General features: G+C 37.0%; 14 protein-coding genes, 2 long non-coding RNA genes and 1 other non-coding gene across 25 annotated transcripts; 9 read left to right on the plus strand and 8 right to left on the minus strand.

The window, feature by feature from the left end:
• Positions 1-2,957: 2,957 nt before the first annotated feature.
• On the minus strand, positions 2,958-46,591 carry LOC140153275 (uncharacterized). Its single transcript, XM_072175978.1, has 8 exons — positions 46,402-46,591; positions 36,454-36,606; positions 32,818-32,960; positions 31,268-31,378; positions 27,446-27,559; positions 26,622-26,771; positions 18,481-18,660; positions 2,958-5,047 (listed from the first exon to the last, which is right to left on the minus strand). The coding sequence occupies exons 3-8, from the start codon at positions 32,932-32,934 to the stop codon at positions 4,970-4,972; spliced, it is 750 nt and encodes a 249-aa protein (XP_072032079.1). The 5' UTR covers positions 32,935-32,960; positions 36,454-36,606; positions 46,402-46,591; the 3' UTR covers positions 2,958-4,969.
• Positions 36,449-89,597, minus strand: LOC140152247 (uncharacterized). The gene is made up of 10 exons (XM_072174550.1): positions 89,487-89,597; positions 88,838-88,979; positions 84,677-84,727; positions 79,961-80,181; positions 78,385-78,468; positions 76,679-76,734; positions 75,856-75,927; positions 72,753-72,962; positions 46,402-46,469; positions 36,449-36,606 (listed from the first exon to the last, which is right to left on the minus strand). Exons 1-10 carry the CDS (start codon positions 89,535-89,537, stop codon positions 36,449-36,451), a joined length of 1,113 nt encoding a protein of 370 aa, XP_072030651.1. The 5' UTR covers positions 89,538-89,597.
• Positions 89,598-93,665: 4,068 nt separating this feature from the next.
• On the plus strand, positions 93,666-110,414 carry LOC140151890 (uncharacterized). Its single transcript, XM_072174208.1, has 5 exons — positions 93,666-93,789; positions 96,676-96,981; positions 98,768-99,037; positions 99,795-99,897; positions 110,024-110,414. Exons 1-5 carry the CDS (start codon positions 93,726-93,728, stop codon positions 110,106-110,108), a joined length of 828 nt encoding a protein of 275 aa, XP_072030309.1. The 5' UTR covers positions 93,666-93,725; the 3' UTR covers positions 110,109-110,414.
• Positions 110,415-113,780: 3,366 nt separating this feature from the next.
• LOC140153276 (uncharacterized) lies at positions 113,781-128,490 on the minus strand. Its single transcript, XR_011859089.1, has 4 exons — positions 128,337-128,490; positions 118,139-118,481; positions 116,652-116,720; positions 113,781-114,534 (listed from the first exon to the last, which is right to left on the minus strand). It is a non-coding gene; the product is annotated as an uncharacterized lncRNA (long non-coding RNA).
• Positions 128,491-128,804: 314 nt separating this feature from the next.
• LOC140153277 (uncharacterized) lies at positions 128,805-172,763 on the plus strand. The gene is given in 20 exon segments (XM_072175979.1): positions 128,805-128,979; positions 135,896-136,012; positions 141,362-141,424; positions 141,769-141,862; positions 142,722-142,801; positions 143,332-143,435; positions 143,822-143,960; positions 144,345-144,427; positions 151,946-152,028; positions 152,919-153,113; positions 153,684-153,876; positions 155,314-155,590; positions 156,578-157,008; positions 157,623-157,716; positions 158,615-159,090; positions 159,092-159,561; positions 160,538-160,600; positions 162,168-163,907; positions 164,564-164,710; positions 166,177-172,763. Coding segments are annotated over 20 exon segments (4,947 nt in total). The 5' UTR covers positions 128,805-128,976; the 3' UTR covers positions 166,272-172,763.
• Positions 172,764-175,044: 2,281 nt separating this feature from the next.
• Positions 175,045-201,749, plus strand: LOC140152248 (scavenger receptor cysteine-rich domain-containing protein DMBT1-like). Its single transcript, XM_072174551.1, has 28 exons — positions 175,045-175,409; positions 177,712-177,999; positions 179,635-180,021; positions 181,967-182,085; positions 183,265-183,490; positions 184,263-184,430; positions 184,957-185,205; positions 186,419-186,554; positions 187,192-187,381; positions 187,784-187,835; positions 188,008-188,061; positions 188,341-188,394; positions 188,567-188,620; positions 188,793-188,846; positions 189,019-189,072; positions 189,358-189,411; positions 189,584-189,637; positions 189,923-189,976; positions 190,262-190,315; positions 190,598-190,651; positions 190,824-190,877; positions 191,047-191,102; positions 192,126-192,228; positions 196,492-196,816; positions 197,311-197,459; positions 197,774-197,893; positions 198,077-198,301; positions 200,119-201,749. Exons 1-28 carry the CDS (start codon positions 175,202-175,204, stop codon positions 200,478-200,480), a joined length of 3,957 nt encoding a protein of 1,318 aa, XP_072030652.1. The 5' UTR covers positions 175,045-175,201; the 3' UTR covers positions 200,481-201,749.
• A 5,734-nt stretch (positions 201,750-207,483) lies between these two features.
• LOC140153279 (uncharacterized) lies at positions 207,484-224,178 on the minus strand. 2 transcript variants are annotated; one of them, XM_072175981.1, is made up of 10 exons: positions 224,026-224,178; positions 217,218-217,428; positions 215,765-216,753; positions 213,104-214,724; positions 211,446-211,489; positions 210,733-210,816; positions 209,378-209,435; positions 208,470-208,631; positions 208,139-208,269; positions 207,484-207,631 (listed from the first exon to the last, which is right to left on the minus strand). In XM_072175981.1, exons 1-10 carry the CDS (start codon positions 224,052-224,054, stop codon positions 207,484-207,486), a joined length of 3,477 nt encoding a protein of 1,158 aa, XP_072032082.1. In that variant the 5' UTR covers positions 224,055-224,178. The 2 variants fall into 2 exon arrangements, with proteins under 2 accessions (XP_072032082.1, XP_072032081.1); XM_072175980.1 differs by lacking the exon at positions 224,026-224,178 and adding an exon at positions 223,850-223,917.
• Positions 224,179-224,369: 191 nt separating this feature from the next.
• Positions 224,370-236,511, plus strand: LOC140153280 (B9 domain-containing protein 2-like). 2 transcript variants are annotated; one of them, XR_011859090.1, is made up of 5 exons: positions 224,370-224,518; positions 228,074-228,199; positions 233,500-233,625; positions 234,454-235,961; positions 235,994-236,508. XR_011859090.1 is itself a non-coding variant. In XM_072175982.1 (4 exons), exons 2-4 carry the CDS (start codon positions 228,112-228,114, stop codon positions 234,762-234,764), a joined length of 525 nt encoding a protein of 174 aa, XP_072032083.1. In that variant the 5' UTR covers positions 224,370-224,518; positions 228,074-228,111; the 3' UTR covers positions 234,765-236,511. The 2 variants fall into 2 exon arrangements, 1 of the variants encoding a protein (XP_072032083.1); XM_072175982.1 differs by having other exon boundaries at positions 234,454-236,511.
• A 4,006-nt stretch (positions 236,512-240,517) lies between these two features.
• Positions 240,518-256,050, plus strand: LOC140153281 (uncharacterized). Its single transcript, XM_072175983.1, has 14 exons — positions 240,518-240,739; positions 243,119-243,436; positions 247,257-247,455; positions 247,835-248,013; positions 248,459-248,577; positions 248,989-249,141; positions 249,284-249,428; positions 250,321-250,446; positions 251,159-251,386; positions 251,692-251,996; positions 252,761-253,010; positions 253,668-253,881; positions 254,210-254,322; positions 254,964-256,050. The coding sequence occupies exons 1-14, from the start codon at positions 240,670-240,672 to the stop codon at positions 255,083-255,085; spliced, it is 2,541 nt and encodes an 846-aa protein (XP_072032084.1). The 5' UTR covers positions 240,518-240,669; the 3' UTR covers positions 255,086-256,050.
• Positions 256,051-258,175: 2,125 nt separating this feature from the next.
• LOC140153282 (choline/ethanolamine transporter flvcr2a-like) lies at positions 258,176-382,260 on the minus strand. 3 transcript variants are annotated; one of them, XM_072175986.1, is made up of 11 exons: positions 382,154-382,260; positions 381,748-381,867; positions 297,520-297,652; positions 296,445-296,582; positions 294,411-294,478; positions 286,140-286,243; positions 275,043-275,153; positions 274,111-274,216; positions 268,720-268,831; positions 267,989-268,035; positions 258,176-262,214 (listed from the first exon to the last, which is right to left on the minus strand). In XM_072175986.1, the coding sequence occupies exons 2-11, from the start codon at positions 381,754-381,756 to the stop codon at positions 262,128-262,130; spliced, it is 915 nt and encodes a 304-aa protein (XP_072032087.1). In that variant the 5' UTR covers positions 381,757-381,867; positions 382,154-382,260; the 3' UTR covers positions 258,176-262,127. The 3 variants fall into 3 exon arrangements, with proteins under 3 accessions (XP_072032087.1, XP_072032086.1, XP_072032085.1); XM_072175985.1 differs by lacking the exons at positions 381,748-381,867; positions 382,154-382,260 and adding an exon at positions 362,036-362,471; XM_072175984.1 differs by lacking the exons at positions 381,748-381,867; positions 382,154-382,260 and adding an exon at positions 306,701-307,917.
• On the minus strand, positions 263,980-267,255 carry LOC140151891 (uncharacterized). Its single transcript, XR_011858989.1, has 3 exons — positions 267,056-267,255; positions 266,075-266,159; positions 263,980-264,879 (listed from the first exon to the last, which is right to left on the minus strand). It is a non-coding gene; the product is annotated as an uncharacterized lncRNA (long non-coding RNA).
• Positions 361,157-361,233, plus strand: Trnaf-aaa (transfer RNA phenylalanine (anticodon AAA)). Its single transcript has one exon. It is a non-coding gene; the product is annotated as a tRNA-Phe (tRNA).
• LOC140153284 (nuclear receptor subfamily 4 group A member 2-like) lies at positions 369,744-380,801 on the plus strand. The gene is given in 12 exon segments (XM_072175988.1): positions 369,744-370,342; positions 372,170-372,320; positions 373,076-373,875; positions 373,877-374,233; positions 374,672-374,801; positions 375,137-375,148; positions 375,151-375,182; positions 375,185-375,304; positions 375,832-376,034; positions 376,431-376,609; positions 377,025-377,144; positions 377,147-380,801. Coding segments are annotated over 11 exon segments (2,199 nt in total). The 5' UTR covers positions 369,744-370,342; positions 372,170-372,208; the 3' UTR covers positions 377,281-380,801.
• Positions 382,261-422,200: 39,940 nt separating the features above from the next.
• LOC140153286 (glycerol-3-phosphate dehydrogenase, mitochondrial-like) lies at positions 422,201-453,132 on the plus strand. Of its 2 annotated transcripts, none has more exons than XM_072175991.1 (16): positions 422,201-422,339; positions 435,286-435,443; positions 437,487-437,658; positions 438,451-438,575; positions 440,299-440,396; positions 441,147-441,310; positions 442,067-442,228; positions 443,157-443,301; positions 444,016-444,209; positions 444,389-444,523; positions 446,095-446,273; positions 447,057-447,188; positions 447,985-448,143; positions 448,994-449,179; positions 450,757-450,855; positions 451,778-453,132. In XM_072175991.1, the coding sequence occupies exons 2-16, from the start codon at positions 435,339-435,341 to the stop codon at positions 451,886-451,888; spliced, it is 2,166 nt and encodes a 721-aa protein (XP_072032092.1). In that variant the 5' UTR covers positions 422,201-422,339; positions 435,286-435,338; the 3' UTR covers positions 451,889-453,132. The 2 variants fall into 2 exon arrangements, with proteins under 2 accessions (XP_072032092.1, XP_072032093.1); XM_072175992.1 differs by having other exon boundaries at positions 422,205-422,298.
• Positions 453,133-457,848: 4,716 nt separating this feature from the next.
• On the minus strand, positions 457,849-464,911 carry LOC140153285 (protein transport protein Sec61 subunit beta-like). The gene is made up of 4 exons (XM_072175989.1): positions 464,794-464,911; positions 461,289-461,389; positions 460,684-460,779; positions 457,849-459,562 (listed from the first exon to the last, which is right to left on the minus strand). The coding sequence occupies exons 1-4, from the start codon at positions 464,794-464,796 to the stop codon at positions 459,475-459,477; spliced, it is 288 nt and encodes a 95-aa protein (XP_072032090.1). The 5' UTR covers positions 464,797-464,911; the 3' UTR covers positions 457,849-459,474.
• A 3,454-nt stretch (positions 464,912-468,365) lies between these two features.
• LOC140153287 (protein arginine N-methyltransferase 2-like) lies at positions 468,366-523,538 on the plus strand. Its single transcript, XM_072175993.1, has 11 exons — positions 468,366-468,551; positions 498,108-498,495; positions 508,515-508,700; positions 509,682-509,771; positions 515,017-515,088; positions 515,528-515,692; positions 517,062-517,234; positions 519,435-519,564; positions 521,425-521,567; positions 522,071-522,236; positions 522,991-523,538. The coding sequence occupies exons 2-11, from the start codon at positions 498,163-498,165 to the stop codon at positions 523,021-523,023; spliced, it is 1,491 nt and encodes a 496-aa protein (XP_072032094.1). The 5' UTR covers positions 468,366-468,551; positions 498,108-498,162; the 3' UTR covers positions 523,024-523,538.
• Positions 523,539-533,204: 9,666 nt separating this feature from the next.
• Positions 533,205-555,049, minus strand: LOC140153288 (outer dynein arm-docking complex subunit 4-like). 4 transcript variants are annotated; one of them, XM_072175996.1, is made up of 14 exons: positions 554,833-555,049; positions 551,566-551,697; positions 550,650-550,803; positions 549,956-550,017; positions 547,009-547,192; positions 546,194-546,415; positions 545,256-545,463; positions 542,347-542,630; positions 541,665-541,889; positions 540,883-540,960; positions 536,698-536,845; positions 535,569-535,671; positions 534,963-535,074; positions 533,205-534,040 (listed from the first exon to the last, which is right to left on the minus strand). In XM_072175996.1, the coding sequence occupies exons 1-14, from the start codon at positions 554,953-554,955 to the stop codon at positions 534,018-534,020; spliced, it is 2,058 nt and encodes a 685-aa protein (XP_072032097.1). In that variant the 5' UTR covers positions 554,956-555,049; the 3' UTR covers positions 533,205-534,017. The 4 variants fall into 4 exon arrangements, with proteins under 4 accessions (XP_072032097.1, XP_072032096.1, XP_072032095.1 ...); XM_072175995.1 differs by lacking the exon at positions 554,833-555,049 and adding an exon at positions 554,126-554,359 and having other exon boundaries at positions 533,206-534,040; positions 540,883-540,957; XM_072175994.1 differs by lacking the exon at positions 554,833-555,049 and adding an exon at positions 554,126-554,359 and having other exon boundaries at positions 533,207-534,040.
• Between the last annotated feature and the right edge of the window lie 2,608 nt (positions 555,050-557,657).

Genomic DNA, 557,657 nt, shown 5'->3' on the forward strand with positions numbered 1-557,657 from the left:
GGATCAGAGATTGGCGTTGTGCCAGGCCATGTAGCTCTTGCATACTTGATGAAGCAGTCCAAGACGTTGGTTTGCGGCTATTGAGCAATTTTGATGACCACATGTGACTATAGCAGGTCCTTGCTATCAGGCCATCAGAGATGCCACTTGTACTTTACTGCTTGTGGCAACATTGTTTGACCTACAGTGAATATCACTAGACTCCGGTGGAGGTGATGAAATTTTACAGCTAATTTAATACAACACACCGCCGTGCAGTGGAGACCCTTTTGAGTTAGGATTCAGGTTAAGTTTAGGGTGTGACTAAATAATTTAAATGACACATATATGACATGAGATGGCGAGAACACAGTGACCACAGAGAGATAGACTGTTATGCATATAAATTCAGAAAAAAAAGTAAATACCTTTAATAATATTCAAATACAAGTGGGAAAAATATCCTTGATCAGTTTTGTTCCAGATTTTGCTTGTGGCTGAGGCATGCCAACTACCATAAGTGTTCGCCTAATGGCGCACCTGGGCTCCTTTTGCCTTGGAGTAAATTTCATGTGCAAATAGAGAGAGAGCTCCCTCCTATGAAATCATAACAAGAATTAAAGTTCCGCGCTCTTATTTGCTGGTGGGAATTTTAGGGGAGGGCACTTTTAAGTTGTGCCTAAAATTCCACTTATATCAAGGGAGCCCATAGTGCCATTTGGTGAACATTTACGGTATGCTGAATGTAGTATCCTTGATTGAATGAACCTACTTTATGAAGCAAAGCATTTGGAGCAAAACATGGTGTGGTCAGTCGGCCAGTTTCAATAAATGTTTGGAAAATGATCACAAGGATGTCATCCAATACTATAAAACACTTCAATCCCAGCAGATATTTGTTGCCACACCTTGTTGCCACACCAGCATTGCTGTTATAACATGCATTCACCATGCAAAACCAAGTTTATTATGATACTTCCACATAATTACTTCAGCATAATCTTTGTACAGTAGTTGAAAATGCACATGCAGCTTACATTCTCCCCTTCCCAAATCCATATTTTTCAATGTTGGGAGACTATTATGTAGAAAAGGTGATGATGATGTTCAAATCAACATTACATGAGGGGATCTGGAAGGCTCTTTGGTTTGGCAACATTTCCCACCAGGATTGTAGGTCAGCCAGTCATTAAATAAGTTATATTTGAAGTTTTGCAGTTGCTTTTGCAATTTCAACAAAAATTGGTATGAAAAAGTTTACATACATACATTTAGAATGTGCAACAGTTAAAGTGTAAAACAAAATTTGTCTAACAGAATTTATATAAAAGAATATAGTTTATTATATGGTTAAACAATATCTTCTGGTCTATTTAATTTACATCCCTCCTTTGAGGAAGAGTTGTTTGGAATTCAAACCAACCACATGCAACAGTTTAATGTGACATGATCAAGGGGAATGAGTCACATGTCGACACTTGTCAAAAATGAGTTTTACACATGTTTCTAAAAAGGACACTTAGAGCTTTCAGAAACTGAAAACCCCACGTTGATACAACTTTTCTTTGCGAAGTTATGTCAATTTATCAATTGCTGAAAACAATATAAAACAAAAGAATTTTAACACTTTCTTAGCTAATATCTCAAAATCAATATTAGCGACATCCGACTCATTACCCTTGATCATGTCATAAATTATTCTAGATCCAACCATTTTCATCCATAACAAGTTAAAAATGTGTGGAAGATTTTGGGATTCCGAACAAATTGTCTTATTTTAGGCTAAATTGGATTATATGAATTAAATAGTTTTCAACTGGAATTTAACTAGAACAATTTCCTGCTGAACATAAGGAGCAACTGCAATTGAGAAGGCAGCACAATCTTCCACATGGGGTATTTGGATTTTAAATGAAGTAACATACTGTAAATTGAACACATATAAACTTTCATAGTATTGCAACAAATAGTTTAACTCTGAAAGAAATTTATACAACAAATTTTACAAAAAACAACAGTCATAGTTTGTAAAGACCTTGACATTTTCTGTAGATAGAGCATTTGAAATATATATTTTTATAACTTTTAGTTACTGCAACAGCTTTTGTAATTTAAAACGATATTCAGCGGTACAGAATTCAAATTCAAAATATATATTTTGCTATTGCTTTACTTTAGTTTTAACTTCATCTGTAGTTAGAATGTTAATTAACATCTAGTTCTCTAGTTTTTGTAACAGCTTTTTTTACATAATTTACATACAATGGTTTAATGCCTAGACCTGAAAGTTGAGATTTGTTTCTCTTACATGAAAGATACATTCAATGCATTGAAATGACATAATTGCATAATAAGCAGATGAGGCTTTTTCCCTCTTACAATGACACAAGCTGTGGTTGTTATCCTTTTGATGTGGTCAAACATAAATAAATTTACTGTAGAATCACTTTCAAATTTGTGCGGCATCTATGATCAGTATTTATATGACATCTTATTTTGTGACTCCAGACCCTCAATGTTTCTTACCAAAACACACAAAATGGTCAAATTTTCCCAGGGGAGGGTACTTGGATTATTTTTTGACGGGGATGTGCGGCCCGAGCTTCCGAACCCATACCCATTTCTAAGGGTAATTTTACCGAAAATAGAGACCCATATCAGGAAATAAGGACCCATATCTAAGGATTTGAGCTTGAAAAATAGTAAAAGCAACATGTTTTCCCACATGTTTTTAACATACACCACGGAAAATCTAAAAGGGAGACACATGTCTAAGGAATTTTTCTTCAAAACATAGACCCATGTCTAAAGATTTTTTGTGGAAAACCTACCCATTTGGGCGGCATATCCCAGTATAGCGTTTGTATGTGAGTAACCCCCCGGGCAAATTTGCAGGTATTTAAATTTAGAAAACCAAATGCCTCTCTAAACAAAGTAGTTCTACAGTATTCTATGGTTAGACAATATTATTTTATTATTTACATCATCTATAAAATAGACTACGCAAATTCACTTTTTATAAACAACTTCTAGTATTGCAACAGCTTTTATAGTTCTTACAGGACTTTGTAACAGAATTTATGTAAATAATAATTCATTTTATGGTGACAATATCTTTACTTCATGAACTATCTAAACTTGGAAGACATGTAAGCTTTACAACAACAACAAAAGTATTGAAATAGCAGAAAAATAATTTTGTTTATTCAGAAGTGACACAGATAACAACCTTTTCTATGGTGACAATATCTTTACATCATCTGCAGATGGAAGACATGAACTTTTACATTTTTACAACTTCAAGTATTGAAACAGCTTTTGAAGTTCTGAAAGATGTATGTTTACACAAAATTTACATAGAATAATCTTTACATTGTTTGTACTTAAAATAAATGCAAACTTCACATTTGGTACAACTTCTAGTACTCTAGCACCTTTGTATTTATGAAAGAAATTGTTCTTATAGATTTTACATACAAATTGTTTGTTTATCATATATAACTTTTATACTTCATTCAAATCATAGTGGTGAGACTTGTAGCCTCTATAGATATTGAGTGGCAAACACACAAGTTGAACAAAGTATAGTACTGCAGCACTTTGGCTAATGCAGAAATAGTTCAGTGTTATAGGCACAGACTACTACAGACTATGTATCAGCAGTCAAATTCCCCATGCTTTGTATGCTGTGAATTCTTACATATTCATGAGTTTTGTCTGTTGCATTTCATGGATAATCGGCCCTCATTATCGGGTGATGCTGAGACTTTGACTGTTCATGATTCGTCTGTAGTAGTCTGTGGTTATAGGATTTATATACAAAATCAGTATGATTTGCCTATACATTACATTACATACAATCTTAGTTTAAATAGTACCTGAGGTGATTATTTACATGAACAATTCCACATTTGCAAATAATAGTCAATAATGAACTACTGTATATTACAAGCTGTAAATAAGAGCATTTGGACAATGTTTTATTAAACATTAAACAATTCATACATGAAAACTTGTGACTCAACATTGCAGTTACAAGAACTCTGCAAAATAACATGTGTATAGTACAAGCAAACACATGTTCCCATAAGAGAAATGAGACCTTTTAGCAGAGATTACTTGCTCATTGAGTACTCACACCCATCACTTCCAAGCTCATATTGAGTGATCAGGACCTCTACTAATTCTCCAGTTTGTGATTTATTTATATTTGTGGAAATCAAATTAAGTCATCTTGTAATAATTCTGCTTGCTTATTCCAGCCTGGTGAATTTCAGGGAAGTACATAGTCGTCTAGGAAATTTTCTTAAGGTGTCAAATTTCTTCTATTCCTATTTTTATCAAAATAAGGTTTATTTCAAGTTCAGGCTTTAAAATGGGTAATAGTTTTTCCCTCTTTTACTGATTGACCAGCAAGGTTCAAAGTTATTTTTGACAAACCTTTTTTCTCATATTCTTGTTTTGAAATCCACTGTGGTGAAACTAAGTACTTACGTTGGCTTGACATCTCATTTTGGGCCAAATTCTCAAAAGTGTTTAATTTTCACAAAACAGGTCACAATGATATCTTGGTGTAGATTATTCATCCAGTAGTTCAAAACATTATTTTGTAAATTAAATCAAATACTGGAACTAAAATTTGCAACTCACTTTGCTAGATGTCTGACAAAGTCCGATGCTTTCGGACGCAACGTAGCAAAGTGAGTTGCAAATTTTAGTTCCAGTATTTGATTTAATTTACAAAATAAAGTCACAATGATGTTAGAAAATAATTGATCAACTTTCTCTGAGTAATGTAGCCTTGAAAGTGAGAAGTAAAATGATGCAAAAACAATTTTGGGATAGAAATTTAGTCAACAAGTTATTCAAATTGCTCGAAAATACACTATACAATGTAGCTTATAATAAGTAATACAGATATTCGATACTCCTTACATGAAAAACATAGTTCCAATCACAGTTAATTAAGAAGAACTCCTTCAAACATAGTTTAAAATTCCTGTTTCTTCCAATCACAGTTAAGAAGAACTTCTTCAAACCAATCGTCTCCCATTGTTGTCTTCATTATCTGTAAGATCAACGTCAAATACAAATTATTATTTATAAAGCAGCACACAAGACATTTTATGAAAGTTATTTGACCAAATCTGAAATATGAGAAAAATAATATTTTAGATAATCAATCAAATCATCAAACACAACCATGAACAGTAACATATTTGATAATGGAAATGGTGTACAAATTACAACCAGTGCAACAATATTGCTCCAAATAAATTGTTCCCATATCTGGGAGGAAATATTGTCAATCGATGATGAGATACTACATAAAAGGATTATTATTTAGTTTGTGAATCAAACATATAAGTGTATGAAATCACAAATCATTTAATTCACTTAATAGAAAACAACCAAAAAGAAATTACAACATCCACTGACATTATAAATAACAATGACTTAATAATAATTTTGGGTGAATTGGGGATAATTTCTCAAAGATTTGTAAGAAATGAGTTTTAAAATATGTTGAGTGCTTATGAAATACAAGGAGGGACTTTAAGGTCTGTATGCACAAAATAAGTTAGACCAGGTCTAACTTTAGACCTGGTATAACTTTGGAGGTTAGACTTAGGGAGGGATCCCTTTAATCTTTTCTTTTCCTCCCTTGCTCCTAGTAAATTCCAAAAATGCAGCTACCTAATATTTACCCTTAACAGGATCTACAATATTATAGAATAAGGATATGTAAATACCAAAAAGTTCCTTATCCATAGAACTAATCTCCATACTTATATACGGTCTAAAGTTAGACCTGGTCTAACTTGTTTTGTGCATATGGGACCCTATGGTCTAGAAAGTTCCTAATTGTATTTTTGAGCTGGGTTTGGACAACTTCAAGTTTAAGCACACATCACCTGAAGTCTCTGTCTTAGTACATGCTCAAATTTTAAGTTCATAATTCTGAGTTTGCTATGGAAACAAATAGGTGAAGGCACTCTACCTTAATTTTATGACTAGCCTTCCTAGGTGTTCACACACATATATGTAACTTGAGTTACGTTTGTAAACTATTGGTAGTTAGACAAAACAACTCAGTGTATGTCTTTGTAGATCATAAGACACTAAAATTCCTAATTGCAACTTTGAATTTTGGAAGCTATGATATAGGTTTATGAACTAAAATTCATTGCAAGTCATTTGTAAATTCCAAAATCCATCATAGGTATTAAAATGTTGGGTTTTGGAGACTAATGAAACATTTTGGCACTACTTGATTGAAATCTTCGGGCCTAAACTTACTTGAATCCAGCTAAAAATTGCAACATTGAGTTGATTTTGGAGACATGCTAAATGTAGGCACTGCAACTCAAGATCAAACCTCTGGAAGTGCAGGAACCTATCTTTAGGATCCTAATTAGTCAATGTAACCCGAGTTACTTTGAAGACTAATGAGTTATGACAGGTACCAGAGCTCATTACAAGTCTTTTTGAAACTGGACCAGATGTAGGATATGTTGATATAAATGTCCTATTTGTAAAGGACATCCAAAAATAGACCACAAACTTGTTCTTGTAACAAACAATTCTTGTAAATCCTGTTTGCACTTTGTATGTATATTAACCTGATAACATTTCAGGGATATAATTGATTAATATTAGGAACCAATCATTGTTATTTAGGAATCGTTTTCAGTAAGTGGAAATTACATCTTCCTGTAGTATGCCATTGAGAATTTGTGTCATCAGATTTTAACCTGAATATTCCACTGGAGAACTTCAGATTAGGCCATTCAAATCAATCACATCTTTTAAAAGCTTACCAAACATAGTGCAGCCTACTTTGTGACCACAAATGCAAGATGGGCTTATAGCAAGGAAAGGGCCATTCCAGTTGAAATCTATACACCCCCTACATGGAAGACATGACCTTAATCACAGGTAGTGTAGTGTTGCACTCCCTGTGTGGAAGATTAAGGTCATGTCTTAATGTCTGGGTGGAAGTTTAAGGTCATGTCTTTCATATAGGGGTGTATGGATTTCAACAGGAATAGCCCAATATACAGGAGGTTGTAATGAGTTCAGTCATAATCAACTGTGTAACCCACTAACAACTTCCAACTGCATTTCTTATATTTAACTTGATATGAATTTGAGGAAATATGTAAAACCAGGATAAAACAATTGGTGTGGCAGATATCTACATTTTGACCTTAATTTTACCCCAAATTGCTTTGGTTTGAACTCGAAGCGGATCTGGTTTGAACCAGCAGCAGTTTAATGTTGCCTTGTTTTACAGTCTCTTTTCTATTGGGTAAGTCTCTCTCTCAGCAGATCACACAAATCTGGACTTATTTTATTTATTACAATTCGGTCTGAGACCAGGCGAGAACCCAATAGTGCCTGAGCACTAGGGTGGCCTAATACACCAAACACAAAATTAAAAGGGACAGACATAAAATGGAGGAACTAAATGGATGAGAAAAATTAAATACAGACAAAACAAATGAGGTGGAGAAGGAAATGGCTAGAACACATGGTCACTAATAGCATATTTGAAGGCGCCAGGGATGGACATTTGAGCGTTTGAAATAGGAAAAAAAAGTGGTTGTCTATCGGACAACCGCTTACATCGAACGCTGTCAGCAAGGTAATTCCATACTCCATAGGGTAGGTGTGTATGGGAAAAATGATTTTTGAGACAAGGAGAGACGGGAAAACGGAGTAACAAGGGCGCAGCTGTTGAGTTTGCGAAAGCTAGGGCGCGGATGTGGTTTAAGTGGGTTGGAATAGTTCCATAAATGATGGAAGTGGTTTTAAGCACTGTCACATCCTTGATGGTTAAGTTTGGTGAATCCAACATGTACGGACTTGAATTTGTTAGTTACCAGTTTGTTGGAAAATGAAAGTTGCAAATGTGTCCGGCAAGTTGTACCATAGCTTTAACCTCAATTTTTGTGGGTGTAGGGATCAATTTGACCCATCATAACTCCCAAATCCATTATAACTCTTCCATAGGTTTTGCATGTTATGTAGTTGTAAAGTCCACCTGATCTGCATTATTGCAGCCAGCCAAAGAGGAATTGGTCATAACGGTATAATCACATATATTTGTACAGGCCAATTGGCTGATTCATCTAATTCTATGGTGTCAGTAGAAGGAAACAGGGGATGAAGCAGCTGCTTAGACAAATACGGATGCGTTACAATTAAGGGGATGCTAGAGTATTAACTACACTGCTTACCAGATCTTAGGCATGTCAACGACAATTACAATGCAATAATCAATGTTTTTCTTTCATAATTATATTACTTGACACCGTAAAATGTTGCTTGTGCACAAAACATACTGTTTTTAGAGACAAATGGAATCAGACCGAACAGAAAACAAACAGATATACATTGTAAAACAATGGGCACTCCATATCCTTCTAAATGGTACTGTTTTCAACCAGATCAAGGCACAACCTGTTTACAGGCAGGCGTCACTACCCTGTATGAATCTACCTCCAAAAAGTATCCCATATACAAGAATACCATTCTTATTTGGCCTCCAACATCTTTTTAATTACAAATGCACTCTTTTGCAATGGATTAAAAAAACCTATGCTAAACATATTACATAAGCCTGTCCAATTTGTACCCATCGTATACCGGTACCAAATTTTAGCAGTTTGTCTTAGTTTTATTTGAAAATATTTTCACTTTAACTCCTCAAGCTAACCCATGTTGATCAGGATCACATATTTAGACACAACTAATAGGACCACACATATTCACCAAAAACCAACACCAAACCCTGCTACCTCTTGTCTTCTCTCTGCTTCCATTTTACAGTAATACTCTATCTCTGCAATATGCACTGACACCATTTTAGCCTGAACTTTAGACAGAAATGTGTCTAGCAGCTAGTTTAGGATCATATAAATGTGCCAACTTCTAATGCCTCTTGTCAAAACTGCAGCAAATTTGCAAAAATAAATGGATGCACAGGCATCAATGGCAAGAAATTTCCTGGCGGGGACCTTTTTCAATGCACAGTCCATCTTTCACGACCCTTGACATTTTCTATCCTGTTACTCTGCACAAAGGATATGATGGTGCAAACCCATACCAATAGTTGAATTAAGAGGAAAAGGAATGATATTATACCAAATTCATATGATGTATGATGCATGGGAGCATCACCACCAGTCCGGCTAGTAAGTCGGATAGCTGGTATATACAAGCCTTCTAGTGCAAATTGCCACCCACACATCCGGGGACTGTCACTGACAACCTATTATGTCCTTGAAGCTTATTACTCTTATTTCCCATTACTTTTTAAAACACACACCATAATGAATTAGCACTTTAGATACAAGCTATTTCATACAGGTATATATGGGAGGGGGCCAAAATAACTAAAAGTCAATAACAAATAAACGTACAAACAAATTATAACAAGAAAAGCAAAATACTAACAATCAGACCTGACATGTAAGTCAACCATTGATGGAGTTATATAGTGGGTGCATAGGGTACATTGTTAGTTGTGGAAGGGTAAGTGCCAGGCAGAAAATAACATCAAAAAGGGAAAGAAGAAGAGAGAATGAAAGGTAGCAACATTTGAGAAGATGGACTTTAATCAGGTTCTAATTTCTGTACGTACATTTCAAGGTTCTCATTTGGTGTTTGTGTGTATGCTTTATTTGTATAATTTTTTTGTTAAATTGATTTTTTAATGACATCTTTATAAAGGGTATAGTCATGAATCAGTCTCAAAGCATTGCTTTCCACAGGGCTCTTCGGATGTATCTGGGACAGATTGGGACGGTGGGTTTTAACCCTGTTCTGTTCTAAACTACTTTACTTGTATAGATATTGATGACACTCTATACAAAGTATATATGGTTTAACATCCTTGGCAAGGATGGAACACTCTCATGGTTCATTTATCTATTCTAAATGAACCATGGGGAAAGCCAGTACTGCAGCAAGTTGCCACCGCTGGCAATTGAGCCTGGGCATCATGTACTGAAAGGTAAGTATTCTTACCATTAAGTAATGCTCTCCCATCAAGGTCTCTCTTTTGGTGATAAGTATGTCTGATGTCCCCTATCTCAAAGGAGCCCACAATCAGCTAAAAAACCGCACAGGTCACCTGTTCAGTGATAATTTTCCAGTTATCTTGCAAGACCTATGTGTGCGTATCTGTTTGTGTGTTTCGGAATCTGGGCATCTTGTTTTGGGTGTACATTGCTTTTTCCAAACCTTTCTCTCTTTACATATCTACTATCTTAGCACAGAGATCATCACATAATACATAAAGCCAAAGCATTATGGAGTTGATTCATATAAACTATACAAGAAGAAATCTCTCACTGTTCAAGGATATGAATAAGTAGTTCCCAACTGTCCATGGAAAACCAAAAAGAATGTACCTTGCCATATATTTCTTTTGCTCCCCATAGACTTGTGTGTAACTACTGATAATGTGTCATCTGTGGAATGTCCTACAGGCACCTACAGATCAATATTCAAACGATATTTAGGATAGTTTCCTCAATTGGTTATGTGTGTCATGAATCATTTATACAATTGACGCCTAGTTATTTGTTGGTAATGTCAACCTAGAAATGTGACTTTAAAATGTCTGTCACTCTTTTTTGTGTGCATTCATTCATTTTGGACAGTTTTGATTATTGATGCCATTGTCTGGGTGCCATTGGCTTCCTTGATAGCTTAGTTGATATAGAGCAACGCTCTAGATACATACCCAGAGGTCCCAGGTTCAAATCCTGGTCAAGGAGGACAAAAATTGTTCCCCGGCCTACTGGAAGGAAAGAACAAATTAGGAGCTTATTTACTATTAACCTCCATGACTAAGTAACTCTTTGTCAGTTATGATTGATTGTCAGCTATATTGGAATCTTCAACCTATTTACTGCTGTTAAAGTGGAAGTTCAACTGCATTAGGGGATGCGACGTGATGCTGTGTTTATGAAGTATGAAGATTTGTCTTTCTTTAGTCATGAAACAAATCGATAGTACATTTTAGCCAAAACTTTTGAAGAAACAGTACATTTCCTTAAAATGTAATCAAAGGACCTCAAACCTTTTTGCAATGTTCATGCTTTGGTTCATTTGGTGTCTTCAAACCAGGAAGAAGTCTTTTGAATGTATTAGTTTTTTTATCTTTTTTTATCTTTCGACTTTTTTTTTTATCTTCGACATTTTGAATGTATTAGTTAACAGAGAAGAGGAAACTAGTATGTAACAGTAACTTTTGAATCTTATGATTTTCTTTAATTGTCATGTGTTACCATAAGTGAATTAACATTTCAAATGTTTAAGGTAAAACTGCTATAACCCTCAAACTGATCCAAAAGGCACATTAACCATGGTTACTTCAGTATTCTTGGATTTTGATAACAAGGGAAGAAGGTGCAATCTGTCAGGTTAAGCTCTGGGGGGTTCAGCCAAGGCAGTACTATTATACTATAGGATAAGCAACCTGTTTGCCATGAAGTCAGTCACTGATCTCATGAATTGACCCACAGACAATGCAGCACATGGATTAAGACTGGAGTGTCTTAATAACACAGTGGACTAAATCTGCATGTTACAAACCTAAATTAGCAACAAACTCAACAAAATAACAGAAATATGTGTCTAATGTTTCTAAAGTGCCATTGAAGTGACTCCCATTTATACAGGGAATGAATGTGAGTGTCATGCCCTGATTCAGCACAGACTCTCAAAGCCATATTCAATGTTTTCATGATCATGCTGTGTAAAGTACCTTTTCTAATTTATATACAGCTTATTCACAAAATGTCAAACAACTATTTTACATTAATATCATGTCAAAATGATTTATCGGTAAGCACATTAAACTTCTAATTGCAAGCAAAAACAGTTGCTTCAACAATAGAACAGTAAATGTGTCACAAAACTTGGTGTCAGATAGTGCTTGCCAAAAACTCAACACCATGAGTCACAGTCATATGTAACTTAGCTTTCAATGATGTAAGCAATTTCACTAAGCTAAAATTGATTGAAATGCAATACTTGTGACTGAACTACATAAAACTAGGATTCTCATCATTCAGTATTTTCTTCACACCCTCCTCATTTATCTCTCTCCCCCCCCCTCTCTCTCCCTCTTTGCTCTCCTTCTGGACACATACTACAGTGTAATAATTTATACTTTTGTTTGATTTGTTTTTAACTTTTTATTATCTTTTTTGTTAGTTTTCTTCTTCTTGGTTATACTCTGCAATGGTCCAATTGAACCAGGCGCAGAGGGCGATTCCAATCATTTTAAATCTTTTTGCATTATACATACAATTAATATTTTCTTTTTACAAGGAGTGGAGTGAATTTCTCAATAAACCAGATATATTGCCCATGGGAGTTGTGATATCTTTAGGGGAATTCCCTAAACAGGAATTGTTATGTGACTTGTCATGATGAAAGACATATATACAAACTGCTTGTCAGAGTACAGTGCTTGACTTGACAACTAAAAAGCAATGCATTAACAGGATAAAGGCCTATGCTTTAAGTGATTATCAGAGATTGAATTTTTGTACGAATATATTTTGTGTAACTGCCCCTCCCCCACAATCTAAATAGGCCAACTTGATCATATCTCATGTTTATTTCATAAAACATTGTAAATAACACAGATAACTTGCTCAGTTCAGTGTATATTTCTATCCATGGTATTAACTGCTCAAAAAAGTATGTCAGCCATAATTCCAGAGCCTTACTCATTTGAATGTAATATTTTGTCTTAACTAGATTGCTTTCCTTTTGCCATTGTCACATTAATATTTGCTCCAAAAATGAAGAGTGAATTTTTAAGCATTTTAGGGTGTTTTGGACTAGCAAATCTAGCTTATCCATTCGATCTTGAAATCTTTTTATCTTAGAGCAATATTAGGAGAACAATTAATTGAAATTACTGTGCAAATTCTGTTACTTTTTTCCTTGCCCCAATGAGTTAGTCATTAAAATCAGCATCTTATTGGTGCATGCTGATTAAGAAAAAACAAATGTCTGTCACATGGTGTATGATCATTATGGCACATGGCTTTTTTCACCTACACAAGCAAAATGCAAGCATCACAGAATCAGTGATGCCAACGCGTGCCTTAGGTGCACAATTGGGCTACTTGGCGATCACAGACCTGTCAACCTACCGAAGTCAGAAAGAGGGACATTGAGACCAAAACCTTGTGCATGTACACAAATCATGTACCAACAAATTCAAAGACTTTAGGTGTGCAATACTTTCAGAATTCTGAGAAGATTTTGCAGGTCTGAATTTATCACAATAGACTAAAGAGAATGCTAGAGCAAAATTTGCATCATTTTCTACTGTTCTTACATTTAAATTTGCCATCACTGAAATTTTCAGAAAACAGGACTGTCCCTCTTTTTCACTTTGGTAAACCCCAAGTGAGGGACAGTCCCTCAAAATGAGGGACAGTTGGCAGGTCTGCGATCACTTGCCACTGCTCAAAAAGCTGTGCCGCTACGTGCTTAAAATAGTTTGATGTATTTTCCTTTCACTTTAGCTTTAGATTAAAAAAGGTTTTGAGTCTCTGTTACTCTCTGACGCTCCCAATTACAATTACAAAGGGTTTTGTGACCATTTATTGATTGGTCCGTAACTTCCCATTAAGTACCAGAAATGTTTAGGTCAAGTGCTTTTCCGTCCAATTAGGTGATTTGGTCTCTAAATTTGGGTGAATCTGCCCAAGTATCCAGTATTGGGTGCCTTTTTTGGAATCTTTAAAATTGGGCTACTTAAGATTTTGGCAACACTGCACAGAATCTGACTTCAATGAGATCATCATACATTTCTGATTTGTTTTGAATGTTCCTGAAGCTTCATAAGTTGCTATGAATAATACACATGCAATAATAAATTGTGTCAAATAATGAACAATGAAAATGTCAGCTCATCCCTACAGTACACCAGAATAAATGCAACAGGTAACTGAAACTATTACTTTCCAAGGCCATAAGTCAGAGTATACTTGGTATTTCATGAAACCTTTTTTTTTCAGGTGAAAAAGTCAAGCCATGTGGTGAGTGTTACAGGAAACATATATTTCATGAACCTAATCCATTTATATGAATGTATGTAACAGTTTCAATACCATGTTGTTAATGTGGTTACAGTACCATATTCCTATGTCTGGGTCAATAGACATTAGGATAATGAGCCTAAATTGACGAGTGGGCAGGGATTTTTGTGTTTTGATAGAGTCAATCGTCCTTTTTGCCTCTTCTGTATTGCATACTTTCACTAACACTGATGGAGCAATACCAAAAAGACTTGTTAGTTTGTGATGACTGATTATAAAAATATGGTATGATTCTGAATCAATCTCTCTGCCTCTTTCAGCGTGTTTCTGCTGAGCAAACCATTGACGGGTAATGTGAGGTAATGCGGGTGCTGCAAAGAATATGCCGTAACAGCCTCAGTAGAGAGAAGCTTGATTTGAGGGTGATGCGAGTTAACATGGTGATGTTCCCAGGAGAAACAGTATGGGTGACAATTGAGTGGGTGACACCGATAGTCACTTAACTGTGACAGCATGAGCGATCAAAATCTGACCTTAAAGCAGCTTGAAGGTCACAAAAAAGTTTGCCCGTACTCTCCCGTCCACTAAGTATGTGGGAAGTGAATCGTTACCATGTATTTGCGCATTATAAATGACCCGGTTGACAGTGAGAGGATTAAAAATGCAGGAGAATAAAAGCATGGTAAAGTGAGCAGTTCAGTATAAACATGCTGATAGTTGGTTGGTTATTATGTAGACATTTTCAAGAAGAAACTGGAATCAACAAATCTAAGATCTGATTTCTTGCCAAAACACAGACAGCAATCTTAAGCGCTAGTGTAAGGAAGCTACAAATATATGACATGATCAACAGGAATAAGTCTAATGTCAACAATTTCCAATGTTTACAATTGCTAAAGTATGGTCCAAACACCATTAAAATTGGACTTCTGGTCAAAATGTTATGAGTGATTCTCTAACTTTAAAACATAAGAATATGTCACCTGATTTTATCAATAACTCCAAATCAATATTAGCGACATCAGACTCATTCCTCTTGATCATGTCACATATACAACCTGTGCAATGAAATATAAGCCACACCCTTGGCACCACACTGGCTGCATGGGAAATGTGAGGAAAATTATGCTGCTTATTTCACATTTTGCAATTAACTTCAAATCAAATTTGACATGGAAAGGTGCATGATTATTGCATTTTGTTATCTAGGGTGTATGTTAAGTTTTATGGAAGTATTCCAGTAGCAGTTTGATTAATTTCCTGTTATGTTGCCGCCTATTTCCATGTTAAGTTAAAATATCACAGGTGTTGAATAACATTTTTTGCAACCTTTTCTGCCCAAAAAAGACTCAGGGTAGTCAGGATTATGATCTGTTACTCTTCATTCATCAATACATTGGCATTAAAAATATTCTCTAGTGACAATAAATGCAAGAGGATGAGGATTGATATGAATGCTTATCATCTAACCGACTCATTTAGCTCATTTGGTAGAGCAAAGGACTGGTAATCCAAAGGGCCAGGCTCAAATCCTCTGTGGTCAATGGATTTTCGCACCACCTCTCATTTGTATAATATGGTATGGTTAATTAAAATCCTCTGAACACTAATACTCAAATCTGGGTAGCTGGTGAATTTTCCCCTGGCTTTGGTTCATTTAATGCGGTAATAAGTCTAATTCTGTTTTTGGTTAAAAATTAATTTACATGATCAATCCATGCGCTCCATGATGCATGTCTTACAGTCATAGCTTTCATCAATGAAGTGTAGAAATGTTTTATCATAATATTATTTTAGACAAGACTAAAAGACTGAAGATTAATACACAAACACCTTTGGATTATAGTAAGATTTTACTGAAGGGTAGCAATTGTTTGTAGGATTAGTGTTAAGGTAAGGATTAGGATTATGATGATCAGCATTTGGATTATGGTAGGATTATGAGATGTTGGTTTTAAGAATATCACGAGGATCAGGGTTCAGATTAGGATTATGCACAGTATCCCCTATTCCATAGTTTCTCAATTTTCATAATTCAAAGCTTTGTCTGGTATTTTAATTATGAGATACCCTTGGAACCTTTTGCATCAGATTTCTGAAGGTGTTAGTTTAAAGTTAAAAATTGTGTTATTCGTGACAGGTGTACCAGAATGATTGCTGAAGTCCTATAGCTGTAGTACTTTTGTCAAGTGCAGTCAGGGACATTAACAAGTTGAAGCAGCTGCTCCACGTGTCCACCTACATGACGTCTTTGAACGCCCGCACAAATTTGAGCTAATGCTCGCCATTTGTAGATATGTACAATGAAATTTGCTATGACATTAGTGACTGTGACTTGGCAAGAAGCACAAGATACCATGTGTACCAAAGATATCAACATTTAAAAGAATATTTCTTAGCAATGTTTCCTTTGATACACACTGAAAGAGGAATATTCCAGATTCTATGATCAATGATTTATTTTGTACCATTTACAAAATTAGAATTAAAAAGCCTTAAAACTAGCAAGGATAACGGCAGTGAATAAAAAAAAAATCAATTTATGCAAAGATTGTACTTTTTCCAACCACTTACTCTTTTCTCCATTAGTGTCAATACGAAATGCTTAAAACATATTTGCCCCCTTCTGAATCTGGTTCAAAACCACATACGCACCCAGCAAAGGTGATAATCATGCAGGTGTGGTGCTGGCAACAAAAAAGGTTACTTCCTAGCATTCCTTTAGTTATATATCTTCCTTTAGAATGTATCTTTTATTTTATGTCACACATCAATCATCTCACTTTAACAAATTGAGTATTCAATGGAGCTTAGGACTTTTAAATACTGTCTGAGTACGGTTTTATTCGGCATAAAGCCCTGTTAATGCGGATCTGATTTGATGGCAGCGGATGTAGGCCTATGGCATTGACATTATTACAAATGGCCTTCCGAAGTAGGCCCTAAGTGTATATCATATAATGCTATTTTAACCGCTCTGTGAATCACAAGGTCTAAAAATAATCATTACTATTGTGCCACCAGAAAGTCTGATCATACAATTTCTATTAGGTCAACTGTCTCTGTAACAGTGAATAAGGAATTCATATTTTGGGCTATTCCAGTTGAAATCCATACACCCCCTACGGAAGACATGACTTTAATCTCCCACACAGGGAGTGTAGATTTCAAATGGAGTCACCCATTCAGGAAACTCCATTTGATATTCACTCTCCCCTGTGTGGGATATTAAGGTCATGTCTTCCATAGGGTGTATGGATTTCAATTAGAATACCCCAACGAGTGAACTAACTGTCTTATCTTATCACTAATGTTAGGGTAACATCTAAAAAACAGCTGCTTTATTAAGAAATAAGACATAGGTGCTAGCATGGATTAGTGCTCATATCTCGGCTTTTCTTATAGAGCTGTGACTGGACTTATCCTTCTGTGCAACTTTTTAGGCCATTTTGCCAAGTGAGTGTTTCCTTGTTTTAATGGCTACTCATTTGATTATCACTGGGCATGTTTGTGAAATATTAAGTATGATGGCTTATTAAAATAGTTTACTTTGAAAAGTGAAAACAGATCTCCAGTTTATATTATAAAATACTGTGTGACCAGGGTCTTAGCTAGAAATTAAGGTTTGCATGCCTAATGAATAAAAATCCTAATTTGACCTTTAAAACATTTACCAGACTTCTATAGCACATTGGGGGTTCAAACAGTTTGAATATGTATTGCTATGAACTTGTTTTGCAAATCTGGTCCACTAAAAAGGTCAACAGCCTTTCTCAACACCTAAAATTATAATGTAACATCTGTCAAAGGCATTATTTTGCCCGTACCAGGAGCGAACTCCCTGTCTAAAGTGACTGGCAGACATGTTGCAGTTAGCATATACAGTCCACAAAACAATTAAGATACTAGTTATTTTTTATCCCTGTATTTTCCTAAACAAAGGCAGATATGTCATAATTAAAACTAGCAGCCAATAAAGATACGATGATTCAAAAACCCAAGGAAGATGCAAATTCAAAAGTCGTAGTTTTGCTCCATTGCATGCCCTATTGATTTCTACACAAAACATTCTCGAACAAGGGACCTAGCGCTGTGCTTCCATTGATTAGCACATTAAAACTAGCGCTGTGAATTCCATTGATTAGAACATGAAAGTGCAGCGTTACTTCCTTGGGTTTTAGATTACTATTTCTTTAATGCTCAACCAATTTCAAAAAATGAGGTCTTTTGGAGTCATAACAAAATTAGGGATGAAATCAGAACTTGACTAGCAGTTGACTGCCGTTTCCGGGCAGTTCCGTCCAGTTGGAGCCAGTTTCCATTGTTCTAAACAATGGAACGCTGTTCAACCGCCAGTCAAGTTTTGATTTCATCCCTAAAAGCATCCGGTAATTTTGATTGGGACACAATATAGTAGTACCTGTTCTGATTGAGCTGATTCATGCGTATTCTGTGAGTGATCATCATTGCCATCAGTTCCTTCTGGTTCCCTTTGGATACTTTCCAACCATTGCTCATCAGTCTCAGGAAACACATCCAAATTGGCAAAATCAGCAGCAGTAGAAGTATTCCCATCATCATCATAAAACTGGCAAGGACGCTTTAACGAAAAGGACAAATTAGGGCATGTTAAATTAATTTCACAGCTATAATATAATAATTCTAAAGCTATAATGTATGATTGATCTTTTAAAAATGAAATTAGTTAATTTTGTTCAAACCTGAATTTTTGGCATATTTGTAATATTGACTCATGTCCCAACTTACAAACAATGTGGCTGAATTGTCAATTCTGAATTAATTCTAAATTAATGCCGTAATCACAACACTAAATCCCCAATAGGGCACCGTGTTATCGTCCAAGATAGCTAGTGGGATTTCTTTCATTTTACCTCATTATTTCAGCTTAAAATGGAAAGAAACATTTCCTGATATAAGAATAACAACATCCAAAATTGAACAGAAATCATACATTATGGATTTGAAGGTTTGTGTTCAATTAGTTGAAAAGATTTTGAAATGAAATCCTTTAGTGAAAAATGCACACATTAAGATAGATTAGTTACATGTATAATTGGATTATACGTTTAGAGTAAATGAATGCATGCACCTTTGCCAACCGATTGGTATATGTATTACTGATTTCCCTAATATGAATTCAAATTCAGCTGAGTGTGAACACCCACAAGCTATGTTAATCCTATGATGTGACTGAGGATTAAAGAAGTATTATTAAATAATCTCGTAACAATTTGAATATTTATAGTACAAGACTAGGATATAACCAGGAGGGTATTTGGGCTCTTCCAGTTGAAATCCATACACCACATATGGAGGACATGACCTTAATCTCCCACATACAGGGTGTGGATTTCATATGGAGTGTTGAATTCAGGAAACCCTATTTGAAATTCATGTCTTCTATAGGAGAGTATGGAGTTCAACTGGAATAGCCCATTTGATTCCATATAATGCACCAAAAAGTGCCTGCCCTCCATGATGTGGCACAAAAATAGGAACAGTGGTCCCAAATATGTCATCTGAAATGAACACCAGCATTACAGCATTACATGAAGGGTCACACTGTGCAAGGTGCAAGTATGACCAAATTTGATAGCACCTGTTCATATACTAGCTCGTCATTCCTTTTCCCCTTTTCATTTTCAGCCTATTCACAATAGACTTTACATTATCTTGAACACCACCATTACATGAAGATTCCCATAGTGCAACTATGACTGAAGTTTGGTTGCAGTTGAAATTTGGACTGTTCATATATAACCAAATAACTTTAACCAAAAGCCTTGTAAACATAAAAGTCTATTATACCAATCAAAATCTTGCAGCCATCCCTTTGACTTGCTAAAATCTTTGCCTCACTACCCTCACACACATAAAGTAGTTACATAGTTGCATTTAAAATGAACCATATCTTTAAAAAAACCTTTCATAAGTATATAATCTATAGATGTGAAACAGAAGTCTTAAAATCACTCTCAAAAATAAATTAGAGGAAATGCTACAAGGGCCACTTTGGGTTGCAAAGCGGATTTCAAGTTGTATAAGTTTTGATGGATTAAACAAAACCAGATGAGTTATACAAACTTGCACTTGTCCATCCACACTATTTGCGTGTATAATTTTCATTAACAAATCAAAAGTTACTTCTACTTTAAAACTCAAGCACTTAAAGCTTAGTAATTTATTCTCTCATTTCCCTGCTTATATTTGCTACACATGTTTCAAATAAAGCATGGCTCTTTTTGAACTGGTAACCGAATTTGCACAAGTGAGTAATCTTTTCAGCTGTAGGGCTTGTGAGTGTCACCCTGTTAAGAAACAAAATTAAAAAAGATTATATGATTATCAGTTCTTGAACAGTAGTGCCTTTTTCTGATCCTTTTGAGTCAACTTTTATGCTTCCTGGTAGACTTTTATGCTTCCTGGTAAATATGGCAAATTTACCCTGAAGGGGGTGACCATGTTACCAGTAAATATGGGTAACCTAACAGTTTCTGTGTATAAAATGTGTTTTTTTTAAAGGTAGTATTGTATTTTGGGCTTCAATTTCAATTTTTTTAAAATCAATTTCAAAAAACATTGATGGCAAGAGGTTTTTTAACAAGATTTAAGTTTGTTGCCAACATAATCCACTGACATTAGACATGATTTACAAATAAACCAAGTCCTTCTAGCTGCCAAATCGCAGAGACCAACATGACTTTTGAGAATGAGCACTAATTAGGGAAGCATAGAATTGAATACCTGAACACTACCAACATGCTGCACAAATACTAGAGAAATTAAAAGGTGCAGTAGCCTAAAACTGATCGAAAAGTGGTAATAGCAACCTCAACTGCCATTATCTCCATAGACTTACACACAAAAAAAGGCTATCTAAAAATGTTTCCTAAAACTTGCACATGACATTTTTCAAACATGCAGGGATATATCATGCAGTAATTCACTACTCAGCACCCAATCTTTTGAAGAATAAAATGTCTGCTCCATAACAAAGGTTCAAAACATGTACTGCTTCACCACTGCACATTGCCCTCTGTCAACAAGGGAGTCTATCAATCTCCTGCTTCATCTTATCCAATGCAACCTGGACATTTACACCCATTCTGTATGTAATTGTAACTCACAAACCCACACTCTTGTGGGTGGTATTTTTGGCATAGCATCAAGTATATTTATTTGGTAGGTGTGAAGCACCATTAGTAAGGAGTGTTTGCACCTACTCTATATTTGCTGCCTCAACCCCAACATGGCCTGTAGTTTTTTGCTATTGGAAGGGGATGAAGGAAGGGAAAGAAGGAATGAAAAAGGAGAAAAGGTGAACAAAGATGTCACTAGGTACCCCTGGGAATCGAGCCTTAGTACCCTCGCATGCCAAGCACAAGACAAGATCACTGACTGGTAACCACTGGGGTTTCGCTGGCCCGGCCAGCAATTCTGTGCATATATGACTTAGGGGGAATTGTGTCATGCATCACATGGGATGCATGCATGCGTAGTGGATTGCTTGTAAGATTGCTTGGTGTTAGGGTTAATGGACTGGGACCTTCAATAGCTGCTGTTATATGCTGAAATGAGTTACAGCAAGAAGCTTGACCCATTATCATGTTGATGCTAAACATGTAGGCCTATATCAAATACCTAATATTGGCATAACCTTACATCAAATTGGTTTATAAAACTTGGGAGTAATGTTTTGAGTTAGGAATATGGTTAAGGGTTAGGATTAGGGTCAAGGTTAGGTTTAAGGTTAAGATTAATATATTAGGGTTAGGGTAAGGATTATGTTTTGGGCAGCAACCACTATTCTGCACAGGGTATGTTATGTATAATAAATCTTTATGTATCTTAAGTTGGGGCAAACATAACTCGCTCTAAAATTTTCTGTATATTTTTAGCTTAATGCTCAACGTCAGCATTCACCGACTATTTCGGCTTTGATTACAAACTCAAGTTGCAGCGCTTCAAGTTTGTAAAGAAACTATAAATTCTGACATGTTTTACAAACTAACATAGTAACATTAAAGTTGCAGACGATCAACTACAAGGAAGTTACCTATTTATCAATTTTCGTTCCCCATTATTTGTGCCTCAAAACATCACTCACAATTTTACAGTGTCTTAATGATGGTGCAGTTATTAAAACAAATCTCTACACTTCAAACTTTTTTTTTTTTTTTAATTTTATACAAATAAAGCTATCCTACTTCCTGGTAACGGCATTCTGACGCAACCAATGTCATGCTCAGTTTGTTAGAGCTGGCATGATGGACAGGCATCTAAAAAGTTAGTTCCTGACTGCGGTATTTTGAATATCCCCCGGTTTGTTTTTCTAGCTCAAATCAGGATGGAAATTAAATTGCTAGGAAAAATTGGTTAATTTGGGATGTCACGTCTCATGTTATCCTAGGATAGTCAATGTGTGGCATTTATGTTATAAGGGCTATAATGAATATAATAACTATGTGCTGCAATGTTCAGTTTCAAATTAAATATAATGTTATCTTGCTTTTCCAATCCATGATAAAACTTGGTGACAAAACAATGCACAAGTTTATGGATTCAATTCAATTACATCTTCAAAGGGAACCAGACTTGTGATTATGTTTAGGCAAAGCTTATGTATGAAATCATACTTTTAAAAGGCAAAAACTTAACATTTTATGACATCTCTCTGATATTTACAATTTGATACTAATGCAACTTATGTTTGGCAAGGATTAGTGTATGAAATCATGCATCTCTTTAAAAGGGAAAGCAGAGGTGTAGGAAGCCTCATTGCACCTGGTGGACGAGATCATGTAAAATGCCTCAACGATTGATTTTTGTTCTTTTTCTTCCATTTTTCTATTCTGTTTCCCACCTCCCCACTTTCCCTCCTTCACTTCTGTTTTAACTTCTTTTCTTACATTTCTTATAATGTTTCAAAAGCTGTCAAATAGGGCTGTATAGCGTAGTGTGCCCTTAAAAAGGCAGAACATTTGAATTTCAGGACATCCACCTGAAGATCAAGTTTGAAACTATAACTTTTGTTTAGATTTGGCAAAATGCCTATCTCAGATTCAGGTTATATTCAATTTAAGTTTATGAAGTAAATAACTGTAAAAATAAATAGCCAGACATGCCATTTTATCTAATACTTAAAATTTTATAATCAAATGCAGTAAACCTTTGAGCACGTATTTTAAGTATACATCTCATATTTACTGCCTTGGACGCACTTGTCTCTGATTGGCTGCTGAGGCAATCTGCTGTTGACGAGTGGAAATTTAAGAATGATCTGTGCGCCGTACGCGTTGTTAGCTCAGAATTTGCAACATCACGGTAGTCGCGCTCGTCAAAGGTTTGCTGCATATGATTATATACTAGTTTTTGCTCAGATCCAATAGATTTTGATTGATCTTAAACACATAGCACACTACAGGCACACATGTTCCCAAGAAGATGAGACTGATGCCAGAACATTAGGTGAGGTATCGATATGAGGTTTTGGTATGACGGCAATATCCATGCATGTAAGTAAAATGACACCTCATAATCACATCTGTGGGGTTTAAAGTTACGAAATGATGGCATCTCAAAGTGTACAGTGTTCCAACACCGTGTAATACATTGGAGAGAAATGAGCAGGTAAATTTATGACAACACACTTTTGATTATTTGTGCCATAGCTCAATCAAAACACAATAGCTTCCAATGCATACAAATAAATGCACCCACAAAAGTTGGCCCTGATGTAAAATACAATAATTAAAAAAATATGTCTTTGCAATTTCAACATCTTTGCTCAAAACCACAAGTCAAATGTGTAACTCCTGAAGCAAATTGGAATATTTTTAGCAGTGATATGTACCAAAAAATTCATAAAACACAATCTGACTTGTTTAAAACAGAAGAAAAAGTGTTTAAATCTTTAAAACAAATCATGGATATTTTTGGCCTCTATCGCAAATACATTAGCTCACATCCGTCTGATTTGGTCATGTTGCCTAACATATTTTCACCTGTTTTGGGCAACAAATTTTGACAACTGGAAAAAGTTTCTTATGGCAGACAATCAAGAAATATATCACCACAACTAAAGTTTGTAAATCAGACCGCTTTCCATTTATAAAACAGATGTGATTGTAGAGATACCTCATCACAAAGCTGTTTATCACTTGGAGTAACTTGTAACAATGCCAAAGATTTGTACAATGACTAGTTTTCATAGTCAGTAACAGTTTTCACTAATTTCATTCTGGATTGCGGTCATAGGTTTCTGGGTTGAGGACACATGATGCAAGAAACATTTGGCAGAATCATGTAAAAGGATTAAGTAGTTATGAGCATGGGAGATGATTCTTGGAAGAATGATCACATGTGACATGACAAAGGGGAATTAGTCAGATGTCGCTAATATTGTTTTTGAGATTTTGGCAAAAACAGTGTTCAAATTCTTCAAATTCTATTGTTTTCAGCCATTGATAAATTTCTCAAAACTCGGTAACCAGCTGTCCGATTTTGATGGGGTTTGCATCAAAATGTAGCATTTGTAAATATCAGAATTTCTACGCTTCTCGACACATAATGTCAGCCGCAATGATCATGGATGCCTCCATTAATGACTAGAAGGAAGACTGCATGAGAGATGGATGAAACCATTTAGAGGGAACCTGCAACCTCAATCAGTGATTACCGTATTTCCTCGAATAGTCGCCCCCTTCAAATAAACGCCTCCACCACTTTTTTTCAACCAAGATGTTTCAAAAATGCCGATATATCCATGATATCTTGTGTAATAAGCTTACCAAGCTGCACACATGGTCGATAATAGCGTCGATAATCAGCAAAAATCTGGTCAGAAACCTGGAATTAAACTAGAATTTCTACGCTTCTCGACACATAATGTCAGCCGCAATGCCTCCACCTTAAACCAAGCCATTCAACTCCAAATAGTATTTAATACCTATCAACATTGTAAATAATAAAAAATTACTGCAACATGATTCACTTATAGGCTACCAGTTCAATCAACCTCAATCAGTGATTACCGTATTTCCTCGAATAGTCGCCCCCTTCAAATAAACGCCTCCACCACTTTTTTCAACCAAGATGTTTCAAAAATGCCGATATATCCATGATATCTTGTGTAATAAGCTTACCAAGCTGCACACATGGTCGATAATAGCGTCGATAATCAGCAAAAATCTGGTCAGAAACCTGGAATTAAACTAGAATTTCTACGCTTCTCGACACATAATGTCAGCCGCAATGCCTCCACCTTAAACCAAGCCATTCAACTCCAAATAGTATTTAATACCTATCAACATTGTAAATAATAAAAAAATACTGCAACATGATTCACTTATAGGCTACCAGTTCAAAGAAATCAAGCTCTAAGTTTTTAATTATGCAAATGAGTAACCTAATTAGCATATTTTACAATTTACGGACTGCCAATTTCCATCCTTTCACCCAGGGGTCCCATTCTTGTGCGTCTGTGCGTCCTGGACCCCTTACTTTTTGTTTTGGACCCCTTAAATTACAAGTTGAAACTGACCAACAGTTCCAATCAAAACTTCATGGACCCCTTAAGTTTTAAGATGCACGGAAGCTTTTATCATGTTATTCGTTGCCGAGTTGCTCATAAATTTTTTTGTCACTGTCGATACAAAAAAGGAACCAATTATGACACAGAAACCCTAAGAAATCTTCCAATATAGAGCATTCAAAAATCATGAAAATAATCGGTCAATACAATGACAACGCAATAACAATAACATCAACCTTGACCAGTTACCACATATTCCTGGTTGCGCTTGCAGACCCCTTAGATTCTCACTGGACCCTTTAAATTGGGGTTTTGCAGAGCTTAAAGGGTCCGGAAAAAATCGACTGGACCCTTAACATTTCTGAGCTTGCACTACCCCTGCTTTCACCAAGTCACATCACTAGTTCCGAGAAATCGGGCTCACAAGTATAGATGGACAAACAGGAAAAATAGATGGACGAACAGCAAAAATAATGCTTTCTAAAGGAGGCATAAAGTGAAATATTTTGCATTTCTGTAATGAGAATGAGTATGCTAACATCCCCTGCAAGTCATAAAACTGAAAACAACTTAATAAGGGTACAATGTCACATTTTGGTCAACATGCTATTGAATGGAGCTTCATGTTGAACACTGCCCTTTTCTTCCTTTTTATCAATTTTTCTGGGTTTTTTAATGAAAAAACCCCAATGACAAGTTTATTGACTTATTTTTCACTTTTAAGCTATTCTTATACTTTTTATGCATTCCCTGCATCACTGACAGAACTTGTAACAGCAAAAACCAATCAGGGTGTGTCATCAATAACTTTGAGAAATTGTTGACCTTGTGCAATGTTTCCGCACCCATAAATCAAAGCAACCAATGCTGATATCCACCTCATCTAATGTACATGGGTCATTTATAAAAGTAGTGGACCTGTATCCTGAAACACTTCAAGTAGTTGATTTATAAATTCAATTATTATTTATAGTCAGCAATAGTAGTTACAAGAAATGATGAATTACCTGACTATATCTTTCTGGTGACAGATTGTAAATTGCTGAATCTTCCTTTAGGTAGCTATTACTTTGGTGGTTGCGTGCATGGGGATGAAATGTTGATGATGATGCCGTATTCTGACTTTCAGTGTCTTGTTGACTTTGTGTCATTAATTCCTATACAGATATGTAGAACTCAAATAAGTAAATGAAAAGATTTGGTATTTAAATTTCACATTTAAAACTTACTAGTATAGTACAACAGTAAAGGGGGAAATGTGTTTTACTGAAAAGTTCAGCTCCATTAAAGTATGACAATCTTCTTAACTAATAAATATCCCAGTCCAACCTCTTTTATCCGGTTATGATGGAACCAAGCATCGGTCGGATAAGTGAAAAATCCAGGTAAGTGGATTACATGTAATTCTGCATTGAATGTCTGAAGTGCTAACACTGAGACAGCAAAATGTTACTCAAAATGGGGTAAATAACACTGAAAGATGGTATATGAGTGCTGTATGCCACATAGTTATATCCTTCTACATGCTTCAGTGCATGAAACCAAGCTCTCATAGTGTTAAAACATGTTTTTCTATGAAGATCACATGCCCGGATAATAGAGAGATCCATATAAAAGAGGTCACAATAAGGGAAGTTGGACTGTACATAAAAAAACAATACTGTCATTCACAGTATTGTTTTCCAATTCCTGCATTAAGGATAACTTCTTAGAATTCTAAAAACACTTTCCATAAATAACAGGAAAACAGGAGACATTTTAATTTATATTGGTTCTATTATTAGTAGGCATATGGAATGTGGGAGTTTTAGTTACATTATAGAGTAGCTACCTGAGATACAGAAGCTTCTTGATATTCTTCAGGTACGTTAACACCCAATCTGTTTTTGGCTATGGTCCATAACTTGCACTGAACTGTTTTGGACAGTTCAATAGAATTATCTACCTGTAGGATATAATAGCAGTGTTAAAGAATAACACACAAAAAGATGTTTAATATCTGTAATACCAATTTACAGGACATGATGTACTCCAATCACTTGACCATGCCAAACACACCACCCCACTTAGAGATACCTTAAAGCAACTTAAAATGAGTACAGTGTTCCTAAATTGATCATGGATGCCTCCATTAATGACTAGAAGGAAGACTGCATGAGAGATGGATGAAACCATTTAGAGGGAACCTGTCAACCCAATGAATTAGTGATTATATTGGACGTAAGACAACTATCCCTGTAGATCTTTTCTACTGTCATCTTGACAGAGCCTCCTCCTAGTACTGTAACAAGAGCACCAATGGCGCTGTGGCTCTACGCTTTTTTTGTGGGAAAGCAATTGTTCTTGGAGTCGAATGCGCAACAGGTTGGTCGGTCAATTTTTTAAACCTTTAGTTTGAAAAAATTCCCCACAAAAATTCAATACGGTCCTTGAAACTCGATGCGGAGTCAATCTTCAACATTTTTAGCAATTTGACCTCAGATGACCCCTGGGTGACACCGCTTGACCCTGAAATGACCTTCCAAAAATTTGACTCCAAATGTTGACTGTACCCACCAAGTTTCATGCCCATATGACAGTTTGTGCTAATTTGACCTCAGATGACCCCTGGGTGACACCGCTTGACCCTGAAATGACCTTCCAAAAATTTGACTCCAAATGTTGACTGTACCCACCAAGTTTCATGCCCATATGACAGTTTTTGCTAATTTGACCTCAGATGACCTTGGCCCACTAACCAATACAAACTTGTTCTGCCTGGGGTCAAGATGCACCCACCAAGTTTGAGGAACATGTGACCCCACAAAATTTTGCTCCAAATGTTGACTGTATCCAGTTTCATGTCCATACGACAGTTTTTTAGTAATCTGACCTCAGATGACCCCTGGGTGACCCCAAAATGACCTTCCCAAAATTTGATTCCAAATGTTGACTGTACCCACCAAGTTTAATGTCCATATGACAGTTTTAGTAATTTGACCTCAGATGACCCCTGATGACCCCTAAAATGACCTTCCCAAAATTTGACTCCAAATGTTGACTGTACCCACCAAGTTTCATGCCCATACGAGTTTTTAGTAATTTGACCTCAGATGACCCCGGATGACCTCAAAATGACCTTCCCAAAATTTGACTCCAAAGGTTGACTGTACCCACCTTCCATGCCCATACGACAATTTTAGTACCTTCCCAAAATTTGACTCTAAATGTTTACTGTACCCACCAAGTTTCATGCCCATACGACAGTTTTTTAGTAATTTGACCTCAGATGACCCCTGGGTGACCCCGGATGACCTTCCCAAAATTTGACTCCAAATGTTGACTGTACCCACCAAGTTTCATGCCCTTCGACAGTTTTTGCAAATTTGACCTCAGATGACCCCTGGATGACCTTGACCCACTAACGAATACAAACTTATGCTGCCTGGGGTCAAGATGCACAGGACCCGGGTACAGGGATCTATACAATGATTTTTTTTTTTTTTGGGTGGATCACCGTATAGGCATTTTACACATAAAATACACGTAACCCACACACAACGCAATTGAATAACAGACCGGTACTACACAGTGCCGCTGGTTACCAGTTGTTCTCATTTATGTAATCAGCAATTGGAGCCTACAAAATGTGGTGCATTTATAGTGTACGGTACTAATATCGGGAATTGACACAAATTTTACGGTAACAAAATCAGTCATACCCAGAAAGGATAAAATTCGAATTAATATTGTGCGTGTGACTTGTGAAAAGATGCATCCACGCACCAAGTTTGAGGAACGTGCTTCCCTACTATACTAGTCCGAGGTGCTCTGACTATAACACTCGGATCGCCTACATACATCGAATGTATGGAGCCGTAACTCACACATACGATGGGTGTACCGATCGCCATGCAATCTACGTTTAGTAGGCCAGTGGGACAACGGAATCACTACGTGAACGAGCTACTACTAGTCTCCGAGAAAAGAGGCAGACACAGACAAACAGATTCTAGTGAATTAAATAGTATGATGATCAGTTGTAGCAACTACAAATTTGAGAACGCTTGTCAGGGGTCAAACCCCACCCTTTATATTTCCCCCACACTTTTTAGACAGACACCCACCCTTATGCAGTGTTTCTGACCAAAGCTTACAGCATTACTTTATCAAATTCGGAAGACTGAACATATCGGCGCTATACCGCCGTTTCATACAGTCACTTCCGGGTCCATTTTATCACTATCTGCGCCATCAATCCATTTCAGAATCCGAATTAATGCAGAATTTATCCTCATCTATCACATGATTTTCTTATTCATCTGAAACATTTGCGACATAATATTGGCAAACTGCATCAACACTGCAATCATCTTTCGAAAAGATACGACCTCAGATTGATTGTTTATCATAAACACTATCACATGGGCGAATGGCAGAGGGCTGAGATCCTGAATTAATTGTAACACGTCAGTCTCTATAGACTCTCTACACAGTCGCTGTGTTCCGCTCGTTCCACTTCTAGTGTGAGCGAAGCGGGCCAAAGCGGACTTGGTAGAGACTGAAAATTATATTCATTCATAAAATGAATATAATTTTACGCAGCCATCCATTCTACTATGGGTGACGCGTGCATGCGAAATGAAAACATCAGCTAATTAATTTCTGACATTTTCTTTCCAGATTTATGAAGAAAATATGAATGTTTTTCAACAGATCATCAAATTACTTTATTATATTTTTTTTTTTTCAATTGGTAGCGTTACCACACGCTTTATATATTGCTCCCACGCTTTTAGAAACCCACCCTTTATTCTTCCCAAAATAACCCCCACCCTTTTCACAGATTTTCAGAATTCCCAACCCCACACGTGCGGACAATGATAATGAATAGCCAGATGACCTTCGCTGCCGAGACGTTGTTTTCAGGGTTGTCAAACCCGCGATTTGGTAACCCAATCAGGCGACTTTTGAAGATTTTCCCCGGGACAATTTCCTGCCCCATAGAATACAAAGGGTAAAGAAAAAAATTGGGCGACTTTTCGGTTATTTGACCTGCGATTCGGGCTGAATTTTTTTGGCAACCCTGGTTATTTAGCGTTAATTTAACTCAATTACTACGCCGCTGGTCTCTAAATATTTTGAAATGTTGTCCCATGGTGACGAAACTCCCGAGAACTCAATAAACAATCCGGACAAAGGAATCATCCAATCACATTTCTATCCACGTGAGATCACCACAAAAATTCATGATAAAAGGTCACTTTCCCAAAGAAAAATAGTGCAATCCGTCAATTCCCGCCATGATCTCATAACTTAAATTATTCAGACCAAAATAATCTCTACCCGCATACAGGGAACCAAGCAAAACGATAGAAATGACTGTTTCTCATGATGACTTTTGACTTTTCTCACTTCAAAATAAGTACTTTCCCCACCCCAAATTCACCTCTAAAGGAGTGCAATCGATTGAAAAATAACTAAGCAAAGCTTAGAATCCAATTTGATGACTATATATAATACACAGAAAAAGCCTTAGTATAAAAAAGCAGCGCCGGAAGTTGCCGAAAAATGAGGAAAATAATATCTACCATCTAGCGGAACTGCTTAGGCTCAATAGCTTCGCTAAGAGCCAAAAATGAGAGAGAAAGAGAGAGGTCAAAACTGATCTTACCTGTAGCAAACTGAAACAGGCCTGTCTAAACTCATCATGGACACTGTAACTGACAATGGTTGATATAGATTGGTTGATGTTCTGAATAGCCTGGCCAACACTTTCTTGTCTCTGCAATTATTAAAAAATAAAACAAACAAACAAACATTAGAGGGTGGATTTTCAATGCATTTTAGATATTAGTAGTATTACCATTAACAGTTGATGGCATTTTGTTAATTAAAATACATTCGGGCAGCACCCTGATTTAAAACTCTTTTCACAGCATTTTAATAATTTCTTTAAAAAAGTAGAGACTGTTGTTTTGAAAGGGCTTCAAATGAAATCAATTACTATTGTTTCTTGCATTTGAACAAGTCAATATAAAGTGGAAACTATGCTTTAAATGCTTTGAATGCATAGTGGTTGCATAGAAATTTTTGGACCAAGTTTGCACTCACACAATGAGTAGAGTAATATAACAGTAAAGACCATTTCACCAATTTCTCAATTCTGCTATTGTGTTATTCCAGTTGAATTACATACACCCTATGGAATACGGTTATGGTTCGCTATCTCTAAGGTTCGCTATCTCTAAGGTTCGCTATCTCTAAGGTTCGTTATCACTAATTACGAAAAAGGTTTGCTATACCTAAGGTTCGATATCACTAATTTTGAAAAAGGTTCGGTATTTCTAAGGTTCGATATCACTAATTTTAAATAAGGTTCGCTATCTCTAATTTTAAACAAGGTCCGCTATCTCTAAGGTTCGCTATCTCTAAGGTTCGCTATCACTAATTTCAAATAAGGTTCGCTATCTCTAATTTTAAATAAGGTTCGCTATCTCTAAATCTCTAATTTTAATAAGGTTCGCTATCTCTAATTTCAAATAAGGTTCGCTATAGCGGTCCTTATTTAAAATTAGAGATAGCGGACCATATTTAAAATTAGAGATAGCGAACCTTATTTATAATTAGTGATATCGAACCTTAGAACTAGCGAACCTTATTCTAAATTAGTGATATCGAACCTTAGAAGTAGCGGACCTTTTTTAGGTATCGCGAACCTTTTTCTCTATTAGAGATAGCGGGATTCTGATCTCCATAGACGTTACACGTTAGTGATAGCGAACCTTAGAGATAGCGAACCTTAGAGATAGCGGACCTTAGAGATAGCGGGATGTCACCATGGAATACATGACCTTAAATCTTCCACACAGGGAGTGTGACTCCATTTGAAATCTACCCCCTTGTGTGGGAGATTATAGGTCATGCCTTCATTAGAGGTTGTATGGATATCAATAGGAATAGCCCAATGAAGTAGTCCCCTGCTTCATGTTTCTACTATCTTTTGATTTGACAGAGTTGTAGAGATTTCTACATTGAAAAACACACCATTATCTGAGTCATGTTTTTTTTGGTAGTTGCGAATAATGATTTGAAATCTCTGTTAATATAATGAATGTTGTTAAACAACATTTCCCAAGTTATTTTTACACTATAGGACTAGTACAAGAAATACATCTGACACATAGTTTATGTTGACTGGAGTTACTAAGACAAGACACTCACTGTTTTACTCATTGTCTGTCCTGATGATTCTGTAGAATGGCATTTCAGGACTTTGTTGACAGCAGTTGCAGCAGCTAAGCTAAGTTTAGCTTGATTCTGTGCAAAGAACTCACTCATATTACTACGTATTGCTTGCAACAGATCTGCAGAAAAGAAATTTTAGAGGATGGGGAAAACATACAGTGGTTAGTGCTACAGAATTTAAGTGTGAATTTTCTCTAAAATACTGTCCTAAATATGTTTTATGAAAAATTCAAGATCAATATGAAAGGACAAATGAGGAGATATAATACGGAAAGGATAATGTATTCTCATAACATCAACTACCGTAAAGATTCGCCAAATGCCATGGCACACTTTGGATCCTTTGCCTTGAGGTCAATTTCGTGAGCAAATTGAGAGCTCCCTCATCTCAAATTTCAACAAGAATTAAGATTCTGTATCCTTATTTGAGCACTTTTAGGCTGTGCCTAAAATTCCACTTATGTCAAGGAAGCCCATAGCACCATTAGGTGAACCTTAACGGTATTACTCTAGTGAAACAACTATCATGGCTATTCCTGAAAGATGGTGTACAGGATTACAGAGCAATATCTCATAATATATCATTGAACAATTTAACCAAGCCTGAAAAACGTGTACTTTATATCTTTTCAACATAAAACAAAGGATGTTGTCACAGGTCAATAGTTCAGCACCAGATCAGTTGATGATGCATCTCGGATGAGACATGATACTGTAGCTATCAAAAATAGTAAGTCCTGATGAACTGATTAATAATTCACGTCACTTTATAAAACAAAGACCTTTCATCACAAAAATCCACATATCAACTGGCACAATCTGTGATTGACCTACTCTGTATCACCCATCTTAGGCTCAGAAATTTGGCAAGAATCCATTCTCGTAGAGATTCTCTCAAACTGATTTGAGTGAATCTAAAGAGATTCTCATAGATTTTTAAGCATACACACTAAGTAAATGGGGGGAGAATATATAAAGATTTTTTTTTATTGCTGCTGCCAGAATCAGAGTGGATTCTAGCAAGATGAAATGTATTTCTACTCCTGAATGATCTGATATCTAAAATGGGAAGCTCAAAATTGGATGTTTTGTGAAAGTTGTTCAAAGGTACCATTGCTGAACATTTTTCTTAAGCACATGTATCATTCCTCTGAAAGGATAATGTTTCACAATAATTAAAGGTATTTATTCCAAAGAGGTGACCCTCCAACAACCTATTGGTTTATCAAATGTACCTTATATACCTAAACCTACATAACTTCCTGCATTTAAACATTGGTAACCCTTTTTCAAGCCTTCTAGTCCCCACTTAAGGGGTGGTGCAATAATTATGTGTACCCCTGGGGGGTGAATTCTCAAAATGGTCTGCCAAAAATCGCTGTTGCCCCCCCTTTGGCCGTGCCAAAAACCCTTTCCCCCCCCCTTTCGGCGGGCCAAAAAACCTTTGCCCCCCCCCCCTTTTGACGTGCCAAAAAATCTTTGCCCCCCCTTACACATGCAAGATTTTGGGGAACCCGAATTTAAAACCTTAAATTGTCTTAACATATAATGCGGGCGCAGCGAGCAGGAAATTTTGCATATGTGAATGTGTTCATAATGTTTTCCTACGCCTTTTAGGGCGTAATATAGAACGTTGCCCAAAATATCTGTGCCAAAAATTGCTTGCCCCCCCTTTCGACCTGCCAAAAATCGCTTGGCCCCCCCTTTCGACCTGCCAAAAATGCTTGCCCCCCCTTTTGGCCTGCCAAAAATCTTTGCCCCCCTATAATTCACCCCGGGGTACACATAATTATTGCACCACCCCTAACCATACTAGCTGTCAATGTTAGAAGTCTTGTCTACCATATAGGCCTATATGCAGACACAGGTTTCAAATTGACCAACCTTTATGTTATCACCATTTTGGACCTTGCCTAATTATTTCAGTATGGTAGACTTGATTTCTTTTATACTCACACATGATGATAGATATTTATGGGTGTTCACCCAAACTTGAAGTTGCACACATCACAGATGGTGCAATGCAATACTTTATAGCCACAATTAAAACCACAGAATTGCTGGCTAGTGCTAGAATAAGAGGGAAACTGTGCCCCACGCATCCAACTAGCTGAGCAGGATCAGTCCTGCCCTGTTAATTCTCTGCTTCCTTATCCACACTTCTTGTGTCTATGATAGAAAAAATGCCTAATTCTGTGATGATGGAAGTGATTTTACTCTTGTACAAAAACTAAGCTTGCATTCAATCAGATAGCTGTTCAGGGGTGTCAGCCTGTCCTGCTGAGTACATGTTTGTCATAGGTGACAATTGCTAGGATTTTGAGGTCATTTCCACCTTCAATTTTATGAACAATATTTGGTTACCTGTACTTATAATTTGACATCACCATCCTGGCTTCAACTATTGTACTTTATGAATGCAAAACTAAACATTTTGGTCCGTATGCACAAAACAAGTTAGACCAGGTCTAACATTAAACCTGTTCTAACTATGGAGGTTAGACTTAGGGAGGGATCCTTATACTATTTTCTTTTCCTCCTTTGCTCCTAGCAAAGTGCAAAAGTTACACTGCAACCATCAAATATTAAGCTACATGTATTTGCCCCTAACAGGATCTACAATAGTAGAGTATAAGGTAGGCCTATGTAAATACCTAAAACTTCCATCTCCACAGGACTAGTCTTCATGGTTAGATCAGGTCATACAAACCATTGGCTTTTAATGTTGTGTCCATTCATATACAAATAAGACATTCTTTAAGGAATATGTTTAAGATAAAATGTTAAAATCCAAAAAGAGTCTTTTCATTGACTTGGTGGCATGTACAAAGAAAGGGGACTGTGGTTGACAAATTTGGTTGTGTATTAGTCTTAAGGATCAAGACCTTCCCCCAACTAGTGAAATTGACCTGCGTGTGTATCTGCTTTAAGTAAAATCATCTTTTAAAGTGTGACCTGGTTCCTGCATGTTGAGTTTACACAGATCCAACCTAATAAAACAGATAAGACCTTAGGCAACAGTTGACCATTTCAAATGAACCCAAGATGAGATATGCTTGGTTATTATGAGGGAGAAGTAAGTTGATAACCAACATATGGCCTCATGCCAATACCTCATTTTGAAATGGACTATTTCTACCAACATGTACTTAAGGTTATGACTTTTTAGAGTAAAATTCAGCAAGATACAAAAATTCAAATGTTGAACTTTGGATGAACTTAATCAAATTGTGTGGTTCTTGAACAGGTGCCAAAGTAACAAATTACTTACACCTGTTGATGAGAATGCAATATTGCAATATTTGAACCCCTCACAGTCCACATTAAGATCCATGTTAATATGTTAATTACAATGCTATAGTGAATTGTGTACAAAATAAGAAAATCATAATAAAGTCAAAACTTAAGACCCCTCATCACCACTATAAATATACACAAATCTTGCTCAAATGAGACTTAAGTATTGACAAACAAAATGTTGCAATCACATTATTTTTTCTATCATCACAAGCTTCAATCTAAATCACCCCGATTGTAAACAGACTATGTCTATTATCCCAGTAATATCCTATGAAACAGGTGACAAAGAGCATACAACCAAAACAGTCTAACCTTGTCTTTCATGAAATGCCAGTGGTTTGTTCTTATCATTTCTTGTAAGTACAATAAACAGCTGAATGATATGACTGGTGCTTGAATCTTGGGCATCTTCTTCCTGTACCACACTCAGCTGGTATCGCCTGTCTGCTTCATATACTTGTAAATCTGTGAATTGATGCAAAGTTCAATGTTATTCAATAGAGTATCAATTTGATTTTAAAAATATATTGACAATATATATACAGTTAATCGTTCGCCAACTGGGTCATATACAATCATTGTAAATGGGTAGGCTATATCTACAAGTCTGTCTGTCATAACATTGTAACACAAAAACTAAGTTATCTGTTGAGCAAAATGTACTTTTATTTCATTTGCTATTCTTCCTAAAAGCAATTTTTTTATTTCATTAACTATTCTTCCTAAATTAACAGGTTACAATTTGCCTAATATCCCAAGCAGATACAATTAGAAACAAAAGAAATCGACCCATTTACATAAAAAACAGTTCTACAGACAAACAACTCTTGCTCATAATTGTGACACATATATGATAACATCCTTTAAAGATGATCAACATCCTTTAAGGATGATCAACATCCTCATATCCTAACCTGTTGGGACTGATCCAGGTATGCAGATTTGGGCACTTGCAAGAAATAATGTCATCAATTATATATCAGTGGTTGTTGTGGTGGTAAAAAACAGTATCCAACAATGCATGGTGTGAAAGGAATACTATTATATCATAACATATGCACCTGTTTGACTACAAACATGCCAACAATGCAATGAAATGCTATTCAACAATCACACCCTAAACATAATAATTACATTCACCGTATCAACAGAGCTGAGATCCTGAAACTGACTGTTAAGAACTAAAAATATAGACCAATGTTGTGGGTTTAGCAAGTAGCTTGCACCACATCATTACATTCAAGTTCTCCCTACTTAAGTCAAGGGTTAATATGCTTTTGTAAAAGAAAGATTGATGCTGAACAAGTTATCAAAAAACGCTGGAATGGGTGAAAGACCCTTCAAATAGAAAGACACCAAAATTAATTCTTTTTAAATGCTCCAGGGAAAAAAGCTGGATCAGTTTACTTGCACTCTGTATTTGCAGATCCTCCCTCCAAACTTGCCTCATACTTTGACTGCTCAGTGCCAAAAGTGGGTAAGTGCAATAGCTGCTGTGTAAAGTAAACATTGTCAATTTACTTAGTATATTGTACTCCTCTACACATGGCAGCTATTGCACTTACCCACTTCTGGCACTGAGCAGTCACCTTGCCCTCATATTTTGGCAATCCTGGTTACAGGGGCGTAATCAATGCAAGGGAAGGGTGGGGGCAGAGTGCATGCCCCCTCAAAAAATTTTATTTAGCTGAAATCAGGATGGAAATAATGACATTTTATGTCAAATCAACCCCTTTTCAGTCCTGTTTCCCTTCTAACCGGTGTAAATTTCTAATCAGGATTTTGCCCCCTCAACATGACCAAGCTGGTTATTACACACCTGCCTAATGACACCACTATTTCAAATTAAGTGGGAGTAAAACCTTATTAGGAAACAAGTTGCAAGTCTAGTATTGGGCAACTGTGATGTGATAGACAGGATTATACTTCCTATAATTTGTGGGATAACAAACCTCACATGCGCTGCAAGTTATTATAAAGGTTAGCCACAAACCCTACAGCTTTTAAGCACTTCTATGAAAACCTCACATGGAAATTTGAACAAAAACATTGTTGTAACTCTATTAGATAATTACAAACAGGGGTCAAATTCATTAAAGGTAGGATTACCTTATTAGGTATAAGAAGGTACAATATTATGGTGACACAAGTTCAGATACACAAAGAACAAGCCGGTGTAGTCAGGTTTAATAATATTGATGATAAATCATGTTAAAATAAGGTTACTTGAGCAGTCTTGAAATTTGACATGATGAACTCTCTTTCTATTTGAAATGTGATAAAAATTATGAATTCTGGATGTAAGGCTCATAAATTAATATTATCCTTTAAAAAAACATGTGTTATCTATCAAGAGGTTAACATGTTATGTTCTCTTCTCTAATCAGAAAGGAATAAGACTTTTATTGGCTAATTTAGAGAGCCAACGAAGGATATTGGACATATTAAGAGGAGGGGAAATTGTGGCTGTAAAGGATGCGATTATCCGAATCCCAACCTGCAGAATATGGAACTATCAACAGTTTAACCTTCCTGTTTCAATTTCCTAACAGTCCCTTATTTCACAAGATCCATATGAAGTTAACTGCATCATGGCTACGGGCATCAATTACCACTTCTTAGTTGTTAATACCCGGCACAAAACATAGCACGATTACAAGTTGGCTGGTTGCTCACTCAATGCATGGACAACTAGCCACCTATATAAATACATCAAAAAAAGGAAAAAAAAAGAAAGAAAGATCGCGCTGATTTTGAGTGGTCATAAATTTTGGCACAAATAATTAAAAGCAATTAAAATATATCACGCTGTGTGAAATTGCATATCCTAACACATTCCACTCAAACAAAGTGAGCTAGTAGTGGTAACAAGTATCATCATTCAATATGAACATGTGGCAAATTTTAGTATGATACCCCACTTGTGTAAAAATGAATCGGAATTATTTGAATAAATAAAGTTAATTTAATTGGTGCAATTTGAAAAGTTGCACATTCAAACAGATTACGCTGTGTGAAATTGCATAGCCAAACATATTCCATTTACATGAAGTGAGCGGCGATCAGCGCATATCATCGATTGATAAGGACCCACCTTGAAAGCGTTAAAAAATAATTTTGAAAGCATTATGCAGGTTGATACCCATTCAAAAAATACCCTTATACAACATAAATGATGCTGCAATTTTTTGCATCTAAATTTCATCCAATCTTTAATTGTCAATGATTCTGATTAATTTTATGTTACACTAGTGTTGTAACATACTGCAGCTAACAAAATTCCCCAAATATTAATATTTCATCACTGTTCTGCAGGAAGAAAAAACAAAATGAATACAAAAAGTCATTTCCCAAAAAAGTTGGGAGTTAAAAGGTTTTGAAAGAAGCTATGAATTGATAGTAAAGTTACATTGATATAGAAATTAATAATACTTATGTTTTGAAGATTTCCTTTTACAAATTAAGTGTACTGCTAGCCATCCAGAGTGTATTATTTTGCACAAGGTCTAATGCACACACTTGATGTTGCTGTAATTTTCCAAAAAGTTGTAGTTATAAGGTTTGACAGAAGCTATGAATTGTAATTGATAGTAAAGTTGATAAAGAAATTAATAATACTTATTATGTTTTTGAAGATTCCCTTTTACAAATTAGGTGTACTGCTAGTCATCCAGTGTGTATTATTTTGCACAAGGTCTAATGCACACACTTGATGTCACGCGCATGTAAGTGCAGGTTAACGCTGAAAAGGAACCTTTGTTGCTACAGTCTGTCATTATGACAGACTGTAGCAACAAAATTAATACAAAAAGCCATTTTTCAAATAGTTGGGGTTTCATAACCCCAACCTTTTTTGACAGAGCAGCAACGATATATTTTAATTTTAATTGCTTTTAATTAATTGCACTCAGAGTTATGACCACTCAAACTAGTAAGGGCTTTCTTTTTTTGATGTGTTTACTATTGACTCATGCAAGGAAATCCAAATTTTTCAAGAGTCAAAAACATGCTTGGTAAATTTCCTTGCTTTGCACCCTCATTGACACTTGTGGCCGTCAATGTTTCTCTGAGTGAATCAATAGGTAATTAGGTCATTAGTGTAGAGGAAACATCCACTATTTTGCACTATTTCAAAGGAAATATAAAAAATTAAATGTCATGGAAATAAGTGGCCAAATTAAACGCATAGCCAGAAAGTTTTGAAAGTGATATAAAGGTAACTGGCACAATAGTCAACAACCCATATAAACCAATAAGGGATACATTTGAAAATCACTCTTAACCTTTAATTTAAATGATAACTTAAGTGCAATGTGACCAAGCAAGATGATAGTTTTTTAAAATCCTTGAATCTGATTTTGGGAAATGTCTAAAAGTAGCATTCAATTTATTTTCCATTGAATTGTAATCTGCGATATGAGTTTTATTCATATTAATGAAATGTAAGTCCCCTTTTCATGGAATTGTTAGTATATTTAACCTATTGAAGTGGTCACAAGTGAGACTGGCCCGTATAGGTGTAGACTGCTTTGCATTCCCTTTTTGATAAAAAATTCACACCAGCTATGCCATTCCATGTACAAAAGACAACACATCCCCAGTGACTGTATTTCTGACATTAATGCAGTGTGCACATTAAAGAACGTCACAGGCTATTCGAAAAGAGGGGATCATCCGGTACTGTTGACTGTACTTCAAAATACACTCATCTACTCTAGGTTCCAGAGTAAAAAATAAGTACAGCTTGCAACGCAGTGCGATAATACTCATACATATGAGGGAGGCACTAATATTGCAATACGGAAGAAGCAGAAGAAGAAGACTGCTATGCCCTCAGGCGGTGCGGTTCTCAGGGGACAGCGGTTTTCGGAGTGAGCCACCAATGTTGAAGATTTATAGCTGTTGGATCAGAACAGGCTAGGTGGCATTTCCATGGTCAGAGAGAATACAGGGATGATAAATTAAAAGGGTCTACTAAAGTAGACTAGTATAGGTGTGACTAAATCCCTTCCCAAAAAACCCACTCTTCAGTGTAAAAACATCACAGAAGGGCCAAATTACAAAGAAAAGTTATCAAAGAGATCACTTTTCACTTTCTCAATATAACTGTTCTTGCCTCCAAAAGTCCATTTTTGTGAAGTCCACTTGTTGCATGCAAGCAACTTTTGGGAAAAGGTTCATATTATAGAAAATCCACATCCTCCTGCATACGGGCCTGAGTTAAGAATACAAAACACAGATTGTGCTACTGCTCACCAAACGACTTGTTTGTTCTAGGGTAGCAGCCTATACAATTTATCGCCCTTTTTGATAGATATCCCACTATACCATTTTAGTCAAGTTTGTAATTATACCACAACCTGTGAGACTTGTATGTATGTGAGGTTGTATGTATATTCTGTATGTATATTCTGTATGTATATTCTGTATGTATATTCTATATATATACTCTATACTGTTTTAAACATACATACTGTATCCACTGAATACAATTGTTATTTTATAGGTTCATTTGATAAATTGTTATTCCTTGGTTTGAGAGTTAGGGTTTGGGTTCAGCTTTGATGAGTTTATGCTGATTTTTAGTTGCAAGTAATATATATGGGTTTGGTGTAAATCTATACTATTTCATTCAAGCAAAACCAGGTGAATGACAACATGGCATATCTCTTTTCCCCACTATGGTTCACTAATTCAGTATTACTCTGCAAAATGCCTAAACAAATAGCTAGATATTATGAGGTTCTCCCTGCAAACACATGCACAAAATGTGCAATTTTTAAATATTTTTTATTATATAACATAGATTCTTTCATAGCAAATAAATTTGTCAATGTTACAGTTTCAATTTTTAAGGAGCAGCTCTTGGGACTATGTATTCAATCAAGTTCATTTAACAAAGGAAACACAGAAAATCAAGAAAAATAACCAGCACACTCCTTGACAGATTATGTGTGTATCATATTCGTAGGTTTGAAAAATATTCATGAATGTACACAGACTCTATTAGAACATAAGGTGAATAAGGGTCTTTGCAACTGTTCCTTAGTGATGAGTCCCTCACAGAATAATCAACTTTTAGCAGCAGAAGATCAAAGACGTAATTAAACAAAAGAAGATGGTTTTGTAAATATGGTTGCAACCACTGCAAGTGCAAAAACATCAAGCAATTATGATTCGGTGGAATAATTGTCATTTCAGGTTTAACTATGTTCATAAATACAAGGACAACATAAAGGTCACAATTTTATCATTTCCTTCTTGCTTGATCTAAATTTCAACAGCTGAAGGTTAGTTATAATATACAATATTGCAAACTTATATATTCTCTTAACAGTCAGCTCATATACACCATTTCCTATTGAATAGCCTGTTGTAATTACTGTGTCAACAGTTACACTGGCCAACTTTGACTTGACATTTAATATGTTCCGTCAAAAATATATTGATCATATTTTAGTTAATAATACATGTGTACATATTTTAAGTTTTGACTCTGTGATTTGATTCCTGAGGTTTCAATCACAGGAGAGATGCAAATTATGTCACTGATACAGACCTTTTATTTATAATAACACACTTAATATTTCTGTATGTTGAACCAAAAATAATTCTTCAGGATTTGATAAATATGAGTGCGTTTAAGATCAAAAGGTACTATCAGTCAGACCTCGAATTAACCCACGGCACCCATGGCATTCTGCACCTTCACTATAAAATCATCTATCTATGTTTGTGTGTGTTTTCTTCCCTTTTGAGAAATTGCCTTGGTGCCCTTCTCAAATTTTCAACAGTTGCCATGATGCCCTCTTGAAATATTACAAACTGCCGTGCTGCCTTGCCTTTTCAGTGAAAATCCAAGGCAATTTTCAACTTGCCCTAAAAAAGTTGCTGTGCCCCTTCAGATCCTTAATTCGAGGGCTGCTATCAGTGATCCCAGCAAAAGTGTTACAGGGATGCCAGTGGCCTGAAGTGACTTTGTAGGAAAACCTTGAAAAAGTGTGTGAATTTGGACTATAAAGCCTCAAAACGGGCTGAAAATAAATAATAAATGTGCGGAAATTTGGAGTAGCAAAAAGCCTGAAATTAGGCAATGGCCTGAAAACTGACATCCCTGGTGTTAAAATAATTGTACATTTGTAGGAAGTGCTTAAAAGTCACAGATCTATAAGTCAACAAACATGTCATTATGTATTTCCAAAAGTTTAAACTGACTTTCAGCACAATAATTTCAACTAACCTTGATTTTTCGATGTGTGACACACATTTTCATCAGAAGAAATCCTATGACATTGTGTTGGACTTGCCCTTTTTTTTACCACTGGTGACTTTTGGTCGAATGAGGGCATTGTATATGATGGAAATTCTAGTCTTTGATTACGATTTAGTTCTGGCAATTTTTTCTTGATTTGGATGGGCAGAAATGAAGCAAACAAGGCAGTGTTGATAAATATTAAACTTTGTTCCCCAACATGTGACATTTTACCCTTATTAGGCCATGTTCAATCTAATCATCAATCTAAATCATCATTCTCTGCCCATGACATGTACATAGTGCATCCACTCCCCAACTTATCTAAAAGTTGTAAATGGTAATAAGGGGTGTTCAACTTGAATTATTTTAATCCTACCTAAAAAGCCCAAACTAGGCTTAAATGCATTTTTGCAGGTTTGTAAGGGACAGTTGCGTTTTAGACCCAAGAGAGCTGCCCGAGACGAGCCTGTACTAGACGAGGTGAGCTACCCGATGAAATGCAAAGACCTGGACGAGCGAATAATTGAAGAAGCATGACCTCGCGATCGATCGTGTATTGAAACAGCAATTTGCGGTGGCGAATTTCAAGTGCTTTCCTCAAGTGGTCAATTAGTTTGGTCACCGATTACATCGATCGTTACTGATCTAGTCTACATATATCATTTTTATTGATTCACAGAAATGATTCCTAATTTTACCGTCTGAAATTATTTCTTGAATTTTTAATAGCTAATTAAATGATACAACAATTAAAGCATCAGCAGTGTAGGCCTAATGCAGACAATGTTTATATAAAGGACAGTGAAATGTGTAATTGGTTGAGTTGAAGAATAGTTTGGAACTTTGAGCGGAATCTTTATAGATATGAAAGATTTCTAATTAAAATACTTTTTAGAACCTAAAAATAAGGTGGGAATATTCATAATGTTGGATTTTTCTTAATAAAGAGATATAGTTTTCTTCAACATGATCAAATAAAGCTATACTACTACTTGAATTCAATTTCAAAAGATATAACTATAATGTGAAAGACCAGGAAAGAAAGTCAACTTTCCTGGAAAGACATTATTGACTTTCTTTAGACATTAATATTTTATCATGATTTGTTGTTAATAAGTTTCACAAGGTAAAATAGTTTCAAATGTTTTCTTTTATATTTATACTTTTGACTGCAAAATGCAATTTCATGCGGTCAGCTTCCCTTTGTGTTGTCATAAGTGGTTTTGAGAAGTTATTGCCAATTATAACAATAGCATCGAGTACCAGCAATTTACAAGATCGATTCTCACAACGGGGGTCATGATACTCATCTCAATTATCTGGTTTATGAATTGACCTTTGCATTCTTCAGTGATTCCAGAGGACGATGATGTATAGAACGCGGGACGATCGAGTGCTCGTCTAGCTGTGCTCGTCCACCCAAGAAAACCAGTGGGTCTAAAGCAGTATACAGACTTTTTATTGTACGTACAATATTGTATGTACAATATATGCGATTATTTAATCTATTGCCATTCTATTTCCAGTAATGTTTAAGTTCTAACGAATGTTTGATGACGTAAAATCGATAATATATTTCTGCTAGATATTGTATGTAACATATTATCGATTTTTTTTTATCAAACATTCGTTAGAACTTAAACATTACTGGAAATAGAATGGCAATAGATTAAATAACGTATATATTGTACATACAATATTGTACGAACAATACTCGGAGTCTGAAGCGCGCTTAAATCGCATTTATCCCTAAGTAAAACTAGCTAAACATTTTTGAAAAAGGATTTTGTCAACAAGCATTACTTAACACATGACATTTGAACATATTGTGAAAACGATCCATTTCTTTCAACAAAAAATAATGTTATAAATTTCGTCAAAGTGTCAAGCAAATGAAACGAAGGAAATGGATTATGTGTCTCTCAGTCAATCTTACTAATGTGTAATACGTGACCAATTGCTAGCTAAGAGAATAACATGATTATTGCAGACAAGTTTCTTCAGCAAATTATTTTTGAAGTAAAACACACTAACAAACAATAGAATATAATTTCCTGCCTTGACAATCAAATTGTTGTTCCTAGTTTATATCAAGAAAGTTCACTTTTGTCAACATCATTCTTACCAACACACAGTTAGTGAAAAGGTTTGCCATAGAAGAAAAGTATCTTCATTTTGGCATATAATCATTTTTACCCCACAGTGATTTACCCAATAATTACAAAGAGCTGATTCAAAATTTCAAGTTTCTTGGATTGTCAATCTAGTGACAAAAATCATAAATTGACAACAAAGACGAATAGAATTTTCAACTAGAATGTGAAAGGAATGATCACAAATGATGTTGGTGACCAGTGATTAATTGGTCAAGACCTAAACAGATGTATAGAGCTGGTCAAAGCTGCATGCTAATTGTGGTATGTGACACAGCAAGAACCTGTGCAGAGTCCTTGAAGAGTAGTCATCAATCTGTGAAAGAATAGTGTGTTTCAACCTCCCCCACACCCCCCTCACACTTTGTATATGTGTAAACTCACCCCAACATACACATAAATACACAACTTTTCATAGGAGATGAAATACAAATACTGTCACAAAATGTGACAAAGTACAAATTATGGTTTATAGGCTGTACCATGGACACACACTTTGGAATTGTATTGGCTTTACCATAGACTCTTATTAGAGTTTTAACCGCCAAGCATGGACATTGTACCCTACACACCCAAATGCGGACATTTTTTATGTGTCCACTGTTACACACTATGTGTGTCACTGACTGTGTTTACAAGAGCGCACAACAGGCGTATCCCCACATACATAGGCATTCCACATTATACCGAATAAGTAAATCATTGTGGTGCACATGATGAAATATTTCAAACTTAAACCAGTAACACATATGAGATATGAAGAGTTAAAAACCCTGTCACCAATGGCAAGTTGCAAAAAAGATTATCTTAATTGCCACTTAAACTGGGTTCATGTTACGTCAAATGTCATACCTTGGGAGTTGGTTGGAGGCAAAGCAGCATCCCCTAGAGTAAGACCATAGTCTTGCCTAGCGAATGAGCTGTACCGGATCAACAGGAAATTGTGTTTTGCCGGCAATGTGAAGTGGAATGTTTCCTGGACCAAATAGGCTGATGTGTGACAATGTCAAGGAATGTTACTTACACTAATATCAACATTTTTTGGTTAAATCATTATTAAAACACATGATATGCATATTAGTAACTTATTTATATTCACCATAGATCTTGGAAAGAAGATCTATGTATTCACTAACAATGTGATACAAATTTCAAACAAAATCAATCTATGATGCAGTATCCCACATTCTAGTAGGGATTGTTATATTACAAATGGAAGATACAATATACAGTGCCCCTTCACCTACAGAAAAACCCCTTTGTGCCCCACTTGCAATGAATCACAATACCACAGGTTTTGAAAATAAAAACTGAAACAGAAAATGGCTTTAATGAAAAGAAAGAAGTATTTTTTTTGTATGTAAAATCTCACTTAAACAAACTTTAAAGATTATGCAATTTCATCAAAAAGTTGAGCATGAGCCCTCAGGTACATATACATCACGCTCAACAAATGACAAATGACAAGTAATCTTTACCTAAAAAGGGAGATTTCCAAGAATATTCCATAGCAGCACTCATTAATCAACACCAGGAAAATTTCATCACTCTCGTGCAAAGAAAGATGCAAGTTAATGCATGTAGGCTGCCTTCTTTTGAGTTCTGAAAGTCCATGTGATTTGCACAACTAGAGTGATTATTAACTGTAGGTTTAAGATTATGTGTAAGGCAAATAAGTTGTAGCAACATTCCAGAAAGCATTTCAAGAACCACTTCTCCCAGACTTGATATCTTAAACCTTGATATAAAGTTGAAATAGTAAAAACAGATAAGGTGAAAAACAAAACAAAACATGTTCTTCGAACGGACTTGCCAAGTAGAGTCAGTCGGTCGGGATTTCCTTTGGGTAATTTCTTTTTCTGGAAAAGGCTAAATGACAGTAAAAATTTGAAAAAAATCTGAACATTTTTAGGAGACATATTTTGAACATTTTCTGATTTTTGTTTTTGAAACATTCAGTCTCAATGCAAAAGCGTTGCCTAATGAAGATGTGAACTTCATGCACTCACATAATCACTTCTTGTTTTACAATGCACAAATTGGGCTATTCCAATTGAAATCCATACACCCCCTATGAAAGACATGACCTTAATCATCTACACAGGGAGTGTAAATTTCAAATAGGGTTACCTGAATGAAAGACTCCATTTGCAATCTGTATCCCCAGTTTGGGAGATCTTCCATCTAGGGGGTGTATGAATTTCAACTGGAACAGCCCATTAATTATTTAAAATATCATGTTAGTAACTGTAGGATATAATATATTAAGATAATATTATGACTCTTATAATATTATGATGCTGGTATTGTTTTAATTTAGTACCATCTTCACATCTTTCATCTCTTAATACCATTTAGGCAACTAGATAATCATGAAGAAACCACCACATACACAGGGAAAATATGCCACATAGTGCCAGGTTGGCACTTGCCAACTGCATGCCAATGTGGCATTTGCCAGGTTCGCCAAGAAGAATGTGCAAAGGGTACGCACAACCAGGCATTTGCAGCCACGGGCCAAATTGGCATTTGCCATCAATATCCAGAGTGTCAGAAATCATTGGCATCTGCCAATTGTACCAGGTTGGCAAGTGCCAATCTGGCAGGGGTTAACATTACCATTTTTTGGTGATTTACAGATTTTTATTATTTTTGAACAAAATGAGATTTTAGATGGTTTCCAGCAGTGGTTCCCAGTGTTTTAGGCACCATATTGTTTTGACCATATACAAAAACATTGCATGATCTTTGTTTTCATTGGTTTTTGTTATTTGAATAAATCAAAATAATAATTTTGTACAAAATGAGCTATTTCTGATGATTGAATTTCTTTTTCGTGTGTTTTTATTATTCTAATTTATTTTGGAACAAAAATGCAATTTTGGATGGTTTCCTCTGCGGTGGTTCCGGGGTTCGGCTCCAGGTCGTTTTGATAGTAGGCCTAATTATGCACATGCAGGTTTGTACTTTGATGTGTTTTTGTTACTTTGCAAGATTTAAATTATTTTGGAACATTTAATGCATTTTTAGATGGTTTCCTGTGGTGGTTCCCGATGTTTTCGGTTCCGTGTTGTTTTGATAGTAATTGTGCAATGGTTGATTTGTGCTTTCATGTGTTTTTGTTACTTTGCAAGATTTAAATTATTTTGGAACATTGAATGCATTTTTGGATGGTTTCCTGTGGTGGTTCCCGGTGTTTCGGCTCCGTGTTGTTTTGATAGTAGGCCTAATGGTGGTAGTTTGTGCTCTCATGTGCTCTCTTGCTCTCACTTTGCAAGAATTAGGCCTCAATTATTTTGGAACAAAAATGTAATTGTTAGATGATTTCCTGTCCTGGTTCACGGTGTTTTCGGCTCCATTTATGCAATTTTAGATTTGGGCTCAGTCGTGAGCTCCCTCAAATGCTGTTGTGTGTGAAAGAGCTCTAATTTCTTTATTTTAACACGAAAAATTATGACACTTTCAAATTATCCTACCAAACCAGTAAATGTGCACGTCGCAAAATAAAAAAATGTAGATTTAAGATTATTTGGATGAGAAGTTAGTGTGTGTTTCAGTCAAAAGGAAGAAGAAATACCATTATTAAACTTCATTTTTTGTTTGCAATTTAAATAACACAATCTTAAAAATCACAAATATGAAAGATAAAACGGTTTTGTACACAAATACCACGGAAATGGTGTACATACTGGCGTAAATCAACCGGGAGGTAGACAAGTATTGGCGAAGATTAAATGAGTTTTGAAATTTTCAGTCTTTTTTCAATTTTATTTACTTTTTTATGGCTTGAAGAACTGAATCGCGTATCACGCTACCCACCACTCGCATGGCGCAGAGCGCCACGCAAAGTTTATTGCGCGTACTGGCACGTTATCTGCGTTTGAGCACGGTAGCGGATAACCCGAATTGATTAATCGGTGACGCAAAATCACCCACGAGAAATGCATCAAATCAGTAAAGTTTCCATTTCCATCATTTTTGAAGAACAATTCATACATACTCGCTATATAACAGCATGCGTGATTGGTCGATAGGCGGGCATAAACAACGTTTATGCCCGGCGTTCGATCATAAACAAGCCGCGAGAACTGATGGACGCTTCGCGAGTAGGATATTACGCGTCTATGTTCGCGAGCTATTTACGCAAAGCGCGAGTGATGTACGCGATGTTCGCTCGCGTCCAAGCACGATGGACTGAGCAAGAAAACGTTTTCTTACAATTAGCGATGGAGAAACTGTTAAAAAAATGATAAGGAACTGGTAGTTTTTAGTTTAAAATGATGGTATTTTTAGTTTTGGAGGGAAATAACAGCAAGCAGAATGTTGCGTATGTATGAACGGATTCCATGCATATACTTTCATGACTACACGTTGTTTATGCCCTCGGGCTAAAGCCCTCGGGCATAAACAATCGTTTAGTCATGAAAATATATGAATGAACCCCTAATTTAGTCATAACAAAAATTTTCTAGTCTCATTATTTGTACCGTTTTCGATTTTCTTCATAACTCAATAAAATAATACAGCATATAGGTATAATATAGGGGAGGGCGAGTTAGCGCAGCGGTAGTTCCCTCGCTTTGCACCACTGAGGTCCCGGGTTCAAGCCCGGTAGCGCCCAAGGACTCATGTGCACTTGGTTTATCCCGATTCCATGCTTTCGCTCTCGCAGGTTTTCTCCGGGATCTCCGGTTTCCCCTGTATCGCAAAAATCGGTGATTAGTTGTTTGGTTATCAAAACTTCCTTCACCCAATGGAATTTGGGGAGCTGCACAGATAATTGGTGGATGTTACAATCTAAATGCGGATAGGTGTGCGCCGTTCGGCAGCAACCTAGTTGATGCGATCTGATTGTGATGATTCACCATTGCAGCGAAATTACAGCGCTTTGAGTCCTCTAAGATCTGGAGATCGAGAAAGGCGCTTTATAAATCCAAAATTTATTTATTATTTATTTCATTCATCGCTTGCAATGTACATTTTGCTCGTAGGCCCCAATAGGCCTAGCTTTTATACCTGCCAACTGCTCAGATTTAATCTGATTTGTTCAGAGTTGAGTAATCAGATTTTTCAAATATTCCAAACAGCAAATTTAGGTAATAGAAAAATAGCCCAAAGCATGGAATGTAATAACCATGGTTCTATAGAGAACAGTGGCGAGGCCTAGATTTCTTCAGTAGATATAGCGACATAAATCCTAAAAGCAAAGCGGCTACTCTGCGCGAATTAAAAAATCGGCATTCGGTCTAATGCCGCGCTATTTAAAAAAAAAAAAAAAGGAAAAAAGAGGTAAAAATAGAGAAACATGCAGATGCGGAAAGTGATGAGACGGTAATATCGCTTTAAAACTTTCTGATCGGGACTGATATATTAATTAATTAACAAATTCGCCGCTACATCATTAGAGAAAATAATGTATAACATTACTTCTAGAGTAGAAAGAGGCAATGAATCGGGATGAGATTGTTTGTCTGCTTGTTTGTTATCTACTCAAGGTAGAATCTACGGTGTGATTTGCAAAAAGAGTCATTATAGGCCCTTTGCGACATCACGCATCATCATCTGCTGTCAAAAAGCGCTCAATGCCTACTTACGGCCTGCATCATTTTCTCGGAACTCGCAGAGCGGCTTTACGGGCTTTTAAATAAAACAACACAGAAAATATTTCACAAATTTAGAAAACGTCTGTTAGGAAAGTTTGTTTTTTGTTTGTTTGCTTGTTAATGTTTCCGCTATCTACTCAATTTAGTAAATTGAGAAAGGTTGAATATATTTTGTTAGGCCTATCTACTGATGATAGCATTTGTAAACCTAATGAAATAATAAAAACAAAAAAAAAGAAATCATAAGACTTAGCATGAGACGAGTCAGAAAGATCATTCGGTATATTTTTTTATATTTCACGTTTGTTTGTCTGTCTGTCTGTCTGTTTGTTTGTTTGTTTTTTATCTACTCAAGATACCATTTACGGTGCAATTTGCAAATCACCCATTGCAAAATGCATCATCTTCTGTGAACACGCGCGAGTATGGCAAGCTAAAAGGCCCATTACGTATTGCGACAACGCGTTGCTTTCGAAAGCAACGCGTTGCTAAGCCAGCCAATAGATATAGAGCTTTTAGCAACACGTTGCTTTCCCCAAAGCAACGCGTTGCTTTCGCCTTCTGAAAGCAACGCGTTGCTTTCGCAAACAACACGTTGTTGTCAGTCTTTACGTCTTGTGGCGACAACCAATCACAGCGACTCTTACAGGATACACACAAGCATGCAAGAAACTCTTTATAAGCTTATATATTGTTCTCATAATATCTGTAAAATTTTACGCCTGAAATGGATTTCGTTTTATGATATGAACAAATTAATATTGTTGTGCAAGGAACTTCTCAGACTGAGCATTTAGGTCTACAATTGAGTGTACAATAGTGTGATACACGCAAAACACAAAACATAGTACCACTAAGGCGGGATGGACATAACCAACAGCTCTTCAAAGCGCCGAGATGATTGGCTAAACAAAAACTCGGCTTGGGCGCCCCTGAATTGAGTACGTAAGCAACGCGTTGCTTTGGGAATGCAACGCGTTGCTTGTGAAAGCAACGCGTTGCTAAAAGCTCTATTTCTATTGGCTGGCTTAGCAACGTGTTGTTGAAAGCAACGCGTTGCTTTGGCGAAAGCAACGCGTTGTCGCAATACGTAATGGGGCTTTTGGCTTGCCATACGCGAGCCCACTTACGGCTTGCATCATTTACGATCTGCATCATTTACGAGCGCAAACGGACATCTTCTGAAGATAGCATTGCGGGCCTGATAAAACAACAGAAAATATTTCACAGATTTAGAAAACATCTGTTAGGAAAGTTTGTTTTTGTTTGTTTTTTCCGCTATCTACTCAAGATAGTATTTTTTTATATAAAATACAAAGAAAGTACGTAAGAACGGTTGACAATATAATGATGTTATCTACTGATGATACCATTTGAAACCGTATGAACTAAGTTTTTTTTTTTAATCATGAAAGTCAGAAATTTCATTTGGTATATTTTTTTTGTTACTACATGTTTGTTGTTTGTTTGCAGGCGTCTTTACGGGCTTTTAAATAAAACAACACAGAAAATATTTCACAAATTTAGAAATTTTTGTTGTTTGCTTGCTTGTTTGTTTGTTATCTACTCAAGGTAGAATTTACGTGTGATTTGCAAATCATTATAGGCCCTTTGCGACATCACGCATCATCATCTGCTGCACGCCTACTTACGGCCTGCATCATTTTCTCGGAAATCGCAGACGGATAATAGGCCTACGGGCTTTTAAATAAAACAACATAGAAAATATTTCACAAATTTAGAAAAGCGTCTGTTAGGAAAGTTTGGTTTGATGGAAAAAGAAGGAAATCATAAGACTTATAGCATGAGACGAGTCAGAAAGATCATTTGGTATATTTTTTTATATATATCATGTTTGTTTGTTTGTCTGTCTGTTTGTTTTTTATCAACTCAAGCTCCCCGGTGCAATTTGCAAATCACCCGTTGCGACATGCATCATCTTCTGTGAACACGCGCGAGCCCACTCACGGCTGGCATCATTTACGATCTGCATCATTTTCTTGCAATGCCCATACTGCTATCTTCTGAAGATAGCATTGCGGGCCTGATAAAACAACAGAAAATATTTCACAAATTTAGAAAACATCTGTTAGGAAAGTTTGTTTTTGATGTTTTTTGTTTGTTTTTGTTTGTTTTTTCCGCTATCTACTGAAGATAGTATTTTTTAAAAATACATAATACAAAGAAAGTAAGTAAGAACGGTTGACAATATTTTGTTATCTATAGGCCTACTGATGATACCATTTGGATCCGTATGAACTAATTTTTTTTTTTAGTTATAAAAGTCAGAAATTTCATTTGGTATATATTTTTTGTTACTACATGTTTGTTGTTTGTTTGCAGACGTCTTTACGGGCTTTTAAATAAAACAACACAGAAAATATTTCACAAATTTAGAAAACATCTATTAGGAAAGTTTGTTTTTGATGTTTTTTTGTTTGTTTTTTCCGCTATCTACTCAAGATGGTATTTTTTTATATAAAATACAAAGAAAGTAAGTAATAACGGTTGACAAGCCGCGTTAGAACCGATGGACGCTAGCGAGTAGGATATACGCACGTATGCACGAGAGCAATTTACTAAAAGCGCTTGAATGATGTACGCGAGTTCGCAAGGCTTCCAAACACAATGGACTGAACAAGTAAAACATTTTCTCACAATTTATAGCGATGGAAAAACTTTTAAAAAGGATAATATGAACTGGTAATTTTTAGTATAAAATAATGGTAGGCCTATTTTTAATTGTGGAGGAAATTAACAGCACGCAGAATGTTGCGCATGTATGAGCGGGGTTCATTCATATATTTTCATGACTAAACGTTGTTTATGCCCTCGGGGTATAGGGTTTTCCGTCGTCATGACCCGATTCGACTTGACTATTGCGCCTGTTTTCAACGTGCCTGCTCCGCGTCGTACAAAAATGATGTAGGCTATGACAAACGAAAAATGATTATGTCGAATAATTCCAGCCTCTTTTAAAACATAATTGGGGTGTTTTTTTGTCAATTTGTTACAATTTCAACTATTTATGAAATTATCAAAATAGAATAGCTAAATTATTTGAAAAGTAGATGCTGGTGACTGTTTCAGGAATATACCGAGTGTGCCAAAAAAAAGGCACATTTAGATTTTTGAAAAAATTCTAAGTTAATGTTAACAAATATAAATACCCGTTTCATGACATAATCTATATACCTTCTACTAGTACCTCTGTGAATGTCAAGTTCACAATATACATATTTAGCCTGTATTCCAGGCATTCCTGACCAAGCTCTGACATAGGCCTAATGTAACACGAGGTTCATTATATCGCCGTCACAGCCATCCCAGCAAACACAAAAAGCGTTTTTAAAAAGCGTTTTAAATAAGTTATATTTTGGCTTTTGGTTTAGGTAAAAGCGTTTTAATAACATTAAAATGTCGGGTTATATAAAGGTCATGATAACGTTTTAAAAGCGTTTTGTATGAAAATTACACCACAACAATATTTGTAAATGTTTTCAAAAAATGTTATTGTAAACTATTTTGGAAACATTTTGCCAAATATTGTGTCAATACTTAGATAACATTATGTTAAAATATTTGAACCCAGCAAAAACAGAAATGTTCTTAAAATGTTTTTTTTTTCAAAACCTTTTAATAACATTTAAATGTCGGGTTATATAAAGGTCATGAAAAGCGTTTTAAAACGTTATTGAAAATATTTTGGGCAAACATTTTTCGCAAAATATTTTTTCAACCCCAAAATAACATTCTGTTTAGAATGTTTTGTATCAAGTTTTCAAGAATATTTTTGGAATGTTATTAAAACGTTTTTATACCCTTTATATAACCCGACATTAGAATGTTTTGTATCAAGTTTTCAAGAATATTTTTGGAAATGTTATACCCTTTATATAACCCGACATTTAAACGTTTTCTGTAAAACATTTTTGTTGGCTGAGCAGTAGATTATCAAAATGCTTTTTAAGGTTATGCAAACGCTTTTATACTCTTAATATACCCTTTATATAACCCGACATTTTAACATTTTCTGACAACCTTTTATAACCTTTTTGAATGATGTCGAAAAGCGTTATGTGTTTGCTGGGATGGGCTAATTATACTCGCGCTAAGTTTTGATGATGTTTCCCCTCACTTTGCCATGATAAATAAAAATCCCATTGGACTTCAAAAATCCTTTATTATTATTGAAATTCTATGAAGAAAATCGAAAGCGGTACAAATAAGACAAGAAAGTTTTTGTTATAAGACTAAATTGTTCTTCAAAATGATGGAAAAATGCAAATTTTACTGAATTGATGCATTTCTCGTGGCAAAGTTTGCGTCACCGATCAATCAATTCGGTTTATCCGCTTCGCGATCAAGCGCAAATAACGCGGCTGGCACGCGCGATCAACTTTTGCGTGGCGGCGCAGCTGGTGGACAGCGTGATCTGTAGCGTTCCAGTTCGTCATGTCATAAAAAAGTAAACAAAATTTTAAAAAAGGACTGAAAATTTCAAAGCACGTTTAATCTTCGTCAATCTACCTCCCGTTGATTTGCGCCAATATGTACACCATTTTCGTGATATTTGTGTACAAAACCGTTATATATTTTGAAGATTGTGTTATTTACATTACAAAAAAAAAATGAAGTTTAATAATGGTGTGTTTTTTTTTTTATTTTTGACTGAAATTTGTTAGTTCAAAACACACACTAAGTTTTCATCAAAATAATCTTTAATCTACTTGATTTTTTGCGACGTGCACATTCAATGGTTTGGTATGATAATTTGAAAGTGTCATAATTTTTCGTGTTAAAATAAAGAAATTAGTAGCTCTTAAGTAAAATGTCATGAATTAATTAGTATGCATGAGAGTTACGCAGCACTGGAACCAAAAACACTGGGAACAACGTCAGGAAACCATCCAAAAATGCATTTTTTTTGTTCCAAAATAATTGAGGCCTAATTCTTGCAAATGAGAGCAAGAGAGCACAGAGCACAAACTACCACCATTAGGCCTACTATCAAAACAATACGGTGCCGAAACACCGGGAACCACCACAGGAAACCATCCAAAATGCATTCAATGTTCCAAAATAATTTAAATCTTGCAAAGTAACAAAAACACATGAAAGCACAAATCAACCATTGCACAATTACTATCAAAACAACACGGAACCGAAAACATCGGGAACCACCACAGGAAACCATCCAAAAATGCATTTCTTTTGTTCCATTATAATTTAAATCTTGCAAAATAACAGAAACACATCATAGTACAAACCTGCATGTGCATAATTAGGCCTACTATCAAAAGCGACCTGGAGCCGAACCCGGGAACCACCAAGAGGAAACCATCCAAAAATTGCATTTTGTTCCAAAATAAATTAGAATAATAAAACACACGAAAAAGAAATTCAATCATCAGAAATAGCTCATTTTTGTACAAAATTATTATTTTGATTTATTCAAATGACAAAACCAATAAAAACAAAGATCATGCAATGTTTTTGTATGGTCAAAACAATATGGTGCCTAAAACACTGGGAACCACTGCTGGAAACCATCTAAAAATCTCATTTTTGTTCAAAAATAATAAAAATCTGTAAATCACCAAAAAATGGTAATGTTAACCCCTGCCAGATTGGCACTTGCCAACCTGGTACAATTGGCAGATGCCAATGATTTCTGACACTCTGGATATTGATGGCAAATGCCAATTTGGCCCGTGGCTGCAAATGCCTGGTTGTGCGTGCACCCTTGCACATTCTTCTTGGCGAACCTGGCAAATGCCACATTGGCATCAGTTGGCAAGTGCCAACCTGGCACTATGTGGCATATTTTCCCTGTGTAGCTTATATGGATTTTAGAATTCTATTTTGGTCAAAAAAGCTTAACTATTTGTAATTAGTTTCAGATGGTTTTAATATTTTTGATGTAGGCATACTTTTAAGGAGCTGAAGTGTTAGTGACAGTAATTCGATTTTATCTTTATTTTTCAAGAATAAAACTTTGAATGTCCTAATTTTCAAAATTTCATTTGAACTGAACATTACAGTACTTTGCCACAAAAACACTGCATAATACACATACTATGTGACACGATCTGATCTATGCAGGCCAAAGGAGGCATTTTTGACAATTGAGTTACTCTAATCATTGCCCTATACAAGCATTAGGCCAGGCTTCCTCAAATAGATTTGTTGAAGCGCCACATGAAATAAAAGAAAACTGCAAAGCGCCACTCAATGGCTGGGAAGCAGCCATCGCGGTGCTTTAGCACCACTGGGGGAGTCAGAGGGGGGTGTGCCCCCTATGAAGCTATCGATGTTTTTGAAATTTGAGGTGCAAATGACGCTATTTGGTGCAACATTTTGTACTATTTTAGCCTGTCTTTACAAGAATAACATGGGGAATGTTGAAATGTAGAATATTGGAGATATTCCTGATGGGTGAAGTTTGATCAAAGGGTTTGATTTAATATTAATTTTATTTATTTAATTTAAATTAAATTAAATTAAATTCTAATTTTATTTTAATTTTATTTAAAAAAAAATCTAAACGGCGCCGCGCCACTCGGGAAGTCACGGCACCCCACAAGTGGCGTGCACGCCGCTATTTGTGGACCCCTGCATTAGGCTATCATATACTGAAAACACCAAAGTCCTAGCATACTTAGTTCTAAAGTTACAAAGTTTTGTGATGTATATTTTGTTATGTATTTTATTGTTTTTTACTCCATATTTTTGCTTTTATCTCAATTTCAAATCTGCTGCTTTTGGCCTCCATCGATCAGATTGTGTCACATATTACACCTTAATTAAATACTAAACATTATACATGCTACTCTAATATATGCTTTCTAAAATGATGAATAGTGAGAACAAGGCAATTGAATCATTGTATAGATAATAAAATAGTTCAAGAAAACCGTCTAGAAATGTTCTTAAACTAAACTTCCTAACCAATCTTGGAATAACCCATGCATATCTCTCTCTATTGATATGGCATGATATTTTAAAGGAGTATTTCGTGATCCTAGCACGGCTATTTATGTCATTTTTCATTAGATATCCACCAAAAAAACCTATTCCCAAAATTTCAGTTGATTCCGATTTTGCGTTTTGCGAGTTATGCATGATTATGTGTATTACACTGCTCCATAGACAATGCGTTGTAATTTCGTTCTGGTGCACCAGAGCGAAATTCAAATTTCACGATATCTTTGCTAAACGAATTAATCTGCAAGAAATATTTTGTACATAAACATTATGTAGCCAGAGGTTTCCAGTGATATAAAAATCTCAACTTTTTTTTGAGAAAAAGTAGGGGATGAGGCTGTGGATCACGAAATGCCCTTTTAAGATCATCAAAAATATTTATGATCGATACATAAGTTGTAAATTCTATAGTTCTATTAAGTTTTCAAGTAAAAGAAATAGGTTTAGTGCACTATAAGTATGTTTAAATTACTAGCATGGAGTGCAAATTCAAAATATCCATACAACTTAAAATTGTGGCCTGCCATGTACAAGCTTAAGGTTTATCAACATAATTTTATGTGGCATATTTAACCCTAGCATTTAACGAGTGTGGTTTCTATTTCAATGGATTAAGCGGGTAAACAGATAATATGAATCATCTATGCAGATGTATATGCATGGATCTATAACATATAACAGTGTTTCCGTTTTATAGATAACATTTACTCATCATCAATGACAGTGGCTTGACATGTCACAAACGATTTTTCGCAAAATATTTTTTCAACCCCAAAATAACATTCTGTTTAGAATGTTTTGTATCAAGTTTTCAAGAATATTTTTGGAATGTTATTAAAACGTTTTTATACCCTTTATATAACCCGACATTAGAATGTTTTGTATCAAGTTTTCAAGAATATTTTTGGAATGTTATTAAAACGTTTTTATACCCTTTATATAACCCGACATTTAAACGTTTTCTGTAAAACATTTTTGTTGGCTGAGCAGTAGATTATCAAAAATGCTTTTTAAGGTTATGCAAACGTTTTATACTCTTAATATACCCTTTATATAACCCGACATTTTAACATTTTCTGACAACCTTTTATAACCTTTTTTGAATGATGTCGAAAAGCGTTATGTGTTTGCTGGGATGGGCTAATTATATCGCGCTAAGTTTTGATGATGTTTCCCTCACTTTGCCATGATAAATAAAAATCCCATTGGACTTCAAAAATCCTTTATTATTATTGAAATTCTATGAAGAAAATCGAAAAGCGGTACAAATAAGACAAGAAAGTTTTTGTTATAAGACTAAATTGTTCTTCAAAATGATGGAAAAATGCAAATTTTACTGAATTGATGCATTTCTCGTGGCAAAGTTTGCGTCACCGATCAATCAATTCGGTTTATCCGCGCTCGCGATCAAACGCAAATAACGCGCTGGCACGCGCGATCAACTTTGCGTGGCGCGCAGCTGGTGGACAGCGTGATACGCGCACGTTCCAGTTCGTCATGTCATAAAAAAGTAAACAAAATTTTAAAAAAGGACTGAAAATTTCAAAGCACGTTTAATCTTCGTCAATCTACCTCCCGTTGATTTGCGCCAATATGTACACCATTTTCGTGATATTTGTGTACAAAACCGTTATATATTTTGAAGATTGTGTTATTTACATTACAAACAAAAAATGAAGTTTAATAATGGTGTGTTTTTTCTTACTTTTGACTGAAATTTGTTAGTTCAAAACACACACTAAGTTTTCATCAAAATAATCTTTAATCTACTTGATTTTTTTGTTACGTTCACATTCAATGGTTTGGTATGATAATTTGAAAGTGTCATAATTTTTCGTGTTAAAATAAAGAAATTAGTAGCTCTTAAGTAAAATGTCATGAATTAATTAGTATGCATGAGAGTTCGCAGCACTGGAACCAAAAACACTGGGAACAACGTCAGGAAACCATCCAAAAATGCATTTTTTTGTTCCAAAATAATTGAGGCCTAATTCTTGCAAATGAGAGCAAGAGAGCACAGAGCACAAACTACCACCATTAGGCCTACTATCAAAACAATACGGTGCGAAACACGGGAACCACCACAGGAAACCATCCAAAATGCATTCAATGTTCCAAAATAATTTAAATCTTGCAAAGTAACAAAAACACATGAAAGCACAAATCAACCATTGCACAATTACTATCAAAACAACACGGAACCGAAAACATCGGGAACCACCACAGGAAACCATCCAAAAATGCATTTCTTTTGTTCCATTATAATTTAAATCTTGCAAAATAACAGAAACACATCATAGTACAAACCTGCATGTGCATAATTAGGCCTACTATCAAAAGCGACCTGGAGCCGAACCGGGAACCACGAGGAAACCATCCAAAAATTGCATTTTTGTTCCAAAATAAATTAGAATAATAAAACACACGAAAAAAGAAATTCAATCATCAGAAATAGCTCATTCTTGTACAAAATTATTATTTTGATTTATTCAAATGACAAAAACCAATAAAACAAAGATCATGCAATGTTTTTGTATGGTCAAAACAATATGGTGCCTAAAACACTGGGAACCACTGCTGGAAACCATCTAAAAATCTCATTTTTGTTCAAAAATAATAAAAATCTGTAAATCACCAAAAATGGTAATGCCAACCCCTGCCAGATTGGCACTTGCCAACCTGGTACAATTGGCAGATGCCAATGATTTCTGACACTCTGGATATTGATGGCAAATGCCAATTTGGCCCGTGGCTGCAAATGCCTGGTTGTGCGTACCCCTTGCACATTCTTCTTGGCCGAACCTGGCAAATGCCACATTGGCATCAGTTGGCAAGTGCCAACCTGGCACTATGTGGCATATTTTCCCTGTGTAGCTTATATGGATTTTAGAATTCTATTTTGGTCAAAAAAGCTTAACTATTTGTAATTAGTTTCAGATGGTTTTAATATTTTTGATGTAGGCATACTTTTAAGGAGCTGAAGTGTTAGTGACAGTAATTCGATTTTATCTTTATTTTTCAAGAATAAAACTTTGAATGTCCTAATTTTCAAAATTTCATTTGAACTGAACATTACAGTACTTTGCCACAAAAAACACTGCATAATACACATACTATGTGACACGATCTGATCTATGCAGGCCAAAGGAGGCATTTTTGACAATTGAGTTACTCTAATCATTGCCCTATACAAGCATTAGGCCAGGCTTCCTCAAATAGATTTGTTGAAGCGCCACATGAAATAAAAGAAAACTGCAAAGCGCCACTCAATGGCTGGGAAGCAGCCATCGCGGTGCTTTAGCACCACTGGGGGAGTCAGAGGGGGGTGTGCCCCCCTATGAAGCTATCGATGTTTTGAAATTTGAGGTGCAAATGACGCTATTTGGTGCAACATTTTGTACTATTTTAGCCTGTCTTTACAAGAATAACATGGGGAATGTTGAAATGTAGAATATTGGAGATATTCCTGATGGGTGAAGTTTGATCAAAGGGTTTGATTTAATATTAATTTTATTTATTTAATTTAAATTAAATTAAATTAAATTCTAATTTTATTTTAATTTTATTTAAAAAAAAAAAATCTAAAGCGCCGCGCCACTCGGGAAGTCACGGCACCCACAAGTGGCGTGCACGCCGCTATGTTGTGGACCCCTGCATTAGGCTATCATATACTGAAAACACCAAAGTCCTAGCATACTTAGTTCTAAAGTTACAAAGTTTTGTGATGTATATTTTGTTATGTATTTTATTGTTTTTTACTCCATATTTTTGCTTTTATCTCAATTTCAAATCTGCTGCTTTTGGCCTCCATCGATCAGATTGTGTCACATATTACACCTTAATTAAATACTAAACATTATACATGCTACTCTAATATATGCTTTCTAAAATGATGAATAGTGAGAACAAGGCAATTGAATCATTGTATAGATAATAAAATAGTTCAAGAAAACCGTCTAGAAATGTTCTTAAACTAAACTTCCTAACCAATCTTGGAATAACCCACGCATATCTCTCTCTATTGATATGGCATGATATTTTAAAAGAGTATTTCGTGATCCTAGCACGGCTATTTATGTCATTTTTCATTAGATATCCACCAAAAAAACCTATTCCCAAAATTTCAGTTGATTCCGATTTTGCGTTTTGCGAGTTATGCATGATTATGTGTATTACACTGCTCCATAGACAATGCGTTGTAATTTCGTTCTGGTGCACCAGAGCGAAATTCAAATTTCACGATATCTTTGCTAAAGCGAATTAATCTGCAAGAAATATTTTGTACATAAACATTATGTAGCCAGAGGTTTCCAGTGATATAAAAATCTCAACTTTTTTGAGAAAAGTAGGGGGATGAGGCTGTGGATCACGAAATGCCCTTTTAAGATCATCAAAAAATATTTATGATCGATACATAAGTTGTAAATTCTATAGTTCTATTAAGTTTTCAAGTAAAAGAAATAGGTTTAGTGCACTATAAGTATGTTTAAATTACTAGCATGGAGTGCAAATTCAAAATATCCATACAACTTAAAATTGTGGCCTGCCATGTACAAGCTTAAGGTTTATCAACATAATTTTATGTGGCATATTTAACCCTAGCATTTAACGAGTGTGGTTTCTATTTCAATGGATTAAGCGGGTAAACAGATAATATGAATCATCTATGCAGATGTATATGCATGGATCTATAACATATAACAGTGTTTCCGTTTTATAGATAACATTTACTCATCATCAATGACAGTGGCTTGACATGTCACAAACGATTTTTCGCAAAATATTTTTTCAACCCCAAAATAACATTCTGTTTAGAATGTTTTGTATCAAGTTTTCAAGAATATTTTTGGAATGTTATTAAAACGTTTTTATACCCTTTATATAACCCGACATTAGAATGTTTTGTATCAAGTTTTCAAGAATATTTTTGGAATGTTATTAAAACGTTTTTATACCCTTTATATAACCCGACATTTAAACGTTTTCTGTAAAACATTTTTTTTTTTGGCTGAGCAGTAGATTATCAAAAATGCTTTTTAAGGTTATGCAAACGTTTTATACTCTTAATATACCCTTTATATAACCCGACATTTTAACATTTTCTGACAACCTTTTATAACCTTTTTTGTTTTATTTCGTTTACGTTATGTGTTTGCTGGGATGGGCTAATTATACTCGCGCTAAGTTTTGATGATGTTTCCCTCACTTTGCCATGATAAATAAAAATCCCATTGGACTTCAAAAATCCTTTATTATTATTGAAATTCTATGAAGAAAATCGAAAGCGGTACAAATAAGACAAGAAAGTTTTTGTTATAAGACTAAATTGTTCTTCAAAAAAATGAAAAAATGAAAATTTTACTGAATTGATGCATTTCTCGTGGCAAAGTTTGCGTCACCGATCAATCAATTCGGTTTATCCGCTCGCGATCAAGCGCAAATAACTTGGCGCTGGCACGCGCGATCAACTTTAAGCGTGGCGGCGCAGCTGGTGGACAGCGTGATACGCGCATGACGTTCCAGTTCGTCATGTCATAAAAAAGTAAACAAAATTTTAACAGAGGACTGAAAATTTCAAAGCACGTTTAATCTTCGTCAATCTACCTCCCGTTGATTTGCGCCAATATGTACACAATTTTCGTGATATTTGTGTACAAAACCGTTATATATTTTGAAGATTGTGTTATTTACATTACAAACAAAAAATGAAGTTTAATAATGGTGTGTTTTTTTCTTACTTTTGACTGAAATTTGTTAGTTCAAAACACACACTAAGTTTTCATCAAAATAATCTTTAATCTACTTGATTTTTTGCGACGTGCACATTCAATGGTTTGGTATGATAATTTGAAAGTGTCATAATTTTTCGTGTTAAAATAAAGAAATTAGTAGCTCTTCGTAAAATGTCATGAATTAATTAGTATGCATGAGAGTTACGCGAACTGGAACCAAAAACACTGGGAACAACGTCAGGAAACCATCCAAAAATGCATTTTTTTGTTCCAAAATAATTGAGGCCTAATTCTTGCAAATGAGAGCAAGAGAGCACAGAGCACAAACTACCACCATTAGGCCTACTATCAAAACAATACGGTGCGAAACACCGGGAACCACCACAGGAAACCATCCAAAATGCATTCAATGTTCCAAAATAATTTAAATCTTGCAAAGTAACAAAAACACATGAAAGCACAAATCAACCATTGCACAATTACTATCAAAACAACACGGAACCGAAAACATCGGGAACCACCACAGGAAACCATCCAAAATGCATTTCTTTTGTTCCATTATAATTTAAATCTTGCAAAATAACAGAAACACATCATAGTACAAACCTGCATGTGCATAATTAGGCCTACTATCAAAAGCGACCTGGAGCCGAACCCGGGAACCACGAGGAAACCATCCAAAATTGCATTTTGTTCCAAAATAAATTAGAATAATAAAAACACACGAAAAAGAAATTCAATCATCAGAAATAGCTCATTTTTTTATATATTTATTATTTTGATTTATTCAAATGACAAAAACCAATAAAAACAAAGATCATGCAATGTTTTTGTATGGTCAAAACAATATGGCGCCTAAAACACTGGGAACCACTGCTGGAAACCATCTAAAAATCTCATTTTGTTCAAAAATAATAAAATCTGTAAATCACCAAAAATGGTAATGTTAACCCCTGCCAGATTGGCACTTGCCAACCTGGTACAATTGGCAGATGCCAATGATTTCTGACACTCTGGATATTGATGGCAAATGCCAATTTGGCCCGTGGCTGCAAATGCCTGGTTGTGCGTACCCCTTGCACATTCTTCTTGGCGAACCTGGCAAATGCCACATTGGCATCAGTTGGCAAGTGCCAACCTGGCACTATGTGGCATATTTTTCCCTGTGTAGCTTATATGGATTTTAGAATTCTATTTTGGTCAAAAAAGCTTAACTATTTGTAATTAGTTTCAGATGGTTTTAATATTTTTGATGTAGGCATACTTTTAAGGAGCTGAAGTGTTAGTGACAGTAATTCGATTTTATCTTTATTTTTCAAGAATAAAACTTTGAATGTCCTAATTTTCAAAATTTCATTTGAACTGAACATTACAGTACTTTGCCACAAAAAACACTGCATAATACACATACTATGTGACACGATCTGATCTATGCAGGCCAAAGGAGGCATTTTTGACAATTGAGTTACTCTAATCATTGCCCTATACAAGCATTAGGCCAGGCTTCCTCAAATAGATTTGTTGAAGCGCCACATGAAATAAAAGAAAACTGCAAAGCGCCACTCAATGGCTGGGAAGCAGCCATCGGTGCTTTAGCAGCACCGGGAGAGTCAGATGGGGTGTCCCCCTCTGAAGCTATTGATTTTTGAAATTTGAGGTGCAAATGACGCTATTTGGTGCAACATTTTGTACTATTTTAGCCTGTCTTTACAAGAATAACATGGGGAATGTTGAAATGTAGAATATTGGAGATATTCCTGATGGGTGAAGTTTGATCAAAGGGTTTGATTTAATATTAATTTTATTTATTTAATTTAAATTAAATTAAATTAAATTCTAATTTTATTTTAATTTTATTTAAAAAAAAATCTAAACGGCGCCGCGCCGCTCTGGAAGTCACGGCACCCCACAAGTGGCGTGCACGCCGCTATTTGTGGACCCCTGCATTAGGCTATCATATACTGAAAACACCAAAGTCCTAGCATACTTAGTTCTAAAGTTACAAAGTTTTGTGATGTATATTTTGTTATGTATTTTATTGTTTTTTACTCCATATTTTTGCTTTTATCTCAATTTCAAATCTGCTGCTTTTGGCCTCCATCGATCAGATTGTGTCACATATTACACCTTAATTAAATACTAAACATTATACATGCTACTCTAATATATGCTTTCTAAAATGATGAATAGTGAGAACAAGGCAATTGAATCATTGTATAGATAATAAAATAGTTCAAGAAAACCGTCTAGAAATGTTCTTAAACTAAACTTCCTAACCAATCTTGGAATAACCCATGCATATCTCTCTCTATTGATATGGCATGATATTTTAAAGGAGTATTTCGTGATCCTAGCACGGCTATTTATGTCATTTTTCATTAGATATCCACCAAAAAAACCTATTCCCAAAATTTCAGTTGATTCCGATTTTTGCGTTTATGAGTTATGCATGATTATGTGTATTACACTGCTCCATAGACAATGCGTTGTAATTTCGTTCTGGTGCACCAGAACGAAATTCAAATTTCACGATATCTTTGCTAAGCGAATTAATCTGCAAGAAATATTTTGTACATAAACATTATGTAGCCAGAGGTTTCCAGTGATATAAAAATCTCAACTTTTTTGAGAAAAGTAGGGGATGAGGCTGTGGATCACGAAATGCCCTTTTAAGATCATCAAAAAATATTTATGATCGATACATAAGTTGTAAATTCTATAGTTCTATTAAGTTTTCAAGTAAAAGAAATAGGTTTAGTGCACTATAAGTATGTTTAAATTACTAGCATGGAGTGCAAATTCAAAATATCCATACAACTTAAAATTGTGGCCTGCCATGTACAAGCTTAAGGTTTATCAACATAATTTTTATGGCATATTTAACCCTAGCATTTAACGAGTGTGGTTTCTATTTCAATGGATTAAGCGGGTAAACAGATAATATGAATCATCTATGCAGATGTATATGCATGGATCTATAACATATAACAGTGTTTCCGTTTTATAGATAACATTTACTCATCATCAATGACAGTGGCTTGACATGTCACAAGCGATTTTTCGCATAAAATATTTTTTCAACCCCAAAATAACATTCTGTTTAGAATGTTTTGTATCAAGTTTTCAAGAATATTTTTGGAATGTTATTAAAACGTTTTTATACCCTTTATATAACCCGACATTAGAATGTTTTGTATCAAGTTTTCAAGAATATTTTTGGAATGTTATTAAAACGTTTTTATACCCTTTATATAACCCGACATTTAAACGTTTTCTGTAAAACATTTTTGTTGGCTGAGCAGTAGATTATCAAAAATGCTTTTTAAGGTTATGCAAACGTTTTATACTCTTAATATACCCTTTATATAACCCGACATTTTAACATTTTCTGACAACCTTTTATAACCTTTTTCGAATGATGTCGAAAACGTTATGTGTTTGCTGGGATGGGCTAATTATACTCTCGCTAAGTTTTGATGATGTTTCCCCTCACTTTGCCATGATAAATAAAAATCCCATTGGACTTCAAAAATCCTTTATTATTATTGAAATTCTATGAAGAAAATCGAAAACGGTACAAATAAGACAAGAAAGTTTTTGTTATAAGACTAAATTGTTCTTCAAAATGATGGAAAAATGCAAATTTTACTGAATTGATGCATTTCTCGTGGCAAAGTTTGCGTCACCGATCAATCAATTCGGTTTATCCGCTCGCTGATCAAAGCGCAAATAACGCGCTGGCACGCGCGATCAACTTTGCGTGGCGCGCAGCTGGTGGACAGCGTGATCGCGCGTTCCAGTTCGTCATGTCATAAAAAAGTAAACAAAATTTTAAAAAGGACTGAAAATTTCAAAGCACGTTTAATCTTCGTCAATCTACCTCCCGTTGATTTGCGCCAATATGTACACCATTTTCGTGATATTTGTGTACAAAACCGTTATATATTTTGAAGATTGTGTTATTTACATTACAAAAAAAAATGAAGTTTAATAATGGTGTGTTTTTTTTCTTACTTTTGACTGAAATTTGTTAGTTCAAAACACACACTAAGTTTTCATCAAAATAATCTTTAATCTACTTGATTTTTTGCGACGTGCACATTCAATGGTTTGGTATGATAATTTGAAAGTGTCATAATTTTTCGTGTTAAAATAAAGAAATTAGTAGCTCTTCGTAAAATGTCATGAATTAATTAGTATGCATGAGAGTTACGCAGCACTGGAACCAAAAACACTGGGAACAACGTCAGGAAACCATCCAAAATGCATTTTTTTGTTCCAAAATAATTGAGGCCTAATTCTTGCAAATGAGAGCAAGAGAGCACAGAGCACAAACTACCACCATTAGGCCTACTATCAAAACAATACGGATTGTCGAAACACGGGAACCACCACAGGAAACCATCCAAAATGCATTCAATGTTCCAAAATAATTTAAATCTTGCAAAGTAACAAAAACACATGAAAGCACAAATCAACCATTGCACAATTACTATCAAAACAACACGGAACCGAAAACATCGGGAACCACCACAGGAAACCATCCAAAATGCATTTCTTTTGTTCCATTATAATTTAAATCTTGCAAAATAACAGAAACACATCATAGTACAAACCTGCATGTGCATAATTAGGCCTACTATCAAAAGCGACCTGGAGCCGAACCCGGGAACCACAAGAGGAAACCATCCAAAATTGCATTTTGTTCCAAAATAAATTAGAATAATAAAAACACACGAAAAAGAAATTCAATCATCAGAAATAGCTCATTTTTGTACAAAATTATTATTTTGATTTATTCAAATGACAAAAACCAATAAAAACAAAGATCATGCAATGTTTTTGTATGGTCAAAACAATATGGTGCCTAAAACACTGGGAACCACTGCTGGAAACCATCTAAAAATCTCATTTTTGTTCAAAAATAATAAAAATCTGTAAATCACCAAAAAATGGTAATGCCAACCCCTGCCAGATTGGCACTTGCCAACCTGGTACAATTGGCAGATGCCAATGATTTCTGACACTCTGGATATTGATGGCAAATGCCAATTTGGCCCGTGGCTGCAAATGCCTGGTTGTGCGTACCCCTTGCACATTCTTCTTGCCCGAACCTGGCAAATGCCACATTGGCATCAGTTGGCAAGTGCCAACCTGGCACTATGTGGCATATTTTCCTGTGTAGCTTATATGGATTTTAGAATTCTATTTTGGTCAAAAAAGCTTAACTATTTGTAATTAGTTTCAGATGGTTTTAATATTTTTGATGTAGGCATACTTTTAAGGAGCTGAAGTGTTAGTGACAGTAATTCGATTTTATCTTTATTTTTCAAGAATAAAACTTTGAATGTCCTAATTTTCAAAATTTCATTTGAACTGAACATTACAGTACTTTGCCACAAAAAACACTGCATAATACACATACTATGTGACACGATCTGATCTATGCAGGCCAAAGGAGGCATTTTTGACAATTGAGTTACTCTAATCATTGCCCTATACAAGCATTAGGCCAGGCTTCCTCAAATAGATTTGTTGAAGCGCCACATGAAATAAAAGAAAACTGCAAAGCGCCACTCAATGGCTGGGAAGCAGCCATCGCGGTGCTTTAGCAGCACCGGGGAGAGTCAGATGGGGGTGTCCCCCCCTCTGAAGCTATTGATTTTTTGAAATTTGAGGTGCAAATGACGCTATTTGGTGCAACATTTTGTACTATTTTAGCCTGTCTTTACAAGAATAACATGGGGAATGTTGAAATGTAGAATATTGGAGATATTCCTGATGGGTGAAGTTTGATCAAAGGGTTTGATTTAATATTAATTTTATTTATTTAATTTAAATTAAATTAAATTAAATTCTAATTTTATTTTAATTTTATTTAAAAAAAAAATCTAAACGCCCGCGCCACTCGGGAAGTCACGGCACCCACAAGTGGCGTGCACGCCGCTATTTGTGGACCCCTGCATTAGGCTATCATATACTGAAAACACCAAAGTCCTAGCATAATTAGTTCTAAAGTTACAAAGTTTTGTGATGTATATTTTGTTATGTATTTTATTGTTTTTTACTCCATATTTTTGCTTTTATCTCAATTTCAAATCTGCTGCTTTTGGCCTCCATCGATCAGATTGTGTCACATATTACACCTTAATTAAATACTAAACATTATACATGCTACTCTAATATATGCTTTCTAAAATGATGAATAGTGAGAACAAGGCAATTGAATCATTGTATAGATAATAAAATAGTTCAAGAAAACCGTCTAGAAATGTTCTTAAACTAAACTTCCTAACCAATCTTGGAATAACCCATGCATATCTCTCTCTATTGATATGGCATGATATTTTAAAGGAGTATTTCGTGATCCTAGCACGGCTATTTATGTCATTTTTCATTAGATATCCACCAAAAAAAACCTATTCCCAAAATTTCAGTTGATTCCGATTTTGCGTTTGCGAGTTATGCATGATTATGTGTATTACACTGCTCCATAGACAATGCGTTGTAATTTCGTTCTGGTGCACCAGAACGAAATTCAAATTTCACGATATCTTTGCTAAGCGAATTAATCTGCAAGAAATATTTTGTACATAAACATTATGTAGCCAGAGGTTTCCAGTGATATAAAAATCTCAACTTTTTTTGAGAAAAGTAGGGGGATGAGGCTGTGGATCACGAAATGCCCTTTTAAGATCATCAAAAAATATTTATGATCGATACATAAGTTGTAAATTCTATAGTTCTATTAAGTTTTCAAGTAAAAGAAATAGGTTTAGTGCACTATAAGTATGTTTAAATTACTAGCATGGAGTGCAAATTCAAAATATCCATACAACTTAAAATTGTGGCCTGCCATGTACAAGCTTAAGGTTTATCAACATAATTTTATGTGGCATATTTAACCCTAGCATTTAACGAGTGTGGTTTCTATTTCAATGGATTAAGCGGGTAAACAGATAATATGAATCATCTATGCAGATGTATATGCATGGATCTATAACATATAACAGTGTTTCCGTTTTATAGATAACATTTACTCATCATCAATGACAGTGGCTTGACATGTCACAAACTGATAGCTGCAATTGTCAATTAAATCATAGCCTTAATCCTATGTCTCAAATTGAAAACATCCCTTTCCTTGATTTGCTCAATATCAAATGTGACATTCAAAAGTAAAGGTTTCAGACACGCATCATCATTGAAAGAATTTGAGATTAACATGTCACAAAATGAAATGATGACATCTTGAAATTTATTTAAACAAACTGTCTTTGATATAATAAGTAGTTCAACCCTTCAAACCAGGGTTGGCACAATCACCAAAAGTGCAGCAAGCAGTATGCAAAAAGACAGCTGCATACACTATTCAAGTAGCCCAATTTCCAGTAATAAAAGAAAAGGCACCAAAATCTTGAGAAAAGCTGAAAATTATCAACAACAAAAATAGCTCAACTTGTGCTAAAAATAAAAGAAAAATTGAGCAACAAAAAAGGCTGAAATCAGCTTTTAAGCTGAAAAGTTTTAGTCTGAATTCTATTTGGGTGCTTTAACTGAAGAAATCACCCAATTGGGCTGTTGTTTGCTTGATTGAGTCCACTTTCCACACATCAATTTGAGATTGACTAATGAACTGGTTATAAATCACTTGAAGACAATTCAATGATTCAAAACGCTATGAAAATCAGTAAAATAAAAGGAACTTTATAGACCTTGGAAACGGGTGGTATGAGAATAATTATTTCAATGCAATACGTGTGTAAATGCTTCTTTGGCATGCCAACTGGTGTGCGATTTGTACTTGCAAAGCGCACCACGCTCTTTAGGCGTCATTTTTCTAACACGCAGTGTGATGGAAAGCATCGATCCCCGATTGCCACAGATTTGGTTTGTACTTCTAGGCTGAAGCTACTGTTAAAAGCACCGCGCCTTTAAACCAGCCCAAGTTTTGTGTGCATTTCACAAGTAGCCAAATTATGAGGTTATGGTGCTGTGTAGCATCAATTAATAATTCTTAAACACTTGAGAACGTTCCTGCAATCTTATTGGTTCTTACCCGTGTGATATGACACGATATCATATGGGTCAGCGCGTGTGCATCGACGCGATACGCGTACTCGCTATGTGACCCAATCGGTGGCGCATCGCAACAACGGGACTGATCGATTTTAAGCCTTAGGTAATTCTTTGCAAAATGTAGGATTTAATTTGATTAAAATTTGTAATACTTATGATATTTTTATTTGAATTGAAGTGTTTAAGAATGAGAATAAAGGTATTGTTTTTAGCTGTTGTCGTGCATCTATCGTCTCATATAACACGGCGACATCATTATTTTTGGCGTAAAACAACTCGGCTTCACCGTTGTTTTACTTAAAATAATGATGTCGCCTGTGTTATATGAGACGATAGATACACTCCAGTGGCTAAAAACAATATCTTTATTCTCTAATAATCACAGCTTCAACCTTGCCCTTTTAATGAAAATACACACGCCTTTAAACCAGCCAAAGTTTTGTGCGCATTTCACAAGTAGCCAAATTATGAGGTTATGGTGCTGTGTAGCATCAATTAATAATAATTGCTGCTTCAACCTTGCCCTTTTAATGAAAATACACTTGCCTAAATATATGAAACATATGAGTATAAATAAGCATCACATCTCTTTGATTGGACAATTTTACTGTGGGCATGTCCATCGGAGCATGGGAGTAGTAGGATATTCTGAAATAATTTGTTGATCTCATGTTACAGCATTTGCTGTGTTTCTATAGTACTTGAAAGGGCAGATTTCAGATTATACACTCGCTTTCTATTTACATTAAGTATAAAACACTGATATAAGACTTAATATGGGAAAATTGTTTCTCTTTCCCACAAAATAAAAATTGATAAAAAGGATATCCATAATTCTTTACAGTGTCCGTTCCTGAAGTCATTTTGGCATGCTGGTGGTGGTATGATAGAAGCAACCACAGAGAGTTTCAATGGCACCTGCCTATCATCCCACACTGGTGGAGAAGATATAATCAACCTGGTACCAATGCTGGGTTTGATTTTCACCGCATGGCTTGGAATGCTGCTTGACCTACAAAGTAGAAAGATATAAATTATTGAACAGATCAAATCAGGTATATTTAATTCACTATAAAAGGGATCATCAATGGCTGCCGAACCAGAACACCCTCAAATTTGTCATCAAAATTCAGATTTGTGCATTTTTGGAAAAAAGAAAGCAAAGAAAAACACAGTGATTTATAGTATGCTGCACACAGGAAGCACACTTTACAGGCAAGCATAGATGTGCTGAAGAGACAGAATTAATACCAGGGAACTCTGACTCCCTATACCCCCAAGTACATTGGTGCTGTTAGCTATGGGGAGGGGGGGAATTGGGGGTATTCTGGTCCTTGCTGACAGTACGCGGAAACAAGTGAAAACAATAATACATCTCATCTGAAGCATTTAGGTATTGCATGCAGGTTGCACCAAGTGTGTTTCTCAATTGCGTCTACTTGCGATATCACGCTCATATATACAAATAATTGCCTCAAGCACATTTTTGCCCCATGCATGTATCAAGATGGCGGTCAAGTTCAGATTCTCTGGTTTTAATTCTGTGGCCGAAGCAGAAATGGCAAATGTGAATGTAATTTGACAAAGTCAAAATCTGACATCAAAATGATGATTTTCTATATATTTCTTACTGTGTGAGTAAGGCTGTTGCAGTAGACATGGTGGATAGCAACATATTACACTTAGAGAGTGGGCCATTTATATGCTTTGTGAAATAGATATGTGCTATTATGATCAAATTTGCCTACATCATTTATGATCATTTGCTGGTGCAGTCAGACAAAATGATTTATATGGAAAATCTCTGAAAATCTTTTAAGTAACTATTAACATCTTGTTTAATCCTCATTTTAGATTTTTAATCCCTTTTGTAAGGAGTGCACACACTCCTTTAGTTCTGATCACAATTAACTGTTCTATTGGATATGTCAGTTCATATTACCACTCATACTCATGTTTCATTTTGGTGACATAAAACTTGAGCTGAATTGTGTGGCTACATAAAACTAACAGTGACATTGACATAAGTCTTTCTTAATCTTTTTTGATCATCATGAGCTCGGCTTTGGTTTTGAAAGAGATTGTCTGCCAATAATTCATTGCAGGCCTACTTTAACTAACTACATGTTAAAAGTTTAAAGTGTCTTTCTTTTTTCAGTCACTTCAGTCATTTTTCATTTCTGATTGTTGATTTATCAAATAACAATACCACAAAGGGATCAGTTTACATGCGGAAAAGATCTGGAGGGCTAAAAGTGTAAGTATTTAACAAATCATGACCTATTGTTTATAATACAGACAAATTGGATGGTGAATTGGATATGAATTCCAGACTAAACCTGCCAGTGTGCCGGAAAAAGTTATAATTTATATAAGGATGTTCACGATGACTTTCTACAAAGGTTACAAATGTTGAAAAAATACTATTTAAAAAATATGCCCTCTGACAAAAAATCTGATGGGAAAAATGACTCGGAGGCACAATGGTGTAAATTAAAGTCAGGAATCATGCCCTAATTTAGGGGAAATCCCTAGACAGACAAATGTGATGTCACAAGTCTGTCTTGCTTCCTAGACTAGCACATAAATCTTACCCCTAAGCTTGGCAACACGCTTTTGTTCTTATGATAGGAGTAGAGAAAAGGTAAGGAAAAGTTGGAAGTTTTTCAAAGGAAGTATCATATACTGGAACATCACTCAGCAGACCCATTAATTATACATCTCATTGGGAGTTTTGCTTTAAAATACCTTTTTGGTTTGTTAACTTTTTTACACCAATTATGATACACCTAAAGGCAACTTAACACAGCAATGCTTGTTTTGTGTGTCATGTCTGCGGGTTCAATATTAGTTTTTGGAAGGAAGTATCAAATTCTAGTTTTCAAGTCAAATAGAAGGCTGTATTTAGATAGATTAATGGTAATAAAATAGCCCCAGTGCGACTATACGTAAAAATCCATCTTTGATTTAAGTTTGTGTTTTCTTCATTTGGGTGGGGTTTTCCTTTGGACTCTGATTAGGAAAACATTGATATCGGATGCTGCCAGGTCAAACATAACAATAAAACATTAAAATTGTTATTCTGGATATTCTTTGTTTTGATGGCATTTTCAGATAAAACAAGTGTCCTATCGCAGAAATGGCATACTTTGCCCCCAAAGAGATGGTTATAGGTTTATTTTGTGACTGAAATCAAATGGCACAATCAAGATTCTTGTCAAATAAGCCTAATACTAATAGTGCGTCTAAAAGTATATCTGTAGACACTTTCCTGTGTTGCTGTGCAATATCACAGGACATGTGTGGGATGTGCAACCTATTGTGATATTTTTTGTATGCATGTGCTACGTGCAGTATGCATGGTATGCCAAGGATCTAGATATTGATGACATATTTAACACCTAGGCCTTGAAAAGTGATACCTGATTAAATGGAGTAGCTATCACTCTTCAAAGGAATTGCAAAGGAAATGATAATATGCCACATGAGTTCAACTGTCAAGTGCAAAATGCATGAACAAATCATATCTAGGGCAAGATAACATTACAAAAAACCAACCTCAGTGATGCTGCCTTACGGATATGACTTTCATCCAGAGTCTCTGTCATTTTGTTGTTCTTGCTGTTATTTGTGTGAGAGCATTGAATTCATTCTTCATCAAAAATATGTTTCATAGGCACTCTGACTAAACTTTTGTTCGCTTCAAGTTTGGTGCGTATTTCACTAGGTGTAGCATTGAAATGTGAAGTTAACTGCGCAGAAGGTACATGCACATGTGCAAGAGTGGTTTGTCAGCACGCTTGCAGTGCAACTGCAAAAAGGCATTGACGTCACTACCGAACTTGATGTGAAACAAGGAATTGAGGACAGTAAATGGACACCAGGGCGAATTCAATTTTGTGTACCTTAAGTAATGTCCAATATCTGTTGACATCTTCAGATCACCAGTACGGTACTTGTACCCATGAAGGTCTTCCCTGATAAAATACAAGAAGAAACAACATCAAACATGGCACATTTCTACAACTTTACACAACAAGAATCAAATGAGAATTTCATGTGAACAAAAATATCCCTTACCTGGACTTACAACCGACTCAAAACAATAATATCCAACACCACCCCAAATGTGAAGATTACACAAATAAAATATGCTGTGAAATGAAAAGGTAGACAATGATATCAGCTGTGTTAACTGCATTTGTAATTATGTACATGCTATCAACTACATCATATCGCTATAAATTTTGATGGAGATTTTCAACTTTATCAGTACTTAATTTTCCATACACTGATTTTGGAAACACTTGCAACGTAAACATGTGTGCCTAATTTCATCATCAATAATTTGGTAGTTGCATTCATCTGAATGAATCCAGCAATCCATCTCAGATTCAAGACTTGGGTTGGACTCACATCTGCATTTTTGTGTTCAGGTCAGCAGCTTAAAAATCTCTTTAATTCTTTTTCCCAGCAGCATCAAAAGAATAGGTTTAGAGATTTATAATTGATTGCAGTCTTTTTGAAGATACAATTCAGGCATTACAATAAAATACATTACATGTATCAATATATTTTCTCAGTGGATGAGTATGTTACTAAAGTTAAAATGGTCAAAGTTTTCAATGTTAGATATTGCTACAAAGAACATATATAAAATTCCTTGAGCAATCATTATAAATATGAACATCAAAGGTAACTCTATCAACTTGTGCCATTACATCTTACCCAAAATTCCATGTTCTTCCTTCTTCATCAATACAAATCATCAGCTTCATACTTAGCTGTAAAATCATTGGTAAAATAGACAAATTTAATGCAACTCTGACTTGAATCAAAACTGTGAATAGTTAAACATTTGTAAATCTCCTCCAATACTGCACAGTTAGTACCGGTACTGTAAACTTTTTTTCAGAATTAAAAAGTGCAGCTAGTCTTTATGAATATATGACACATTATGTGTAGTAAGCTACCTTTCATACAGGTAATGTATAGCCTAATATATATCCAATGTTAATCAATACCATCTATATTCTATTAATCTCTCAACATTTCCAAAACTACCATACATGTATCTTCATTTTCTACTTTCCTTTAATATGGCTAGTTTTAAAATATTGTGCTCTGTTACTTTGTAAGGCATTGTAACATGTTTTACTACTATGCAAATATCAAAGTAAGTCTAACATTTTTGTTGAGCAAACTGTTTTATCATGATAGAAATGTGTTGTCTCTCCAGTAAAAGAAACATTGTATACTGCTTCAACCTAGAAGTACAAACCTAATCTGTGGCATCAGGGGTAGACCCTCCCTCGGGTCCAGTGGTAATGTAGATTACATAGCATTAAAAATCTACCCAATACATGGACCCTACCAGTCTGTAGGCAATTTGACTTCCAGCTCCCAGTACTTTGTGGGAATTCACTTTTACGGATTTGGAGTCACACAATCTTTCTATATACCACATCCATGTTTTCACTACATTAACGTTTGTGTAAGCGACTAAAACAACGATATTGTATCCGACCAATCAACGCAGCCTGGCAGCGCAGGGATATTTGAAAAGGCTTCCCTAGCTAAATAATGTGCAAACATTTGCAAACCGCCGCGATAATATACATAATATGGACAATAGGCCTAAGTCCGAGTCAGTGGTTGCCTTTTATTATTGCGCTGCGTATTATGGGTCTATCAGACGCGTGCCACTTGAGCTCAATACCTCTCAGTTGTTGACAAGTGTCCCATCCGATCTTAAGCGCCACATCCCGCGCATAACTTTGTGCTACCATATTTGAATTGAAACTGGGGCGGGCTTTTGTAATTGACATCGGAATCACCGTGCTTCGTTGAATGATTATTTGGAAGTGAGATCTCTAACAGATTGGACCAGTCGAGGAATCAGCGCTCAATGGACTTTCGCGTTCACTTATAATACTGAGTATATTTCTATATTGCTGCATGGTTGACTGTGGTGGGTGTAATTAGTGGCGTCGATTTGTGGATGAAGAGGAATGGGTTTTTGGCATTGAAGAAAATAAGGGGGGGGGGGGGTTACAGGACTTTGGCATTTTTTTTCATAGGGCATTATGTAATTATTTATTGTTACATTATCCAGAGATGGAACCGAACCGAGACTGGGGGCCAGTCTACATCAGGGGTTGGTAAAAAATGTGATGCATAAAGAGCGTGGTGCACTCGGCAAGTACAAATCGTACAGCAGTAGTTGGCGTGTCAAAGAAGCATTTACACACGCATTGCACCAAAATAATTATTCTCATACCTCCAGGTTCCGAGGTCTATTTACTTTGTACTTCTGAGTTGACGGACTATACATCATACATCTAATTTGGCTTGGATGATATAGAACAAGTCTTGTACTTGTGTTAGTCCTGTTACCACCGTCCAATATTTTGCCCACCCACCCAATAGCTCACCTGCATATTAACAATTCTCAGTTTATGTAAATATTGATATATAGTGTAGATTTCATTGGCAATAGTATCCTGTGATAGCATGACCTGTGCATAATAGGAAAAACAAAACAAAGTGAAACATTGTGAAATTAGGCTAAAAATAGGCTAAAATTGAAAGGAAGTGTGGAAATTTTGACCAAAAAGTAGCCTGAAATAATATATAAGGTTTAAACCTGAAAATTCTCATGCCTGTATGATTGTGCGAATCACATTTGATTTGTATCAATAATGAAAGTATCTCATCACTTAAAAAGTGCAAGATTGAGTGAAAATACAATGACAATAACAGATTGTAGCTGCTATGAAATAATAAGTCAAGATAATGACATAGTTGCTATTAAAATCCCTGGACAGGACACCTGTTGTGGATGTCTACAGTATATCCTCATGCTATTCATTAGGGAATTACTTGGCAATGTTTCACATAAAAGTCCATCACTAGCAGAATATTGGACTTTTTTTTAACATGCTTAAATTCATGTACTTAAATATAAAAATTCAAAGAACAGACCTTCCAGAATAGGTCATTGTTACTCTGAGTTTCATGCCTAAAAGGCAATTGTCAGACGACATGGTGAAATACTTTGGAGGGGTTACCATCTCTTGGGAATGTGAATCAAAATATCAGAAAAGAGCACTGAAAATAATAAGTTACAATTAGCTAATCCACTTCTCATCCATACAGCATGCTAGGTGTAAAAGACATGAATTGCCTAGAGTTAGGTATATTTTGTACATCCCAATAGCTCCTGTCTTAATTTTGATGAATTTTTTTCTCCAAAAGCACTCAGAAACACACAATGTGAGCACAAGAAATAGAGATTGCCAAAATACCCAAAACAGCAAAAATGGCAAATTTGCAAAGTATTAATGAGTTCTGCACATATACGCACACACATGTAAGCAGTTTCATGAAGTACAGACTGTTTAGTAAATGTGTTGAGTGTAGCAAATGAATACAAATGTCATACTGTCATACAAGTTTATAGAATATTTACTGAAAGATACTGAGCAATATACTGCCATAAAAGTCTCAATAAATGTCTATTTTGATTGGAAGAACTACCAGTGATAAGTTGTTACTAGTATCTAATATGTAAGATTAGACAGGAGACCTTTTGCTACTGTAATCAAATTATTATTATTATTCTGGTATCCAGACTGAAAAGTTTTGTTGACTAATCAAAGTGGCTTGTTTCCTATTATCACAATCTTTTAAATTCACTGTAGAATACACATATTGAGGGTAGACATAGGTTACAGTTCACTTTACAATCACTAGAGATTACTTGTTTGCTAAAATAGAAAAATCCGATTCAGTAAAACCATTTTTAGAAAAGAAACCATTTTTAGAAAAGAAACCATTTTTAGAAAAGAAATTGTAGCATGTCTGTCAAAAGTTGAAACTTGAAATAGCCATTTCAACTATCAAATTATGACATTTATTGCAATTTTAAGTAATTATAGCTTGCAGACAAGGAATAGCATAATCCATAAAAAGGAAGAGGATGCTAGTACTTCAGTAGTTGGACCTCACCTGAAGAACAACACTGGTTTCCGCTGATGCGCTTGTGGTCGGCACGCTCGATTTATCTGTGCATATGCGGCCACATTGATCTACAGTCACGCAATGATGTTCTGGTTGGCCGGTTGTATTGTCCTTCTGGGGACATGTGATGAAGAAGCCTTGCGTGCTATCAGGATCCCCCTTCCTGTGTGTCTCTGGTGGGATGACTTGGAGTACGTCTGGGACCATGCCTGAGGAAATACAATGGCAAGGGAAATAGTAGTGGTTAAATAAATAACATCTAAATCTGTGTGTGGTGCAAAGGGTACATAGGATATATGCAATTTCAGTTTGTTAATGTGTTTACTATAACATTCCATGATATAATGTGCAGCTTTCAAATGATTATTTATAAGTCTCATGTACCTAACAATTCAATATATGAATCATTAAAAAAATATCTGTGGAGACGGAGCTTCGATCTAAGAATTACTGACTTATTACTTGCACAAAAGTTAATGGTTCACACAGAAAGGGAGGTGAAGTTTGAACATATATGATAAATATGACCACAGAATTAGTACGCGTGCACAATTTTGGTATGAAAATCAGCCTAAATGCAAGAGAATGAAGTGTAATCTGCCGAATCCATATTCATATGAACTTTATACACTGAAAGAGAAAGTTAGCTAATAGTTTTTGAATAACAGAAAAACATGAAACTAGCCATCAAATTCTGAGCTTCATGTATTTCATGGAAGTGTGATATACACACACCCCTTTGTGTTTGCCAGCAATTGCAGACATTGTGTATTACTATCAAAAAAAGTCCTGATGTGTGTATGTATGGTGTTTTCATCGCCTAACTATGGACCAAAATGGTAGCTATTTTTGTATGATACAAAATGAAATTTTAGCCATCAACTGCTGACCGTATTTTTTATATGTACAGTCCATAGTTTTGAGCAAGTATCGCTCAAATGCATTTAGCATGCACTTTTGGTCTATTGCAGCAGTTTGAAACCGCGGATGGTCCTCGGTTGTAGGAATGTCCACGGTGGAAGGTGAACAATATTACGTATGTCTGTGTTTGGCGACAAACAAGTACACACTCCAAACACCTCACCCACCTACAATATTACAGGGTGTGTGATGTAGATGTCGAAAAACCATCTTAATGCTCTAAAAAACATTCTTTATTAAACTAAAAAGTTAAGTTCTTTCTGGTGGAAATTACTACACACTGTGAAAATTATATGCTACTGACCATTCTGACACCAGTTTCTGATGGACAAAGATGAACACTTACTAGAAATAAAAAAGAAAAAAAAGAAGGGGACATAAAATCAACCGGTGGTGCTGTACATGAAGGAAGAAATATATGTAATGGTATACCTGATGAGCCAATTCACTCTGTAGAGAATAAGATTTAGACCCTCATACACGCGGAGAGGTTTTTGCATGGCGATATGTAGTGGCAGAAACTCGTAATGTGAGGTTCTGTACTTGCATAGCGTTGTGTGAGAGCTTCTCTGTGTATATGAAATTATATTTCATCATGTGTATCATGTAATATCATTGCATATCAATCATGTGTATGATTAATGTTTACCTCTGTTTAAAGTTTAACTTGAATAAATGTTTTCTGACGAGCCAGCTAATGTGTAATGAGACTAGCCATAACAGTGATTTTGAATGTATGTGGTTGGAGGTGAGGGGATGAGGCAATGAAGGGGTGTCCTTGTTTGGAGGTGATTACACATGGACACGCATACATGTACACAGAAACAGGACACAATCACCCCTAGTCATATATACATGTAGGCATGCTTTCATTGGCCAGGCCAGCAAAAGACCTGTGGCTACATTACGCTGATCAAATGGTTTACAAGCAGGAGGTCTGGGGTTTGAATCCCTAGGGGAGCAAACAACTTCTTTGTTCATCTCTCTTTATTCCTTCCTTCTTTCCTTTCCCATAGCCAAAAAGAATGGTGGAAGTTCAGGTAAAAATGTACAAGGCCCTCTGGACTTCTTGGAGGACACTCAACTTTTGTACACAACATGCCTATTAACTTTATAAGAAAAACCTGAAAGGTATGCAAAAGTGGCTTTATTTTGAGGCCTGCTTACAACAAACAAACACACATAGTGAGGCAGAGCAGATAAATCTTGTTGTTTTTCTTCTTGCATGTTTCATGTCATTATATAATAATTTATGCACACATCTATCAACAAGTACATGTTCTCGTGCTCCCAATGTACCATATCATAAACAATATGAACATTAATCACAAATGGCTGTCACAGACATTGGGAGTATTTTCCCTACAGGGAATATGTGCTCCTGAACTTGACTTTGAACAGATTTCCTGAAAGAATCCATATGGAATAATAAATTCTTGTTTTCTACAACATTAGAGGGGCTGCGTGAGATTTTATGATAAGGGCACCCTTATTGTTGTAAAGATATAAGATTTATGCATGCAAATGTAGCCCACTATATAATGTGTCAACAACTAGCTGAAAAGGAATTAGGGAAAATTGTCTTTGAAATATGTTTTTTAGTGACCATGATTAATGTCCAGATCATGTCATCATGCGAAAGCACATGTGGGCATGGAAAGGTTGGGCGGCCAAGGTAATCTCCTGTAGCGCACTATGGCTGTTCGTGTGTCTAACACCCAAGGAGTCGGGGTTCAAAACTGCACCCAAGAAAACTAAAATTACTTAGAGTGAAAACAAAGTTTAAAAATGTCCACCAAACACGATCCTGCATGCATCCTTAACCCTAATGGCCTACATACTTTTTGGCAAATGGAATGGTAAGAAGGAAAGAATAAAGAAAGAAAATGAACAAAGAAGTTGTTTATTATGGTCAGGATTCAAACCAGAGACCCCCTATGTGCCAAGCACTAGGTTGGTGACTGGTAGCCACAGGTGTTTTGCTGGCCCAGCCAACAAAACCATGCGTAGCTCATCCGGTGGGATGCATGCATGCGCAAAGGAAATACACATTGCGCATGTTTGGAAAAGTTGGGACCACATTGTAGTACATGCATTGTCAGTCAGGCTAACACACATGTATTCATTAAAATATGGTTGCAATTTGCATATGGTGTTCATAATTAATAAACACATTATGTGGTGTAAAGGATCCATTAAGCTTACATGACATACTTGGGATAGACCAGAAGTTTGCAAAGGGTGGTATTAAGATCATGGCTGTGATCCTTTCCTGATTGACAATTATTGTCAATTGTTATCAGTGGGAAAGGTCTAGTTCATAGACACATAATCTGATTGGACAATCGCATGATTTCGGGTGTTGTCTATCAAGCTGTAGATGACCCCTACCTCATCACAAGTATTGATAACACATGACACACGTGTTGAGGTCACACATAGCTTGCAGTATGAGCAAATGAAGATGAAAAGTTGGAAACAAGCGGGTAAACAATGTTTGTTTCATTTTAGGATACCAGCTGCACCAGCATCCACTACACACTCAAAATATTGGACCTGAACAATTGCTCTAAATTGGACAGTTGTGCAATTGTTTGTGATCAAAAGACAATATAACTGACAGGCTTATATATTAATTGACCTACATTTTATGTGTTGCTATTCAATTACAGTACACAAGGTAAGACTAAGAGTAATGCTAATTATAGGCCATCATGGTGGCACCATAATTTTTTCACCGGGATGGGGTGGAGCAACAGAGAGGAGGCAAAGCTAATTTCTGGACGCGGAGTAATCTGAATATTTGCTTACAATTTTGGCGATTTTTGTTTTAAATACCGTAGTGTAAAGATTTGTTTTTGACTGAGGGAATGGGGGAAGGAAGGGTGCAAAGAGGTAGAGAGAGACAATAGAGACTGTGAAGAGGTGGAGAACTGGTGCATAACACAATGGCACATCTGGGTTTCAAATGTCCAACCTTGTGATCATAAATCATGGTATAAGTTTATTTGGAAAACTATATTCTCTTTTTGTATAACCCAAGAAATGTACATACCATACATTTTGTCCACTCTTAAGGGTAGATGAGGTATTGTTGGTCGAAGCAACCTAAAAATCCAATTTCATTATATAGATTAATATATTATTGAAAATTAACACCTTGATGTTTGCAAAAGTTCATTCTACAAATCGTATACTTTGCAAACTTGCTTAATTTATCGTTGTTAATGAGTTACGTACGTTTTACAAAAGTGTTGTTGTTTCAGCCCTCTTTACAACATAACTCAAGAACCGCAGCACCTATAAAAGTATATTTGTGATATTTTAATTCTTATACACGCTCGCTATGAATTGAGCACTGCAGTTTTTGCCATAGCTCACTACCATTCGTAAGATGCTGTGAACTACCAAATCACAACAGTTTAAAATAATTAATAACCTTAAGTACAAAGTGACAACACGCGCATACACAGCGCATTAACAGTGCGTATTGCTGTGTTTCTGCTGCAAGTATGTGTGCCTTCAAAGTCAGCATAATATATGCATCCACGTTAGTACTTTGTACTTCAGAGTAGACTGACTGTAGACCTACTCTAACACTGAATAAAATGAAACTCACAAGCATAGTTTTTATGATTTTGTGTATTGAATTCTTATTCTTTGTTGTATCACTGTACTGTTTTACATGAACAATATCTACCAAACCTTTCAATCTGCAGCCCCCTTTTGCACCTGGGGCCCTAATTACAGTACAATTCAGTTTCAGAGCATACCGGTACTTACTTGAAAGGAAACCATCAACATCAAACCACCTACACAACTTCCTCTGTGTTACTGCAAGTAATTAAAGCAATAGCAATAAAAATAATACAAGTTACTTAGTTATTTATGTATAAATTTACAGATCATATATGTGACATTACTGCAACTTTCAGGATTGTTTTGTGTAACAAAAAATATTATTATTTAAAATACTAGGAAAGAAAAGTCACATTTCCATGAGATTTCAACATCTATATAAGCCTACTAACAAATAACATTAAAATGGAAAAAAACTTTTACTGAATAAATGACTTATTTGTTTCATTGTTTCACTATATAAGTGGAGTAAAAAACAATTGGAATGGTTTTAATTTCATTCTCTCTTAATTTCTTGTTCACTTCTAAGAAAGACTCACTAAAAGACGCATCATGTTTTAGTCATACAGTGTACTGAATAATTATGACAAAGTTCATGCTAAATAAATACTGTCAATAGAGGGAGCAAGAACTAATCTATGAGTATGCATGACACAAAGCAAACTGTATGTGTGGGAGTTTGAGTAGGTAGCCGGCAGTGCCCAATTCTTATAATGTTCATGGGCTATGATGCTAATTTTTGTGCAATTTAGAACTTACGCTGAAAAATGTCAAGGTACATACTTCTGGTTCCCATTATAACAAAATCAAAAAGGTCCTCTTTAGGCATGTATATACCATGCACATGTATATATACAAGCCATTCTTTAAGAAATCTTTAGTATTATTCTTTTAAGATATTAAAGGCAATATGCAAATAATGTGTAGGGGTGTTCATATACAATGTGTCAATAAACATTCACTGAAAATTGCACACAATTCTACACCACCAAATAAACATTTGGTCTTGAGTGTAAAAACATAAATAAAGTATAAAATGAGCAGAAACCTTTGATTGGTCAATGGTCATGATTCACAGTGTCAAGAGTATAGTAATTTTGTTTTAACTTTCAATTTTCATATCTATCCAACTCTACATGTAGTACTCTTTTTTTTTTAATCCCTCATTTTGCATTTAAGTTTTCAAGCTACCTACAGGCAGTGTTGGAGGACTCGGGACTCGGACTCGGACTCGAGTCCTTTTTTCAAGGACTCGGACTCGGAAGCTAAGGACTTGGACTCGGACTCGGACCCCAAGGACTCAGGGACTCGGCTTCGAGTCCTCCTCGAGTCCGGCAAAATAGGGTCTTTTTAGGTCTTTTATTTTCGTTCAGTGTAAACTTCTTATGCTTGATCAATGATCACATCATGTGATTAATTTAAGTATAGTAGTTTTACATGCAAATAAATTCAGTTTGTAAATAAAAGTACAACCAAAACGCAAGATTGCTTTCAGTTATACAATGTATCGTTAATTGGTTAAATCATGGAAATAGTAAATAAGATATCTACCATTTCCATGGTTAAATGGATTCTAACCATATTCGTTTGTTTTGACATGACTGCTTTGTTAGACGCAAGTCTAGAATGTACATGAATAATTATAATACTCTGGGGCACTCAAGTTAAAATTTGGTAGGGGTGTGCGGCGCCGTACTTTGGGAACTATAAGAACTGATTTGGGGGCTTGATGAACTGGAATTTCAACATTTTTGTGGAGGTCTGTGAATTAAAATTGAGCCAAATTATAGGCTTTGTTGCTAACATATTCAAAATGTTTCTAAATTTGAACTAAAGAGCTACAATTTTCAGCGTGTTAGGCTCAACAAACTGGAGCATGATGTAAATGTGTTAAGGAACTGCCGGAGAGCCTGAAAAATGACCCCTGACCGCCGGACATACCCATACCACCTTTACATGTGATATTGCATCTTTTGCCTCTCTAAAACACAAGTTACTGTAAATCTGTGATTATACTCTGTTTCCAAGGTATGCTACCTAAGGGTACAAATTTTTTGACCGATCGAAAGGGAGGGTGGAAGCAATATTTGGCAAGCCAAGAGGGGGGGAACAAGCAATTTTTTGCACATGTTTCAAATAAAACGCTCTAAAAAGGCTCTGAAAACAGTACGGAAATGCTTACATAATACGAATTTCCCTTCTCGCTGCGCTCGCAACTAAGGCTGGCATTTTCGGTCGGGTAAACGGGTACCCGCCTGAGATTGCATTACCAGGTAGGAAATACCCTCCCGGGTACCCGAAATTCAAAAAAAAAAAAAAAAAAAAAAAAAAAAAATTTTTTTTTTTTTTTTTTAAGTTTTTTTTTCGGTTTTTAGTGTCGCTGGACCTAGACCTAAATGCTAGGATCATTCATGGTTGACCTAAAAAAAAAAAAAAAAAAAAAAAAAAAAAAATTCAAGATATTTTGTTATTTTAATATGAAAATTGATAATTTGTATTCATGTCATAGTCTATTAATGATTTCAAAATGCATTCAAATTCAATACATTTTGAAATCATTAATAGACTATGGCATGAATACAAATTATCAATTTTCATATAAAAAATAACAAAATATCTTGAATTTTTTTTTTTTTTTTTTTTTTTAGGTCAACCATGAATGATCCTGGCATTTAGGTCTAGGTCCAGAGACACTACAAAACCGAAAAAAAATATAAAACAAAAAAAAAAAAAAAAATTTTTTTTTTTTAAACTTATGCAATTTCGGGTACCCAGTTTACCCGCCTGAAAATTGCGGCGGGTACCCGGGTACAAAATTACCCGAAAATGCCAGGCCTACTCGCAACATAATTATCTAAACCATTTAAAGTTTGTAAATTGGGATCCCCAACAAATGGCATGTGCAAAGGGGGTGCAAATATTTTGGCAGGCCGCGAGGGGGGGCGGGGGCGAGCGATTTTTGGCAGGCCGAGAAGGGATAAGCATTTTTTTTGCAATTTCACCCCTCCCCAGGCTCATGATAATTATTGCACAGCCCCAAAACAAAACTAGGCATGCTAGGTGGGACTAGCAAATAATGTATTTACAAGAAAATAATATAGAACTAAAATTCTGCATAAAAGTATAGGCTATACGTTGATAAAGTATTGGTGAAACCCCGGGGCTTGAATTTGATACAAAGGACTCGGACTCGGACTCGGACTCGAACATTGAGGACTCGGACTCGGACTCCAGAAATTGGCAGGGACTCGGACTCGGACTTGGACTCGGACACCAAGGACTCGGACTCGGACTTGGACTCGGATGACGAGGACTCGACTACAACACTGCCTACAGGAAACAAATTTAGCCTTTTCTGAACTTTATTCATGATGTGTAATAGTCCCTACAGGTCTAGATTGACACATTACACCCACGACCCATTTCATTCATAACTTGCCAACAAAAGGAACCCTAGTCATTTGATTTTCTAATCAAAAATATCATTATCATATCAATTATACCATGCAGATAAGGCCTTGATAAGATGCTTACACATACATGGACAAAGTGTAACATGGATACCTATTTTTAATAGGCATACTTTCAAAAACCAGGGAGATGAGAGAAATGCTCAAATGTGTTAATATTTAGGACTAAATTATTGACAGAAAATATACGGTAAGCAAGCATTACTGGGTAGATATGTATTAAAATTCTATGAAGCACAGAGGTTACTGAAATACAATATCAAGAATAGGGACCAAGTTTCATTTGGCAGTAAATCAGCTGTCATAAAATATCCAGTGTATTTTTCCCATGCTCAGCCTTATCACTTGGTAAACAATTGCACTGACCCTGCTCACCAATCTGTAAAGCCTATTATCCTCATGTGATGGCTGGAAGTCAATTATAAACATGTTTAGAAAAAGGCTAAATCTTTCATACACTGCAGTCTCATTGCAAGGTTAAATGGGCTAAATAGTCCTTGTCATGTAAGGCAGGAGTAGAAAAAGGCTTACAAACGAGGGTTTGAGATATTAGGGATTATTTCCTAGCCTCTTAACCACAGGGTTGGTGGGCTACAATAGCTATTCAAAACACATGTAAGGAATAAGATATGGGTTCAAGAGAAATTAAAGTTCAATGCATGAACAAAAAAATAATGATGGTCAACCTACTGTTTTTCTACTCAAAAAGAGGGTTTATTTCAACCATCATACCTGTGCTGTGGCTAATAACCGAGTTGCTCTTGTGAAGAAAATAATATGTTTTCTTTAGGTGCATCTCTACAGGACTTGTATTTGGTAGTATGGAATCACATACCTTTAAACCTGTGTAATCTGAAGCTGTCCCCAGTGTCTGCACCTTTGTCTTTAGAAATTACTTCTACCTCAATGTGCTGTTTTTTACTGCTCTTTACACCATATTGCACTTCTTGATTTATAGCAAGTAAATATTCCACAATCTGAAACCAGTAATTTAAATAGTTACATTACCCATTTATACAAAATAAATAGTGAATTCAGATGATGACACTCTTAAGATAGCCTAAGAAAGTGACGCATCACTCATATAATCATTATTGTAATCAATTACAAGTAGGCTTACTACACTTCTGTCTATTACAATTTCAGACAATTCATACACTTATCTTTGGTAAAACTTGCATGTATTTCCCCCAAACATGACCCTGCAGGCATCCATAAAGTTCAAACTTCCAATGATATGTCATTTGTTTGTTGGTTTTTACCATGAATACAAGAATAAACAAGATGCCTGCACACCACACAAATACATGCATTTCACTTTTGACAGGTCATAGAATAGGTTTAAAAGTCAGTGTCCATACACATAGGCACCATATTAAAAGCTTTCCTGCTGCATTGTTTTCAATTTACGGCAGCAAATCTGTGCAATTTATATTTAAAAGCAAATTTGTCACAATACAAAATGTCAAAAACAATTAACGTACCTCTATTATTGCACCTGATACAGGCAACTGGAAACGTCCCTCAGTTGTCATGATGGGTAAATAAATGATTATTATACCAAGTTTGCAGAATTCATACTATATCATTCTGCAAAATTGAATAAAATAAAGAAAAGGATTAAAAAACATATACTTTAGACTGAACTTTTATATATAGGCCTATACGGTAACTCAGTGGTCATACAATGATTCCTGTCATTTGGTTCAAGGTTAATCAACACTGATTAATTTTTACCGACCGTACTATTTTTAACGTCATCTGCAAAAGACATTGGGTCATTCCATGTCAATTAACTTTTTCCTTGGCCAGTCGGCCTACTGGTTTCCTGCCGCTACCCTCTCAGAATTTCTTTAAATTTCACTAAAATGATATACCAACAGCCATTCGTAACCTCATTAATGCACAGCAAGTGCGATCCAATCAAAGATTCGATTGCCTGACTGTACATTTATTGCACGGTCATTAATAACTCACAATGAATCCTGGAACATGGTGTTCATCACAGATACGCGCTACAATGACTTCTGCATGCATGTATACGCTAAGCGTTATGGCAACACAAATGCAAACCATCATGCTTCTGTGATTGGTAGCTCTTGTTGTCGCCTGTCAGCGCTAATGTCAAGTTCAATTTTTTTGTAGGGTAGGTTAATTATAACAATAACTTAAACTTTTTATATTTAATAGCCTTTTATGGCATAAAATAACATTAAATGCATTTTTGATTAGTTCAAAATATCAGCTACGATGGTAATGAATGACAATAATAACTTTGAACCATCTATTTTGAGTTCATTGTGTGAAATTGTCGGTTTTTTGTTTTCCGCGCGGTACCGGCCTGGAGAAATACCTTGGCCCAAAACAAAACCTCCAATTTCCCACAATGACCTCAAAATAGATGGTGTGCAGTTATCATTGTCTAATTAGAAAACCCCACAAGTTTCAGATCCCTAGCCCATATCATTTTCCTGTGGAGGGCAAGCAAAAATTACGTGCGGGGGTATTTTTACCATCTGACTTTTGAAATAAATCTTAATGATGTTAGAAGATTTGGTCTTGATATCCTTAGCCTTATAGCCAATATAACCCCTATTTTTAAAAAGGGGGATCGGACTGATCCAGCTAATTACCGATCAGTGAACCTAACCTCAGTTTGTAGTAGGCTAAGGTTATGGAACATGTATTACATTCCAACATTATGCAACACCTGGACTCACACAATATAATATGTAGCCAACAGCACGGCTTTAGGAAAGGCCACTCGTGTGAAACACAACTCCTCTCCACCGTTCAAGATATTGCCAAAGAACTGGACCAGAGACACCAAATAGATCTCATAGTCATGGACTTCACAAAAGCCTTTGACAAGGTCCCACATCAAAGACTCCTTTTGAAATTAGACCGCTATGGAATCAGGGGTTCCATCCACAACTGGATATCTTCTTTTCTCACAAAACGCATAAACAGCGGGTTGTCATAGATGGAGAATTCTCCGAATGGGTGAGCGTAGAATCTAGTGTACCACAGGGAACTGTGACTGGTCCGCTTGATTTTTACTTTTATCAACGACTTACCCGATGGCATCAACACAAATGTGCGCTTGTTTGCCGATGACTGTATATTGTATTCAACCATAGCCGGATCTGATGATGCTGGCAGACTTCAGAAGGATTTGGATACCCTTACAGTCTGGCAAGACAAGTGGCAGATGGAGTTTAATGCAAAAAAGTGTTTCGTGCTACATATTACACATGCAAGATCAAACACTCGTACACACTTAACAACATAGTGCTTCAAGAAGCCGAATCTCACACATATATCTAGGGGTAGATTTTACACATGACCTCACCTGGAACTCACACATCAACAAAATAGCCGCTAAAGCTAACAGAACTCTGGGGTTCATTCGCAGAAACTTATACTCATGCCCAAGTCAAATCAAAGAAATGTCATACAAAACTCTGGTTCGCCCAATTCTGGATTACTGCTCTCCCGTATGGGATCCCTTCACAAAACAAGGTATAAATCAACTTGAAGCAATTCAGAATAGAGCAGCCAGATTCGTCAGTGGGAAATATGAAAGAAAAAGCAGCATCACAGCAATTAAAAACAAACTGAATTGGGAGTCTCTTCAAATAAGAAGAAAGACGGATCTTCTGACAATTTTCCAGCAAGCAGTCGCAGGTCACCTCGCCATTCCAGTGCGAACACTCCTGCGCCCGGTCAAAAGGAACTCACGGAATACATCAACCACAAACAACTACATCCCTATATCTTGCAACAAGAACTGAAATACTCATTTGTTCCACGAACCCTAATTGACTGGAACACCCTGCCACAATCAATATCAACAATCCAAGACAAGACAAGACAAGACAAGTAGGCTGAGGAAAAAGTTAAGCGCACTGAATTGAAGCAAAGTCTCCAAAGATGGATGAAAGTTGGGCCAGAAGAAAAACCAGGACCGGCACAACTCCACGAGCAAGAAAGAACTAAGCTCATGTCGGGCTGGCAAATTTTTTGTTGGGCAGGTAACTTTTACATGTTACTAGTTAACTGCTTGACTGGTAACTTACACATGACATCAACTTATAGCCAAAATAACAAATTCTCGATCATGAGAGGATGTACCTTCTGCGTCAGCGTACTTTTCATAGAATAACACGATCGCGCAACCTGCATGACCGAACCTTGACCTTGCCTAGCAACGACCGTGTGATTGGTCAATTCTCAAAAGCTGTGTTTGCGCCATAAGCGCCGGTCTTTGCGTAGTACGCTCGGCGCAAATAACTGTGCGTACCCAAGTAGGCTCTCATGATCGAGAATTCATACATGTATACGCGTTATATAACAGCATATGTGATTGGTCGATAGGCGGGCATAAACAACGTTTATGCCCTGCTTTCTGGTCGTAAACAAGCCGCGTCAGAACCGATGAACGCTCGCGAGTAGGATATACTCGCATATGCTCGCGAGCTACATGTATTTACGCAAAGCGCGAATGATGTACGCCATGTTGGCAGCGTCAAACATGGTGGACTGAGCAAGTAAGCGTTTTCTTACAATTAGCAATGGAAAAACTTTTAAAAAGGATAAGAAATTGGTAGTTTTTAGTCTAAAATGACGATATTTTTCAGTTGTGGAGGAAAATAATAGCACGCAGAATGTTACCTATGTATGAACGGGGTTCATTCATATATTTTCATGACTAAACGATTGTTTATGCCCGAGGGCTTTATATATTTTCATGACTATAATCGTTTAGTCATGAAAATATATGAATGAACCCCTAATTTATTATTTTGGCTATAGTCAGCAAGTCTAAAAAATAGTGGCCAACAAAGTACAAAACAGGTGCACGTACGTGCACCTTTCTCCTCAAAATAAAGCAATACAATTATGTATACTTTTATATAATTTATACCAATAATTTAGCAGTAATGAGGTTTCAGGTCCATAATGAAGTCTTCATATTATGCAGCGCTTGTCATCCTTATTTTTTAAGCTTACCAACCTGCATGCAGTGGCGCATGACTGAGTTGACAGGTTTATTGTCCACCACTCAGTCTCTCTGTCTACATTTTCCAATATTGAGACAGTGTCACAAGCGATGAGTCAGCAAATGTTACGTATACAGATGTAACGACCTGTTCCAAATATTTCAAAAATGTAATATTTGTTTTTAATTAACTGTAAAAACGTCAAATTTGACGCATCTTTTCCGTCTTCCTTTTACTGACCGCACCGGAAGTAAAATATTTTTTTGTCGTCTGCTGCTGACCTCGCCTCTTTCAAACACATTAAAACTCATGTTTTGTATGAAGATAAAATAGCAGGTATTTTTGACAAAAACTCTATTAATTATTCTTATACATATTGAAAATAAAAATATATAAAGAATCAGCGTTTCAAGAAGACACAGAAACACTATCATTTTAATGTATGTATTATATTTTGTGAACGAGTAACCCGGTACAAACATCGACACATGTGCGCGTCCGCGATCGTGTGACTGCTTCCACGCAAAAACCTCAGATAGTCGCGTTCGGTTCGGGTTAAAAATGTTTTTGATCTTTGGGCTAGCTCAAGAAAACGGTTTGCCACAACAAAATATCATTGGCAAAAATATATTTAAAAAAACTCCATTCATGATGTTTAAGAGTTCTATGAGCAGTAAATTATTGTACTTCGTCATACATACTATTCACTAGATTGGTGTCATGCTTTGGTGCTGCATATTAGTACTCACAATCTCAATTATTCTGTCAGCATGGCCAATTGAAGGTAAGCACTGAATGAGTCTCAGAACAAGAATACATGGTTTTAACCACGTTAAAACGTGTGACAGTTGATTTGATACCTTTTCAAGACTGGTGATTTTTATGATGCTATAAATGGCAATTTTTGTTGATTTTATGTTTTTGGCAAATACATCATGGTGGGGTAGGACCAGAAGATGAAACTGGGGGGGGGGCTAACACTCAACAGATTTCTTGGTGGAGAAAAAGAGTAGGCCTATGACTATGTCTGGTAGTCATTGAATGGTAGTGTTAAAAATTGGATCAAAAATGTGACACGATCTGCTCCATGGGGGCCAAAGGAGGCATTTTTGAAAATTGAGTTACTGTAATTATTACGTCTTTGTAGTAACATTAGGCTATCAAAATACTGAAAACACAAAAGGTCTAGCTAGCATACTTCTAAAGTGACGAGGTTTTGTGATGTGTATTTTCTTATGTATTGTATCATTTTTTACTCCATATTTTTGCCTTTTGCCGCCTTTGGCCCCCATGGACCATATCGTGTCACAAATGTTAGTTTCAAATGTGAGGTTGAAGGTGTAATTAAAATGTTAGACTGTTGCTGTAGGCCTATTTTTAAAATTTAGGTGAAAAGGGCTTAGATTTGCCTCAAAATTGGTGGTCATTATTAGATTGGTGGAAACATGGGTTTTTGGTTTAAAATTACTTTCAAGAGCGGTCAATAGGTGACAACCCCTCAAAAGGGTCATTGAGTGTGAGATGCATCCTTGAAAATGGGCCATACACCCTATCTACGCCCAGTCTATGAACTGGTGACACTCATGAAAGATATACAGCAAATTTGGCTTTATTGGCGGGGGGCAAGGGTGTACCCTCTGAGATGGAAATTTCTCCAAAGGCGATATCTATCAAACTTATTTTTCCTTTTTTCATAGAGACAGGGGGGAGGGGCGGCTCTGGCTCCCTGTGAATCCGCCTTTGACAGGCACACACTATATCCACTCCCGATACCAGATAAATACAGCACTATAGTGGGAATTCCAATTGAATGAACGCAGCTTTCAATAGCGTGACGAATTTTTGCGTACACTGCGCGATGTACGCCAGCGTGTGCGACTGTGCGTGAGTAACGCCTAAAGTGAATCAACCATGCCAACGCACTCGTGATTGGATAGCATTGTATCCAAGGTCGTGCGTTCGCGTTATAGTTTGAAATACGCAATATACGATCGCGGTTGGATCGAGTGCAGCTGTAAAAAGCTGCGTTCATTCAATTGGAATTCTTACTATAAATATTTTGGATTAAAACATTTTTATTCTGTTTTGCCAAATGAAATAGCTATAAATCCTATCCTTTAGTTAGTTCTAACTGTCAATGTAAGTCTTTGAATTTTGTGACTGCAACAGGGTCAGAAATTTGGCGAGAATCCGAGAATCCATTCTCGCAAAGATTCTCGTCAACAAAATTGAAAGAATCTAAATGGATTCTCGTAAATATTTCAATTTATCATACAAAGTTATATGGCGAGAATCCATGGATTCTTGTAACATTCTACAGGGAGAATCCAAATGGATTCTCTCACTTGGTTGCGAATTTCCGGCCCTGTGCAATTGTAAAAAAATGTTTTTGGCCCATTTTCCTAAAATTGTAAAAATATCAACATTTTATCACCAGTTATAGTACTAACTATAAAGGATAAGGATTTAGGTATGTTCCATTCGGCAAAATAGGGTAAGTATGTGTTAATATAACATTTCTTGTTGTCTCAGGGACTGCCTTTTGAGGAGAGCGAGAGCAATCCCTCTCTGCTGCTCTCCTTAAATAGGAGAGTGATTTTTAGCTTTCCTTATTTGACCATTCTCTCCTTACATTTTATTGTAAATGTTCTAAACAGCTCTTCTTGAAGGCTCTAGAAGAGCTATTTAATGCTCTCCTGCAAATTCCAAAAGACAGTCCCTGTTGTCTGTGTGGTTTTGTTTGTCTGCTTATGACTATGTATACAGTGATTTTCATCACTTCCACAGTCTTCCAGTGTACTTTTGTACTGTTTTCCTGACACTTCTGTGGGCTCCAGAATTGGCAATTTTTGGCCATCAAACTTTGCCTGTTTTTGTGCCTACATGGGTTGTTTGGTTCAATCTGTCTGGTTATGTGCACAGTGAATTTCATCACTTGTTCTAGTGCACTTGTATTCCCGTTGGTCCTTGTTGTTTTTGCAGGTTTAACACTACTTCTGTGGTCCTTGGAACTGGTAATTTTTGGCTATCAAACTTTACCTACTTTTATGCCTACATTATGTTACTTTTTGTCCCCCTCTATGTACCGTCTAGACCGTATTTAATTTATTTCCCCACGTCAAGTTAATGTACCTTGCTCTTTTTCTTTCCAATTGTTCCCACATTCAAGGTACCCTTCATTTTATTGATCCTTGATGTTTTGTGTCCTTGTCAGGAGTACTTCAATAACTATCCCTTCCCCATAAATTAATGTTATCAGTGAAATCATGTGGATCTGAATATGCTGCCAAACACAGATGGGCGTTTTTAAATGCTTACAACAAGTTATACTTTTTGTTATGATATTCTGGTGTTTTTTTTAAAAACCAAACACAAAATATTTAATAACTTCCAAACAGTTTGTACTAAAACTGGGGATGGGAAGTCAATTGGGTATTTTCAAATTTAAAAAGACAACAAAAATAATAACTCCAAACAGAGAAGACTGAAAAGTGATGCTGTCCATTTGTTTGTAATAACACAGGTGATGGACTCTTGCTTTTTTACTGTTCAAGGCACAAAATAAATAATAAGCTTGAAAATATGAAAGCACTTTGAACCAAATACTTGGACTGGAGTCAATATTTTATCTATTTCACAATCTGAAGAAAAAGAATCTTACCATTTGCAGCTCAATATGGGTATCAGGTGATGCCTCAACCAATGATGATGGCCCCACAACCAGCAGTGATGGTACCTCAGCCGATGGGTATGCCTATGGGATATGGTGGGATGCAGCAACCTGGATATGGAGGAGGGCAACGTGGATATGGAGGAGGAGGAGGAGGATCAGTGGGAGGAGGAGTTCAAAAAGGACCATGGTCAGAATGCTCCAAGACATGTGGAGCAGACAGTTACCGTACAAGAACTTATACACCTTGTGACACATCCAGGAGTTCATGCACCGAAAAAGAAGGATGCATAGTGCCAGAGTGTGGTAAGTCTCTGAGAAGCTCTGAGAGAATAGGAGGGGGAGAGAGAGAGAGAGAGTCTCAAGATAGGGAGAGAGAGAGAGAGAGAGAGAGAGAGGGGGAGAAGAAGAAAAGAGAGAAAGGGAGATGCAAGAGGAAAGAAAGAGAAGGGGGGGGGAGAATGAGAGGGAAGAAGGGATGAACAGAGGGGGAGAGAGGGAGAAATTATTTGAATCCAGAATGTTTTGTTTTAATTCCAGACAAAGAAAGAAGGGTGTCAGTTCCCAATTCTGTCTGATGTTGAGTTGTAGAAAATATTGGTGCATGATAAATTGCATTGCCCCAAACACGCTTTTTGACATTTGGTGAAAATCGTTTTGTTGTTGCTGAAAACAAAGTTTTAGAGTCCCAAAACAAGCCAACAGTGGTTGGTTAAGAAAGGAGGGATCCTTTTAAACAATTTAAAATTTAAAGGAAAGTGGACACCAAGCTGTAATTAGAATTTTAATGAATGAAGATGTCCTATCCTATGGTAAATTCAATCCATATTGAACATACTAGTGAACAAATATTTAAACCTATTAAAGGGGTACTACACCCCTGTGGTAAATTTGTGACTATTTTTGCATTTTTCTCAAAAAATAATAACACGCTGGTAACAAAAGTTATGTAGATTATTGGGACAAGGATCCCAATTACTACACTGAAATTTCAGTGACTCAAGACAAGCGGTGTAGTATATATGATCGGAAATGAGGTACATCCTAGCGGTACCTAATTTTTTATCATAAATAACGAACCGCTTGTCTTGGGTCACTGAAATTCCAGTGTAGTAATTGGATTCCTTGCCCCTATAATATTATACAAATATTGACTGCTATGAGGGGCATGGTTAAAATTATAGGCCCAAGGTGATCTCAAAACCATGACTATGCCCCGAGGCGTAGCCGAGGGGCATATTCATGGTTTTGAGATCACTTTGAGATCACTTTTTATCATAAATAACGAACCGCTTGTCTTGGGTCACTGAAATTCCAGTGTAGTAATTGGATTCCTTGCCCTATAATATTATACAAATATTGACTGCTATGAGGGGCATGGTTAAATTATAGGCCCAAGGTGATCTCAAAACCATGACTATGCCCGAGGCGAGCCGAGGGCATAGTCATGGTTTTGAGATCACCACGGGCCTATAATTTTAACCATGCCCTAATAAAAAGCAGTCAATATTTGTTTTATATCCAAATCTTAAGATTCTTGTCATCTGTTTGGTTAAAAGCATCGATTTTGGGAAAAGAAATTAATAGTTTCAATGCGAACGGCACACAGATTACAATCTGTGCTTTCTGCGTAACTATAGCGCATGAAAACATTAACGCGTGCGTAATATCATTTACGCTGGGAAAACGCGCAGTTTGATCGTGACGCACGTGACCGGTCCATAGTTCATTTCCATGGACCGGTCCATAGTTCATTTTGGGAGCATAGTTAATTCAATGACTGCACTTTCAACCAATCAGATGACAGGAATCTTTATATGAGGTATATAAACATAACTATTGTTACCACTGTGTTATTAGTTTTTGAGAAAAATGCAAAAATAGACACAAATTTATCGAGGGGTGTAGTACCCCCTTAAAGTACAGACAGTTCTTTAAACATTTTTTTTCCACTTATCAAATTTTATGTCCATTTTCCCATTGTTTTAAAAGGGTCCAGCCTTTGTACTCTACCACTGTTGAGTGTTGACTTGTTTTGAAAAGTACTTGTATTTCTTTTCTTTTTGTCATATCTCTCATTTACCTCACCAAGGTAAGACAAAGATCTTCAAAGCAGGTGATAAAATTAAAGTGCCATGTCACGTTGATGCAGGACAAGAAGGCTTTAAAGCACAGTGGTTTACTTACGAAGATAAACAAAATACTTGGAAATATGTGACATTAGAATCAGACAGAAAATACTTGGATGAAAAGAAGAACTTGGTCATTGCTAGCGCTGAAGTGAGAGACCAGGGAACGTACAGATGTAATTTACAATCACGAGAAGGCACTATTGTTGCTGAAAGTATATGGCACTTTACTGGTGAGTATGAATTTCTAACAGGGCTTGAATTTGTGTCTTGCACATTGGCAATTGAGTGGCAGGCAAGTTTAACACAGTTCTTGCTTAACATGATGTCTAGCAGTAAATTTGAGTCTTGTAAGGACACATTTAAGGTTATACGATGTATTGTTGGTCAAAGCAGCAGAAAAAAAAGTAGTTCACAGCATTTTGTGAATGGTAGTGAGCTTTCGCAAAAATTGCATTGCTCAATTCATAACGAGCGTGAATAATTCAAATATCACAGATATACTTTTGTAGGTCATGTGGTTCTTGAGTTATGTTGTAAAAAGGGCTGAAACAACAACACTTTTGTAAAACATACATAACTCATTAACAACAATAAATTAAGCAAGTTTTCAAAGCATATGATTTGTAGAATGAACTTTTGCAAAACACCAAAGTGTTATTTTTCAATAATATATTGATTCAGATAATGGCTGCTTCGACCAACAATACCTTGTATACACTTAAGTTGGTCTTACCCCTGGAATCATGGAAAGTTTCTGGGCCTCATAGCTGCTTATTTGTTGGCCTAAACATGAAAGAAAGATACGTTACAATGGAAAATACTTGACAAATCCAGCTGTGACGTCAACATTTTTTATGCATATTTTTTTTGGACATCTGAAGTAAGATTTTTTGTGTGTGTTAATTTTCAAAAACAAGAAATATCTAGGAAATTAAATTTTTTTGAACTTTTACTTTCAGTACATTCTGTTTTTGTTTTGTTTTTCAGTAAAAAAAGAGGTAAATGAAAAAGCTGCTGGAGGTGGTGGTGCAGCTGCGGCAATCATACTTATAATCATTATTGTTATTATCTGCGTAGTTCGATGTAAAAAGTAAGTGTATACAAATTTGTGATGTGATCAAGCAAAATTAGTCTGACCATATTCAATTGAGACATGTCTAAATAATTTTTATGCACAGGATAAATGCATTGTGCTGAAATTTCTCTCAAATTGATTAGTTTGAGATATGTATGCACATCCATATCAAAAGGATGCACTTGGGTGTCTCTTCATGCATTTCTTTTTACAATAATAGCCAGAATAAATACCAGATTCATCACAAGTGGAGGTCACTATAAATCATCCCCAAGTCACATGGTTTAAAAATACAAAGAACACTAACCGGGATGATTTGAAGTAATATCCACTGGAGACGAGTCTGATATTTATTCCTAGCTATTAAGTAAAAAAAAGACACATGTAGCAGCCAACAAGTGCATCCTTTAGATATGGATGTACACATATGGTTTGGACCATTTTGGTAGTATCTAACAAATGATTAAATCACATCTGACACTGCATGATTGCTTCACATCTCATCTAGAAGTTGATACAAAATGTAATGCAATACATGGATCCTGGGTTTCTCTGCCAGAAGTCGGTTTGACTGAAAGTACCCCATCATTGCGTATCCTGGAACAACATGTAGCATACTGTATGGTGTATGCTCTGCTGATCACACCTGTGGTGTACTATTGGGACACGCTGTTACTTACAACCCACATATTGTATTGTGGGAAGGAATTTCAGTCAAACTGACTTCTGGTAGAGAAAACAAGGATCCACATATTCAGTGCAATACAATGCAATGCTAATAGATGTTAATAATTTTTTCAAATATTGCACAATTACCTCTATAGAACATTGGCAAAACAGAATTCCTTATTGAGAATGAAGATTTATTATTATGCAAGTGTCTCAGTCACATCACCCAAGACTTCAAATCCAAATCATACCAATGAAGTTTGAACAATTATAAAATGTTATCTTGATACCTGGTTTGTTGAATCAAGAACAATTTCAACATGGTGTCAGTCTACTCCAATTTCAAAACACTAAATGTGACCATCTCCACCACAAAGGGGCCATAAATGTCAACAGAACAAGTTCCGAGATATAGTCCATTGAATATTGTAACGGGACCGAGCTTGCCCCTAATACTTTTGTAAACGACTGATGAAGAAGAAGACTAGCCTTCTAAACATACAAGTGGTAGCGTAGTATCAAAGACTAGAATTCTCCCCAAGATATGTGGAATCAGTGATGCATGAAAGGAGAAGTAACAGGTAAAAATGACACTTGACAATTCTGTTTTATATTTGCTTCTTTTGTTATATCATGTATTGTTATTTTGCTTTCATATTTGTCTTATCACATCACAATTCATAAATACAAGTAAACACTGGTAAATACACAATCTCTGTTGATGATCATGACGATATTTCCTTATTTCTCTCTTTTAAATCCAAATAAATTACCAATAAATGCTGCCGAAAAGTACATATACTATCTGCTTGAATAATCGAGAAGCATAAAAATACAATTTAATCAACAGAATCTCTCATCACATGACATAGTCGTAGGCTAGGCCAAGGCCTAGTAGGCCTATACTGCAGAGTATCCATGCCTGTACACCAAAATAATACGAACTTGCTATGCAACAATGAATGCACACAAAATACAGTGCATAATTTCCATTGGACTTGTGCATGTGTGTGAGTCACTTGCCCCAAATTAGGCACAGGCGCTAGGCCAAATCACCGGAGTGCATAACCACCCTGGTGTTGCCAGTGCCACTATTGTGGTAGCCAAGCTGCCCCTAGCTCAATCTGAGCTCCAGAGTAGGGCGTATTTGCTTTGGTTGGCAGTGCTTACCTTCAAACTGAGTGAAGGTTTGGGTGGACTATTGTCCACCAAGCAATCTGATTAATTTGCGTCGTGCACAGCCTTTTATACTCTCCTGAACGCGTTCATGGAACCCTTTGGCGGCTGCATTCAAAGCGTAAGCTCCGTTACTATGGATATCGCGCAGTCACTCCGCGTCAGGCGCTCACTTTCGAAAAGATTTTGAACATGACGAAATTTAATAACTAGAACTGCTAGTGTTTTTAAATCAGGAATCAAACAGATGACCCCCTTTTTGACCATGTAAAACATAAAAATACTCAAAAATATCTTAAAATTCTACATCCTTAAATAATTACATCTTAAATAATCCAAAGTTTGATCAACAAAAGTCGTTTTTAAGGAAATTTACAATTTTTAGGAAACACTTGTTTACGTTCAGACGATTGCTGGCCGGGGAATTTCAAAATGACAAATCTAAAATTCTTTGAAACAACACATGAAAAACCTGAATTTTGTCCTCAATATTTACTCGTCAGAGACGGTATGTAATACCTTATTTTGTTCCTGACAAAATTATTTACACAATATTATAAGATCTCTGTACAACTTCTAGCAGAATAGTGAAATTTTGAAGCCAAATTCGCACGTACGACATGACAAATTTCTCTGCCGTAATTTCAACCCACGGCAAAAACTGATGATCGACAGGTAAACAAATCCAAATATTTACAAAAATATACCTTGTGCAGAGCCATGCAATCATTTTTAAATGTATAATAACGATCAAAAACTACCACGAACACGTGAGCATCGTGGACTTTTCTCTAAATATGAATTTGACAAGAGCTAAAATTCGGACATTGACAACACACAGGAGGTAAGACTTCTTCTTCTTCTTCTTCCGAAATAGTGTCAACTTCATTGATGAAGGCTCAGACACGGAGTGTGTGCGGCGGACTAACTAGTCTAACTTGTTTAGGGCTTCTTTAAATGCTGCTGGTGAAGGTGCTTTGATGACTGTTTCTGGTAGAAGATTCCACTCCCGGATAGTGCGAGGAAAGAAGCTGGTTCGGTGATAATCAGTACGGGAGTGTGGTATGTGTGTAGCGAGTGTGTTTTCAGAGCGCGTTGGTGTGGTGAGGTTTTGAATGTGACAAACTGACTGGGATCAACAGCAACATGGTCGTGATGAATTTTGTAGAACATTGAGAGTCTTGCATTCCGTCTTCTTTCTGCCAGAGTAGGCCATGATAGAGTTTTGAGCATTGCAGTTACGCTGTCGGTGCGACGATATTTGCTTAATGTAAATCTTGCTGCACGTCGCTGGACCATCTCAAGTTTTTTGGTGAGATGATCAGTATGAGGGTCCCAGACAGAGCAACTATACTCTAGCAGAGGACGGACTAGCGACTTGAAGGCTTGGGCTTTGACTTTGGGGTTGTTGACATTCAGATTGCGACGAAGGAAGTTCAGGGTGTTATTTGCCTTAGCCACCACACGATCAACATGCTTATCCCAGCGGAGATCATGAGATACAGTAAGACCGAGGTATTTGATGTAGTTGACATGTTCTAATTGATGACCATGCATGGAGAGGTAAGCTTAAAAACAGGCCAAAAATCTGAAATCGCATTTTGGCTCTCCGTTTCACTACCCCCTCTTCGAGACTATTTCGTCCCGAAATGTAACATGCATATAATTATTTAACTACATTAAGGAAAAAAAAAAAAATCAGAGCATTTTCTTTCACAAAACTTTAGCAGTAACAACGGTAAATTCACTCAATCATTGTTTGGTGACAGGCTGACAATAACATGGTCGTGACCTCGTGACCTCAAAAGTTTTTCAAAATTGATTGGCTATTCGGCAAATTTACAACTATACATTATAAAAGCAACTCCATTTTATATACAGCTCTGGTTCACATGCAAATTATATTATTAGGGACCGTTCATAAATACTTTGGTGGGGGGACTGGGCAAAGTGTGGGGGACACAAAAAGTTTTGAGTTGCACAAAGGGGGGGACCAAAAAGTTTTTGTTACTAAAGGAGGGGGGTCAAAAAAGTTTTAAACAAAAAAATACCAAAAGAACAAGAGCATACAATTTTTTTGCGCGCTATGCGCACATATGTAAAAATAAAGCCCTTTTTTACCCCGATTATGGGCCAAAATAGTGTAAAATACATTTTGGGGCGCGCTACGCGCGCTCATTGCCGGTATCCCATTAAAGCCTTTTTGGAATATCAAAGACTTTACATGTATTCTACAGTCGCTATAAGAAAAGGGTATATGTATGTATCCATAATACCGGGTCAAAATGATGCAACCAGCATTTTTTTTTTGTTTTTGCCCCGAAAATTTACATTTTGTCCCCCTGACCAAGGAAGCTGGCTACGCCCCTGATAAACAAGTCTTAAGTATTAAATATCTTGAGTATGTGCCCAGATGTTGCTCTCAATTTCCAGTGGCATAGCGACGGGGCAGGTGGGGGCATGTATTTACGGGGCAGGTGGGGGCATGTGCCCTGGGCGCCACTCTTTGGGGGCGCCAAATTGACCAATTCAGCATCGATTCTGCGCCCCTCTAAGCGATGAAAGTTAAATTTTTCGCGTGCATTTCAGGACAAATTCATTTGAAAGATCAATTTAAGACCAATATTCAACTTCATTATAACCAAAATTAATTAGTGGTAGGCCCTATTTGTGCTCAGGCCGCAATAATTATTTCAAGAATCGGGAGCGACACCTATCATTAGCCCTGGGTGCCACAAGCCCTAGCTATGCCACTGTCAATTTCCCATAATTATTTGTGTTACTTTTATTTATTTAATTATTGGTTAAGAATGAACCATAATTTTCAAAAAATTAGAATGCATAAATTGAAATTTAACTTCATACAAGTCACAGCATGTGAAAAACACCTTCAACTTTCATGTTTTTAGGAAACAGGCCTATTATAAATAAATGTATGAACAAATATGTACATGTAGGCCTATAATTGTGACTGAGTTTGCAAAATGGAGTAGCCCCCCCCCCTCCCCAGACTGTTTTTAACCTCTTGGAAAGGGGGAGGGGTCAATAAAGTTTTGTATGTCTAAAGAGGGGGGCCAAAAAAGTTTTAGGTTCTCTGGAGGGGGGGTCAAAAAAGTTTTGCCTCAAAAATTTCCAAGTGCCCAGCCCCCCCCACCAAAGTATTTATGAACGGTCCCTTAGGTTTACAAGTTTTATACAAATCTTTCACAGCATCTCTGGCATAAATCGTTTCAGCATCTGGTTTTTATGCATACTCTTCTTCACCAATAAAATATTAATTTACAAGAACCATTTAATTCACCTTGGTGCACATTTCCATCAATTTCATTTTCAAATGAACAATACTAGTTTTAATCTGGACTATAGAAAGCTGACATAAAAGAAGAATTCTCTGTCTCTGCATCAGGTTACCCAAAACATCAGTTTAACATTTTACATTTTTGCCATAAATTAATGATCAATATTTAAGTTCAGATATTATAAAAGTTCTATATTCCTCAGCGTCCTTTTTTTTTTCTGATGGACCTTGTCTTCAGTTCGATATCTTCAACATCTGAGAATCTACATTATCATACCTCTTTCGCAACTCTCATGAGAAACTGCCAGATTGGTTCACCGTCGATCATGAGAGGAAATGTTGACTGCGCCGCCCTTACATCAATTATATGCAAGGTGTAAAGGAACCATACATCATCCAATAAAACATTTGACCTGGTAAAGAATAACCATTGACTAGTCAAATATCACTTTTGCCATTCACTCTTGCACCTGAATTCTAAAAAGTCCTTGAAGACTTTCTCAGTTGGTAATCCACCCAAGAGCGAAACTTGATTTTCTGTTGCCGATGGGCCTACATAGCCTGACATTTCTCTGAAAACATCATGACTGCAATCAGTGAGTCACCGTCGCACCAACCAGAGTTCCAAAATCATAAGATCTGCATAACCGGCCCGTGGTGATGCCTCAACAGTATCAGAAAGAAATAAGATGAGATCTAGTTGATTTTCATTCGTTAATCTTCTTAAGAGCACATGCCGAGTATCTGATTTAAACTTAGCTATCTTCAGTAGATAGCATTACAGATCGAATGGCTTCAATGAAGCAACCCTTATTGTAGGCTTCAAGTCGATGTCTGTTATTTAACTGTAGCTATCTCCGTCTCCATTTTGTTTTTCTTCATCTGTCTTCGTAATCTGCAATATCTGACATTCAATTCAGAATTAAGGCATGAAATCTCATGTAAAACAACATGAGTGCCCGACAGTCAACACTGTCCATTTTTTATGGTATATCTCCATGCATCCATCATTCCAAATGATTGTAAGAATAGTTGTGTCGAAATTAAGTGATGTGTCTTTCACTTTATCTAAATTAAGAAATCCAGAATATTGCTCTTTTTAAAAGAACAAGAATTTCCCAGAGACAAAACTTGATCAAAAGATTGTCATGTCAATACCGCTGCAGTCAGTAAAGTCATATCAAACTTCTAATCACGTTTTGGCTGAAATAAAATTTCATTCATGAAGTTTTTTTTTATTGGAGGCTGTTCCTCTCAGAGTCGAGTTATTATGATTACATAATAACAATAATAATGAAAGCAATTTTTATATACAGGGTCTACAGGTAAAGTAGACAATCCGCTATGAAACACGTTTATATGATGATGATGTCGGCAAGGCCTATACCTGACTTCATCTTCATAAAACAGTAATTTCATATTTTAGCGGCAAGGAGCTGTGAGCAGGCAGTGCAAGACGTCGGTGAGCTCTTTTCCGGACTTCATACACCACAAGGATCAGTGACTATACGGCGAGGGCTTTTCCGCATATCATTATCCCATAATCAAGATAACTTTCATCTCCTTGAATCTTCCTTAAAGCTATTTACAAATTATATTTACAATCAGACATTATCACTGCCTGTGTGCATGATAACTGGTCACTCTTCCAGACTCATTCTGATGATGGCAAGTCTCCTGGTGCCAATGAGTTGGTGCATAGGCCTGATCGTGTGCCTATACCATCATGACCGTCATCAAGTAGCATAGCTGACCTCTTCCAAAGACTCATCTGAGATGACAACTTTCTCAGAGTGTCGGCGTATTGGCCAGATGAATTCCATTCACCTACGCCTTTACGGTCAACTAACACTGTCTGATCACTTGGGGTACCTGCTAGTTGGCAGTCTTCCCCATTTATCAAGGGAGTGTCCTGACCACCAGTTAACTGTCTCCTTACAGCTAATCGTCTCCTGGCTCGTCTTCTAGATGATGGAGACTTTCGTGTCTTTCTCCCTCTCTTCTTGAAACTGCTTGAGCATGCCATTTGGCAGGGTAGACCATCACAGTCTTTCCCAGTTAAGGGAGCATGCGGGATGATGAGGGAGACTTCCGGTTCTTTCTGGATGATCGCCCAGTCTTCTTTTCCACGTCTATAAATTGCCCTTCAGCAATTCCATCTGCATTAGCATCATTTTGATGCTTCCTGTACTTTTCAGCTTTGTAAAAAGCTTCAGTTTCCACTGCAAACTTAATTGCATCATCAAAAGTAACAGGTTTTGCACGCAGGATGTTTAACCGTAACTCGCTTTCTCTGATAGCACTTATGAAGTATTTCTTTGCTATCTCCTGTGAGAAAGGACTTGGTATTGTTGGTAAAGCTAGTTTGACTAACCTTCGGATGTTGTGAGCTAGGTCAGGCAATGACTCTTTTGGGTGCCTTACTCTGTTATTGAGTTTCACCCAGAATAGCTCTTCCTGAATTTCGGTTCCAAACCTCAGGTTCAAACAGGCCACAAGTGAGTGGTAATCATGCCGTTCAGTCGAATCCAAATATCCCAATACACTCTGAGCAACACCTCTTAGACTAGTTGCTAAACAAATGGCTTTGGTATAATCATTCCATTTATTCCATTCAGCAACAATTTCGAATTGTATCAAATAGTCTGTCCAGGAAGTGGTCCCATTGTAAGTTTGAGGCTTTATTTTTACTCCAGGCTGAGTGTCATTGCTAGAAAGTTTAGGCCTACTTCTCACTGACTCATCACTTTCATGATCATTAAATTCATCACCAGCTAATATTTCTGAGCTGGTATCGGTTGGAGAAGTATCAACACTATCTTCAGTCGCTGCCATAATAAATCGTGAGTCAAAATTTGTTTTAAATTTTGATTTATCCTACCGCCAGACACCAGTTGTAACGGGACCGAGCTTGCCCCTAATACTTTTGTAAACGACTGATGAAGAAGACTAGCCTTCTAAACATACAAGTGGTAGCGTAGTATCAAAGACTAGAATTCTCCCCAAGATATGTGGAATCAGTGATGCATGAAAGGAGAAGTAACAGGTAAAATGACACTTGACAATTCTGTTTTATATTTGCTTCTTTTGTTATATCATGTATTGTTATTTTGCTTTCATATTTGTCTTATCACATCACAATTCATAAATACAAGTAAACACTGGTAAATACACAATCTCTGTTGATGATCATGACGATATTTCCTTATTTCTCTCTTTTAAATCCAAATAAATTACCAATAAATGCTGCCGAAAAGTACATATACTATCTGCTTGAATAATCGAGAAGCATAAAAATACAATTTAATCAACAGAATCTCTCATCACATGACATAGTCGTAGGCTAGGCCAAGGCCTAGTAGGCCTATACTGCAGAGTATCCATGCCTGTACACCAAAATAATACGAACTTGCTATGCAACAATGAATGCACACAAAATACAGTGCATAATTTCCATTGGACTTGTGCATGTGTGTGGCAAGTCACTTGCCCCAAATTAGGCACAGGCGCTAGGCCAAATCACCGAGTGCATAACCACCCTGGTGTTGCCAGTGCCACTATTGTGGTAGCTAAGCTGCCCCTAGCTCAATCTGAGCTCCAGAGTAGGGCGATTTGCTTTGGTTGGCAGTGCTTACCTTCAAACTGAGTGAAGGTTTGGGTGGACTATTGTCCACCAAGCAATCTGATTAATTTGCGTGCGTGCACGGCCTTTTATACTCTCCTGAACGCGTTCATGGAACCCTGTTGGCGGCTGCGGTCAACGCGTAAGCTCCGTTACTATGGATATCGCGCAGTCACTCCGCGTCAGGCGCTCACTTTCGAAAAGATTTTGAACATGACGAAATTTAATAACTAGAACTGCTAGTGTTTTTAAATCAGGAATCAAACAGATGACCCCCTTTTTGACCATGTAAAACATAAAAATACTCAAAAATATCTTAAAATTCTACATCCTTAAATAATTACATCTTAAATAATCCAAAGTTTGATCAACAAAAGTCGTTTTAAGGAAATTTACAATTTTAGGAAACACTTGTTTACGTTCAGACGATTGCTGGCCGGGGAATTTCAAAATGACAAATCTAAAATTCTTTGAAACAACACATGAAAAACCTGAATTTTGTCCTCAATATTTACTCGTAGACGATATGTAATACCTTATTTTGTTCCTGACAAAATTATTTACACAATATTATAAGATCTCTGTACAACTTCTAGCAGAATAGTGAAATTTTGAAGCCAAATTCGCACGTACGACATGACAAATTTCTCTGCCGTAATTTCAACCCACGGCAAAAACTGACGATCGACAGGTAAACAAATCCAAATATTTACAAAAATATACCTTGTGCAGAGCCATGCAATCATTTTTAAATGTATAATAACGATCAAAAACTACCACGAACACGTGAGCATCGTGACTTTTCTCTAAATATGAATTTGACAAGAGCTAAATTCGGCCATTGACAACACACGGGAGGTAAGCTTAAAAACAGGCCAAAAATCTGAAATCGCATTTTGGCTCTCCGTTTCAATATAACAAACAGAAAACAAAGAAATTCCCAGTGCATTTATTGATTTTTTACGCAATTAAGCAATAAGGACAGGTAATATATCATTGTAAAGCTTATTTTGAGAATTTGCCTGTTCAATATTTCAAAAAGCAAAAATGCAGACATTTACAGCCCATTTGTGGTGGACAGTCATTGTTGTTTTGGGCAATTCTCACTTCCCATTTGATCCAATCCCACTTAGCTCAATCCCATTCTGGTCTAACTCCCACTAGGTCCAGACATGTCCCACTTAGACCATGTCCCACTTAGTTCATGTCCCATATAGCTCATTCCCACTAGGGTCATGTCCCACTTTGGCCATGTCCCAATAGGTCCACTATCCCACTAAGTCCATATCCCACTATTACCAAGTATGCGTAGAACACACCTCTTCCAGGAATTACTGTTAAAAATCTGATGTGCAGAATTTGTTTACCTCTTTCAGGGGCAACGCTGAAGATGGTGATGGCAAAAACAAAGCAAGTGGTGGAGAGGAAGGAGGGGGATATGACTTTGATTTTGATTACTAGTCTTATAGTCCATTTGGCTCCCTCAAGAGAGTGATGTCAGTACTTGGTCGTCATTGCCTTTTATCACGTGTGTAAACATGCCAGTTCTTCGAGTCAATTGCGGGCTTTTACAATCACACACACTGGACCACCCACTGATGTCACTGTCTTGAGGATACCAAATGAACTATAGTAGAACAATCACACTTGAATTGGTGAAACAATGCACAACCAATTGTAGTCTACTATAAGATGCATGTTGCACTGCACAGGTTAGATTTGTAAATGAAGTCCATCACTATTTTATATTAGTGGGCAATATTACTTTACTCACTCACTAACATGATAGTTCTTTTGCCATAGGTTTGTTCCAACTTTTTCAATGACCCTTATTTGGTAAAAGGATGTAATTTCTAAAGACAATTACAATATTTTCTTTTGCTAATGAGCAATTAATCAATGTTAATCACAGTTAATCAATGTATGATGAAAGACAGTAACATTTCCATTTTAATATCTTTGTAAATTGTATGTTTCCTTTTTTCATGCAAGGTCAATTACAAAAGTTAACCTGAACTATGGCTAAAGGAAGTAAAGTGTTTATGATGTAAATAGAAGATACCCCCTTTTACCACATTAGGGCCATGCTGTAAACTTTAGTGGATTTTTTACAACAGAGTGCAAACAGGAGATGCATATCTTACTGGTATTCACTGCAGAAGTGATGATGTTACAAGATTAACTATCATATCATTTGGTTCACTTCAAGTTCGGTAGTGACATATGTGCATATTTCGCTCGCCACAGTATCGCATCACGAGCGTTAAGTTAAACACACTGAGTGTACACGCACGTGTAAAGGGGCGGTTTGTCGGCACGCTTGCGGCACAACCGCGAAAAAGCATTCACGTCACTACCAAACTTGAGGTGAACCAAATTATAGCAAGAGGTTAAAACAAAGTTATTCAATATGTCGCACTGCACTACAAGCAGGTTGCACTTGTCACTTGTGTATGTCTGCAATCATAGATTGAATACAATACCGCTCTTTTCAAAGATATTAATCTTACAGGTGCGAGTAATCAGCATATGAATATGCTACAGAATTACCATCCAGGTCTTTATTTCTGTTTTGACATCTATGTTTCAATACAGAGGCACTGTGTGAACGTACTAGTGCAGTGCGACATATTCAGAATTCCGAAATTGTTTTAACCTATTGCTAATTTGCTATGGTTGTTAATCCTGTTACATCATCACTTCTACGGCGAATATTGAACTTCTGAATTACAATGTAAGAGTAATGCATGAAAAAAAATGTAGTCACTACCATGATGAGTGGAAGAGTGAACATCTATATAAAGAGTAATTTTTATTATTATGTAGCCTTGTCCAAGGTTCTACGATTTCCTCTCCCAGTGACCATGTGCATAATTATGTTGAAAGACTGAACTTGGGTTCAGTCTATAAGCCTGTTATGAGCCTACCCGTTATCATATAGACTCAGTCTGGTCATTGGTTGTTTAAAATCTATGAATGGTCATTGGGTTCAGTCAAATGCCTATGAAGAAGCTTGGACAAGGCTAATTCTGACAGTGGTCTATAGTTTATCTGCATATAAGCTATGCACTGCAGCCGCGGATCCAGAGAGAGAAAAATACGGGGGGCGCAAAATACACAAGATTGCTAGAAGGCGACGAACCATATGACCGCGAAGCGGTCATCGCGTCGCGTATGCGCGACGCAGGGGGTTGTCTGAGGGGGGATGTGCCCCCCTCATAAGTGAGAAACTTTTGGAAAATGAAGACCTAATTGAAGCCATTTGGTGGACCATTTTGACACTATTATTGTGTAAAATTTGAGTTTGAAAGAGCGGAAAATTTGTGAAATGACCATGACGGCCCATTCCCCATTCGTCATAAAGTTAACATAAAGTTCGAGTATCTAAAGCATAAAGAAAAGGGCAACTTCTTTATACATACGCAGGGGGGTGTCTGAGGGGGGATGTTCCCCCCTCATAAGTTGGAAATTTTTGCAAAAGGAAGGTCCAATTGAAGCCATTTGGTGGACGATTTTGACACTATTATTGTGTAAAATTTGAGATTGAAAGAGCGGAAAATTTGTGAAATGACCATGACGGCCCATTCCCCATTCGTCATAAAGTTAACATAAACTTCCAAGTATCTAAAGCACAAAGAAAAGGGCAACTTCTTTATACATACGCGAGGGGGTGTCTGAGGGGGATGTTTCCCCCCCTCATAAGTTGGAAATTTTTGCAAAAGGAAGGTCCAATTGAAGCCATTTGGTGGACGATTTTGACACTATTTTTGTGTAAAATTTGAGTTTGAAAGAGCGGAAAATTTGTGAAATGACCATGACGGCCCATTCCCCTTTCGTTATATATAAAGTTAACATAAACTTCCGGGTATCTAAAGCATAAAAAAAAGGGCAACTTCTTTATACATACGTTAGGGGGTGTCTGAGGGGGATGTTCCCCCCTCATAAGTTGGAAATTTTTGCAAAAGGAAGGTCCAATTGAAGCCATTTGGTGGACGATTTTGACACTATTATTGTGTAAAATTTGAGTTTGAAAGAGCGAAAAATTTGTGAAATGACCATGACGGCCCATTCCCCTTTCGTTATATATAAAGTTAACATAAACTTCCGGGTATCTAAAGCATAAAGAAAAGGGCAACTTCTTGCTTTCTCGCTTTTCTCTTCTCTTTTTCTCCTTCTCTCCAGTCTTTCTCTCCTTTCCCTTTTCCCGTTTTTACGGAAGCGTGCGCCCAATTTCCTACTTTTGCTATTTTTATGGGGGGCGCACGCCCCCTCCGCCCCCCCCCCTCTGGATCCGCACCTGCACTATTGTCACAATTTCTTAATTCAAATCAGAGACAATAGCAAATAATTTGTCACAAATTTTATTGCTTTTATATGTATTCAATGAAAGAAATAAAATTAACTTTGATTTGTATATAAATAGCATAAATAACATTTATTTTTATGTGGCAATGTAGACTGTGTCCCAACTTATGCCTAATTGTTGTATTTGTAGGACAACACAGCAATTTTGAATCAATGCAGTAATTATTATGACATGTAGCATGATTTACCAGTGCATATCATTCCAGGTCTGTTACAGATGCAGGTGCTGTTCGTGTGCATCAATTCACACTGTTTCTTTACTCGATTGTGAATAATACTATTCTTAATATCAAGCATGGGGCGCATTAAAATTAAAACATAACTAAAATGTTATTTTTTGGTAAAAAAGTCAAAGAATCTATAGGAATAAGACAAATTTGTATTTCAAATTCACAAGAAAGTGACTTTTTTTCTTTTGAACTAAAATTTGTTCGGTTTATATAAGGTGGAAAAAATAAGACTCATAACACCATGTATTGATATAGAATGGCATGCACGCAGTTGGGCGCAATGCTTATGCTAGTTGTGTGTTGCGCAATGCATGACTGATGCACGCTTTTGTGAATTTACTTTATTGACTCGCGCAGTAACAAAAGCCGAATAATTTCCACCTTATATAAGCCGAACAAACTTTAGTTTTAGATCATGTCAATGAAGATTGTGATCAAGTTTGATTTTTGACGGATGGATTAGATTCTTCTGAAAATTAATTAAACGAGTTGGTTGATCTGAGCGACTGAGCGTGTGCATAAAGACCTGTGTGCTGTGACACTTCATCATGCCGCTTATATTTTTCTGCAAGCGGAGCGGCACACTGCCGAAGGGCAGCGGCATGAATCTGAAGGCCAAGGTTGCCGCTCTGCACCGCTCCAAAATCATATTTTGTTCTCATACGTCAGAACGGCACCACTCTGAGTTGACTTGAGTCCAACTCCTCGCGATGCTGCTGCTTGGGCAAAGCGGAGGAGCGATCGATATATCGGCTTGCCGCTGGTCACCACTAGCGTTTCTGGTGCGACTGCGCAGTGAAGCAAAATCATCGTCTGAGCGGCAAACCGGCAGGAAAGTATGGAACCAGCATTAATATGTAGTGGTGAATTCACTGACTAAATTTCTGCTCTCAATACCCCGCAGATCATATTCACTTGTATAGCACATACATGTAGATTGGTGTTTAGTGCACCCAATCCGAATGTAGCTTAGGATTTGCAATTGAATGAACATGACATGCGCATAAATTGATGTGTCTATTGCATCCTGAAAATGTAGGTGCGCTGCGATGTCATGGATAAGTGACAGAAACAAAGGCTTAATCACACTGTGCTCATTCAATTGCTCATCCGGGCACTGCATTCCAACAGCAACATGCTAACATAGTGGACTCCGGTTAAACATCTTCAGTTTTTATGAATGTAAGACCTTTCTGTCAATGCTGTCATGTTCTAGGCAACACCATGGCACCTTTTCTAGTGTGTAATCTTTTCATCATCATATTTTCTTTCCAGACACCTATCATCAGTACCTGTAGGTCAAGTGAAAAAGAAATAACAAAATTAAAATTATGTTTTAAGGTATTTTGCACATTAAAATGTTTTTAAGTTGGTTTTGTTTTTAAAATAAAATTCTACCTATCATCAATATAGAGGCCCTGCATGAAATTATCGATTGGCTCCAAACAAAGGATTTGAGCCGGTGTCCTTCACCGTAGTTATGGCGGAGTGCAGTCCATTCAATCAAATGTTGTCATCAACCTATTTGATCGTAGTGCAGGGTTAGGTGTGTGAGACGAACTGTCACGGTAGATTGTAATCATGCTTTTGTTGAATGCATTTGAGTAGTCCGCCATATTTACGGGATTATACGTCACATGCAAGGCCTTTATTCTCTAGTCTAAAGTAATACAGCACTTGATTGGACCTGCAAGTTGAGAAATTGGTCCAGAAGAATTTGAGATAAAGTAATAGGATTTTTCATAATTTTTGTGGTTCATTAGCAATAACCAAATTGGCAAAAGCTGAAAATCACAAGGGAACATTGCAGTATCTAGATTTTTGAAAACAGTCATTCAACACATTACAATTTACCTCAATATTTTGATTTGAAGACATATCCTCTGACATCAGGAGAACTACAGACGTTGGGACGGCTTTGGCTGCATCAATGAGTGACAGAACCCGGTCTTCTCTGGTTAAGACCTTTGCTACTTTTGTACTTCAGCATCTAAAAGCAATTTTAAATTTTAAATATTACAACATTTTACAGTGGTAAATGAAGTTAAATAATTATTCCCTTGCAAAACATTTGAGAAGGGTACATGCAGTGTTCTTCCCAAGATATTTGCCCAAGATATTTGCACAATGCACACCTAAAAAGTGTGGATGACTTCTTTAACTTTGTAAAACTTGTTGGTTACCTACCTAATTATAAAATATTAAATGTGGGAATTTGGTCCGTTCTTCATTTTTACTGTTCTCTTACTGTGTCACTAATAAAATACTTCGAACAGTGAGACTTTCTAGAATAAAAAGTATAATATTTTTTGACATGGGATAACATGAGAGAGTATTGCATTCCAGAACAGAACAGAAAAACTTGACATGGCATAAAACATAAAATTTGTGATTATTTTCATAATTGGTAAAACTTATTTTGGGATTGGTAAGTTGGGATTGGTATCATTAGAAGCATTTTTAAGAGTTAACATCTTAGCATCTTGATTTCAATGTCCCAAAAAACTCAGGTAAACCTGACTAAAGTTTGAAGCAAACTTTTAGGAAGCACGATAAGCACCTATTTAAGGTGGGACTACACCCCCTGATTAATTTTGTGACTAACTTTGCATTTTTCTCAAAAAATAACTACACACTGGTAAGAAAAGTTATGTGCAAGGAATCCAATTACTTCACTGAAATTTCAGTGATTCAAGACAAGTGGTTCATTATATGTTAAGAAATAAGGTACATTCTAGCGGTACCTCTTTTCTTATAACATACCGCTTGTCTTGAGTCACTGAAATTCCAGTATAGTCAAAACAACAAATTCTCGATCATGAGAGGATGTACCTTCTGCGTCAGCGTACTTTTCATAGAATAACACGATCGCGCGACCTGCATGACCGAACCTTGACCTTGCCTAGCAACGACCGTGTGATTAGTCAAATCTCAGTGTTTGCGCAGTAAGCACCGGTATTTGCGTAGTACGCTCGACGCAAATAACTGTGCGTACCCAAGTTGGCTCTCATGATCGAGAATTAATTATTTGGGCTATAGTAACTGGATTCCTTGCCCCTATAATATACATAACTTGCCAGTGTGTTATTATTTTTGAGAAAAATGCAAAAATAGTCACAAATTTATCAAGGGGTGTAGTACCACCTTAAAACTCAAAGCCACAGATATATGTGTAGTGTGCACATGAATAATGTAACTAATCACTGTACATTCTTATTTTTGAGCTTTAAATGTATTGGTATTTTCGATGCTGACCACTTCTTTCAGTCTGTGGTTACACTCTCTAACTGTTCTTGGTAAGAAAGTCATATTTGAGGAAGTTCTTTAAAATGTCAATGAATGAACATGTTGTAAGCTGGCCTGCTTGTTATGTTTTACATCCAGGTTTTTACATCCATACGGTACTCACCTCAGATCTTGTTCACAGACTTATGTATGATATCCAGCCATGGCATTTCCAACCATCTTCATCGATCACCTAGATGCAATAAAGTAACATAAAATACACAAACAGTAAAATGGTTCAACTTTGCCCTCAAAATGTATGTATGTGCTACTACAGTCACTCTTTTTACATTTCAATTTTTTTTTGCAATAGATGTGATACAATTCAGGAATAAGTCAAGAAATGTCATATAAATATGTCCTCAATTACTTTTTTTCAAAGATATAATTGTCATCAATCAGATTTCTTTATTGAAGACGACACTCTCTAAAAGTACTTGAATAGTAGCAGTGAATTTTGTTTTGTACACATCTTTATACTGCCAAAGCTCAATACATCAGGGACTGTCTTTTGAGGAGAGCGATCACAATAGCTCTCTGCTGCTCTCCTTAAATCTGATATAAGAGAGTGATTTTTAGCTCTCCTTAGTTGACCATTCTCTCATTTATTTTAAATGTTCTAAACAGCTCTCCTTGAAGGCTCCAGAAGAGATATTTAATGCTCTCCTGCAAATTCCAAAAGACAGTCCCTGAATAGATGCACACTGGTGATATCATTGACAAACAATTTTCAAGGAAAATCCAAATTGAATACATGCTTGCTAAAACATATCATAACAAGAACAAGTTCTTACAGGTATCGGCCTAGTCCACCAAATCAACACAGAAGTTGGTAACCAATGCGAGATTGAGAGTTCTAAATATTGCAGAAAAGGGGTATTTTAATGTTAAAAGTGTTAGCGTGTAAAAAAAAACCAGGGTTTTATGCATCCGTGTCCAAGAAATTTGAAGAGTGGGGTATTTTATAAAATCTGTAAATTATTGACAGGGCATTTTATGTGATGCAGTGAGTATTTCAAAGGGTGTTTGAAATTCTAGCCATTGAAACCACACACTCTCCCTACCAAAGGTTTATCCCTTGTGTATAACTGCACAGAAGTGACACAGAAATCTTCTATTGAAGGACTATACAGCTTTATTCTGTAAGCTATTTATTAATTCCTCAATGGAGTCTTTACACTATAGAAAAATTATTAAATTTGTGTACATCGTGGAACATTCAACTACGCTTGTTACTCGCCGACTAATCATGCTATATAAACGAAAGCGCATAACGCTACTTTATGCGCCATATTAGCGAGGTTATCTGCGTACTACAGCTTACTACGCACAGCCACGCAAAGAGTATGTTCCACGATGATTGTACACGAATTTAATAATTTTTCTGTAGCGATGATTTTACAAAAAAAATCATCGCAAGGAGGGGTCTTTGAAAAATTGAGCACACATTGGTTACCCACTTCTGTGTTGAATGAGAGTGGGGGGGCTGGGTATCCTGTACAATATATGCTGTATTTTGATCAGCTCGTAATCGGTGGGAATTGTTAGGTTTTGACCAATGCGCCTAAAAGTAGATCCACATTAAGAGTGATAAGTTTGACCTATGCATACCTTTGCTGCTCCAAATCTCTCTCCATTCCATCCATACACTATTGTATTCTGGAGGTATCTCTGCACATCACATTTATTGTGAGAGAAGTTTCAAATCACCCACTCATCATTTCCAAGATTCACCTTGGTTTTGAGAATAAAACCCTCCACAAGCAGATCTGATGCGATGACACCAAGGAATTTCTTGCTGATCACCATCATTTGAGAATACGTCTTCACTGGCATTGTATTCAACTTGTTTTGAAAGATGTCCACAAGTCTTTTCATTGTTGACACTGGGCTGAATGTCTGCTGGACAATGACTAACACCACTTCAGGTAAGAGTACAGATTGAAGACAAATACTGCAAAAGAAATGACAAGACAAGCACTAAGGTTACAGTCTTATTAAAAAAATCATGTGTTCAAAGCTCTGAAGGTACAGAGCATTTACACATAAACTTTGGGAATGTTTAAAAATCTTGTGTATCAAATGAAAAGATGGATTGCTTCCCTCCCCCCTTTTTTTCAGTCACCTGTAGAGACCCACCCACACCTTGACACAAATCTGTGACATAGAGCAAAGGGCGTGCCCTGCAGAAACTGGCTACCTAGTACCGTGGGAGGGGGGAGTCTGAGTGTACCTGGGGAACATCTTTATTGTGAGGGAAGTCCAGGATTCACCTTGGTTTTGAGAATAAAACTGTCAACAAAGATCTGATGTGATGTTTGCTCTTCACCACATGATTTCAAGATGTTTTGAAGTTGATGAAGTATTTTCATTGTTAACAATGGGCTGATGTATGCAATGACTAACACCACTTCCTATATTGAGTATAGAAATTGAAGACAAATACTGTCAAATGAAAGAAATGGCAAGCACTATAAGTAAAATGGCTGTATTATATAGTTCGGTGGAACAGCCAAATCCCAGCAAAAAGAACCAATTTGATCAGTCAGCATGACGTCACTCACGATAGATCGCTTTTAATCCCATTGTTGTTTTTGCCGGGATTTAGCTGTCCATCATGTGACCACCGTCATGGTTTGATAGGATCGGTGTTAATAGCAATGTTATTCTCACTCAGTGGCTCACTCGTGTATGCTGACTTTATAATTGTTTGTACATTGAAAGTATTTTTTGCAAGGTAACTAACCAACATGGACAAGTTGACAATGAAAATTTGTTTATAGGGGAAAAAAAGCTGTATAATACCTCGCGTGACAGTAGTCAAGCACAGAGATCAGCATTTCAACATGTTCAATGTACGACTAGGAATATACCCCAACCAAATTTCATGAAATTTTCAGGCCAGCTAACTTTAGTTAATATTTATTTTAACATGACACCCATTTTTGAGTTTGGCGCTTTTTCTTGCTTGAGGATATGAACATTTTTGCGATCATGACTTTTTTTTTCGTGACAATTTTTCTCATATTCCCATCTACTTTGGGCATGTTCAAGCTACTTTATTTTCCATGTTCAACTTTTACACTTTATTTTTTGCTTACACAATTGTTTGATATCTTATCCGTGGTCATGGTATGAAATTTAAGCAAGAAATAACTCAAATGTCTTCCATTTCTGGAGCTATTTTGCAAAAACGCGTTTGCCGGTTAAATTTTCATCATTGTGTTGCGTAACACCATACTTTCCAACCCGTAAAAAATTTCTGTTTTAATAACAAAAGAGGTCACAAAGTTGCCGTCGTACTGATATAAATTGACTGAATTGCAACAAAAAAATTGTTGAAATGTTTGAGCTGCGCAAAACGTTAAGGGGGCACTACACCCCTGGCCAATTGTGTGCCTATTTTTGCATTTTACTCAAAAATTATAGCAAATTGGTGACAAGTAAGATATGTACATATTGTAACGAAAATGGATTTTGGTGCCTCCTTTATAGATGACGTAATTTGCGAGCGTGAGATGCTTATGGTTTTTATATACAAAGTTACATGTACCCACCTTTCATATGACAATTTTATAGCAATATTTATCGATTTTGGCTATTCAGAAATCAAGTCCTCGAAACTGGCACATTGAAAATACAAATTTAAGCTTACCAAATTAGGTGAGTTAGATCTCACTTCTTCTCAGTCTTTTCCACATTTTTATTCACTTCCGATTGTAGTTTCATGTATTTATTTCACATTTTGGCCAATACACAAAAGACTTCATCAAAATTATGCATGTCACAACAGTTTTGACAATGTTTACATGCAACTTCGATGTCAAAATACATCGACTGTACACCCATTGCACACGTGTGTTTTGTTGACAGTTGCCAGTTTGTCCATTTTCTATTCTTATCATATGTGACAGAAAATCCCCAACTCTGGGTATATTTTATATATTTTGGCATCACTGATCGTGACAGGGCGATTTTGATTGTCGACACAGCGTAGTGACCATATTTGGACGAACTTTGGACCAATCGCGATAGAGCAAGGAAAAACATTCTATTTATGCAAATTGCTCGCGAGTTGGCAAGCTGAGTTTTCTGCTCGCTGAAGTCTCGTTTTTGCCCGAAATTTCACGAGGAATTGCTCGCGAGCAAGAAAAGTCATGTTTTCTGCTCGCTGAGGTCCCGTTTTTGCCCGAGATTTCACGAGGAATTGCTCGCGAGCAAGAAAAGTTATTTTTCTGCTCACTAAAGTCCTGTTTTTCCCGTGATTTTGCGAGGAATTGCTCACTATAAAAGAGCTTGTGCTCATTGTCTGGTAACATTTTGTCAAATTTGCTTGGTACGGCAAGTACTGCTGGCAGGGTTGTCCGCAAACAAAGTAGAATTTAGCATATTTCTCCGAACCTTCCATCTCTAAATAAATCACCATGACTTAGGCGTCACCAAAGACAAACTCTATTGAGTTTTCAGCCCGGATGGGAATTCCATGACATTTTGGGTGGATATTTGGTCCGGCGGTGATCGGCATGAGAGATAATCAGCGATTACCGTGGGACTGGGTATCCACAGTATGGGTGGCTGTGGCGTGCATCAGAAGTACAGAATGAATTGTCAATCGGCCGTTTTATCTTGTATATAAATTTTGAAAGTGTAAATAGAAGGCCTATGTGTTGCGTTACAGTTTAATTGTTGGCCAGTATGAAATTGGTGCATGGAAAGCCGAATTGCAAAGGATTTGGCAAAGTTTTAGGCCTACATTCTCACCTTGTACTTCTGCTGCATCGTCCAGTCTATTCCTACAATTCGCCGACAGAGTGCATCTTTATGATTTGATTTTAGAGCCCTTTTCAGGGCTGTGATTTCTCTTTGAGGCTTCGCATCTTCACATCAAATGATCTAATAGACAAACAAAATGTCCTTGGTTTACTCATCCTGGCACCTTTAAATTTCATGGCTCCTGTGTCCGGCAATTTCTGTATTTTCCGTGGGTTTCAGACGAGTGACTGAGTGAATGAGTATGACGATCTTGTGTGGTCATGACGACTGCTTCTCGATGTATGATTCCTTGACGTTTTTCAGCCCAAAAAGACGGCTAAAATTCAGTTCACTGGTCTGGGACATCAGCCACATCCATCTTTAGATCTTTAGCAACAGAAATTCCAACAGATTGTAGAACAACAAGATAATTTTCATGTAGATTTCATCCTTTTTCGTCCCGTTTCAATCAGCATGTCAATGGCGAACATGAATGTTAATTTGAATGTGACCTGTCAATCAAACATGACCACATGTGAGTGCGTGACAGCGCGTATGTATGTTGTACATACGCGTACTGTGTTGACAGGCACATTAATAGGGGAACATGTACTGTGCATGTGTACATGAATAATGTTTACAAACATTAATGCGCTAAGGTTTTTAGCTTTAAAAATCCCCTGGCAATTTTTAGGTCCTGATTTAAATTGAAATAGTTTTGGAAATCTATTGAAAGTTTTATCCCTCTTGTTGTTCTATTTGAAGGAGCTATGAATTTAAAGTTTATGGAAGGTTTGGGCGAGATAAACTTGCCAGAATTAATTATCAATATTTAATTGAATTTTAATAGTCAATTTTGACTATAATTTTTTATGGCACTTTTGCACCAACTTATTCAATGTCTCTGAAAATGCATTTCAGAATTAATTCAGATACAATAATTATTGTATCGAATTTTATGTCTCAAATCGAGACAGTCTTTTACGACATTTTATATTTATTATTTTATTTCGATTAACTAAATTGAGCTCTACTCCAAAGTCTCGTCAAACTATGTTAAGTCACTACGAAATGCTGTCTACAGTTGAAATTGCCTGTCTTGTACTGTTGTTTACAAATATTTTCACAAGAAAAGAACCAACAGTTGAGCCACACAAAAATGGCAGCTTTGTCCTTTGTATACTTATTTTGTATCCAGAATGAGAGTAATCTCTTTCAGCTCACTACCTATGATGAAATACCAAACCACTGAGGAATCTTGGCATCCAACTCTACAAAGTTATTACTTTCACTTTTGGATACACCTTCTGCAATACACATGTTATTACATTTCAATAATAAGCAGAAGATAAATAAGCTTAAATAAATTATCTATTTTGACACCTTCTTGGTTAGACTTACATTTAAGATTGAGGCGATAAGTGCGACGAAACCTTTTCAACTCGTCTCATCATATTTTGGCGAATAACTCCGATCAAAAAGGAGTAAATTTGCTCAATTTTAGCCCTAGCTCTCTCTTCGTGTTGCTTAAAGAAGTACTGTGAGGCCATAGGTCAGACACGCTACCAAAAGTTCAGCGACCTTTTTGTTTACTGGCCTTCATCGAACACTTGGAGTCTTGAGGCCCTGCTTGAGGCACGGCAGAGGGAGCAAGGCAGGAGTCTTCCAAAATAATCATTTGATTGATTTTACTTCCAAAAAGAAAATAACTCTTAAAAATATTATGGTGTTGCCCAGCCCCTTGATCTTTACAAATTCCTCTTATTCTTTCCAGTCGTGACCTCGAACCGCGTTACAATATTATAGGGGCAAGGACTACAACTACGGTACTGCACTGAAAATTCAGCAACTCAAGGCAAGTAGTTATTGATTTATTGATCAAATATTGGGTTTCCCTCATTTTTGACTGTAACTCCACAACTGTTGTCTGTGCTGAAATAAAAATTTCCAGTGCAGTAGTTGTTGTCCTTGCCCCTATAATATACATATCTTACTTGTCACCAATACGCTATAATTTTTGAGAAAAATGCAAATATAGGCAAAAAATTGGGCAGGGGTGTAGTACCCCCTTAAGTGTGTAAATCCCATTGACACACAAAATGGCATAAGCCAGTCTCTTGTGTACAAACGGCGTACACGAGACTGGCAAGCGAGTCTAACTCTATTAGCAAGTCCAATTTACTCTGAGCTCTGCACCATCATCAAAGCTAGAGTTCTCAAGTAAGATGCCTTGCTTGACTTAGACTCGCTTGCAAGTCCTATGCCGTACCTATGTATATTTAGGACTGGCTTACGCCATTTTGGATGTCAATGGGAAATACACACTTAACGATTTGCGCAGGTCAGAAATTTGAAAAAAATCTTTTAAAATTTCATCAATGTAGGCCCCTATATAAAAGTGGTACCAACCTTATTGTGCTTGCTAATTTAAGACTCGGTTGAAACAAAATTAAGGATCAAATGCATTTTAGTGTCCAAAAAGGCAAAATTATCGTCAAAGTTCTGTCAAATTCTGTACTACTAAGTGAGTGCGCATGCGCGAGTGATCAGTCCCATCTTCAGATCGCTCTGATTTTCTGGGTGTAAATTCCACCTTTTTCACCCATATTGTTATTCCATCTACAAACTAAGTGTTTCATTATATATTTTGAATCATCTTTGGCGTGATTGTATTGTTCCATCGTGACTTGATCCCGATTATTTTGAGTTCTTCATCAACTGTTGACCACTCCCTTTGTTTACCCAAGCAACCATCAATCCATCATGGTGGCCTACATGAACTCGATGATGTGCTAGTTACGGCGACTCGTCGGGCGTGAGGTCAAGTATTGCTGGGTTGGATTTGGTGACCTGTATGTATGACTCTTGTTCAAAATGTCGAACTTCATTACTGTGAGTACTCTCATATTATTTACTACCATAATCCTGACTGTGGACAGCTTCAGAAATAAGATAGACAATAGCTACCATGACGAAGCTTGCATTGATTACATCATGTGTACCAACTCTACGATGACGAGCTCATCACCGTGCTTGTTTGATCTATGGCATGCGAGTTGCGGTTCGACTATGTTTGCTAATATCAAAGTGAATTTTGCCTACAAATATCTCCCCGGCAGTACCCTCGGTGCTACGTAAGAGTTACAAACTGCTATTTCCATGTAACCTAAAATTTGATGGCAATAACTGTAAACTGTTTCTTGTGTATTATTGCATTATGATCATCTCCCAATCTGGAGACACTGAAGTTAATCCAGGACCAAGCACACACGGCAGCCTTGGTGACTCAAGTGAAAATCCTTTATTTCCATGTCAAATATGCCATCAACCCTGTACGTGGGAGGACAAGGCAGTGCAGTGTGATGAATGTGATGAATGGTATCACTCAAGTTGTATGAATATGAACACCCTTGTTTATGAAGCCCTTGGTAGCAGTAAGGTATCTTGGGTTTGTTGCAGCTGTAACATGCCAAATTTTTCTAAATCATTCTGTACTCTAGACTCTATTAACATGTCTAATAGCTTCAGCAGTTTGGATGATTGGTTAATATTCCACCACCCTAGCCTCTTCATCACCTGCTGCCACCAGCATCCCTCAAGCTAGGGTGAAGGATAACAGTCCTAAGAAGTCCAAACCTACCAATAGACATCACCTGAAACTTGTTATTATAAATTTCCAAGGTATCACGGAGTAAAAAAGCTGCTCTGCAAACATTCTTGGACATTAATCAGCCTGATGTGGTAATTGGTACGGAGACCCATATTGATAGTACCAAACTGACAAGTGAAATAGTTCCGCATGACTACAACGTAACAAGGAAAGATCGTGACTTACATGGAGGGGGTGTGCTAATTGCTCTTAAGGGTGACCTTATAGGCACGCACAGACCTGACTTGGACACGAACTCAGAAATATTATGGACTCAGCTAGATATAATGGGGTCCAAACCCCTGCTTATTGGAGCATTCTACCGGCCACAGATTACTACTCTCCCAGAATATGAATATCTAAAGCAGCTTCGCAACTCACTGGATAAAATAAAACTGTCCAAAGGTCAACAGGTGTGGCTTGGGGCGACTTCAACCTTCCAGGTATTAACTGGACCAGTGTTTCTACCACACCAGGGGCTACAAACCAGGCTTGTCACGTGAATTTATTGACATTGTGAATGATAAGTGTTTTGAGCAGATGGTTACTAAGCCTACCAGGATCAACAATATTCTTGACCTGTTTCTCACCACACACTCTACCCTGGTGGAGAAATCAACCGTCCTGCCAGGTATGAGCGACCACGACGGGATACCGTTCATCATTGTCAACACAAGACCACGCAAGACCAAGCAAAAACCAAGGAGAATTTTCCTGTACAGGAAAGCAAATGTCTCCAGCTTGAAGGATGCGATCACTAAATTGTCTGACAACATCACCAGGGATTTCGATAACAGTGACTGCTCAGTTGACGTTATGTGGAATGACTTCAAAGAAGGACTGACGGATGCTATGAACAAGTCCATTCCCTCTAAGTTAATCACCAAGGGTAAACAATCTCCATGGATTAATCAAGACATCAAGAGACTGCATAGACGCAAGCAACGGGCTTATAATCGTTATAATAAAACCAAAGACCCAGAAGACCATGCAAGATTTCAAAATCTTCGGAAGGAGGCTACAAGGAAGACAAGAAGGCAGCATAGAAGTTATGTGAAGCGCTCGTGTTCTGCAACTTCAAAAAGTTTTTGGGGATTCATCAAGAGCCTAAAACAAGACTCCTTTGGTATTTGCTCCCTCAGAGACAAAGGTGAACTCGTATCTGATAGTACCCAAAAGGCTGAAATACTCAACACTCAATTTCGCAAGTCTTTACTCAGGAAGATATGACCAGCATGCCTTCAATGGACTCTGAACCTTCCCCAGCTATGCCTGAAATTAAGATCAGTATTAAAGGTGTTCACGAACTTCTTGCCAACCTAAAGCCCAATAAAGCAACAGGTCCAGACGATCTACCAGCTCGCATTCTCAAAGAATATGCTCAAGAGATTGCCCCCGCCCTTGCCTGCATTTTTCAGAGATCAATTGACACGGGAAGTGTGCCGGAAGATTGGAGAAGAGGAAACATCAGCCCCATCTTCAAAAAAGGAGATAGGACGAAAGCCTCCAACTACCGCCCTGTGTCCTTGACATCGATATGCAGCAAGACATTAGAACATATCCTTCATTCATGCATAATGGATCACCTTGACCAGCATGGTATTTTGTGTGATGAACAGCACGGCTTCCGCAGAAAACATTCTTGCGAGTCACAGCTCATTCAGACAGTTCACGACCTGGCTCAAGCGCTTGACAAGAGGAAACAGGTGGACGCAGTGATTATGGATTTCTAAAGCGTTCGATAAAGTTGCCCACAACAGATTACTCATGAAAATCAACCATTATGGTATCAGAGGAACACTTTCAAATGGTTATCATCCTTTTAAAAGAGCGCCATCAAAGAGTGGTTGTTGACGGTCATCACCGGAATGGATCCATGTCGACTCAGGGTTCCCCAGGGCACTGTTCTGGGTCCCCTGCTCTTCCTACTTTTCATAAACGATTTGCCTCATAACATCTCGTCATCTGTCAGACTTTTCGCAGACGACTGCATTCTTTATAGAACTGTCGGTGGACCAGAGGACGCAGAGCAGCTGCAACAAGATCTCAACACGCTAAGAGCATGGGAAACTAGGTGGCAGATGGCCTTCAATACGGAGAAATGCTTCGTCATGAAAGTGACTCATGTTAAGAACCCATCTACCCATAAGTACATGTTGGGAGGATCCATCCTTCAGGAGACTTCAAACCACACCTACTTGGGAGTTGATATTACGCCTGACCTCAAATGGAACCATCACGTGGACAAGATCACTGCCTCTGCCAATCGTAGCCTAGGCTTCTTACGTCGCAACATCTCCATCTGTTCAAGAAGAACCAAGGCCAGGGCTTTCACAACATTCGTAAGACCTCACCTGGAATATAGTGCCGCTGTTTGGGATGCATATACACAAGATCAGATTACTCAGTTAGAAGCCATCCAACGCAGGGGAGCCAGATTTGTCTTCAACGACTACCAGTATACAAGCAGTCCTACATCTATGATCACCGCCTTAAAGTGGGATCCTCTCTTTGAGGAGGAAGGAGCGTCGCCTGGGGAATGTGCTGTATGACGCAGTACACGGTCACCTATCCATCCCGGCAAGAACCATCTTACGCCCGACCACACGCTCATCTAGATTTGTCAACATAAACAACACCTACCACCGTGATATCTCTGAAGAAAGACTGCTACAAGTTTTCTTTTTTTTTTTTTTTCATAGTCTACTGGAACCAATTACCTTTTCACATCACATCAGCAACTGACCAAGAAGTATTCAAGCAACAACTCCATGAACACTTAAGAAACTAAATCATAACTTGCATAAGACTCACTAAACCCTGCTCGGATTACTCCACCTGCATACAGCAACAAGGAGTGTTGGGCAGTATATCAGCAGATGCAGATACCCTTGCGAAGGGTTCAGAATTCGAATCAGGAATAAAAATATCCGATCTTTGCGATCAAAACACAAAATTATAACTTTAAACATACTATTGGCAAAAGACATTATTGCCAAACAATATAGAATAGAAAATTCGATGTCAACTTCTCAAAATATTGGAGAAATATGCTCACCAAAAAATGGGAAAGTACGCAATCCAATTCCCATTCAAACGCGTGGGAAACTGAAAATGCATAATCCCCACTAGCTTGACTTGACTCGTGCATGCGGCCATGCGTGGCTTGACTTCTCAAGCAATTGATAGCTCAATCTCTCATTTTTTAATATCTTTTAGTCCAGGCTTGACATGACATTTCTTTCGTCCACTGACAAGTCTATGCTGAGTCACGGGCAACATAATTGGCGTTTACTTTATGCTATACATGTTCAGGGGCCCTAATTAACTATGCAAGAATAAAACGTCCCTATTTTTGGTGACAAATTTCATCATTTTGTTGTACATTTTACTTTTAATAAAACATACCTGAATGATGACTACAGTTTTCCTCTCAAAATGCAACAATTATATTCAATTTTTAGGCTGCAAAAAGGCTGAAAACGTTGAATTTCGTGCGGATTTCATCCGTCTACTTCTTCGGGTCCATCTCCCATTTCCGCATTCACTACGCGCACGCGTACCAAATTAAGGTCAAATGACATCATTCTTTGGCGTGTACCAATCAAATTTTGGGTAGGGAATAAGTATCTCCAAAATCTCCATGAAATAATATAATTATTATACATTTATTAATAGATTTTAAAATTTAAAGAAGTAATCAAATGTTGTATATTTTACAAATACAATATAAATTAACCATCAGAGTATGATACTCATAGAAGTAGCAATCTTGAGTATTATGAATTTGCTTCTTTACCCTACACCAAAAGTAAATGATATTTTGATTACCCACGTGAACACGCGGACCAATCACAATGCTAGACCCCCCATGACAAGTTGTTGTTTCTGCGGAATCGTTGGCTGTTGATTTTTATGCCGAAGAGATCATATGGTTTACCAAAAAATCATTTCTCGAGCATTTTTGGAAAACTGTTCTTTTAAGATCAGTTAACAGAAAATCACAAACTTCAGGAAGCCCTGGACAAAATTTGACAGGCCTGTGACAATGGTAATGTATCACTTTTTGTAATCAATTTTAGCTATTTTGTGTAGCCCTGTTTGCAATGTCGTTGTACATTGAAATAATATAGCCGTATTTGGAAAAAATTGTGCCAGCTTGTTTTAGGTTTTTTATAACGAAAACCAATTAAAATTGCTTCAGATTTGTCACCAAAACAAACTTCACACTCTAAAGTTCCTGATTTCAAACTGTAGTGAAAAATCCAGCGTCGGCATGTCATGCCGAAAGTACAATATTTTTCATGGACGCCTACGTGTTTTTTAATGCAAAATATGGCTGCCGGCTTAGCTGAGCTAGAAAGAATGACATTTACAAAATTTTCTGACTCTGTTTCTGAAATGAAATCATTGCTGTTCTTTCTCAACCTCATCTTCCAATAAACAACATTATCATATTGCTAATCAGTCCACAATAGTACTGTGTACGTCACGTACGTGTCAGGTCTTTAAATGCAATTCTTGGTAAATTCAGGAATATATGTTATATATGATTATGAATGAAAAAAATATCATCCCCCACTTTACCCCTAGTACAAGGTCAGGAACTTGTACGATGTACTCATTCACAAACAGATACCATCTGTCCATCGTATAAGCCTGTTACCGTACAGCAGCGTGTTGAAGGAATATTAATACACAGTCAAGTCAAGAATAGGCTCCCAAAACATCAAAAGCGTTGCATGTACAGCACTGTCCATTTTCACATAACGCAGACAAAGTAGGGCCAACTTGCCTAGAAATGGTGAAGTTGGTGAAGTACAGCATGTCTGGCAATGCCGACTCAACCAGAACCAGAACCAGAATGGTCAAATTTTGGCAAGAAATATCTCTGTGTAATCCTATGCAAGTCCTATATACGTCGAACAACTGAAATCGAATACATGCACAACGTGTGGACCAATATATTTTTGTAAACATTTTAGGCCTATATTTTTCTATAACAAAATGTATATTTTCGTACAATTGTACAACTATCGTTTCTACCCTATGACCTATAAAATTTACCTGTTATCAAAGTGTCCGCAAAAAACTGGTCATCGCAAGTATATTTGATGCTGAAAACTAACAATATTCACGCAGGGACAGGCCAAAAACCTTACCTCGATCGTAAAATCCAGCCCATGCATGTCATAAATAATTCATTATTTCATTGTGTAAATGTCAGTGATTGTGTCCATGTATTGTTATTGCACCTGCGAGAGCAGAAGTCATGCTGAATTTATACTCGATCGCTGGATCACCACGTGAATTCGCCTCTGGAAGCTACGACCAGGTTGTTAAGCATCAAGCACGCTGACTGGCTTAGCAATTATCAAATTAGTTTTGTAAACCAATCGGGTTAGACGTACTTTACTGGCGGGTCACATTAATTTATACCGTAAAAGGTTCATTGATTGGCTTACGATTGCAATAAATGGTTTTTGCAACTAATCACAAAACGGGTTATAAATAAATAAGGCGCCCGTCGGAAATTTTGCACACGTCCATGATGACATCATGCCCAGTGCCACGAGGTAGCCGGAGGCTTCGCTTTTCTGCGAAAGCGAGCAAGTGGTATAAAGTCAGTTTCACACCTGTGATTTATGGAGCATATCATAAAATCTCTGAGCACATCCACAGCGCATTTGACAGATAAAAATGACATTTGCAATTCTGAGCAACGGGATTCCATGAAATTGAAGATTATGTAAGTTATTCTACAGGATCGGTAATAATTAACAGCTGGTCTGCTTTATTTGAAGTGCATATTGAAGTTTGTAAGTTTGTGACTTCGTATGTTATGTGCAATAGATATTACAGGAAGCTTAAATTGGCACGCTTTCCTGCAATTTGTCTGTCGCTTGCGAAAGTTATTTGGAGTTCAGGGCATGTCACACCGGAAGTGTGACGTGACCTTGCTGGGCATATGCAAGTCCCACATCACATCGATATCGGCGATCATGTGTTTTTGCTGAAGTTAGGCTAGGCTGTGTTTTTAAGACACGCAACTAGTTTTGGTTTTCTCAAATTTTTGAATTTTTTCTGAACATTTGTTTTGCTTGCTTACTTGCTTTTAAATCGAGTGTTGTCCTCGAACTGTGATGGCCCTCCATATCTTCCTGTCTTGCATTGTTGTTACCATGTCAGTAGAATCAAGTCCTGTGTCTTGTCTTAGGATGTCGACAAATGTTAGGGCGGGTCTTCCTTGTTTTCTTTTCCCATGCTTTGGAATCCAGTGCACCAATTTAGATACAGGTTCTGTCTTGCTTCTGTAGCAGTGGCCAGTAAACCGTGTCCTTCTTTCCCTGATCTTGTCTGATAACTTTGGGAGGTCACCATACAGCTCTTTGTTTGTCATATGCTGCTTCCAGTGGACATTATGCATTGCCCTCAACAGTCTGGTGTAACAGCCATCCAGCTCCTTTGCCAGTTTGGAAGTGACTGTCCATGCCTCACACCCATAGAGCAGTACCGGTACTTATTCAACTGTTGCTGTAAATAGGCGTTGCTTGAACCTTGTTGAGAGAGATGACTTCCAGATCTTAGCCATCCCATTACAAGCTCTCCAGGCTGCTGCTTTTCGGATTTTAACATCCTTTTCTGAGCTCTGCATCCATGCTAAGGCTGGCATTTTCGGCGGGCTAGCGGGTACCCGCCGAGATTACATTACCCGGTAGGAAATACCTCCCGGTACCAAATTCAAAAAAAAAAAATGCATTTTGAAATCATTAATAGAGCATGACATGAATACAAAGTATCAATTTTCATATTAAAAATACAAAATATCTTGAAAATTTTTTATTTTTTTAGGTCAACCATGAATGATCCTAGCATTTAGGTCTAGGTCCAGGGACACTACAAAACCGAAAAAATAAAAAACTTAAAAAGGAAAAAAAAAATTTTTTGTTGAAATTTCGGGTACCCGGTTACCCGCCCGAAAAATGCGCCGGGTACCCGGGTACAAAATTACCCGAAAATGCCAGGCCTAATCCATGCCCCCAGGTACTTGAAATTTGTGACCTCCTCAATCTGTGTTCCACTGTTTGTCTTGATTGTGAGACCTTTGCTGTGGTTAAATGCCATGAACTTCGTTTTGCCAGCATTCTTTCTCAGTCCGACCTTTCCTACTGATGTTTCTACCTGGCTGAGCAGCTTGCTAGCTTGATCTATTTCCTCTGATAATAATGCTATGTCATCGGCAAAATCGAAGTCAGTGACAACCTCTGGACCAACACGCCTACTTTTTCTTCTTTCTAGTTGAAATCCAAGTTCCTCTTCCGCACCCTCTATTGCTGTTCTCAGGGCATAATCCAGTACCACTACAAACAGATATGGAGCAAGAGTGTCACCCTGCAGTACCCGGCCAGTATTTGAAGAGGTTTGTTTCTCCATCAGGTGAAATCACTTTTGCTTTTGTCTTTGCATACATGTTGCCAATGGCTTTAACAAGCTTCTCAGGAACCCTGTAGGCTTTCAGGATTTTCAGCATTTTGCCTCTGTGGATGGTATCAAAAGCCTTTCGGAAGTCAATAAAGGTAATTATTGCTGAAAGGTTGTTAGATTTGATCCCTTCGATAAGTCTCCGTAAGGCGAGAATATGCCCGACTGTGGTCCTACCAACTCGGAATCCATTTTGGTTGTTTCTCCGGTGTTCATCAAGTTCAGGCCTGATTCTGTTGCGGATCATCCTGTTGAAGGTTTTTGCCACTATCGAACTTAAGCTGATCCCCCTGTAGTTTCCAGCTTGGCTGAGATCTCCAGACTTGGGTATAGGCACTATGTTATTGTTTAGGATAGACCACTGTTCTGGTATTTCCCCTTTGCTCAATGCGTGTTTACAGAATCCTAGGATGATGTCATCTATGTCACATCGCTTAAGAACTTCTGGTGGTATGCCATCTTCACCACTGCTTTTACCTTCTACTAATGCCATTTTCGCTTTTTCGTACTCCTCTTGTTCAAAAGGCCCTGTTTTGATGTTCAGTTCCTCCAAGACAGCTGGAATATCTTCGTCCTCGTCATCAATGTCAGGGGGGCTTCCTAGCAGGTTCTTGAAATGGTTGTACCAGTTAGTAACTCTTTCCTTCTGGGTATTGCCTTCCAGTTGTCCTTTCCTAGATGCCAATCTGCCTGTGATGTCATTTATATAAGTCTCCAACTCTGGCCATGCTTACTGTTGGCATGGGCTGTTTCCACCTCTATTAGCTTGGAGCTAAGATCTTCTTCCTCCACCTGGTTGTATGCATCAGCAAGCCTCTTCTTTGCCTGTTTATATACGAGTCTGTGATCTTCAGTTGTATTTTCCTGATACACCTCATACGCCTTCTTGATCTTGTCTCTTGCTTCATTCACTCTTGGATCGCTTGACAAGCGTACCCTATGTACTTTCTTCCTCACTGGCACAGTTTTATCTGTAGCCTCCATTTGGGCTGTTATTAGCCTGTCATACTTTTCTGTAGTTGTTTCACTTATATTTTCCAGTGGCTAGAATCGGTTACGTACTTCTATGGTGTATTGCTTTTGGAGGTTGCTATCAGTGCTTAGAAGCTTCCAGTCATACTGCCTTCTCCTGGCAGCAGTCTTGCTTTTTCTAAGACTCAGGCGCATTTTTGCAGAAACGATTCTGTGGTCTGAGCCAACACTTGTAAAGGAGCTGGATGCTTCAGAATTCAGCAGGCTGTTCCTCCATTTCTTTCGGACAAGGATGTAGTCGAGTTGATACTTGTTTCCACCAGGACTTACAAACGTCCATAGTTTGCCCTTCTTCTTTTGAAACATTGTGTTTGTGATGATGAGATTCCTCTCAGATGCAAGGTCCAAAAGAAATTTGCCATTCCTGTTTGTGGTTTCATGATAGGTAAACCTAGCATCCTCTTCTCCTATTCTAGCATTGTAGTCTCCTATGACCATCAAGATATTATGAGCAGGGATGGAGTCAATGGCTCGTCTCAAGTTGTCATAATGTAGGTATGCAAGGCAAACCTTAATTAACACATTTGCTAGTCAGTCAAATTCGCCGACAATGTCAATGCATATTTAGTATAGAAATTTAAAAGAACTGGCCGTACAAGGAAACCTACATAAATATGTTTTCTATACTTCACTTGACCCAAATATATGATTTTTTATGGTGATAAGTCACTCGCACATGGAATTTTAGAGGGATTTTGATAGCAGTTCCATTAAAAAAGCTGCTATCAACATGAGACGTAAGATCTAGAAACACCACCGAAATGCTTTTTTTGGGAATTTTGCTAGATGAATCTTTTTGATGAAAGTCAATCTTTGACAAGATGTAACTTTGCTACGGAAAGTGCTATGAAAAAAAGGTTTTCAGTTTTGGCTTTCTTTACTCAAGGGCTTTAATTTGATATATAAAATGATGCAGTTTGATGGCAAATTTGAATTCACCTGGCTTACCTACATAATGACCCTCCATAATGTCTTCATCTGTTACATTGGTAGGGCAATAAGTGATTATTATCGTTGTTGCTGGATTCCCTTGGAAGTTGACAATTAGTATTCGGTCAGTGTGTGATCTACCGCTGGCTAGAGAATTCTGGGCATGTGTATTGAGTAACACTCCAACTCCCCCTATTGATGCTCCAGCTCTGTTCCTTGTAGCTGATGATGTAATTAGTGTTTTGCCAAGAACCTTTTCATATCTAATTGGTTCATCGTGTGTGATGCGGTGTTCTTGAATTCCCAAAACCTCTTTGTCGTATTTGATCAGATTGGAAGCAAGTTCTTCTCTGCATCGCTGCTCTCTGATGGTTCTTACATTCATGGTTGATACATTAACTATTTTCCTGCACCCAACAAATTTTCTCCTCCTGCAGGCATCTCCATCAGGCTTGTCCCTTCCATGAGGATTTTGAGGCAAGACGTCATTTGATTTTGGCAAATCGATGTCTGCACCAGGAGAACCAAAATCAGAATTAGGGACTCTAACCCTAGTGTTATTAAGTTGTGCCATCATAGTTTTTCTATTGCTATTAATACTGTGGTCTTAGCTCCTAAAGTATGGTTTGGTATTGAAGTTTGCCTTCTCCCATTCGTCCAGTGGCCGTTGAAAGATGAGCAGCATTTCTGTCATTTTCGTCCACCCTTTGCTATTGAGATCTCTGTCTCCAACCAGAGATAGCAATCTGCACAGGTCCCGGGACTCCCTGTTTGTGTTCACTGGCCGTATCAAGGATGTGCCTATCACGCCCTCTTGCCGATTATTAGAGATAGGTAAGGCCCGGATTTTTCGGATCAATTCGTATTTTCGGGGTGTTTTTAAAGCTTCTTGTGCCATTTTCCGGGGGAAATCTCGCTTTTCTCGCTTTTCAATACTTTGGATCTCGTTTTTACTTCAAAAAATTGTGTTTTTTGCCGGGGCCTAGAGATAGGAGCCCAGTTCGCCTAAGGTAGTGAACTACCTTAACTATTTGACCCATAGCTGGGGCAAAGGTTGGAGTGTAACCAGGGCATGTCCACGCGCCGGTGGGCCTGCGTATCACACCTTTGGGGCCCTTTGCTGCTCCCAGATCCCCTGCATGTCTGCCTGGTATCGCAAGATACCAGTTGCCCGGTAGTGACCAACGAGGAGGTCGTGCAGGAGTCTTGAGTAAGGAGAGGCTATGTACTGGCAGGAGAAGACTTGCATACTTTGCTTCCCTTTTCGCCTTACGGCTAGCCAGCGGCAAGTTGAATTGATTTGCAGCATGGGAGTGTTTCAAGCAAGCAAGCAAGAAGCGAAGTTTTAAAAGTAAAGTAGAAAGGGTAGGAATGAAGGATAGGGAAACAGCAGCTACAACTACATCTACAACTACAACTATATGCACTAGATGCATCACTTAAACCTGTGACATTTCTGTCACCCACTAAAACATTTGTTTTAGAAAATAAATAACATGTAAAATTATGTTTTGATATTACAGCAGGCTGGCAAGGAAGAGCCGGCCTACTTGCCTGTAGGCACCGATGTCAGTGCTAAGTACAAAGGAGCATTCTGTGAAGCCAAAGTGAAAATTATCAAGAGATTGGTCAAATGTAAGGTGAGTGTCAATGGAGTATAAATTTAAAACACAAGTCTACTTTAGCTCTAGATTTTAGGCACCCATGTATGTCAGAGAATAAGTGAATCAATTTTGGCAAGTAAAATCATGTCACAGAATATAAACAAGCTATTTTAACAGGGTATAAATAGCTTCCAAGTATTGTGTTAGAAAGGCATGCATTATGACAAGATGCTACTTTTACATTTTGACCTAGATCCACAGTTCATATAGTGTAAAATTGCCAAGAAGCATCCTGTATGGCTTAACCTTGTTTTAGAACATCATTCTCATCAGGGTTCCCGTTCAGGTTTTAAAAATGTGCGTCCATAATGACGCAAGTTTGCTGACGAGGTTGCAAAACTTGCGTCCAGACAGATTTTTGTGCTTTTATCTGAAATTCTCGATTATGACGATACACACGCATTCTGGGTCTACACCTCATCAAATGTTGATTGTTACAAAAAAATAAAAGTGCATTTTCGCCGTGATATTCCATCTCCATTCGCTATGATAATTTTTCTCATTTCTGTGTCAGTTTTGGTCCAAACGTGGTCAAAAACAGGTGCAAAAACATGAGCAAAGTCTGTCAATCTTGAGCAATTTTCCTTCGTACTTTCACTTCCGCATTTCTTTTTTTAAATTAACGCGTTGTTGATGCTACAAAAACTAAAAACACGCGCTGCCACAAATAATAATGAAAAAGGGTTATCATTTGGATTTTGTCTTTAAAATTGCTTTTATTCATCGTAACAATAATACTAATAAAGGAAACCTAGATTATTTATGAGAAAATAAACTTAAAATATTAAAAATTGAATATTGTCATGTTGTGATAAATGATTAAATAAACATTAACGGCACGTTAGCGGCACGTGCTTGCATGTAAACAAATCAATCGGGACTTCCCAAGCCATTAAACAGGGATCGCTTAGGAAAGCATGCAAAAAGTGCACGATTTCCTGACGTTGCATTTACAAATATTGCAGAATTTACTTCAATTCTCAGCAGGTGGGTCAAAATTTTGGGGCTTTTATTATCTTAAGGTAGTATGAACGGCTAATCAAGCTTGCAGCAAAATAGCCACAATAGCAAATTGGAATTGTGTATTAATTTAAAATTTGCAACAAACTAAAGATAAGTCTTCACTCCACCTATTTTTAAAGTTTCATAAAAATTTTACCATTTCTTATGTAATTCTTTATTTTTTGAAAATTACCTAAATTTTTCCACATTATAATTTTTTTTGCCAACATGGAGTGTGCTATGGTTTTCAAACTTTCAGGGATGGTGTATAAGCTTAATATCTAAATTCTCTCGCCAGCTTTTTTTGGATAAAGTGTTTAATTTTTAGAAAATTAATTTTAAATTTTTGATTTTAGGGACATTTAGAAACAGCTATAACTTAAAATAGAAACACTTAATTAAAAAAAGCTGGCGAGAGAATTTTCTAAATTTGATTACCTTTCATATGACACCTTGTTTGTTGAAATTGGACCTATAGTTAGCTCCAAAAAATTATAGAATTTAGGTAATTTAGTGTTTCTAGAAAAAGTCAAGAAAATTGAAAAAAGTGGCCATGTGTTTTGAACTGGTACACTGATAGCCTGGAGCCGTGACATTGGCGCGAGATTTTTATACGTTCTTGCCAATTTTAGTTCACATCATGATACCCTATATAGGTAAAATACATATCTAATTAAAGCTATTGATGAGCTCTTTAAATTGGTACCATAGGTTTGCACATACCATGTAAACTTCTAAAGTTAGGACTGTTAAAGTAAAAAAATGACAGGGTGGAGCCGTGGCTCCCACACGGTGGCTCCCACACGTCAAAATTTAGAATGGGATTCTGCTAATTTACCAATAGCTTGTTACCTACCTGAAATGATTTAACTCAGCTAATTTAACTTTCATTTCCTCATTGGCATGTGCATTATTAAAGATAACTGTATAATTTAGGCCTATAATCAGTTTATTAAAGTTTAGAGGTTGGAAGTTGATGGAGCCCTGGAGCAGAATTACGACTGTTGCCTTGCAGAAAGGCAAAATGATCAAACCGAAAAATTGGTAAAATCATGTCGTATGTATTCTAGTTGGTGAAATTATTAATTAATACTTTTTATTATTATAAGTGCAATTGAAAAATACTTTTGCTTGTCCCTATAGTAAGTTAAAAGCAATTAAGTTTTAGAATTGTTTGGGCTGGAGCCTTAAATGCGAAGAAAAAGAAGTACAAAAGTGCTGAGCAAAATTTGCAATAAAAAATCAAATCTGAACTGAACACTCTGGTAATTATTTTGGCAAAAATCACAACAGAGTGAATGTGACACTGACCTAGGCCTAGTTTACCATGTGTAAGATCAATAATGCCACCATCACAGGCTATGTGGAACCCTTTTGTTCCATCATATTTGGAACAGATACTGAAGAATTTGATGATGACAATATGGGCATTTCTGAGGAATTGATAAAGAGACAATGATTAAACACAAACTTAATTTGGAAAGACTCTGTTGTAGCACTAAAGCCATCATCAGATAGTAACAGAGAATATTTTCTCTTTCATGTTACATCTGATGGTGTCATCACTCACCAAACTAACTGAAACTATCCATGTTTCAGAATATGGATACACCTAATTTCCTGGTGCAAAAGTTATTGAAGGCTATTGGCTCTATACTAAAACCACCAGAGAAGATTGCTTTGATAAGAAACTTATGAAGGAAACCATAGCGCCCAAGGAAAGTGTTCTTTATGTAGGTGTGGATTTACAAGACAGAGGAAATTCACCAGAGTTGTACCTTCTGAAGTCCGTAGATGATTGCGAGATCATGTGTTCCATTTCCGTGTAACATACCGGTACTAGATTCTCTCTTTAAACTGCCCCATTATTACAAAAAAGATTGTTAAATTTTCCTTTATCAATCAGTTAGAAAACATTGTACATGTGTTTTTGTGCAAAATTGTGTCTTGTAACATAAATTGTAATTATTTGTGCATGCATTATCAATATCATTAAGAGTTTGAAAACAAATTTGTACATTTGTATGCGTTCCGACAAAATGTTCGCGCCATGGAAAATCTATAGCAGGTAGCATAGTAAAAGTACACATTTTCTGAAAGCTCTAGCTCTATAGAGCTCAAATATAATGTTCTGTTTGATGTGGGGTATAAGATCAACAAAAAAAATCACACAAAATTCAGAAAAATTTTCATAAAAAATCTCACTTTCTTCTTGCAATATCTCCCTAACCATTAGCCCCCCATAAAAAACAATGTCATTTTTGGATTCCTTGTGAAATTTCCTTGCAGAATATGTATACTTTTCCTGTAGTAGCATACACAACCACTGAAATAATTAGTTTTAAATGAAAATTGGCGTATTTCTCGGAACAGAAAAAGTGAACTTTTCATGTCACGCGAAAATCTACCAGGTCAAAACGCGTGGCCACGTACTAACATTACCATTTAATATCTCCTTTGCTAAGGCAAATATCTTGGAAAAATTGCTGTCCTTTATTAAGTAGCATTTTTGCAATAAAATAAATTAAAACCAGATTTATGCAGTGGGTATAAAGGAGAGAAAATCACATTTAAACAAATTACTTGTTTTCAAAAATTAAGCTGATTTGAAGAACTTGGCAACATGCCAAAAACATGCCGTGTGCAAAGTCTATGGGGTTTTCCAATCACAAAAAATTACGTAAGTTAAAAACGCTTTTTTGGAAAAAATTAAAAATTGGTGAGTTTTTCTCACCTATCTCCACATTCTGTATCATTTTCAAGCAAATCTGAGCATGACACCGTAGCCGTTCATACTACCTTAAAAATATAAAAGAATAAAAATTTCTTATTTTTATCATCAATTAATGATAAAATTTCGAAGTTTTGTCTCGCCCACATGCATGTGACATGGACATAAAATACTTGATTAGCCATGTGAACTTGCGTCCAAATTTGTAAAATACGCGTCTGGACGCAATGACGCACACTAACGGGAAGCCTGATTCTCATAATGTATCATCTATACTAATATTTTTACCTTTTAGCTACAGTTTACAAATCAGTTGATCATTAACATGAATTAAGTGGCGGTCTTGAAAGTTTAAGAACTTAAGGGCAGAGTAATGGGAGAGAACATGGACCTTTTCGAGCTTCATTATTTCTGAATTGTATGTCCAAAGTATATAAAACTATACATTTTTGGAAAGGAAATGAGTCAAGGAATCCCATGGTGACGCCAGATTTGTTCAAAAATCTCATGTTTTTGAAAAAATCACAAAATTCACTTTTTACCCCAATTTTTTTGTGACAACTTAGAAAAAAATCCGCTCGAGTAAAACAAATTCAGTTAGCTTTTCATGAAGAAGAGACATGAACTTAGGGAAGGTTTTTTATTTTTTGAAACTTGTCTTTTTTGAAATATTGAAAAAACATGTGAAAAAAGCCATTTTGTCACTCTATTAAGCTAAAAATTGCACATAATGGTGAATATTTTTGTTTAAAACAAATATTTTGAAAAAATGAAAAAACCTTCCCTAGACTTTGATGTACTCTAAAGGATAGTGCAAAAAGTTTACCCTTTGCTTGCATATTTTTCGAGTTATCTTGTCACATAAATCGTGCAATATTGTCAAAAGTGAACTCTGAGAAATCGACATTTTAGTAAAAAAATGTCAAAATTATGCACAAAACGTCCTTATATTTTCAAACGGTAAGACTTTCACACTTGTAAAAGCTGTATCTAGTGCATGGTCTAAATATGCATCTTTTTGCACCAATGAATCTATAATCTCTGCTTTCAGTGCGCCAAAATTCAAAATAATTAAAAAATCTAAGTGGCATTTTGACTGCAAATTTTTGTTTTGTTTACACCACATTTTGCTGGCGTTAACAACATACCGAATGCGTCTTGACTGCGTTGGGCATACGCGCAGAGTTAGTTGGCGTCACGCCTGTGACGCGAATCGCTAGCAGTAATCACAATATTTCGCATTCAAGCGCATTTCTGACTCATTATTTCCGCCAATTTACTAAGCTGTCTTGAGCCATGTGACTTTTTAGAGTTAAAAAGAGTGAAATAAATCAAGCAAAAATACGAATAAATATTAGCAAGTTGTATTTTATCAGTTTCAAGTGAAAGAATACATCTTAGTGTTGATAAATATCAAAAATCTCAAATTCGGTCGTGGACGAATGTGTCTTCCATTACTCTGGCCTTAAAAAACAAATAGATTAAGATGTTTATACACGTTTCTTGTTCAAGTAGTTATGAAAAGGCTTTTTGAAAGTGTGAACTCCTTCTTCACTTGTAATAAACTAAAGTGCTGTTTCTTTTACTTGTAGGTCAATTTTAAAGATGGTACAAATGCAATCATCCCTGATGAGCAAATCAAAGGAACATTGAGGGTAAGTGTTATCTGGCTGCTAAAATAGTAATGTCTTTCTCAATGTTTGTGTACATGGCGAAAAAAAGGGGCAATGAGAAACAAAAGCTAATATTATATGTGGTTTATAATTGACACTATTTGCACTAGTAATAAAAACTATCTACAGACGACAAAACTGTTTCTTGCCCAGTATGGTCTGCTATGAGGTTGGGGTAAAATATGTGAGGATTGTCTGGATCAACTTTGAAATCCAAATAGTTGGTCAAGACTCAAGAAATATGGGACTCTACAGCATTACACACATGCTTGAAAACTATTCATGTTAATATTGTCTTATGTTGTGATTATCAATTATTCCTCTAGATCGGCAGCAAGATAGAAGCAAAGCAGGCAGAACAAAATCAATGGATAGAAGGGACCATAAGCAAGCTAACTGATGCCAGTACCTACACAGTTGGTAAGAGCAAAATTCAAAATTTAGCATAATGTTTATGCCATGACTTTCATCCCTTATCTTAAGTCGAAAGCAGCCATAAAAGTCTTGAAATTTGTGTTCTCTCTCTCCATGAAAAGAAAGATAAATGTATTATCATAATCTTTAAGATTTTTTATCACATTTGTTCAGGACAGTAGCCATCTGTAGTTGATCTTGGAGACAAATTTCATAGAAAGCTAATAAGGGTGTTAGCGAGTCCCGGAATTCGAGTACCGCCCGATAATCCTATTACCCGGGTAGGAAATTCCCTGCCCGGGTACCCGAAATTGAATTTGAATGCATTTTGATATCATTAAGAGTATGACATGAAAACTATGTATCAATTTTCATATTAAAATTACAAAACAATGTGCAAAATTCAATTTTTTTTTTTTTTTTTTTTTTTTTTAGGTCAACCATGATCCTAGCATTTATGTCTAGGTCCAGAGACACTACAAACCCGAAAAAAACTTTGAAAAACAAATTTAAATTTTTTTTTTTTTTTTTTTTTTTTTTTTTTTTTTTTTTTTTTTAAATTTGGTACCAGTTACCCGCTTGAAAAATCTGCGCCTGGTACCGGGCACAAAATTACCCGAAAATCACACCCTTAAAAGCTAATGACTCTCAGACTCTGGTTATATTTATCTAAAATTTTGACATTTTGGGCCCAATTTTGCTATCAGCCAAAGCAGACATTTGACCAATTCATGGGAGGGGAGGGTGCATCACAACCCCACACCCCTGGCTACCGCCTGCATCCATTGTTTCATAGACCTCTGAGTAATTCCTTTGGCAGTAATGCAAACTAATGTAATGTTTCTATCATTCTTGATGTTTTTAGTATTTGATGATGGTGATGAGAAGACATTGAGAAGAACATCCTTGTGTCTCCAAGGAGCAAGACATTTCAATGAGAGTGAGGTAAATATTAAAAGCAGATTAGTGACTACAATCGGAAGCTGAACGCCTTTTACTGAATAAGCGTACTACTAATCGCTGAGCGCATGTTATTTTGCATGAGGAAGTATGGTATACGCTTGCGCAGGAGTATGTGTAAAAAGAATTTGGCATTTTGTTACCCAATAAGTAGAGTCAAGTATGAGATACACCTGGAACTGTTGTAGCCAGCACTGGTCAAATTGACGTCTTGTGAACATTTGCATACCTGGTTTAAAACCAATCAATCAAGTAGACTTCATTGGACTTGCATGATTTCACATGTTTAATGAGAGGGGCTTGGCATTCATCAACAGAGTACATCAAGTTAAACTCTTAAAACTGGACACTTGTGCATATCTCAATAGCATTTGTTTCAAAATGAAAATATTTTTTACATTGTAACAAGAACGAGATGCAAACAAAATGACAAGTTAAATGTTACAATGGAGTCATTTCTTGTCAAAGTAATATGTTGGCACAGTTATGTGATATTATTCTGTTAATTCTTTCAGACCCTTGATCATCTGCCGTTGACAGACCCAGAAAACTTTGGAACGCCTGTGATGAGAATCAGTAAAGGCAGTCGCAGGAAGAGAAGAAACAGCGGTAGATCACAGTAAGTGTTAGATCAGTATGTCGTATTGATAGGCTTGATGGAAATCCGAGTTCAAATATTTTGATTTTGATGTTGTTGTATTGAAGTTTAATACAAGCTGTGACAAGTCGAATATAGAGTCAATGTGTATCATATTTGCATTGTAAGACTTTCTAGTATGGACAATTGGACATATTGTTGAAATCAAGACTGTTCAGTTTTAGCACTATCTAACAAATTTTTGAAGCAGTGGTAGATCTTGTTGAAGTGCAAGTAATAAGGGAACAACTGGTTAGTCTAACCATAAAATGGTCAAATCAAATTTGATCAATGTTAAATACTTACACCTTTGTGTGGGACCAGCTAGTCTGTGCATAACTTAAAATATGTTTTGATTTAACTTTCAGGAGCAGTGATGATGAAGATGAGGATGAAAGTGATGAAAGCTCAAAGAAAAAGAGGAAAGAAGAGAAAGATGATGATATTGGGAAAGTAATCATTTGTGAAATCACAGAGAAACGCAAGGACACATGGTTTCCTGGTCTGGTAAGCAACAAGAAATTGATTTTATAAATAGTTTAAAATGTCCCTTTAAATTGTCCCTTTTTATTTTATTTGAAAAATTTACTGTAAATTGTAATATCGGCTAGTTATGAGGTATGGTTCATTGAACCTGTCAATGAACAATTGAAAATGAAGGATTTCACAACCTGTTTATTGATATTTTACTTCCTAACAAATAATATGGGGCATGCAATATATTATTTTAAAGCTTATTTTGAGGATAATTTGCATAGTCCAATATCTCAAAAAGTGAAATTGCTGACTTCACAGCCCATTTGTGGTGGCATACTGACAATCCTCTATGCCATTTATTGTATTTCCACTGTCCTATTGTTTGACATGTTATTATATTATTTATTTTGTCAGGTGGTGGATCCAACCAGTGCTAAGGATACCCAGCCAAGAACAAAGGATCATGTAATGGTGCGCTCATTTAAAGATAACAGATAGTAAGTGGTCTTCCTTCTCTCCAGGAGTAGTACATAATGGTGATAGCAGTGATTAAATCAAAGCAAGAATTTGTCTTGCATTATTTCTTTTTCCCCTATTGGAAGAAACTCAGTGGTGATATTTCTTACAAAAAAAATAACAACTTAGTAATTCTTTTGCAGTAAAATGGAATATATGGAAATCAATTAGACTCAGTACACCGGTCGATCTTACCGCTTCCGATGTTGATTAAGATACTTCTTGCATCGATCCCGAGATGCGGAAAAACCAATAGTCATTTTGTCCCACATCAATGAATAAATAACAAAAACCCCCCGATCCCCCGGTGGACTCACCCAAAAGGTGACGTCACACCATATGATCGCCCCTTATTCTCCTTGGTCTCCGACTGACACAGACGTGCCTATCGATTGTTCATAGCACTGTGTATCAATTTCTCGACCGAGGCGAGATATACGGATGTAGTTTCACACCTTAGGTAAAAACAAACCGGTATTGTTCGGGTGAGGATAGTTTTGACGGCATTTTCTGGCTTAAAAAGTGACAAAAAACGATCCAAAACTTAGCTACATATCGTGCCTCCGTTTGTATCACGGGACACACGAGCAATTCAAAATGGCCGCTCGTTGGCGCCATTCATTTTGTTTCCCACGTAAAACAACCATTGCAGCCTGTAAGTTACAATAGATGTTTGTACATACACATTGTATTTCATGTACGGTAGGTTATTGTTGCTATGTTAGGGTGATTACTCTATCGTTCTCTCTTCATTACCGTCCAATAAAGACGAAGTTAATCAGATATTCATACGGTGGGGATTGGTAGGGACCCGTCTGACTTTTTAGTAATAAAGTTAGCCAGTCCTTACTTTACCACTAACGTTAGCGACCAGCCTCCGTGCTCAGGTTTGCTTACTGGGCTTGAGTCGCGTGTTGGGGGTAGTGCCCCCTCCCTTTTCTCCTCGTCGCCTCGGCCCTGTCGGGCTTGCCCTTCCCTGGTGACGGAGCGGGACCCACACCCGCTCTGTTTCACCCACAGGAGTGCTCACGATCTTCTAGATGTCTTTCTTTTGCTTAGGACTCTCCGAGTTCCAGCTTGACGATTGGGATAGGCTCCGCCATCGCCATAAGACGAAGAAGAATTCTACCAAGGGCACTGGTAAGGTCGACACGGTGGATTCTGCTGTGACAGCCCCTATGGGTCATGGCAGGTCTGCTTAAGGGGCTCCGGTCCCCGGACAAGCAGGCGGTTCCTTCGGGACTGCTAAGCTGGCGTCCAAAGGCTCAGCAGCCAGCGAAAGCACTGACTATACGTCGGAGCAAAGTAGCAGGTAGCAGAGCGGTAACCACCAGCGAAAACCCTAGCGGGTTTTGCAGCAGGAGGATACCAGTCGACACGGTAGATTCTGCTGTGACAGCCCCTATGGGTCATGGCAGGTCTGCTTAAGGGGCTCGGTCCCCGGACAAGCAGGCGGTTCTTCGGGACTGCTAGCGGCGCCCAAAGGCTCAGCAGCCAGCGAAAGCACTGACTATACGTCGGAGCAAAGTAGCAGGCAGCAGAGCGGTAACCACCAGCTTAAAACCCTAGCGGGTTTTGTAGCAGGAGGATACCAGCCCTCTAGCGAAAATCCTCACGGGTTTTTAGCAGGAGGACACCCGCCTGTTGCAGGCATGTCTCACGGGCTCAAACAGCCACAGTAGTAGCTAGCGACGGGCAGCATGCAAGGGTACCCCGGGCTTGCCTGGGTTGAACCCTAGCATGCATGGGTTCAGCAGAGACGATACCGTGGCTAACGCTGTGGGTGTAGTCTTAGCAGAACCAACTGGGGTTGTCACACGGCAGCGCCCATGGCGGGACCGCCGAAAGTGATACCCTGGGCCCTAGAATAGCTGCTGGCTGTCCACAGGGACTGGCTGGCGATTATTCAGGGGTTGGGCTCGCAGTCTCTCACGGGGCAGCGACCCAGGTGCATTCGGTGGCAGCTACAAAGACGAGCTACGGCTTGACTTCAGTGGTAGCCGCTATGCACCCGCCCATAGCTGCCGTGAGTGGTCCGCCACACACAGCGACCTTGGGCGAAGCTCTAGAGGGTACAGTGAGTAGCTTGAACAGCCTAGCTGATCAACAACCCACTTATGTCCTCGAGAGCCAGCGGAGCGTGGGTGATCCATTACCGTCAATGGGTCAATTACCCTCTCTTGATCGATCACTGTCAAATCAACAGGGCATAGCTCCATTGATTGACGCTGCCTATTCAGGTGGCGAGGTGATTGATCGGGGTATGCACGCTCAGCTACCCGTGGTACTAGGCAAGCTCCCTCTAGCCAAGGGACAGCCGGTAAGCGGGTACCCATACACACGGCTTGATCCCTTGCGGGGAACGCAGTGAGGCATGGGTACAGTGGTACACAGCCGGGAGCCCTCACGGGCACCCTACGCTAGTACCGCGCCGGTACACGCCAGCACACAGCTTGATCCCCAAACAGGGAACGCAGTGTGGCGAGGGTACAGCGGTACACAGTTGGGAACCCTCACGGGTACCCACGCTGATACCGCACCGGTACCGCAGCACTCGCCTTAGTCGCCGCAGTCTCTGTGGCAACAAGGGGAGGCGGTGCTGGTACTGCAGTACCATGGGGTTACCCTGGTGGCGGATCCTTTCAGGGTCAGCTGCCGGCGGGTATGCCCCGTGGTACCCGCCGCAGGGTGTTTCTTCCACGGCCCAGCACCGTGGCAAGTGTCGCCAGCGATGGCCACGCAGTACCAACATCAGCTGTTGACCAGGCCAGCCGGCATGGGGCTAACCCAGATCTTGATCAGGGTAGGCCCCGTGCTGCTAGCGCTAGGACGACGGCTGCGAGAGCATGCGGACCCAGTGGTGCCATGGCGGATACCTCAGGGTCTTGCGGGAGTACTCCCTCTTCTGCTGGCAGGTAGTCGGCGAGCCACACAGTGGTTATGCCTTCTTACCCGCTTTCAGATGCCCGTCCTCAGTTACCGTCATCATCGGAGCATGATACGGATACTGTGGGCGAGGGAAAGGAGTCGGAAGCTGAGTACGGTAGTGACATCACTACAGTCTCCTTCCCCCGCTGCCCCGCGAGGGGAGCAACAGCACTGATCTTCCTCCGGACACCCCCTAAGGGGGAGCCCATGGAGGAGGACCAGGGGATCCTTTCAGTAGGATGCTCAGCTGCTGCTTCCTCACAGGGGACGCCTGCACTCTCATTCCCGGCAAACATCACGGGTAGATATCGTACGGCTGTCGAGCTCAGTAGAGCTATGACGCCGCGTGCTTGCACGCTTCCTCTGCGCGTAACGCGGGAGGACCACGGGACCTACCTGCGGGGATCCGAGAGGGACCCACATGTCGTCAAGCGTAGCACGCTCAGACAACATCTGAGCTCTTCCGCGAGGTGAGCCTATTAGCGGTGCTAACAGCTAGCCTCAACGAGAGCTCCATGGGCCTAGCCCATAGGGTGTCCACTCAGCGCCGGGGAGGGGCCTGCCACTCCAATCGCTCAACGCGATGGAAAGGCAGGGTCCTTTTTCTCTTTGGATGCTTCTGCGCCACGGTGGAGGACCGTGCAAAGAAGCTACCAACGGAGCACTCTGAAGAGGTCGGAAACTGCCCTTACCATGGGTAGGAGCTCCGACTCCAGCAGGCCGGGCACCACCAACAGTACCCGAGCCCACTACCTCTGCAGCACCCATTTCTGGGAGGAGCAAGGGTAGCACAGGAACAGCTGGCAAGCCCCGAAGAAGAGCAAGCGCTCTTCCAAGGGAAGCTAGGCAGAGCATTCCTGGGGGCTCAGCGGTTTTTCCACAGGGGATCTCCCAGTGGATCGACCGCTTATGGCTTTCACCCAGAGGTGGGAAACCATCTCTTTGAGCGCCTGGGTATGGTCAGTGGTGAGTGGGGGTTACAGACTGGCAACCCAGTCTCCCCACATCTGCCTGCACATTTCAGAGGTCCACAGTAGTGCCGCCAGACGGCCCCCAGCGTCGGGCACTACTGACAGGGATCACACAGCTTCTCACGAAGCGGGCGATTGTCCCGGTCTACCCCCGTTCTACGGTGATCTTGGAGCCATTGGCTCCAAGGAAGACCGGCGACGGGAGCCCCATCCGAACCGCAGGCTGTTGAACACGTTCTTCAGGCCCAAGAGGTTCAGTATGGGGACTCTCGCCGGTGCTAGCCTGCTCCATCAGGGGCATGGGAACAGCATCGCTAGATCTCTCGGACACCTATCTGCATATGCAAATCGCCTCTCAAGATCGGAGGCATCTGCGCTTCTAGGTACAGAATCAAAATTACCAGTTTTGATACCGCCATCCGCCTGCCCATCTCTCCCAGGGTGTTTAACACTCTTGGTCAGAGCGGTGGCAGCGCATCTGAAGCACAGGGGTGTCAACATCAGTTGCTACCTGGACGTTTGGCTCATATACGGACGCACTCCACTGAAGACTACGGGTCTCATGGGGTTGATAGTCCGTAGGGTGCGGGGCCCCTGGATTTTTTGATCAGCTCAAAAAAGTCCAGCGTGGTCCCACGCAGACACCACTATTTGTAGGGGCCCAGATCACCCTCACGGAGGGGTTGGCGGTGCTCTCACCCGAGCGGGTGATTTAACATGGTGCGGTGTGCCTGACTCTTGGCGAGTCTCGGGCAAAACCCGCTGTGGCATGGATGAAGGTGGTAGGCCTAATGGCCAGTATGGTAGACCTCGTACTGTACTGCCGCTTTCTACGTTAGGGCTTACCCAACTACACCTTCTAGCCTGCTTGCAGGCCCAGTCGTCACCCACTATCCCTCGCGGTTCCGTTGTCGGAGATCGCGCGAGAGGAACTCTGGTGGTGGACCCATCAGCCCAATTTGACCCAGGGTGTCAGGTTTCCTGCACCCCGGTATGTCACGTAGTGACGACCATAGCGTCAAAACGGGCTGGGGGTCCACATCCACGGAGACTCCGCCTCGGGCCTATGGGGGCCATAGAGACAGAGTTTCACATCAACCTCCCTCGCTACGAGGAGGTGATCGTGGAATCACATACCGTTGTCCTGACGGATAACACAACCGTGGTAGCCTACCCCAACAGACAAGGGGACTCCGGGCCACCACGATTGAGCCTGCATGCACAACACCTGATAGGGTGGTGCAAGTTCAGGCAGATTACGATGAGAGCGATACACAGCGCGGGCGGCACCAGCATCCTCGCGCACAATCTGTCACGAGGAAGGGTGTCAGGACCAGCAGAATGGTCCCTTGTTCAGAGGTCGCTCAGACGATCTTCAAGGGATGTACCACCCCTCGAAAGATCTGTTCGCATCTCATCGCAATCATCCACTGCCGGTGTACTGCTCAAGGGTCGCGGACCCCCAAGCATTCACCGTGGACGCTCTGTCCATAGACTGGGGCGGGATGACAGCTTATGCAGTCCCTCCGATCTCACTACTCCTGAGGGTGGTGGCCAAGATCGGGTGGGAAGACTGCATTGTCATTCTGCTAGCGGCAAGGCCGCTCGCACTCCCCGAGGTACCAGATCTACTCCGGATGCCCGGAGCGGAGGTACCAGTCTATCACTAGAGCACCTGCAGTTAGCTGCATGGCCCTTACCAGGGAACACGCAGCGGAGGGATACTTTTCATCAGAAGCTGTTTTTCTCATCGCCGGGGCTAGACGGAAGTCTACCCTCCGTGCACGTATAGCCAGAGTCTGGCTCCATACCACGCTTGGTGCAATGAGACAAATAGCTCTCCGCTAGAGCCTCTGTGCTGCTAGTTCGGAGTTTCTGACAGAAAAGTTCCAAGCAAGACTTCAGCGGGCCACTGGGGCCAACTATAAGTCAGCTGTCCTCTCCATTCACCGAGGTTTGAGACGGGTCGACTATCATAGCCGATGGTTACCTTATTAGTCTCACGCCTCGACGGTATGTTCAACGAAAGTGTCTACCAAAAAGGAAAGTGATCCTCCTAAGGGATCCCAACACAGTCTTAGATTACTTTAAGGGTCACCCTCTTGACCCTCCGCCAAAAGCGACGCTTAAACACGTAACTCTCAAGATGGCTTTCCGGTTTGGCGTTGGCTTCGGGACGGCGGTGCTGAGTTGCACACGGTCTCGAGGTTAGCTTCCGTGTTCACAAACACTGGAGCGACACTGTTTCGGCGCTCTGTTCTCGTGACTACGAACGGGCGCGGTGCATACCGACATTCGTCCCTCTCCAATCCCCAGGGTTGGGCAAGGTTCGGCTGAAGCCAAAGATAGGCTGGGGTGTCCGATAAGGCGCTGCAGCACTATTTCTTCCGAACACAAGCCTTGCGAGGGACTCACGACCGCATTCATCACCCTTACAGAGCCTTTCGGTCCAGCCGCTGTCGCGATGGCTGGTCCAGGTGTTGGTGGGGTCCGGGGATCGCGAAGGTTTCAAGGCCCCACGACCCACTCGACACGCATGCTATCTCATCATCTTGGGTATACCGTTCGGTTGTCCCTTGAGGAGATCTAGCAGGCGGTGTCCCGGAAGCCACCTTCGCCCTTCTCTACGATACTTCCGTTTACGTTAGTAATCAGAGACGGGCGGGAGGTTTACCGGGACATTGTTCGGGCGATCATAATACGGTGGTGTACGGGTACCAGGTTTTCAGACTATACAGAATACTCAGCATGGTAAGAACCAGTGTCGCTATTCTTAACCACCAAACTTTTTAAGTAAGGAGGTTTATGTCTGTGATCGCGTGGTCTTTTTGTTTCCGACCGTTGGGGAAAATATTTTCTGACCTCGCGAAAACCATCGTTACCGCTCCCGATCCCTGATCAGATGCTGACCAATCTTGTACCTCCATCCGTCGGTTACTTGCTAGATCGATCTTTCAGATGTTGATGCAAGAAGTATCTTAATCAACATCGAAGCGGTAAGATCGACCGTGTACTGAGTCTAGTCCCAAACAAAAATGTTTGGTAGACTCATAACCGTGCGATCTTACCTTTCCGATGTTGATTATCCCGACCCCGCCACCCCCTACAAGTTTGGTCCGAGTCGGGGATCCCAAGTCGGATACGGGGCGATCATATGGTGTGACGTCACCTTTTGGGTGAGTCCACCGGGGGATCGGGGTTTTTTTGTTATTTATTCATTTATGTGGGACAAAATGACTATTGGTTTTTTCCGCATCTCGGGATCGATGCAAGAAGTATCTTAATCAACATCGGAAAGGTAAGATCGCACCGGTTATGAGTCTACCAAACATTTTTGTTTGGGACTAAAGCTGACTTTTTGTCACAAACATTTTCCTCAGCCTATTTTTCTACTGGATTAACTTTTTGCATATGCTATAGGCCTATAAAATACTGATGATATTGTTTATCTGTTTATTTTCTTCTCAGTTACTTTTTGCATATGCTATATAAAATACTGATGATATTGTTTGTCTGTTTATTTTCTTCTCACAGTTACTTTTTGCATATGCTATATAAAATACTGATGATATTGTTTGTCTGTTTATTTTCTTGTCACAGTTACAGTGTTGGTAAACAGAGTAGGAGGCCATTCACATCTAAAGATCATGTTTACAAAGGGGATATTAATGTGTTGAAAGGAGGTAGGTATTGGTGACTTCACCATATACACACTACACATACACACAAACACACACCCTATATATTTATAATCACAGTCAATGGAGGCCTGTCCAGAGGACTATGCAAATGTCAAGGATGTGCATGGCCACACTGTAATGAGATACACAGGCAAGAGGAGACCAGTTTAGTACCTACTCCAGTGGAATTCAGCATCAAAACAGATTTTTACAATGTTTTTAGTCCTTTGCACATTAGGAAACTGGACTGTCCATGCTTAAAAATGGGTCCACTGTTGCAGTTTTAAATCAAGTGTTCCAAAGTTGCTTGGGTCATGTCAACAACAGATGATCAAGGGTCTGGAAGAATAAACAGAATTAAAGGACATGACTATTTGTCAGAATTGGCTCATGACAAAAGCTTGACACCTTTTATCTGATAGGGAACATGATGAACCATTCTTAGTTGGTGGCTGTGGTTTAAATTGCAAGCACTGGAATCATGAATGTCCGCACCATTGCGGAACAAGTTTGCTTGCTGAGGTCCCCACTAGCTGCACGTATGTAGCGTATAGTACACACAGTACACGTAACTGAATTTGTTCCATTCATTTTAGAACAAGGGGAATTTTCCTGTTGGTAACTTATTTTTCCTCATTAAAACTAGTTTTTGTTATTAAGATAATATACAACTTATTAAGAATGAGAATAAACGATGTGAATTACAGTTTTTACTATCCTCTACTGTGTGATTTTCGACAGGCAGGTCCAATATTTTATCATAGTAGATATTGGACCTGTCTGTTGTCTGTCGCACAATAGAGGATAGTATAACAAAAATTCTGGTTGATTCTCTAAGTCACTTGTTATTGATCCCCATTGTGAAACCCTCTGTACATGTTTGATTTTTTTAGCTGTTGAGAAAGCAGTATCCTTCATAGAGACTGGCCAGCTCCCTGGTACTTGGGATGAAGATATGCTGAAGAAAAAACCCAAGAAAGGAGAAAGTGACGGGGAAGAAGAAAGCAGCGATGATGACTCTGATGATGAATATGATGAAGAGAAAGATGCCTGGCTGGCTTCATTGCACAAATTCATGGAAGAAAGAGGTAAATTTGGAAAGCTTAGTTTGATCTAGAAGATTTGGAAAATGGAATTACTGGATTGGATTTCAGCATTTGGTGTGATGAACACAAGGATGTTCAGTCAAGCTGTTATTGTGAAATATATGAATAGTGAATCTGTGAAGTATGATATTTAACGCTAGCCTAAGCATGTGAAACTTGTTCTTTTGGCGACAAAAAATGCCTCGTTCTATGTGCCTGACTGACATAGAGTTTGCAATTTGGGTTTAATTATTATTAGTTGTAGGCCCATGCAAATAAAAATAGCCATTTGTTTGGCTGAAGTGAAAGATTATTTTTGACTGCTTTTTTTTTCAAAATGCTTGCAAACATTTTTCTCATTTTTCAAGATTTTGTTGATTTTTTGGATTATTTAGCCAAGAAAAAAAATGTCTTGACCAACGGACCTTGGAAAATCCATCTGTCAGTAGAACAGGTCTTTTTTATTATCACTTTACTCTGATATGAAATGAGGCTTCCAGCTAAAATCTCATTCTAAAATGGAATCAAATGGCATAGATCTAATACTTTTCATCATGTCACACTCTTTGGCAGGCACACCAATCAACAAGCCACCAGTACTGGGATTCCGAGACTTAAATCTGTACAAGCTTTACCAGCTAGTACAGGATCTAGGAGGATGCCGTAAGGTGACAGACAAACAGAAGTGGCGTTACATCAGTAACAAGATGGGTATTCTGGCCATGACAAGTCAACAACCATACAACATCAAAGTGGCATATAACAAGTAAGCAAATGTATAGAAATCAGGCCTGTGAAATATCTGCTTTTAACCCACTGAGCACTACCTGCCGATCTAACATTGCCTCTGATTGGTCAATTACATGATATCTTTACTTTAATCACCAATCGGAATGGAGCTTTGCAAATAATTCACCCCAATTTTTTAGCATGGTGAAATTATTCTAACAATGTTGCTGAGTGGGCCAATTGATAATGAAAACTTCTTTTCGGCCAATCGGCAAGTAGTTCTCATGGGTTAAGCAAATTTCTGCTGTTTTGTAACCGCAGCCCAATTTTTATTTCTGTTTTTTTTTTTGACAGACAAAAAGTTTGATATAATTATGTTGTTATTTATTATTTGGGGAGGGGAAATTCACTGTAAACATTAATTTTATTGTGAAATTACATTTAAAAAAGCCTTAGAGTCACAGGAAATTTAACATCAAAATAATATTTTTCCATACAAATAAAGTAACTCTTAAATCACCAATGTTCTCAATCTTTCCTACCGTCTCTGGCAGTCTTATGTTGTGGAGACTGGAGAGGTCTATTTAAATACAAAGAAAAATGACATGCGTGTCTCAACATGTAAGAGTACTCTAAACCTAGTAGCCAAATGTTCTGAAATGTGTCCTGCTTAAAGTATAACCCTGCTTTTAACATGTGTAACAAGAGTAATGTCAAACATGTCAGATTGCCAATAAGAACAGGATGTGCCTACTTCCTGAATAAGTTAACCTTGTCTATGCGATAAAGAATACTTGGAACAGTGTCAGGCGGGGATGCCCAGGAAGTTATATATTGTCTGTAATAGGGTAATACTGGTAGAAGTGCATGTGTAGCCCATTAAGAGCAACAAACTCTTCAATTTTTTAAAACTTTGTTTGCCTCGATATGTCGGTCTGCCGATTGGATGATTGGATAAGATCTTGAAAACAAAATATTTTGCATACAACAGGGGTGTAATTTGTCTGGCTTTTTCCAGATTTTTTTGTGGCCAAAATTTTATTGATTTTCAGCCCATTTAGGCTTTTTTTGCCCAATTTCACTCTGCTTTTCTGGATTTTTTTACTATTTTCAGGGTATTTCACAAGATTTGAATTGCACCCCTGATACAATTATGCAAACAAATAATGAATTGAGTGTTTCAAGGAAATGCAAGTGTTACAAGACTTGTGTCTAACTGCTAATTTCAAATGCCTAAACAGATATTGTAATCTGTGTGATATGTCAAGTGATTACATGCAAGTGCCCTATTGGAGGTCTACTTTATTACCATGTTAAATTGAGTAACTGGTACAGGAATGTTGGATTTTAGGATTAATTTCAAATTCAGGATTTTTTAAACCTTCCCTTCCTCTTATGAATATAGGCAATTTCAGACCATGATTTTCCCTAGTATTTAGGTTTATTTTGTTGACACCTACTTAAATCCTTGCAGGTACCTGTTTGCATTTGAGGATTACAACCGTAAATTTGGTCCAGGTTTATCGGCCAGGACGTTCACACGTACCAGAAGAAGGCCATACGACAGATGGCAACACCAGTCCCCACCCCCTCTTACCAGGATGGATCGGACCCCACCAAGAGTCAGAGAAACTATCAGAGAAGTGAGGGAACCAGAGGAGGAGGAAGAAGAGGAAACGGAGAAGGAAGAAGAGGAAAAAGTACCAGAGCCTGAAAAGGAACCGCCACCACAGCCTGTTGTGAAGAAAAAAGTATGTACTTAATCATTGATACAACAAAAATTAGAAATGTGGGTGTGTAGTAGGGTTGCATGACTTCAGCTATTTTGTAGTCAACTTTTCGGCACCAAATAAATGTAACCATAACAACTATTTGAAGGTCAAAATATAAAGGGAAAAAGGCAGCTTAGTACCCAAGCTACACAAATGAACACATAACATGATCAAATCTATGGATGATACAAGCAACATATTATATTATAACCAGGCCTCAAATTTTAATTTGTTTGGGCTCCGATTTTTAAGGCCATTGGGCAAAGACAAAGAAGGGCGCCAAGGCCAACAATTGATGAAGCATGCCTTAATCAGTTGACAAAGATGAAGGGGCACCAAGGCCAAACTGAAAAAGGCAGACAATGGCCTCGGTGAAATTTGAGTTCTGATTTAACACATCTGAAACACAAGCTTCAAAGTGAACTTCCTAACATATAGACCAATTGCAGCAAAATTTACATTGGGTATCAGTAATGTGTTGTGTTTACCAGCATTTTAGGTGAATAGGAATAGGATTGTATTTCACTAATCTATTGAGTATTATCTCTTCTTAACTCAAGTAATAGTCCAAAAGTTACAAATACCCTTTTACTAGACATAACTTTAGAAAGGGTCCCTGTAGTAAATCTCTGTTACTTACGGAAGGGTACCGATCATAAGTCATTTTAGTGAAATGAATTTTACGTTGCATCGTAAGTTATGATTGATTTTTAAGCTTGTGAAGCTTTATAAAGTTTAGTGAAATGGAAATTAGGTCATTGTCAAAAGTTGCAACTACTGCTAATTACGACTTTAATGGACTTAGTTGTGCAAAGTGTGTATGTATATTATTATGTTCAATGTGTTATGTTCAATAAAGGGCAAAGAGGATTCATACCTCGAGTTCATGACCAAGCTTCAAATGATGTAAATACTAGTATTTGAATATTACAAGAGAAGTAATATTTGAATGGTTTGTTTTTGCAGCATGGAAGGAAGAAGACTGTAGAAGAGAAAGACGACAAGAGCAAAAATGAGGAGAAGAAAACACCAAAATCAAAAGCAAAATCAAAAGAAAAGGACAACAAAGAGGACAAAAGTAAAGATGAGAAAGTGAAAGAAAAGAGCAAAGCCAAAGATGAAGTGGGTAAAATAGACAGAACACCAAAAGGCAAAAGAAAGAGAGAGGACAAGACCAAAGAAAAAACAAAAGATGAGGAGGACAAAAGCAAAGATGAGGCAAAAGACGAGAGCAAGGAGAAGAAGGAAGTAGAAGTTGAAAAACCAAAAGAAGCAAAGGAGGATAAGAAACCCAAGAATAGGAGGAAAAGTACTCCAGAAAAATCAGCATCAAAGAGAAGTCCAGCTCACAGCAGAGATAATGACAAGGCATCCACCAGCGATGAAACCAGCATAAAGTAAGGGTTCTGAAGAATATGTGTCATTTTGAAATGCATTGTATTATACATGTATTTAATAAATTAAATTTAACCTTTGTTCCTGGTACAGATGATATATGTGTAGCTTGGACCCAATTTTTCATATAGACAAGCAAGGCATACAGAATCAGGATTCAAAAATTCATTAATGCAGGATATTTAAAGATGCATATTTACATACCAAGTAAAATTTTTTCATTAGGTTTGGATTTGAAAGATTTACAACCGAGACGACCCTAGTTATGAAATTCTAGCATGTTAAAGATATTTAAGTTAATTATTGGGATAATGCTGTTTTGGGTCATTGAAAAGAATGTACTACATCTACATGTAGTAATTAATCTTGAAAACCAACATTCTTCTTGTTTGCAGCGATCATGAAGAGTATGACGCATATTTACATACCAAGAAATTTTGTTCATTAGGTTTGGATTTGATAGATTGACAACCGAGACGACCCTGGTTATAGAATTCTAGCATGTTAAAGATATTTCAGTTTTATTATTGGGATAATGCTGTTTTGTGTCATTGAAAAGAATGTACTACTTGTAGTAATTATTAATTTTGAAAACCAACATTCTTCTTGTTTGCAGAGATCGTGAAGAGTATGACTCAGAATATTATATAGGTGAGAGGATTCTGGCCAAGTACGGACGAGGCAGAAATCAGAAAGAATATGAGGCCAAGGTGAGTTAACTGTCGACATGTCACTAACAAAAGCCTTTCCAGCTCTTACTTTTGTGACATTTGAAGTATCTTTGTGCCTGGGAAGAAGGGCATAGGTACACAACTGTTTTAATATTTATTTGCACTAATGATCAAAAGTAAGGGAAGGAATGATTTAATCCTTCTAAAACAATATCAGTTCTTCACCAATTGAACATGCTAGTTCTAAATTAAGTCACAAAATCATGAAAATAGAGCTAGTATCAGTTTCTGCTGCAAGGGGGTTATCGTACAAGTTTGTTGGTGAAATAATGTGGTAGAACATTGAAACTGCAAGGACAAAAGCACCTCGTTGCATTGAAACTACATGTACATTTAACAACATTCTTCTCCATGCACTCAATGTGAATTAACCCACTTTTAGAACCAGGATCTTTAATTTCCTATCAAGAATGTGAATATTTATTTGTTAATAAATGCGTATCACTTGTAGGGAGTGGAATTGTACAAAATAATGCACACATACTGAGATGTTGATGCATCTAAGGGGGAGTGCATTAGACGCATCAGCATCTCGGTGCAAGTGCATTATTGTGTACACTTTCTCGAATTGATTAACCTATTTCATATACATGAAAAAAATAATGATTTTTCTATTTTTATATCAAAATTATCACTAAAAATGTTAGAATATACTAGCAAAAGACATCAATCCACAAGAAAAAGTGAATGTGTCCGAAAGCACTGCGCGTAGAACGCAATGTGCACGCCAGTGCAATTTTACAATATATATGCACACCTCTTGCTCTGATTGATTCTCACAATCTAGGAGTGTATGAAGATCAATTAAGTGCATGCTTTGAGTTGGATCATAATGAGTGCATTAATTAAAGAATATTCTATTTGTCGTGTATTCTAGGTACTGGACATAGAAAAGAATGAAGAGGGCACTTATATCTACAGCATTCATTACATTGGATGGAATGTGAGACACGATGAGGCTGTTACTGTGGATAGAATAGTTAGAACCATGGATCCAAACAAACCAGTTAGAGTTTCTAAAGAAGTGGAGAAAGTCAAGGGTGTTGATGACACATTGGCAAAAGAAAAGGAGAAGAAAGAGAAAGAAGAAGAAAAGAGGAAAGAAAAAGAAAGGAAGGAACAAGAAAAGGAAAGAGAGCGTAAGGTAAAAGAAGAAGAAAAGAGGCGAGAAAAGGAAGCGGAAGAATTACGGAAAAGAGAGGAAGAAAAGAGAAAACAAAAAGAACTGGAGGAAGCAGAGAAGAGGAGAATAGAAGCTGAAAAGAAAAGAATAGAAGCTGAGAAGAAGAAACAAAAAGAAGAGGAACAAAAGAGGAAACAAAAAGAAAAGGAAGAAGAACAAAAGAGAAAACAAAAAAGAAAAGGAAGAGGAGCAAAAGAGGAAACAAAAAGAAAAGGAAGAGGAACAAAAGAGGAAACAAAAAGAAAAAGAAGAGGCCGAAAAGAAGAGACTGAAGGAAGAAGAACGTAAGAAAAAGGAAGAAGAGCGCAGGAAACTAAAGGAAAAGGAGGAAGCTGAAAAAAGGGAAGAGGAAGAAAGAATAAAGCAAGAGGAAGAAGCTGCTGCCGCTGCCAAAGCCAAGGAAGAAGAGAAAAATGCTGAGAAGGAGAAAAGAAAAGGCAAACGTGGAAGGCCACCTCTAACACCTAAAACACCCGGGACACCAAGCTCACCGAGAGGCTCGTCAAAAGAACGAGCAGAGAAGAAAGAAGACAAGGAGAAAGACAACAGCAGGGCTTCCCCATCACTCTCTTACCCAACTCGTGCATTGAGATCAGACAGAAAGTCGCTTACAGATTCACCATTTGCAAGTGGCTTAGAATGTGAGTATACCTGTGTTTTGCCAAAATGTTTCGTTGTACATATTCTGTGAGTGTGTTGTGATTTGAATATAATCTGTGTAGAGTACAAGTAAAGATATTAAGTAAAGACTATTTTACTTCAGAAGTCAAATAATATTGTTGAACTTGCATAGTACCTGAGTGATTTGAGGAAATACTAGTGGCTACATCAACTTTCTAAAATTTTACAAAATAAGGGAAACGGCACACAATTCGGTTGTGAGGATGAAATACCAATGTTTTGTGTCTTTTTCATTGTCGTGCTATGATTTTGTCCATACTCATTTGTTACAATCCATGTTGATGTTAGGGATGGTTCAGAAAGATTTAATGATAGGGTTTTAGGGTAGGGCTTACGGGCAAATGGATTGAAGTAGGAAATGATGAGGTAGGTTGGAGTGTTTTGTTTGATGTTGTAAGATGGACATGACAAATATACATGCTCTTGTGTTATAGGTAGGAATTAATTCCTTGTGTTTGGATCAAGAGTTAAATCAAAATCATGATTTATACCAACACAGATGAACTTTCATGAATAATTATCTAATGTGTTATATCAGGCGATGGAAACACAGCTGGGTCTGATAACAAAACTTTTATTCTAATTCTGAAACAGATCACCAGTAAATCATGTTTGCATGTAGTTTATATCAATTCCAGCTTTATGGCTATTTTGATCAAGTTCAACCTGTCACCTCTGTGCATGAAATTGCCGAAATCCAGTCGAGTCCTTCACACACGGATGTAAAATATCGCCCTGCATCAACGTACAAGTCACTGTGCGCAAACCATGTTGCAGTTCAATACGCACCCAGCTGTGCTCAGTCTCATATAACACGGGCAAGAACCAATGAAATTGAAGGGAAAAATACCAACTGTTTAAGAATGCTTTATACTAGGTATAGGTAATATGATAAGTACACTAAATGATTTCACTCTGCCTTTATTTTGCTTACAGCCAAGTTTAGACCAAGACGCATGTCTGGACATTCAGATGCGATATCAAAAGTGGAAGATGACGGTAAGTAAAACTGACTGACTGACAATTCTTGTTTCACATGAATTTGGAGAAGGAAATATTTACAGCATAAAAAAAAAAAAAAAAAAAAAATGTTTGCTTGCCCTCTAGTGGGATTTTTGGGGTGGGTTGGTCGTTCGGAAAAATAGTGTTTTTTTTAAATGCCTCACTACTGTATAGGCCTGTAGGCAATGAACATTGGCCATGTGGAAAGATATATAATACTTCACTTCAGACCTTCAATACGCAAGATACACCATAACAATGGATTCAAATAAACGACTGGCACTGCATACCTGCAAGCATAAGATGCCATGTTTATTAGAAACATTGATGTAGGAAAGCTCAGGAATGGACAGTTTTAAATGTTATAATGAGTTTACAGTAATGATTTTCTTTGAAAAATGTTGTTGGCCAAATTAAGCTTTGAAATGTAAATTAGACACAGAAAAAGTAATAAAAAACCATTAAAATTATAAACTACAAAAAAAATTAAAAGGGCCAACCCTGATTTTGGCCAAGTCATTTTTGGAATTTTGAGAACAAAGTACAAAATATGGTTCAAGCATGCATTTAAACATATTTATTCACCAGTCTTTGCTGATAATGATACAAATGAAAGGGAATAATCCGAAATAATTTGAGTGATTATGTAACTGATGCATGCTAGAACCACATTTGTGACACGATCTGGTCCATGGGGGCCAAAGGAGGCATTTTTGAAAATTGAGTTACTGTAATTATTACATTAAACATACAATAGGCTATCATTTACTGAAAGCACCAAAGGTCTAGCATACTTGGTTCTAAAGTTACAAAGTTTTTTGATGTCTATTTTCTTATGTATTTCATTGTTTTCTACTCCATATTTTTACCTTTATCTCAGTTTCAAATATGCCGCCTTTGGCCCCTATGGACCAGATCGTGTCACATTTGTTCTTTGTTCTCAAAATTACAAAAAATTACTTAGACAATTAGCGTAACAGGCTGACGATTTAGAGTAACCTTTATTTTTGTACAGATATTAATATCAATTGACAGGCTCATTGAATCTACACTATGCAGTTAGGAAGAGTTCAATCAAGTTTAATTCTGTTACCTATTTCGGATAGTGGTCGAGGTCTATTGCTCTTTTCCCAATGCTTCAATCTAATATGGAATCTATAATAAGTTCTATAGACCTTTTGAAATTGAAGTTTATGATGACCCATTTTATGATAATATTCTGTGTCATCATGCAGCTGTTGAGTGCAGCACTTACGCACCAGTTGCGCTTTTCATAATGCTCGTTACTGGCGAGTACTTATTTGGATTTACACAAGCATAAGGATGCACAGGTACGCTTGGTGCACATGACCTAGTGTTGCAAATGTTTCCAATGTTGATTTGGAAAGGGCTATTGTCTGTTAGGATGAGATCAAAAATACATGCATTCTTTTTATTCGCTATTTCAGGTCAATGTCTAATTAGAGAATAAACAATAGAAATGCTTTTTTTTGTTATTCCTCGACCGTGTGATAGATGACAGGCAGGTTCAATATGTATATTTTTTTGTATTTTGTCTCAGCAGAATCAGAGAGCGATGAAGATTTAGAGCAAATGGTTAAAGACACCGAGTCATCACCTCAAAAGACACCAGAACTGGAAAAGAAGGATGCAAAACCAGCAGAGGAAATGAATGACATGGAAATGGAATTGGAAGCGCCTATATTGGAAAAGATCTCTGATGCATACAATGTAGATATGGGGAGTAGGGGGCAAGAAGACAAGAAAGAAGAGGAGGAGGAGGAGTCACAGGACTTGGAGAAGGAAAAGCAAACCAAGGCTTTGTCAAAGAAAGAAAAGGCAGCAGAAAAGGCAGCAGCTAAGAAAGCAGCGAAAGCCAAAAGAGAGTCACTCAAGAAAGAGACTCCTAAAAAGGAATCCAAGAAGGATTCAAAGAAAGATACGCCAAAGTCTGGGAAGAAAGATTCATCTAAGAAAAAGGACGCTTCGAAGAGGGAAAGCAAGAAAGAAACTGCAAAGAAAGCAGATGAAGAAACAAGTGACAAGGTTGCAGAAGAAGAAGTTGATGTGAGTAGTGAGAAGGCTGAAAGTGAAGCGAGTGAGACGGTTAGCAGATCCAAAGATGATACGCCTAGTGAACAGGACAATAAGGAGGAACCTGAAAAACAACCTGAAATTAAGGAAGAAAAAGAACCAGAGCAAAAGAAAGTTGGGAAAGAAAAACAAGCGAGAGGTAGAAGTAAAGAAAGAAGAGAGTCCCTGGAGGCAAGGAGGCAGGCTGCAGCGGAAAGGAGGAGCTTGTTGGCGGTAGTTAGAAAAGAAGCCAAAAAAGAGAAAGAAGAGGCGGAAACCACGATAGAAACAAGCAATGAACCAGATACTCAGCAGGAAGATGATAAGAGTAAGAGTTCACAAGAAGCAATACCAAAATCTGAAAAGGTGGAGAAAAGAGGCAGAAAGCGAGGCTGCAGAAGGAGCACAGGGGAGAGAGGGAAAAAGGCTAAGGTGGAAGTACCGGAAGTTGACAAGACTATCGCAGAAGAGAAAATGGAGAAAGTGGAAAGTGATGTAGCAAAGGATAAACACCAAGAAGCATCAAAAGAAGTCGATGCTGAGCTACAAAGTGAAGCTCAAGAAATTGAAGATGATGAAGTTGATAAGCAGATTAAGGGTGTATCTGTAACTGCCTCAGGTGAAATCAGTGGACCATCCGCCGCTGTTGAGGACAAAGCAAGCAGCAGTAGCAGGAGTAAACCGCTGCTTACGACACCTCCAACAACTCCAGAGAACTCGCCACAGGCTCCATCATCACCTGCCAGTGAGGCTGCTGCTGATCAGACCAAGGAGCAACAAGAAGACGAGAGAGCCAGTAGCAAGAGTGACAGTGATGCTATGATTGAAGTTGGTAGTGTAAGTGAAGCCAGACAATTGCAATCAACAAGTGGGGACTCCCCACTTGATAATGCAACTACTGTGAGTAGTAGTAATAGCCTTAAGGCTAGTGAACCAAGAACTAAAGGTGACAGAATGGTGGAGCACGTTCCTCCTAAGAGACGGAGGAGACTGGTGTCAGAGGGAGAATCGGTCTCATCAAAACAGGGTCGAAAGAAGAGGAGAGGATCATCTGTTGGGGATAGGAGGCGAAGTACAAAAGAAGCAAAAGCTAATAGTAGTAGTGAATCGGATGACACAAGCAGAGAGAACAAACCAGTACAGACTAGATCAGAAAGCAGGGTATCACAACAAGAAAAGGAACAAAGAAGGAGTGCACCTATGAGACCTTGCAAATATGACTTCAGAGTGGGTAAGTAATGTTATACAAGTTATTATCTTTCTCTAGAGTAGCCAGAGTATATAACTTTTGAAATCTGCAATTTGTGCAATCTGCCGAAATCAAACCGGTGAATTTACTATCTCTAGACAGACAGACGCATTGATCGCTAAGCCACAAGAACCAAGTGAAAGGGTTGATTCCAACAAGGTGCATTTGCAAAATGATAACTTGAACATTCTAATCACCAAAAGTAATATGTAATATTTTATTTGAGTTTCTGATTGTTTCTGCACATTATGATGAGGAAAATTACTTAGTGGTGATGCCAAGGACGGGCAAAAAGATGTGTTTGCAGCAATTTTGCGCAAAATTGGCTGATTTTGCCCTCAGAAATTTGCTTGACAGTTCTAAACTTGTCCGATGGCGAACCAGCTAATTGTTTGTAACAGAAATTAGGCAAAATATTATAATAATTGAACTGCATTCTCTTGTTCTTTAATTTGTGATTTTGAGTTTTCCTAGATAGACCTATACAAAAAACAAAGTATTCACACATTTATATTTTCATAAAAGCTGTGAAAATTTGCACTTAGGTAAATAATGTTAAGTATGTGGAGTAAGGTATCTCAATGCATTAGTGGTTACCCAATATTAACCGTTAATACACAACTGATTATGTTTCGCAGACGTGAGTAAGATCAAGGATCCTGATGAAAGGATAGCAACTATCCAAAGACAGTTATCAGAGCTACGTAAGATATACATGCAACTCAAGTCAGAGGTAGCAAGCATAGACAGGAGGAGGAAGAAATTCCGCAGAAAAGAGCGAGAAGGTAAGTACATAGTACAGTAGTATATTTAAAACAACAGTCATAAGACTTGTCGTGCGTCCTGAACTCGCCACCCAAAAAAGGTGGCGATGTTACATTTTTCCAAATTTGACTCAAATTAAATGATGGTATCTCTGCCAAGCAAGAAGTTATTGTCATGCTTGCGGTCTTATTTAATTGCTAAATAAAATGCACTTTAAACCCTGTAAAAAGAAATTCTTTAGCCTTTTTAATACTGACACTCTGCTTCATAGAATGCAGAGTGTCAGCATTAAAAAGGCTAAGAATTTCTTTTTACAGGGTTTAAAGTGCATTTTATTTAGCAATTAAATGAGACCGCAAGCATGACAATAACTTTTGCTTGGCAGAGATACCATCATTTAATTTGAGTCAAATTTGGAAAAATGTAACATCGCCACCTTTTTTGGGTGGCGAGTTCAGGACGCACGCTGTGGTAGCTTGCGACCTGCATCTACAGGTCTTCTTTAGCCACTAAAGAGATTATTCCACTTGACTTGCCTTTGACTACCTGATATTGATTGGTTGCTTGCAGTCTCATTTAATTGCTAAATAAAATGCACTTTAAACCCTGTGCGACCTGCATCTACAGGTCTTCTTTAGCCACTAAAGAGATTATTCCACTTGACTTGCCTTTGACTACCTGATATTGATTGATTTTGGTCAAGTGACAAAAACTTGTTGTAAACAACTGGAAGATCATGGTGCCCCCCGGTCTCTGTTGAGGTCGCTTCCAGTTCTCCTTATTTGGATCGCTTCTCTGACCCCTCAGTAAGTACAGATTGGTTCTGCAAATCGATCGGGTGATTTTGAAAGTTGCTTAGGGTATATTGAGATCTCAAATTTGTGCTGTCAGCTGTTGTACAATTCTGTACAAGCATGCAGGTAATGTTATTTGTTGTAGAGGTGTATTGAGAAATGAGTTATTCTCTAACACTGCTCAAAAAACATAGTTGATAAAATGGCATGTGTTACAGAGATGCTGTAGTAAACAAAAAATCAGAAATTGGTGTATTTTTAGCCATCTTAATCTAGTGGACCATTAATGCTTTACAGTTATAGAGGAATATAGAGGAATTTTGTGATTGTAGCATTCTTGTGTTATGGTATGGTTTAATAGATATCTATGAAAAAAAGCCCATTTCCAAAATTTGTGTTGATTTGAACATTGAATAAATGCATGTATTACGGTGCCCTATATTCCACTATGTTGTAATATCTTTCTGTTAACAGAAAAAAAATTAAAAAAACAAATTGGACGATGTCGTTGTCAAACGACCAAATCTGCAAGAATGATTATGCACACAAACATAGATTTCTGATGGTATAAAAATATCAACTTTTTGGAGTAAATGGGGTGATGAGGCTGTGGATCACGAAAGTGCCCAGGAAACCAGCAAGTTGATGAGTATTTCATTTGTTTTCTTTGTCTTGTATTTTTTGTGTTACAGCAGCAGCAGCTGCAGCGGCAATGTCAGCAGCAATATCAACAATGGCAGCAGCACCTAGACAGAGCACAGAGAGATCTACAAATGGTGATAGCTAGCCTTGATGGATAATGTCAGCTGCTCCAACCCTGACCCACCAAATTAACGGCCTAGCTGTAAACCTGCCTACCAGCTGTAAACCCAAGATATAACACAGTGAGTGATTGATAGGATGGATGTATGCCAGCAAACAAGTCGCTGATCCTATCACTGTCTTTCAATGTATCGCTTGTACATGTGGGTAGATTTCAGTTGTGAAATCAAAGAACATGTCGTTACTGGGCGGGGAAAACCTCATGTACTTTTGGCCCTTGAACATGGATAAAGCCTTGAAGGTGTATACTTTATATTGAACATGTTGCTTCATCCATGTTCAAGGGCCAAAATTACATGCAGGAAGCACCTCATATTTACTTTTGGCCCTTGAAAATGGATAAAGCCTTGTAGGTGGCGACTTTATATTGAATGGTTTGCTTCATCCATGTTCAAGGGCAAAAAGTACAAAATGAGGTTTTTCCCGCCCAATGACGATGTAATTTTTTTCTTCTGTGTGTGATCCACACGTGTGTAATTACTGTGACTCTAAATTATGTGTACAAAAACTTTGGCTAACATTCACAAAAGTGGAACTTATTTCAGTTTGAGACTCATTGTCAGTCTAATTGGGGTAGCTATCTATACCTGGTTAGACCAACAAAACCCTGCTTTTAGTCCAAGACTGAAGTTAGTTAAGCTTGTGTGAATACTAGCCATCATTAGTTTATTCTAGAAACAATGTAAGAGAAGTATGATCTTCTCTGGTATAAAAACAGTTGCTTTTATATAAAATGCATGCTTTTTTTTTGAAAAATTGTAAATAGTAATAGTGTATAGGACCAATCGGAAAAAATACCAAAAGCATTATTATTATTATTAAAAATGGCAGTGTACTCTACCTGGGTCAATGGCTTGACTAAATTGTACGCAATACATGTACAAATTGAAATCATATTTTAAAGGCAAACCATCAAAAGTCTCGAGTTATTTGCCTGTTGCCATTATCAATATCATGTACCATTCCATTTTTTATATAGGTGTGTTTTGAAAGTCATTATAATAGAAAAAATTGTGTATAATTGTATTTATTATGACAAGATATTGCTTCCTTGCTGAATTTGGATATGTACAAATGTTGTATTATGGAAGTATAGTGGCATGCTGAGGAAAATTATCTGAAATCTTTGGCAGCAGGAATGTTTTTTAAACCATTTTGGTCAAACCGAATTGTACATTTTTTAGCCACGCTATATTTTGGGAGTAAACGAAAGTGTCATAATGACACAAAAAATTGTATATGATCTTTTCACCTTTTTTTTATTGAGAAATTGAAAAAGGTATGCAAAACAGTATTTCTGCTTTTAGTTACAACAGTTAGATTTTGGCAAGGATTTTGGAGAGGCCTTAAAAAGGGTAGGATTATTTTGCAGTGTGCTAATGATAAGAGAGTATGGCAGGCAACCTTTTATAGAAACTGTCAGTCAAGAGTTGAATATTTATCTGAAATTCAGCAAACACAGACTTTGTGAGTGTAATGCACCATTGAATGTACACAATACATTATGTGAAGCTTGATTTAACTCAGGTTTTGTTGATGTAACAAAACCAAACCATTGATTACCTGTGGTGTATATCAACAAAGCATGTATTCAAACACCCATGATGATACTGTGTATCAGGCTACCCCTGTAATATAACCAGCCAAATTACTGTAAACTGACGTAAATGTGTGAGAGTTCACCGCGCCATAAAATTAAGACAAGATGTAAATGTCTGTGAAATATGTACATTACAATTTTGTCCCAAAACATTCCATGGCTAGTAATTCTATAGTGATACAAGTGATACTGTCAGTGCTTAGTGCAGTACATGTGCAACCATCAAGTCAATATGCAGTAATGTTTCCAATAAGCTGTGTAAGTTGCCCACACTCCTGTATCACAAATTATTTTATTCATTATGAGTAACTGTAATGAAACTAATGAAAAACGTGCATTTGGACTTTGAGTGAAAAGTTGGGCAGTTCCTAATGTGACATTTTTTTGTAGCATAATGGCTTAAAGATGTAGTTATATATGACAATTGCATATTCATTGAAGCATGTCAAAGGCAATTTACAATATATCTCATTAACTGATTTTATCATTGCAAAAAAAGTGGCAAAGCACAAAGAAATGAATAAGTAATGGCTAAAATGGTTCATCCAAACAACTTCAAGCAGAAAAGAACTTGGACCACCTAACAGAGTAAGAACGTCATTGTTACTATTAAGGTGAATTGAAACTTCAGTGTTGTTTTGTTAGGTGACTTCAAGCTGATTGTTTTTATTGTGTAATCAACAATAAGAGCCATTACTAGTAAATGTAGTCGGCACCATGTGATGTGCAGACAGGGAGTGACAAACAAATTTTGTTAATGGGTTTTCAAGGTGTTCAGGTGGTCTGCAGCATAGAATGACTTTCAGCAATGAAGGTCACACATCCTCTTATCACATTGAACATTAACATGACTCATTTTTATTATCAAAGATAACACTATTTGGCATGTACAGCTCATTATTGATCCATTGCAATGGTTTTTAAAAACAATTCAAAATTGAGATGCAAATTACTTCAGAACTCAATTTTTGCTCGTAAATTTGACAGTAGATTTATCAGAGCCGATATTTGTATGAAAGTTTGTGTGTTCCTGTTGAATCTCTACTTGTAAAAGATTGTTATGTAACTAATTAGAAAGGAAAATATACGATGGTGTACTTTTGATATTCCACTGAATTTCTGAGAACAATTTCTGTGCAAGATACATTTGATTATTATTAAATTATTGAATTATCATATTTAATATTGAAATTGAAATATTTGCCTTAAATTCTGTGGTCATTATTATTAATGGGAGGGAAATTGAATTGTATGATTGCAAAGAATTTAGCCAGTATGCCAAAGTACCGAAAGTGCATTTATGATAGATGTGAATTTTTGAAGGAAAGAAATGGGATTTTATAATGATTGATGTGATTTTATATATGATAAGGTTTCTGTTAGCATTCCCTTAGGAGGTGGCTAACAAATTTGGTGTAAATTTACCTGTTTTTAAAAGGTATGCAATAAAACACCACTTTTAATGCAAAAGCTAGGAATTTGTTGTATAATACTATTATAATATTATTAATTACAAGATGGAATCCAAAAATGACCATCATAGTTTGTGCCAAAGGTGTATGGAGGAATAATTTGTTTTTGATGGTGTAGCTGAACCACAGAAATTGAGGTAATGGCTAATTAAGTGTAACAATAAAATGTAGTTTTAGTGTTTGTTTCCAACCATGTACCGTCCATATTCAACCTTATTAGTGCACTGGCATCTAAGTATGTATTTTCAAAGGGCTTGCCAATGTTGATTTAACCCCATGGGCTCTACTGCTTTTCTTATTGGTTAATTACATGATATAATCATATGAGTAACCAATCAAAATAGAGCTTTTAGATCTCTTTAGTTTTTTAAGCTTCCCCTTTACTGGCCATTCTTACCATATCTCTGATTGGCTCATTGCAATGACGTATCTCTTTGGTAACCAATCAAAATAGCTCTTAGAGGCTGACCAATTAGCAGGTAGTATTCATGTGGGTGAAGAAACCTATGTAAACAATTTTGACGAAAATTTAATGCAATGTTCTTGTAGCCTGTAAGAAAGTGATCCATGATGACACCGGTCCAAAATAGAAAATTCTACTGAGGGTACTTATAAGAGAATGAGCACTAATTAGGTGAATTGTGTTGATTAGTACGAATAGAGGCACAGTCCATGCAATTACGTAACATGCTTTAAATTATACACACAAAATGTTAGGAAGAGCTATGTATTTTAAATGATGGAATTGTTGTGTAATATGGGTATTACTAAAGTTAATTTTTAATTTCTTCTGTGGTCTCTGTTTTGTGCCAAGCGTAAACACAGACCTAGTAAGTGATAAACAATCATGCTGATTGGTCGTCAGTGCGTAAAACGGGGGAGACCTCGCCACTTCTACGCGATCGCCAATCGCGTCCAGTGCGTACCTGGACCACAGAAGTAATAAAAAATTACAGGTGCTTATCTTACTTGCACATTTGAATATAAATGAATCAAATGTCATTCATAAGTTATATTCATGACACACTTCATATGACATGTGTCCAAACTATACTGGTTCCAATGCTCAGATGTGAACATAACTAATAATAGTGTTAGTTTAACTATACCTCATCGTTAGTGTAACTATACCTCAGTGTAAACTCATTATGCACACACACACACACACACACCCCAATTGGTATTCATTCAACCAGTATGGCAGAAGGATCTTCTTATGAGATGCTGAAAACCAAGTGATGTATAATAAGGCTCATTGGTGCTCTTGATTATCCATGAGTGTAGTTGACTAGCGGCACTGTATTTCCTGTGTTTTATTTGTTTATTGAAGGCCTACAAATGAAAACTTCACAACTATTATAGCGATTCAAGTTATTGCAAAGTATATGATATTTAATGTCGAGAATTTGTACAGCCTTGTTTACTAAAGTGTATCCCCCAAACAAATTATCTGTGTTAAAAATCACAATGTTTATGGCATAATTGACAAATGTGACCTGCTACCACAAAATGAGCGCTAAGTCGCTAGTAGTTTTGAGACGTCCTGGCTGCTGAGTTGATGTTCTTCTGTTTTGTTTGCCATGCACCTGTACAAGCCAGTAGTATTCCTTTGTGAAGGGCCCATTATGCCTCCCTTCACAAAGTACATACAGACAAACTGTTGCTTAAACGGGTGCGTGTCAGAACTAAGAACCCTTATGAAGCAGCCATGATGTCTCAAAACTACCAACTTGTGAACGTTTTGTGATAGCAGATCACAATTGACATTGAAATACATGTAGCAATAGGTGAAATAATTCATTGTTGACATTTATTTTGGTTTCATGGATGGATATTTTTTGTTTCAATTAATATTGTTGAAATATGACTTCAGGGGCAAAGATCGTAATCAGAAAAATAGTACTTGATATATGAACATGCCAATGAATTATAAGATCATTTAGCCGAACTGTATCCTTTGACCTCATTAATATCAACAAGATCCATCAGATTTTACAAAGCTGATTACAGGTTCATGTTTTTATGTTGCAATTTTATTGCTTTCAGCAGTTATCCCAGTTAAGTTAGATGTTTGAATGATATCAAATGTCAGTCAAACATTAAACATGCACACTACAATATTCATATTGCGGCCGCCTGTACAGGTACACCATCGCCAAGATACCTGACTGGAACACACAGAGTACCTACACAGTACCAATGCTACTACTGCACAGGACCCATTACCAGTAGGACTACACTGGTACTCGGTATTGCACAGTACCAGGCAAGTACCTTGGAAATAGAGTACCTTTGCAGGTGGCTTTAATAGGAATCTGCTGTAATGTTCATAGGTGTTCAAAGAATGGGGTATGATTCATACAAGTCAAATGTATCCTTGTATTATAATACTATAATGTGTCATTTTTGTTAGTACACTGAGTGTCACACCAAAGCAGATTTGTGCTTGAGGAAGTAATATTGCAAACCATCTCAAGATTAGTGCTTCCTTTCTGCACCCATTCTCAAAAGATTATTCAAAATAAAATGAGCGTAGTACATCTGTTTTTTATTGAGAGAATAATACACTTCAATCTTGTTAAACATTTGAGGCCGGTGCTTTTTAAAATTGACTTTTGTTTACTCTTAACCTATTTTATTGGACAAAACTTTCAAGGCTTGAATTCAAGGCTGTGTAAAATATATATTTCCAGTATTAATTCTCTCAGTATCATTGAGTAGTTGAGAGAAACTTTCATAAAATGGTCACAAAAAGCCCCTTTGCACAAAACTTGTCACAAAGCAACCTACGGTGCAAGCTTTTGACCCATTTCCGCACATCGGCATTGTCTTACATTTTTTGCCCAACTGTTTGTGCACAGGGTATGGATGGATTGCATCTTATCTCATAATTAAATTTTGTTCCGTCTCTCATTTTTGCTGTTTATAATAGATTAACATTGGTAGTAACAATTTCATTGCATCGTTAAGTAGGGCAAAGTTTGTGCTGTTTAAGTTCTGTTGTTTATTGTTTTTCTGCAACCTATTTATATTTACGTTTAAAGTTTATTTTATTTGTTGGTAAATAGTTTTGTGAGACATTTATTATACTCCTGTTTTTGTTTAAACTTGCAATCATCTTGTATGTAAATTTTTCTTTTTAATTATAGATGAAACACTTTCCATTTTATAATTTTTTGCTTTTTCTTCATATTTTTTTTCTTCATATTTTATGCCAAATACACATTGTAGATGGATACAATAGTATTCCTGCTGAAATAATGAAAATGAATCAAATTAACAATGAGAAATGTCAATCTGTTGTTTATATGTATCATGTATGAAAACAAGAAGGGAGTTTTCTTGGCTTTATGATATTAAAATAAGTCTTGCCTTTTCAAGGAAACAGCTGTCTCTTCATTTTATTTTATTTTTATCAGTGTCTGTTTTAAAGGAGTATTTCGTGATTCGGTAGATATCCACAAAAAAGCTTATGCCCATAATCTCAGTTGATTTTGAATTTGCATTTATGAGTTACACATGATTAATGTGTATTGCATAGCGCTTACAGTTGGCTAATGTGTTGTAATTTTGTTCTGTTTACAGAACATAGATACAAAGTACACAATATTTTTAAGAAGTGAATCAATCTGTAAGAAATTTTTTGCTAACAAATGTGTAGCCAGAAGTTTTTTAGAAAAGTGGGGGATGAGGCTGTGGATCACGAAATGTGTAGGATGATTGTGAAAGAATGGTATAGATCAGGGGGAATGAGTTGGCATTGCACCACAGATGTCCTAGATTTGAACCTGGCTGGTTGTAGAGCGGCTTGATGTGATTTTGGTTTCCTCAGGTATTTCCTCCTGCATCTAAAACTAGGCTTTCCTCGTTGAGTATATCAGGGGTGCGATTCTTCAGGATTTTTTGTAGCCAAAATGTATCTTGATTGTATTGAGCAGCCCGCTTTGGGGTATTTTAGCCAAATTTCATGCAGTTTTTCAGGATTATCTACTACTTTCTGGAGATTTCACAAATGTTGACGAGTAATTGTGTTAATGGTCACGGAGTAACGGATAAATGCCAACAAAATTCCAAGCACTCAACCCATGGTGTAGACCAGGTGGTATATTTTATGTCAAGACATTATTTTTACCAAGATATTTTGTTTGAAAAAATCACAATCATGAATGTTCAAGAATATTGCATTGAGCTATCCCAGTTGAAACCCATACACCCTCTATGGAAGACTTGGCTGTAATCTTTCACACGGTGAGTGTGAATTTCAAATTGATTAGGCCATTCAGGTAAGTCCCTGTGTGGAAGTTAGGTCATGGCTTCCGAAGGAGATGTTTGGATTTCAACTGGAATAGTCTGTTCCATTTGCAGTTTAGTAGTCTACTCTAGTACAGTGGGTATTTTGCCAGGATCCCTCCTTAGGCTCCTTTGATAATTTAATTGGCAATGGTTTTAGGATGACAGTCATGGTTATTGATCGAATTTGATCCTATGATCTTACTAATAATTAATTTACACAAATGACACAACAATAAAGTTATAGTTGTGTCCACACACAGCTTAAAACTTAAGTTTTGGAAACTTTGAGGTTTTCATGCAGGATTTTGGATTTTGACTGTTTTCTTCAGGGTTTTTATGTGGATATACTCGGTGGTTTGGCTGAAACTCTTTTACTTGCGGTCTTTGCACTGCTAATATTTAGATGTGTCCTTGGTCAATATGTGACCTGTGCTTTCAGCACCCAGCTTTGTTACAATCACATGTGATTGCCATTATGCCAGTGCTGCTCCAAGAATCGATGGAAACATTCTCAAAATTCATTGAGTGAAATCAGTCCGAATCTATCTAGGACTTGAGTCAGACATTTTTGGCGTGAGGTTTAATCTTGGACCTTTAGTGCTTGAAACTTCAAATTATCATGCCTGTCTGAATTCAGTGTAAATTAACATTTATTGAAATATGTAGCACACTGGAACCTGGTACCAAATGGTACCAAATGAACCATACTTAATTATCAAATTAAACAAGCAATTAAAATCATTCTTTTCAGGCAAAGATGCACCCCAAAGTGTAACCATGGTTGCACAGACGTACCTATCCAATATCAATCATGCGGAACACATATATCTGGCAGTGAACTGAATAGGTCCAATTAAGCATAAAGTTATCACACTTATATTGTTTGTATATAAACAATCAACTTTGTTGATGTTTTTTAATTCATATAAACAACCAAGTCTGTTTAATTTGAACCGCTGGCTTTAAGAGCGGTAATGGGCTATTCAGTTGAAATCCACACTACCCCTGTGGAAGATTTTGGAAATATCTTCCACAGGGGAGTGTGTTTTCAAATGTAATTGTTCAAAGTTAATCATTTTGAAACCCATACTCCCCCTGTATTATGGCTTTACCTATTTCTTCCACAACTGGAGTAAGTATTTCAAATGGAAGTAACCCAATTGTGTATTACATTCAAAATTGATACTCCCACTGTGGCAGACTTTAGCTAAATCTTCCACAGAGGGAGTGTGGATTTTAAATGCAATAGCCCCATGACAATTCTTAAACCATGTCAATTTCATAGATTCAAATGTCTAAGTGAACTTTGTATTTGGTAGATTGGGCAAGATATGTACTTGTGTTATCACATGCAATTGATGCAGAAAGACAACAAGCTGTGACATTGTCAATGTCTAGAATTTCTTGTCGACTGCTTTAGTATGTGCTCTATCATTCCTGCTTAGAGCATAAATAGTGATGGTGGTGATGACACTGATATACATTATTATTTGAATATTTTGTGTGATTTTGGATATCAACTGTGTCGATATGAGGGGTACAAGCACCATCATAGCTGCACTGTTGTTACTGTGTTTTACATTGCCAGCAGTTGAAGGAGGATGGATGTGTGATATATTTGGTGGAGGATGGGGGTGGGATGATTGCTCCTACAATTCCTATGACTATTATTCATTGAGCGCTTCTTGGTATTATGGTTCTTCTGGTGGAGACCATCAAACGGGAGTAAAACCACATGGTAAGTGTAACATGATCAAGGGAAATGAGTCAGATGTCGATAATATTGTTTTTGAGATATTGGCATAAATAGTGATCAAATTTTTTTGTTTTATATTGTTTTCAGCCATTGATAAATTGCTCATAACTCGGTAACCAGATGATCAATTTCGATGGGGTTTGCATCAAAATGTAGTATTCGTAAACTGTCAGAAAATGTTTTAACAAACTTCTAATTGAAAATTTCCGCCATGTGACTCATTCCCAGTGATCATGTCACATAATGAACATGTCATGTGATGTTGACTTAGTTCCTTAGTTATTGAGGTTAATGGTACGCACATAATGTATTCTTTCCCCAAGTAGGCCAACAAACAATGTTTTCTTTCCCCCTTGACCAGGATTGTAATTTTTTCCATGGCCTCCTCGATGGAAATAATAAATTGTGTGCAAGCATGTAATGTTACAATGAAAGGTACTTATGTGCTAAGGGAGGCCACTGGTTAACGTCCAGTGGGCAGGCCAGTCGGAACCGTTGCGGCAGGTGCGGTCATGGCTGCACCTCTTTTCAGCCTTAAAAAATAATTGAAATTTTTTTTATGGTTGATCTTTTAGGGATTCGATCATGTTTCGAAATGACACTTGCCATACCTTGTACATTCCATTAACCCCCAGTGCTCCCCATGCCCTTAAGCACCTACCAGTACTTGTTTAGAGGTGCATTGTCAAATCAATGCTTTTATGTGTTATAGATGGGTTTTTTTCAACATCCATGTTCAGGAATGATACCCCAATGTCACGGTGCTCCCACCAGGTTTTTTATGGGCTGCTATATGCCAGCTTGAACTATTTTAATCAAACCATTAATTCTATAAAAAAAAAAGAAGGAATTACTGACTTGGTCCTTATTCCTTAAAACATGTTGGGTCCATTGTAATTTTTTCCCCTCAACTGCGTCCTTGGGCAAGACGGCTTAATTCTCAATTGCTTCACTCCACCCAGGTGTGAAATGGGGAGCTGCTGGGGGTAATCACAATCTAAGTCAGCTGAGAGTACCTGCGCATCAATTGCGGACTTGTGGAAGCGGAAATTATTCTGATATATCCTAATGGCAGCGGAATAATTGTTGAAGTGTGCTGGTACTTAGGTGTAGCGCACGTTAAATCACCGACATTTATTTTATTTTATTTTTGGTGTAGTTGAGTAGTTAAACCAAACTTTAACTCAGCTTTCTGTCAACTCTCTAATTCATTTTATTTCTCTGTCTTTTACCAATGTTTAGCATGCTTAGTTTTAATATTAAGAAATACACTTGTTTTTTTTAGTTAAATAGCAAAAACTGAAAGAAATATGGCTCCAGCCATTCTACTTGCCTTAAGGGATCGGATAGCAAAGTGAGGCGGAAAATGTTTCTTTTTTGTTGTTTCGGCAACCAATTGCCCGGCATCACAAATAACACACCATCACAAATAACACACCACAGCAGTTTTGTGTACTAACCAGCACCTGTTCTGACTGCATGTTATTGTGGCTAGCTATATTGGAAATGATTTATATGTCGTCGTCATTTGGCAATATATAAGGTACATTTCCTTGTAATGAATCACATCCACAAGGGCCACTCAAGAGGTTCTTCCTTAATTTGACAACCTCTATTTTTCTCTCTAAATGGTAGACATTTGATATTTTCAATGTTTATAAACTTAGGTCTTAAGGACAGTTCACAAACACTTGTAAGGGGGGGGGCCTGATGCAAAAAAAATTTATCACAAACATTTTTCGGGGCCCCCCTTTTTGACATGAAAATTATGGGTCAACCCATAGAAAAGCATATGAACTCAATTTTTCCAGGAAAATTTGTGGCCATTTTTATCAGGCCCTCCCCTTAGGAGGGTCAAAAATTTTCAGGCCCCCCCTTTTTGCATCAGGCCCCCCCAACAAGTGTTTGTGAACGGTCCCTAATACCTTGTTTAATTATTTTGCCGATGGGGAGTGATTGTACAATTGCTCCAGCAGTTTGGATTCATAAGCAATGTGTACGGTACTTGACTTCCAGGGTATTATGTTTTTGTTCGTACCGCACCTAAATGAAACATATAAAAATTCCATAGAGTTGGCTTTCACCTGATACCAAAAATCTGCATTTTGATGGGGTATAAAGTGCTTTAGGGTGGTGGGATTAGGTGGCTGTCAATTGGGTCACATGCCTTTTACATTTTCCTGTTTGTTACAGGTAAAAGCCAAAATCAAACAGACATTCAGTACATCAGAAATTTTAATGATGAGTCAAATATTATACCCGACTGTTTTCTATTCACTTTCAGAGGCTATCTACCTAGGATGCTATAATGATGACTATGAACGTGCCTTGCCTGATGCAAGTACAGTATCATACTCTATGACACTTGAGACCTGTTTCAGGTTTTGCTGGGACAACAATGCAAGGTATGCAGGATTGGAACATGGTAGCCAATGTCACTGTGGCAAGGAGAATACTGACTATGGGATACATGGGGAAGCTAGAAGGGATAGTGACTGCTCCTCTTACTGTTACGGAGACTATACTGAGAAGTGTGGTGGCGATGGGAAATTATCCATATATGATTTGAGAAGTAAGTTCATCTTTGCAGTTTAAGGGGATACTACACCCTTGCCCAATTTTGTGCCTATTTTTGCATTTTTCTTAAAAATTATAGCGCATTGGTGACAAGTAAGATATGTATATTATAGGGGCAAGGACTACAACTACTGCACTGGAAATTTTATTTCAGCACAGACAACATTTGTGGAGTTACAGTCCAAAATGAGGGAAACCTATATTTGATCAATAAATCAATAACTACTTGCCTTGATTTGCTGAATTTTCAGTGCAGTAGTTGTAGTCCTTGCCCCTATAATATACATATCTTACTTGTCACCAATGTGTTATAATTTTTGAGAAAAATGCAAAAATAGGCACAAAATTGGCCAGGGGTGTAGTGCCCCCTTAAAGTAAATCTCAATGTAGGTTATATACGATCCAACCATTTTCTGGTGCTGAAGTTGCTCAATATACGGTATTGATCATGGCATATTGCCAAATAGATTCCAATTTGAACCTTTCACACCCCACTAATGCTACACTCTGTTGACAGAATAAAACAAGACAAAAAATGTTTTTTGGATTCAAGATATTTTTGGATTCAAGATATTATTTTGCTTAATGAAACATTCTTTAGTTAGTTCTAAATGGCATTGCAAGTCAACTTTTAATATTTGGTCAATTTTAGAAATTAGGGCCAACATGCATTTTTAGGGCATTTTTATGGCATTTCATAGGCTGTAAGTATAACAATCAAGCCTAAAGACTTGTACAAAGACCATTTAAGGTAATGCATTCTAATTTTTGGAAAACACATTGAATCTCATTTATAATCAATTATCAAATTTAACATGAAAATTATGAGCAAACTCTTAGCATATACTCAAGTCTTTGAATTTTGTGACAAATACTGTTTTTGGCTAATTTTTCCTCAAATTGCAATGCAAATATTACAATTTGAACGAAAGAAATTTAGAATAAGGATTTACATGTGTTAGAGTTTACATATGTTTCATTTATCAAAAACAGGATATTGTTTTTGTCCAAAAACATTAATGCTGTATTTTAGTGACATTCACACTACATGACATAATCCATTGACATGTGGGTTATTTCTTAGGCAATCAAACCAGCGCTCAGTCAGATTTTTTTTAAAGGTTTTATACAAAAAACTTTCTTGTGATGAAAAAAAAATGTCAAATTTTAGATAAAAAAGTTAATACCACAACTCACAATTTGTGAAAAGTCATCTGTGCAGTTTTCTACAACAAACTTTTTTAGTCTTTCCATCATTTTTTTTTAAAGTAAAGGAGTCGAACCTGCATTTTTACAAGACAGAGTGCCCATCTCTCTTTTGTTAGCGATTAGGCCAGACTCCACCATGAAATGGTGCTGTGGGGGGGGGGACGCCACATCTCCTCCACAGCGAGTCGGTTACCTTCCCAGCATTTAAGAATGCAAGTACCCATTTATACACCTGGGTGGAGAGGAGTAATAGAGATAAAGTGCCTTACTCAAAGGCACAACACGTTGGCGTTCAAACCTGCAACCTTTCGATTATGAGTCGAAGCTAGTTCCGCTTGGCCACTGATTTGGTATCACATTTTTACAAAATAATAATAAAAGTGTATGTAAAAATAAAGATGTCTATTTGTTACCTATGCAGATTCATCTACGGCAAATGAGAATGATGTGAGACTGATCAACTGGGAAAGAAACTCATACTACTCCAACCAATGGTACAGAGGTATGGTAGAGATCTACCAAGATGGCAAATGGAAAACCATCTGTGATTTCAACTGGAGCAAAAAGGAAGCTGATGTGGTGTGTCGTCAACTGGGTTATGGTGAAGCAGACGACTTTTATATTCAAGAAGATGAAGATGGGGATGTCCGAGATACTGGAGATGAGATAGATATAGCTTACAGTGATGTTACTTGTGTGGGCAATGAGATATCACTAGCTAGTTGTACATTGAAAGCTTGGACTGATAAAACCATTTATGATCAGTGTGGTAGTGTTAAAAATGTTGGTGTGAAGTGTACAGGACCAGGTGAGCCCATTTTCATAGCAATCCTGGAATTGCAGTCTCTTGTTACTTTATTTTATTTATTTTTGTTTGATGGAGGGTATTTCTTGGACAAAACTTGTGTCTTGCCGGCCCAGCAAACACAAAAACGTTTTTAAAATGATTAATGATTTTTTGGTAGACAAATCCAGTAAAATAGTACTCACTTTCTGAGCTTTCGATGACCGGTTATGTCATCTTGATCACAGATGTCCAGGCTCACTGCACTTCCCGCCGTGGGACTTGGTAGTCTCATTCCCACAGGTTCTTGATTGGCCTAGCAGCGAGTCGTAGACGTGATCTAGAGAATACATCCCAATGTCTCGATTCATGGTTTTGTCGCCCCTCCTCCTGATCCACATGGCTTCACAGATTTTTCTGGTGAACTGATTTGAGTCTTTGTCTATAATTTTAGCCCCCTCCCAGTTGATAACGTGGTTTTCTTGTGCGATATGGTCTGTTATGGCAGATTTGTTTTGTTCTGTAAGGGATTCTTTTCTTTTTGCTCTGGTGTAAGTTCTGCTCTTTACTTTCTCTGCGTCTTTCTGGTGTTCTTTTAATGCTCTTCCTGTTTCACCGATATAAGTTTTGTCACATCCCTTGCAGTCTACACTATAAACAACTTCGCAAGTCTTGTTGGATTCAATTTTGTCTTTTGGATGGACAAGTAAGTTCCTAAGTGTGATCAAGATGACATAACCGGTCATCGAAAGCTCAGAAAGTGAGTACTATTTTACTGGATTTGTCTACCAAAAAATCATTAATTGCTTGAAACAATCCTACAAATGAAACTCTTTAATGTTTTTAAAACGTTTTAAATAAGTTATATTTTGGCTTTTGGTTTGGTTAAAAACATTTTGATAACATTAAAATGTCTGGTTGTATAAAAGTCATGAAAACGTTTTAAAACGTTTTGTATGAAAACACACTACAACAATATTTTTTAAATGTTTCCAAAAAGTTATTGTAAACTATTTTTGCAAATATTTTTTGCCAAATATTTTGTCAACACTTAAATAACATAATGGTGAAATATTTGCACCCAGCAAACACAGAAATGTTCTTAAAATATTTTTTTCAAAACGTTTTGATAACATTTAAATGTCGGGTTGTATAAAGGTCACGAAAACATTTTTAAAACGTTATTGCAAATATTTTAGGCAAACATTTGTCGCAAAATATTTTTTCAACCCCAAAACAATATTCTATTTAGAATGTTTTGTATCAAGTTTTCAAAAATGGAATGTTATTTAAACGTTTTTATACCCTTTATATAACCCGACATTTAAACGTTTGCTGTAAAACATTTTGCGTTTTTTCGCAGTAGATTATCAAAAAATGTTTTTTAATGTTATGAAAACGTTTTATACCCTTAATATACCCTTTATATAACCCAACATTTAAACGTTTTCTGACAACCTTTTATAACCTTTTGCGAATGATGTCGAAAACGTTTTGTGTTTGCTGGGGGAATACCAGATCATGCTATACCAAAGGTGTTTTGAGTTTATGAGTTTGATCAAAGGTTTTGAAAAATTAGACCATCTACCAAATGCAATGATTCTCTACTTCTCCACCCACACAAGTTTTTATGACCTATTTACAAAAGGAAAGTGGTCACAAGAAAGTCCACTGACTAGTTTATCTGAAATGGTGCAAGAAAGATAAATTGCAGAAGTCCATCGAACACCCCACCTGAAAATAAAAACCCAAGTGAGGATATCAAAGTCTGAGTAGATAGTCTGGTCTGTAACTAAGAAAAAACAGGTCCTACTCGTCGGCTAGATAAGAGCAGAAAGGTAAGAAAAAATAGATGAGAGAAAGAGAGAGAAGAGAGATGTAATTTCATGACTCATTTACATTCTTGTAATAAAAAGGAAATATTACACATTTATTTAGGAATAGATATGATCACATTGTTTTCATACAGAGCCTCTTAGCAAGGATAGCATACGACTTGAAGGAGGAGAAGACGAGTATAGTGGACGTGTAGTGATGGAATATCATGGAGTAGAGGGCTACATCTGTGATGATGACTGGGACTTAGTGGTAAGCTTTTGTTCATGGGGATGGTGATAAATAAACAAAAACAGGTCAATTTGATCATGCCTAGCTGATATTGATTTCATATGACCAGTCCGGTCCGACTGCCTGATCAGGAAGTACTGCCGAATCAGGCAGCATGTTGCCGAGTTAGGCAACATAGGCTTTGGTAACCCTTCCGAATTTGACAGACTAAGGACTAAATTGTTAATGGTGATTTTATAAAAGATCGGTGGAAATTTTACTTTGACACACATGAGCTACATGTAAGTTGACAATTTTAAAAAAAAAAAAAAAAAATTCCACCGGGAGGAAAATAATTTAAATAACAAAACAATTTCTAACGGTTTTAAAAAATTTGATTTAAATATGCAAATTAACTTTATTTTAACTAAAATTGATGAAAAATTACTACTAATTGTACATTCATTGATAATGTTATATATTTTACCTACTTTTTTACTCTAAACCAAGAAATAATGGTATATAAGATGCTCTATTTGAAATAGAGCATTGCATTGTGGGATACCATGCTGCCTGACTCAGCAACATGCTGCCTGATTCGGCAGTACTTCCTGATAGGGCAGTCGGACCGGACTGATGACATTGCAAATAACTCGTTTTATAAGTTTTGGTGTAATCGCTAGTACAGACTTCTCATGTTTACATTTTAATCAGTTTCAAAATGTGACAGCCATACTTACGCAAGAATAAAAAATATTTAATTTTATTCCACCTTCATCATCATAAACATGGTCAGATACTTTGCTTTCATCTTACCATTTATTTGTATGGTTTATATGGTATTAATTTTATGCTTCAGAAAATGCCCAAATCTGAATTTTGACATATTTTACGGTGCTTTCATTTGGCAAATGTCGCTCTACGATTCAAAACAAATTAAGAATGAATCTTATCCAATTCTAGCTGTTACATGATTTATCTTCATCAGTGGCAGTGCCAACAGGGAGCATTGGGACATTTTCTCCCAAAATGTGGGCTTTGCCATCATTTGCCCCTATGTCAGAACAAACAAATCGCTCAAACCCACTATTTTGGGCATACAAACACTCCGGGGACAAACACAGAATTGTCACATTTTGCTCCCTCCCTAAAACAGTAAATGAGATGTATTATGTAGACAATTTGTAATAAAGCACTTCTGATGTCTCTTCCTTGTGACAGGATGCAGCAGTTGTCTGCCATCAGCTTGACTTTGGGGCTCCTTTAGAGGCTGTAGGTGGTGATGTATATAGATCATATATCTCTCGTCCGCTCTTATTAGACAATATGGAGTGTTCTGCGAGTGATAAGAAATACAGCCGTACTCTGGATGAGTGCACTCATGGACAATGGAATAATACTGATTGTGGAATGACACAGGTAGCAGGGGTCAAATGTCACCCACCAGGTTTGTTTGTTTGTTTGTTTGTTTGTATTCAATTAACCAAATTGGTTATTATTATTGATACATCTTGGGTGAAAGTAATTTATGGAAGGTCAAATAATAAAATTGAAAAGTGTACCATCAAAATGGACCAAAATGACGAGGCATTTCAGTCATTCATTTCTACAGCACAATGAAGGAAAATATTGTTCAATTACAATTTAAAGAAAAAAGTATGTGATGATTTGTCCCATCACAACTATGCAGGGGTGTGGGATGCAGAGTGCTCCTACAAATTGGAAAAACTAACAGTAACAATAAACACAAACATTTTACAGAAAACATTTTATTGCTATGTCATATAAAGGGTATAAAACGTTTCAATAACATTCCAAAAACGTTTTTGAAAACTTGATGCAAAACATTCTTACATAATGTTATTTTTTGACAAAATATTTTGCCAAAATGTTTGCCAAAAATATTTTACAATAACATTTTGACAATATTATTAAAAATGTTGTATAATTTTGTGCAGAATTCCTTTTACAAATTAAGCGTACTGTTAACCGTCCAGCGTGTATTATTTTCCACAACTTGTTATGTATACGCTTGATGTCGCACATGTATACGCGAAGGTTAACACATAAAAGGAACCTTGCAACAGAGTATAGTGTGTTCTCATATAAAATGTTTCAAAAAATGTTTTCATGACCTTTATGTAACCCAACATTTAAATGTTATCAAAACATGTTGAATACTACTGAAACATGTTTATTTTGTTTACACTGATTTCCAGGCATCAATGACATACGCCTTGCAGATGGTGCAACTGAATCTGAAGGACGTCTAGAAATATTGCATGATGGAGAATGGGGAACAGTGTGTGATAAGTCTTGGGATATTGAAGATGCTGATGTAACTTGTCGTATGCTTGGCTATCCATGGGCTCTATCAACTACACCATGTAAGTTAAAATGGGTTAAAAATCAGTTATGAAAGGCAGTACTGAAGTGTGCAGAGCTCAGCGGTCTTATGGATTTGACGTACTGCTCTTTAAGCATGATAAGGCCCCCCAAAGGCTTTACATGTTTATTTGCCACATTTTAAATTTCAAAAATTACTTATTCTTCACTTATTTAATTTTGTTTACACTTTTACTGGAATCACTGAACAGGCCTTTAACTCTCTCCACACGGTTGTCAACTGCAGATGGTAATAAGGGTTTTTTTTTTTCAAAATTCAAAATTTTCAGAACTGTAAATTTTAATGGCAATATTTGGAATCAGCATGACAAATGCATAAAATAAAAATGAGTACAAACAAGCCTAGTATTGGTTCATTGGTTCCGGATTGGTTCTTGACATAGCTCTTGATATTTTAAGAAAGTATCTCAAAACTTGGACTTTTAGTTTTGTAACAATAAGTACATTCTTTGTCTGTTTCCATCCTTGATCTGTTTCTAATAATTATGATACCATCATTTTTTCCAGCTGGATTTGGCATTCCAATTTTCCTTGAAAGCTGGTTTGCATATTATGACTTTGGTACCACCGATAAAAAGGATCAGGAAGAACACTGGTATGGCCCAGGGACAGGTCCAATACACTTCAAAAAAGTAAGCTGCGAGGGATACGAGACTACAATAGAAGATTGTTTAAATACAGAAGACTTGTATTACACAGACACATGGACTTGTACACATAATAATGATGTGGGAATTAAGTGTGCTGACAAGTCCGGTGAGTATCCTGGGAGCTTTGAAAACTCCCATTTTGCATTTCATTTCGCTAATTGTTCATGGCAAATACACCCTTTGTTAGCAATTTTTCAATATTCTAATATATCCCAGGATATATCCCCTTCTGTATACATAGGCTACATACAATGCTAGTGGCTAATATGCTGATGTACTCCAAGCAGCTTATGGAAGCAAACTGGGTGCACAACGGAATAATAAAACTGATGATTTATGCATGAATAATTCAGGCATGAAAACTGGTCTTGAAAAAAAACAAACACTGAAAACCATGTTTTTTCCCCATTTTCTGTGAATTTAATTCAGAAATAGGCTGAAAAACACTGAAAACATTAACAAAAAAATGCTGAAATCAGCTAAAACACTAAAAATTTTCATGCCTGATAATTAAACTGCAATGATTTATGCATGTGATTTGTCAATCAAGAACACAATTTTTTTAATTTCCTAAACATGTGGTCTGAAAAATTACCCTACCTTTTGTTTTGATTTGCGAATCGTGTTTCTTCAGCTGAAAACACCGCCTATTTTGTGAAATTTCCAACTAGCATGCCTACAAACAGATATGGTTTAGACCAACATTCTATATTTCTACAACCTATGTGTATGAAAGGCATGCCATCATTTGCTGTCATAGTAATATTAAAATAACTTTTTTTTTTTTTTGCACACTTACTTTTAATTTAAATTTTATTGTTACACTGGTGCATTTTTGTGACAGTGTAAGACTTCCAACTTGCAAATTAAGAATGGGTAGTGTCATGGAGATGTTGAAGTCAGCATTGAGTCTGTCTTGCTGATGTTGGTGACAAAATTTCACTGACTATCTTTGCACACTTATTGTTTATACCATTAAAACTAAACATCCCTTAACCCTAAAAAATTACTGGGGTAATGAACAAATTGAGCTTTCTTCTGATGTTAAATAAAATAAAATCTATATCTAGCAAAATATCAGTTGACAGAAACTTAGAAAACTAAATTATGATCTGAAATGTGATCAGGTTTTGTCTGATGGTGTCCTTCCAATCCTGGTCCCAGCTCTCCTACCTTAATCCATCAGTTATAGTATCCATGTACAAAGATTAATTTCAAACAAAACTTTATCTTTTGTTGTCAATTTTTATTATTTGCTTTGCTTGAATGTAATTTCTTGCACATATGCCCTAATTATTATTTATATTTGCAAATTCCAGATACCCAAGTGTTCCCTGTGCGATTGGTAGATGGTTTGAAACCATATGAGGGCCGTGTTGAGGTCCAATGGAATGGTATATGGGGCACAGTGTGTGATGATAACTGGGATATAAATGATGCTACTGTTGTATGCAGGTAAGAACAAATAGACCTAGTCATCTATTTTTGCTGGTTCCCTCCCACACTGACGGGGGTGTGAGGCTTCAAACTTGAAACTCTTACCCATTTCCAAGGGCCATTTGACCATGGACAGGTACCCATTTCTAAGGATTTTCTCAAAAATATAGTCCCACGTCTAAGGATTTCTTTTGAAATATAGACCCATTTTCCCTGAAAATATTGAGATTTACTTGTCATCCTTGTGGAAAAGGGGTTCAAGTCAAAAACGGGCCCATATCTAAGGTTTTTCCAGCAAAAAATAGGGACCCATGTTTATATCTAAGGATTTTTTGCAAGAGATCAACCCATTGGAGCGGCACATCCCTGTATGTCTTTTGTATAGGAATACCCCCTCCCCGGTGAAGGATTTGGTTGTTAAAGACCCCTAAATGTAACCAACTCCTGGAAAAGTACCCTTTGTCACTGTGTTGTGAAAATAGATTGCTTTTCGATGTTTTTCTTGGACAAGCATGGCTTGTACATGAAAACATTTTGTGCTGTGGAGGTTTTTATTAACATAATATCACAGTACCAAGTGCTTTAAAAATTACCAATTCCAACTGGCAGTGGAATTATTTCTTCATCATTGCATCTTATTGTTTTGCATTCATAGACAACTTGGTTTGGGTGATGCAATAAGGGTCGCAGCTGGTAGTGCATATGGTACAGGAGGAGATGAGGATGTCTTGATACTATTGGATGATGTCAACTGTACTGGGCATGAGTACTACCTGTCTGATTGTCCACACTTAGGATGGCATACACATGACTGCAGACATCATGAAGATGCCGGTGTGGTCTGTCAAGGTAAGATTATGTCAACTGTACTGGGCATGAGTACTACCTGTCTGATTGTCCACACTTAGGATGGCATACACATGATTGCAGACATCATGAAGATGCCGGTGTGGTCTGTCAAGGTAAGATTATGTCAACTGTACTGGGCATGAGTACTACCTGTCTGATTGTCCACACTTAGGATGGCATACACATGACTGCAGACATCATGAAGATGCCGGTGTGGTCTGTCAAGGTAAGATGATGTCAACTGTACTGGGCATGAGTACTACCTGTCTGATTGTCCACACTTAGGATGGCATACACATGATTGCAGACATGATGAAGATGCCGGTGTGGTCTGTCAAGGTAAGATTATGTCAACTGTACTGGGCATGAGTACTACCTGTCTGATTGTCCACACTTAGGATGGCATACATGACTGCAGACATCATGAAGATGCCGGTGTGGTCTGTCAAGGTAAGATGATGTCAACTGTACTGGGCATGAGTATTACCTGTCTGATTGTCCACACTTAGGATGGCATACACATGATTGCAGACATCATGAAGATGCCGGTGTGGTCTGTCAAGGTAAGATGATGTCAACTGTACTGGGCATGAGTATTACCTGTCTGATTGTCCACACTTAGGATGGCATACACATGACTGCAGACATCATGAAGATGCCGGTGTGGTCTGTCAAGGTAAGATGTCAACTGTACTGGGCATGAGTATACCTGTCTGATTGTCCACACTTAGGATGGCATACACATGACTGCAGACATCATGAAGATGCCGGTGTGGTCTGTCAAGGTAAGATGATGTCAACTGTACTGGGCATGAGTATTACCTGTCTGATTGTCCACACTTAGGATGGCATACATGATTGCAGACATCATGAAGATGCCGGTGTGGTCTGTCAAGGTAAGATGATGTCAACTGTACTGGGCATGAGTATTACCTGTCTGATTGTCCACACTTAGGATGGCATACACATGACTGCAGACATCATGAAGATGCCGGTGTGGTCTGTCAAGGTAAGATTATGTCAACTGTACTGGGCATGAGTACTACCTGTCTGATTGTCCACACTTAGGATGGCATATGCATGACTGCAGACATCATGAAGATGCCGGTGTGGTCTGTCAAGGTAAGATGATGTCAACTGTACTGGGCATGAGTATTACCTGTCTGATTGTCCACACTTAGGATGGCATACACATGACTGCAGACATCATGAAGATGCCGGTGTGGTCTGTCAAGGTAAGATGATGTCAACTGTACTGGGCATGAGTACTACCTGTCTGTTTGTCCACACTTAGGATGGCATACACATGACTGCAGACATCATGAAGATGCCGGTGTGGTCTGTCAAGGTAAGATGATGTCAACTGTACTGGGCATGAGTATTACCTGTCTGATTGTCCACACTTAGGATGGCATACACATGACTGCAGACATCATGAAGATGCCGGTGTGGTCTGTCAAGGTAAGATGATGTCAACTGTACTGGGCATGAGTACTACCTGTCTGATTGTCCACACTTAGGATGGCATACACATGATTGCAGACATCATGAAGATGCCGGTGTGGTCTGTCAAGGTAAGATTATGTCAACTGTACTGGGCATGAGTATTACCTGTCTGATTGTCCACACTTAGGATGGCATACACATGACTGCAGACATCATGAAGATGCCGGTGTGGTCTGTCAAGGTAAGATGATGTCAACTGTACTGGGCATGAGTATTACCTGTCTGATTGTCCACACTTAGGATGGCATACACATGACTGCAGACATCATGAAGATGCCGGTGTGGTCTGTCAAGGTGAGATGATGTCAACTGTACTGGGCATGAGTACTACCTGTCTGATTGTCCACACTTAGGATGGCATACGCATGATTGCAGACATCATGAAGATGCCGGTGTGGTCTGTCAAGGTAAGATGATGTCAACTGTACTGGGCATGAGTACTACCTGTCTGATTGTCCACACTTAGGATGGCATACGCATGACTGCAGACATCATGAAGATGCCGGTGTGGTCTGTCAAGGTAAGATGATGTCAACTGTACTGGGCATGAGTACTACCTGTCTGATTGTCCACACTTAGGATGGCATACACATGACTGCAGACATCATGAAGATGCCGGTGTGGTCTGTCAAGGTAGGATGATGTCAACTGTACTGAGCATGAGTATTACCTGTCTGATTGTCCACACTTAGGATGGCATACACATGACTGCAGACATCATGAAGATGCCGGTGTGGTCTGTCAAGGTAAGATGTCAACTGTACTGGGCATGAGTACTACCTGTCTGATTGTCCACACTTAGGATGGCATACACATGACTGCAGACATCATGAAGATGCCGGTGTGGTCTGTCAAGGTAAGATGATGATGTCAACTGTACTGGGCATGAGTATTACCTGTCTGATTGTCCACACTTAGGATGGCATACACATGACTGCAGACATCATGAAGATGCCGGTGTGGTCTGTCAAGGTAAGATGATGTCAACTGTACTGAGCATGAGTATTACCTGTCTGATTGTCCACACTTAGGATGGCATACACATGACTGCAGACATCATGAAGATGCCGGTGTGGTCTGTCAAGGTAAGATTATGTCAACTGTACTGGGCATGAGTACTACCTGTCTGATTGTCCACACTTAGGATGGCATACACATGATTGCAGACATCATGAAGATGCCGGTGTGGTCTGTCAAGGTAAGATGATGTCAACTGTACTGGGCATGAGTATTACCTGTCTGATTGTCCACACTTAGGATGGCATACACATGACTGCAGACATCATGAAGATGCCGGTGTGGTCTGTCAAGGTAGGATGATGTCAACTGTACTGAGCATGAGTATTACCTGTCTGATTGTCCACACTTAGGATGGCATACACATGACTGCAGACATCATGAAGATGCCGGTGTGGTCTGTCAAGGTAAGATGTCAACTGTACTGGGCATGAGTACTACCTGTCTGATTGTCCACACTTAGGATGGCATACACATGACTGCAGACATCATGAAGATGCCGGTGTGGTCTGTCAAGGTAAGATGATGTCAACTGTACTGGGCATGAGTACTACCTGTCTGATTGTCCACACTTAGGATGGCATACACATGACTGCAGACATCATGAAGATGCCGGTGTGGTCTGTCAAGGTAAGATTATGTCAACTGTACTGGGCATGAGTACTACCTGTCTGATTGTCCACACTTAGGATGGCATACACATGACTGCAGACATCATGAAGATGCCGGTGTGGTCTGTCAAGGTAAGATTATGTCAACTGTACTGGGCATGAGTATTACCTGTCTGATTGTCCACACTTAGGATGGCATACACATGACTGCAGACATCATGAAGATGCCGGTGTGGTCTGTCAAGGTAAGATGATGTCAACTGTACTGGGCATGAGTACTACCTGTCTGTTTGTCCACACTTAGGATGGCATACACATGACTGCAGACATCATGAAGATGCCGGTGTGGTCTGTCAAGGTAAGATGTCAACTGTACTGGGCATGAGTACTACCTGTCTGATTGTCCACACTTAGGATGGCATACACATGATTGCAGACATCATGAAGATGCCGGTGTGGTCTGTCAAGGTAAGATTATGTCAACTGTACTGGGCATGAGTATTACCTGTCTGATTGTCCACACTTAGGATGGCATACACATGACTGCAGACATCATGAAGATGCCGGTGTGTGGTCTGTCAAGGTAAGATGATGTCAACTGTACTGGGCATGAGTACTACCTGTCTGTTTGTCCACACTTAGGATGGCATACACATGACTGCAGACATCATGAAGATGCCGGTGTGGTCTGTCAAGGTAAGATGATGTCAACTGTACTGGGCATGAGTACTACCTGTCTGATTGTCCACACTTAGGATGGCATACACATGACTGCAGACATCATGAAGATGCCGGTGTGGTCTGTCAAGGTAAGATGATGTCAACTGTACTGGGCATGAGTACTACCTGTCTGATTGTCCACACTTAGGATGGCATACACATGATTGCAGACATCATGAAGATGCCGTGTGGTCTGTCAAGGTAAGATGATGTCAACTGTACTGGGCATGAGTACTACCTGTCTGATTGTCCACACTTAGGATGGCATACACATGATTGCAGACATCATGAAGATGCCGGTGTGGTCTGTCAAGGTAAGATGATGTCAACTGTACTGGGCATGAGTACTACCTGTCTGATTGTCCACACTTAGGATGGCATACACATGATTGCAGACATGATGAAGATGCCGGTGTGGTCTGTCAAGGTAAGATGGTGTCAACTGTACTGGGCATGAGTACTACCTGTCTGATTGTCCACACTTAGGATGGCATACACATGACTGCAGACATCATGAAGATGCCGGTGTGGTCTGTCAAGGTAAGATTATGTCAACTGTACTGGGCATGAGTACTACCTGTCTGATTGTCCACACTTAGGATGGCATACACATGATTGCAGACATCATGAAGATGCCGGTGTGGTCTGTCAAGGTAAGATGTCAACTGTACTGGGCATGAGTACTACCTGTCTGATTGTCCACACTTAGGATGGCATACACATGACTGCAGACATCATGAAGATGCCGGTGTGGTCTGTCAAGGTAAGATGATGTCAACTGTACTGGGCATGAGTATTACCTGTCTGATTGTCCACACTTAGGATGGCATACACATGACTGCAGACATCATGAAGATGCCGGTGTGGTCTGTCAAGGTAAGATGATGTCAACTGTACTGGGCATGAGTACTACCTGTCTGATTGTCCACACTTAGGATGGCATACACATGACTGCAGACATCATGAAGATGCCGGTGTGGTCTGTCAAGGTGAGATGATGTCAACTGTACTGGGCATGAGTACTACCTGTCTGATTGTCCACACTTAGGATGGCATACACATGACTGCAGACATCATGAAGATGCAGGTGTGGTCTGTCAAGGTAAGATGATGTCAACTGTACTGGGCATGAGTACTACCTGTCTGATTGTCCACACTTAGGATGGCATACACATGACTGCAGACATCATGAAGATGCCGGTGTGGTCTGTCAAGGTAAGATTATGTCAACTGTACTGGGCATAAGTACTACCTCTCTGATTGTCCACACTTAGGATGGCATACACATGACTGCAGACATCATGAAGATGCCGGTGTGGTCTGTCAAGGTAAGATGGTGTCAACTGTACTGGGCATGAGTACTACCTGTCTGATTGACCACACTTAGGATGGCATACACATGACTGCAGACATCATGAAGATGCCGGTGTGGTCTGTCAAGGTAAGATTATGTCAACTGTACTGGGCATGAGTACTACCTGTCTGATTGTCCACACTTAGGATGGCATACACATGACTGCAGACATCATGAAGATGCTGGTGTGGTCTGTCAAGGTAAGATTATGTCAACTGTACTGGGCATGAGTACTACCTGTCTGATTGTCCACACTTAGGATGGCATACACATGACTGCAGACATCATGAAGATGCCGGTGTGGTCTGTCAAGGTAAGATTATGTCAACTGTACTGGGCATGAGTACTACCTGTCTGATTGTCCACACTTAGGATGGCATACACATGACTGCAGACATCATGAAGATGCCGTGTGGTCTGTCAAGGTAAGATTATGTCAACTGTACTGGGCATGAGTACTACCTGTCTGATTGTCCACACTTAGGATGGCATACACATGACTGCAGACATCATGAAGATGCCGGTGTGGTCTGTCAAGGTAAGATTATGTCAACTGTACTGGGCATGAGTACTACCTGTCTGATTGTCCACACTTAGGATGGCATACACATGACTGCAGACATCATGAAGATGCCGGTGTGGTCTGTCAAGGTAAGATGGTGTCAACTGTACTGGGCATGAGTACTACCTGTCTGATTGTCCACACTTAGGATGGCATACACATGATTGCAGACATCATGAAGATGCCGGTGTGGTCTGTCAAGGTAAGATGATGTCAACTGTACTGGGCATGAGTACTACCTGTCTGTTTGTCCACACTTAGGATGGCATACACATGATTGCAGACATCATGAAGATGCCGGTGTGGTCTGTCAAGGTAAGATGATGTCAACTGTACTGGGCATGAGTACTACCTGTCTGATTGTCCACACTTAGGATGGCATACACATGATTGCAGACATCATGAAGATGCCGGTGTGGTCTGTCAAGGTAAGATGATGTCAACTGTACTGGGCATGAGTACTACCTGTCTGATTGTCCACACTTAGGATGGCATACACATGATTGCAGACATCATGAAGATGCCTGTGTGGTCTGTCAAGGTAAGATGATGTCAACTGTACTGGGCATGAGTACTACCTGTCTGATTGTCCACACTTAGGATGGCATACACATGATTGCAGACATCATGAAGATGCCGGTGTGGTCTGTCAAGGTAAGATGATGTCAACTGTACTGGGCATGAGTACTACCTGTCTGATTGTCCACACTTAGGATGGCATACACATGACTGCAGACATCATGAAGATGCCGGTGTGGTCTGTCAAGGTAAGATTATGTCAACTGTACTGGGCATGAGTATTACCTGTCTGATTGTCCACACTTAGGATGGCATACACATGACTGCAGACATCATGAAGATGCCGGTGTGGTCTGTCAAGGTAAGATTATGTCAACTGTACTGGGCATGAGTACTACCTGTCTGATTGTCCACACTTAGGATGGCATACACATGACTGCAGACATCATGAAGATGCCGGTGTGGTCTGTCAAGGTAAGATGATGTCAACTGTACTGGGCATGAGTACTACCTGTCTGATTGTCCACACTTAGGATGGCATACGCATGATTGCAGACATCATGAAGATGCCGGTGTGGTCTGTCAAGGTAAGATTATGTCAACTGTACTGGGCATGAGTACTACCTGTCTGATTGTCCACACTTAGGATGGCATACACATGATTGCAGACATCATGAAGATGCCGGTGTGGTCTGTCAAGGTAAGATGATGTCAACTGTACTGGGCATGAGTACTACCTGTCTGATTGTCCACACTTAGGATGGCATACATGATTGCAGACATCATGAAGATGCCGGTGTGGTCTGTCAAGGTAAGATTATGTCAACTGTACTGGGCATGAGTACTACCTGTCTGATTGTCCACACTTAGGATGGCATACACATGATTGCAGACATCATGAAGATGCCGTGTGGTCTGTCAAGGTAAGATTATGTCAACTGTACTGGGCATGAGTATACCTGTCTGATTGTCCACACTTAGGATGGCATACACATGACTGCAGACATCATGAAGATGCAGGTGTGGTCTGTCAAGGTAAGATTATGTCAACTGTACTGGGCATGAGTACTACCTGTCGGATTTTCCACACTTAGGATGGCATACACATGATTGCAGACATCATGAAGATGCCGGTGTGGTCTGTCAAGGTAAGATTATGTCAACTGTACTGGGCATGAGTACTACCTGTCTGATTGTCCACACTTAGGATGGCATACACATGACTGCAGACATCATGAAGATGCCGGTGTGGTCTGTCAAGGTAAGATGATGTCAACTGTACTGGGCATGAGTACTACCTGTCTGATTGTCCACACTTAGGATGGCATACGCATGATTGCAGACATCATGAAGATGCTGGTGTGGTCTGTCAAGGTAAGATTATTAAAGATGATTATGCGACATGAACATGCATGAATCTTTTACATTTATAACTGATTCCGAGTTATTGCACAAAGTGTCAGGAAACTTGTAGAACCTGATCCGACCTGAACATTTTAAGGCAAAGAAGTGAATGTTCTTAGTCATCCAGTAGTTTCAAACAGAGTTTTGGAATTAATCTAATACTGGAACTTACTTTTTTTGCAACTTTTGCTACATTGCGTCTGGAACCACCAGACTTCATCAGGCAACTGACCCTATCATGTGACCAGCCCAGCGGGTCAGTTGCCTGATAAAGTCTGGTGGTTCCAGACGCAATGTAGCAAAAGTTGCAAAAAAAAGTAAGTTCCCGTATTAGATTAACTCCAAAACTCTATTTTAATTAAGGCAAACACAATGTACCATGACCTAGACAGGATCAACCACACATTTTGTCAATATCCCGGTATAGCGAGTCTATCATATTGTCAGATTCAGTTCCCTTTTGCTAATTGTTTCAAACTTGCGATTATTACATAGGAAAGTACAGAAACGGTGTGTGCATTATCTGTGTCAGAGGCTTACTGTTTAACATAAGGCAAGGAGTATTTTAAATGGATGAAAATTTTGCAAAAATCCAGGCATGCATTTCCTGAAACGATTCTTTTCTTGTTTCAAATTATTTCTGCGACTCAAATGTCAAGTGGTGATGACCCGACCTGATCATACATGTATGTTCTTGGAATCCATTTCACTAAACTTTACAAAGCTTTGTAAGTCACGAAATTGTTCGTAACTTACAACAAGTTCCAAGTTCCATTTCACTAAACTTACTAGCAAACAGTACCATTCGTAAGTAATAAAAATTTACTACAGGGACTCTCTGTAAAGTTACATCTAGTATTGGGTATTCGTAACTTTACGAATGGTTACTTGAGTTTAAAAGTTTAGTGAAATGGGCCCCTGGACCAGTAAATATGTTAAAGATGGAACCTCAACCCGGTTTCAGTCTGGTCAGGTCCAGGGAAATTCAGGGTTACAGAGTGCTTCTCAGAGCACTATTTGGGTGGGTACGTTTTTCAGTGCATGCTGGTTTTCAGTGCATCCTGCATTATTTGCTAGCTGCTGTTGATAGAAGATTTTTATCACAGATCTTGGTAAATGTGGAACTTTTAAAATGGAAAATTGTTTGATTAGCTTGTCATGTGATTGGGCCAATGTATAAGATAAAAAGGTACTGCTGTGTTTAGTGTGTTATGAACCACAGCATCTACTTGGCTTTTTCGACACAGATTCTAACAATGTGTGATAAAAGACAAAAAACAAAAACGAGGCTATTATGTTCAATTTCACATTAATATCTTCAAACTATTTGGTTGTAATTATAACTTACCGATTCCTTAAAATTTTTTACAGGTATAAGAGAAATAATGATAACCTTTTGCTCTTTTCATTCAGGTGCCTTTGATCTAAACGACATAATTGATAACATTGGCGGTCATGGCCCACCAGGTGGTATAGATGTTGATGGTATCATGGATTGGTGGCAAGGATTTAACAATGACAAACCACGCCCTACTGGCGACCCTGCAACCAGACCTCCAAGGGATAGAGGTATCTCTGTGCGTCTGGTGGGTGGCACTAGGCCTTCTGAAGGGAGAGTAGAGTTGTCACACAGAGGCAAATGGGGAACTGTGTGTAACCATGGTTGGGATGTAAATGATGCAAATGTTATATGTGCTATGTTGGGATATGAAGGAGCTGCAGAAGATGGAGTGTACAGGTATGAATTGACCATAGATTAAAGAGCTACAGATAGTTCACCAACAGGCAAAGTCCCAGTGCATTGTATGTGATGAGAATTCTTGTATATTAATGAGGGCTGATCGTTTGATTGACTGTCTAACAAAGCATGCATGGTACCTTTGCATTTACACAAGATAGAGTGTTGCCTTTATGTGATGCAAAAAAATGTGATGTGTGGAACGATGGCCCTCATTACCAAATGATACCGAGATTTTGCCAGTTGGGGAATCATCTGTAGTTATTATTAGTTTATGAAATTGACCTATAGGATATGCAACTTTGATTAAAATCAAGTCAGTAATAAGAAAAATAGTGGGGGATGCCCCCCTTGTAGTACTGCCACTGCTAATTATCAGGTTGGAGAACCAATCAGCAATCCAGCACATTATTACAGAAACTACCTGGAAGAATAATACAACACAATGACATGGTATACTGCAAACTACAAATTACTTGTGATTTTCTCCACAGAGATTTTGGTGCAGGTTCTGGAACCATCTACCTCAGTGATGTGGATTGCAATGGTAAAGAGAGAAGCATAGCTCAATGTGAACATGCTGATTGGGGTGATAACACATGTACTCATGAAGAAGATGCTGGTGTTGTCTGCATTGACTATGGTAAGAAGTCACTGAAATTTGGTTCAAAAAGAGAATAACATAGCTTAATGTTTTCAGGCTGATTTTAAAAATTGTGAGGATTTGTACAAATTAGCAAATTGTGGAATAGGCCTTTTTAAAACAAGTTGGACAAGTATGATGGATTTAAAAAACTAGGTATTTAACTTTTTTGTGATTGAGCTTTGACATAATTATATCTTGATATAACACAGAGCAAGAGTCATTAATTTGATTTCATAATTTGCAATCATTATGATTTAATCTGTTCCATTTTTTTCATTCATAATAAAAGTATATAATTTCCAAATTTACAGATGATAAAATAGCGGTGCGTCTAGTAGATGGTAATTCCAAGTCAGAGGGTCATGTGGAAGTGTTACGAAGTGGAGCATGGGGTGCAGTATGCGATAGCGGATGGGATATCAAGGATGCAAGTAAGTAGTTTCAAATTGAGGGCGTTCAGTTTTGCTCTGGTAGCCTGAGATGAATATAACTTCAATAACTTCAACTGGGATAGCCCATTTGTAGTCTTTTCTGTACGAAAGAATTTAATATAGAACACTTTGATTGATAAATGGGCTAACATTTTGCTATACATAATATCTTCCACCCTGTAGAAGTTGTGTGTCGTCAAATAGGATATTCAGATGCCAAGAAAGCAACAACAGGATCTGCATTTGGTGCCAATAATGGACCTATCTTAGCCAGTAATGTGTACTGTACAGGAAAGGAGAGAGATCTTAGCCAATGCACAATATCATGGGATGCAAGTCTTTGTGATTCATCTGATCATGCTGGGGTAGTGTGTGGTGATGATGATGATGCTGAGAAAGGAAACACAGGTACGATGATTAAGAATTCACATGCAAAACATTATATTCGCCATTTCCGAACTTTTTGAGTTAAAGGCCCATTCAGTGATTTGCTCATCCGGATGATCGCAAAAATCATAAAAATTAAGATTTTGGTACCTTTGTCATTGTCATAGATGTGCTAACATAGCCTGCTAGTGGTTCAGCCAAAAGCTGTGTATTTAAGACAAAATGAGGCATTTACATGAATCTGTAATTTATATACTGACAGTATATAAATTATCGACATGTATTTGAATAGGGCTTCAACTTCGACAATACTGCCGATTTCTTTTTTTGGCCAAATTTTTCATTTCAAAATTACAAAATGACAATTTGAATGACTTATCCTTCACTTTTAAGCAATCTATAAGTTAATTTTTTTACACTTGCGCTGGGATTACTGTACAGATATCTGCCCTATAATGCTAGCTTGAAATTGACACCCTACTTCAATGAAAAAATCCAATGTATATTTTTCAAACTATGACCAAAAACAGCACATAATTTCTTATCATGTTATTTATATGTAATGCAACACAACAAAAGGGGGAATTTGCAGCAAAGTGCTTTTCAAGATATAGATTAAATAGACAAAAAATAAGGAAAATAATAAGAATTTGTAATGCTTTTCATTTATAAAATATGAATGCCTTGATCAATCTGAGCAAATGAGGTGTCATTTTAAAGCTTTCAAATCAAAGTAGAAGTATTGAACTCAATATTGACTTCACCTGCAGAGTCCCCTCATTTGATGTGCTGCATCACATATTTGACAAGTTATATTTGCCTCTATTTTGAATCGAGAAAAATGGATATATCACTTTTGGCATCTGAACTCTTCACATGTACTGTAAAAGTGGAATATTTTGCAGTACATTAATTTTCATGATTTTCACTGTCAATGCAGCTACCGCGAAAAGAAAAATACACAAATATGTCCTTTTTATGTATAGGTCTATGTAAGAAAACTCAGAATCGCGAATTTTCAAACAAGTGAAATGAAAATAACCACTTTTACAGTAGTTGAAATCATGATCATCAAAAGAACTTGAACAACTGAATCTCAATACCATATAAACAAACTAAAAAGACAAAAAAATGTTGTTTGCTTGTCCTTCACAACCCGCACCAAAGTTTGAAAACTAAAACGAAGTGTGGGGAAAATCATTGTACAACAGAATACTTATTCTAATTTTGGAGTTCCTCATAAAGTTTGTTTTTCTTTTCAGAATGTTTGCATTTTATGATTTAAAAGATTTGAAACAGCTGCTTCACATTTCTAAATTGGTTTAAAACAATTCCATCTTTCCAAAAAAATCGTGGACAACCAATTTTGTTTTTTCTTGGCCTTAGCTAAGCATACTCTGCAAAGTTTAAATTTATTTAAGAGAGGCATTACATTGCGATTCCCTGTTACGAAACAACAGAAAAAAGTACCCTAACCCTCAACCTCAAATCGTGCATTATGTCGAGGTTAGCTGTGTATCAACTTTCTTTATATTTGCAAAGTTGTTTATGCCATGCTTACTACACATCCTCTCTGAATTGTGTAAGACATTTTTGGGACCTTGTATAGCAATCTGGTGTTTGTCATTATGCTGAAATTGCAGCAGTATGTAGTGGATTTTTGAGCATCTACATGTATGGCACTACCTGAATTTTGTTATTATTTTGTTGAAAATGCATTTTAAGGTATTCTTCATGTTTTTTAGTGGCATGGCAAAAAACAAATATTTGTTTTATGCATCCTAACAATTCAAAACTTTGTTGATATACTTTATTTATTATTTTATTTCTCTCAACAGATAAGCATACAGGTGTTATGTCTGCTGGTATGGCATCTGGACTCACCCTAATTGTCATTGCAGTACTTCTGATCGTCATCGCAGTACTTGTCACCGTCATGTTCATGCGACGCAAAAAGAAAGCTACCGATACCCGACCCATGATTCCACCAAGTAATCTATCCGATCTGCCTATAGCATACGCTAATTCAATGCCTAATCACAGCCAAGCTATAGGGGGCGCCATTGGTGGTATAGCTCAACCACCCCCTCTTTACACTCCCACAGAGATAGTTAATAAAGTTCCACTTGATGGGGGCATAGATGGGGCTACTGCTGCTGAAGACACTGGAGAGCCGGCTGCAGTTGATGCTGTTAAATAGGCATGGGCGTCAATCCTGGGTGGACGTGTCCCTCCACATTTTGGCAAAATGACCCATTTTTTGTTCCATTCAGCCACTTTTTGAACATTCAGGTCGATTGCCTCCCCCTTACATTTCAAAATGGATGGACGGTAATGCAAATAGGACAAAACTGAGGAAGCCACGATATTACTAAAATACATATTGTAACAAAATGTAATATACAATCACAATTTTGTTTTCAAGTACAAATAAAAAAACAACACAACGCAATAATATTTCATGTATATTCGCTGTAGAAGTAGTGCTGTAATTGGAGTAATTACCATAGCGATAGATGAAAACAATTTTTTAATGTATTGCCCTGTACTTGACATACACTGTGACTCTGCATCGCACAATTGATGATAAAGAATAGGCATAAAGATCTAATTCGATGTAAATTTCACATTAGGCAGAGTCCATGTATGTTTGTCTCATACATGTACGATCAGCGTCTTCGAAAAGAGCGGTATCAATCGATGATTGCACAGTGCACACATCACAGACATGACATGTAATGAGTGCAGCCTACTTATAATGCAGGGCAATACATTACAAAATTACTTTCACCTCTCACTATGGTAATTAATCCTGTTACATCACTACTTTTATGGCAAATGGTAATAACAACATTTCTGTTTATGCTAATGTATATTGCTTGTTTTATCATGTATTCTTGTACTTGACATTTCAATCATATTGAGTAGTTCTTGCCCCTCTTAATTTACCACAAGATCAGTTTCTCTTGTTCGCACTTTGAATGTTTTCTTACGTGTCGGCTGTGAGTAACATGGACAATGTTTTTGCATGTAATATTATAATTCTAATTTTGATAATTATGCAGTAGTTTATAAAGTGTTTGTAAAGCGCTCAAAGTCTCTTGTGTTGGGTGCTATATTAAATCCCTAAAATATTATTATTACTATTATAAACAAGCCCGATTGAAGTGCTTCTGGGTCTAGGCACTACGTATTTATATAGGAAATATAATGCCACTGTTTTTTATTTTAACTTACTTACAAAAATGCATTTGAATAATTATTTTTGTTACAGTCAGTATAAGCAGTAATAATCTACATGCACAATACATTTGTATAAGCAAGCCTATAACGATAAAAAGATATAAAAAATTCAGCAGATGTAACAAATATAATTCATATATTTTATGCGCTTGTATTTATAGCTGCTTACATGTATCAGGATTTAATATGTGTACTAAAAAAGTCATTACAGGTCCCATCATTGAACTTTTAAGACTCTTAAGCAGCTTACAGTGGCATAGCGAGGGGGCGGGGCATGTGAAATCTGCCATTTAGGCCTTCTATAATTTGAACACATACACACACATCTGCCAAAACAATGCAAGGGGTCCTGTAATGCTTTCTATCCCACATCAATCAAAGATATGTATGATGTCAATGTGTCCATCCATATCAAAACGATGCACTTGTCGTCTGCTACATGTGTCTCATTTCACATAGCTAGGAATAAATACCAGACTCATCTCTGAAGTGGAGGTCACTTCAAATCATCCCAAGTCACATGGTTTAGGAATGCAGAGAACATTCCTTAAAGCTGTGACTTGGGGATGATTTGAAGTGACCTCCATTTCGGAGCCGAGTCTGGTATTTATTCCTAGCTATTATGTGAAATGAAACACATGTAGGAGCCGACATGTGCATCGTTTTGCTATGGATGGACACATATTTGGAACATTAGGCTTTATACTGCATTGGCTGGCCTATGTCATGTAACTAAAATTTATAGAATTTATAGAAATAAATGTAATGGAGTCGGACCTGCATTTTTGTACAGGACGGAGTGCCCATCTCTCTTTTGTTAGCAAGGCCAGACTCCACCGTGAAATGTTGCTGTGGGTGGATTGCCACACAGTGAATATGTTACCTTTCTAGCATTTAACAATACCGGTACACATTTATACATGTGGGTAGAGAGGAGTAATCGAGATAAAGTGTCTCTCAAGGGCACAACACGATGGCGTTGCTGGGGCTCGAACCCACGACCTTCCGATTATGAGTGAGTGCCCATTCATTTCTGTTCTCTATTTGGGTAGTGTCATACATGTGGGTAGAGAGGAGTAATCGAGATAAAGTGCCTCACCAAGGGCACAACACGATGAGCGTTGCTGGGGCTCGAACCCACAACCTTCCGATTATGAGTGAGCGCCCGTTCATTTCTGTTCTTTATTTGGGTAGTGTCATACATGTGGGTAGAGAGGAGTAATCGAGATAAAGTGTCTCACTCAAGGGCACAACACGATGGCGTTGCTGGGGCTCGAACCCACAACCTTCCGATTATGAGCGATCGCCCGTTCATTTCTGTTCTCTATTTGGGTAGTGTCAATGTGCAGTGCCCGCCAACCTTGCCCCTTGCTGTAGCCTGTTTGTATGTGCTTTTTACATTTTACTAACATGTAAAAATATAAGTCATGTACTCTTGAAGTAAAATTAAGTTTTAAGACAAGCAACATTTTATACTCATTTTCAATAAAATTTATTGATGTTTAAATTCACAAGTATTCTTGTATTTGTAAATGGTGTAAAAACAGTGGGTTTTATAATTTTCAACTGCACAATCACAAAATTAACTTCTAAGTGAAATATTACACAGCATAAATTTTTTAATACTTTGTCAAGAGATGGATCCTCAGCTGATAACGTGACATATTAATTATTGGCTGGAAATCTTACACCAGCCACATTTGAGTAAATTGAGTTAAGTTCTTAAAGTTGTTTAAAACCTGTGCAAATGTATGATAGCACAATTATAGTCATATTATTAAAATGTTTACATCTTTTGAAGTTACAAGAGCGATCAAAAGAAAAGCGCAAAAAACGTGTCAAATGTCATGTTAAACAGCAAAACCTTTTGTTTCACGTCGAGTTTGCTATACATTGATTCGCTTCAAGTTCGGTAGTGACGTTGATGCTTTTTCATAGTTGCACCGCAAGCGTACCGACAAATTGCCCTTGTACCTGTGCGTATATGCTCTGCGCGATTAACTTTACATACACGATTCAAAACTGCGACCAGCAAATTATACACACATACGTCACTACCGAACTTGAGATGAACAAAAAATAGTGACATCAGTGCAAGCGTATCAACAATGCCATCTTTCTGTGCGTTTATACACTGTGTGATGATGTTACCATGCGTGATTCTGAACTGTGGCCAGCAAAATATGCACATATGTCACTACAATCCCAAGGAGAAACAAAAGTATAGCAACAAGTGGAAGCTGCTGGAAAAAGATTTGATACTAAATATGATGAATACAGATGAGAAAATATACAGCCTATCAACCCATCAACAGGCAAAGTCCCTGTGTTTTGTATGATTCATGAAGGTAAATCATGCATGTCTAAACAAATCATGCGTTACCCAATAAAGCGTTTCTTGGGTTTATTGGAACGATTGGCCCTCATTATTGGGTGATATTGGGACTTTACTGGTTGGTGATAGTCTGTATATTTCCTCATCTCTGATGATGATATACTTTTTATGTAACATTTTCCTTTATATTTTGTTGTAAGTAAATTATATTTGCATATACCCAGAATGTCTTTCACTGTCATTAAAATATATATATTATTTTACTTTTGTAATAAACTAATAACTAAAATTAATGTAACATACTCTTCTGAATGAGTACATTTTTTGTGTGCTTGTTAATTCCATAAAAAAAGATGTGTTCAAATTGAGCTACATGCTTCAGTGAATGGAGATAACACATTACTGGTTATTCAAATTGAGATTTTGGCATCTGCAGGTTTTTTCTCATAACCCATGTCAACTTTCACAGTAGAAATTTCATTTGAATGAACACAGCTGCCAGATGTGTGACGATTGTTCAAGTACAATGTGTGAGGAACGCCGGGGTGTGTGTGACTGTGTATGCTTAACACATAAGTCAACCATGGCAACTCACTCATGATTGGTTAGTATTTTAATTATTGTGTCCACAGTTGTGAGTTTGCATTTTTGAAATACACGATATACGATCACAGTTGGATCAGCTGTTGAAAGCTGTGTTCATTCAAGTGAATTATCTACTGTAGGTACGCAATGTTTCCTTTAGATAATATGAACCAAAATATGATGCCTCATCCCTACGATCCTTTACTAACCATTCTTTTCTATCAGCCATTGCAATATACATGTTGTCGCTTCCAAACCACTGGAGTAATTTACCTCTAAATTGGAAGTTTGTTTTGGTGATAGGTCTCCATGTAAGGTAAAAACATACACAAAACTGGATCAAGGGAACTTAATTTAGTCCTTTAAAAGTCCTAGTCTGGTACATGTAAAGAAAAAAGGAAGGTTTTTACTTCAAACTCTAATGGTGACCCACAGGTCAAATTGCAAGAATTGTACATTAAACACACCTAAACAGACACAATGCAATTTGTAGGCAGCAGCTTAATCAGCGCCAATATTGCAACATTGAAACAAACAACTATACAAACATCCAATCCAACCCCACCCCCATCCCCCCCCAGTAGGCAATGAGGATAAAGTGCCTTGCCCAAGGACACAACACGCTGGCACGAAGCGGGCTCGAACTCACAACCTATGAATTACGAGTCGGGCGCCTTATCTACTCGGCCACACGTGCTCCACATGTACCAAACCATTCATGGTAACAAATTTGCATGAATTCTGCAGAGCCTGAAAAGAAAGGCCCCAGGGACATTACAATATGAGATTTGTGAAATTGGTTGACAATCCATATAAATTTAATGCAATGTTATGGGCCTCATGGGATCAGCCATACATGTAGCCCATACACCCTTCAGTTCAACATCACAGCCTAAAGGAAATGAGAATGATATACTGTTTTACTACACCATTCTAGCCTTATAATAGTCAACACAATGCAGATCAATATGACATCAGTTACTATGGTTTAGTTCCGGCAATTGACTTTCTATTTTTCCATCATATCGTCATGAATTTGGCAGACAGCCAAATCTGGATTCGGCTTTTGGTAAATTCATATCACACATGCATTATTTTTGAATAGGAGAACAAGGGCAGCAGATCATTTTTTTAACATAGATCAGATGATAACAGCGTAATAAGTAATCAAAAGAGGGCGGCATGCAGGGTTAACTACCGGTGCATCGCAGTACGGTCGATGATGATAACAGTTAACAAGAGCACCAATGGTGCTGTAGCTCAATTGTTTCTGGATATAGGCATGTCATTGGAACTAATATAGAATTATGTTATTGGTATCATGGTATTATAGGTGCATAATATCACAACTTATTGTCGGTTACCATATTCAGCATTATTATTATTGACTGCGCAAATTGAAATTGGAAGTATGAGGTGGAGTTATTTGAAAAACAGCTTTCTTGAAGAGAATTGGACAGAGCTCCACCATCTGACAGCCATAATGGAACTGTCGGTAGGAAAAGCTCTACCATCTTAAAGCCCCATTTAAGGAATTGTAAGTGAGAAATGGAGGATTTATCAAAGAAGGTTGAAGGAAAATGTCAACATTAAAGCCAGGCTCATAACTGACCAACGTACATATGAACTGCATCATGAGATGAACCTTTTTAAAATACCGCTTTTCTGAAAAAAATGGACAGAGCGCTGCTGTCTGACAGCCCCATTTTTAAGAACTGTCAGTAGGAACTAAGTCCATATGGAGGAATTTTTAGAGAAAAACATGAAAAGGTTGGAAGTAAAGGCATCAACTTTGAAGGTTCATAACATGAAAACCTGCATACATATGATCTGCATCATGAGATAGAGCTATCTAAAATAAAGCTTTCCTCAGAAAAAATGCTGAGCTCTGCCTTTAGACAGCTTCATTTAAGGATCTTTCCAAGTGGAAGATTTTTGAAAGAAGGTTGGAGTAAAACTCAAGGCTCATAACTTCAACAGCTATGTATGTACAGCCATGTATGACCATATAGCCATGCACATTTATGTATAGCAATGCATAGCTACATGTATGTATAGACAAAATTGATATGCTGCCCTCTATAGGTTAAAGCATTGATCCCCTGTTCTTCAATTAAAAAACAATGTATGTGTAACATGAATTTACTAAAAGCGGAATCCGGATTCGGATGTCTGCCGAATTCATAACGATATCGAGAGTTTGGAGCAACACAGCTTTATCTCCAATGGGCTTTCCAGGCTTAGTTTGCAACCCTAACATAGCCACAGACTAGTGAAACATGGCCTGCCTGATATGATATTATACAAAGGCCTATGAGATCAGAATTCTTTATACATAATTGCTCAAAATGGAAACAATGCAATGTTGCACTGTACCCTTGATATATTTGCCATGATCAAATAATAAGTAAACAACATTTTTACTACAAATAAATCCATATAGAAAAAAAATAAGCTACCTGGACTTGCTCAAATTAAAAGTTGTAACTATATTTCAGTGATCAGCATTCTACTACAGTGTACCTTCAAAGTCAAAATTTGAATTCAACGTCATAATTTGAAATATGTAACAATGAACAATCAATGTGACAAACAAGATGACTACATTGAACATAGCATCACTTCTCTTGCAAAACACACACAAGTTTGCACCATCCATCAACTATTTCAGTGGGATTCCACAAGGAATAAAAACTTTCAAAATGACAATCATGTGCTAAAGATATGAGAACACATTTCTTTGCTAACATTTGCTTTTTGAAACAATTCATTTGAAGATTGTGTAACACATGTAACAGGAGTGGGATAATTCTCACACAATTTGAAAGTGGCAGTGCATTTTGTAAAAGACAGGCTACAAGTGAAAATCAAAAAGATGTCTAATTATTATGTTTATTTTGCATGTAGGTTCAATGTGCAAATGAATATTTATTCCACAATCAGAACAAGGCTTGTCTCTAAAGCAAAATCTTCATTAACACAACTTTTGGCAGCATTATAAACATGGCAAATAATACCATCAATTCATACTGTTGATTAATCACAACTTTCCTTTAGCTTTGAGTTTGTTCCTATAACGTTGCCTCTTCTGTTGTTTCTTGCGAACCTTGGGGTCTAACCACCGCTGCTTCTTCTCTTGTCCACTCTTCCCTGGTGATGTTCCTTCTTTAGAATGTCCACCTTTCCGAGTTATGTACACTTCATGTTAAGGAAAAACTTTTAATGATATGCTCAACTGTAAAGCCATTTGTAAAGATTTGTATCAAATATTTACTGTAGATAATAAAGAATTAATCAAAAACAGCTCTGTGCATCTCAGTATCACTAATAGGTCGGGATATTCCTCGGTTCCAAAGCACAATGTTTAGATATTTCACAATACCCTCAAAACAACTGATGCGCAGTCATTAACCTCTAAATATTATAAACATTTTTAAAGTCAAAAAGTCTTCCATTTGTCGTCATGTTAAGGCCTCACAAAATCGGTAATACCAAAAAGTCCTCACAAGGTTAACGCACAGAGGATGTTAGCTATAGAGGGGGTCTAGGGTATTGGACCCTGCTTACAATGTTGATCTGTGGACTTACATTCCATGGTCCTGTGTCTGGGTCCTTATCATGCACAAAGTTGGAAGAAATAGCAATGCATATGAACCCCCACACATACCATTTAGACAAGCGTAAATAATCAAAAGGATATTGTTCTTGTTTTCTGTTGTTGTATTTTCTTCAATTTGTCTTGTGATAATGCCCTGTTGACTCTAATGTTTCTGCCATTGAGAAAACTACCATCAAGCCTCAGAGCCATCTCCACACTACTTGTATCCTGCAGATATAACACAGTATAGAAACAAAAGAAAATTAGAAACCGATTAGTCAAATTTGGCTTTTACAATTGTTAGAAAACAGGATACCTAATTCTGTTTCAGGTAAAATTATGGCGTAAAACAAGCGAGTGTCCCAGTTAATTCACATGTTCATATGTAACAAATACTATAACTGTTGCATTTTCTTGCCAAGATTTACCTTAAAAAGTACATATCCAAAACCTTTGCCCAGGCCTGTGCTTGCATCCCTGATGAGTCTTGCATTCTGGACATCCCCACACTGCATGAAGTGTCTAGTTAGAGGTTCTGTCTCCATGTCAAAGGGAAGGTTGCCTACAAACACACTCAACTTGGTGTCATGCTATGGGAACAAAGTGGAAACCATTAGGAATGCATGTATCGAAATAACAAGAAATATTAGTTGGCATAGCAGATGACTTGAAAGAGGGTATTACTAAATCATAACTACATTAACTGTTCTTTAGACTGAACCATTTGTTGTCTACCAACTGCACATGTTTATCGTGCAATTCTTGTTACGACTGAAAAACATAGTGTTCGTACCATGCAAAGTAAAGGAAATATTCACAGACAACTCTAGTTGAATCATCTTATGCTGCCCATGTGCTCCCTTGAACACTGACAGAATTGCAACCACAGAATTAAAGACAGAGAATCGGGACTCGACCGCCATCTTGATACAAGCATGGAGCCAAAATTGGGGGTATGCGGTTTCCATGCAAGCGCGACATGGATGAAGGGTGCATTTGAGCGACGCACTTGATGCGACCTGCACACGAGTACCAAGACGCTTCAGATGAGACGCAGAATTGTTTTCGTTCGTCTCCGCGCACCGTCGGCAAGGACCCGAATACCCCCAATTTTCTCCCCATAGCTGACGGCGCAATTGTACGTGGCGGTTTTGGGAGTCCCGGTTCTCCTCCTCTAATTCTGTGATTGGAACCAAACACAGTCAAAAGGTGAAGTTGGAAACAGCTTTACATAATCATTGCTCCCGATATGATTTAGCCACCAAATTTGCCCACAAGTTTCTCAGTTGTCAACCTGAATGTTGACCATCTGAGGGGGCAGTCTAACTATTCTTACCTTTTTAGAATCTGCCATGTCAACACGGATGTGATGATTACCAAGTAACTTCCCATTTCTGTCAGGAAAAAGGACATACAAAATCTGAATTCTATACAGATATTGCTTCATGAATTCTGCATTAGTGTACCTGCTTTTTTCTATATATGACACAATCAAGGGATAATGGGTCTAATATTGAAAATATTCAATTTCAATTTCATCTTATATCTACATGTAGCCTTTCAAATATGCTGTTTTGATGCAAACTCCATGAAAATTTTACTTCTGCTTGTCAAGTTATAGGCAATTTAACCACGATATGAATTTGAGCAACTTTCTTTTTTAGAAAACAAAATCAATATTAGCAGCTTATTCTCGTTATTCTTGATCGCATCACATAATATATATGAAAATCAAACTTGTTGAGCAACTCAAATGTGCATATCTGAAGCAATGAAGCAAATAAGTTCTTTCATTTTATTTATCTTGTCCATGTCCATTTGAGTTGCCATACTTGAGATATTTCCATGTTGCAGACAACAATAATGACAAAGAAATTGAATAACTTATTTGTATGGCAAAATAAACTTTTTGTGAAGACTTTTTTGCTTGATTGAATGTATCATCTGGCTTGAAAGATAATTACCAGGTTACTTTTAACTCCAGGTGCAGATGGAACCAAAATATGGTTCTGGATCCACCAGAACCAGAGTTTGGTTCTGCCCCTGTACCCTTATACAACAAGTTAGGTAGAACTTCTATTTTTATGCCAAGTGAGAACACATAAAAAGAAAGAACATCAACAGTGGTCACAATCAGTTCCCAAAATGCACTGTGTAAGGTATCAAAATATGCAGAACAAAATTGTGCATCTATTTATTACTTTATTTGGTAATCTAGTGTCTTTAAGATGTTGCTTAAGTATACTGTGAACAAGTACATCTTATAGAGGTAGTCATTATGACGACATTTTCGGCCATCTTCTCAGTAAATCAATATAATTACCTTCCAAACGAGTACACAAAATTTGAACCTATGAAAATAAAAGCTTATCGATTTACCCACAAAATGGAGAAAGGCTGACAGCCTCTATTATATCGGTACATCTAATTTGATACATAATGCTCCTGAAAGTCTCCAGGCATTAGTTTCTCTACCTGGGATTGCCAGATATATGAATGCAAGGCACAAACTTGTCAACTGCCCTTTGCTTGCAGAAAGCAATTACTAAAAGTCAATTTTGATTCTCTGAAATTGTGAGCCTTCCATATATCATACTGGTGAGAATTTGCTGGTTGCAAGAATCAAATCTGATTATTGTACATAATGTAGACTCATGACAAATTAAACGATATTGAAAGGATTAATATTACCTTGAGAGTGCCTTCTGAGCTGACTCAACTGTCTTGAAAACCACATAGGCATTAAAACTATTTCTTTCTGGATGCAAATCTTTCCTGTAAAATGAGAGGAGAGATATAAACTAGAATTACATGGTTCGTAATTAAGGTGGCCCCCACACAATGGTGTAAATAACAAAGGTTTGTTAAAATAAAAGTAATATGCAATATGCAAATTAGCTCATTAATATTCATAAATATCCAAATAACATGCCACAAAACTATACAGCACATTAGGCCACTATTGTATCCAAGGTTGTGCGCTAACATTGTTTTTTGAAATTTTTTTACTTAAATATAAATGAGGGTTTTTTAACAAAAGAGATGAATGGCAGAGACCCTCCACAAAAATGTTACAATATATTGGTCTTATAATGATACATGTTTGTACAGCCACCTGAATCATTAATATACATTTTACATGTAGTTGCTCAAACTCTAAGTAATGTTTTTGTGGGGGGTGTCTGCCTTTTGCCTCTTTCATAAAAAAATCCCTCATTTAGAGGCATTTATGCTTGCAGACGGAATTCTACGGTATACCCAAAGTTCAGATTTAACAACTTGCATGTCTTTATCAATCATGGCTAGATGTTTTTTAATGAAGATTATTTAATGTCCCTAGCTGTGTCTGTAATTATACTTTGCAGTTAAGATGCAATTCTAGGGTTTGTGTTCAATATACTTACGTGATCATGGCTACTTTCTGTGATACTTTGGGATCTGCCCTTGCCTGTACCCAATAAAATAAGAATCAAATCAAATATTTAAACTTATAACAATATGTGACCCTCCAGGTCGAAATGCTTGTAAAGTCGGCCCCTGGTCAAATTTGTTTTCTTCCGTGTTTAGAAAATATATATCATAAGCTTTACAATGATATATCATTTGACTTCAAACGATACCCAGAAGCGGAGTTATAACTTGTTAAAATTTTCTCCTTCAGTAAAAAGGGTACATTATTTTGGCACTACATTATTTCTTTTTTTCCACATTGCTGGTATTAAATATCAAATGGTCATAATTGGCGGTCACTTCAAATCATCCCCAACTGAACAAGGTTCAGGAATGTCCTCTCATTGTTAATTGTTGGTTAACCCACCACTTGAATAGGATTTAGCCAAAGCAAACAAAGACTTAAGCATTACATTTAAGTATAAGCTTATTATCCTCTTCAACAATAGGATTAAAGGGTGTTTGACTGGACTAAAATGAGAAACATGTCGGACAAATATTAGGGACATTTGAATACAACCTCTGCATATTTTGCACTGTAACTCGAAATACAATTTGCCGACTTTACGAGCGGTTTGAGATGCATGGTCACATATACCAATTCAATTCTCCCAATTCACAATACAGTGCACCACCACCAGTTTCTAGGGAGAAGCCAAAATATGTAGTGCATCATGGCACCACATCCAAAGCCAGCATAATATATACAAATACAACACAACATGTCATTGTGTGTTAAATGTCAACATAATGATGTTACATGCAAAAGTACACTAAAACAGCAATTTACATTATTATAGTACCGGTCTATTGATAACACAGAATCCTTTGTGGAATTGTTTTCAACATTAATATTATCACACTAGCATGAAAATCCAATGGTAGCTAAAACAGTGATATCGACCCTGGATGTCAAAAATTGGACTGGCAAGAAGAACCACTGGTGGCATATCATATTATGAATCACAAGAATTTATACACTCTACACTAATAATTAGTCCATTAAAATAATTGGGCTTACAGTTCCTCACATGCGAAGTTCCACAAATATAATTATTGAAAAATACAAATGTATTACTGTAAAAAATATAGACTATATTATAATTATTTTGTTTTGTTTTGAACATTCCATTTCTCTTGGTAGCTTCTTATATATATATATATATATATATATATATATATGTGTGACACGATCTGGTCAATGGAGGCCAAAGGTGGCAAATTTGAAATTGAGATAAAGGCAAAAATATGGATTAAAAAACAATCAAATACATAAGAAATCGGATTAACTACCATAGCAATAGAGGAATACAATTTTGAACCTATGGATTGAACCACAGATGTCAAAAAAGGCTGATCACTCGCACCTATAAGATTAGTATCTTTGAAAAGAGCGGTATTGTATTCAATCTATGTTTGCTGACATACACAGGTGATTAGTGCAATCTGCTTGTAGTGCAGGGTGATCTACTCAAAATTGTATTCCTCTATTGCTATGGTAGTTAATCCGATTATTACGTCACTTCTACAGTGATTAGCAACTCAATTTTCAAGAATGCCTCCTTTGACCTCCATGGACCAGATCGAGTCACATAGAACATATTTCTCTTACCCCTGATCTGAACCGCACGGTTTTAATAACTCCACACTTCTTAAAAAGTGCTTTCATGTGTGCTTTGTCCATTTCTGTTGGGAGATTGCCCACAAATATTGTCCTCTGTAGCACCTCGGGATCATTCTTGGATGGTGTTGTCTTTTTCTCTTGGTCAGAATCAGAGTCCTCATTATCGGCTTTCTGTCTGGTTGTTCCATTTGGTGTTGCTAGTTCAATTTCGTCATGCTCATTCAGTATTTCATCAATTTTACCACTGAAATCATCATTATCCTTTCCCACATCATCATCACTTCCATCATCATCAGATTCACTCTCACTTTCTGATTTGCTCTTCCTCTTCTCCTTCTCCAGTTTACTACCCTTGGTGATTGGTTTCTCATCACTCTCACTATCCGATGAGGTGGAATCGTCAGTCTGCTCTTGCTGCTTATCGCCGCTCTCATCATCACTATCATTTTGTACACCAACCTTGATCTGTTTTATATTTTTACTAGCAGACATTGCTTTTTTAATTGCTTGATTTTTCACATCATCAGTACTTTCATCAGAGTCCTCACTTTCATCATCGCTGTCACTTTCATCCTTACTGGCCCCTTGTTTTTCTTTCATGGTCTGTTTTAGATTTTTACCAGCAAATGTTGCTTTCTTAATTGCTTCATTTTTCACATCAGTACTTTCATCAGAGTCCTCACTTTCATCATCACTATCATCTTCATCACTATCATCCTCACTGGCCTCTTGTTTTTCTTCCTTGGTCTGTTTCAAATTTTTACCAGCTAATGTTGCTTTCTTAATTGCTTCATTTTTCACATCATCAGTACTTTCATCAGAGTCCTCACTTTCATCATCGCTATCATCTTCATCACTATCATCCTCACTGGCCTCTTGTTTTTCTTCCTTGGTCTGTTTCAGATTTTTACTAGCAAATGTTGCTTTTTTAATAGCTTGACTTTTCACATCATCAGTACTTTCATCAGAGTCCTCACTTTCATCATCGCTATCATCTTCATCACTATCATCCTCACTGGCCTCTTGTTTTTCTTCCTTGGTCTGTTTCAGATTTTTACTAGCAAATGTTGCTCTTTTAATTGCTTGATTTTTCACATCATCAGTACTTTCATCAGAGTCCTCACTTTCATCATCGCTATCATCTTCATAGCTATCATCCTCAATGGCTTCCTGTTTTTTCTCCTTGGTCTGTTTCAGATTTTTACTGGCGGCCATTGCTTTTGTAATTGCTTCATTTTTCACATCATCAGTATTTTCATCACTGCTCTCATCACTATCGTTACTGCTATCACTATCTTCTTTCTTTTGCTCTAGCTGTTTTGTACTTTTCTTACTCAGCAAAATTTGCTTGAAAGATTTGCCTTTCTCATCACCACTACTGCTATCATCAGAATCAGTGTCATCGCTTTCAGATTCCAGTTGTTTTTCCACCTTCTGAATGTCGGGTTGTTTCATTTGCTTGCCTTTGTCTGTTAATGTTGCTTTCTTTGGAGTTTGTGTTCTCATCTTCAGAGTGACTTGTTGCTTGCCTGGTTTGTCTTTGTCAGCCATCTTTGCTTTCTTTGGTGATTGGCTACCGGTCACTTCCTTATCAGCAGCAGAGGAAATACTGTTAAAATAGGTAGGAAATACTGTTAAAATAATTACAAATAATAATACACAATCTTTTTTAAATGTATGAACGTTGTCAAAATATGGCAATGTGTCAAAGAAAATTTGTTGATAATAATTGGCACTGTCAGCTATGGGGAACATTTGGGGGTATTGGGTTACTTCAGCTGAAATCCATACACCATCTATGGAAGACATGACCTTAATCTCCCACACAGAGGGCATAGATTTCAAATGGAGTCACACATCCAGGTAACCACATTTGAAATTCACACTCGCTGTGTGGAAGAGTAATATCTTCCATAGCATAGGGGGTGTATGGATTCCAACCATAATAGCCCATCTGGGTCCTTGTTGACAGCACCAGCAAACAAACAAACAATTATGTGTCAAATCTGATGATAATTAAGTGTTTGTGTCACTCCTTCCACGCAATCAGTGCATCGTGCCATGAATCGTTTCAAATCTGCAGTTTTTTAATAAAGACGGTAGTGAGTCCTGAATGTCTTATTATTTTTCTGTGCTTGGTACATCCTAAATAAACTTGTTTCCTTTTGAACCATTGTACTTTTTGTCCATTATCAGGGCACCCAATTTCTCCATTTTGCATGTTGTAAAAATGATAAAAATGATTGGCAAAACAATAAATTGTGGTCATTACAAAAAGAGGTTCTACTTTTGAATTTGGAAGAAGTAAAATTCTCCATAAACATCGAAACTAATAGGTTATTATTGATATTATTTTAATACATCATTTAGTAAAGAACTACAGTGGAAACTTGTTAACACAAAATCTGTGAACACAAAATTCCTGATACACAAAATGCTTTTCAAGTCCCAAGCATTTATTCTATGCATAAAATCCTGTAACACAAACTAAAATCCAAGGCCCTGACAATTTTAACAAGGTTCCACTGTAGTTCCAAGTACATATTTCAATGCTCACAGTGCAGTGCACACATGGCTGTTTTGAAAACAGTTGATGTATGTACTATTTGTCAACTTATTGCCCACAAAGTCATCAAAAATTCAACTTACTTATCATCTTTTGCCATATCTCCTTTCCTTTTGCTCTGACTTCGCCTTCTCTTCTTTCCCTTCTTCGTCTGTTTAGGATCAGAACCTGATTTTTCATCTGAAACTACTTTTGTATTCCCTTCCGGACTGGAACCTGAGACAGTTTGTTGTTGAGCTTTCTTCTTGTGTTTTCGTTTCCTTTTTGGTGTAGATTTCTCTCCACTCTTCTCTACTTGACCAGGATTCGCCTTTGCTTTCTTTGCATCCGGCGATTGATTTGACTGTGTCCCACTGTTACCAGTTTTATGTTCAGAATTCTGCTTTCTTTTCCTCTTATTTTTCTTTTTAGAATCACTACTGATTGTTAAGCCAGGATCTTCCTGAGCTTGTCCAGTGGTAGAGGTGTTATCTTTACCATCACCTCCTGGCTTGGCTTGATCACCACCATCAGACTTCCTCTTTTTTGGCTTTCGTTTCTTCTTTTTCTTACCATCTTTATCTATTGATGAACTATCCTTTAATCCCTCTGGAATGGTGGTGTTCGGTGAAGTTTCCAAGGTATCTTTCTTCTTATTATTTTTCTTGTTTCTTTTCTGCAATGATATTGATTGTGGTGATGTGGCAATGTCACTACCATTTGGAGACACGGTGCTTACTTTCTCATCATTGCCAATTCCCTTTCCTTTCTTTCGATTTCTCTTTACTTTAAATCTTTTCTTCTCCGCAGGCTTGCTATCACCGAATAATACAGGCTCTGGCTGTTTAACTGGTTTCTTTTTATGATGTGCTTTCTTCTCATTTTTCTGAAATGCAGGTTTAGATCTTTTAAAGGAGGCATCTCCATTATCATTATCACCAAAATGGATATGCTTTGATTGACTGGGCATTGATTGACCGGACTTTGATTGACTGGGTGTTGATGCTGGCTTGGTGACAGCTGAAGGTTGTTTGTTGTTGTTATTTTCATGTCCTCTTCCTGGGTGACTTGGAGTGGATGGTTTTGTATGTTTCTGTAAAACAGGTCAGATAAATTTTGTATATTATACACATGGCAAGTTACACAGAAGTCAATATACTACCAAATTCCAATTGCGGCCACCTGCACAGACAGCATGTTTATTGCATAAAATATGTAAACAACCCGCTCTGAACAGTCCGGGCAAATCACCAGATTAGGAAATATGACAAATCTGGTGATACATATCCTGCTCTAGAAATGGGTCCATGTGCATGTCTGTTGAATTTGGCAACCTCAGGTAATTTTCTTTGATGGACACTTTATTTTATTTTTGATCATGAATCTTGTTTTGGATATAAAAGCAATTTTAGGTCTTTTGGGGAAAAAATATATATCTTCAATACGAAAGGTCAAATTTTTCAAATGATGTTCCGCTTTTTCTCCCAGCTACACACACTTTAAGTACCGTACATTATATCATTACATATAAAGTTTACTTCAAGGACAAATGAGTACCTGTTTGTGTTTCTTTTCTTTCCTATTTCCACCATCTCCTTCAACCTCTGCTATAAGTTTCTTTTGTTTAGGCCTATTTGCATCTCCAAACATGGCTGCCAGAGTAGGGTTGGTAGAGCTGGTTTTCTTACTAGTATTCTGCAAAATGCTTGAAACCTGCCCAACAGAATAGTCTCCCATCCAGCTTGGTTTAGCAGCAGAGGAATCTGCCCTGAAAAAATGAAGAAAAAGTCATCTGACAGTCAAGAACTACTTGCATTCTGTATACAATGGTTGTTTAAACTCCAAATATCTTGGTTGATATTACAGTGAAATTATGCCAAGACCACACAACCAGGCCTAGGGGGGCGGCATCAGAGGGGGCAGGGGAAAACTGTCCCCTATATGGTTTGCAAAAAGAGGTGAAAGGGAGGAAAAAGAGAAAGAAAAGGAGGAGAGAGAAAAGGGGAGAAAGAAGAAAAGGAGCTATTCCCCTTCCTGGCGATGGCTAGGCAAAGGGGGGAGCTCCCCCCTCCCACTTTGGACATCTAGTCCCTTGTAGAATGCTCAGGGGCGGTGCTAGAAGGCCCAATTCTTAATTTTGTTGGCATAAAGTGACTGTTGTCAGCAAAACCATAGGATTGTCGGTCGGCAAATTACAAAAGTCAAGTAAAAATTAAATGCACGGTTGTTGCCAACTGTGGTTCTGTGGTTGATGTTTTTATACAGTATTGTACGTTGTAACTGTAATATTAGTTACTAATGAAAAAAAATGAGGAATAATTTTGAACCTATTTGAAAGTGTAAGGAAGACAATTATGCAACTTGTAAGTTGATATATAAAAAACAGGTTGCCAAATATATCATATAGGGTGGAAAAGTTATATTTTGGTTCAAAAAGTATAACATTTTGTTCCTCTCTTATTTACTAACATAAAAACCTTTTCTGTTAAAACCTTTTTAGATGTGCTAATAACATTGTAGGCTTTCAAAAAAAGCAAACATGTAATGGTGAGTTATGTTGCCTAACTACATAACATAATCACTCAAAACTTTTTTCCTCCACGCCCTACACAAAAACTATTGGCATATTTGAATACCTCATCAAATTTCCATCCAAACAATGTAAATTTTCACACAGTAGGGTAACTCCTTCAAGAAATATGATATTCACAACATCTCGGAGCATAAACACTTTAACACATATGCCTCATCCGTAGGATCCTCATCCGCTGCTCCTCCACACCTGACAGTTTTCACTTACATTAATGTGGTTTTTATATTTAAAACTGCATTGTTCTAAGTTTTAGCACACTTAAAGAATATAAAATTGCGAAATGCCAATCAAAATTGTACGGCAGCTTCTGGAAAAATATAATCCCTCCACCTTTTTTGGGTATAGGTACCCAACTTGTGACATGCGACCCAATAGAAATTAGCATCTCATGAATGCGCTACCAATCTTTAGAAATTAAAAAACCCACTTTTAGGCGTGATGAGCTCATGTAGATATTCGCTTTTTGTATCTCTTTCCTTGTTGAGAAAATTGTGAAGATAGGACATCCGGGCCCTACTCTGCCATGTTTGGCTGAGTAATGGTACATGAAACGGCCTTTTGTGCTAGATGTAAATTTGTCATTATGATTGTGTAAAGTTGTGTTTATTCATGGGTTAGTGTTACTCATCATCAGACTGAATCATTGTCGCTAACAACTGCACAAGTTATGCGTATAATAGTGAAAATTGACCTTCAGAGGGTGTCAAATATAGGCCTATGTGTCGCTTTTGAAAAACAGCGAATCATGCTGACATGCAAATACAACGGCAATTTAGTACACTGATCATGCGTGCGATTCAGTTTTCTGAAAAAGCGATTGAGTATAACTATAGAAATGACCGGTGATTGGCTGTGATTGTGTGTTCTCAACCGGGGTTCTCAAGTGCCAAAGTAGGTTTTATCATGTTTATTAGCGACCCGACACACATGTGACATTTGTATTGGTTCGATCAAGCATTGAAATGCTTATAATGCTTTCAACTTTTGTACTGGAACGTTCAAGCATACTCAACAAAGTTTTCAATATAAGTGCCTCTGGCCCTAGTAGAAGTAAAGGCGGATACTATGGCCAGTGTTCTAGGGCTAAGTTAGTGCCGTACTATTACGCTGCCTTTCGTATTCGCCTCCTCGTTTGTTTACAAACAGAGAGGTAGACAAAGGGCCTGTCAAAACTGTTCCGCTTGTCCAAATACTCAAGTATCAAAAGGATGGTCCACAATAGAGTGATTCACGCAACATGAATAGGGGATTAAAAACTGTGAAGTAGGACCATGTGCTTCTTTTGTCCAATTTGGCATCAAGATTTGAATGGAAACAGTTCAGACCCTGAACACGATCATGTCAGAAATTAATATTTTGTTCTGGGTCTGATTATTCTGACTAGGGCTACGTAAGCTTGTGTCTGGTGACTTTGTACGTACGCATCATGAACTGTTCATTTAGACGTTTGCCTTTCATATCTCTTTCCTTGTTGAAAAAATTAACGTTGCGAAGATAGGACATCCGGGCCATACTCTGCCATGTTTGACTGAGTAACGGTACATGAACACAGCCTTGTGCCTATGTAAATTAGTCATTGTGTAAAGCTCTGTTTATACTCATGGGTTACTCATCATCAGACTGAATCATTGTCGTTTACAACTGCACAAGTTATGTGTGTAGTTTTGTGAACGTTGACCGATAGAAGGTGTCAAATATTTTGAAAAACAGCGAATCATGCGCATGCTCAGCATATATGACAGGGATTTAATACACTGATCATGCGTGCGATTCAGTTTTCTGCAAAAGCGATTGAGTATAAATGTATCTTTAGAAATGACCGGCGATTGTGTGTTCTCAGGTGGATTTTATCGTGTTTATTAGCGACCTGACACACATTTGTTAGGTATGCCAGGCAAACCTTTAAAATTAACACATTTGCTAGTCAGCCAAATTCGCCTAGATAGGTATGTCCACACAGGGATCTACACGAAGGGATAAGCATCCTAGACTGCTGCCCTCATTCGGAATATGTATCCTAGGTCTAGACAATAGGCGGATTAGCGGCCATTTTGTCTTCGACATGATTTTATTCACGTGTCCTTATACTTTAGTACAAATATATAAGTTAACAGGTTTTCAATATTAAAATTATATTTTGAATATACAATATATTCTGTAGTAAATCGATCAAATGATGGTGATTGTTCAGGTATTATATGCTTGATAAAATTAAACTGTCTGACCAGCTAGTATTCTCCTCCACCGTCAGTGTGATTCCAGACACTCCACGTACCGTGTTGCGAAGGTGGAGGAGACTAAAGCTGTATTGACGAACACGCATGCGTTAAAAAATATGTTGCCTAGGTCGAACAATAGCGTGACATAGTTTCCGGCATTGTTCCTATGCACTTTCACCCTCCTGGTCCACATTGCTTATAGAGGGCGACGTTCAACTCAAAAAGCTCAAAAAACTGTGTAATCCCCATAGGAAAATACAAAATTTTGAAATTTGGACACCAGAAACTTGGAGACGTAGTCAAAAATGTGCTGGTACTTTATCCTTGATACAGAAGTCATCATGCAGTGATAGTTTGATTTCATAAAATAAAATCGCCTTCGTGTAAAACGGATCGCCGTGGTGAAAAATGATGCATTAGACCGAGTAAAAAAAAATACATGTTTCTCGTCCGCGCCCTCCTCCTTTTTTGAAGATTTTTCAAATTTCTTTTTATTTTGTAAACTTTCAGTTATAACTTGTTGAAAAAGATGTTTCAGAAGTTGAAACTTATTTTACGGCTTTGTAAATGCATAATACATCATTTCAGAAGAGTTTTGTGATCACTAGAGGGGCTTACCTCTCAAAACAATAGAATAAAAAGGGCCTCCTCCTTTTTCTCAGATATCAATCTGTATGTCGAATACCCAAAATATGGTGCCAAATACAGGTATTTAGCGTCGTTTTCCAATAAAAAATAGAAAATAAAAAGCCCCTCATCCTCCTAATTTTCAAAAACCCGGACAAGAAACATATTTTTATTTTTACTTGGCCTTACTTGCTTTTTTGTACAGTTATTAAAGTCATTGTAAGGCATTGTCAATGATGGCTGCAGAAAAATGCAGAATTTTAAAAACAGACATTTGCCCATAACTTTGCTGATATTTGAGCTACAGACACGGTTGACCCCTCGCTTTTTAAGTTAAATAATCACCTTTTTAAACAAAATAATTTCCATGTGAAAAAACCTACTTGAAAATTTTGTGATCATGCCTAGCCTAGAACACAATACATATATTTACATAGAAATATAAAAGAACTAGCCGGTCAAGGAAACCTACATAAATATGTTGTCTATACTTCACTCAACCCAAATATGATTTTTTATGGTGATAAGTCACTTGCACATGGAATTTTAGAGGGACTTTGATAGCAGTTCCATTAAAAAAGCTGCTATCAACATGAGACTAAGATCTAGAAACACCACCGAAATGCTTTTTTTGGGAATTTTGCAAGCTGAATCTTTTTGATGAAAGTCAATCTTTGACAAGATGTAACTTTGCTACGGAAAGTGCTATGCCGATGAACAAAAAGTTTTCAGTTTTGACTTTCTTTACTCAAGGGCTTTAATTTGATATATAAAATGATGCAGTTTGATGGCAAATTTGAATTCACCTGGCATACCCACATTTGTATAATTGGTAGGTAGGGCCTATGCTAGGTGAATTCAAATTTTAATTTGCCATCAAACTGCATCATTTTACATATCAAATTAAAGCCCTTGAGTAAAGAAAGCCAAACCTGAAAACATTTTTGTCATAGCACTTTCCGTAACACAGTTACATCTGGTCGAAGATTGACTTTCATCAAAAAGATTCTGCTAGCAAAATTCCCCAAAAACAGCATTTTATAGGGGTGTTTCTAGATCTTAGTCTCATGGCGATAGCAGCTTTTTTTAATGGATCTGCTATCAAAATTCCATGTGCGACTAGCTCATCACCATAAAAATCATATATTTGGGTCAAGTGAAGTATAGAAAACATGTAGGTTTCCTTCACCGACCTGTTCTCGAAAAAAATTCAAATTTCTATGTAAATATGCACTGACTAGCAAATGTGTTAACTAAGGTTTGCCTGGGATACCTATAATTGGGTATGCCAGGTGAATTCAAATTTGCCATCAAACTGCATCATTTTATATATCAAATTAAGAAAGCCAACACTGAAAACCTTTTTGTCATAGCACTTTCCATAGCAAAGTTACATCTAGTCAAAGATTGACTTTCATCAAAAAGATTCTGCTAGCAAAATTCCCCCAAAACAGCATTACGGGGGTGTTTCTACATGTGTAGATCTTAGTCTCATGACGATAGCAGCTTTTTTTAATGGAAATGCTATCAAAATCCCTCTGAAATTCCATGTGTGAGTGTCTCACCAAAAAAAATCATATATTTGGGTCAAGTGAAGTATAGACAACATATTTATGAAGGTTTCCTTGAGCAAGCGGTTCTTTTAAATTTCAATGTAAATTTGTATTGCCAGTTTAGGCCATTTTGGCTGACTAGCAAATGTGTTAACTGAGGTTCCCCTGTCATACCTACTATAATTGGTTCGATGAACCTTCTTCTGAACCTTCTGAGTTTTTAGTCAGCAGGGCGGAATACCGCAAGTCGCTAACGTAACTCTGGAACCTAGAGTGGATGAGTGCAGATATCAGAACCGGGATGGTCCCCTTCTCTTTCGAATAGCTCTGACACTTTAACGTGCACAGGGATGAATCCTCCTGAACACGGGACCAACGGCTTTATGTGACTTCCGAATCACCGTTATCACGGACGAAGCACATACACTACATATATCTGCACGTGCTAAGCAGTGTATGGGGGCGAGAAGAAATTCTTCAATTAAATTCTGAAAATTAATTACTGAACTGAATTGAAGGATTCCCCGACCATATTGGAACTTTTTGGGAGGGAAGAGAATTTTTCACCTAAGGCAAGCCCAAGGCTCGAACCCTCGTCGATCGTATCAATCAATCAATCAATCAATTTATTTCATCCATTCATTATACAACAATATAATTATGATACAATGAGATACAATAATGATGTATTTTATATACAATAATATAATGGAAAAAGCAACTATTTTTATGAAAAACGTCAATGAGATGGATGAGGACACTGCTAAACGCAGAGCGTGAGGTGCAGTGCCCTCGGCCTAAAGTTACAACATACAACATTTAACCAAAAAATAAAATACGCTCGGTACACTTTTCACTCAAAATCGTGCACTGAGTGCCTATGGACGAGATAGTGAAAGCATGCAGTTATGGCCACAAGGCTGTCCATGCACTGGGCACACAATTTGGAGTGAAATGATACATAATTGGAAAATATAAAACTGATGGTAAACTAAATAATGTACCAATTAAACAATTAAACGTACATTAAATAATGTACCAAGTAAACTAAATAATGAAGCATTGAAATGCTTGTCGTATCTCCCGGCCGGCAGCGCAACGCCTTAACCACTCGGCCATCTTCCAACTTTTGTACTGTCTGGATCATTCAAGCATGCTCAACAAATTTTTCAATGCATGTGCATGACAAGTACCTACCTTTTATGTTTATTTGGTGTTTTTTTCATATTTGTAAACTATTATTCACCCTACAAAATATTAATATTTTGGTTCGATGAAGGTGAAGCATTGAAATGCTTCCAACTTTTGTACTGTCTGGATCATTCAAGTATGCTCAACAAATTTTTCAATGCAAGTGCATGACAAGTACCTACCTTTTATGTTTATTTGGTGTTTTTGTCATATTTGTAAACTATTATTCACCCTACAAAATATTAATATTCTCACACGTGTTGGGATGCGTGTCAAGTGTGCAAAATTTTGCACCTTCTGCTCTGGGCGACAAGCTTCGTGTAGGAGATAATTGATTGATTTTCCTAAATATCTGATAAAAATTTAATTAATAGCCAGTTAACATTTTTATTCCTTATGTTAATACCAATGTATTTTTGTATACTCAAAACTTTACATTTGTGATTTTTAAAGCAACGAATTTGATGATTTTTATATTTAAAGTTAAGAAATTGTATTTCGGTGTTTCTAGATGCTAGAAGTGTTCTAGGCTGTCAATAGTTACTAATGTCGACATTCCAAACAGAAACAAAAAACATGAAAATATTCAAATAAAATCGCGAGAAAATGCATATATTTATGAAGGAAGTTGTATGTGTTATTTACAGGTAGTATGATGAATACTCAAAAATCAAGGTTTGTAAAAATTTATTCGAATTTGTGCCATATAAAATTATAATTCCATATATAAATACGATAAAAAAGTGACGGCATATTTTTATTAATCTTTTATATATTTCATAATTCATTTTACATGAAATTCATCATTATTCATGCTTGCATTAATATTTGTGTTTCATACACTCTTTGTAGGTATGCCAGGTGAATTTAAATTTGCCATCAAACTGCATCATTTTATATATCAAATTAAAGCCCTTGACTGGTATGGTAAATAGCCCGAAACATCATGGCCCTGTTAAAGGGCCACCATGATAGAGATAGGTACAAAATGTAGAATCATAAAATTTTGAACTTTAAAATATCTCCTTCAAAATGAAATTAAATGAAAGATGACAATTTTCTTTAAAAAATGATGGTTCATGGGTTCAACCATGTCTGCAGGTTAAAGTCATAATGTACAATCTTATAATATGAATTTGGTTAATTTTTTTCAAACCTGATTTTTGGCATATTTGTAATGTTTACACATGTCACAACTTGCACCTAAATGGAATCAGCCAAATTTCTTGTGTTTGTAGGTAAACAGGGCAAAGTTCGACATAAAGTCATAATTCAAAGAATTACGAAGTTATGACCAAAAGTATGTCGCCTTTTCATTGCCCAAATTTGCATTGGCAATTGCAATTTTTTGGATCACAAAAAGTTTGTTCACCTCTAATCATGGCTTGCCATTTAGCATGATTCGACATTTTCCCATTGAAACCTGTGCTAAATTTTAAACCGTTTTAGCTAAAATCCGCTTTACTTTCATGATGTCCAGTTGCTTGTGTGTGGTTTAATAGGCATCTGGGAATACACCCTACATAAAGAGATTTTACAACATGTGATTTCTAAAGAATAAAAATGAATTTTGAATTTAACCCCCATACGCTTACACAGTAAAGTACACTGCCCATTTCTGCTCACATGGCATGCCATGATGATAAATTTTAGTATGCTATAAAGGGCACCCTCTATAATCAAAGATGTGAATCTCCCTAGGCCCATGAGTGTGATACGTAAGTAAAAACGGGGCACCGTGAAATCACGTCGCGGTGATGACGTCACACTGACGGCGTCTATTTATAGGAAGAATTCAAAACACGGCGACGATAATAGTCACAAGTCTGGTCTTTTACATCCTCAAATGTGCTCAGAATTTACGACTATGCACCAAATATGTTTTGTTTAAGTCTCATCTTCATGTGATGAATGGTAGGAAGTGGTATTTATGAGAAAAAGTGGTATTTTATGTGTACCCTGGACCAGATATGCTCAGGAGTCTCAGACCTTCGTACGGAGAAGGACAGTGGAAATCGTAGTGACGGAGGTGTGAGTACGGTACCTCGGGCTATTGAGTAAAGAGAGCCAAAACTGAAAACCTTTTTGTCATAGCACTTTCCGTGGCAAAGTTACATCTTTTCAAAGATTGACTTTCATCAAAAAGATTCTGCTAGCAAAATTCCCCAAAACAGCATTACGGGGGTGTTTCTAGATCTTAGTCTCATGATGATAGCAGCTTTTTTTTTAATTTTATTGTTATTAAAATCCCTCTAAAATTCCATGTGTGAGTGTCTCATCACCATAAAAAATCATATATTTGGGTCAAGTGAAGTATAGAAAACATATTTATGTAGGTTTCCTTGACGACCTGTTCTTGAAAAAAAATTTCTATGTAAATATGTACCGGTATTGTGTTTGGTCCCCGGTCTAGGCGAATTTCGCTGACTAGCAAATGTGTTAACTAAGGTTTGCCTGGCATACCTACTCTTTGATAGCGAGAGCCAATCAGAGCAAGTGTTAGAAAAATACTAAACGTGCATTGATTGTGTCTAGTAATGCATCCATGGGCGAGGGCTTTTGGACGCATTCATTTGTCTTGCGGATTGATGCATTTAAATTTGCTTTATTTTCCAACACTTTCAAATTGTGCATGTTATGCAATTTTGTATTTTTTCTCTTGTAATTGTTTGAGGAGAGCGTGGCCTAGCGGTTAAGGCGTTGGACTGTGAATCCAAGGGTTGAGGGTTCGAATCCCAGGTCCACCAAAGCTTGGCTGGCTCTTTGTGTCCTTGACCTTGAGCAAGGCACTTCACTCTACTTACTTAGTGCTTCGGAGGGCACTTTAAGCTGTCGGTCCTGTGTACATATGTATTTCTGACATTAATGCAGTGTGCACGTTAAAGAACATCACAGGCTATTCGAAAAGAGCAAGGGATCATCCCGGTACTGTTGACTGTACTTCAAAAATACACTCATCTACTCTAGGTTCCAGAGTAAAAAATAAGTACAGCTTGTCTGTACGCAGTGCGATAATACTCACACATATATGAGGGAGGAACTACTGTCTGTCCAATTAGCTTAGATTCTTGAATTTGTAAGATATTTGAAAAAATAAAAAATTGTGGTCAAAGTTATCAAAGAAAAGTGTTAGCACAGCCTTAGACCTAACATGATTTATACATTTCCAATTCTGAAGTTCAATTTAAAACCCCATTTCTTTTCAATTTTGGTCGTTTCACGCGATATTTTTTATAAAAAGCTGTGGAACGTCTGGTACCATGAACTTTTTTGAATCAATCCATTTAGAGCAATGGGGACGAATGTCACAATGCGCAGAGATAGTATTTATTCGACCATCCGGTCCATCCGCATCGGGAAGTATTGTCCAGCAAAATATTTGCCAGTATGCCTAATTTGTGTTGAAACCCTACTGTTGAAACATTACGTTATTATTTATGAATTAATTAATTAATTAATTAATTATTTATTTATTTATTTATTTATTTATTTATTTATTTATTTATTTATTTATTTATTTATTTATTTATTTATTTATTTATTTATTTATTTATTTATTTATTTATTTATTTATTTATTTATTTATTATTATTATTATAATGTTATGCATAAAACGTAATCGCGCTATATAATTTCGGGTAACAAAAACTTGCTTGAGGGAAAAGGAGGAGGCCCTTTTTTTTTCTTTTTTTTAAAATACAATTCTGAAGGATAACCCCCTATTGCCCTAAAGTACTACAAAAAGACTTGGAAATGATCCTTGTACTTATTTTTATCATGGACTGTAGAAATGTATTTAAAATAAAGATATCCTAAAGTATTTCAAAGTCTAAAAGTTTTTGAAAAACCATAACCACTCCCCCCTCCCCCCCCAAAAAAAAATATCTGACAAATCCCAGAAATTGAAGAGGGAGGGGACGAGAACCAGAATATGATGGTGCCTTTGGTAATTATTATTCCTGCATGGGAGAGGGTGTGTATGATAATGAGATTGATACTTCACTATGTTTTTATTTTTCTACTCGGTGATAACAAATAGTTAAAAACTTCAAAATGTGTTTTTTGTCACAGGCTGCTTCAAAATGATAGCGCCATGTATTTTTTCAAAATGTTTTTTTTTTTCTAAAATATTTACCTAATTTATCTACCAACCCACATAATCCCACTGCAATGTAGTCATAATTATGCATTAATTACATTCACACCTGTTTCTATGTGTTTCCATTTCAGAGTATAGCATTTTATCTTGGTATCTTTTTACTGTCATCATGGCAGAGGTGTATGTGATAGGACAAATAACAGGGGCCAGTGGTTTTCCAAATCAAAATCTTTTCTGCAAATGGGCTATACACACAGGTAATGTTTCTGTCTAAAAATAAAATGAATTTATAGGATGGTTTGTGTTACCATAACTATCTCAATACTAGAGCGGTTCTCGGCTTTCGCGGTTCTCGGCATTCGCGGTTCTCGGTAGTGTGGGTTGGTCCGTATGTGACGTTTCTGTTCAGAACCTTGTGTGACCCTTCCCCCAGAAAAAAATCATCCGCCACCACTGGTTATAACAAGGGCCTTGTAAATGCAACTGGTGAGACAGCCTCGAATGACGTTTGTGTTTTCAGTCTGATTTCAGTTCCCTAACAGGTACAAAATTTACGCATTATCATTAGGCCTACCAAGTATTGTATGTCCTATAATCTCTTATGTATGACATGGATCTTTACCATGATTGTGCAAGCCAAAAAAATATCATTTCAATACCCCAAACATGCGTTAAAAAAAGACCATGTTTTACACATGCAACCTCAAGTTTGGACATATAATTTAATTTTCCCTAAACCCTCATGCACGGGAAAAATCATGCCGCCACCATTGGTTATGACAAGGGCCTTTTAGGGTGCACACCAGTAAATAACCCCCACTGACTTTCTGTACAGACAGGGGGCCGGGAAAACAACTCAGTTCTTCAAAACTTCTCCTTTCTGCAAGCAGAAGGTTAGATGGCGACATCCATTGTAAAAATTAATATATGGATTTCAGGATTTTTTTCCAGAAATATTGTAAAAAGTTCAACCTATAACCCATACAGCTAACGCCACCTCACAAACAGCTTGGTGTTTCTGAAATGTAACACATTTTGAAAGTCGTCATAAAAAGTCGGATCCTGCTAAATTTACACAGACAATCTAATTTACAGGCCTAAATGATGATTAAATATGAATCAGGGCCTAATAGTTGCCTTTTAAGCCTTTTCTAATGTATTACATTAAGTCATATTGCACATTTCCTCGTTTCAAATACTGTTTTTTTTCCTTCCAGGGTGTAGCTAGACTTCTCCGTACTCCACTTGCCAATTGTGCTTCTGGCTATTGCATTTAAGCTTAAAACTCTGATTATTATTTGTGCACAATTGATAGATTTTCACATCTAATCTTTTCAGTCACCATCGCCCTCTGTTTGTTAGCTTCCCAAGTGGACTACTGACTTTGGATTGCGGATAACTTTTTAACACGGGATTCTATGGAGAGTTAGGCCAATTTCTGGCCTAACTAAAATTGGTCATGATGTAATGCATCTTTAAATGAATCTGGCTTGTGATTGGTCCCCCAGATATCATTATTGATTGAACAAATTCATCAGGATCGGTAGAGTAAACTAGTAAACCAGAGTTCGTAGTATCTGATCCAAGAAAATGCACTTAGCCTACTGTGTACGTTTCAACAACCACTGTTGTCTTTGTCAACACTTGATGAGGAGTGACTGCAATCTACTGACAACCAACGCTAGAGGGATATGTAAAATCAGGCGGTTTTTGGCGATTTTAGCCATTAAGCCCCCCCACCGCATAAATCTGAAAGCCCTCTGAGCCCCCCTCCTGGAGACGCTATTGCAAAATCAATGGAGAGAAACTATACTACCTTGTTTCTTAATAAAATGTAACGGGTACATCAGGCAACTATGAGAGCCAAAAGGCCTCAAATTGAGCAAAGAAAGACATTAATTTTCACGTGCATTTCAACCAAGGCGCTTCATTAGTGGTGTTAGCCCTTAATGTCATATTATCATGACCGTTTTATTTTGTTTTATGTTAAGGGCTGGGGTATGAACGTTTGGACAGTATTTATTGTGGGACATTAGAGCACATCAGACATATCGAATTGCATTCTGAATACTAAGAATGTCCTGATATCAAATAATTTTGATTTTTTGAAATTAGCAATGTAATACACATTTTATGACAAATCATTAAAAATTGATATTTTTGATATATAACAGTCCTCGAAGTAAATTTTATAAATTTAATAATACATTCTTTAAGTATATGTAGCTGGGAGGAAAGGCCGACGATCAATTGAAAATTTTGACCTTTCGTATTGAAGATATGGATTAAAAAAAAAAAAAAAAAAAAAATAGGTCTTTTTGGGAAATAAAATCCATATCTTCAAAATGAAAGGTCAAAATTTTCAATTGATCGTCGGCTTTTCCTCCCAGCTACATACACTTTAAGAATATGTCAGTAGATTTATAAAATTTACTTGAGGACTGTTATATATCAAAAATTTGAAAAATATCAAATTTTAATAATTTGTCATAAAATTACATATATCGTGAATTTCAAAAATGAAAATTATTTGATATGAGAAAGACATTCTTCGTATTCAGAATGCAATTCGATATGTCTGATGTGCTCTCATTTCCCACAAAAAATACTGTCGAAACGCTCAAAACGCTCATTCCAGATCCCTTAAGTATATGTCATACTACATGTTTCACATTTGTACGATTTTAAATAATTCTTTATCATGTTTATAGGACATGCTCTGTTATATTTTTATATCCTCTTTTCATTCTTGAAAAGATAGATCATGCTTTTTATTTCACCCATTGGGTATTTCTTTATTAATTTGTGTTTATATGGCGATTTCAAGTGGGATAATAACTCCTGGATGACGTAAGCATAATGTTGATAGATTTAAATATCATTATAAATAGGCACTTAATAATAATGATATTGAAATAAATTGATAAATAGATAAATTAATAGATAAATAAATAAAAGATATATAAGCCTAGATGAATAATAAATAAATGATAAACTAGGAGTAAATTGCAAACATTAAATATCTTAGAGCAAATGAGCATTTAATAAGTTTTTGCGACAAATATTTTGCCCCTTCTTGTACGTTTTATCATTATTTTATCTTTTACTAAATTTTTTTGGGACATGCTCGCTTATTTATTTTTTATGTGTTCCTCTTATCATTTGTGAAGTATTTCTTTATTTTTGTTTTAGTACAAGTGATCACTGAGTATGTTTAACTGTGGAAATATCGGTAGATAAGGTGTTTTTTATTTCACCCTTGAGTATTATTTATAAGTGTATCAACATACATTTCACATGTCATGATTTTTCATTGTTTTATTTTAAAGCAATTCTTTATTGGGGTGCATGCTCTCATATATTAGGTGGGTTTTTTTTCATGTTCCTCTTGTCATTCTTGATAGATGGCTGTTTATTTATGTCGCGTGTTAAGTATTTTTTTAATTTTTGGTGAAGTGTATAATTATCATCACATGCTGTACGCTGTTTATTTATTTCGCCCTCATTTTCTTTACTTTTGTTTTAGATCTTTAGTTCTTTATTTTTGTTTCTGTGAATATCATCCGAAAAGTAGGCCTTCTGCACATTATGATTTTTCCTTGCTTTATTTAACTCTTTACTGGGGTGCATGCTCTCTGCTGGTTTTTTTCATGTTCCTCTTATCATTATTGACAAGATAGCACCTGCTGTACGCTGTTTATTTATTTAGCCTAAATTATTTCTTTACTTTTGTTTTTAGATTTTGAAGTTGATATCATGATATCACACGCTATGTTTTATACCAACCGCATTGTCTGGTTAAAGACAGTTCTTGTTTTAAATCCTGAATACAATGTCAACATTCAGTTCGTTCACCTCACAATGCGGTGCGATGTTATATAACTGTATATATTGCAGGGTTGCCAAACCCGCGATGTAATAGGCCTAGGTCAATAGGATGAGTTTTGAAGATTTTCCTCGCGACAATTTCCTGTCCTATAGACACCAATTGATGGTTAAGAAAAATATTGCATGACTTCTCAACATTGGCTTACGCGACTTCTGGTAGTTTTTTATCTCATAGAAACCAACGGTTGATAAAAAAAATATTGGGCAACTTTTCAATGATTTGACTCGCGGTTTGCCCTCATTTGTTTGGCAACCGTGGTCTGTGTTAAGTGAATATATTTCGGTAAGAAAATAATTATCATAGACCATGTAGACAGAACGGACAATAGTCATAGGCGCTCTCCTCCATTTTGAGAAATATACTTTCACACACACACTACATTTATAATTAAAATGATCAGCCTTAAAGTTTTACCTTTTAGTGGGTTAAATGATCAGCCTTAAAGTTTTACCTTTTAGTGGGTTAAGCCAAACCTAAGTGGATGAAATATAAATCAACACTTCTGGCACTGATTGGTTTCCGTAGTTGTTATATGGAATACGAGCTGTCTGTAGCTACAAAATTGTCTGCAAATCGGCTTTTGCCGGGCCTCTCTTTTTCGGCGTTTTTCTCATTAAATTAGGGTCCCGTTCAAATAAAAAATAAACTGGTGTCTAGATGTAATCACAGTTAACACACCAGGAAAATTATAGAATATACAACAACCTAGTTACACCTGTAGACTGCGAACAAACATGCACCTGGCCAGACCTGGCCGTAAAACAAAGTGTTCTCCCTACGGATACCCTTAAGGGTCACACAAATATGTGTAGTTGAACGTAGCCCTAGTAGATTCTGATGCACAGAATAAAGTGTCTGTCTGAGTATGGTTAACAAAGTAATTTCAAGGGTACCTATTGAACTAGTGCTGTACATATTACGCTGATTTTCGTATTCGCCGAGGTTCGACCTCCTCGTTTGTTTACAAACAGAGAGGTAGACAAAAGGCCTGTTAAAACTGTTCCGCTTGTCCAAATACTCAAGTATCAAAAGGATGGTCCACAATAGAGTGATTCACGCAACATGAATAGGGGATTAAAAAACTGTGAAGTAGGACCATGTGCTTCTTTTGTCCAATTTGGCATCAAGATTTCGAATGGAAACAGTTCAGACCCAGAGCACGATCATGTCAGAAATTAATATTTTGTTCTGGGTCTGATTATTCGGATTACTATTGAACCTGAGACGAATATACCTACATTCGTCTCAGTATTGAACTATGCTTTTGAATGTAAAAATGGAACAATATTTTGTAATTGACAATTAGGCCTAATAGAGATAAGAACTGAAAACAAATTTTGTAGCAATTACAATTCAATGCCCACATGTATGGATATCATGAACTGGTACATGTTCATGAATTGTGAATTGTGTGTATCTATGTTTGCATTATTTTGTTGTATCCAAGCATGATAGATTCTTATCCTGCTAGAGTTTAATTTTAAAATATTTATCTGTCGGTGTTGGGGATAGCAAGTAAAAGCGGAACAAGTTATTTCCAATGTTTTGTGAAACAGTCATGTCATGTGGATCTATTTACTTTTACTAATCATAGAGCAGTATGATGAAATAATTTGTGCAGAAAATCCCTGATTGAACTTTTGAATTTGATTGTTTTGGCATGTGCAGGTGGTGCATGGAAGGTGATAGCAGGATTAAGAGAAGGCCAAACACAGGTAGACAATCCTCAGAATGATGCATTTGCTGTGTGGAGTCATCCCATTGATGTACATCTGGCAACTAAAGGACTTCAAGGTATGCTATCTTTTGGGATAGGGCTGTACATTAACTCTATAATAATACTAGACCATACAAAATAATACAGCACGAAGCAACTGCTAGACTATGCATCCCACGTGATGCGATTGCTTAATCCTGCCAAACTACATAAGCACACAATCGTTGGCTGGGTGACGGTCACACACATGGCTTACTATACTCGTTCTGCTGGTTGGCACCCGAAGTGTTGGTGGTTCAAAACTCGGGTGGAGAAAACAACCTTTCTCTTCATCTTCTTTCTTCCTTCCCTCCACTTAGGCAAAAAGTAGTTTTGGAGTTAGGGTTAACACCCACCTGCATGCATGTGTGTGCCAGGTAACAGTGCTGATGAGCAGGACAGCAGTTATTGTAGGTCAGTGTTTGTAATCCGCTTATCCAGAGCTGGACATTTTTGTGGTTTGGCCCATAACCAGGGTTCTAGCTAGCAGAGTTTGAGTGAATTTAAAGAAACTTGGTATTTTTAGTGCTCATGATTTTATACTATTTAAAGTAAATTCGTTGAAATACACATGTTTCTTGAGTTTGTGATAGCAACTGCTAGACCATGCATCTCATGTGATTAGCTCTAGCTTAAATTAAAGTTTTTAGTGGTAGGCTCCAGAGATGAGTGGTGGGTTCCACTGCCGTAGCTACAACCCTGCCTGTAATAATTTATTGACTCAATTGCTTGTGCCAACAAAGTTCAAATAATAATATAAATTTATTTAAAAATGACTATTATACAGTGTTGTTGCAATCTAATGTTTAGCTTATTTCACACTAAATAATCAAGTTTACATTAATTTTTATATGTTCCATTTACAGGATGGCCAAAGATGAAGTTTGAGGTTTATCATCAAGATGAGTTTGGTCGTAGTGAACTCTATGGTTATGGCTTTGTACACATCCCAACATCTCCTGGTACTCATGACATTGAGTGTGTAACATGGAGACCTACAGGATCATACAGGGAACAGATTAAACAATTTTTTGTAGGAGGAGCTCCCCAGTTGAAAAACCCGGACATGGTGCAGAGTGCTGAAAGGTATACTCTGAGTACAGCAGCTATGGGGAAAGTGTATTTACAACTTGGAGTCATCTTCAGAAACTTTGATAAATATGGAGTGGAGTGCTGAGCCTGAGGAGTCCTTTTAATAATAAACTTTGTAGATAATGCCCCAGCTGAGGAAACCAGCAAAGTGCTGATAAGTTTACCTTGAGCCCGACAGATATGGAGAAGTACCTTTTGCTTGGGAATTGAGGAACGGAGTTCTTCAAGGATATATAGACAGTAGTGTTGATTCCGATAACATAACTTTTAGATATGTTATTGCAGTAATTGTAGCAATTTCAGTGACAGTACCTGTAATCAAATAGAGATGTTGAATATTATTCATGAACAAAATTAATTTGTACATGACAAATACAAATTGGATGCTGTATAGTGTCATTCACAATAGAGAATTCTAAAAAACATGATTAAACAAGTCAAATTATCAATATACAAAATCAGTGTTCAAATTTTGTTTAAGTTTACTAGTATGATTTGAGTTAAAGTGTGAATGTTAACTTAAGTCATGGGCAAATAAGTCAATTCTGAGTTTATCGTCACATTTTTTCAGAAAACAATAACATTTCTGTTATTGAGTGTTTTGGTAACTTTTATTCTAAAATCGACAAAATGTGGGAGTTATACTTTGTTTGACTTAACATTGGCAAAGACTCATAACATAATGGGTTGATATAGAATCAAGCCAATTATAAGGAGGACCAAGTATAAATAGGATATGTTACACTGCGTAACTCAATAGGAAGTCAGGAAAATTGGTAGAATTGAGATAGGCATCACTGGTAGTAATACTCATGATTTTCAACATTAAGAGAACTTTCTATGAGGATGGGGGGGCAGAATTACAAAAATGTTATTATTTGAAAAAAAAACCTGTTATTAAAGAATGTCAATAATGATTTAAGTGCAGGGCTAAAAAGGAAGTGCAAGTGGGTGATAGGAAACTCAGAATCAACTTTGCCGTGCCTTATTGGATTAATAATGATAAATTATCAAATGTCTGTTTTTTCTCTATTAAGGTTAAAAGTACAGGGCTCATACTGAACTTTATGACCAAATTGGACTATTTGCTGAGTTTCTTGCTGGGACCCCATATTTTTAAGTGCATTGCCATTTTGTTTTAATGAGTTCTGGTACCTTGATTTTAGATTTTACTTAAAAGGCTCAAATGTATAAAGGCTCAAATGTATGACACTGTCTAAAGATACTAGACTGATATTGTAAACTATAAGATATCCAGGCAAGTACCAGCCATGTTACTTATGTTAGGCGATGAAAAAAAAACCCTGTTTTAAGGAGCAGATGGACTTTTCAAGTAGGGTCATTCGGTTGGATTTTATTTTCTGGAGGCTAAAATAACCCTAAAATATCAGCTGATTTTCTTTTTTAAATGCTCAGTCAAAATCAATCAATTTTTGCCCCCAAACAACTGATTTTACATGATTTTAGCAAAAAGTAAGAACAGTCTTAGTACTGACACATTTTCAACTTTGACATAGTTGTTCCCAACTGTACCATATTGTATGAATATATCATAGCTTCAGCTAAATAATTATTGCTTTTTTGTATTTTGTAAATATTTGTTTAAAACAGGACAAACTAATAAATGTACAAAAAATACCTAAAAATGATTTGTATGTTGGGTAGTCATTTATGTTAATTTATTATTTTGTTGGTTTACCCAAGTCTTTTAAAGTCAGTAAATAAATTACAGGGTTCTCATGTCTCAGAAATGGAAACAACCATTCGGGTTGTATGATATATGCCTATTATTGTGCTTTCATTTGGCAAATGAACTGTCATCAAGACTCGCCCTGAATTTCAGAAAACAGGGATGAAGACCTTCCACTGTGGTGACCGAGTGAGATCTAGGTGCGTCCACTGAATGAACTCATAATTCCAGTGATTAATGTATGTCTTATCACCTTTAACCTAATATAGTCTGGAAACTTCTATTGGTCCTCATTCTAAGTTTAGAGAAGGTGTGGACCTGATTATGTCAACTGGTATCAATTTTGTACATAAAGATTCTGGGACCCCATTCAGAAGACACTCTGGAATGTTAATGGATATATGTTGAAAACACTTTCACCAGAGTTGTCATATTTTGTGGCTATCACATCATTCTTGTTTGGTTCATTATCAATGCTACTGTACCAGCACATATCATTATTGGTGACGACAGCAAGTCTTTAGGACATTGGATGATCTTCATGGACACTCATTTCATCCTTCAACTCGAACGACCATTTCGTTGCTGTTGAATATCAAGGACTTCATTACCATTTACAGTAACTGTACATTGTTAAATTTCATTTCAAAATTTCCATAATGACCCTGTGTTCACTTCTGGTAGTACCCTTGAATTCGAGGAGGTTTCTTCTGCAGAGTGTCCTGCCCACATACAGTGATGCAAAATTCTAATAATTTTGCAGTAATGTTTTGAAGGAACAAGCTTTCATATGATTCCAAATTAATTACCGTGGGACAAAGTAGTATACCTAATTCTACAAACTTTTTGACCGCCCCTTGGTGTTGTGGTCAAAGAATGTAAAGAAACAGCTGATGAAACCCGAATCAATGAAGCCCCTGGTCCAGATGGCTTCTCTTCCATTATACTCCGAAATGCTGCTCCTGAACACTAAATCCCATTGGCACGTCTCTTGCAACCCTGCTTTCATCCCTGCTTTCATAGGCGCCACATGGTAGCAATGTGAAAAGTAACTTTAATTTACCCCATTGCCTAGTGCTATAGAAGCTTATATAATAGTGGCAAACATCCTACTGGCATCCTACTGATGATATTCAACATAAAAGAGTAAAACAATAGTCGTCATATATACTGTTATCACTTGCCTACTATCCTCTAAAGAAGTGACTGGGTAGTGACAGACTTTATGTGCCAAGGGCCCGGGGCACTCCCATATATTGAGTTACGTCAAGTGCCCATGAAAAGACCCCATTATTTTTGGCAAATCCTACACCCAATGACTCGGTTTTTTTCAGTAGCCTACACTGAATGACCTCCTTTCTTGAACAATTAGTCCTCAAAATTGAAATTTCGGCATTTTGAGCAAAATAAATGAGTTTTGTCTATTTTGTACTGTAAAATTGGGTAAAAAGCTATTTTTGATTGTCAATGATGTGACATTTTGGGCGCTCCCATACAAAATCACCCCATTTTTGACATTGCCAACACCGAATGACCCCCCTTTTTCTGAAAATTTCTACACCGATAGACCCCTAGTTTTGTACTGATGCCAAACTGAGGGTACCAATTCTTTTCACACCAGTTACAAAGCTTTACCACAACATTGCAACATCAGGTCACTACGAGGCCGGTCGAGTGCAGATCCGTCGGAACACGCTTTTCAATACGGAATAAATACTAACCTCATCGTGACATCATCCAAGCAGCAAAGTTCATTTCCCAAGTTGAAAAAGCGTTATCCGACGGATCTGCAGTTGACCATTCTGCTACATTGTCAAAACAACATTAGAAGACTCGCCATTATCTGACTTGTGGCAAGCTCTGACTCTGAAGATACAACAAAGCTGACTGGAATGGATTGAGAAGTTCCATGGACAGATGGAAAAGTTTTCTCATTAGAGACAGCCAACAAACCATTATGTGATGACATGCAACATTATTCATACTACAAGAGAAGACCAACACTTTCCCAGAATAGTGGAATGATGCCGGCGGCAAGGGTCTGAAAAAAGAAAACCAGCACGCGGGAAACCTGGGATGCCCAAGGCTCGCCCTAGTTACAAAATGCTAGAATATGACAAATTAGCTCAAGACATGCTCCAAGTCCAGGTGGTTGACAGCTTGCCGTCTGATGGGCACGGGTGGCAAGTTTGATATTCCAGTCCTCAAAATCTGACAGCAACATACACTTTTCAGCTGAGGTGCAGACTGAAAAGGGAAAAGTCTGCCATCCTGCTGCTTAAAACGCCCAAACGTGTCCCTAACATACTATACTTTGGTGTTCTGGTTAACGAATGACAGAAACAACTGTTGAAGCCAGAATCAATGAAGCCCCTGATCCAGATAGCTTCTTGGCCATTATCCACAGAAATGCTGCTCCTGAATGTTGCAACTCTGGCTTCAGAGGAGCCACATGGTAGCAATGTGAAATGTAGCTTTAATTTCCCTATTGCCTGCTATAGAAGGGTAAGAAACATTCTACTGGCAACTACCAACCTGGACTACCTGAAGTCACTGACTGGATATATTATTGGTATGAGAGACTTGCTTTTCATCACTGATGCTAAACCGAGGGTACCAATCATTTTCACACCAGTTTTACCCCAACATTGATACATCAGATCACTACATTGTCAAAACAACATTAGAAGACTCGCATTATCTGACTTGTGGCAAGCTCTGACTCTGAAGGTACAATAAAGCCGACTGGAATGGATTGAGAAGCTACATGGACAGATGGAATAGTTTTCTCATTAGATACAGTCAAGAAAACATATGTGATGCCATGTAACATGATTTATACTACAAGAGAAGACCAACACTTTTTTGAAAATTACCCAGAATAGTGGAATGATGCCGGGGACATTGGTCTGAAAAAAGAAAGTGCCAGCACGTAGCAAACCTTCTGGGATGCACGAGGCTCGCCCTAGTTACAAAAAGCTAGAATATGACAAATTAGCTCAAGACATGCTCCAAGTCCAGGTGGTTGACAGCTCGCCGTCTGATGGGCACGGGTGGCAAGTCTGATATTCCAGTCCTCAAAATCTGACAGCAACATATACTTTTCAGCTGAGGTGAAGACTGAAAAGGGAAAAGTCTGCCATCCTGCTGCTTAAAACGCCAAACGTCTCCCTAACATACTATACCTTGGTGTTCTTGTCAACGAATGACCAGAATCAATGAAGCCCCTGGTCCAGATGGTTTCTTGGCCATTATCCTCATAAATGCTGCTCTGAACGCGCAATCCAATTGACACGTCTTTGTAACTCGGCTTTCATAGGAGCCACATGGTAGCGATGTGGAAAGTAGCTTTAATTTATCTCATTTCCTGCTATAGAACTACCAACCTGCTGGCCATCCATGCTGTCAAATGTCATGGAGTGACTCAGTGATCTATGTGGCACCATCTTGACACACATGACTTGCTATTATTGTCCTCATCAACCTTTGTCTATCTTGGTATTAACAAAGCATTTGACAGAGTAAGGTACCCAGACAGTGACCCAGGCTAAAATTTCTGCCATAGATTTTTTCGGGCAATTTGTTGGATTGGCGGCAGAACTACCTCTTGAAGCATTCCCCGAAAGTCTTCTTTAAATGGGAACGCATCCAGTGAGCCTCCGATAAAAGTGTTCTATAAGGACCATCCATCCTTCATCCTCGTCTGTTGAAGAGGGCGAAAGATGCTTCAAAGTGCCAACTCCTAGACGTCTCAGTGGCGTAGCGTGGGTCGTCATATATATTGGGGGTAGGGCACCGGCCATGATTGGGGAAACCGGGTCTGATGGTGGGGGGGGCACAAGCCGGTTTTCGGCAATATGGGATTTTCTAAATTTTGCAATCGATGCAGGATTTTGTGCCCTGCTATATAGCATACGGTATCTCATGAATCCAACCCCATATTGACGCTCTTCCGAAGTCCTGTTCGCAAAATGTTTTGGCGTCAGATCAAATTATTGATAGAATGACAAAACAAGCCAATACAAGGTACCAGTGGGAAGTAGCTTGTATATACAACCCACAATAAGTTTCCCAATCGATCACGTGCATCCGATTTGCCCTTTATTACACCCGGAAATAGCCAACTTTATTCCACCATACATGCCGCATATATATAATGCTTTATATACAACCATAGACATCAAATTCATCTTCAGATCAAGGAAGGGAAATATTTGCGTCAATTGTTAGCCTGCGTTGGGAGCATTCTAAATGCTGTTTAGAAACTTATTTTCTTGACGTGACACTTGGATACTTCATTATGATACACCATTCACCAACAGTAGCGATTACTGTTTTCTTGCTGTTGGTAACTACAGCCAATGCTCAAGGTAAGTTGGATAGTGAGACATGTTTCACCTGCCTCCGAATTTGGCATAGCGAATGCCGCGGCCAAATTCTGTTGTGCTAAAATTTAAAATTCAAACTGCTTTAAAAGATAGACGTTTCTTTTACGGTGTTAATGGCTTTACGTAATATTCCGTGGGTTCAATTTGAATGACAAATGGTAGAATTCCAAAAAAGGACAATCAATTCACTTTTCCGTCAAAATGCCCGAACATGGCAATAAAGGAACACGGCGCAAACACCTTTACGCTGTAACTTGTCTTTTTCATAAGGGCGGGAAAGCGCTTTGGAGGAAGGGGTACACGGGCACAACCTGTCATTTTTTGGAATCGTACCTGTATTCCTGCATTGTCATCATATATGACCGAAAGCCAAATATGATATTTAATTTGTGTATATCTACTGGGATTGTGCCTGATAAATTAAAAATAGCAAAGGTCATACAATTATACAAAAAAGAAGATGTTGAGGTATTCTCAAACTATCGTCCAGTTTCCTACCGTGCTTTTTTTTTTTTTTAAGAAACAGATGTACGGATTACATTGACAATAAGCGAATAATTAAACACTAAACAATTTGGCTTTCGGTTAAAACATTCGACCTTTATGGCTATAGAGTAAATGGTAGACAAAGTTTAATACTGCAGCAGTTGAAAGAAACGAAACGACTTTGATGCAATCGATCATAACATACTCTTACATTACATTAGAACACTATGGCTTTCGTGGTATTGTGTTAGAAATGGCAGAATGTGGTGTGTGTGTAGCACCATCTGTGGTGTTCCGCAAGGATCAATCCTGTACTCAATTCTATTTATACTAGATAATAACTATAATGCATCTAAAGTACTCGAATTCGTCCTTTTTTGTACCCCTATAAAAACGTTAGAACGCCTGACAAACCTTGTTAATGAAGAATTAAAGGAAGTAAGCATTCGGTTTTAAGCTAACAAATTGCCAAGTAATACCACCCAAACAAGTTACATGGTACTTAGACTACCCCGTAGTCCACTTGCCCATTGTGCATACTCTGGATATTGTATTTAAGCTTGTGCACAATTGATAGATTTTCACATCTGATCTTTTCAGTCACCCTACTCCCTCTGTTTGTTAGCTTCCCAAGTGAACCTGGAATTTCGCGATTAATAAACTGGCAGATTCTAAAATCAGAATTGTTCAGTATTGAAGTGCCAATACAATTATGACATTATGATACGTTGCATTCAATAATATAAGCCTACGTACACTTTACTTTTACTGTCACTAATATAATTATATAAACTTTTTAATAACAATTTTATACTAGTATTTTGATGTAATAAATATCAGTATAATTTCGAGTTCAACTGAATGCTTTCATCATGATTAACATTAATAACATGCTTTTATTTATCAAAATTCGACCATGGCATAGTCTACATGGTACTTGGCACACCCAAAATGACATCGATGAATCAAGACATGCAAATCGCACTAGATCTTACGACTTTAGAAAGAGTGCATCAAACAAAATTCCTTGGTGTACTAACAGACGAATGCCTCACTCGGAAATATCACATAGATGGACTGTATCTAAAACTATATCAAGAAATGTTGGTATCATGAATAATTATTGAAACATTTAGTTCCAAATCGTATAAACTTTATTGTACATTAATATTGCCTTACCTGAATTATAGAACACTTTTATGGGGGAAAACGTGTCTGACATACATGACTATGTAAATGACCTAAATCTAACCAAAAATAGCAAAGTCTTTTCAGATCATGCCATACGTAGTACGTACAACATACAAGATGTCCCTTTCCATAGAATTCTTTAGATAAAAATCTAAAGCTTCAAAATCTGTTAAACATTTCAGCAATCAATTCAAAATAAAACTTATCTCTATTAACATGATTAATATAATTAATCTTTTCCGCGAGCACTTCCCCTTCCCTTGCCTTGCCTTTTGGTTATGTTATGTAAAGTTGCTTTGAGTTGTTAATTTCAGTTGATTTTAGGGAAAGGCTAACTTTCAGGCCTTTTTGGTCTTCCAGCCTTTTCCTCCATATGTATCGTGTTTGTATATTTTTTATGGAAATAAAATATGAATATAGATATGGATATATGAATATAAATATATCTCGTAGTCGTAGTGAATAAACAGTGAAAGGTGGACGGTTCAAATGTTTTTTCATACGGTGTTTTCGATCTCACATTCGACTCCGACCTACCATGTAAACAATCTGATTCCAAGATTTGAGTTACAGCATTTTTGAATTAATAACAACGCTATATTTTACAGAGAGAATCAAGTAATCAATGGTTATTCTTATATAGGCTATATATAATTGGTTGGTTTTGACGTTACATTCATACAGATAGCCCTGTCCCTATTTACAACATCACCGTTACTGCTGGAGAAGACGTATATCTCGAATGGTACAATAAGGATCCAATATATGTCAACTGGGCTAAAGATGGTCTCAATGTCGGCCACACTCGCGCATCTGCAGAAGGAAGAATATATACCATTCCCGAACAAGGACTACTTATACTAAACAGTGAATGGGAAGATCGAGGATATTATACCTGTGTGGTGATTGCCGTTGTAAATGGTCAACATGAACCTAAAGAGCAAGTATTTTGGGTGGATGTGGCTCCACCTGTGGTTGATGTGGAGATGAACACTGGGGGATGTAAGTTGAATTATTTGTTTCATCTTGAATGGGGAGCGGGTGAGCGTAGGGGATTTACCCTTTCTTTGCACCACTGAGGTCCCGGGTTCGAGCCCCGGCAGTTCCAAGACGACGTGTATTTGGTTTCCAGTCCACCGGGTTCTCCGGTTTCTTTCGGTATCTTTAAAATTAACTGGGCTTTCTCATGAGTATATTGAACTGCCCCGGGTGACCTGTCTTGTGTCCCGAATTGAATATGATAAATAAGATACAGCGTACCGTATATCGCAAAAACTGATGCAACCCAAAGAAAAATATTTAAAATGACTCTTACCCGACTCATATGTTCAGTGGAAAGCAGAATAAATAATAATAATAATAATAATAATAATAATAATAATAATAATAATAATAATAATAATAATAATAATAATAATAATAATAATAATAATAACATACTTTTATTAAGCGCACTTCACGGAGCGTCACAGTGCGCTTTACAATACAGTTATGTAAAAAGCCCTAAAAATACCTTAATTACTCAATTATTAGATGTGTAATGTTAACCTTAAAATACCTTAATTCATCAACGAATCACCTATACTCAACGCACTGACTTTATACCATCCCACTAAAGCATCTGCATCCAATGACGTGGTGATTTTCAAAAAGTATAGAGAAAATCCTAATTGGTCCACTATTTTTCCCCATACTATTTGCTTTCTAGTCCAACAATATAAAATTGTAATATTTTTGAGATTGTCGACACTCTGGTAGTGTATGCTATATATAGGCTGATACAAACGTCTGAAATGTTTAGTTTTAGAGAGTATTTTTAGTGTTCTCCTGACGTTAAGTAGTGTGTGTGGTTCATCAATTTATCATCTAAACACTAATGAATCCACATCACCACTTAATTAAAAAATGATAGTATTTTTAATTGAAGATAATATTTGATTTGTAATGCATTCAGTAAATAAAGTAGATAAAGTTAAAGATGTTCGTTGTATTCTTGTCATTGGCTCCAGAAATTTTGCATTCACAACCGGGCGGTGCAAATGTGGAACGTCAGTAAATAAGTAAATAAGCAACTTGAAAAATTAAAAAATGTATGAATAGAAGAATCATGTTGCTAACCCTCCCAAAGTTGTCCCCAAAACAATTCCTTTAGTCAAAAAACAATTACATTTTCCACAAAAAATGATGTTTTCAAAAAAAAGTTGTACTTTTCAACAGCCCATACATGGAGTGTACAAAACGTTCTCGATATCAATGTTATTATTTGTTTGTTTTTCCTTTACCTTTCTGTCACTGATCCCTTAGTCACACGCGCAACCATCATTCGTTACAAAATCAATGATTCGTTGAAATGAATTTTGACATGAATGATGTTTCGTTGAAGTTTTTAATCAGCAGTTGTTTCAAAATGTCACAATGATAAAATCATTAGGGAGGAGAAATGAGTTATCCAACATTTGATAGAAAGGTGAACAATTACGGTACTTGTAATGGGTAGGCTGAAGCATCATACATTTTGCATCTTGATCTAAACGCCTTGCATCTTAATCTAAGGCGTAATCATAATGTGGCCACAAGAGACTGGTTGGAGTTAAGGGGCTGCATGCTGACATGACATGGCATTTCTTCTTTGACTTGTACGCCTTTATCCAAGAGAGCCGTCGCTCTAGATCGTTGCAACTGTTTCAGTCTCCCATTTGCAAGTACATTTGATCTCTTCTTGCCAACGAAAGAACAAAGCACCACACTACAAGCCTTATTTCTCCTCCTATAGTGATATTACCATTTTGAAACACCTGCTGAAAGAAAAACCCATTCAGTGACTGAGTTATCGGACACATAAAATGAAAGAAAACAAACAATCAATCAAAACATTGATCATGTTGATTTTGAGAACGTTTTGTACATTACATGTATAGGATGTTGAAAAGTGCTACTTTTTCTGAAAATGTGATTATTTTTGAAAGGGAGAACTTTTGGAGGGTAGAAATACTTCCTCTATTTACTGACTATGATCACAGGTTTTAAATTGGTCAAATCAACAAAAATTAATGTATGTCAAGTTATGCGAAGAAATGTAATTTTAGGGGGTCTTTCGTTGGTTAAAACCCTTTACGAGTTTTATATACGAGTTATATGAGTTTATTTCAGCAAAATATGAACACTTCACTAAAGATACATGTAGTAACTTACAGAATATGGTGCTAGTGGTCGTGGAAAATATCATGTCAATGAGCTTGACAAGCCACGGACCCTGTACAACAAACACCTAATCAAAGAACAAAATATAGAAACAAATCTTCCCAAAGAAAGTTTTCAAAACAAAAACAGATGTCATTCGATTCGATGCCTCAATAAGGAAAACGACACCACTTCCCCAATAATGTATACTGAATATTGAACTTAAGAAATAAGTTTACACCAGTTGTGAGAGAATCCTAGGGAGAGAATAGGGTAATTCCTTTTAAAAACCCGCCGTAACACTGTCTATAAGTAAAACCAAACACAGGAAATTATACGTGTCTAATAACAGTTTTGATGCCCTAGCTGTCATATCCATTATACATGTGAACAATATAACACCATGAACAGGAACTTTTACTAATAAATTTGTGAAATATAAAGCTAAAGGAGTACAACAAAATTAAATCATTGTCCGCAAGTGTATCACGCAAACCTCAACGATAACCTATACTGTTGTTCCTTTGCCAAAAATTGCGGACATGAAGTAGCTGAGACGATGGGACGAAATGTCACGAAATTAATAGCAGGCTACACCATCTCAGTTTTTTTATAAAGTATAATGCCCCTGTCATACTTTTATGTAGCTTGCCGCTGCGGCAAGCGCCATGACGTATCGGCCAATCACAAGTCTTGATTGTCTGTTTGTCTGTAATGCACGTGCGTTATGCCGTTCAACGGCAAGTGGCATGATAGTATGAAACCAGCATTATACCAATGTCCACTTACGCAACAAAATGATCAAATTCATTTTGAGTTTTATTTACGGGGTTTAGGAGGGAGCATGACCTACGATATTTGCACTCAAATATTAAAACAAGTAAAGCTGACACACAAGAGGAATGATATGTGGATTATAAAGGTGATTCTAATGTTTATAAAAGGTGTCATTTCCTCCCCATCATGCCCATGTGCATGATTTTTCTCGGGAGGGGGAAAACGGCGCCCATATTTGTAAAACGACCTTAATTCGCCTGAAGTTTGAAAGCTGATGTTAGATAGATTGCGATTGTTACGTGAAACGTGAAACGTGAAACCAGAACAGCAACTGTATGTTACAATAGTCCAAAGTAAACATAATTTAGTGGTTAAACCTTTGATCACAACATAAAAACTTGCGTACCTGGAATTTTCAGTCCAGTCCAAAGTAAGTTCGTATGATCTCTAGATTGTGAAATCCATTGTGAATTGTGAATTGGTCAATCGTAGAATTTCCGTACGGCTTCTGCCATCCCATTCGCCTGAAATTTGAAAGCTAATATTTATAGATAGATTGCGATTGTTGCGTGAAACGTGAAACCAGAACAGCAACTACATATTACACTAGTACAAAATAAGTTAGTATGCGCTCTAGATTGTGAAATTCTTTGTGATTTTGAATTGGTCAATCGTAGAATTTCCGTACGGCTTCTGCCATCCCATTCACCTGAAGTTTGAAAGCTAATATAGGTACATCAGATTGGTATGCAACATTTGCATTGGCAATTGTTGTTGCTGTTGTTGATTTAAATCTTGTTGGATTAAACATTTTATTATCTGCTCATGTACTATTACTTTCATTTTCTACCAATCATATCAATAGTTCCGTGCGGATATCCTCGTGTTCGTGGTAAAATTATTGGCGGAAAGATTGCGGAAAAGGGTCTATCTCCATGGACAGCTTTGTTGTGGGACAAAGGTAGAGGAAGACCATTCTGTGGCGGAGTACTTTTAAACCGTAGATGGGTTCTTACAGCAGCACATTGTTTCGGACCAGACTCAAATATCAACAGCACCAACACGTAAGTATTAGAGCATATGGAATCGCCAATAAGGGGGAAGGACGGGCGGAGCTTCGATATGTATCTATTTTCTGTTTTGGAACAAACATGACATCTACAGCAATGATTTACACTTCCCCTCTGCCCATCAATCAATGTTGGAACACATTTGGAAACTGCTGAACACATTGGCCTTTCTCAACATTGCACGGGGGAGAGGTGGTGATAATTACCTTTCTTTACACGAAAGTGCTCCAAGATCTTTTTCCAAGATTGTAGATATATGCCGACAATAACAAGATTACGCTGATCCCATCATCTGTATAGCTAAAGATTAAGAACCAGTGACAAAGCTTTAAACTTAAGTATTTATTGGTGAAAACATGTTTTTATTTCATAGGGATTTAGTTGAAGTTCGTCTAGGGGAGTATGATACAAAACGTGACGACGGAACAGAAGTGTACCTTCGTGTGGAAACAGTCATTATGAACCCCAACTTTGATGTACCGACATTTGACTCTGATATTGCTTTAATCAAACTTCGGCAGCCTGTTACTTACACGGATTACATTGTTCCTGGTCAGTATAAAATCTTATAAACAATGTTGCTTGTAAGTACATGGGCATCGATACGATTTTGTCTGAATACTCAATTCAATATGCATCGAATGGGCTACGTACACAAAAGTAGATACCGGCAAGATTCGTTTCGAACGCTTCATGTCTATTTTGCATTTCATTAGGTAGATATGCATGCTTGGAAAAGTATGCTAAAAGGGAATTGAACTTGGAAAGGCTCTTTTCAAAGCCCTAAATCTTCAGCACATTAAATAATGCTTTAAGGGATTCTTTTCTAAGCCATTATATGTTCAAATGACAGCTTTAATAATCTAAAAGATCAATCTATAATAACTCTAATTAGGATGAAAGTGTGACAATTTTATACTTATCCTCAATCTGTAAAGTAAAGAATTATTTCTGGTTTGGTGAAACCCTAACATTTCCCTTCATCATATTTCAATAGTGTGCCTACCCAGTGAAATGAGAGCGCAAGAGGTGGTAAGAGCTGGTAAAAAAGGTTTCGTAACTGGATGGGGAAATACTGCAAGAGAGGGAGTTCAATACTCGAGATACCTCAGAAAGGTACGTAGTCCATTAAGTTTACAACGCAATTATTCGAGACCTCCAATCTAACTCTAACTAAATCTGTGCAAAGATGAATGAAAAAATGTAATACAAGGCTAGGCCAATATAAAAAATTGTATAACTTTCCTCAAGTCAATTTCATATATTGAAAGTGACAGAAATCAATTCGCAAATTAATGTGTAACATTCTCTTGAAAGCCGTATTAGAAAATAAATGTGTCTCAAGATTTTATTTTGTAATAACTGGAAACACAGTTTTCATAACAGTTGATTCGTTGATTAATGGAAAACTATTTTTCTTTTGCAATTGAAAGATTATGAACGTATAAGTTGTAAATGTGAATTATTTCCTTCTAAAATGTATTTTGCTTAGTGTTATAATTCAATTATTTGTTTATCTTTCTTAAGGTACTTCTAACCATAGCTGATCAACAAGATTGTGGTACCGCACATTATGAGGTGATAACAAGCAACATGTTTTGTGCAGAAGCAAACACTGGGGCTTCCAACAGAGAAAGAGACGCTTGCCAGGGAGACAGTGGAGGACCGTTTGTTATTCGGGTAAGACCATTGAAGATATTCATTAGTCACCAAGAACTTAAACTGTGTTTTATATATATGATTTCTCTTGCAGACCGTTCATACTCACTCACAGTCCCCTTTTGTCTTATTTACTTGACATATCTTATTCTCACCATTTCAGGATAGTTTACGATGGTATCTTGTTGGATTGGTCAGTTGGGGGATTGGTTGTGCAGATCCTCGATACCCCGGTGTTTACACAAGAGTGCAGAAATTCAGACAATGGATTGAAGATCTTATAAAGGATGATATGGCATCATGTGAAGGTAAACCAAATGTATCTGTATTTTTAGTTACAATTATGCCACCAATAGCTAGTGATAATTATTGTTTTGGATATTATTTCAACATGATTTTTGAACGCTTCATGTCTATGGATATTCCAGATACTCATTGCATTAGATATGCTTGGCAAAGTACACTGAAACAGGGAAATGAATGGATAGAGCTCTTTTCAAAGCCACCAAATCTTCAGCACATGTTCAGTATGAAATTAACTAATGCTTTCAAAGCCATCATTTCTTAAGTAAATACTTGGCAAAATGGACAAAAAAGCAGCTTTAATACTCTAAAAGGTCAATATATAATAACTCTAACTAGCTGTGTTCTAAGTCAGAGATAATGCGGATGAAAGCTTGATAATGTTATACTTATCCTCAATCAGTAATGAAGAATAATTACTGGTTTGGGGAAGCCTCTAACATTTCCCTTCAATTCCATTCAATAGTGTGCCTACCAAGTGAAGAGGGCAAGAGGTGGTAAGAGCTGACAAAGAGGGTTTCGTAACTGGATGAGGAAATATGATTTTAGACAATTCACAGGTGGTCAAGGTTGCATTTCTAGTATATAAGAATGTTTTTGGTTTCTGTTAATGAACTTTTTAAAAACATTTTATATACCGGTACTAGAAATGCAATCTCGACGGAATCTACAGAGACATAAAAAGATGCTTTAAATTACCTTGAACGCATCAGCAAACGAGAAGGGTGGGTCTGGACTCAATCGAGCTATAAGGCATCAGCAAACGAGAAGGGTGGGTCTGGACTCAATCGAGCTATAAGGCAGATGTTAAAATTAGTATAAGGCAGTGTTAAAATTAGTATTTGATTTATTTGATCATGACTATTTCATCAAATAACACATACATTCTGTTTACAGAATCTCAGTTCAATTTTGAAGAAGATCTGATCCAGAGGAAAAAGGAGATTGAGACACTAGAAGCTAGTGTTACGCAGTTACAAGTACAGCTAAAAGACAAAGAAGATCAGTTACAAATAGTGCTCGGTAAGTTTGATCAAATTATTAGTTTGAAGAAGAAACACAAATATAGTGTTATAATCTGATGAATCCTATTGGTAAATTTCCTTGCACACTGGATCAGGAGTGTATTTTTCTTGCAAAAGGTTTAATTGAAGACCGAATTAAAAAGACTAGTTTCTGTCTGACGTCAGGGCAAAGGCGCGTCGTGATTGGTTGCTGACCTGCGCAGTACAGCATTTTTGGTCTATTTGACAGGACGTCATACGCAAACTGTCTTTTTAACTTTCGGTCTTCAATTATATCATATACTACAATACATGGACTGCACAGGTTCTAGAGACTGTATTATACCATTTCAGTGATCACTTTAGCTATAAAGCTAGGCCAATAGTGTTTATGCTGGGATGTGCGGGGGTGGGTGAGGGTGTGTTGGGGTGGGATATGCATATGTTTGATTATGTAGGGGTGTGTGCGGGGTGTGTGCAGTTTATGTGTTTCAATAAATTGGATATTACTATTGTCGAATGGTATTGCAGGAAGTGGCATATCTACTTACAGCTACTCATTTGACGAAAAACCGTAACGTGAATAATAGAAGATAATGTCGAATATAACAAGTACTAATATAGTCAGGAATTACGTTTTAATGTTATCATTTTGCTTTATGGGTTCATTTTTTTTTTTACAACAAATTATTCATCTTTTTATTTTGATCCGGGATTTTGATTCCTATCAGCACAAACTTGCAAAGAGCCAACTACAGAATCTGGACCAACGACAACCAGTGCACCAACTACTCAGCCTCCAACAGTGCCTCCTATTACACTACCTTTACCGGAAATAGAAAGAAGTGAGTGTCAAAGAGGTGCTTGTTGGCATATGGGAGGCTATCGAGTCTACGCTACCTGTGAAAATGGTTATTGTGTATGTGATGCACCAGATTACAACAGAGAATCTTGCCTTCGTAAGTACCGCCAACGTGTGGCGTTTGTTTCAGTAAAACTAGAAAAAGTAAACGAAATATTAAGAAAAAATTAACAAAAACTTCATTTCATATGGTAAAAGCTCTTCGCTTTTTTAAATGTGCTTTCAAACACTGGCTAAAGTGCTGAGCTGCATTTGTAGCATATCTGATGAAGTACCACCGAACGCAAACTGAGTTTCATAATTTTAGTGTGTGTCTTGACTGTTAAAATGTCCTGCCCTATTGTATGTTACTTAGCTTGTTTACTACGCCAACGATACCATGTATTTTTACGCAAACTACAGCCTCCGTAGGAAGATGTCAAATCCACCAAAACGGAAATACAGCAGCTGCCCATGCTACTTACCTTGGAACCGAACAAGACACTTACAAATGCGTGACTCGGGAACCTGGGCGTCAGAGTATCCACGTGTTATCAGTGTACGAAGGAAACAGTCACACTCGTCCTCCTAGTGCAGGTAACATGGATGTTACTTTGGAAACAGACTCTCCAAGCAACAAACCTGTGGTGTTGGTGTTAGCTTCATATGAACCAGTTAGGTGGATACTAAACGTACCAGATATCATTGTCATAGATGAAATTATACTGGTAAGAATAATTGCCTGATATTCATTGTATTATTTTCCATTTGTGTTGTTTTGATCAGTATAAATATAACAAACTGGAGACACTTAGAGAGTCCAATTAGAGTGCTATTCTGTTTGTTAATTCAAGATTGAAATTGATTTAGGAAAACTGGGGATATGATAAAACTTTGTTATCTGAGAAAGTAAAAGTGACGCAAGTAAAGTAACTGATACCTGATTTTTATAGTATCCCAATGTTGCACACTTATGTTCAGTAGCCTAAGGGGGTACTACACCCCTCGATAAATTTGTGTCTATTTTTGCATTTTTCTCAAAAACTAATAGCACACTTGTAAACAAAAGTTATGTGTATTATAGGGGCAAGTAATCCAATTACTACACTGGAATTTCAGTGACCCAAGACAAGCGGTTCGTTATTTATGATAAGAAATAAGGTACCGCTAGGATGTACCTCATTTCCTATCATATATACTGAACCGCTTGTCTTGAGTTACTGAAATTTCAGTGTAGTAATTGGATCCCTTGCCCCAATAATATACATAACTTTTGTTACCAGTGTGTTATTATTTTTTGAGAAAAATGCAAAAATAGTCTAAATTTACCACAGGTGTAGTACACCCTTAATGCAAAATGAACATTCATATGAATACTTATTACATTGGGCTGTTACTGAAGTTTTAATGTTGTTTTAGATGTTCATAATGTGTATTCATTTCAATACGATATTGCCAGAAATGAAAATAAGTTACTGATCATTACTTCCAGATTTCCTATTACATTGACGACAGTAGCGTTGATTGGTCAGGTACCCCACGTGCGGACGTTCCCATAACAGGATCTAGTTCAATCCCACGTGGTTACGGCAGTGACAGTGGTGGTGGGAATACAGCTGGATTACTGAAACACATCAGAGACAATTACGGTCCTGTGAATTCCTTTACAGGAACATACAGAGCGGATTCTTGGACACTTGATATAAGTTATGGAAACACCCCTCATATTCATTCTCCTCCAGGTAAGAAGTAATGACGAGATGATGTGTTGCCATGGTTATAGTTTTTAGTCTTCCATTGGTCAGTCCAAATCGAAGTCTGCTTAAACAATTAAACGCATGGACTGGTGTGCATTAAAATGGACCGATATGTGCATTAACATTCTGAACTCACCACGTTTTTCGGTAACGTTGTGACCACAAACCTAGATGGGCCTAGAAGATTTTTCTAGGGTCTGTGTTCAGTGTTGCGACTTGTTCCGAGATCTGTGATCTGTGGTGGCTTGGTCAAGTGGTAGTAATCGACGTGGAAGTTGTTTCATGGTGGAGTCACGGAATTTATCGGCTCTTTAACACAGATCCTCCAGGATCTCTGCTCTTTAACCATCTGCTCGAATCGGGTTTGATTTGGTGGACTCACAACCCTCGGCTCAGAGAAGTTTGAGTGGGTGAAGACTGTTGCTCGAACATTCTCCTCGGTACTGGTTGCAGCACAGATCCTGGGCAGCAGGATCTGTGGTTGCAGTGAGCTTTAATGAACTGTTTCTACGTAAGACTGGGCGGAGCTAGTTTCAGAACATACGTGTCCATAAGCCTCCAATTTCTCAGTTACAGATAAACACCGTGCAAGGATATCAAAGCGATATCTATATTTAATTTTGGTTCTTCTCTATTATATAGGTGGTGGTGGTTCTCCCGTAGATCTGAATCCTGGCATAAACAGTGATACCTGGACACTTCGCTCATTCAGATATGATAATAACTGGAATGACTGTGATGGACTGCAATACGTAAAGAGTACGGGTTACGATGTTGGTGCATACGTGGGTGTGGTGCTGTGTTCGTCAACGCGATATAAGATCTTCCTGAATGATGATCTGCATTCTAATTTCAGGTAAGATTTCAATTCGCAGATTGTATAATAACTAACAGAACATTAGGTAGACACCTCTGGTTACTTCCAGTCGTCAAATTTTCGCCAGGTGTACATGCATCTGACTCGTTATAAGTCAAGAATACCTAAAACTACTGTTTTACTAATAAAGCAATGATCGAACCACTTCTAAAGAAAGTTTTTTTCTACAAACATTTAACATTTACTGATGAAAGAATATCTGTTTCCAAATAGTGAATTTTGGCTTTTGTTGACCATGTTTACACTGCAATACAACAAAAGAGTATTGCAACCATTAAATAATGTATGTTTCCATGTATTTGTACAGAAACATTGCGGATTCCAGTGGTCATGGACAAGATCATTGTGAATTGGTAGGTTCCCAAGACAACGCGCAAGTAACCCTAGGCAACGAGTTCTGGTCATCGCCGTCAAGTGTTGGTAAGCTATTTGGGCATAAATGGCGGACGTAACGTTACCCTTTACAAAGGCAATATCTAAAAGAGATGACCTTTAATGGGAAGTTAAGTCGCCAGAATCAGTGTAATGGAAGTATTTAGAGAGGGCATTTTACAGTTCAGGGCGCATTACACCAAATCACTGCGTGAAAGGTGCAATGGTGATGAGTTCCGGTTAAAAGTATATGGCTACTGGAGACAATAGGGACCATGTCCTTCGTGAGGTTGGCATGTTCTGATTTAAATGAAAGATGCTAATCTATTAATGACTAAAATAGATATGAAATTATACAAATCGATTTCACAAGAAAAGTAGACCCTGTCCGAATTACTGCTAACGGAACAAGTTTTAATGCTAGTTTTGGCGCTGAAATAGCGGCGTCGCTTTTCAACATTTTTAAATAAAAAAAATGAATCTGTAAAGTTGACCAAATTTGAAGCTTAAATTAAAATTCAGTCCTTAATTAATACAGGGATGGCGTAAAAAAGTGAAAAATGTTGTCATGCGGGGTAGAAAACGTCGGGTAAAAAGTTATTTGGTGGTCTACGCCCTTCAACACCAAAGCAGCTATTCTATCTGGGTTCCCTCAGAAATGCTAATAAATGATTGCATACTCATTGCAGGTTATTATCGGTCCCACAGAGGCGAAGACTTCCAAACTGGCAACATAGGCGGTGGAATAGGCGAAAACTGGACCGGCAAATTTTATGTCAAGTGGTACGAATGTGGTGTATCAATACCTTGATTATCAAGCAGAGGTGTGCTTATATATACAGAGTGTCCCCAAAGAGGTTATGTAGAATGTGAGCCGCATTTTGCGAATTGTTCACCAAAACAATGTCAGTTTTTCAGGTATTATCCTTTCCGTCAGTGCCTGCTAAGTTACAATCCCGTATCTTAAAACCTGAGGAATAGATGATACACTCTAAATTTTACAACGGTTAATGTAGCTGTGAACAAATAGTTGAACCGTTTGTTGCACTCTCTTGATGCTGCGTACTTTGAATAAACATGTGTACATGCAGTGCTTATATGATATAATTACCATTAAATGGCCACATGTGTCTTTTGATAAAGGGCTCGTGATTGTTAGAAGACAATTTATACAAATTACAACATATATTTTCGGGACAAAGTGCACTAACACATGGTTGTCCCGAAAGTATGTGTTTGTATTTTTGGGTACATAGCATCAAAACAGTGCAATAATCGGTTCAACCATTTGTCACAACTACATTATCCGTTGAAAATTTAGAGTGTAGGGGTATCAAGACTAACCGTCAAAATATAGAAATTTGAACACAAGCACATTATTTGCTTTCATTTTTTTTTCTATTACCTTTTGTTTAATTACTTCTTATTTTTAATGGCTGAAAACTTATTGCACAAAAGGAATGCATTGACAAATTAAATATTGCACATCTGAAATTAAATAAGTTTTAGAGATTTCTGACTCCTGGCGGTAACACACAAAGGAAGATGGCCATTAGAGAGGAGCACATATTTGGCGACGGCATTTCTACACGCTGTATCTATTATTATCATCAACATAATGAAATTAGCAATCTTTTGCATATAGTCTTTGTTTGGGATTTGTTGAGTTTAAATCCTTGCTTTGTTATAATGTAAGTTTTATTCTTTGTTCATCAGCATAAAATGCTGCATCTGTCATGCTATGGCTGGGCCGACTCAAATGGCCCGCCAAATATACGGTTGCTGTAGTAATGAACCTTATGTTGCATTATGCCATTATGCGAAGTACACAAGTTGTAAACTTGACATTGACAAGATGTCATGAAAAGGCCATTTGTATTGATAACATTAACTTTACATTGTAAGCTTTTTGGGGATACCTGGTACGATGAGCACCAGCGGTGTATAGAGAGACAAATTATACATGGAAATTGAATGAAATATCCATACAAAATCAAATTATTCTATTTTGTTTGACTTGGTGTATCATTCAGATTTGATTTTATTGCTGTATAAACGCATTCTATGTTCCATGCATATAATGGTTGGTTACACTATAAATGTTGAAACAAAATATTGTCTAAAGTTTGTAAAAAATAAATTGATATAGGTTATTACGTTAACGTTATTTTCACCTACTATTGTGCAATACCACTCAGAATAAAATCCAGTGTTCCTTTTTAACCAATCATATTTTAGATGGCTTTTCAAAAGTTCTAAGTAGCTACAGTGTGTCTGTCAAAAGTTCCATAAGTTCCTAAGGGCTTTTTGGCGACGGGAAGGGAAAGAAGGAAGGAATAAAGAGAGAAAAGAAGGAAAGAAGTTGTTTGCTCTGGGTGGAATTCGAACCCGAGACCCCTCGCATGCCAGGCACTGGGTCGGCGACACTTTGCCACGGGTCTTGGGCTTCGCTGGCCAGCGAAACCGTGCCTATATATCACTTAGGGCGATTGCGTCATCACACCACGTGGGATGCATGCACGAACAGCGCATATATCAAGTAGTATTTTGTAGTATACCGTCCTGTTAGGGTTAATGCACCGTCGCAATGACCATTCCATTGTACCCTGAAGACAAACCTTCACGGGTGTCCTATGTCAGAGTCGAGTATATCAGTGAAAGTCACCAGCTGAACCTTATGGTCAATCTGGTGCTTTAACACGATCAGATCAAGTTAACACATTTAATTATAATTATACTCAATATTACTAATAAAGGTATTATAATAGACGACTTCACACGGGAGGCGGGATTCGCATAAATGCGATCCACGGTGTGCGTCCAGGATCCGGGAAATGATCGCGTAGTGAGTGCGTTTCTTGTAAGTGCGTCACGGCGAGTTACAATGCATGTAAGATGTTCATAATGCGCTGATGTGTGCGTGTAAGGTGCTCATGCACACAAGACGAAAATCACATTGAAACGCACCGAAGGAGTGATGCGAATCCCGCTTCTTTATACATGGAAGTGCTTCCCAATGTGAACTTCTCTTGTGTGCGCAGAGATGCCATCGGGAGATGAGCATCCTACATGCACGCGACATATCGCCACGAGAGCTCTACACGTACACGCACCCCAACACACTTACAAGAAACGTGCTATAGCAACGCTACCATTTCCCAGATGCGGATACGAGTTCCGTACAGACGCGGATCCCAGGGTCGCATTGACGCTGATCTAGCTCCCCCTGTGGAGTCGCTAGCTAATATTCAACCTCTTCAAAACTCAAATAAACAACACGAAATATAGTGTAAACTTAATCGCTTTATACATGGAAATGCTAACAAACATTTACATGTATTTTATTTTCCCCAAGAAATATCGTGATAAACGTGTTACAGTAAGTTAGTATATTGTAAAAGATACCATTTGTAAGTTAAGAAATTGTATAACATTTTTTATAACAGCAGAATTGCAAATCAACATACCAAAAACAACGGAATATATCACACACGAGGGGAATTTGATTAGAATTATCTAATAAAAGCTTTTTATTAGACTTACCAACCCGCAACACTTCAATGCGAGGGATGAGGGGTATACCAACTCATAATATGAGCTGATACCCAAACATCCTCACTCGAGTGGAACACTGACCAATGAAATAAAGCGTTTCACCTTAAGATAATTTTATGCCGGATGAGACGATTCAGTATATTGGCCATCGCTTGAATTGGGTTCGTCCATAATTCGGATGGGCTGAAACCAAATTCAATTTTAATAGTGTATAGACTTGCTCATTATTTTTAGATGTGGTTGTCTACTTTGGTCAATTTGTTTCCCATTAAGCGTAAATATAGGTTAACTAGCAATTCCCAGTTTTAAATTTGCATACCTAACAATAACTCCGATTCTAAATGCGTTTTTGTTCGGATATCCCCACTCCCACCCTCACTTTTTTTTAAATAAAAATAATGTGCTTATAATTCTTTGGGACCGATGCCAGTGGCGTGCCTGATGGGTGGGGTGGGTTAGTGGCTGATCGCCCCATGACAACAAAAAGAAAAAGAAACTAAATATTCCTTGTTCTTAGTACTGTTTAAATACGCACACGTCCGATAACCACTTTGACGATATGAAATAGTGTCAAATTGCGCAAAATGAACTTTCACTTCAGACATGTCAAATAGTATGAAACTGAAAAAAAAACTTGTGTGCGCAGATATCCCAGTAAAAATTGGGCTGAAATAATACTCACTGGACATTTTCAACCCCTCCCCCGACAAATAGTCCAAGCACGCCACTGCGCGATGCCAGTGACTTATGGAATAACCCATTTCTTTCACGAAAATGCAATTGTCAGAAATCACACACCTTCAGTAATTTTATTTTTACGAAATGACGTTAGTTTTCACATGATAAAAAATTATGTAAAAGTTATCTATCCGAGGTAAGGTAAATGATTATTAGATAAAATGTGAAATAAAATATACAATATCTCTTTACATTAACTTTAAGTAACATTCATCAACATTGTAATAAATAGTAATTTTGTCGTATACAATGATTAACTACTAAATTAAACAAAACAAACATAAACATTTTACGTTACAATTTGTTAATCTATATAAAATAGTTTTTACGTTCAGATACAACACGAAATATAAACATGTCAAATACATCCAATTGAATTTTTTTATAGAATTTGAAATGATACATTTACATGTGTAGTTTCAGAATTTGATATGATACACTCAGAATTTAGTTTTGAACAGACGGAAATATCATCACTACATGTAGTGCTGACTGACGATATCACCTCTTGTGCGAAATCTAAGACTTCTTGTTCAACGTATACATATATTATTATGACAAAAAATGCTACAAATATATAGATTTTAATATAACCTTCGCCCTTCATATAAAATTATTGATCTCTAGTATTGAACATCATTTATAACGGTAATTTTGCTTCCTCGAGGAAGTGACGTCAGCGCGTACGCAATATAATGCATCAACCAATGCAAATGTACCTTTTAAAAATACCGTATGTCACAGCTTCGAGAACATTGCCAGGATTAGTTTTTTTCGTAAGTGGAAGCGTTACGCGAATGTATGACAGCAATTGGTTGACATTCAAGTGTTCCGATTGGTCACAATAGTTGAAGTGTTCAAGTACTGCGTCCACTTGTGAAAAACTAATCCTGCCAAAATGTTGTAACTAAGAACAGTATGCAGAAAATACCCAACATCTGCTTGTTGTGACGAAAACCGAGTTGATAAAACACGACCTGTTCATGTTGTTCATAATTTAGAATGACTTTCATTGTAATGTTTTTTCCGTAAGATGATAGGACTTATAAAAACTTAAAGATGATACCCACTTTCATCTGTTCACTGTAAATATATTTCCAGTTGGTAAGTCAAATTGAATGTGTACACTTGGAATTTTTTAAAACAATTATTAAAACACAAGAAGTATAAGTTAAAATTTGACTTGATATGAGAGTACAAAGAAAGCACTTATAGAATAAAGGCAAAATAAGTTAACAAGTCTCAAAATCCCTAATAAAAGTACCTACAGATAACGTAATAAAATGTCAAAATAGATCATTTGTGAGTTGTTTTCGTGTCCACAAAATAGGGTTTACGCATTAGGAAGCTGCTACTTCCAAATTGTAGGTACAAGTACATGTGTTATCCACGAACGCATCTTTTAAAATACTCGTTTGTAAACAGATGGTTGAAAATATTTTAAAATACCCGTTTGCACATTATTTCGGGTAGGGTGTTACTTTGTTTTTGTCTTTTTTTTTGCTATTGCTTTTCTTTATTGCTGAACTAACATCATGTAGACACTGACGATGAAGCAGCAAAAATGCCGGCAAATATGGCGGCAAGATATTATTACTATTAGTACTCTACATTACTGCAGAAGTTCATAAATCTAGGGCAATAGAGCATAGAAATGAAGTTTGATCGAGTAGGTAAATTGAGCACATTCTGTTCCATAATGCATGTCACTAATGCCCAATTACGTGTCACACGATGGGTGCTCACACACTGCGAGCAAACGATTATGATGTCATCCAGGAACTGCTGCAATGATTTATGGGAACGACAAAATTAATGTTGTTCGACCACTAAATGCATGCCTAATACAGGAAGGTATAGGTAAGTATTCTTAGCGGATATGAATGGACTGCATCCTGTAACAGGATTCCTGTTAATCACTGCTTATCAATTTCATTGTTTTATTGCTAACATTCCATCATTAAGGCTAAAATAAGGGTAAAAGGCCAAGCATTATCATATCTTTGGTCCATCCATCAAGAGACTAAAATTTATTAGGCATCTTAGCCTCAGATACAACCACGCCACAGAGCATCCACTCGTATAAAAGAGGCAGAGAAAATCGGAGTAAAATTTTATAGAACACGTTCCACGGAGTTTCAATATAAATGTAAAACATAAAGCAATGTTTTGTAACAAGTGCTTTAATTCTCGCGTTTCACAATACGATGCGCCTCCAGCGGTCGCTGGTTCGAAGCCAAAATACGCAGTGCATCATGGGAAAAGGTCGAAATCCAAAGCCCGCGTAATACGAATACAATACAGGAACATAATTATATCATTGTGGGTTTAAATGTCATTATAATGATGTTACATGCGAATGCACACTATAACAACAATTTACAATTATAGTAGATCCATTTTCCATCTATTGATCACAGGGAATCCTTCGTAGAGCTGTTTTCAACATATTTATTATAACACTCGTGTGAAAATTCAATAGCAGCTAGATGGCGATGTCGAATCTGGAGTCAAAAATTCGACTGCCAAGAGTAACCGCTGGCGGCGCATCGTAATTGTGAAACGCGAGAATTCGTGAGTACAAGAAGGTCAGTCGTAAGGGATGCACCATTATTTCCTTGCGGGATGTTTTTCACTACATGAGCAATCAAGTTGCTGACAATGGATAAAGATCACGGTGACCTGCTACTGCTTAAGCCACAGCTCAGCACTATGGTTTTTCGTGTTACGTTAGAAAAAAAATCATCCTGCAATTAATTCTCTTTTTGTTGTTGTCATCTTTAAAAACAAGTGATATTCATGTTAGAAAATCTATGAGTGATGGACAATGTACTTTCTTGAAATGTTCAAAATAGCGTTATAATATATTTTGTTGGTTTACGAAGTATCTACAACCGATGTCAGAAAAATACAACAATAAATATTTTAATTAATAAAATTGTGTTTCTTTTCTTAATTCTAAAGTTCACATTTCATATACAAATAGGTTCTGGTGCTATTTTGGGGCACTGGAACAATCGATCTCCAATTTCATTACACTTACATCATTTCAGCTTTTACCCACTCCTTTAAAAAGTGTACTTAGACTTGTACAAAGTCTTCCCATTTTACCACCGTTTTATATTTTTTTATAAACATTGACCAAAATTGTAATTTACCTGTCATTCTATTCTTTAAATTTTGCATAGGTAATCACTACAATAAGATTTGCTTGTGATATGATACATAATAATTATGACCCAGTGGTATGTTATTCAGGAATATCTTAAAATATTTGAAAATCTGATTTTTGCGATATTCCTATTAGCATGCATCAGAGACACAATTCTATACAATTATAGCTAGATATTATGAACACGCAGCCATTCCTTGTATTTTAGATGCCTTCCTTAAGGGACACGTAATCTTTGATGTGCTGCCGCCTGATCTGGTCGTAAAGTGTGCTCATCTATTTTAATCCATCCTCGGCACTGTTGGTTTGGTCAGTCATAAGACCTCGGCCATGAAAGTTGACGTGATTTTGGTTTTGAACAGTTCCAACATGAAACGTAAAATTCCACTCACGTTGTCGTCTCTTTCATTTGTTTGATTTCTTCGGAACCATCTGCCTCTACAGGCAATTTTTCAGCTTCAGGAACCATTTCAAACTGAAAAGAAAAGCGATGTTAGTCACGGCGCATTTAATTGCTTGAAATTTGAACAGTTTACAAAGAACAAAAACAAATCTTTAATATGGATATACATAAACATGATAAATGGATACACCGGTTGTTAACATGGTTCTTTTTGGACAATTCCAGTGAAAAATGATGTTCTCATTTTTACTGAGGTTTCACCACTACACTAGTGGTTTCATCAGACTAGCAACTCATCACATCTGACTGCTTCCTTTTATAGGCAACAGCCACCGTTGAGGGTGTGATGAGTTGATTAAAGGTGTTGTTGAGTGAATAGGCCCCCTCGTCCTTATTCAGAGCGTCTTTTCCTATTCATCGTATTCAGATGGCTTCTTTTAACCATGTAGTGGTCTTTTCCGACTCCGCAAAACCTTTCTATGTGAAAAGTAACATGTTTTTTACCCAAAATAATATTCACTGCGCAATGAAAAGCGAGAGTGACCTTGATCAACGCGAGCTCTGTGGAGTCATGCTAAAAGTAGATCGTATAGTCTATGCAAAGTCTACGCTTGGTCGCATTTCACTGTAATGCGAATTATGCTGTGCCATATAGACTGTGACTAAGACTAGCAGACTCAGCGAGTTATCGAAGGGACTAGAATTGACTTCTGATTAGGGGGTACCCATAGTTTTTTGTATGCGGCGAGACTAAATTCAGGTCTATCATAACCATTTTTAGATGACCATTAGGGAAAATGTCTATACAGTCGATTAACCCGAGGACATTTTTAATAGCGTAGCGCTATTTCGTAAAGTGACTGTTGGAACAGGGCAGGTTTGACAGGAAAACCCAGAAAAACTTGATTCCACGCAGGGAAAGGAACACAATTTAGTGAAAACATGGAATAAATAAAAATTCAGACGGGTTCATGGAAGCACCTACAGCGTCAAAAAAATAATTTTAGGGTTAAGGAATATCTCAAGGTAATATAAACGTGGGAATAGAATTCTGAGTTCACTAGTTCGAAATTGACGGCGATTTAAAGAAAAAATTTGCCATTTTTCTGTTGCGTTTTGAATGGCCAACACTGAAAACCAAAATTGGTCAGCTGGACTAACTTAAAGCTAGTCCAGATGGTGCCCACCTGGACTAGCTTTAAGCTAGTCAGTTTTGCTGGACTAACAAGGATGACTAACTTATCTTAGTCCAGCATGCTGGACTAGCTTTTAGTTAGTCGCTTGACTAGCTTTTGGTTAGTCGCTTGACTAGCTTGATGCTAGTCCAGCACGCTGGACTAGTTAAAGTTAGTCACTTGACTAGTTTTTTGACTAGCTTGATGTTAGTCCAGCGTGCTGGACTAGTTAAGGTTAGTCGCTTGACTAGTTATTGACTAGCTTTAAGTTAGTCCAACTGGTGCCCATCTGGACTAACATAGCCCTAGTCAAGCCAGCTGGACTAATGTAACATTAGTCCAGCTGGCTTGACTAACATGCTCGACTAACCTCAAGCTAGTCCAGCCAGCCGAACAAACCTAATGCAAACCATACATGCAGTTGCAGATTGGATACAGTCTGATAAGGGTTATACAATTGGAAAGTATAAATGAGCCACATGTGGATTTAGTCTAGATAGATTAATGTTTGCTTATTGCTTCCCTGCATGAATTTACAAGAATTATTCCATAGATAATCTTGAATCATGCAGCATAAATAGTGAAATATGAAGCAAAAGCAAGCACCAATAATTAGTACAGAACTAGACCTGCATGTTGGCGAGGATTTTGATTTTCTCTTCTGACCATGTTGTCTCATTTCATCTGCCTACCTAGTACCCACCACAGACTGTATCCTATCCTCTTTTGGACACAATAGATTCTGAAATAAGAAACAATTCAAAGTCCAAAATAACATTAGAAAAAACTTTATGACATTCTTATCTTGCATCCAACATTATGATACCCAACTCTTCTTATATAAAAGCCTTAAACATAAATTACAAAGATTTCTGTTTATGAAATTTAGTAAATAAATAACTAATTATAATGTATTTAATCTGTCAAAACCTTAACTGTTTTTTGTTTAAAACAGCTTGGTTTGACAGATTAAAAACATTAATATTGATCATGTTGATTACAATTCACAGTATAGAGTCTATCCAGATGTCATACAAATTAACATACATAATAAGCATCATGGATAGGTATAATACCATTTTTCACCCTGATATGGCAGTGACGTCATTGCATAGTCATCCAGCAAACAAACTCATGATGTTCCTTTTTTTTAATCTACAATTCATATTTGCTAACCTTAGAGATAGTGGTCCTTAGATAGCGGACCACCGCTGGTCGGAAAGGGCATTATATAATTTTTTTAATGCCTGATTGTGAGAAAAATAGTCATTAAAGTTTGTCACTCATATTCACAATAATGAAGTCACCGCAATCAAGAGTTTTGATGAATCCATTTTGAATGTTTGTCAAATCATGAATCAGATAAGTTTCATGTGCATGATTCAGATAAATCCATCTTTTACAGGCAAAATCAGTGCAAGGTTCTTTTTTCACACTACTTGTTTGTGTAACGTCTTAACTCGTTATTTTGCACGACTGATGTACAGCATGATTTTCTTCTTGATGAGTTGCAATTGTTGGAAGTCTATTTCTACCACAGTTGGGTTACATTTCAGCAGCACCTGAAAGCAAATTATACAAAAAGTTACTATTAGTTAAACTTTAATAGGCAAAATGAATATTCCTGCTTTCACATCTGGCAGTTTTCTGAAAAAATATTTTGTGTCAGCGAGAACTTTATTTACAGTTTAATACATATATAGTCTACCGACCCTCCAAAGTGATATGGAAGGAAAAAAACGGAGTCTGACTTATATAGTAACTCGCGGCCCAGAGATAGTAACTCAGGGTCCCGAGATAGTAACTCGGGGCCCTGAGATAGTAACTCAGGGTCCCGAGATAGTAACTTGGGGTCCCGACATAGAAACTCGGGGTCCCGACATAGAAACTCGGGGTCCCGTCATAGTAACTCAGGGTCCGACATAGTACATAAGGGCCCGAAATAGTAACTCGGGCCCCAAGATAGTAACTTGGGGCCCCGACTTAGTAACTCAGGGTCTGAGATAGTAACTTGGGGCACGAGATAGTACCTGTGTCCCCGCGATAGTAACTCGGGGTCTGAGATAGTAACTCAGGCCCTGAGATAGTAACTTGGGGCCCGAGATAGTAACTCAGGGCCCTGAATTAGGAACTCGGGACCCCAACTTAGTAACTCGGGTCCGAGATAGTAACTCGGGCCCCGACTTACTAAGCCGAGAATCCGAGATAGTATTTTGGGGCCCCGAGTTACTAACTCGGACTCCCAAGTTACGATGTCGGGGCCCCCAAGTTACAATCTCGGGCCCCAAGTTTTTTTCTTCCATGTCACTTTGGGGGTTCCGTAATAGTCCCATCAATTAAACCACCAAAATTTAAGGAAGTTCTTACACCTCCAAAATTTTGGTTGGTCATGTATTTTTCCACATCATTTTTTAGAGTCCACCACCAGGGACAGTGTTTACAAATATAGCGTACTGTCTTAAAGGGCATGGTCAGATTCTGGCATTCTGTTGTGTTTTGAAGATACCTCACATTGAGGCTGGCATCACACTAATTTCTGATTTCTTGGTGATGACTTTTGAGAAATTGCACTAGTAGCAGTTTTAACATTTAGCAGCAAAAATGTGTTTCACAATGGCCATAAAACCAATAGTTGAGGCAATACGGGGGCATTTGCTCCCCCCATATTTTTCTTGGTCCCTCAGATTTTCACTTTTTGCAGCAATTTAACCCAAAATGTGTTGAGGCTGTCATCTGGTCATACATTTTTTCAATTACCTTTGTTATTTGAGTGAAATCCTCCAGACTGTATATGTTGAGTCTTTCAAGCTTCACGGTTGCATTGTCAAAAAAGGAACAGAACCTATATGAAAAAAATACATGACATTAAAATGGTATAATGTCGACTGTAGATTTTGTTTGGGTCGTGGTTGTTATTCTAAAGAAAGTGATAATTAATAATTTTGCAGACCATGCACATAGCATTTCTTAGTTGAGAGCCCTGGAGGAATTTCCAAACGGCATGCCCCAAAATGCTTGCCCCCCCCCCCTCTTGGCCTACCCAAAATCCTCCCTATATGCCAAGTTTTTGGGATCCAATTTTGCAAACATATTGCGAGCGGGAAAATTTACATAGCATTTCCGTACTGTTTCCTACGCCTTTTAAGATCATTTTATTTAAAAGGTGCCCCATGAATGTGTGCCAAAATTGCTCCCCCCCCCCTTTTCGGCTAGCAACACCCCCCCTCCCAATTTCATTTCACTTTATTCCAAGTAGTTTTCTTCTAATTCATTTAGAATAAATTATAGCAACAAACAATAAAGTATCAAAAACAGTACACAACTTTACCCCCATCCTCAGTGGCGGCTTATGTTATAATATAATTACACACTGTACACAGGCAGTCCCCAATTTAACTTGGAGGATCTGGGCTCATCAGCTAGCTTACCAATACCTTATATCATTATAAAGATGCCAAGACTTGAACTTACACTTTAATTGATGACCAAGGCCCAATCATGCCAATTACAAGTACATTGTTATGATTGTAGAATATCATAGTGCACACATGATTGCTATAAACAATAAAATTACTATAGTACGTATGCATGTTGCTGTATTGTGCTGTTAGCATGCTGTACATAGTGCATATAGGGTTAGTGACTGGCATTCTGAGCTGATATTATTTAATTTGTCTTTCTGATGTAATATTAAAACAAATTGCAACCTTACATATATCAACACAAAGCAAGACTTACCTTCGTGTTCTACAAAATCTTGATGAATTAATTCCAGGACATTTTGTGGCAAAAACTTGAGAGTGTTGCTCTGTAGTGAAGTGACAGCAGTATATCCAGTTGACCTCAGCAGTTGACAGTTACAAAATGTATGTTTCCCCGCTTATAGATTTCAGTTGGGTCAGAGGTCACATACCACAGACTACTGGCAAATTGACTAACTTAAGCTAGTCAAGCAGCAGGCGTCTTGACTAACTTAAAGCTAGTCAAGCCAGCTCGACTAATGTTAAACTAGTCCATCTTCATTTACCAACTTAAGCTAGTCATTCCCGCTTGACTAACCATAAGCTAGTCAATCCTTAAAACTAGTCCAGCAGGTCAAATCACATTAGTCAAGCCAGCTGGACTAATCAAAAACTAGTCCAGCTGGCTGAAAACTAGTCCAGCAGGCTTGACTAGGTTGAAATACTAGCTTAAGCTAGTCAAGCAGGCTTGACTAACCAGTTTGACTAGTTTAAAGCTAGTCCAGCCTGCAATTGACTAGTTTAAGTTTTCAGTGAAGTCTGTCGTGGATTCACTGATTCTGAAATGTTACTAAAGGTTTTGATATAGCTTCTTTGTCGATAACTTTCTGAAGAAGGACGAGGGTGCCTATTCACTCAACAACATCTTTGACCAACTCATCACGCCCTCAACGGTTCCTGTTGCCTATAAAAGGAAGCAGTCAGATCTAAATATAAACACCGATTTGATAAACAAATCTCAAATTTGGATTGTTTGTTTTGTGATAGACAATCCATTAGGAAGAGTTTTTGGATATTGACCTTATTTTTTGAACATGTGACCAAATAAGGCCAATTTTGGACGAAAAAATTCCTTTTTAGCAAAAAATGGAATAAGGCAAATTTGTGGCATTTTTGGTTAATAATTTTATTTGTTTCTGATACGACTTACCACTTGTTTTTCAGCTTGCTGTCTTCTGAGGTCAGATTTTATTAGTGCTGAAATTGAGATATAAAAGAGAATAGTGACTTTTCCTGTCATAAAATACTTCTTATGGTATAATGATATAATTCATTCCATGTAAAATTTCTTGTAAATTCACCCTTGCTATATGTATATTGTGATAAAGAAATAAAACTGACGTAACATAATTATGTGACGCAGTACGGGTAATAAGCATGATAAGTGAATAGATTCGATATATGTCCGTTAGGGTCGAGGCCGAAGGAAGTGTTGAAATTCGTTCGTAAACACGTATCGTAGGAACGGTTCGTCCAAATTTCAATGTATTCTAGCATATTGTAGCCAGAATATGGGCAATAATAGCATTTGTAGTCAATGGAAGGAAAACAATGTAGATACGACTGATGTCATCGTATATATGAATGCTATGAAGCTCCCATGAGGCTGGTTTATATTTTAATGTGGTAAGCCTAATTGCAGTACAGATAATAATAATAATAAATAAATAATAGATAAAAATATACACTCTACATTAGTTCAATATGGCGTCAAAACGAGATGAGCTTTTCGACAAACAACACTATACAGTTGTACAGATGAAGTTTTCAGCAATTTTGTAGCCTTCAAGTAAAAACGGGGAATGAAAACTGTTATAATCTGTATATTGGTTTGCCCTGAGTGACAAAATATTCATTATTTATTACAATTGATATAGTTACCTGTTAATACAGCACCAATTAATAAAGAGCCACATAGAAACAAATTGGCTACTTTAACACTGACTTCTTGTAACAGTGAACCCATAGCCATCGTAAAGATTATGCCGAATGTCTGTGTATTAAAACAAACAAACCTACATTTATGATAAAGAAATGACGGATTTTATAATTAAAAAAAACAACGGTAACAAAAACATAACAAATCAGTAACAAAATTTGACCACACACAACAACAAGGATGTATAACGTTTCTTTCATAAAATTTAACTTTTTTGATATGTACTTAAAGGAGTATTTCGTGATCCTAGCATCCTCTTTTTATGACATTTTTCAGTAGATATCCACGAAAAAGCTTATTTCCAAAATTTCAGTTGATTCCGATTTTGCGTTTGTGAGTTATGCATGATTATGTGTATTACACTGCTCCATAGACAATGTGTTGTAATTTCGTTCTGGTGCACCAGAACGAAATTCAAATTTGGCGATATTTTTGCTAAACGAATTAATCTGCAAGAAATATTTGGTACATAAACATTATGTAGCCAGAGGTATCCAGTGGTGTAAAAATCTCAACTTTTTTGGGAAAAGTGGGGGATGAGGCTGTGGATCACGAAATGCCCCTTTAATGATAAAGAAATAACGGATTTTATAATTTAAAAAAAGGTAACAAAGACATAATAAATAACAAAATTAAACTACACACAAAAACAAGGATACATTAACGTGGCTGTGAACTCTCGACGTCGTTTCTTTTGTAGAATTTAATTTTTTTCAAATGTACTTTGCAATGTATTTTTTAAATTATATTACCTGCTCAGAAAATCCAGATTTGTAAATTTTATGTCACTTTTTTACTCTAAAAATTAAATTTCAATTCTCGCTGTCACGTCGGATTCCTGGGTTCGATTTCTAGCAGAAAAAAGTGCTTCTTTCCATTTTAAAATGAAAGTGTACATATTGTACTGGGAAATATATTTTGTGCCTTGTTTCTGGAACGGTACAGGAAACTATTCTTCTGACTCTCTGAATCTTGACAACCCGACAAGGACAATCTGATCAATGTTGCGACTTACGTTAAAATGAAACCGGAGCGAGCAAAATTCATGTAAAGGAGAAAACAACACTATCATCTAAAGTGCAGCGTAAGTTTCAATCAGGAGGTTGGGTTGAGTACTGATCATTTTGATTCACCCTTACATCAGCATCTTTAGTTGTCCCGGACAAATGTTACGAATATTTTCTAAGCCCAAATTTGTTCAGAAACATTTTTATTATAACGAGGGTGTAGTGAAAGAAAGCCCTATTACGTTTTACGCTTTACAATGACCGCGCTGCGTGATGTGTTATGCCTTCGAACAATTTACGCGGACGCCGTATTTGGACATCGCATAATTGCGCGCTAGTGTGATTGGTCGCTAGAGGTATTTCCTTCATAGGCTATTCGATTTTGACAGGAAAAACAAAAGATACAGTTAAAATTGTGTTCTGTTTTCAAATTCAAAAGAAGGAAATGTGACAAAAATTGAATTAAAAAAGTGAAAAGTGATGATTATGAATGAGGTTAATGACTTTGCATTAGTTTGCGCCCTTCGGGATATTCCTTGGTTCAAATGCACAATGTTTAGATATTTCACAATACCCTCAAAACAACTGATGCGCAGTTTGTTTTGTTTTGTTTCTTCTTTAACCTGGGACACTCAATCAGTTGAAAACACAATTAATCATCTGTTCTTCCTTGAGGCCCAGTCATTGACCTCTAAATAAATCATAGCTTAGAAAGCAAAAATTGCCAAATTGTCTATAGGGCAGATATTGCAAATAGAGCTTTTTTGAACTAAACCCTCGATAATATGATTTCATATAAGTTAAAATCAAAACTGTGTTGATCATTTCTTTTTGAGTTAACAATTTAAGCTACCCCTAACTCCATCCCAAAATACCTGTTGATGGTATCTGATGTAATAAGGCTCTCTGCCTTTGTTAAACTATTTTTATCAAACTTGATCATGGTGACATGTATATTTTAAGCTTTTTTATGCTTTCGATTTTTCCAGTTCACTGCATACACTTTCTACAACGCCAACATCAATATTCTTAACAAAATAAATAATTCTAGACCTCTAACCGTCATTTCTATACTATATTTGCAGTTTCATATACAAAAAGGTGGCTTTTCACGAAATATTACACCCATGTAATCTAAACCGCCCTTTCTCAAAATAGAGTGCATCGCATAACTAGACTTTCGCAATCGAGGGACAGCTTGGGAAAAATCTTATTCAAATTTTGTACTAGCTAGTTTTTTATCCTGAGTGAACAGCACAACCTATATTTTGCTTTTCACAAAATCGAACAGGCTAAATCGGACTAACCAATTACAACAGGGCAAACTTATGCTATGTTCAAATACGGTAGTTGTGCGCATGTGAAATGTTCTGTCGCATACAAAACGAGCTAAAGTCATTGTCAAAAGCTGAGACTAATATTATTAGTAGACATATCACCCCAAAAATAAGCGCAGCAGAAACACGTTATTTAATGTTTCTACATGAATGAGCTTTATTAAAGTACCCTGTAAAACCACTTAATTTCGCGAGGTATTTAATTTCGCGAATTTCGCGAGGGCTTTTGATTCGCGAAATTAAATACTCGCGAATTTTATCTCAGACAATTTGCACACTGGTTCCGAATTTGACAACCCAACTCGAGCAACTTCCATTACAGAATTCACCTCAAAGTTATTTTGTGAGTGACTATGTGACATAATTTCATTAGTAGATTATTTATTTACCTTGAAACATCATCAAAATAGCCTCATATATTATTATAAGGATCATATAAATTCCACAAAGCATTGAACCTCCACATAAAACTCGCTAGAAAATCGCGAAATTGATATTTGTTTATCCATTTGCTGCATTGAAAATAATGACCAATTATCAATCAATCAATGCCCGTCCTCATTCAATCAGATTATTTTATTTTTGTTTTGAACTTTGTTTTGTCACGTTATAACACTCTAAACAACACTCCAAAATATTATTTTCATTTGTTTCTATGATTTAAAAAGATATTTTAAATTGTTTAGAAGTAATTTTAATAAAATATTATGAGACAGAAATGAAAGTTTGTGAAACAAAATGGCCGCCCCCATGATGGGCTATGATAATGGCATGGGTTGATTGGGCAAAATATTTAGTAATTTTATCATAGTTTGCATGTTATTTCCTACAAAACAATGGCCATATTTCATTTTAGAGATACCCCAACATTCAATTTAGGGAAGGTAAGGCGGAAATACCCAACAAAGTAAGGCTAATTTTCACTTAAGCTTCTGGCCATGCAGAGAATAAGAATTTGGAAACTGATGTGAAATACAAAATCCTGGATTCGCGAAATTAAGTACTCGCGAAAATGGCGAGTATAAGCGATTCGCGAAATAAAGTACCCGCGAAATTAAAGTGTTTTACAGTATCAAAAATCAAAAAAACAGAATTGAAATCGGTCAATGCATTGTGATGCAGTGTCAATTTTAAGATGCTCATAAATGGAATTAAAACCTGCCACAAATGGCTATAATGACAAAATTGGCACATTTCGAGATTTTGAAGGTTTATTTGGACCCTTGCTTGAAAAAGCAGCGTTAATTTAAGTATCACAGGTTAAATGCCTATCTTTCCGTACTTCGTTAAAGAAAACAAAATTTAAAATTCTATCATTGAATAATTATAATAAATTAACCAAATATACTATTTTAGCTATTTCAGCCAATCTGCAGACAAATTAAAGGTGAAAAAATGACTAAGTTCAGCTAATTAATATGCAAAATTGATGCCAATAGAAAACCGTACATGATATCAGGGTGCGGTTTTTTTTGCACACATATGTATACAAAGTTATTTCAATTGATAACAAAAAATAAACAAAAAGTAATTAATTATGCAAATTAGCTAATTATGTATTCATGACATTATTATGTAAATTAGGCATGAGTAATTTTGGGTTTTTTCAATATTTAATGAAAGTCTATTCATTCACCATAAATTTGTCAAGTATGAACCTGTTATGATGTTGAATAAAGAAACTGCAGTTAATTACTTAAATATAATACAAAAAAATACAAAGTTTGACATTTTGACGATGTCTGGAATAGAATTTTCATTTTTTCTGTAAACATGGTATGTGTCACCATTGCTCAAAGCTAAATCCGAAAAGTAAAAATAAAAATTCATTTGCAATGAGACTTTAAATTAACATTTTGTTATCTGGATTAACATGGGAAGACAAATGGTAAAAAGAACAGCTATTCTACTGTATCGCGTATACAAAAATAGTATGGCCTTGGACACACACAATGGCTTAGAGCTATTGTGGTTTGGAAAATTACTCCCTAAAAATTTCTTTGATAATGTTTTGTTTTTAATTAGTTTTACTCAATGCAAGGGAAGTGTTTCATTCGTTGTCGACGGAAATAATTTACATGCTAAGAAAGATTAATATTTCAGCTAAATGGTGGTAGTTCCTCTATTTCAATAGGCCTATATTTACTGATTTATGAGCGATCTTCAAAAATCCATAAAAACAGGCAGTAGCTCTTAAACAAAACAATATTTAATTTTGGCGGACCCAATGGTAGCCTCGGAAAGTCTTCACACACCATATATTAAAAATTCAAACAATTTGGATAAATGAAGCATACTGAGGAAATTCATTTTTTGACATGATGTTTTCTAAAATTGGTCAACTTTGAAGCGCGCGCTTTTCAATTCACTGTTATGCTTGCATGCACAGTGTGGCAGAATTATTGTGCAGCCACTGTGACATACCTACTAATATACCGTATTCAGGTAGTCTCAAGTCAAAAAATACTATTTACGGCTTGGAGCTCTTATTTACGGCACATCCGGGACACCGAGAAGACTATTTACAGATTAGAGGTACTATTTACGGATGGGTGTAATTGGCAGAACTATTTTTGTGGTCATGTGATCCACTTTAACCAATCAATGAACAAGAATATATTAATGAAGTATATACATTGTCATAACTGACTAAAATGACGGCTTTAAAAATGTATTCGTATTTTTAATGACATATTTATGTATTTACTTTTTTGGAGTTTATCCAACATAATGCTTACAACAAAAACAATATTTCTTTACACGGGTGTGGAATTTATAATCTGGCCATCTAATTTTGTATTCAAAATAATAAATGTATTGCCAAATTCAAAACGCAGGATTGAATTAGACTGATTACATGTTATTTATTGTGTACTTGTGTGCCACAATGTAAACATTAATAGAGTCCTAATTTACAACCTATCATAACAGAAAAGAAGACTATAAGTAGCCTATAGGTATTATGTCGACCAACAACCTAATACTCTACCTGAGCTGAAGCATTCAGTAACCCAGACGATGTTCCTTCAGGCTCTGGAAAAGTTAATTCGGCTGCAAACTCAAAGCCCAAAGGTAGGTATCCAGTCATGAAAAACCTGAAAGGTAGATGTATTCAACATCGTGAGAAACATATCATATGTTTTCTGCCTGCCAAGCTACGGCCTTATAACATGTATAGTTCACGATTTATACTGTAAAATATACAAAGATTGTGATCAAAATTATGTTAGGAACCGTTGATAATACAAGAAGAATAAGCAAAGGTTTATAGGGGTATGTTTGTGTGTGCAATGTCACGATATATTCACCACACAAAATGGTTAAAGATAGCGTAGCCATAAAACAGTCATGAACTTTTATAGACGTGCGCTTTTAACATGATATTTATTGACAAGAGGAACAAAAAATGCCTTTACTTATATCATCATTCTAGACTTAAAAGAGTTTTAAAAAATTGTGCAAAGGGTTTTGTGTTATGGGAAAATATTGAATTCACCTGTCTACAAAAGTCCTTTAAAATCTAGAAATAGCCATAACATTTAATCCATTGTCAATTGACACCACGTGGTAAACAGAACAATTCTGCAGCCAAATGTAAGACTTTTTAAACATCACATACGGGACAACAATTAATAATCAAGATTATGTAATACTTTACACCATAATCTAGATACAAAATGTTTAAAATAACCTAACAGAATGATGTCATCATCACACAAATGCTAGCTTGTAATTCCTCAATACCATATCGCACAGAATACTAGGATATTGACTCGAAATAATTTGCTTTAAAAGCGCAGCATTTATAACGAGAAACAAAAAATGCAAACACAGGCAATGACAGGTGTTTTTGTAGCTGAATTTAAATTTAAATTAACGCTACTCTCCAGTTGCACATATGAAATGAACAGATATTCTTACCCTAAAAATGCAGAAACACCAAAGACGAGCCATATATTATGTAGTCTGAGTGTGAATGTGAAGATAATCATTCCGATCAGAGAGAGAAGATAAACTACTACCGTTGTGCCCCTGAATAATAATGTAAATAATAAAATAAGTGAAAATATTAGACATCATAGTACATATTAGGTGAGTCTTTGATTGGCGTAACATTAAAAAAAAATTAGGGTAGGTAGGTCTGGATATTTTTTTTTTTTTTTTACTTTTAAGCTGTAAATTTCGTTTGATACAGGCTTTGGAACTTTTTTTCTTCTTTTTTTTTTTAATTTATTTATTTATATTAATTTTTTTTTTTTTTTTATTTTTTATTTTTTTGCAAAAAATAAAAAAAAAGTTAGGGTCGGGCCTAATTTTAGGGTAGGTCGGGTTACGCCAATCAAACAATTTTTTAAAGGCCTTACTGCACTCTCGAAAAATAGTTTTTAAGGACTAAAATGTCATGCGAAGTGACACTATGTGTGCATAGTACTGAATCAGCTTTCACATACGTTTTGATTTTCTTAGATTAACATTTGCATTCCAGAACTACATTGATAACAAGAAACACGGCAATATTCCATTCATTCCACGGATTTACATGTGCCGAAAGCCATGTCTTCTCTTTTATAAATTAAAAATCGCGCCAACAAATATTTACAAAATCCCTCTTTTACCTCATAACTATTGGGAGTATTTCTGTCTATAGATTTATAATATAATATTGAATAGCTCTGAATGTGATACTTAGTACAAGAATATATTGCACGAGATAGAAAAAATATTGCATGAGCAATATATTCTTGTCCTTGTATCACACGAAATAAACCATTCAATACTATTATTATTATTTATATCAGTCTGACCATGCTGACTTGGTAAAAATAAATGAAATTTGACTGATCTGACCTAACCAAGTGCGAGTACCGATATACTTCCAAGACAATTATGCGATACGCGGATTTGGATCACCCAAAAGGGCAGAAATAATGAAATAATGAGTTATATTGGTTGCTGCCCAGACCCAGTTATGCAACAACTTAGTGATGTGGTATGCCTATTCCATGTATGTTATTGATTGGTGGATTTTAATTATACCAAGCACTGGCAAAAAAAGCTAAATGTAGACATTGTTATTAATTGACACTAATAAAAGTGATGATTCGTGGAGCAGAAAACGAGTCCGTGGATTTTTTTCCTGGTTAAGTCAAAGTAGTTCCGATCGAATGGAAATGTCAACAATTTCATGAAATTCCAAAAGTACGTTTACAGCTTAGGCCGTATAAAATTAATGTTTTGGTTCTCGTCCAGAGGATTTTCATGAATTGATGAGGGAGGGAGGTGTTGTTTTGGTGTTTTTTTTCAATGTAAAATTAGCATTGTCAGTAGTTTTCGGTCTTCTCCAACAGTGCTCGAGGAAACGATGAGGCCCTTTTTTTTTTTTTCAAATGTGAGATTCTGAGGATAAACCCCTAGAGTACCACAAAAAGACTTGGAAGTGATGCTTGTTCTCTAATAAACTTATTTATATGTATGAAGATTTCATAAATCATTCCAAAGTCTAAAAAATTGAAAAATCTAAAAAAAAAAAAATCTGACAAATCCCAGAAATTGAGGAGGAGGGACGAGAACCAAAATATTAATTTTACACGGCCTTATTAACACAGCAAACACAAAAATGTTCTTAAAATGTTTATTCAAAACGCTTTAATAACATTTAAATGTCGGGTTATATAAAGGTCATGAAAATGTTTTTAAAACGTTTAATATTGTAAAACATTTTGGGCAAACATTTTTGAAAAATATTTTGTCAACACTTTTTGTTTAGAATGTTTTGCAGAAAGTTTTCAAAAATGTTTTTTGAATGTTAATAAGACGTTTTTATGGCCATTATACCTGACATTTAAACGTTTTGTGCAAAATGTTTTGAGTTTGTAGGGAATTTTAGTGCTCAACAATATTGTTCGAGAGTACAGTCCTCTCCGACTCACCATGAATCTACGTCAAACGATAAATGTAAGGACAACATGAGTAGGGTTAACCTTATCACGTTCTGGTCAGCGCTGGCTATTGCAAATTGCAACATGCCTTAAACTAATTCAGGCTTATATTAAAGGAGTCGAACTTTATCTGAGACGAGGTGCATGTATTATACTAGTATCTCTATGCCTAGTGTCATGTTTACGCTCGGCAAGACATTGGAGTGGCCCGCCAAACCTCGGAACGCCTTTTCTGAAGCCCCAAGGTGAAAAATCTGTTCAGTGAATTATTTAGAACTAGAGCAGCACGGAACAGGAGCAGCTGATGTGATTATAAAAGAATTATGCATTATGTATACATGAATTGCTCATATGCCACAAGAGCGATAAAGTGTAAGCTAAAATTATGTGACATATCCCGACCCTTTTCTTGTTCGTTTATATAGCCATTTTCACGAGCGCGGTGTTGACATTAATTGTTGGTCAAAAAGACAAATTGCATCGTGACGGGATGCAATTCCGTATGATCAGATTATTGTCACAACATACAGATTGATGAGGTTTTGTCGAAAACATATTGAGGACGTAAATATTTACCTAGGTGGGTTTACACCCACCTAGGTATTCTTTTTTAGTCCATTCCTTCCGCTGGCAACAGAGACTCAGAGAGGGTTAAAGTATGAAACCCAAGTTGATGTCATGGAAAATTGTTTTGCCTTTGTTTACTAGAGGCTGTTCCTCTGTGGTAATAGTGTGTGTTAGAACCTGTGAGGGTTAATATTGTGGGCAGTCTCCGTGGGACTTGCAAAGAAAGTTTAGTAAAACCATAAATAACTGATGGCACCTCTGGGATAGCTGCTATGAGGAAAGTGGAATTTGTTTTGTAATTCTTTAACATGTCTAACATCTGATGTTTGTTTGCAGCAGCTATTATCATGATGATGCTCAAATTGTTGAGCCGATTCAAGTGATTTAATGCTTGTGGGTGACAGTTTGGAATTATGTGCTGTGGTCCAGCTTTCTGAAAATAAGGACAAAATAACTTGTTGCAAGTATTTGTTCTTTGCTGTAGCTACTTCAATAGCTTTTCAGTCAGTGCCCCAAACATTTGTAGATTGGTTTTTGATTTGGTTTCTAAAATTTAAAGATGTCTTTTCCAAAATTGCACATATTTGCTAACAAATCGCGGCTTTGCAGCAATTGCAGGCATACTTGTAGTATGTCTTTTTGAATTTGTACTCATTTTGTGGGACAGGGACAAATAGCATAATTTTGAGGTTTACTAAATACTTGCTAGCCCAGCCAGGGTACAATGACATGAACGATCTAGACCCAGGGTCTTTGATGTGAAAATAATGGCATATCCAGTGGAGTAGTTTTCACTTGGAAAATGTGTTTATACCCTCTATATCACTGAAAAAAAAAAAAAATAATAATACAAATTCATGTAGGCCTATACAAAATGTCCCAATTGAAAAATCGTGTACAGATAGGCCTAATACTGATATCAGAGACATGGCACACTAATTACCTAGGTGGGTTTACACAAACCTAGGTATTAGAATCAGTCGTGTTGTACTTCCGCTGGCAACAGAGACTCACCTATCATGGCCCAGTTCTTGAACCCCAATATATTTGTATATTCATTGAATAACCTTTGACAAATTTGGGTAAAAAAAAACTCATACTCTGTAACAAATTCAAAATGCTATGTCACTTGCACATATAATCATGGAAGTATACTATATAGTGAGCATGGTCAGAACAGAGATCAAAAGTAGAATCAGACTTGCAGCTGGAAGTTGATTCCCAATTGGTAATAAAACCACCCCTTGCTGCAACCCAGTCACAACTCTAATTTCACTGACCTCCAAGCAGGTGATGTCAGCCACTTACTCCGATTTCACCATTCAGAAGTTCACTGGCGGTTGTCATGGTTGTTGTGGATATTATAATAATGTGCAGATGATGAGCATTGATCATGTTGATTACCTAGCTGGGGGATTTACAACCCCCCCCACCGAGCTAGGTACTGTTTTGCTATTCGATCCCCCCACCGAGCTAGGTACTGTTTTGCTATCCAATCTTTCTTTTTTCTTCTTCTTTCTGACAATAACTTCAAATTGCTTCTCCTCCTACATGTAATTGAGGTCAAAGGTCATTAAGAGGGCATTTCCGGTATTTAACCAAATACCTTCAAACTGCTTCTTCTGTCACATATTATATATAGTACAATGATGTCATTTGCATGCATCGGCTATACCACACGCCTATAACTTGCATACAGAATTGGGGTCAAAGGTCATTAAGGGGGTAAAATCTTACAATTGTATTATCTGGATATCTGTAAGGGGTATGGGGCTCAAAGTCGGTGACGACAAATCTCATGACCAGGGGAACGTTGTGCAGGGGTCAGGGCAAAGGTCATGCAGATGTGAAATTTTAGAAATGCATTTCCTGTACATCTGTAAGGAGTACGGCGCTCAAACTTGGTGACAACAAACTTAATGATCAGGGGAACATTTTGGGTCAAAGGTTATCTGGGGTTAAATCTTAGAATTCACTTTCTGGATACCTGCAAGGGGTATGGGGCTCAAATTCAGTGACAACAAATCTCATGATCAGGGGAACATTTTGCAGGGGTCAGGTCAAAGGTCGTATAGAGGTCAAATCTTAAAATGTCTTTTCTGGACATCTGTAAGGGGTACGGGACTCAAACTCGGTGACAACAAACTTGATGACCACGGAAACATTTTTGAACATTTTGCAGGGGTCAGGTCAAAGGTCATCTGGGGTCAAATTTTAAAATTGCATTTTCTGGACATCCGTAAGGAGAAAGGGACTCAAACTCGGCGACAACAAACAACATGACCAGGGAAAATTTTTGGAAAATTTTGCAGGGGTCAGATACCTCCACAACACCAACACGCCCCACCTAGGTTTGTGGTCTATGACCATCATTTGCCTCTAGTTAATTCTGAAATTCGTCAACATTATAGCTTCAGTCTGTTATAAATTACATAATAGTTATGTGAGTGAAAAAAGCATATAGCACCCATTACAGGTTTATATTATCTAAACCTGTCACACTATTATAACGCATCTTGATTTTCGAGTTGTCGAAAGAGGCACCGAGTGCTGTAATGTCGGCCACTAACAAATTCGAGGTATGCACTTATCTGTTGCCACAGAGATTAGGATGTGAGCGTTTGATATCAAAACATTTGTAATAACTGCATGCATTTGCATTATTGATCACGAATTATTATTTAAAATACTATAACACTCGATTGTTTGTCTTGACATGAAAGTTCAATAATATACTATTCCAATCCATAAACTGCTATTAATAAATTCAACTAAATGGTATACCGTAGAATTCCGTCTAGAAGCATATATGCCTCTAAACGAGGTTTTTTTAACGAAAGATATGAAAGGCTAATACCCTTCTCTAAAACATTGCAATAGATTGGTCTTACAAATATACATGTTTGTACAGCCGCCTTTATCAGTGATATACGGTAGTTGTTCAAACTCCAAATAACGTTTTTGTTGAGAGTGTCTGCCTCTTGTCTCTTGTGTCAAAAAAACCTCGTTTAGAGGCATATATATGCTTGTAGACGGAATTTTACGGTATTTAGTGATTGCACACGCTATCGATATGCGTTTTTATCAGGAAATCGAGATATGCCATTGGAGTACAAATACTGGTATTTTTTAATGATCATAATTATATTCATACATTCGACGAGTGCAAAATTTAGTACTTTATTTATTACATATTGTAAAAGGCTGTAACAAAACACAATATACAGTCACATTTTTTATTTCTAATTACAGAGTAAAAAAGTGCAGCGGCATGGTATTTCTTATCCCAGCAAACGCAAACCGTTTTACAGAAAACGGAAAACGGGTTATATATGGGGTATAAAAACGTTCCAAAATATTTTGCAAAAATGTGTGGCAAAAATATCTTACAATAACATTTAATAACACAAGAGCTGTATTTTCATATATAACTTTCTTATGACCTTTTTATAACCCGACATTTAAATGTTATTAAAACGTTTTGAATAAAAAACAAAACGTACTTATAACACACGTAAACGTTTGAAAAAACATTTGTAAGTTGGCTGTAATGCCAGCATTTAATAATGTCTAGAGGCTACCAGATGGACTAACTTAAATATTGGTTTCATTTAATAATCGGATTAAAAAATTATGTCCGATTATCTACAAAGTCTAGAAAACGAGTTAGGTCTCTTTCACTATCAGAGGATATCAAGGTTATTATAACCACGTTTGGTACTGTTACCTACTGTTACACTAAAGGGAAAACAAAAGAAAAATGAAACCGTGTCTCTTTTAAATACTTGAAATAAATGATAATTTATTTATTTTATTTTAGACTTCATAAAAAAATGCTCATATCACTGCGTGAACGTAAAACAATCACGGTCTGTCCGGTCCGAATATAACAACGGAAGGTGGTAAAAAGTATGATATATACTATAGACATGATTTAGGACTACAAATTATTCCTCTGTTTTTAAACAGAGAGGAAAATTAGAGGAGAACACTACAATTCTGATAATCGTATGCTTTTTTTTTATTGTGTCCAATTGAAATATATTGACACTCGCCGTGTTATAACTAATATAAGGCCCGTTGATTTTGAACTGATCAATGTATAGTATTCTAGACTTAAAAGAATCATGCAAAGGGTTTTGTGTTTATGGAAAATATCGAATTCACAAGTACACCTGTCTACAAAAGCCCTTTAAAATCTAAACATTGCCACATATAACATTACATTTTGCCAATTGACTGCACACGGTAAACGGAACAACTCTGTACCCAACTGTAAGACTGTTATACCCACAGCAATTAATAATCAAAATAGTGTTGTCCTTAGACACAAATTGTTTAAAATAACCGAAAAATGAAGTCATCATCACAAAATTGTTACATTGCACATGATAGTATTGGTTCGAAATAATTTGCTTTAAAAGCACAGCATGTACAATGAGAAACAACAAACACAGGCAAAAATACAGACAACGGCAGGTGTTCTTGTAACTGAATTTGAATTTAAATTAACGTTGCACATATGAAATGAACAGATATCCTTACCCTAAAAATGTAGAAATAGCTAAGGCAAGCCATGTATTATATAGTTTGATTGTGAATGTGAAGATAGTAATTCCGATCAGAAGGAGAAGATAAACTATACTAATTGTTTGGTATTATTATCGTGCAATGCGTATTAAGGAAAACAAAATAAAAACAATGCAACCGTGTCGTATGCTTTTATTTCTTTAAGTACTTGAAATTAATGAAATTTATATATTTTATTTTAGAGTTCATAACAAAAACAATCACTGTCTGTCCTAACAACGGAAGGTGGTAAAAATTATGATATAGGCACGATTTAGGACTAGAAATAATTCCTGTTTTGAAACATAGGGGAAAATAGAGGGGAACAATACAAAACCAAACATTTTGAAAATCGGATGCTTTTCTTATGCTGTCCAACTAAAAAAATTGATATTGATCCGCCGTGTTATCAAGGCCCGCATATTTTGAAACAGAGGAACAAAACAGAGAAGAATAATATAAGCTAAAAGAATATGAAAATCTATCGCTAGTTTTAGAGAAAAATAATATAAAGCAAGAGAGCCCACAATTTTGGTGCTACTTTTACAAACTGAGGCGTAAAACAGAGAACATAGCAACTTTTGTTTTATATTATTCTCTTCTGCTTTGCCCCTCTGTTTGAAAAAAAATAGCATCATATTTTTTGGTGTATGGTATTCTGTAATCTGCTTGTATCTGTTGTAATAGACTTTACAAGTACACCAATATGAGAATAATATTAAACTAAGGAATATGAAAATATGTGGCTATTGCTTTCAAACTGAGGTGTAAAATATTAGAATAATAGAAAACGAAATATCAAAATTCTGGTGCTATTTTTGAAACAGTGGAGCAAAACAGAGAAGAATTACACAAGTCATCACAATCAGTTTCTACTACGAAAACAAAGAAGAAAAAAAGGAATTACTGTCGTGGGAATTTTCGTTTTTCGTTTTTAATTGTTTTACATTTGTTGGAGTATGGGTTAATCAGGGAACTGTTAGCAATAGTGTACGTTTTGCACATTTAACAGTTTTCTTATACGTGGACTGAAACTTCCAGATCTGCAAACGTGTTTTTTTTTCTTTTCAGATTCACAATTTAGGGCAAGAAATATCTTTTCTGTTTGCAAACAGAGCTGAACAGAGAGGATGCTGCACTCTCACGGTGGAGTTTTGTTTTATATGATTCTTCTGTTTTGCTCCTGTTTTCAAAAAAAGCACCAACATTTCTGACTCTTTCATAGAATTTTGGACTCTTTTGTGTTATATTGATTTTCTCCGATTTACTCCTTTGTTTGAAAAACAAACAAACAATAGCCACAGATTTTATATCGTTTTCTCGACAATTACATAAATGACGGTAAAACTCAATTGTTTTTCAGTTGGACACCAAAAGAAAGGCATTCGATTTTCAGAATGGTTTGTTTTGTATTGTTCTCCTCTGTATTCCCCTGTTTCAAAACAGAGGAATAATTTCTAGTCCTAAATCGTGCGTATATCATAATTTTTACCACCTTGCGTTGTTATATTGCACGAAAACAATACCAAACCATTTATGTGGTTATAATCATAAGCTTGTATCCTCGATTATAGTGAAATAGACACAACTCGTTTTCTAGACCCTGTGGATAATCAACATAACTTTTGAACCCGAGCATTAAATGAAACCAACTGAAGTACCTCTGGTAGACTAGATTAAATGCTAGTATCACAGCAAACAAAACAAACAAACAAACAAACGTTTTTTAAACGTATAAACACGTTTTGGTTTTTATTCAAAACGTGTTTTAAAATGTCGGGTTATATAAATGGCATGAAAAAGTTTTTTAAAACGTTTTATGTGAAAATACACTACAGCAACATTTTAACAATTTTGTCAAAATGTTATTGTAAGATAGTTTTGGCAAACATTTTTCAAATATTTTGTCAATTCTTAAATGACATTATGTTAGAATATTTTGCATCAAGTTTTCACAAATGTTTTGGAACGTTATTAAAATGTTTTATACCCTTTGTTTATTTACCCGTTTTCTGTAAAAAGTTTTTGTGCCTGCTGGGATAGGATATACTATGCGGTTGCATTACTTTGAAATGAAAATATGAATGTTTGTTAAAGCCCGTATATGCGTAACTTTTTTGCACTTGAGAATGTGTGAATATAATATTATGATCATAAATACCAACAATTGGTGACACTTAATTATTATTAATAATATTTCAGAATGTACACTGTGTGTTTTTTGTTGGTTTTTTGTTTGTTTGTGGGTTTTTTTTCGTGGTTTTTTTTATTTATTTTTTTTCGTTTTTTTTTTTATATCAGTCTCCTCTGTTTTTAATAATACCAGAATGTCGAACCCTTTTATTTAATATTGTTTTTTGAGATTTACCGCAATTTATGAAATAGTTAATCTGCTTTAAATGTTATCTCTTATTAAATAGACTTTACTAGTTCACGACCAAAACAGGGAGAATAATATAAACCAACAAAAATGTGTGGCTATTGTTTTCAAACAGTTGGGTAAAACAGATTACAATGATATAAAACAAAAGATCGAAATTCTGGAAAATATTTGGAACAGAGGGGCAAAACAGAGGATTGAATAATAAAAGCCAAAAGAACATGACAATCTTTTGCTAGTTTTTCAAACAGAGGGTTAAACAAAAGATTTGGAGAACTTTGTTGCTATTTTTCTAAACAGTAGGATAAAACAAAGAAAGGCAAAGTATGAAAGAGTCAGAACTGGAAATGTTGGTGCTGTTTTAGAAAACAGGAGCAAGACAGGGTAATAATAATTATAATTATAACTCCACCGTGAGAGTGCAGCATCATTTCTGTTTGGCTCTCTGTTTGCAAACAGAGAAGATATTTCTTGCCCTAAAGTGTGAAATATCTCAAAATAAAGAAACACGGTAGCAGATCTGGAAGTTTCAGTCCACGTCTATTGAAAACTGTTTAATGTGCAAAACTTACACTATTTTAATTTGTGGAATCAATCATTTCTAACAGTTAATTTGATGAACCCATACAAAAATGAAAAACAATTTTACTAAAAACAAAAATTCCCACCACAGAATTCCCTTACTTTCCTTGTTTTTATAGTCTGGTAGTAGAAACTGATTGTGATGACAGTGAACAGATTTTTTCTACGTTCAATATCAATGAATATGAGCAACATTTTTATTAATGAACTCTTGATAATGCAAATATAACGTATTATTTATAATGATTTCTTGTTTACTCTCCTTAATGCGAACTGCCCGATAAAGATAGTGAAAGGGATCATCCCCTAGCTATCCGTTTTCTAGACCCTTTAAATAGTAGGACATAACTTTTGAACCAGAGTATTATTGACCAAGCTAAAGTGCATCTAGTATTAGCCTAGACATTACTTATTAAACCCTCCAGCAAACACAAAACGTTTTCGACATCATGCGCAAAAGGTTAGAAATATCGGGTTATATAAAGGGCATATAAAAGGTATAAAATGTTTTCATAACATTTCAAAACATTTTTGATAACCCCTACTGCAAATATTCTAACATAATGTTATTTAAGTGTTGACAAAATATTTGGCAAAAAATATTTTACAATAACATTTTGAAAACATTTTAAAAACATTATTGCAGTGTATTTTCATACAAATCGTTTCAAACGTTTTCATGACCTTTATATAACCCGACAGTTAATGTTATTAAATGTTTTTATCTTAACCAAAACCCAAAATATAAGCTGTTTAAAACGTTTGAAAAATGTTTTTGTGTTTGCTGGGAAGACACCTTTTATTTTTTTTAAACTTTGAAACAACAATGCAATTGCATAATTGTTTTTGGTATAGTCTGTATAGTCCTTCATCAAATGACGAATTGAGTACCCTTTCACTCTAGGCTATCTGTTTTGTAATAGCATTGGAAATATTAAAATATGATGGATGAAAGCATTATGTGTCGACAAGCTAACTTACCGGTACATTCGTGATCTGTCCAACCAAAGACCTGTCACTACAGACCCAAACATGCCTGATATTACGATTGTAAGACCTATCACGCCAACCATCATTTCTTCTCTCTGGAATAATAATAATAATAATAATAATAATAATAATAATAATAATAATAATAATAATAATAATAATAATAATAATGATATATTATTTGGAAAATTAAATTCTTTAAAACTTACGTATAACATAAAATGTCATCCCTTTCAAGCACTCAAGCAAAAAGAACATGTAAATGTTTTTTGTAAAGGTGACTAATTCCAAATGGAATTACCGACAGCGTGATATTGGTAGTCTACAGTGTTTTTATTAATGATAATCATTATGATCATGTAATATATTGATTTCAAGTGAAAGGCCCTATTTTTCTCATGAACATATTGAAATTAGAAGTTCCAACTCGGTGTATTTCCAGAGATATCATCAAAAAACTGCCTAATTAGTCTCAAATGTGGTATATCATATTTGAGACTAATTCGTCAGTTTTTTGATGATTTCTTCGTTAATATACCGATTTGGAACGCCAAATTTCAATATGTTTATGAGAAAAATATGAGCTTTTATCTGATATCAAAATCACCAAAATCCAAAATGTATGAAAATATACTGGGGATTTCAGGAAATGGGAAAACTACTTTGGTTGTTTACAGTGACGTAGCGTCATAGGGGCACGGGGGGGGCACGTGCCCCATTAAATTGAAATTTTAAAAATCCCATAGGAAAATGGCCGAAAAACGGCTTGTACCCCCAATCAGACCCGGTGCCTCCCAATCGGATGACCCACGCTACGCCACTGGTTGTTTACCTCCCTTACACTGAAAATTTATTTTATCTTCATTATTATCATTTCATCAACAACATCGTCATCATGGCGTCGTCGACATCATCATGTCATCATCACCATACTCATCGTAAACAACAGCAACATCATATATTCATCATCATCATCACCACCACTCTCATCATCATCACCATCATCATCTTCACCATTCATCATCATTATTATCACCATCATTAACCTTCTCCTCCTCGCCATAATCATTTAGCTTGGTCAAGCCCGGGGGTCAAGCTAGGGCATCTCTCTTCGTATATCTTTCGATTGTACCAATTGGATATTAAACATGCATAATACCTCTGATTAGTCTCTTCTGCTATTAATAGTACATGGCGCTATGGGCTTGGGGTTTTCATTTCAGTGGAACCAATGTTTTTTTGAATCCTTAAACCTGAAATGATAAAAATTTAATTGGTTCCATTTTTTCCTATGACCCATGTGGTTTCCACGATAGGTCGAAGTTCGCAGTGGGGCCAAAACTTAAAAAAATAGTCCCATCATGTTGTAATATATCTCAAATTGTCCCTCTTATCACTATCACAGGGAATAAAAAGTCAATTGGCATATTTTTCTACGGTGCTTAGTTCAGGTCGAATACCGTATGTCAAATGTCCAACAATTCATACACAGATGTCAAAATTTAAAAATTATCCGATTTCATCGAAACTGGTCTCAAATTACTCCCCTTAACATAAGAAATCTCAAACATACTTAATTCACAATTTTGGTGCCATTTTTATTGCCATGTCCCCCTTCAGAGTTAGTCTAGTGCCATTTGACATAATTACTAAATATTACCCCAGTGCAACATGACATTCGACTTTTTTTATTCCTAGAAATGAGAGGAATAATTTGAGGTATATTACAACATTACAACCCCTCGTGGGAAGCATAGGGGCATATAAAAATGTTAACTAAAATATCACCACATATAGCGCCGTGTACTATAAGCCTAGCCAAAGACAACACTGACACATGTAAAGGGATATAGCCTATTGCGTTAAAAGTAGGCGTATATCATGTGCAAGAAATATCACATTCAACAGTTGCGCATGATGTTCACAGGCTAACTTTGATGTTGACACACCTCAGGCATTATGATATCCGATCCGCATGCAATCGGTTGTCTGAAAGGTACCACTTCAGCTAGTTCAGTGGCACTCTATAAAGCTCGAATGCTATTAGATGGTCCTCTGAGCTGACAAGTGCTTGAATACTTGAAAAAGTGGGGAATCGAAAAGAGTTGATATTGCATAATATATGATGATATTTTATGACATGTATCCTATAGACATGATTATAGTGTTTCCGGAAAACTCAAAGTAGAAGCCATGTACCTCTCGTTTAATCCATTTGGACGAATCAACCCCATGAACTTTCCGACTTGTCAGCAAGTAGCCATTTTGAGATATTTTCGACCTAAATTTTGATATCAAATGACGGACCCATTTTCAAGGAATCCATGGGAAATCGCATAGCTTCCCAGCAAACACAAAACGTTTTCGACATCATTCGCAAAAGGTTATAAAAGGTTGTCAGAAAACGTTTAAATGTCGGGTTATATAAAGGGTAAATTAAGAGTATAAAACGTTTTCATAACCTTTAAAAACATTTTTGATAATCTACTGCTCAGCAAACAAAAATGTTTTACAGAAAACGTTTAAATGTCGGGTTATATAAAGGGTATAAAAACGTTTTAATTACATTCCAAAAACATACTTCAAAACTTGAAAAAAACCATTCGAAACAGAATGTTATTTTGGGGTTGAAAAATATTTTGCAAAAAATGTTTGCCCAAAATATTTGCAATAACGTTTTAAAAACGTTTTCATGACCTTTATATAACCCGACATTTAAATGTTATTAAAAGGTTTTGAAAAAACATTTTAAGAACATGTCTGTGTTTGATGGGTTCAAATATTTTAACACAATGTTATTTAAGTATTGACAAAATATTTAGCAAAAATGTTTTCAAAAATAGTTTACAATAACATTTTTTGAAAACATTTAAAAAATATTGTTGTAGTGTGTTTTCATACAAAACGTTTTAAAACGTTATCATGACCTTTATATGACCCGACATTTTAATGTTATTAAAATGTTTTTACCTAAACCAAAAGCCAAAATATAACTTATTTCAAACGTTTTTAAAACGCTTTTGTGTTTGCTGGGTTGCTTGCTTAAATCAACAAATGGATTTATCCTGAAAGCTTGATGGAGAATGCTCCGATAACTGACAACCTCATCCCCACTTTTTCTCTATCAAAATTGAGATTTGGTATCATTGGAAGCTCCACAAGTTCCTTATACAGCGATTTGCTCATTCGTTATATATTATTAATATTATTTCACCATTTTGAGTCATGCATCCATAGGAAATCACATAGCTTGCTAAAATCAACAAATGTCTTTTAACATAAAAGCTTAAAAGAGGATAGTTCGATCACTGACAACCTCATTCCCACTTTTCTCTATCAAAATTGTGATTTGGTATCATAGGAAGGTCCATAAGTTTGTTATTGACTCTGTCCAAAGATGTCAGGTCTGAAAGATGTTTCGTTTGGATCATAAAAGCCCTAATGAGTCTAAATTGAGTGCACCCATTTATTATTTCCATAGTATTATAGCCAAAGTACACGATGCAATTTCCCTAAATTGCCTGTTGCAGACAACCTCAGAGCATCTAGAGTCTATGAATTGAGACAGCTAGTGAAATGTACATGTTTGGTATCCTAATGTCCCTGTTTACTTGTCTACTGTGCAAGTCCAGACTGTATATCAAATATGTCAAATTATGCTTTACAGCCGTTTTTCTCAATGGGATATTTCAGAACATAACGGGTTAGGAAATATAGAATATCTTCCCAGCAGAGCACATTGCAACATGATTGTGCGGATTTGCGCCGTGTATTTTGGAAGCTTCATGCCGTAATCTGACTGTGTGACGATAGCGTAATGTATTCTGGTGGCCCCTCTTATAATTATACTGCGTTATGGTAATGAACATTATGGTTTAAGTTGCTACAGATGTATTTTATTCCTGTAGCCAGATTTGATATGTGGCTATACAATGCAACAATATATCCAGGTCAATCGTTGTGAGATGAGAATTGAGACAGTTAGCATGGCTAGTGAAACTATTCCAGTGATCCTACTAGGCTAATCATGTATAGATGTCTGTGGTAGACAAGACTGTATATTATTAATTATGTCAAGTTTATTACCCCTGTTATTATAAAATACACAATGTCATACTTTAAAGCTAATCAAGAATGCAAATGTATCACAAATCTGGACCGACTGTGTTGAGACATATGCCCGGGCATATGCCATGCCGTGTAATAATAGCTCTAATAATTATATAAAGAATCCACACAATGATACAATGACCTTTTTGCAATCGTACCATACGACTTGCTAATCACCATGCTACTTACTAATTAATGTAAGATTGCTGATAAGACATGTAGTAAATCAGTTTGTGGTAGTCAGCGTTGTCTGAGATGTTCTTAGTAAATAATTTCCACAAATTGAAATCAATATTTTGCTTCCCATCTGCAAATGTTACATGTTCCGAAATATATTACAAAATAACGTTGTTCACCATATTCATATTTTAGCCTTGTCAGAACACCCTTTATCATGTTTATCATGTTAATATGAGGGAAATAAATAAAATTCCAGAGCTAAATCAATCGAATGAAGGCCTAACGTATGAACATATTTTTTACTAAAAATTTACATTTGTTGGGGACCTGATTGAACCATCAAAGGATGAAAAAAATAAACCGACCCACAGCAAAGAGCTAATCAGTACGATACAAACAATGAAAATGATTTTCTTGTGGTCATGATTAAGCTGAAAATGTTCCATTTAAAACGGGTTTAATTATTTGAATGGATTTGAATATTTTCCGTACAACGATTATGACTGGGAAGACATTATCTATTTCCTAACCTTTTATGTTCTGAAATATCCCATTGAGAAAACGGATGTAAAGCATAATTTGACATATTTGATATACAGTCAGGTCTTACACAGTCACCTGACAGTAGGCAAGTAAACAGGGACATTAGGATCCGGATTAGGATACCAAACATACATTTCACTACCTGTCTCAATTTTAATCTCACAACGATTGACCTGGATATATTGTTTCACTGTATAGCTACATATCAAATCTGTCTACAAGAATAATATACATCTGTAGCAACTTAAACCATAATGTTCATTAAAAGAACGCAATGTAATTATAAGAGGGGCCACCAGAATACATTAAGCTACCGTTACACAGTCAGATTTTTTTCCCATGAAACTTTCATGCACATAGTGCTCCGTGCAATGCCTCTTGTAGATAATTCAGTTCAAGATTGCAGATGTATCACAAATCATCGAGCTTCATCGATTGTGTTTAGCCACATATCCATGCCATGCCGTGCAATGATTATAAAGAATCCACAAAATGATACAATGACCTTTTTGCAATCATGACATACCATACACTACAGCTCCATACGACTTGCTAATCACCATGCTACTTACTAATTGATATAAGATTATAATCAGAGTTAACCAATTTGTGGTAATCAGCATTGTCAGAGATGTTCTTATCAGTAAATAATTTCCCCAAATTGAACAGTGTTGAACTTTCGCTTCCCAAGTTACGAAAGGCAGGATACAAGGTTGGTCTTTCCACAGAGTCTTAAATTAGCTGCTGATGGAAGTTAGTCGTGGATGGTATTGACATGGAATGATAGAAGCTCTGGTGTCCATACATACAGGAGTTTCTTCCAAGATGTATCTACTTGCATGGCAGAGTCCCATCTGAGCCACTGTCCTTGATTGGCACAGCCATAGAGGTACACAAGCATGTCATCTTCATCTACGTCTTTTACCAGACTAGTGAGGCATTTCCTGTGTTCTTGGGGTTTCATGTCTTTTAATAGTTTCGGGTTCTTTTTGAAACCAAGGTCTGCTGTCTGTTTGACCTCTGCACATCTCATTCAGTATTAGATGTTGCTCTCTTTGTTCGAGTTCTCTGACTCAATTCCACCATGATTGCTTTTCTTTTCTTTGGAGGCAGTCTTTGTAGAGAGTCTGCGTTTTATAGAATACTTGCAGAAATGGTGCTTGATGACCTGCATGCATTTATCAGAAGTGGTGAGTCTTTTAAAGTGAAGCCCGTACGTCTTCCTGCTTCTGTATAGAGCACTGTTGGTGGTACATCTGCTTATTCCTGCCCATCTTTTCAAGTATTTGGTGCAGGTTGCTTCCAAACTCTCGATGTACGTAAGTTGTAGATGATAAACTCCCGTGTCATTTTTGGTAGAATTGCATTATTATATATCCACATCTTCATGATTTCATTGAGTGGGGTTTTGTCTGTCTTTATCAGCATGTCTGTTAATTTCTGCTCTACAGACTCTCTGATTTCCATATCCTTCAGATCTTTGAAGATAAGCTTGCCAAATCGCATGGGCTGGTTGTGTACATACACAGTCTCTTCTCCATCTATTGTCAACTTTGGGTCGTATGTCACATATTGGATTTTATGTTCCTCTTGATTTTGTTTCTTATTTGGGACGAATCTCTTCATGGCATGGAATCGACATTTGCTTGGCTTTGCCTTCATTGATCGAGCCCACCTCAGGAAGTCATTAATGGGTTTCTTGCAATTAAAGTAAGGTCATCAGCATACGCTTTGGCTGAAGACTGCCAAGAATAGGATGCTAGATAGTGGGCATCCCTGGAATACTCCTAAGCTGTTGTCCACTCCTTTGTCTTTACATGGATGTAGCTTTCATCATAGTGGTTAAAGATCATCTTCCTGATGTGGTCGGGAACAGGGTACCATTCTAATGCAAACTGGATGGGGTTATGTGGCATGGTGCCATAATAATGCATTTTGTAGGTCAAGCCACGTTGTCACAATCGGTTTTCCATTCTTTTTTGGCATCTTGGAGTATCTCGTATCTCAGAAAGGCCCTCAGTATGTTCTACACATCCTGATATTTTCTCCATGAACCCTTTCTGGATGGATTTGTTAATATATTCGTTCTCAGTCAGGTAACTTATGGTCCTCTGAGCTAGGTCCCATTATATTACTAATATTTTAGTTAACGCTCGTTTTAATAGAGGCACGTCCAAATTGTTTTAGCGGCGAACCCCAACCGACTCTAAAAAACGCGGACACACACATTTTTATTACTTTAGCCACAAAATTGTTCTCGATCCCACTGGTTTTCTTTCCAAACATAATAGAATAAGGTATTTTCAGTTTCAGTATTTATACTTTGAAAATCTAGTACTGATCATCGGATTATATCCATATTGTGCGTATTTCTTTGGATTTTTATATTGCGTACTTGGTTGAGCTCGCAATTTTGCATTCCAAATTGTGCGTATGTTTTTGACATATCCGGCCATTACAGAAAACAACTGAAACATTGATTCCTTTAGAAACAAGACAGTAAAAAACACGATCGGATACGTTACTTATATTAGGGGGCCTAGGGGCTAAATAACGTGGCGTGGTAAACTAATATTATTTTCTTCCATATTCCTCATAATAAATCAGATACAAGTGAAGTGCGAGGTGAAGTGATACACATTAATAGATGATGGATAGTGTGACACTGTCATTGATATTGCGGGGAAGACTATGTCATTAATTGTGCGAATACTTTTACAAGCGAATTGGGAAAAGGAATTTTGTTATGTATGTACGTCAGAAGGTGTTATGTTCATGGATTGCACAACTAAAGGAAACATTATTTGAATCTCAAAGAGACATTTCAAATTTATGTCATTTCAGAACCGTTTGGTACAGCACTGGAGTTTGTGGGTATAGAGCAATCGCAATAACATGAAATTAACATGAGAAGGGTTCCCAGCAAATACAAACCGTTTTAAAGCAAAGATTAATATGGTTGGTTATAAAGGGTATAAAACGTTTAAATAACATTCAAAAACATTCAAACATGTTATTTGATTGTTGACATTTTATTTCATAACCCGACATTTATGTTATTAAAATATTTGACCAAAACGTTTTTAAAAAACATTTTTGTGTTTGCTGGGATCACATTCCAGTAACATACGTCATCACACCTGTATTTGCATCTTCCCTCTTTCCCTCCTTTTTCTAAAGCCCCTCATCTTCCTGCTCTTGCTCCTGCTCCTCCTCTTCGTCAAACCCTCGACTTTTTCTCCTCGTCGTCGTTATCATCCTATATTTCTCCTCCTCATTATCGTTGTAGTCGTCATATGATCGAACACAAAGTGCATGCTTTTCAGTTTCATATTACGAGATATTGTAAATTACCATCGAATACGGAGCGCCAAAATATAATCTAAGAACAAAAAAAAATATATATGAAAAATGTCTGACGTTACCTACCGGAAATTCCGATAATACAATTTGGTTGAGTAGAGTTGAAATTGCGTAGAAAGAACCAACATTTACACCTGGAAAAGAAGAAAATAAAAGTATACATTATCCTTCCATTTCAGACAAATGAATATAAATTTGTTTAAATCAAGGCATTTGATAATTACGTGTCATTAAAGTATTGCAGCATTAATTTTGAATGCATAATGTGCTTGGGTTGTCTAGAGTTTCCCTCAGACTTACGATGCATTGTATGTACCCCACATAACTATTCCAAAACAATTTACATGTTAGTGTTACGATGAGTTACCCTCAGACCTACGACGCACTATAACTACCGCACAATATAACTCTTCCATAGGATTTCAGACCTAAGACGCATCGTAAGTACCGCACATAACTCTTCCATATGACATGTTAGAGTTACGAAGGGTTACCCTCAGACCTACGACGACGCACTGTAAGTACCGCACATAACTCTTCCATATGATTTACATGTTAGTGTTACGATGGTTACCCTCAAACTTACGACGCACTGTAAGTACCGCACATAACTCTTCCATAAGATTTACATGTTAGTGTTACGATGGGTTACCCTCCTACGATGCATCGTAAGTACCGCACATAACTCTTCCATAGGATTTACATGTTAGTGTTTTGAAGGGTTACCCTGAAACCTACGACGCACTGTAAGTACTGCACATAAATCTTCCATAGGATTTACACGTTAGAGTTACGAAGGGTTACCCTCAGACCTAAGTTGCATTGTAAGTACCGCACATAACTCTTCCATAGGATTTACATGTTAGAGTTACGAAAGGTTACCCTCAGACCTACGTTGCATCGTAAGTACCGCACATAACTCTTCCATAGGATTTACATGTTAGAGTTACGAAGGGTTACCCTCAGACTTACGACGCCACGTAAGTACCGCACGTAACTCTTCCATAGGATTTACATGTTAGTGTTACGATGAGTTACCCTCAGACTTACGACGCACCGTAAGTCTTAGCTAGTCTTTTAACCCGTGGAATAAAATGTTATTAAAATGCATTGGATTGAGTGTTTGTTTCTCCATTTTCATATCATTCTGATAATGTAATCTGAGATGCGGCTATTCTTTCTCCACTTTGATATAATATTATCTGATAATGCAATCCGAGATGTGGGTAAAGCGTAACACATAATATGGTGTACTATACTATCTCTACTCTCTCAAGAGTCTAGTGTTGACATGTGTTCTAGTAAGGGCATCTGGGAAGTGCATACGAGTCTCTTCCCTACTTGAGACAAGGATTGCCGTTATTAAAAAACACATTGTATAAGGGTTACACTTTTAAGTCTCTTAGGCACGAAATGCTTTTAAAACACTAAAGTGGGGAAGTCCACCCAAATATTTAGCTTTGTTCGGGTACTTCGGGCCGCTGTTTTTTTTCTGAATCTTAGTTCGTTACATTTTTGCCGCAGCCGCAACAGCAAAACACACACGCAAGACGTCGAACTATAAGAGTCTGAAATATGCTCATCTGTCGCTCTTATGCGAGATTTTATTCCTCGGTTATAACTGTAAACAAGTCAATAATTCTTGAACATACTTTCATTAAGGGTAGACAAGGTATTGTTGGTCGAAGCAAGCTAAAAGTCGATTTTCATTATCTAGATCAATATATTATTAAAAAATAACACATTGATGTTTTGCAAAAGTTTATTCTACAAATCGTATACTTTGCAAACTTGCTTAATTTATTGTTGTTAATGAGTTATGTACGTTTTACAAAAGTGTTGTTGTTTCAGCCCTCTTTACAACGTAACTCAAGAACCGCAGCACCTATAAAAGTATATCTGTGATATTTTAATTCTTCTACACACTCGCTATGAATTGAGCAATGCAGTTTTTGCCAAAGCTCACTACGATTCGTAAGATGCTGTGAACTACCAAATCACAACAGTTTAAAATAATTAATAACCTTAAAGACCCATTCAGTGCTAGCTGCAAACATTTTACAAGTTAGTCTTCTAATGGCGATTAGATGTAGAACTTACCATAAGTAATTACAAGTAAAACAAAGCCAACATTCATGAATAATGATGTAATAGATTCGGCATATGTTCGTTTACACATAGATATTTGGGCTCCAAGTTTGGCATGACTTGGTGGTACGGGAGGCTTGTCTTGATACACTGGAAACATAGAAAAAAAGAAGAGGGAAAAATATATGAGTAGAGTGAACAAGACAACGTTAATGATGATTATCAAAATAAATTGCAACTTTTGTTGTTGTAATAATAATATTATTAATATTTTGTCAGATCAACAATAGTTAGATGTCTCTTTTACAGTCATTTTAATGCCACTTTTCTCCAAGAATTATTAAATTCAGTGCCAATGACACTCCGGTTTTTAACCCTTTAACCATGATGACTGATTTGTTATCTACAGACTGATAAAGTTATTATTACGAAATATTTCCGACGTGATGGTCATATTTCCGACGTGATTAGCTTTGACAGCATTGTTCGTCAACCTAATCACCCCAAATTAATTAATTAAGTAATAAATTAATATTACTGTATTATCATATGATATAACCAAGCTGCAGTTGATATCCTATGAAATCTTTATAATGTATAGCTAGACGTGTATTGACTCAATTATCGCTTCCGTAATATTGTATAAAAGACACATTTGGATTTAGTGATCACATCTAATGTGATCACAAAAGGAAAACACATATCTTGCATGAGTCATTAATTATGGGAGGATAGGTAGGCCACTTTAAGAAAAAAACCAACGCCACTTTTTTGAACTTCTCCAAAAATTATTTAAAAAAACAAATGCAGTGTCAATGACACTCCGTTTTTTAGACTTCATCAAAAGGAAAACACACAAACAAGGAAGATAACATACATGTCAACATGTAGACCTACAGACGCACCCCACAGGACAGACGCATATATAACCCAGGATCTGTGATATAACACACCCACCCCTATAGACTACACCCACACACACACACACCCATCCAACTCGCGCAGAAAATCACTTGACAAAGATTAGAAAATAGTTCAGGTATGTGTTGTAAACATTAATGTGTAAATCTGAATATTCAGTACTTACCCATGAATATTAAAATGAGAAGGAACGAAGTGATAAGAGCGGTACCAAGGAACATCAACTCCATATGATGCTGGACATTTTCATTATTTGGTACTAAAATGGGAGGAAGAACAAATCCAAGTGCAACACCGAGCTGAAAAGAATAAAAAACAAGCAAATATAATACTTATTTGTAAAAAAATCTCCTGATTCAGTAATCATAGTAGCAGACTGTTTAAATGTGACACCTAAATATTGTATCAGAATATTTCGAACTTGCCAAGAACTTTTGGTTTTTGGCCCCCACACATATGTGGGGCTTATGTTATCATCCAGATGGTTGTCTGTTTCTTTGTTTGTTTGTTTGGCTGCCTGGTTGTCCGGGCGGAAGCAAATTCATTAATCCTCACTGCAGCTCCAACGCAGTACCCGATCAACTTCAAACTTGGTATGGGGATAGGATGTGGTAGCCTGATGTGCTGTATAGTTTTGTGTCATATTATTTGCATATTTATGAATATTAATGAGCTTATTTGCATAGTTTGCCTAAATTGTCATTAATCCACTCTGCAGCTTAAACGCGATAACCGATCAACTTCTAACTTGCTATAGTGATAGTATATAGTGGCCTAATGTGCTGTATAGTTCTGTGGCATGTTATTTGCATATGATAATGAGCTTATTTGCATATTGCATATTACTTTTATTCACAAACCTTTGTTATTTACATACCTTTGTGTGGGGCCACCTTAATTACGAACCGCGTAATTCTAGTTTTTAACTACTGTCTGTTCAATTAGCTTAGATTCCGGTATTTTTAAGATATTTGAAAACATTGTGGTCAAAGTCATCAAAGAAAAGTGTTAGCACAGCCTTAGACCCAACGTGATTTATACTTTTCAAATTCCAAAGTTCAATTTAAAACCCCATTTCTTTTCAATTTTGGTCTTTTCCGCGATATTTTTATAACAAGCCGAAGAACGTCGGGTACCATAAACTTTTTTGAATCAATCCATTTAATGCAATGGGGATGATTGTCATAATAATTGCGCTGAGATAGTATTTATGCGACCATCCGCATCAGGAAGTATTGTCCAGCAAAATAGCTATAGGCCTATTTGCCAGTAATTCGTGTTGAAAAATTAGTTATTATAAAAAAATTATGAAGATGAACTAAGGTTTTCAGAATAGGCGCAGCTTATATAAATACATTCCTTGCGTGTTTATTTATTTATTTATTTATTTATTTATTTATTTATTTATTACATTATATTATATTATAGAACTACACATATATTTTCAATTTGTTATTGGAAACAAAAGAAATGTTGTACAAGAAAATATTATTTAAAACAATGACTTAGGTTACCGAAAACAATTCTTCTAAAGTCACTTTAATATCTGAAAATGTAAAGCGAATGCTGAAATTCTTGGTAAGGAATCAGGCCTGGAAAGAATGATGGTATTAAACAAAACTTAATTTGCATTGTATCGATGAAACCAGTTGAAATAAGAAAGAAATGAATAATTTTAATGTCATTGTTTAGGAAAAAACAATGCTCGGAATAATGTTATGCATAAACGTAATAGCGCATACCTCACGGAGCTTCAACTAATTTCGTGCAAAAACCGGTGGACCATCATCACCTATAGACCCTATTCAATAACCGGAACGGTATAACAATTGAAATGACAGGACAGATTGGTGGACAGATTTTTTTGCTAAATTGGATAGGGTATATGCCCTAAGTTGAGAATGGACCGTCCCACTGGATTTGTAAAAAGGTCGCGAACCCTTTTGGTGGACCCAAGAAATTGTCTAAAATGAGGCAAAATTGAAAAGAAATGGGGGTTTAAATTGAACTTTGGAATTTGAAAAACACTTTTCTTTGATGACTTTGACCACAATTTTAATTTTGTCAAATATCTTAAAAATACAAGAATCTAAGCTAATTGAACAGACAGTAAGCAAAGTAGATTTAAACTGTCATTCAACACAACCATATATTGAGATAGTTACCTCAATATTTCGATGTGTACACAACACACATCCTCATCAGGAGGGTTCCAATGATGAATTCATGGAGTTGAATGTCCTGCTCTCGACCATTGATGTCCTTTCTATTGATCGGATTAGGTCATTATATAATGAAGGGAGCTCAAGTCATTGATCACGGTTGAGCGCTGGAATGATGCTCAGTGGCGTAACCTAGCTCGAGATACTCTAGCTAAAATACAGGTTTACATTTACTATCTTACATTATCTTGCTGTATTTCAGTTAGAGCTCCAAACGACAAGCTTCCGGGTTTTTTTTGAGAACAATACTGTTACGTAAGATGAAGAAGAAACCCACCTCGGAGCCCGCCCTATTTTCATTGTACTTATTGCAATTTGCCTCCACACATTACGTAATCAACACAAAGCTTTTGTGAGGATTAGTGAGTGGATAAGAAATTGACAGTGGAGGATACGAAGGACACGCCGATTGTTAGTTGTCAATCATGAATTGCCGCAACGTATTAATATTTTACTGCATGGCATTCCGCAAACACCAAGACAAATTATGCCGTATTTTTCCAAAGATCATCTCATATGAAGTAAGCTGAATGCGATCTGTACTTTTGTAACATTCCGATCGCTTGAAAACACGTGAGTTCATGGTTTGTAAACATAATTAGCATAGACACAAATGAAATTACGATGCAATACAATGCAATTTGAATGCGCAGCAGATCTATAGAAATAACGTTGCCCGGTTTTATGCAGAATTAGACCCTGTCTGGCGTAACCAGACCTGTGACCTTCCGGGGTGCAAGATTTAAAAATTTCACAATTTCTGATCAAAAGTTGTAGTATTTATGTGCGAGCCAATTTTTTGCATATTTTTTGCTCTTCTGCCCAGTTTTTTTTTGTGTCGGGGGGGGACCGGGGGGCCACTCACATAATTGGTCTGTACGCATGCGTGAAAAAAAAAACAAGGAAAAGGGGGTGTTTTTTTAGGCAAGGCGAGTTACGCGAGTGACGCACTTAGGGTCTAAAAAACACTGATTTTCAAGAATAAGGGTAGTTTTCTGAAACTGAACAACTTGTTTAGGGTACCTTTTCAAATTTTTGGTAAATTACGAGTCCGAAAAGGGTACATTTTTTCATTTTTACTGGCCAAAAAACTTGTTAAGGGGTAAATTCTATATTAAATTACCTTATTAAGGGGCTAAATTTGCTGATAGGGTAAAACTCGTTTAGGGGGTGTTTGAAAAAAATTTGGTCACGCATGCGTACAATATCATATTTGAGTGATCCCCCCGGGGGGGAGCAGGTCCCCCCCCATTAGTACCAATCTGAGCACTACCTTCATGATCTGAGCAACTTTAAAAACAGGCGATTTATTCGTGCTACCTATTTAAATCGCTGATTCAGAAAATCTAATGAAATCAGACTTTTGTATAGGTGTGCTAATGTACTCAGCAAGTGATACACCAAAATCTAACAAAGGTAAAAGAGCACAATTTATTCAATTTTGGAGGAGTCTGTCCGTGCGGACACATGTAGCAACACAGGCCACTTGACATGCGACGTCATTGCCCGGCAGTATTATGGCAATTTCCATTGTTCTTTGCCCTGCAGTGTGCGTATACATCGTAGTTTGCTCAGGGCACGTGCATTTTAAATCGACCCACCACATTTCATATAGTGCAAGAAAGCCATTGAACAGTGTAGCGGATTGTTCAAGCATATCGATAGACCAGTCCCTCGCCTTTGCCACTTTTGACATTTTCGCGCATATCAAGCTTGCATTGCGTAAAATCGACTTTCACGATTAGCAATCAATTGCATTTTTGCTTTTCAGAAAAAAAATTAAAGGGGTCATGGCATAAATGCGATATGCACTTGAATAAGTAATATCTTGGATAACAAAAAAAAACTTTACTTGGTGTCTTTCCTAAATCAAGTTCAAACGCTATCCTCGATTTTACTTCGGTTTTTCGCCAACAAAAGCAAATTTTTATGTTTTTCTTTCACTTAATTGACATTAGTAAATAAATAGAATGATGTTTTTCAAAATCATAAATTAAAATACCACTACAAATACCCCATTGTTTAAAATTACCCATCTTAAGAGCACCGACCAGATTGTTCACGATTAAACTCAATTCAGTCACTTTTGCTACACTAAGACACGAAAGTGGCCCAAGCTGTTTTAGGACCATCATGTACTATCATGACTATTGGCCATATCTTCACTTGCCGACAACCGATTTAAAAAAAATTGTAGTAGCTTAAGAAATTACCTTGACGACCAAGTAAAATTCAATACAATCAATAAGTGACATGTCTGCCTAATACTATTTTCTAAAAATTATTTTTTTGGTTACAACCTGTAATGCCTATTGTGGCCCTACTGCAAACATGTATTTGCCAATATCGGTCTTATTTACCATGTTAAATCTGAGACTAATATTAGTCCAAATCAGGTTAAATAATGACCATATGTTCCTAAACGTTTTATGACTGTTGTTGTAAATTTAATAAAAGAAAATGCACACAAAATTACGTCCACGTTAAGTATATGCAATTAGCAGGATAATTATCATATTTACCAAGTAAGCGTCAATTTGGTAAATGTGATAAAAATAATTACTTGCAATCGCATCCGTTTCAAATATGTTTTTTTTTCATTAGAACCTATGTATCCTTTTCCACTTTGTTGTTGTTGAAATTTTGGCCGTATATAATCTGTATGGCCAAAAAGACAACTGATGAGAATTTCTTGTTCCGAATCTTGGTCTTGCCTAGTACTATATAGTACCGAACGCTTTGCTCTCAATAGGTATGAATAAATAATGATTGTTCACTGCAAGTAAATAATCCAACGAGTTGCCCGTATCTGATTGATTGTTATTTTGCTAATAACATTATTACCTCATATTGAACTTGGGTGAATGAACTACTGATATGGGTTTCAATACCCTGGATGGAAGAACTGTAATAGTCTTCATGTCATCATTAGTCATACCTTATTTATCTCTTAATTTATAATTTACTTTCATTAACGCCAGGAAGTAATAACCTGGCTAGTTGTTAATTGATAAAAAAGGAAAAATAAATGTCAAAAACACATGCCTAAATGGTCATATTCAAAACCAGAACTAACGTTAATTTTTACTTTGTTACCAATTCCTCAGATAATCATCATCATCATCATCATCATCATCATCATCATCATCATCATCATCATCATCATCATCATCATCACCACCATCATCATCATCATCATCATCATCATCATCATCATCATCATCATCATCATCATCATCATCAGGTTCAGAACTTAGTAACGTTCATCATCAAGTTCATCGAAAGAAAAGGTTTAATCCAAAGTGCACACTGATTGCATCAGTATCACATACAAATTAGTTTATGAGTCATGGTCCAAAAAGAATAAGGTTTTTTAACCTTTTTCATATTTCATAGAACCATAGTTATCATAGTAAAATTAACCGAACTAAGAGGCAATTGAATAGAACTAGAAAAGACATATACAAGTTCAGGTGTATCGTGTATCGAGCCGTGTTACACGGTACGCGGCATGTCAGTATCTTTCTTCTCTTGACATTATGTGAATGCTGTGAAAAGAATGTCTCAAATTTGGTCAATAATGTAAGAACCTGCGAGCATCAAGTTAAGGGTTCGAGTTTTGTCATCACTTTATGCTTGTCTTGAACCAAACGGAATGTTAAATTCACATTTCACACGCCTCTTAAAGTCACTGAACTTTAACTTACTGGAGAAGCTAGAAATCCATGCTAGAAATGCTCAAATAACGTGTACATCATAACATATGATCAAACGGTTCAGACCTTTGACTGGATCGTGAGTATGGCGTGATTTTTGGAGTTTACTTACCCCGCCAGCTATTCACAGAAAACACAAAGAACAGGGTAAACATTCGACACCCAGTTTTGGTGCTTTAAATTAAACGACACTTAACTTATTTCAACTTTGGTTTAATGAAAATGAAAATACGCGTGTCATGAGCAAAACAAAATGAAGAGAGCCATAAATAACCATCACTGGTTATGAATTGTAAAATAAATTTGTGAAATGGAATGGGTTTGTTAGCAAAATGTAAACGGGACAAGGAATAAGTGTGTGTTTATAAAGGGTATTTCTAAGGGTTTTGACAAGGGGTTAACAACCTTTATACAAGACGGGCATACAAGTTGTTATGTGTTCATTGTGTTGTGATTTCAAACTGGTTTAAATACCGGTATACAAATACCCGGGACAAATACTGGCCCAAACGATAATTTGGCTACAAATCATCAGTTGTAATTAAAGTATTGCATCAATATTTATTTCAATCGACCTTACTATTGTTTTACCTTCTAGATAGGAAAGCCATGCAAAGAAAGCCATGAAAATAATTTGTTTCTTATTCATATAGTAGCCTCCACAGCATGCCCATTTTGGACTTTGTCATAGTACTAGTGATAGTAGCCAAAAAATAACACTACACAAATGCGACCCATTTTTATTTTCAAATTTGACCAAATAAAACCCATAAAACCAAAAAACCAGTTGTTATAATAATAAAAGATAAAAATGCGACCCATATCGGCGGCACATAAATTATGTACGTTATACCCTTTCCTACGGAGTCCCCCCCCCCCATACCTTCACCATGTATTCGATCAATTCATTCGAACAAATGTCCAACTATTTACCTAAAATTTTTAGCGCGGCGCACTCTATACCATCAGGTTTACATGTTGGTAGATGAATCTGGCGTTGTAATTAATAAGTATTGCATCAATATTAATTTCAATCGACCTTACTATTGTTTTACCCAATGCGAAATTCTTTTTCCTGACTTTCTATGCATGGCTTGCTTATCTAGAGCAAACACTTAAGCAGAGTCAATATTGAATATTAGCATATTGACTAGCATTTGGAGGAATAAAATGTTTCACAAAGTTTAAAGAGAGAAACGTACATCAACGATATTTATTAATGGTTATATAAAAATGCCAATAGGGTATTAAAGATCATTTTTAAACCATAAATAATAATGCCAATGCATGACTTGATCACATCATATTTGCATGATTCCATTTTTGTTATTCAAACTAGTGGATTTTTTCGGGATTAAAAATTTTTGTTGTTGAATATAATGAATGTTCGCTTGTGTGTAATTCATTGATACTGAAATGGATTTGTACATGATTAATCCCAAAGTTCATTGCTTGTTCTTTTTGGTAGGGTGAGGTAAGGCTTCTCCAGTAAGTTCAATTTCAGTGACTTCAAGAGGCGTGTGAAATGCGAATTTAACATTCCGTTTGGTTCAAGACCAGCAGTAAGTGATGACAAAACTCGAACCCTTAACTTGCTGCTCGCAGGTTCGTCATTATTGACCAAATTTGAGACATTCTTTTTACAGCATTCACGTAATTGTCAAACCTATTACAGTGCTACATTTTGTAAAATTCCAAAAATAAATTTAAGGCTTCTGATTCAAGTTACGACCAAAACTGTTTTGAAAAATAAAAAGGTAAGGTGTTTTGTTAGTAACTTTGTTCTATTTAGTTTAAGAATTCCAACTCATGTAAGCTTATTTGCACATTTCATCTGCCACGAAACGAGGCTAGTATAATTCTGAGCACCTACTACAAGTACTCTTTTTCTGCATTCTGTTTCTTGTTAGTTTTCTTTTCGTACAGGCTAGCATGCTTATATAAGCTTTTAAGCATGGCTTGAGCATTTCGCTTGAGCCTGGTCCCATCAGGACCCAAGTGTGTGTCCTCCCGGACCGACTGGTTAAACAAATACATCATATCAAAAGGGCGTCTATTCAGGATTTACATATAGATCGGATACATTAAGTCTACAATATAACATGTCACTTGTTTTACACAACCATATGCATTAATTTATATTATAGAACCATATTATTTGCATTCGTTAATATTTTCATGCATTCTTATTAATAGCAAATACGGGTATTTCTGTTTGATAAAATCCATTAACTAGGATTTGAAAAATCAATTCTGCTCGACTAGAAGAACCCTAAGCCATAGGCATATACATGACCCCTTTACCGTTTTCGATTGAAACGTAATTAATGTCCGCAGTACGGTTAGTACTATAATACTGACCAACTAATTCACAATCAAGAAATTCACGCAAGCATGAAATGTCTGTATATTTTCCATTTCAAAGCGTATTCAGAATTAACCTTCTTTTCCATCAATATCAATAAGTGCATCTTTAAATATTTACAGTTGGTTTCAATCTAAACAAAATGCATATCAAAATATATTGACAAATAATTCATACTAGTCGATATCAACATCTTTGGTTGTCAAGAATCCATTTTTCAATCGAATATTGACATGGATTCAAAAACAGAAATCGAAAATGGGGTCTCGTTATTGATGCTCTCTTTCAACGGTTCTGTACTGTATAAATGACCAGTGTATAGGATGCTTGATCAATCTTCAACATATAACAGCTGATGAGATTGCTAAAAGTCAAATGTTGATGTATATAGTATATGATATACATGCTGTAAGACCAGAGAAGATTATCTTCTCTGTGTACGACATATGGAAGTTTACAATTCAAATTTTAACTGTGTTTTTCTAAATGTCAGTGACTTTGTATTTTGTAGCCACACAATATATCAGGAAAATTATTTTGTGTTGGCTTCAAATATTAATAATCTCTTTTTTACATAATGTTAAAACATGGTTAAAATCTCAGGTTAAAATAATCCGAAGCGGCAGCACAGGCCCAATTTATAATCTTTTCCTAGATCTTTTGCATCCAAGACATATTTTGGTAACTTTTGGGCAAGTTCGATATTGATGTTTACATAAAACCCGCATAAAACCCAATGTTAAATATCAATACAAAATGTCCGCTGAAAATGTTTGGTAAATGGGTTGTCCGTTAATTTACATAATAAGTAAACCTGAAAAAATCCCGAAAAAAAAAACCTTTTAAAGGTCGACTTACACTGAAACTTGAGAACACAACCAGTAAATAAATATAACTTGAAATAATTGATATCCTTGGTACTATATGCTATTTTAAGAATTTAGGGGATAGTGCATGTGTCTCTATTTCAACATTCCAATACACGATTTTCATTTTGTAACATGATATTTTTAAAGCAAAGGCATACTATTCACAAATACACACCTGATTGCCAAAGACACCTATAGCACATGCTGTTGAGACCTCATTAGCTCCAAACCATGTGGCAGCGACATGGGCTGGCATTCCAAGAATAAATACTTGAGCAATAGATACAACAGTCTGTCCCAAGAACGCCAACCAAAAAGTTTCTGGAACTGATCCAGCATATCGCAGCCATGCCCCTGAACAGTTTAAACTCGCTGCAAGCACACCAATTACTTTCAGTCCTTGCTCTCTTTCCAGAAGCCATGTAACAGGGAAGATTAGTGGAATATACACCAACATATAGATCATAGAAAGCCAGTCAACGGTGAGATAACCAACATTATAATAATCACGAACTACATTGCTTATGGTTGCATACTGAATCCATTGAGCTGCATTGCTCATCGAGACCAAACAAAATATAAAAAGCATAAACCATCTTCGATAATATACTCTAGGTATAATAGGAGATTGAGGTCTTCCAGACTTAGCAGTCTCGGCTTTTGCTTCTTCTTCTTTAGTCTTCATGATACTTCCATCAGCTGCGATGCTAACATTCAGAAGTGGAGAGTATTTATGATCTTTACTTCCTCGACTTCGGACAGTGCCGTTTGAACTGTTGGGATCTTGCAGGACCCACACGCCGTCTACGTCATTATCTACTGTGTAACCATTGATTGGACTAGCAGACCTATCGATGTGACCTGATTTATGATGCCAAGGATCCAATACGTAGTTATTCTCAGTAATATTGATACTTGGCGATGTCTCTTCATCCACCTCGTTTGCTTCGTCGATTAAAGCATTTTGGCTTTGGTTTGGCTCCATTGTGCTGAATGTGGCAGTTGATTCGTAAATCAACAAAATTATTCCATTGAAAGAAACTATGCGTCAAGTCAAATTACCAGTCACGCAAAGAGCATCATTCCTTTGCATCCGATGAGAAAATTCACCAAGGGCATACACATAACAACTGCATCACTTTACGTACATGTATTGCACACAAGGTCGTATATCATCTTATCATCATCAGTCAAAAGATAAACGATAAATAATTATATCAACTATCGATGCATCATTTGGTCCTCCAAAGCGATGTGACAGTAACCAGCTGGCTAGGTTCAGTTTGGCCGGGTCATCTTTAAATATTTTGGTGGTTCGCATCAATGAGCGAACTGTATGTTGTTGCTTTACTTGCTAATGCATTACCTGTCATTCCTGCTACAGCCATAAAGTAAAGTTGCCATCCCGTTATTCGTTTTGCAAGCCCGTGCATGGCAAACAAAAATCACTCGCTAAGATTCAACATGTTCAGCTCATTTACCCGTCCATTTGCGATGCCTTACATAGTAGTAAGGTATGTTATTTAACATGTTTGAGTATATTTTGTTTACAGGGTGTACTTAACTATGTTAACGCATGATTTTAATCCTTATTACAATACATTAAGGGGGTGCTACACCCCTGTGGTATATTTGTGACTATTTTTGCATTTTTCTCAAAAAATAATAATACACTGGTAACAAAAGTTATGTATATTATTGGGGCAAGGAATCCAATTACTACACTGAAATTTCAGTGACTCAAGATAAGCGGTTCAGTAAATTATGATAAGAAATGAGGTACATCCTATCGGTACCTTATTTCTTATCATAAATAAAGAACCGCTTGTCATGGGTCACTGATATTCCAGTGTAGTAATTGGATTCCTTGCCCCTATAATATACATAACTTTTGTTACCAGTGTGTTATTAGTTTTTGAGAAAAATGCAAAAATAGACATAAATTTATCGAGGGGTGTAGTACCCCTTAAATTTTTTTCAATCCTCACCTACTTGTAAACCAAAGTGTATCATGAATAGCAGTTTATGTGTTTTTTATATTATATGCATCAAGTAGTATTTGAGCGCATTACGCCGCTTTTATTAAATATAAAACACACTGCACTATGGATGGGGCAAGTCATAGCGGGATCAAACATACTTGGCTGAATATACCCAGCATCAAACCGTTTCTGCCCTTATTTCAGTTCCTTCACAGGCCATCATGGTATATAAATCTGAAACAAAGACGGGCGTTCATTAGCAACCCCCTATCACGGTGCATTCTCAAAATATAAAATCAGTTGGGTAGGATTCTTATTCTTTCTTAAATAATTTTCTTCAGCGCAGCTCCCTCTTTCTTTAATATTATAAGATAATGATAAAGGACATGAAGGATATTGTATCTTATTGTGAATTCTACGGGCATTGCGTTTTGAAAACCATCTGTAGTTACGTAACTTTAACATGTTTAACATGTTTTGTCGGTCTTTTGACATGCTGTCGTATGACGATTTTTTGACAAAATGAGTTGTATAAACTTTCACAATCTATTGATGAAACTCTATTATATTCACAAAGTATTGAGACCTCAATGTAATTAGTTAATGAGATATGGCACTTAGTAGTGTGATACGCCATGGTTTTATGGTTTTGTTTCAAGAAAGATTCTCCTCCTCATCCTGACTTAAAAATGGGTCTCACACCTCTCTCTTTTGAATCTTCTGCATAGGTGTTGGGTATTTGGCTCCAGACTGACCTCAAATGAGATGGTCAAATTGACCATACGAGCAAGAATTCCAATAGAAGGCTATTCATGCTTCGTACTCTTAAGAAGTTCGGGTTCACTACTAGTTAGGGGTTCACTACTAGTTAGTGACTGTTTACAGAGGATATATTAGACCCCTGGTGGAACTTTGTATTCCGATGTCATGTGGCACTCCATGCTCACATATTTCCAGCAGTCCATCAAGCTTGAGAACATCCAGTAAAGAGCTCCGAAAATTATCTTTGGTTCCCGGCTTTGGGTCCAATTATGTGTCTTATGAAAATGCTCTTGTTGTGTGCAATCTTGATAAACTATCTGCTAGGAGGGAGCAACATTGTCGTAATTTCTCTCGTTCATATTGCCCAAGTCTGATCGGACCATCTAGTTTCTTCCTCCCAGCAGAGGACATGCTCATGGTAGACAATTAAGAAACTACGCCAATCTCACCCAGCCGCGTACAGATAGGTTTGCTATAGGAGTCCAATTCCTTACAGTAACCCATCATAATTCTGCTTCCTAGTCCTACATTGCCTTGCTGGGGGTCCTGTTTATTTTTGGATGCCCTGAGTTCTGATCTCTTTTATTGTTTATATTTATTTTATTTAATATGTGTTATATATAATGCTTTTCTCATTGTTATTTTTTTGCTTATATTTTGTGTGCAATGTAATTCGGCCTCCGGGCCGCGATTTTGTGCTATAAAATCATATCATAAAGACCGTTTGAAGCTGTTTTATCGATATCGGGGCTTGAGATTGGAATTCCAATTTCCTTTCTCACGAAGTAAGGGCTAAGAGTAAAATTGTACAATTATGTTTGGGAGTGGCCTTCTCTCCTTTTCCTTGATATTTTCTTCCATTTCTTGCTTTGTTTATCAAAGCTATCTGGGCCAGCATGTATCTTATTAGCCTACACTGGCTTTCCCCGGGTGTACAGATGACCATACGGGGACGTGCCGCAAATATGGGTAGCATTTTCAGCCTTTTGGTACTCAATGACCCCTTTTTCAAAGCCTATTTTGGTATACGAATGGGTCCTTTTTTTCAAAATATTTTCGGAAAATAGCCCAATGTTTTCATAATCTAGCCAAAATTTGTAAAAACTAAGACAATTTGGGTTAAATTCGGCCAAAAGTTAGACTTTTGGTATATCAATGGGTCCAAATTTCTTGAAAAATTGGTATATTTATGGGTCCACTTTCAAATTCTCAGCGGCACGTCCCTACCAAAACCAAACTTGAGTACCCCCAGGCTATCCAGGCTTGTGCATTTTGATTGTATGAGCTTGGAACGGGCATGGATTTCCCATGGATTAGCATGTGTCCCTCACCGACCAACTTGGGTAAACAAACAAACAAACGAAGAAATTGAACCTCACTGATGATATCCCGGCATTATATAACCAAGTGGTATTTTTCGCGCGCTCCGCTCGCAATATTGTTTCAAGGGGTGCCATTCTGTATCCTTGCTCCCGGGCGCCACAACATCTGACCTGAACTGAATGAATTAAATATAAAGAAAGTGCCATGTCAAAAGCTGTACTAAAGTTTCACGAATGGCTACGATGCTAACTTTAGTATTATAGACGAGACATATAAAGTCTCTGAAAAAACACCTGTATAAGAAAAATATCATTTTGGCAACACTATTTTTCCTGTCTCGTCTTGTTGACAGCTCAATCAGCTGATCGGAAATTATAAACATGCGCTCTACACTACTAGACATTTTGTGTGATACAATTCAAAAGTTCAATGAAAACGATAAAACGTTTTGATGCTATTACGTGACAGTAGTTTCATTTCTGATAAGAACAATATACTTATCACAATTATTACTTAAAAGAATAAGATTAAAAGGTATGTCACGCATTACTGTGATGGATGCAAAAAGTAGACAACGACGATGGCATTCACTGCCACATTGTGATTGCGACGCCATAGTGTCATCTCCGCAGTACTATTACTAAACGTGGTGTTTAGGGATGTTCCCGGGATATGCTCAACAAAATTATAATAATTTGCATTGCATCTGGGTTACCGTCACTAGATGCTAAAATATTATGTTTTCTCCTTTATCTAAAAATGTATTCAATATTGTGTGAGGCCATTTACACGGTATCACAAACTGCACGCACACGGTATAACCAAATACCATGCCATTCAGTGGCTTTCAGTGTATTCATGCATTGAAGCATATAAATCCCGGGATATAAATAAAATGAAGGCCACCCATATAATTGATGGTTTTTGGTACAAATGATAATCATCTTATTTCTTACAACTTATTTCTCAATATAATTAATCTTTTCCTTGAGCACGTCCCTGTCCCTTGTCTTGTCCTTTGGTTATGTTTAGTAAAATTGCTTTATTTTTGTGCTAATTTCATTTGATTTTAGGGAAAGGCTAACTTTCAGGCCTTTTTGGTCTTGCAGCCTTTTCCTCCATATGTATCGTGTTTGTATATTTTTTGATGTAATGTAATGTAATGTAATGATTTTTATGGAAATAAATAAATATGAATGAATATGAATATGAATTATCTTCAAAAAGATGTGTGATATAATCATGATATCAAAAAACACAGAGTACCATGCCTGTGTTACCATGATTACAGGACTATATATAGAATATGCATGCTATGGTCATATCTCTTAACGTGCATGCATCGCGCATGGATATGATGGAAATCTATTTCTTCTGTTTTTCATAGTTTTCCTCATTATACAATGAAAATCATAAGAAATATATTTACAAATCCTAATAAGACAAAGTCAAACATAAGAATAGCTTTTTCTAGATGCTTATTTTCAATTCTCATAGTTTTCCTCATAACACAATAAAAAACACCCAAAGAAATAGATTTTCAAATCCTAATAAAACAAAGTCAAACATAAGAATATCTTTTTTCTAGATGCTTATTTTCAATTCTCATAGTTTTCCTCATAACACAATAAAAAAAAACAAAGAAATAGATTTTCAAACCCTAATAAAACAAAGTCAAACATAAGAATGTCTTTTTTCTAGATGCTTATTTTCAATTCTCATAATTCCCCATAATACAATGAAAAACAAAATAAATAGATTTACAAACCCTAACAAAACAAAATGAAACAAAACAAACACTTGTAAGGGGGGGCCTGATGCAAAAAAATTCATCGCGAAACTTTTTCAGGGCCTCCCCTTTTTGACATGAAAATTATGGGTCAACCCCATAGAAAAGCATATAAACTCAATTTTCCCAGGAAAATGTGTGGTCTTTTTCTTCAGTCCCCCCCCTTAGGAGGGTCAAAAGTTTTCAGGGCCCCCTTTTTGCATCAGGCCACTCCCCCTTACAAGTGTTTGTGAACGGTCCTTTAAAAAGAATAAAAATGTATTTCTTTTTTTGGGGGGGGGGGATTATAAGAATTGAAAATAAGCATTTAAAACAGTTATTCTTATGTTTTACTTTATTTTATTAGGATTTGTAAAATATAATTCTTTTGGTTTTTCATTGTATTATGAGGAAAACTATTAGAATTTAGATAATTTAGATTTACCGAACCTAACAAAACAAAATCAAACATAAGAATAACTTTGTTTAGCTGCTTATTTTCAATTCTCATAATTTTCCTCATAATACAATGAAAAACAAAAGAAATATATTTACAAATCCTAATAAAACAGAGTCAAACATAAGAATAACTTTTTTTATTCTTTTTAAGTTATTCTTATGTTTGACTTTGTTTTATTAGGGTTTGAAAATCTATTTCTTTTGTTTTTCCTTGTATTATGAGGAAAATTATGAGAATTGAAAATAAGCATCTAAAAAAGTTATTCTGATGTTGGACTTTATTTTATTAGGATTTGAAAATCCATTTTCCTTTTCATGAGTTTTCCTCATTAAACAATGAAAAACATAAGAAATATATTTACAAATCCTAATAAAACAAAGTCAAACATAGAAATAGCATTTCCAGATGCTTATTTTCAATTCTCATCATAGTTTTCCTCATAATACAATGAAAACAAACGAAAAATATTTACAAATCCTATTAAAACAAAGTCAAAAATAAGAATAACTTTTTTATTCTTTTAAAGTTATTCTTATGTTTGACTTTGCTTTATTAGGGTTTGAAAAATGTTTCCCCTTGTATTATGAGGAAAATTATGAGGAGAATTGAAAACAAACATCTAGACAACAGTTATTCTTATGTTTGACTTTGTATTATTAAGATTTGTAAATTTTTCAGTATTTCTTTTGTTTTTCATTATGAGGAAAATTATGAATATTGAAAACAAACATCTAGACAAAAATTATTCTTATGTTTGACTTTGTATTGTTAAGATTTGTAAATATACTGTTTTTCATGAGGAAAATTATGAGAATTGTTTGACTCTGTTTAATTATGATTTAAAAATCTATTTCTTTTGTTTTTCATTGTATTATAAGGTAAATTATGAGAATTGAAAATAAGCATACAGACAAAAGCTATTCTTATGTTTGACTTTGTTTTATTAGGATTTGTAAATATATATTTTTTGTTTTTTATTGTATTATGAGGAAAATTATGAGAATTGAAAATAAACATCTAGACAAAAATTATTCTTATGTTTGACTTTGTAAATATACAGTATTTCTTTTGTTTTTCATTATGAGGAAAATTATGAATATTGAAAACAAACATCTAGACAACAATTATTCTTATGTTTGACTTTGTATTATTAAGATTTGTAAATATACTGTATTTCTTTTGTTTTTCATTATGAGGAAAATTATGAGAATCGAAAACAAACATCTAGACAACGGTTATTCTTATGTTTGACTTTGTATTATTAAGATTTGTAAATATACTGTATTTCTTTTGTTTTTTATTATGAGGAAAATTATGAGAATCGAAAACAAACATCTAGACAACGGTTATTCTTATGTTTGACTTTGTATTGTTAAGATTTGTAAATATACTGTATTTCTTTTGTTTTTCATGAGGAAAATTATGAGAATTGGAAAATAAGTATTTTATGTTTGACTCTGTTTTATTAGGGTTTAAAAATCTATTTCTTTTGTTTTTCATTGTATTATGAGGTAAATTATGAGAATTGAAAATAAGCATCTAGACAAAAGCTATTCTTATGTTTGACTTTGTTTTATTAGGATTTGTAAATATATATTTTTGTTTTTATTGTATTATGAGGAAAATTATGAGAATTGAAAATAAACATCTAGACAAAAATTATTCTTATGTTTGACTTTGTAAATATACAGTATTTCTTTTGTTTTTCATTATGAGGAAAATTATGAATATTGAAAACAAACATCTAGACAACAATTATTCTTATGTTTGACTTTGTATTATTAAGATTTGTAAATATACTGTATTTCTTTTGTTTTTCATTATGAGGAAAATTATGAGAATCGAAAACAAACATCTAGACAAAGGTTATTCTTATGTTTGACTTTGTATTATTAAGATTTGTAAATATACAGTATTTCTTTTGTTTTTTATCATGAGGAAAATTATGAGAATCGAAAACAAACATCTAGACAAAAATTATGCTTATGTTTGACTTTGTATTGTTGAGATTTGTAAATATACTGTATTTCTTTTGTTTTTCATGAGGAACATTATGAGAATTGGAAAATAAGCATCTTATGTTTGACTCTGTTTTATTAGGGTTTAAAAATCTATTTCTTTTGTGTTTCATTGTATTATGAGGTAAATTATGAGAATTGAAAATAAGCATCTAGACAAAAGCTATTCTTATGCTTGACTTTGTTTTATTAGGATTTGTAAATATATTTCTTTTGTTTTTCATTATGAGGAAAATTATGAGAATTGAAAACAAACATCTTGACAAAAATTGTTCTTATGTTTGACTTTGTATTATTAAGATTTGTAAATATATTTCTTTTGTTTTTCATTATGAGGAAAATTATAAAAATTGAAAATTATCATCTTATGTTTGACTTTGTTTTATTAGGGTTTGAAAATCTATTTCTTTTGTTTTTCATTGTATTATGAAGAAAGCATTTTATCTCAATTCAATAGCTCCATCACAGCCTTGGTCTTCATCCCTTTATTCTATACGCATCACTTTTTGTGTCTTTCCCTCTGCTCTGTACAATAACCCCATCGCAGCCTTGGTCGTCACATCTTGATGCAAATCACTTAGCATCTTTATCTCTTTATTCAATAGCCCCATCATGGTGATTGGGGCTATTGTATAGAGATGAAGATGCTAAAGAGATAAAGATCAGGCTGTGGTGGGGCTATTACATAGAGATAAAGATGAAGTAATTCGTTTAGAATAAAGAGGTGAAATCAAGGCTTGAGATACAGATGCTAAAAGATACATCGCATATATGACATGTATGATAAATGCTAAAAGTGACTTGTAGGTTTTAGTTTTGTTTAAACCAAGAATTTAGTTGATGTATAGTGTGTTAATATGTGTTATACAAACGAAAACAATGAAATGTGATGCAGTTAATTTAGAAGAAAATACGAAAAAGAGGAAATGTTGGCTTACAAAACATCAGAGTTCGACTTTATTTAGAGATGCTACGTTTAATGCATCCTCCACAGATTGTATGAAATAATGTGATTGGTAACCGAAGACAAAGCTTGTTGATCAGAAATGTTCTGAATGGTTAAAAGTTTGACCTGTTCTGGAAAACCAGACATCTCAGCTAAAATAGTGTTTCCCTACGAATTCTCAGTGGCGGCAGAAGGGGAGGGTTTACCTGGAACGCAAAGCATCGCGCGAAAATGTAAACTTCGGCCTATTTTAGCCCCAATGCAAAAGTATACCAGTTTACCCTATTTGGACCCAAAGTACGGTGTTTTGGGTATATGAGATTCCTTTTCACTATGGTCAGTGATGGTGGTATAATGCAAATTTCGCGCCATTTTTAAATCACTTATTATTATTATTATTATTATTATTATTATTATTATTATTATTATAGTAGTGAGATAGTCTGTTAAAGGACCTAGATCTTGATAGACGCTTTAAATTTATAGACGTGATGAAATTTAAAGACGCTCAAACTTTATTGCACTATAATATCACTCACTGAATTAGCAATTCCACTATGACTGACAGTCCACCTTAATTATCATAGAGTTCTCCCAAGGCAACCAGTACGCCCTTAATTTATAACTTCCCTTTGGGTGATAGTGGTCAGTGGAAAATATCCAGTTAAACAGGATATACCTGATACAGGTAGGATTTTTCCATAGTCGTATACAGGATCTTATACTTAGTATCATATATAACTGGCACTCTGTCTTCTATCTATACTCTATTACTTTAATTCTATCTATTGAAGGGCATTATGCCAGGAAGGGTTTAAAAAAATCTAATGAACAATTTTTGTAATATGTTATAATTCCCTATTTGATTTGGAAAAAAATGCACGCATAGCGGTTAAAGGAGGTTGGCCGGTCGGTGGTGTCGTTGGTCATGTGGGTGATAAATGAGCGATTAAGGAGAGCGTCCGGTTGGATGTAGTTGGTGAACACCGTATAGTAAATCATTTGAACCGATATTTGGAGGATATGAATCAAAAGAGGGTTGAATATTGATGAAGGCAAACCCTCCTCAGTTAGATCTTTATTCCAATTCATAACATTTTTATATCATAGTTCAGTATAATTTACTGAGAAGTCAATGTCATTTACAGGCCTATGATCCTGTATAATAGGACCATAGAATGAACACTGATTGTATATTCAGGTATCTTATGAACTGGGCCCAGGGGAAACTGATTAATTGGGTGAATTAGTTGTATTGGATAATCGCTCCAATTAATTGTAAGAACAATCTATTTCTGAGGTGACGATCTCAGTGATCTAGTAGGAAGTGTAAGTGAACGAGAATTAGGAAAGTTAAGCACTAAATGATTCATATACTATCGATCTATTCTAACGAACGGGTAAAACAGACAAATGAAAAATAAGTTAATAATTTTGTATGCATTTAATTAATTTATTTTAGAACTTGACAACCTTCTGTTACATATAATACATTATAATATATTTTTAGAAAGGTACTCAACACTATCCAGTAGGTCTACATGTGTATTCTCATTATAATAAACATATTGTATACACCGCAGTTTCACTTCCTGGGACCAATTAAACATTCAGGAATGTTGGTAATATAAGCGGGCAGTTTAAGTAACACCTTGAAGGAAGTAACTAATATCATGAATATCATCTATTGGTTCATGGTTGATATTAAGAAGACGAAGCAACAGGTGTTATTGGATACCTCTACACAAAGGAAAGGTATATAAAATGGTCCAAAATATTTTTAAGGGGTTATGTCATACTTATTGCCGTTGACTCACTCGTTGCTAATGTGAAGTTGAAATAAGACCTTTTAAGGGGATATTTGATAAAGGAGGAGTAAGAGATTAAACATAATAGTGAGTCACCAGACCTATTTCATTTTTTTTTTCATTTCATTTTATTTGCCAGAAAAAACACATAAATACAAAACAAAATTCATACAATATAAAAGTACAATACAATCATGATAAAATACATTAAAAAATGAAAATAATGAGGGAAATCGATTTTAAATTAAATACAATCATTAAATTTGATAAATTGACATTCCTACCAATAAATATCAACAGCAAAAAAGGGGGAGCATTTTGGGTGAGGTGTGTAGATGAACAGGACACAAGTCAAGAACACAGGGACGAACAAGAACGAGAGTACTGCCCTGGCAGGGAAGACCAAATAGTAGCAAATGCCACTTTCTATGATCTAATGCCACTTTCTATAAATCTATGATAGACCGTCAAACAACAACACAAAATAAAGAACAATACAAAAAGGTATATATCTTTCAATTTTCCCCTTTATTATAGAATGATATTCAAAGGCTCTTTGTAAGCATTACTCGATGGTTTAATGTAGGTATCAAATCAACATGATTAATGTTCAATGTACTTTGTATTAGATTTTATTATACGCTGTTTGTTAAATATTTTATAGTATTATTATATGTTAAGTAATACATAGTTTAGTGATGGCGGTGGTAATTTTGGTTCCTTTTTCACACGCTGTCTTCATCATCAGCTTCCTTTTCTTCATACGTATCTTCATCGTACAGGAAAAGACCTTCGAACTTGACTTGATACTTAGCCACCACTCTTTTGATTGCTGTGTGAATATCCACGCCTTTGTCGATTTTGTCTTCGAGTTCATCCGTGATTTCTTGATACAGGTTATCATCTTTCAAATGCGCAAAATTCCATAAAAATGTGGTAAATTGGTTGAAAAAGGCACGTTTAACAGCCCACAAGGTCTTCGTGTAGGCTTTCTCCTTAGCCCGCTCTTGACCCAATCCCTCAGCAATGTACTTTTCATATTTTTCAGCTCTCATCTCTTCAGTGGCTTCCATGGCTTGCGCGTACCATTCTTGATACGTAGCGTTGTCTTCCAGTTCATCACTTATCTCTTCATCCGATGACTTTGCGTCTTCCGTCTCCGAATCCTCATTCTCGGAATCTCCGCTGGAATCTTCGTCTTCATCCTCCGTAGATTCGGAATCTTCCGAATTTTCAACTCTGCGCTTTTTGACCTGGGGTTCGTAATCATCTACGTCGGAATAATCGGGTTGATTAGCTTCCATTTCAGAATTGTCGCCAACTTCGTGCGAATTTTCAACGTGCCTCTGCAAGTTGTATCGCCGACTAAAGCTTCTGTCGCAGGAGGAGCAAGCGTAGGATTTGTCCGTAGCGGATAAAGCGCTCATGCTGACTCTTTGAAGGTTAATCTCCGAATTAATTAATTTATTTTAGAACTTGACAACCTTCTGTTACATATAATACATTATAATATATTTTTAGAAAGGTACTCAACACTATCCAGTAGGTCTACATGTGTATTCTCATTATAATAAACATATTGTATACACCGCAGTTTCACTTCCTGGGACCAATTAAACATTCAGGAATGTTGGTAATATAAGCGGGCAGTTTAAGTAACACCTTGAAGGAAGTAACTAATATCATGAATATCATCTATTGGTTCATGGTTGATATTAAGAAGACGAAGCAACAGGTGTTATTGGATACCTCTACACAAAGGAAAGGTATATAAAATGGTCCAAAATATTTTTAAGGGGTTATGTCATACTTATTGCCGTTGACTCACTCGTTGCTAATGTGAAGTTGAAATAAGACCTTTTAAGGGGATATTTGATAAAGGAGGAGTAAGAGATTAAACATAATAGTGAGTCACCAGACCTATTTCATTTTTTTTTCATTTCATTTTATTTGCCAGAAAAAACACATAAATACAAAACAAAATTCATACAATATAAAAGTACAATACAATCATGATAAAATACATTAAAAAATGAAAATAATGAGGGAAATCGATTTTAAATTAAATACAATCATTAAATTTGATAAATTGACATTCCTACCAATAAATATCAACAAAAAAAGGGGAGCATTTTGGGTGAGGTGTGTAGATGAACAGGACACAAGTCAAGAACACAGGGACGAACAAGAACGAGAGTACTGCCCTGGCAGGGAAGACCAAATAGTAGCAAATGCCACTTTCTATGATCTAATGCCACTTTCTATAAATCTATGATAGACCGTCAAACAACAACACAAAATAAAGAAAAAAAAAAAAGGTATATATCTTTCAATTTTCCCCTTTATTATAGAATGATATTCAAAGGCTCTTTGTAAGCATTACTCGATGGTTTAATGTAGGTATCAAATCAACATGATTAATGTTCAATGTACTTTGTATTAGATTTTATTATACGCTGTTTGTTAAATATTTTATAGTATTATTATATGTTAAGTAATACATAGTTTAGTGATGGCGGTGGTAATTTTGGTTCCTTTTTCACACGCTGTCTTCATCATCAGCTTCCTTTTCTTCATACGTATCTTCATCGTACAGGAAAAGACCTTCGAACTTGACTTGATACTTAGCCACCACTCTTTTGATTGCTGTGTGAATATCCACGCCTTTGTCGATTTTGTCTTCGAGTTCATCCGTGATTTCTTGATACAGGTTATCATCTTTCAAATGCGCAAAATTCCATAAAAATGTGGTAAATTGGTTGAAAAAGGCACGTTTAACAGCCCACAAGGTCTTCGTGTAGGCTTTCTCCTTAGCCCGCTCTTGACCCAATCCCTCAGCAATGTACTTTTCATATTTTTCAGCTCTCATCTCTTCAGTGGCTTCCATGGCTTGCGCGTACCATTCTTGATACGTAGCGTTGTCTTCCAGTTCATCACTTATCTCTTCATCCGATGACTTTGCGTCTTCCGTCTCCGAATCCTCATTCTCGGAATCTCCGCTGGAATCTTCGTCTTCATCCTCCGTAGATTCGGAATCTTCCGAATTTTCAACTCTGCGCTTTTTGACCTGGGGTTCGTAATCATCTACGTCGGAATAATCGGGTTGATTAGCTTCCATTTCAGAATTGTCGCCAACTTCGTGCGAATTTTCAACGTGCCTCTGCAAGTTGTATCGCCGACTAAAGCTTCTGTCGCAGGAGGAGCAAGCGTAGGATTTGTCCGTAGCGGATAAAGCGCTCATGCTGACTCTTTGAAGGTTAATCTCCGAATGATGAGTAACGAATGAGTAAAATGAGTAACGAATGAGTAAAATGAGTAACGAATGAGTAAAATGAGTAACGAATGAGTAAAATGAGTAACGAATGAGTAAAATGAGTAACGAATGAGTAAAATGAGTAACGAATGAGTAAAATGAGTAACGAATGAGTAAAATGAGTAACGAATGAGTAACGAATGAGTCAAATGAGTAACGAATGAGTAAAATGAGTAACGAATGAGTAAAATGAGTAACGAATGAGTAAAATGAGTAACGAATGAGTAAAATGAGTAACGAATGAGTCAAATGAGTAACGAATGAGTCAAATGAGTAACGAATGAGTCAAATGAGTAACGAATGAGTCAAATGAGTAACGAATGAGTCAAATGAGTAACGAATGAGTCAAATGAGTAACGAATGAGTCAAATGAGTAACGAATGAGTCAAATGAGTAACGAATGAGTCAAATGAGTACCGGGTAACGAATGAGTAAAGGATGAGTAAAATGAGTAATCGATGAGTAGAATGAGTCAATGAGCGTTGAAAAGAGCGGCGTACGGAGCGCCTAAATGACCAGTTTCATTAGTTTCTCATCATTCGGAGATTAACCTTCAAAGAGTCAGCATGAGCGCTTTATCCGCTACGGACAAACCCTACGCTTGCTCCTCCTGCGACAGAAGCTTTAGTCGGCGATACAACTTGCAGAGGCACGTTGAAAATTCGCACGAAGTTGGCGACAATTCTGAAATGGAAGCTAATCAACCCGATTATTCCGACGTAGATGATTACGAACCCCAGGTCAAAAAGCGCAGAGTTGAAAATTCGGAAGATTCCGAATCTACGGAGGATGAAGACGAAGATTCCAGCGGAGATTCCGAGAATGAGGATTCGGAGACGGAAGACGCAAAGTCATCGGATGAAGAGATAAGTGATGAACTGGAAGACAACGCTACGTATCAAGAATGGTACGCGCAAGCCATTGAAGCCACTGAAGAGATGAGAGCTGAAAAATATGAAAAGTACATTGCTGAGGGATTGGGTCAAGAGCGGGCTAAGGAGAAAGCCTACACGAAGACCTTGTGGCTGTTAAACGTGCCTTTTCAACCAATTTACCACATTTTTATGGAATTTTGCGTATTTGAAAGATGATAACCTGTATCAAGAAATCACGGATGAACTCGAAGACAAAATCGACAAAGGCGTGGATGACTCACATTAGTGGTGGCTAAGTATCAAGTCAAGTTCGAAGGTCTTTTCCTGTACGATGAAGATACGTATGAAGAAAAGGAAGCTGATGATGAAGACAGCGAGTGAAAAAGGAACAAAATTACCACCGCCATCACTAAACTATGTATTTTTAACATATAATAATACTATAAAATATTTAACAAACAGCGTATAATAAAATCTAATACACAGTACATTGAACATTAATCATGTTGATTTGATACCTACATTAAACCATCGAGTAATGCTTACGAAGAGCCTTTGAATATCATTCTATAATAAAGGGGAAAATTGAAAGATATATACCTTTTGTATTGTTCTTTATTTTGTGTTGTTGTTTGACGGTCTATCATAGATTTATAATTGGCATTAGATCATAGAAAGTGGCATTTGCTACTATTTGTCTTCCTATAAGGGCAGTACTACGTTCATGTTAGACCTGTGTTCTTGATAGTGTCCTGTTCATCTACACTTTCAAAAATGCTCCCCTTATAATGTGTTGATATTATTGGTAGGAATGTCAATTTATCAAATTTAATGAATTTAATTAAAATGATTTCCCTCATATTTTCATTTTTTAAAATTATTAACTTTTATATTTTCATTTTGTCTGTTTTACCCGTTCGTTAGAATAGATCGATAGTATATGAATCATTTAGTGTTTAACTTTCCTAATTCTCGTTCACTTACACTTCCTACTAGATCACTGAGATCGTCACCTCAGAAATAGATTGTTCTTACAATTAATTGGAGCGATTATCCAATACAACTAATTCACCCAATTAATCAGTTTCCCTGGGCCCAGTTCATAAGATACCTGAATATATTGGAGCGATTATCCAATACAACTAATTCACCCAATTAATCAGTTTCCCCTGGGCCCAGTTCACCTGAATATACAATCTCAGTGTTCATTCTATGGTCCTATTATACAGGATCATAGGCCTGTAAATGACATTGACTTCTCAGTAAATTATACTGAACTATGATATAAAAATGTTATGAATTGGAATAAAGATCTAACTGAGGAGGGGTTTGCCTTCATCAATATTCAACCCTCTTTTGATTCATATCCTCCAAATATCGGTTCAAATGATTTACTATACGGTGTTCACCAACTACATCCAACCGGACGCTCTCCTTAATCGCTCATTTATCACCCACATGACCAACGACACCACCGACCGGCCAACCTCCTTTAACCGCTATGCGTGCATTTTTTTCCAAATCAAATAGGGAATTATAACATATTACAAAAATTGTTCATTAGATTTTTTTAAACCCTTCCTGGCATAATGCCCTTCAATAGATAGAATTAAAGTAATAGAGTATAGATAGAAGACAGAGTGCCAGTTATATATGATACTAAGTATAGATCCTGTATACGACTATGGAAAAATCCTACCTGTATCAGGTATATCCTGTTTAACTGGATATTTTCCACTGACCACTAGTCTATCACCCAAAGGGAAGTTATAAATTAAGGGCGTACTGGTTGCCTTGGGAGAACTCTATGATAATTAAGGTGGACTGTCAGTCATAGTGGAATTGCTAATTCAGTGAGTGATATTATAGTGCAATAAAGTTTGAGCGTCTATAAATTTCATCACGTCTATAAATTTAAAGCGTCTATCAAGATCTAGGTCCTTTAACAGACTATCTCACTACTTATTATTATTGTTTGCATTTGATTGACAGCACACTGCTGACTCCACCTAGATTGAAAGAGTACACAATGGACTGGTCGGAGCACTTTCATTCAATATTCAACCTAGTTTCTCAACAAAACACTCTCGTGAATACAGTAAAGATAAAAAGTTAGCCTGTATACACAGACCCAATTTCTTACTTTTTTAATTAGCTGTACAAATGAATGGTTATCAAATATTTATGTTAAGATAAAAATATTTAGTTTAAAAAAAAAGCATTGGTGGTTATAAATATAATTTACTTATCAACAGATCGACCGTATCGGTCGCTAATCATTATTCATACATTGGAACTCAAGATAATTTACTTTCTCTTTACTTGATGTGATCAAACAAAAAATGCGTTTTCGTTTCTATTCGACAGATGTGAAATTCACCATATGGTTTAATCGGTCTGTGACATAGTATAAATCCTAAATGAGGGAGATATATGATAAATAGCACAATTTGTCATTTATATTTGTTCATTATTTATAATATGTTCATGTTTATAGATTTAGTTTTAATTATAAATGTATATTAAACATTTCATGATATACAGATGGATAACAACATTATTATAATATACTAGCATTCAATGAAAAAAAATCAAAGTTCACCTTTATGCAGAGTTCAAATTCTGGTGTGGGAAAGTGAAACTTCTCACATTGTTAAAAGAGGAGTTAAGTCTGACACAGACTATAGACTACATGCCTAGAGGGCAACGGACGAGTAAGTCTGAATCAGACTATAGACTACATGCCTAGAGGGCAAAGGACGAGTAAGTCTGAATCAGACTATAGACTACATGCCTAGAGGGCAAAGGAGGAGTAAGTCTGAATCAGACTATAGACTACATGCCTAGAGGGCAAAAGAGGAGTAAGTCTGAATCAGACTATAGACTACATACCTAGAGGGCAAAGTAGTTACGTCTGAATAGACTATAGACTACATGCCTAGAGGGCAAAGGACGAGTAAGTCTGAATCAGACTATAGACTACATGCCTAGAGGGCAAAGGACGAGTAAGTCTGAATCAGACTATAGATTACATGCCTAGAGGGCAAAAGAGGAGTAAGTCTGAATCAGACTATAGACTACATGCCTAGAGGGCAAAGGAGGAGTTAAGTCTGAATCAGACTATAGACTACATACCTAGAGGGCCAAAGAGGAGTTAAGTCTGAATCAGACTATAGATTACATGCCTAGAGGGCAAAGAGGAGTAAGTCTAATCAGACTATAGACTACATACCTAGAGGGCCAAAGAGGAGTTAAGTCTGAACCAGACTATAGACTACATGCCTAGAGGGCAAAAGAATAGACTATAGACTACATGCCTAGAGGGCAAAAGAGGAGTAAGTCTGAATCAGACTATAGACTACATGCCTAGAGGGCAAAAGAGGAGTTAAGTCTGAACCAGACTATAGACTACATACAGAGGGCTATAGTTTGGACTAATTAATCATAAATGGGGTTTTGGCCAAGGAAAGGTCAAAATATTGTTAATTAATTCCCCTACTGTCCAAACATTTGGCGTCACTTTTCCCAAGATTCAGGTCATCTCAAGGGACATCACCCACTTGGTTGGTGATCTTAATCAAACCAGTTCTGTGATTGGTCTGAAGTGAAAATCTAAACCTACTTGAAAGCTTGTGATTGGTTAGAAGAGTTAATACCAATCACACTCAAGAGGTTTCCGATTGGATAGCATTAATTATCTTAGGTGATGTCTTTATCCCAATATTGTATGTATATGGGGAGATATTCCTCCCCTCTTCAGTCTAACCTACATCTGGACTCAGAGAGCACATAACCGAGGTGACCGTGAAGAAATAAACGCCATGATCTTCATGAATAAAAAGTGATACTCGTCACAAGGTCACAGCATGTTATACGTTTGATGCTTCCAATTTTTCACACACACAAAAAAAAATACCAAAAGCACCCAAATTTGCCATAGTTGTTCGCTTTTAATGACAATTTTGTGTGCATTGGTCTCCACTGAAAACCTACCCATCGATATATCAAAATCGCTGAAAAGGTACCTCAAAACGGTGACACATCCCCGTATACATTCAACCATGGATAATTTTGTTGTCTTTAGATACAAGCTGATATATTTACGAGTTCAACCTGCTGTTACATCCAAATAGACTAGATTATATTTTAATCGCAAAGGCAAGGATTAGGCCTATTCAATATTTGGGTGAGAGTCTAAACTTGGGTCTTTGGGTGACACAGCATGTGCTGGTAATGGGGTCTTTGGGTGACAGCGATGGTGAAAAGGGGGGTCAGCAGCCCTACATATACGCGTCACCTCCAAAGTGGGAATGCCCCCCGGATTTCAGCACATCACATCAAAGCTCCCATTGGGCGCCCCATTCCTTTTTTAAAGGAATTTTTATTCACTTTATCAATGATCACTGCCCTGACTGCTAACAACTGTCTTGAACGCCCTCTTTGATCAAAATACATTTAATACCGTTCAATGCTTCGGATATTGGCGTCTTCCGTGTTTGGTAATTGATTTGAGTTTACAAAATTCTATTGATAATGTTGATAGACGGTGTCTCGTCTCAAGTTGAGTGTAACGCCATATTGGATTTCGCAGTGGCAGATTCAAATCAGTGTGTCAACCATGTTTACAAGGTTGTGTAGTCACAGCATACAGACAAATCACAAATCTACGCATGTGTATTAGCCCACGGGATTAGGTTTGAGACGAGGCAGACTATAGAGATACTGAATTGTTAATGTAAATGTTAAGGGACCCCATGTCACTGTTTGTCACAGAAGAAATTGCCCAAACTGGTCAAAAATTGTCAAAATAGTATAAAGTCATTCAAAGTTTCATAAAATTACCTAACATTTTCTCAAATTTGCGTAAAGTTGCTGAAAAGACGTTTAAAAAGTTTTCAAAATTACTCAAAATTGCTTCACCCTGCGCGTAAGGTGCGTAAAGTGGCCGCGGATTTCATGAACTTGCGCAAGTTTGGGTAACTTAAGGGATCTAAAATGAGCGTTTATTGCGTTTCGACAGTATTTTTTGTGGGACATGAGAGCACCTCAGACCTATCGAATTGCATTCTGAATACGAAGCATGTCTTTCTGATATCAAATAATTTTCATTTTTGAAAATCACAATATAATACAAATTTTATGACAAATTATAAAAATTTGATATTTTTCAAATTTTGATATATAACAGTCCTCGAAGTAAATTATATAAATCTAATGTTATATTCTTAAAGTGTATGTAGCAGGGAGGAAAAGCCGACGGTCAATTGAAAATTTTGACATTTCATATTGAAGATATGGATTTTTTCCCAAAAAGACCTAATTTTTTTTGGTGTTTTGGGAAAAAAATCCATATCTTCAATACGAAAGGTCAAAATTTTCAATTGATCGTCGGCTTTTCATCCCACCTACATACACTTTAAGTATAAATCATCAGATTTCTAAAGTTTACTTCAAGTACTGTTAAATATCAAAAATATCAATTTTAATGATTTGCCATAAAATGTGTATTAAATTGCGAATTTCAAAAATCAAAATTATTTGATATCAGAATGACATTCTTCGTATTCAGAATGCAATTCGATATGTCTGATGTGCTCTGATGTCCCAAAATAAATACTGTCCAAACGTTCATACCCCAGCCCTTAACGTAACAATATAAAATGTTGCGAAATGTCAGGCGTTTTTGGAAAATTTTGCCAACTTTGTACAATTTCCCCCGTGACATGTCAAAAACCAAAGCATCGGAATTTTGTTACCCAAAACGAGATTGAACTTTTTAATTTTACAAAATACAGGATCGAAGGCATAATAATAATAATAATGCTAACACTAATATTAATAATATATCCTAATAATAATAACAAAAACCTACAAAACAATGGCCGCTGAATATGTATGCAATAATAATAATAATAGACCACTTCTTGCAGAGGCTGTTCATGGGGGATGGTAAAGGAAACAAAATGACACATAATATTGGGACGCCTTTCACTCCCTCTCACCAATGACCCTCTTTTTGTCACTTTTATTTACCCCCTTCCTGCCACCCAATGACCCTCTTTTTAAATAGATCTCAACGGATTTTCGATACACTAAAAGACCCCTTTTTTTCTCTAAAAATAACAGGAATTTATGTATTTGTATTTTGGCAATATTATGGGCCCAAAATCATCCAGGTCTCATTGAATTACCTCCATTTTGGTGCCAAATCTCTCTCCAAGAGACCCTAGTTTGTAATCACTCTCCGCACTCCCAACCCCACTTCTTCCCCAGCTTTTGGACACATTCGATAAAATTCCTTTCCTTTAATACGGAACATCTTACACATAAGTATACAATAATAATTAATAATTAAATTATTTAGATTGGATGAGATAAAACGAAGATCTTACTCAATGTTTATTAATCCATGAAATGTGTAAAAATTGTTTTCGTAAAATCAGAAAAGTGGGAGTAAGTTTACCGTGGTAAAAAGTTCCTTAAGTATCTCATAATCATATTTAAAATAATAGTGAGATCCCCGTAAAACATTTTACTATATATACTTACACAATCATAATAGGTGGCTCTCGAGTAGTAATTTATAATTTCCCAGACTATGAGACAGATAATCAAGCAAGAAACAACAGTATTTGCTGATCCAACAGTCAGATCCACAGGCACAATGCTATCAAAGATTAATTTTAAAAAAAATTGCATCTTATTACGAGTAACTCTTGAAGTCCGTTGTTTTGTGTCTTGGGTGATCTTCTTATTTTTCTGTTTTAGAAATCACAAATAAGGGGGTCAACACGGTCAATGCTGGCCTTATTGGCTTTTCCATCGTTTTGTGTAATCTTCTTTAAATGCAATGTAATTTTAATGTTTTTTATTATGGAATTATAGAATGAATAAATGAAATGGATCTCTAACAACGTCTCGTTACACTCTTTCTGAATTCTTACTTCCATGAGGTGACGATGGTTAGGTATGTGCGTGGGGGTGGGTAGGTTGGGGGTAGTAGTGTGTGTATATGTCAATTTTATGTTACATTACTTATATTATTTCATATTACAATTTGTACATTTTTTAAATTTTGTGTTTTCTTTTTCTTCTTCTTCTTCTTCTTCCTTATAAGTGCCTCCCTCATATGTATGAGTATTATCGCACTGCGTACAGACAAGCTGTACTTATTTTTTACTCTGGAACCTAGAGTAGATGAGTGTATTTTGAAGTACAGTCAACATGACCGGGATGATCCCCTGCTCTTTTCGAATAGCCTGTGACGTTCTTTAACGTGCACACTACATTAATGTGAGAAAATATGCATGTACACGGGACCGACAGCTTAAAGTGCCCTCCGAAGCACTAAGCAAGTAGAGTGAAGGACACAAAGAGCCGGACCTGGGATTCGAACCCTTGACCCTTGGGTTCACAGTCCTATGCCTTAACCGCTAGGCCACGCTCTCCGCTAGGCCACGCTCTCCGCCAACATAACTCGTCATTAGCGTCATGCATATCGGATGCAAAATTCTACAACCTCACGAGTTCCCCCTTGTACATGCCTCTACAGCGCCGCCTAACACTTGACATGGTAAAACCGTTGCAAAATTGACATCTGTTTCATATAACCAAAAAAAAGTTTAGCGATGCGAGCACACCGATTTCCATCATCATCCGGAACAGTGTGGTACCCCCATCTCAACTGTCATCATCATCATCACATGTCTCTTGGGTCACGTTGCCTTCCCCACAACGTTTGATTTTCATATGGTTAACATTGCCTGTATGTTTGCAATCAATCATATTCAAAAAATTCAGTAGATGTCTTCACCACCCAGCAACGAAGTGTAGTTCGCATACATCATAGTCCATCATTATCATCAAGTTTTACGTACGTTTTAGGCAATGATTTGAAGCGTCCTTAAGGGGTGAGGGAGCGTTTATACGATTTCAATGGTTTGGCATCCTTTTCCTTTATTTACCCAGAATATTTAAAACATCACGTTTCAAGTGCCTTGTAGAATATATGACATATCATCGCATTTTAAGCCAGATCGATGGAATTGCAGCATGGTCATTAGTAACTACATGACTACACAAGGTTGCCTTACTTATTGACCCAGCTGGGTCATAAACTGCCTCTGGCTATCTGATAACCGGTTCCTGTGGTCACCTCCGTGATAGATAAAATACCTCAGGAGACTCTCAAGTTGTGAAGTGAAAATGTAAACATTGTGTAAGGTAGTGGCAACGTATCGAGATACGTGGTCCACTGACCATGCTGCCTGGTAAACGATATCAGTCATGCAAGAATGTTTAAACCATGTAAATATACGCACACAAACACAGCTAGTAAATTAATGAGGTCATTGCTGACTTGCCTTTGTGAGTTTAGAAACAGTCCGCTGCTATCACTCTTTTAAGTAACGTTAGCTCTGTACTAAAACTATTTAGATAGATAGCAATCGTTATTATAGTATTTCATTCAGTGTACAAAACCTGGTCTCCCATGAGACCTTGCTATGATAAAAAAATATAAGATTTTAACAAGTTTTACATATCAAGATATTACATAATAAACAATACAAAAAAGCAAACTTGAAAACTGTTTACATAGGGTAATCTTTACAAAGCAAGATGATAAAATGTATTTATAAAACATAAATTAACATACTCAGTTTTTAGCCTACATGATGTAATGTATACATTTTTCTTGATTGGCAAAAAATATCCGTCAAGTGGTTTAGCTTTAATGCCATTCGGAAAAGAGCGGTCTACAAGTGAGATAGTCACTAAAAGTTGCATTCGATTTACACAGGGAATTTTGCAGGCCATGCCGTGCCCTACTTACTAAAACACCAAAGTGCGAATATTTCTAAATATCTAAATTAGCTAAAAATAAATATTGGCCGGTTATTTTTCACACAGTGACGTTAACTAGGAAATGCCCTATACCTCTAACATACACAGTTTGTAGAGGTCACACCTCAATGGTGAGAGCACTGTGTATTGTGTATAGGAAAATGAACAGTAAGTGCAGTATGTAAGCTTCTTGATTTCAAACCACCGAACAATTTTTAACAAGCTATTATTCATCGAAGACTGGAGAGCATTTGGGTCTGATGATTAAAAACTCAAATTTCATCAACATACATAACACATTTACAATCAATATATTCAGGAAGAGAATTAACATAAATTATAAACAATGGACCTAAGATCGAACCCTGTGGAATGCCGATGTTTATATTCTTAAAATCGGAAAGTGTATAATTAACATTAACTGATTGTATTCTACCACTTACGTACGACCTAAATCAATTTAAAGTATTACCAATGACATCATAGCTATGAAGCTGTTTTAAGCAGAATTTCAAAATTTACAGTATCAAAACCTCATTTTTTGAGGTCCAGGAACAATGCTCCAGTAACAACACCCTGATTCATGTTATTTAAAATGTAGTCGGAAACATCAATGAGAGTAGTAGCAGTATAGTGATTACGTCTGAATCCAGACTGACAAGGGTTCAAAATACTATTTTCAGTGAAGAAATTGTAAACTTGATCATGAGCAGCTCGCTCAACATGCTCAATAATCTTAGAAAGGAGGGGAAGCACAGAAATTGGTTTATACATTTACATCATACTTATCACCATCCTTATGAATATGAGTAATTTTGGCTTGCTTCCAGTCAGTTGGAAAACATGATGTATAAGGATTTAGAAATAATTGGAGTAGCCCAATTCAAAAGCTTTCATCTTACAAATTTCGTGAAAGACAAATTCAGGTGTAATATAATCTAAACACAATTGAGGATTAACAAGATTACCCTGAGCGCATTCTTTGTCATGCATGACCATTACTGTGAAATTGTTTGGCCAACCTGTTTCCATTTGATGCAAAAACCTCATTGAATTTGTCCGCAGTTTCTTTATTTCATCAAAGACAAGTGAACAAAGAAAGGTGTAATGATGAACATTTAACTTTGCAAATAGTTTTGCAGGCGACATAAAATCAATAGGTATCTGAAACCGTAAACATAAACATACCATGAAAGATCGTACATTCTGCGTACTGTTGTTTTCGTGGAACAAAACGATCGCGCGACCTAAGACCGTGATTGGTCAATTATTAAAAGATGTGCTTGCTCCATAAGCATGTGGTCTTGCGTAGTACGCTCGACGCAAATATTTGTACACTAGCAGGAGACCCGCGCTTCGCGCGGGTCCCCCCTAGTTGAGTAAACGGGAGCGGTTAGTGAACGGGAGTGGTTAGTAAACATGGTAAACGGTGATGATAATCATGGTGTCTTGGTGTAGATTATTCATCCAGTATCAGGTATAGTAATGATCATGTTAGCTTGATAAACATAATTATCCAGACCTGTGATAATGTTGTTAGGCCTACTCACTCAATCCCACAGATTACTTTTGAAACAGCTCGTGACAGAATGATTGATTTTAACTTTATCCCAACAAACATAAAACATTAAGGTTAGAAGAGGTTGCTAGAAAACGTTTCAATTCCGGGTTATAATAGTATAAAACATGTAAGAAACATGTTTAAAAGTTACAGCAAAACATTTCGTGGACTTTCACCCACCCCCTAACAAAGGGCTGTCAACTTTTTGGAATTGCTTGGCGTGAGACAGAGGCGTACCGGGATTTGCCGACTCCAATGTTCATTTTGAACCATTATTCACGGCACTCGAGATTGTGTAAAGCGGGGGGGGGTAGGAGCAACATATTATTCATGACGATGCGTGAGATTTTACTCATTTTCTAGCTTTTTGCGTGAGATTTACCACCTAGGCGTGAGATTATACCACATTGGCGTGAGACCGTGAGAAAGTGACCCAATGCGTGAGAAGACAGCCCTGCCTAACATTTAACCTTTTCGAGCTAATACTGAATAGTTAACGACGACTAATTCGGTCCCTGTTGGCTACATTTTAACATTCCCTCTGAAAAGTGGACTTTTTTGCAAATCTGTCACCCAATGAACCCCTTTTTCATCAGCTTACACCCAATAATCCCCCCGAAATGGCTTCAAGGCCTTTACTTTGACTAAGTTTCCAATTCTGATGGGACACAACCCCCCTGCACGGTGCGCGACACAATGGGGCTTCGTGGCCATTCAAGAAGGTGGCGGCAAAAACTTCAAGTGTGCCCCCCCTTTCCCAAATTTCTGGATCCGCCACTGTCTCACAGAAGAAGGCAGTCACGTACATACGTAGGCCTACGCGCGGTAAGCCAACATTAAGTGCGTCCATACCATCCTAAAGCGCGTGAAACCATGGTGCCGTGTACGCGCAGGTGCGTGACTCGCCACTTGACGCGTTTGCTGTCATGACCTGACCCATAAGGTTATTGACCTCAACGGCCTAGCAAATGACTATTTTTTTGGTTATTTTCATAGTGATTGAATAGTTTTGCAAAAATGAACGTCAGATGGTTTAATGGCAATATGTACCCGATCAATGTACGAATAAATCAGACCTGAAAGTCAAATCATCTCGGAGCCTGCTTCTGGACAAGATTTAGCGACTTCCTTTTATTTATATAGACTAGATTTCGCGGTTCTCGGGTTGGGCGGTTCTCGTGATAGGCCTATCTTTAATAACCCAAGACCCATTACCCATACCTACAAACCCCGTAGCCGTGAACCGTCCATGTTCTTTTTTGTCATCCTTTCTTTTTCCTTTCCGTATTATCATGTCCATTGGTCTCTTGGACGTAAGTACGTGGCTCTGCGTCGTTTACTCGCGCGATAGCGTAGTGCGAATTACACACGCGGCGGGTACGCTCGCGATGGCGTAGTGCGAATTACACACGCGGCGCCAACGCGTGCGTCCGCGCGGACAGACGGACAAACTCTCTATAATTAGTATTAAGATAACAAAGCTGGCGCTCATTATCGAGGACTAGGCGGTTACCCGTATTTGGCGGTTCTCGGCTGTCGCGATTACCTGGCTGATGGTGACTGTACTCACCAAGTTTTATGCCTATAGGACAGTTGACCGGCTTGTGACCTCGAAATGACTGTCCAAAATTTAGCTCTAAATGTTGACTGTACCCACCATGTTTCATGGCCATATGACAGTTTTTAGTAATTTGACCTTGGATGACCCCAAAATGACCTTCCAAAAATTTGACTCAAAAGGTGACTGTACCCACCAAGTTTCATGCGCATACGACATTTTTTACTAATTTGACCTCAGATGACCCCTGGGTGACCCCGGATGACCCCAAAATGAACTTCCAAAAATTTGACTATAAAAGTTGACTGTACCCACCAAGTTTCATGCCCATACGATATTTTGCCTATACTAGAAATTAGGAAAGGATAATGCCATCGGTACCTCTTCAGGCACCCGTAGAGCTATAGGACCAAAAAAGATGTTATGCCTAATGCATTTTATAGAGAAAATATCGCTCTTTTGCCCAAATATTTTAAGTTGTTTACAACAAGGTAAAGCGAGTACGTGTATCTACAGAGCAAGTGAGAGCCCGCATCGCAGAAAGATTTTACGCGAGGGTATGTTTTGAATATGCTGAGAATATCTTGGAAAGAACATAAGACCAACGAATTTGTAAGAAACCAAATTGGAGACCATGCTTCCGTGTCCCAGAAAATAGATCGTTTTAAACTGGCGTATTTTGGCCACATTTCTAGAAGAGATGGTGACAGCATTGAGAAGATAATTATGCAAGGTCACATAGAAGGCAGTCGTAGAAGAGGTAGACAGAAGCTTAGATGGACTGATGGAATTAAACAATTAACAGGCCTTTCTCTCGTCGCAGCCCACCGTCTGGCTCAAGACAGAAGCTGCTGGAATACCATCATCAACAGGGTCACAAAGGGTCAGTAATGACCCATAGGACCACGACGACGACGATGTTTTGAATGTCTGAGAGTGCACAGCTGCTATAAAATATTATTATACTAAGTTCTCAAGCTAGATATGATGAACAATTTTTCATTTTCTACTGATTGTTCCTGCTCTTTGATATCTTATGAAACCTTTAAAAAATTCTTTTCATTCTGATAATTTTAAGTTAAAAATGGGGGAAAATAATGATAATGGTGACGAAGCAGCTGATGATGTTGATGCTGCATAATAACATTACACATGACACCCAATTCAATAGAGCATGAGTCGCTTCTTCTATATAGATTGTGGAGCACAAACTAATAAAGATTGCCAATCTATCTGGTAAGCATGGCGAACGCTATCCAATTTCAACTCCCACGTAAATTTCCCTCTTTCGAACCTCAGGACACGAGATAGAAATAATTTATATAAACAATAATATAATACTATACGATTGATCGTCAGCTGACCTCACGTCATGCATCCGACCTTCCCCTGCTCCGAACCTTGTCCAAGAATAGCATCTTCACTGCGTTAAATACTAAAGTGCAATGTCTAACACGAGCTACGGGTTTGCAAGGGTAAGGGATGGGGATTACGTATGAATAATAATATGAAGAGTATTGAAGACTACGTGCCCATTTAAATACCCCTTCTATATCACATATTCAGCCCCCCCCCCCAAAAAAAAAACCCACCACCCACACATTATTTTAATCAGGCCCGTATGCATGTTTATGCAGGATTTATGGAGGGGTCTGAAAAGTCCGCTTGCGCAAAACTCCGCTAAAAATGCCCTCTTTGGAATTTGTGAACAGTTTATCACCAAAATGAATACATGTTGTCAACTTTCCCCCAACTTTCGGACCTTTTTTATTGGAGGACCTTTGTGGATGAGTGGGCGGGGTCTGGTCTTAATCACTGTAATTACCTCACGTGCAGCTGACAAATGGGTATGCGTTCCGTACCTGGAGGGACAGCTCATAATTATAACATACCATATATACTCTGTTAGCGTAAGCCATCAATTACAGAATGTAGCATGAACATTACCCGGGAACATTATTAATATGCCGAAAATGATTTAAACTTCATTTCAATCCATAAACTTGTTTTAAAAATCAACTCTCCTCATAGAATAAACGATAAAGTGTTTCGACGCCTAGTAAACACGTCAATAGTTCCCACTTTAAAAGTGTGCACTAACAGAAGTAAAGATATGAATTAAATTAACAATGATTGCAGAAGATGACCAATTCCTATAAAGATTCCAATATGCACAAGAGTTTATCAGAGATAGCACCATTGGAGACATACATACCGCGGAATCATGGCATGTTGCCTATGGGATCGACGCTATAAAGTCAGGTATCGCGTGAACAAACTCAAAAATAGCGCAAATAGCGCGAGTGTACACAATATAAACTTCGCGCGTACGATAAGCGATGTCGCCGGGTCTGAACGCTGTACCGGCGTCAGCTGAATTCGAGTACACTTTAGAGGGCACAAACATGGAAAATTCCAATCTGTGTGTTTATATATTAATCTATGGCGGAGCCATATCTCAAAAACGTGCTTAGTTTCTGAGTCCCATAGCAACACACGTACAAACTACATGAACTAAGTACATCTCATTTATACGCTTGCTTATTGCACATTACATAATTATTTGCTTCATGTACTCTTGCGCATTTACTTCTGTCACCTTTAAATCCAAGATGGCATCCGAAATGATCAACACCTTCATTACTATACACTAACATTGAATCGCAATACGTGATCATGACGTAATCATGTCATTTGAAAGAAAATTAATGTATCTACATGTCGCTATCAAGGTTAATGGGGTACAAGAAGCGTGACAGTGAGATTTTGAGCCACAGCTTATATATCTTTTGCCAAAGTAGCATACTGTGCATTGTCAATGTTAAAAAATGTGTTTTTCCTAAATATAGAAAACGTGGCTGCCAGAGCCTAGCAAAAACAATATTTTGAATGTATCGGTCGATTAGTAGTCCTAGCCATGCTATGTGAATGGTGTGCGTGCCGGTGTGCGTGGTTTTATTTTACACATTTATTGATCAGCCTTAGTATTTGTTGTAAATGACCGTCGTTTTAAAGTAAACAATATTGTGATCAAACACCATCATGTTATTGTAGTTTGGATATGTCATGTGAAAGGAGATATGTTCACCTCGATGATGATAACAAACTTGGGTTACGGTCAAGTTTGTGCCGTGTGTTTGAATGCAATATTGCATTATGCAGAGCATGGAACAGTCGGTGACTGGGTCAGTGATGACAATTGGCCTGATCACAGTTACCATTCATAACCCTGGAAGGTGCTAGAGTAGACATATTTCATAGAATCTTGGCATGGCGGTCAACGTCAACCAGGCTTCCCCTTCCCAATTGGTGAAACATAATAATACATGTAGGCTCTATTAATATTCCTGACAGTTGAAGCATCTGGAATGCGAAGTATGGATTGACTGGCCGTTACTCGGACGACGTGAGGACGGGCGTGAGGAGCTCTTGATTGTCTGGAAATGGTAGCAATAAATCCCGCAATAAATATTGAGGAAGGATTTGATTTTTTATATATATACCATTGGAGATCACTTACATGACTGCTGCCTCCCTACCGAAAAGTTAATATGTAGGTAACACACGTTTGGATCTCAAACTGATCCGTGTAAAGTATTAAATTCGTGCCGATTGCCAACATGCTCATCTAGCTACCTCTTTACTTCTCTACAGATCAATAGTAATGGATTCCAAAACAGATCTTAGGTATATGAAACTGCCATTAACTTACAGTTCTAAGAGCGTTTCAATACCCTGGGCTTAGCTACAGTTCCCAAGAACATGAAGAGTAATACAGCAGCAAGTGATCTTAGTCTGGTCATTAATAATGCTATGACCATAAAGTTTTAACCTTCAGCCGACACTTTCAAGTTTATGAAAGGACCATATACCATGTATACCTAAGCTATGTAATGGAATCCTGCTAGTGATCTGAAGAGGCATCTACAATCCACGAAATTAATCTCCCCCAGTTCAATGTTGATGAAAGCACTTTTTCCATTGGGCTCTCCAGACTCCCAACATTGATTGAGAGGGAATGGGGGAGGGAAGGGGAAAGGAGAAGGTATGCAATTCTCATCAAACATAGTTATACTAATTTCACTGAACTATCAGAGCGGCAATGAAGAGTTCCAACATATTGTCAAGGTGTGCCAACTATTACTTTCGTTGATTGTAGCTTGATCAGATGTTGAATATCGGCAACTCCACGATAGTAACTATATGGTCTCATATATATATGAGACCAAACATGTAAAATTGGACGAATGTAGAGGTATTTTCCAGGTGAATTCGCCTCATCTTGATTCTACTAACTCGTTACCATGGTAAACTGAAATATATAATTGTTACCTATGCAAAAACACATTTTAGGAAGTGCAAACTTATCTTTGTTATAGAATGGTTACGACAGGTAAACAATTTGAGACCATTTTCATCAAAATCATTGCATTATTTTCTGTTTTTCCCCTCTAGAGCCCAACATTTATTTAATGACATTTTACTCATTACTCGAGAAGGATACGTCGCAGATAGGTCAAACTATACAATTTCTGAATAAATGTGTGACCAGTGGAATATTGTTGCATGGGTTTGGGTGATAATTTTAAACCGCCCAAATCTTTATATTTTGTACACCCAAAACCAATTATCTGAAAAAAACTATTATAACTGACAAAATCATCTAGCTTGAAAAATATAGCGGTCTTTGGCAATTTCTCTCAGCTGTCATGTAGACGATATCCAAGAGTATAAAAAGAAACGTCAAAAATGTTCACAGTTATACGTTGCTACTATTTCACAAACAAGACCATCAAGATCCTAATATCATCCGAGTTAAGACCCGTCAATCAAAATTGCTTGGACAACTTCTTATTCCAGGAATACGTGTATTATCAAAGAAGTATAGCACCATCAGAAGATATCATAAACTGCATGTCATTAATGTCATAATGTCCTTAAAATGGTCATGTCTTCACTTCGATAAAATGCGTGATATTGCATAGAAAACAAGTTTTGGTTCAGAATCTTATGTCGAACTTGATCTACCCATCAAGTTTGGTAGTGTCATCATTATAGGTGAACTATTCCCTTTCGTCCTTCAAAATACTTTCAAAGTTTAAAAACAATCCAAACTACATTGAGAGGTTATAGGGTGACTTTGTAATCAGTAATTGTTTACATATCAAAACGGCGGCCATTTTGGATTTTGAGGGTTATTGCCACAATGTTTTTCAAAAATATTACGGCTGATCAATAAAATGTGTAAAAGGACACCACACACAGCATGACCGGGGATATTAATCGACCGTTATATTCAAAATATTGTTTTAGCTGATGTCGGGCAGTCCATTTTTACGTATTTGTGAAAAACACATTTTAGAAATTTGACACAGTAGTACGCTAGTTTGGTACAAGATTGTAATTGTAAGTTTCACATATTTAGTACATGGACATAGGTCAATTTTCAGACAAATTAGAATTCAATTGCTCAAATATTTTTGGAAATGATGTAATAAAATCTGTAAAATTGTGTTTTTGATATATAAAAAAATACTAAAAGTTTCTTGTATAAATTGCTTTAAAGTGACTATGCATCATTAAATTTGTCATTAGGTATTTTGGAAAGGAAAATTTTGGAAAACCAGCAGCATTGATAAAGTTGAAGCCCCATTCAGACACACAGCTAATTTCTGGTAATTTTCAGAACATGCAAATCGCTGAATATGCCTTTAATCCTGGTATAAAAGTGTAGAAAGATTAATAATCTTACAACTGACACCATGCGAGTCATGATCACGTATTTGCTATTGAACGTTATGACAAAAGATAGTATATAGTGTATGTGGAGGTGGCGCTCGTTGTGGATGCCAAAAGAGGTGACAAAAGTAAATGCGCAAGGGTACACCAGGCAAGTAAATTAAATTAAAGCAAGAAATTAGATGAGATGCATTTAGTTTAAGGCCATGTGTGATTTGCTTCACAGCGACGCCCTCAATTTTTCTCGAACATCTACTTTTTGCATGATTATAATGCACAGTGGTGTACTAAAATCCCGGGACTAAAATATCACGTGAAAGAATAAGCCAGAAGTGCTTTAATTACAGTAAAATTAAAATTTTTATATTAAATCCGAAGATCTCCGATTTTATTCAGAGTTCACCGATCCAGTGCTTGCGAACACGTCTCGTGAATGTCAGCTCATATGTAATATATCATTGAATCAGTGACGTATAGATTGTGCGCATATCGCTGCGTGATGCTCCGCGCAATAGTACATGTAATACGATCGGGGATCTAATACGGCATGGTAGGCACTGGAATGAAATAACAATTTCCTTCGTTTTACCATCTTATTGTTTGGCTCGAAATTTAAAGGGGACAGTGTGATTTGTAGCTATCAGTAAAAACTAACATTTAAATTGCAATCTAATCTTTAGCCAAATCACACATTATTTCCTTAACGTGGCCATGAAAATACGAATGTCGCATCATGATGTACGTATTTTTTTATTACAAGGGAATGCAGAGGGGAAAACCTTCATCTAAAGTTGGTTAGAACTAAGTACTCTGCTCTAATCCAACAACAGTTTCTTCACATACGACAAACTCAAGCACAATGCAGTCTTACCCGTGACTTCTCGGAATACAATATAATACAGTGTAATAATGCAATGCAATAGATTGACACCAATGAACCTGTGTAAATAGAGCATTGATCCATCATCAATACATCTTAACTGATTATATAAAGAAAGGGAAATAACAAATCACATTCCTATTATACGGTTCGCCACACGGATATGCTTTTCACTTTTGCTCATGATGCAGTCATGTCTACAGTAGAATTCATCTCGACCTTTGCAGGACTTAACCCCATTAAAAGCTATTAAACCAAGATAACACTCATTGAAACAGCTCAACTGATTAAATCGGATCTTCTCTGGTTGTGCACAAGTGACTGTTTTCATGTGCGATATCGCAATAAAGCTGGTATTCATAGCTTCAGTTGGGTAACCGATTATAAAGGAAACGAAAGGAAACAATGTTATGTGTGGCTTTGTTCACGAAATCAGACAATGTCGTGCTTTTTGTAAACCAGCATTCTTGAAAATGAGCAACATAATGATTTTTGACTTAACACGGTTTAGAAATAATTTCTTCATATTTTTGGTGTTATCTGTCGTTTACATGTCCTTCCTAAAACACAAAAGTACGACCTCTCCAAACACCTAAATTAGCTAAAAATTTAGGACATGTTACAAAACTTTATTTTCTAGAACCTATTTAGAATAATTTAAATGTAGCTTTTACCGGTTTTTTGTGGCATCCTTCAGAAGTGAGCGGTCCGATACCAATATTTTCGGTCAAATCTCCATTCAAATAACACGGGGAGTTGGCTAGCTATGCCTTGCCCTCACTCATATTTTACAAAAGTGCGACCATTTCTGAACATCTAACCTAGCTGTAATTTTAGGTCATGTTAGAGAAATATATTTGCTAGAAGTTTTGGAGAATAAATAAAATATTGGCTGGTTATTTTTCACACAGTGATGTTAACTAGGCAAGTGTCCATTCTCCCAACATACATCATTTGTAGGGGTCACGCGTCAATGGTGAGAGCACTGTGTATTGTGTATAGGAAAACGGACAGTAACTGCAGTATGTCACATTAAACGGAAATGTACTTACACCATTGCACGCAATACAAGAATACTTTTTGCAAATACTAATAGCAGACCTAAACACATACTTGCATAATGCACTACACATCAACCACAGCATACATCTTGTGAGAGAGCACAACACAAGAACTCATAAATGCACTATTAAAGGTTGGTGACAGGATCGACAGCCTCATGCTCCCCTTTTTATCCCATCAATATTATTAAAATATAAACACAAACGCGATAGCCTCATCTCCCTTGGTCATGATGGTAGTATACAACCCGTGCACTAAATGGGCTATTGAGATGCACGTTTTTGCTTCCAATATATAGAAGACGCTGTAGTAGTTTAACTCAAATCTGGAATCAGATTGCTTTGGTGATATGCTTCCATGTAAGCTAGAAAACATGATATGAAAAAATAAATCGGGCTAATCATCTTTTTAAAAAAACAACTTCAAATGTGATATATTTCATTTTATTACATAATTATACTATTAAAATCGAACCTTTCCTTAATTTAAATTTTCGAATAATTATCACGTAAGTACCCAAGGTGATGGTAGTTAATGTTGGTTTTTGGTAATTGTATGAAAACAATTTTCCCAGGGGAGTATGCAAATTAAAGTTATATCATATGCGGGTCTAGAAAATATAGTATTCAATGACGTATAGCACCATAACTAATGCTATATCCGCAGGTCCAAATTAAGATTGAAATGATTTCCTCATCATTTTTACATGTAATTGCATAATTTTAATATAATTTTCGTTTTTAAATTTAGTTGTCAGTAGGCCTCTCATTATTAATCACGGGATGAAAGCACCCAAATGAATTATCTTATCACATTATAGACTTATTTCATAATCATTTTAGTTTGAAATCATTCAGAAATGGAAAACTTCTTGCATGCTCACTTTCATGTTTAGAAACCATGTCTTCGGTTCTAGCTAAAGTCTAAATCTTGGACCACTTGTCTTTGCACCCTTTAGTCTTTGTTTTCATGGAGACAATTTAGTCTTGGTGGAATACTTTACTTGCTTACAAATTACAATATTAGTAACTTGTTCTTGTTCAACACCGGATTCATCAATAATTAGATAACCTCCCGGGCCCTCACTAATCCACAGGCCTTTCTTTTGCCAAGGGCTTTCTTCCATGTCTCAATGTTCAAGTTTGGATTGCAAATGATTTGTATCAAGGTCTGGTACTTTCATCCAGGTATAGCTGGCACTTCCATCACCATGGTATGGAGTCCATAAAATAGTATTACCCAAATAGTAAAAATACTGGGTCACATCAGGTTTACAATTAACCCGATTAACCTGTACGCTACATCCCGTTATCACACCGATAAATCACAGCAAGAGACAAATGTTCATATATTAATTATTCTTTTTTTCATGACTGATAAAATTGCAGGAGAGGAAACTAACGAGCGACATGACTCTTTCATTGCTATCTTGATTCTGAGTTAGAATTAATCGGTTTGCAAGATGCATTCTGTGCCATCCAATCTAAGATAAGCCCAAATGTGTGGATGTAATAGCTTTTGTTTAAGTGTTTGGGATGAAAATTGTTTCACACGTTTTACCCCAAACAAAGTGCATGTATTTTATTGTTAAATTGCTGAGAGGTTCTGTCATTTTATACAGAAGCGTTTGATAGATTTTTGTTTCTATAATATCCTACAAACCGCGGAAACCATCGAGCCTCGGCGACTTTGGCAGGGGTTGGATACTCTTGTATAATTTTCAGTTTGTCAGTATCTATCGCAATTCCATTTATTCAACCTCTATTAGACTAATGTGTATTTTTTGGCTGTAAATTGCAGCTTGCCAAAATCGATCAAAAACCCGGGTCAAAAACTTGACTTTTGTAATTAGAAACCAGCTACTGATAGCTGAAAATGATGATGTCATCTAAATATAATACAAGAGACTTCTAATTAAGACCTCTCAAAACCTCTTGCATAACGCTTTGAAATGTAGCTGGGGCGTTACATAAACCGAACGGCATTCATTGAAATTACATCTTGTATAACAAACGCGATGAGTGGCTTTGTCACATCATGGGTCCTTCAAAATCAAAAATAATTTTATTGAACGGTATGAAGTGTCAATTTTGCGCCCCCCCGAAATCCTAACGAAATTAAAAAATATATCGTTTTGGCATTACGCATTTCAAACACATCCAGTTAGTGACCACATTTTACAAAGAGGGTCACAACTATACAAATCAGTTGAAAATACCCCTCAAAGTTTCAGTTTCTGTTATTGACCTTTTGGTTAACAGAGGGGTGTACAAGGCAGTAATACAATGTTGGGAGAGTCCCAAAATGCAGCAAAATGGTAAAACTTGACTAAAATTATGTCTATTTGGTCTGATGCTTACAGTTATAACCATCTGCTTTTTAGTCTGTTCAGTGTATCTGTGTTATTTTATCCACTTTCGTCGGTTCTAGCAAAAGTCCAAATCTTGGACCCACTTGTCTTTGCACCCTTTAGTCTTTGTTTTCATGGAGACAATTTAGTCTTTTTGGAATACCTTTTATTTGCTTACAACTTGTTCTTGTTCAACACCGGATTCATCACTTGAATAATTATAGATAATTATACTTCCTGAGTCCTCACTAATCCATAGGCCATTCTTCTGAGCCTTTCTTTTGCCAAGGACCTTCTTAAATGTCTCAATGTTCAAGTTTGGATACCAAACGTTATGTATTATGGTGTGGTACTTTCATCTTGGTATAGCTGGCACTTGCATCATCGACTGCGACTGGTTTGGACTCCATAAAAATGTTACCCAAATAGTAAAAATTCTGGGTCACAGAAGGTTACAATTAACCCGATTAACCTGTACACTATATCCCGTTATCACACCAGTAAATCACATCAAGAGACAAATGTTCATTATATTAATTATTCTATTCTTCATGACTTGCAATAAAATTGCAGTAGGAGAGACAAGGTGTTATAACCTATAGACGAAGGCAACGATCTTAAGTGATGCACCAAATTTGTGTTGTTACTGCCCAATTGGGTGGATTAAATCCGCTTAAAATTCGGTGTTAGATTCTTTTTTGTTGTTGTAAACTTTCATCATTCTTTTGTCTACGTGTAACACAGGTGATGGAATGCAGTTTAAAGGCTTAATGTACGATTTCCTTCCAATTTTAAATTTGTCATTATATACTCAAAATGCTGAAATAATACTAGTAATAATTATCGGGAATAGTTTCTATTAATTTTGAGCTGAAATAACGAGGTAAAGTGAAAGAAACACTGCTTGTTATTTTGGCCGTTTAACGCGCAGTTCTATGGGAGGACATAACTTTGCTCTGTTTACCTACAAACACAAGAAATTTGGCTGATTCCATTTAAGTGCAAGTTGTGACATGTGTAAACATTACAAATATGCCAAAAAATCCGGTTTGAAAAAAATTAACCAAATTCATATTATAAGATCGTACATTATGACTTTAATATCCCCTCCAACGCCACATCGTTTCACATTTTAGGTGGGATAGAGCTGAGGGGGGGGGCAGATATGGTTGCCATTGAGGTGTAGGAATGTGTGATATTGGATTCGTCTATCTATAAACTAACGAGCAATATGACTCTTTCATTGCTGTCTTGATTCTGAGCTAGAATAAATCGGTTTGCAAGATGCATTCTGTGCCACCCAATCTAAGATCCTGCATAACCCTTTGAAATGTAGCTGGGGCGTTACATAAGCCGAACGGCATTCTTTAAAATCTTGTATTACAAACGCGATGAGTGGATTTAGCTTTGTTTATAAGGTGTCATATGAGGGATATATTACATCAACTTCATATTAACCCTAACCCTCCTGAATACTACAAAATACTACTTGATATATGCGCTGTTCGTGCATGCACCCCACGTAGTGTGATGACGCAATCGCCCTAAGTGATATATAGGCACGGTTTCGCTGGCCAGCGAAGCCCAAGACCCGTGGCAAAGTGTCGCCGACCGAGTGCTTGGCATGCGAGGGGTCTCGGGTTCGAATCCCACCCAGAGCAAACAACTTCTTTCTTTCTTTTCTCTCTTTATTCTTTCCTTCTTTCCCTTCCCGTCGCCAAAAAGCCCCTAGGCGGTTAGGGTTAGGACAAGCATTTTTTCATGCTAATTTGCATAATTTATTAGCGTTGAAGGTCAAACTTTCAAAACATATAGTTCCACAAGCGAAAGTCCAATGAAGTTAACTGAGGTGTCAAAATTTAGCTTTTGAACAGATCTAGTCAATGGACCTACTTTTGAATCCAACAGGAGGCAAGGCAAATATCTCTTACATATGATCTCTGGTATGAAATTTGGTAAATCTTTAGCTGTTTGATTGAGGGTCATTGTCTAAATCATAATATAATGCATATTTCTGCCAAATTTGAGGTATGTAGGGGGTGTAGTTTTGGCTCCACATTTTTGTGAAAACGCATTTCCGCTAAAATATGAAATAGGAGAAAATCTGCTTTAAGGTTATAACATTGATATATGAATAATTATTAGCTAATTAGCATAATATGATGACTAGAAATAGTTATTACTAGCGGGAGACCCGCGCTTCGCGCGGGTCCCCGCTAGTTGCGTAAACGGGAGCGGTTAGTAAATGGGAGCGGTAACTAAACGGGAGTGATTAGTAAAGATGGTAAACGGAGGAGATTATAGACATGTTAGGCCCTAATATCTTGTTGTGGATCATTATTCATCATGTTAGCTTCTGTCACTGAGAATTATTAAAGTTCTGAATATCCAGATCTGTGATAACGGTTTTACTCTGTTTCTTTTGAAACAGTTCGAGACAAAAATAGAGCGCTATACATTTTAACATGTTGGTTACACTTGATGGGGGGGGGGGGGCATCGGACCCCTGTATGCATATACGCCTTGTTTACTAAAATATTTTGAAAATACGGTTGTGTGGTGTTTATGACAAAATATGGCATTTGCAACACAATATATTTGGAAAATCCAAGCATGGGCACACCGGGCCTGTGCCCCGCCCCCTTTCGAGGTTCCTATTTTTGTTTACAATTGTGTAACCCTTTTGATTTGCTTTTCATTTTTACATGTTTATGGAAGATATAGGCCTACACTATATCGCATTTTGATCATGATCAACGATCTCCCATCATGTCTGTGGCGGATGCAGACAGGGGCATACCCAGCCCTTGCGCCCCCCCCCCCTTTAATGTTAAAAATGTCCACGAAATGTTTCAAATTAGTCCTTTACTTTGACCAAGTTTAAAAACCAATTCTGAGGGGACACACCTCCCTCAGACAACCCCATGCGGCGCACAACACAATGGTGCTTAATTCTCCCCCTTCCCAAATTCCTGGATCCGCCACTGTCTCCGCCACGCGTAGGCCTACACGCGGAGTGATGTAAACGCGATGTGGTAGACGCAGTACGTGTCTAGGTGCGTGACTCACCACTAAGCGCGCGTGTTGGACAACGCTTGCATTTGACGCATTTTTTGTCATGACCTGATCCGTAAGGTTATTGACCTCAACGGCCTAGCAACCGACCATTTTTTTTGTTATTTCCATAGTGATTCAATAGTTTTGCAAAAATGAACTTCAAATGGTTTAATGGCAATATGTACCCGATCAATGTACGAATAAATCAGAGCTGAAAGTGAAAGCATCTCGGAGCCTGCTTCTGGACAAGATTCAGCGACTTCCTTTTATTTATATAGATTACTGTCATGTCATTTGAATTTTATATATGCAGCAATTTGTTCTGTTCCATTTTGTATTTTGGCCTGATATTAATTTCTATTACCGGTAGTTGATTACTAAAATAACACTGTTTGAAAACAATAGAATACATAAGAAATATATTGCATGTGTTAATATAGGATAAATGCTCATTCTGACAGTTTTCGCGTCATCGGGTGAAAGTTTTTCACCCGTAACCTTTGAACGCGGTGTGCGATTTGTATCAAATAAAAAAGTAAAAGAAAGCTGAATGTTTAAGTAATATCATAAGAGAAATTCCAAAATTGCTTTTTTTTAGCACCCAATCCCTCCTATACCACCTTTTAAGCATATTTGACAATATACGGAGGCAAGGTCCAGAGCTGTGCAAATGGAATCACCACAGATCCTGACAAATTGAACATTGTCTTACAATATTTACCCTGAACAAATCGCACGTCTTTACTTGTGATAAAATTGTTGAGAGGTTCTGTGATTTCTCTGAAGTCTTGTTCTTGTAAGATTTTATGACAAATTACAATTACAATACAACGGCATTATTGTTTTCCATCATGAAGTAAATACTTTCTACCGATACTTATTCTACCAAAACCTTGATATTACATATAATTATATACATATTATCATAGCAGCCTTATTCTTCAAACAGCAAGATAGTTATTTTGAATATAATTTTCTGTCTCACAATCCTTAATTTTCGACATGATTTTTGTAGATCTCATTGAACCGTCTAAACATTTTATGGACATTAAAGATATGGTTTCTAAACTTTAAAACGACACATTTATATTATTAAGTAAGCGGACAAAATTTGGCATCGTGTTTCTGTTTTAACCCTTGTGTGGATCAACTTTAACCTTTCACCTTTTTGCTCATAGCTCCAGAGCGATAAGGCACAAGTAGATAGGTCAAACTATACAGGCCTATAATTCTGAACTCTAATATGGCCAAATGAATATCTTAGTATTGGTTTTGAACATAATGTTGACCATTGTGTCACCGTTGACCTTGGAATTGTCTATTGAATAAGGGTGGCAATGTTATTACCATTTAAATCTATATAAACATCTCAAAAAAAGTAACTAACCCCCCTTAAATAATGGCCATTATTCAAAAAGAGGCTATTGTATTACAAATTTGTAAAATGCGTTGGAAGCAGAATTTATTTCTGCGTATTTTGCCACCTAATTTGATACGATAGCCCAGAAAACAATAAAACACCGGTCAATTTAATGTAGTGAGGTCCAGATTTGAAAGTTGCACTTACATACATATTTTTACAATACGAAAACTCAGATATTATTACACAGAATTCCTTCCATTACACTGAATACAAAATCAATACAATTTATTGCAACTTTCAAATCATGGGTTACATTGATTTAAATGTACGCTTTTACCCGTTTTTGATTAATGGTCATTATTTAAGGGGGGTTAGTTACTTTTTTTTTAGATGTTTATAATATTGTACCACATTATAGGGTAATAATCAGCTAATCGGGCACAACCATGAACCCTAAAAAGAGAATGTATTTTGCAGCCACTCGAAGCAACAGGAAAGTAGTATTAGACCTTCACATGGGTGTTTCGTATGTTTTATTTTCTATTTGTGGAATACAATTATTATTTTAACTCGCATTTGTACTTTAAACTTTTGCAATAAAGAATATAGACACGCAAGCCTATATATGTATATGTATGTAAGCAGGAAATTACTCGACCATCAGAACATACATGTAAGGCTGATTAAAGAAACAGAGCAAACGCATTTCTATGTACGTTTCATCACCCGGGCCGGATATGATGGTTCACAGCTCAATACTGACAATAGTGTTCTACGTCACCGTAAACGAATGGCTCAGAATGTGCCTATGATGTCACGCGACTCATGGGAACTAAGTCTTAACATGGTGATATTTTTCAAATCATATATGTGCATCAATGTCAAAAAAATACATGTTAATTATCATAAATTATGCACCACCGGACAATAAGACCAATTTTAGTAAGTAACGTACGTAGTTCTACTCTTTCATCTTTCGAATGTAGCACACCAGTACGTTTCACATACACCCCATACCCCGGCCCCATACACCCCCACCCTCGTACCACACATGCATCATACAAACCCTATGCACAAACTTCTAAAAGTTAATAGGAACATAATTATTTCTACTTATCGATGGTTCCAGTTCTACCCCCAAAATGGCTTAATCTCTCACTCAAAGTGGTCTTTGGTCATCGCTTGTCAAATCAAGAAAAAGCGTTAAAACCTTCATCGCTTGAGCATTACAGGATAGCATAGTATCATGGTTTGTTTTTCATTTCGTTCTTTTATTATGTTTGACTCTTTTTCCTGGACTTCTAAACTATAGATTTGTGCATTTTATTATTCTCAGCATATAAGCGATAATTACTACAATTAAGCGTTTTATCTTCATTGAAGGTTGTACATATTGGGTTATCATGATAATAGGGACCGGGTTAAAATAGTAACGCGATGATATTTGTGACTTTTGGGCAGGATCGTAAATGGAGAAATAGCCAAAATCTGCCCGGGTGATTTTTTTCAAATTTTGGGTTTGTTGCGAATTTGTGATGTTATTAATGTTAAAAATATTGTCTGATAGTTTCAGACCGGAATATAGCTGGCATCTTGTGTTTTTTGAGACATTTTTCAAGGTAATTCCTACTCTCAACATTGTCAATAATGTTATTGAAGGCCGATATCTCAATTTCTAATTTTATAATGCCATAACTTACGAACTCAATACCTTCGCTTAGGAATGTCCGATTTCATTGGGGAAACGGCGAAGTGGAGCAAAATATCATTATAATTGATAAAAAGATATGTAAAAACCCCAAAATTGATAACCTGCCCAAAAGTGTCTCCTTTTGACATGACACGTCACATTTTAGTTACGCCATGATATTTTTACTTTGGGGAATTATACATGTATTATGTCTGACCGTGTATATAGTGTAATTTGGCTATGTTAATATTCTGTTTTTGTATTTTGCCCACGCACCACGTTTAATCAAACATTCACGGAACCACATTTTAGGGAAATAAACTATTTTGCTATATATTCTCCTTTCATATAATTATTATAATTATTTTCTTTATATAAGAAATACAAATCAAAAACAAATAAGAAATGTAGTGATTCATCAGTGAGAGGCACCGCAAGGGAGATTTGTATGTACTGAAAAAAAATCTTTTTTGCAGTAAGATTTGAAAAAATAATACATTTATGTAACGTATTTTTGTAAAACAGCTGCTTTCTTATCTGTAAAAGGTTCATCAACTTGATCAAGTCTGGTAAAACATGTTTCATTTGAGCAAATCCACGACAACAAAACCGGGTACATTTTGACGGAGTTTTAACAAATTAAATACCTAGTTTTAATCAAATAAGTGTTTAGCATCTTTCAGGTAGTGATAAGGATCACGTGACAGATGTGCTAATCTGTTTAATTTATTTGATTGATCACATTTGAGAAAAGAGCTAAAACACCTGATGAAATGTGTATTATAGTATGTGTGAACTGACACCAACATTTTATGTCATTCTGAGCTGTTGGCCCTTTAAAAATTGGCAACATACGATGATAAACATGATGGGTGTTTGAATTTAGGTGTTATTCTTGAAGTATGCAAGGCCTGTAAATGAAGAGCTTAGGTGCAAAATGTCCATAATTACATGTTACTCATTTACGCTCTTAATTTATTGAGTCACGAGAAAATAATCTGTCCAACTTGCATTTAATTCTTCTTTTTAACATAGGTATACAGTCATAATAGATGTATTCCACAATTGAATAAAGAAATAAGTTGCAAACTTGATTACTAGTAATTATTGGCAAGTTGCTCAATGAATCAATGAAGCAAATGAGTAACATGTAATCATGGACGTTTTGCACTAAACTCTTCAAATGTGTATAGTGAGTTCGAATTCCTGCACGTTTTAAGCCGTAATTCATACGACAAAAGGACTCGGAAGTAAATTAATCAAGTAATAATGTGTGAGACCGGTAAACTTGACATTTTACATTGGAAATTATTGTAATCATGTCGTATCAATTGGTTCTTATTGCTTTACCACTTGTTAACTAAGTATTTGTGTTTATCCAGTTCGGAATTTTCCTAAGGGTATGTAAAGGACATTATTTCAATTTTATTTAATATAATATTATTACATATTAAACACCTCTAGATTTGGACATTAATTGAAGTCAAAACATGCAAAGTTGGAAATAAATCTTGACAAAAGAAAGACAATTATAAAGAACATAAATCATCTATAATTGCAAAGGTTATGATAAAGTTAATAATACTATTCCCGTGAAAATCTGGCAAATCTAACGTTTGGTTAATAATCAAACCTAAATGTTATGTAACATGAACTGTCACCCAAATTGCAGTGAACCAGAATTCGCAAATTATCATAAAATATTGAAAGGCACATTTGTTGAGGAGCTTCTGGATTGGTCAGTCGCTTAGCAACGGACTTGCGTCAAACATCCGTCAAGGGTACATGTTAAGGAAGAAGTCAATTTAACATAATATCGAATAATTCTATATATGCTATACTAACAGGTTTAAGAATATCCAATTAAGTACTCGCAAGACACTCTCCACGTTTGAATAATACAAGCTTTTTCTAAATTCTGAATATCATTTTGTCATCATCAACACCAGATTTCGTATCTGCTTGTGCTACAGGAATGTTTGTGATTGCGGGATGTACCACACGTTTATAATGCGTGGTGCCCAAATGCCAGTATAGGCCCTAAAGGTCTCTAAATGTCACGCAAGAAGTAATATCGTGTTGTCATGCAAAGTATGCAGTGTGTGACTTGAAGTCTGCTTACGATGGAAATGTCAAAAAATGAAAATTTCGATTACGACTCGGTCGGTCCTGGAGGTAAATTTGGTGTCTTATATTAAAGGTAGCGGCATTTCATTTCATCAGCAACAGTCGAGAAGTGTGAAGCAGGTTAATGTTCTCTGTGCCCGTGTGCATCGATTTTACACACATCATCACTGTTATTTTAACGCTAATTCATCTACAACTTCCAATGCTATACTATATTGCTAGTGTGTAGATCTACATTTAACCTGTCTAATGATCGTCATTTTAAGTGATACTGAACGAGAATATCTTTGGATAGATAATGAGGACGGATATGAATCTTCCTGCCTTATATGGCATAAGAGTATGCAATGTAATAGGCTACGTCAGCAAATCTGTACATCACAAGTTAAAGCTGACAATTTATCTACTGACGCAAGCTGATGACGCCACGTCCCTAACGACCGCGTTGTTACTGGTGAGAAATGAGGAGTTTGACGTTACAATTGACGCACATGAGGACCCAAAAGACGGCAGTGCGAGCCTCACGACCCGCTCCATACACGTCAGTAGTGTGTTTAGATCCAGCAAGTGTGTCCATACAACCATTTTGGCCACAGTAGAAATCAGGAACCACCTTCAAAAATCTTTCAATATACCTGGACCAGCAAAACAACCCGCTTGTCAATATCTTCAAGGCAGGGGTCAGGAGTGGCACGGCAAATTGAGACCTGCGATTACACGCTCCTTGCTCGCATTGCACCAAATCACATCGGAACATACAATGTACCTAATGGGTTTACCATGAGCTACCAGGAGGAGCAGCACAAAACACCGGTTGCAATTTGCACCTGGTAAGTATCAATATTTAGCAAATGATCTCTCCTTCCAGATATTTGGACACCATTGAATCATATTCCGCCACTGATTTCTTTTTAGGACGTGTAAGCTTTCTTGGCGGACCTGAATTTCTTTTAATTTTTTGCTTGCATGCATGCTCTATAAGTATGTTTTGGGTATGTTTTTAGGATTTAATCCGTTCGTATTATAAATAAGAATAATTCATATCATAATAACTAACGATCGTCTTTTTATGCGTTTATAACAGAATGAGAATGACTGGTTGCGCATTTTGAGAAGTTCTGATAATTAGTAACTGTTTTTAAATGCAATAATTAAGTGAAAGAACTTTAATGTACCGGACCATTGGACCAACTGCCATTTTTCATGTTTGAGGCAAGTTGTTGTATAAACAAATGTACGAATGGTGAAGCAAACAACAGCCTGTCGAAATGAAAACTATTGGAAATAAGACATAAAGAATCAAGAGTGCCGAAAACAAAAGTCACCCATATTCATAATTCTGAACACTTTCAACTTTCGTTTTTTGTCTTATTTTATATATAAATTTTAACAACTGGAAATGTTCGTACATCTTGTGCAAATTATCATGAAAAGACCTTTCGAAAACATATTATATGAAGCTTAAATTCAATCATTCTTTTGTCTTACATGTTACAGTTTTTGTATGCAATGAACCGTGTGTGACAGAGTATGTAACATCGGGTAAGCTATAGCTCGCCAAGCTAGCTCGCTCGCTCACTATCCATCCTCCTACACACACAGATGCCTTAATTAATTCAGATACTGCTATAGAAATGCTAAGTATGTACGTCAGTTCGCGCGTCATTCACTCATGAATATTATGCAGACTACATCCCTTGTGCATTTGCGTCAGAAGCAATCTCTCATGCAGGTTGTATTTAATACTGCTTATAATAACCTGACGTGGGTCTTACGTTAGTTATCTACGACGGCAGATACGTCACCAATGTTATAGGTGCTGGATTTCTCCATGCTCATTACCGTTCGCTAGCTATATACATCCCGATATTTAGCTACAGCTGCAATAGTACTTGCACAGGGAAGAATAACAAATTACCCATTTATAAAGGCTTATAAAGGCATGATTTATGATTTAGTAATGAATTTATTAATGTAATCTTTTCAGATTAGCTACATTTAAAAAATAATAATTATTCTTTTGACAAATATGTTCCACTTTTAAAAATCCAACAAATAAATCCAACATGGGTACAAAATTTAAATGTACAAAATTTATATTTAAATTTTTGGACTGAAGAGAGTGAACAAATATGATAAATTTATGCATATCGTAGTATGTCGCATGAGGACTAACTTCAAAGGCTGTGACAAAACCGATAAGTGACTATTTCAATCAATTTGCATATGTTATAAGGTCGTGAGGTCATACGACTGTCTGAGTCAGCGGGTCCCAAAGGGTAAACGCCGCTTGGCCCTTGTGACTGAGCTTACAAACTACTCCCGCTCTCGTCATTACCTCTCTCATCTTATACGATGAAGCACATGCTTTTAAATGTTGTCTGATGTGATTTTCAAGAATGGAACTATATATATCACGACTAGTATGGTGAATTGTTGGTAGTATTTAATCCTCTGATAGTTGAAAAGTATAGTTGGAATAACTCGGTGAAGCGGGAATTATTTTACATGGTATTTATCAGGTAGGAGCATAAATGACGGTTGTGGTAATGTTGCTATTGATTGATACACATAAAATATCCTAGTTTTAACAACTGAGTATGTAAAGTCAATTCGAGAAACAAACCACTTTTAAAACTTGGTGTAATAAAGTATCATATGAACGTCTAGAAAGTCTAGGGCAAGAAGAGTGACTTAGACAATTGGCACGTGTCATAATTCGTTCCACGCGCCGTCTTTACAGGTGGACCACATGATTTTGTTGTGTTGATTAAGGCATGCTACGGTCTATAGATTACCGCTGTGCAAAATTTGAATTCGAATTACTTGATCAGCGTGTCTTATTATATAGTAAGCTACAGTATTATCACTGACGGCAATTGTACAATGTACTGCTGGATTCGGTAAAATTACGATAATGCAAACGCTTAAATTTGGTGGGTGTGAATTATGAGATGTATTGATTCCACAAATATAACTGTAGAATACCATCCTTTGCACCTCACACACAAACCCGAGCCTGTTGTACTCCTAACCTATACACTTACCTAAAAACATATCGAGGGGTCAGAACAAAAATCAAAAGGCCCTAAGTACAAAAGGGCATACAGACGTTTTTGTACTACAAGTGCTTTACATTTTCACTGATAACAGTTTCTGTGGCTATAGCTTCATTATGGCCCGGGCATTATGGTTATACAATCATAAGGTGCCCAGTGTTGTAAGGATTGTTTTGGTATAAATCTCATTTTAGCTAAAAATGCACTTAGAGCCTTTTGGCTCTGACCCCTCGATATAGTTGCAAACTACGTAACAATCAATTTACTAGCGTGCATCGCGCATAGTGTCGTATCAGTTAAATTCTGCAAGGGTAAATTTTCATTAGGAATTATAAAGGTCAAAATTTGTGTATCTGTTTCTTTCCGCACAAGAATGAAACTATTATATAGTCATATTGTTTATCTTCTGAAGACTATGAACTAACAAAAAACATTTCACAAATACGTATTCATTTAGGGCGTAATTTTGCATTTACATATCTAACTTTCTTATCTATCTTTTTCAGATGTGACCTACTCTGGGATTAATACGTGTGAGATATATTCAACTGCCACGGATTTGTGTTTTAATGACACTCAATGGTGTCCGGAATATAATTGAATACTGTTGATATAGAGATATAATTATTGAATATTGAAATTAATGAACAATGATTTGCGTTGCGGATTACTATTGTCTTGACACTGGATTATATTATACACAAGACATTATCCTCGTGGATCTTTTGCTTGACAAGGATAGAAACGATTATTAAACAAATGGATTGGATTTACTATGATATTCAAGGGCTAGGTAAGTTTAGGTAAGTATATAGGTAAGTATGAAAATGAAAGTTTAATTGTGATATTAGGTTATCATTAAAAGGGTGTGAAAGAGGTAAAGCACGAAAGTTAAAATATAACATAGTCAACAGTTGAATACTATTTTTTACAGAAAGAAAACTCCCCAAAAAAGTGATTTTTCATTGCCAAGTAAGCTATTCATTCTTTGTTCACGTCATATATTTTCACACATAGTTCAAAGTTCATCATAAAACCGGGAAAAAATATCCAGGGTCTATGGTCAGGCGAATCTCATCGGATCTACTAAATGACGTCATCATTTCGAGTCAGGCAAATCTCGGTAGATATACTAAATGACGTCATCATCATCTCAAGTCAGGCAAATCTCGCCAGAATACTAAATGACGTCACTGCGCCACTGCGTGAAACTATTTTTGGTAACAGTTTGACATACACCGATATATTAACAAGTGGGATTTGAGAAATAAAGACAATAGCCTTCATTGCACAAAGGCTTCCTCGTTTTTTGTTTAAAGGAGTAATGTCGTCTGCATACTAAACTGATGAGGTTGGTACATTCTAATCTAATAATCAGATAATATAGTATTTAGATACACACTTGAACATTATAATTAGCACGCAATAATACTAATTAGAGTTTAATAACTGCGCGTCGGTTATTTGGAGGGTATTGTGGAAAATCTAAACATTTTGCCTTTGCAACCAAGGAATATCCATAGGGGCATAGCTCAGAGGGATTTTCCGAGGTCCAAAAGAAAATGTTTAGATATTTCACAATGCCTGACATATTACCGATGCAAAATTAACCTCATTCATAACCGTCACTTTGGTCTCTTCACTTTACAAAATAACACAACATTTTCCTCAAAGGTTTGTAAAAATAAACAATTTTTGCATTTTCCCTTTCCAACAAAAATCAAACAGGCTAAAACAGGACGGCCAAAAACAAAAGTGCGTATCACAATCTATGCAAATATGGTAGCGCGAGATCCATATATGGCGGCCAGCGCGAGCGAATTTTGTTCGACGCACAAGATGGCGCGCGCGGAGGTCACTAATATTTACGCTGGAACAATTGACCTTTTCGGTAAATCCCATAAGCCTTTGCGAGTACACCTGAGAACTCGTCATTTGACGTCACGCCGATCTGCGCAGATGCGCACATCGTTTATCGAACATCTTCACTGCGCATTTCAAGTCGGCGTGACGTCAAATGACGAGTTCTCAGGCGTACTCGCAAAGGCTTGTGGGATTTACCGAAAAGGTCAATTATGCATTTTGCGGTCAATTATGAGATTTTAATGACATCGATTTGCGTTCGCGTTTTTACAATAATAAAATATGATTGGATCACACGCATTGCATATATTCATGCTATGAATTTACACTAAGATTTCACATAAACACACACATATAATATAAATTTATAATTTTGTTTTGGCAACTTTTACACTATTTTTTAGTTGTCCAAACTTACTCCTTTTGAATTGCGCCAACAAGGCGAACAAGCAGTCTATGAGTGTAGGCATTGTTGACATGGTGCCTTCGCGAAAGACCTAACTTTTGAGATGGTTTGTATGTTTGAAGGTGCAAAATTAACAATATGGCGCCCGGTTATACCGCCGCGTTCAGCAAGTCATCATCACGACACAACAAACCGTGCTCGAGTTTGATTGACAGATGACGTCAGACGCGATAAATTCTTTTTATCTCTGTCTTTGATAAGGGACCGTTCACAAACACTTGTTAGGGGGGCCTGATGCACACAAATTTCATCGCGAAATATTTTCAGCCCCCCCATTACAGATCTCAAAAATGTCAGCCCCCCCCCCTGAAATTATGAGTCAACCCCATAGAAAAGCATATAAACTCAATTTTCCCAGGAAAATCTGTGGTCATTTTTTTCAGGCCCCCCTTAGGAGGGTCAAAAAATATCAGGGCCCCCTTTTTGCATCAGGCCCCCCTAACAAGTGTTTGTGAACGGTCCCTAATAGGATATTCCATAAGTTCTCCTAAGGGTGGAGATCTGAAATCCTTAAGGGCTCTGTAACCCACCTATGCACAGTATTCTATGAGGTTTGAGAGCACACCAGACACACCAAATTATATTCTGAATACGAGGAATGGCCTGCTGATATTTCGTTTTTTAATTCGTGATATAATACAAAATGTTACTAAAATTATTAAAAATTGACATTTTTGACATTTCACAGTACTCGGAGTTAACTTTATAAATCTAGTGATATGTACCGTACTTAAAGTACAAGTAGATGGGAGGGAAAGCCTACCATCATATAAAATGTTGATCTTTCGTATTGATGATATACATGAAGTTTCCCAAACTCCATGTATATCTTCAATAAAAAAAGGTCAAAATGTTCATATGATGATCGGCTTTTCATATACAGCTACTATACTTTAAGTGTGGGTATTAGATTTATAAAGTATACCTACAATGCTGGCCAAAATGTGTTGGGACGTACACTTATGGAAAACGTACGCGTTATTAAGGCCTTATTTCCGTAATTTGTAACGTGATAAAATGGGGTTTTTTTTTGTGTCAAGCCTATATACATTTTTCTAATACCCCAATCCTCCCCTTCCCCACTAATCGATGTTGGGTGCCACTAGGCGCGCATGACCATAAAAGTAGGACTTAACATTGACCGGGGGAGTGGGGGCTTATTTACATAACCTTATCAAAACCGTCCCAACACTTATGGCCAGCATTGTAGTTGACTTCAATAATTTGACATAAAATTTGTATCATATCGCGAATTTTAACAAATCTAAATTATTTTGAAGGGCATTCCGCGTATTCAGAATGTAATTTGGTGTGTCTGATGTGCTCTCAAGCCCCCCCCCTAAAAAATACTATGCAAAAAAAGGGTTCTAAACCAAACTTAATCTTAGTTTCCCATTCTCACAGACAAGCAATAGTTACACACATCCCCACACCCCCGGGCCCACACCCTGGCCCCACACGCACACAAGAGTAAAAGTAGTCAGGCTGAGACTTTCGCATCTGAGACTTTCGCAGGAAGCATGGTAAGGGACATTCGGTTGAAATAGTAAAAATATTGGGCCTTTGGGTAAAAGGAGAACTTTGGACCTAAATTTGGGGGTCATTGGATGCGAACATGACTTTTATCAAAATTGGGCCTTTGGGTGGAGCCCAAACAGTCCAAGAGAAACCTAGAACATTAGATTTATGGAGTCTTCAAATGGCTTTTTTGTTGTTGAAAAATAAGGACCTTTAGGTGACAGATCGGATGGAAAATAGGATATTTAGGTGACAGAGAACGTGTTTGAAGATATGTGGGATTTGTGTGTGATAACGATGATGAAAAAGTGGTCCGCGCCAAGCCCAACATATGCGTCAGCTCTGAAATGGGAGTAACTTGCTTTATAAAGTGTTACGAGTTTGCATCATCATGTAGGGTGGTTAAATAAAGTTAGTGGTGGCAACAAATGCAACCATGTAGGTATTTTTGTCATTTCACTTTTCATGTATTAATTCAAAATACTAAAGAACAACCTCAGTTAGTACTCGATCGCATTGCATAAACAGGAATTTAAATATGTACTGATCTTTAGCATTAGTCAATAGTTTTTTGCTTGTTTTTGTTTTTTCTTTAAACAAAAAACTGCAATGCTCGACAGAATTGTACAAAATTCGAGTTAATAGTTCAAATTTGCAAAAAAAATTTTAAAAAGTACACCAGTTCATCCATTATGAAACTGTTTTTCTTTTCTTCTTTTGGATAAATATATGGTAATGTCCATAATTATTTTAGCCAGCTCGTGGCTTTTTGAAGTTTTGAACACCTCTAAGTAACATTTATGTGGCCGCCGGGATAAATATGGGACATTGGGTGGGGGAGAGATATGCAAATGATGGCACACGCTGCGCGCGCACACATGATTAGTCAATTTAAGATTTAGACATTTTGTTCACCAAATTTTGCCACGTGCAGTGGAGGGGGGGGTTGTTTGGCGCGTTGAAAAGGAGCAGGAACCAATTTTTGACAAACCACATTCACCAACATATAATTGCACAGCTCCTTCCTATAGGTTTGTATATTTAATCAAAGAACACTTTCTACATTGGATAAATTTGCATAAATCATCTCAATTTTACTACAAGATACTCATTATTATGCTTGGTATGAATACCAAGCATAATAATATTTTTTTTAAAGATGAATCAAACAAGCGTCAGTGATATGGTATACCTGATTTCAACCATTTAAAACACGGGATCTGCGTATCATTAATCACCATAGACACCGTTCAAAGTTCAATACCATGGTTTATGAATACCAATTCGCAGAAATGTTTCACATGACTGCACCATATTGATTGATATTTATGCGCTTGACATTCATTCTATCAATGAAAAGGAAGTATTTAATTGTGATTTTACTTTACGCACCATATATCATAGCAAAAAGATAAATATATTTAAGACCCAAAGTATATTATTAATAATTAAAGCTAAACAACAAAAAACAAAAAAACATGCATTGCAAAAACGAACCAAAATATAGGAATCATACACCATGATGGAGACAAATATCATTAGTCATCAAATTTGATCTTATTTTGTTCTAGCCACATTCCAATAGTACTATTCGTGAAGTAAAGCACGTTTGTTATCATATCTATTGTTACTAATATAATGCATCAGACAAATTCAGTGTATGCCGGACCTTAGATTGCTACCGCAGGCCAATGCAATGATAGCAGACATTTTTGGCATTGAAGTAAATTCATTCAAGCAGGGAAGTATAAACCCAAGCAAGACCTGAAATTCTCCGAATCTACCCCCGTTTTAATTCTAAATATGACGGAAATCTTTGCACTTGTGCAGGTCGTGCAAATTTAACCATTTAAAGAAAATATAGAGGTAAGCTGTCTATAGCAAACAAAACGTCTCCAGTAACCCCAGGTAATATACATGATATAGATACTGATAAACTTGTCTAATAAGGTTACAGGAGGTCACCTATTGGATACTAAAAGGTGACCACTTGACAATAAGCATGATAAGTAATAATGTTTATTAGTATTTCTATCTGCAAAATTGAGAATTAACAGTTCCTTTGCATCTTGCATTTATTTTCCGACAATCCAATAACATGCACAATAATTGGCAGTAAGCCCTTTTTAAATTATAAAATTTCCAATTTAGTAAAATCCCATAAGCCATTTAAGCGCTAGGTTAAATAAGTCGTTTAAGGAACTAATGGCTGATCTGTGTGAGGAATCCTATCTGCAACTGCATCCCAGTAGCTCAGTGGCCTAGAGCGTCGCTCTAAACCAGCGAAGGTCCCAGGTTCAATCCCTGGCTGGGTAGGTTGTTGTTTCTGAACCCGATCTGTCATTTTATAGCAAAGACATCTTGGTACCCCAAGCTTCCTTAGACTTAAGAAAACACCATAGTTCTCCTGTAATTATTGTTTTTACCAAAGGTCGATAGTTACATATTTGCTGTTTAGAAGATATAGCATAAGCATAAAAGTACTGAAAAAGTCCATAGACATTTACCACAATACCATCTTAGGAACCTTTTTACCACGAATGACGTTTATACATGAAGAACAAATCCGCTAGAACACTTCACCCATAGCCCCACTTGTGAGAGTGTCAGATACGTAATTATTTCGTAAAACCTTCTTTAATTTATGTTTAATTTATGATTTGTTTCAGTCATAAAGCACCTTTTCCTGATTTCAATGTCAACGCCTCCTCAAAAAGTGAAATATGACGAAATTCATGACAGCTTTTATAGCTGTAGAACAGTATGACGTCATAACGCCTTAGCAACCCTCAAACGCAGACGACATATCACCAAGTTAATATTATAAGTAGCGAATCCCTTTATAATAATAAAGAAAGGGGCTTGAGAGATATCACGTCACATTTACGCGCGATTTGCAATGCATTTTCCGAGGACGTGAATATAATGCAAAGAAGCGGAGGATAGAAAATATTAGGGTATGTTAATGAAGACAGACCGAGTTGTCGGCGAGTGAGTAAAGACGTAAGCGGGCCTCCTGCATGGTCAGAACAGTGAAAAATCCTACGTAAGCATCATAGTATGGTTAAGATTGGTAAGGAAAGAGACGTGAGAATACACGCGCCTATTGCGTACCTACCCCTTGGGGAACGTTACAACTCGTTTTGATGGCGTCAGCAGTGTGCATGGCAATTTGCCTACTGTCCGTCATTGCCCAGGCATAATGAGGCTTCGCTGCCGTATTTGGAAAAGCGAATCCCAGTAAGGCCTTGCTTTGACGTCAAAGTGAATCGCAGGGCATCCAGAGTCTTTCCCCAACAGCTTGGATTACACCGATGCTTTACTGCGTCCACATGGCAACGTGTGCTATACCAGGTGGGGGAGAGTGCTGATACCTATGTCGACTCGTGCGTCTATCCTTCCAAGTCATTTGAGTGCCTCAATCGGAACCATTGGTGTCGTCGTCCAACCTGGGATAATACATACATAGCATGTTTGGATTTCCCGATTTGAGCCATTGGGTGGACATTCTTCAATTGCAACTCTTAATGAAGGCCATCGATATCATCACTCATTCATTGAGACACCCTGCTGTGGAACTATATTATTAGATTTACTCAGGATACCTCTGGCTTGCTTTGCCATTTCTTGTATCAAGTTGAATTACATACGATTGCAGCTGTGGCCAAGAGTCAGCATCTTTGCAAAACGGTAAATATAATTATTGCTATCTACTGAAGATAGTTATTTTTAAAGTGACCACAAGGTCTTACCCTTTGTAATCTTAAATCGTGTAGTAATTTATATGATGAACATTTACAGCTTCAACTTATGTTTTGAAATGTATAAACTGACATTTGCAATATATATGATATAATGCATGTATTAAATAAAACAAACACGCCGTAATCAAGTTAATTGTTTATCTGTTGACGCGGAATACCCACCGGTATATCAATTGATATCGCATAAGCTTACCAACATTGATCAGATTTCAAAAGTACTTTCATCTCGGTGACAGTCGCTTGTAATTAAAAACGCTTAGATGTAAATGTCGACTTCATTTATTGCTGGTTTCAATCATTTAATAACAAAGTTCCGATTTAAGCGATATAACGAAATTCATAATATTACTTATTATTAGCTCATTTAAAAAAAGACGACATTTTATGGGCATTACTTGTTGTTATTGTATTATCATTTGTCAACATGACCACATTTAGGCATCTGGAATACCCTCGGGGTATATGTTTGGTTTATTTTTTTCACAGGAATAACTTATTTTAATGCTCAGCAAAATTGTTTTTACCTCAGATAAGAATGGGATATAGTTTGGAATTAACATCTATAGTAACAGTATTGATTGTACGCATATAAGAATTTACACAATTAATGTTTTTCTTTTCTTCAAATATGACTATTTTACTGTATAATATATAGTCTTATTTATCAATATTCTTTGAAAACACTGTCAATCAGAAAATGAGTGAAGGCATAATATGCCACCAACGATAGAATTTCATAGCTGTCAGAATAAAACAATAACACATTGGATTCATAATTTTCTAATTAATTCGAAATGAAGAATACGGCCGGGGGACTATATTTGTAGCTCAATCTTAACAACTACAAATGAAATTAATAAATTTTCGAAGCTAAAACTTGATATTTGCTAAGCAGACCCTGGTAGCTCCAATTTTATGGTTGAATTGATTTTGATCAATTCCAATGCATGCACGCCTGGGGCAAAAAACAAGGTGCTACCACCGTACAAGCAAGCTAGCAGTATAGCCAGACTGCTTTCTATATATGCAGCGTATCGCTTCTGCATATAATGCCATGCATGCAATGTATTTGCTAACCAAGTAACTAGATAGTATTAGAGTGAGCGCTGTGAAAGTATGTCGGCATTAACATATTTCCGTATTGTGGCTGGCAGGTCAGTTTATAGCATCTGGATAATATAAACTCATCTCCAGAGATGGGAAGAAAATATAGTAAAAGTACGGACGCAACTAATTGATAAATAAATATATAAATGAACATATGAAGAAATAAAATAATAAATGCATATCAAATAATAAATGAATATAAATATTTCAATCAATCGATGATGCCGCCAATTTTATGGAGTCGTAATAAATTGCAAGACTAAGTACCGATAGTTTTACGCAGGGCAATTTCACACATTATCACGAAATTGTTTTAATCAAACGTAAATTAAATTATGCATGCTGCTACCGTTCCTTTTTGTCAACCCTCATCCACAATAAAATCAAAACAAAAAACAAACAAACAAAAAACAAAACAAAAAAAGGATATGCAATTAACATGGAACATGGGAAGTGGATAAATTAAAAAAGGGAATTGCACATATACAGATGTGACAATTAACTACAGCAGATCATGATAGTCAGCGCAGCATAGATAGATGTATTATGAGTTTGTAAACTGTAGCTGGATGAAAATTAATGAGTCGAAAATGTTATCAGGCATGCATTCGAAGTGTAAGAAACTTATAATATTTGGTAACAATTTACCAGATGTGCGTCTAAAAAAAGGGATTTCATAAAAAAAATTGAAATAAAAATAAAATACACACAAGAAATGCAAATGTATGAAAAATGACACATTACTTTGATGACAAATATATGAAAAATACCATGTATAATTAAACAAATACAGTTGAAGTTCATTGCTATTATTGGACAATAATTCAATAATCCATCTTTTCCTCATTTATATATAATATATATGCACCATCATATAATATGTAACAATGATAACAAAACCAAATATAATGTAAAAGAACTCCAGATGTCCACGACTGTTTTTCAACGGCTGTTTGTTTACATGGTTCAGATTGAGAGTTACGCTTTTAGGCACGTTATGTTTGAACATGTTGAACAACTGAAGCCTAAAGCATTTTTCCAATATACAAGCACACATGGTTTTCAACTCAGATGATGTGTTGCAATGTATTTATCGGCTGTTTGGATGCCTTACGAATGATCAAAATTCTTAACAAATGATTAAAAAATAAATGTTTAGGTAACCTTAAATAGTTAATGTTGTCATTATTTGTAGCAATAGATAGGAAAGGTGGTATCAACTACGCCCTGTCAATCCAAAACAAACTTAAATGAAATTTTCAATGCATTTTCTTGACAAAAAATCACGCCATTTGCAAATGGTAAGACAGGGAATTCCCTATTCCATTCAAGTTAAAAACGGTGTCATTGGAAAGGATCCTCCTAATCGCCATTGAAATCATTTACAGCAAGAGAGAAGAGAAAGCAAGGGTGGTATAAACTACGCCCTGTCAGGTCAAACAAACATATCGACTGCTTATTAACAAAATGGAACTCCCTATTCCATTCATTTTCATAAACGGTGCCACTGTAAGGATCCTCCCAATCCTCATCCAACCTCCCATTTAGTTGAACGACTGAAGGTGAGCAACCTTTGTTTCTAAAAGGAGCAATTCTATAATTAACGATCTTTTGTTTCTAAATATAGCAAGTCTATAATTATCACTATTATTGATAATCATTCACGTTTACCAGGCATGTCAATAAAAGTTCAGTATTGTTAACTGAATGTCCCACGTTATTGGGCATTCAAGTTGGTTTGCTATGCTCGAGTTCATATTGTAAACAATTCTTTTTTGACGTAAATATAGTTTTCATCACAAAAGACTACTACTATTTTCTGCCAAGGGAGGGAACCCTGGATATATGGATGACGTCACACATTCTATATAGGGTTCGTTGGCTAGACCAACGCACCCAAAAATAGGTACACTCAAACGCGGGGTCGACCACCCAACCTTAACAATACCCAAAATTCTGAGAATGTCGGACATGAGAACACTAGCTCGGATAAAGCATGAAAGTATATATACGATTCATTTCACTAAGTCAAATCATATCTGTAGTTGTAGCGTAACCGGAAACGCAAACTTATTTTGTCGCTCAGAATGCTGGAACATAACATCTCAGTAGAATTTGGAGGTTTGAATGATCCCTTCGTGGATGCCTTGCTAGAATTATGTCAGGAGACACAAAAGGTAGGAAAATGATGCCAGTATTCAACAAAATATTTATAATGCTTCCTACCAAATGTATTTACTTATATCTTCAGGACAATTGAGGCTATAATAGGATGGTTTTTGAGACACTAGTTTTCAACAACTTCATCTCTCTCTCTCTCTACTCTCTCTCTCTCTCTCTCTTTCTCTTCAGTTGTTCTTTTGATAGAGCTGGTTCAAGTTCAGTCTTTGGTATTGTTTAACTACGTTTTCATTTGTCTGCCTTTTTTTGGTTCATAAGTCCCATCCATGATGCTATTTTCTAGGTTGTTCTTCCATCATTCTGTTAACATAAGCGAACTAGTGACGCTATAGGATAGATGAGTTATCAAATAGCCTGCGGAGAATCCAAATGTTATAGTTTGTTTGGCATATAATAATAATTGGCGAAAATTATTTGGTTGTTGTTACTGCGTGCATTAACTAAGTCCCACTCCCAACCTCTGCTCGCGTATTCACATAAGCACGCACTACCAACGCGCAACTAGCGAAAGTGCTGTGCCACGCCATTCAATATCAATCATGCTATTTTTTTAAAGTTTTTTAGTATTATATGTGACACTGATTGGTTGCATTACAATGCTACTAGAAGAGCATCCCCCGGTGAAAAGTCCACATCAAGTGATTTTTAGACGTTTCTTTAGTTTACTTGATAGTCAGAACCAAAATAATTATCATCCTGGTATTAGTATAACATGTAATTGAGAATTGCTTAATTTTGCTGTAAAAATATCAGTATTTTGAGACAAATCGCTCAGTTAGTTATCCATTTTGCAGAAGCGTATTTGTGTTTTTTTTTAACTTATTTGTTTTTGAACGTTTTTATTTATCTAATCAAACTTAAATTAATTGATTTTAAGGGCTCGGTCACTAACCTTTGAACAGTATTTTTTGTGGGACCTAAGAGCACAGACACATCCAATTGCATTCTGAATATGAGGTATATCCTGATAATATCAAATAAATTTGATTTTTCGAAATTCGCGATATAATACAAATTTTATGGCAAATTATTAAAATTGACTTTAACAGTCCTCGAAGTAAACTGGGTAGACATAATCAATCTAATGCTATGTGCTTAAAGTATATAAAGATGGGAACAAAAGCCGACCATCATGTGAAAATTTTGATTTTTCGTATTGACGTTATATACACGAAGTTGCCCAAAAGACCTAAAATGTAAGGTCTTTTTGGAAACATCGTGTGTATCTCAATACGAAAGGTCAAAATTTTCATATGACGGTCGGCGTTTCCTCACAGATAAATACACTTTAAATACCTATCATTAGATTTACTTCAAAGACTGTTAGATGTCAAAAATGTCAATTTGTAATAATTTGCCATAAAATATGTATTCGCGAATTTCAACAAATCTAACTATATCATCAGGACATTCCTGAAAATCACGACATTCGCAAATGGTAGCAAATTCCCTATTTCTTTCACTGTTAAAGACGGTGTCATCGGAGTTCAGGATCCGCCAATCGCCGTGTAAGCTCATTTTGTAGCAAGAGAAAGAAAGGGTGGTATCAACTACGCCCTTTAAGTCCAAAACAAACTTCTCTAGAATATGTTCAATGCATGAAGGAAAATCACAACATTCGAAAATGGTACATGTAATGTAGGGAATTCCCTATTTCATTCATTGTTAAAAACGGTGTCACTGGAGTTTCCTCCCACTTGACATCCAACCTCCCATTAACAGTTGAACGACTGAAGGTGAGCGGTCTTTGTTTCCATAGAATGTTTGCATTTACCAATAGTTTCATAATCATTTGAGGACTCGGATAGCGACAGTATTTTTATGGGACCTGGGAGCACATCCGACATACCGAATTGCCTTCTGAATACGAGGAATATCCTTCTGATGTGATTTTTTTTAATTCGAGATATAATTCAAATTTTATGACAAACTATTTTTGACATGTAACAGTCTCCGAAGCAAACTTTATAAATCTAATGATATATACTTAAAGTGTATGTATCTGGGATAAAATGCCGTCCATCATATGAACATTTTGCCCTTTCGTATTGAAAATATAGATTTTTTTACCAAAAAAGACCTATAGATGAATACGATACGTCAAAATTTTCATATAATGGACGGCTTTTCATCCCACATACAATTTTAACAATTTTAAGTACATATCATTAGATTTATAAAGTTTACTTTGAGAACTGTGAAATGTAAAAATGATCAATTTTTAATAATTTGTAATAAAATTTGTATCATATCGCGAATTTCCCAAAATCAAAATAATTGAAATCAGAAGGATATTCCTCGTATTCAGAATGCAATTTGGTGTGTCTGATGCATGTGCTCTCAGGCCCCACATAAATACTGTGCAAAGGTGGGTGACCGACCCTTTAATAACCCATTTTCGCCCAACATGTCAGTTACAATTTCTTGCACCAACTCCTCAAAATGTAGTTTTCAATAATCTCTTTTGAGAATTTCCATGTGCCACTCCAAAAAACATTTCAAGTCATATAGGGAATACTTTGGTTGCGAACAGTTTAAAGGAAATCGTTGAGAAAAAGTAAAAGTGGACCCATGTGTAATTTGGTGTCTTTTCTTCCTTCATATAACGGTAGCGTTTTGCTTGGTTTTTAAAAATACTTGCAGCACAACAACAACAAAACACTTTTCGTAGTTGAATGAAAAGCAAAGCAGCTATGACCTGTAGGTTATTAAATGGAATATTCGTCAAATATACAATATAGTGATAGTGATATATTATTGCATAAATCATAAAGGTGTCCGTTGTTATCACTCGGGCTCCCAGACAATTCGTGAACAAAGGTGCCCTGGTCACCTTCAAGTCGTATGCATGCGTGGCTGCCCCAATACTATTTTTTAACTACTTATGTTTACCATGAAATGTTAGTTAAAACTATCGAGCAAAAATTATATAAATTTCTAGCAACGACATACTTCAACTAGCATAATTCTCAAGGTCGCGTTATGCAATCCCAATTGTAATGGTTAATAAATTACAAAAAGAGAAGAAGAAATATTATTAATGATAATAAAACAAAATAATAATAACAATAACAACAATAACAACAATAATAATTATTATTTTAATACCGGTAATTGTAATAATAATAATACTAATAATAACAATAATAATAACACTAATAATAATAATAATTAATAATCATTTGCGACATTTTCATAAAACCAAAACGTTCTAACTATAAACGATACTCCCATATCATCACTACTACGTCAAATTTATTCATGTACAGTATTTAAATTAAACGTATGTCAAGCAGTTATACTATAATATAGTGACCTTGATATACTAGTATTGGATAGTTTAAAATGGTATTCACAAAATTCTAATCCATAGTAAAAATTAAAACTACAATATACACAAAATATATATTTTATATATGCTTGCCAAAATTAAATTAAAAACACTTCTAAATTGTAGCCACAATCTGTCCATCAGAACCCATGTAAAAGACACATTCAATATCATCAGTCCTCAGGTAAGTCATCAAGAGCCCCATCAGGGGTAGATCGCATTGGACGGAAAAAAACGTTTAAGAAAGCCTCTCATAATTTATCGTAGCAGCGAATCTGTCGCTAAAAATATCTCAAACGGGCTGGGATTATGCCGGTACGTAAGCCTTTGAAGTCTACGGGTAATCGGGTCATTCAGGCAACTCGTTTTCTGATTGGTTGTTCTGTCGTATTGACGTTTATATGAAATGTATGTAAATCATATGCTAAAGCGACTCGCAAATTGTCCTCTGCTGCTGCATAAATTAAGCGATTTAGTTCAGCTCAGTATGACGTCACATCGATGAATTCTGCCTTTGACGCTGCTCGCATGCTCACCAACCATGGTGAAACCAATTAACAAGCCCGCGCTTATTGGCTGCTGCAAAATCATTTTGGAATGCATGACGCCTGTATGACGTGAGCAAGTTAGCTGGGTATCTATCTATCGCGCACTGATATACACATATACTATGGGTTCATTGAAATGATTCTAACACACATCATGCAGAGTGAGCTAGCGTGCTGGCCTTACTAAGATTTACTCGCGCGCTAGCTCGGCCGGGCTGACGGCTCATGACGGACCTGCCTCTCATTCAGCATCTAACCGTGTTTTATATTATAACTCCACGGATTTTTATCGGCGTTGTTTTACAAAAGCTGGACTAAAAATCAAAAGAAGAGAGAGCTACACACAGGGCTGTTTTATGCACCTAACTTCCTCTTGGGATATCATCCAAATAACGCGAAGTGAATATTGTTTTGATCGGCACGGAGTAACTTCTTGTCCGATCCATCTTGGAATTAATTTGCAAAAGTGGACCCGGAAGCTGCCAGGCGCTAGGGTAAGTGTCTCTTCTAAAACATTTGCAAGTGGCTTGATGCATAATGTTAAATTACTTTAAGAAAATCAGCTGTTACAATCGGCAACATAGCTCACATTATATCAACTCGATAGGAATTAGCTATCTTAAATAGGTTCCAAACTGTACATTGTTATATCGGAATATTTAACGATTTCGCGTTTCATGCACAAAAATTTGTAAATTCAGTAAAATGCTTGGAAAATTCCGTCAAGGATGTAAACATCTGATAATCTATATGATTAGAGAGATGTTATCATCAATTAAAAGTTTGCATTACTTCGCTACAAGCACGCCTCCCTTAAGACAAGTTAGTTCATTTACCATTTGCGTGCGTTATCATAATACAGCTGAATCACACATAGTAATGGTAGTCGTATTTAACATTTTCACCAAGTATTATTTTAGCACTAAAATTGTATTTTAAAATTTACTTAATTATTGATGTAAATTAAAATCAGGATTTGTCCTTGAAAATTTATTCGTTTAGAAAGCAATCATTCCATAAATTATTAGTAAAAAATCTTAACCAATTACTGGGGCATTGAATGAAACAAAACTAATTTGCTTCAAAATGACCAAATATCGGTACTTGACACATCAAATAAAATACGCGAAAATACAGACGGTTTAATTTACACATTTACTTTTTAACCACTGCAAAAATGGTACCCAATATGACCTAGATAATTTTGATTACTGAAACAATCCTGCCATGAAGGTATGCGCGCCTTCAGTCGCCATCATAGATATATTATGCATATTGGCATTATGCAGCAGCCGAAGCGACAATATTAAGCGGAGGCCAGGGCAGCTGATCGAGCTGAGCTATTTCTGCAGTGTTGTATTTGTACTTACTAAATGCGGCGCTAGATTGACGTCATCCGAGCTAACCCTGGAGCCCTCGAATGACGTCTATAGACTCTATTACGTAGTATAGACGTACAATTCCGATATTAAAAGTAGCTGCCTGCTTTCACTGAGTGATTGCTTTTACAGAAGCTCCTGTATCGCCGCCGAGGCGTTATTACTCACGTTTATTCAGTGTGGTAATCAACTTATTTCAAAATGAAATAACATTTTTGACTTAATATCGAGTAAATTTAAAATTTTCAATTTTACTTGCGTAATAATCTTGATTTTTGTACCTTATTTGATACTTTACAAGTAGATAGATATTGTGCACTGCAAATGCGCCAATTGCAGCATTAGTTTATTTCACCATTAATCTGATTTTGAAATGTTTCGTATTTGTTTATCTACTTCAACAGTTGTCAAACCTGCGTAAAATGCTCCAGCTTCAATTTTCAGGAACTTTCAAGTCACAAATTTCTTTAAATTAAAAAAAAAAATTGAAATGCGTTATTCTTGATATCAGTCAACAATGTCGTTTCTTACACTATTTCTTCATTACAGCACAAGGATAATTACCCATGGCTCAAACTAGTCATGTATTATCTGATTTTGAATTACCAACTTCTATGAAATTTATCGCACCGGTACTTCGTTTTCATTGGTTAAAACCTCTAGGGTAGGGATACTTTGTACTGAGACACATAGCATGGATTTTTAACATAAGACTGTTGCAACTTCTAGTGATAGGCTGTCACTACCAGTATTTGCTTCAAGGGTACAATACAGTGCTTTATGTTGGATTAGTTTATATTGCATGACATATTGCATAACAGCAATTGCAATAAAGTGTAGTAGAAGTTGGTATAGTGTATTGCTTCATGACCGCTGACTCCATTGATGATCGATTAATTATATATTGACCACTTCATTTGGATGTGTTTCCCCTTCATACAGACGGCGCCCGGCGTTTCACAAGATTCTTCTTTGAGCATGATGCTGGTGGGAACGGCGGCCAACTACTCGCTGACAGGTCCGTCCTCAAGTAGCTACTCAACCTCCTCGCATTTTAGCCTGGATTTGCCGGACATCTTTGACTACCTCCAAGGTGCATGACCACACAATAATCATATCATGTCAGATAGTGTAAATCACTTGTTAATCTACTTCAACAATCAATAATATTGATAGGACAATTTTGCACAAAATGCTGCTTTGAAATGTTGACAACATGGCGATCACTTTTCGCTTCGGGAATATTGGTCTTATTTTAGAATTGTTAATAACAGTCAAAGTTTGTAACGGCAACTCCAGCGTTTCGGAACTGCATTTGCTTGATTTCGCGATGTGTATAAGAGTGATTTACATTACCTTTTGTGACGCTAACACTTCAAACCCTCAACTAGAATTATCTCAAACACTTTCCTCGTGTTCAATAATGTTTTGCATTTGAAGCGTTAGTCTGATAAACTGGTAATCTAATAGCAAAAGTGTTACTTTTATTTGAATTTTACTTTTTTGTCTTGGTATATTTTGAATGCGTGTTCACGAAATACACACTGCCACATGGGCATGTTGCATGTTTGTGATACCCATGCAGAGACACATAATTTTCCAAATCTACCTTTCCTCTTTCGCCTCTTGTAGTGAACCCATAATTACCATTGCATTGCCGTGTATTTCATGTATAATTTCTGAACACGTGGTTGCGAGCTGTAATTGAAATAGTGTCTTTATAATGTGTTTGTCTGTGTTTGTATGGCGCGTGTAGTGCTTGTGCGTTTGTATAAATGTATCATATCGAAGTAACAAAAATGTAAATTTTACATAGCACTTAACTCAGTTTTTGCTTATTTTCTATAGATTCAGCAGATCCGAGTGCGGAAAGTCCTTGCACGTGTGGATTGCAACAGCCCGGCACCACATCTCCAGGAGTACCAGATTCAGGGACCCAAAGTCTTGCAAGTCCTGCTGGAAGTCACACGAGTAGCCTAGCAGATACACCAACACCCCAAAACCCATTAACACGACCTCCTCCCCCACCCTCGTCTCAACAACAGTCACCTCAAGCTGTGCGTACAAGTCTTCAACATAATATGCCATCATATATTGGAAAAATTGAGGTTATGCCAGCTGGTTTAGCACCAACAGAGCCTTTTGCTGGAGGTTATGGTGCCGTGGGTGGATTACCTAGTTTCCAAGAAACGTACGGAAGGAACATTCAGAGCTTACATCTAGAAAGACCAGATCCTTACGACAATCCAGCAGCAGCTGGACACCAAGCAACCGATTACTCATTGACAACTTTAGGGGATGATATGGACTTTCCTTTGTTGTCGGACTCTTCCCAAAGTACACTTTTTAAAGGGAACACAATACCTGTAACATCTGCTGGATTCAGTGCCAGTGAATCGGACAATTACCATCAGTACACTCCAAAATATAACCCCCGCATTTCAGTCAGTACACCAGTCTACACATCAGCACAACAGCCTCATGGTACTAACTATCAGTACACAATTGCTTCTAGTGATTCACACACATCGTATAGTATGGGACCGGCACAGTACCCTCAGGAACCTCCCCACCTTCGTCCTATGGAAGCTACAGTCCCGTTGAATCACGTGGTATTCAAGGCAGCTACACCCTCCTGTCACACAGTGGAGTGAGTTGGGTGGAGGGCCACACGTGAGCGGCGAGCTAGGTATGCCCCATCATGGACAAAGATGTTTGGATGGCCCCGTCCCAGGGTACGATACGTTGCATGATATTAAACCAAATTACCCACCCGTTTCAATCAACCCATCGACTGGTGGAATGTCACCTACAGCGCGAGGGATGCCAGGTCAAAGAAAGGCCAGTCCAGTACCTTCATTATCAATACCTGGAGTTGATCCCAACCCTTCGACGTCTCAACAACGCCCAATGAGCCAAGAAGGAACATGTGCCGTTTGTGGAGACAGTGCTGCCTGTCAACATTATGGAGTGCGGACATGTGAAGGATGCAAAGGTTTCTTTAAGGTGAGTCCACAGAAAAGAATGTGCTTACTTTTATGAACTATACATATCAAGTACAAAGTGTTTGTTCATGTACTGAAAGGAAAACTATATGTTTTTACTTTAAACCAATTTCGGTTGACTTCCAAATCTTCACAAAATCACATTGTTTAGACTTAACATTACATTATGTTTCGTGCAAACCAAAATGTATTAGGAATATCAATTAATTGCGTACCAATTAGAGGAAAGTTGGGCCATTTTAGCTTTTAATTTGCATGGATTTTGTCCCACTGAAGTCATTGTGAGAGCGAGTGCTTCTGTACGATTGAACAATTTTGTCACTGCCCCCTGAACATTTCACCCAGTAAGCCATTGATGTCACCTGTTTCAATACTTATTACCGATGAACATGATGAAGATCTTTAAAACGTAGAGCCGTTTCTTGTTTTGTTTTTCCAGCGAACAGTACAAAAGAATGCTAAATATGTGTGTCTTGCCAACAAGAACTGTACGGTAGACAAGCGACGCAGAAATAGATGTCAGTATTGCCGTTATCAAAAGTGCCTGGCAGTCGGCATGGTTAAAGAAGGTAAGCCATTTAAACTAAACAATCAGGCATCACTAAGAATAATTGCAAATAACCTAGTCCCTAGGCAAAAGATCTGCAGGATTACACCGTCAAAAGGATCCCCATGTTCATGTTATTTTGGGAAGCTGTTCTCTCTCCTGCACACAAAAGTTGGTTTCCAGACATCTTTAAAGGAACATGTATTCAACAGATCTATATGATTAAGCAGTTAAAATAGCAAAGCGGGAAACCGTTTCGTCAGAAAATAGGTAATTTACAAGAGATAGATAGAGTAAGAAGTGCTGATTAAGATAAGCTTACGAGTTGTGGGTTGTTTTTCTTTCTTTTTATTATAGTGGTCCGCACTGCGGGTTGAAAGGTCGTCGTGGTAGACTACCAACCAACAACAACGCTCATCACATTCAGAGCTTTCGCCTCCATCACCGCCAGTTAGTCTCATTACAGCACTAGTTAGAGCCCATGTAGACGCCTCACCTGCAAAGGCTAATTTAAACTATGAACAGGTAAGCATCTTCCAAACAATACAATATTAGAGCCCCTCCGTAGAGGGCGACCCAAAAGTCTATAGAGCTGTAGTAGGAAAATGGATGTAAATTAAATTGTGCACAGTTAATAAGGTACTAGCTTTTGCACATGACCCCACAGCCAAATTGAGGGTCAATTTCGAAAATCAAGGTGACCACAATGTGCGCGAGGATGTTCTCTCTCATTTGAGATGACCAAATGATGCAGATATCAACAAGTCACGAAATGACAACCAATTGAAGGTACAGATTCTTCCAAAGGTGCACTTTTCGCTTTCATCAACGTTTTACTTTCGATCAAGTAGCATTTTACATAAGAAACAAATTCCCCAAACATGTTTCAAAATTCATTGAGGTTGATAAACCAGACATAAGATTATAGGTTGTTCAGGCAATGCCACCGATGTATAGCCAATTTACCGGGTCAATTTAAAAGCATTCTCTATTGACCTTCAATTCAACCTTCAACCTCCAAGATATTCATATCATATGCCTTTTTCTTTCAGTTCCGGATGCCGGAGGCAACAAGCAGTCCACTTTCGGACCAGGAACAGCTGCAACAGTTCTATGACAATTTCGTTTCGTCCATTGAGGTGATCAAAGCTTGGGCCCAAAAGATTCCTGGTTTCACAGACCTTTGCGAAGATGATCAAGAGCTGCTGTTGGCATCATCGTGCTTAGAATTGTTTGTACTTAAAATGGGTTATAGGTGAGTATCTTTGATATAATCCGTCTCATCTTTACCAAACAAGTCCGGCAGTATTTTATATTGACAAGAGAATAACCAATCTAAGAGAGTATTTAACCCTTTGAAAACGATGTTTGTGAAAGGAGACTCGAATGGAGCACATCATATCATGACGACCATGTGATTATCTAAATGAAATGTTCATCTTTGTGTGTAAAAAATATATCTCACAATACTTCTTCTTATAAAGAAACAACAAGGTCTTACGTCCGACTACCCAAATCCAGCACAATGCATTTCTTTCTTGTAAAGATATATTGCTGAACTCTTCACGAAATGTGCAATACACAATTAATACATTAATAATGTACCGAGTAACCTGACAATTCCAATTTCTCTTTCTTAATATCAATGCAGGTTAAATCCAAACGACAACTATGTGGTCTTTTGTAACGGCAACGTACTTCATCAACGGCAATGTGAACGTGGCTTTGGGGAATGGCTGGATGATATTCGCGCCTTTTCCAAAATTCTTACATCGTTAGAAGTTGATATTTCATCGTTTGCCTGTCTTACTGCCCTGGTACTTGTCACAGGTATGTACCAAATCAATTAGTCTTCGTGTGCTTTTAGGAACATCATATCAAGGACAGGAGAGTTGTTGATAAAATTACAGTAAATGCCATCCATTCCAAGAAATTCCTTTGTTGTCCTTTCAGCAAATGTGCTAAACTTGGTCATATTTTAAATCTTGAGATTTTTAAATGAGATTTCATATCTTCTGATTTTTAAGTTATGCCTCCTTTAAGTGAGTACCTCTGTTTAATAGAATACTTCTCAGAAATATATTTATTGTGCCTTCTTCTTCTTCCTATACTTCTGCTTTACTGATAAGTGGCACGTGTGGACAAAGGACTTAAATACTGAAACGCATAAAATCGTAAATCAAGCATAAAGCGATAATAAATATAAACTTATTGTATATATTTTATGTATTTTTGTATCTAATAGAGAGACATGGACTCAAGGAACCAGCTAAAGTTAGCGAACTACAAAACAAGATAATTGGCTGCTTGAACGACCATGTGACCTACAATACACCGGCATCAAATAGGGCCAATTTCCTGTCTCGGTGTTGCTACAGCTCCCTGAGCTGAGAGTGCTGAGTAAGAAAGGCTTGCAAAGACTTTACTTCCTCAAATTAGAGGACTCTGTACAGGCGCCTGCTCTTATTGATAAAATGTTTCAACCGAATCTGCCTTATTGATTTTAAATAACACTATACTTGCTAATTCTATTATCTTACACATACTTATGGCTTTTAGGCACTGTACATATTTCTCCTCACGGATGTGTAATAGAAATACCTTTCCCTACTATAATAGTCATGATGAAAAACACAAGCTATATATTTTGACTTACGTTATAGTAAAGTTGGTCTTATTTTACAGTTTACGGGTTTACTGTCTATTTGCAATCACAATGGAATAGCTGTACAAACTTACTGCTTAAGATTTTCAAACTTTACAGAAACTGTTCTTTTAAATGTCACTGTCATGATGAAAATTTGTATTTTTTTCTTTTATATAAGAAGTTGTGTAGAGTTTTATTTGCAATTTTACGGAGTACTACTGCCACAAGTGAAACCAATTGCGATTTCTGGCCCTTAATCTCTATGTATAATGATCCCCGATGAAAAATGATAGTAAATTTTATTTATTTTGTGTGTGTTATATGTGAACATTTGATGTTGTACTCTGTGATAGAAATTATTCTATAATTATAGTAATACGCACATGCACCTGTACTTAAATTGACACCACCTGAGCGTACTACACAGTATAGTTACAAAAACCGTATGCAAGTGTTTAAAACAACAAATTTTAACTAACTTTGTATCTTTCAGTTCACTATTGTATCTAGATGTATAAAATGCTGCCCGTCCAGTCACAATTTTGATGTTTCCTCTTGCCAGTTCTTAGACGTTTTTAGATGATTATCATTCAGCATTTTATTTGGCAACCAAATTTAAACTTGCCCTCTTATTACAACTCGTACGTGAAACGTGATCTTGTGCAATTATTGGTGGTAGAGTTTAGCCCGTTGTTGAGTGGTGAAGTACAATTGGTATCCCATAATTATGAGTGTTGTAAATTTCTTGCTATTTCACTTTTGAATGATCCACTTAATTTAAAACGATTTAAACGTGATTACAAACCAGTATTGTATGTATTTAACGAAACGCTAAAATTCACTTAGCTTTTAGAGCACTTATTACGAAACAATTCCACTGTAATGATTTTGTAAATAAGAGAGAAATTATATTTGATTTTGCATCGTTGACATTTTACCTTATATTTATACCTGAATTAATGAAACGTTCTAAGCATAACGGAGTGGCCTTCAAATGGTAAATATGGTAAAAAGTCATCGATGCATATGCAGGGAAAGAGTATTATCAGAATAGAGACTTAACACTAATCATTACAAAACATATGGTGCCCCGTTGTTTGATATTGTGACACTGTGAAGTTGTATGTCCTTATTTGTGTGTTTCAGCAGCTTTTATGTGCCAGCAGCTTTGATGTTTATAGATGATTTTTATTTTGAAGACTTATACAGAGAGATGTTATATATCAAGAGTTATTTTTATTTACTGAAGTATTATGTAAGTTTTGGTGGTCTCGTGCTAGAACGTGTAAACCAACCTTAAATTGGCATTTTGTATATCCCAGTGTAAAGTGTACATATGTGATATATTAATGTATAACTTAAAAGTATGTTGTGCCTATTGTGCATACTAAATGCTGTTTAAACTTGCAGTCAATCCGACTGTGGCTTTATAAAAAAACAAATTTGGGTATATAGCAACAAATACTACTGAAATCGAAAAACCTCGAAGTAATTGAGATTCTGCTATTTAAAAGGCAAAGCTGAAGAGAAACATTCAGCGTATATTGTATAGATATGAGCGTTATTAGCTGGTTTTTTATCGATTAATTTCTTAATTTCATATTTTGGTACGGTACTATGATCACTTAAGTGACGACGTTGGCATGAATTGGTAGTTAGACATTGATACGAAAACAAAAACCTAATGGAGTAGATGATTTTATTACAAACAACAACAGATAATACGTTTTACTATCTTGCAAAATGTAGATCGACGGTGTATGCAAACCCTTATTGTACAGTTGTATAGAAAGCCCAAAATTCGACTGTCTTCAATTAAGTATAGACAAACCTGCATTTGTAAGACATGATACTCTCTCATGTTGTTGTAACACATCAGTTTTTCTTGAATTTCTGTTACAATTTTGAACGTATTTCACTGCTGAATTTGTGCAATGTCTTTATCACAGTCTTTCATACTTTGTAGTTCAATATAGTCGTTGTCGACACATTTTTATGTTTATTTTAATTATTATTTTGCAATTGATTTTATCTTTCGTAAAATCACGCTGGAAATTTATACATGTTTTAAAAAAGAGAGACAATCATCATTTTTGTTTTCCTTTTTGATTTGCCATTGTGTTACTTACATACACGTGATTTTTTTTTTTACAAAATAATACAACGGCAATGGCGAATGAACAATTTGAGTGTTAGATTTTAATTCGTAAATCATACAGACTAGAGTATAGCAAACCCTCCTAGTAGGGCTAGATTGTGGATACATTGAAACTTAAGTGTACTTTTGATTTCCGGTTTTTTTTTCACTGAGTTTTAATTTCAAATTTTGACATGGCAACGTATATTTTTTCGGTTTTTTATTTTGAAAGTAACTTCTTTTAATTGTGACTAGCAAGTATGCGTGTGTACAGTTCAGTAGTCTGATAGTATTTCTACCACGTTTAGTTTTATTACTTTTTGACACAAATTGGCGATTTGAGTATGTAGTGTTACCTATGTGGAACGCCCTGTATTCGTCGTAACTTTGAGATTATTATTTGTATCTTATGTTCCGTTCTGTACCAGAACTATTATCAGGTACATTGATTTTTTTGTCTACGTACACTCATTTTATTACAAACTACATGAAATTAGAAACAGACACTCGTATACTGAAATATGTGTCACCTTGCTAATAGGCAAATTGGAGGCTTTAGAATAGATTTGGCTCTGCCAGTTTATGTGACATTTTCCACTTTTGAGTTTTTACACTTTTGACATAAAACTGCCAATTGCAATCGAATATTGTATGCGATGTACGACTACGTTCAATGTACGTATCGCTAACAGATAGTAAAATGTATTCTACCTAATAGTGATATTATTTTCTTATAATTTGGAGAAGCCTAAATCTTCAGATTGGAAAATGTTTTTTGCACTATTTCAACTTTTAACTGCCCACAATCAGGTTTGTTTGGAAGAAAACGAATTTTAATTTTAAAAACACTGTCCCCATTTGTATAAGTGATTGAAAAAAAACCTGACAACGATTGTCTTTGTTCCGCAACACTGACATGGAGGACATCATTTCAACGTTTTATTTTGGAAAGGCGGAGGGAAAGAGGGTCTGAAAAGTATTTCACGAGGTAAAATTATGTATGAAAAGAGAATATATTTTCCTATTGTAAGCGATACAAATGTTATTTATTATGATTTGCATTCTTTTGTATTAAAACCTCAATGTAGTCGTGATTATGTAATGTCTACTACAGACGTTTGTAAACCTTAAGCCAAGCTTACCTTCTTATATATTTTCGTTGTTAAAAAACAGAGTGATACAAATTTTATATCGATGTCCACCAGAGAGTTGAATAAATATATAAAACAAAAATCAAACACTTTTGTCGTGTACTATCATTTGCGTTTCTTTTCTTAAAACGTATAGATATAAATGCTTACACTCTTAAAAGGGTCTCGTCGAATATGACTATAGATTCCAAATTAAACAAGATTTCATTACATTTCTAGTCAAATTTGACCAGAAATCTTGTCAATTTGACACAATTTCTGGTCAAATTTGACTAGAAACCTAGTGAATTCTTATTTTACCACGAATCTAGTCAAATTCCACTAGATCTGTTTAAGAGTGTAGAGCTTGCACGAAAAACCAAACACAAGCGAATATAAGCTTTGGCACTTCAAATAATACATTTCCATATCTATAAAAACCGAAACAACTTCAGAAGATAAGAGATTAAGCAAACTAAAAAGATTTGGAAGTTGCACGCTATAATTGGACCGTAACCGTAAGAAAAATCTTAATAAAAGATAAGTGAACATCCGCCTACTGTGCATCAGACGCACAGATGCCCTTTAATGTAATGAATTATTAGTTTGAATCGGACGAGCTCCATGCAGGTAACACAATTCAGATGGTTAACTAGTACCGTCAGCACACATTTAGTTAAAGACCACGAATGACGTCATACCACTGTGACGTCATTCATTTGCCCCTTGTTCGGTGTTTTGACGTCATCCATTTCTTTTCACTCTATAGTATCCAGAATCGCTGTTTTGACGTCACAAGTCTATAAATATCATCTTATTGACGTAGATCTTTTTAAGGTACCTACGTCATAAGTGTCCTAATATATATATGGATGAATATTGAACATCAAGTTGTCGTGCTATTTCTGTACGCCATCAATTATTTATAAAGGTTGCAAGAGTAATACATGCAACGTTTCTCATTCATTATACGCCACTCCTACAATAGTAATGCGCTGCGAAAATCCTCGCCATAAATTAATTTCCCAGGGCAGTAAAATTATCAACCACTCACCGTCTCCATCCGGGTACTTGTGCTGGGTGGGTGCTGCACACTTTAGCTGCTATAGAGCTGATGCATTGGCAACTTTGTTGCCTTCTATTGAATTTATAGAGGCTTAGTTTTCAGGCACTACTGAATTTTAAAAAAAAGAGGATAAGTAAAGACTTCTATTAATATCTCAAGTTAAAGTTACCTTAATGATTCATTTGATATAACAGTTACAATATTTTAATATTTTGCGATAAATCGATGAAGGATCTGTGGGGAATAATGCATGCCGTGTAAAAATTTGCACAAACACAAACAGCGCTTTTATTATTAAAACAACATTTTGTTTTAAACAATTCGATTAGAAAGAGTATGGATAATTTTAAAAACATTATAGGAAGAAAAATGTCGAAAATGAAGAATGTTTTACCATGTATTGCCATAATTGTGGCACATAATGCTGACACTCTTGAACCTGCCATCACCAACAGCATATATGATAATCAATGTTCTCATCCATGTGCTTTCGGGGCTGCCTGTGACTATCTTACGGTTCTCAATACTTAACTCAAACTGGAACGTTTTCTGGAATAACAATAATAATCCATTCCATTATAAGTAACAATGTGCAACAATAAGGTGAAAATATGTTCAAGAACATTTATTGTGTCACACATGCATCGATTCACGGACATTTTGCAATGTGTTGAGTTTGTTACAATAATGTGAGATGGATATCCTTTTTTCCCTTTCGAAGTATGTCCATTTTGTTTGTTTTTTAATCGTTTACTTTTCAATATCATTATTAAGTAATGTTTGAAGTTCGACGGATATATTTTTCTTAGAATAATCTAATCATATCAGCGATGAGGCTGAAACCGAGCCTGCTAGGCCACTTCGTCAACAACACCCACGACCATTCCCCGGGACCATTCCGATAATCGTAAGTCGTCGTGCTCGCCATTGAACATGTTGAAAACAACTACAAGCGTAGAGTAGCATGAATAAGTAAATGTCTTGGAATGTGTTGAACATTTACAATGCCAACTAATGAAAGCACTAAAGATACTTTCAACAGTCAGTCCAATTACAGAAAACATTTCTGAAGTATTCAGATAGGTGAATATCGGTGTGATATGTGGACTGAGAAGGCCAGAGTGATTCGGTAAGAGCTTACAAAACAAAACATGCAAGCACCATTTGTTGGGAAATAAAAGAAGAGCACACGCACATGCAAGATGTCAACGTATTTATTAATTAAAATCCACGGAAAGGAAACTTAAAAACGCAATTATTTTACAGTACTTCACTTGTTAACTAAAAGCTTACATGTAAGTAAATTAATGGCATTAATTTAATGTTGAATTCTTGCACGCCTGGGGAGTCTGTATTGAATCCACCCAAAAGTACTGTTTAGCAGATCTGTTTAGCAGACCTTACCTCACTCGCCATTTAAATCTGCATCCAACACTAGTGCAACGTAGTCAACATATAGATTTACTACGATGAATAGGCTAAATGTTGTTTGAAATTTGTTTCCAAACAGCTTACTCATACATAAAGCGAAAAACATTACTTAAGTCTTCGGCGATTACAGTATACAAAATATGTGTTTTTAGGTGAAAATGGTCTTTGGGTGAAACTCTCTGTGAAAAATTAAAACTGAATGTAATACTATAGTATTACATGGGTGTACCTTGTAACGGTCAGATATTGCAGTTTTCGACTTAATGTTTATAAAAAGCAGCATAATTTGCTGTTTCATATGGTTATTATATCACGAAAATTAGACATACGGTTTGTAATTACGATCGATTTAATTACATAAGATTATATGGACGCTTTTAAGGGTAATATCAGTGTAATGTATGGTTATTTATTAACTCTCTTCCCAGAGGCTCCCTCTCTATACATACATAATACTCTGTATGTTGTTTTGTGATTCTAAATAACAATGGAAACTCTTGAACACAAAATCTATTAACACAAAATTCCTTTATATGTACATTATCTCTGTGTTATATAAGTGTCATATCCAGTGATGCTGGCGACCATGGAATGCCAATCCATCCTGTTCTTTGCCAATCTGAACAGCTTGGTGTTATCTACAACCATCCAGGCTGCGATGCTTTGAAGATAATATATTGTGTTCTGGCGACCTCTGTCTCTCCTTCCTTTAATCTTCCCCCGTAAGAAACAAACAGTGTCCTAAGAAATCAAGCTGCAGTTTCCAAATCTTCTTCAGAAGCATCCCTTGACTTCCAGCTCTATGTAATACTGTCTCATTTGTAATGTGACTTGTCCAAGGGCTCCTCAACATTCGACTGAGGAACCACATTCAGTTGCTTGCAATCGATCTCCCATTAACTTTGAATCTAACCAGCTCTCGCAACCACATTTCAGAATTGCTAGTACACAGCAATCCAAGACCATGAGTCTTTATAGTCATGGTGAATTTCAAATTACAAAGAAGGGTGCTCTTCTTGTGAGAGTCTCTTTTGCCATTGCAATTCTCCTATTGATTTCTCTGTCACACTTCCCATCTGATGTCATCCAGCAACCCAGATGGCTAAACCCATCAACTTGTTTCAGATTTCCCCATGGACTTTAATGTTGCAGACTGGAACATCCTTCTGTTTTGTAACTACAAGACACTCAGTTTTCTTGCAGCTGATGAAGAGTCCTTTCTTCTCACTTTCAGTCACAACTTTTTTGACTATTTACTAAAGGTCTGACAAAAGATGTAGCTATCATGAAATTGTCATCTACATATCTTAGATGGTTAATATTTTACCACCAATCTTCACTCCTGGTAAATTCCCCAGTTCTTTCGGTACCCACTTGCTGTAAAAATTGAATAAATCCGGCGAAAAATCACACTCCTTGCCACATTCCTTTTTTGATTTCAACACACTCCCCTACGTCATTGCCAACTCTGATTACTGCTGTCCGGTTCTAGTACAAATTTCTGATAAATTCTCATGTCTTTGCCATCAATATTAATCTCACTCAAAATATTCAACAGGTCCTCATGCTTTACGGTGTCGAATACCTGAGCGTAATCAATAAAACACATACAGGTCTTGCTTCATTTCTATCGTCCTCTCAGATGACATTCTCAACATGAAAATTGCGTTCCTGAAAATTTCATTATAATAATCTGATATCACATTATTTATTCCTGTTAACACAAACTAAAATCCAAGGCCCTGACAATTGTGTGTCATTGAGGTTCCCCTGTAATAATTTTTATTGAATAATGACTTTGCAAAGGGCAGCCAAGGATACACATGGTATCAAAAGATACCCCCTCCCCAGTAGATGACATGGTAATGAAATGCTGGCAAGTCGTTTACTTTAACAAACATCTCTACATTGAGTTTACAAGAGATCCTTTGGTCCTGGACTCAATACCACAACCTCCTAGCCAACCGTTTACAATGTTTACACTAGACTAAGAATCTTGAAGTAGACAAGACAATAAAAGCTTATGAACATTAACAACAAAGCCTGCGGTCTGAATAAAATATAGCTGAAACGCTCAAAGCAGGTGGTAGTTCATCAGTTCAATGACGCAGATGTTGCTAAAGATCGCAAACTAAGTTCGGCTTAGAAAAAATAGACTGAAGTGCTGGCCTTATTACACTGTTTAAGAAATGTGATATATTGGACCTAGCTAACTACAGAGCTGCAGGATGGTCCTTAACAGAATACAGAATACCATTGAAGACCATTTGACGAGGCCCAGCGTGGATTCAGAAGAGACAGGGCAACCTCATATATCTATCCATTGGAACTTTGTTGATTTCAAAGCGATCTTCGACACCATTTGGCTCGAAGCTCTTTGGAAAGCCCTGAGATCAATAGGAGTTGATAGCAAACTAGCTGATCTCATCGTAGTCAAGCCCCATCAGATCAAGTGTGCTATAATTGTTAATGGAAAGATATCTGAGTGAGTGGGGGATGGGGTAAGGTAAGGATGCATACTATCACCAGCCTTATTCAACCTTTTACTGGAGTTTGTTATAATGAACGATTTAGAACAACTTGATTCAGGCGTCAGGATGGGTGATGTCAGGATGGCAACATCCGCCATGCGGATGACGTCACCCTGTTGTGGTTTTTGACAGGTTCCAGATTACCACAGACGAATTGGATATAATGTGCAAAAATGAGGTATGAAGATCAACTCAACTTAATGAACAATTATAAGAAAACGACCACGGGATATTATCCTTGATGCACCAGTCGAAAAGTTCAAAAGATGTGAAGAGACGGGCCAGACTTGCTGCTTGGGCCTTTGCTGAAAAACACAGTCTGGTCCAATCACAACCTGACAAGATCTTTAAAGGACATATTCTATAATACCCTCATACTACCAATTGCAACATGTGGAGCAGAGTCTTGGACCCTCACAAGATCTACTACGCACCAGTCTCTGAGATGAGGTGTCTCCGCTCCATACTACATGTATACTTGGTGTATCATTGAGAGACCGGATGAGAAATGGAGAAATTCGTGCCCAGCTTAGTAAAGTATGACAGCAACTATAACAGAAGCTGTGTCAAACGACGTCCCAAGTTGGTTGGCCTTGTTTGAGGACGCCTAACAATAGATTACCAAACCAAGTCTATCACCAGTCACACAACGAGACCATCCACCACTTCGTTAGAAGGACCAAATACAACATGATTCCCAGTTTCCAAACGAATTTCTACACTCATAAGTCAAGTCACAGTTTTCCACAGCCGATGAAGACTGGAATTACAAAATTGCAAAAACGACATTAACTATCAGTCCACGTAAAGTGATTATTGTGCCTCAGTTTGAGTAATACAACACTTCTCCAATACAGCAGCATGTACTAATAATCTTAATCCGATTAGAACATTTTTGGACATGAATTAATCAAGAATATAAGCCCCAGCTTTAAATCCCTTGTAATCAGCCGTTTTTGCTCATGTAGTTAAGTGTAGTGGTGATTGGAAAGAGTAGTTTTATTTATTCATGCTTGTATTAAGCCGTTGTTAAATACTTCACTATTCAAGTCTCAACATGCTTAAGTCTTTTGCAATTATTTAACAAAATAGTTTAGACGTTGATTGTATGTTACATTTTTCTGAAATGTGCGTGCAGTGTCCAGCTTCAATCTAATTTTATTATGTCAATCTTAATACTAGCTTTGAATTCGTAATATATTTTCGGGGTGTTTTTTTCTGATATTTTGTCTCTGTGCGGGTCCCGAACTGGCCGAACATTATGAGATGCGAGCAGGACCCCTACAAAGCAGGCGATTTGTTGCAGACAAAGTACCAATGGCCATTTCTATGAATGCAAGGGAATTTAAAATATAAGGCAACCTGTTTACTGATAATATGGTACACACCGGGGTACACTCTTGTGTAACATATTTATAATCATCAGATTGCAGATGCAAACACGTCTGGCATCATGGTCGATCTTTTCTTAATTGCCACGATCCATTTGGCGAGATGAAGTACAGTATAATATAATAGAAATAGAAAGAGTCGGCAAGAGTAACTGAACTTTCAGATAATAGCTTTATCAATAACACTATGAATGATGCACATAATAGTTTTCTCTTTTTCTCTGGTAGTTTATACCAGCATACAGTTATTGGCTTCAATGTCACTTCGGCATTATACCTGGTCCAAAAAATACTCTAAAATTATTGATTATTAAGTTCATTGACTCTCAGCTTCTGGTCAGTGCAATTAAACTTGCTTTCATGAACACATAAAAAATCTTTTAATTACATTTCTAAGCGAATATCCGACAAATGAACAAGAAACATCTTGAATATTACCATGACTACAATGCCCTAAATACACACGAACCCTGGACTCTCACTCTCTCATCTTTAGCTGCGAGATATGTTATCTTGGATGAAAACAGCAAAAACAACAAATGGACACAAAACCTTTATAAATATTTCTTCATTCACACCACTGAAACACCTACGGCTTTACAATTAAAAAATAGATTTATTCGTAAGTCCAAGTGTTTATCAAAAGAGCTGATACCGAGTAAGATATATGCATTAAATTTATTTCATGTCCTTTTCGTTACCTAGCTGGGGTTTACACCCCCCAGCTAGGTCCTGTTTTTCTGTCCGATTCTTACCTAGCTGGGGGGTTTACACCCCCCAGCTAGGTACTGTAATGCTCTCCGATTCTTCTTTCTTCTTCTTCTTCTGGCAACAAACTTCAAAATGCTTCTCCTCCTACATGTTACACCCTACAATTACGTAACTTGCACATATGTATCGCCTATATCCAGTGCCCATATGGTGCAAACAGAATTGGGATCAAAGGTCATTAAAGGGCATTTTCGGTATATAACCAAATATCTTCAAAATGCTTCTTCTGCCACATATTACATAGCACAATGACGTTACTTACACATGTGCATCGGCTTTACCCAGTGCCCATACCTTGCACACAGAATTGGGGTCAAAGGTCATTAAGGGGGTAAAATCTTACAATTGCATTATCTGGACATATGTAAGGAGTATGGGGCTCAAACTCAATACAATAAATCTCATGACCAGGGGAACATTTTGCGGGGGTCAGGTCAAAGGTCATGCAGAGGTCAAATTTTAGAAACGCATTTCCTGGACATCTGTAAGGGATACGGGGCTCAAACTTGGTGACAACAAACTTAATGATCAGGGGAACATGTTGGAACACTTTGCAGGGGTCAGGTCAAAGGTTATCTGGGGTCAAATCTTTATAACTTCATTTTCTGGATATCTGCAAGGGGTATGGGGCTCAAACTCAGACAACAAATCTCATGACCAGGGGAACATTTTGCAGGGGTCAGGTCAAAGGTCATGTAGAGGTCAAATTTTCTAAATGCATTTTCTGGACATCTGTTAGGGGTACGGGGCTCAAACTCCACAATAACAAACTTACTGACCTGGGGAACATTTTAGAACACTGTGCAAGGGTCATGTCAAAGGTCATCTGGGGTCAAATCGTAGAATTTCATTTTCTGGATATCTGTAAGAGGTACGGGGCTCAAACATGGTGACAACAAACCTCAAGACCAGGGGAACATTATGGAACATCATGCATAGGTCAGGTCAAAGGTCATCTGGGGTCAAATCTTAGAATTGAATTTTTTGGACATCTGTTAGGAGTACGGGACTCAAACTCGGTGAAAACAAACCCCATGACCAGGGGAGCATTTTTGGAACATTTTGTAGGGTCAGATACCTCCACAACACCAACATGCCCCAGCTAGGTTTGTGGTCTATGACCACCATTTGCCACTAGTTCTTCTTCTTCTTCTTCTTCTTCTTCTGGCAACAAACTTCGAAATGCTTCTCCTCCTACATGTTACACCCTACAATTACGTAACTTGCACATATGTACCGCCTATATCCAGTGCCGATATGGTGCAAACAGAATTGGGATCAAAGGTCATTAAAGGGGCATTTTCGGTATATAACCAAATATCTTCAAAATGCTTCTTCTGCCACATATTACATAGCACAATGACGTCACTTACACATGTGCATCGGCTTTACCCAGTGCCCATACCTTGCACACAGATGTCGACACTCGTTCCTAAGGGGGCGCACTCTTGCACTGGCAACTTCTGCAGATCTGTAAGGAGTATGGGGCTCAAACTCGATACAATAAATCTCATGACCAGGGAATATTTGCGGGGTCAGGTCAAAGGTCATGCAGAGGTCAAATTTTAGAAACGCATTTCCTGGACATCTGTAAGGGATACGGGGATCAAACTTGGTGACAACAAACTTAATGATCAGGGGAACATGTTGGAACACTTTGCAGGGGTCAGGTCAAAGGTTATCTGGGGTCAAATCTTTATAACTTCATTTTCTGGACATCTGCAAGGGGTATGGGGCTCAAACTCAGTGACAACAAATCTCATGACCAGGGGAACATTTTGCAGGGGTCAGGTCAAAGGTCATGTAGAGATCAAATTTTCTAAATGCATTTTCTGGACATCTGTTAGGGGTACGGGGCTCAAACTCCACAACAACAAACTTACTGACCTGGGGAACATTTTGGAACACTGTGCAAGGGTCATGTCAAAGGTCATCTGGGGTCAAATCGTAGAATTTCATTTTCTGGATATCTGTAAGAGGTACGGGGCTTAAACATGGTGACAACAAACCTGACCAGGGGAACACTTTGGAATGCTGTGCAGGGGTCAGGTCAAATGTTATCTGGGTCAAATCTTAGAATTTAATTTTCTGGGCGTCTGTAAGGAGTATGGGACTCAAACTCGGTGACGCCAAACCTCATGACCAGGGGAACATTTTTGAAACATTTGGCAAGGGTCAGATACCTCTAAAACACCAACATGCCCCAGCTAGGTTTGTGGTCTATGACCACCATTTGCCACTAGTTTTATTTGTTTTTAACAACAATGACACATAATGTTCATGCATAATGAAGAGTGCTATAATAGCAGAGGTACTTTCAACTCAAATTATTAGGATGTTTGCGTAGGCAAATATTGTTAGCAAGTAATTTTAAACAAAATATAACTTGGGAAGGAAATTGTTACCTAGCTGGGGGGGTTTACACCCCCCAGCTAGGTACTGTAATGCTCTCCGATTCTTACCTAGCCGGGACACCGGCTAGGTCTTGAAATGCTACCGGATCTTTCTTTCTTCTGGCAACAAATTTCAAAATGCTTCTTCCCTTACATGTTACATCCTACAATGACGTCACTTGCACATATGCATCGTCTATATCCAGTGTCTATAGGGTGTTCACAGATTTGGGGTCAAAGGTCATTAAGGGGTCATTTCCGGTATAAAACCAAATATCTTCAAAATGCTTCTTCTTCCACAAATTACATGTGATGGTGACATGCTTAGGTCATGTGACTTGACTTTGGTCGGTGTCTATAGGGTGTTCACAGATAAGGGGTCAAAGGTCATTAAAGGGGTCATTTCCGGTTTTAAGCTTAATAACTTCAAGAATTTTTATCTCCATAATTAAGCATAGTAGATTTTTTTAATTTAAACTGTAACAATGCATTTTCTCGGTGTATATGAGGTTTTTTTTATATTGGGGTCAAAGGTCTTTAAGGAGGTCAAAACGTCAAATTTGCAACAAAAAAAATTTAAAATTACGGAAAAGTAGCTGTATCTCAGCCTATGGAAGACGGATAAAGCCCCTACATGCTACAGTGATGCACCATTAATGGTGTGAGATGTCCATAATAGCCGGTCAAAGGTCAAACTTTAAGTTAAGACTGGCATTTCCGGCCCTGGTTAGGTCCAGATCTGTAACCAGATCTAGTTCTTTCTTTCTTCTTCTTCTTCTTCTGGCAACAAACTTCAAAATGCTTCTTCTCCTACATGTTACACCCTACAATTACGTAACTTGCACATATGTATCGCCTATATCCAGTGCCCATATGGTGCAAACAGAATTGGGATCAAAGGTCATTAAAGGGGCATTTTCGGTATATAACCAAATATCTTCAAAATGCTTCTTCTGCCACATATTACATAGCACAATGACTTTACTTACACATGTGCATCGGCTTTACCCAGTGCCCATACCTTGCACACAGAATTGGGGTCAAAGGTCATTATGGGGGTAAAATCTTACAATTGCATTATCTGGACATATGTAAGGAGTATGGGGCTCAAACTCGATACAATAAATCTCATGACCAGGGGAACATTTTGCGGGGGTCAGGTCAAAGGTCATGCAGAGGTCAAATTTTAGAAACGCATTTCCTGGACATCTGTAAGGGGTGCGGGGCTCAAACTTGGTGACAACAAACTTAATGATCAGGGGAACATGTTGGAACACTTTGCAGGGGTCAGGTCAAAGGTTATCTGGGGTCAAATCTTTATAACTTCATTTTCTGGATATCTGCAAGGGGTATGGGGCTCAAACTCAGTGACAACAAATCTCATGACCAGGGGAACATTTTGCAGGGGTCAGGTCAAAGGTCATGTAGAGGTCAAATTTTCTAAATGCATTTTCTGGACATCTGTTAGGGGTACGGGGCTCAAACTCCACAACAACAAACTTACTGACCTGGGGAACATTTTGGAACACTGTGCAAGGGTCATGTCAAAGGTCATCCGGGGTCAAATCGTAGAATTTCATTTTCTGGATATCTGTAAAAGGTACGGGGCTCAAACATGGTGACAACAAACCTCAAGACCAGGGGAACATTATGGAACATCATGCATAGGTCAGGTCAAAGGTCATCTGGGGTCAAATCTTAGAATTGAATTTTTTTGACATCTGTTAGGAGTACGGGACTAAAACTCGGTGAAAACAAACCCCATGACCAGGGGAGCATTTTTGGAACATTTTGTAGGGGTCAGATACCTCCACAACACCAACATGCCCCAGCTAGGTTTGTGGTCTATGACCACCATTTGCCACTAGTTTTCCTTTAAATGCCAGGCCAATGATACGAACATTCCCACGGGAAAGAACTCTGTAACCGTCTCCTTATCAATTCTTACTTAACTGGCTTCAGAAATGTCCAAAGTTGGCGAAAAACGGCAAAATTGGTTAACATTTTACAATGTTGCTGAATGTTGCAGCTAGCTGCCTTAGTAGTGGATAAACCCTAACATATCGCTGTAAGTGTAAACTTGGGTATGACTATTCGGGGTGACTATCATATTTTTGCTTCAAATGATATAGTTCCAGGTGTATAGATGAAGAATTTCACGGATGTATCATTTCGAGATATCTACAGTGGTCCATATTTTCAATTGCTCAAATTGTGATAAAACCAATTACAAAGTATCCCTCTTGTGATAAGGATTCAGAAAATATGTACTTTAACCTATCTATAACTTATCGGCTATTGGTAAAACGGTCGAAAGTCGTCAACATTGGGCTCCACAGTCCACGCACGCGGAGCATTTCCTCCACTGATGACAATGGTCTCAAATTGCGGTTTATCTTGACATCAAAAAGTTTGCACTATGTAGCAATTTTAATTTACCATGGAAACACAGCCAGATAGGTCACTATCAATGGTCGATGTGTAACCTAGGTTACAAAATGTCCAACATAGTACAAACTATATTATTCTTTATAGGATTGTTATAACAAGACAAACAACATAGGAGAATATTTTCTGTTTTGACCCGTGTGGAGCTCAAATGTTGACCTTCAACCTTTTCGCTTTCCAGACTGATAAGTCGTAGATGAAAGTGTATTTTTTTATCCTTGTGACAATAGGAATATTTTAAAATAAGTTTTAATAGATTACCAAACCACTATCTCTAGGATTTCACACAACCAAGAGGAAGAGACCATCCACACCTTCGTTGGCTGGACCAAAGACAACCTCAGACAAAAGGATTCCCAGCTTCCAGTCGGCAAGGCAGAACAGCTTGCAAACTAAGTTCTACGCTCATAAATCATAGTTTTCGACAGCCGATGAAGACTGGAATTTCGAAATCCGATGCAGTTGCAGGAATGATATTAATTATTAGTCCACGTAAAGTGATTATTGAGCCTCAGTTTGAGTAATATAACACTTTCTCCAATACAGCAGCATATACTAATTCTTAATCCGATTTGAACATTTTTGGACATGAATTAATCAAGAATAGAAGTCCCAGCTTTAGATCCTCGTAATCAGTCAGTTTTGCTCATGTAGTTAAGTGTAGTGGTGATTGGAAAGAGTAGTTTTATTTATTCATGCTTGTATTAAGTCGATGTTAAATACTTCACTATTCAAGTCTCAACATGCTCAAGTCTTAAAAGCAAATATTTATATAAAAAAATTAGACGTTGATTGTATGTTACATTTTTCTGAAATGTGCGTGCAGTGTCCAGCTTCAATCTAATTTTACTATGTCGATCTTAATAATAGCTTTGAATACGTAATATATTTTCGGGATGTTATTTTTTGCTGATATTTTGTCTCTGTGTGTGGGTCCCGTATATTATGAAAGGCGAGCAGGACACCTTCAAAGCAGGCGATAATATTTTGCAGACAATGTATCAATGGCCATTTCTATGAATGCAAGGGAATTTAATAATAAGGCAACCTGTTTCCTGATAATACGGTACACTCCGGGTGTACACTCTGTGTTACATATTTCTGATCATCAGATTGCAGATGCAAACACGTCTGACTTCATGGTCGATCTTTCTTAATTGCCATGATCCATTTGGCGAGATAAAAGTACAGTATAATTATATAAAAATGGCAAGAGTCAGCAAGAGTAACTGACCCGGGTAACTGACCTTTCAGATAGTAGATTTATCAATAACATGCATGTATAGTTTTCTCATCTTCTCTGGTAGTTTTAACCATAATCTTGTCAAGTTACAGTTATTGGTTTCAATGTTACTTCGACATTATACCCGGTCCAAGGAAATACTCTTTAAATTATTGATTATTAACTTCATTGACTCTCATGGCTTCTGGTCAGTGCAATTAAACTTGCTTTTATGAACACAGAAAAAATCTGTTGATCACATTGCGAAAACAATACATAGAAAAGGCTAAATCAAACTTGTAAGCGAATATCCGACAAATAAACATCTTGAGTATTACCATGACTACAATGGCCTAAATATACTCTCACTCTCTCATCTTTAGCTGCGAGATATGTTATCTTGGATGAAAACAGCAAAAACAACAAATGGACACAAAACCTTTATAAATATTTCTTCATTCAGACCACTGAAAACATATGTACTGTTTAAAAAGATTTATTCGTAAGTCCAAGTGTTTATCAAAAGAGCTGATACCGAGTAAGATATGCATTCAATTTATTTCATGTCCTCTTCTGTTCATGTTTCGCTTTATTTGTTTTCAACAATAATGCCATATAACGTTAATTGCATTTATAGTGAAGAGTGCTATAATAGCAGAAGTACTTTCAACTCAAATATTAGGATGTTTGCGTAGGCAAATTTTGTTAATAAGCAATGTTAAACAAAATACAATTCGGGAAGGAAATTGTTTTCCTTTAAATGCCAGTTCAGTGATACGAACATTCTCACGGGAAAGAACTCTGTAACCGTTTCCTTATCAATTCTTACTTAACTGGCTTGAGAAATGTCAAAAGTTGGAGACGAAAAACGGCAAAATTGGTTAACATTTTACAATGTTGCTGAATGTTGCAGCTAGCTGCCTTAATAGTCTAGTAGATAACCCCTAAAATATCGCTGTAAGTGTTAACTTGGGTATGACTATCCGGGGTGACTATCATATTTTTTGCTTCAAATGATATAGTTTCAGGTGTGTAGATGAAGAATTTCACGGATGTATCATATCCAGGGTCAAGTTTACACAGTGGTCCATATTTTCAATTGCTCAAATTGTGATAAAACCAATTACAAAGTATCCCTCTTGTGATAAGGATTGAGGAAATATGTAGTTGAACCTATCTATAACTTATCGGTTATTGGTGAAACGGTCGAATGTCGTCAACATTGGGCTCCACAGTCCACGCAGAACATTTCCTCTACTGATGACAATGGTCTCAAATTCCGGTTTATCTTGACATAAAAAAGTTTGCACTATGTAAGAATTTTAATTTACCATGGAAACACAGCCAGATAGGTCACAATCAATGGTCGATGTGTAACCTAGGTTACAAAATGTCCGACATAGTACAAACTATATATTATTCTCTATTGGATTGTTATAACAAGACAAACAACATAGGAGAATATTTTCTGTTTTGACCCGTGTGGCCCGTGGGGCTCAAATGTTGACCTTCGACCTTTTCGCTAATAACTCCAGACTGATAAGTTGTAGATGAAAGTGTATATTTGTGACAATAGGAATATTTTAAAATAAGTTTTAATAGATTACCAAACCACTATCTCCATGATTTCACACAACCAAGACGAAGAGACCATCCACACCTTCGTTGGCTGGACCAAAGACAACCTCAGACAAAAGGATTCCCAGCTTCCAGTCGGCAAGGCAGAACAGCTTGCAAACTAAGTTCTACGCTCATAAATCATAGTGTTCGACAGCCGATGAAGACTGGAATTTCGAAATCCGATGCAGTTGCAGGAATGATATTAATTATTAGTCCACGTAAAGTGATTATTGAGCCTCAGTTTGAGTAATATAACACTTTCTCCAATACAGCAGCATGTACTAATTCTTAATCCGATTTGAACATTTTTGGACATGAATTAATCAAGAATAGAAGTCCCAGCTTTAGATCCTCGTAATCAGTCAGTTTTGCTCATGTAGTTAAGTGTAGTGGTGATTGGAAAGAGTAGTTTTATTTATTCATGCTTGTATTAAGCCGTTGTTAAATACTACACTATTCAAGTCTCCACATGCTCAAGTCTTAAGAGCAATTTTTTTAAAAATAGTTTACATACTGATTGTATGTTACATTTTTCTCAAATGTACGTGCAGTGTCCAGACTCAATCTAATTTTATTATGTCGATCTTAATACTAGCTTTGAATACGTAATAATTATATTTTCGGGGTGTTATTTTTTCTGATATTTTGTCTGTGTGTGTAGACCCCGAACATTAAGAGAGGCAAGCAGGACACCTTCAAAACAAGCGTTATTTTGCAGACAAGGTATCAATGGCCATTTCTATGAATGCAAGGGAATTTAAAATATAAGACAACCTGCTTACTGATAATACGATACACTCCGGGGTACACTCTTGTGTAACATGTTTATAATCATCAGATTACAGATGCAAACACGTCTGACTTCATGGGCGATCTTTCTTAATTGCCACGATCCATTTGGCGAGATGGAAGTGCAGTATATAATATAATAGAAATAGAAAGAGTCGGCAAGAGTAACTGAACTTTCAGATACTAGATTTATCAATAACACTATGAATGATGCATATGATAGTTTTCTCTTTTTCTCTGGTAGTTTACACCAGCATCTTGTCAAGTTACAGTTATTGGCTTCAAAGTCAATTCAACATTATACCTGGTCCAAAAATACTCTAAAATTTGTATTGATTATTAAGTTCATTGACTCTCATAGCTTCTGGTCAGTGCAATTAAACTTGCTTTCATGAACACAGAAAAAATCTTTTGATTACATTTCCAAAAACAATACATAGAAGAGGCTAAATCAAGCTTATAAGCGAACATCCGACAAATAAACAAGAAACATCTTGAATATTACCATGACTACAATGCCCTAAATACACACGAACTCTGTACTTTCACTCTCTCATCTTTAGCTGCGAGATATGTTATCTTGGATGAAAACAGCAAAAACAACAAATGGACACAAAACCTTTATAAATATTTCTTCATTCACAGCACTGAAGCACCTACGGCTGTACTGTTTTTAAAAAAAAATTATTCGTAAGTCCAAGTGTTTATCAAAAGAGCTGATACCGAGTAAGATAAATATGCATTAAACTTATTTCCATGTCCTCTTCTGTTCATATGTTTCGTTTTATTATTTTGTTTTGAACAATAATGACACATAACGTTATTGCATGTATAGTGAAAAGTGCTATAATAGCAGAAGTACTTTTAACTCAAATATTAGGATGTTTGCGTAGGCAAATTTTGTTAATAAGCAATTTTAAACAAAATACAATTCGGGAAGGAAATTGTTTTCCTTTAAATGCCTGGCCAATGATACGAACATTCCCACGGGAAAAACTCTGTAACCGTTTCCTTATCAATTCTTACTTAACTTGTCTAAATGTCCCTTGTGAAATGTCAAAAGTTGGCTAAAAACGCAAAATTGGTTAACATTTCACAATGTTGCTGAATGTTGCAGCTAGCTGCCTTAATAGTGTAGTAGATAAACCCAAAAATATCTCCGTAAGTGTAACTTGAGTATGGCTATAACTATCATATTTTTGCTTTAAATGATAGTTTCAGGTGTATAGATGAAGAATTTTAAGGATGCCCAGCATTTCGAGATATCCAGTGTCAAGTTTACACAATAGTCAAAATGTTCACAATAAATACCAATTCCAAAGTATTCCTCTAGTGATATCTCTGTCTCTATGACTTATCGGTCTGGAGTTATTGGTGAAACGGCCGAAGGTTGTCAACATTGGGCTCCACAGAAAACATTTCCACCACTGATGAAAATTGCGGTTAATGTTGACATAAAAAAGTTTGCACTGTGTAGACATTTTTATTTAAAATGAACTCACAGTCAAGGTCACATTCAATAGGACTGATTGGTCGATGTGTTACCTAGGTTACAAAATGTGCAACATAGTACAAACTATTCTCAATTGGATTATTAAAACAAGGCAATTAGAGATAATTTTCGTCAACATTGGAGAATATTTTCTGTTTTGACCCGTGTGGAGCTCAAATGCTGACCTTCAATCTTTTCGCTAATAAACTCCAGACTGATAAGTCGTAGATGAAAGTATAAAATGCTTCGAATCCTTGTGACCATAGTGAATATTTCAAAATGGCTTTTAACCTAATTGGAACGATTTTGAATTTGAACCTTGTGGGCGCCTGTTAGATTCTTATTCTATGCACCTAACTGGGCCGGACATCATCAAAAAGCAAAAACTGTTGGTCATACTTAAATGTACATTCACAATCAAGTTCTACCTGATAATAAGACATATGTGGCAAGGGTACTTTGTTTACTCCCTTTAATTTTGTGGGCAACACCTTCAACAAAAGCACTGTTCCGTAAGAATATGTGCACACGATTTACACCGGGGATTTACACCACATATGAGACGTCATATAGAGACCAAAAAACAACAATAAAAATTAAATCAGATGATTGACCTTTGACCTAGGTCAAAATCTTCGTTTCGTGGAATGCGATCAAAACGCGAGTTGTAGAGTTTAGTTCCTTGCAAGTACAAAATCCAGTTCAGAACTGATGTCTATAATAATCAATTTACATAATAGAGACATTGCGATTTCCAAACGTAGACATCGGACGTGTACGTTGATCTATTCAAAACCACTCTCCTGTATCGAAGCGAGGTCACGTATTTAGCTATTTTTTAAGATATTCCACGTGCAAAATCGACGTAGATACGTCGTTGAAAATGCACAAAATTTGTCCATTTCACATCATGTTAAAGACAGTCAAAGATAGTGAACATACGAAGGAAAGTCTAATTATTATTATAATCCTTTTTGTTTGTAACAAATCATTATAATAAAGGTATGTTAAAAATGGACTAAATTTAAACGCAATATTCATACGCAGAGATTGCCCATTGAAATGTGTGTGATTCTTTGCGTACAAAAAATGACATTGCGATATCCCATTTTGGATTCCAACGTAGAATAAAACGCAGATGCTACGTTGAAATATGCTGATTTTACCTCATGTCTAAGTCCATGCAACGCACCCAATTTTCAGGACGAAAAAGTCTCATTTTGAAAGTAAAGTCATGATGCATGGATGTAGTGATCTTTAAACTACCGAAATATATGTTTCGGGGGAACTATAATATTTGGGGAGCACAAAAAAACAACAATTAAGTTTAATCAGCATGTAGGTCAAAATTTTAGTCAAAATCAAAAGCGGCCTGTTTGAATTAAGCAGAGACTCAGCTTACTGTTATTTTTTCAATAACTATGCCCTCTATCGACCTAGATTAGATTAGATCAAATATTAAAGTCTTTATTCAAGCTGGTTCGTTCTCCTTCGTGACGAATGAGCACAATCCAGACTAGCAATATTTAACACCGTATTAACGTACGTAAAAACGTACGTGAAAACGTACGTTCTACGTGCTGCGTTTGGAAAATCGCAATGTCTCTAATGATAATAGGCCTATATTCTTACTCAATTTGCATCATCTTATATTTTCCTACGGGTATTGAGATGGCTACTGCAAACTTATAAATTAGTGGACCCAAATCTGGGGGGTATAAAACAAATCTGCGAGTTAATAGTTAATATGTAAACTTTGAGCAATTTTGCTCAACTTTGTCGTTATGCCAACCAATTTGTAGCTACCTTGCACACTTTTATCACAAGGCGTATATTTTCCACAAGATTCAGTATATTTCAGGTAACTTTGTACATACAAGTTTGGCCATCTTTGGGTAGCTTTTGGAAGTTGAGCAATGCATTTTTGCCAAATTAAGCCATCTTTAGACACTTTTCCATCAATTCATATGGAGCCTTTAACTTCTCTCTTCGCAACTGAATGTGATCGATCTATACTCACTTTTCTGGGAATGCATTATGACGTTGTAGCAGCTGTGCGTCACGGTGACTATATAACATTCCCCGGGATAACATTGTCGCCTAGTATCCTAGAGCAAGTATGCAGAAAAGACAAAGTACTCATTTCATATCAAAATTATTACTACGAGTATTAATATTTAATACTTAAGGGATCACAAGTCCTTAGTTCCAAGACATTTTAGAATAAATCAAAACGCAGTTATTTTTCTTGTGTTTTACAAAATAGACAAGTCAAAATTTGAGAATTTGTGCTTACTGGAGGCATTTCGTGTTAAAAGTGGTTAAACAAGCTTTTTAAGATAATTCGAGGGTGCTGAATTTGAAAATGCTGTTTAACCAGTTCAGTTTTGGAGTCTTAGCCCTCAAAATTCAAAAACAAAATGGCCGCCATTTTCAACATATTTTTGATAATAACTTGAATTTTAAACAGCATAGGAGGTTAAAAATGGTGGCAATATTCATGTTTATGATGCAGAGGAACCCAAATTGATTTTTACTGAAGTTTCAAGTGGTATGGTTTTGCCGCCATGTTGAATTCCAAAATGGCCGCCATTTTCATCAAGTTTATGCATTTCCTGCTTTAACTTGATAGTAGGCAGCATAGAAGTTTAAAAATGATGGCAGTACCCATGTTTTTAATACCAAGGATTCCAAATTATCTGTTACCTACTATCTGTTGTAACTAGTCACGGTTGCCACCATCTAGAATTCCAAGATGGCCGCCATTTTCATCAAGTTTCTGCATTTCATGTTATAACTTGGATAGTAGGCAACATAGAAGTTTAAAAATGATGGCAGTACCCATCATTTTGATACCATGGATTACAAATTATCTGCTACCTACTACCTGCAGTAACTAGTTAGGGTTGCCACCATTTAGAATTCCAAGATGGCTGCCATTCATTTGGCAATTTCTGGGTGTATTTCAAAAAACAAAATTGTCATCGTTTTCATATAAAGGGTACATTACGTTCTGTAGCTAAATGCACTTTTAATTTTAATTTAATATTAAATTAGTTTTCCAAGTGCATTTAAAAAGGTTAAAGATTTCCAAATGACCTATTATACTTTACACCGTACAACTCATGAAACTGTCAACATTTGACCTTTCACTTTGTAGTTCAGTGATTCCTAACTTTAATTGATGCCTTTTAAGGCAAGAGTGCAGAAACAGAAGAGACTTGAAAGTCTCTTCTGTTTCTGCACTCTTGTTGGCTGTTAAATGCACACGTATGCACAACCATCTGTGCATGTTAGCTTAGCTTTCATGCAGCTGCAATTGTTTATACATCCATTGGTACATTTGCATGTTGGTGGTAGATTCTCCTGTGGACAACCCTTTGAGAATAGTATCACACGTGCCTTATCGCATCTGTGCACATCATCTGGCATGCACCTTGCAAATGAATTGTGCTAAGAGCTGTCAACAATTGCTTGAAACACCTCTGTCTTTTTGCCGTAGCCAGCAAGCTGTGACACACTGTCACAACCAGTTATGAAATAGAAGCAAAGCTTCCACTTGGCAAGGCAGCAGTTCCTCATGGATTTTGTGGATTGGGATGTATTTGGGCTTCTTACAAATCCTGCCTTCATCCACAGCTGAGTGCATAGCGTCTTGTCAAAATAAGCAGCCAGCAAGACAAGTATGTCAGTGTCACGTACTGAAACCACTACAGCTTCAGCATTTGTGTTAATGCAATGAAGTACAAAGTGAGTATCCGCCTCCTCATGCCCTCTAGGGCTGTTGTGTCATCCCTGAATCTGAAGATCTAACTTCTGTTATATGTGCAAATCCTCCAGCCACTACAAGTGTTGTGGGTGCAATTGATACAGCATTTGTCATAAGCTGTTGAGATAGGAGCGGCAAGATTTGCTTTATTCTCTCCAAGTGAGAGAAAGTTAGTCCAGTTATTCGGTAGAGAACGTTGTGGTTTTCTATTACCCGGCATACTGGTCGATAGCCCGGGTTCGTTTTGTTCTGGTTCCAGTCCTGATGGAATCATGCTGGTATCTGTCAAAGGTTACCTCAATCCTCTGAAACTCAGCCGCCACTGCTTATGCAGACTCCCATTCATGGCAGCAAGTGAAATTTGAACAGGCATAAGTTCATGCTGCAGAATCTGGTCCAAGTTGTACGTCCTGCCTTAGAGGGTGTCACAAATCGCTGTAGAATGTTTCAATTAAAATTAAAAAAAAAAAAAATTAAGGGCCGTATTAGTGGTGTTGTTTATGGTGTCAAGTGCGCTGAAGATCAGGAGTGCCAAGCACTTTACATTGGATAACCGACCAATCCCTGCAGAGTCGCATATATCCCAACTTAGACACGCTAGTTCAAGTGGCAACGATTCAGCAGTCTACAAACATCTTGAGGGCAGCGGTCACAGCTTTGACATTGACAAAGTTGTCATTTTGGACCGTGAACTATGTTGGTTCGAGCAGGAGTCATAAAAGTGTGGGTACAAGCCGAACAACCGTCCCTCAACAGGAGCGGGGGCTTTAGAGTGAATCTGTCACATGGTTGGGATCAGGTCATCAAGCAACTTCCACATCGATTGACCTGGGATGACCCTAAATCATCCATGGGAGGATAGGGGGGTAAATTCCCCAATATTTTGCCAGGGGTGGTCCATACAATCATCCCCCTCTCAATGTTGACGCCTGTATATGTGTGTTTCCAGCCAAATTAACATGATATTTGGCCATTTTAGCCTAAAACTGTAAAAAGTGCAAATTTGTGCGTGCATTTGTACCATCATCTTATTCTGTTGCCAAAAGGTGCTGGATTCACTATACTTCAAGAAATTTGTCGACCCCCCCCCCATGTCGTCAAAAAGAAATCTATGCCACTAGCACTGGCCAAATCTTTGATTGCAATATTCTACAGTACAGGAGATGGTACCCCCTTGCTGAATACATTGAATCATTCGAAAGCTGAGACGACTTCTCCTCATCGAGGTTGTCACGCTGGATGGTGTAATCTCGTTGTACACATACTAACTGTCCAATTGGGAGTGTTCCATCATCAGCACTTGCCTAATTTACTTGATATGCAAGTTCTCATCTTATGTAAGAGAGTACCCATCTGCCTAATGCAGTGATACTTCTTGTGATACCTACAATCCCACAGCTCCTCTTCCCAGTACCATTCAACCATTCTTGGCTATCAGGGGATACTTGGTTGAATTTCCGCCCGGACTCCTTTACATGCAACGAAATTTCCTGCCTGGAATTCAAGGAGGACTTTTGGTGGACATGGTGATGGAGAATCTACCACCAGTGGCGTACCGTGGCCGCCCCAACCCCGGGGGGCTGAAGAAGAAACAATTTTGCCGCCCCTTCCTTGACAGCCCGAAAAGGTTGACCCAATTTTTTTCACGGTCGTTTGAAAAAGTGAAGAGCAAAAAAAAAAAAAAAAAAGGATTTCAGGCGCTAGCGCCCTAAAAGCTAAATTTTTTCACAATTTTATATGCTTTTTCAATTTTTTGCGCCCTTTTTTGTTTGCTAATTCGTTTTGCCGCCCCTTCATTTTTCCCGCCCCTTCTTCTTCCGCCGCCCTTCGTTTTTGCCGCCCCTCACTGTGACCCCGGGGCTGGCGCCCCAAAGCCCCCCAAAATACGCGCATGACCACCAACATCTGATGCAGTAAGGCTTCATACAAAGTATGCACATTACCAGGCTTGTATTTGGAAACAAGCAGTAACCATTTCTCCAATTCTCCCCAAAGTAACTGACATGGGATGAACCTACATAGATAGAACCTGGCTCCACAACTGATGACACTACCTCCAATTCCCAAAGCATGTCGCGAGATAGTTTCATGCATGTATAAATGGCAATTGCAGTTGCAAAAAGGCTAAGCACATTAACAGCCAACAAGAGTGCAAAAACAGAAGAGGCTAAAGCCATTAATCAGAGTTTGGAATCACTGTACTACGAAGTGAAAGGTCAAATAGAAAGAATCAAATAGTTGCAAGATCCCAACGGGAACAATTAGCCGTAAGTAAAATCAAGTGAAAAATCAATGTTACCAGTTTTATGAGTTGTACGGTGTAAAGTATAGGCCTAGTAGCTAAAAAGCGGCCATTTTGAAATCTTTAACCTTTTAAAATGCACTTGGAAAACTAATTCAATATCACTGTTTTTGTTCTAAAGAAATTAAAAGTGCATTTAGCCAGAGAAAGTAACCTAACCTTATGAAAACGATGACAATTTTGTTTATCTGAAACACACCCCAGAAATTACCTAATGAATGGCGGCCATCTTGGAATTCTAGATGGTGGCAACCCTAACTAGTTACAACAGATAGTAGGTAACAGATAATTTGGAATCCTTAGTATTAAAAACATGGGTACTGCCGTGATTTCTAAACTTCTACGTTGCCTACTATCCAAGTTATAGCAGAAAATGCAGAAACTTGATGAAAATGGCGGCCATTTTGGAATTCAACATGGCAGCAAAACCATACCAGTTAAAACTTCAGTAACAATCAATTTGGGTTCCTCTGTATCATAAACATGGATATTGCCACCATTTTTAACCTCCTATGTTGTTTAAAATTCAAGTTATTATCAAAAATATGTTGAAAATGGCGGCCATTTTGATTTTTGAATTTTGAGGGCCAAGAGTCCAAAACTGAACCGGTTAAACAGCATTTTCGTATTCAGCACCCTCGAATTATCTTAAAAAGCTTGTTTAACCACTTTTAACACGAAATGCCTCCAACCTTTTAATAAAGCACAAATTCTCAAATTTTGACCTGTCTAAAATTAAAAACAAACATGAAGGTTGCTATTGGTAGTACATTAATTTGAAATAATAAAAACTACTCAACTGGACTCACTTTTATTTGAGCTTATGCGAGTGGCTAGTGGCTACGATATCGCATCCTTTTCTAGGTGCATCTTCACGCCAACATCTTCAATATAGCCGTTAGCTGCTACCATGACTACCCAAAGGATGCATTGAAGATTTGTACCTGTCACTATCCACACCTCTTGATCTCACGCATCTTAATCTTGCATCCATTGCTATCTTCTCCTGTTCCTTTTTGGATTCAATACTTAAAGCTGCAGCTCGTTTACTGTACGCTACAACATTGTCCCTTATCCTATTCACAATCGAACGAGAATAAAAAACATATTATATTGCTAAATAATACTAAGTCTTATAAATACATTCGTAATGATCATAAATAAAGATAACGTCATCGTCATTGCCAACACCGTCGCCCATACCCTCATTATCATCACCACCACCTCCACAACCTGGCGTCACCTCGGCCACCATCACCGTTCACAACACATTGAAACCCATGTTATGCATTTGGAATTCGGGAAATGAAAGTCTACAGCTAACTACTTTGGCAACCAATTTGCCATCATTCTACCATAAAACCATCGATATACTTTCATAGTTCATTGTCATCTTCATCGCAATACACTCGGCACCTTTTTTTGGCATCACCTCATACAGGCACATAGCATCACAATCACTAAAGTCAACTTCCTATAAGCACATTTCAAAGTGGATTATCCAAACCTCTGGATCTTGCAAAATCTTACATGTGCATGGATCCATTTCGGTTGCCTTTCTCCGTCCAATACTTACAGCTGGTCAAAATATAACAACACCTTTATACCGACCTGTTCTCTCATCCTCTTCACAACACTGGTATTATTACTAAAAGAAAGAGACTAAACAACAAACAATAGATTGATCAAATTAATGATACTTGCATAATAGTAGTAGCATAAGGTAGTTATAGGTTTATGATAATAATATTATAATTATATTATTATTGTCATCATCATCATCATCATCATCATCATCATCATAACAAAGATTATCATGATCATCACTAATGGGAATTTAGGGTATGGAAAAACAACCTTACCACATAACTTGCTCTCTTCTCTAAATCAAATATATATTTCCAAACATCGTCATTATCATCATTAACAACAACAATGACACCACACATTTCAACAACAGTGTCATCGTCAAAATTATAATTATCTGCTACTGAAAGAATCGTTGACGAAGTTGCAACATCATATTTCAAAAATCAAACCTCTGGATCTTGCATATGGATCCATTGCGGTTCCTTTTTGGATCCAACGCAGCTTTTCACAACACTGGTAGTCTGGTATTAATACTATTCAAAGAGGAATATAAAGCACACAAAGGCTGGGTGAATAATAGTACATAATAATTATAATATGATTATTATTACCACCGATATTATTGTATTGTTATTATTATTATCATCATTATTATTAAACACAATTTGATACACCCCGTCAACTACAGTTTGGCGTCACCTCAACCACCATCACTATACAACATATTGATCGCGCATGTAAGATGCTGTAATGCATAATGCAAGCGAATTCTGGGAACGGGAAAACTACCCTGCCACCTAACTTGATCACCTCGCTAAATTAAATATGTACTTTCAAAGCAATAGTGTAATATTTGCTGAGGACACCCCCATTTTTCCTTATTCTGATTTTTACACTATTGTAATGTACTTAAATAATGAACTTAAATACCCTGCAAAAATCTGGGCCTTGGGTGATGTATTGTAACAAAATCTGAAATTGTTAAAACGTTTTATGCTAGGAATCTCTGAAAAACAAGACTGCGTGATGAGCACTCACTTTGAGCAGTAAACATTGTACATGTGTCACAATCGCATTAAGATCAGTGATTAATTGTATTTGTGTTTTATATGAATTAATTGGTTTAATTAAAGAATTAATTGTGTATATTTGAGTTAACTTGGGTAAAAGGCTGAAACTTAGTCAAATTTAGTGAATTTTGACGAGTACCATGCGCACATAGTATATATTTATAGCCTATTATATTTATCGTCATCTCCACCATCAAAACTACCAGAACATTATCACCACATTGCCTTTCATCACACACCTCAACATGATCACCAACACAAACAACAACAAAGTCATCATCATCACCACCACCTTTAACATCATTATAGCAGCAACAACAAATCTAAATCTTAACATCAGAAGAAATCAGAATTAATATTGAAAATAATAAAACCTATGCAACTGGACTCACTTTTACTGGCGTGGTTACGGTATCACATCTTATCCTATAGGTGTATTTTCAGGCCGACATCTTCAGACATTCGCATTAACTGCTACCATGACTACCCAAAGGATGCATTGAAGATTTACACTTGCACCTGCCACTACCCACACCTCTTGATCTCACGCATCTTGCATCCATTGCTATCTTCTCCTGTTACGTTTTGGATTCAGTACTTATAGCTGTAGCTCTACAACACGTCTGTATCCTATTATTGACACTATAGGTATTACTGATATACGAACGAGATTAAACAAATGACATTGATAAAAAAATACATTTTAATATAATCATATTGATTACCACAATAATAATAACAACAATAATAATAATAATGGCATCTTCACTGCCACCATTATCATTATCGTCAATCATATATCATTGCAGCCACCTCTAAAACCTGACGTCACCTTGGCCTCCATCACCTTCACAGAAAATTGAAACCCATGTTATGCATGGGACCCCGGGAAATGGAAAACTACTTTGCCAACCAATTTGCTATCCGAATACCATTGATGTACTTTTATCATATAGCATTACAATGGTTACAATAAAACGCCGCCACCTATTTTGGTATCATTTAGACATGTGCACAACCGCTATTCATAATTTTTTGGCCAATGTATGTGTTATATTTGCAGGGAAAATGCATGGATTTGGGGGAATGCAAACACTACTTGGAAACTAATTTGCTCTCCTCTCTAAACTATTATTATATTTTCAAGTGCCATCATCGTCAACATTAATAACACCATAAACTACAACCACAGCGTCATCATCAAAATCTTCATCATCATCAACAACAATTACAGCAATATCAGAAATAATCAACTCCCCATTAACTGCCAGTCTGCCACTGCCAAATGCATTGGCAAAGTCGCAACCTTCCAAATAGAATATCCAAACCTCTAAATCTTACATAAAAATGCATCCATTTTTCCTTTCCTTTTTTTTTTCCAATTCTTAAGTTTTTCAAATAGTATCCCAACGTAATTATGTAGAAAACAAATACTGTTTATTTGGCGCCAAAACAAAAATTGTGTATTACTACCATGGTCATGGAAGTGGTTCCATTTCTTTGTCGCCTACGTCTTGAAACATACAATGCAAATAATAATAAATAATATATTGGTGTAACAATAAATAATAATAACATTAACAATAAACATCAACAACAACTTTATCAGCACCATCAGACGTCTACATGTAATCATCATAAGAAGCAAACTATTACAACAGCTGAACTCACCTTTATTGGAGTGGTTATGGTATCAACCTTATCGTATTTTCAGGCCAACATCTTCAGACACACGCAATAAAGTGCTACCATGACTTTCCAAAGGGTGCATTGAAGATTTATACTTGCACCTGTCACTATCCACATCTCTTGATCTCACGCATCTTGCATCCACTGATATCTTTTCCTGTTACTTTTTGGATTCAGTGCTTACAGCTGTAGCTCGTTTATTGTACGCTACAACCTTGTCCCTTATTATATTCACAACAATGGTGTTACTGCTAATCGAACGAGAAAATAAATTGGTGGATGTTACACTATAAGTGCGGATAGGTCTGCGCCAGATTCGACTGCAACTGGCCTAGTTGACATGGTTGATGCGTTCCGATTGTGATGATTCACCATGGCAGTGACATTACAGCGCTTTGAATCTTTCAAGATCTGAAAAAAGGCGCTATATAAATCCGAAATTTATTCATTTTATATATTTATTTTATTATTATCAACTTCCTCACATTAATAATGATAAAATAATGTTGCTGCCCTCATTATCATGATCCCCCCCCCCCCCTAAAACCTTGCGTCACCTCGGCCACCATCACGGTGATCACCCTTCACCATGTTCACAACAAATTAAAACCAGTGTTATGCAAGGGACTTCGGGAAATGGATAATTACTTTGGCAACGAATTTGCTATCTTGATACTTATACGATTGATAAACTTTCATAACATTATCGTCGTCATGCCATCATAACTAATACAATCAACCCCGTCAACTATTTTGGCGGCCCCTAATACAGCAACCACCACCACTATATTTCGTATGTGTGAAATGAACCGGGGACTTCAAACAATGCAAAGCTAGTTTGCTCTCCTCTTTAACATAATATTTTCAAGTACCATCATCGTCATCGATATTAACACCCCCAACTTCAACAACAGCGTTATCATCAACTAAAACCAACTTCCCGTTAACATCGGCAACATCGCAACATAGATAATCTAAACCTCTAAATTGTGCAAAATCTTTCATCATACAATTATACATTCTACTGTTGCTAATACCGTAAACGTTCGCCTAATGGCGCTATGGAGTTCATGGAAATGAGATAGCGCCATCCCTGTAAAAGCCGACTATTATCACTGATCATTAAGGGTACGTGTAGTTAAAGGGTGAAACCTATCGACACATACAATTATGAACAAGATAATGCGGTAATCATTCACCTGATACGTTGTGGCCCAGTGAGCAGAGCATTAGACTATAGTGCGAGGATAAAGAGAACTTGTGGAGAATATTGATGGTTCGAATCTCATGCAGTAATTTCTGACAGATTATGATGTCTGTCAATGTTTGTTTTTTCTGATTTGAGAACATTTTATTCTCTATTTTCTTGATTTTATCTTTAACATTGTTTATATAATTTTATTATTTTATCTTGTATGTGTCTTTTTTTCATGATTCTTTGTTTTATCGTTTCATTTTAGAGTAACTCAATCCATTCAATCAAATGTTGTAATGAACCTATTTGATTGTATAGGCATTTGTTATGTGTGTGAGACGAACTGCCGCGTGCGACAAGTCTTTCAATTCGCGCGAGTATTATTCGAAAGGGGGGGGGTCCCAAATATACGGGGGGCATAAAGTATTGGAAAGAATAATAGGAGGGGGTCAAAAAATGTTTTATGACCAAAATGTATGGAGTCACACGATGACCACAGAAAGTGTGTTATATTATTTAAAAAGACTGATTTCAATACAATTTTGGGGTTTGGAATCATAAAATTTTTGTTGCCGAAATAGAGGGTGCGCAATTTTATTGACGCAGACTTTTTGTACATTTGGGACCCCCTTCCGAAAAAAACGATAGCCCTCTAAGAGGATTCAAAAGATAACCTCTGCCCCAATAATCCCTAGCTATATTTGTTTGAAACTGTTCCACGGAGGATGTATCATAATAGGCTCAGTCTTCAAATGATATAAATAAAATTTGAATGAGTGAACGAACAAAATCATACAACAACCAACTGAATAGAGGCTGTGCATATGACGTATCATCCCGTAAATATGGCGGACTACTCAAATGCATTCAACAAAAGCATGATTGCTTCTACCGCGACAGTTCGTCTCACATACATAACAAAATGCACTACGATCAAATAAGTTGATGACAACATTTGATTGAATGGACTGCACTGCGCCATGATTACGGGGAAGAAACCAGTTCAAATCCTTTGTTTGGAGCCAATCGATAAACGCAAGGCCTCTATAGCTATCATTGAATACTGGCTAGGATTCCACAACACAATGAGAACATGTTATAAGGCGCTTTGGAAGGCACACAATACCCGGGACAATACCCCAATAGCTTTCCATATTATGTGTACTCAACAACTATTCAGTATCGAAGCCCGGTATCGAAGTTACGTAATGTTACTATATCAACGGGATCACGCGCTTAAGTAATGAACCACGATCGAAACAATCAGTACACAAAAAAGGCATACCAAAACAGCGTGATCGTAATGATCGCCATACAAACAGTGCTTGGTTCCGATACCATCACGGAGTTACGTAACTACTTCGTGGTCTGATAGTTATATGATCAATGGTCTGATCTACTTGGGTTCGATCCTTTTAAGAAAAGAAAAATAGCTGATCATTTATAATGCATAAATGAATAAAGTAACGTAGTTACACAATTTGAAACATTGAGGCCGTTCTATTTTTCAAAGGTCATTTAACTGTTAAATGTAGTGGAATATATCACGCATTGATAGGTAGCAGGTGGAGCAAATTTTGTCAGCGGTTTTTGTTGCCGTTTGTTCGCAGTGCCTATTTATCTAAAAAAAAAATAAGAAAATAAAAATTAAATGAAAAAAATTCACAATATTCGTTCGTAAAATGGGGACAAAATTCCAAAACATTTCTTGACCCTTCTTCACATAAAAGTGGGGGAAGGAATCAAGATTCGAGCAAGAACCATTCACCATTCAAGGCGCACCCTTTACCGACTGAGCTAACGGGTCAGACAATAGAAGGGTGTAATTTTGAACTGAAGAATATTTAAAAAAATATGAAGAAATTACAATGTTATAAAAAGATTTACCAAAATGAGTTAGGTATAACGTATGATTCGATTTACAAATTAAGTCCAATGGCACTTTGAGAAAGAATACCTGAAGAAACCCCAAAACATTTGCTGCTCTAGCAACTAACCTAGTGACCTAAAGTATTGGGTCATGTCACGATATTTTTTTCTGAGGCATTATGTCCAGGTTGCTCAATTTAACATACACGTATCCTTAATGCTGTTGAGATTTTACAAGGCTGGCGCTCTCACATTTCTAAGAATCCAAAAGCGCCATTAGGCGAACGTTTACGGTATTCTAGATGGGGTCACATGGCTTTGTTCTATACCAAGAAAAAGAACATGGGTTTAAAATGCTTTTTTGTTTTTGTTATTTTTGGTGCCAAGGGCCTCAACAGTCCATCATACGCGTAGTCACCTCCAGTATCATGAGTATTGCAATTCACCACCTGTACCTGGACTGACATGACAGTTTTTCAAACGTTTGTAACACACCTTACCAACCTGGTTTCTTATCCCCTTCACAACACTCATGATACTGGTATTATTTACTAATTGAAGGAGAATATCCCGGTGGGCACACCTGACGATCACGTTGAAATTTCGACGCCCGGACGTCGAAATCAGGTTGAAATCACGCTGTATTTCCATGTGGACTTCAACCTGATTTTAACCTCCTTAATTTTGGGATTGAAAGTTGGTTAAAAACAGGTTGAAATTTCAACGTTATATCAACGTGGAAATTTCAACCTGATTTCAACTAACCTCTAGGTTGCAATCATGTTGAAATCAGGTTAGGTTGAAACTTCGACGTTGTATCAACGTTGATTTAACGTCGAAATCCTAACCTGTGCCCACTGGATATAAAAACACACGAAACACTCTTTGCAAGAAACAAAAAAAACACCTACCTTGGGGTTGAGATCACAAATGGTCTTAGTTAGCCAAACATATCAACAACATCACAGCCAAAGCCAACATGTCCTTGGGTTTCATATCAAGAAACCTTGTTTCATGCCCCCAAGACCTGAAAGCCACTGCATATACTATACTGGTGTGCGTTATTAGAATACACACACGTTTTGGAGCAAAAATAGAAAATTGAGTCTGTTCAAAGAAGAGCAGCACGTTTCGTGAAAAATGATTACAGCAGAGAGAGTAGCCCAAGCAGCAGCATCTCAACATTGGGTTGAGACTCTCTCGAACAGAGGAGGAAGGTAGCAAGGGTCACCATGATGCCTAAGATCGCCAATGGACAGGCTGCCCCGGGAGGCTGCCATCCCGGAATGAACGTTTCTGCAGATGATGGTGGATGCGATATCGCTATTTTTGACGTCGCCATTGGATTAACACATAATCATGAAATCTTCACAAACAATTCTAAATTTGTTATGTGGTGTCAAAGCAAAATTATCTTACTCTAAAACCGTTGGGGTTCTGCAAAGTACCCCACTGCAAGTATGTTAATTGTCCATTTATAATCGCTAACCGTGTATTGTGAATGGGGCTGTCAGCCCTGTATCTTCGCCAGCCTCGTACGTCCGTGTTGCGTGTCCTATGCCGCCTGCGTTTCTGCAGCCGGTAAACCGCCGTACCAAACATCATCGCAGTAAGGCATACCAACGCCCAACAGGAACCAAAGACTGCTGGGTACATTCGTATTTTCCAAAAACAAAAAAGAACTGGAACCAACTCCCAACGAAATCATAACCATCGAGTCAACTTAGCCTGTCAACTAAAACAGTCAGTGGCCTTCACAGATTTAGCGAGCGCCACGCGCTAGCGCGTAGAGACCGAATGTAGTGCTATCCATGCTATGTTGTGTTATTCTCAGTTTTTGTTGCAATTTCTATATCATGGACCGGGTCTCCGCACCATAGGTCATTTAACCACTTGGACAACATACCCAGTATAATATTCTTCTACCTTTTCCAGTGATGTTTGTTGGATGTAGATCATGTAGATTTGTTTCTTGGGGGCAGAGTTGTTAAGTACTATTGGTTGATATCCTCCTGAGAACTCCATAAAGGCGTTTTGACTGGAGGTGAGGAGAGTGAGTATTAAGGCTTGCTGTTGGTGTCGGCGTCACATAGCTTCTAAAGCAAGTGCGGTTTTAAAAGTGTTAGGTTTCGGTAGCGAGATAATGTCGACCGAATGTCGGTCGGAAGTCTGTTCCAGGCTTTAAGAATTTGTGTAGGCATCAGATTTGGTGTAGTGTTGCTGGAATTAGTTACTGTGTCCTCGTCTGGCTCTGTCAATTTTCGGAGTGATACTTTATGTCCATAAAGTTATTTACGATCTTGTACAAACAGAAGATCTGTAGTCTCCCCGTCGCTCTTCCAGGGACGTCCATTAACAATTTTATAATGGAAGAAATACTGGAGTCACGATCATATGTATTTGTGACAAATCTAACTGCTCTCTTCTGCACAGACTCGAGGCGATTTATATTATTGGTGGTATACGGATTCCAAGCCGCAGAGGCGTAATCTAGATGTGGGCGGACGAGCGTATGGTAGAGCTTCTCCTTAGAAGAGGATGAAGTATGGTAAAAGTTTCTCCTGATGAAGATGAGAATTCTAGTGGCCTTTGCAGTAGCATGATCAACCTGGCTGTTCCAGCGAAGGTCTTTTTGAATCTGGCATATTGTAGGTTGGGTCCCTGCTTCTTGTAATTCTCATGTTCTAACATTTACTCGGGTTGAATCTCATTCCCCATGTCTCAGCCCACATCACCACAGTGTTTAAGTCATCCTGTAGAGTCCGCACATCTTCTGGAGATTTGATAGATCTGTAGACTAGACAATCGTCAGTGAAGAGCCGGATAGTATTGGAGACGTTTTTATGAATATCATTAATGTGAAGGAGTCAGAGCTGCGGTCCCAAGACCGTACCTTGATGTGTACCACAAGACAGGAACCCAATCAGAAGTTTTTTCCATTCACAACAACATGTTGGAATCGCTTGGTCACAAAAGTACTAATCCAGTTTTTGGTGTTAGAACGAATTCCGTAATACTCAAGCTTGGTCAGAAGACGTTGGTGGGCATGACGTTAACATGGTCAAAGGCTTTTGAAAAGTCAAGTATAGCCATCAGTAGAAAGTCCTTTGTCGAGATTGGATGCTAAGTCATGGGTAGTTAAATCAGCTAGCTCTGCGAAAAGCATGATGGTTTTCAGCAAGAATATTCCATTTGGTTAGGTGCTTCATGAGATTTATACTGTCAATGTGTTCGATGAGTCTGCAGCAAGTACAAGTTAAGGAAACGGGTCTGTAGGTTCCAAGAGCAATAGTTGAGCCCTTTTTGAAAATTGGAGTTATGTTCGCTATACGCCATGGCCAGTCCAGCGGAAGTTCACCAGTGTCTGAAGTTTGCTGAAAAATATGCTGCAGAATTGGCGCTATTTCACCAGAAGCAATCTTTAGGCCTGGTTCGCAATCAGTTCAGGACAGATGGCTTTAGAGACATTGATGTTCTGAAGAGGTTTCCTAACACCAGCTACGTGGATCATGATTGGAGGCATATCAGGATACGGACTTGGTTGCATTTGAGGCAGTATTGCATGATCACGATCTTCATGTGTGAAGACACTTTCAAATTGCTTTCCAAGAACTTGAGCTCTTTCTTGATCTTCTGTGTAGAGTTTACCACCAACCAATGGTTGCCATTGGTTGGACACCAATGTTATCGCTTCTACGAGAACGGGCATATCGCCAAAAGTCTCCGAGGTTATCCGATTCCATGATGTTCTTCACATAGATTCTGTGAGCACTTCTGATCTTCCAGTCAGTGTCTTTTTGCACTCTGTGATACTTCACCCAATCCGATTTCTTTCCTGACTTCTTTGCTCTGATGTAAAACTTTTCCTTTTTGCTGCACAGCCTTTTCAGTTTTGAAGAGAACCATGCAGGGAACACGATTGTTCCCTCTGATTAGTGTATGGGGAACATTTGTGCAGACCAAGTATATAGCTTAGATTGTCTTTGAACCAAGTCCAATTTTTTTCAACAGTGATCACTTGTGCCAACGTAGGGTCTAACATCAGATACCGAAGATGGGTGACTCGTGAACAGGAAGTCTAGGACGTTTTCTGGTCCATTTGAATTCCTTCTGTTAGGGGAATCTACTACTAGTAACTGAGACAAGTGATGGTCATCAATTACATTCAGGAGAGTCTATTGCATGGGTTTTTTGGTCGTCATACTGGGAGTGTCATCCCATGTTAAACCGGGGACGTTGAAGTCGCCACCAACTATTATTAATGGTGAGCCAGATTGGTCAGTGATCTTACTGAGTGAAATACCAAGTCTTTCAATGGGTTCAGCGATATCATATGGAGGTCTGTAAAAACTTCCCATGAGTACGGTTTGCCCAGGCAATGTTGCCTGGCACCAGAGGAGCTCAGTGTCATCCACAGAGAGATCTGTCCTTTCAAAAGAGGGAATGGTGTTTCTCACAGCCACAAAAACGCCGCCTCCATGGGAAACTCTGGGTAATTTTCTGAAGATTTGGAGATAGCGTGGGAAACATTTCAGCAGATGATAATATGGTAGAATTTATCCAAGACTCAGTCAGTTCCAATGATGATATCAGTGGTATTTGTTTGCAGGAAGGTTTCAAGGAGGGCTGCTTTGTCACGAATACTACGACAGTTCACAATGGCAATTTTCAGTTTGCTGGTTGGGTTAATGGTCTTTTTTATTTTGAGGAGCATTTGTTCTGGAAAGGGGGCAAGGCCCTAGCAGATGTGTTAAAAACACTAGGGATTCCAGATCTTATGATTTTCTGAAGTTGATGGCTATTGGAAGAAGATGATGATGATGTCGTCACTCGTCAGCAAATCTGATGTGATTTAGTTTCTCTCCATTGATCATGTTGATGTTAATCCCCTTTCCCCAGTCTAGCTTGCGAATAATGGCTTCCATAGCGGCAATGGAAAGGTTTGAAGGCATGATGTTGCCTGTCTTATTCCTTGGTCAATACGGATCTTGTCACTCTACATACGAAGGTGGATAGCAGTTGTGCCCTTGCTGTAAATGTTACTGATGTTAATGTGTATGAAAACATGTTGTAGGTACTGTTTTCTAAATGTGGAGGTCCTACTGAAGTCTTGTTGTTGTACGGATCCTGGTAGAACTGTTCAATTCTGGAGACAATAATAGCACTATTAGTTGAACTTGATTGTAACATCTTGCAGCCTCGAAATGGGCGGATCTTTTAGGTCGTGTTCTCACTACAGACATGGGGTCTCGTACCTAGGTCCGAGTCCACATACAAGTGGACTCAGTCCACATTGATTTCGCGTTCTCACTAACACCAAAATGCTGATGTAGGATCGGCTCCACTTACCCGGATGTTATAATATCAATGCATGACGTCACAAATTCTGTTGCAATGCATGTTTTGAAGCCTTTTTGAGTCAAACTCACAGCACAAATCAAACTTCTATACTAGACTATCAATTTTGAAAGATCATTTTTTATTTCCAGGCCCCCTGATATATTTCTGCAATCTATGGATATGTTATTTTGTGATATGTATAATTTGGAAAGATCTGAAATAAAACGCTCTAAAAACTATTATCTTATATTAGGCCTATATACGTGTAAAAATCAGAGAAATACATCGGGTTGTTATTTCTGATTTTGGTCAAGCACGCCGATTTTCACGCAACACAACCTCTAAATCACCATCAAATAATTTTGACTCAGTCTAGCAAAATGTACACCTCAAAAACGAATATATTACACCTGAATAATATCCTTTTGAAGTTCAAAGTCGTTTTGTTTAATTCTGAAACTGGATAAAATCTGTATCTTGCCGCGATGCCGTTGTTTTCACACTGCACGAGAAGCATGCTGCTCATCAAACTACGGCAAGCATCTCAAACAAACTTCCGTGTATAGCCACTTTCCCCGAGCTTCAAACAGGCATAGTGAGAACGCGCCCTTATTGACGACCTTGGCGCGAACTGACATAAATTATTTTGAATTTGTGATTATACTAATAATACCTTTGATTCTGCACTGCAAAAACAGTGTTTAGAAAGTGATTAAATCCTAGACATTTATTTTTCTAAACACCAATCTAGTCCTCGATTTCTAAACACTGTTTTTGCATTCATTCATTTCTGGAGATATCCATCCGAACCAAAGTTCAGCGGCTGGACTCCAGCGGCTGGACTCCAGCTCAGAATAGATCCATGATCATCCATCACTTGCTTCAACAACATCAGCGGCCTCCGTAGCAACTGGGACTACCAGATTCATGAGATTGTAGTTGTTCTTACAACCAGACCTCTCATTTTCAGCATTTCTACATGTTTCCTCTACAATACAGATGAATCATTTGCCGTCCCTGAATACTCATGAGGTGATCGGCCGAATTGACTCAACTCGGGGTGATCATATCATCTTCTTCTCTATTACCTGTAGCAGAATGCATGAGTTTGAATAAGAGCATGAAATGATTTATCTCAAACTTCAGTTCCCGGATGACTGTTATTCGCATTCTACACAATACAGACCTCCTTATGCTGATAAGCAGATAAGTCCACCCGAATAGAGGTGGATTAAGAGTGCTGTCAATCGTACTTATATTAGCTCATATTTGTCGATAGACAATGACGGAAGCCTGAATAAAACAAGTTATGGAAAATCGGTGTATGAAGTGGTCAAGTGCCCCTCTCGCTCATATCTCTCATCACAATATAGGCATAGAACAGGTCCAAACTCAATTTAAAACTTTGATGTCACGCTGGTCCACATTAATGTGACACTTTATAAAAAGATTTCAGACTTGCAAATTACCATGCTCGTAATGCCATGGATGATGTTGTGGGTCCGCAATGTATCAGTGGCGAAGACAGTGGATATGTGCCTCCCTGAACATTATTTCCATCCTCTCCTCTGCAATCTCAAGTTCATTTCTTCTAACCCTCTCACTTGCTTATTCAGTTCATGTTTTTTAAATTATTTGTTTATTGTTGTGGTATTACATTTACCCTTCTCCGCAATTTGCAAACTATATATTACTATGACCAATAACTGAAAAAAAATGATCTTGTGGTGACAGTGATGTTGAAATTGGAAACGTCGGCCAATTCCTCCCTCCTCTACTCTAGCTCCTTCCTCTTCTATCCCTCCCATCCAGCTTCTTTCCTCCCATCACTTTGTCCCCTCTCTATTCTGCAATTTCCAATCCAAGCTTTATCAGTATGATACTGAAACCTTACATTAAAATAAATTTGAGTCTAGAATTCAATATACATTACAAGCAATTTATATTCATTTCTTACACGAATGAATGGAATCGATTGATTACCTTCGTTTGAATGCAATTAATTTGTACTGCATTGACCACCATAAAGAATCATATGACCGACATTTCTTGATTTTGATGCACCACAATATTCACTATTTCTTGGCAACACTACACTGGAAGTGGTTACTGTCTGTTCAATTAGCTTAGATTCTTGTATTTTTAAGATATTTGAAAAAATATCAAATTGTGGTCAAAGTCATCAAAGAAAAGTGTTAGCACAGCCTTAGACCCAACGTGATTTACACTTTTCAAAATCCAAAGTTCAATTTAAATCCCCATTTCTTTTCAATTTTGCCTCATTTTAGGCAGTTACTTGGGTCCACCAAAAGGGTTCGCGACCTTTTCGCAAATCGGGTGGGACGGTCCATTCTCAACTTAGGGCATAGACACTATCGAATTTAGCAAAAAAATCTGTCCTGCCATTTCAATTGTTGTATACCGTTCCGGTTATTGGATAGGGTCTATAGGTGATATGATGGTCTACCGATTTTTGTTGTACGAAATTAGGAGAGGTGAGGTGTCCGCGATTACGTTTTATGCATAACATTATTCCGAGCTTTATTTTTTCCTAAACAATGACATTAAAATTATGGATTTCGTTCTTATTTCAACTGATTTTATGGATACAATGTAAATTGAGTTTTGTTTATTAACACCATTCTTTCCCAAAAATATAAGCATTTGCTTGACATTTTCAGATAGGCCTACACTTTACAAGAATTGTTTTCTGTAACCTAAGTCATTGTTTTGAATAATATTTTCGTGCATGTACAAAGGTTCTTTTGTTTCCAATTCTTCTTCTCATAGTTTGTATTCAACAAACAAAACGAAATAACAGATTGAAAATAAATGTGTAGGGCTCACACCTTCTCAGACCCATCCACACAATAAATAAAAAAAAAAAAAAATAAAAATAAATAAATAAATAAATAAATAAATAAATAAATAAATAAATAAATAAATAAATAAATAAATAAATAAATAAATAAATAAATAAATAAGCAAGGAATGTATTTATATAAGCTGGGCCTATTCTGAAAATCACATCATTATAATAACGTAGGGGCCTAATGTTTCAACAGTGGGGCTTAGGCCTATAGCTATTTTGCTGGACAATACTTCCTGATGCGGATGATCGAATAAATACTATCTCAGCGCATCTAATTATTATGACAACCGTCCCTATTGCACTAAATGGATTGATTCAAAAAAGTTTATGGTACCCGACGTTATACGGCTTGTTATAAAAATGTCGCGGGAAAAGACCAAATTTGAAAAGAAATGGGATTTCAAATTGAACTTTGGAATTTGAAAAGTATAAATCACGTTGGGTCTAAGGCTGCGCTAACACTCTTCTTTGATGACTTTGACCACAAGTTTTTATTTTTTCAAATATCTTAAAAATACAAGAATCTAAGCTAATTGAACAGACAGTAGTATATTTTGATGCTCGACTATTTTACGAGTTTCCAGCATCTGGAATAAGAACTTAAGAAAACTGCAGACATTGTCCAAATGGAACCTCTGATTGTTGGTTTCTAGTCCTGCTTTAATTATTGGTGATGGCTGGATCTATGTATCCTTGTCAATATCAACCTAGCACTTGTTCAGTGTGTAGGGGACCATGACAGGCCCTCATTGTAAAATACACCAGTCCTAAATTTAATACTCGACAGCAATCCTCGCTCGAATGCCCCCAATATGTAGGGATTCCACATACAGCTTGCATGTTCTAGCTTAGGTCGAACTAAGGTGATGTAAGCGGTTGTAACATCTCCATGCTCTCCTTTGGGTAAACCCACAAATTTCCTCTCATCATACCTGGAGTACGATTTGTTTGCCTTCTTCACTGTGTTGTTAACTTGCTTGACCCAATATAGCTTGTTATCAAGCTGCAAGTATGGATGAGACTTCGGTATCTGGAGTGGTTGTCCAATGTCCACAGAAAATGTAATCACTATGTTGAGGCTTCTTCTAATGAAATATCTCCATGATGGAACACTTGGCACAATTAACACTAATCTTCCAAGCAGTCTGTCTTTTTACTGTTTAAGATCGTCTTGTATCAGCAAAGAGAGCTAAAGAGGTGGTCTTTGTTTTGAATGTTGTCTTGAAGATCTTTTATGAACAGACAAACAGCAGTGGGCCCAAAACTGTCCCCTGAGGTACCCCTGACAGGACTGGTTTCAGAATTGACAACTTCCCCTCACATGCTACTCTCAGCAAGTTCTTAATCCAGTCCGACAGATATTCCCTCTATGCTATAATTGCATTTATCTAGTAAGCATCTGGTGGAACTTTATCAAAGTCTTTGGAGAAATCATCCAGGGAGTAGGGACCACCAGGTATCAAACATTCTTCAGCTATTCATATGTAAACCCATACCCCCTGCTAAATTGATCTGCCAAGGCTTTCACGGCTTTCTCCATGCCATTTGTAAGCAACTTGTCATTTCACTTCTAAGTGAATTCCTGTGTTGTCTTTCCTTGTGAAGCAACTTACTAAATGTGCAGCTGTCAAAAGGATTTGTTATTTTCTGAGTTCATAATGTTGATTAAAGAAAATGTCTGCAAGCACTTGCTGGCGCAGAGACTACATTAAGGCAGCAGGAAATACTCTGATGGATCTTTCCATCTGTAACCTGCCACCAACAAACCTTGTCCACAGCTTTTGCACCAGGAGGAGGGGGAGTGTTAGGCCTACTGGAATTGAGGGTGCGGGGATGTTCAGTGGATTCAGGGACTTCGGGTGCAAGTTTCAACCATTTTGTTTTATTGATGGCCCTAATTTCATGAAAATGTGGTTTATGGTTCTTTCAAAAATGCTAATTTTTCAGGAAGATTTCTGACAATGTTCCCAAACTTGGCGGTCTGCACTACTGACCCTTTATCTATATTACCAGCGTCACGGGGAGGCAGGGGGGCAGACGCCCCCTATGATTTGCAAAAAAAAGAGGTAAAAGGAAGGGAAAAGAGAAAGAGAAGAGGGTGGAGAGAGAAAAAGGGAAGGGGAGAGAAAGAGAGGCGGGAAAAAGAAGAAAGGAGCCATTGCCATGGTTAGGCGAAGGGGCACTGGCTTTTTTTACCAGACTTCTTGTCTTTGTTGGAATTTTTTCTCTTTTTTACTGCATAATTTGGGGTGTTTGGCATTTTAAAAAAAGATAGAAAAAATTAGCAGCTGGAATTGTTTATTGTGCCAGTACAGTTTCAGCAACATTGATTGTCACAAATGATAGGCCGAAAAGAATCCCGGACAGAATTTGGACTGGCAAGAAATTCTCCCCATCCCCATGAACATTGTTGTATTCGTCCGAATGTGCATATGATATTAAAACATGATAAACCATGATATAAAAGATATATATATATCAATAGTATCAATAGTATCAAAAGTTAATACATACCCGTATAAGCTTACTCCATGCACATGTGTGATCTGTGCATGAGTGTGGTTTGTGATCAAAACAAACTGCGCAGTTTGTTGTGCGCATCATCTCAAACGACCTTACAATGACCTTTTTGAGTTTTTCTTCTTCCTGTATGTGATGGGCGAAAACCAAAACACCTGAAATGCATTGGTCATTCGACCCGATGATTTTATTATAGATCACACTGCATATCTCAAATTGCAGCACTTGGACAATAGTACGTATAACTGATCTTCAACATGAACATTCCATAAAAAGGTATTAAATATTACTTCTGAAATATAAAGCATGAGTTCATGAGGGTTAACATGTTTAAGCTTATCTAAATAAATCTACACTTGTCACTATAGTATAATTTTGCAGTAAACCTTTCAGGAGCGCGACTAGTACTAGCCCTAGAACTCTGGCCATAGTATCCGTTTTTACTTCCACTAGGGCCAGAGGCACTTACATTGAAAAAATTGTTGGAGATGGTTGAACGCAACAGAACAAATAAATGATGAAAATTGACCTTTTCATTGTGTTCGTGGGTCACCGCAAGAGCTGTAAAATTCCATTTGAAAAAAAAAAAAAACATATTTTTCATATTTATGCACACTTTCCCTACCTATTTAAATGAACCTCAATATTGACCATCATATTGTACCCATTTGTGTTACCTTCAATTCGACGATCCCTGTTGATTTGCCGTGAAAACGCTTGCATTTACTTGGAGGGAATTGTTCAGTTCTTCCGTTATTTACATCATTGGCATCATTTGACCTCTTGACCTGATGCGAAATCTTCCGTATAATTGAAGACCAAATTGAAAAGGCTAGTTTGCGTATGACGTCCTGTCAACCAGACCAAAAATGCCGTACTGCGCAGGTCAGTAACCAATCACATCGCGCCTTTGCCCTGACGTCAGACGCAAACTAGTCTTTTAATTCGGTCTTCAATTATACCATCATGCAATCAAGATCTGACCTCGCCACATCTCGGGGTCGTCATGTCCATTTTACTTGTGGGGTGGATAAATGACGGAGTAGTGGACTAGGAATAGTAAATTAACATGAAACGTAAGACACCTGTATAAAACGAGAATAACTCACGCATGTCCGACCGGCCGGCCGCCCGTTGGAATAAAAAATACACGCTGGATTGTCTTGGAACTCCAAATGCTTTAGTTACAAACAGAGATTGCGCTAGTAAAAATGCATTTCAGCCAATGCCAAAGTTCATTTCGGACTCCCCGTAAAGTAGAATAGTCCAGATTATCGTAACCTTTGACATTGCCAATATCACACAAATGTCGTCTATTTCATACCGTAAAGAAGTATGAGCAAGTTTCTGAAGAATATTGGTAAGTTTAAAGGCCAGATATCAGGCTAACGAATATGATCTGCATATATAGAAAGATCCGATCGTTGTCCTAACGTCAAAATTTGATAAATGTCAATGGTACAATTCCAAGCACGTGAAAGTCGGTAGGTCATTTCTCAACACAATACCTGTCAGAGGATAATTTACATAGGCACAAAAGACCGTGTTCAACGTGGCGTTACTCAGCCAAACATGGCAGAGTAGGTCCCGGATGGTCGTACATGTTCCTATCTCCACAACGTTATACCTTTCCAACAAGGAAAGAGATACTAAAGGCGAACGTCTAACTAGTACCGTGATGTTGCAAATTCGAGCTATAAATCGCTTGCAGTAAACTTTTGACGAGTGCTTATTTTAAGCATACATCGCGTATTTATTGCGTTGGACGCACTTGTCTCTGATTGGCTGCTGAGCTGGCGATCTGCTGTTGCCGTGCCAAGTGGAAATTTATGAATGAATGAACGTTATTAGCTCCGAATGTGCAACATCACGGTAGTCGCGCTCGTCAAAGGTTTACTACATTTAATTATAACAACACGTACGGCGCGCAGTTTATTCATAAATTTCCACTCGGTAACAGCAGGTCGCCGCAGCCCATCAGAGACTAGTTCCAGTAACTGTAACTCGTCGTACCTAGAGTTACAGATGTCATTATGTTTATGATAAAGACTGAAGTCTTGCTGGCAGGACTAATCAGAGACAACAAGTGTGTCCAACGCAGTAATACACGATGTACCGTATGCTTAAAATATGCGCTCGTCAAAGGTTTACTGCAATTGATTATAGATTCTACAATTTAAAGGTCCGTAACCCGATCGACGGCATCATCCCCGATTTTTTCATTGTTGATGAGGTTTTGGTATCACATAATAGATACTATTTTTCTCATTACTATCCTGAAATTTGACGCTCCAAGTCGATGTATTTCGGAGAAATCATGAATCACAGCGGTTTTACAGGTATACCAGTTTGTAAACAATAAAATTACTTCGGATCATGGGAAGAGAAAAAGCGAACCACGCTAAGTGCTGAGGAGACGGTTCGCCGTATATAATTAAAACAATTCCTTGATTATTTCAGTTGGTGAAATAGCTCAATTGGCTAGCGCGCCGTTTACCCGCGAGGTACCCGGTTCAAAACCCGGTATCGGAAGGTTTTTTTCTCTCCATTTTTAACCCAAACTTTTTTATATTCATTTGAAATGTACATATTGCAAGGGGAAATATATTTTGTTTCCTTTTTTTCTGAAACGGTACGAAAAAAAACAAATATTTTCCGTTCAATACGGGCCGGCATTGCAGCATGTCAGCATTAAGTCATCTGAACGGGAATTGTTGTTGTTGCATGCCTACCCAGAATGCAATTCACGCATACAAGGTATTGGATTGCAAATTTGGCTATTTATTCACATTTACGCTGAAAATGCTCTCGTTTTTTCACAAAGCAGCATAAATCGGGAGATATTTGATATTAGTATGTACTTGTAAAGACAGTCCAACTCCAGTACCAATAGGGTTACCCCCCTTTAATGTAGCACACATGCCATAAAGACTTGAGCATGTATATTGTTATGATCACAGATATCCTGTGTTTGATTCTGGTTCTGTTTTAACAGATTTATAAGCATACTTCTAACCATCCAACCGGTGTATATTAATTTTGTACAGGTCCTGGCTATGCACATGTACATTGTATGCAATGATGCATGTTGTTGTGCGGGTACTATACCTACTCGCTATGTGTACTATGACTTAAAGCCATATTATAACATTTCTTTAAAAATAGATTAGTATTCATTTTCAATAAAATATTAGCATTTACTGTCAGATACATGGGTAGCGCTAGAACTAAACACTCCAGTGTCCGCAGGGACCCCCGAACTTGCAGAAAATTAAAAAGTAGGGGGTCCGGAGTAGAGTTTGGTGAGTCCGAGTTACACAAATGCAGCATAAATAGTATGTTTGCAATTGCGCTAGACTGAAAAACTGTTGGTCTGCAGGGACCCCTGAACTTGCAGAAAATTTAAAAACAGGGGGTCCGAACTCTATTGTGGTGGGTCCGGGACCCCAAAAAGCGACCTAGCGCTACCCCTGGTCAGATATGTCCCCTTTTAATTTTGAGCCGAACAAGTGAGGTAAAGCAAAGAAAATAGGAATTTACAACTAGCGCCAATGCATGTTACTCCGGCGTTTGTAATATGGTACGACCCTCCGGCGTGTGTGTGTTTGTCCCGCACACGTGTAACGTAGTACTGTGTTGACATCGCATACACGCGTTTGACTAATATTTCTATCGTAATAATAAAACGCTGATTCAGGCGGTTTATTCAGAATCTCGGATTTTGACCAAACGACAGCACCTAAAGTCTTGATTTTTGCAGAGAATCTTTGTTTACTAAAGTACATTACAATCGTGTAAAAACCTGAATTTAAAAATTTTTTGAGGGCGTTCTTCTCAGCAAATGTTATAATATGGCTTTAAGTATGAGCATGACGAGAAGACAAAGCTAAAAGCATTTGGCAAAATATTTTCGTTTGTGCCTTAAATTTATTAGTCATATACATACATACATTTGCTAAAGAATTCGAGCTTTGAATTTACTCACCGATAGCTTCGCATTCGAGACTTAAGTGTGAAGCTGTCAAAATCTATTCATAAACCTCATGAATATATGTGATTACTATATGATATAGACGGAGTTAAGATGCAAATGCAGGTTATTGAAAAAGTATTTAATAATCACCATGTCTCATGACGTACTGTAGTACATAATGTACTTTTCAATGACCGTGTTGTGTGATTATTTGGACATTGCATGATTGCGCGCAAGTGCAAATTTTGTCAACATTGCGTGATAGACTTTTGAGCGAAAAGTGACAGTTTACGGGAATGAATGATTGGCTAATGACTTTGTATCTGCTATTTTTCGGGTATTGTGAAAAATCTTAAACATGCTTTTTCTGGAAATACCCTGTGGGGCGCAAGATATTCTTTATTGACCTTGGTTCCAAGCAAAATGTTAAGATTTTTCAGTTTTACAATACCTTCAAAACAACCAATGTAGTCATTGTTGTGATATCATCCAGGAACTATTATCTTACGCGTAAGCGTACACAGAACTCTAGGTGTGAAGCGCCCTAATCTGGGCAGCCAAAACTTAAGACCAATCATGATGAACATCATACCAGGGCAGTGATAATAAATATCATTATTATATATCATAACCGTGTCTGTATATTACTTCATGGTGGCAGCAGGTGGGATAAATTCCATGGATTTGACAGAGGAACTCTGATCCAAATCAACGGAGGATTTCGTCTAAATCTGGACAATTTCCTAACTCATCGCCACATCACCATGGTCAAGTGCAACAGACCATCCCTCGCCACAGGGAACATCGCCGCAGGCCACGAATTCTGCTATCGAGCGAGTCACTCGTTGAACCAAGAGTTGAACTGCAACATGTTTTAAACACGTAACGACGGCACACTATTTAAAGCGAACACTCACATCCTTCGGTACCGTATTTATGGAAATATACCGGTGGAAATTTTGTTACCGCTTGACTATAACGGATTATAAAGGAACTTTATATCGTCGCCGAAATCTGTGCTTCGATTGTCACCTTTAGGTTGAATTAGAGAGTTTCAACCATATCATAGTACATCGTGTCTTATTTTTGTGTGCCCTGCCCTGGTCAAACATCAAACTCGACGAGTTAACGAGTAAGTTTTTTATAGAACTAAAGAACTGCAACTAAGCCCGTAGCAAATAGAACTTTGAATCATCCGTGTGAATTTGAAATCCTTTGCTATAAATTGTCATGAAAACTTTTCACCGACAAAGTGCTGACGAACCCCAATTTTCCCGCCGAGTGCAGTGAGCCTGGAAGGAGGAGACCCCAGCCCAGAGCTGATGCGCCACGTCTTAGCCTAATCACAGAGGATCACTACGCACAGCCGGAGGAACATGCATTGCTAACTTTTACACATAGAAACGGACTGCATGCTGTGTGGATTACCAGTTCCAAGGCCTTAACAGATGTTGCCATGGTTACCTACTAGGATTCTGAGAAATCAATCTATTTATAGCGAGACTTTATAAACATTACCAACGGACTGTCAGCTGTTTACTCAGATAAACAAAGCGATACCAAGAGAAACATTGAGCATATTCAAGAACTAGATCAACTGTGCTCCAAGAGACTTTTTACTGAAACAACTTTTAACAAAGAAAAAACCTTTGTTAAAAAGATTTTTTAAGTCAAACCTTTGAGTGGTTATAATAAAAATAAAAAAAAAACAGTGATTATTTTCTTTGTTTGGAACCAGATTTCTTAATATTTTACACAGTTAATTTTGTTATGCTTTCAATATTGAGTGTTTTAGTTATGCACAAACACCTTGGTACCAATATCTTGTAACCCGTTGCTTGTACTAACCATTTCGTAAGTCTTGTTTTCTCTTTAACCTACCCCTAAATACCGTTGCTGTTCCTGTATTCAGGTAAACCATACCTTGCGCAGCCGTGTATTTGAGATAAATACCATCCAACATGACATCCAAATATCCAGTAATGAACTGGGATGTACCAGACGAAGCGAGGAGTTTAAATTATTTAAACAAAGACTCGAACTAACTATGTTGGACAAAGAAGTGACGGACAAAGAAAAACAGGCAGTGAAGATCAAAATCGCTGTGGGAAACGAGGATTGAAGAAAATAAACACTTCTGGCCTCAGCGATGAGGACCAAAAGGACCCAGAAAAACTCTGGAAGATCTTTGATGCCCAGCTAAATGTCAACGTCAACTTTAGAATACACAGACTCGAATTGATGCAGTTTAAACAGCGACCCCAAGAAAAGCTTGACGATTTCATAAATCGATGTCGAAACAAAGCAACTTACTGTGAGTTCACGACAGATGAGATGGCCGAACGCATCGTAGAGTTAGTCATTGCATCAACCCCCATCCAACTATTCCGGAAAGACCTCTTAGAGGAACCTAAAGGGTTTACGCTGGCCAAACTACTAGAAGAGGGCCGCAAATATGAAGCCTTGCAGGCCGGCGGCCAGAGGATACGGAGTTACAACAGGGATGAAACAAAGATCGCGGGTGTAAACCAACGCCAGATAGAGTGCAGGAACTGTGGACTCACACATCCACCCAGGAAGTGCCCTGCATACACGGACACATGTAAGTCCTGTGGCTCGAAGGGGCACTGGGCGAAGAAGTGTAGGAACTCACGGTCCAACCATCCCGCCCCAGCAGCTCAGGTCCCAAGAAACCGCGGTCCAGACCCAGAAGCAAATCCCCAGGCCCTGGTAACAGAAGGTTTGGAAGACCTCAATCCCGGAGAAGCCGACAAGACTACGGGTCCAAGACAAACACTGCCGTGAACGAAATATCAGGCGAATTGAATGACGATCTAGAACATCACACATTCTACACCGTCAAAGTTTCCAACCTGTGTCTAGAAGACGACGACACGGAAGCATACGCCACCATAGATATAACCTGCCCGAGGAAAACGGGTCAACACCAGCTTAAGCTGAAACCCGACACGGGCGCAGAGGGTAACACACTACCTCTGCGGACAGCTAAGCAAATGTATAAGCATCAATGGAAGAACGTCGTAAAAAAGACAAGAGCACGGCTCACAGCCTATAACGGCACAAAGATCAAATGTTTTGGAAGCATACATTTGGAATGCAGGGGTGTAGACCCCCAGTGGATCACACAGAAGTTCTATGTAGTTGACGTGAAGGGGCCGGCAGTGGCAGGACTCCCCTGTGCGTGAAAAACGAATCTGGTGACCATCAATGCCATGCCGGCAAATAGCCCTGCAGTTGATGCAAACAGCATCAATACCATCAACATCAACACCGTGGCAGACTTGAAGACTGAATACCCTGCCCAGTTTGACAAAATTGGCAACTTCAAACGCATAAAGCCAAGATCCATCTTATTGAAGGCGCCGCCGCCGGTTGACGCTACCGAAGTATCCAGTCCACCTGAAAGGTAAACTAAAGGACGAAATAGACAAGATGGAACAGCAAGGCATAATAAGGAAGGTGAACTACCACACTGACTGGTGCAGCAGCATCACCACCAGCGTCAAAAAGGATGGGACATTGCGGTGTGTTTGGATCCTAAGCGCCTCAATAATAGCCTCAAAAGGTGTCCACACAAAATGCCCACCTTAGAAGAAATCAATCCACAGCTCGCATAAAAGCTAAACACTTTTCTAAGCTAGACGCTACGGCCGGTTATTGGTCTATCCACCTTACGGAGGATTCGCAAGACCTCACCACCTTCCGCACACCATTTGGACGCTACTGTTTCCGCAGACTCCCATTTGGCTTGTCCATAAGCCAGGACATCTTCCAGATGGAGATGGACAGGATCGTGGAGCAGGTTCCCGGATGTGTGTGCATTGCTGATGATATCGTAGTCTTTGGAGAAACCCTAGAAGAACACGATAAAAACCTAGTCCAGCTGATGGAGGTGGCCAAGAAAGAAGGTGTAGTTTTTAACAGTGTGAAATGCACCATACGCAGGAGCCAGATCAGTTTCTTCGGATCAGTGTACACGGCCGACGGTATCAAACCGGACCCGAAGAAGGTCGAAGATCTGAAAGCCATGCCAACACCTCAGGACAAGGAAGATCTTCAGCGATTTTTAGGTGTAATCACCTATCTCGCAGCATATATACCACATTTAGCAACGAAAGCTAACCCGCTAAGAGACTTGCAAAAAAAGGATATACCATTCCTGTGGCAGGAAGACCACCAATCAGTCTATGAAGAACTAAAGAGCCTCATGTCAGCAGAAACGATTATCTACGATACTACGACACTGAGAAACCTACCACTCTGGAAGTAGATGCATCACAAAAAAGAACAGGCGCATGCTTGCTACAAGACAACAAACCTGTTGCGTTTGCTTCGAAAAGCCTAACTGAATGCCAATCCAGCTATTCAAACATCGAGCGAGAAACACTCGGACTTGTGTTTGGAATCACCAGATTCCATACATACTTGTTCGCGAACGACTTCAAAGTAGAAACCGACCACAAACCACTCGAAATGATATGTAAGAAGCCCCTGGCAAGTGCACCACCCCGACTAAAGCGGCTATTAGTCAAGGTCCAGGGATACAATTTCGAGGTGGTGTACAAGCCAGGGAGCAAAATGGTACTGTCAGACACACTAAGCCGCCTGCCAAACCCGGATAAATCAGCAGAGATCCCACTAGACATCCAAGTCGAAGGCGTAGACTGTGACGATGTGGAAGATGTATACAAAGTCGATCTGATCAACTTCGGTCGCAACAAACAAGAAGCCATGCAGCAAGAAACTGCACGGAGCCCAGTCCTTAGAACATTAGGGCAAGTGATCAACAATGGGTGGCCAGACACCATCAAGGAACTTCCAAAAGACATCCGACCATATTGGGGATGTCGGGACGAACTAGGTGTGTCTAATGGAGTAATATTCAAAGGATGCCAAGTGGTGATACCCGAGCCAATACGCCAGGACATTCTTACACAACTCCATGAAGGTCACATGGGGATAGAGAAGACCAGAAGACTGGCTAGAGAGTCGGTATACTGGCCTGGAATCAACCAGGATATAGAACACCTCGTGAAAAACTGTGCGTTATGTCAGGAAAACCAGCCAAGCCAACGCAAGGAACCACTGGAACCTCACGAGATACCAACAACCCCATGGACCAAACTAGCATCTGATCTGTTCACTCTGGATGACGAAGATTACCTTCTCATCACAGACTACCACTCCAAGTTTCCGTGCTACACAAACTAACCAACACCGTAGCGAGACGGTGTCACGGGCAGCAGCAGCTACATTCAGCCTACTGGGAGCACCAGCAGAGATCATGTCTGACAACGGACCCCAGTACACAGGACAACCGTTCCAAGCCATGTGCGAGAAATGGGCGATCAAGCATACAACTTCTTCACCCAGGTATCCCAGGTCGAACGGACTAGCTGAACGCACTGTTAGAACAGTGAAAGCATTGATCAAATAATGCAAAGCTACCAAACAAGATCTACAAGTAGCCATGCTGAACTTGAGAGCAACACCCATCGATTCCAATCTCCCATCTCCAGCGGAGATATTGATGGGAAGACAAATCAGGACAACACTACCGAGCTACCAGAACCCTAGAAATCTGCAACAAGCACAAGACATTGCAGAGAAACTTCACCAGAGAAAGGAGAAGATGAAAGAGGATCATGACAGGAGTGCTGGTCCGGAGCTTCCGCCACTTCACGTTGGTCAAGAAGTAAGGTTACAAGACCAGCAAGGCAAGTGGAACCCAGCAGAAATCACTAGACTATGCAAGGAACCACGATCATATGAGGTGGAAACACCAGGAGGGGCAACGACACGCAGAAACAGGTCGCAGATTCGCGAAGTGCCAAGTGCTATCAAGGAGAGTAGCAAGAACGCACCTAAAGACACAAGTATCTCCAAACACGTGCATTTTCGCACCAGACCTACGGCGCATAGTACAAACAAGGACGCCCAACCACAGCAGGAGAAAGCAGATCCTAAGCCGCCAGATCAACAAATTCAACCAGATCTGGACGCATAAGCCGTAAACCAAAACGACTCAGAGATGAAATGTGAGTGGTATGTGTCCTCATCTGCACGGTATGCTGCAAGCGTATCGGTTGTTTGAATGCAGAAACAGCAGCACTGTTGTTTACGTATGCGTGTCTGTTCTAACAAGTCGTTGTAATCAAGTTACTTGCTATATGTTAGAATTTGTTACTAAAGTGTTGTGCATAAATGATTCACAATTTACCAAGATGCAAATACACAACGCAGACATGACAATCAAGTTAAGCAAAATCAAAATTTATTGGTAAAGTTCAATCGCAAATATACACTGCATTTCATACAACAAATTTTAAACTTTTGATCCTAATTAATATTAGTAACCACAATTCAATCACATTCAATACAACTGCCATTAGAATGTTTTTCAACATATTTCACATCTGATGATTTTAATTTAATTATTCCCCAGTGTGCTAATCCAAAGAAAGGGGATGTTGTGATATCATCCAGGAACTATTATCTTACGCAGAAGCGTACACAGAACTCTAGGTGTGAAGCGCCCTAATCTGGGCAGCCAAAACTTAAGACCAATCATGATGAACATCATACCAGGGCAGTGATAATAAATATCATTATTATATATCATAACCGTGTCTGTATATTACTTCAGTCATTAACCTCCAAGTAGAAATCAATGAAGCATAACACGGTACACCATGTTTGGTGGTTCGGGTTGGAAAAGTTGGAACCTCGGCCTCCAACATCAAAATTTTTAGATCCCCCTAAAATTAAAAAAGTGTGGCTTTTTTATTCCCCTTTTATATGGTCTCAATTTTTTTTATCCCCCTCCCCCTTCGATCATGAATGTCCTAAAAAGAAATGTTTTTAACTCATTTGGTATATTTTCCAACCCCCCACCAAAGTGTTTTTTTATGACCGCACCAGAAATGTACTTATCAGTTGACTCAGCAAAATCACCTTTGTCCATATTCAAACAATCAACAGAAAAAAAATGTCACCGCTGATCTACCGAAAAATGATAGCTTGTTACTAGATACATTGTAGCCTCAAATGTTATCATACAATGTGCAAATTGAAATAAATAAATAGATACCGTAAATTATCTAATATATTTATTTAGGCCTAGATTTTATAACTAGATAAAAATGTTTGATTTATCTATTTATTTATGCATTCATTTATTTATTATATGTTGCAATAAAAATATATAAATAATTACCGGTATCTATTTATTAAAAAAATTAAAATATAATATAAAGTCAGGTAGTAGTACATCATTACTGACAGTTTCATACCAATATATCAATGATCATCAGACTGTAAATGATTATATCAATAAATAAGTCAATAATACTTGGATGCAAAATATGAAGAGAAAGAATCACCTTGTGCAAAAATCAATGCACACTGTCTCACACTATCTAGCCTGCACTCGGCCAATGAAGGAAAGCAGTATAACCAAATTAATTTAGTTTGTTTATGTTTGTGTCTACATTTTGACACTGATTCTCAGCAGCAATGATTTTGCGCTTACTAATTATGCCTTTTTCCATTTTGGCAGGATTGATTAATCTTCAAGATGAAGCCAAGTTTGCTTTATGGTCCTTGAAGGTACAAGCACCATTCAAAAAGAGATTAGCAAATCACAATAAACCATCATTTTAGATGAATCAATGTGAAATGTATCAGAGCTGTCAAACTATGTATGGCTAGCTCTTAAAAACAGAGTGAATCACTTAACCTCAATTCAAATGGGCCCTCCTTCAGAAGACAGTGTCTAATTACAACCTGGCCTCAAAACTATATAATTTATGTCTTGCTGAGAAATACCACATAATGACAGCACCCAATTATAGTATTTTTAAACAATCATTTAAAACTAGCGTCAAAATGTAGATAAACATAAATACAAACTCAATGAATTTGGTGTAACATAATTTTTTTCTTGATTCTTAATTGGCCAACTGAAGGTCAAACAGTGTGCAGGGGTGCATTGATTTTTGCCCAAGGTGATGTCCATTCATAATTCTGCATGTACATGTATTTATGTGCTGTACTTATTACCAAAGATTCTCAATATATTGAGTATCTTTGGTATAACTTGTATTATTGTTATAGTACAGTCGGATGATTGACCCCATCATGGGTGGTTGGTATGAAACTGTAAGTAACAATGTACAGGAACTAAACACTACTGCATGTCTTTATTTATATTATTGTATTTACATATATGTATGTAAATAGATAATTATTTATATTTTTTATTATTATCTATTTATCTATGTATTTCTGTATCTATTTATTCATTTATTTATTTATCTATATTTATAATTATTTATAGATTTATAGATAAAAAAAATAGATTATTCATTTATTTATCTAGTTATTTTTCATTTAATTTATTTATCTATTATCTATTCTTTTTATATATTTTGGAATATTGACTGTTAATGTTTACCAGATTTTGGTCCATGAAATATGTGGTATACATGTATGCATAGTCTATATCACTTAGTATGTTGTAGTATTTGGGAGTATTAGGTTTATAGAAAGCCTATATGGAGTTCTAGTACAAGTTAATTAACCCTAACGCACCAGTGTTTTGGGGGGAGTGGAAAGGGAAAAAAGGAAGGAAGGATTAGAGAGAGATGCACAAAGATGTTTGTTTGTTTGTTTTGGTCGGAATTTGAACCCAAAACCTCTTTTGTGGCAAGCACTATCTAGACCTAGGTTGGCAACTAGTAGCCACAGTTTATTGCTGGCATGGCCAATGCAACCATGCGTATATCACTTAGGCAGGGTGATTACTTTTTTGATGTTTTAAAAATGTCTTTTGCATAGTTGTGTAATATGAACCCTTATGAATACAGTCCGACACTCTTTTACAAAATAGTGTTGCACTTTGTATAACTTGGTTAATTAATTTTATCCTAAAGACCTGGTGCCTCTGATAAGTTACTATCTTTTTGTAACTGATTTGATGCATTTTAAATAGTATGAAGATGTTGGAAATAATTTACACGTAAAGTCTTTAAAAAGTGCACTATAATCTGTGCAAAGGTTTCTTTTATGTGTTAACCATCGGCTTCCATCGCGTATATATGTGTGACATCAAACATGTGCATAGGACCTTGTGGATATAATAAGCGCTGGGCGGTTAGAAGTACGCTTAATTTGTAAAAGGAAATCTCCAAAAAAATTATGATGTTGTTTTTTTTACTCATTTTGCAGGTTGGTGGACAAGACCATTACAATTAGTGAAACGCTAGAATTCGTAACCAACCATGTCGTACACACGACTGAAAAAAGTTGTGGTTGGTGGTGTTGCAATTGGAGGAGCAGCAGTGTTGGGGTATTCACTCTCAAAAACTTCCAATAGGATTAAAAAGGTATGTTTAGAAGTAAGATAGACTAGAGGTAGTAGAGGCACATTTGAAGGGGAACAATGGGAGCTTTCTTTTCAGAAATCTTCTTTTTTGGCCCCCACACATGTGTGGGGCTTATGTTATCATCCAGATGGTTGCCTGGTTGTTTGTTTGTTTCTTTGTTTGTTTGGCTGTCCGGGCAGAAGCAAATTCTTTAATCCACTGTGCAGCTCTAACGCAAGAACCGATTGACTTCATTATTATGTTTTCAGGGTTATTAGGAGTTAAGAAAACCTAATAATGATAATATTGGATGGCTTATTTAGCATGATACCATAATATATCGGATTAAGTCATACAAATATCGAACTCGCCGTTGGCTCGTCCGATATTTTTATGACTCAGCCATCCAATATTATATCAAACTTGGTATGGTGATAGGATATGGTAGCCTGATGTGCTGTATAGTTTTGTGACATGTTATTTGCATATTTATGAATATTAATTAGCTTATTTGCATATTTTGCCTACATTTTCATTAATCCACTCTGCAGGTTAAACGTAATAACCGATCAACTTCAAACTTAGTTTGGTGATTGGATATGCTGGCCTGATGTGCTGTATAGTTTTGTGTCATGTTATTTGCATATTTATGAATATTAATGAGCTTATTTACATATTGCATATTATTTGTATTTACAAACCTTTGTTATTTACACACCTTTGTGTGGGGGCCACCTTAATTACGAACCGCGTAATTCTAGTTTTAACTTACTGGATTCTAACACACCCCTCCACTCTTCAAGGCAATTTTGTATTTGCCTTTGTTTTTAAAACAAAACAAAACAGATATGTTACATGCAAAAAAAAAACAAAAAAAAAGAATCTGTTTTTACAATCGCAAATTTCCAATTTGCGAGTGTTCTGTTTTTGGTCAGTTCTTCTTTCTTCTGTCAAACTTTTAACGAGCCATTGTAGCCATATGCTTTAAGCCAATGTGACCATATTTGGTCACAAGGACCATTGGGTGGGGGCACGAATGTTACATGACCAACTCGGGGTCAAAGGTCATCCAAAGGTCATTATGGCCAAAATGTGATTTTCACTAAAAATGCTACTTCCACAAATTACATAACACAATGTCGTCACTTGCATACCTGCATCGCCTTTAGCCAGTGTCTAAAAGTTGTACAAAGAATTGGGGTCAAAGGTCATTAAGGGAGTAAAATCTTACAATTGCATTATCTCAACATCTGTAAGGGGTATGGGGCTCAAACTCAGTGACAACAAATCTCATGACCAGGGAACATTTTACAGGGTCAGGTCAAAGGTCATGCAGAGGTCAAATTTAAGAAATGCATTTTCTGTACATCTGTAATGGGTACGGGACTCAAACTCTGTGACAACAAACTTAATGACCAGGGGAATATTTTGGAACACTTTGCAGGGATCAGGTCAAAGGTTATCTGGGGTCACCTTAATACTGTGTTTTGTTATTTATTGTGTTACATAATGTGAAGATGATATTTAACCTTTCATTTTGTGAAGACATATTATATACAAATACCTTTGATTTTCCCTAATTTAATTCTACTCCTTGGTTGGTAACTAAGAAGTTTCATTCACACAAATCTGTGTGCATGCCAGTCTTCGCAAGAATCTGATCAAATGCTCAGTTGTGGCCTCAATGCTTGAAATAAGCTTCTAGGGTCATTTGGAACCTTGGGTTTGGAATCTATGGGCTTGTCAAATTTCACAGGCCCAAACTCAAATTGTACACTGGCCCAAACTCAAATTTTTCCCAGATACTGTTGCATGTTACACTGGTCCACACACATTCTGACAATTCATGAGACTCTCAGTCTTGCAAATCAAGAAGGGATAATGTCAAGGATTGATGTTGAAGTTAGTATTGAGTCGTACTGACTTTGGTGACGAGATGTCACGGTCCTGCAGTGATTTTCACTGGCTTTTGGGCAGAGGGTCTGCTTTATTTTAGCACTGTTAGGACTATTAGAATCTATTCCAAATATTACAAATTGAATAATTTTGACTAATTTTTTTCAGAATCATCAAGCTCAGGTGATTGCAGCAGAGCAGCGCCATATTCATGCAACCATTCCGCTCCCTACAAGGATTCAACAGCTTCATTCTCTAAAGAATACACATGAGTTTGATGTGTTGGTTATAGGTGGTGGTGCTACAGGTGCTGGGGTAGCCTTAGATTCTGTCAGTAGAGGTAAAGCTTTTTTTTTGTTAGAAAATATGTAGCAAAAACTGGTCTTACATTATTATTCTGGCTAGGAAGCAAACTAGAGACCGACTGCTCAGTGCCAGAGATGGGTAAGTGCAATAGCTACCCTGTGAACATTTGGCAATTTACATACAGTATATTGCAGTCCTATACACAAATTACACATGGCAGCTATTGCACTTACCTCTTCTGGCACTGAGCAGTAGATATTCATATGCTGTTTGAGGGGGGAGGGAAATAGAGTGAATACTGCTGACCTCATTTGTACAACTACAGGAGAAAGGTTATTTTTATCTACATGTAAAGTGCAATGTTCATATTTTTGGTATTGCACTATATTAAGCGCCATTGTAATGTTATGTTATCTGTATGTGTATGGCCATGCACTCGAGGGGGGTGTCACTCTCAAGTGACTGGCTATGTACCCATGTACACAAAAAGTGAAAAAAGGGTAGTTTTTTTGACATATGAAGTCGTTGACATCTTTCGCAAAAGGGTGTATTTTCTCTGCTAATCGCACTTTAGGGGTGCCAGAATGAGTTGAGCTCTTCGCTGTTTAGGGCTGAAAACGGAATTGGAAAACAGCACTTTGAAAATTGTTCCCATGTAGCGGATTTTATTTATTGCCAACGTTTATTTTTTGACTTACAATGTAATAAGAAATCAATATGTTTTTGCTGTTTTTATTTTCTTTGTTTGAAACATTTATACATATGTTTTAGATATATTAATAATAAATTTTTGTTTGTGTACATTTGTTTTATATACAATCATTAGGTCTGAAAACTGCATTAGTTGAGCGGTATGACTTCTCAGCAGGCACAAGCAGTAGAAGTACAAAACTTATACATGGAGGTGTACGTTACCTACAGAAAGCTATCATGGGTCTGGACAGGGAGCAAGTAAGTTCTGCTTTGTTCTGTTCATTCACTCAACTCTTTGAGGCGGTTTTAAGGGGAGCATAATGTAGTGGTATTTGCACTCAAATATTGAGACAAGTAAAGCTGATGACATACAAGAGGAATGGTATGTGTTCTTCAAAGGTGATCACAAGGCTTTAATATAAGAACTTTCTTCTAATATATTATTGGCCTTAACTCAAGAACCGCAAGACCTATGGAAATATAAATGCCATTATTGGCTTCCTGAACTCATTTCAATAATGTATTAATAATATTAAGAAGTACACTACAGTTTTGGTAGTTAAATTAATAAACTGGAAAATATGGCTCCTGCCATCCCACTCACATTATTGTGGCCATCACGACACAATGTAGACGGTGCCTTATCAAATTGAACCAGGAAGACCTATGGAAAAACAAAAATCCCTGGTTATAATTAATATATTCCACATCCTCATCTTGCACCTGTTCTTAACAGGCAAAAGCACACTAGCCCAAGCCAATTGGTGCATGGGTTGGGCCAAGTTGCCCAAGGGCATGCGCATGCAGAGTGTATTCATAGACAAGCCTACCTGTTATTACTCATCAATACTAACCTTGACTTGTCCATTTGCAGTCTTGCCAAAACTTTTCAGCGTCAAGGCGCGGCGCATTGACTCACCAGGCCGCGGTAAAGGATTCTCAAGTAGCCCAATTTTTTAAGCTTCTAAAAAAAAAAAAAAAAAAAAATATTTGGGCGGATTTACCCAAATTTAGAACGCAAAACACCCAATTGGGCGGAAAAGCATCCGGTACTTCCTGGGAAGTTACTGACCGATCAATAAATGGTCACAAAACCCATAGCAATTTCAATTTGGAGCTTCAAAGACTCAAAACCTTTATAACTCGGCTAAATTGAAAGGAAAATACATCAAATTAGTGCAGCGGCCTGAGACTGGCAAAAGTAGCCCAATTTTAGACAAATAGCGGCATGCTTTTTTGAGTAGCGGCAAGTGATCGCCAAGTAGCCCAATTGTGCGCCTAAGGCATCACTGTTGGCATCACTGTCCATTTGAGCACATCCACTGCATACCCTTAGCCAATACGCTGACGAAGTGACGTCATCATATTAACTACCATAGCAATAGATTAATACAATTTTTGAATAGCTCGCTCTGCACTATAGCAGGTTACACTCATCACCTGTCTTTAATCATATAATAGATTGAATACAATCAATACCGCTCTTTTCAAAGAAACTTATCTTACAGGTACAAGTGATTAGCATTTCTTTGACATCTATGGTTCAATGCATTGGTACCGCATGAACGCTGTAGTGCAGGGCGATATAGTCAAAATTGTATTATCTATTGCTATGGTAGTTAATCCGATTAACAACGTCACTTCGCCAGCGTATACTAGCTGTCAGAATAGCTGTCAAAGATCTAGCTCAAAGGACTGTCATCCTGATGATATTTTGTCTAATTTGACAATTTTTGCATTCTCTATGTTACACATCTAAAAAAATATGACAGCTAAAATTGCAGATGGGTCTTCTTGCTCTAACCTCTCAATAATTACTGTGAGGAAAAAAGAAACTTTTTTGATGTTTTTAAAATGTCTATTGCATTAAATAGTTGCACAATATGAACCATTTTGAATACAGTCAGGCAATCTTGTGCAAAAATAGTGTTGCACTTTATATAATAACTTATTTGATTTATTCATGTTTTTATCTTTACAGTACAGACTAGTAAAAGAAGCATTACATGAACGTGCCAACTTGTTAGAAATAGCGCCACATTTGTCATATCCATTACCTATAATGCTACCTGTCTACAAGTAAGTAACTTAGAGACCCATGCAGTGATATCTGTACAAGATATTTTGTTTAACTGCATCACCAAATGATCTACAATTATATGAAGGTCGATATGATCACAATATATCATGCCTAATTGCATACAAATGTAAATGTCCATTTGGTAAAAAAATCTGAACACATAGATTTACGAGTGATAAGGCTTGAAGTGATAAAGATGAAGGTATGTGGATGAGTTAGCTCATTCTTCAGCCTAAATATTGAACAAATTGGATATGTATTGCATGAACCAGTGAGTTTATTTTTACATGCCTAACAACATAAGCCTCACAATTCACCTCACAAAAGTCAATCGTGACCGATAATATCAACTTTGTCCATTTTGCTTTTGGATGAAAGTCCACAGTTCAATTCCGATAGCATGGGTGTCTCATCTCAAGTTGAGAGTAACGCCATGTTGGATGTCACAGTGTCAAAACACTTGTGTTAACCTAATCCCGCAGGGCGTATACATGTGCGGTTTTCCTGTACACTGGCGATGCCACTGTGACATCCAGGATGGTGTTACTCTCAACTTGAGATGAGACACACTATATTTGTGTTTACTCTAAAAGCTGTACATGTGATGTCACAATTTTGACACAGTGAAAATCAGATTTGTCACAAAATTGGATGAAGAATTGTGACCTTTTAAAAAAAATTGGTCCTATGGGGACCAATTTTTGCATGCATGAAAATCAATTTATAAAGTGACACTTTATTTATGACAGGTGGTGGCAATTGCCTTATTTCTGGGCTGGTATCAAGATGTATGATCTGGTGGCTGGTAGGCAGATGCTCAAGTGGAGTTATGTCATCTCAAAAAAGAAGGCCTTGGAATTATTTCCTATGCTGAAGAAGGACAAGCTGGTTGGTGCCATCGTCTATTTTGATGGTATGTTGATCTAACCAAATACGATAATTACTTCAGTCTACATGAGTATACATGCATGACTGGATAGTGTATAATCACCAAAACATGGTTGTTATCAGTTGAAACGTGACAAAACCAGACCGGTTGAATGGGTGGGGTCAGCAGAATATATAGATGATACAAGTTGGCAAGATATTTTATTGTTTGATGTATTACACATATCTTAGGCACCACATCTAATTTGGTCCTATAGCAATATCGGTACCTGGTAAAAAGGTACCGATGATTCTTTCTGAATTTGTATCAAGCATATTAATGAACATCTGCATAATTGTTACCATTTTTCATTTGAATAAAAAATGAAAGCACTGTGCAAAAGTTCAGGTATGATAGAAAGAGCCATCAGTACCTATTGGGGCACCGATAGCACTATAGGACCAAATAAGACGTTGTGCCTTACCTGAAATGTGTACACAGGCTAGTATGACACTGAGACAAATACAATATATTCAACTGTGAATCTCACAGATTTTGGTGAAGCAAACAGGTCAATGGCTGAGCACAATTTCTTTTGAATTCTTTTGAAGCTGATAATCCATTTTCCAGTATATGGGGTTATGATTGGGTTTAAGTATTTTGAGCTGGATCTTATGAAAGATCTTAGAAGGAAAATATAGTGATTAACAACTGCATAGTTTTGATGTGACTGTCACAATAGCATGCTAGAAACTTTTTCACAATGTAATAACCCTTATGTTTGTATTTTCTCGCATACAGGACAACACAATGATGCAAGGATGAACATTGCCATTGCCCTAACAGCAGGTCGTATGGGTGCCACAGTTGCAAACCACACAGATGTAGTTAGCTTAATAAAACATAAGGATGAGAATGGTAAAGAGATCATCAAGGGAGCCAACTTAAGAGACATGATAACAGGTACGGCATGTTTTAAGTTTAAATGAATTGGTCTGATCCAATCAGACTAAAATTGGCAATGAAACTGAGATAAAGGCAACTATAAGAAGCAAAAACAATACAACTGTAAGAAAGTGAAGTTCATTAGGATTGTACAAGAAATATTGGGTAAATGATGTTAATAAACATACCTCAATCACAGTTTCATACTTCAACATAGTACTTTCTCGATTTGAAAGACCAGTTCTGCCACTCCTCCTCATCAAACCTGATGTTGGTGGCACTGTTATTCATCTTGGATTAGTGTGTTAGCCCCCCTTTTCCTGATCTATATGGCTTCTTTTGCATGTTTTGTTCTCTATATATGATTTTCAGATCCTCCCAGCCTGTGACACGATTGTCCTCCACTACGTGGCACATGATGGCAAGACTTGTTGAGAGGTCAACAAATCTCCTCTCAACAAATCTGCCATCACTGACCATTTTTGTCAAATTTGAAAGTCACCTTGTCCTCTCTGAAAAATTTCTGGTTATGCCACTGACACATGTGTCATACAGACCATAGACATATCACCTAGACCTATGACTGCCCATCCCTAACCATGGCAGTAGGTGAAGCCTCGTATCCAAGGTGATTTTGGTCGGGTGGTCGGACGCTGAGAAATAAGCGTTCACTGGAGAGAAAAACGCGTTTGTTTGCGTGATTGTTGCGCCATTATCGCTCGCGTCAAATGCAACATGTTCCATACACGCGAACAAATCTGCTTGCTTAGCGTCCGGTATGCGCGTCTTTGTCAAAGTCGTTGCTAAGCAGTGTCGGCTTCACTAGGCGAACCAAAGTTCTAGGTCTAGGTACTTGTTTGTCTGGGATACAGACCACATTTCTTCAGATATTACAGATAATTCCTCTTACAAAATCTAAAAGTATCCTTCATTGCTTCATTTTCAGGAGAGGAGTACAGTGTTTCAGCCAAGTGTGTCATCAATGCCACTGGTCCGTACTCTGATAGCATTCGTAAAATGGGAAATGAAGAAGTTGAAAATATTTGTCAACCAGCTTCAGGAGTTCATATTGTGCTCCCTGGTTATTACAGGTTAGTATTATTTATGATGATATGGATTCTTTCTTTATGGTTATAAATGGTATATTCTGTAGAGTTTTGAAAACAGACACTCAAGTTTTGTCTTCAGATCACACCATTTGAAACACCTTTGCGCATACAACTGTACTCACAAAAGCATGGAGCATGATGAAGATAAATATATACGCCTCGTATGAAGTAGGCTAATTGTTATATAAATTGTTATATTATATGTTGTAAATGCTACATTGGTGTTGAGACTGCCATCAAAATGAAATCATTTCTTTCTGTGGTATGACATGTCTGTTCTAGCCAATGCAACTTAAATGACATCTGACTTGGTGTGTTTGAATGTGTCACATGTACAAATGTATGATGATTGCCGCTTCATCATGCAGCTTGTATTTTTCTTCAAGTGGCACAGCATGCCGCTGAATGGCAGCGGCATGACTATGAAAGCCAATGTTACCGCTCAGCACCGCTCATACGTCAGAGTGGTGCAGCTCCAGAGGTGACTTGAATTCAACCCCTAGCGATCTGCCGCTTTCGGTGAGTGATTGATGTATCGGCTTGCCGCTGGTCACCGCTAGCATTTTTGGTGCAACTGGGCAGCAGTGAAGCAAAATCGTCATTAGAGCAGCAAAGTGGCAAGCGGCAGGTATGAAATATGAAACAAGCATTACCTGAATTCTTCCAACCCTAATAATACTTTGCATTTTCTTACAGCCCAGATGCTATGGGACTGCTAGACCCTTCTACTAGTGATGGTCGTGTCATTTTTTTCCTTCCGTGGCAAAAGTTTACCCTTGCTGGGACCACTGACAATCCATGTGAGATCAGACATGACCCACCACCAACAGAAGATGATATCAAATTTATTCTGAATGAAGTCAAGAACTACCTGAGCCCTGATGTACAGGGTGAGTAAAAAAAAGAAACTGATAAAAACACAAAACAACACAAAAATACTTTTTCATATTTCCATCCTTCATTTTACACCACATATTGCTGAACAATGTTAGGAATTTGTCTTTATTTTATCACCATCATATAATATTGTTCCAATCCAATGCATTTGTTTTATGTGTATCATTTCTAGTTCGTAGAGGAGATGTGGTGTCAGCCTGGTGTGGTATCAGACCTCTTGTAACCGACCCTAATGCCAAAAACACACAGTCTATTGCCAGGAATCATGTCATTGAAGTCAGTGACAATAATTTGGTCACCATTGCTGGTAAGTATGAAAATAAAGTAGTGTAAGCCTTGTGTTGCATCAGACAAATACCAAAGATACCCAGTCATTTGTCAATAGATCTTTTCAGTAAATCCTAAAAGCTGTTGCCATTTAGCCCTTCATATGTCACATTGAAGCACCACTTTTGGAAAGCGATGGGCAATTGCCGAATTTTGTGATGCATCGCTTGTCGCTTTTGCATTTATACTAATCACAGCGATCACGATTGCAGACGACAATTAAAATATTCAAAAGGCCACAAAAATATTTTTAGAATATCCATCGCTGTCAATAATTATTGCTTTGAATTAATTCATCTCCAAAAGTTAATGATCGAGAGTTCGAGACAGGTAAATTAATTAGCAAAATAGTAGATCCAGTTGATAGGAAATAATTGGTTAATGCATTCATGTGTAAAGCAACATCGCTTGGGAGTTGAGATTTCTTCAACTCACAAAAGCAACATCACTTTTGCCTCAGCGATTTGTATCGATTGATCGGCTTGACACTCTGAAAACGGAAGTAAACACTGATCATGCGTAAGAATTGCTTTTCTGAAAAGTGAACAAGTATAAATTCAGCTTGATGTGTAAATCATTAACCATCATTTCCTTGCACAATGAACTGCACCGTAATGATGTAATCATTGGTGTGACGTATTCCGGGTTAAATTGTAAAGGATTACAGGATTTACCAAATAGGTCTATTGTCAGGTACCACATAATAAGCTGGTTACTGGTAATTCATAATAATCCTGTACTACTCAGCAAATTCCTTCAGTGGTGCCAGTCTGCTCAGATTATCACATAAAAAGAACTAGGTCACACAATACTACGCAGCTTGACCAGCGATTAGCGAATGAGGTGCCGATGCGATGATGATGTGATTCAATTGGCCAATCAGAACCCCACTTCCGTATACGCCATAAACTGTGCCAAATTCGCAGACCGTTGATGAAGAATTGTGCTGAAAACTATATAGTAGTGCATAGTGTCAGCCTCTGTGAATGGAGACCTGTCCTTACAATTCCAAATTGCAGGACCCAGTCTATTACAAGGAAGGTTGAAAATAATAGGGTTAAGTTCAATATTTTTGTAATATTAAAATGTGAAGTTTTTAATTTGTTTCAGTGAGTACTTTTGAGGCAAATTTTGATTTAAAATTGGATTGATTGAGCCCATATCTATTGGTTGAGCTACATGTATAAGTTTTAAAATATTGGATGAAACAAGTTGAGCCCAATATTGAATAACTCCTAGCGAGACCAATAAATATTGGGCGTAAAGCATCCAAATTTATGATCATTATGTTTTGGATCCAATATATTCACACATTTGGATTCATAAACAAATAAATAATGAATAAATAAACAGAACAAATTTTCTACTTCTGTTTGTGTGTAAACCTGAAGATTTGTGATGAAAAGCAAATGATTCATATTTAGGTGTGTTTTAAATCATCTTTCCAATTACTTAGTCTAAAATCTTGTTCTAAGAAAATGTAAAAAGTAAAAAAGTTGCTTCCAAAGCTTTTGAAAGTTTACTTTAACATTTTTCATTTGATACTTTTAGGAGGGAAGTGGACAACTTACCGCAGTATGGCCAAAGATGCAGTAGATGCCGCTGTAGAAACCTGTGACCTTAAACCAAAGAATGATTCATTAACTGATGGTATGTTACTAGAAGGATCTCATGGATGGACTTCTACTGCATTTATCAGACTGGTACAAGATTTTGGCTTAGAAACTGATGTAAGTACTGTGTAGGAACAAAGAAACTTGTGTTTGCGAATCATACTTGATAATTTGCACAAATTTAGGATTGCTGTGATTTAAGTATCTATACCATTTTTCACCCTGATGTGGCAGTGATGTCATTGTGCAATTCATTTGACGCAGCTTCAAAGTGCTGGCGTACACACGCACCCACTTAAAGACACCACATAGATGTACAAGAGAAACAGATGCCTCAGGGCATAGACATCTTTGTTTCATGCTTTTTGCATGACAACAAACAGCCAAGCAGGTTTGTTGTGTTTTTTTGGGGGGGGGGGTTCAGTTGCTTCAAAAATTAATTGAATATTCGATATAATAGTCAAACCATGGTCAAACTTGGTGCTTCTCAAGTACATATTTTTGCTCTATAAACTGTCACCAGCCAGTGCCAATGGATTTGGGCTGTTGATGGGGTTTTTTTTAGAATGTTTGCATGAATCAATTCCTAGATATGCATCAGATTTGTAGGCTTGCAAGGCCTAATAAGATGTGAAATAAGGATATTTTAATTTTGCATCACATCATCCATACTGTTAACCAATTAAGATGTGTGAACTAATTGTTTTAAGATCTTTAAAATTATAATAATAAAATACACAAATTCTGATGAAAAAATTTCAGAAATTTCAAAATTTATGTACAAATTTATTCTTTTTTACAGTAAAGACAAACCAATTTTGGTGCACTTGGTAAAGGACTACCAAACAACATTTTTCATAATAGTTTTAATTCAATATATCAACACTGTTTCATCTCTAGGTTGCGATGCATTTATCCGACACATATGGGAACAAGGCTGTAGAAGTAGCGCAGATGGCCAACTTGACAGGGAAGCGATGGCCAGTGGTAGGCACTAGACTGGTAGAAGACTTCCCATACATAGAAGCAGAGGTAAATGTATATTTCTTATCTTACTCAGGAGGCAAGTAAATAAGTGATGATACTTCTGTTGATAAAGATGCATGTTGTGTTGGGGAACATGGGAGTCACTTCAATACTGATATTGTCAAGTTATGTGTATACCTCAAGTCTCTATTACATTAGTATATAATGAATTTAACTAATTGTTGTTGCTTTGATTATTTCTTGAAAATCAACAGCATTACATGACTCATAATAAAAACATTTATACAGAAAGGAAGCAGTGATGTATGAAAGTTGATGCTAAGTTTCCCATCACATATTTTAGTCAAGTGATAAGGTGACTCTTTCATTATTCATTATTTGACTGTATTTCATTATTACCTCTTTTAGGGAAGGGGGGGGGGGCTAAAATCTTTAAAATATGCCTAAAATGTGGCAATTTTTAATTTTTGTAAACAAATTATGGAATTAATGATCCTTACTAACCAGTATGTCCAGGATTAAAACTTGCCACATGGATTTGCAAGTTTTCATACTGTACCCCTTCATTCTTGTTGTTCCTAAGCTGCTGTGAACCACTGATTGGCCCATGTGGTTGTCTTTTATAGTGCCTTTGTGTCTATATAAACCTTGTACAATTGTGATATGTGATTTCTTGTTATGTTATAGGTACGCTTTGCAATCAGAAACATTCTGGTGGTCATAGGCTTAAATGAGAAGGTGAATAAGGCTCAAAGCATTTATTGCTGCTGTTCTAAATTCTAAATTTCAAATTAACTTTTTTCTTACTTTATGTGATGTTCTGTTTCTTGTTGTACTATAGGTTAGCTATGCAATCAAGGAGTATGCATGTACAGCCATTGATGTAATGGCAAGAAGAACAAGGCTAGCATTCCTCAACACACAAGCTGCTGAAGAAGCCCTTCCTAGGATTGTTGAAATTATGGCTAAAGAACTGGGATGGAATAAAGCACAGCAGCAGGTTGGTTTTCATTCCTCAAAATATTATTGTGTTTATCAGCATTTTTATATCAGTATGTTGTACATTGATTTTGCATAATTCATTTTACAAATTAAGCGTACTGCTAACCGTCCTGCGCATTATTTTCTACAACCCCCTATGCACACGCTTGGTGTCGCGACGTTTACGCAATAGTTAACACATAAAAGGAACCTTGCAATTCAACAGATTATAGGAAATAAAGAGGATTTTTTTCTTTTAAACAAGTAAGTAAGTACGAACAAGTTAAAAACTAAGACAATATGTGTTAAATATAGCCAAAAATTGATCTTTTGGTATATCAAAATCCTGTTCTATGGGTGGGCAGACAGACTAACCAAGTTTTGTTTTGTTTTTCTGGAAGAGGCTAAATGACCCTATACTTTGATCAGCTCGTAATCGGCGGGCCTTATAACATCGCGGATTAATATCAAAATATTTCATTTTGAGAATTGTCTTGTGACATCACAAATTATTTATGTAAGTCCATACTTTGTCTACTTTCCTTAACACACAAAATACAGACCAGACAGGTCAACTAATAGCAGTCTTAATGTGGATCTACTTTTCGGCGTAGTGATAAAAGCCTAACATTTCCAGCCTATTACAAGCTGATCAAACTATAATAAAATCACATTTTTTTCCAAAAAAATTTAGTCAAAATCAATCCACTTCGCGTTCGGCCAAAAATGGCTCTTTTTACTTTTTTTACTCTATACGGAAAAAAAAAAAATCCTCAAAATGCAAATTCTGGGTTGGTCGGGTCCGTACAACTGTTTCTTTTTATGTCATGTATAAATGCCAATCATTTTCTCCCATTGATGTTGTTCAGCATGAGTATGAGAGAGCCATGGCTTACCTGAATGTTGAGATGGGCAACCAGTGCAAGGCATCCTTAATGCAATTACCTGATAACTTTACAGAAGGAGAGAGAAAGAAATATACAACTAGATTCCATACATTAGACAAAGATAAGAAAGGATATATTACACCAATTGACTTGAGAAAATACTTGGAGGTAAGTATGCTTTCTTTCCTGCTCTGTATTGAATGTAATACTTAAATATTTAAATGAGAAAAGGATAGGTGTGGATCTCATACTGAATGTGGATAGAAAATAACAGGGGTCTTCTTTCTCAGCTGACTTGTCAAGTCAGTTGGTACTGTATAAAGCATTTGTGTGGGTGTGGAGGGGCACATGTGGGTACAGGTATGCAAGGCCAGATTTACCACAGGGCCAGGGCACATGGCCCAAGATACATGTAGCCCCAAACGTGAGAGGATAAAACAAATAAAATTGAAAAGAAACCAAATTTTAAAAAGTAATTTGAAAGAGAGAAAAAGGAAAAATTTAGTGAAGCACTGGTTTGGTGAAAATAGTTGTAACACATGGATCCAGACCATTGTTCAGTTATTGTCTGTTTTACTATCAGAGCCCAGCCGTCACAATAGATATGTGACCTCTCCCACTCACTGTGTGTTACAGGTATGGGAGCATTGCTACATGTAGTTACAATTGGAGTGGCAAAAGTATTTGCTCAAATACACTGGAACTTTTACACAACTTAGGAAATATATTTTATTTTCATGGTTTCAAGTGTGAACTGTGAAATGTCTATTTATTAAAATTTCAAAATAAATTATTGGTTCTTTCTTTGCATGTTCTTCCCTTCTTTTCTTTTTTCATTGGTAAGTTTAATGTGTAGTTGTAAGTTGTAACTTGTGAGTGAGAGTGTAGGGGGGCACTTGCTTCAGGCTACTTGGCCTTTTGAGCATCTCATTCAAATTTTTTGTGTTATAATATTTTGTATGTTTGATTGATGATGTATGTATTTATGGGTGTATGTATGTATGGCAGGGCTCAGCCTTCACGCATTGATTGTGACAGTCACGCATTGGGGCACTTTCTCACGCTCTCACACCAAGGTAGTAAAATATCACACCAAGGTTGTAAAATCGCACAAAATCTCATGCATCGTCAAAATAAATAGTCCCTACCCCGCACTTCTTAGGTTCTCGAGTGTGTCCTGGCCCCTGTGTTGGACATCCTATTGGAGATTACACAGTAGCTAACAGATGCAGAAATGATCATGGGTCAAAATGAAATATTGTAGTCGGCAAACAATAATTCACGACGGTATGTGACTGTTCAATAGTGTCTCACGCCAAGCAATTCCAAAAAGTTGGCAGCCCTATGTATAAGTGTATGAATGTTTGTATGTGGGGGTGTGAGCAGGGGTGGGTATGTGGCTGTATGTATGTATGTCAAAAGAAAATGTTACCATAACTTACAAACTCATTATCTTCGCTTAGGAATGGCCGATTTCATTGGGGAAATGGCGTTATGGAGCAAAATATCTCTATATTTAAGATATGTAAAAACCTCAAAATTTATAACCTGCCCAAAAGTGTCTGATTTTGACATGACACGTCACATATGTTGCTTTAAATTTATGAGACAATGTTGGAACTATCGCTCTTAAATTGTCTGTGTAAATCAATTGCCAAATTCGGCCCAAAAAATTGTCTGATAAGTGCTATATTCATAAGGATGTGGTCATAGGCCTAACTTGATTTGAATGGTTACATTTTCAGCATCATGGTGAACATATGTCTGAAGATCAACTGCGTGAGATGTTGAATGAAGTTGACTGCAACAAGAATGGACGTCTAGAACTAGATGAATTCCTTCAGGTATGTATTACAACATCTTTTATTGCCAAGTAGTTCTTTAGGTAGGTGTCAATGTAATAAAAATATTTGGACTATTTAACTACAGAATCCACAGACTTAACAGAATTTGTCCACCTAATGAATGTTGACTTTATTCCTATGTAACATTTGCCTTACGCATTGACTTTGTACAGACTTGGCAACACCAAAGCAAAAGAACAAATCATCCAACTCATTTGTTCCATTTTACTTATTGCTAAGCAGTGAAGTGTATTTGGGTGATGTATTGTGACCTAGTAGCCAAGACCACTGTTCATTTATTACACTAAAAACATGTGTTTGGTAATTGGTGTATGGGAAATTTGTTGTCAAGATTGTTTGGAGTTAAAATTAGTGGGAGCAGTATAAATCGGACTGTACATTATTGGAATCTGTTGCCTCATTTTGTTTGTAAAAGCTCAAGAATAAAACTGATATAAATAATACAATTAAATTGGTACAAAAATAATACTTCAATGTTCCCATTCAAAGCCAAAATAAACATCTTGATGTAACAATGCATTACTTTCTCATTTTGAAAGCAATGTGTTGTCGCAAAATATAATGGCCCCATTGCTAATGATACCGCAAATAATTTTCAGGATGTTGGTCTCAGGTCAGCCTTCAGGTCCGACAGATTTATTTACATTGTCTCAAAAGTATTGTCTCACCATAGCTCAATATTCATCTTATTCTTTATCAAATCTCTAACCCCATGGTTTTTAGTACATTTTTTTGAAGAGGTCATTTGTAGGTCAATAACTGCTTTTCTATATTATGTATTTGCATATCAAGTCTTTTTTTATTTTCAAAGTTCGAAGAAATTCCTAAAAATGTTTAACCATTTGTTGTAATGTGGTAGGTATTTTTATACATCAATGATTATTTTTCTCTCTCATTTCAGCTCATGTGTGCTGTGAAAAGTGGTGCATGGGCCAATATTCGACTAGAAACCGTGCTTAGTATAGGAGAACGCAAAGCTATCCCAACAGACAGGAGTGGGGGCGGTGTCTAAGCGTCATCACTCACTTCCATATTAGGTCTACCTCCTGTTATTCATGTGACTTTAACATGATGTGGTGGGATCAAGCAATGGGCTTGTAAAGTACCTGCATACTTTATGTAGTATATCAGAGAGTTTATACGTTGCATAATTATAGATAATTTATACAGTAATATAATACTCATCATTTTACTGTTTATTTCCTTGTTCTGTATACTTAGCAACTACTTGGCCACATTGTTTGTATTGCTTAGTAAGTATGTTTTTAACAACTTTTGTTTTATACATGATATACAAAAACATATAGTTTATTATAAGATTAAACAAAAACTTTAATTATTGATATTAGATTTGATATGAGACAAACTTACTTAGCGGAGAGGGGGCTTGAGCCACCCCAATGCAATGCCAGTGTACTTAGCCCCTTAAATGTTGCATTTTCCCCTTTCCAGGCCAACAGAGGCCTCCCATGAAGCGGCATTTAATCTTGACCTTCAATGCCATGGAAGGTCCACAGATGCAGGTCATTGGTGGCAACATTAGGTGGCCTCCCAATACCATGTAGAGATGCTATTGGCCAGATAACTTTCTTACAAATACTCATTCCACTATCATGTCGATGATGGTTTAGTAGTCCTCAGGGAAATATTTGCATGTTCAATTATAGTTAAGGTTTTTGTTGTAATTGTAGTATATGCTGTCAAAATATGCATGCACAAAAAATACCAGAACTACATGTAAAATGAAGTATCTTTTACTTGATACAGGATCTCATTATTTGGCCTTGTGTCCATGTGCAGTTTGGCCATTATTACATATCAAGGGCTTAAAACCAGACCTGTCTACATGTAGCTGTACATTACCATGCAGAGTATGGCTTATCAACCTCCCTGGTGCACAATTAATACACCACTGAACTCATCGTGTACAATATATCACACTGGACATAACCCATTTTGGCTTAGAAAATAGGTATTAACAATTGTCTTTCCTTGGACACCCTCTATTTTTAATATTAGACATACACACTACTGGCAGAAAAAAGTATATGCATTGGTTTACCTAGTCATAGTGAACATTATTAAGCAGGTCTGGTTTTAAGCCCTTGATTGGTGCATACCTACCTAACATATGTTACCTACATGCTTACCTTCCTTCCTTTTCTTCTGTCCTGTCGGTCTTACCTTCATGTAAGCATTACACATTTCTTTTTTATCCCTAACCCTTATCCTAAACTCTCAACTTCTAACCTTAAGGGTAGACGAGGTATTGTTGGTCGAAGCAACCTAAAAATCGATTTTCATTATCTATATCAATATATTATTGAAAATTAACGCCTTGATGTTTTGCAAAAGTTCATTCTACAAATCATATACTTTGCAAACTTGCTTAATTTATTGTTGTTAATGAGTTAGGTACGTTTTACAAAAGTGTTGTTGTTTCAGCCCTCTTTACAACGTAACTCAAGAACCGCAGCACCTATAAAAGTGTATCTGTGATATTTTAATTCTTCTCTACACGCCGCTATGAATTGAGCAATGCAGTTTTTGCCAAAGCTCACTACCATTCGTAAGATGCTGTGAACTACCAAATCACAACAGTTTAAAATAATTAATAACCTTAAAACCATACCTTAGAATTCATGATAATGCTTGCATGAAGGTTAAGTTTTTCAGCTTATAATAGGCGAAAATTGTTCTTTTTTTCTGCGAGCATCATTAAAGTCCCAACTCACGCTCGAGTAAATTCACATAAGTAAGCGCCACTTACGCATTACGCAACGCACAACTAACGTAAGTGCTGCGCCCAACTGTGTGCACACCATTCTATAACAATCTTTAGAACCACCCTACTGCATGTTCTGGGATGAGTTTTATCAAAATAAGCCATCACATTTCAATGGACAAGCAATTTTGTAATAGTACAAAATATTAATAATCCTGTATGAAGTTAGAAGAATTTTCAGAAATGTTTAAATATAGCATGTTCTTAGTTACCTTATGTTTATAGAAATACCTGAAGACACATTTAACATGTAATTTTAGCAACAGTAGCTATAGCGTTTTTATACTGTATGTTTTATTGTAAACAACATCAATGGAAATATTCAAACTTGCAATTTGTTTGTGTAAGTTCATAAGAAATATGAACTTGTAATTTCTGCTGGAATCCTAATTCATAAACAATTGCGTCTTGATTTCAAGTGATGATATGATCTTGATGATACTAAAACATACAGTACATGATGAATCAGTATGTTTTTATGAATTTCCAGTCAAATTTTGAACTGATTATCTCTCTCAGAATTAAGAATTCTCAGCAACAAACCTGTTGATTTTGTTTACATCAGTTGAAATCCATATACGTGTAGAAGACATGATTATAATCTCCCACACGTGGGGTGTAGATTTCAAATGGAGTCTCCCATTCAGGCAACCCCATTTGAAATTCACACTCCCTGTGAGAGATTAAGGTCATGGCTTCCATATGGATTTCAACTGGGATAGCCCAATGGTGCCTTTCAACCAGATTCGCCATACATGTAGTAGTGATGTAATGATCGGATTAACTACCACAGCAATAGGTTCAAATAATTTTTGAATATATCATGCTGCAATGGTACATTCACACGGTACCTCTGCATTGAACCATAGGTGCCAAAGAGTAGGGATAAAGACCTGGATTGTAATTCAATAGAATATTCATATCATGCTGATCACTCGCACCTGTAAGATAAGTATCTTTAAAAAGAGCAGTATTGTATTCAATCTATGATTGCAGATGATGAGTATAACCTGCTTGTAGTGAAGCGTGATATATTCAGAAATTGTTTGAACCTATTGCTATGGTAGTTAATCCGATTATCACATCACTTCTACGGCGAATGGTGTGCAAATGCCGTCAGTGAGCTGCCTGTGAGGAGTGTTCATTATGGTTGTTACAACCAATGTTTGTTATTTAAGCTGTGTATAAATATTGTAAGCGTATGTACACATTGTCTGTGGAAGATTTTTTAAATTGGTATATGTGAAAAGAGTATTATGGATTTATAAAAAGTATTGTGGAGTTGTGTCATGTCAATTTTGAATAGCAAAGGAAGACAGAAAATCAAAAGTGTGAAAAAAATGTTTAAAAAATATGTGTTTTTAAAATTTCATATACATGTACAGAGAATATAAATGTTAACATTATTTAATTTACATGTGTAGTAAGCAGTGTTACTACTGACTGGAATGAAAACAGAGTGTCCAATCTGTCCAAAGGGTAAATTGGTGCTAAAAATTAATAGCAGGATGGGAATTGAAATCTAGTGAATAAAAACAGGATCTGGCATTTACAACTTTGGATATTAATATTTTCTATTGGACTAATTGATAGAATCAATCAACATTGATGTGGGAATATTAGCATAATTATATCCCAACAAACAAAGTGATGCACCATTTAACTTAAGGTTTGTAAAATTGCAATTGCAGGGATGTAAGTTTTCAAGCTTTTGCCTGAATTCAGGCTTATTTGTTGTCCAGATTTATGCAATTTCTTTTATTTTCAGCCCGTTTTAGGGTCATGGTCATTTTCATGCTGTTTTTCAAGATTATTCGGGCTTTTTGTCAGAAGTGGACTTCATCCCTGCAATTGTTATGAGCGTAAAGCAGTATTCAGACTTTTTATTGTACGTAAAATATTGTATGCAACCATTCTATTTCCAGTAATGTTTAAGTTCTAACGAATGTTTGATGACGTAAAATCGATAATATATTTCTACTAGATATTACATGTAACATATTATCGATTTTTCGTCATCAAACATTCGTTAGAACTTAAACATTACTGGAAATAGAATGGCAATAGATTAAATAACGTAGATATGTTGCATACAATATTGTACGTCTAATACTCGGAGTCTGTGGAGCGCTTAAGGCAATGAAGCCATTGTTTAATCTTTCGATCATCTGTCAATACTTTAAAATATTTGTATGTATTGACCAATAACTTTGTACCATTAGCTTTTGATTTATTAGTTGATAGTTAATATCAAGTATCCAAACAGCATAGATGGTTGATCCTAAGATTGAACATATTTCAGCGTTAGTACAAGAACATAGCAAGTGACATTTTAAATGAGCAATTTTGTATTTCAATTTCTTCTCTTATTTGAGGTTTGTTTTAATTATTTGATAACATTTTAATTTATTGCTTCTAAGACTTGTAAATAGCTTAAAATGTGTGCATTTACCTATATTTGCAGAATTCATTAACTAAATGTTGCCCAAAATGTCATTTAAGACGTTCTTGCACTGACCCAATGATTTGGCTATGGTGCCCAAGGCGTTCTAAACTTGTATTTTAAGTCATGATACAGATAATGCCTTTGTCTGCACAAATGGTTACATATATGTAATAAAGTTGTATCAACAAAACAAGTATAAAGTGTGTGCATAGTGATGATTGGTGTCATATTGTCATTCATTTGTTCCCAAGTTCCATTTATAGATTCTAGGTTAGACTACTTCCATTCAGCAAGAGAAAACAGCATATGGCAGCTGTTCATTATTATAATCTCTACCTCAAACGTGACAGGCTCTACCCTCAAATAAGACAAGAGTAATACCCGGGAAATCAAGTTCCGCTCGAAAAGTGTGATACCTGGGTACAATAACCAGCTGCTCGATACCTGAAGGTCATTACTTAAGGGTGTACGATGTATTGTTGGTCGAAGCAGCAAAAAAAAGTAGTTCACAGTATCTTGCGAATGGTAGTGAGCTTTAGCAAAAATTGCATTGCTTAATTCATAGCGAGCATGTAGAAGAATTCAAATATCACAGATATACTTTTGTAGGTCCTGTGGTTCTTGAGTTAATAAACCTTATCCCTGTGGCCCCTACGTGCAAAGTGCAAAGCAAATTTAACACTCCGCTTCAACTTGATCCCTGGTGATACCTGTACTCAAGGTACCCGCCCATAAATATAGGGTACCCAGACTTACCAGAAAATCACAGCCTTTACTCTCAATAATATACCAAACAACAATAGTATATACATCAAAGCTGCTGCAAGCATGGTAAAATGATTGAAAATAATTTATTGCAAGAATTTACTCTTTAAATTAGTGAAAATAGTGCATTATGTGTAAAAGAATAAGTCGGGAAAGTTACAAGCATCTCAAGCTTAATTTGAGTCGGGGGGATGCATTCTGCGATGGATTTTTGGGCTTATTCGCCATAGAAGTGATGATGTAACACGCTTAACTACCATAGCACCATAGCAATAGGTTAAAACAATTTTTGAATACATTTTGCCCTGCACTACAAGCAAGTTGCACTCATCACCTGTATATGTCTGCAATCATAGATGAATACAATATTGCTATTTTTTCAAAGATACTAATCTTACAGGTGCGAGTAATCAGCATGATATGGTTCAACGCAGAGGTACCATATGAACGTTGCAAATTGTTTTAACCTATTGCTATGGTAATTACTCCTGTTACATCATCACTTCTACGGCGAATTCTTAAACACTTGAGATTGTTCTTGCAATCTTATTGGATCTTTATACCCATGTGATATGACACGAAATATCACTCACTTTAGCGTGTGCGAGTCAACGCGATACTCGTACGCACTATCTGAACCAATCGGAGGTGCATAGCAACAACGGGACTGATCGATTCCAAGCCCTAGGTAATTCCTTGTAAAATGTAGGATTTAATTTGATTAAAATTTGGCATACTTATGATTAATATATTTATTTGAATTTAGCCGCTGTCGTGCATCTATAGTCTCATATAACATGCGACATCAATGTTTTTGGCGTAATACAACTCGGCTACGCCTTGTAATGATGTCGCCTGTGTTATATGAGACGATAGATACACTCCAGCGGCTAAAAACAATACCTTTATTCTCTAATATTTTCAACATCTTATGAGACAATAACTTGTAAATTATTAAAGGATATTCAAGACAATGTTGTTTCAGTTATTGTACAATTTTAATTAAACTTAGCTTGACAAGTGTCATAAATATTACAAGTTTGTGTGTTTTAATCACCCAGGCCTGGAAGAAAAAGTGCAATTCCAGGGAAGGTAAATTAAATTCCCTGCTAAATATTAAAACATCCAAATACTCGTGTTTCTTTATCTTGTGAAACAAAATTGTCCTCCAAATGCAAAGATTTCCTTTGAATGAGCTTCTTGATGTCTATATTTCCCCTAGGCCTGAGTAAAACAATCAATTTAGTGCACCAATAATGTGTCAAACTTCCAAGCATTGTATACAATCAAGTCTCTCTTTGGTCAGGTCAAACAGGGACTTTCAATTATTTTTATTTTAAAATTACTTAGGACTTCTCTGGTTAACATGATTTCAGTGATTTTTACATTGCCTGGAAGAGTGACACATCACACATGGGTCCACAAAGCAACCAGTCCAGTTGGTTCACAAAATATGACCCTGCATTTATCAAGTGTTAAACATTACCAAGGTCTGTCTGTTCCTGCAGATGCCACTTTTAGCAATAAAATAAAAATTTTCAAAATGTAATGTTAAAATAAGAAAGAGTTTGAACCAGACATTTGCATATAACTTAGTTTTAATAAGTCTGATTAAAAATAAAGTGGTTTAGGGCACAATTATTATCCAGGAAGTAAATGGACCTACAGACTTAAGACTAACTTATGTGAACATGCTTATTAATTTAATTGGATTCACATATATGTACAGTGCCAGTTGTGTCCATTCAATTTCTGAATGAATAGTTGGGCAACTATAAATATAATCCATGCCTCAAAACTAAAAACCTATGGAATGTTTTCCCGAAAAACATTTGTATTTGACCAGAGACATAACTAAAATCAACCACTACCATCTACTTGACAAAAGATAACAATTTTGAAAACAGCTCATGATTTGTACTCAGCTATCACAGAGGTTGTGTGGTCATAATAATAGAGCCAAGCAACTTCTGCTTTTAAACTTGAGTTTCAATAAAATCCATTTCATATTTCATACAATCTTAAACATTCATTTTAAATTACATTTCACCTTCTCTTTCCCCACACAGTAATTTTCCATTCATCTTCATGACCCATTTTTACCAAATTTTATCTATTTAAAAACATATTAAAGGTCTTCTCAGACACAAGATAAAATTTTGTCCATGTCCATCAGTAAACATCAAAAGTTCCAGATGCAGCAACGTGAAACCTGTACAATCCATTTTGTGGAGAGAGGTGTAAATTAGTAATCCATGATCTCAATATTGTGTACATGTACAAACCATCATCGGTAATCCTTAGAGCCAAGTTAAATTGACTGATGATATGTACACAATTACACTATTATCCATTTGGCTTACTTGAGAGAGGGAGAGATAGTGACGTCAGTGCATGCTCAAATGCATAACTTAAAAAATTGGCTTCTTTACATATATGCGATCAAAGGTGGTACATCTGTACACGTACAAAGTACCTCCTACAAATTACTGACGTCACTCACTGAGGGAAGCCAAATGGACTCTAGTAACAGGTGTCTATGCCAAATTGCCCCCCTGATTTATATGTACAAGTGGCAAGTGTCTGTCTATTACTGGAATGTCTAGCCTCTGGTGTACTTTCCCCAAATGTGTAGCATGAAAACTGAAGCGATGAAAATGAGGCTCATTACAAGAACTGGCACTGGTCCTCTGTAAACAACAACAAAGAAATATAACATAAATATTTATTAGAGTGAATAAACAAATAGCTGAATTTGCAGAACATGTTTTGATTAAGAGTCATTTTCAAAACAACTTGTTAATCAAAAGTAGTATAAAGAATACATAAAGTAAAAGAACAAATCATAATATGTGACCCCTCGTCACAACTGAGCCCGGATGTCGCCAATCATCATTTTTGAGATATTCAACCAAAATATTCTGCTTGAAATTAGCTTTAAAATGATGTATATCATGTCTATAGTACTTGACATTTAAGTAGTGAAAAATCAATAAAACAGTCAATAAATCCTTTGTTTCCTATTGTTTATTGTTAAGTTCAATGGAGCATATCTCAATAGTGGCACTGGCGACATCCGGCTCAGTTGTGCTGAGGGGTCACATATGTGATGTGATCAAGCAAATTCAGTCGGAAGTCGGATATTGATTTTCAGATATGGCCAAACAAAGACAATACTTTCATTTGTTGCATATTGTTCTGGAAACACTTCAACTGTTCATATCTTTGGAAATGTTCAAGTTTAATGGTTCTTTTATGGAAAATGCAGCTTTGCAAATGTTTTATACAATCATGTGAAAAACTGAAAATTGAATATGCCCGACTTCAGACTGATTTTGCTTGATCACATAATGAGATAATGAGTTCCTGTATGGTTAAGTCGGACAATAAGCAGTTAGTTCCTTGTCTACAGGAATTTCAAGTTAGCTTACTTATTTTACAGGAAACTGGCATCACCATATACCAATGCAATGGAGTCTTTGAATGCTACATTACAATATTTTTATACCAAATTTCATTTCCCTTTCTACCCATATCATATGACCTGAGAACAAACACTCACTGCAGGCAACATAATTATCTTGAATAAGGAGGCACAGTGACACACAAGGAGCATCAAGGAAACAATTCTGAGAGAAGAATGAGCAACTTTCACTCAACAAAAATGGGAGTTACACTTCAATCTATTTCATGCATGGGATTGGACCATTTTGAAATTGTCTGGTCATTTAATATGAGAGAGTCTGATGGCATCAGATGCAATATTGTTTTGCTGATAGGATCAATTAGGATACAGTTTTTAGTAACTTACACTTTAAGTCCTGGTGAATCTTCTGTGTAAAATCTCCACATGCCACCACTATTACTTGGTCCTGCTCTTGGTCGGCCTGCTGTGCTGGTTGTTTTTCTGTGTCAAAATGTGAATGTAAAAAAACTGTAAATTACAAACTGACTTTTAAAGAGTTGTCAGCATTATTATGTAGCATTTACATGTTTTGTTTTAGTCATAATAAGCAGAGTGGGACTTGTTTGTTTGTTTGTTTATTTCTTCTTTATACTGGGTCCATATTCAGGGGAAAATTTAAGTATTCCCCTGTTCTTCCATATGGCCCAGTTATTACATACAAAAATACAAATAAATAATTACAAAACACTTAGAATAATTTACTATATTAACTTAAATTACATGAATTACCAAAATTAATTGGGTACAACAATAATATTAAAAGATAGGTAAAAAAATAATACATAGCACACACTATATTGCATTAATTAGACTACATTTTCAAATACATTGACATATCCTGATAAACATGAACCCAACATCAAAGATTTGATTTTGTGAGTCACAGAAAGTAGGGTAATAACCTAATTATTCATAGGGAGATTGCACAGCAGTGCCATCATTAAACTGACCTTTGTCTGACCTGACCTCCTCCTGACCTTGGACTAACTGCTTTTGATGATGGGGATCTTCCTCCTCCCCCTACACTTGTGGAACTTGGAGATGAGACAGCCTGTCAAGAAAGAGATGAAAAATTAGCATCAATAATTTGAAACTCTTTTGTTTAATATTTGGCCACTGAAGCCAAAGTTTTGTTCTTGACAATATTATTCAAGCAACAATCAAGTTTTCAACATTTGTTCTTTTTGTAACATTTTTTTCTGAAGTGATCTTAAGTTCACTAACTAAAATGCACAAAACTGTTCCCAATTCTTGTAGTTTTCCGGGATGTATGTTTTGCTTTTGGTGCCCTCTGACATGAAGGGGATGCTTACTGTTGCACTCAATGGGCAAAATCCCAAAACATTCCATATAATAATAAATACCTCTTAGTGAAACAACTCCACAAGTTTGATTTTTTATCAGGGATATCAACTTCCAATTTAGTCAAAAGAAAAAGCAAAATGGTAATTTCTATGCTGAGAAAATTGACTGGAACTGAAGGCCCTGTACAAACCAATAGGGATTTTGAAAGGGTATCCCCCTTTTTCGCTCGGGTGTACCCTTTGAAAGATGTGAGAAATGGAACAACTCGACCATATTCAGATGGACCACTACATGAGAGGTTTGAAAACTGAACTATGAGTATATGTAGGTGCAGGAGACCATCGGTTTTGAGCGACTTTTGTTATTCATGCGAGGCTTGGTACTTAAGATTAATTCGTTTTTCAATTTTAGTGAATGAAGATATGCATTGAATTTACCATAGGATATGACCGTCACCATATTTATATTAATTTATAATACAAATTTTCAAACTACCCTGTATTATGTATAACATATGGACAGTCCAGTAAGAATATTGATGATAAAATCAATGAGTGGATCTCTGCATTTTTAAAAAATCGCATGCAGCGAGTTGTTGTAGGAGGAGATTGTTCTGAGTGGGCAGGAGTAAAATCAGGCGTCCCGCAAGGGACTGTCATGGGCCCATTGTTATTTCTTTTATATATAAACGATCTGCCAGAAAATCTCAATTCCACCGTCCGTCTCTTTGCCGACGACTGTGTCATATATAGGAATGTCACCACTATTCAAGATACACAACTCCTCCAAAAAGATCTGGAGTCCCTTTCAAATTGGGAAAGTCGTTGGCAAATGAGTTTTAACCCGAGCAAATGTTTTCTGCTCCGCATTCCTGGTTCAAGATCACCAATCATCAACAAATACAAACTGGGTAATTCTGTGCTCGAAGAAACAACATCACACAACTACCTGGGGGTAGACATTCAACAAGATCTAAAATGGAACACACACATTAACAGAATTACAGCAAAGGCAAGCAAAACCCGTGGTTTCGTGAGAAGAAATCTGGGCTCATGCACCAAGGAAGCCAAAATGGCCGCATATACTGCCTTAGTAAGACCTACATTGGAGTATTGTTCCGCCATTTGCAGTGGCGTAGATTTCTTTTTGACATTGGGGGGATGGTGTTGAAAAAATTCTTGAAGAATAGTGAATCCAGCAGCTTTTGGGGACAGAATAAGTTGATGTTACAAATGCGCGCGAAGCGCACGAAAAATTGTGCTATTTTGAAGCTAAACTGATGAAATATGGTGCAAAAGTGTAATAAATGCGCGCGAAGCGCACGAAAATTTGCACTTTGGGGGCTAAAATGGGCAAATATAAGATAAATTTGGTCAGAAACCTATATTCAGGCGTCAACATTGGGGGGGATGATTGTATGGAGCATCCCCCCCTGGCAAAATATTGGGGGGGATAAATCCCCCCCATCCCCCCCGGGATCTACGCCTATGGCCATTTGGGACCCATACACAAAAGAACAAATACAACAAGTAGGCAAAATACAAAGAAGGGCTGCACGAATGGTGCATAATAACTACGATTGGAAGACTAGTGTAAATGAACTCATACGGGAGCTAGATTGGGATATGTTATCAACAAGAAGGAGGATAACTCGCCTATGCATCCTGCAAAAAGCCATGGGGGGTCACCTAGCGCTGCCAGTCCAAAACTACCTGCAACCGGCCCAGAGGATCACCAGAAGATCTAGTCAATCATCCTACATAGAATACCACACTCGCATAGTCGCATAGACTCATTTAAATTTTCATTCGTATCAAGGACAGTTAAAGATTGGAATAATCTTCCGCCCAACATAACAAGCATCACAGATCCCATCCAGTTCAAATCAGCAGCAAGTAACCTCATCAAAGTACAAGAAAGAAACATTAAGGACTAAAGCACAGCAAGCACACGCGCACACCATTATTTCCTGCTCAATTAGTTCCATAAGGGACGTTGTGCAGTACCAGAAAGAAAGAAAGAAAGAAAATACACTACAGTGTGCACTTTCAAATTTAGTGTGCACTTTTTTTGATAAATTTCAAAATTCGAAATGTTGATGCCAAATTGTACAAAAGAAGCACATGGACATGGTCCCACTCCTACTTCACAGTTTTTTAATCCCCTATTAATTCATTCTGCGTGAATCACTCTATTGTAATTGTGGACCATCCTTTTGATACTTAACTTGAGTATTTGGACAAGCGGAACAGTTTTGACAGGCCCTTTGTCTACCTCTCTGTTTGTAAACAAATGAGGAGGAATACGAAAGGCAGCAGCATAGCAGCGTAATAGTATACAAATATTGACTGCTATGAGGGGCACAGTTAAAATTATAGGCCGAGGTGATGTCAAAACCATGACTATGCCCGAAGCGAAGCTGAGGGCATAGTCATGGTTTTGACATCACCGAGGGCTTATAATTTTAACTGTGCCCCGAATATTAAGCAGTCAATATTTGTTTTATATACCAAATCTTAAGATTCTTGTCATCTGTTTGGTTAAAAGCATCGATTTTGGGCAGAGAAATTAATAGTTTCAAATTCAAGGCTTAACGGCACAGATCATTACAATCTGCGATATCGGCGTAATTATAGTGCGTGAAAACATTAACGCAGCGCGTAATATCATTTTTCGCTAGGAACAACGCACACGCAGAACTATGCCCGGGAATAGTTACTTTTGCGGGCATAGTCAAAACTATGCCCGCTCTTTTAACCAATCAGATGACGGGAATCTTTAGATGCGGTATATAATTATAGTTACGGTACTAGACCAAGACAAGTTAGTTATTCATCTATCATGTTGTGTACGTTGGCGCAAGCAAAGAGGCGTATTAAAGTCATAAAAGTTAAGTGGAAAATGATTTAATTTCGGCTGAGCATGCAAAGAAGAGAAATTAAGTAAGAATTCGAAACCGACTATGCATTGTATGTAGCGATTGCATGATGATTGAAAAAGAAAATTTGCCGTGGTAAGCTTACCGTAAAGGTGGAACAACGACACCAGTTACAAGATTTCAAAATCGTTGAACATGACTAAAACAAATGTAAATTTAATTACATCAATTAATTTATACCAAATTGGTTCTAGAAAACAAGAAAAACTTACCATATTTTCGTGAGTTGCTTCTTTTCGACGCTATGCCACGACAAACCGGAAGTTGAAAGAATGCTGTCGTGTCAGTTGGCCAAATTTACACAGATGAGGGCGGTCGACCACTTTGAAAAATGGCAGGCACTATGGGCAGTTTTGAAAAGTTTTTTTCTGCAGGTGTCAAAATGCAAAACATGTTCTAATTATTATTATAATTATTAATATTCTAATGATTATAAATGTGCCTCAAATAAAATTATATTTGTCATATCTGTGCAGAGTAGCAGGCTGCTTGCGGGGTATAGGCCCTATAGATGATTATAAACAAACTTTGCTTAAGTCACAAAAATGACTAGGTAGGCCTATATTAGGGGGCCTATAATTTGTACATTATGATTTTTATCTGATTTTCAGTAGGTCTACATATTGCTTGCATTTAGGCCTAAAGTGAATGAGAAAAAAAAACAGGAGAAAAATCTTTTGAAAATTTTGTTTTTAATTTTGTCAGCTTGAAAAATAGGCCTAAAGGAAGATAGGCCTACCACTATTAAAAATCACAGTGTTTCAAAGCAATGGTAAAAACACACAAGAATACAAAATAGTTTTGACTGTAAGGGGCTGTGCAATAATTATGACCCCCTGGGGGGTAAAATTTCCAAACGGCTCGCCAAAAATCGCTTGCCCCCCCCCCTCTCGGCCTGCCAAAAATCACTTTCCCCCCCCCCAACCGACCCGCAAAAAAATCTTTGCCCCCCCCCCCTTGCACATGCCAAATTTTTGGGATCCCAATTTACAAACCTTAAATGGTCTATATAGGCCTACCTGTTGCGAGCACAGCGAGCAGAAAAACTTGCATATTTAAGCGTTTCCCCCCTCTCGGCTTGCCAAAATTACTTGCCCTCCCCCTATTGGCCCAATTTTACCCTCCCCCAGGGCTCAAAATTATTGCACAGCCCCTAGGTAACTCAAGTGCTCACTACCTTCAAAGTTTTTATAGAATTTGTTAAAGTCAGAGTGGAGATCACAATGATAAACAAGGATTAAGGTGGTACTACACCCCTGGCCAATTTTGTGCCTATTTTTGCATTTTTCTCAAAAATTATAGCGCATTGGTGACAAGTAAGATATGTATATTATAGGGGCAAGGACTGCAACTACTGCACTGAAAATTTTATTTCAGCACTGACAACAGTTGTGGAGTTACAGTCAAAAATGAGGGAAAACCAATATTTGATCAATAAATCAATAACTAACTACTTGTCTTGAGTCACTGAAATTCCAGTGTAGTAAGTGGATTCCTTGCCCCTATAATATACATAACTTTTGTTACCAGTGTTTTATTAGTTTTTGAGAAAAATGCAAAAATAGTCACAAATTTATCAAGGGGTGTAGTACCACCTTAAGCACAAATTTTGAACACTAAAAGTGTGCCCAGATATTGCTCTCAAATTCCCTCTTTTATAAGTGTTACTTTTATTTCTTTTAATTAGCCTATTTGTTATAAGAATGAAACATGTAGGCCTATTTTCAAAAAAAATTAGAATGCATTTAAAATTGAAATTGAACTTCGTATACAACTGAGACGAAAATGTGACATGATCTGGTCCATGGGGGCCAAACGAGGCATTTTTGAAAATTGAGTTACTATATTATTACATGATACATACAATAGGCTATCATTTACTGAAAACACCAAAGGTCTAGCAAACTTGGTTCTAAAGTTATGAAGTTTTATGATGTGTATTTTCTTATGTATTTTATTGTTTTTTTACTCCATATGCCTATTTTTGCCTATCTCAGTTTCAAATTTGCCGCCTTTGGCCCCCGTGGACCAGAGTCACAAATACCAACATGTTCGTCTCAGGTATACAAGTCATGTGAAAAAACACCTTTAACTTTGTATGTTTTGGTGATTTGGTCCCCATTTCAGAAATTGGGCAAAGTAATAAATGCGCGCAGTTACAAAATCCGAATAATTTTCGCCTTATAAAGCCGAACAAACTTTAGCAAGTGTCTCTTGGTCAAGCAAAGAATCAAGTCCATTCACTAGCATCAATTCTTTCACAGTGGCTAATTCAAGCTTTGGGTGTCAAAAAATTGTGTATGTCTATAAAGAGTTAGGGGTCAAAAAAGTTTCAGGTTCTCTGATCAAAAACGTTTTGACTCCAAAAATGTCCAAGTGCCCAGCCCACCAAACTACCCAGCAAACACAAAACGTTTTCGACATCATTCGCAAAAGGTTATAAAAGGTTGTCAGAAAACGTTTAAATGTCGGGTTATATAAAGGGTATATTCAGAGTATAAAATGTTTTCATAACCTTAAAAAACATTTTTTGATAGCCTAATCTACTGCTCAGCAAACAAAAATGTTTTACAGAAAACGTTTAAATGTCGGGTTATATAAAGGGTATAAAAAGGTTTTAATAACATTCCAAAAACATTCATGAAAACTTTATACAAAACATTCTAAACAGAATGTTATTTTGGGGTTGAAAAAATATTTTGCGAAAAATGTTTGCCCAAAATATTTTCAATAACGTTTTAAAAACGTTTTTATGACCTTTTATAACCCGACATTTAAATGTTATTAAAAGGTTTTGAAAAAACATTTTTAGAACATTTCTGTGTTTGCTGGATTCAAACATTTTAACATAATGTTATTTAAGTATTGACACAATATTTGGCAAAAATGGTTGTAAAAATAGTTTACAATAATATTTTTGAAAACATTAAAAAATATTGTCGTAGTGTGTTTTCATACAAAACGTTTTAAAACGTTATCATGACCTTTATATAACCCGACATTTTAATGTTATTAAAACGTTTTTACCTAAACCAAAAGCCAAAATATAACTTATTTAAAACGTTTTTAAAACGTTTTTGTGTTTGATGGGTACCAAAGACGTGATTTCTGAGCACTCAATGAATGAGTGATTGATTGGGGAAGGTGAAAGGCAAAGACCATTCAAAATATTTTGATAATTCAGTGCAAATTTATGGTTATTAAACATGAAAGTGTCAGCGCATTTGTCATAATTAGGCCGTGTAAAATTAATATTTTGGTTTTCGTCCCCTCCCTCCTCAATTTCTGGGATTTGTCAGATTTTTTTTTTTTTTTAGATTTTTCAATTTTTTTAGACTTTGGAATGATTTATGAAATCTTCATACATATAAATAAGTTTATTAGAGAACAAGTATCACTTCCAAGTCTTTTTGTGGTACTTTAGGGGGATTATCCCTCAGAATCTCACATTTGAAAAAAAAAAAAAAAAAAAAAAAAAAGGGCCTCATCGTTTCCTCGAGCACTGTTGGAGAAGACCGAAAACTACTGACAATGCTAATTTTACATTGAAAAAAAACAAAACAAAAAAAAACACCTCCCTCCCTCATCAATTCATGAAAATCCTCTGGACGAGAACCAAAACATTAATTTTATACGGCCTTATGTTTGTATGGATGCTGTTTTGGGTCTTGGGGGTATCCCCGCGTGTGTGCGACAAGATGACGTCATTTGTTGGATCTTGGGACAGGTCAGGATACCCCCTCTGTCATTGACCCAAGCCAAGCATGTGACCGGTTGTTTTCAATTTCATTCAGTGAGGGCACTTCCTGGTTTGCGGTTGTACAGCAGGTTGCAGAATTTCAATTTGTTGGTCTCGATGAACAGCAAAGAATAAGCTCGGAGAATAAGACTGCATTTGAATGTGTTGCATTGAAAATGACAGGAAACGGAGACTGCAACAGGAAGAACTTATTTGGTGATAAAATAATAGGTGAGAATAGATGCATGACTATCAATCATGCCGGCTTTGAAATTGGTGTATATAGACAGTGTTGTTCTTGTAATGTTGTGTGTTTAAGCTTACCATCAGTGATATCACTTTGGGCATGTTGGGATATAACTTTGCACAGATTTAATAGAGCTGTGTAAGCATACCTATGTTTACCGTACAGATCGAATCAATGCCAAGTGATCATATAACCCAAGGGTTTTATAACTTGGCACAGATTCGATCCATGTACCATATCAATATTCAATTCTTGATAGTTGATTAAATAAATTTGATTTAATTAAAGACCCATTCAGTGATCCCAGCCCAGCGCAAGTGTAAAAAATTAAAATTGTTTATAAATTACTTAAAAGTGAAGGATAAGTCATTCAAATTGTCATCTGGTATTTTTGAAATGACAAATTTGGCAACAAACAAAGAAAACAGCAACATTGACGAAGTTGAAGCCCCATCCATTCAAATACATGTAGCTAATTTAGATACTGTCAGTGGCACATTCTCCGATAAAGTGTTCAAAATGCCAAATATGTGTCGCCCATAGTTTCAAGTCGTATTCAGACTTGTTTCGTCAGAAAGAAATAACTTTTATTAATATAACTTATGCTTAGGAGTTGCTTTTTAAAATGTGCGAGGCTAGAGGTTATAACATGCCTAGAAAGTATAAAACAATAAAGCTGATTATGCATGTCCATTGTTTTCCTCCATGTCGCCAGCCAAGGTGTGTTCAGTATAATGTGTCCCTGCTCTCTAAACATGCGCGCATATAATGGATTATAGGTACTTTTCATTAGCTGGTATCATGCCCTAATTATAAAGTATAAATCATCACAACACAGATTATTAAATTTTTCCAACAGGTTCACAGATACATTACCATATTTCTAATGGATAACAATCTGTAAAAATCATTGGCTAGATGAATGTTCTCAATATGTGATGGATCAAGCAGGCTCTATAGTTATATTATATATATGGAACAAAACACAATGGTTTCAAAGTAAAAAAAATCAGGTCTATTAATGGCAAAAAGTCCTGACGTTACGTTCATGCCTTCACAGAACGTTACCTAAATTCTACTCCTCTCGAAAAAAACGCTGTGATAAATGAAGCCAAATACCATACCAGACTTTAGTACATTGGGTGATGACTGATCAAGTATGGGTATTAAGTCGGTCAGTTTTTACACTTGCACGATTAAGACAAAGATGAGAAAGGGTTTCACAGATACGTTACCACTGATACGTTACCCCCAATACGTACAAGTAATATTGCTCAAAAATGAAGTACCGTATTGTTGAAAAATCACCCATGCATTGTTTTGTGTTCTTAAACTATTAAAGTTTACGATTCTGAATGAATTTTATGAATTCTTTGTGGTTGGCATTTTGTCATTCCTGATACCAAACTTGAACGCTTTTATAACGGAGAATGGGCCCAGTATCTAAATTACAGATTCGTGTAAAATGTCTTATTTTGTCAAAATACACGGTTTTCGGCTGAACCACTCGCAGGCTATGTTAGCACATCTATGACAATGACAAAGGTACCCTAATCTGAATTAGAAAGGGTGGGTTTCGGAGTTTTGGTAAAGGGTATAAAATAAAAAGGGTGGGTTTATATCACCACTGCCAACTATGGGGTTTTTCTTGTATCAGATTTCGTTATAATGAGGTTTTTACTGTATTTAAACTTGTAAGTTATGCATAATTTTAATGTGTACCATATTACATAAGCTCCATAAGCCATCGACTGTGTTGTTGTTTTGTTTTGTTTAGTTATAACACCGGGTGACTGGTTAGGGTGCATCAAACGCCCCTCATGTCAACCATATTTTTTGTACCTAGTGTCAAACTGTGCCATTTAACTAGAAAATCATCCCCTCCAAATTTAAATTCAATCGGAGGTCGGGAAGGGGGTCCACCGTGAGCTTAAAGTTCGGACAGAGGCAACCAGTAAAAGTCCGGCCGGCAGCTATTGAATTATATATACAGTTATACATACATATTAATAGCTGCCTTTAGTGAATATTTTTATAGTACCTCATATCTCAGACAATACTCAATAAAATGCAAATCCATTTGAACTAAGCAAAAAGGCAACTATTTTCAGACATATTTGAAGTCATAATAATAGCTGCCATGTGCACGTTTCTCTATTTAGAGCCATTTCTGCATGGAAAATTGGTCCATTGCGTGCTGCGAGCTTAAAATTGGTATGATAGGTGCCTTTTACTTAGTTTTCATTACTTTATACTGAACATCACTGTGGCTGCCATATGAATAACAATGTAATAAATGTATGTTGCTTATCAGTCCATATGATATTGGTAAATTAAGTAGCATCATTCAGTCTATGCTCTCTCAGATTAGGTGTCCGTTTTCTATCTTGCTCCACCACTTGCAAGACATTTTGATAATGTTCCTAACTCTGGGCAGCAGCTAGGAAATCTTCACTGAGTTTCACGCCACGTTCTGCTGCATCATTTACCACATTAACGGCTCTAACATTGCTAAGCGATTACAGATAAACTGAGGACTCGGGCCAAAGTGTCAACATTGTCTGCTAGGAATATGTCATTGATCTGCAGGATGTTCATAGTGAACCTTGCCTGCAAAATCAGCTAGGACGACTGTTGACTAAGTGATATTCTCAGGGTTAGGGAACGTTGGCTTTCCAAAGCCTGCGCCAAGCGAATACATGGCTTTAGTGCTGCTGCATCAGGTTTAAGTTCAAGTAGCCTTCTCGTTTAAGCTTGTCTCTTTTGTACTAGTACCTTTCCACTGAAGAGGGCAAGCGGTGCCATCTCTTCGGTGAGATACATGTAGAGCCACAGATGTCTGTTCAGGGCTTTGTGGGTTTGCGTGCACTTGTTGCAACACCGAAATTGATATCGGCTTACTGCAGGAGGCGCTTGTACAACTGAAGATCGTTCCATGGCGGGTCAGAAGCAACACGGCATGTTTATTGTTATCCAGCAGGAACTTTGGATTATTGTTGCAAATACATGTACAACAAATTCACATATCTTTGGTAGCTGGTGCTTTGTTGTCACAGTGCCTTGCGGAAATTGTTCAATGTGATTCTGCATTAGAGAGATTTTGATACTATACAACAGTTTGGACATACATGACTGCTTGAATGTAATTGATTGGCCCGAGTCCTTGGCTTTACTGCTATCGCTTTCAATGTTAGAGCCGTCAGTGTGGTAAATGATGCAGCAGAAAGTGTCATGAAACTCATACAGATTTCCTAGCTGCTGCCCAGAGTGAGGAACATAATCAAATGTCTTGCAAGTGGTGGAGCAAGATAGAAAACAGACACTAAATCTGAGAAAGCATATCATATGGACTGATAAATATTAAGCAATGTATTAACATTGTTATTCATATGGCAGCCACAGTGATGTACAGTATAAAGTAATGAAAACTAAATAGCTGCCTGATTGATTTGTCATTTAGTTAAAGGCACCTATCATACACAAACTTTAAGTTTGTAGCGCGTGATGGATCCATTTCCATGCAAAAACAGCTGTAAATAGAGGAACATGCACATGGCAGCTATTATTATGACCTCAAATATGTCTGAAAATAGCTGCCTTTTTGCTTAGTTCAAATAGATTTTCATTTGATTGAGTATTGGCTGAGATATGAAGTTCTTTAAAAACTTTCACTAAAGGCAGCTATTAATGTGTGTGTATAACAGTATATATAATACAATAGCTGCCGGCCGGACTTTTATTGGTCGCCTCTGTCCGAACTTTAAGCTCACGGTGGACCCCCTTCCCGACCTCCGATTGAATTTAAATTTGGAGGGGATGATTTTCTAGTTAAATGGCACAGTTTGACACTAGGTACAAAAAATATGGTTGACATGAGGGGCGTTTGATGCACCGGGTGTTAATAATAGTTATACAAATTTGATAATATTTTTGCCAAGGCTAGCCGAAGAATCTTCTAGAATTTTTTTGCACACAATGAAATGTCACTTAAAGCAGTGTTTATCTTCAATCAGTGCCGTACTATTACGCTGACTTACGATTCGGCGAGGAGGGCGATTTCGACCTCCTGGTTTGTTTACAAACAGAGAGGTAGACAAAAACCGCTCCGCTTGTCCAAACACTCAAGTATCAGAAGGATGGTCCACAATAGCGTGATTCACGTAACCTGATGTTACGTTCACTGCCGGCTTATCTTCTTAATAAAACTATGAAATCACACCATCAGGCGAAGTTTTACCATAATTCTTAGACTAGTTAGAGTCCTTTTATTTCTCTCTCCATCCTCTCTCTCTCCTCTTTTCTTCCCATTCCATAGTTTTTCACGACATCGCGGTCGGGCATTACATTCAAAAGTGAATTACAATAATAAAAATACATTCGTAATCATGGCGCTACGCAAATCCGCGGACATAGCGCGAGACGCCGCGTACTAGTTTGAGCGCATATTGCAATTAATCGCGCATTGATAACATTACTACATGACACTCCCGAACTCCTATATGATTGTGTCAATCATCTCAAAAATGCACATTTAAATCGCGTTAAATTTACATCTTTTTGTGTGCATAAATATAATTTCATGCAATTTGTTTTTAATGCACGTTTTAATTCATTATATAAAATATTCTCCAAACGTACATTTGCCATAAATACAAATAAAATTTATGTGATAAATTTCTTCTCCAATGATAATCTCACACAAGTTTCCATCTCTCCAGAACATAATGAATTAAGTTATACATGTCCATGTTTATATGGAAATGTCGCTTGACTAATTGCGCACTATAGCTGCAATACCAAACGCTTGTCCAGAAATTTAAATTCATAATGAAATCCTGATCAATACGCACATTTTGTGATAAAATCTTATTTTAAACACAACAGTTTTTTGACGACCATATTATATTACTTTATCCCTTCATTTCAATTTTTAAAGAAATGTCGACTCGATTGACTTGCGCACTACTGCTGCAATCCCAAACGCTTCGCCGCTTATTACAACAATCCAATAAAAAATCTTACACACATTTTTGTACTCTGGCTGGAGTTTTTGCATGTGAAATAATGCACACATTTGTCCATGTGCATGATAATACTAAATTAAAACAATATAATGTTTCATTGCTGTTTATCTTTGTTTGTAAACGCAATTATGCTTTACACAACAAAACATTTTTGAATGCCACAAAGATGGACGTGCATATTGTAAGCTTAGGCCTACATTTCTACTACGCATGATGTATACAACATTTAATTTTGATATGTGCATACACATTTCGTTGTACGTACCTTTTATTTGTGCACGTACATTTGCAATATTTATAATACTTGCTTCACTATCGCACAATCCTCGTTTAAATTTTATAATATATTACTGATCATTTTCATCTGTGAAAATATAAACATCTCTTGATTGTCTTCAAGTAAAAAGGCCAACAGTCAAAATATCATACCAAATGTCTGGTCATTTAGCAAGGAATCCAAGCAGGCTAGAACCTGAAGACAGCCTCTCGTAATCCATTTTCCACATCACTCTGCCACACCGATCGTAGATCATGTAGACAACACTGCCACTGATGAAAACACGATTCACCTGTTTTTTTCCAGAAGAACACAAATCAGCAATATATTCCAACGATGAAAATGTATTAATGTGCATCAAATCTCACAGTTCTGGTATTTGAACGGAATTGATGATGATACAGTCACGAAGCTACTCTGTTTTCTTCTCTTCTTTCTTCTGTAGCGAAGCTATCTGTGGACGCTCTCTCTTCTTTCTTCCAATCCGCGGGCTTCCAATCCAACAGTTAATCAGTTATGCGATCTCTTCTTTCTTCTTGTTCAACAGCAGTTCTGCGTCGTCCTCTTCTTTCTTCTTGTTCAACAGCAGTTCTCGTCCTCTTCTTTCTTCTTATGGCTAACTCACTGAAGGTTTCTTCTTCAAAGCTGAACTAGTCTTTACCGACTTTGATACCGTCTTTGTCGATTTTCAAGTTTCTTTCTTCGAAAACTTTGGCGATTTTCCAGTTTCTTTCTTGAAAACTTCGTTGATGTTTTCTTGGTGATTTCTTTGAGTCTTTCTTAGGCTATTTCTTGGAAATGGCGTACCTGTAGATTTACTTTTTCCGCTGCCACCATGTTACGTTCACTGCCGGCTTATCTTCTTAGTAGAACTATGAAATCACACAATTAGGCGAAGTTTTACCATAATTCTTAGACTAGTTAGAGTCCTTTTATTTCTCTCTCCATCCTCTCTCTCTCCTCTTTTCTTCCCATTCCATAGTTTTACGACATCGCGGTCGGGCATTACATTCAAAAGTGAATTACAATAATAAAATACATTCGCAATCATGGCGCTCATAAATCTGCGGACATAGCGGCCACGCCAGGCATACTAGTTTGAGCGCATATTGCAATTAATCGCGCATTGATAACATTACTACATGACACCTGAATAGGGATTAAAAAGCTGTCACGTAGAACCATGTGCTTCTATTGTCCAATTTGCCATCAAGATTTCATATGGAAACAGTTCAGACCCAGTACACGATCATGTCAGAAATTAATATTTTGTTCTGGGTCTGATTATTCGGACTAATCTTCAATACATATTTGCCTGTTTGATTCATTTTTGCAAGCGAAATTGCATCTTTTTGTACAGTTGAGGACATTAAATATTTGTTAGTCTTGTCCATGGTGAATGTACACAGCATAAACACGGAAGTGAGGGTCTGATTGACTGATTTGATACACAATCCTTACAACAGAGTACCGGTAAATATATTCTGATTGGCTGATTTATACACATCAATAACAGGGTACTCATGTTGATGAGAGCAAGAGAAGAATTCTGAGCAAGAGTTAGTTTCATCATTTCAAATTTATTCATAATACACATAAAAACAGATATATTGAAAAGGAATACATTTAAGGCCAGACAGGAGGGTTGAGAAGGTACATGACCAGGCTCAAACATCTGCAGGCATATTAAAGGGGCATTTCGTGATCCACAGCCTCATCCCCCACTTTTCCCAAAAAAGTTGAGATTTTTACACCACTGGATACCTCTGGCTACATAATGTTTATGTACCAAATATTTCTTGCAGATTAATTCGTTTAGCAAAAATATCGCCAAATTTGAATTTCGTTCTGGTGCACCAGAACGAAATTACAACACATTGTCTATGGAGCAGTGTAATACACATAATCATGCATAACTCCCAAACGCAAAATCGAGTCAACTGAAATTTTGGAAATAAGCTTTTTTCGTGGATATCTACTGAAAAATGTCATAAAAAGAGGATGCTAGGATCTTTTCTATATTTTTTGTACTTTTAATTTTAAAATATTCTTTCATGTGCAGGATGAGTGGGCACTTCTGTGTTTGGACTTTTCAGCCCATTCACTCATCCTGAATTACTTGCTTTTGTCATGTGTAAGAAATGTAGAGTGTGTATAAATGTACTGTTATTTTGTTACTTTTGTATTTTGCAAGTAATTCAAATAAATATTATTATTATTATCACGAAATCCTCCTTTAAACAATAGCACAATACAACATATAAATGTAGGTTATAAAGGAATACATCAATAATATTATAAATTAGAAATAATATTGCATAAAAAAAGTTGACAGGGGCCCGCCCAAAACAATTGCACTAAAACGATAAAATATGGTCAGTAAAAGACGGCATTTTGATTTAAATCGACCAGTCATGGTCATATTTTGAGTAAAAAATTGAGTAGGAACATAGAATTGCATGTTGACTGAGAGATTTTGAACATTTATCAAAGAACCATTCTTTTCTGAAAGCTATGTAAATTTTGCACCTATACACCTATCCGACTTCGCCATTACTGCGGTGTCCCCGATGTAAAACTGCGGTGTCCCGAGGTCGGGGGTTCCATCCATTATTTATTGTGTGCTATACAGAATTGTACCGGGAATTGTACACAATAGTGATATTCAATACACAATCATGAGTATTGAATTACGAATTAAATCTCCCGCTCTGGTACATCTGTGTTGCCGTCAATAGAGGGCCAAATACAGTAAACGCTTCTCGGATTGGTGTATTGCATTGCATTAAATTATTTGCTCGCAGTGTGACTCTTTATCTCTTTTGCAAATGAGGTTATAAGCTCTGTAGAATGCCCATGTCTCAAGAGGAGCTATAGAAGAGCTGCACTGTTTGCTCCAATGGCCATTTACAATGTAAGCATAAAGAATTTAACAAGTCATCAAGAGGGAGCTATAAATCGCTCTTAGAGCAATAATTAATTGCTCTCGCTGGATTCCGCATTGTATTCTAGCCATGAAATAAGTTATACGGTATTGTAATAGGCTATGACTTAATTCATAACCTGAATAATATACGCGAAGCCTGTGATCCAATCAAAAGAAATTTCCAAAGTATTTTCCAAAACTTAATGACAATTTTGTAAATAAAAATAGTAAAAATCATGGAATTTTTTCTTGTGTATGAAATAAGTTAAAGCGTATCACTTGTTGCTTGTGAAATTGTACACAATAATGCACTTATACTGAGATTTTGACGTGTATGCACTCCCTCCTTCGGGACTCATGCATTAGACGCCTCAAAATATCAGCTCAGTACACATGCATTATTTTGTTCACTCCCAGCAAGTGATATGCATTTATTAACTGTTTTGTTAAATTATAGATGTCTTAATTATGGCACGTTAATTTAGACATCAAAGTACTACATTATTTCCATTATGCGGATTTAATTGAAATCATTTTATTGCATCAAATTATAATTATATATAGCCGCTTTGAAAACATGAAATTGCGTAAGGGGATGTGTAGCCGAATGGTTAGAGCACTGGACTATGAATCCCCTATGAACCGTTTTTGTGGGTTCAAGTCGCTGTGTGGTTGAATTTTCTTCATTTTTCCCCTTTTTTTCTCAGTTTTTCTTCCTTTCTTCCCTCTTTTCTTTCTCCTTCGTTTTTTTTCATTTCTTTCTTTCTTTCTTTTTCTTTCTTTTTTACTTTCTTATTTTGTCTTGTTCATTTCTTTCTTTCTTTTTAATTAAAAAAAATTATTTAAAAAAATATTTTTAAATTTGTTCACTTTATATAATTCAGAAATTTGTAGGCCTACTATATGTCTTGTTGAATATTTTTCCCAAATTCGATTGACAAATAATTGTTTTTTGTTGTTGATGTCATTGTTGTACACTATTACATAAAATCAGGGGAATATAGCAGCATTGATTTATTTCATCAAAGATATCAAGGCTAATTTAAAATCAACACATTTTCCAGACGGTGGTATAGTTTCATGGGGGACAGAGGAAGTGCCCCCAATTGATTTTTAAAAAAATGAAAATTGCTGAAAAACAGCTTTTCCCCCCCCCCCCCGGCATCTGGCCCATTGCCGCCCCTCATGACCCCCCCCCCCCAACTCACAAGCTAAGTCAAGTTTCATGTCTTGTGCGTGGATCGATATTCTATTATAAGTACGTTCCGGGGACGCTAATTGTTCATTCTCTGCATGGCTGTTTCTGTTATGAACTTACACCCTCTGAAATCAAGCGCATGAAAAACCCTTGTGGTAACCTTAAGAAATTCATACTCGAAGGGGGGTCCACGTTAAAGTGTATACAGTGATGTGTCGCCCAAATGGATTCTGTTTCTTTCACAGAAAATCCATAGACATGTTTTGAAAAATTGCCTCATAACGGCAAAAATGGGGTAGGTTTTTACAATAACATCCTTCTAAGACATCTGTCATGTTTTGAAAAAGTCACCCAAAATGGCAAATTTAGTTGTTTTTAAAGTAAGATAATTAAAGTTAGAAATGGTGAAGCTACAGCGGGACACCCCGTCAAAACATATGGTAATTCCAGATTTTCTGACAAATTTGATGGCTGGCTCTCTGCTACAGCCTTAAAGTAATATTCAGATTTCCTTTTACAAATTAAGCGTACTGCTAGCCGTCCAGCGCGTATTATTTTGCACAAGGTCCAATGCACGCGCTTGACGTCGCGCGCATATACGCGATGGTTATGCTGTCAAAGGAAATCTGAATATTACTTTACCTTTCTTTGTTGACTGTGTATAGTCCTGGTGTTTATTATGAAGATGGTGTATGCATGTAAATCGGACTGTCAGAACAAACACATGCATGTAGCTTCCTTCCCACTCAGGTGGGTGACCCAAGGGCATACTTCAGTAGCAACGCTGTACAAATTATGGATGTTGACTTGAAGTGTTTGTTCATGTTTACGCATGCAAAATTATCAAGGCACCGCATGGAAATAACAACTTATATGTATGTATATATCGGTATGTCAAATTATTTCGAGAAATTAATTTTACTGCCCTGATGAATGACTAAACGTACACTGCATGATTATGTCATGGTTGTTTTACTGAAACAAAAAATGGGTGAAAATTTTTTTTCACCCAGGCTTCAGCCTGGTGATATTACATTCAGTTTAGACCTTGTCCTTTGAACCCAAATTGGCTACTTTGAAATGAAGTAGCCAAATGCATTTGCTTCGTCCTCATTGAAATTATTTTACAGGATAATGCAGAGTATCTAATGGATCTGCAGGCTACTAAAAAACTAACCTCACTCCCCATGACAAAATTCATAAAACTATATTCAGTAGTGCTTGACTTTACCCAGGGAATGGATGGAATATTAACCTCATTCTCTCTAAATTCCAGGGACTTATTAGAAGGACAAAACCTTGAAAAGACTTAAAATTCAAATCTAATGGATTTAAATTTTACTCTAATAAAGATTTGAATTTTAAGTCTCTGAAAGGTTTTGTCATTCTAACAAGTCTCTTAGACTTATTTTTAAATCTTAGGAATTTAGAGAGTTCAAGTCCCCATGACAATTATTCGTACAGCTGTTCTGTAGCCTATGAAGTTATTTTTTGACATATAGGGATGATGTTGCAATATGAAAGTTGACCGGTGAATGGCCATGGCCACTAATTCATGAACTTGGCTAGCTGGCTGGCTGGTCTGAGGACACACTTCTTAAACATCTAGGCCTATGATTTGAATTGCATTGTTGTTCTCATCACAGACTGAATTAGAAGGAACCATTAAACTACTACTATTAAAGTCTGCAGGCCCGTACGCAGGGGGGGTGCGGGGGGTGCGACCGCACCTCCCCAAATTTGTAAAAGTATACAAAAAGTCCAAAAATTTCAGAATTTGCGAGCGAAGCGAGTAAAAAAATCAGGTTTTTTACGCATTTTTGGTCAAAAAAGGTCCAAATTTGAGGAGGAAAGTCCACTTTTTTCACAAAATCGCCCCCCTTGAAAAAAAAAAAGTCCACTTTTTCAAAATCAGCACCCCCCCAAAAAAAATCCTGCGTACGGGCCTGAAAGTCTGCTATTATAATCGGACACTAAATTAATTGTAAAAAATCCTCCTGCTCCCATCATGCAAGTTATTCCACTTAGACTGTTTGATATAGGCCTACTTTTATCAAAATAATTAAGCATTGATTAAGCATTTGCCAGTGAAACATTCTCACTCACAAAAATCACAGATACTCAACATGAGAATCTGTGCAATGTTTGACAGAGGTCACTAAATCTGGCCGTCTCAAGTTCATAATTAGTTTTGATTGATGTACCAAATCATTGACTTTAAATTGATATCCTAGCTGTGACCTCTGAGCCAAATGTTCTATAGCATAGTAGCACCACATGCATTCATATACATTTATATACAAACATATTGGCATAATGGGGATTGCCCGGGGGATTGATGTTCTCTGACTGCAGTCAGAGGGCTACATGTAGTACCAGTAGGCTAGTAGTAGTAGTAGCATACAGGTAGTTCATATACTTATTCAGCAATCATAGCTCAGTTGTGGAGTACCGGTACTAGTTCTTTGGTTGAATCACCACCTTCTTGACTGATCAGAAGACCTGTGTTTTATATAGGCTTACTGCATACACTACCTACCTCTTTGCAGCTATGTGGAGCCAAGGTGGGGCAGTCCGGGGTTTGTGCAGTCATGTGACCTCCGACGGCCTGGGTACTCCCTTTTAAAGGGATTTTTATTTCTAGATGGCACACTTTTAATGCATTTCAGTATACATGCATTTGATGGATGAATATTCGACCCATAATATTCGTCCCTGCCAATCGAAACAAAAATCAAGCTGTTTCAGACAATGTGTGTTACTGTCTTTCTGTACGGGTGCGAGATGGGTAATTACCAAGGACATGGAAAACAAGATCAATGCATTTTGCAACATCTTGCTACAGAGTCATGTTAAACATCAAGCGTGTGGATCGGATTCCAAATGAAACCATCTACAACCTGACCAACACCACTCCACTGGTTGCCAGAGTCAAGATTCATCAACTCAAATTTCTCGGCCATATACTCCGTCTTGAAGATGGCGAGCCTGTGAAAGAATATGCGCTTTATATTCCACCACATGGGAAGAGTAAACCGTGACGTGACAAGCACACTGTACTTACAGTATGTCCAGCACCTCCTGGGAGATACTGAAGGGATGCTGCAGCCAAACAAAATTGTTTCGCTTGCCCAAGATCGCATTAGTTGGAGAAAGCTTGTAGTCGTGCTTGCTCCGCAGCCGACTGATGATGATGATGATGAATGATAACACCAAATGATGTGTAAACATCAAAGTCTGATATCATACTTCATAATGTCGGTACAAAGCCTGTAGGATAAACATATTTGATTCACTTCACAAAATGTGAATCAATGAAATTTATTTGAAATTCTAAATGAAATCTTCAGATTTTCAAACTTGTTTAATTTCAATCTTGTCTTGCATATGGCCATGCGTTTTGAGTTGGGGGATTTTTGCCGGACATTGCATATTTTTGGGAAATCGCGCCATTTTTTGTTTAGAATCAATTATTTCAATACCTGTACATGCTACTATAGGCAAAGTATACATATTCTGAAAGGAAATTTCACGAGGAATCCAAAAATGCAATTATTTCTGATGTAGGGGTAGTACTAAGAAATATATATGAAGTTATAAAGGGAAAAATAAAAAAAAAATAACCAAAGATCAAGTGGTCCTATTTTTAAAATGCCTTACCCTACATCAAAATAGACTCCATTTTTGCATTCCCCACATCAAAAGCTTTCAGAAAATATATAGTTTTACTATGCTACCTGTTACGGTCCTCAAATTGCGCAAGGGTTAAAACGTGCCATTCAAAAACAGCGCTGAATTTGATTAAATTAACCAATTATGTTCTGTCTAGAAAAATTAACTTTTCTAAACTTGTATAAGAATGTCATATACATGTATATAAATTCAAGTTAACATTACAACAAGTTATTCACAGTAATTTGAAATTTCTTGTCCATAATGTGAAGTTTGAAGTTACATATACGTAGTGGGGTGCACATGTATATGATATCACAGTCATTAACCAGACTTAAAATATTAAGTTTGACTGCTTTGCAAAATTTCAGATCAATGTTTGTAAGTCAATCCCAACATACAAAACAGTTTCTTTTGGAATGACTACCTCCTGGGAAAGTTTCTTGTACAAAATTACTTTGTGGTAGAAAGATATACAGGTACCGGTACAAAGAATCGCAAAAACTGAGGTGAAGTCAGTGCTAATTTTACACATGCTCAACTGATGTACACTGAAGTTGACTTAAATACTAGTCCTTTGAAATTGCAAGACCAAGTGGGTTAGGGTGTTGAGCCCCCCAATGAGTTGGTTAATTAACTCAGCCCCCCAAAAGAAACTTTGACTCCCCTAAACCAACCCCTTCCATAGAAAATTTCACCCCCTCCCTCCCCCATAGTGTAAAATTGAAAATTGACCTGGTAAACACAAATGTCACCTTAATTTTGGGCTTAAATATAGTGTACAATTAATTAACATCTTTTTGTGCAATAATCACACCGGGCAATCACAGTCAGACAGGGTAAGATGATGACCACCAGGAATTTGTTTGTCTTTGCCCTTCAGAAAACTTACCTTGATGCGCCACTGAACAACATGTAAAATACCGGACCCCCCATGTAGATTAAGAAGGTTATGTTTGTATCTTAAATATTAAAATCTGACAGTGTAAATCAAATCAGAAATGCAATCCTGATAAGTTTTCGCAAACTTCACCAGAAAAGAGCATATCCTGAGCCGGCATTTCCCGAGCAGGCATATCGTGAGCCGACTCCACCCTGGCTAATTAATTTAATTAAAACCCTAAAACTCGGAAGATTACACATTCAGAATACCTAATAGTACTCAGGCTTGTCATACTTAAGCAATATTACTCATTTGGGGCAAAAAGGCAAATCTGAAACAACATTTAAATAAGCTGGAGCAAACATTAACACAAAAGTGCATATTATGGGCCAGCATATTATGGGCCGACTCCACCCTGACATTTTTTTCGTTAAGCTGCTGTAACTTTTGAAGTATATATACTATATTAAAAGTTAAGGTACCAATTTGAAGCACTCACTAAGAGCTTTAATTTGGTATATAATTTGCCTATGTAGGTATCTACAGTAATTAAACAATTCAACATTTATGCAAAAAATTCTGCGCAAATGTCCGGGCTCCAGCCTATGAGACCCCCAACTCATAACGCATGGCCATATACAATCACATATTGCAATACATTTGATTTGATATGATTTGAGGCATGTTTTAGCCTTCGATCATCCTGACAAAAAATCCGAAAGAAAAATAAATAAAATACACAGTTATATCTTTGTATTTGATCAATCTGTGGGAAAAGGTGCTATAAAGCCTACATATTTATTTATAGCATATAGTTAACACTAGCTACATGTTTTGTAGGATGGTCCAATTAGAATTCCAGCTGCTTTTGCTTACCCTATAAACACAGATCACCACCTGTGGCATTTTATGACAATTCAAACTGCCATTTAGCACCTGTTGGGTGGCAAAATCCAGTCTGAAAATTTCTGGAGCAAGCTGTGAATGCTGGCCGGCATGTTGTTGAATACAGCCAACTCAGTTGACAACTGGTCCAAGCTGTAGCAGCTGACAAATTGCTAAAAAGGTTAGTGCAAGCCCTGAAACTGCCCCTCTTTTACATATCGTATTTCTACTGAGCAAATGGTTGCAGGCGAATTTGAGTGACTTTGGGGTGATGCAAGGAATAGGCGATAAAGGCCCCAGCAGAAACAGATTGGGTGAAGGTGAATGCGCGGTGATGCGAATGAATCTGTCAACCACCTATTTAGGTGGTTAATAGTGGTGACTACACGGTAACGTTCGCAGTAGAAACATTGCGGGTGACGATTTTGCGGGTGACAATGTAGAAGTTAGCCTATACATCATCAGTGAGGTCACAAAAACTATTTTTGGACTTCCGCCCTCCCCACTAAATTTGTGGATAGTGAATTGTTACCCTGCATTTACCATGTTTACAGCACAGTAGAAACCCAATGAAGGTGAGAGGATTTAAATGCTAGTGAAGGTGAAAGCGTGGCAATGCGAGGTGCTCAATATAAACACGCTGTTAAATTGAGTTTAAAGGCTGTAATGTCTCATAGAATAAAGTCATACATGATATAATTACCGTATTTCGTCAAATAAACGCCCCGGGGGCGTTACATTTTCCCAAAGGGGGGCGTTTATTAGAGGTCATTTTTAGCACGACAATTCCTGTTAAAATCATTAGGTACCGTAAGCTTAAAAGTCACGCTAAAATGACGAACTATGACCTTTTGACACTGACTTTTGGTTCACTTCCGGGTTTCGGATGCAGACTTTCGCCATTTATTGCTGCTATTATTGACCATGTGAGCAACTTGGTAAGCTTACTACACAAGATAGCATGGAAATATTGGAATTTTTTAAACATCTTGGTTGAAAAAAGTGGTGGGGGCGTTTATTTGAGGGGGCAACTATTTGACGAAATACGGTATGTCTATATTAAAACCATGGGATAGGAGGGAAAGGTTCAAAATAGTAAAGTACTTTTGGGACACCCTGTATTTGGAGCTGCTGTCTATTTTTTCTGTTTTGTTTTGTTTCATGCAAGTTTTATTTACTTATTTATTTGTTTGTTTGTTTGTTTATTTATTTAGGTGATAAACGGAGGAAAGTCAATTTCAAACGGGCAAAATTTGACACAAATTTGGCAAAAATTGCCCTAAAAAGTCTAAAAATCTAAAATATCATAATGCCAGTATCCCATACGAGAGGAAGAGAGGAAAGAAAAAGAACAGTAAGAAAGAAAAGAGTGAGAAGGCAAAATAAAAATATAATGGCATGTTGAAGTGTACTGGGGATGAGTCACCCTGTTTTTTCACAGAAAATCCCTAGCCATGGGTGATGGGTCCAACCAGTCCATGTTTTGAAAAATTGTAAAAGATGGCAAAATGAGGTAGCTTGAAACATCCTAAGACATGGGACATGTTACAAAAGAAATTACCCAAAAAGAACAAATTTAGTTATTTTAAAGAAAAAAATCCCTTAGAAATAGCGTAGGGTTGTGAAGGTAGAGCGACACACCCCGTCAAAACTTAAAATTCAACATTTTCTGACAAAGAAATACATAGCAAGTCACTCAAAAATTGGGGTCGGCCAAGGCTTTTCCGTTTGCTATGGCTTTGCCTTTCTTTGTCCTCTCAGTAGTCCCAGTGTTTATGAAGGTGATGTGCATACATGTAAAATGGGACTGTCAGAACAAACACATGCATGTAGCTTCCTTCCCACTCAGGTGGGTGACCCAAGGGCATACTACAGTAGCAACGCTGTACAAATTATGGATGTCGACTTGAAGTGTTTGTTCATATTTACGCATGCAAAATTTTAGCAATGCGCAGCATGGAAATAACAACTTATAATTGACATGTATCGGTATGGCAAATTATTCCAGGCAGTTTGTTTCACTGCCATAAGGAATGACTTTAACACTGCATGCATGCCGTGGTTGTTTTACTGAAACAAAAAAGAAGAAAATTTCTTATTTTTATATTGCACTTTACAGAGGAGGAGATATTATTTACCTGTTAAGGTTCTACTACACCCCTGGGCAATTACATGCCTATTTTTGCATTTTCTCAAAAATTATAGCACATTGGTGACAAGTAAGATATGTATATTATAGGGGCAAGGATTACAACAACTGCACTGAAAATTTTATTTCAGCACAGACAACAGTTGTGGAGTTACAGTCAAAAATGAGGGAAAACCAATATTTGATCAAAAAATCAATAACTACTTGTCTTGAGTCACTGAAATTCCAGTGTAGTAACTGGATTCATTGATAATATACATAACTGTTGTTACCAGTGTTTTATTAGTTTTTGAGAAAAATGCAAAAATAGTCACAAATTTATCAAGGGTTGTAGTACCACCTTAAAACGTTATTACTTTACACATCAAAAATGAATATAATTTCCGATTGATGTCAAACAAAAAGCAAAAGAAAGGTAATGTTTCCCTCTCTTTAAATATATCATTTCTTATTTAAGCCCTTGCAAGGATATATTCCCCCTTAAATTGCGAATTTCAAAAAATCAAAATTATTTGATATCAGAATGGCATTCTTCGTATACATTCAGAATGCAATTCGATATGTCTGATGTGCTCTAATGTCCCAAAATAAATACTGTCCAAACGTTCATACCCCAGCCCTTAATATTAGACCCATAATGATAAAATCAAATGCTGGTTACAATATAGTACACAATTTAAGTAACTACACAGTTACTGTCTGCAGTTTTACACATTTCATTATGTGATTCTTCGCAATGTTATTTGTATATAAAATAAATGAAATAAAATAAATCTTAATATTTTCAAAATGTTTAATTCCAGTCTTGTCTTGCATATTTACATTACAAGGGCACCGATTCTAGGGTGACAGCGGGGCATGTCCCCCTAATTTTAAAAGTGGGAGGGGGCACAATACCAAATTACCAAATGTCCTCCCACACATACTTTTTGGCAACTTTAATCAAAAAGTCACAAGCACACTGTTGTTTGTGATAAGAGGGGGACACAATAACAAATTACCAAATCCTCTCCCCACACACACATTTTGGCAACTTTAATCATAAAGATGTAAGTACACTGTTGTTTGTGATAAGAGCGGGACACAATAACAAATTACCAAATCCTCCCCCCCCCCCCCACACACACACATTCTGGTAGCTTAAATCATAAAGTCACAAGCACACTATTGTTTGTGATAATTATACTTTTGTACAGGATTGCATGCATGATAAGGCAACTGACAAATTACCCAATATAAAATACCGTATGCAGGTTTTTTGACATATATAACCACTTTGAGCTGAGGTGAACAGGAAACACGCTCCTCCCTTGACAAGCTAGCGGCAAATATTAAGCCATGGGTGAAATCTCTATCTGCATGTAGGTCAGTTTGGCAGGATTTTATGCAATTAAGATACCTGTTAAGGGAGTAATAGTGTGATGATTTGTATCATAATTTTAAATATAGCTGCATATGATACCTTGCATAGCTGTGTATGATGCCTTGCATTTATCTTCAAGTTCATTTAATTGGTAACATGTTCAAGTCATGAATGCAGAAGATTCTTATTGATCGGTATGGTACCTGAGACATGTATAAGAGGCAGAGGAGAAATAAGGAAGGTATATTTTTCTTGCATACATTTAACAAATTTGCACAGATTTGGCCGTTTTGGATGTTGCAAAAAGGAGTTGCAAAACTCGCTTCATTTTCTTTTTTTCTTGGTATTTAAAAAAGTACTATATATCAAACAAAAATCTATGAACAAATTGTTTTTAAAAAAGTGTGCAATTTTATTCCGTGTTACCCTGCAGTAAAAAAAAATATTTTGGCACAGGCATTAATCAAATTATATCCCTTATTTTCTTCAGTTTGGGTATCAAAATAAAAATAAATTGTACTCACTCACACACAAAGTCTATGAAGATGCTTACTAGAATTTTACGCTGCTTTAAAGCTGGGTTTATTTATTAAGCTGAATGTATTGATTACACTGGTGATTTAGGTTAATATATTGAATTACATATTAATATACAATCATCGGAACAGAAACGTTTGAATGAGCGACTTAGCTAGGTCAAAGCTTATAATTTCATTCAAGGTATATGGTCCGATTTTATATATTCTGTTTTCTATCTTACATTGAGGTCTACCATTAAAGCAATATGTTTCAAGATTTTGAGTTGTATTGCTGCATCGCTTTTGATATGAGAAGCAAAAACATGTTTGCCCGATAGGATAGTACGGTACATACTTCTTGTTTGTTGTTAATACTTCACCACATTTTTGTTCACACCATCTAAATGAAACATAACTTGTGGGTTAAATTTTACTGGGGTAATGAGAAAAATATGAGCTTTCTTTTGATACCAAAATCTTAGCTTTGATGAAGAAAATGGAGAGACGGTGCTGTCGATCGGTTCACATCCATTTAAATAAGTAGTGGTTAAACAATAACACACATGAAAAGGCAGCATCAGGGCATACAATAATATAAGGCAGAAGATTGATGATTACATTATATTTCACTGTGCACAAGAGATTTCAAGGACTTGATTGATTATTGCTATCTACTGTAGATAACACAATACCACAAATATATGTACTCATATGGGAGACAGGGAGTACAAGAAAATTTAAAAATTTGATTAACTGTTATCCACAGAATTGCTATCTACTGTAGATAGCACAATGCAACATTATACATGTACTCATTTGAGTACAAGAGGTTTTAAGGATTTTTTTATTGCTATCTACTGTAGATAGCATGATGTCACACATATATGTACTCATGCGAGTACAAGAGATTGATAGATGTACAAGAAATTTAGACAATTTGGTTAACTTATTATTGCTATCTATTGATGATAGCACAATGCCACATTGAAACATCTAGGATTTTATTATTGCTAAGAGATTTTGACAATTTCGTTAACTTATTATTGCTATCTACTGAAGATAGCACAATGCCACATTGAAATATCTAGGATTTTATTATTGCTAAGAGATTTTGACAATTTGGTTAACTTATTATTGCTATCTACTGTAGATAGCACAATGCCACATTGAAATATCTAGGATTTTATTATTGCTAAGAGATTTTGACAATTTGGTTAACTTATTATTGCTATCTACTGAAGATAGCACAATGCCACATTGAAATATCTACAAGAGATTTTTAAGGATTTTATTATTGTTATCTACTGTTTGTAGCACAATGCCACACATACATGTACTCACAGGAGTAAAAGAGATTAATACTATATGTATAAGAGATTTTGACAATTTGGTTAACTTAAGCTAATTATTGCTATCTACTGTACTCACAGGAGTACACAAGATTGATACGTACTTTTACAAGGTATTTTGAAAGATTTTATTATTGCTATTGTAGATAGCACAATGCCACATTGGAATATCTACAAGAGATTTTTAAGGATTTTATTTTTCCAAGCTACTGTAGATAGCACAACGCCACATATACATGTACTCATGTGAGAACTAGAGATCTGAAGGATTTTATTATTTGCTATCTACTGTAGATAGCTCAGTGCCTCACATACATGTACATGTACTAATGTGAGTACAAGAGATTTGAAGGATTTTATTATTGCTATCTACTGTAGATAGCTCAATGCCACACATACATGTACTCATGTGAGTACAAGCGATTTGAAGGATTTTATTATTGCTATCTACTGTAGATAGCTCAATGCCACACATACATGTACTCATGTGAGTACAAGAGATTTGAAGGATTTTATTATTGCTATCTACTGTAGATAGCACAGTGCCACACTTACAAATTACTCATGTAGGTACAAGAGAATTTAACGATTGTTATCTACTGTAGATAGCAGAATGTACATAATTGTCAAAGATGGGAAAAAAAGGCCTAAAAATGTAGAATATCACAATAGCCAGCATTGCCAAGGAGGGAAGCTCCCCCTCATGCCTACGCCTCAATCTCATCATTCTTCAATTTTTGTTAGGATTTGATTAATTGTTATCTACTGTAGATAGTACAGTGCCACACTTACAAGTACTCATGTGAGTGCAAAAGTGGGTGCAAATGATTTTAAAGGATTGCTATCTACTGTAGATAGCACAATGCCGCACTTACATACATGTTGAAGGAGACTGTTAACCAAATCCCCCCCCTCATGCCTATGCCTCAATCTCATCTTACTTCACACTTTGCTTTATCAAACTAGTAGTAATGTAACAAGGTAAAAAAATAATGCTTTTGTCCCACACTTGAGAAAAAAAGAAAGAGAAAGACAGGAAAGAGAAAGAGAACAAATTAATGCCACACATTTGCAAGAAGATAGAGCAACTAAACGGTTGGCATACATCCATGCATCAACTAATGATGAAATACGGTTAATAGAACTACCACATGAATCATTGAAAGCAATCTTGTGAAATCTCATTCCATATTGCACGCACAGTTTAGTCCCATCGCATATGGTCCAGGTCTGTTAATTGTTTTTGTTGCCTAGGGCATTCCATACATGATGATAGTATGATGAGAATTTCTGTACATCAAACCTAAATTACGCTGGACCTCATGGGGCTGTTAGTAGGGACCACAGAGCTGAGGAAAACTATATTAGAATATGATTGGAAAAATGATAATTTGATGAGCTGAATATATTTGTGCATGTAAAATTCCAATAGGAAACACGTACTGCTGCATTTAAAAAGAACCTTTTAGGAACACATTAATAAAATATTAGTATGCATGTTCAGATGCAATAAATGATCAAATGTGCAAAATCACACAAATTAATGCAATAATTCAAATATTCATAGTTTTGTACACAGTGGAATTATAAATAAATAATGGGTACGATGGTATTGTTGTGGCTTACTCTGTGATAAAAGCCGAGCCATTATTGGTTTTATTGACCAGTGTCACAGTATGAGATGGGCCTTGTCTGATTTACAAATAAGTAGCTAATTGCTACATGCTCATCCTTGACATGCCATAGTTGTCATAGTAATTACTGTTAATGTGAACATTTTTACGGAACATTAATTTGCTCGATTTTTACGCTCGATGCAGCTATCGAGAAAATAAAAATGGATGAATGTTTGTTAAATTGTATGTCTATGTAAGCTAAGTAGTTCAAAATCGACAATGCATACAAAATAACACACACAAAAGTACCACCTTTTCAGAAGAATATACAAAAGCAGAAGACCCTGTTATATAAATAGATAATCTGTCATTTTGGGAGGACTCAAATCAACAAAATTTTGGCTTATTTTAAAACACCCTACCTTTTCTAAGAAGTGTTTTTAGTTTTGCTTGGATGTGCTATAGCTGTGGCTCATATCAGAAGATTTTTCTGTGGTATATATTGAGTACAATTTATTGATCATGGTGGTAGGTCATGGAGAAGATCTTGGGCTATTCCATTTGAAATACAAACCCCTGTGAGAAATTACACTGTTATCACAATTCGATGTGTACCATATGCTTAGTGCAGCTGGAAATTTTTCTTGTTTTAATGACAGGGTTCGATTTACTTTGAAAAATTTGCATAGCTATTTTTAGCGAAAACCTTATTCAGGTGATGTTCTTATAATATTAGCATATGTTTACATTGTAAAAATTGTAAAAATTGCTATACAAGCTGAAATTTGTGTAGCAGGTTGTCCAAAATGGGGAGCATTTTGCTCCACGACACTAGTTAAATCGAACCCTGTATGATGTTAAATTCTAGATGAAATAATGTTAAAATGTGGATTGGATGTTACAAAATTAGTCCCTGCTTATATATACAAGGAAATTATGAAAATTGAATTCCAAAATCTACACCTTTTGATTCTTTTCCAATGCTTTTGGTATCTAGAATTATTTAACTGTTGACTGGTTGGCATGGAATTCCATATCAATTGTTGACTGGTTGGAATTCCATTTGGAAAATATATTTGGGTGGGAGTTCAATTGGAATAGGCTAACTACTTTGTGCATCTATTGTGCAAAAACATGTACATTTTCTTACAAATTATGGGATTTTGGTTGGTAAGATTCAATGGAATTTACTTTCAAAAGTGCCATCTGTGATACAATAAGTTCATTATATCCTGAGCAATTATCCGGGGCAATTATCCACATTCCACTATGACCATATCAGGAAAAGATCAAAGGATACCGCTACCCTGGTGAAATCTCATACCTACCCAGTGAGTACTGCTTTGCCTGAAATGACAATTCACATAAGATAATATCCTATGCCATTGGGCTATTCTAGTTGAAATTCATACACCCTCTAGGGAAAACATGACCGTAATCTTCCACACAGGGAGCATGCATTTCAAATGGGGTTACCTGAATGGGTGAAATTTGACATCTGCATCCCCTGTGTGGCAGTAAGACAGTGTCATCCATAGTGGGTGTATGGATTTCAACTGTAATAGTCCAATATCAGAATACCACCTGAACACACTTGACCATTTTCTTCACACTTTCAAATAATCCCAGGCCATTTTAGACATCACATTGAAGTTCATGCCCTGATTAAAAATGTAAAACAATCAGTGTAGTGTTAAGCTAAGCTTAATCATGTATACTGGCCATTGACCAGAACAATTTTATATGATAAGCTAGTATAAATATGTGTGTAATCAAGCAAAATGAGAACGATGCCCGGGAACGATGTCAGTAATTCATTCCAAGAGATTGCCAAAGAAGCTGTAAAATCATTTAAGGTTAGCAACTATTTTAAACTCTTGCGATTTGGTAGTTCACAGCATCTTGTGGGTGGTAGTGAGCTTTGTGTAGAAGAATTCAAATATCACAGATATACTTTTGTAGGTCCTGTGGTTGTAAAGAGTGCTGAAACAACAACACTTTTGTAGGATAACAACAATAAACCAAGCAAGTTTTCAAAGTATATGATTTGTAAAATGATTTTTTGCAAAACATCAAAGTGTTATTTTTCAATAATATTGATTTAGATAATGAAAATTAAAATTTTTTGGGGCTCCTTCAACCAACAATAACTCATCTACCTTTAAGGTGGCTGTGTACTCTCAGACATTTATGTAGTAAAAGTGCAATAATTTTGTAATTATTCAGCATAAAACATATAAAAGTATACATTTTATGAAGGCAAGACATCAATAAATCTTAATATAAATACAGATTTGGGGTAAAAACAACAATTTTGAAGAAAATCACAAAAAAGTGAGTTTTGGCAATATTTGTTAGGTACATCATAACAAAAAAACACTCTTTCCAAAATATTTTATTTTGTTTTTAGCTCAATCTTGAGGCTCCATTCCAAAAATGTTTTTTTATTTTTTTTGATATTGGCCTTATTTTTGAGATATTGACCATATAAGGCATCAAAATGAACTTTTAAAATTCAAAACGCCTATTTGCACAAAATGATGCCCAAAATCGGAAATAGACCAAAATATAAAAAAATGAGAAAACCGTTTCTTGAGTCGATCATGCTTTTTACGATGATCATATTTGCTCACCTATAGATGCTGTATTTATTTAGTTATTGTGTACCTAAATCGTCATTTTACAGAGAAAATGAACATTGAAATAATGGCCGTTGAAGTTTAAAGTGGTCACATTTTGCACTTTCATCAAACATCACAGGAGAATGCGGCATGTCTCGCCTTTTGAAACTTATATTACGTGAACATCGAGTAAATCCACAGCCCCTTGAGAAGTTTGAGCGAAATCCATTCATAACTTGATATTTAAATCGGGGAAAGAACTTGAAAAACCCACATTTTATCAGCTAAAGCGGAGCCATTTGACCACTAGGTTTTTGTGAAATCAGTGCTTCCGTGGTGTTTCCATAAGATGCGCCGCGCATGCAGATAAGCGTCAGCGTGTCGTCGCGTGATTTGTGCGTTAACAAATTGCGCGACACGCATACGCGATGAGTTGTTGCGCCAGCGTGTACCTTGCTGGTACAACAAAGATTTTCTTTCCTTTTCAATTTCAAACACGAGTGGAATAGTGAAATAAAATCCTTAAAATATTGCAGTTGGAGTTTACAAATCTGGATTTTCATTCCTTGTATTTATAAAAAACATAACAAGGTACAAACATATAAAAAAACTCAATTTTGAGAAAGAAACAATGGCTAGAGTACACAGCCGCGTTAAATGAGAAACTATTTGTGTTTTTCTTGCAAGAAAAACACTTGATATTTTAATATCAACATAATAAAAAAATAATATTTAAAAATGTTATTTTTTTAAACATTGATCCAAGCTGCATGCAAATGGGCACATGATGTGCCCTTCATTCTGCTAATTTGTATGTTTTAAGTCTATAAATATGTGCAACAGATTTACTTTCAGCATTCTAAATTTTGCCTTATAAAATGAATGTCCTTCATATGCATGCCAAGTCTTTTACTAAAATACATGTAGGTCCAACACATCTCAAGAACATCATTCTTTCTTACAACCACAGGGAGTTGTTTAAAAGGGGAGAGACAGGCAGACAGCCTGCTGAAACATGGAAATTATGTGAGTGGTAATAGGAGCTGCAAATTTATGTGAAATCGGTAAAAAGGAACAAATGTATCGCTTTCCTTCTTGATTGTCATAGTAGCTTATAGTGGTGCCTCTAAAATTGGAAATCTTTCTATATAACGGCTGAATTAAAATAGGGTAAATATAACTGCAACGATGTCAAGTTCTGTATATATTACAGATCTGTAGTGACTGAAGTGACTTGCAACGTAATGTGAATGTTTTTAAAAGGGCATCAGAATCTCGCAGGGGCAGATATATAGGTGTTTTTTTTCAATGGTTAAACATACCGATTATTTTGTAGTTAAATTTCTTTCATGAAAAAACGATGAATTTTGGAAAATGTTATGACAATGGTATATAATCACAATTTATGTAATATTTTTTGATAATGCTCAGCAAACCTGGTGATGATTGATATACATTTGGGAGTAAAATGTAAAATCGATATTTATTATTGTTTACAGCTTAGTCTGAACAGCAAGTCTCATGGCAACAACACAAACAAAAATCGCTTATTTTTCAACATGGAGACATGAAGCGTTCCCCCCCATTTGAGGAAACTGTAGTCACCATTGCAATAATATTTAAAAAAATATAATACAAGTAGGGGGTGGATTCATTATTTATTTATTACGGTATGATATAAGAGAACAATAAAAATATACACATCCGGCTGGTTATTAAGGTGGTGCTCCATGGTAAATTGGTCATTTCTAGTTGTTTTGAATCTTGTTTCTAATTCACAGTAATAGTATGAAACATAATCCATGGATTTTATTTCAGATATTTGTAAAAATATGAGGGTTTTTTTTTAATGTTTTTTATTTGCATTTTTTGGTTGTCTAAAGGGAGACCTACAAATGCCCTAATGGTAGCATAATGGTATGTGCTTCAGTGTATCCATTAAACATTATTTAGTATACACATTAATACATCTACCAGAATTGCAATAACTACTTCTTTATTGAGGCAGATTTGCTTTTTTTTTACTTAAAAGATTTATCATTTTGCTGAAAAGCATTAGAATAGACTATTTTTGTAAATGTTGTCACCTACATTTAAATGGTCATTCTTTTTGCTGACCTAAATTGAATATGAACCATTTCCCCAGAAATATGTCACAAAAGAGCAATAAAGAAATGAGAGTCCATCAGTGGGCATGAGAATGACAGACAACTTGGCTTTTAAATGAAAGAAAGCAACTGGGTCTATCCTGTGTCTTGCTGCATATTGTATGTTTTACATTACTGGTACTGTTATTGGGTCAGTTTTCCAGTTGAGTTTGAAATGTCTGAACAAATAGCATGAGTGTGAGAACAATGTAACAAACATTGTAATTCAAGCTTTATTGTCAAATAAAAGCAGTTGGTACTTCAATTGTCTACTGATGTATGAAGTCCATTTACTGGTGAAGTTGATTGCAGTAAATCTGTGATTGGAATTTTGATAGCTACTCCTTATGCCAAAATGTCAGTCAAATTAATTTGCCAGAAAGCAATCACTACATTGCCATGATATATCACTCATGTTCATATCCATAATAATATTAATAATGCAAGCAATGATTGCACCTGTATTGAATTCATGCATATCAACCAAATTATCATGATAGAGCTTTTAGAGTATGGTAATCAGAGACTGTTGTAAGTACATGTATCATCTTTATCATTAACAATAAGAATATATTAGGGGGCTATCATTTTATTCGGAAGGGGGGTTCCCAAATATATCGATGGCCTGAGTCAATTGTTTATGACCCCCCCATTGCGGGCTTTTTTACGACCCCCCTCTCTATCTTGGGTCGAACATTTTTATGCCCCCCCTCCGCCTACACAGACTCAAGACAAATTATTCGTTGTCGGAATAAAGGCGCACCAAAACTTTAGAGCGAAGAATGTGTGCGGAGTGCGTTTAAATTTTGATTGTAAGTGTAAAGAAGGCGAATATAACGAATGATTGTGTGCACATTTTAATTGTTAAGTTAAAGAATACGCGTGCAGCGTGCAAAACAAAATTGAGTCACCAGCCTTTAATAATTCTATAACCCCCCTATTTTGGGTGTTAAACAATTATAGCCCCCTCCCCCCCCCCCCATTTTGGTCTCAAAATTCTATGACCCCCCTATATTTGGGACCCCCTTCCGAAGAAAATTATAGCCCCCTTATGTACACATACATGTTCAAAAATTCAATTTCATCTCAAGATAAATCTGTCAAACTAAACAGTGCATGTATGAGGTAACACTACATTTAGATCTATCATTCATCACCAAGTAATAACTATTTGCAAAGTCTCTCACAGTCTCACTAGTCAAAAACATTAGATGACAGACAGGTGCGGAGTGAATCAGTGCAGGGGGTACTCAGTACAATACAAATGATCATACGGGGACGTGCCGCAAACATGGGTAGCATTTTCAGCCTTTTGATATATCAATGACCTCTTTTTCTAGGCCAATTTTGGTATACATGTAGATGGGTCCTTTTTTCAAAGTTTTCTCAATTGTTTTGTAAAATAGCCTAATTTTGCCTCACTGTAGCCAAAATTTGTAAAATTTATCCAAAATTTGAGGAGGAAATTTGTAAAAATTAAGACAATTTGTGTTAAATTTGGCAAAAGTTTTTAAATTTTGGTATATCAATGAGTCCAAATTTCTTGAAAAGTTGGTGTATTGATTAGACTATGCCATATTCGATTTTTGATAAATAAAAATGTTATTAATCACGATGAACGCATTCAGTTGAACTCGAAATTATACTGATATTTATTACATCAAAATACTAGTATAATATGGTTATGAAAAAGTTTATATAAATATATTTGTGACAGTAAAAGTAAATATAGGCACTATGTAGCCTTATATAATGGAATGCAACATATCATAATGGCATAATTATAATGGCACTTCAATACTGAACAATTCTAATTTTAGAATATGCTAGTTTATTATCCGAGTTAAAAATCGACTATGGACTTTCACTTTTAAGCAGAACTTTATCCCGGGACTTCGTTCTCTAAAACACACTGTCAGTCATACTTGTTTATCAATCAAATCTAACCACAAGACTAAGCAATAAGCATGGTGGTACAATACGCGCTAGATGCGTACGTTCATCCACCAACTTTCGCGCCAGCACAAAAGCGCCGCATTCCCTAGATAGTTGTGTACCATGTATAGTTAATGGTACCAGTACGTGTCGGGAGGATTTAAACAATAACTAGATCTGGGCGACCAATCACAAGCCAGATTCAATAAAGATGCATTACATCATGACCAATTTTAGTTAGGCCAGAAATTGGCCTAACTCTCCATAGAGTCCCGTGTTAAAAATGTTAACCGCAATCCAAAGTCAGTAGTCCACTTGGGAAGCTATTCAAACAGAGGGAGTACGGTGACTGAAAAGATCAGATGTGAAAATCTATCAATTGTGCACAAATAATTGAATCAGAGTTTTAAGCTTAAATGTAATAGCCAGAGTATGCACAATTGGCAAGTGGACTACGGAGAAGTCTATGTATTGATAGGTCCACTTTCAAATTCTCGGCAGCTTACCCCTACCCATACCAAACTTGATGAGTACCCCCCGGGATACACAAAGTCTACTTCTCTCTATGTGGATTTCATTTTCAAACAGACTCACTGTGTCAATTACATGTGCTCCTTATCTGCTTTATACCATAGGAAAAAGAAACTTGATTTTGCATCGGCTCTGTAAAAAGCAATTTTTGTGATTTTCAGCGTTGTGTAAATGTCAGTGTCTTTGATCAAGACATTTTGATTTGCAAAAGTGAATATTTAAAAACAGTGGGTGATATTTAGTGAAAAGGTCAATGTGTAAATTAAACTGTGAATTTGTAGAGATTTGACAGTTCATTGCATATCAAAAATAACTTCAGTTGTTACATAACCTGCTGCAGACGGTAGAAGCAATATCCATCATACAGTATTAGAAGCTATGATGCAGTGAAATTGTAATTGAAGAATTGTATGCACACTCATCAATCTCTCTTCTTTTCTGAACAGCAAATTTCCTGAGGCACTGGCGCGGTTATTCAAGATAGTGGACCCCCCATGTGTCATGGAGGAAAAAGAAAGGTCTGCCGAGCCGGACGAGGAGAGCTTAAACAACAAACACGGCACCGCTTGCAATAGACCGAAAACTTTACCGATGAAACTGAAGGAGTATACACCAGAGGATAGCAACAAGGATGATGGTGGAATTTTCAATTTGGAGGAGCAGTTCAAAGATGCAACGAGCCTGGATGCTAAAGATGAAGGAATAGAGAATGGGGTGTATGATAGCGAGGATGCAGGGGATTACTATGAGGAAAGTGAGGAGGAAGTGATTATGGAGATTGTATATGCGTTTGCTGATTATACTTCAAATGAAGACGACAGCAGTGAGAATCAGGTAGGTTGCAGCAGTTCATATAAAAGTATGTGATTAGGCTACAAAAACAAGTTTGTATTTTCTTTTTTATTTCTTCTTTTGCCTGGGTTAATCATTTAGTGAATATTTTAAGGTATCCTCTGTTCTTCCATGAGTCACAGGGCCGTGTACATTTTGTTTGTGGGAGCAATTTTACTGCATTTTTTTTTTTGAGAAAACCTTTTTTTCTAAATATCTTATGAAAATTAATCAATAATTTTCCTAAAACTTTTAATTATAATATCTAACCTACTCATCACTGATTTGACATTAAATATTTGTGATTTTAGGTATATGATACTATACAGATCCTACTCCAAAAATAAATAAAAATAAAAAGCACATTTTGCATTTAGGTTTTCCGACTACCTACAGCCTTAATATGAAAGATGTGATCGCTCTGCACCTACATATTTACCCTATTTTTGATGTGAATTTTGTTTCAATTAGTTGGTATAGACTCAGTACACCGGTCGATCTTACCGTTTCCGATGTTGATTAAGATACTTCTTGCATCGATCCCGAGATGCGGAAAAAAACCAATAGTCATTTTGTCCCACATAAATGAATAAATAACAAAAACCCCGATCCCCAGTGGACTCACCCATTCGGTGACGCCACACCGATAATCACCCTTATCCTCCTTGGTTTCTAGATGAGATAGACGTGTGGATTTTTTTTTTTTTTTTCTAAGTATCATTACGAACCAAAGTATGAGATATACATTTTGTTTGTTACACTGAGGTAAAAACTAACCAGTATAGTCGCTAGGGAGATAGTTTTGACGACATTTTTCGCTAGAAAAGTGACAAAACGATCCAAAAACTTAGCTTGTATGTGTGTTTCCGTTCATATACGGGACATCGCGTTTTCAAAATGGCCGCCTTAGGACGCCATTTTATTTTTGTTCTCACGTAAAACAACTATAGCAGACTAGTAAGTTACAATAGATGTTTGTACAGTACTGTGTATACATGTATGGTGAGTGATTATCGCTATGTTTATGGTGTGCTCTATCGTTATATCTTTCAGTACGCGTCTGATGACGAGTTACTGCTAAGAGTTCGGTGGGTTTCCGAAGGGACCAGCCTGACAAATCTTCCCCAAAAGGTTTTCAGTTTTTCATCCCTTTGTATATATATATTTATATCATACCACTACATCAGCGCCAGCCACTGTGCGTGTGGGTCTGTTTATTGGGCTTGAGCTTGTGTTCGGGGGGGTAGTGCTGTACGCTCCCCGATTACTACAATGTCTAGGCCTTGTCAATCATGCCCTTCCCTTGTGCCAGAGTGGGACCCGCATCCACTCTGCTACTCCCACAGGGATTGCTCTAAATCAAATAAGTGTGCTTCCTTTTGCATAGGCTTATCGGACATCCACTTCGAGGATTTAGAAAGTAGCGCTCGTTTAGGTCTTCGACACAGACAGAAGACGAAGACTAAGAAACAGAAGCCTACAGGTAAGATTGATATGGTAGGTACTAGCGAAGCCGGCAAGGGCCACGCTAAGGTAACCTCTGGGGCTCCGGTCCCGGGTAAGCAGCGGACCCTCCGGGGACTGCTAGCGAGCCCGAAGGCCTAGCAGCCAGCGAAAGCACTGACTTTACGTCTAAGCTAGTAGCAGGCAGCAGGGCGGTACTTGCCCTAACAGGCGAGTACCAGTCTACCAGTGAGATCTCTAGCGAGTTTCTTGCAGGTGGACACCCGTCTATTGCTGGCGTAACGAGCGGGTCTAGCACCCGCGAAGTAGCCGGCGACGGACAGTATGCCAAGGGTACCCGGGCTTGCCTGGGTTGAATCCTAGCATACAGCGTGCAGCGGACTTGCCTCGGCCGGTCTGTAGCACGCAGCGTGCCAGTGGAACCCGGGCTTGCCTGGGTTGATCCACGGCACGCAGCACGCTTCGTTCCCGCAAGGGTCGAATGGCGTGCATGGGTTTAGCAGAGACGATACCGGGGCTCACGCTCAGGTGTAGTCTTAGCAGAACCCACAGGGGTTGTCACACGGCAGCGTTCCATGGTGGGACCGCCGAGTGATTCCCTGGGCCTTGGAATGGCTGCCGGCTGTCCTCCGGGACTGGCTAGCGGCTATACCGGGGTTGGGCTCGCAGTCTCTCACGGGACAGCGACCCAAGTGCAAACAGTGGCAGCTACCGAGACGAGCTACGGCTTGACTTCAGTGGTAGCCACTATGCACGCGCCCATAGCTGCCGTGAGTGGTCCGCCACACACAGCGACCTTGGGCGAGGCTCAAGAGGTTAGGGTAGGTAGTTTGAACAGCCTGGCTGATCAACAACCCACTTATGTCCTCGAGAGCCAGCAGAGCGTGGGTGATCCATTACAGTCAATGGGTCAATTACCCTCTTATGATCGATCACTATCTATTCAGCGGAGCAAGGCTCCATTGATTGATACTGCCTATTCAGGTAGCGAGGTGACTGATCGAGGGTATACACGCTCAGCTACCCGTGATACTAGGCAAGCTCCTTTTAGCCAAGGGACAGCCAGTATAGCGGGTACCCATACACACGGCTTGATCCTCTAGCGGGGCGCTGTGAGGCATGGGTACAGTGGTGCGCAGCCGGAGCCCTACCGGGCACCTACGCTACAACCACGCAGGTACCGCAGTACTCGTCCTGGTTACCACAGTCTCTGTGGCAACAGGGGGGGGGCGGCGGTACTGGTACTGCCGTTCCATGGGGTTTCCCTGGTGGCGGATCCTTTCAGGGTCAGCTACCAACAGGGTATGCCCGTGGTATCCGCCGCAGGGTGGTTTCTTCCACGGTCTAGCACCGTGGCAAGTGCCGCCTAGCGTTGGGCAAGCAGTACCACCAGTTGTTACCCAACCCGGCGGCGAGTGGCTAACCCTGATACAGCTCAGGGTAGGCCGCACACTGCTATGGCTAGGGCGACAGCAGCGAGAGCGGCGGATCCCGGGTGCTATAGCTAGCATCTCGGGGTCTAGCGGGAGTACTCCCTCTTCTGCTGGTGTTCAGTTGGCTAGCCACACGGTGGCGACACCTCCCTGTCCACCTTCAGATGCCCGTCGTCAGATCTCTTCCTCATCAGAGAGTGAGTCAGAGTCTGAAGGCGAGGGAAAGGAGTCGGAAGATGACACCAGTAGCGACTCACAGTCTGATGAGGCTGTGCAGCTAGCTTCAGGTATCCTTCCCCGCTTCCCGTGAGGAACTCGCTAGCAATGGTCTACCTGCGGACACCGCTGAGGTGATGAGCCGTGTGGCCCAAGGTTTGGGCCTGGCTTTCTCTCAGGAGGAGTCCGTTCAGGAGGACCAGGGCATCTTTTCAGTAGGATGCCCAGCTAGCGGCGTCCACACAAGGGTCGCCTGCACTTGCATTCCCGGCGGACCTCAAGGGTAGGTTTCAGAGGGCTGTCAGGCTCGCTGGAGCTTCGACACGCGTGCTTGCACGCTTCCACTGCGTGTTTCGCAGGAGGACTACGAAACCTACCTCAGGGTCCCTGACATGGATCCAGGCGTTGTTGCGCCTGCCGCTAGCGGCCAAAGGCGACGGGTCGTTCTCCCCCAGTGGGAGGAGGAGCTAAAGCTCATCGATAAGCGAAAGCACGCCGCTTATCAGAGTCTCTAGCGTCGCTACCACGCTTGCCGAGCACCTCGGTAGGAAGGGAGCGAACGACCACGGGGCCACGTCGGAACTCTTCCGCGAGGATAATCTGTTAGCGGTGCTAACAGCTAACCTCAACGAGAGTTCTATGGGCCTAGCCCATAGGATGTCATCTCGCCGCCGGGAGAATGCCTGTCTGTCCCTCCAGTCAACTTACGGCTCTGACTTTGCTGAAGCAATGAAGAAGTCTGACTCGGTGGGACAGGGGCTACTCTTTGGACAGGCCTTTTGCGCTACGGTGGAGGACCGGGCAAAGAAGGCCACCAATGAGTGCACTCTGAAGAAGTCAGAGGCTGCCCTGACCAAGGGGAAGGGCAGTAAGGCGAAGAAGAAGCACAAGAAGAAGAAGTCTTCTAAGCGTTCTTCAGCGCCAGCTCCGGCTTCAGCAGGACGCGCAAGACCACAGACTACACCGAGCCGAGGCTACTCCAGCACCTCCCAAAAAATCTGGGAAGCGCAAGAGTAGTTCTGGATCAGATGGCAAGCCCCTAAGAAGAGCCGTTCTTCTAAGGGTGGCAAACCAGATCGGTCCTGAGGGCACGGGCGGTCGACAGTCCATGCCGGCAGGCCTTGGACTTCCACAGGGATTCCCCTGTGGGCATGCCGCAGACATTACGCCCAGAGATGGCATGCCATCTCACCGGGCGCCTGGGTATTGTCAGTGGTCAGTGGGGTTACAGGCTGGAATTTACCAGCCACCCTCGTGGCGCCTGCACGATTCAGAGGTCCACGGTAGTGCCGCCAGACGGCCCCCAGCCGGGCACTACTATCAGAGGTCACTCAGCTTCTCACGAAGCAAGCGATTGTCCCGGTCTACCCCCTTTCACCAAGGGGTTTTGGAGCACTTTTTCTGGCTCCAAAGAAGACCGGCGACTGAGGCCCATTCTGAACCTCAAGCCGTTGAACGAGTTCATCAGGCCCAAGAGGTTCAGAATGGAGACTCTCGCTTCGGTGCTAGCCTGCCCCATCAAGGGTATGTGGGCGGCATCGCTAGATCTCTCGGACGATATCTGCATGTTCCGATCGCACCTCAAGATCAGAGGTTTCTACGCTTCAAGGTACAGGGTCAAACTTACCAGTTTCGATGCCTGCCATTCGGCTTGTCCACCTCCCCCAGAGTGTTTACACTCCTGGTCAGGGCGGTGGCAGCGTACCTGAAGCGCAGGGGAGTCAACATGTGTTGCTACCTGGACGATTGGTTCATTTACGGACGCACCCCACTGGAGACACAGTGTCTCGTGGAGTTGGTAGTCCGTACGGTGCGGGACCTGGGATTTCTGATCAACGTCAAGAAATCCAATTTGGTCCCGACGCAGACACCACTATTCTTAGGGGCCCAGATCAACCTCAAGGAGGGATCGCGGCGCCCTCACCCGAGAGGGTGACGAACATGGCGAGGTGTGCCCGACTCTTGGCCGAGTCAGAGGGAGCACCCGCTGTGGCATGGATGAAGGTTTTGGGCCTGATGGCCAGTATGGTAGGCCGCGTGCCGTACTGCCGCTTTCACATGAGGCCTATACAACTACACCTTCTAGCCTTTTACAGGCCCAGTCGTCACCCAATATCCTCGCGGTTCCGATGTCGGAGATCGCGCGAGAGAACTCTGGTGGTGGACCCATCAGCCCAATTTGACTCAAGGTGTCAGGTTCCTGCACCAGCGGTCAAGCGCCACGTAGTGACGACCGGCGCGTCAAAGCTGGGCTGGGGGGCCACATCCACGGGACTCAGTCTCGGGCCTATGGTCGGCCACGGAGACGGAGTTCCATATCAACCTTCTCGAACTTTGGGCAGTGGAGAGAACTCTCCAGCATTTCGAGAAGGTGATCGTGGGATCTCATATCGTTGTCCAAACGGACAACACAACCGTGGTAGCCTACCTCAACAGACAAGGGGGCACCAGGTCACCACGGTTGTGCCTGCACGCACTACGCCTGATAGGGTGGTGCAAGGCCAGGCAGATTACGTTGAGAGCGATGCACATAGCGGAGTCACCAACATCCTCGCGGACGATCTGTCACGAGGAAAGGTGTCGGGACCTACAGAATGGTCCCTTGCTCCGCAGGTCGCCCAGAGCGATCTTCGAGGTGATGTACCACCCTCGATAGATTTGTTCGCATCTCATCGCAATCATCAGCTGCCGGTGTATTGCTCGAGGGTCGCAGACCCACAGGCATTCGCCGTGGACGCTCTGTCCGTGAGACTGGGAGGAATGACTGCTTACGCTTTCCCCGATCTCACTGCTCGCAAGGGTAGTGACCAAGATCGGGAGGGAGGATTGCAACGTCATTCTGATAGCACCGTTCTGGCGAAACACCTGTGGTTTCGACCGATGGTGGATCTACTAGCGGCACAGCCGCGAAAACTCCCCGAGCTCCCTAATCTACTCCGCACGCCCGGAGGAGAGGTACCAAGTCTACCACTAGAGCACCTGCAGTTAGCTGCATGGCCCTTATCAGGAACGTCTGCGGCGGAGGGAGGCTTTTCATCAGAAGCTGCTTCTCTCATCGCCGGGGGTAGCGAGTCTACCCTCCGCACGTATAGTCAGCGTTTGGCTCCCTACTACGCATGGTGCAATGAGAGAAATACATCTCCCACTAGAGCCCCTGTGCCTCTAGTGGCAGATTTTCTGACAGAAAAGTTCAGGTCAGGACTTCAGCAGGCAACGATAGCCAACTATAAGTCAGCCATTCTCTCGATTCATCGGGATTTGAAGACGGTCGACTATCAATTCAGATGGGTCCCTAAGTCTTCTTCTCGACGGTGTGTTCAGCGAGCGCCCGCCGGAGAGGAAGGTGGTCCCTCCGTGGGACCTCAACACCGTCTTGGAGTATATTAAGGGTCCCCCTTTTGAGCCCCTGTCAAAAGCGACCCTTAATATACGTCACTCTTGAGGCGGCCTTTCTTCTGGCGTTGGCTTCGGGACGGCGCTGCTCAGAGTTGCACGCAGTCTCGAAGTCAGGCTCCGTAGTTACTAACAACGGAGCGACGCTGTTTCTGCGCCCGGATTTCCTTGCCAAAAATGGGCGAAGTACATTCCGACACTCGCCCCTCTTCCTCCCCAGTAGTGGGCAGGGTTCGTCAATAGCTGAAGACAGGTTGTGGTGCCCGGTGAGGCGCTACAGCACTACCTTGGCCGAACACAAACCTTAAGAGGGGCTCATGACCGCTTATTTATCACTCACATGAGAACCGCACGGTCCAGCCGCTAAACAGACTCTGGCACGGTGGCTGGTCCAGGTGTTGTTAGTGGACTCGGGGCGGCAAAAGACGCCGCCCCAAGGCCCACTCAACCAGATCTATCTCATCTTCGTGGGCCTACCATAGGGGGGTCCCCATAGAAGAGATTTGTCAGGCTGTGTCTTGGAAGAACCCGTCGTCCTTTTCCACGGTTTACTACAAAACCGTAAACCAACGACCAGGCGATAAGTTCTCCAGGGCTATTCTGCGGAGATAATATGGTGGTTGGGTATCAGGTGTTTTATGCGGACAATCAGAATTCCAACATGGTAAGAACCAGTGTTTCTATTCTTAACCACTGAACTTTCAGTTCAGGGGTTTTTGTCTGTTCACGTAGTCTTTCTGTTTCCAGGCCGTGAGGGGGGAAATAGTTTGACCTCGCGATTACCATGCTACCCACTCTCCCGATCCTTATCAGATGCTGGCCAATCTTGTACCTCCATCCGTCGGTTAATGCTAGATCGATCTTTCAGATGTTGATGCAAGAAGTATCTTAATCAACATCGAAGCGGTAAGATCGACCGTGTACTGAGTCTAGTCCCAAACAAAAATGTTTGGTAGACTCATAACCGGTGCGATCTTACCTTTCCGATGTTGATTATCCCGGACCCCGGCCGCCCCCTACAAGTTTGGCCGAGTAGGGGCTGCCCAAGTCGGATAAGGGGTGATTATCGGTGTGACGTCACCGAATGGGTGAGTCCACTCGGGGATCGGGGGTTTTGTTATTTATTCATTTATGTGGGACAAAATGACTATTGGTTTTTTTTCCGCATCTCGGGATCGATGCAAGAAGTATCTTAATCAACATCGGAAAGGTAAGATCGCACCGGTTATGAGTCTACCAAACATTTTTGTTTGGGACTATTTCAGGTATATTTTATTAAGGACAGTCATCGATCATGTCTTGTAAAAAATGATTGTATTGTAGGTGAACAAACATTACCGGTACTGATAGTTCTGATATTGACTGATAGATATAATCACAAAATTTAAATTTAAAAAAAAGTCAAATAATCTCAGTGATTGAGGTCAAGCTTTTTCATCTTACAATTCAAACTTTCAGCATGTTTGACAATATTGGTATCTCCAGCAAGTACAAATGATCAAGTGTTTAAAATATATGATTTGACAAATGAAAAACGTTCAATTTCCCAGGCTTATTTTACTCTTATTGAAGGGTAATATTATTTTCTGTTTTAAATAAACCCATTTAGTTCTACAAAATTGACATATGATAAAGGCCCATATGAAATATAACTCCAGTTAGCGGCATTTGGCCCGAGTCACACGTCATGACTTGATCGTTATCGACACCTAGCTCTGTAAAAGACCCCATTTTGTCACCTTGCTTCAGTATCCCTTGAGTCCTGTTGTTGTTTATTTAACTAGTTAATTGCACAAAATTAACAAGTAAAAAGATACCGACACCTTTCCTACTTCTTGTAAATTGGCACTGCCTATCACTAATTATGTGATCTTTGTTTTTGTCAATTTCCAAAATTATACAAGCCATATATTTCATGCTCGATTGTCACTGGTTAATTAGTTGGTCAGTTGATCACCTACAGTGGAAATTCCAATTGAACGAACACAGTCCTGACATACCGTGACGATTTTTTTGCGTACACTGTGTGATGTACCCCAGCGTGTGCGACTGTGCGTGGGTAACACGGAAGTGAATCCAACCATGCCAACGCACTCGTGATTGGTTAGTATTGTACCCAAGGTTGTGTGTTTGCATTGTAGTTTGCAATACGCAAAATGCCATCGCGGTTGGATCGAATACAGCTGCTTGAAAGCTGTGTTCGTTCAATTGGAATTCCCACTGTAGTTGGACATGGGTAGTTAACCAGCCACTAATTGGTTTAATTACCTTACATTAACCAGGTTTTGGTTTTTCAGTTGATCACCCAGTTGAACATGGGCAGTTAATCAGCCACCATTTGGTTTAAAATTACCTTACATTAACCAGGTTTTAGTTGTTTTGATCACCCAGTTGGACATGGGCAGTTAACCAGCCACTGATTGGTTTAATTATACATTAACCAGGTTTTATAGTTTACTATACAGCTCCAATATACATAACCTACTTTATTATTTTACATCCCCATGGAAGTTTGACACATTTCTATAAACATGTCAACAATGTCCATTTAAGCCTTTCTGAATCCTCTGGATGTGTGAAGTTAGATTAAATATGTCACATTTTATTCATCATAAATTCTCATCTTTAATTGTGCCATTTTAATATGGGATATTGGATGTTTAACTATGCATGCAATCAGACCATAGAGAAACATCTGCTAAATTAACTATTGCTTTAAAATAGTTTTTTCCAGGATTTCTTTGAAAGCATAAAAATAAAGAACTGATTTGCCACTAAGGTCAGGAAAACATTTAATTAGGTTTAGTTTTAAGAGATAAATTAGGATTATTTATAATCAGAGGAACTTTTTATTTAGGGTAAGGGTTAGGAGTGTAACTGATGTGGTAGGTTTTAGCAACGACAGTAAACACTTGCTTGTCTTTTGCTTGTCTCACCTCAAGTATTTTTCTCTCTTTTCTGTACACCCTTTTGTACATTGGGCTATTCCAGTTGAAATTCACACACCCCCTATGGAAGACATGACCTTAGATTTCACAGGAAGTCACACACCCTGTGTGAGAGATTAAGGCCATGTCTTCCGTAGGGGTGTATGGATTTTAACTTGAATAGCCCATTCTATACATCACATATACTTTGTTTCACCTCAAGCCGTATCTTCTTATTTGGCTGCTTACAGCATTGACAATTTTGTGTGTGCTAACCTAATCCTGCAGAGCATATACATATGCATACAAAAGCGGTTTGTTGGTGTGCTTGTGGTGCAACTGCGTAAAAACACTGATATCACTACCAAACACGATGAAAAATCATACATATGTAGGTCTGATTCTTTTGTAGAAACTGCATAATGATGATTTCACTTGTTTTATTTCCATGACATAATCGTGGACAACATGTTCTAGTTATATCCCTCTTTCCCCCTACCTTTTCCTGATTCTTCCCTGCCCTCTTCTATGCCTCCATTGTCTCTCCATGTTTGCTTACTTGAGTCTGTCCTTTATTTTTCAATTTTAGCTCAACTTTGTAAAAGGTGATAGGCTAGAGATCATAGCAAAGGATGACCCTGATTGGTGGTGGGGTAAGAAGAATGAGACATATGGCTACATAGCATCCAATCATGTCAAGTCTAACCCACCTTCAGCTGAAGATGGAGTCAACTCCTGGCAAGATGAAGAGTATTTTGGTAGTTATAGTCAAATGGTATGTATGTTTGCTACACAGAATATTAAACTTTTGATCTCAATACATGATATTAACAAGCAACATTTTCAGCTGTTGTTATTACAATACAGTCTTCTTTAGTGAATTGACCCGATCTAGCTTTCTTGAAGTGTGACCAAATGACAAGGTGAATAAGAGAGGAGTAAATGAGGTCATCTACATCAGAGTTAACAAATTAATATCTCTGAATATTGATGGTGGTGCTACCCATCTTACTGTCACACTTCAAGAAAGATAGGTCATGTCATTCCGTTGAATAAAGCTGTGGTAACATTAGTTGAAATTAAATTTGTATTAACAGCAGGGATATAGTATTCTATACATGTATATGGATTACCAATACAGATGAACTTTCATGCTGATATGTATGTATGATAGTCAGCTATAGCCAAAATAACAAATTCTCGATCATGAGAGGGTGTACCTTCTGCGTCAGCGTACTTTTCATAGAATAACACGATAGCGCGACCTGCTTGACCTTGCCTAGCAACGACCGTGTGATTGGTCAATTCTCAAAAGCTGTGTTTGCGCCGTAGGCGCCGGTCATTGCATAGTACGCTTGACGCAAATAACTGTGCGTACCCAAGTTGGCTCTCATGATCGAGAATTAAATATTTTGGCTATAGTTTGATTTTGGATTTGTTTTTAAGCACCCTCTTTTCAATGCATCTGTGCAAATAAATTCCATCAAATGTCAAATTATCATCTAAACCATCCAGTTTAGGATTATAACGATTTTGACTTCAGACACACTATATTTTGAATGTTTTATATGTGTATAAATTCCCATGTCTGACTTTCATATCATAATTTTAATAAGCACTCCCCCAAAATGTCTGACTTAATGCCAGGGGCACTAATTAGTAGGGTATTGTGTAATTGATTTGTTCATATTTGTCATTTGATCCATGAACCATGTTGTATTTGAATCTCAATTCTGACAATTATGTTTCCACACAGAGGTTACATATGGAAATGTTAGAGGACCACCCCAGGACAGATACATACAGGAAAGCTATAGTACAAAACAAAAAACATATCAAAGGCAAGGTGAGTAAAGCATTCCATTGCTGTTTAAGGCCCGGTCACACTGTGACGAATAGGGGTGAACGGCAAGCGACGTTAAGCTGCGAATTGCAATTTTGAATTTACCGTCACTCACCGTGTGCTGCCGTTAGTTGTCGCTGACGAATCCGTTAGCGACCGCGAGACGGCCGCAAGTAGTCGTCGCGTTGTCGGCAAATTTTCAACATGTTGAAAATTTTGTGACGGCAAAAGAATCAGTTGTGATTCCGTTCAGATTTCGTTGGAGACCGCAACCCTCATTTCTTTGACGTTTCCATACCGTGCGAAGCCGTGTCTAGTCGCTTTGAGGTCGTCACAATTTCGTTGGTAGTCGTTGGTAAACGTCACCGATTTCAATAGACTACCCGCACGATGCAATTTTAAAGTTCATATAAAAAGAAAATAATATCAATAATAATCAAAAATATTAATATGTCTGATTATTATTGATATTGTTATTGATATTGATGTTAATATTTTTGATTATTATTGATACTGATATAAACATTTTTTATTATTATTGATATGGATGATAATATTTTTGATCATTATTGATATATTGATATTGATATAATAGTTTGGATTATTATTAATATTGATTTTCATATTTTGATTCCTATTGATATTTATATAAATTTTTTGATTATTTTTGATAAGTGTAATATTTTTTATTATTATTGATATTGATATTAATATCTTTGATTATAATAGGCCTAATTGATATTGATATTAATATCTTTGATTATAATAATTGATATTGATATTAATATTTTTGATTATTATTGATATAGATATTAAAAGTTTAGATTATTATTTACAAATTGATATGGTTTACACACCGAGTGCCACAACACTGTGTTTCATGCCCTGCAATCTTCAGGTGACTGAGCACAAATTTAAAACTACTTCTTTTTAACACGGCTTGCTGGCCTGTTGCCATGCCTACATTTACTAATTAACTCACTTCTTCTATTTAACAGATCATCTTTCCTTTGATACATTTTTCACACAAAATTGTAAACTTCTCCTCCAAACACAAATTGCAAATCCCTGAATTTTACTACTATTATTGATATATGTGTAATATTTTTGATTATTATTGATAAAGATGTTAATAGTTTTGATTATCATTGCTATGTGTAATATTTTTGATTATTATTGATATCGATATTAATATTTTTGATTATTATTGATATAGATATTAATAGTTTAGATTATTATTGATATTGCTTTTACTATTTTTGATTATTATTGATAGCCAATATATTTTTTTATCATTATTATTGATATGTGTAATATTTTTGATTACTATAATTGATATTGATATTTTTGATTATTATTGAAATAGATATTAATAGTTTGGATTATTATTGATATTGATTTTACTATTTTTGTTTATTATTGATATGTGTAATATTTTTGATTATTATTGATATTGATGTAAATAATCCTGATTATTATTGATATAGATATTAATAGTTTGGATTATTATTGATATTGATTTTACTATTTTTGATTATTGTTGATATTGATGTTAATATTTTTGATTATTATTGATACTGATATTTTTGAGTGGATGATCAGAACGTTGTGAAGAGTGGGAACGCCAAAGGGGACTATACGACCCGCACACACACAGGCTTTGATGTCGGCTGCTGAGTCATGTCATCATCACCGCAATCCACCGTCAGCTGCCATTCCTTGCCGCAGGCAAATCCGCTGCCAGCCGTCTGACCTCGTTGCTTGTTGTCGGGCTCCGTCGAGACTTCGTCACTCATCGCCCAGACAACGTCTGGATTTGGTCGCTAGTCTCCGTTTCCTGCCGCCGCCTTTCGTCCCTTGCCGTCGTGTTGTCGCTAAAGGTCGTTCCCACTCGTCACCGAATCTTGTTTTTCCTCTTTTTGTCGTCGCTTTGCCGTCAACATTTTGTGATTTTCACGTTCGTCACCTTTCGTTGCTTATCGTCCGTCATAGTGTGACCGGGCCTTTACTGTTTCCCCTCCCTATTCCCATTCCAATGCAACATTTATGTAATTCAGATAAGATGCAGATATGGATTCCCTGTGATTAAGAGTGCTTGGTGGTATTCACCATGTGTAAGCATGCTAGCATACCTGCCAACCGTTCCGATTTAATCAAATTCATTCCAATTTTTTAGTTCAAAAGGTCTAGCAATATTTTAGCTTAACTTTGTAAAAGGTCTTTAACTTCCCCCCCCCCCCCAATTTTTGATTTAAAAAATTTGAATAAAGTTTAAATTGCACAATATCAAAATACAAAGGATAAACACAAAAAAGTGCCAAAGCAGAAGAAAGAGCTGTTTGTATGCCTACAAAGTTGGCATCTTTTCTCCCTGAATTATGTATTTCAGAGACATTTTATCACATACATAGTGTATTAAAGGTTTTTAATATGTATGCCTTGGTGACCGAAAATGTGTTTGAAAACAGCACAGTGTCCAGGCAATTTATACACTCTAATTTCTAGGTGCTTCTGGGAGGGCTGCCCCCTAGACCCCCGCCAGGGCTTCACCTCTGGCCTTTGATGTGTGTGCAAACTTCACATTGTACAGTTTTCTGGGTTTTCAATGTTGGCAGGTATGTGTTGGTACAAGACTCCCCACAATCAATCTCTTAACTAAACATGGGAAATATTAAATTGAGGACCATGTGAGCATGTTTGTTGCTGGTTGGATTGCTTATTTGTCAAATTTGATTATACCATATATTCCACCATACAGACAGGGGCTAGGATGTGCAAGAGTTGATGAACACCTTAAAGTGCTTCATGCACCAAGGCCTATGAGGAACTGACATTTGTTGTCGCTGCTTCAGTGTTATAGAAAATCCTCCTGGATCATATATTGAATTCTGCAAGCACAGAACAGTTCAATAATTTACTCAAACCTAGCAAAGATATTTATCAACAACATACTTTTGCCTGTTTTGTATCATTTGTTTCATATGCACATTGCAGATGTATTCTTATATTCATTCCCATTAGGGAACAACCCAAAAATTCGATGAAGCCCTATAAACGAAAGTCCTTTCGTTAGAAGGCTAACCCCTGCCCCCATATTCATATAGGATACAGGGGCCGTCGCTATGGTGCATGGTGTTGTGGAGGGGTGCGACAATGCTAGGATATTGATCATGTTTATGGAAGAAACGAATATTGCTTTCTATTTTTAAATATTTTGTCATTATCTTTTTTGGTACGGAAAAAATAGGACTTGCTGGATTTTCAAATAAAAAAGAATGTGGTATGAAACACAACGTTTTCGACATCATTCGCCAAAGGTTAGAAAAAGTGGTCAGAAAACGTTTAAATGTCGGGTTATAAAGGGTATATAAAGGGTAAAACACGTTTTCATATTAAAGATTTGAAAAAAGAGTAACTTTTTGAAAACATTTTAGAAATAGTTTTGTAGTATGTTTTCATACATAACGTTTTAAAACGTTTTCATGACCTTTATATAACCAGGGGATGAGACTGCTCAGGTTAAATGTCGGGACCTAGGTCACAATTTGAGAAGAAATGATATACCACTACGGCCATTTGCGGAGTGATAGGAAGATGATTAATATCATGCATGCCTCATCAGTTACTTGGTATAACTGATTTATTATAGAATAGTTCTTATACCATAAAATATATTAAAAATATTTTATCATAATGATAAAATGTGACCAAATGACGGGAAATAAACTAACCTATGTCAATTCAGTTCGTAGAGATGATATACCACTTGTGTGAATCGTGACCTTTTTCAGTCGCAATTCCCAGATATCGAAGTTCCCTAATCGGTCCATGAGTGACCAAACCGTTCCTGGTAAGCCGTATACTTCTATTACAGTATATGCAGTCTACATGTTCTTTGTTGACAAGGGGCAGTCTTCAGTGAACAGCTCTCTTTTCAGAGCCAACAAACCTTTAAATTTAGCAGATAGGCGAGGTCTGCTTGTTTTCTGTTGACAAGGGGCAGTTTTTAGTGAACGGTTCTTTTCAGAGCCACCAAACCTTTAAAATCAGCAGATAGGCGAGGTCTGCTTGTTTCTGTAGACAAGGGGCAGTTTCAGTGAACGGCTCTTTTCAGAGCCACCAAAACCTTTTAAATTAGCAGATAGGCGAGATCTGCTTGTTCTCTGTTGACAAGGGACAGTCTTCAGTGAACAGCTCTCTTTTCAGAGCCAACAAACCTTTAAATTTAGCAGATAGGCGAGGTCTGCTTGTTTTCTGTTGACAAGGGGCAGTTTTTAGTGAACGGTTCTTTTCAGAGCCACCAAACCTTTAAAATCAGCAGATAGGCGAGGTCTGCTTGTTTCTGTAGACAAGGGGCAGTTTCAGTGAACGGCTCTTTTCAGAGCCACCAAAACCTTTTAAATTAGCAGATAGGCGAGATCTGCTTGTTCTCTGTTGACAAGGGACAGTCTTCAGTGAACAGCTATTTTCAGAGCCACCAAACCTTTAAAATCAGCAGATAGGCGAGGTCTGCTTGTTTCTGTAGACAAGGGGCAGTCTTCAGTGAACGGCTCTTTTCAGAGCCACCAAAAACCTTTTAAATTAGCAGATAGGGGAGATCTGTTTGTTCTCTGTTGACAAGGGGCAGTCTTCAGTGAACGGCTCTTTTCAGAGCCATCAGTAGGCAAGGGCGGTCTACATGTCTCATTCGTATATAGACCTGAAGAAGTCAGAGCTACTCCTGACGAAAGCTTGACAGTTCTAAACTTGTCCGACGGCGAACCCGCTAAAAACCCACTAATTGTTATGAATTCCGTCGTAAAAGCCTATCCCACAATTTCCCCGATATAACCCAACATTTTAATGTTATTAAAACTTTTTTACCAAAACCAAAACCCCAAAATATAACATGTTTAAAACGTTTTAAAAACGTTTTGTGTTTGCTCGGACAGTTGCTTTAAAAATGAACTTATATGACGTTGCCGGTTGCGAGTACTGCACTCCATATTGATTTGAAATCATTTTGAAGATACCACTTCGGAAAATACTAAAATTTGAAAATGATATTTTAAATCCTTAAAAAAAGATAAACTTTGACCGATGTTTTAACTACTTTTTACAAACGTAATCAGACTTTCTGACCCCCTCCCCCCTAACGAAAGGACTTTCGTTTATAGGGCTTCATCGAACTTTTGGGTTGTTCCCTTATACATGTAGTATTTAAACATATACAGACTTTAATCATGTGATATATTTGATTTAAATACAGGTTGTTTTGGATGTTGGATGTGGATCAGGAATTCTAAGCTTTTTCTGTGCCAAATATGGACAAGCTAAAAGGGTAAGTTGTTGGTCAAAGGGTGTCTACATTTCAATAGCAAACATTTATCTCTGAAAACCACTCGAAACTTCCAAATATTGTCACTGGTTTATGCAAAACAATACCCAAACATACACACCCACTACCATATGGGAAATTGCCTCCAAATGGGAATGCTGTTTAGGACTATGCAAACAGGGACATTACTCTCTGACTAACATGACATGCACAAATGAGATACATCAATCAGGGGCTGATTTTTGATCACTGATAGCATATGAATGCTCAGATTTGTATTTACATTATTTGCAGCCCATTGCCAGTTGGAATGTAGAGTATTATACTAATTTCTCCCATTTGGAAGTGATTACAAATGCACCCCTACACACAAGGCTAGGAATGGGGTTTGGCTTTGTTGTTAAGGATGTAATAAACCTTTTCTTTGTAATTCATCATACAGGTTTATGCTGTTGAAGCAAGTGATTTTGCACACTACACCAAGAAATTAGTGGATCACAATGGGCTTTCAGATCAAATCATAGTCATCAAAGGGAAGATTGAAGAACAACAAATACCTGAACAAGTAGATCTTATTATCTCAGAATGGATGGGCACATTTCTATTGGTAAGGATAACTGTAAAACTTTCAAAATCAGGGCTCAAAGAATATGTGACGTGTCATGTCAAAAGGAGACACTTTTAGGCAGGTTTTTAATTTTAAGGTTTTTATATTATCTTAAATATAGAGATATTTTGCTCCACAACGCCGTTTTCCCCAATGAAATCGGACATTCCTAAGCGAAGATATTGAGTTAAGTAAGTTATGGTATTAAAAATTGGAAATTGAGATATCGGCCTTTAGAAATATTATTGACAATGTTGAGAGCAGGAATTACCTTGAAAAATGTCTCAAAAAATACAAGATGCCAGTTATTTTCCGGTCTGAAACTATCAGACAATATTTTTAACATTAATAGCATCACAAATTCGCAACAAACCCAAATTGTGAAAAAATCACCCCCGGGCAGATGTTTGGCTATTTCTCCATTTACAATCCTGCCCAAAAGTGTCTCCTTTTAACATGACATGTCACATATGACAATCAACATGCCATGGGTCACTCATCGTCAGAAGTGACGGGTGTGTGTGGACATTGGGTGTTTTGGTGAAAGGTTATAAGTACATAGTAATAACAAAGCACTCACAACTTTCTTGCATTCAATTAACAATTATTGCATCTGTGAAATTATTATATTCTTTGACCACTGGTTGATATCTTACAAATCCTGATCTATAATATTTAATAGTGGTGGAGGTTTTGTGACATTGCCATGACAAAAACTGATGTTTAAGTCATTATATGCTCTCCTTCTGCTTTCATCATGGCTGTCTAGTGAACCTTACATTTAGCTTGGTGCCATTTCCATTCATTCCTCACATTAGAATCTTGATTGACATAAACTCCTTAGGCAAAACAAAAATAGTGTGTCCCAAAGCTTGTGAAGATTTAAAATCCAACAGGGAATGTGTTTTTTGCTCTTCCTAACCCTAGAACTTTCAAAACATTTTAAAACAAATAATGAAATATTTGTTGAAAAACTAATAGTACTAATTAAAAGTAATAATTACACAATTCTTCCAACAAAGAACAGATTTTTTTTGTAAAAAAAAATTAAATCATCAATTTTTTCAAGACCAATGTGTACCATAAAATTAACGAGATTTGATATATGCTTTTTTTTGCCTTATACTTGATACTAGATATATAAACCTATTATTAGCAAGAATATATTACCAATTGTTGAAATAAAGTTAAAAAGTCATTATTTCTGGAGTCAGTCATTAATATGTTGACCAATGATCTTTTCTTTTTCAGTTTGAATGGATGATTCAGTTTTATGTACCAGAGATTGCTGATTAATGCACATATTTACATAGTAATAGTATCTAGCTCAGATTGACAAGTTGACCAATGATGATCTTTTATTTTTCAGTTTGAATGGATGATTGAATGTGTTTTATATGCCAGAGATTGTTGGTTAAGAAGTAGTGGTGTGATGTGGCCTTCCCATGCACATATTCTATTAGTTCCCAGCTCAGCCAACCAACAACTAGAAAAGTTACAATTCTGGAACTCAGTCCATGGCTTTGATTTCACTCCTCTAATGTAAGTAGAAATAAAGGTTTCATTGTGGGTGCTCTCTGTACTTACAGGTTAAAGGTCATTGTGAGGTTATTTTGTCAAAATCATGAATTTTTGGGTTAATCCTTCATGTAATTGTACATGAAATTTACGGTTAAGATTATGGTTAGGGGCCAGGATTAAGGTTAGGGTTAGGATTAGCTTAAAGGCTTTCTTACACAAAATATTACATGAAGGATCAATCAATTTTTTTTACATCAGATAAAATGCACAGATCGCCCCGCACTTGATCATAAAAGCCCTGATTCATGTGTTGCAATCATGTAGATAAGTTTTTACCCTGTGGGCACTACCGGCTGATTATCAGACTCTGATGCTGGTTTCATACTTTCTGTTGCTTTGGGCTAGCCATGGAGTGAACAATATATCGGCTAACCGCTGGTCACCACTAGCATTTCTAATGCGACTGCACAGTGAAGCAAAATCATTGTCAATGCGACAAGTGGTAGGAAAGTATGAAACCAGCATAAGAACTTTGGAAATAAGATGATTGGTTGCAGTGATTTGTATACACAGAATTAAAACCAGAGAACCCGGACGCCCTATACTACCATGTACAATAGCGCTGTCAGCTATTAGGGGTATTCGGGTCCTTGCCGACGGTGCGTGGGAACAATTCTGCATCTCATCTGAAGCTTTTAGGTATCGGGTGCAGGTTGCATCAAGTGCGTCTCTCAAATGTGTCTAATTTGTGATGTCACGCTCACATGACAACGGTTGCTTTGAGCACATTCCGAGCAAAACCAAATACCCCCAATTTTTGCTCCATGTTTGTATCAAGATGGCGGTTGAGTCCTGGTTCTCTGGTTTTAATTCTGTGGGTGTATATCACCTATTGAACACTATGTAGTAAAAAGTGAAAAAGGTGTCTTCACCAATATATACATCTGTGCAACATTCAGATAATTAAAAATGTTTAATTTCAAAAGTCAAAGCTGCGCACTAATCTTTTTGAAGATCAACCATATGAAAGACATTAATTTGCTGCTCAAGATAACTCTTGTTTGTTTTTCTATATTAATGTGTCTTATGCTTGGCTAACAAACCAGCTGATATTTAACTAATGCATTGACCAAGCCTGCATGACTGTTCTAATTTGATGCAATATTAAGTACCGCTGCTCTGTTGACCTTTCAAAGGCAGATGCTCAGATTATAAGTCTCGTCTCTCATCACATCATCACCAGTTTTTCTTATCAATCATATTTTTGACATTTATCATGTGATAAGTGGGCTTAATTATATTTGTTCAAAGGATATGAGCAAAAATATTGTTGGGCTTTGTTCAACACACAATACTGTGTAGGTTACTCTAACACCCTTTTTGTGCTCTTATAAAATCTAAACTATAGAGTTGACAGATGGGGATTTTGGGTCTTTTAATAATGATTGATTGTTCATTGTATATCCAGATGACGAATTCCCTGCCCCCCTCTGTGAATCAGTTATCTCAGGGCGCATGTCATTGTGCGCAGCTTCAAAGTCATGGGCATCCACTGAAAAGTGGTGGCACACTTGTGCACGCATTTAAAAACATTGCATAGGTGTGCACGAAACAGGTGCCTCAAAGCATTGACGTTACTGAGTCGCCAAAAGTAAAAGTGCTACAGTGGAAAGGTTGGACGTTGGACCAATCTGGGAAATGATCAGGATAATTAAGATCAGATTAGGTGGGATGGGTCACAGTCTTTTCAATGACCATTTTTTGGCTCAGAAGCTGCAGTTGATTGCTTCACTCACCATCCTTTTCAAATGTTTCTGTATCCTCTCCTGATAACAAGCCCTTATACTGCAAGGAGAAGTGTCATTTGGCAGTACAGCATACATTTGGTAATCATATTCCTTCCATAATGGAGGCTTGGTAAGAGTGGAAGCTATATTCAATTTTGAAGTGATCTATTTGAGCCAATATGAGTGCATCACATGTTACCACAGAATATTCTTTCGGTCCTACCGATGCACATTTTTGCGTATAAAATGAAAAGCAATCTGCATATGAAACTCCACATGCAAAGAGTTGGTCAGGATCATTCAAACAAAGTTAAAATACTGATGAAATTACACCATCCTATAAAACATTGAATGGAAGTACTAGAACCTTGTACTTGCACTATTTTCTTGTGTTTACTATCAGGAGTATTGTTTGGTGTTTGATTTATTTTCAGCCCTGTAGCTCAGCAAGAGTTTTTTAGCAAACCTGTTTATAATCATGATGTAGAACCTGGCAGCTGCTTATCAAGGCCCAGCTCTATTCTTGATATAGACATGAAAACTGTATCTATTTTTGATCTGATGGTGAGTACTGCTTTGCCTGTTGTTAATTCTTCTCAATTTGTTTGTTCCATATATTTTATTATTGCCTCCCAATTCCAGAAAAATACAGCCCTAATGTGTTTTCCAAAAATCAGAATACATAATCTAAAATTAGTCTTTTTACAAGTCTTTGGGCTTGAGTGTCACAGCATACAAAAAGTACCCTTAAGACACATGTTTTTGGCACTTATTTCCAAAATTGCCAGTTAGTTACAACAAATTAGCATTTAGCTATGTTTCATTTTGTAAAACTGGATATAAATATTTTAATCCCAAAAGATGTAGTGCTGTATTTTTCTGGAATCTGGAGTACCATAGCTTCTTGCTTGCTTACTGCTTCTGGCAAGAAAATTGTGAAATTGTTATATACATGTACCATCAGTGAAATATACCTAAGTGTATTTTTTACTCATTTGCACCAAGGGGCAAAATGTAGCTTTTTTAGCAATGCCTTGCTTTTGAAAATCAAAGGTTTGGTTTTGAAGTTATGATAAATTTAGCCGATATATTTTTTAGGTTTTCATTTTATTTTGAGTTTACTTTGTCTTGTTGTCAAAACTTGCTAGGCTGACTTAATATATTTGCTAAAACGGGTCACAATTGAAAGTAAGTGCCATGAAACTGTGATGATAAAGCCTTTCAATCAGAAATATTGGATCAGTGGTCCCCAAGCTGGACCCCATTTCACAGAGACTTTTTATATTTCAGGTTGTTTTCTATTTTTGTCTCATAGCTTATGGTAGAGATAAATGCAAGTAATCAATTACAGAATGATTACAACTAGATGACAGAACATATCTGTTGACAGCATCAAATATTCCATCCAACGTAAACTAGGTGTTTGTTAAATGTGACTTACAATTACTATAGCTATGTACTCAGACCCGTAGTCAGGGTTTATTTGGTTTCACAGAAAAAGCAGACCTTTTGTGATTTTTTTCCTTGGACTTTTTTTTGGATTGGCATTTTTTGGATACATCCCCTGGCTTCAAACCTGTATGTGCTGGTATCTTGTAGCAAGATGGGTCTCTTGTAGGGTATTCTTATAGTATTTTAGTTTTCTTGCCCATTTGAGATTTTTTGGACATCAATTTGGAATAACTATAAATTAACATATCTCAGAATTGTTTAAGCTACAGCTATATTTAGAAAAGTAATTTTTCTTCAAATCTATGTAGTTGTTATCAATGACAAATTGGAAACAAATTGTTATTTGTTTTTTGCAGAAAAAATAGCTTTGATCAATTATACTCAGAATTGTTTGAGCTACAGCTATATTTAGAAAAATACCTTTTCTTCAAATCTATGTAGTTATCAATGACAAATTGGAAACAAATTACAAATTGTTATTTGTTTTTTGTAGAAAAAAATAGCTTTGATCAATTATACTCAGACTTGTTTGAGCTACGCTATTTTTAGAAAAAATACCTTTTCTTCAAAACTATGTAGTCACTTGTCATTAATGACAAATTGGAACCAAATTACCAATTTTGAAAAAATCATTTTGATCAATTATTTTAGTTTTACAGCTATTCAAATTTATCATGAAATTACGAAAATATGAATTAAGAATTCTCAAAAAAAATGGCAAAATGTGCTAAAAATGTGTAATTGGGTTTTTTTTTGGGGGGGGGACAGAAGTAGCTAACTGCAGACTGTTTTATTTATTGATGTTCAGAATGTATATTGATCACATCTCATGTTTCAGTTTCATAACAAAATGTTTGCTTTTTTATAATTATAAATACTTTGGTATATCATTACATCACTTTTTTTTTTCATTATTGGATAGAAATGTTAATAAATGTTGTTTTGTTCATTTTGTGTCTTTTTCTCCTCCAGGAAGTATCCAATCCCTTTAGTTTTATCATCCAGAAATCTGGCACATTCCATGGATTCTCATCTTGGTTCACTGTAGATTTCAATGGATACCCATCAACAAATGGACAAGTCCCTGTTGTATTGGACACTGGCCCAGATTTCCCGTAAGTAATGTTGTTTGTAGTATAATAATGAACTGATTACAAGAAAAACATAAAAAAAACCTATTCAACATATGTTCTGGGGGAGGGGAGTACTTGAATAAGTTTTTGGTGGGTAAGTGCCTTCCAGATTTCAAAAATGCAGGCTCTGGATTGATGTTGGGGGACATAATATGGGGTCTCTGGAACTAAAAATATAGTTTGGTCCAGTGCCCTTTTAGTGAAAATTTCTCAGAAATACATGGTTTGAGCTCAAATGTGAAGCTAATTTTAGCATATTTGGAGGAAATTTTAGCCAAAAGACTCTAGGAACTTCAAATGGGGGTCTCCGGAACGGAAAAGGAAATTGATGGGTGGGGGTCTTTAATCTTTAATTAATTGTAACGATTAGCAAATGCAAGGCAAAACCCAATGACTGACAAACAATAAATTTAATAACATGCATGCGAAGTAAGCTGATTTTAAGCCACCAAATCTTTTCATCTTGTATTTTCCATATTCACCAGTTCAACTCATTGGAAGCAAGATTTCTTCATGATGGATGAAGCTGTGCAACTTTACAAAGGAGACCAAATAGATGGCACAATATCAATTAACAGAAATTATGAATGGAAGAGACATCTCAGTGTTAAACTTGACTTTACTGTTACTAGTAAAACAATAGGCATAAAAGTAAGTAGCAATGTAAACCAGGAATTATAATGTAGTTGAAAAACTTTGTTTGTAGAAATTACAGAAACCATGCCTGAATGTCTAAGATTTTGATTAGTTTCATGCCATGCCGTAATCAATTGTCAATCAAACAATGCAGTCAGATAATGCATTACTCCATAGTGAATTTACTTTCCCTTTTGGTGTTTGGTGACATATTGCACAACTGATAACAGGCATTTAATTAGACAGTGCAGTGAGTTATTCTTGCATATTACAAATTTGCTCGATGCATAGACCATTGAAATAGTCTATGCGTCGAGCAAATTTGTAATAAATAACATCAATATTAGCATCCATTTGATTTGATTGACAGAGAAGCTACATGCCTTTTCATGGCATTAAGATTTATAATTAGTAAGTTTTTAGCAGGTTCACTGTCGGACAAGTTTAGAACTGTCAAGCTTTATATCAATCATCTTGCTGACAGCAAGTATGCTAATACTTTTAAGTATTTAAAAATACCCATTCAGGTGAACTTGTATGTGATGTATTTTATTAAATAAATAAGTTATTTTGAGTCAGTTTTGTCTTTCAAGACTGATTCCAGAAAAATACAATTTTTGGGATTAAACAAATATTATCCTGTTTTGCAAAATATAACATAACTCAATCCTAATCCTTTAGTTAGACCTAACTCGCAATAAAAGTCTATTGTATCAATAATGAATTCAAACATGTTGAATTAACTCCCTGTTATTTTGTATCTTTCTAGAAATACAAGAAAGTTTTCCCAATTTGGAGATGATAGAGCAACTGATATTCTTTGGTTCACCTCAAGTTTGGTAGTGACGTCAATGCTTTTTTGCGGTTTCATTGCAATGGTGCTGACAAACCGCCCCTGGTACACATAATGCATGTCAGCTTTGTGTGATTAACATTATACATATGATTCAATACTGTGACCAGAGAAATATGCACTGAACTTGAGGCAAACCAATGTATAACAGTGATGATCCAGCCAAGTTCTTCAGGAGCTGCAAGGTGTGGTCTAGAAGTCTGAATCAAATCTAATGGTGAATACTGCTGATTCCTTGATATCTTCCACATGAGCAAGATAGTATTCGTCAACCGAAGCTCACACTTTTATACATCTGAATGTACAGGTGGATGCATTTCAAAGGTGAAGATCTAAGACTATCAATGAGGTAGAACCAAAGAGTACCGACTCTGCCATATTTGGAGGGTAAATAGTGTACCTCCAGATAATTTTGTTATGCACATGGCATACTTTGATTGTAAGTGTGTGGTAACATGGTTGTGCCAAAAATATGCGCTAAACACTGAGTGCCCAAACCTTTGTAACACTCAAGCTTAAATTATCGTTCAATTTCAGGCTCTTGCTAAAAAACATAGAAGGTATGCTATTTGCCCTCCATGAGCAACAAAACAATATGGCAGATTAACTTTAATTTTACACTTGTGGATATTTTGAGTTGGTACTCTTTGGGTATAATCTCTTTGAAAAATATTCAAATGCAGGACCCCAGGCTGTTCCTGAACACCCATCCACCTGGCAGGGGGCGTGGAGCTGACAAGTAATAGGGAGTTTTCAATTTCCACGACGGATGGTTCTGTGATGGTAAAACACCAAACGTTGTCATCGCCATGACGGTTGTTAAACTCTTTGTGTGTTGTAGAGTTTGGAGGATGATGCATTACAAAGTCGACGACGACAACGTTTGGCATTTTATCATCGCAGAACCATCCGCCGTGGAAATCGGAAACGTCTTAATGTTGCTGTGAGACAAACAACATTCCATAAATATCTGGATGTCTGGTATTTATCAATTCTTGGTCAATATGAGTAATGTAAATATTGGCCAAGTAATATTTGTATTGAGGCTGGTTATTTATTTATAATTACTAGCCTGAGTGGCTGGTGACAAAAAGTGAAGATCTGCAAAGAATTCCCAGACTGAATGGACTGTATGTGCAAAACAAGTTAAACCAGGTGTAACTTTAGACCTGATATGAACAATGAGGTACAACAAAGAGTACCAATGTTTGTTTATGCTAAATAGTGCTGCTCCATATTATTTGCCTGGTGCATAGCGAAATGCTCTCTGTAACTGACATGGTGAAGTTGGTACTCTTCGTTGTACCTCATTGTTCAGACCAGGTCTTATTTGTGCATACGGCCCAAAATTTGCAGGTTTTCATGTTGCGAATGAATCCAGGAAAATGTAATAGAATGCACTGCTAAATTGTAAACATAGTGTGAACCCAATGCAAGCAACTGCCAAATTATATTATATGTCTTCCAGCTTCATACGGTACACTGTTTACCTTCCCTTGGGCAGTGGTGTCAATGCTTTTACATTGGTGCAAATATAGGTGTGGTTTTTATGCACCAGTTCAAATACTGTGTCATGTATTGTAAGTTCTGCCATCACTATATCATTGAAAACAAACAGCACTGCTGTTGGTTAAAATATTGTTTATGTCACTAACTAATTGTAATATGTGACATGATCGATGGGATTGAGTCACAGAAACTTGACAATTTTGTTTTCAAGTTGAGTAAGCTAAGAGCAAACCATTCACACCAAAACATGACAGTTTCTTATTTGAGTAGGAACATCTGATTTAAATCTTACAACGTTGCAGCTTACAAAAGCCATCTCATGATATATATTGACACATGAACTCCTTTTTTTGTGCATCAGTTGAGGTCAGAAGTTCCAAAACATGTGGATATGGCAACACCATTTCTAGAGATTGTGCATTACTTCAAAAAAAAAATCCAAAACACAATTTTGACATGATGTTATGAGTGTTGTGACTTTAATCAATGGGGTATGGGTATAGTCGCTGGCAGAGATAAACTTGGCTGACATCACCTGTCACACAAAGTAGAAATGAGCTATGATGGGCTGTCTTGCAGAATGACCTAGTACTTTATTGGGTCTGGGTTACCATATATATGCGCAGCATCCTTTCAGTGCAAAAAATTGCCAAACCCCTCAAAGATGACATCAAATGCAACATTGCGAGTTTATCTCTGCCAGCAACTATAGAATGGTTGGGAACATGGGTTTAATTAGATGTATGATATTATACAATAACACCTTGATTGCAGGACAACACAGTGTTGATGCCTGAGACTATATTTGTACAACAATCATTTATAGATGTTTATAACGGCTTTATATTGTCAGCCATGTCATGTTTTATATAACCGCTGATAATGTGAATTACATAACCATCATATCAAACTGATCCACCAATGTTTTGTAATTGGTGTGTCCTTTCAGTTTTATTCACGTTATGTTGAATTGCTAGTATTACCTTATGTCAGTATTTTGCCAAACTTGCATAGCCAATGCCATAATGATATCTCTATAATGAAATGCCAAGTTGTACCAAAGCTAGTCTTATTGGTACTGAATAGACAGAACTGATTTAGTCTTTGTACATCTGTGTGTCAAAAATATTATATATTATGCATGGTGCTGTTTAATTTAGGTAAATTGATTTATGATAGCTGTATGTCCAACATTAGGTGGAATGAACATGACCACATTGATATAGCTTCATTATCTCATGCACATACCCTTAAACCTGGGAGTAATACCCCTGTACAAAAAACTAGCTGCTTGATACCTGAAGGACATTATTTAATATACTTAAAACCCTTGCCCTGACCCAGTTTGCATGAAAAGTTTGCCTGCAAAGTTGAATGGCATCATAGTGAGTTGATAAACTTGGTCCCTGTGTTATATAGTAGCCACAAAATCCAATTACAAATGGCCAGAGTACAATGTCAAAGAAAGCCGTTGTTTAACTTTTAATATTTTGCAGGTATATAAATATTTTCAATAAATATCATTGCTACACACTACCGTTTGGAGACCATTTTAAAAAAAGTAAGTGCAAATTTCTCACTCGGCTTCGACTTGATCCCTGGTGATACTTGTACCCCAGGTAGACTGCTGCCCTCAGTCGTCAACCGTCTGGATTGACGACTGAGAAAACTACGTGGAAAAAAAGTGACGGATTTTGCAACAGGATTCCTGTGGCATAGAGCATGCGCAGTTGTGTCCAAATTGACCTTTTGACCGAGTTTGTTGTTTTAGAAGTTCAGAGCGCGATCTTGTCACAGCGGTAGCGGTACAGCGACGCTTGGTACACGCGCGCCGCTAGTCAGTCGCCTTCGGCGCACAACCAAAGTCGCATTCAACAGTTTTCAGAAGTCCGTCATGATATTGGCTGTAAGATAATCAGTCGTCACTACGAAGCATACACAGTACATGCGAAGTGTAGACGGCTGATTGGAATTAGTCTATACCCCAGGTACCTGCCCATAAATTACATAGGGTACCCGGGCACAAAATTACCCGAAAATCACAGCCTTGTACACCCTGTATAAGATCAGTGCATTTTGGTTTAGGTCATGTACTGGACAGACTTATATAGTGTTTACATCAGAGATGTGTATCGTCATGCTATTATAATGATTTGGTAAATAGAGACATTTGCCAAAAAATACGGATAGATCCCAAAACAGTGTATGAAAGTAAGATCTTTTTTTTTTTTTTTTCTGATTTTGCTAGTTAACTAACCAAAAGTATTGATAAAGTGTATAAACAAAACTAGAAACACCTTTCTCCCCATTTGTAAAGAAATAGGTGCATGGGTATAAACAGTCACATAATGAGCAATGTAATTGTTGACATTGTAACCCCTGCCTTCCCTAACAAAACTAGTTTTGTTCATAGAACTTCATCAATATATCATTGGTTGATTCCCTTACACTGTTGTAGATTTGATTATTATTGCCAAGTTGTAAGTATTAAATAGAGATGTATATTTTATTGAATGTGTGATGGGTTCCAAGCTAATTTGGTTTTCACATTGTTTTGCAACTTTGTACATGCATTTTTTCAGCCATGATAATAAAATGATGAGGTCTCAAGAGGAGAGTATTTCAAAACTGTCTGGATGCTGTTTTTCTTACAGCATTTGTGATTGGTTAATTATGCGATGAGTGACCAATTAAAATATAGCTCCTACATATTTAAGGTCAATCCTCTTCAGCCCTGCCACAATTCTTATCATGGTGCTGATTGGCTCAATAAATCATTACAGTCTTCTTGTATCCAATCAGCAGTTAGTACTCATGAGATTAAAAGCTATTCTATAGAACACTGACTGTGTATTCAATACTATAAAGCAAGATATTTTTGTGGCACATACATTTCACGTTTTGGAGAGATTCCATGCCTCTGCAACGTGAAATTTTTAGAAATTTCCTAAAGGCCTCTAGGAAGAAAAAATATTTACGTGCATGTGAAATTTTGTGAATCAACTGCACTTGCAAAATGTGCAAAAATGTTCATGCACAAGAACATTTCATGCTTTACAGTATCTCATATCATATTTATATAATACAACATGAAATAGGTGCTCTATGTATAATCATCAGGGCTACTGTTTGCAAGAGTATTGAATTTAGTGTGTTTTTGCTCTTACATTTGCAAGCATGTAAACAAATAAAAATAGCTTAGTTTTCATGAACCCTTTGAGCTTAATAATTCTAAACAACGATTTTGCCATTTTTTGTAAGTCAAACAGCTGAAATTACCAATGAAAGTCATTTTCCACATTTAATCTATGCAAAGTAAATGTTATTGAAATATTTGACAAATTTTGATAAACTAGGATTTTTTGAAAATACACAAAAACATCGATTTTTTTTTTGATAAAAAAATATTAATTACACCTTAGGATATGTCCATGTTTTTGTAGGATCCATTATGATAATTGTATTTGTTCAAGTAAAATATTGATTGTGAAATACCAATGAATTGTAAAAGTGATAACTGTGCCTTATCAATTAATGTTGAATGAATTGATTTGTAAATCAACATTATTCTGATTGTTGAAATGGTTAAATTTGTCTGTGAAATGGTTTGTGAGCATATAATAAATACTAAAAAAATAGTAATGAAATAAGAACCATGTAAGTAATACTGATTGAGCGAAAAAACAATAAGTCTGTTTTTAGCAGCAGGTCTAAAAAATGTAATGCGCATTGCGTTTGTTTAATTTTTATTTTGAATACAAAAAACTGAAATTTGCAACAGGAACAACTTCACAATTTGCGTGTTTGTCACTGCCATGTTAGTTATTCCTGTGATTATAAACATTATCATTGCTTCCTGGTTGCTTTTGCTGATCATGTAAATATTTCGAGCCCAGTTTCAAGCTTGTTGTTTTTCTTTTGTTTCCCTTTTTTCTAATTTTAACGATTTTTTTTTAGTACAAGTTCAATAAGAACATTTCTATGCGCAAAAAATGACCACCAGAATGCAATGCACACGCTATTGGAAACAGACTTGTTTCTTTTTTGGCCTTACCAGAGAAAACCTGAATCATGCACCTACATCTACCTTAATGCAAGCCTTTCTAAAAGTTGGGCAAGCAATGCATTTTCTTTTTGTAAAATATAAACAAATGTGGAAACTTGTCAACTAAATGGGTGCTTAGGTATCATTGTAAGGCTTGTTGAACATTGTCACCATTGTCCCATTAGTACAAAATGCATTATGAGAGGAGAAGTAAAACTATCCATAGTGCGTACATATGAAACAAATCGACGGTGCTTGTTTTCCGCAGGAGTATTAAGGATATTTTCACCATTTTTATGTATGGGGGGGTGGATAAAATGTGCACACTTTGTGTGTATGAGAAAATGGTTGAAATGGGCCATTTTATTTAAAATCCATACTACCCCTGTGGAAGATTTTGGAAATATCTTCCACAGGGGGAGTATGTTTTTCAAATGTAATTGGTCAGGGTTAATCAGTTTGAAACCCATACTCCCTCTGTATTATGGCTTTACCTATATCTTCCACAACTGGAGTGAGTATTTCAAACAGAAGTTACCCAATTCTCTATTCTATTCGAAACTTATACTCCCTCTGAAGAAGACTTTAACTAAATCTTCCACAGGGGTAGTGTGGATTTTAAATAGATAGCCCATTATGTTGATCTATCCCTTAAATAGAGTGCTCTTTAGTTAATTTTAATACAACGATAAGTATGAAAACAACGTTTGATTTGTGTGTGCTGATAAAATCTAAACAGTTTAAATGTGAATAAAATGTACATAGGAATCAAATAATATTTTAGATTATTTATTGCTGAACAACAATGAATTTTCACGAATCCAAAGATTTTGATGCTGCCTATAAGTGAATTGGCTTTCAAATAAACGAGTAGTATATGCAATTTATATACAATGTTTTCAACCAAGTGTCTTTGATGTGCTATGTAACAGAGTTTACATACATTTTGCATTAATGTTTGTAGTTGTTAAAATTATTTGCATGCTGATTGCTTTTAGAACTAAGGCTAATAGAAATGGGTCATTAGTTTCCAATTGGACACCTAAAAAATAAGGATGAGGTAGATTTTCATTATTCATTAGTAGTAAAACATCATATTGCACCAGTTCCTCTCCAAGCGAATCAAGAATATGTCAAGGGTATACTAAATATGTCATTTTAAAGCCAATACACCATAAAAGGGATTATACTGTTTGGTTCAGATACTCCCATATCTTTTGCAGAAAAAGTGCATATTATTCAAATAATGACACCTTTGATGCAGACAGGCAATTGGAAACTAATGATTCATTTCCATTAGACTATAAAGGGTTATTAAATGGGCATATTTAGTTCAAAGTCCACTTTCTGCCAGACTCAGCAAGAGGGTGGTGTGACAAGGTGCAAAATAGACCAGATCAATTATGAGCTGAAAAATCATTCCTTTGCCAGGCTTCCTGATTATTCATTATTTTACATGAGGATTATTCCACATTGTGAGCTCCCATCTGTATCTGCTAGTGATTTTCTTTTGTTTGGGGGGGGGGGGGCAAAATCTGAACATTTTCCTAAAATTGGGTGAGTGAGCATGGCCCAAAATAGTGATTTTTTTGTCCTGACTGGAGGCTGGAAAAAATTGGGGAAATGTCCCATAGTGCCACCACTGATATGATTTGTCAAATTCCAACCCTTTTGGGCACATGTTCAAATGAAATATTTATATCATTTGAACCTGCTTGCTTTTATCTTAATGATTTTACCTATACAGTAATGTCAATTTTGTATTTTTGATCAGACTTTTTGTAAGTAAAGTTATAAAATTTTAAAATCTGGCTGGGACATGAAAAACATGAGAACAAGTTTAAGATTAAAATCAATAGAAGAAAAAATGTGCCAAACTATACATATCATAACAATTCACCCACCTTGTTTTGGTCAATATATCCATTCTGACCTCTGCTCACAAGTTGTGTATTACCTTTTTAGTAATCCTTAGCAGGTAGCACCACCTTGCCTTGTCCCACGTTTTGGTTGGCAACATTATCCACATAATGAACTATAATAATATTACCTTAAAAAGTTACTTTTTCAGAGTCTTTGTTTTTTGAGCAGGGACATAGCTTGCCAGTGTGACACCATCACATTGTCTTCATTTAGTGTTGTCTTTACAATCCTGTACCTGGGGTCCATGTCACTAAACGTTTAACCCTTCGTAACTCAAGTAACCATTCGTAAAGTTACAAATACCCAATACTAGACATAACTTTACGAAGGCCTGAAGGGTCCCTGTAGTAAATCCCTATTACTTCTGTAGGGTACCATTCATAAGTTTAGTGAAATGGAACGATCGACTCGTCGTAAGTTACAAATGATTTTTAGACTTACGAAGCTTCGTACAGTTGAGTGAAATGGACCCCTGGTCACTTTACCAGAGGATTATAAACAAATGCTGAATAGAAATGCCACAATGGTGTCGCAAGCTACGTTGCTGCTTAAAGACACTGAAAAAGTAACTATTGTAAAAATGACTAAGTCCAGTTATCAGTTTACATAATATTATATGAATGTAATGAAAGATGGAATACAGAATGTAATAAACTATTATGAAAGACAAACACCTTTTCAGTAACCATGTTTCTTTGTGCATATTGTCATGAGGGTGTTGATTGAAGGGGTAACAAACATTTATAGCCAATAAACTGGATCAGGTTTTTGTCACAATACAATGTATCTCACTATTAGCACACCAGTTCCTAAATTTGATAGCAAGTAAAAAGTCTTTGTTGGCATCAAAATAGTACATGAACCAAACTGGGGGAAATCCAGTTTCCACTGTGTGTGCATGTCACCGATGGAGGGAAAGAAGACCGTATTAATCCAGATTATTTTGCCATGCACCTGGTACATAAAATTGGATCGATTGAGCCCATATTTATTGGTCGAGCTATGAGGGAGACCAATAAATATTGGGCGTAAAGCATCCAGTTTTACCATTAGGCCTATATGTTTCAGATCCAAAATTTTCACCCACAATGATAAACCATAATAATGATGTGTATGGGACATTCCATTTAAATCTGTCATACCCCTGTGAAAGATTTAAGAAAAGTTTTCCACAGATGGTGTATGTTGTTCAAATGGAATTGTCTAGGGTTAACTACTATGAAACCCATTTACTCCCCCTGTATACGAGTATTTCAAATAGAAGTTACCCTATGGTCTATTCTATTTGAAACCCATACTTCTCCTGTGGACAACTTCCAGGGGGGTGGATTTAAAATGGAATAACCCAATGCAATCTATGCATGTTTGCTACTTGTTATGTATTGTGCCAATTATGTGGTGTGTGCACTAAAGCTACATCCACAATATTCATGCATTATTATGCCAATTTAGATATCCAGCCTTTGCCAACAAAAAGCCAAATAAATGCTTTGGCCCCCATGCCTGACAATCCAAAATGGCATATTCCCCATATCATTACACAGTGCTATATGGAGTGCAGACACTATGGCCTGTATGGACAAAACAAGCTAGACCTGATCCAAATAATGAGGTACGTGTACAACAAAGAGTACCAACCTGTTTGGTTGTCGGTCACTCATGAAGTGTAAAACAGGGCACCTCCGGATTATTTGCCCAGCGCATAAAGTGACATAATCCAGAGCTACACTTATTTGCTCTCTATAAGAGACAAACAAACATGGTGAAGTTGGTACTCTTCATTGTTTAATTGGGTCTTGTATTGTGCATACAGGACATAGTGTCTGGACTCATACACTGTGCACAACTTATAAATTCCCCAAATATATTACAAAATGTAAAAAGATATGTATAGCCCTATTTGTTTTACCCCTGAGGACCAATTTATAGCGTCACACAGCTTTGCGTTCAGTCACAATGGTTATGTAAGAAAAGAAGCAGTTTTAAAAGTTGCACCTGAGCCCATAGCAGTCAGGTTTTTTTTTAACAAACACATGAATAGGCCTGGCCTGCTGTATTGTTTGAGAGTTTACTTCTATGGACTCAGATGCAACTTTTAGTTTAAAACGGTCTCTGTTTTCACATATTGAACCATTGTGACTGAACGCGATGACGTGTGACGCTTTAATTTGTTCCATAGGTGTAAAGGCTACACATGTCTTTTTACAAGTTTGCATTTCGTCAAATATTTTTCGATTTATTTAAAAAAGTATTAGGGGGAACAAAATGTTGGGAGTTACGAGATGTTCCACCTGTTGAGTTGTTATTCTTTGTTTGAAGGTACCTGTATTGGCAGTGGTATGTTCTTTTTGAATGGGGACAAAATTGAATAGAGACAGCATATGACATTGGAAATATGACATATTGTTGTTTCATTCAAGTATCCTATCCGACTCATAATTTTCACACACAAGCTACAGTCAAACAATATGAATTCCGAGTTTTCTGACACATTATAAAGAGTTAAAAATTTATCAACAGCAAATCTTAACAAGAAACAACACAGTAGTCAGTATTTATGTCATTGAATGGTACATTTAATATTAGCACTTCACTCAATACTTATCATTTATTACAGTCATATTTACATTTATATTCGTATTTTGCTTTACAATTTAACCAATATTTTTAGTGATTGAATGATGTGATAATTTATAGATATCGCAGGGCACAGATTGCCTCCAAATTATAACTGTTTTCACGTGACAGGGAGTGAACAAAACAGCCACTTCTCCTTTTTTATATGCAACTTCACTTCAACATAAGAAGGAAACGGAATTGTGTTGCCTTCAATGACTGACCGTTTTGTTCAAGAAACAAAAAGAAAATTTCCAATTGGTTAGGTAACCAATTTTTTTCCTGAAAAAATATCAACAAAGCAAAAGATATTGTCTTTTTTAAACCCACAAAATAGATGAATGAAAAAAAATCCTGACTGGTCTACCTTAGAACTCCATTTGAGCAATATACCAACATAATTATGAAAAAACCATTTTGCATACACTCACTTGTATTTATCGCTAGTCATTAGTCATTTTCACTATCATGAAAAGTTATGTGATGTTCATCAACTAATATTGTACCGAGTTCATGCAGCAAATGTTAACGGATGGGGACTTTTTATATACAAGAGGGGGACTTTATAATACACTATACATTCCTTGTTATTTACAAATACATGTTCATATAAATTTAAACTTAGTGGTCTTCTGTTAAAGAAGTTCAAAAATTGGTCCAAAAATATATAATAATGCTAATCATGATAGCAGCTTCTGTATTTTAATACGATTACTTTAAAAACATATATATATCATTATGTTTTATTGCTTTGGGAGTTTTATTACTTTAGTTGGATGGGTTGATAGATGCTAGCTTTTCCCCCAAATTGTTGTTATCCACAATCTGAAGCAGAGATCAATGCCTGATGTTATGACTCTTCTTTTGTTACCACTGTCAAGAAATAAAAATATATTTGGATCAATTGTTGACATATAAGTATGGTTATTTTAAAAAAATATTACAAAACAAGATATTTTGCAAGTGAAGTGTAGGCCTATATAGTTTGTTCGGCTTATAATTGGTGACAAAAATGAGACTCATAATAGTGTATACAATGGCATGCACACAGTTGGGCTCAGCACCAATGCTATATACTTGTTGCGTAATGTGTGACTGGTGTGCGCTTATGTGAATTTATGCAAGTTGGGCATTTATTGATGCATGCGGTAATAAAAAACTGAATAATATATTCACCAATTATAAGCCAAACACTGTGGAGCATTGTTGCATGAGTGGAGTCACAGTATTGTAATACATGATTTGCCATGCGCTGTGTCTGATGGGCATTGGGTGATGGAATACGCCTCACTGTCTTGGATGAGTGCCAGCACCACCACTCTAGGATTACTAGACTCTATCCAAAGGAAGACCCATCGAATCATAGGCTTGAGCGAAGAGGAAGTAAGTACAGAGCTGAACATCACACTCCATCAAAGACATCAAGTGGCTGCAGCAACAGTCCTCTACAAAGTGCACACCAGCTTATGCCCACCAGATCTGAAGGCATAACATTCACACTGCAGTTCATGTTTGCCTACCAGATGGAATAGTTGGACTTGGAGACATATCTGACAATGGTGCACCATCCTTCAAGAGCAGAGTACACAAGCATCTTATTTCATGTGTCTGATGCTTTACTGTACCCCTTCACTCTTGTTATTCCTATGCTGCAGTGAACCCCTGATTGGCACATGTGGTTGCCTTTTATAGTGCCTATAGGTGCCTATATAAGTTCTTGACATGTGTCACTCCTTATGGGCTATTTTGTTCACTCTGGCATTTTAACAATCTGACAGACCATCATTTCACTCACCTTTGGTGCATTCCAATTCTCGTACAATCTGTTTGTCATCTTCATCATCAGCAAGCCATCTGTCACAGTCAAACTCATAGTGTGCCATATCACTACCATCTACAACCACAACCTGTAGTGAGAGAAAACAATTATATAATCATGATTAAAACCACAAACCTTCATCAAAACATGCAAAGTATATTCAGAAATGTGCAAATTATATTCAGAAATGTACAAATCAACTTTAAAAAGTTTTTCCAAATGAAGTATTTACCATTCATGAAAGCTAAAATTGGACAAGAGTCATAATTTTTGCATCACTGCAGTTCTTCATTAATGCCTGTACAGCATAAAAATGATACAATTTACAAAATATATCCAGAGTATCATGTTACAACAATGAACTTTCACAATTTGGATTGTATATTCCTAATTCTGAAATTGGTTTTCCCAGTTAGGTCTTGCGGCACAACTATATAACCAATAAGTATTAAAGCAGATATTGCTGTTTTACTTGGTGGAGTAGATATACTTATATTAGACTTAATTTCAACACAGAATGCCCAATTCAACATACAGTGTAAGTAGGGCTAATTAGAAGGAGGAAAAAACAGATCAAGTTACCTTATCAAGATACCAGGCAGCACCAGCACCTGAGTTGTCATGCCCAATGCGAACTTTGGTGAGTTTACCGAGGTGTGGTGCCTTGAATTTAAAGTCATCGTCACTAAATATAAAGAAGACAGTAATCAATTATATCAAACTAAATACTTATATAGTATACAAATATTAACTGTCTAGGAGTGTGATGGTAGAAACGGCGAGAGGAATGGAACAATACATCTTTCACCGAGTGATTATATTTCAACCATTACACGAATTTAAGACAGTTATATTTGTTTTATATCACTCATACATAAATTCTATTACTAAAATACTATTTACGGTAGGAAATAAATTTTTTCATCAACATAACACCAAGTTTTTGCCGTGAAATACTTCACATTTTGGGGTCCACCCCATAACTAAATCAGCGAGTCTAAGAGTAGGCGCACAGCTTGGCGCAGGCGTACTACAGCGCAGCAATATGATGGTAAAAACTATCACACTGAGAAGCTGATGGTAAAAATGATAAATGGTAATCAACCAATGAACTGTCTAGAATTTATGTATGAGTGATATAATATTGAATATAGTATTAAAAGTTACTTTACTTCTGAACACAATATGGGATATTATCTTATCTGCTCAAGCCAAAGTCACACTTTATTGCGATTCAGATAGACCAAATCATACATCACATGAATATCCTCAGGGAGGTAATAACATTTTTAAATGTGACATGATCAAGGGAAATAATTCTTAATGTCGAAACTATTCAATTTCAATTTTTTTAAGTCTGTTACTACCCCTTTCTAAATGCTCGGTTTTGATGCAAAGTATAAATGTGTACATCCATATCAAAATGATGCACTTGTCGGCTGCTACATGTGTCTCATTTCACATAATACCTAAGAATAAATACCAGACTCATCTTCGGAGTGGAGGTCATTTCAAATCATCCCAAGTCACATGGTTTAGTAATACAGAGAACATTCCTTAAAGCTGTGACTTGGGGATGATTTGAAGTGACCTCCACTTCAGAGATGAGTCTGGTATTTATTCCTAGTTATTACGTGAAATGAGACACATGTAGCAGCCGACATGTGCATCGTTTTGATATGGATGTACACAAATAACAAAAATTATATACTTGTTTCTTTCAAAGTTGTTGCCATTGTTGTCCAGTTTCCTTTCACCAGAGTCTCCATCCTCTCCATATAAGGTAACGAGTACATTTGCATCTGTACCAGCAGTCATCTTACTGCCTGTCTTTACATGCACTATGTATGTGTGGGGACCTGCAGCATGAATAACAAAATTGAAATATGTTTACTATCACAATCTAATTTCTGGAAGTTTAAACTGACTTTCAGCACTTGAATTTTCGATGTGACACATCCTCATCAGAAGTAGTCCTAAGATGTTGACCATTATACAACACCCTCATTCAACCAAAAGTCGCCAATGGTCAACAAAAGGGCAACATCTAAGGACTACTTCTGATGAAGATGTGTCACATTGAAACTTCTTAGTTTAAACTTCCAGAAATTGTTTATCACCAGCATGTATGAACTTACATTCGAGTATTACAATCTAGGTTTGTATGCACAAGATTCTTCCACACACCCCAAAAAGGTGCATTTTTGAACAAACATGCCCACCTCTTGTTTATTGTCAAATCCAAAATGTCCACCATTGATAAAAAAAAATCCAAATTTGGATAGAGAATCCAGTTGTGTTTTGTATTCTTGCATTTAAAAATAAACTTTTTTGATGCTTGAAAGGTACACTTTAAAAAAAAATCTCAAATAAATCCTGGTTACGCCCATAGTTGCAGTTAATAGAATACCTTACAGCCTACAGCAGTTACGCTATATTTGGTAGAGCCATGAACTAGCAACATACATGAAAAGGAGAATTATGTAACTTTACATATAACTTTACAAACAGATCACCAATTTGACCCAATTTAAAAAAACCGTCAAAAAACATCTGATGGATCAAGCCATAAGAACTGAGCAGAGATCTTTCATCAGGTATTGATGGGGTTTGATCTTTTCCCTTTTGGTCGTTATTTATGTGCAATATATGGGATTTGGGTGTTATTTATTTATTTTATGTGCAATATTTTGGGTTTGGGAGTTATTTATTTATTTATTGGGAGTTATTTATTTATTTATTTATTTGGTTCTGTTGCCTGATCTGCTTGTTTCCCCCATTTCTTTTTTCTTTAAGGACCCCAATGGAAATAAGCCTCACTTTTATTGAGGCTTTTTGGGCTATCCTTGGTACTCGTCTGGTGTTTACTCCATAATCCATACATTTCGTTGCTATATCTGGTTTTTCATGCAATTGACCACATCTTGTATGTATTTATAATGTATCTTTTTATCATATGTGCTGTAATATTTTTATGTGAGTACTGAATAAATATGAATGAATGTACACTATATGATTGGTTCAATTCTAATTCAAGCATGTATGCTGCCAGTTGGAGCTTTTGCCCTCAACTTGGTGACTGTGTAAGGATTATACTTGTCAGATAAAATAATCTATGTTTTCCAAAAACATGACTGCATGTTGATGGTATAAAAGAGCAGTTACCGGTAGGTATTCTTTTTAAAAATTACTGCTTTATATTAATCTCTTAAAACAAACACAAGAAAAGATAGTAATCATGTCACGCCAATAACTAGCTTCAATTCTTGACATTCCGCTATATGTTCAAGACAAAATAAGACCATAAATGTATATTTTCAATCTGCATCTAAATGAAAATGCAAGCAACATGTATTACAATATCGCTGGCACATGAAAGGGATGATTTTCAGGAGTCTGGTTTTTCCCAAATTTCATAACTATCTGACAGGCTTGAATCATTCATTGAGTGAATGATTAGTCTCTCCTATCATATGAGACAGTCAGAGCAAACCAATTATATTGTAGATATAACTGGTTTCTGTTATTATAATTCAGAGAAGTGTTACTGCAACATATTTATATTGTCAATAGAGTGTCTTCAAACTATTGATTTTCAACACAAGATTGCAAAGATTTACTCTTGTCAATGACCAATGCCAATTACTTTTAATGGCACTCAAATAATGGTGTGAAATGAATAAGTATGGAACTTGGTTTCTGATTACATAGAATTTCACATCACAATGTTAAAAGAAAGGCACAATATGCAAGGATTAATAGAATAAAAATAAATAGTTGTAACTGTACCCACAGAGAAATCCACACAGCAAAAGTTTAAACAGACAAAGATTACAAAAGTGTAATTATTAATCTGTGTCATTTTAACTTTTGTAAAATATTATAATTATGAAATATGAGCTACATGCATGACACTCAGTAGAAAACATCTGGAAAAGAGAAATCCACACTACAAAAGTTAAAGATGACAAAGATTACACACACCATGTATGAAATATGAGCTACATGCATGACACTTGTACAAGCCATCATGAACATAATGAAAAGAAAATTCCACACTACAAAAGTTACAGATGACAAAGATTACAAAAGTGCACAGCACACCATGTAAGAAATATGATCTACATATGAGACTTGTAGAAAACAGTAGAAAACATTATAAATTGTTAATATTTCATGCTAGGATTATAAGCTGCATATCGCCAAATGATTGCTGACCGACTGAGGTGCTAACTTCTATATTAGTCTCAAATATTGGTGATATTGATTCAAATAATATGAGAGATATGAAGGTGGATGTTTAAGATGAACCACCATATTTGGTATTCAAAGGGTATTGAGATGTCTTGTTCATCTTGTTGCCATTTGTCAATTTTATATATCTGCTTGTTTCTTTAAGTTCAATTCATGTTTGCATATTGTACTCAAAGTTACCACAGAAAAACAGGTATAGCCTATTATTGATATAATTAGTTCCAAAAATACACATCAAGCAGGAGTTATAAAAGAAGTTTCAGCAAATATATATGGCATGGATTTAACGTTACCATTATTACTTCAAAGATTGGTGGTTTTCATGGAGGAGCTCTACCATAGCAAACTGTTAATAAGTGCTTATGCACTTATAAAGTAAAAGTTTAACTCCTAAAGCGGCTTTCTAAAAAATGTGGTTTTAAGGGATCGGATAGCAACGTTTACACTTGTATTTTTTGTGGGACATTAGAGCACATCAGATATATCAAATTGCATTCTGAATCAATAATTTTGATTTTTTTTTTTAATTCGCGATATAATACAAATTTTATGGCAAATTGTTAAAAATTCATATTTTTTTATTTTTGATATTTAACAGTCCTCGAAGTAAACTTTAATGATATGTACTTAAAGTGTATGTACTATACAAACATAACTTTGGTTATCATAACATAATGGGACTAAGCAAGGGTCAGCTAAGTGAAAAATCCAGGTTAGGGAATTATGTGTAATTATCCAAAGTGCTAAAACTATGACAAAAAGAAAAGTATTGAATAAAAAGTTATACACACAAAGATATATTAATTAGGCTATTTTGAGTAGCAGATTTAAAAGAAATGGTCTTCAAATGCTTTAAAGCATAAAAACAAAGGCCTAAAATGAAGTTGATTTACATCTTCAGTTGCGCATAATGCAATTGTGTGTGAGTGTTAAGCACTACATACTTATGCCTAGCTACGAGTGTTTTCCACAAAGACAGCCCACTATTGTCTTTGTGGACAACACATAGGGCCCGATCAAATTTACCATTTACAAGCTAAACCACACTCACTGAACAAGAATGGTCTGAGGGTCAAAGGAAAAACAAAACAAACTGAAGAACTGAAATTAACCTTTAAAATGAGAAACACATTACTTCATGTCAAAACATGTCCAACTGAAAAATTGCCCTTTTGAGGGAGAGGAAAAGTCCTTGAATGAAAATGCTTTGGAAAATGTGGACTTCCAATGAAAGATAAATTGGTTCTTTGAGTGCCCAGGTAGAGACACGATGAAGGTCACAGTAATTACAGAGGAGATAAAGACGAGGATTGGAAGTCATGGAAGATGACAATGTATTCCAGCCAATGTATGAGTTTATCAAAGATGAAAGCTATCCCAGATGAATGATGATGAATTTACTTGTAATGGCAAAAGGTACAATCAATCAACCACCAACCAAGTAAGCAACCATCCAATCAGTATCACTTGGACAATAATTGATCGGTTGGTAGTTAATCAATCAATCAATGAACTTTCAGCATAATAATTGTTACAAAGAGGAATATGGTCTGTACTTAGAAATTACAATGCTGAAAAAGTGAGTTTGATCTTTTTGCCATTAAAGCGCAATGCATCAGAAGCCTTTAGTCACACTAATTACCTTCATCAGTATCACTAGCTTTATCATCCTCTTTGTCAGTTTCATCTTCTTCTTCAAAGGTTTGTTCATATTGATCTTCTGTTTTTATGTGGATTGTAAGACCAAGCATACATTTAAATCTTGTAGCAATTGTCCTAGTGCAATATAACCATATTTTTAAGTTTTTTTCTTTTCAGGTTTCAATGTCGTTTTTTTATATTGAAAACATTTTAGGAGGAAGTATAGTGAGGCCTCACACACTTACTTAAATTTACCTCACATGTTTTAATACTCTGTAATATGATATTTTACTTATTTTTGTCAATTGCTACAATGAAGATTAGGCTCAGTACTGGTTCAGATACCATGCACTGTTCAAAAACCATGTCTATACATCTTGTTTTTTAAACCCACATTAGGGTCATGTGTTATAGGCTCATTACAGTGTACCAAAAGATCATTAATGCTTGACAAATGTCACTCCTGATTTATCATGTATGATATTTCAAACATATGGTTGCAAAACTTGAGTTAAACTTCTTGTTTAGCAGAAGGTAACATGTATTGGCTTTGCGTTATCATAAAATGTAATTTAATAAAGATTAATGCCTTGGCGTAAACTTTCCAGATCAAGGTAAAAGCATGTTAAGAAGTATACCATGTCCTCAATGACATAATTATGTTCCCCTCACACCCTCACTGGTGCTAACACACACTTTTCAAATATGACTGAGAAAGTATCATTATATACTTTTTAGGGTTTCAATTTCAGCTGTTCTCAACAAAACAAAACTATAAATCACCTTCATCATCATCCTCTTTTTTATCTTCATCCTTTTTATCTTCATCCTTTTTATCCTCCTCTTCATCTTTGATCTGTCCATCTTTGATGCCCTGTACTATTTTCTGGTTGAGTTCTTCCAATGCCTTGCTAATAGCTTTCTGTGCCGGCTCATCACCTTGTACTTTGGCCATCTCCAGTGCCCTTTCAAACGATTCAATAGCATCTTGGAGATCACCAAGTTTCACTGAAAGACAAAATAATCAGCAAATATACCAGAAGTACTTATTAACATCATTACGTCATTTCAAACTTGTCATTAGTAGAAAGGCAACACATCCAGCCATCTATTAGCTATTAGTTTGCTATTAAAATGAAAACATGCAATTTAAATGGACATGCAAATGACCTGACTGTGGCAGTGGTGAAGAAATAAATAAAATTCCTTTGCACCCCGAGCCATACAATACATCCCATCCAAAGGTATCAAACCCAAAAAAATAGGCTCAATATACACAGGTGCTATGGCAATTTGCCCCAAATTCATTAATAGCCACCGCAAAAAATATTTGTCAATGGTGAAAAGTACTACATTTTTGGTAAAATCTGTTCAAAATAGCTAGTAATAGCTAGAGCCTATAAACAGGTCAATGATATTTGGATAAGTCTGTTCATATATCGACAAAACCTGACACAATGTTTACCTTCAGATTGTGCAATCAGTACACTAGCATTCAGCTGCCACACATTGTCTTCAGCTTCCCTAGCAGCCTCCAAACTCTTCTCACCAAAGTCCCTTGCCTCCTGGTGATTACCAAGCTCCAAATGACACCTGCCAATCTCATGGTATAACCAGGTGGCTTCAAGTGGTGACTTCACTAATGGTAGCTTCTCCTTCCAGTGTTCTACTGCAAGGTCAAATTTACCAATACGGGCATACACTCTTCCCAGGTTGTCAAGAGCCCTTGAACGCCCATCGTCACTATTGCTGTTATAAAAAGATCAAAAAGGTATCAATGGACAAATGCTTCATGTTGGTATGCATATAGAAAGTGGAGTGGAGTCTGATATTAATTGTTTAATATATATTGAAATATGTACTCCTGGTGAAACATATCCCCTCCTGACACTGTATGGCGTTATGTAAGCTACAAATCTCCATTTTGACTAGAATTAATTCATACCCGGGAAAGAAGACAGTGTTACCATAAGGGTGATTCCCTTTACAATACACACTACCCCTGTGGAAGATTTTGGAAATATCTTCCACAAGGAATGAATTTCAAATGGAATGACCACATTTGCAGTTCCATTTGAAACTCGCCCTCCTTTCGTGGAAGATTCAGGTTGAATCTTTCTCACAGGGTGTATGAAATTCAAATGGAGCTGCCTAATGTGTTCATTTCATTTGAAATTCACACTACCCCTGTGAAAGATATTTCCAAAATCTTCTACAGGGGTAGTGTGGATTTTAAATGGAATAGCCCATTGACATTGTCCATCAACTTTAAGAGTGAAATTAGAACAGACAACATGTACATGTACTTTTGTCCTTCAATAAATGAAGCTGAAGCAGAAAGGGGTGTTTACCAGGAGTATAATAGTTCATATATCTAAGCCCATGTCTAGTTTGGAAAGTTCACCTTTTTACCGAGACCATTATTAGGGGCGCAACATCCCTCTATCTCTAAGGACCGCTATCTCTATGGTTCGCTATCTCTAAGGTTCGCTATCACTAATGTGTGAAGTCTATGGAGATGAGAATCCCGCTATCTCTAATGGAGAAAAGGGTTTATACCTAAAAAATGGTCCGTTACTTCTAAGGTTCGATATCACTAATTTTCAATAAGGTTCGCTATATCACTAATTTCAAATAAGGTTCGTTATCACTAATTTTGAATAAGGCCCGCTATCACTAATTTATTGAAGGTTCGCTACCACTAATTGCAATCAAGGTTCGCTATACCTAAGGTTCGCTATTACTAATTAATTAATGTTCGCTATCTCTAAAGTTCGCTATCACTAATTTTGATTAAGATTCGCTATACCTAAAGTTTGTTATCACTAATTTTAAATAAGGCCCACTATCTCTAATTTTAAATAAGCTTTGCTATCTCTAATCTAAAGTAAGACCCGCTATCTCTAATTTTCAACAAGGTTCGCTATCTCCAATTTAAATTAGATATGCATATAGCGGGCCTTATTTCAGTTCGGGGGTACTCGTAATTTACGGACGTCTCTGATTTCAAAGACGGGTCAGTGATTTCACATACGGGAGTCTGTGGTATCACATACGTCGAGCTTTGTTGACAGCTGGGCACTCGATGCAGCACATCGGAACGAAGCTGAGTGCATTAGAATAAGCTTTCCTATGTTTAGCAAATATCTACCTGTGCAAAAATTATATCTATCTGTGCAAATTCTGACAAATGGTCCCAGAACACACTTAAGATTGCAATGGCCAAAATCAAATGATTTGAAGTAAACAAAATCGCAAGAGTACCAGAGCCTGCGCTCTAATTCATGAATTGGATAGTAAAATAAGCAGGACTCAACTTGGGCTAGCTACAACCCTGATAAGGCCTACTCACAAAATTATTCCCACTGCGCCGGCACGTTCACTAAAATTACTAATATCGTTTGCGACTGGGTTTTGAAACTAGGGAGTATGTGATTTATGAGACGTCTCTGAAATATGATACTGTTATGTGACATGACGCTTCAAGAGTATTTGATATCAGAGACGTCTGTAAATTATGAGTGCCTCCGAACTGATTTTAAATTAGAGATAGCGAGCCTTTTTTAATATTAGAGTTAGTGGACCTTATTTAAAATTAGAGATAGCGAACCTTATTAAGAGATAGCGGACCTGATATAAAATGAGTGATATCGAACCTTAAAGATAGCGAATCTTAGAGATAGCGAACCTTAGAGATAACAGGCCTTATTTCAAATTAGAGATAACGAACCTTAGGGATACCGAGTTTGTTAAAATTAGAAATAGCGGACCTTATTTAAAATTAGTGATAGCGAACCTTAGATATAGCGACCCTTCAATAAATTAGTGACAGCAGGCCTTATTTAAAATTAGTGATAGCGAACCTTATTTAAAATGAGTGATATCGAACCTTAGAAATTCTTAACCTTATTTCAAATTAGTGATATCGAATCTTAGGTATAGTTTTTTATAATTAGTGATAGCGAACCTTAGAGATAGCGAACCTTAGAGATAGTGGTCCTTAGAGATAGCGAACCAGCGCCTATAACATGTGACATAATAATCTTAAAATCATTATAAACAAGCCAAATCTCTTCTGATTGGTAAGTCTACTCATCCTTTTATTCATTCTAATTTCTTAGTTTTCTTTTTTATACTAACCTGCAGAAATCAAATATACTTGTTTTATATTCATGCAAGCTAAATGTTTGAGATGGTAATGGTGAGATGGTCATGTTTTGACAGTGTCCATATTTATTGATTGAAAATAGCTGGACATTACACTGATAATAGCACCCTACCTTTACTCCACATAGTTTAATTGGCACAAGTGATTGTCAGCAAAGAAGTAAAATACATGACAAGAGGAGAAAAAGAACAAAATACTGAACCTACTTGTCTTTTGAGATGGTAAGATCTTTCTTGTGGTAGTCTTCGGATTTCTTCATATCTCCCAAGTCTAGATATGCATTGCCGATACAACTGTTAAGGTTTGCCACAAAGTCATTCTTGTCTTGGACTTCATCATCTTTCCAGCTGTCCACTGTCTTCATTGTCCTTTGAGCTTGTTTCAGTGCATCCTTTGGTCTACCATCGGCTAATGCTAAAGATGATAACAAATTGTAAAAACAAAATTGTAGAGATTAATCAAGATTGGCAATTTTTGGCCATTGAACTTTGCCTGTTTTTGTGCCTACATTGGTTGTTTGATTTATCGTATATGTGTATGTGCACAGTGATTTTCATTACTTGTTCTAGTGCACTTTTGTATTCCCATTGATTCATGTTGTTTCTACAGGTTTAGCACTTCTGTGGGCCTTGGAACTGGTAATTTTTGGCTATCAAACTTTCTTCTAATGCCTACATTGGCTGTTTTTGTACCCCCATCTGCGTACCGTATAGTCAGTATTTTATTTGTTTCCCCACATCAAGATGCTGGACTTTGCTCTCTTTCTTACTAGGTGCATTTATTTGAATCTAATATGATAAAATCAATCACACAAACATTTCACTAACATATGTACTCATCTCAAAGGAAGTTTTTAATCATTTAGCTTCAAATGTGAGACAGTAACACACAAATAAGTATATGCTTCGATATCACTAACTATTTGTACACAGAAATTGCACCAATGGCAACTGGAGCAAAAACAGCACACTTCAAGAACATCTTTCATAGATCGCATAATCTTACACCATAGAAAAAGATTCTATGCTGCCATCTGTGTGTACTGATGCTAATGGTTACCATGGTGACATACTCCAGTAATTCTAATATCCTCATGATGTATGTCCTCCTGTCGAGTCATCTGCCCTCAACTTTGATCACTAACCTGCATCAATTTCTTCCAGATTTTTGAGTACATATTTGGCAGGATCATGTGGCTTCTTAGATGATTTCTCTCTCTGGCCCCTAGCTTCATCTTTTTCTCGTTTCCTGGCATACATTGGTTTCTGTTGCCTCCAGAATTCTGTCCTTGTGTCTAAGTATTCAATACCCTGGTTGACTAGATCATATATCCTATTACCACTGTCTGTGTCTGCATTGGTTAAATCTGTTGGCATAGAAATGAAAAAGAATAGTTTGATCAACTTGATATGTTAACTTGTAATCAGCAGGGTTATTATTTAGGCAACTCATTGATACTGATTCCAACATTCCTTATATAGTCATATCCTTTCCTTTTTACTTTGTTTGCTGTCTTTTGTTAGGAGTAAGATGAGAATTTTATGAAAAAATGACATACTGTGCCCTAGATTACTTTTTGGAACAATTGTAAAACATGGTTAGCTACTCTTGTCTAACACCCTCTGAGTCTTTTAAGACAACTTGGTACATATCATGCATATAATAAATCACAACTCATGGATGGCGTACCCACTTGTACAACCTGGCCATCAATTCTTTAATTTTTGATCAATGACACACACAAAACTGTGAACTCCAAAGTGGGAGTGCCCCCCAGGGCCTTTTGATTTGGAGATTTCGATGGCACTCAATTAACAATCTGAATAATCATATGGCCACAAATATGATTGATACATACCCTCATGTGGGTTTAGACATAAAGTATAGTAAAAAAATTTCAGATCACCCTTGCTTGCATAGTTTCCAAATACCCTACCTAAATATTAGTATGTAATTTACCTTCATCTCTGAGTAGTTTATCCAGGTACACTTTATCAGCATACAGCTCTCCTAGTAATTGTTTTGTAATCTCTTTCTCCTTGTCTGATTTTTCTGGTTTTTTCTGTCTTTTATTTTGCTTCAAATCCTGTTGCCTTGTCATTGGTTTACTGTAGCCCATTGGTGCTTTCTTCTTGTTCTTTTTCTGTATACAAAAAGATTGAGTAATAACATCTTTAGCATTCTGGGGTTGTCTGATTTCATGACATCTATATACAAAATATCTCTTATTCTTTATACGATGGCACTCTCTAACGCCCCAGGTGGGATCAGATGAAGAGTAAAGTCTGAATAATCTGTTGGTATACAACAGATCATTCATTCATTCAATAACCAACCAATATGTGACTAGGCTATGATACACCAATGTAATCCAATATCTACATAGAACTCTAGTAGAGTCAGCCCAAATTTTAGCCTGTGATACACTGAATGTATGGTGTTGCATAATCACATAGTGATCTTTGGAAGTATGCTGATCTCATAATAACAGTCTTCGCCATCAAAGTTTACTACACAAATTACCATCTATAATGAAAATGAAAACACACATGTGATCAGGGATTGATTCCACAATCATGCTGATATATTTTTGTACATTCAATCTTACAGTAAATGATACATATTTAGTTCATTACAAAACATGGGGTATATGGTGTACAAAGGATAGGCTACTATGTAGGTTGTATGTACTTCATGACGAGAAGTTAGAAAGAGAAATGTTTGGCATAGTTCCAGAATACCCTGCCACCCTAGGGTTAGGGTAGGGTTAGGGTGGGAGTGTATATTTTGAAAGTGTAAACATACAATGAGAAAGGTTAACAAAAGACTACCATGCAGCACAGACCCTTGAAAAAGTCTTACAACAAATACCAACTTTTTTGGATGGTAACAGCATTTGAGATTTTGAGTAGAATATATCTTATAGTGGATTGGGAAGGGGAAACAAATAGTAAAATAAACCAAACAAAAGAGTAGGAATCTTTCTTGTCTATTTGAGGTCATATTAATTACCATTTTGCAAACAACCATTACAACCAATGGTAACAAAACTTGCTGGCATGGAAATGAAATTGTTTTGAATCATTTTGCTGATGAAGAAATATAGTGTCATCAACATTAACATTTAAGGCATTACACACAGTTTGTATGCTATCAGCTGAATGATTGACATGACTTTTGCTATATCTTTAAGACCCAGTTTGTAAACAGCTGGAAGATTGGCGTAATGCCGTAATGGATTACTGTTAATTTGTTATTTCTTCCATGGCCAAGGCACGCACTGGTGATTGGCAATCGTGTAGAACTTAGAAGTGGCGAGGTCTCCTCCCTTTAAATGCGCCAACGACCAATGGGTAAACTGTCTTGTTGTCAAGACTGTTGATCAGCCAATCAGCGTGATTGTTTATCGCCTGTGTGTTTACACTCGTGTACGCAATACACACAGTTCATACATACTCACGATATAACGACGTTTCTGATTGGATTTGCGCTCTTTTTTGCTGGTCATAAATACCGTTTATGACCAGTACGCAGGGCATAAACAAGCTGCGTCACGCAGCGTTGGAACCCAATTAACACGATCCACGATTTGCTAGTGTTGCGTATATACGCGCATGTCACCGCGCCCATCTCACGCAGGCGCAAAAGATGACGCGTATCACGCGTTGACTCTCGGCCGTTGACCTCATGAGCCGAGCTGCTCCTGCAAGTAGGCCTACTCATTTTCTTCCAATTTATGAAGGAAAACGGTATGGAAATGTTATTTAAACTTGTAAACCCTTATTATTTTCATCTGTATTGAATTGCTAAGAATGTTGGGTATGTATGAACGGGGTTCATTCATAGGATTTCGGGCATGATCGCTGTTTTAATAAACAACGATCATGCCCTCAATCCTATGAAAGAACCCCTAATTCCTACCGGGGAAGAAATAAGAAATTAACCGTAATCCATTTAAAGTCCACACTCCCCTGTGGAAGATTTTTGGAAATATCTTCTGCAGGGGGCATATGAATTTCAAATAGAACTAGTACATTAACCAACTCTATTTGAAATTCACCTTCCCTCTGTCGAAGATTCAGGTTGAATCTTACTCAGATGGTGTATGAAATGCAAATGGAACTAGCTAATGTGTTAATTCCATTTGAAATTCATACTCCCCGCTGCTATTTGCCTCTCTGATATGATATAACCAAATTTTGTTCTTTGCACCCATGAAAGTATTGAAGCCAGTGTAACTGAAAACTCTTCCAATACAATGTATATGCCACTGTTCATACAAACTGGGAGACTGTCTTAAACTAATATTCAAATAATTTACTGTGACTTACTGTGGTACAGGATCAATTATGAAGTTTTAAAGAGAAAAATTCCAAGACATTTAGCTCAATAAAAACAGAACAGAGTGACAAAGCGCATGAATGAAAAACTTAAACAATCAGGATTATTAGCAGCTAGCATTGTAATACATATAATTGTCATTTTCTCCTTCTTTGAATTGTTTTCTTAATAGAACTGCATGTATAAGAATAGACAATGGGTATCTGTAGTGGATGTTGAACATAATTACCACATGCATGCTTTCATATGTTTGCATGATTACACCACAAGTTGTCCAGTCTAGTTGAGTCAAATGATTGCCCGGATGATTTAATGCATATTTTTGGTATATATGTGCTAAAAATCTTGTTAAAATTGCAACATGGAAACTTTTTTCCTGCATTAGAAAATCAACCATGTGTACAATGAATGAATGAATGAATGCAGCGCATATTTATAATAGAGCTTGAGCCTCAAAAACTTAAAGTGAGTCAGAGCCTTCAGGATATTTTTGTCCAGTTTTGGTAATAATATATAGTTATTTCTGCTGTGTAATGCATAGATCTTATGTCAGTAACACTCTTACCTCATCTTGTTTATTGAAGAAAGACAAATCACCTTTGGTTTCTAACCTAACCTTTGAAGGATCTGGGAAAAAGGAAAGTAGGAAAAAGTATCATCAAAAGTTCAGACAAGAATGTTGTGCCATATTCTCTCATAATAAATGAAAAAAAAGAAACAAAAGACACAATGTACATAATATGTAGATTTCATTATGTTTGTGAAAATGTAAATTTGTACAAAATAGAAACCGCCAATGCCGGTTAAAACCAGATGTAAACGAAAATTGTTAAAAAATCATTTGTGGCTGACCAACCCAAACTCCAAACAAATGACAGCACATAACGTTCTGTGCATATTTACGTTTAAACGAAAGACACCAAGACAGTGCTTTCAAAATACACCATTACAGGTGAGTAGCCTACGCATTTTAGTCTCTCGCATTAACAGATGATGCTGGACTTTGCCAGTTGGTGTTATCTTCTCTTTATCATTAAAGCATTTTCCACCCTGATGTGGCAGTGATGTCAAAATGTTGAGGCAGGTGTTTCGCGCGTGCATCTATGCGGCGTCTTTAAATGTGTGGGTGTGTACATCAGCACTTTGAGCGAACACTAGCAATTTATTTGTAGCTGCGCCCAATGAAATGCGCACTGACGTCACTGCCACATCAGAGTGGAAGATGCTTTAGGTTATGGTATTTGATGCTTTTAACTTACCTCCTACAGAATTATCTATGGCTTCTTGTGCTTTCTGGATACCTAGTCTGAATTCCTGTAACTCTGGTCTCAATTTGTTGCCACGATGGTAGAACACTAAGGCCATCTCAAAGTCTCCTTTTTGGTATAAAGCTTCTGCCTTCTGGTATAAGCCCTGTATATCATCATTCATAGTTAATTAGTCAAATATTTTTGAATAAAGAAGAGACCACAATTACATACACAAGTCCCCAAACTTTCTACCCATGGTTCAGCTTATAAATGGCGAAAAAAATGAGACTCATAACCTCATGTATTGATATATATCCAGTGCACGCTGTTGGGTGCAGCATTTACGCACATTTATTTTCCTTATATGCGCTTCAACACAAGGGCTCTACGTGCACAGTTTTACCTATGCACGATCCTGGAACCTAGGATTGATTGCAGAAATCAGAACCGGGGATGGTCCCCCTTCTCTTTTGAATAGCTCTGACAATTAACGTGCACAGGGTATGAATCTTCCTGTATACAGGACCAACAGCTTTATGTGACTTCCGAACCACAAGACGTCGCACACACACACTACCTATATCTGCACATGCTAAGCAGTGTATGGGGTGAGAAGAAATTCTACAATTTTATTCTGTAAAGTAACTGAACACAATTGCAGAATTTCTTATAGGAACATTTAGGCAAGGGAAGAGAATTTTCACCTAAGGCAAGCCCAAGGCTTGAACCCTTGCCGATCATATTCTCCCAGCCAACAGCGCAATGCCTTAACCGCTCGGCCATCTCGCCCTCTCTTACTGTGTAACAGCTCTCCATTTTATACCAGAGTGGAGTGGGACAAGCAATTTACAAAAACTCATTATATGATTGACTCCACAAAGTGTTATACTATAATGTATCTGCCTGCGCTCTATATCTTACTTACCTTATGGTATTCTTTGTCTTCCTCCAGAGAGGCTTCAGCATCGCGTAACGCTTCATCTGCATTACCTAGCTGTAGATGACACTTAGATCTTGCTACAAGACAATTCTTATCGGCTGGTTCTATCTCAAGAGCCTAAAATAGAATAAAACATTCACATTAGTATATCAAGTTTGCATACCATATGTCATTAATCAATATCATCATATTAAGGGTTATCTTTTTTTATAAAATCAAATTCCAAATTAACAGAAAAGAGGAGAACAAGATGGTAATTGTACATCGTAAAAAGGAAAAGCTGCATAATTCTTAAGTCCATATAGGCTAATTGAGAAGAGAATTCTGGGCATAACAATTTATGAAAAATGTTTGCATCTACAAGAAAATTGCCCTGTTGCATCACCAGCGTATAGACAAATCACCCTTCTACGCATGTGTGTATGCCCTGCCCATGCGGGGTAAGATAAATGTGCACGATTCAAATCTGCCAAGTGCTGCAAAATTTTACTCTCAACTCAAGGTACATTGTAACCTCCAAAAATCTCCATGAAGAGCTTTAAACCAGAGATTGTGAGGGTGGACTACAGTTTGTCCACTCTGAAGTACAAAGTGACAACACATGCGTAATCGTGTATGCGTTAACAGTGCGTAGTACTGCGTCTCTGCTGCAGGTATGTGTGCCTTCAAAGTCAGCACAATGTGTGCGTCTGCGTCGGTACTTTGTACTTCAGAGTAGAGAGCTGGATCTTGCAAGAAAGATGTGACAGACTATACATGTACCAACCCGGCCGGGGTACCAACCACGTTCTGAACCTCTTTGTGTTCTTGAACAAATGTTAAATGTTTTCTTTTCAAATTTGTTGATTTCACATTCACAAGTTCTAAATATTAAAATGTACATGTATGTAAAACACAATTTTCGACACACAAAAATCACATATATCGACAACTGTCATTTAGCAACAGTCCGGCGATCCCGACTTTTAGACCACCCAAGCTATTTAAGGTACAAATTGCAAATTTATCATATTAAACTTTCGCAACAAGGTTAAACATGTTTTCAACTGTGCAAACATACCTTTTATTCCATCGAACAAGCTTTATTTTGTTCCAAAATTCACATGTTTATGGCTATTTTTGACGTAAAAGAGCTGGTAACAAAACCGAGGATGCCAGCTCCGAAGTTTTCGCGTAGCATTTCGTCGACGGGTCCTTAAAGAACTTTAGCAAAATTACCCTCGATTAGAGAAAAGCGAGGGTAATTAATTTTGTTTCACTGGTTTCATTTTCTGATATTGGATTTCATAATTTGATCTTATATACCTCGACACCTGCTGATGTTTGACCTTTTGCATGTCAACACATTCCTGGTGCTCTGGAGGTCAGCTGGGCAGGGGAGTGAGTTTCAGGGCTGGAATTGCCAGAGGGCATATAGTATGGTGACCCAAGTGAAGTCCAGCTGGTTAGGATGACAGATTGACCACTGTGTTTTTAAGACTAACTTTCATGCTCATGGCAATTGCCATGGCAACTGGCTGTCAAAGCTGAAAACATTTGAAGAAAGCATGGATTCAAAAGTTTTAAGGATGTGTACATCACAAGCGCTTGTTGTACGCTCGTTTTGACGGTAATTTACGCTAGCGTATCATGCATTTTCAAGCGTGTTTGACATAGTTTTACTGCGTGACGCAATTCTGCATTTATTCAAGATGGCGAATTTCTCGAAAAACGTGATGTATTTTACCCCGTAATTTCCCTCATTACTCAAAGCCCTGCCCTCTTTCACAAAAAATTGGTTTTAGCTTGTTAAAAAACGGGTAAAAAATCGTTTTTAGCTTGTTGGATATTTTTGCTTAGTTTAAGCTTGGCTCCTTAGAGTTAGATGAAACTTTTAGTTTAAGCTTGTTAGAATATTAAACCTTGATGAAATAGTAATATTTGAGCCCTAAATAGCGCGGGTGGTCTAAAAGTCAGGATCGCCAACAGTCCCGTATCTTGCAAAAGTGTGACTGATCATTATTAAATTTTGGTCAAATCGTGACTAATGATGTGCACATTTTTTTGTAATTTAATGCACATGTTTGGAAGCTTTGAGACAAACCAAATTACATGTATGTGGCCTATAAAATAAAGTGAATAAAACTCTTCAAGATGCCCATGAATAATTTGTTACACTCAAAATGAACAGCTGATTCAAATTCAGTACTAAAGCTTACAGTACTACTATAGAAAAATTATTCAATTTGTGTACATCGTGGAACATTCAACTACGCTTGTTAATCCCCGACTAATCATGCTAATACACGAGCGTACAATGCGCGCTACTGAGCCTACTCTACGCGTCCATATTGCGAGGTTATCTGCGTACAACAGCTTACTACGCACAGCCACGCAAAGAGTATGTTCCACGATGTACACGAATTAAGTAATTTGTCTATACATCATGTTTGTTCATACATACAAACATAAATGACAACATGTTTAGCTTTGTTGTAAGACTGCCTTGGAAAAATCATCTTAGAAAATATAAATCTAGTGGCCTTTTAATGTTGTAGATACATACAAGGTTGTAGCTTTCAAGGGCCCGTTGGTAGTCCCTCTTGCGCATGTGATCCTCAGATTCCCCGATGTATGACTGCAGTAATTTCAGTTGTTCCTCACGCTCCTTTGCTGGATCAACATATTCCTCCATATTGTTGTCAGGTCTTTTTAATTATTTCATACACCAAAAATTGCTGTTGTTGTTGAGTGTTCCTAACACAAACAGTGACCTCTCAACTGACAATAACTCAGAAGCCTGCTACTTGAGTGCTAGTGCTACAATTCAATTTCAATTCAGCTTTTTAAATTGTTTCTGTGCTAAATTGGAAGACCATGCCCATGTTAAACTTCTGAAATCACAAGTCGTGACACCATTTCTCTTTAGCAACAACCCTAATGAATATGCAAACATATGTCCCACTTGGCTTTTGCACCCAAAAAATGGATAAATAGATCCATTGATTAAAAATAAGACCAAACTTCAGCTTCAGATCATGAGATGATTGAATCAATATTCATTCTTGCAAGTCCCTCCCAAATAATAAGTTATCGATCAATCATCTTCTGAATGGGGTTATTGAGACCAAATTGATTATTGATATGTCAACTCCTTGGCTCACATGAATCCCATTTGCTAAAATCTGAGATAAAAATAAATAAATAAACAAACAAACAATAATAACATGATGAAGCATGATTTTAAAAAAAAATTTTGCGGGGTTTACTTACTGTACTGTAGCTTTCAAGAGCTTTTTTGTATTCGCCTTGCTTGAAAAGAACATCTCCTTCTGCCATAAATATAGGAAAAGACTGTTTTGAAAGTGCTCCATTATCCTCTTCATTCCCATACATCTTAAAAGGTGGTATTTCGATCGAAATATCTGAATTATTGATTTATTGAAGGGGATTATTTTTGCCTTCGATTGCAGTTTCTCATTCGCAAAAATGGTTTACCTTAGCAACGATTGCTACTGCGCATGTCTCGTATATATTATAGATGGCGCTGTTAATATTAAATTCAGATGCAGATGGTACTCGCTACGAATATGATATTTTTTCGATTTGTATGGAAGAAATCTATTCGTATTATTTTTTGAATAAAAAAGCAAATATTCCTGACAAAACAGCAGCCTGATTCAGCTGTTTATTTACTTGAGGTAGCTCCACCAGTGATATTTTGCAGTGATGATAGTGCATGATTAACTTTATTTTCAATTGGGCCTAATTGATAGGCCCGGGCCCCGGAGGCCTACAATGATTTTCTCACTGAATAAATTCAATTTTTATTACATAAAAAGTCACATTATTTGCCTATATTCAATTGACATAATCAGGATTTATCATGGTACCAGTAGGCCTACTGATTGTGAAAATGGACCTTTTTGTAAAAAACAAAAACAAAAAAAACGTGGACTTTTTCAAAATTTGATTAGAAAGTCCCAGGCCTATTTATATTTTAAGGCTCTATTTATAGAACCTTATCATTGCTTATGGTGCTGTTAGGCCTATAAATTTATAATAGGCCCCGTGTCAAAAAAAAAAAAAAAAACAGGTTCTATTGTTGCACTAAGTCTTTTTTTTTATAAGAGTGAAGGTTTGTAAATATGAATATTCCTGCAAAGGAAAGCCATAAATGTGCAAATAACATGACACTAAAACTATAATATTAATGAAATTTAAGACAAATATGCAAATAAGCTCATTAAATAGGCAAATAGTGCAGCACATGAGGCTAGACTTCTCCGTAGTCCACTTGCCAATTGTGCATACTCTGGCTATTACATTTAAGCTTAAAACTCTGATTTAATTAATGTGTGCACAATTGATAGATTTTCACAACTGATCTTTTCAGTCACCGTACGCCCTCTGATTGTTAGCTTCCCAAGTGGACTACTGACTTTGGATTGCAGTTAACATTTTTAACACGGGACTCTATGGAGAGTTAGGCCAATTTCTGGCCTAACTAAAATTGGTCATGATGTAATGCATCTTTAAATGAATCTGGCTTGTGATTGGTCGCCCAGATCTCGTTATTGTTTAAATCCTCCCGACACGTACTGGTACCATGGTACACAACTAACTAGGGAATTGCGGCGCTTTTGTGCTGGCGGATGAACGTACGCATCTAGCGCGTAGTTGTGGTTAGATTTTTATTGATAAACAAGTAGGCCCTATCATGATTGACAGTGTGTTTTAGAGAACGAAGTCCCGGGGGTAAACAGGGGGTAAAGTTCTGCTTAAAAGTGAAAGTCCATAGTCGGTTTTTCGGATAATAAACTGGCAGATTCTAAAATTAGAATTGTTCAGTATTGAAGTGTCATTATAATTATGCCATTATGATATGTTGCATTCAATAATATAAGCCTACGTAGAGCCTATACTTTACTTTTACTGTCACAAATATAATTATATAAACTTTTTCATAACCATTTTATACTAGTATTTTGATGTAATAAATATCAGTATAATTTCGAGTTCAACTGAATGCGTTCATCATGATTAATAACATTTGTATTTATCAAAAATCGACTATGGCATAGTCTACACATGAGGCCAGCCACAGCCCGACAGTGAGATTTAAAAAGTTTCAATGTGCGATATTTAGGCCTAAGTGTGACTTTTTTAACTTGTTTGAAAAATGTGCGGCTTTTGGGAAGAGCGAGGTTCAAATTGCTTGCAAAAAATTGTTAATTGAATGAAGCCAGTAACTTTTTCAGCCACACGGTAGGCCTATATGGAATGTACACTTTAGTGAAGGCCTACTCTATCATGGATCAAATTTAAGTCTCTACCATAAAAATTTACACACATGGAATACAATGATATATAAAGATGAATTGGATTTTTTATGCTCCATTATTTGAAAGAAACAAAGCAATAATTCATTTTTTTTAGTTCTGCAAAAAACCAATGGGGTCCTTTCCGGGGGTTCTTGTGGTACAAAAAAAGTTCTTTAGCCATTCTGAATAAAGGGTTTTAATTGGAACAGAAAAAAAAAGGTTCTTTAGCCAAGTAAATTGTTTTTAGGTGTACACTCCTTATGAGTTGAGCTTACAGAACTTCTCGAATTTCGAGGTTCTTTATAGAACTTTAGTTAAACATTGCTTTAGGGTAACTGATAATTGATAAATGATTTCAAACTTCTTTACCATAACTTACCAAAAACGGAACGGCAACACTCAAGGCAACACTATTGCACACCACCGACGTAGAATCATGCCTAAAAACAAAAACAAACAAAAACACACACACACACACACACAAAAACACCGGCGATATGGGGGGTTATAACTACCAAGGATAAAATATCATTTAAAATATTATAAAATTGTATTCAATTCAAAATTTTGCCGCTATTTGTGCACATTCTTGAAATCCCCAGCCACCAATATTTGTAGGCCTATCTAGGGGGTTGGTCCATAAGCATCCCCATTGTTGACACCTGTATATGGTTTCTGACCAAATAGTGCCAATTTGTCTCAGGCAATTTGTGCATGCTTCAGTGACTTCACCGTAAATTTATTCCACTTTTGCACCATATTTCACCAGTTTAG

Source organism: Amphiura filiformis, chromosome 5, assembly GCF_039555335.1.
Source record: "Amphiura filiformis chromosome 5, Afil_fr2py, whole genome shotgun sequence".
Classification (NCBI taxonomy): domain Eukaryota; kingdom Metazoa; phylum Echinodermata; class Ophiuroidea; order Amphilepidida; family Amphiuridae; genus Amphiura; species Amphiura filiformis.

Excerpts from the sequence above, each read along its gene's own strand:
- LOC140153287 (XM_072175993.1), top strand. The coding sequence starts at position 498,163 with ATGGAGGAAAAAGAAAGGTCTGCCGAGCCGGACGAGGAGAGCTTAAAC. Across the intron at positions 508,701-509,681 it reads TTGGTAGTTATAGTCAAATG|AGGTTACATATGGAAATGTT; the intron begins GTATGTATGTTT and ends GTTTCCACACAG. Across the intron at positions 515,693-517,061 it reads GGATGGGCACATTTCTATTG|TTTGAATGGATGATTGAATG; the intron begins GTAAGGATAACT and ends TTTATTTTTCAG.
- LOC140152248 (XM_072174551.1), top strand. The coding sequence starts at position 175,202 with ATGAGGGGTACAAGCACCATCATAGCTGCACTGTTGTTACTGTGTTTT. Across the intron at positions 189,638-189,922 it reads TGCCGGTGTGGTCTGTCAAG|GATGGCATACACATGACTGC; the intron begins GTAAGATGTCAA and ends GTCCACACTTAG. Across the intron at positions 197,460-197,773 it reads TGTTGTCTGCATTGACTATG|ATGATAAAATAGCGGTGCGT; the intron begins GTAAGAAGTCAC and ends CCAAATTTACAG.
- LOC140153275 (XM_072175978.1), bottom strand. The coding sequence starts at position 32,934 with ATGAGTGAGTTCTTTGCACAGAATCAAGCTAAACTTAGCTTAGCTGCT. Across the intron at positions 31,379-32,817 it reads GACAGACAATGAGTAAAACA|AGACAAGAAAGTGTTGGCCA; the intron begins GTGAGTGTCTTG and ends TAATAATTGCAG. Across the intron at positions 18,661-26,621 it reads CACCAGAAAGATATAGTCAG|CGTCCTTGCCAGTTTTATGA; the intron begins GTAATTCATCAT and ends TTTTCGTTAAAG.
- LOC140152247 (XM_072174550.1), bottom strand. The coding sequence starts at position 89,537 with ATGACAACTGAGGGACGTTTCCAGTTGCCTGTATCAGGTGCAATAATA. Across the intron at positions 76,735-78,384 it reads TGAGAATTGTTAATATGCAG|CTAAGTATGAAGCTGATGAT; the intron begins GTGAGCTATTGG and ends ATGATTTTACAG. Across the intron at positions 75,928-76,678 it reads GGAAGAACATGGAATTTTGG|GGAAGACCTTCATGGGTACA; the intron begins GTAAGATGTAAT and ends GTATTTTATCAG.
- LOC140153279 (XM_072175981.1), bottom strand. The coding sequence starts at position 224,054 with ATGACAAAAACACCAAATAAACATAAAAG. Across the intron at positions 208,632-209,377 it reads ACATGGCAGATTCTAAAAAG|CATGACACCAAGTTGAGTGT; the intron begins GTAAGAATAGTT and ends TTGTTCCCATAG. Across the intron at positions 208,270-208,469 it reads TTGGATATGTACTTTTTAAG|GATACAAGTAGTGTGGAGAT; the intron begins GTAAATCTTGGC and ends TTATATCTGCAG.
- LOC140151890 (XM_072174208.1), top strand. The coding sequence starts at position 93,726 with ATGCTTTGGTGCTGCATATTAGTACTCACAATCTCAATTATTCTGTCA. Across the intron at positions 93,790-96,675 it reads GTCAGCATGGCCAATTGAAG|CTCAATATGGGTATCAGGTG; the intron begins GTAAGCACTGAA and ends TACCATTTGCAG. Across the intron at positions 99,898-110,023 it reads TGCGTAGTTCGATGTAAAAA|GGGCAACGCTGAAGATGGTG; the intron begins GTAAGTGTATAC and ends TACCTCTTTCAG.
- LOC140153288 (XM_072175994.1), bottom strand. The coding sequence starts at position 554,254 with ATGGAGGAATATGTTGATCCAGCAAAGGAGCGTGAGGAACAACTGAAA. Across the intron at positions 545,464-546,193 it reads TCTGGAAGAAATTGATGCAG|CATTAGCCGATGGTAGACCA; the intron begins GTTAGTGATCAA and ends TATCATCTTTAG. Across the intron at positions 535,672-536,697 it reads AACAACTTTGAAAGAAACAA|TGACGATGACTTTAAATTCA; the intron begins GTATATAATTTT and ends CTTTATATTTAG.
- LOC140153281 (XM_072175983.1), top strand. The coding sequence starts at position 240,670 with ATGATACACCATTCACCAACAGTAGCGATTACTGTTTTCTTGCTGTTG. Across the intron at positions 249,142-249,283 it reads GAGGACCGTTTGTTATTCGG|GATAGTTTACGATGGTATCT; the intron begins GTAAGACCATTG and ends TCACCATTTCAG. Across the intron at positions 249,429-250,320 it reads TGATATGGCATCATGTGAAG|AATCTCAGTTCAATTTTGAA; the intron begins GTAAACCAAATG and ends TTCTGTTTACAG.
- LOC140153286 (XM_072175991.1), top strand. The coding sequence starts at position 435,339 with ATGTCGTACACACGACTGAAAAAAGTTGTGGTTGGTGGTGTTGCAATT. Across the intron at positions 437,659-438,450 it reads CTTAGATTCTGTCAGTAGAG|GTCTGAAAACTGCATTAGTT; the intron begins GTAAAGCTTTTT and ends TACAATCATTAG. Across the intron at positions 438,576-440,298 it reads TGGGTCTGGACAGGGAGCAA|TACAGACTAGTAAAAGAAGC; the intron begins GTAAGTTCTGCT and ends TTATCTTTACAG.
- LOC140153282 (XM_072175984.1), bottom strand. The coding sequence starts at position 307,510 with ATGGAGCCAAACCAAAGCCAAAATGCTTTAATCGACGAAGCAAACGAG. Across the intron at positions 297,653-306,700 it reads TAGGTGTCTTTGGCAATCAG|CTCGGTGTTGCACTTGGATT; the intron begins GTGTGTATTTGT and ends TATTCTTTTCAG. Across the intron at positions 294,479-296,444 it reads TTTACTTGTAATTACTTATG|GTGTAAATGTTGGTTCTTTC; the intron begins GTAAGTTCTACA and ends CTTCTTTTCCAG.
- LOC140153285 (XM_072175989.1), bottom strand. Across the intron at positions 460,780-461,288 it reads GGAGGTCAGGTCAGACAAAG|AAAAACAACCAGCACAGCAG; the intron begins GTCAGTTTAATG and ends ATTTTGACACAG. Across the intron at positions 459,563-460,683 it reads GATTCACCAGGACTTAAAGT|AGGACCAGTGCCAGTTCTTG; the intron begins GTAAGTTACTAA and ends TGTTGTTTACAG.
- LOC140153280 (XM_072175982.1), top strand. The coding sequence starts at position 228,112 with ATGGCAGAGGTGTATGTGATAGGACAAATAACAGGGGCCAGTGGTTTT. Across the intron at positions 228,200-233,499 it reads CAAATGGGCTATACACACAG|GTGGTGCATGGAAGGTGATA; the intron begins GTAATGTTTCTG and ends TGGCATGTGCAG. Across the intron at positions 233,626-234,453 it reads GGCAACTAAAGGACTTCAAG|GATGGCCAAAGATGAAGTTT; the intron begins GTATGCTATCTT and ends TTCCATTTACAG.